Source organism: Crotalus tigris, unplaced genomic scaffold (assembly GCF_016545835.1).
Source record: "Crotalus tigris isolate CLP2741 ecotype Arizona unplaced genomic scaffold, ASM1654583v1 scf7180000023617.9722795, whole genome shotgun sequence".
NCBI classification, from domain to species: Eukaryota; Metazoa; Chordata; class Lepidosauria; order Squamata; family Viperidae; genus Crotalus; species Crotalus tigris.
In genome coordinates, this window is record NW_024100081.1 from 3,219,035 (window position 1) to 3,725,994 (window position 506,960).

A 506,960-nucleotide genomic window follows, 5' to 3' on the forward strand; every position below is an offset into this window, starting at 1 on the left:
TTTTTTTATACACCTAGAACTTTATTTCAGAAACCATCTCTGCAAGGCTTTGCTCCTGTTTTATGCTGTTGAATTTTTTTTATTACTAGGGTGGTGTTTTGTTTTTATTATGCACCATTGCGTACATGCACTTCAGAAGTGTTTGTTCTTTTTTTATGTCTCCCCGAGTCCTGCCAATTGCCTAGACAAGTTCCTGTAGTTTTCATAAGCAAGATTTCAGAAATGGTTTGTCCTTCTTCCTTTTAGGGCTGAGACAGACTGATTGGCCCAAGTCACCCTTCTGGGTAGAGCTAGAACTGCCATTCTTCCTTCTAACCAGGTGTTTTAACCACTACACTAGCCTGGCTGTCATTTTTCAGAGATAGAAATGGAATTATTTCAGCTTTGACTTGCTACTATTTCTTGCAATATCCAATGGTTCTCTGGACATGCAACTTGGTTTCTATAAAGCACCATATTCGGTATCTGCAAAATACAGCTCTGAGATCAGCCACATATATTGGTGGACTAGTTTTCTGTCTTCCTCTTTTCTCCAGATAAAAATCCTGAGGTTTTTGAAATTAGAGAACAAGAGACTTGAAATAACTCCCGAGATGTTTAGGGCATGGTTTGCAGTTTGTTATTTTCTTGGTTATGTGATCATGATTGTGTATATGCTGTATATTTAAAGTCTAGCTATGTGTCTTAAAAGATGGGCTTCCAGTTATCTGACAAAAACATTAGTGTGACAGTAGAACCAAATGACTCCCAATATTGGGTTCTCTTTCATTGCATGCATAAGATTGACAGCCATCTATGGCATACTTTAACTGGGATTCAAATGCTAAGCAGGGAATTGTTGGTATATGTGGCTCTTTCCAACTCTGATTTTATTTTCTCTTTTTTTAAGCAGAACTAACACAATACTTAATAGTACATGGTTGGAAAGCTAAGAAATGTTTGAATTTTTCTATTTTTATTCTGCACTAATTGACCTCCATGCAAATTTTCTTCTTTGCCAAGTCTGTTTGTTACGTTTAACTACAGTGTAATGTTTTGGGGTGATTTGCTTTGAAATGAAATTCTTTTTAGGCAGTGCAGTGGTTTGCTCAAGCATCTGGTCATCTAACGTAAGTAGCAATTAGCAGTGCAAGTGGAGGCTAAATGGAGTTGCAGATGTTTTCTCTGAAGCCCCAAGGTAGCTCTCAAATTCCTTTCTCCTAAATCATTTAATCTTGGCCCTCCCGTTTAAAAGATCTTAAGGAAGCCTGTGTTCTGCATCCTCTTTCTTTTTCACACTCCTCTTATGTATTCTAGCATGTAGAGTACAGCTCTTGGAATTTCCATGGTTAGCAAAATCTCTAATCTTGCTTCAGCTTTCTCCTACCTCTTTTTTTTTTCTTCCCCTAGCTCTCTTTCTTCTTCCTTGCCCAACTCAATGTAAAGCGCAACTCATTATGTCCTTGAAAAGATCTGGAAAGAATGTCCTGGAGCTCTCTGTTTTTCTTCCAGTTGAGTAATTTCAAGAGTTGTGGAAGGAGTTAGAATTGTTTGGCCAAAAAGATTGGATAGCCGGAAAAAAATAAGGTGAATTTACAATGAAAGTGAATATGGGATTCTATAATAATGGAAGTCTACAGTATAAAAATTGGGTTGTGCTTACCAGTTGTTCTACCTACAGCATGCTAAGGCATCAAGGAAGGTTGCTGTCTGCCATAATAATTGCAGCAAGTAATGCCACAGCCACATGAAGAGAACAGAAGAGATGGAGCAAGAAACTCTGGACACCTTGTACTTGAAAGCGGTTGCTGGAATTATCTTTTCACAGTTGGGGGGGGGGAAGAAAGGTATGGGACATATATTACATACCTTTCAGAGGTTTGTTGATTTTAATCTAATGTTAGTCCTAAAAACAAACACAGGCATAAGCCTGACTGAAGCATGTCATAGTGAAAAACCACTGCTCAAGTGCATGGATGTATGGAGTACTTAATTTTGCTGTTTTGCCAGTTTCAATACGTGCAACCGGACCGTAAGATAAGAGCCGTCGGCGGGTTCATGCAGCCTTCTGGTAGAGCTATTAGCGGAACCTGTAGTGTTTGATTTCATAGTAGCCTCACATTAAGGGCGCATGCTAAGGAACCATTCCCCCTTGAAAAGCCTACTGGTTTTGTGCCTCGTATTATCTGAGCCCATGCTTACCTGTTCAGACAGATCAATGAGCGGGAGCAGCTTCAAAAGCCATCACGAATCTTCTGGCAGGTCCGGGGGGGGGGGCAGCCTTATAGCATTGCCACAATACTCAAGAAACTGGAGGAAGAGAGACTATTTGTCAGCACTCATAATAGGGGGAAGCAAGAGGCTGGAAAGGCATGTTGAGAATACTGATGGTTTCCTGTTGCTTTTGTCAGTGCACTTTCTTTTTATATCCAGAAGAGACAAACAGCTCAGCCAGGTCTCCCTGTATAACAGCAAGGCTTATTTATTTGTTTGGTCTACTGGCTCCCTAACTGTGAGAGAACAGTTCGGTAAGTGCTATCATCATCTCCGCTTGCAATTACACAAATACTTCACTGGCCTGTCACAGCATATTTACATTTGTCAAAATTCAACCAGCTGTTCTGAGGTAATTTAAAGCATGGCAGTTTCAAAGGCCTGTGATGCCTATATTTGACTAGGGCCAGTTTCTAGCCAGTTTAAACCTCTCCCATATTGGAAACCACCTTTAGTAAGATGCTACCTAAATATGAGCCAAACGAAGGTAGATTCACCCCTCCCCATACCGTGCAATGAACTCTATAGTGTGAATGGACTTTTCTCCCCTGGTAAGCATAATTTATATAATTTAGCTGGAAACTCCTGACAATTCAGTGACCAGCTTTTCAGCAAATAACTGGTTTTGCCATTGTTTCGCCTTCCTCTTGTTTTATAACAAGAGGAGCCAACAAAACCCTGCAAAAGGCACATTAAAATATTTTTAAAAGATTCCAATCAAACTGCAGTGGTTATACATTGAATAAAAATAAAACATTTCAGAACTTGGAAGTGCAGGATTGCTCTAAAACACAAGTGTCAAACTCGCCGCATCACGTGACGTGTTGCGACATATCACAACTTTTTTCCCATTGCCGGAGCTGGAGTAGGTGTGGTTTCCATGTGGCGCATCCAGCCCATGGGCCGGCAGTTTGACACTCCTGCTCTAAAAGATGCAACACAATGACACAGCAATTGCCAGACATTTGATTTACTGCAATCAATCAAAGTTCATCTGATCCCCTCTTCCCATGTAATGACCAATCAGATGACAAGAAGGCAATACATCCCTGAATATTGCTTCTTAGCCACTGATTTGCAGAGACATCTAAATATGGTGTCAATATTGCAATAAAGACTGGCAGCAAGTTATTAATACAAGTGATTGAATTCTATTTTATAACATTTTTTGCATTATTCTTTGCATGAAATTTGACTGGCCTAATCTTTTCCTAATCAATAATCCCACTTCTAATATTTTCAAATTTTCTCCCCACCATATACATAACTTTATATTATCCCATTGCTTTTTTCTTCCTGGAGATGCTCCGACTTCTATGTAAGATCAGTACTTTTATGTAAGGTTCCTTCTCACTTTTTATTGCCCTTTTGCATTATTCCAGTTATACAACATCTTTCTAAGATGAGTATCATGGTATTCCAACCATTGGCAATACTATATATTTCAATAAACGTACACGCACATATAATAGTTTTTATGCTAGACCCATGTTCTGATCCAAAAACTGGGGAAGGGAAAGACTGAGTAGTTTGTCAGAAGCTGGAACACAGCAATCACATCTGAAAAGGATTTTGAATCCCTTTTTATATCTTGCATTGTTTTATATAAACCTAACCACATCAATATTCTTATAATTCTGCGTTACTCATGAAATTGCATCCAGTGAAAGATTTTTAGGAAATCCTCTCCATTGTGAGTTATTAATCTTTCCTATAATTTTAATTAATTGCTAATAAGTACCTGTCCTGTTAAGCTTAATAAGATGCTGCTGGAAAAGATTTCTTTGTAGCAGCTATGCTTAGTTTTTCAATAGAAGCTGTTCTTTATCCTTTATAATCTTATGCTGAATAATTCTACTAAGTTATCTAAGACAGAACATTATGCTCTGCAATAGCCAAAAATGCATCCTTTACACTTATACACACCCATTATAAAATAGTTAATATTCCATTTTAGGGAAGTTACACATTTGAGCTTGGGTGGAAAATACCTGTTGCAATTTACGTTTTGTCAGCTTTTAATAAGCCTAAACTCTCAATTAGGTAAGTATGAATCCCCCCCCCCCAAAAAAAATACAACCATTATAGGACTTCCCATTGCACAACAGAACCCCTCAAGAAAACTCTTTTTCCTTTAATGGCTCAAAGCAGAAGTGTTTTGTTTCAAATCCAGAACAATCATGTTCTGGATAACTTGCCAAACTGTTTTGGGCTGAACCTGGTTTGGCAGAAACAAAATTCAAAGAAACATGTTTCCCCTTATTTGGTTCAGGAAGGCAACTGTCTTGCCTTCCTGAACCAATTCACCATATAAATCTGCTTTAAATTAAAAAGTTTCCTAATTTGGCATACCTTCCAGTATATATATCCAATGTTGTGAATTAAAATATCCTTCAAAGTGGCTAAAAGTTATGACTTAGTTCTTCTCCCATAAGTATGGCCTTCTTGGAACATTGCATCAAATCTTACTCTAATTCTTCAAAGTATTAAGCTTTAACACGTGTATTTAAAAATATCTTTTATTACAAATAAACATATCCTTTTCAGTCTTGTGTTAACGGTACGTCTAGTGTAGTATTTCAGGAAGAACTAGAAGTTGAGCTCAGACTTCCTGGGATCTGTTCACACAACACCGTGCAAGTAGAGTGCCAGGAATTTTTTGAATGTGTCTGGGTTATAGCCATGTATTCCAGCAGGAATCTGTAGAGAAAAAAACACTGATATTTCAGTGTCTGGCACACAAATTAGGACAGCATCTAAACATTGCAATGTGCTACTGCAATTTCCCCTGCAAGAAAGTTCTCTTCTGTTCAATGAATCACAGACCAGCAATGTAAGTAATAGAAATTTTCTTCCCTTTTGGAAACTGTCAACGGTCAACCAGTTATAATTTACAGCATGAGTCATGAATTATATGGATTAATCTGTTTGAATCACCCTCTAATATCGGGGATGGTTTCTGTCAAAGGACTTCCAAGATATCCTCCTACTGCAGTCTGAGGAAGAGCTTTTTAATTTTTTTAAAAATAGAACCATATTTATACTCACTGTATATATTCCATAAGCACTTTAGAAATTCAATTAGATATATTTTTTTAAAAAATCGAGCATACATATGGCTGGGAAAGCTTGAACTAAATAGGATGGTTTGAAAATGATACTTGATGTGTAATAGGGAATGGTCACTTCACAGGATAAAGGCCACCAGAGAGAAGGCTGTCCTTCACTGATGTTAGCATATTATACAGCATTTCACAAGCCAAACACAGGGCTCTCCTGAAGAGCACAGATGACTGATGCAATTGGAGAGAACCTGATATAATTTAGGAGAATCTGGTCCTTAGCTTTGCATTCTAGTGTTGTCTAGTGGCTACATTTTGCATTAATTATGGTTTTCAGACCAGTACAGTATGTTGCAGTAATACAGCTTTGAAAACTTTTAAGTAGCTTTACCATTAACTGCACTGTAGATGCAGTGACTGAATTAGCCTTAAAAGCAGTTGTATGTGAGCCAGGGTGATGTAGATGTTGGATTAGGACTAAGGAATTTATTTTCTACTCCACACTCTGTGGAAAACGTAAGTGACTTTATATCAGTCACTTGGCTCCCTCTTAGCCACCCACCTCAAAGTGTGGTTCTGAAGATAAGGACTGTGGTCCTCTCACAAAGTCACTTTAACCTCCTGGAGAAAAGGCCAATAATAAATATTTTCTAACTAAGTTAAAAAGCTAGAAGTTCTTTTAGTGATAACTTGGTCAGCAAGTAATTACACTTTATCAACATACCAGAACTATTTTCTTCTTGATTTCTGGATGCTTCCTGGCATCCTCATACAAAAGCTGATCCGCATCCAGCCAGGCCAGGTTTTTAACACCATTGCTAGAGTCCAAATCTGTTGTGTTCAACTGAAACACTACAAAATGGAAAGCTTGGCCATTTGTACCAATACTCTGAACAACTACTGGCTTCTCCAAGACTTTGGGTTCATCCTGGGCAAGAGGGAAAAAAAAGGCTGTATTAGAAGCTTAAGAGGAGACAAACTGGGCTATCAAAGTTATTAGGAAGCTATGATCGGGCATTAATCAGATACATGGTTATCAAACCATATTCAATCACTGACATGCTCTCCTGACCTAAGTAACATGCAGGTTCAACAAACACAAATTCCTGATTGTATTTTAACTGATGACCTTATATGTAGCAGAAAATCCACAGGTGGCTTTGCCAAAGACCGACCAAATTTCCACAGTTTAACAAACAGAAAAATCAGTGCTGGCTTTTATCATCTCCAACACTAGGTGGTATACGCAAAGCCATTCCAATCTCATGAATTTCTCTTATAGTAGTCATGACTGTTCAGGAATTACAAATATATGGAAAATTATTTTACTCTAAGATAGGAAATTCAAAAGTGCATTCAGTTACCTCATGCATTCACAAAGTTTAAAACTCCATTTGCCTTGTTAACATCCAAAACTATGTACTATGTTCATAACATCCATATGATCAGCAATATGAATTTGCTACTTTTGATCATTTTATTCAGTACTGTCAGCTCGATCACTCTCACACTGTCTTCACATTATGTGCCTTTACACAGCCAACCAACAGAATGCAGATCCAACAGGGACTATGCAAGATACGTCCTAGATTTACAACCATTGCTTTTCCAGTCTTCTCTTTTCTAAGAAATCAAGACTTGCAGAAGCTGCACGTTTGTATGTATTTCATGTTAACAGTTAATGGAACAGTATTTATGAAGTGCAGTTAATGGAACTGTCAAGAGCAAAAGTGACCAGCATCTCCTGATCGGTTATAGCAAGCCATAGCTTTTCCATCTAAATTATAATACTTACTCCATAAAGTTTCTTAGCCTTGGCTAGAGCATTCCCAAAAGCAAACATCAAAACTCTGGCTTGTAAATGTTCCGATTTCTCCCTTTTCCCAGTTTCAATAGTGTATGCTGTGTGAGGATAAGGATATGGGTAACCTTTGTTGAAACCTAAATATAAATCAGGGAATTATTTAGTACAAGATCACAACTCACTGCAAAAGAAGTAAGACCATCTGCATATAATCTATATTTTTCAGACCATTACTTAGGACATTTGATGCTTCATTTACATTCACTCAACTCTTTGTATTTAGGCCAGTGGTTCTCAACCTGTGGGTCGGGACCCCATTTGGGGTCGAACGACCATTTCACGGGGGTCGCCAAACAACGCAGTCCGCCATTTTTTCCCCCTTTTCCTTAGTTGTGCTACTCCCTTTTAGTCTATTGGTATTAAAAAGGTTGAGAACCACTGATTTAGACCCTTTTACTCTCATAATTCATTTAGAAGATTCACACCTACAAATTAAGAAATTATAAAACAGATTATATTTAATCTTACCAGTTTCGTTTTTTATTTTGTATACATTCTTTTCCCTAAGATCAATTATGGGTGAAATAGGATAGAACGTTTCTAAATCATGATCTTCAGTGGCCAATATCTCATCACCGGATGCTATAGGTTGTAGGCAATTTTCTGCATTCAGAAGCTTTCCACAGGTAATATTAATCTGAATGAGAGAAGACTCTATAAAAGAAAATAACTTATGTTAGTTTGTTATAAGCCAGATATTGTAAAACCAGGGATAAAAAACTTTTCAAGAACATTTCCAAGTGGCTATTGTTCTTAATTCTGGAAATCATAGAAAACCTGAACAGCAGGACAACATTATCAACCGCCAATCTATTTTGCTCCTTTTCACTTCTAAAACCATAATTTTATTTTTGGTGACGAGGTTGTTAATATGTGTATATTGTCCAAAGTCCCTGAGAACAAGTATTACTGAGAAATATTAAATGTCTTGCAACAAGTTAATACCAGATATGCATATTTATTTTATGTAGTGGCAGTGCAATGGATTGGATAAAGTGTTGGGTTTGGACAAGGAAGACCCTGGCTTTTGTCTTTTCTTAGGCAGAGGAGCAGGCTTGATGACTTTAGGCCAGGCACAGTCTCTCACCCCAAAATTGAGAAATCAGAAAACTTCTACTGATCTACCAACCTATACTGGCTCAGCTACCATCAGAAAAACATTTGAATCTGAGTTTAAAGTTATTCTTTGAAATCAAAAGTACTTTATATTTGTTCTAACCATGCATTTATCTGTAAATTTCTATAACTTTTTGACAACTTGTAGAGAATTTAATCCAGCCCAGCAACTGGACTGTCTTCCCACCCCAAACACATATAAATAGATCAGTGAAGTTCTTCCTCTCTAGGAACTATTTTCTTCATATATGAAGAAGCAAATCCTTTTCTCTATTCAGGATAAACCTTTATACCACAGAAGATACCTTTATAACATCACTGGCTCTACTGCAGAATCTGGGACATTTGTCCTTAGTTTTCTGCAGTCTATTAAGTACATTATGCTTGCCCTGAAGAAAGTTTACAGTTTTAACTAACCTCGCTCCCATGTAGCTGTTGCTCTGTAGTCTTGGGACATCATTCTTTTATTCAGTGAGGGATATTCAACAGTCATTGACCTGCACAAATGGAGCAGGTCTTCCAGAAGCACAGGACTTCAGAACAAGAGGATAGTTAGATCCAAGCCAGTAGTTTCACTGTATCAGGAGTTTCTTAAATGATATTTATTGTAATATTTGCAAAATGGCAAACACAAAATAAGGTGATAGTTACAACTGTACATGAGATAACATACCAGGTATTTGTTATTAATCCAACTGGTTTTTAAGTTACTTCAATTGTTACAATATAATGAAGTTTATACAAATTAATCATTATTATAAGTACAAATTATACTTATTTCCCAAATTTAATCTACTTTTTCTAATTATAGACAGAGACAATGATTGGGAAAGTAGAAATAATTTTCATGACTTGTCTCAAAATAGAATATTGAATGATGAAATTAAATTTATTGCAAAATTCTTCCCATATATTCAAAACTATTTTTTCAGATTTACTTGCCCTTCAAACTTTCTGGAATCCATCTTATTTTAAAAAAAAAGATCATTGATATAAAGTAATGATCATATAACAAATAAAACACATTTTTTGCATTTGTTTATCTTTTTTAAGTGATAGATCGGGGGGGGGGGCAGTAAATTTAGACAAGGCAACCAAAAACTAAACCTGATTTTAAAAAATAGCCTAAATCTCACAAGATGACCAAATTGTATTAGATATGGCCATTATTTTGGCATTCTGTGAATTTTTCTCTCCCCAAAGGATGAACTACTACTTCTACAAGCAAAAACCAGTGATGGTATAATAAGCTGCATCTCAGATATTTCTTCCATACATTTTGGGATGTCAATTTTAAAACAATGACAACACCAACAACCCTGAAGCTACAAAGAAAACTTATGCTAAAAACATACCTGTATTTATCAAATGAAACATCATCTTCAGTGCCAGCCCAAAAACGAGCACGAGAAATTGCATTTAGAATTCTCTCATCCTGGTCCTCCAACTGGTGAGTTATGTCATTCATTATGTTAAGTATTGGGGAGGGTAAGCCTTTTATTAGCTTTGCCTTGGTTAGCCACAATGCTTGCTTCACACCTCAAAATAAATATGTACATATTAACTAACACAGAAACTAATATATGCTTTTCACCTTACACACAATACTCAATTCACTCCAGCAGTGACAACAATTATATTCTATTTCTACATCTGGAAGTGGAAAAAGAATAATTATAAAGGCAAAGAACTTCCTAAGAGCATGGAGATGGCATAAGTACAATAAGGAATTATAAATGGATACTGGCTTGAGTTGCTATGAAAATGACCTTGCACCTAATAAATTGGGCCAGTATGGCCAGTATTACATGGGACTAGTTTGGTTTTTTTTTACAATATTACATGCTACCTGTTTACAGGTATATGTAAATATAGAGAGCCAGCTTCATGTAGTAGTTGTTAAGGCATCAAGTTAAAAAGTGGGAGATCATGAGTTATTAGTCCCACTGGGTGACCTTAGGCCAGTCACTCTCAGCTTTAGCAAGGTGAAAATAGTAAGCCACTTCCCAAAAATCTTGCCAAGAAAAACCACCGGGACTTGTCCAGACAGTCAACGGGAGTCAATAACTGACTCAAAAACACAAAAAAATAACACTGAAATATACATACAACTAATGCAACTACTGAAACGTATTTTTTCCCTGAGCATTAGTCCCTGTCATACAAATTAAGATTAGTCCCGTTCCTTATTTGGATAACTTTAACTCAATTTACCTGAGAGCGCCCAGTTGCTGGCTCCATCAGGATAATCCATAAATTGGCCCTTTTATGACTGGTGGACTTCAACTCCCAGAATTCCTCAGCCAGCCAGGCAGAAAGTCTAGTGCAGGGGTCTTCAAACTTGGCCCTTTTATGACTTGTGGGCTTCAAGGAATTCTGGGAGTTGAAGTCCAAAAGTCATAAAAGGGCCAAGTTTGAAGACCGCTGGGATAATCGAATTGTCCTCCTCTTCCCCTCGCCCTCGTTCAAAAAGGTTTGGCAGAAGCCCACCAAAAGCGCGCGGGGGGGTTGTCCTTGACCAAGCCACGCCCCCACCGACTACTGTACCTTCCTGCAGGCGGCTTCGGCGGTGAAACTCGTAGCAAGGTCGCGTCTTGTAGTCCGGCAGCTCTTCTATTGGACGGCTCTGGCGGCGGTAAGGGTCGTCCCAGCCCCTCTCCCACTTCGGGAAAGTCGGCTTGGCCAGCCAAGGTACCGGATACAACTTCTCCGCGTACGTCACCGCGTCGAGCTCGGGCAGTTGCACCCGCACCGGCGGCGGCCTCCGTAAGTACCATGGCAGGGCTCCCCCGGGTGGCGGCCCCTTCAGAGTCCAGGGAGTGCGAGGCAAGGGACGCCTGAGGGTCTTCGGCCCGTACAGCCCTCTGTTGCGGCGCTGCCCCCAGGGCGCCCAGCACGCCTCTCGCTTAGCCAGCCGCCGTGCCGCCAGCATCTTCAGCCCCGATCGCCTCAGCGAAGAGAGTGAGCGGCAGCCATTTTTGATCCGGCTGCGAAGAGCATGCCGGGAGAGGAGGCGGGCACATTGGGTGATTGACCGCGGGCGGGGCAGCGCAGGCTCGAAATCTCTTTTTTCTGCTGGAGGCGTGAAAGAGAGCTTTGCAAGCGACGGCCTGGCGTTAAGGCTGTCCCCGGTTGTACCCAACCGGGACACCAAAGTAACCCTTGCAGGAATTGGGCATGGCCAGTCTAGAGAAAAGAAGGACTAGGGGTGACTGACAGCAGTGTTCCAGCATTTGAGGGGCTGCTACAAAGAAGGGGGGGGGGGGGTTGTCAAAGCTTGTTTTCCAAAGCACCAGAAGGCAAGACAAGAAACAGTGGATGGAAACTAATCAAGGAGAGAAGCAACCTGGAATTAAGGAGAGCCTTCCTAACCGTGAAGATAATTAACCAGTGGAACTGCTTGCCTTTAAGACGTTGTGGGTGCTTCATCAGTGGAGGTTTTTAAGAAGAGACTGGACAGCCACTTGTCTGGAATGCTATAGGGCAGGGGTAGGCGACCTTGGCTCTTTTATGCCTCATGGACTTCAACTCCCAGATGGCTCAGGAATTCTGGGAGTTGAAGTCCACGAGTCATAAAAGAGCCAAGGTTGCCTACCCCTGGTATAGGGTCTCCTGCTTGAGCAGGGGGTTGGACTAGAAGACCTCCAAGGTCCCTTCCAGCTCGATTCTGATTGCACATGCCTTTGCAGTATCTTTTTCAACTATTCCCCACCCCAATGAGTGGGGTAGCTTTCAATCGTTCTTAGCATTTCCCTTTATTCCAATACTCTCCGAGAGCCTCTCGAGTGTAAAACATGTGAGGTGTTGTCTCATATTCTTCTGGAGGAAGAGTGTGCAGCAGACAGGCTTGTTTGATCGTCCACTAATTCAGCTGAAACAAATCCCTGAATGTTTTAATTGCTTTGGCCAATATTGGGAAGGACGCTAGGGTGATTTGGGAGGGGAAATGGAGGAAGAAAAAGTGCCTTTAGAGACCTTTAGACCAGTGTTGCTCAACCTTGACCATTTTAAGGCATGTGGACTTCAACTCCCAGAATTCCACAGCCAGCTGGCTGTGGAATTCTGGGAGTTGAAGTCCACATGCCTTAAAATGGTCAAGGTTGAGAAACACTGCTTTAGACCTTCCAGCCTAAATCAGGGAATCTGCAGTAATAGTCCTAGCTTCAAAGTGGCAGGTGTGACTGGATAATTGACATTCACCCTTAGTTCATTTTTATTGGGTGCATAGCACAAGGAGCCGGGACTCAATCACCCAGTAATACCCATCATGTTGAAATAAGGTCGACCCCCTGCCTAGTGCAGGGATCTATACCTGACAGATGTGCATCCTGTTTTTGTTTAAACCCCCCCCCCCCAAGCAAAGCCAGTCTCTTCCATTGTGGCCATTAAGATGTTTTTCCTGACCTGTAATCTACTTCCTTGTAATTTTATTCCTTGCCTTTTTATCCTGTGTCCTGGAACAACTCTGAACAATTCTGCCCTGACCTCTACTGCCTTTCCCATATTTGAAGGCAATTATTGTGTCTCCCTGCTATCTTCTCATCAATAAATGTTCCCATCACTTTTCTACTGTTCCTCAGAATTTTTTCTTTCTGGTTGCTGATCACCTTGGTTACTCTCATCTGGTCACAGTTCAGTTTCTCAGTGTCCTTCCTAACATGCAGTGTCCAGGGTATTTTAGATGAATTTAACCAGTGAGGTATAGAGGAATGAGGCAGCTGATCTGCAAAATGATTAAGTCATCAGGATAGGGGGAATGCAGAGGATTTTGCATTTTTGACTAATCTGGTTTTCCGACAGATGTAGAGGTAGTTGACATCTGGACTATTTTCTCCCCCCACCCCACCACCAGTTTTCCCAATATCTTCCCCCTCTGCATCCCCCTTACTCAGTTTCTGCAGTTGATGTCCTTGGCATTTTATCATCCTTCTATGCCTTTAAACCACTTTGTTCCAAGGGCAATCATGTTTTGGTCCATATTCCAAACAAAGTAACTCTATTTCTCTCTGGGCATCACCAAAACAAAGAAATGTCTGAAACCAGCTCTGCTGCTCATGGAATACATTTGCAGATCAGTACTTTGGAGGAATATTTAATTATTGCAGTGACAACAGAGTCAATACAGGTTGAATAGGTATTGGCTATGGGAAAAGCAAATTTTTACAAGTGTAGTTTTCTGCCAACTTCAATTCAATAATGGGAAAATGTCCATTGTCCAATAACCATCTAATAGGTGGTACACTGGTACTGTCCAGCCTGTCATTTTAGCAACCCTGCCATAAATTGAAATGATGAATATATCCTCATATAGCAAAGAAGCCTGGGCAGTTGGATTCCTTTAATATGCAAGTCCTCTTATCAGACACAGTGTCACCTGTCCCAAGTCTGTCAGCAAAGAAAGACTTTGGAGGCCATGGCTACAAAGAATACACTTAAAGGCAAACTGGTAACAGCGTAGCGAAGCTGCTTCTAACATTTCCTGCTGGTCTGAATAGGATAGAACCTAAGATATCAAAGAATTTTATTTAAAATGTGACTTTTGAACCTGGCCTCTCCTCATTTAAATTCCAACGCTGCCTAACTGCATCACAGTACATCATATGCCATGCATGCTTCCTTGTCTGAGCAGAAGAGAGAGAGATCATCTCCATCCAGCAGTTTTAAATGGAATAATGTTGGATTGTGTTTTGTAGGTAATGGATCAGAGTGAAGAAGTCTGGCTGTCTCTGAAGCCCAGAGAGCCACTGTCATCTCAGTGCTGTGGCAGTGGCTGCAAACCCTGCATTTATGACATATATCAGGAAGACCTAAAGAAGTGGGAAGAGGCCAAGGCAAAAGAAGATATAAGCCTCCTCTCCAGAAAGAAGCAGCAAGTAGAGTATTATTAAAATTGCTAGGGCTGTGTAAAACATTTCAAAGAGATGCTTTGCAAATTTTATTAGTGTAAATGAAGGCTGCTGGCTGCTTCTGTGTTGAGCTTGCGTGCATAGTTTCATTTTTCTGTCATTCCCCCCAAAGCAGCAACATAGTTCTTCCAAAAGATGCAGCTGCTTTAATGCTTTGAAGAGGATGTCATATTCATGCTTTGCAAAGCACTTCTTTTGAATGCTTACATAGACCTAAAAAAATTTCATTTATTTACAGCAAAGATTACAGCAAACTGGAACTCTCCCTACAAGTCTTCCAGTAATTAAAGATGTAAAATCAGGGTGTCCGTTCTCTTTTATTTTGCTTGTAATTGTTGTGAAATTTTTGGTGGATAAGAGTCAAAAAGATAAAGAAATATTTGGGATCAAAATTCAGGGAGAGGAATACTAGACGCTAGGTAACATTCTGGGAAAACATTTAATTCAAGCGTTTTTCATATCGGCACCTATTTTTTTCCTAGATTAAGGTTATCTTGCTTTAGCTTTCTAAAATATAGTCAAGCTTCTCAAATTTCCCAGAACTGGAGAGAATGCACAGGTATTTGTTGTATAATTAGTATTATATTTAATCAATCAATATTTAATAAAGTACAAATTAAGCCATACCATATCTATAAAGATAAATATATTAGTATTAGTAATAAATATTGGAGGAATGCTAGAGAATATATTATTGCAAATGAGACTTCTATTTTGTAACTGTTTGCTGTAGCCTAGACTAATATCAATATCATTAAACCCTCAGTAGGCGGGTTTTTTTGGTTTTGTTTTTGTTTGCCAGAAATTCATTGTGGGATGTTGCAAACAACTCTAAATGTGGGCAGGTTGCTGAATGCCCAAAATGTAATCACATGACCTGAGGGAAGGGGGGAGACATCCATCAGAATGTCAAATCCAGGTTATATAAGTAGCCCTGAGGAGATCTGCTGTAACTTTGAATGGTTGCTAAGCAACTAGCCATAAATCGAGGACTACCTGTACAGCTACAGGCTTAAACAAATTTACTTGAAGTTCTTGGAACTTACTTGTGGGTAAACAGTGCACAGATGGTTTTATGAGTTTGTAAAACCAGAGGAAATGTATACAGATGGAGAAATCAGGAGAATGTGAGGGTCAACAAATAAAAATGTCAGGATTAGGGATTTTTCATTATTTGCAGTGAGACTGATTGAGATTCTAGCCTAGAAGCCATTTCTCTCGGCCCTCAGTGTAAAAACTTACAGATTTTCTTGTTCAAAATGTTTAATTGTAAGGCTAAAAAAAGGTTCAAAAAGAATACTTTCTTTTCTGGTTTTCACACTCAGAAAAAAATTAAAACCATGGTAAATAAAATCAAAAATGTGAAAAGGATGTGGGTTATTAAGGATGTGGGTAGGTAACATTTTTTTTAAGATTGCGGTCTAAAAAATAAGGTTTTTAACTAGATCTTTACAGAGAACTTTACCTGCTGTCATGGAACTGTTGAAAGCCCTCTTGGACTGCTGCCAAGAGAGAAATATGGCAGGCAGAAAGTCTAGTGTAGGGGTCTTCAAACTTGGCCCTTTTATGACTTGTGGACTTCAAGGAATTCTGGGAGTTGAAGTCCCCAAGTCATAAAAGGGCCAAGTTTGAGGACCCCGGGTCTAATGTAAAATAAGGAGTTACTTTTGAAAGAAATGGTGTAGGAAAAGCTAGACAGAAAAAAGTCTATGTTCTACCATACTTTCTATTGCTAGACATTGAGGTTTTTTGCTTTTACTAATCTCACGGTCTTTAGGTTTCTTTCCTCATTAGCAAGAAAGGCATCGCCAAACTCAGAATTATGTGAATAAACTTAGGTGTTGGAATTTAAATGGGATTTCAAAAAGGGGAACCTATTGAATTAGATAATGATTGCATTTGTATTTGGGGTTTTTTATTTGTAGTACCACCTTTGAATTGGCTCACAATTTGGAGGGTATTGTTTAAAACTGTAATCATTTATTGTTGCTCTTGCAGAGTAGCAATTCAGACCTAACTCCAGAAACATTTATGGCTTTCATCATAAGTTCTGTGACTCAATTGACTGAGGACACCTACCAGTACACTTTTAAATTGCCTGGAAACAGCAGCTTGGGGTTGAGTTTAGGACAACATATTGTTCTAAGGTACTGTATAAAATCTATAGCTAAACTGTGCATAGTGTGCAATTTGTTTTTCGATTTTACTCTTGATCTGTAAAGATTTCACACTGAGTACATCATAATTACCACACTCCTAAACTGATTCTTTTGAAAGAATGTGTGAATTCATTGAGTTTATTAATCTTGTTAATTGTATAGCATATGCTACCCTATAGTTGCATTTTTCTTCAATTGCATTATTACTGGAGGTAGAATTAAACGTGTGTAGGAAAACCACTTTATAGGAAAAAGAGAATATAGAATTATAGTGAATTAATTCACAAGGACAATGTGATCCTTTTGCTGTTAGGTGGGTAAATAAAATGTAGTATAAAACCCTTTGACAATTTATATATTTATTATAAGAGTATTTTGCCTTTTCTCCAAGAAATTCCAAAGCATTATAGGAACTTTTATCCTCCCAACAATTGTGAGAACTAATTATTAGTTAAAGTAAATAGCAGGACTTGCCCTATGGACATATGGTTAAATAATTGTGCATTCCTGCAGCTCATTGCCCATTATATTATACTGATTATCTGAATGATCTGCGAGCCATTAAAAATAGTCATATAAATAAACCTGCTGATAGCAAGCAGTTGCATTAATACTAAGATTATACAATTGTTTTGATAGCTGGATGTTTCACCTAACTTAATAATGAATAATAATATGGACTGTATTGAGCTTCACAGCTGTCCATTATTGATTTGCACTTGATAGATAATGGGAGTTGACAAGGAAAAATTCAAATCACTTTCTAGTTTTTAAAATGGCTGCACTTAGATCCATTTCTATAAATGAATATCGCCAACCTCAGGACAGAATCTTTGCCTTTCACGACTAAATCTCCATTTATATCACAGAAGTTATAGACTGCAAGATAAATTCTGCTATTCAGGGCTATTTCTAACACTATTATTCCATATTAACATTTTGGAAAAATTGTATAGTGATACAATCAGAAAATGAGAGCACATATATACATACATACATATCAGGCATAATAATGAAACCTGTATCTTGCAAAGATGTTAGACTCATCTTAACCATCTGCTTATTTTATGCTGCTGCATAGTCTACAGTTATCTGGTGTATGGGATTGAATTAATATTTCTATGCTATCAAGAAGCATAGGAAAATCCAAGGCTTTCTGTTTCCAAAATTCCTTAATTCTGGCATTTATTATATTAGCCCTTGGCAGTGGTGGGATTAAAATATATGAACAACCAGTTCTCTGTGTGGATGCCATTTCTGGAAGTCCATTCTGGGCCTGGGCAACAAAAAATTAGCTACCGGTTCTGCCAAAGTGGGGTGAACTGGCTGAATCCCACACTGGCTCTTGGGACTTTTAAAAATGTTCAAGAAGATTAATGAGAAAGGTTTGAACAAGAAGAACAAGAAAATGGCGGTGTCTTGCCTGGCTGCGGCTGCTTTAGCTCTCAAAGTGTTTGATTAAGGTATTTTGTCTGATTAGTCAAGGAATAGCCCTAGAAGGTGTCGGTATTGATGGAAAATGCTGAAGAGTTGCAGCAAGGGCCAGAATGAAGACTAACACAGAGAAACCTGCTATATAAAACCACCAGATGCCAGAACTGGTGGCTTCAACTGACTTGACAATGCCTTGTCAGTTTTGTTAATGGCCTGATTCTGACATATACAGCATGCATTTCTTAAGTCAGGTTCTACCTTACAAGGCTGACAGAGTGTGAGTGATGGTTGGATGGGTCCCTTAGCTGAGGGGAGGGAGAAATATCAGGGTCAGGCATGGACAGGGTAAGAAATAAAGGCATGAAATACCCCTTAGGTGGTGATGGGCAGAGAAAGACATGACAGGAATCCAAGGGTGGGCCACATACAGGAAAAATAATATCAGTGGTTGAGGTCAATCCCACCTTCTGGCCTTTAATACTCACTCTGGATGCTAAGCTACTAAATCCTTCCTGTCTCTGGTGTCTGATTGCTGCTCTTAAATTCTATATCAGCCTATATAAGGCCTCCTTATCCATGACATGACCATGGAAGAGGCAGCTGATTTGGCATGTTTTATTGAAACCGGGTGTTTTCAGAGGAGGAGTACCCCCCTCTTGGAGATACACCCTCTACATTTCATGTTTGGCATCAGGCAGGGTCTTTTGGCAGGGGGAGATATGGCAGTTGCCAACTGGTAGGCCTTGTAAGGTTTCACAGATCAGGAACCAAAGATCATAGCTGAAATTCAGTTCTAGAGAGGCTTTGCATTTGTTGCGGTTTGATCAGCCTGCCTGCTACACAGCAACATCCCTGCCTGAGCTTCTTGATTCTGTTGCCAGGTTTAGTGGTGGATTCACAAAGGCTGATGATAATCCTTGAGAACTTCAGTCTTCTTCCAGATGGCATAGAGTCTGGTACAGCTCAGGAATTCACGGCCTGGAATTATGAGAGATTTTCTCAAAACCTCTTTGAGATACAATTTTTGTTTGTTACATTCCCAGTTTCATTAATGCTGTTCTGAGAAAGAATGGTGCGTGAGTAGAAAGTAGAGCCCACATGCAATTTTTATGCTCTTTGTACCAACGCACAAACACTTAACTTGCAATCACATTCAAATCTAACAAGATACAGGAGTCTAAGCTTAAAAGTATGTTTAGAATACACAGTTTTAGGAGGAAAAATATTCCAAGAAAAATTCATAGTACCAATCACCTAGCTCCAAGTTGAAATGAGGGGGTCCTTGGTACTCTCTAAGCTTACTTGTTTTCTTGGAGATGTTTCATTACCCAAACTGGGTAACATCAGCAGTGCTAGTGAAGTAGGTTTCTTTTTCTTCTAGTATTTCTTTTGCTTTTTGTAGATATTGTGTTCTGTCCATAATAACTGTGGTTTGGTCTTTGCTTGTGGGTAGGATAATGATGGTCTGGTCCTTTTTTAGATTTCTGCTTTGCTGCATTGTTTTCTGTTGTAGTTGATTCTGTTCTTCTCTTCTGATCTGTGGAATGATGCTTTGTCTAATGTTTTCTTGGACCTCTGGGGAGTTTAGTATTTTTAAATGCCCTTTCTAGGACTGCAAAAAATTCTAGGTGGTTGGCATCACCTATATTATAGTTGAGGCCTTTTTGTAGAATCCTGTGTTCTGAACGGATAGTGAGCAGCTGGACATGTTAACTATACATTCAGACTCTGGTGTTTCTTTCGCTGGCACTGATGTTACCTAGTTTGGGTCATGAAACATCTGCAAGCAGGCTCAGAGAGGACCTGGAACCAATTGCTCCTATTCAAGGATTGTTCTAGCAAACATAATTTGGAGTAGATTTATCACTTCAACAGGAAAATATACCAGTGGTGCATAGAGATGGCATTAATTATGCTTACTAATGACCTTTGGAGACATAAGGGGAGGGTACACCAATGTCCTGATCCTCCTTGATCTCTTAGCACAGAGATCCCCAACCTTTTTGGTTTGGTGGCCCAGAAAAGGAGGCAAACACCGCTATGCATGTGTGCCCACACACAAATAGGCCACGTGCGAGTGCATGTGCACGTGCAAACGGGGCCATATGAGCGCAAGTGCCACAAATGGGACGCTTGTGGTGGCGCTAGCGCCAGCGGGACGCTTGAGGCAGCACTAGCAATGGTGGGACACTTGGGGCAGCGCTAGTGATGGCCGGACACTTGGGGTGGCGCTTACACCAGTGGGACACTCGGGGCGGGGCAGTGGGACACTTGGAGCAGTGCTAGTGTGAATATGGGGAGGTGAGTACACACACACACACACACACTTGTGCACTGGCCATCCCTTCATGCAGCCCGGTGGCTAAGAGGCTATGGCCCATTAGTGGGCCGTGGCCAACAGGTTGGGGACCCCTGTCTTAGCAGCTTTCAATACCATAAATCATTGTATCCTTCTGGTTCAATCTGTACAGGAAATGTGAGTATTTTGATGGACTTTCCTCCTTTCTTTGTGGCTGATTCCAGTCAGGGTTGATAGGAGAGATAAATCAAGTCTGAAGCCCTGGTTTGTGAGGTATCATAAAGCTCGGTGCTCTCTCTCCTTTTGCTTAATGCCTACAAGAATCTGATGCCTATGATCATCTGCCTGTTTGGGGGTAAATATTATTAGTAGGCAGACGCTGCTCAGTTCTATATCTCAAGTAATGCCCAGTGCCTGGAGGCTGTAGCAGTTTAATAGCTGTAGATGTTGGGGCTGTTTGGAGTTGGGAAATGCCATCCTTACTTCTGGATGGAATAGATGGAGTAGTATTCAGGACACACATGTGACTTAAATATTATCATTGACTCTCAGCTCTTACTTAACTAGTAGATGACAACATGGCCAAGAAGACCTTTCCATAGATCCATTTGGTGCACCAGTTATGCTTGTTTTTGAACCAGGAGGCCCTATTCATGGTCGCATGACTTGTTCACTTGTGTGTGGATTATAGCAATGCACTCTAGAGTGGATTGCCCCTGAAGATCACTCAACTGTCCAAATGTTGCAGTATAGGCATACCGTACTATGGTAGGTCCATGTAACACTTCTGCTTTGTGAGCTGCACTACAATACTTGCCAGCAATCTTCTGGATATAATTCAGGGTGCTGGCTATTACCTATGAAGCATTTCATGGCATAGGCCTCATGATTTGAGGGACTGCCTGTTTCCCATGGTTTCTGCCCATCCTGTCTTTTCAGACAGAGTTGTTATGCTCCATGTCCCATCTGCTGAGAATATGTCCTGATGTAATCCCAGAAGCATGTCTAACATCAGCCTTCCCGTTGATAAATGTAAATCAGTAAACTTTACTGATAATTCCACAAAGGTGCAGAAGTAGCAAAGCTAACGTTTCACCGAAAACCAGTATTGGTAAAATCTTCCTTTCCCCCTGGACCTCCCCACAGTTCATTGTCCAGCAGTCAATTGTATTCATTTTGTAATGGGAACATTCTGAGCAGCTCAGAGTTTTCCCAGCGTTTGACCTTGGGGTATTGGGACTGTCCCGGGCACTGCATCGGCTCACTTTAATTTCTCAATTCCCTCCCAAGTCTTCTTTGCATTCCAATACTTTCCCTCCCCCCTCCCTGTTTCCGTTGTCTGGTTGCCAGCAGGGGTGCGTGGTGAATCAGCCATGACACCTTCTCTGTAATAGCTCCTGCCCTCCGGAACAGCTTTTCTTCAAATGAGCCCTGAAGACCTAGCTGTATCCCAGGATTTGTGCCAAGAGACTGGAGAACAACTTTGCTGGGTGAGAAATTGTTTGTGGGTTGTTCCTTTTAGATTAGCCATTGTGTTTCTCCTGATCAACTGTTTTTATACTTGGTTTTTATAATTATTTTCTGCCCAAAGTTGTTCAAAATTGGCTGGCTATAAATACAATATATAAATAAATTTTGTTGAAAAAACACCAGGCTGTTAAGCATAGCAGGTATCATTTGTTAATTTTTATTTCTACACATTGGTTATTTATTCTTTCAACAATGATGTCAAGATGAAAACCCTTTTCCGCTACAAACTATTCATAATCCTCACCTTCCCCGGTGTCGTTCTTTTCTTACTCGGTAGCAGCAAAGCAGTACAACATAAAAACCCGTATCTGGCTTTAGGAAAGGAAAGAATTGTTGAGGAGGTAATATGGCTGTGTTGGAGAGAAAAACCTGAGGTTATTTCAATACTTGGATCTCTGTGATCTTACTGCAAAATGGGAGGGAATAATCTGTTGTTTGGCTGACAGAAGATAACCCATAGAGATGAGGAAGGATGCCTGCAGTGCTTTTCAGACAGCAGCCTTTGTTGTAAGAATCGTACAGGGCTTACAAGAATTGTTGGAGATTCAAATCAAGATTTCCTCCCTTGATCTTTGCTCCCTTCCCCCCCCCTTTTTTTTTTCCTCAGAGGAATAGTGAACGGTTTGGAGGTTCAGAGAGCTTATACTCCAATTACGCCTGTGAATGCCGAAGGGTTCTTTGAAGTTTTAATAAAGGTAAATAGGTTCCTTTGTTCTATAAATTAACAGCTTGACACAGCAACGTTCATCTTCTATGCCACAAGAATGCTCAGCTTTGGCTTTTTATATTGGGGAGGCTTGTAATTACAGTTTTGGTTCGTTGGTATTCTCTTTGCCCCATACCAAGCCCGACTCAGCCTAGGCAGCAGGACAAAGCAGTAAGATGGAATAACGGAGCTGATTTGTGTCAGGATGTTCTCTGTTATTGAAATGAAACATGTATTCCTGCAACTTAGAAAAATGATCAACATAGAAAGTTCAGACCATTTGAAAATCAACAATGGGCAATAAGGTTTCTGCATAGGAGAGCCCTTTAAAATGGGAGTCCCTTCCTTAAAATCAGAAACATAGAGGTCCTTTCTTCTGCTTTCATCTTCCTCTGTCCTGTTGGTCTCATTGGTTTTGTTCTCTATTTGTAATTTGAACTACAGGGAACAACTAAACTGCTTCAACATAAAATTAAGCCATTTCTATCCGTATGAATCACACTCCCACAAACTAGTGTGCTCCAGGTGGGTTAGGTTATATCTCCCATAATTCCCAAATGCTCAACCACAGAAATGAAGGTATGAAACGATTGTTAGAAACCAAGGTAAACATAATAACTTACCATACAGTATGTGACAGTTAAATGGACATATCACAGAGCAGGAAACCAGATATAATCAACAGCTATGTATAACTTCAGGATCCATGTAAAATCAGACATGTTTCCTTGGTGAACGTCATGGTTCATCCATAGGGTAGCAGTTGCTCTCCTTGTATGCTTAGAAGGAAAGTTGGCTAATCTTCAATTTAAGAATAAGCTTAATGTGTATGAACACCCTAGTGCAGGGGTAGGCAACCTTGGCTCTTTTATGACTCGTGGACTTCAACTCCCAGAATTCCTGAGCCAGCCATGCTGACTCAGGAATTCTGGGAGTTGAAGTCCACGAGTCATAAAAGAGCCAAGGTTGCCTACTCCTGCCCTAGTGGAAAACAGATTTTGTTGCAGCGGGTCCTTGAAGAAAATCATAATGAGCCACCAGGTTGCCCTCTGCTCATCACTAGGAATGTGAACTCTTCAAGATTTTACCATAGATTGTGTGCTATTTTTTTCTGGTATCATCATACTTCTTTTGAAATGTTACAGGCTGTGTAGATAAATCTTTCTGAACACTGGAGGGCCTAAAACATATGAAAAATGGTTGCAGGAATTGGGTATGTCTAGTTTAATGAAAAGAAGGACTAGTGGTGACATGACAGCAGTGGGCTGCCACAAACAAGAGTGGGTCAGCCATACTCCAAAGCACCTGAAGGCAGAACAAGAAGCAATGGATGGAAACTAATCAAGGAGAGAACCAGCCTAGAAATAAGGAGAAATTTCTTGACAGTTAGAACAGTTAATCAGGGGAACTTAAGAAGTTTTTGTTGCTCCATCATTGGAGTCTTTTATAGAGAGATTGGATAACCATTTGTCTGACATGGTTTAGCGGGGGGGGGGGTTTGATTAGAAGACCTCCAAGCTTCCTTCCAATTTTGTTATTCTGTTACTCTGAAATGTTTTACTATGCCTAATCTGCATTAATTCATTATCTTTACAGGTTGACTGTGCTCGCTCATTACACAGAATTTTTTTGTATTGCAATAATAGTAATAATGATAGTAATAATGCTTTCCTTTCCTATAGAATCTGTTCAACCCAAATGAAACCATAGTTAATCTCTAACAGTAACAAAAGAGATAAAAACACCCATCGTTTGTATAATATGGTATGGATTGTTGTCAATCCAGGATTGTTCTCAATCCAGACAATTTTGGGAAGTAGTGTATTATTAATAGTAGTATAACTATTCCTGCTTTTACGACTAGTGTACTATCCAAGGGCTATTCAAATGCCTCTGTGTTCCATGATTACAGCACTGCACTACAGTTAAGTGTGCATAAGTGGTGAATTTCTATGCTTATCCTTATTTTTGAATGATTCTTTAATAGTCTGATTTTTAGAGGGGGGGAGTTAGTAAAGCCTGGTATGGAGTTTTTTTTCTCTGCAGGAATTTTTCTTCCATTATTTAGAATAATTTATTATAAACCTGTCTAATTGTTTCTGCATTGGAACGAAGAAGAAATCTACTCTTAATACATTTTCTCCCCTGAAACCAATATTCCATTACATGAGATACATAACAGCTTAAGTCTTGATTCTCCACCCCTTTAATTTAATATCTCCATTTGCTTCACTGTAGCTAGACTTGCAAACATGTTTTAACATGACACATTAAAAGCAACCTAATACTGCATGTAAAATTTAACCGTAGAAATGGCCATAGATAAATGAGAAGAAAACATTTATCTTAATTGCTGGGTAAAAACAATGTAAATTTAAGTAAGATGTACAGTGAGTTACACTATAATAAATATTTTAATTTTCAAGGTGCTTCACAAAACTCTTCTTTTCTAGATTCCCATTGGAAGTTATTTGGCACAATAACAGTATATATTGGCAATTTTAGTTTTCATTATCCCACTTCTTTTGTTATGCATGAAAATGTTTCCTACCAGTGTTACTTATGAATATTTGAGGGTTTCAATTGTGAACAAATTTTTTTATGTCACAGTTCTATTTCTGTTCAAACTTCCTAACTGAAAGAAGACTCAAAGGAGGCAAAACAACACAACTGGAATTTTACTTCTCAGAATGTTCTCTTGCTTCTATAAATACACAGAGGATGAATGGTTACTTGCAGCTGCTGCTAATTAGTATATCTACTAAATAAAACTTGCTTGCAATTTGTTCGTAGTTCGAGCAAGTTTAAAATACTTACGTAGTTTTTCTGCTCTCAGTACAACTGGATTAAAAGCAAAAGACAATGTTTAATTTAAATTGAGTGTATTGAAGCACTGAACACAAATGCTAGATTTAAGTATCACTCTGATTTAATTTATTTCTCGTTTTCATGTGTACCCCAATGCTTTTTAAAAAAAGTTTTAATTGAGAAGATGTGAATAACTGGTTTGAAATTTGTATTCTCTCCATTTTAAAAAAATGCTTTCTTTGATTTCTTTTGCAAGTGCTATAAAACTGGACTAATGTCCCAATACATAAAATCATGGAAAATGGGAGATGCCATTTTTTGGAGAGGACCATTTGGAGGCTTTGCTTATACAGCCAATCGGGTAATTCCTATAAAAGATAGCAAACCACCACCGATATTGATTCATTTTGGTTTTTGAAAATGAAGGGGGGGGGGAAATCTATAAACTGATCTCCTTTTTCCTGGATTATTGCTGGGTTTGTTTGTTTGTTTACCATAAGGACTCAGAAAACACAGTAAACAATCAAGATTTGCAGTGTGTTAAAGTCAGTGTACTTTTCTTCTAGAAAAAGGTATCTCTAAAATAGTTATTCGTTTCTGAGTGCATACTGTAAGTTTGCACTAAAAGCATGTGAATCTGTCCTGATCATCTAGCCCTAACTCTAGAAATACCATCAGTTCTTGTGCAACTTTTGGATTGGGGGATTTAGTCTTTTTTTCTGTATTTTCATCTATGATTTGTCCTTTCAACTACTTATTACTAAATTCTTCTTAGCATTATTCCAGCGCTATGTCAGGCTGGAATCTAAAATTCACTTGCTAAGGAACATTCCATCAGTATACCTTTGTTCCTATATGTGGGTTTACACTGCAAATGTTCACCTGAAACAAAAAATATATTTATTTGTGGGTGACACATATATGTATCTTAGATGTAATCATCCAGCATGGGACTGATTTAAATCAAAGTGATGTAAATCCAACTTCTTTTTTTCAGTTTAAAGCTGGCCACCATTCTTTATGAATTTGTAAATTAAATGGAACAAATTCTAGTTTTACACTGTTGCAACTTTACAATAAGGCCGTGGAAAAGTTGCATCCAATCTGCACTGTTCTTTCTCTCCTTACGTATAGAGGAAGGTCTTTAAAACATTACAACATAGAATTGTTTGTGGGTTAAGTTGGTGATGGAGTTTTTCAATTAATCACTCTGGTGGAATTGGCAGCATTGTGCCATTAAGAAAACAAGACCCACCCCTTGCGAATGTACATCATGTGTTACACATGCAGGTGCCACAGGGACTGAGTTTACAGTACAAAGGGAAGGTACTTCTTTCATTAAATGGACAAAAAAAAGCAGAACTGTGGAAGCTTACACAACATAGACTCTTTCTTAGGAATGCAGGGAAAACACAGGTTCAGTCTAGGAATATGGAAACATTGAACATAATTGGCTTTTCAAGTCATTTGAATATCACTCCTTTCTACTCCGTCCGTTTCCCTAACAGAAAATGATGAGATGGTATCATAAAATCATCTTGCAAACCCCTTGCTTTCCATTTTTGATGATTTAAGACACATTTGCTATATTTTGTTTAATTTTTAGTATGGAGAACTCCTCATGCTCGCTTCTGGGACAGGCATTGCACCAATGCTTCCTATTATCCAGTACATAACTGAAAATGAAGATGATGAAACTTTTGTAACTCTGGTAGGCTGCTTCAGAACTTTTGAAAATATTTACATGAAAACTCTTCTTCAAGAACAGTCTCGATTCTGGAACATCAGGACATTTTATGTATTAAGCCAGGTAAATATTTGTTTGGAAAATGGTCCCTTTGTACTTCTGAGACAATCCCTTCATTTGATTATGGGCTTTGCAAGTGGTAGATGACGAATTCATGACAATCCTGCAATCTCAATGTAACTGGATTGTAGCTTAGCAGCAGAGTACGTGTTTTCCATGCAGAGGACCAGATTCAACCCCTGATGACAACAGGTAGGGTCAAGAAGGATTTCCCGGCTGAAGCTCTGTAAATCCAGCACCAATCTGTGAAGGTAAAGATTGATCAGACAGTTGAACATTTATTTTTTCATGCCTTCACTATGTGAGATCCCTTCACCAGGCACACCAGAGAGGTAAATCCTGTATTGCTTATAAACACTGGAATGCACTCTTGCAGGAGCCAGCTCAGGTCCCTTTCCACTTTTGAAAATAACTTTCTCTCCATTTGGTCCCTTTTTAAGCGTTTAAATAATTCCAGCACTTTAGTGATCTAGCTGCAACATCTCTAAGCATATCTATATCAATTCAAGGCCTAAAAGAAGTTTACTTCCTATATTGCAGATGTTAGGTTAGATTGGGCAACAAGAAAAACCTGCTCAATTCTGGAGTCAGTTTTTTTGTGCCCAATTCAGGCTTTTTCATGCTACTTTTGGAGAACACAAGGCAGTTTAAAATCTATAGAGGATGGCTACTCCAACAGTCCAGTGCCATTTTTCCCACTTCTCTTTATGATTCTTTTAATGATTTTTTTCGTTCTCTCTACATTTTGTATCCTCCTACAAATACTTAAATTCTGTGCATCTCTTATGACACAAATAGGGCTCCTGAGACAGTAAACTACTTACAGTATTCTGTATTGATAGCATTACAGGGCATATCTGAGTGACATTCTCGAGCAATTGTTTCAGAAGTCATCAAGATATTCAGGTTTCTGCTTTGATCAGCTAGTTTGAAGGAAGAGTATGCTTTTGGGGTTTAACCTGATAAAGGATCAATCTTGTATGAATGCATTTTCTTCACCTTCGACTCAAATTAACGAAGCACTACGTATTAGCCAAGAATGGCAACGATCCACTGACTAATTTTAGCTGGATTTGGACTATTACATAGGAGGTTTTGTGAAGCAGTTTAAAACAGAATAGTAGGACTTTGTTTTAAAATGAAGTATCTACAAATCCAATGACTGTGATAGGCAGTTATGACTGTTTCTATTAATGTGAGGTTCTGAAAATGCATTTGAAATCTTAATTCATTAGAATTCATGATATATTTTTGTGAATTTTGCAAATGTTGCACATGTTATCTGTTTTACCTTTTAGGAACAGTCACTTAAAAATCTGCCATGGAGCTTTCGAGAGACTACACAACTTGGTCGAATAGATGAAAGTTTGATTAAGAGTATGGTGAACACATGTAGAAGGCAACCATTTGTTTTAGTATGTGGCTCAGTGACATTTAATGAAGATATGGAGAAGCACTTGAAAGCAATTGGTTTTGAAAACGAGTCATATTTTATATTTTAAATCACTTCAAATAAAGTGGGCATCTCGGCTACAGATATTATTAATGGACAGGTCTGCTGAACTATTTTTAAACTTTATATGATGTATATAAAGAATTTTATGAATGGTTCCATAAATTAACATTTCAGAGCTAATTATATTACTTTTCAGTTTGTTGCAAATGTTTTGTACAATTCCTCTACCTTTTGTGGGAAAATTGAGATCTGGTATAGTGCAATATATATAGTACAGGAACAAGGATCAGAGTCATCATTCTGATCTTCCAGCTATTGATCTGAGTTGGCTGAAAATCTTTCTCCATGCCCAGCTAAATCACATGCAAGAATTACCCTATAGAAATATATCTCTTGCTATGTTGTATTGTGGATGATATCTGAGCAGAACATTCTGCTGTGTAGCTGTATATTATCAGAGTTTTGCCTTATTAGCATTCTCTGCAAAATGATTTTTAAAAAATTGAAGGAAACATTGTGAATTTCATCCTAGTACACCCTAAATCCACTGGATTGCCACTTCTTTAAGAATCACAATAATTGGAAACAGTGGATTCCAGTATTATTTTATTCCTATTAATTTAAATATACATTTGTGAAATATCCCAACAATTATTTTGCTAGCAAAGCAGTAATTGTTATAATAAATAACATAATAAATAAACAGAATTGCATTTTTTTTCACAGTAAGTCTCCAAATCATGCTGGTTATGATTTTTCTGTTTTTGTTTATAATGGAGCACTGAATCCAATAAAACGCTAACTGATAAGAATAACATTAAGCTTGGTTATATTTTAACTTTTACAGGTAGCAAAATCTACTATAATAAGAGACTGAAACAGTTTCATTTTATATCATAAGGACTACATCTGATCTGTTTTAGAGGGAACAAACATATTGATCTCTAAAACCAAGGAAACCTGACATTTTAGTCTAATGGAAAATTGCATTGTTTTGTTTCAGTCATGGAAACTGCTTTGCGAATAGAAAATGCCCCAACCTTAGTGAATATACTTTTCCCAGTAGCAATAGAATAATCTATAAAACTTTTCTTCTAAGTAGAGAAAGGTTATAGCTTGGTGCTAGAAAGTCTGCTTTTCTACATAATATGTTTCGAGCTTGAGTTTGTCATATCTTTATTTAGCCTAATCTTAACAGGAGCTCAGTGATATGACAAACATTTCTGTAGGGTTATACTGAATGTGGAATCATAGGAGACAGACTTGATCCAAATATAAAACACGTGTATCCCCATTACCTTCATCTTCAGATAGTAGTAAGGAAGATCTAGCTATCCAGCAATATAATATTTCAGCTTTCAATCTGAAGAACAATTGAGAAACAATGAACCAATGTTCTACAATGAGGATTTGAAATTTGCAGCTTGTTTTATCCCGTCGGCCAGATAATGTCGGCTGGCGGGCCCTCGGGGAAGGGCCTTTTCTGTGGTGGCTCCGACCTGGTGGAATCAACTTCCCCCCGAGGTTCGAACTACTCCCATCCTGCCGGCCTTTAAGAAAGCCATTAAAACTCTCCTGTTCCAGCAGGCCTGGGGCTGATGTCCCCGGGGGGGGCGGGATATGATCGGACACGCTGTATGAATGTATTTATTTTATTGTTTTATTGTCAGATTATTGTTTTAATTTTGTATGCCGCCCTGAGTCCCTTGGGATTGGGCGGCATATAAATTTTAGAAATAAATAAATAAATTTAGAAAGAAAGCATGAGCAGAACAGAAGGATCCTCGCCCTTGTCCAAATGATGTTAGTTTGGAGATGCATCCCAGTTGCATTTGCGATGAATGCTACATAGAGTCTAGTACCTGCTTAAAAATCTAACATATATGTTACATCATTACCTTTATTGATTAACTTTGGGATCTGTGAAATAGATGGGTGAGGAAGAAGAGACTGCAGATCTCATAGGATACCTTGTGAGGCTTGAACTGTTTGCTTCATGCTCCTCCCAGCTGTTTCTAAGCCCCTGCTTGAGCAAGGACGTGGACTACAAGACCTCCAAGGTCCCTTCCAACTCTTGTTATTCCATTAAGCCAAGCTTAGAAATTCTACTCTGGACTGCAATGAGCCTATTGAAGTTTGCCAAGGCTGCTATTGACTAACATTTAAAGAAGCAGCTGGTCCAGCCAAGATCTACTAGTTGCAGAAACTTGCACATTGCGTTCAAAAGAAGTACTAGAAATATAAAAGCTTTTTGGATTAAGATTTGGTGGAACATTCAGAAGATTTTTAATAGAAAGATAAAGTTTACACCACAATTATTTTTGTTAGGTATTATTGAAGATTGTGATGTTAAAGAAACTATTTTAATGTTGAATCTTATTACGGCGGCAAGGCTATTGGTTGGGCAATATTGGAGGAAAGATTCTTTGCCTACCACAGAGCCGAGGTGGCGCAGCAGTTAGAGTGCAGTACTGCAGGCCACTTTAGCTGACTGTGTTCAGCAGGTCAGCGGTTCAAATCTCACCGGCTCAAGGTTGACTCAGCCTTCCATCCTTCCGGGGTAGGTAAAATGAGGACCCAGATTGTTGGGGGCAATGTAAATATATATATACATTGCTTACTGGTGTACACCGCTTAGAGAGTGCTTGCACTTAAAGCGGTATATAAGTCTCATAAATAAATAAATAAATAAATAGAAGAATGGTCGTTTAAAGTTTCTAATTTAGCAGAAATGGCCAAAATTTCTGCCTATTTGAAGGATCATTCACAAGAAAAATACATCTCTGTGTGGAGAAGATGGATAAATTTTGTACAGAATAAACATGGAATTAGAAAGTATCATTTAGTTTTTGATTAACTTATAGTTTAAATTGGGAGCTGTTTGTATTTAAAGTATTTTAGGGATTTGGTTATTGGTATAGTTGGATAAGCTTAGTTAGAATTTGTTTGCTTATTTTTAACCCTGTAATCAACTCTGGGAAGCAAGGGGGGGAGGGTTGGGATAGGGGAGGAGGGAGGGTTATTGTATTGTAATAATAAATTTGTATAAAACTTTTCAATAAAAAAAAAGAAATACTACACAGTGAAGCATACAAGTTGAATGGATACAAATGTTTATTTCTTCAAGCAAACCGGGGATACTATCGAGCCAGCTCAGACCAGGTCATAAATATGGGTTGCTAAATACTTCTCCCCCCCCAAAAAAAAAATAAAACAAACAAGCTCAAGAGGTTCAGGTAGAGGAGATAACTCATGAAGTTTTTCAGCCATTTTCCTCTGAATTCTCTATGCTCCTTAAAGACTGCCTCCTAGCCACGGCTCTTATGAATGCCTGCACTGGTATGGCTCAGGAACTAGGATAGTTTAATTCCTCATTAGGCAAGATGTAGGATAAGAGTCCAGCAGCTGCTGAGGAGGAGAAGCAGGAGAGGTCAAGGTCAGCTGCCTGGAGAAATCAGGAGATGCAGAGGTAGGATGGTGACTGGCTAAGAAAGCAAGAATCAATCCTAAGCTATTGGGGTTTGTTTTGTGGGGAACACATGCAATTTTGGGTTCACACCAATGAGCTATGATGTCTATGTTATTAAGATATTGGAGTAGAAGAGGGAAGACCCAGTTTGTAATGTCTCTTAAGAACAAAAGCCAGCTGGATAACCTGAGGCCAATCACTCCCTCTCAGCTTGATCAGCATCAGGCTCTGTAAAAGTGCCTGAAAAATATAAAACTCCCCATGTTGTGTCATACAAAGGAAGAGAATTGGGGCACATGTTAAGAACGACAACAAATGGACAAACGCTTTATCAACAAAATGGAACAAAATAATGTGGTTTAATCAATAAGCCAATGGTGGTGATTGCTGGTATCAATGGAAGAAAGTTTGAGCAATTTTAAATTTGTTTCTCACACTCTCTTGTTTTGCTAGGTTGAGTTTTGCTAATGGCAGTTCTCTATCCATGTCCAGTCTCTCACTAGACTGTAAGAGTCTAGTGAGACCTACAGACCCTTTCTTGGAAAAAGGTATTTAAATGCATAAATATAGATTCCATTACAAATGAAATCAGAAATGTTCGAATATGGTTATCAAAATATTTAAAAAATAGGAAATACGTAACACAGTAATATATATGTGTGTGTATGTGTGTGTGTGTGTTTGTTATTAAATCAGGTTAGTTATTAAATTAATAACAAGGTGATACACTTTTTAAGGGTATAATCATTTTAGATAGGGAAGTTTAATGAAGTTAACAAACACTTTTGGAGTCTAGAGGCCATCAATTACTTTGTTGTCTACATACATTATTGAATTAAAAACTAAAATTCAATTGTTTTAGGGAAAATAAAATTGTAGCCACTTTAATTTCAGTCCCATGGCTCCTGGGAAAGACCAATTTTCCAGATCCTCATCCCATTTTTGGGTGTGTGCAAGATTTTGCTTGTGGCTGACATATATCAGTTCACGAGGCAGCTTTTTCAGATCAGAATAGTCTTGATTATTTTCAGGTTTTAGATGCTTTTCAGAAAATTGCAGCAATAAATTTGAAGGCTTATTTTGTTTAAATCCTGCTTCTTGGAAGGTTGGAGTAGATTTTGTTAAATTATCCAAGTATCTTAACCTCTTTGCCCCCATCATTTTCACTATTACTTTTTCCACGAAGAAGCAGATCCCAAAGTAGGCAGCTAACAAGAGGACCCTTGTTGGTTTTCCCTTCCCTTCCCCCTCTGTCTACTGACTGACAAATGGTAGTAGCCCCATTTAAGACATAGTTTGTGCAGCACAGGCACCAGGTCAGGAGAGGGTGAAACATGTCACGGAGGCTGAAATACGATGTCTCCTGGGATCAGGTCACAGCTGGTGTTTCTGTGCAGTCTGCATGCCCCCTCTCCTGGCTGATCAAACCCATTGTGTCTATTGTGTGCAGCAAACAGTAAAAGCTGGAGACACAAAGCAAAATGAGAGGAGTGAAGAAAAGCTAGACGAGCAGAAAGCATGCTGCTCCACAGGGGGATGTTGCAGGGCAGGAAGGAAGGAGAAAGCAGAACTCCTATCAAACCAAGCAGCTACTTGTTTATGATGGAGATGACCTGCAGCAATACATTGCAGAGTTTCCCTATTATTCAGATCTGCAAAATAAATGCAAGATGTGATATTGCCTAGAAAAAAAGTGAATCTAGAAAAGGCCAGCAGTCCTGGTCCTGACTGAGACCTCCTTAGGGTTGGTGGTGTAGATTAGAACACAGGTTATGGAAAGCTTCCCATCTGAAAAATCAGATTGAGCCTGGAGTTCTGGGTGCAAACCAGCCCCTCTCTCTTCAGTGTGGACCTCAGGCCCTGAAAGCACTTCACAAGAACAAATTGTTCCACTATGAGTACAATCAAGTGCAGCCTGGATTTAGGCGGAATTTACTGCATGGGCTTTACTGCTCTCGTGCAGAAGGCAAATAAATGCTTAAAACAATATTTGTGCCGTCCTCCTTTTGCTACAGTCTGAATCCTCCTTCAGCCGGTCCCTTGAATGGTGACCTGTCCCTTGACTATTCCTTGCACCTGGCACACTGGAATCTGGTATGGTCTCTGCTGTTTTTCACCCCGGGGTTATCTATTCAGCTTAGCTGTTTCTCTTCTCATGTAGATTTTGAATTGCTTCCCAGACAATGCAGTTTGCCTCCACTCCTTGGCCAAGATACAAGGACGCTCTTTCAGTACTGTAAGTACTGTGCCTTTTGGGTCAAAGGGACCAAAAGCAATACGGTAGACTTGGAACAGGCTGTCTATGCTGCACAAGTATAATGAAAAGAAAGTCACCTCATCTGTGTTCAGCATAAACGCTGAGACTCAGCTGACAGCACCCAGCTTGGGAATTGTTTGACTTTTGATACGCAAAAGGCGATTCAGTGTTTCTTTCTAAGCATGTATTATTAGAGTTTAAAGGCTAGTATTTCTGGAAATGTATTGAACAATGTGGTAAATGAAGATGGATTTCTGAGTTCAGTGCTAACTAAGTCAATTTTTTAAAATCTTTATTCTAATATCAGGTGTGCAGGACATCTAAATAATTAAAAAAAAATAGATAAAATTACAGGCATCCGTAAAAAAGCACCAAGCCTAATTGAAGAAAGCATTGTAAGAAGATCCTTCAAATTAAAACCATTTTGGCTTCAAGCAATCAAAGGACTTCTGAATGGCACTGTATTTATTTACTGGCAAATAATTTGAGAGTTTGAGCAAATATCTTGGACTTACTTAGTATCCACTGTGTGGACAGTTACGTGAAGTTATTACCAATCGTGGAAGCCCCGACGAAGAATTCTACACTCTTTGGAAAACCCAATGCTATGCAGACATGACAAAATTGAATTTAAAATTTTAAAAAGAGAGATGAGACCTTGCTTTGTTACTTGAAACCCCATATCTGCCCCCTTATGGGTTTTTTGGGTGGGAGCAGGCAAATTTGGCTAGCCAAATTTATTGTTTGTTCTAACAAAAAAAAAAAATCTCTAATCTTGGTAGCAAATACCCTGGAGCAAAATCTCCACATTCATTTACAGCAAGGTAAAGTTATTTTAAAATTCTAGCTCCAGATCAGCAGAGGGTAGCTTTTATGGAGCTAGGCAAGTACTTTTGGGAAGAAGGACGTTGCGGGCCATGGGGTAAAGCAAAATAAGTAGGACAGTATCACACTTGTAAAGCAGTGAAAGAGGAGCGTTCAATTTTTTTTTTAAAAAAAGCATATCCTATTTTAGAGTATGCATTATAGTTTTCACATATTTCCCATATCAAAACAGCAATAAATAGTGCAGCCAATTTTTACTCATTCAATTGGCAGCTACAAAAAAAAGACACATGGCATTCTCAAGAGCTCTAGATAATAAGAATAAAAGTTTGTGAACACTAAAAAAAAAAAAAGATTTAGTCCATTATGAAAGGATATAAATTACGGGTAGTTGACTTACAATCAAAAAATTAGGGTTGTTAAGTGAGACATTTATTAAGTGAGTTTTGCTCCTTTTTATGACATTTCTTGCCACAGTTAAGTGAATCATTTGCAGTTGTTAAATTACTAACATGGCTGTTAAGTGAATCTGGCTTCCCCATTGAGTTTGCTTATCAGAAGGTCACAAAAGGGGATCACATGACCCTGGGACACAGCAACGGTCATGAACCAGTCGCCAAGCGTCTGAATTTTGATCACATGATAAAGGGACTGCTACAAAGTCTAAGTGTGAAAAAATGGTTGTAAATCACTTTTCAGCGCCGTTGTAACTTTGAACGGTCAGTAAATGAACTGTTGTAAGTTGAGGACCACCCATACATGAAACCTTAGCTTAGGAGAAGTAATAGGAAAAGAAAAACACAGTTAAATAATTCATTCATGCCTTTGAATAAGTCTTGATTCCTGTTGATTGTTTGAACCAATCCCTGCAGTTTTCTTGGCAAGATTTAGAAGTACAACAATTTACCACTGCCTTCTTCCTAGGGTTGAGAGAGAGTGATTGGCCCAAGATCACCCAACTGGCTTCATGCCAAAGACCTCCTAGTTTCTTGTTTGGTGCCTTGACTGCTACAGTACACTAAGCTGATTTTTTCAAATCCTCTTTACAAAGTGGAAATATATAATGTGGAAATTACAGTGTAAAGGTAGCACTATGGAGACTTGTTCAGCTATGTATCTCACTGGTTGATCTACAACTCCAGTAACTACAATTGCTCCAGAGTTGGACGGGGCCATTGAGGCTCTTAAAAGCAACCTGCTGCCTGAATCCAAATTAACGCATCTTGGACAGATGGTTTATCACATCAAGTGAAGGAAAATCTAGTTTAATGAAAAGAAGGAATAGGGGTGATATGATAGCAGTGTTCCAATATCTCAGGGGCTGCCACAAAGAAAAGGGAGTCAAGCTATTCTCCAAAGCGCCTGAAGGCAGGACAAGAAGCAACGGATGGAAACTAAGCAAGGAGAGAACCAACCTAGAACTAAGGAGAAATGTCCTGACTGCTAGAACAATAAATCAATGGAAGTTGTGAATGCTCCAACACTGGATGTTTTTAAGAAAGAGATTGGACAATTATTTATCTGAAATGGTATAAGGTTTCCTGCCGGAGCAGGGGGTTGGACTAGAAGACCTCCAAAGTCCCTTCCAATTCTGTTATTCTATTCTGTTACGACTTAAAGCCCACCATCTCTCTGGCTAATTGTTTAGCTTTCAACTGATCTTATTGTTATGAGGTTTTTTTCTAATCCTACATCACAAAAAAGATGTTGAGAGTTTGGAAAAAATTCAGAGAAGAGCAACTAAGATGATCCAAGGCCTGGAGACTAAAACCTATGAAGAATGGCTGTGGGATTTGGGTTTGGCTAGTCTAAAGAAAAGAAGAAATAGGGGAGATATGATAGCAGTATTCCAGTATTTGAGGGGCTACCACAAAGAAGAGGGGGTCACATTATTCACCAAAGCAGGGCAGGACAAGAAATAATAGTTTCTGATCTAAGAGAGAAGCAACCTGGAATTAAGGAGAAGCTTCCTGACAGTGAGGACAATTAACCAGTGAAACAGCTTGCCCCCAGAAATTCTGGGTGCTCCATCACTGGAGATTTTTAAAAAGAGGCTGGACAGGCACTTGTCTGAGATGGTATAGGTTTACCTGCTTGAGCAGGGGGCTGGACTAGAAGGCCTCCAAGTTACCTTCCAGCTCTATTCTATTCTATCATTGGATTATTTAGGAAAAGAAAACTAACCCAGATGTAGCATTTTATGAACTACAGTGGAAGGCCAGGAGTAAATATGTAAAAACTACATTGCACACCACAATAATAGTTTTATAGAAATGTTGTTTAGATTAGCTATCTTTCAACAGCAATTGTGTTATACATAAATATCTTGCATTCCCAGATTGCAGTCATTTCTCAAAGGCACCTTCTTTGGGAGCACTTAATAGCAGTCCAAAGTACTCCGGGAAATTTTATACATTTATAAACGTGGGGAAGTTGTGTGAACAATTCAGCTCACAACATTTGATACTGGGAATTCCCCACTTAATTTATTTTGTAAGAACTGCCCCAGTAGAATATATGACTTGCCCAAGAAGCCTATCAATAAACTGGCCAAGCAAAACCTATATTTGTTTGCATGTGATTTAGGTTTCAATCCCAAACCAAATTTACTGAAAAAGGAGGAGGAGGAGGTGAAGAAGGAGAACAAAGGAGACTTAGATAGAATGTCATTATTGAGTTAGAATTTGTTCCCAGCACTGTGGTTAACACTTCATCAGTTGCTGGAGTAGTAGTGGTTTTTCTGCCTTAATAGTTCCTTGGGGCTTTGTAATAGTTTCCTATTTGCTTAACTAAATGAAGTAGTTTCTTCTGTAACACACTGTGGACAAGACAGGCAGTATTCCACATTAGTCTTCATTAGGCAAACACCTTTGGATAAGCAGCAACATAGGCTGGCTGTTCACCACAGCCCCCTGCACAAAGCCCCTTTTTACACCCTGTGAAGCTTTATGTATTTTACATGAGCAGTTAACATAGCATAACAACAACTGGATGTTGCTGAACCACAAATATTAATACCCCACTGCATCAGCCAACTGTTGGCTGAGTTGAGGAAGGGCTAGGGTTAAAGTTAACTTTATTGGTTCCTCCACTGAGTAATAGATTTAATTCTGGGGCTAATCAGGTTAGCAAAGGCAAATTCCAAAAGGCCAAATGAGTGGACAAAAGACTATCTTTCCTCTTGAAAAAAGGGGATACTTTCAGGCATGAATGAATAGATTCAGACATCTGAATTAGTGGCATTATTTGGGAAGAGCAGTTGTGAAGCCAGCTTTGGGCTCAGAATTATGAGCTTGCATTGGGACAGTTGCAGAAGATAAGCCAGTTTGTAGCATTTTCAGTCCGCAATACAAATGAATAGATATATTAAATATTGCCTATCTAATATGGGTTCCACCTCTAAGAAAGTAACTTTAATAGCATTATACTTTTCATCATTGTAACAAACGGTGAAAAAAGTGGGGCTGAAAAAAACTAAATGTTCAAATGACTCCCGATGAGTTTCACATCTCAGCAAGCAAAGATCAAATTTAAATGCTTTTTGTAAATGACCATTTCCTTATCAAGAATTGCCCAAAGCGCAGAATTTTGGTGAACCAGTTCTACTGGATACCTGGGAAACTATCTGGGTGAGAAATGTTAAATTTACACAAGCCCAGAATTTAAGGGAGAATTTTTATAAAATGTTTTATAGATGACACCTTGATCCACAAAAGATGTCTCTCATGTATCCTGACTTACAGCCTAAATGTTGGAGATGTGGCTGTTTGGATGCCACTTATTATCATATTTGGTGGTCGTGTAAAAATATAAAAGCTTTTTGGATTAAGATATGGTGGAATATTCAGAGAATTTTTAGAAAGAGGGTAAAATTTACTCCACAATTGTTTTTGCTTGGTATTGTTACTGATTGTGATGCTAAGGAGGTTATATTGATGTTGGATTTGATTACAGCCGCAAGGCTGCTAGTAGGTCAATATTGGAAGAAGGAATCTTTGCCTACTTTGCAAGAGTGGTTTTTTAAAGTATCTTATTTGGCGGAAATGGCAAAGATTTTGGCTTTCTTAAAAGAGCAAATGCAAGAGAAATTTTTTGTTGTATGGGAAAAATGGATAAATTTTATACAATTTAAATTGGATATGAAAAAATACCATTTAGCTTTTTTATAACTTGTATAAAAACTCTACTTTTTTTTCTTTTCTTTCCTTTTTTTAAAAAATATTTTTTCTTTTTAAGGTTTATAATTCTTTATTCATATATATTTTGTTCTTAATTATCTTATAATTTTGTTAATTTCTTTTAATTAAGCCTATATTCTGCTCTGGGAAGCTCGGGGGGGAGGGAGGGGTGATTTGGGAGGGGTTGGGGGAGGGTTGTTTTGTTTTGTTTTGTTTTGTTTTTGTCTTATTGTAGTTGTCATTGTTTTTCTGTCTTTGTAAAAGTTTTTTAAAAAATTTTCAATTAAAAAAAAAAAAGAATTGCCCAAAGCATTGATTTATTATTTGTCAACTGTATGTGTTCACGGCAGCATACATAGCAACTCCTCCTCTCATTTTAATTCACATCTGAGAGAAAATGACTGTCTCAGAGTCCTCTAGTCCAGTGTTTCTCAACCTTGACAATTTTAAGGCATGTGGACTTCAACTCCCAGAATTCCACAGCCAGCAATGCTGGCTGTGGAATTCTGGGAGTTGAAGTCCACATGCCTTAAAATTGTCAAGGTTGAGAAACACTGCTCTAGTCAATTTCGGTAATAGGAGAGACATGCATCTCTGTGACCCTAGTGTAACATAGGGGTGGGCAACTATGTCCTCTTTATGACCTGGCTAGCTCAGAAATTCTGGGAGTTGTTCCACAGGTCATAAAGGGGACATAACCATGGTGGCACAGTGGTTAGAACGCAGTATTGCTGGCGGTTCAATTCTGACTCAGTTCAAGGTTGACTCAGCCTTCCATTCTTCCAAGATCGGTAAAACGAGGACCCAGACTATTGGGGACAATATGCTGACTCTGTAAACCGCTTAGGGCTGTAAAGCATTGGGAAGCGGTGTATAAGTCTTAGTGCTATTGCTATAGTTGCCCACTCCTGGTCTAACACCTTAACCACTACACCACATTGGGTCTTCTAGTCTAATTATCCCAGCTATGTACGTGATCTCAGAAACGCAGTGCTGGAGAGAATTGAAGGATATAAGCTAGAGATACTTGCTTCTATCTTGGTTCTAATTAGCAACTGCAACATTCGTGCTTACCCTGAAAGTCATTGATTCCAAGAGCTTTCTTGCCATTTTTTTTGCAACTTTACCTTATTGATTTCACTGAGAACCAATTTCAGCTGAAGAAATTGAAGAGAAGGACAAGGGGGGGACATGATAACAGTGTTCCAATATCTCAGGGGCTGCTACAAAGAAGAGGGAGTCAAGCTATTTTCCAAGGCGCCTGAAGGCAGGACAAGAAGCAACAGATGGAAACTGATCAAGGAGAGAAGCAACCTAGAACTAAGGAGAAACTTCCTGACAGTTAGAACAATTAACCAGTGGAACAACCTGTCTCCAGAAGCAGTGAATGCGCCAACACTGGAAGTTTTTAAGAAGAGACTGGACAGCCATTTGTCTGAAATGGTATAGGGTTTCCTGCCTGAGCAGGGGGTTGGACTAGATGACCTCCAAGGTCCCTTCCAACTTTATCATTATTATTAGTAGTAGTAGTGCAGTGATTTACCTATTTTAATCAAGTCCTATTCGACTCAATGGGACTTGTTCTTCAAGAGACCCCTTGGCAGCAAAGGGTTGGGTTTTTCAATTCTTCTGCCTTTTTATGGTAGGGATTTTTGATCTCTGGATATGGTTGCTCTTCATTATGAATAAATGAACAAGACTGGGTAAGTCGGAGACAGAACTGGAATTGCTGACTTCTGCCCAAGCAGTATGCCTTTTGGAGTGTGTGTATACCTTTTCTTTTCACAAAAGGAAGTTCTAAAGTAATACTTGAGTTTTTAATACTTAATAATTCACTTTTGGTTGGAACTGGCAATACTCACAAGAAGCTAGAAGAACTGGGGGGGCTTGAAAATATCTTTACAATCACCCTATCAGGTGTTCCAATAGCACTTTAATGAAGCTACCATTTGAATTATCCATAGTACCCTAACATAAACTCACTACAGGACACTGTGGGAGGATAAAATGATTCTGTTCAGTGCAGCAGTAGAAAATATTTTTCATAAAGGGGGATTGAGAATATGCTTTCATGGTGATTGCACTATTCAGACCTCTCAGGCACCAAGAGCTGCCTAGATAATTGAATTTGCATAGACTTTCTGAAGCACAAGTAGAATTTAATATCCATGTGCCATTTCTGGATGCTTGAATACACTGGTACTGATTCTTCAGCAATTCATCCCTTAGAGACTTCAAGAGGGCAGTGGGATATAGGTAGAGAGTTAAGTATTTACTCTGTAGCCTATGTTGGTCTATTACTCTGCCTGCTTTTGCTCTAAGACAGTGTTTCTAAACTTTCAAAGCTTAAAAATGTATGGACTTCAACTCCAAAATTCTCAGCCAGCATTCTGAGGTCACATTTTTCTGCCTGGAGTAACTGCAGAAAAAACTGAATCTTCTCCAGATAGGTTGTCATTAACTAGGTCAGTGATGGCGAATCTTTTAGAGACCGAGTGCCCAAACTGCAACCCAAAACCCACTTATGTATCGTGGATGCCGGGTGGGCATGGCCCATTGGGTGGGTGTGGCCGCGGTGCTAATGGCAGACTGGGTGGGACTAAAAAGTTCAATCAATTCCAACTTTTTTTTTCCCTGCAAGAAGTTGAAATTGATTGATTGAACCTTTTTTTTTTTTTTTTTTTGCACACAGTGGCAGAGGCCTAAAGCAAAAAAGGTTTTATAAAACCCGGCTGAATGCTTAGGACTTGGACACAGAGAGGGCTCTGCGTGCCACCTGTGGCACGCGTGCTATAGGTTCGCCACCACGGAACTAGGTAGTAGGCTCTGGCTTATCCCATAATATATTTCTTCTAAATAAATCACCCTCCAGTCATTGCTCAGACCAGATTCCCTCTCTCAGGAACATCCACAGAGTGAATGCTTCAACTTCCAGCCATCCTTATCATGATAGGCTTTCATCCTGGACTAATTCTTCTCACTTCTAGGGTCTGTTAAACCAGAGATGCATAACTTTGCAGCCATGAAGACAAAAAGATCAGCCACTAAAGACAACTAGAGATAGAGTTGCAAATGCATTTCCTGCTGATAATCATTACTAAATACTCACAATTTATCATTGAATTTCAGTGGGACAAACTTAGAGATCTTGGGGATCACACAAAGAATTGGGGAGAAAGGCTGTCTGAGCCATGGTAAGTCAGCCTCTGGATAATCAGTCTTTGGATCAGCATATCTCAATCTTCCCAACTTTAAGATGACTCCTGTTGAGTCCTTGGCGCAAAGCAGACACGAGAAGTAGTTGGAGTTCTCAGTTTTCTTTATTCTGCGTTCAGCTTACAAGTAGATGGCTTCTTAGCTTCCCAAATGCTCGCAGCCTCTTATATAGGCAACTCCCAGGTAAATGTGTTACTTTTCCCGCGCCAGCACCCGCGCATGCGCACGGCGCTGGCGACAGCCTGTCTGGTCCCGGGCAGCCTTGCACCTGCCCGGGACTGCCTGCAAACGCCCGAGCCGTTTGCAAGGCTCGGGACATAACACCCCTTTCCCCCGGGCTGAAACTACTACCAACATATAATCATTTGTTCTATACAGCGTTCCGCTCCCCAGTGCTTCCACTGTTTGCTGGCTTTTGCCTTGCCAGCAATGTTATATAATCCTCTAGGTACTTAGGAGATTTCTTTGCTCTCTGTGACCTTCTCAGCTCTGGGTTACTAGTAGGAGTTCCCTGACTGGAGGGAGATGTGAGCCTGTTCTCCTTATTTTGTCTTGGTGCCTTCCAAGAGCTGTGCCCTGATGCCTGGCCTGCTTGCTCGCCCACCGGGCTCGTCAGGCCAGGGCTTCTGTCACTTTGTGACCTGGTTGACCTGCCTAGCTGTAGACCCTCGGGCCCCCTGAAGTGATAGCCACTGCTGGGCGTCTCTGTTGAACCTCCTAGGTCCGTCCAAGACCTGTCAGGAGGCTGTCCATTCCCTGAACCCCGTTCTGTGTCCGGGCTTGTGTGGGTTTCTGTACTTTCCCAAAACTCAGTTATTCCCTGATTTGGGCTAGAGGTGTTGTAGTCGGGACTTGGTTCCTCGACCACCTCCCTGTATGTTTGACCCCCTGTAGGATTTGGGGTAAGGTCAGGCCAACTTTGGGGATTGTGTGCCAGCTCTCTTGCGGGGAATGATTTGTTGGGATGCCCCCGGGTATCCTCCGTGACTGGAGTGCTGTGTGGAAAGTGAGTATGCCCCCGGGGTGACTCCCTGGCTGGAGTAGGCGTGGATGCCTGGTAGTTGGGTAGGCTCATAGAATTCTTGTTCGAAGCTCTCGCGGAACCCTGGAATGGGCCGTTTGTGGCTCCATCAGTGGAGATGGGCAGCAGCTCGTGCCCTTCCCTTTGCTCCAAAGGGTCCCCCTCCCCCCCTGGAAAAGACCCAGGAGTCTCAGCTGGAAGATGCCGCCTAGGGTGTAGTTGGTCGATGTGCCTGCGCAGGACACGACCGTTGTCCAGAGCTACCTCGTAGGATAGAGGACCCGTGACCCTGGAGACAGAAGCGGGGACCCATGTATGACCAGGCCCGTAATTGCGAGTCCAGACCGGGGCACCCTCAAGTAGTTGTCTAGGTGCCCTAGGATGTGAGGTAGATGAAGGCAATCTGTCCGGATGCAACCGGTCAAGTTTAGTAGTAAGTTGACGCCCCCAACGAAGTTCAGCTGGGCTTCTCCCTGTAGAAGTGGACGGTGTGGTGCGATAAGAAAGGAGAAAGTCAGCCAACCTGTGATGCCAGTCCCCGTAGGTGAGTCTTTTCAAGGCGTCCTTTGTGATGCGCACCATGCGTTCAGCCATACCGTTGGTGGACGGGTGGAAGGGTGCAGACGTGGCATGACGAATCATGTTTGCCTGTAAGAAAGCTTGGAATTTGGAGGAAGTGAATTGAGGGCCGTTGTCGGACACAATGACATCTGGCAGCCCGTGTGCAGCAAAAATCCCCCTCAGTACCTGAATAGTCTTTGCAGTGGTGGTGGATGAGACAGGTACAACCTCAAGCCATTTCGAGTGGCTGTCAACAAGGACCAAGAAGAACTGGCCCTGAAAGGGCCCAGCATAGTCAATGTGCACCCTAGACCATGGGGACTGTGTTTCCTCCCATCTGTGCACGGGAGCTTGGGGCATCTCTGGGCGAGATCGTTGGCACAGGTGGCATGCATGCACCTTAGCCTCAATATTTTTATCTAAACCAGGCCACCATAAGTGGCTGCGTGCAAGAGCCTTCATACGAACAATGCCAGGATGACCCTCGTGGAGGGATTCCAAGACCCTAGTCCTCATTGAGGTGGGAATGACAACTCTGTTTCCCCAAAGCAAACAACCCTGAGAAAGGGACAGCTCGTTCCTTTTGGACCAGAAACTCTGAAACTCAGGACTAGGGCAGTGCTCAGGCCAACCAGACAAAACCCAGGAACGGACACGTGAAAGTGTGTGATCTGTACCTGTTTCAGCGGCAACATCCCTGGCACTAAGAGGGAGCTCGGGCAAGGCTTGGATTGATAGAATGTTGACAGCTGGCGCAGGGTCAGCTTCTACTACTGGCAGAGGCAATCTACTGAGGCCATCAGCATGGCCCATTTCTTTCCCAGGCTTGTGGAGTAAAGAAAAATCATATGCAGACAAAAAAATAGACCACCTAAGCATTCTAGGGGAAATGATTTGGGGAGTCTGCTTACGTGTGGTAAACAGTCCCAGCAGAGGCTTATGGTCAGTGAAGACCGTGAAATGCCTGCCATATAGAAAATCATGGAATTTTTTAATTCCTGCAACAACAGCCAGAGCCTCCCTGTCTATCTGAGCGTAGTTGCGCTCGGCAGAAGACAATGTTCTTGAATAATATGCAACAGGAACCTGAGTTCCATCAGACCTGAGGTGGCTCAGGACAGCTCCAACCCCGTAAGGGGACGCATCACACGCGATGCACACAGGAAGAGACTCGTTGAAATGTGCAAGTACACTGTTAGAAGTGAGCAAGGCCTTGACTTCGTTAAAGCAGGCCTCATGCGTCTGTGACCACCGCCACACTGCTTGCTTGTCTAGTAGCCTGTGAAGAGACTCAGCTACACTAGCTTTATGTGGAAGAAAAGAATTGTAGAAATTCAGGAGACCCAGGAAGGCCTGAAGTTCGGCCTTGGACTTTGGCCTAGGTGCTTCTAAAATGGCAGTTAGTTTGGATTCAGCAGGGTGAATTCCAGCAGCATCAATTTTGAATCCCAGAAATTCAGTAGAAGGCACCCCAATTTTGCATTTGTCTTCTTTGAGCCTGAGGCCTGTTTTCCTGAACCTTAACAGAACAGCCCTTAGCCTTTCAGCTAGAATGTGTGTGGAGTCTCCTGCAATTAAGACATCATCAAAGTAGGGGCAACCCCCCGGTATGCCCCGCAGTGTGTTTTCCATTACGCTTTGGAAAATCCCAGGAGCGACATTCACTCCAAACTGCAGCCTTTTTACCTTAAAGGCTCCCCTGTGGGTCACAATAGTCTGAGCTATAGCAGCATCATCATCAACAGGCAGCTGTTGATACGCTTGAGCTAGGTCAAGCTTTGCAAAAACGCGCCCCCCCTTGAGGGAGGCCAGAATATGACTGACCACAGGAACAGGATAGGCATGTTGCTGCAATGCCTTATTCAGAGTGCATTTGTAGTCAGCACAAATGCGAATGTCCCCATTTGCCTTTAGAGGCGTGACAATGGGGGTCTCCCAAGGACTGGAATCAACAGGTTCTAGGATTCCCTGTTGAATCAGTTTGTCTAACTCAGTGTCAATTTTACTCTTTAAAGCAAAAGGGACCCTTCTTGCTTTAATTCTAATGGGAGTGACAGTGGGGTCTAGCTTTAAGGACACAGGGGGTCCTTTGAATGTGCCCAGCTGGGGGCTGAAAACATCTGCAAATTCTTTGCAGACTTCCTGTAGGTCGAGTGTTTGTAAACTGTTGAGTCCTGTGACGTGTATCCCCAGGGCCTCAAACCAATCGAGTCCTATGAGACTCGTTCGTTCACCCCCTACTACTAATACGTCTAGTGGACCTTCAAAACTCTTGTATTGCACGTTAAGGGTGGCCTCCCCCTTAACACACACTCTTGAATTTTGAAAATCTGTTAACACAATGTCAGAAGGCCTTAACTTGGCCTGAGTTCCACTACCGGAACAAATCTTCCTAAATGTATGCAAGGAGATGATTGAAAGGGCAGACCCTGTGTCTAGTTCCATAGATAATGGAACCCCTTGTAGCTTCACCTTGAGTGACAGCTTTTTCTTAATGGGCTTGTGTGTGCCTGTCCTAAGGATGCTTCTTCGCGAAGCGCAAAACCCTACCCTATTCTGGCTGGGGAATCTGGTACCTTTCAGGCGCAGTTCTTCCTGAGGTTGTACCTTTCGTCGGCCCAGACACACAGCTGCAATGTGTCCTTGTTTGCCGCATGCCCGGCAGGTAGCGGAGCGGAACTTGCAGTCGGTTCTCCTGTGGCGACCTCCATAGCCGATGCACTTGAGCGGAGCTGAAGAGCTTCCCTTCTGTTTTTCTTCCTTCGTGGGGTGGAGACGGTCGACTTCCTCGTCCAGATCCTCCTCGGAGTTTCTTTGGACGTCTTCCTGGTGCACGGATGCAACCTCTGGACTGTTTCTGATCGGCCGCATGTTCTTGACAGCGCCGCCTGCTGCTTCTTCTGCGGTGACTTCCCTTAAGGCATCTTGGTAGGACAATTCTTCTTTAGCGAAAAGTCTCTGTTGTAGATCTCGATGCCTTAACCCGCACACGAATCGGTCCCTCAGTCGTTCTTCGAGGTCTTTGAACTCGCAGTGCTTGGCGGCCTTCCGTAATGCGGCGATGTATTCTTTGGCCGACTCACCGGGCCGTTGATCCCTCTGCTCGAAGGTGTGGCGCCATGCGATGACGGACATCTTGGGGTGGAAGTGCTCCTTCAGTAGCTTCTTCAGATCTGCGTAGCTGACAGACTCTACTGGAACAGGTGCTGCAAGGTTTTCTGCGATGTCGAAGGCGTCTTGACCGCAAACACAAAGCAGGGTGGCAGCCTTCAAGCTCTCTTCCCTCACTTGGTTTGCCTTGAAGTAGTTCTCCACCCTGGCTACGTATGACTCCCACCGCTCTGGATGTGAGACGTCGAACTCCGAAAGCCTTCCGATTTTCGCCATCTTCAGGAGACGGGTCTATCAGCCAGCCTACCCCCGAATGCGCACTGGATTGGTGGGTAGCTGCCGAGTCGACGCCGTTCCGCCGCTCAGGACTCACTTGGGTAAGCTTACACTTCTTCCTTTCCAGGCGGTGTAAGGCATCCCATCCTCATCGCCAGTGTTGAGTCCTTGGCGCAAAGCATACACGAGAAGTAGTTGGAGTTCTCAGTTTTCTTTATTCTGCGTTCAGCTTACAAGTAGATGGCTTCTTAGCTTCCCAAACGCTCGCAGCCTCTTATATAGGCAACTCCCAGGTAAATGTGTTACTTTTCCCGCGCCAGCACCCGCGCATGCGCACGGCGCTGGCGACAGCCTGTCTGGTCCCGGGCAGCCTTGCACCTGCCCGGGACTGCCTGCAAACGCCCGAGCCGTTTGCAAGGCTCGGGACATAACAACTCCCATGCTAGCGGGGGGATTCTGAGAGCTAAAGCCCCCACATTATAGTTGCCAAGATTGGGACACTCTGTTTTGGATAGTGGGTAGTTTCTAACTAAAGAGTTACAAAAATCCCCTCCAAAAACTGATTGGTAATAATTGAGAGCCAGAATAGTGTACTGGACTGTGCTGGAGTAATACCAGGGAGACTTAGGTTCTCATCTATCCTCAGCCACAGAAGCTCAGGTTGGTGTCATGGTTAAGGTGCTGGCCTAGAAACCAGGAGATTGTGAGTTCTAGTCCTATATTAGGCATGAAAGCTGGCCAAGTGATTTTGGGTTATCGTCCTTTCTCAGTCCAGCCCACTTCACAGGATTATTGTGAGAAAAATAGGAGGAGGAAAGAGTATTAGATATATTCACCATCTTGAATATACTTATAAATTTATTTATAAAGTAATAAAAGCAGGATAAAAATCTAATAAATAAGAAAAAAAGGATACATGCCTGACCACACCGGTTATTTATGCTGTGCTCAGGAGGGAAAGAGTCACATAATTACTTTTGTAAATATGTTATTGTTGTAGCCCTTCTGCTTTTGCAAATGTACTTTCCCGAACAATTTCACTAATCTCATTCTGCTCTCATCCTGCTTTCTATTTCTAATCCTCCTTTTGTGATAATACACAATCCATTTCTATTAATCTTGTGCTTGTTATTTCCATATCGTATGTCAACTATGAACAATGCCACAGTTCCCTATGAAATGACTCCACCAGCATAAATTATTGAATTGATTCATGACTCCAAGTAATAACATTAAAACATACATGCACTCTCTCTCAAACACACATATATACACATAAAACACACAACACACCAAGTTTGAAGCAACCCTTCACTTTATTGTAATCCAAATATGTGCCCTGTGTGTGCTTATGTGTATGTGTGTGTGTATATGTATGTGTGTGGATAGTGTTCAGTTATGCTGGTCTCAGGAAACTGTGCAGACAATGGCATTCAGTCTGCTATACAAGTTTACATGCTGATCACCCAACCATATCTTAACTATTTATTTGCTGGTGTAGTGGGTCATAAAATTAGCTCTCAGAAAGCTGATCTGTCAGGTATGCCCTGAATAAATTAGCATGCCTGTGAAGTATTTTGCAAACTGGCAATTTTATATCACAATGGGGGTCTGCTTTTATTAACAATTTTTCATTTGAGGGGGAGGAGAGAGAGAAGAAAAGAAAACCTTTGCTTTCCACGGAATGCAAGAGAATATACATTTTAATTTCTTCGATTAAAAAAAAAACCTCTTTTCATTTCATCTAAATAAATTTTGATTTGGTCAACAGGGACATCTATGAATTTATTGTGCCACATAAAAATAAGAATCATTTGGTTTGGGAAGAAATGGGAGGAGACAACAAAATATTGCTATTGTTAATCACTGCTCATAAAATAAATCCTGTCACTTAGTGACCTTGGTGTAGGGCATTTCCTGGGAGTTGATGACTGATCGGTGTTAATGGCCCTCAGCTGCACCCTGAGTCCATCAGCTCCTCCAGGATGGTCATTAATCCATAGGAAACCTCTCAGGTATTGATCAATATAGCTTAATTAATAAATGTGGTGTGTCTTGTGATCTCAGATTTAGTGATGCACTTTCTTTTTTTTTTTTCCTGCTAGTTTTAAGGTTGAGATTTTAAAACCTCTCTCAAAAGCATTTTCAATGGAAGTATTGTGGTTGAGCTTTCTCTCGGGCTTCATTCATGGAGAATTTCAGCAACAGAGCCTCCTGTGGGAATGGAAGAAGGAAACGATGGTGATGGGCGAGGTTCATGTCCTTCAAGGAGGCATGGGAAATGGGCAAGAATATCTGCAGACCCCTCACATCCTGGACTTAAACTGTTTCAACTCCTTCCCTCAAGAGGGTTTTATAGCCACTGTATGCCAAAACAACTGGACCCTGGGACAATTTTTGTCCCTCCTGCCATTCAGTGCTGCCTAATGTCTATTAATCCATGTAGTGTGACTGTAGTATTATTATTTAGCCTTATTATTTTCTTTACTCATCCTTTTATTGGTATTATTATTATTATTCCTTGTGTATCTAATCACCCTTGCCCAAATAAAATGCTCAATTCAATTCAATATGGGCAAGAATTGCCGTTTGCCAGATAGAGCAGGGAAGGGCTGCATTTGTTGAAATTCTAGCTTCAACTCCAACTTTTACCAGCCTGGCATATAAAATGTGCTTCAGCTTCAATTTCGCAAATTTCCAGCAGGCACGGCAAAACGAAGTATTGTCTGCAAATTCTAGGAAGTGCCACAAGAATATAAATAGAGCGTGCAGCCACATGGTGCATTCAGCAAAGTACCTTACTCTTTTTTTTGCAATCATATGTCTCCCTGCCTATCCAAAAATCAGAATGTTGAATTATTCAGTCTGTGTGAGGGGGTGGAAAAAATGTACTATTCTCTGAGATTTGAATAGCCGAAACAATTTTCTATATATTTGTTAGATCACTGTCATAATTGCCCTCCAGGAAAACATATGAAAAATTGGCTAGTTGGGTAGCAACAGGCTTTAAGAAGCAGCTGTATCTACTTACTGTCTTTTATATCAAAAATGTAACTGATTCCATGGCTATGATGTAATACTTTTTTTTAAAAAAAAATCCTCTTCCGTCAAAGATTGCTCAAGTATAGAGTGTTGAATGAGGGGGTCAAACCATTGATATTCAACTAAAAATAGCTGGAAGATTAAATTTATTTTTTTAATTTAAGAAGGGAGAAATAAGAGAAATAGCAATGATTGGGAGTCAGATAGTATACACATTTATTACGATGATGATTCATCAGCCAGATGTTCAGATTGGATTTGGCATTTTTATCTATTATTACTATATAATCTAACATTTAATTTAACAGTTATTTTTTTCTTATTTTTAAATAGAGCCAAATAGCAGTTTTGGTCACAAATTTTCATTTTTGCTCCCTCATTCCAGGTTTCTCTTTCTGGTCATTCCTCACTCCAATTGTTATTTTAAAAGCAAAAAAAAAAAAAAAAACAAGAGAAACTCCAAGTCCACTTTAAAAGTATGGAAGTAGGTTTCTTTTAGCCTTCTCTGAAGAGGTACTTTATCAATGGCCTCATCCCACAGAAATAATAACTAGATGCAGCAGGGGACAAGGCTCTTTAACAGTAGAGTAGAAGTGATTTTCGTATGTGAAGCATTCATGTGTTGCAATTGTGAGAAAAGATGCATATTTCAAGATTTCTTCTTTTACACAAACATACAGAATGAATCACAAGTTGCTGAAAGAGTGGAAGTTTTGTAGATAATACACCAACATGACATACAAATCAGATCTGTAATTAAATTCATATTGTTACAGATGGTTAACTACAAAGGAATCTGATTGTATCCTTACTTAACCGCCGTACCTTTGGTTAACTTAAAAACAGTAAAACTTCTCATTCTCCAGACTTTTTTGCCCATCCTCTTCTTCTGCAGGATAAAATCAGAAATATTGGAGAAAACAATTATTGCTCATCTGAAAGCACAATCTTAGGACTATTTATTCCAAAATTCCATTGATCTTGTGTATGATTGTTTCTGCGTATGATTGAATTGCAGCATTTATTTTGTATTAATATAAATTACTATTTAAAAAATGACAAATGATGTGTTGCTTCTTGTCATACATTTTTGCAGTGTGTTACTCCATGGAATAACACTAATGACCAAGATTTATCTACAGCATTTTCTCAGGTTTGTACAATATATAGTAAAATGAAGATACATGTATATTGATCTTTGTAAACATCTTATTAACAAACTCATGAAAACTGGGCAATAGTGGGACAAGATCATATCATGTTTTTAAGTTTTCCTCAAAATAGACACACTGAGAGACAACCCTTTTAAAATATTCTATGGTGTTTCCAATAAACATGAAATAAAATAGTAAACTGATCATATTAAGATCACAAGGAATATACTTAATATTATTTAGGACCCTTAGCCATATTGATCCATTAATATGGAATATTTCAATTCTTTATTCTAGAGTTCATACAAATAACTAATATCCACCTTCAAGTCCCACGAACCCCCACTCAGCCTTGCATATCTTAAAGTTGTCAAGGCTGAAAAACACTGATTTAGTTTATCACATTTGTCATTTTCTCTTCAATCAACAGCAGTTCTGTGTTGAAGACAGTTCCTTATTTTCAGCCAACTAATTCTCCACATAGATTTACATGTAAAATCTGAAATCCCCATTTTTTTCCCCTTATCTGGTACGATTACTCTGTGAGTCCTTCAGGTCATGTAGTCAGTTTAAAAAAAATATTGGCATTTATGCAACATATCCCAACTAATAATACTGTTTCCAAATACAGATAAGATATTGACAAGATATCTCGGTCCACTGTAAATTCTAGAGATATTTGATCTCAGTTGTGAAAACCAAGTGTTGGAAGCAAAGTACAGTTCATGTTACTAATTCAAAGAAGCAATAAATTATTCATTACATTATTAATTCGACAGCCCTCCAGCTATTTTTCCTTTCCAGAGAGCCTGCAATGAGTATACTTTTGCTGTTTTCGCTTCTCTGAGGATGCCCCAGATGCTTCTCAAACACTTTTTCACCATAATTTTCTTGAGCACAGCAAATGGAATAAATGCCAAGACAGGTAAATTAAGGGGCTTCAGGGTGTGTGGAAGCAGCATTCTCAATTTTGTTTGCAAAGTCCTTAATTTTTAGATAGAACGTCTTTAAGTTTCTTTTCCATGCCCACCTGAGAGATTTCCTACGGAAAATTAGCTGCCGCTGAGGGAATTATTGTGCATACTAATGACACACTTTGGGCAATGTATTTCAGCAGTCTGTTTGGGATATATTTGTACTTTTTTTTAAAGCTTGAGATTACAAACGTGTATAACCCAGCCTAGAGACTTAAGTGTGATGAATTGTCCAATGGCAGCGGATCCAAATATTCACTCCCTATTGAAATGAATGGGAAACATGCATGCTACCTCATGGCTGTGACAGACTAAAAATTTCTTCCCCTATTCCTCCTGTGAAGACTAGGTAGGACAGGAGAGGAGAACATTTGTATAGGCGATCCTCGACACAACTGAGCCCAAAATTTCCATTGCTAAGCAAGACAGTTGTCAAGAGAGTTTTGCCCCATTTTATGAACTTTCTTGCCACTGTTGTTAAGTGAATCACTGAAGTTGTCATTAGGAACACGGTTGTTAAGTGAATCCGGCTTCCCTATTGACTTTGCTTGTAAGAAGGTTGCAAGTGGCGTCACCTGATTCCAAGACACTGCAGCTGTCATCAATACAGGCCAGCTGTCAAGCATCTGAATTTTGATCGTGTGACTGTGGAGAAAATGCGACAATGGGCATAAGTGTAAAAAATGGTCATAAGTCACTTTTTCAGTGCCATTGTAACTTTGAACAATCATTAAATGAATGGCGGTAGGTAGAAGACTACTTTATTATTTCATACTATTTCATTGATAGTTAATATACTTAGTATATTACTTGTGTTATTTGTGTTTACAATAGTCTAAACTTGTGGTTTCTGTTTTACTAATTTTCCATTGATTTCTTGGGATGTACTATCTGTAGGCAAGTCTATTGGAGTAAAATTAAGGACAATGGTTAAATATTTGCAATATGCAAAGAAATACCACGGGGAAAACCCCTATCTTGATTATGAACTCACACTGAAATTCTGTCCTAAATTCTGTTGAAGTACCGATCACTTCCTTTGATTAAAAAAAGATATTCATTTCTGAAGAAACAGATGTCTTTCTTACCTTGCCATCTTGCAGAATCTTTTACTGAGATTTTAACACAATGTTACTGACAATTAAATTGGCTTCCCAGATTAGACTTTGTTTGAAAGAGTCAGATTTGTAAAAAAATAACTGTCAAAACAGTTATCCTTTCATGACATAATCAGAGAAGAGAATTATACTTATGTTCAGTGCATAAATGGCAACCAGGAAGAAATAGCAATAACACTTAGACTTATATACTGCTTTACAGTGCTTTACAGCCCTCTCTAAGTGGTTTACAGAGTCACCATATTGCCCCCAACAATCTGGGTCCTCAGGAAGGAAGGAAAGAAGGAAGGAAGGAGCTAGAAAAATACAATTTTAAAAGTATGTTTTCATAGAGAATGAGTAATTCCATAAAGTCAGAAAACATGATCTCCGGGAGAAACACATCTATGAAGCTGAGATTTAAATAAGATTTTTTTCTAATGTGGAATCTTCCAATTTACATAGAAAGTAAAGGAATAATAAGGAAACCACTAAGATATTGAAAGTGTTATAATAATAGGTGAATTTAATTACTCTCATATAGACATGGTATAGGCATGTTCTGGTGAAGAAAAAGAAATAATGTCTGCTGGTTATGGACACAGTCATGGAGAAAGTAATTTTATTCATGTCAAAATAAATGCCCATATTGGCAAAACGAAATGCAAGTGGATCATAATGTAACCAAGGAAGAAGAATTCAAGATACAAGGATTAAAGATCAATCATATTACTCTGAAACAGAAAACTATCAGGCAGCTGGTCTACTGAATAATGCAAATTCTAAGGGAAGTAAATGATGCTTTTGAAAAGATTAAATATTTTTTTAATCTGTCCTTGTTGCACAATATATAGGATATATCCAAGGACCATAAACCCAATCTGATGAAGATGATATTATCCATTCAGTCGTATCTGACTCACGGTGAATCTTTGGACCAGCTGTCTCCACATCTTTCAATCTTCCACTACTACTTTGAGTTTTTCTATGCTATGGCTGGTGTCAGTTTTGATGGTGTCCAGCCACCGTGTTCTTTGGTGGCCTGACTTCCGTTTATTGAGTCTAAACTAATTGCTTTCTCTAGCCAAAGACTGTGTGGGGATTTGCATCTGAAATTCAATCTTTGTGCAGCTGACATTCATAGGGACAACTACATTGAGGAGAAACAAAACAAAGAGGGAATCTCTGAAATTACACAATCATAACAAACAGTCAGTGACAACCTTCGGAGTTAATGTGCCTGACACGATATTATCCATAAAGTAGAATATATGCTTTCTTCTAAAGTCTTACACACGCACCAAACTACTACCCCAACTTAGAGATAATAAAACCAAGTTGGTCTAACATGGATATAACCTACCATGTAGTTCTTGTTCTACAACTCCCTATATAGTACCCCATAGATTCCAATACTTTGGGAATTTACATGAATATATCAGGTCAGAGAGTTTTCTGCTGACATTAGATTCTCTGGATGTGACAGGATTGTGGATTTGTGTATAGCACTTGTTTGAATAAGATTAAAAGAACAGATGTCCCTTAGATATAATTAGACTTTTATAATTAAAAATATGATTTAGAATTAATATAGCATTTTTTCTTTTGATATGGGAAATATGAAGATAAGAGGAGGATTGATGTGAATAAAACTTTTAGCTATATAAATGTAATTAATATTGACAAAATCATAACTGATAAAGATATTTCAAATACTGATGGGAAATCAAACCTTAACAAGAGCACGAAAAACAGGATATTGATTAATGAATTGACATTATCAATTTATGAATTAATATTATTGTTATTTCTATGACATTAATAAAATATGATGAAGATGCTTATATTTAACTCTGTATTCATTAACAGTACCAAAAATGGTAACGGTGTAATGAGGGAAAAATGGAAAAAATATGGAGAAGAAAGGAGGATCGGGGAAAAAATACTGGGTTGTGTAGCATTGAACAGATTTATATTGAAGAAGATAATGTTAAATATTTGAACCCAGGCAACATGTTGTTTACTAAGCACTAAATGCTGTAATTCTTAAAAATTAATAAAACTTTTATAAAAAAGAAAGAATTTAGGCTGGTCCACGTTGATATGAAGATAGTCCACTGTGACAGATCCAGAGAGAGATTTGATAAACACAGCCCTCTTGTTCTACACTTTAGCATAACAACCCCCCCCCCCAAGTTCTATATTTGTTGAATAAAAATTTAATGGGAACTGAGCTATGCAGTTAAAAACTAAAACACCTAGAGTATATTGGAGTCTAATAGCTAATTTGGTTTTTAGATTTCATGTAACTGCTGCCAAAAGTTTAGAATCAAACAAGTTACAATTATTTAATGGCACTAGAAGGAAATACTTGACCTGCATTTGAGTATTTTTATGGCTGCAATCATAGCAAATCTTTCAGGGTGAATTCCTACTGAACTTGGTGAGAGTCATTTCTAATTAAATATGAATATGGCCCTTTTGTGCATGCTGCAAAACAAAACTTACAGTCCAATGAGTAATTTCAAGAAATGTTAGGGATGTAAACACATATTGAGGATATTGTCTATTATTGGACTAATGGTTAAGCCTGGAAATGCAATTATCATTTTGACTTCTATAACTAAATTATTTTGTAATGATACATTACTAACTAGGAGTTTTCTAAGTATGTCGACTAATCAAAGAAAGGTAACCCCTAATTGTTAATTCTGTTATATGTGCTCAGTAATTCAATTTTATATGCCACACGGTGGAACTTGGTTGCAATGTGTTTATGTGCATTGCTTTTTTTCCTTAAAAAAACCATTCTAAGGTATAAACAGAATAGAAATGATCTTTAATTAAAACAATTAAATGAAACAATCAAGAATAAACCTACCTACTTTAAAATAACTATCTATTTGCTGTACACGTTACCCAATTTTATTTAAATGTTCTTTTCAGTCAACCCAGTCTCCCAAATTCTTGAAGGATTGGCATAGAACATTACACTATGGCTTGTTTAGTATCTTTAGTCATTTATCTGGATATATATCAAAATTAGTCCCAAGACTGATTGGGAATTGACTTCAATGAGTAAAAATAACTTTGAGTCACTCTGTTTCAGCCCAACTCACCTCCAAGGGTAGTGATTGTGGGGAAAATTGGATGAGGAAGGAGTATTAGATATGTTTGCTGCTTTGAATTATTTATAAAAATAAAAAAGATGGCCTACAAAATCTTTTAAAAAATGGTCAAATGAGTTTTAGATAACCATTAAAAAGATATTTATAAGAAATATAATCTATTGTGCACAATCTGTATGTGGTCTTTAATCCTCCATTTTACAGCTCCAGATTCCTCCTCGTCAGGGCATGCAGAATATTCTTTTTTGTAAAAGTGAAATGACTAACTTGAGCCTTGCACACTCAAGGCTCATTGTGTGTGAGTCTGCACAGAATTGCTTTAAAAACATCAAAATTAGCCCATTTTAGCCTAATTTGGAGACATCATGCCTTTATTTTAAAAAGGCAAAAAAAAAAGTGTAGCCTCAGTCCTCAAAAATTTATCTATCCCTGGTCTGCACACTCTAAGGGAACTAAATAATTACAAATTTATCTACTCATGTTTTATCCTGAAGCTTAATATTGTAATCGGTCAGGCCTGGTTAGTTTGGGAGGGAAAAACTATTTGGGAATATCAGTTGGTGTAGGCCAGGGGTAGGCAACCTTGGCTCTTTTATGACTCGTGGACTTCAACTCCCAGAATTCCTGAGCCAGTCAAGCTGGCTCAGGGATTCTGGGAATTGAAGTCCACGAGTCATAAAAGAGCCAAGGTTGCCTACCCGTGGTGTAGGCATTTTAACAAGTTTTTAGAACAAGAGGGGACAACATCCAGAATGTGACCTTTTCTAGTTACTAATCTGTTCTTCTTTGAATGTTGATATTTTCTGTAGGCATTAAATGTGGTGGACTTCTGTCAGCATCATACGGCAATATTTCAAGCCCAAATTTCCCAGGACTTTATCCATATGATACAGATTGCACATGGCTCATAGTGGTAACAGAAGGATCCTCTGTTCTGCTCACTTTTCAACATTTTGACTTGGAATATCATGATAATTGTGAATTTGATTACATCAAGATCTTCAATGGGGTTTCTGAAGACCAAGGAAATTTGCTTGGTAAATTTTGTGGTTCAAGTTTTCCTCCACCATTTATATCATCCTGGAATATCTTGACTCTAATATTTCACTCAGATAACCATGTGGCCAGTCAAGGATTCTCAGCAGTTTACCAAAAAGGTCAGAATTGTTTTCACCTGGATTTCTCCTAAGAATTACTACATCATATAGTACTATTGTAGAACCAGTATCATTTTGCTGGTATAGGGTGCTTGAGAAGCAGTAAGTTTCTACAAAGGATGAGATGAAGTAATTTCTGGCAATATGTAAAAGCCCCACTATGGAATTTTTGTAACGATAAAGAAACATAGACAATGTAGAAGCAAACTGGTTTGCTAACTGTTCATGGATCTTAATAAGCCCAAATCCAATTAAACCACATTAATGCTTAGAAGGCTATATAAATCCAGCATTTGACACACACATCTCTAAAACACAATGTAGTTAGTTTGATTCTGACTTTATGTGATATGTGAACTTGGCCATCATGCTCTGCAAACTATAGGTTATACCTAAAGTATTGTCCAAACCTGATCATTAGATTCATTCAATGGTGGTTAAAGCAAGCTATGGCTTGATGTGTATAATTCTTTGGGTTGGCTGGCGTTTTCAGTTTCTCTTGTAGAATAGGTACAACTTCCCATGATTCCAGGTGCAATATGCTACTATTCTCTACTTCAAGAAAATCATTCCTTAATTAGTTTTAAATAGAGTTCATTTTCAGTTTAATAATGAATACAGTTTGTTCTTTTCCTTTGGACTTTGGGGAAATGCTTCAAAACTACCAAAAGCATCTAGACCAGGGCTTTTCAACCTTTTCACCCATTGTGATATGGGATATGGCAATATCTGAGCACCACCAGTCGCCTAGCAAGGTGTCAAAAACTTGATGACCCAAAAAAAAAAGGAAAAAAGTGATAAAGTACAGGTAGTCCTCGACTTACAACAGTTTGCTTAGTGACTGTTCAAAGTTACAATAGCACTGAAAAAAGTTCCCCCCCAAGCCACAGCCAAGAAGACACCTGCCAGCCCGCCCGGCAGTGCTCTTCCTCCTGTCTAAGGTTTTCATTGTTGTGAGCATTTCTGTTGAGGATTGGCAGCGGGGGTGGGGTGGGGGCTGTTTGGTTTTTATTTCCCCCCCGTCTGCTGGGTGGTTGCAGCAGGTTTGGGTCACTTCACATGACCTTGGGACACTGTGACCGTCATAAATATGAATCAGTTGCCAAGCATCTGAATGTAAATCACAAAACCCTGGAGATGCTGCAACATTCCAGCTGATTGGCTTCTGGGCTCAGCAGAAGTGCCAGGATCAGCGCTGAGCTCCAGCTGGAGCCTGGCTCTGGCGCTTCCACTGAGCCCTGACAGCCCTGCAATTCCAGCTATCTCTTGCTCAGGCTTGTGCAGTGCTGCCACCGGTTCAGCTCATTCCCCTCCCCCACTACCACTTTTCTAGGGTGCTCGCGTACCACCTGCCAGGTGCCAATGTACCACAGGTGGTACCCATACCACTGGTTGAAAAGCCCTGATCTAGAAAGCAACCTGGTATCTACAATATTTATATTTTTCTTGAAATCAACAACATGTAATTAAGTAGTTAGTTCCACTCATCTTTATGGAGCTTAGAAATAACTCAAGTAGTATAAATTATTCCAAGCCAGTTTATTTATTCTAGTAATTAAGGCATCAGGCTAGAAAGTGGGAGACGGTGAGTTCAAGTCCTGCCTTAGCCATGAAAGCCAGCTGGGCCAGTTACTCTATTCTAGCTCAACCCACCTCACAGGGTTGTTGTTGTTGTGGGGGAAATAAAGAGGAGAGAGGTGTGTTGGATATGTTCACCTCCTTGAGTTATTTGTAAAAATAATAAGGGTGGGATACAAATAAATAAATAAAAAGGTTTGTACTTGTCCTCTGAATTCTACAAACAACTCTCTTAAAGTGACTGTATGTAAGAATATTAAATAAATGCCACATATTTCCAAAATATCCATTTAAATATTGTTCATTCTCTGCCAGTGTAGAGCATAAGTTAAAATGTTGGGCTCCAGAGGACCAAGCCTCTATCAGCTCAACCTACTCCATGGAACGATTGAGGGATAAACAGAACGGTGAGCTTCTGAATAAAGGGCAGGATATAATTTAATAAATAAATGTAACATGACATTTCATTAAAATTTCATGATGTGTATTAGCTATTTTGAACTGCTCAGGCAGTAAGCCTGCTCTGAAATCCTCACCCTAGCATGAAACTGGCAAAACGGCAAAAATCACTTCATCGGTTTTATAGCTGAGCAGGAACTGTTTCTGGAACTTGCCAGTCATTTTTGGAGTCCAAAGTGCTTTGAAAACCTTACTCAAACCTCCCTCAAAAGCAGTTACCATTCTATATTAAAGCTGTAAAAATGGCATCGTGGGAACATCAGACATTATCATGCAAAATGCAAAGTCCTAATGATTTCTTTCAAAAGGAGTGCACTCAGAGTGTAAGCGCGTACATACACACACACACACACACAAACATATTCATTTGTTTATTTTTCTCAGAGGTATTTCATGAACACTGATCCAAAAGATCCAGAAACCACACTTTTTTCCACTCAGAGGTCAGCGGCAGCAGGAAAGAGTTTCAGGGTTTATCCTGCTCTCCCTCCCACTGTGGTTTTATTGCCTCATCCTTATTGTCTTGCTATAATTGAAAGCAGAAATGACCCAACCATTGAAACTCCAGGCTGTAATCTCCAAACCATTAATGACGCGGAAGGAAAGCTTATTGATTTCAATATGACTACTCTGGAGTAAACAATCTGAAGATAGGATTTTTTTATTTTTTTATTTTTAGCCAGGCTGCATTTGAGGTTAATAATAAGTATATTTTTATTTCAGTTGCACAAATGCCATGACAATTTTTTGGTTAATAAATTTTTGGTTTTTCATTGTGAAATTATGGTAACTGAGCACCTCATCGTCCAGTGCTTTTCAGATTTAGTGAACTAGCACATCCCTTCTTTTATATATTAAATCTTCCAATATCCATAATTACCATTGATGATGTTACCTAGTCAGGTAATAAAATGTTTGCAAGAAAGCAACAAAACCCAGAGAGCATCAAGGACTCCACTGTTCCATTCTGAGCTACATATATTCTCTTTTATTCAGCCATAATCTGGTTAATTCTCTGGCTTCTGATTCCTATCTCTCAGTAATTTTATTTATCATATATTTTTATGCATACAAACATATGCAAACCACTCCTGTTTATTACCTCCCATGCATAGCACTCCTTATTTCCTGTACTCCTCCAGTGTTTCCTTGCCTGGTTAGGATTCTTTTCTGTGATGTGGAGGAATGCATCTGGAATTCACGGAGGTACTTTTCTAATTTCTATCTCTGTTTTATTTTAATACATATTGTATTTTCTTGCTTCCAGATGTTTGTGGGGGTGTGCTCACAGGATTGTCTGGATCAATTACAAGTCCTGATTACCCAGAGAATTATCCCAACAATGCTGAGTGCCATTGGGTCATCCAAGGAACATCCAACTCCATTATCAAACTGATTTTTGTTGACTTCCAGATGGAACACAGCGAGCAGTGTAATTTTGACTATGTGGCCATCTTTGATGGGCCCACAATGGAAGATACGCTTCTCAGTTACTACTGTGGAAACACAAAACCTCCAGAGGTGGTATCTTCTGCACATGAACTGTTGGTTGTATTCAAATCAGACTTTAACATTGCTAACAAAGGCTTCAAGGCATATTTCTTTTCAGGTGTAGTATAAAGATCAATATTTATCACAAATCAGTATTATAATACCAAATGTATGAAGTGATTTTGGAACCTTCTCGGAAAATAAATCCAAATATTTTTTTTAGGCTTTTGGAGATACATAGATAATGATAGATAGATAGATAGATAGATAGATAGATAGATAGATAGATAGATAGATAGATAGATAGATAGAGACATGTTTTGAAATATTTTTAAAGGTTTATTTAACCCTGTGTAACTTTTTATTTTTAGTTTTTAGCTTTTTAAAATTATCCCAGTTTTCTTATGCTGCTCTATGCCCATAGTAAAGATTTGATCGGGTCAAATGATAGATATCCACTATTCTTTGCCCAAAATATAAGATTCTGCCTACATTGAAAGAAAGAGCCTCCTTCTTTTAAAATCAACAAATGAAATGAAACTCAATTATTCAAAGTTTTCCAGCCTTCTTAATGAATCTTAAGCAGTTTGTGTGTTCTTAATAGAAGGGCTCCCCCAATGCTAGCTAAGGCAACATGACATTAGCTCTGATAAAGTTATCATTTTTTTTTAGTATGCTGAATATTTTTTCTCTGAGTATACTGCAACTTTATTTACTATATTCTGGAGAACTTAAGCTTCAGATCAGCTTAGGATATGTGGCACATATTCAGAGGAGATCTTGACCACAAAAAAAAAAAAAAAAGTGAGTAAAAATCCCAGGAGCATAAACATTAAGAGACAGGCATCGAGGTGGTGAGGAAGCACGAAACTGAGGAACTCTCATCTCTGAAGAAGTGAAGAAGCTTCTTGGATGAGAAGCGAAACGTTTTCAAAGGAAAAAAAATCAAGAAAGTCCAGTTGCCTTTTAGAAAAGCACTTTTGGGAGACTCAGATGAAAGAAACCTGAGTCTGGGCCAAAAAACTGTAACTTGAATAACTTGTGTCAGACAAGACACTCCCTAGTTAACATGAAGATAAGAAGGAGGAAATGCACTCAGACTTGCAAGATTCTGTGACTGTGACCTTATAATAAAAGTAGCATTAGCATGAATGGATTTGGTTTCCTAATCTGGTCTGTCTTGAATGGCTGATAATGTTAGACTGAACTTCAGCATAAAATTCTCCTGACATTGGCTTCTGACAACGATACTATCAGCTACTCATAGTGGCCCACTTTTCCACTTTTAGCTATTTTTAGGTTAGGCTACCAACGTAATGGTGTATGATTGTATTCACTGTAATAGCTTCAAACCAAGTCTGAGTAGACTGAAAACTATTTTAAAAAATGCATTGAACTAAAGGAAGAAGTTTGAAGATGAAATTTCTAGGTGGTCCTGCGCAATACAATGAATGTTTTTGTTGCTTGCCGTTGCATTTCATTTGTTTTTCCTTTGCAACCAGGTGCATGTCAGGAGGTATATACCGCTGTCAAAGGAAATTTCTCCAGTCCTCAATATCCACACTCTTACCCCAATAATATCAAGTGTCGCTGGACCATCCAGTTGCCGCTAGGTTATCGAATCAAAGTTTTTTTCCTGGACCTGGATCTCGAGGGACGGAACAGCCTGACAGATGGTTGTGATTATGACCATTTGACTGTGTTTGATGGAAGTACTGAGAAGGCATCTCTGCTAGGAAAGTGGTGTGGGAGAGAAATGCTATCTCCAATTATATCCAGTAGAAACAACTTGCTGTTGGTTCTTCACACTGACAGGAATACAGCCAACCGAGGTTTCTCGGTAGCATATTTTGGAGGTAAACTTTATTATTGGATAAACTATGTGGAATAAAATAAATTAAAAATTTGAGGATCAAGAGAAAAGCAAAAAGGTTTGAAGATAATTAGCTCACAAAGGTTCTAGAATGCTTCTATATGGAAATTAGCTTTCATTGAATAATGGAAATCCACAATAACTAATTCCTACATTGTAGACTTATGTCAGCCAACTTTATTTTTTTTCCATTGTTCCATATAAACATCCTTTTAAATGTACCAGAAGGTTCCAGTTTGAATCAGAACCTGCTAAAGGTATTGTTTTGAATGTTCTAGATTTGAATTTTTTAATTGGAAATTTCTCCATCTTCACCGAAACTCTATGTGGCCATGAATAGGTCTCCTGTTGCCTCAACTCCTTCTTGACCATTCCAGGAACTGCATCTTTATGAGCATTTTTGATTTTGCTCATCATATACACTTTTATTTTCACTGTACCATTTTTATTGTATTTTATTGTTGTTATTATTGGATAGAATTTTTTTTTCACACCAGCAGAATGTCCAGCTTTATGGCCTGAGAGCAGTTCCAGAGATGTTCCGTGTAAATGCAGACAACTTCATTATTTGAGTTGCCTTATTTTTGTAGCCAATTTAGAATTGGGTTGTTCAAGATTATCTACTTTCTTTGCAGTTATTTTTCTGTCTTAATTTTACATCCACGCATATATCAGTCTTAATATTTTGAGGGTGTTAAAAAATATCCAGTATGTAATACAAGATTTGTACCTTATTTCTCTATAAGAATTAGGTTTGATCATTATTCTATAGACCTATCAGGGGTATCATCTCAAACTATAGATGCTGTTCAAAACATTTTTCTAAATATTTCTTCTAACTGAAGTATGAGGTCCTGGAATATGTACTAACTTCTTTTCTTTGTACTCATAAAGGGACCAGTTTGAGATCCATCTGTTATGTGTTTGCAGAAGGCATCAGCTCAGCTTTGTTCCTTTGCCCTGGCATTGTTTTTATGAAAACATTGTTTTTATCCCCCCAAACGAATAGGTTAAAAATGCACCTTTTTTTCCATACTGAGGAATTTAAACTGGTGCTAGGGATATGATCACAAACTGAAATTATTCCAAGATTTCTCACTATGTGGTGAAAAATGAACTCCAATCACAAAGGGAAATAAAATTTTCCAAGCACTGCTTTAATATAAATGGGGCTGCCCACTATGTATAATCTCTCTGGAAGTGCTGTTAATCTCTAGCAACATTGGTGAGCCAAAAATGTAGTTGTTTAGTTCTGATCGTTATGTCAAATTTAGCCAGGTTACTCCTCTGGGATTCTTCTTTGGCCTTCTTGTGGTTACCAGCTTTCAACACTGCAGCAAAAGCAGAGACCACAGCTGGAAAAACTTCTAACAAAATATATTTTAGACAAATTTTAGACCTATTTCTTTTTTGGTCTTGAAAATTTAGAGCTTTAAATGGATGATCTGCTTACATTATTGCTGCCAGTGATATAAAACTCCACCATACAACTGTTAATCTCTGTAGAAAATTATTCCCTTATCTCTGGTGTAGATAGCAGGAAGCCCTCTACCATTTCAGAGAGGTATTAGTACTTCACGTGATCTTGATTGAATCCCTCTGTTAGTGCAATTTAGGAGTGCATTGGCTTTTTTGGCTCCTGCTCTATGTTCTATGCTTCTATCTAAGTTCAGTATTCTGACTGAAAAGGCATATACAGAGGCATGTACACTTGGTCGTGTTTTCAAAAACAACAACAGCAATCTTTTGTTGCCCACCAATTCCTTGGGGAAACTAGAGATCATGAGAGCCCAGCCCTAACCCTAAACTGTTTCCTAATCAATTTCACAATCCTGTCACATCCAGAGAATCTAATGTCAGCAGAAAACTCTCGGACGTGATATATTCATGAGGATTTCCAAAGTATTGGAATCTAGGGGATACTATATGGGAACTTGTAGCACAAGAACTACATGGTAGGTTATATCCATGGTAGACCAACTTGGTTTTATTATCTCTAAGTTTGGATAGTAGTTTGGTGCGTGTATAAGATTTTAGAAGAAAGCATGTATTCTACTTTATGGATAGTATTGGGCCAGGCACATTAACTCTGGAGGTTACTGCTGTTTGTTATGATTCTATAATTTCACAGATTCCTTCTTTGTTTTGTTTCTCCTCGATGTAGTTGTCCCTATGAATGTCAGCTGCACAAGGACAGAATTTCAGATCCAAATCCTCACACAGTCTTTGGCTCAGCTGGAGCGAAATAAAATCTACTTAGGAGTCCCCTCCTGCCCTGCACAAGTGGTTGGCTTGACCTTTCGGATACATGCAAGATTTGAAACCTGTGGCACAGAACCGCAAGTACGTTATCTGTGTTGAAAGGGCAGAGTTTTAGCTACTAATGCTCAGCCAAGATGAAAGGAGCTGTCTACCCATGTCCCATATATAGTAGCAGTTGTGTTATTATGAAAACCACAGAAAGGTCCATTGCTCCTGTGACATCTTGATCGTGATAGCATCTGTTGCTGAATGTGTTTCAGGGTTTGGTGAGGAAAATCCTCTTCTCTGAAGTCCTCCTCACCAATCGACACTGCCATTGGCTTTGCTAGCTGAGCACAAATAATTAGAAACTGCAAGACTAACAAGTTCATGAGATTAACCATGATATACTCATATCATTGGACAATTAAGGCAGAAGTCGAAAATGATTATTACTGAAGAAAAGGTCATCTAGTATAGATGTTTATTTAATATATTGAATCATCTGTCACAGATATGTTGGTATATTGGCAATGAACTCACTCAAAGTAGCACACAAAAGATTCCTGATAGGTTTTATACCCATTCATGTATACATATACACATTAAAAAAATCTCTCTGATATTTTAGAAAGGAAGATAAAAGGAAATGCTAATTTGCCTTTTTATGCATTGGATATACCTATAAGATATGGTAATTTATGACATGAAAATATATGTGGTGTCGACCTATAAATCTCTAGTGACTCAGAACACATAGTTTTGCTCAATGCCCTATGGAAACATCCATTTGGTCAAATAGTCACTGGGATATTGGGTCTTCCTTTATATCTAATTTATTATTATTATTTTATTTATTGTGAGATTTGCAAATTGCTGCTTCTTCCTTCTTCTTTCTTTTCTTTCTTTCTTTCTTTCTTTCTTTCTTTCTTTCTTTCTTTCTTTCTTTCTTTCTTCTCTACCCTATATGGTATGTAAAACTATATAAGAAAGTTGATTGTAGCTTACTTTCTTTCAAGGACACAAGCCCATTCTCATTCTCTGGCTGATAGTTTGAGAAAATGATTTTTTAAAAAAAGAAATTGTGAAGAAAAGCATTAGTTTATATGGAAAACTATAGTCTGTTTACTAAACAAAATAATTCCAGATGTTCACTTTATATTTAAAACATACTCAGATAATATAATAAAAAACAGAGGACCAAACTAGATTTAGCATTCCATCTTTTGTATTTAACCTGTTTGGGAATTTTTATTTCTGGGATCACCACAGGCACGGAAATGAAACTTAACCCTTTCATTCCCTACTGATGTCCTAATGATCATTGTTGAGAGAATATCCTCCCTTGATAATGAACTGCTTCCAGAAAGAAAGTGTCCCGATAGGGTCACTAATCGCTACTCAGTCCAGTTAAGGCATCAACCTCCTGCTGCTATTTTTAAGTTTTTAAAAAAGTCATAATGGATGTTCCACTTCACGATAGTCAGTTTGGCCCCAGAATTTTAGTACAGTCTTTGTGGCATGAAAGACTGGGCATTTATCATCAGGGAAGGAAAGAGGGTAGTTTATGTTGTGAATTTCAGCTCATCTATGTTATTTTATTTATTTAAGAACTTTATAATGCCAGCAATCTTAAGCAAATAACTCTGGGTGGAACACAATACAAAACAATAAAAACATCATATGTACAAGTACAAGCAAACACAATAAATGCACGTACAAAAGCTGAAGCAGCTCATGCATTATCTTCAATCACAGACACTGTATTGGGTTCCCCTACCAATATGCCCTTAAAACCTAAGGAGAGAAAAAAAAAGCCAGATTTGTACAGCCTTCCCAAAGGCCCAAAAGGTCAAGGATTTCTGTCCCACAAGGTAGGTACCACAACCTTTAAACATATTCTTTTATAGTTCATTAGGGCAGCTACAGAAGATTTCCCAGCCGGTGGTGATCCCAGAAATAAAAATAAAAATATCCAAGCAGCTTAAATGATTTGCACGCCACGGCTCTATTTAAATCATTTTATAATATGTTCTAAGTGGATCCTTATCTCAGTATGTGCTCACAAAAATATTGGCATTGTTCTTTACTCAAAACTTCATCTGTATATCCACAAAGCTTAGTACCATTTCTAGCCAGCCTACCCATTTATCACACTGAGAAGTTGCCAAATTATTGCACAATTTTCCCTCAAAAAAACCTTACCTGTAAGTTTGTAAAGTCGTCTTGCCACCGGTCTCCTTTCAGGTTTGCACAATACAGTATCTGTTTCTTCAAGCCAAATGCAGCTGGGAAACTGTGCCAGGCAGCCCAGCAAGGGCCCGAAAAGCATCTAGTTCTGCTTCCCGCTTGGCACTACAGGACTGAATGCTGAAAGCCATAATTTGTCACTGGTTGCTGCCCATCTTCAGCTTGGTCTAATGGCCTTATTTATCTGTATTCAAGGCTTTATGTACCAGAAACAGTTTTATTTTTAAAAAACTGTTCTTTCCTTCCCTCTTTTAGAAAAGAAACAACACGTCTGTGATTGTCAGCATTCTGTACATTGACTTTTCCGATGGAAACCAAGAGGATATTCATCAATACGAAGTGCAATGTGAGCCTAAAAGGAAAGAGGCCCTTGTGAATCTGATCTCTGGCTCTAATTCCTATAGGCTGAATCAGTATGCTGAGAATCTGGTGGAGTCCCAGCCAAAGGATGTAGGCGTGGCACATGTCTATGAGAGCAAGGCTCAAGATAGCAGTGACTTTGTCTTCATCAGTATCTGCGTCCTTGCTGGGGTTCTGATGGTGATTGCTATTGTTGGGTTAGTCTTATTATAGGCATCTGCCTCTTTGCTTGTACTCCTGTACTGTTAGAGTGGGGTGGGGTTTTTTTTTGATTTATTGGGGTTACAGTGCTTTCAGAAAGTATTCTGAATGCACTGTGGACCCCTTTCACTTTTATCAATTTTGTTATGCTATGGTCTGATTCTACAGTTGTTGAAATTCATTTTTTTTTCTAATTACTCTACACTCAGTACCCCATAATGACCAAGTGAAAACAATATTTTAGAAATGTCTGTAAATGTAAGCACTGTATATAGCTGCCCCTCTTACAATTGCAATTCTAGGCAGTGCACAAAGGATTAAGATCAAATAGCAATAGCACTTAGACTTATATACCACTTCACAGTGCTTTACAGCAAAGGACCCCAACCTTTTGGGCACCAGGGACCGGTTACCTGGAGAGAGGTTTTTCCGCGGACCGGAGGGGGTGTGGTTTTGTGTGTTGCCTGCATCCTGTGAATGGGGCTTTCCTTGTTTGTGCAGACTGGTTGCTGGCATGCTGCGGACCAGTACTGATCTACAACTAGGGGTTGGGGATCCCTGCTTTACAGCACTCTCTGAGTAGTTTACACATCAGCATACAACCTCACTTTACCAACCTTAGAAGGATGGAAGGCTAAGTCAACTTTGTGAGCCATAGGGATCGAATTCCTGGCAGTGGGCAGAGTTAGTCTGCAATACTGCATTTTAACCACTGCGCCACCCTGGCTAAATAAAAACAAAAACATTACAAACCACAATGATTAATGAAATGATGGCAGGCAAACCAACTCCAACGATGGCAAGCAAATCAGCACAAAATAACACCTAACCTCCAGACTTTATGCTCAATGAACAACCAGATCTTCAAGGAGTTATGACATGCTAGCAGGGTCAGGGCCCCACAAATGTGCATGGTGTTCCAGGGAAGAGGCACAGCAATAGAGAAGGCAAACTCCCTGGGTTCCACCTGGTCGTAATGTTTAACAGGTGAGACCTGGAACCCTGCTAGATCCAATGGGACAGTTAGAAAGAACTGGAGAGAGATGATCCTACAAATAACCTGGTTCCATGCCACAAAAAGCTTTATAAGTCATAATCAGCACCTTGAATTGTGTTTGGAAGCCTACTGAGAATCAGAGCAGCTTGCAAGGAGTGGCGTAATGTGGGCAAACATGGGTGTTCCCATAACTGCCTGTGCAGTTTTGAATTATAAAAGGCCCAATGACAGCTCTGCTTCCATGGATCTTAACTCTGATTTTTTTTGTTGTTGTTCAAAATTATATTATTTATAAGTCTTCATATCAGTAATATGTTACAGAGGTAGTCCTTGAATTAACAATCATTTATTTAGAGACTGATCAAAGTTATGACTGTGCTGAAAAAAAGTGATTTATGACCTTTCATTACACTTATGATATTGCAGTATCCTCAAGGTCATGTGTTTGCAATTCAGGTGATGGGCAACTACCGTATTTCCCTGAAAATAAACCCCTCCCCTAAACTAAGACCTAACCTGATTTGGGGGGGCTAATATAAGCCCTACCCCCAAAATAAGCCCTAGTTAGGACCCTGGCCACTCCATCCCACCTCACTGCCGCAATGGGGCAGGAAGCCACAGCAGAAATGGATCAGCAACCACACAGGCTGCTGGATGGGGCTGTTGGTGTTGCCATCGTGAGGTGAGGCAGGTGTCACAAAAAATATAAGACACCCCCAAAATTAAGACCTAATGCCTCTTTTGGAGGCAAAAATAATATAAGACAGGGTCTTACTTTCGGGAAAACATGTATGAGAGTGTCTCCGGGACATATATGACTATTTGTGACCTTCCTCACCAACTTCCCACACTGAAAGTCAAGGGGCAAATCAGTTTCACTTAACAATCATGTGGTTTGCTTAATGACCATGGCAAAAAAGTTTTAAAATCCATCACAGTCACATGATGACTTATGTAAGACATGCATCACCTAGCAAATGGAGTTCTAGTCCCACTTGTGATTATAAGTCAAGGACTACCTGAATGTCATTATATTTCCAACATGTTTCCTTCGTAACTTGTTTTAATTAATATACAGTATTAATTATAATTTCATTTAGCTATCCATTTCTAATTCCTTGTACAAATAAACTTTCTTCCATCCTTTTTTAAATTTTAAATTGTCACTTTGTAGAGGATGAGACTGTGAGGTATAAAGAATGACCAAATTTCTGTTGATGTTCTACCTGTTGGTGTGAAGCCATATCAAGATCTTTTTCGGCCTTCTAAAGGCTTGCTTGCTTTCTGATACAACATGCCGGAAACATATCTGAAAATAAAACTTGTGTACAAAATAGAAGATAACTCTTTAGATAATAATCTTTTTTTTATATATATAAAAATCTTATTTGAATATTCAGAACAAGGATAAGAAACTTCAGTAAGTTTCATAAAACTGTCATGTTCAATGTTCTGATTTGGCTGTTATATTGTTAGACTTGGTTCAACCAAAAGGCCAAGAAGCACTGCAGCACTACTAGATTCTGAAAGTCTCTTTCTGCAGTTTTGTTCAAGAGCGCACATAGAAGTCATTTCCATAAAGAATATCAAAAGAATATGACTTATTCATATTCACATGACTCAGACTGACACATAATCCAAGCTTCTTTTAAGATTCTTGATGTAATTTTGACTCACGTATGTATATTACAGTTTTTAAAATGAAAGTGACTTCACAGTGTTTCCATGTATAAACCCAATAACAGTAAAAACTCACATTCACAAACAGGGCTGGCAACGGAGTTAGGGTAGGCATTAGCATTACAGCTACCACCTGTGTCCTTGTCTTTTTCAAATTATCTCCAGATCATTCCATATTTAATATTCCTAGTCATCTTCCTTTAATGTTGAAGATCTTGAGCATGTGCTTCATTTTTTAATCTTCCAGTTCACTTCTTATGTTTCTATTCTGGTCTCATACGGTATTCTATTTCAACTATTATTCCTCAAAGTTGCATGTGTTACAACTTAGCTTCAAAGGCTTGTATGTTTAACGGAACAGACCCCAGTCAACTTAGTAGTGTTAATTTATTGATGAACAGGATAAGGTTGCAAATTAAACTGAAAGACATCCAAGCAACATAAGTTTTAACTCTCTTAATTGAGTTATTTATTTATTTGTTTAATTATTTAATTCCATGTAGGTGCTGCCCAACTGCAAGGCAACTCTAGCTGATTCAGAATATAATAAATAATTAACAGAATAATAGAATAACAGAGTTGGAAGAGACCTTGGAGGTCTTCTAGTCCAACCCCCTGCTCAAGCAGAAAGCCCTATACCATTTCCGATAAATGACTATTCAATTTTAAACTAATTTAATAATGTAATTATTAATGTAATTAATTTCATAATTTAATTTAAAAATAAGATGCGATTCTATCACTCTATTGAAAATACAGACAAAAACACATCCAACAGGGAACTCAATCCATCTTAACTCAAGCTCTTGGAGAACAAGGTTCTCATGGTCTCATGGAACTCCAAGAGAGTGGAAACTACACGGATCTCGGGGGGCTCTGATTCCAGGAAAGGTGTCATGATACAGAAGGCATGTTTCTTGGGTCCTAATAGATTACACTGTTCAACTGAAAGAACCAAGAGCATGTCAAATCTATCAAGATGTAAACTCCCCTCCCCCCCAAAAAAAATGAGAAATATGCAGTCCTATAAATAACCAGGCCCTTTGTCACATAAAGATTTATATAACCATCACTTATATCACACCCAGAATCATACTGGTAAACAGTACAGATTGCAAATGGAGGTGTTATGTGGGCATACTCAGGCATGTTCATCATGGCCCAGGATGCTGCATTCTGGGCTGGTTGAAGTTTCCAAGTAATTTTCAAGAGCAGCACATTGCAATAATTGAGCTGTGAGCTGTTTAGAGCATGAACGATGTCTAAAGCAATGCCCCCCAACATTTTGGATGCCAGGGACCGGTTCTGTAGAGGGCAGTTTTTCTGCGGACCCGCGCGCGTGTGTGTGTGTGTGTGTGGTTTTGCACACTGCCTGGATCCTGTGCATGTAAGAATGGGGCTTTGCTTGCTTGTATGGCCCTGGGTTTGGGGGGAACCTCTGGTCTAAAGGTTCTCGCTTAGTTAACTGTTTCATAGTTGTAATAGTGGACAGTCAAATAGTCTCCAATTTTGTTATATCTTGGTTGGAGGCCTACCAGGAGTGTCTCAGTGACAAGATTACAGAACAGGCATTTGTTGCAATATATAGCCACAGGTGTATGATACTGTACAATGCACTTTAATGCTGACAGTGAAGCAATGAGACCACCGACCTTGATAAGTGAATTGATAACAACATGGAAGATGCCTTAGTATTTCCCCATGACTCACAGAGTTCTTCAGAAAACTCAGTGTGAAAAGTATGAACATCAAGTATGAAAAAGTAGAATACCAAACCACAACTTTATCATTAAGATACAGCATTGGATAGCTGGGTAATGTTTGCTTCTGTAAATTTGTAGGACAATGACTTAGGACATTGTAACATATAACAAATAACAGAGTTGGAAGGGATCTTCTAGTCCAGTGGTTCTCAACCTGTGGGTCGGGACCCCATTTGGGGTCGAACGACCATTTCACGGGGGTCACCAAACAACGCAGTCCGCCATTTTTTCCCCCTTTTCCTTAGCTGTGCTACTCCCTTTTATTCTATTGGTTTTTGAAAGCCAATAGAATAGATTCTCTTGAATAGAGTCTAATTCTATTGGCTTTCAAAAGCCAATAGGAATTCTACAGGCTGTCTCTGCCCTGCTAAGCCCGCCAAAAGTCCCATTCTGCAAACGGTGCTGCACCAGTTGAGTAGTCCTCGACTTACGACCGGTTGGGGGTCACGGCAGTAAAAAGGTTGAGAACCACTGAGTTAGAGAGATAGAAAAATATTAAAGCCGCTCACATCCATACATTATGTTTTTTCTCTAAATTCCAATGCATAATGTTTATGTTTCCCTTTCTTCCTCACTCCCCACCACCTAGGACCTTTTCCATTGCTTTTGCCAAAAATGTACAAAGAGACTCCTGGTGGTGGTCTCTTTTCCAATAATTCTAAATTTGTGTTATCTGCATCTGTTCCCATTTCCAGGATTTTGCCTATTAATGTTCTGGAGAATTGCTCCCATCTACCTATAGTACTTAATCATGAAATACTTTGGGTCCTATTAGAGGTAGTCCTCGACTTACCACCACAACTGAGCCCAAAATTTCTGTTGCTAAGTGAAACAATTCCCCTGTAAGTGAATTTTGCCCCATTTTACAACCTTTCTTGCCCCAGTTATTAAGTGAATCATTGCAGTTATTAAGTTAGTAACACGGTTGTTAAGTAAAACTGGCTTTCCCATTCCCCATTACAATAATAATTAAAATACATGACCTTAGGACTCTGCAACCATCATAAATAGGAACCTGTTGCCAAGTGTCCAAATTTTGATCACATTACCATGGGGATGCTGCAACAGTGATAAGCGTGAAATACAATCATAATTCACTTTTTTCAGTGCTGTTGTAACTTTGAACAGTCACTACATGAACTATTGTAAGTCGAGGACTACCTGTATTACTATTTAGACTGATAAATCTAATTCTCCAAAACTGCAAAAGAAAACATCTATGCCAGTGGTTCTCAACCTGTGGGTCGGGACCCCATTTGGGGTCGAATGACCATTTCACGGGGATCGCCAAACAACGCAGTCCACCATTTTTTCCCCCTTTTTCTCAGCTGTGCTACTCCCTTTTATTCTATTGGCTTTTGAAAGCCAATAAAATAGACTCTCTTGAGTAGAATCCAATTCTATTGGCTTTCAAAAGCCAATAGGAATTGTCCAGGCTGTCTCTGCCCTGCTGAGCCCGCCAAAAGTCCCATTCTGTAAACGGTGCTGCAAGTTGTCTGCAGCGAAGGCGAGCTGTCTGGAAGTTTCCACCCCTCCCTGCTGAGCAACTACTAAAAATGTAAGTAAAAGAGGGCCAGGGGTGGGAGTGGGAGGCCGGCGGGCGCAGGGAGGGTTGCTGGCACGCGTGGGGCCTGGCGGGTGCCTTACCTCCCTTGGGCTGGGCCAGCTGGTGGCCCAGCCGGTGGTCGGCCTGCGCCGTCTCTGCCGCTTGCCAGCTACGCCTCGGCCGGTGCAGGGGGCGGCACTATGCATGTGCGGCGCTCCCGGGCAGGGAAAGTCCTTGACTTATGACTGGTTGGGTAGTCCTCGACTTACGACCGGTTGGGGGTCGCAGCATTAAAAAGGTTGGGAACCACTGATCTATGCAGAAATATGCATGAGATAGGGTGATCAAAAGAGTTAAGATGATAGTCCTGATCCTGTGAATGGACCTCAAGCCCCTTTTTAAGTATATCATACGTGGGACATACATTAAAAGGAGCATAGACTATGTTACATAGTCAGAATTGCCATCTTGACTTTTTTAATGACTTCCCGTGAATATCCCTGCATCCACAGTAGCAAATAAATGCACGGATTGGATATTATTTTGCATATATCAAAATCAGTTCCATAGTCACAAAGAAATCTGTTTAAAAGAACCAGGGAAGCATACAGTATGGTATTATTCAGACTTTGTGCAAGTAGATTTATTGACACTTGCAATCATGTATGGTAGATAAAAGGAACAGATTAAAAAAAGACAATCTGTCCATTATTCCTCATGAAGAAAGCTTTCATTATCAGAGTTTTCACTGAGTTAATGTTTATTGGGTCAATTTGTTGGTAAATGACAGATTTATGTGAAATATTTGCCAACTGTGTTAAGCTTCATTAAGGAAACATTGGTGTGTATACATTCAGTCCTAAGAAAGAAGGCTAAACTAGCTTCAATAAATGCCCATCTTAAGGCTAGTCAATTACTATGAATATAACTATCACTTTGAGACTAGAAAGAAGGATTGACCATAGAGACCTCTTAAAAAATGTAATTCTCTTTCTCCCGCCAAATATGAATACCTACTAGTTGTGTAAATGCTGTTTTTTTGTGACTGAACAAAATTTATACTGGCCAATTGTGACATGTCAATGTAAGCAGTGGCAGTAAAATGAAAAGAAAATGTGAAAAATATTTTCTTAAGCACTGACACACCTGTTTGAATTACAAACCCATCGTTCTTGTTGCTCAGTTTCATCATGCTCTTCATTTTATTATTAATTGTTTCTTCTTAAAGAACTGAATTATGAGACACTGTAGGGAAAAGTTATGTGCAAGCCCAGGCTCATGGTTGGTAAACCATGATTTATAACATTATATAATGTGTGAAATCAGTTAATGGTTTATCCAATAAACCATAATTAAATAATAATTTGGCATGTTGTGCAAATCAGCCATTGCCTCTAAACCTAGCTTACCTTCAAGGATTGCAGAGAATCTTGCACTTGGTGTGAGAAGTACTACATAAATATAGTAAATAATAAAACCAAGGACTGATGAAAACCAATCATCCTTGCAGAACTCAAAGAAGAAGAAAAAGTTGTATTGATTATTTCATAGTAAGCGTGTCACAGCTAGCAAAGCTGAAACTAAGAGGTAAATTTTCATTCTGAAAGTCTCTTAAAGTTCCCTCCCATCCCAGGCTATTTCCTCATGGGTGCCTTAAGGCGCATTCCTTCAGGCCTTCAATCAGCAGAAAAACATAATAATATAAATTGTGGGGCCCCAACAGTTTTACCTTGTCTCAGCAATAAGACCAGTTAAGTGGCTCTGTTTTTTTCATTGGTTTTATTTTTTATTTTTTGCACTCAGGTCAGAAGTGCAGAGGCACTTCCGGGTTGAAAGGATTAGCTGGTGACTTCACCATTTGCCCTGAGGATGCCCAGTTGGGGGCTCTTTTCATGTCCCTGGCAGGAGCTGGAGTAAAGGACGAGAGCTCGACCCTGCCTCATGGCAGTTCTAGGGTCTCGAACACGGGCCTGCTAACCTCCTGCCCAGCATCCTAATCGCTTGAGCCACTATGCTCCTATTTTTCATGGATGAAGGCCAAGATAAGGAAAGCAATTGCTGATTTCATTTGCATCCTTTTCCCTCTACCAAGCCTCATCTGTGGATAGGAAAAAACACCATGAATCACTCTCTTTAATATTAATCTCACAAGCAGGGAATACAATCTCTCAAATTCCCCAGCTAATATGTTGCCAGCACAGAAGTGCTCTGCCCTAGTGGCCAATCAGTTGGGCTACTTTGAACACAGGTTTAGTTTTCTTATGGAAGATAGCTAAACCCAGGGGTCTTCAAACTTGTGGACTTCAACTCTTCAAGTTGTGGACTTCAACTCCCAGAATTCCTCAGCCAGCATGTCTGGCTGAGGAATTCTGGGAGTTGAAGTCCACAAGTCATAAAGGCCAAGTTTGAAGACCCCTGGCTAAACCCATGCCCACAAAAATAATCCAGCTGAAAAATTGATTGTGTGATGGAGCAGTGAGGGCTGGGGGTTGGGGGGGGACAATTCTCCTAGAGCCCTGGAAAAATATCCCTCCAGCTTCTGCCTCTCTGCAGCATGTCTGCTGTCAGCTGGATAACAGATGCAGCAATGAAACAGGGGTCGAGATGAAAGGGGGGGAAATCAATAAACGATGCAAAGGAATGGTTGCAATAAATATTGCTAAAGCAATACTGCAAAAGAAGGGAGGACTAGTTAACAACTTCAGTGCCTAGATGTTATTTTACTCTCCCTGAAAGTTGTCTTTGAAAGTTCTCACACTAAACAGTTTTTTTAAAAAAAATATTTTTGAATATGTTTCAAAAAACTACAGAACTATACTGTGAGAAATTGGTTTTTTTTTTAGTCTCTAGGCTTCTGACCTCTCACGACTTTATTATGTGAAAGGCACTTTAGAACTGGGCCCAGGTTCTGTTTTAAAACCAAATTCTTACATCCAGCACAAAAAATTGAGACAACCTGATTCTGAACTGGAGGTCTCTTTTTTTATTGCTGAATGCCTCTGGGCCTGCATAGAGTATTTCACCTGTGCAACTATCAAGATTAGAATGCTAGAGCTCAACCATCAGTTATCTAATTGCTCCATGCAGCTGGACTTTAAGTAAGGCTGCAAAATAGTGATTAGATGACAGCAAGGAGATACAGAAAGCTTTAAATCTGCAGCTTAAATCTGGTAGCCCCAGCTTAAAATGCAAATATTTTTTACGACATAGTCATTCTCAGTTTCCTCTCATTAAAGCACTTTTCAGCTTTACATGATTATGAACTTCTTGTCCATCATGTTGTAGCTCCTTCGATCTGCAGCCAGACACTTGAACTACAGGTGAGATTTATATCATTAAAAAAAAAAAAAAACATTTCAGGGCAGAAAAAAGCCACAGAATGTTGTGCTCTTTTTCCACCAAGGGTTTTCAACAGTGTCCCATTTCTGGAATATTTTAAACATATTATGTTATTTGAGGGAAATAGAGAGGAGACAGTGAATGTATTAAGTTGAGTTGTTTATTTATGTTTTTACTTCTGAATGTCTGATTACCCAAACACCACCGTGTATCCTGAGTACTTTTTCTTAAAAATTAAAAAACCAATAATTTTTTTTTAAAAAAAAAAACACAGTGTCCCATTTCTTTCTTGCTAGTACTTATCTGTTCATTCTTGCCTTTCTCTCAACTGCTTTTTTATTACTAGGAATTAGTGGTCCTTCCTGGTCATCCATTCAGGCCTCTTGTGTAAAGTCAAGTCTCTTTGCAATCTCCTTGAACTCAGTCATTTGCTGGCCTCAAATCCAAGTATTTGAGCTTCCCCTTTCAGTTAGTTATCTATTGTCTGCCTGCTTGTCTGTCTTTTATCTATCTGCCTATCTGCCTATCATCTATCATCTGTCTATCTGACTGTATTATCTCTCTATATCTATCATCTATTATCTCTCTCTCTCTCTCTTATTTTTCTATCATCTATCTATCATCTATATCATCTGTCTCTCTTATCTATCATCTATCATCTATTGTCTATCTCTCTAATCTGTTTTATCTATCTGTCTATATCGTCTATCATCTATCTATATCATCTATCTCTCATTTAGCATCTATCTATCATCATCTATCTCTATATATTTGATGTAGAGTATATGCATAGGGATGTGTGCATGTCTCTGTGTTTGTATACACATGCACACATACCCTACCTCTCTATTCACGGCTAACAATGAAACAATATTCAAATAAAAGTATAATATTTTAAAAAGCTAATACATTGATTCACTATTAAAAGCCTGGCCATAACAATAAGATGTGTTATGGCAATATTTTTCTTAAAATAAAATAAAAAGATTGCGGCCAAATGTAAATCACAAGGAAGTCCATTTTGCAGCCTGAAAGTGACACAGAAGAAAGTATAAATGAGGTTCTGATGGTGGGACATCTAGTTCAGAACACTTTCAAATACGTCTTAAGGTCTCTAGGGCTTGAAGTTTAATATCAACCTTTTAAGTTATGCCTGGTAAACAGCTGGCATCAAGTGCAAGTATTTTAATGCTGTCATCACATGTTCCTGCTACCTTGCCCTGGTTAGCAGCCTGCTACCCCAATCTGTATCAATTTTTCCACTTTCTTTCCACATTCTGCTTGTCTCCTCCTTCATGACCTGCTGTAAAGACCCCTTTCTTAGTTAATGAATGTAGGCTTCATATTTTTAACTCTAAAGGAACTTTATCAACTTCTTCTCCTTTTTCTGTTACTCTTAATACTCTCAGTGTAATCACAGTAATTCACCTCACCACCCTTACTTAGGAAGCTAATAGCCAAAATGCCATTCTGCATTTGTCAAAGATCCATCCAGAAAACCTTCACAGAGACTTGCAGCCACGAATACCATCAGTAGAAATGAATATAAAAGTGCGACTCATTACACTTGCAAGTATCTGTGCATTTTCTGAAACAACTGTTGGAACAGCACATCTAGTAGCCTTGTCAACCTTTTGACTAGTTAGCTCTGGGCAAGATTGCAACTGGAGTTAGTTCACTCCCATTGACATGAAGGGATGCCATTTTTGGTTCCAGAGTATAAAATTCACACAGATCACAAAACTGCCCCCGTTACCCAATTTTATAGCTGCATTTTTTTCTTTATTCATTATGGCTGGAAAACTAAGGGTCCTATGGTTTTTGCAGTGGTATAGAAAGTGAAATCCTACCGTAAGCAACTTTGCAAAGTTCTTATGGCGACACAATAGCACAGAGATATTGATTGAAATAGCCTCTTCAGTGTCATCTGGCTAAGCTAGATTTTCAGTCCAGTACAAGGTAGTGCTTGATATACAACCACAATTGAGCACAACATTTCTGTTGTGGAGTGAGACATTTGTTGAGTTTTGCCCCATTTTACGACCTTTCTTGCCACAGTTGCTAAGTGAGTCACTACAGTTGATACGTTAGTAACCCAGTTGTTAAGTGAATCTGGCCTCCCTTCATTGACTCGGCTTGTCAGAAGATCGCAAAAAATGATAACATGACCTTGGAACACAGAAAGGGTCATAAATCCGAAACAGTTGCCATGCATCTGAATTTTGATCACATGATCATGGGGATGCAGCAAAGGTTGTAACTGTGGAAAACGGTCATAAGTCACATTTTTCAGTGCTGTTGTAATTTTGAACAGTCACTAAGTGAATTGTTGCAAGTTGAGGATCACCCGCAATTAAAAGGAGGAAAAGGGCTATATTGCAGTAATATTTACATACATCCTTTAAATCTGCAGGTCACTTTCCTTCCTTTAGTTTCAAAGACTTCTTTTATACATTTTTTTTCTCTTTTTCACCCAAGTCCCACCATACCCGATCAACTCCCAGATTCCTTCCCACATTTCTTATCCCCAAACCCACTTTAGTATTAGCTTAATGAGAAGGACAAGAATACACCATAATGAACAGTCCAACGGCATGGAGAGGATCTGGTGATTATGAGAGTTGTCTTTTGTTTGACTGCTTTATAATAAAGTATATAATATTGTTAGATGGACATTGAGTTGCAATTCCACAAGCCATAAAATGTCACAACTGCAGCCATTGGCACCTGCTGCGATATTGCATTAGCCTTAGTTTTATTATGTTGATTTTATTCAATATGTTTCTATGATTTGCATCAGTGTAAACTGCCAGGAGCTGGCATAGGTGAAATTTTGTTGTTGTTGTTGTTGTTAATTGCGAAGTCGTGTCCGACTCATCGCGACCCCATGGACAACATTCCTGCAGGTCTTCCTGTCCTCTACCATCTTCTGGAGTCCATTTAAATTCACACCTACTGCTTCAGTGACTCCATCCAGCCATCTCATTCTCTGTCATCCCCTTCTTCTATTGCCCTCAATCTTTCCCAGCATTAGGCCCTTCTCCAGTGAGTCCTTCCTTCTCATTAGGTGGCCAAAGTATTTGAGTTTCAACTTCAGGATCTGGGCTTCTAAAGAGCAGTCGGGGTTGATCTCTTCTAGGACTGACCGGTTTGAACGTATACATACAGTACATTGGGAAGAAGTCACATAAGGTGAAGAAAAGCTCAAGACTAGGAGCTATAAAAGAAGAGAAGATACTCAGTTCTCAGCATATTCAAGCCACCCCTCAACATCTGCTGATTCTGATGGTTAAATATCAAAGATAGGAAACTCCCTGGAAGTGATGAAAGATGTTCTCCAAGGAAATTAGATTGGTCTTCACTGATTTAAGCAGACAATTTATTTTGCTTGCTTTCTGTTAAAAGGTTTTAGGTTCTTTGTTTCTTTGCTCTGTTGCATATTTCCCAACCTTGGCAGCTTCAAGATGTGTGAACTTCAACTCCCAGAAGTCCCCAGCCAGCACAGCACAGTTCAGAAACACTGCTCTATTATTTTAAAGTAGCACTTGAAAATGCAGGCCTGATTTTGACCTGCTGCAAAGAGCCTGTGTAGAAGCACCCATGACTTTTAATACTTTTATAGCAGGGGTCCCCAACCTGTGGGCCACAGCCCATTAGTGGGCTGTGAGGGGTTTACAACTAGGGCGTTGAAACAGCTGGCTAGCGCACACACATCCTCACTTGCGTGAGCAGCGGGCCAGGCTCCATTTGCATGAGCGGCAGGTGAATGTGTATGCCACTTGAGGAAATGGAGCTGCATGCATGTGTTTGCCAGCCACTTGCATGAACCATCCCCTCCCCCTGCCAGTCCACAAAACCAGAAACATTGGGGAATTCTGTTTTATTGTACCTGGAATAGTTGCCAATTATAGTTACCTGGTTTACTGCATACTAGAGACTTAGAATTGCTCTACTCCATCAACTTGCCCAGTGCAAGTAAGGCCACTGATTCCATCTCAAGGCCAGAAACGCCTGACATTGTCTTCAATCTACATGCAATGCAGTAGGAAGTCAATTTCTGCTTTTGTTTTTCTGCTATGCATCAAAAATAGCATTTTGTAATTTGTGCTGGTTCAAGCCAGGTTTACCTGTTGCTCTTTATTTCATTGTAGATGACCATTTGGTTCCTGTGACAGAATTAGGCATAATCTAAACAAGCTACAGTTTAGGGCATTACAATCCACAGGGTCCCACAAAAAATTTCAGGGATTTTTTTGTTTTTAGAATTTACATTTTAGCAAAGTTTCCAGGGTATACTATATTATAATCTATGAGAAAGATAAAGCCAGCCCAATAATAAATATGTAATCAGTAAATCATTTGTATTTTTCACTATAATAATTTTGCTATTAAATAATTAAAAGGCATATTTATGTTTTCAATTTTTTGGGAGGCGAGACCCAAGGTCTTATTTTGGTACACACCTTTGTGAGACATTCTGATGTAATTTTTAAATCAGCACCGCTCTGTATGGTGTCGTTGGTTCTGCTTTCCTCAATCCTTTTTTCTCCCCTCTGTTTTTTTAAATATAATGGACAGTGGAACAGTGACAAGCCTTTTTCACGAAGAGAAATTGAAAAGATGGGAGTATTTTATAATCAGGTGAAATTGACAAGACTCCTGTCACTTTCCTCCTCAAGGCCAAGCCACAGGAAACAGGTGTTACTCTCCTTCAGCTCTTAAAACAAAGGGAGCTTATGGCTCTCATGTCATGCCGAAACGCAGCCCCAATCTTCTCATACCATTAGCCTGTTTGCTATGTGGCTGCACTTTGAATTTTTAGAGGTGAGCAATCTGATGTCCCCCAAATAAATTGGGGCAACTACTCAGAATTTGGGGAATTGTATTCTGACCAAATCAGAAGGTATCAGGTTGAGAGAACATACACATTTTCCATATGTTGCATACATTTATAATAGCGCATATGGCAGGCTTGCCTTAAGGTTGTGGACCTTGAAACCATCACATAGCTATCGATCAAAACTCTTTTCTTTGAGATGGGACTTGCCTTTTCAGGCTTATCTGATAATGCCAAGAAGTGCTGCTTAGCTTCTCAACTCCTGGCCTTGCCAAGTCCATAAGGAAATCTACAAGGTAGAAGAAGATGGCTACGGAAAGGGCCAATGCTTAGATCTATATCATTGGCCATAAGCCCAAACTTGAGAAAACTCCAAGAACTAATTCTACAGAGGTCTCCTTAAATGTCTCAACATGTCATGTGCTGATGTCAGGCCTGCATCTCTATTTATTCTAAAGTACAAATAAGAACATTATTCTTTAACACTGTTATTAACATTAAGAATAATGTTATTCAATAACACCAGGAACCCTGGTGGCACAGGGATTAAAGTGCAGTATTGCAGGTCCAGAGTCTGGAATTCAATCGTGACAGGCCTCTAGGTTGACTCAGCTTTCCATCCTTCTGAGGCTGATAAAATGAAGACCCAGATTGTGGAGGGCAATATGCAAATAATGTAAACCACCCGGAGAGTGCTGTAAAGCACTATGGGGCTTTATATAAGCCTAAATGCTATTGCTATTATCAAACCTCTTAACTATTCTATCTTTTCAAAAGTATGGTAGAATAATTTGGTTTCACTATAGCTCATGAATCCCATGTGGCATTTGTGGAGGGAATGAAAATTCCTGGTTGCTCCCGGTTGCTATTTTTTTTTTTTTTTTAATCATTAGTCATCTCTAAGGGCAGCACCAAGATTAGGCCTTGTCCTTTTGCTATTTCTGTTTTGCAGCCTTTGAAGCTGGCAGGCCTCTTTTATTCACTGCAGCCTATGGAATAGCTCTGCAGAGTACAGACACAAATCAATAGACGTTCACCTAGCCTGTAATCCAGCTTTTGTCTTCTTTCCTTCATAGAAGAGGAGAGGCAGCAACAGCACAAACATCTTGTGAATGCAGCATACAGGGACCTCTAGCGGCTATCTAACATAATGTAAGGAGAACTAATTAAAAGAAACTGTGTGAGCTCATTTTCAAAGAAAACTAAACAAAACAAAGGAATCCCTAAATATTCATGATTCTTTAATCTAGATAGAATCTGAGCCAAAGTTGCCAATCTCATTTTGTCTAGCTGTGTTGGAGCAATTATCAAAGTTCCCAATTAATTGCTGTCACAAATAGTATTTATATTTGACTATATCTCATTCCATGCTTTTTGATATAACTCTCAATTTAAATACATCTCTGTGGTAGGAGGATAGGTTCATCATGATTTTGGAGCTGCTTTTTATAGTAACAAAGCTATTTTAGTGTAATTTGGGGTATTTTATTGCGTAATCATAGTAGCATCTTGGGCAAAGACATAACCATTTTATGCAGTAACTCTCCAACGCATTCAAGGCTACTATAGGTGCTAATACTGAGTTTTTAAAGTAACATCTCTTAAATCCACTGGAATGGATTTCTGGTAACTTCACGAAAATGTCTATGCAGTTTTCTTGGCAACAATATGGAAGCAGTTTGCCATTACAATAAAATCTCACGTGAATGGAATCTCATTCAACAGATGCAAAGAATCAAATACTTGCTGGACTAATGGACGAATCCAATGTATCCAAAATAATCTGGATAAGATACTTAAAATATCATTTAATTTAATTTAAATTTATCTCACTTGCAGCAATTTATGCCATTTGCATTATGGTGACATGATGCCAATGACATAATAATGCAGATATTGTAATGTGCATACATTGTATCACAGTTTGGCAGAAATTATTTAAATTGACGTAATAACATACTTTCCCACTTAATAGAACTTTGGGAAGTCCAGATGTTGTTAAATGGGACAACTGGTCTACTAAATCAGGGTAGTCAAACTTTTTCAAACTGCAGAATCAATTAGTTTAAGAAAAAGGATCCCAGTACCCTGATTGAAAAACAAAGCTTTAGTAGAACTCTGAGGTTCTATGGAATACACTTTGAAAGATTCTGAATTATATTAAGGCTTTACTCTTTTCCAAATTCCCGGATAACACAGCTAGAGTAGGGGTCCCCAACCTTGGCAACTTTAAGACCTGTGGATTTCAACTGAGCTAGAGTATCTGTGAAGTTGTCCCCCCCCAAATACTAATTCTGCTGATCTTCAAATCCCAAAGCCGGGTGAATATTGCTACCTGTTGGGACATTTTACTAACTCTTACTTAACGACTATGTGTAACCAATTTTCAAGAATGTGCATTGCCTTGAATTAATAACAGACTAGAAAGTTTGTTATTAACCTATGTTAACCAAATTAACTTACATCCTAACAATTCCTTGACCAGAGAAATTTTCCATATCTTGAATAGAATATAAATATGAATCAGACTGTTTACTATCGAGATTCTTATTACAACTGAACACCTCTGATTTTAAAACTTTATTAATTCTTCTTAAAACATCTTGAAAATATTATAGAATTTAAAACAGGAAATTATCAAGAACACCCTCTCTTCTCTTCTAAAAAATACTTCCTGGTACCCAAGTTCTTAACTTTCTGATTAAGATTTCTTAATGAGGGCTTGAGAGAACATGCCTGTGTTTTGTGGCTTTTTGTTCCAGTTTACGGTTTTGCCTAGGGCAAAATCTGCGCTGAAGCTCCTTTCATGTTTCAAGTGCCACAAGGGCACATTTTCCTTTCATATGTGAACATGCATGGTGCACCCCTCAGTATAGTCCTGGAATTGTTATTGTTTTTGTTGTTATTATTTAGATTGTACACTGCCTTACACTCAACAACCCGTAGCATTACAATTTTCCAATTGCCTGAATGATATTTTAAGTCTAACAGTTATCAGAAATTATGTGGATCGACACATAGCAAAATTGGGAAAATAAGCAATTTGCATTCAAAAGCATTCTAAGCTATGAGTATCCAGAGCTAGAATATACACTATAGTAGATGTATTTGACTGATCTGCTTATCTATGGTTAGTCTAACCATAGCTTACTCCATGGATGAATATTTAGGAAGAGGTAATATTCTGATCCATAAATTCAGCAAAAAGGTTGGGTTCACGTATTTTCTGAAAACATGAAAAGTGATTAAGAATACTCACCAGGACCATATTTTTGAGAAGACACAGATTGCCTTGCTCACCTAGAGAAGACTGTCCCAAATAGAAGCTCATTTGGGGTACACAGGTATTCCTTCACCACAACTGAGCCCAGAATTCCATTGCTAAGCAAGACAGTTGTTCAATGAATTTTGTCCCATCTTACAACATTTCTTGCCAAAGTTGTTAAATGAATCACTGTGCTTCCCCATTGACTTTGCTTGTCAGAAGGAATAGCCAAAATTTCAGAAGATAGGCTTAAGATACAGAAGGATCTTGACAGACTTGAACATTGAGTGCTATCTAACAAAATGAAATTCAATGGTGAAAAAAGTAAGATTCTACATTTAGGCAAGAAAAACCAAATGCACAGGTACAGTATAGGTGGCACCTTGCTCAATAATAGCAACAGTGAGAGGGATCTCGGAGTCCTAGTGGACGATCAGCCAGCAGTGTGCTGCAGCTGCCAAAAAAGCCAACACAATGGTAGGCTGCGTTAACATTAATTTTTGCAATGGCAAAAAAAGGTCACGATACGCTGCAACATGTCATGTGATGTTGCGAGTTTGACTCCCCTGTTCTAAAATGTCACAAACTATATATTCTGTGATGTCACATGCAGATGCTCACCCTGGCTGAATATTCTGTTATGTATACTAGGGAATAACACTTTTTGGTCCGGGGAGCACATGCAGTTTGAAAGAGCTACACTTGCAGAATGAAGTGGTATTAACAGTCTTGATTTAGACTCCTCATAAAGAATAATTGTGTTTGGCTTTGTGTGTTGTTTCAGCTCTTCCCACTACAACAAAGCATATTCACAGATATGACTTGGCAATGTGGTTGTTTACTGCTTCCTGATTATTTTAGTGCTTCCATCTAATCACAAAAAAGAGCAAATAGGTGATATTATCTTCCCATTGTTTCATTATTCTCTACAAAAGTAATTAAACAATAGGAACAGAAAAATCCCTGTTTTGGGGGCTGACTAGGGCAGAGATGATAAAGTTGCTCTGCAACTCTCTTCTAACTCAGACAAGGGAAATCATTTTGTTGCTATTTCTTTAATTGTCTTGTTTTGGATTTTTTTTTTATTGTTGTTGCCACCATGAAATATCTGTCAGAAAGCAGCTTGGGAATATTGGGAAACATGTTTGATAGCATTAAGCTTTGAGCAACAGGATATTTAGATACAATGTTGCTTAAAAACATCTGCCTGCCTTATGGCTTTTCCTCCTAGTGATCCCTTTCAAGCACATATTGAGCCAAGAAACTTTTTGGAATGAAATTTTACTTACTTGGATATTCTGCTAACTTTTCACTTTTGTTTGCCCTCTCACCTCCCAACCCTCAACCACTCAGCCAATATTTTTATTCACTTTTCCCTAATATTGGTTAAATTGCAGTGTTCCCAGTCGGATTATAGACCAAAATAGCCTCCTTCAATCCAGAACAGTAAAACCATTTATTTTTATTTATTTAGTAAATTTCTATAGCTGCCCATCTCCCACAAAGTGACTGTAGACAGCATACAGCCATTAAAATAAAACAATAAATGGATAAAAACAACTATTAAAAACAAATTATTATTAAAAATGAAACTATTCCAGTACAGGTGGGAATAAATTAAAACAATGCTAGAACCATTTAAAGGTATCTCCAGAACCCCAGAGCTCACAGACCTCAAGAAAAAGCCAGATCTTGAGGGACTTACAGAACATTATAAGGGATTCACCTAAAAGGGGGAAAGAATGTTCCATGAGGAAGGCACTACAGCAGAGAAGGCCCTGCCTCCTGGGACCCACCAGATGTAACTCTCTAGCACAGTGGTCTCCTAACATTAAGACTTTTAGATTTGTAGACTTCAACTCCCAGAATTCCTCAGCCAGCATGCTTGTTGAGGAATTCTGGGAGTTGAAGTCCACGAGTCTTAAAGTTGCCATGTTTGGTGACTCCTGCTCTAGCAGATGAGATTTAAAGGATGCCTTCTCTGCTAGAACTAATGAGATGGGCAGGTGTAATCAGAGAAGGCAGTCCCTCAGATAGCCTGGTCCTAAGCTATGAAAGGCTTTAAAGCAGTGTTTCTCAACCTTGACAATTTTAAGGCATGTGGACTTCAACTCCAAGAATTCCACAGCCAGCAATGCCTTGTTCTGGAAGCACACATAACTGTCCACACCACTACATTCTGCACCAGTAGAAGCTTCCAAATACTCAAGTTCAGATAAGTTGATTCAACAGCTCCTTCCAAGAATTGTACTCTCAGCATTTCTGGAGAGCTTAGGGAAGGCTGTCTGAGTCCTGTGTTCTGCAACAGAACGCAATCTAGTAAAAAGGTCAGCTGCCATTTTTGGCTTTAGTATCTTCTGGAGTTCTGCCTTGTTTCAATATTCAATATAGTGATTAAATGGGCTGATCAGAAGGACTAATATTAAATTTTACTGTCTGTAGATTGGGAACCTGGATCAATTCCAAATACTGAGTGGGACTAGCTTAGGGTATCTCAGGAATCATTGTTTCCTACTGAGCCTGCTTAAAAATTTCACCAGCTTCTAAGGCCCTTTGATTCTCCCATCTGATAGCTGTTCAGTTGTGCAGCGTGGAGGAAGAAGAAAAAACACTTTCCCCCCTCATGGCATGCAGATTATGTTATTTCCTTGTTCAACAAATTCTGCCTGCTGCAGATAAAGTGGTGTGTGTGTGTGTGTGTGTGTGTGTGTAAAATGAGAAAGTAGATTAATATATTTAATTAAAGCAACCAAATTATTTTTTTAGATTGGTGCAAGCCTCAAATAAGATGCCCCTGATTTTATGAGTCAACTCATGATAAGCAGGTTTTTTTTCCAGGCCTGCACAGAGGATGGATAAAAGAATGCCTGCTTTAATAAACATCAGAAGTTTGCTCACATTCAGAAGTTTGAAGCACTTAATTTTGAATCACTTTCAAAAGTATGCACAGCCATACCAGCTATACTACTAATTTAGTATTGGTAATTTAGTATTGATTTTCAGAAAAAAATTGTTAACTGCCTTGAATGTCCATCTGACCAGAAAAGTAGTTTTTTAATGGAAGGAAGGAAGGAAGGAAGGAAGGAAGGAAGGAAGGAAGGAAGGAAGGAAGGAAGGAAGGAAGGAAGGAAGGAAGGAAGGAAGGAATTTACATTGAACAATTTTGGTTAAAGTTTATGCTATTTGCCTAATGTCAGTTTACACTTGGTATTGTTTTGCTACATTTTTAATGCTGTTTTTCTAGGTGTTTAAATTAAGATTCTGCAAAATAGAATTTTGCCTGCAAACAGAAGATACAGATTTTAATATAAAATCAAAGAAAGCCAAATGCAAACATTTTTCTTACTGAGGAAATCATGCACACAGTCATTTTTGAAATGCATCTTTAATTTGCTTGAAGTGTACCGGTTAGGAAATTAATCTGTGGGTTTTTTTATGGCAAAATAAATACTTGAGCTGCACTTCACTTATACACATACAAGTACGTACTTATTAAAATCTCTGTTGAGAAAAGACATCTAATGTGAAGAAATCCCCCCCATGCAAGTGCTTTACACTTGATTAGTCACTAGAAACATGAGGAGAATGACTTGCTGGATTGGATCAGCTAGTCCAGGAATAGGCAACCTTGGCTCTTTTATGACTCGTGGACTTCAACTCCCAGAATTCTTGAGCCAGTCATGCTGGCTCAGGAATTCTGGGAGTTGAAGTCCACGAGTCATAAAAGAGCCAAGGTTGCCTATCCCTGAGCTAGTCCAACTTTCTGTGTCAAATGGCAACTGTCTCAATGCTTCCAAGAGGTCTACAAGCAGGATATAATGGACTTCTTCCTCTTTCATTGTTTCTCTAATGGCCTGCAGGAATGACTTTGGGAGACAGGAGGAATAGCTGCAATCAGGGCAACATTCAGACCACGAGACATGTCCCAGCCCACGAAAGGAATGGGCAGGGGAGAAAGCATCTCAAAAAAGATCCTCTCTAATATTTTTGGAAAGGAAAGAAAGAGAGCAATGCCTTTGGATTTGCAAAATTCTGTTACCTTACAATAAGGTAACAGAATAGTGTAAAGTACATTACTCGTTTTTTAATAAGTGAAACAGTTGAAAACACTACAGTTTTTACTCATAAGAGGTCTTACCCCTTGCCCCAGTATTTTGGTTGTCTGTTCTGCACTTTTGTGGGATCCCCCCCCCCATGCACTGCATTCTACAAAGTGATTTTTTTCTTAAATGTTTTAAATGATTCATCTGTTGCAAAAATTAAAGGAAGAGTATATCCAGCACTAAACTGAAAAAGTAAAAAAAAAAGTAAATTAGCAGGAAATAGCTTTGCTATTTGCTGAATGCATTTTCTGTGCAATTTTCTATAACGTGTAGAAAACCTTTTCAAAATTATTTCTCCTACTACAGGTAGTAACTTACAACAGTTCATTTAGTGACCGTTCAACGTTACAATGGTAATGAAAAGTGACTTACAACCTTACAATCATGTGATCAGAATTCAGATGCTTGGCAATCAGTTCATACTTATGACCGTTGCTGTGTCCCAAGGTCACACGATCACCTTCTGCAACCGTTTGACAAGCAAAATCAATGGGAAATCCAGATTCACTTAACAACCAGGTTACTAACTTATCAACTGCAGTGATTCACTTAACAACTGTGGCAAGAAAGGTCATAAAAATGGGGCAAATCTCACTTAACAAATGTCTCGCTTAACAACAGAAAATTTGGGTTCAATTGTGGTCGTAAGTCAAGGACTACCTGTATTGCTCTTTCCCAATATATGTGGCTTTACCCATTTATCGTGCCTGCCCAGGGTCTCCTTCGGTGAGATAGGCAGCTATATAAGTTTGATTAATAAATAAATGTGCATGTTGTGCTTAGTGCTTAATGTTCAAATTGCACCACACATTTGGAAGATACATTCCACTTCTCCTACAGTTCTAAGAAATGCAGGTTGGCTATGTTTGCAATTCCTAGATTTTTCCAAGAATGAATACACTTTTTTTCATTCTGTTTATGAGCCTGCTCGTTTTCTAGTATTCGTTTGATAGCTTGTCTGTTCAAATGTTTGCTGCGGTGGATAGCCTGAAAGTTAGATAACCATTTATTATTTGTTAGGATGTGCAATTCCCTCTCAGGAGATGCAGAAAGCTGCTGGACTCGGGACCACTGTAACTACGGTAGCTCAGCTCCCGGAGAAAGGCAGTCTGTACTTCTATCTCACTCTGGCTGTGGGAATGTAGCCTTCTCTCCTCTGATCTGGGGCCAACTGAAGGCAGTGACACCTCTGACCTCGGAAATGTCTGAGCCGCTTCCCTTTCTACTTGGGGGAAGGGTGGCATAGGATCACGTTGCTCTGGGCTGAGCAGCAACATCAGGACAGAGAGCCAGGCAGGGAGGTGGGATGCAAAAAAAAAAGGATAGGAAGGAAACCAGACACTGTGCCAAGACATTCCCACTGCCAGCCTTCAAAACAAAGCCATTACAGGGGGAGGGGGAGGGGCAGAGCTGCCAGCTATGGCCCCTTGGAAAGTATAGACTGAAAAGATTACACCGTAGGGAGAGGGAGATTCTTTTTTTTTTCCCCTGCCAAGTATTTTTATTAGTTTTTCAAAATATAAAATACAGAAATACAAAGCAAAATGAAAATAATGGGAGAATAGGGGGGGGGGAAAGGAAGAGGAAAAAATGTAGGGGAGAAGAAAAAGAAAAACATTGACTTCAGACTCCTTTTGGCTCAGTAGAATAAGGTAATAACATACAATCTTTTTTACCTTTACATGATAATATACAACATACTAGCCATGTAAAAAAGATGCTGAGACTCTAGAAAGAGTACAGAGAAGAGCAACAAAGATGATTAGGGGACTGGAGGATAAAACATATAAGGATCGGTTGCTGGAATTGGGTATGTCTAGTTTAATGAAGAGAAGGACGAGGAGGGACATGATAGCAGTGTTCCAATATCTCAGGGGCTGCCACAAAGAAGAGGGAGTCAAGCTATTCTCCAAGGCGCCTGAAGACAGGACAAGAAGCAATGGATGGAAACTAACCAAAGAGAGAAGCAACCTAGAGCTAAGGAGAAACTGCCTGACAGTTAGAACAATTAACAAGTGGAAAAACCTGCCTCCAGAAGTGGTGAATGCTCAAACACTGGAAGTTTTTAAGAAAAGACTGGACAGCCATTTTCCTGCCTGAGCAGGGGATGGACTAGATGACCTCCAAGGTCCCTTCCAACTTTATTATTATTATTATTATCGATCATCGCACAGTCAGCCAGATGTTCAGACTGGATTTGGCATTTTGTCTACCTATCGAGTCCTTACCCAGGACCTGGGATAGGCAGATGTGGATGTTTGATGGTATTACAGGTATCGTCGCAGGATGGAAGCAGTTCCTAATAAGGCCGCCTTTTGCAACTGACTAATAGCTAATTTGTCAATGCTAATGGTGTTCAAGTGGTGCTCCAGTTGTTTTGGGATTGCACCCAAGGAGCCTATTACTATTGGTACTACCCTTGCTTGTTTTTGCCACAGTCTTTCTATTTCTATTTGTAGGTCTTTGTATTTTGTTATCTTCTCCAGTTCCTTCTCGTCTATTCTGCTGTCTCCAGGCACTGCCACGTCCACTATCCAGACTTTTTTGTCTTTCTTATCGACAATTGTTAAGTCTGGGGTGTTGTGTTGCAGGTGCTTGTCTGTTTGAATTCTGAAGTCCCAGAGCAGTTTAATTTTATCATTTCTATGACTTTCTCTATTTTATGATCCCACCAGTTTTTGCTTACAGGCAAATGATATTTTTTGCAGATCTTCCAATGCACCATTGTTGCTACTTTGTCATGCCGCTGTTTGTAATCAGTTTGTGCAATCTTCTTGCAACAGCTTACCAAGTGGTCCACTGTTTCTTCAGCTTCTTTGCATAGGCGGCACTTACTGTCTGTTGCGGTCTTCTCAATTTTGACTTTATATGCATTTGTCCTTAAGGCTTGGTCTTGTGCAGCCAGAATTAGTCCCTCGGTCTCTTTCTTCAATTTTCCTGCTCTTAGCCATTGCCAGGTTTATTGTTATCTGCTTTCCCAGCTATTTTTTTCATGTATTGGCCATGTAGTGCTTTGTCTTCCCATGCCTCTATTCTGTTCTTCATTTGGTCTTTCTTGAAGGCCAGTTTGGTCTCTCCAGTAGTTAGTAAGCCTTCCTGATATACTAATTTCAGTGCATCTTCATCATTGTTCTTCAGATATTCTTCCAAAGCCATTTTTTCTTCTTCAACCATCTGATGTACTTGTAGCATTCACGCCCACCTATTTGCCTTGGTAGATAAAGTCTATCAATGTCACTGCGTGGATGAAGGGCATGATTCATTGTCATTATTTTTCTGGTCTGCCTATCCATTGCTTTTAGTTCTGCTTGAGTCCAGTCCACTATTCCAGCTGTGTACCTAATGACTGGGATTGCCCAGGTGTTGATTGCCTTTATGGTATTTCCTCCATTGAGTTTGGATTTTAAGATCTTCTTCACTCTCTTGATGTATTCACCTCTAATCTTTTTCTTGACTTCAGTGTGCTTGATGTTGTCAGCTTGAAGGATACCCAAGTATTTGTAGTACTCTTCCTCATCCAGACTCTTAATGTTATTTTCGTGGGGCATCTTGATTCCTTCAGTTTTCACTATTTTTCCTTGTTTGATAGTAAGTGTGGCACATTTGTCCAAGCCAAACTCCATTACAATATCTTGGCTATATATACGGACAGTGTTGAGCAGCGATTCTATTTCAGATGATGTTTTTCCATACAGCTTCAGATCATCCATATAAAGGAGGTGGGATAGTCTGGCAGATGTTTTTGATGTTTGATAGCCATGTCCTGAGTTATTCAGTATTGTTGACAGAGGAAACAGTGCAATAACAAATAGTAATGGTGATAATGAATCTCCTTGAAATATTCCTCTCTTGATATTAACCTCTCCCAGCTTCTCACCATTGATCTGCAACTGTGTCTTCCATTGTGCCATCGATCTTTGCACAAATTTTCTGATGTTTCTACTGACTCCTGTTATTTCTAGGCACTTTGATTATCCAATCATGTGGCAGAGAGTCAAATGCCTTTTTGTAGTCAATCCATGCCACATTCAGGTTGGTCTTCCTTCTCTTGCAGTTTTCCAAGATCATTTTGTCTATTAGGAGTTGATCTTTTGTTTCCTCTGCTATTGGGGCGGTTTCCTTTCTGCTCAGGTGGAAAGAGATTGTTTTCAACTAGATGCTGTTGTACTGCATCAGCTACTACACCAGTTAGTAATTTGAAAGTTGTTGGTAAGCAGGTAATTGGCCTGTAGTTACCTGGTGTTGCCCCTTTTGCTGGATTTTTCATTATTAGGTAGGTTTTCCCAGTTGTTAGCCACTTTTCAATTTCTCCTCCTTGTAGTATATTGTTGAACTGTTTGGCAATGAGTGGGTGTATAACAGTTAGATGTTTCAACCAAAACCCATGCAGTTCATCTTCACCTGGTGCTGACCAATTTTTGATTTTCTTGCTCTTTTTTCTACCATTTTTGTTGTTATTACTAGTTCTTTCATTTCAACTTCTGTTTTATTTGCATCCACCTCTTTTAACCAAGCCGCATCCTTGTTGTATTTCTTTGGTTTATCCCATATCTGCTTCCAGAACTGCACTGTTTCTTCCTTGTCAGGTACTGACTGATTCCTTGCAGTTTCTCCATTGATGGATTGGTAGAAACGTTTCTGATTGGATTGAAATTGGAGGTTCTGCCTATAGTTTGCAATTCGAGCTTCATATCTACTGATTTTCCTGGCTATAGCTGTTATTATTATTATTATTATTATTATTATTATTATTATTGTTATTATTATTATTATTATCATCATCATCATCATCATCATCATCATCCTCTTCCTCTGTCCCTCTCTCCCTCCCTTCCTCTTCCTCTTCCCCCTCCCCTCCCACTCCTCCTCCTCCTCCTTCTTTCTCCCCCCCCCTCTCTCTCTTTCTCTCAGAGATATAAACAGAGGGTGATACACAAATAGAGATGAGGAGCAGGACGCAAGAGAGGCCCCTCCCTGCATTAGTGCAAAAAAAAGTGGTGCAAAAGTGATGCCCAGTGCATTGGCATTGAGCAGTATTGCATGGAGGCAGAATAACAGAGTTGGAAGGCTTGGACGCCCTCTAGTCCAACTCAGACAGGAAACCCTGTATACCACTTCAGAGAAATCGTTGTCCAATGTCTTCATAAAAACCTCCAGTGTTGGAGCACCCACAACTTCTGGAGGCAAGTCCTTTCACTGATTAATTGTTCTCACTGTCAGGAAATTTCTCCTTGGTTCTAGGTGGATTCCATCCTTGATTAGTTTCCAGGCAGCTGGCAGCAAGGGATAGGTGGTCAGCCAAAAGGTGGATCGGAGATAGACAAGTGGGGGGAGATGAAGAGGAGGAAGAAGAGGCAGTTCCTTATCTTATCTAGGGTTGGGCTGGAAGAGGCCAAGCCGGGAATGATTTAGATCAGGTTGACTCCTTGCCTAATGCCCAGTGGGATTTGATTTGCAATTACCATCATTAACTGAGGACTACCTTCTAAGAAATGAAAGCAAAAAAGCAGCACTCTTGCCTTTCCTCTCTTTCCTTTTCCATGAAACACTCTAAACTACTTCATGAGCCACTTCACACACAAATAAATCCATTATGCATCAGCCCCTATCGTTGCATTGAGAATTTCATATCGGAATAGTTGGAGCAGCATCCTTTGCAAAATGAATGTTGTAGGCAGACTGCCCACCCACTCTGTGGAACGCTACAACAAGCAATGTACACTTAAGAATGTTGCAGCTGACTGGGGGAAGGGGGAGAACAGGCCTTCCCAAGATATGGAGAGTTTGCACTTTGATTCTGAGAAGGTGGGATGCTGTTATCCAAAACGGCAGGCTCAGCCACCTACCGGGTATAGTATAGAATTATCCCTGTAAGTGGTGTAAATAAAAAAGCAAAGTTCACAGGAGTATGATTCTACCCTTGAGTAAGGATTTTGCAAAAGCCTGACTCAGACATTTAGCCTCTGGCCCTGCTCTAGTTATCCTTATTTTCTGAAAGCTGGGCTCTCCTCTGATCCTGAACTCTGCCACTGGACTCTGACTTTGTTGGATGGTTCATCTCCTGCTTGTATGACCCTCAGCCTGGCTCCTGACCCTGCTCTGGGTTGCAATTTTTCCGTTTGATTGACTTGGATGTAGGAATGCTTGCTCGACAGTCTAGTCATGCTCTAGGCAGGACAAGTGCAGACCCCTTCTTCTGCAAACTTTACAGATGGTGTGAATTTCCCCAGCATAATACATTGTCCTTACTCTCAGCCTAGATACTATCATCTCACAAGCTCTTCTTGCTAGAAAATTGTTGCGTTTATGCTCTTAGAATACCTAACAGTTGCTGGGAAACAGATTTTTTTGTGTCAACCATTTTAACCATCATTTATGTTTACTCTGTGAATTTCTGTGATGAACTGACCATCCAGTTAGTGATCCTAACATCAAAACATGTACATTATAAGCCTTCTTCAGCTGATTTCTACCATGTGTACCACTTGGGGCACGTTACCTCTTAAAAGACATTCTATATTTATTCCATATTGTCTCCCCAAATGGATATCTCTGAAAGAAAATTCATGGAAGGAATACTGGGATGTGGGGGGGGGTAGAATGGGAGAATTATGCATCTCCTAGACTCCTGATCAAACTCTGTAAATTGTACCGTGATACCTAAAAACTGGAACCATCCTGGACAGTTTTGCAAGCATTATATAGAAATTATGCATCCCAGGGCTCAAGCAAATGATTTTTATTTTATTTTATTTTAAATAGCTTCTGCTAATTATACCAAACAAGGTAAATAGTTGGTTACTCTCATCTCCCTGCAGTTACAAGTGAACAGACGTATTACTTCTGGATAAACAACTGTTGAGATAATAAATTTGGTTTTCCTGAACAAAGGACTATATTAGTTACGAAATCTCCTATGTTATGATAGCAGGAAAGCAATGTAAAAAGGAAATAACAGATACTGCAGAATAAAGTAATATCATTCTACTTGGGTTTGTTCATGTGTGTGGGCCTATAACTCAGAGCTGAATCCTAGAGACTGCCTGTACAAATCCCTGCCATTCAATTGGCAAGATTTCAGAAGTGAGTTGCCATTGCCTGCTTCCTAGGAGTAAAAGAAAGCGGTTAGCCCAAGGTCAACCAGTTGGCTTCACGCCAAAGGCAGGTTTCTAGTCTGATGCTTAACCACTACACCAAACTGATTCTCTTCATTTGGAATTGTATAATGTGAATTTGTGCCTTGAGGTCTGCAGCCTAGAAAGTATAGAATATAAATTATTATTGTGATTAAAATAAAATGAAAAGGATGTTGAGAAACTGAAGGTGTGTCATTTTCTGGTCCAACACACCCTTAGTCCTGAGATAAGTAATAGCTTACCATTAATGCTTAGCTATTATACTTTTACCAGATTATCCCTCCTATAGTACCATTCAGAATAAGTTTATGTTGAGAGAGGTTTACTGATCCAAGATCTCTCAGTGAGATTCAAAACTGTACAAAGACTTAAGGGAGGTGCTATATTCCAGCCATTTTCCTGCTGAAAAAGATTTAAATGTCTTTCATCAACTAATACAGGGTTCTCCAAACTTGGCAATTTTAAGACTTGTGGACTTCAACTCCCAGAATTCCCAAGCCAGCTTGGCCCAAACCCCTGAACTAATGGGAAATTTGCATACAATATTTACCTGTAGTTAAGTAAACCATTGTTTATTCCATTAACCCTGTTTCCTGAGTTCTGAACAAGAAAATCTGAGTTTACACCTTTTAGACTAAATTATGCTAAGCAACTTCAATAGGTCATTCAAACACAGCTGTGGTGCCACAAAGCATCTCTAAGCATGCATAAATTGCATTTGTTTACTGTAGAATAACCAGCCATCTTTTTTTTTTTTTTTTTACAAATCAGGAATTACATATCAAGGCAAGTTTGCAATGTACATAAGGCAGTCTGGGCAACATTTTTTGGAAACCAAAACCCAGTCAAGTTTCCAGATGAAGTTTGGTCTTCAACCCCCTACTCTCCTTTTGAGAACATTCATCTGTTGTCTCACCAAACACATGCTTGAATTGTTGATGACTAGAACTACATGGAACACTTAAATCAGACTGGAACTTAGTAAAAAAACAAAAGCAAAACCCAACACTGTTCCCTCCCAAGACTGGGCCGTGAGCGGCACATTGTGTTAATGTTACCTGAAATAGAATTGACCTTTTGTGCTTCATTATTGCTTTGTTGACTCATACTCAGTTTATCATCCATGGAATGGTTCAAGTGGCTCTGCATGTAGTTTTGGAGTTTTGGTGGCTCTGCATGTAGTTTTTTCTCAAGACAGTAGATCATTTCTGAGAAATGATGAAAATATGTAAGCACTGTGTTCTAAGGTTCAGAGGCGAAGGAAAGGCTGGCTAAAGGGAAAGGAGGACGAGAAACGTTTGACTTTTCACTGGTCCCTGATTCTTTCTGGAGCCCAATCCTCATCTTCTATGCATCCAAATCATGTTGCTTTATTATAATATGTATATGAAGAGTCATCCAGGTCATGACTATCCTAATGGTGCTTTTTCAAAAGGCAGCCGGACTCTGAGTTCTGAGGAAGCTTCTTCGGCGAGAAATGAAATGTCTTCAAGGAAAAACAAAGTCCAGTTGCCTTTTGAAAAGATACATTAATTATAATATTTGTATCTTTCAGAAGCTATCAATTGCCACTTCAGATGTAATACTTAGCTGGTGTGAAGAATGATATGAGCTCATAGACAGTGTAAACAATGTTTATGAAGAGAATTGCACATTAAAAAAAACTACAAAAAGATTTAAAACGGCTTTGAGCTGGATCATATGCTTCAGATAATAATTATTTTCCATTGCCGTTGTCAGCTAGGAATGACATGAATATTAATTCATGCAGTATAGCTCTACAGGGCATCACATTGGAGAAAGCAGGGCCACAGACTGAAACTAAGCCTAAGATTCCTCCAGTATTCCATGCATGGCATATGAAAAGTCTTTGGGAAGCTCTGGATCTCTGAAACAAACAAAAAAAAATTAACCTTTCCCATACGTTCATTCTTAGAGTGAGTTCACACATCATACTAAATCATTATTTAAAAATGGTATCTGAATAAGCCACAAGAGTTGGGTTTATATTATTCACTAAGCCCTAAAAGCTATGGTTGTTAAACCACAATGATTAGATTTATACACCATGCTAATCAAAAACTAAACAAGCCACAGTATAACTCAGTACTCCAGGCGCGCAAAGCCTTAGGCCTTCCTATCAAAGCCATCACCCACATGAATGCGCCTGACTTTAAAAGAAACAGCACAAAGGCAAAAAGGGCCAACAATTTAAGCAAACAGAGTTCAGAAACAGGCAAAGAAAATATATTTATAAAAATTGAAATACATAATTCCCCAACCTTTCATTCTCCAGGTAAATTGGCTGGGAATTTTGGAACTTGGAAGGATCAAGTTGAGAAAGGTTAACTTAGCCAGATAGTGAAATTAAATTTAGCCCAAGAGCTTTTAGACTATTTTTTTAGGTCATTTGATTTATGGCTCAAAAGATTGCCCTCTGTGTTTTACAATAAGCCATTGTATTTCATTCTCAGAAGGGTCACATTTTTTAGCTCCACTAAAACTTTGTGTTCAGCCATCTTTGCTTCACTCTGTAGTGTAGCAGTAAAGGAAGGTTTTATTGTATACAGCACCATCTTGAGGCATCCATAGACATTGCACTCTGTTTTGCTTGAAACACCAGGCAGAAGAGATTCGGTATCCCAGTAGCAGAAACTGAACATTTAATGACAAATCTTGATCCAATGTTAGTCATTAACACATGTGAGTAGATACACTCGAACGGGGAAGAGGATGTCCATTTCAAAGGCAAACCACTCAAAAAAAAACCACCCTTTAATCTCTGAGGCATGCGTCTCTCTCTCTCTCTCCAAAGAATTTTTTTTTTGTTGTTGGACAGAATACAGTTAATCAAAGAAAAGGTTGGGCCTTGCCATCACTAGAGCTACTACCCCATTCTTTTTCATTAATCTATTACAGAAGGACAGGTTTTTTTAATGACATTTTTACTTTAGTTATAACCAAAATGGGCAATAATAATAATAAAGTTGGAAGGGACCTTAGAGGTCATCTTGTCCAACGCCCTGCACAGGCAGGAAACCCTATATCATTTCAGACAAATGGCTGTCCAGTCTCTTCTTAAAAACTTCCAGTGTAGGAGCATTCACCACTTCTGGAGGCAAGTTGTTCCACTGGTTAATTGTTCTAACTGACAGGAAGTTTCTCCTTTGTTCTAGGTTGCTTCTCTCTTTGATTAGTTTCTATCCGTTGCTTCTTGTCCTGCCTTCAGGCGCTTTGGAGAATAGCTTGACTCCCTCTTCTCTGTGGCAGCCCCTGAGATATGTCCCCCCTCATCCTTCTCTTCATTAAACTAGACATATCCAATTCCAGCAACCGTTCCTTATATGTTTTAGCCTCCAATCTCCTAACCATCTTTGTTGCTCTTCTCTGTACTCTTTCTAGAGTCTCAACATCTTTTTTTACATCATAGTGTCCAAAACTGGATGCAGTATTCCAAGTGTGGCCTTACCAAGGCATTATAAAGTGGTATTAATACTTCAGGTGATCTTGATTCTATCCCTCTGTTAATGCAGCCTGTTAATGAGAAGTGAAAGGCCGGAAAAATATTTACATAGATAAAATGAGGGATAAGGATAGAAAGAATCAGCCCTGAGAAAAGTACAAGATAGCCAAGATACCTCTACACACATACCCCCATGACCTGCTGTACTGTATATTTATTTGCAAAACTGCTGTATGGTCTCTAAAATAAATTCTGCCTCTTTTCCAATGGCTTCTCAACCTTATAAACCACAGAAAATGATCTCACTGAACAAAATGGGGGTTGAGTTTTGACTAAGTATGTGTAGGACCTAGTTCTAGGTTTCCAGGTATTTTATTCAAGTTAAAATTAAAATATAATTTCATATTTTTTGGCAAGCTGGCAGAGGCACAGGCATTCCGGAACCTGCACAAAAGTTATTTTTAATTTGAGAAAAAAGAGGCAAATATAATGACCATCCAATTCATTTGCATTCTTCGTGTTTTTGAAGAAGCAATTACCAGAAGAAAGATTGTCAATATTCTTCTCGGTTATATTGCCTATGAACAAAGCTTGATGATTAAAGGAGAAAAAACAGAGAGAGATGGGGAAAATATATTTACCTAGAAAGTAACTAGTCTAGCTCTATGATCTTAAGGAATCCTGCACCCAAAATCTTAGTAAACCTGAAAGAGGTAAGTGTGCAAATTAAGAATCTTCTACGACTATATCTCATTTGTTTAGTTGAATTGACAATCTTTTACAGCATTGATGTCTCCTTTAGCCCTATTGTTGAATAGCTAGGACAGTGATAGCGAACCTTTTAGAGACCAAGTGCCCAAAAATGGCCCCGGCCCCGCTCACCACCTTCACGGCCCCCCGCAGATCGCCCTGGCAGCCCAGCAGCACTATGGCGGCCACACCTTTTGCCTGCGCCCTGCAGCATCAACTGCATGATGGGGTGTGAGGGCAGAGTCTTGTCTACGCTGCCTGGCTGCCATGTCCTTGGCTGTGCTGCTCCGTGTGGGCCATGCTCGAGGGCCACTCTCCTTCAGGGGGGCTACTGGAGAGGAGGGGGTCACAGGGGGAGGCAAGGCTGGGGCAATGGCACATGTGCCCACAGAGAGGGCTCCGAGTGCCACCTCTGGCACCCATGCCATAGGTTCGCCATCACTGAGCTAGGACAAACAGTTCTAGTGACACTGTGTTTTAATTCTTGTTTTCCTGTTTGCTTTTATCCTAGCATTAAAAAAAAATAACCTTTGAACTTAAAAGCCATTAGTGAAAGTTACTTACTGTTTTATTGCTTACAGTTACATCATGTTCTTCTGCCAAATTACCTAAGCAAATGTGCACTGAAATCATAGGAAGGACGTCCTGTGCAAGCAGTTTGTGTATCTAAATAATAGGATTTTTTTTAAAAAAAATATAATTTTCAGTTTCGTCAAAAATACTAAAGCAATTTTGATAAAATTATACCCTTCCTTAAACCTATCTGTCAAGATGAGAATAAAATATAATTATTACAGAAAATCTTCATGCTACTCCTTTAAAAGCATAAAAGGGTCTTTTGAAATCAAATATACATGAAGTAGGAAAAACAATGTTTTTAATGGGAAAAAATGTCTTTAATCTGCAATGGAAGAACTACAGGTAATTGGAAAGACTGTTCAGATGTAGCTCTCATTTACATCAACTGAAACTTGTCTGGAAACATAGCAAAATGTATGATAAATACAGATTTGCAAGAGTTTCCCCTGCTAGCTAGAGCAAGTCAGTGCCATGACATGGATAAGTGAGGTGCTCCTACACCTGGGGTAGGCAACCTTGGCTCTTTTATGACTCGTAGACTTCAACTCCCAGAATTCCTAAGCCAGCCATGCTGAGGGGAAAGGGAGAGGTTTCCAAGCTGAGCCATGTTGGCTCAGGAATTCTGGGAGGAAGTCCACGAGTCATAAAAGAGCCAAGGTTGCCTATCCCTGTACACCAAACTAGCCATTTGGCTTTCCTGGTCACCCCATCCAAATGGGTGCTTTCTGCCCAGGCATATATATCTGCAGACCCAGCTGAGAGATATGCAGCCACACTTTAAAAGTCCTGTTTTGTAGAGCTGCCTCAGCCCTTCAAGGGAGCCTTGATTAAACTGAATCAACCCTTTAGGGCAGGCATCTCCAAACTTGTCAACTTTCAGACTTCTGGACTTCAACTCCCAGAATTCCTCAACCAGCCTGGCTGGCTGAGGAATTCTGGGAATTGAAGTCTACAAGTCTTAAGTTGACAAGTTTGGAGACCTGAACTTTAGGGCTTCACACAGGCCAGCCCAAGGAACCCACTAAGGTGCCAAATATCTGCTGGAATCTTAACGATGTCCACTTTGGGATTGGTGTACTTCTAACTTCTGTTTTCTGGGATGCTGGTCTTCTCACATTAAGAGAACTAACCATCTTATTAGTATTTGGAAAGTCTTAAAAACCCACCCCTTTTAAAAAACAAATTGATGCTTTTAGTTTAAAATGTTGTTTTAGTACTTTTCCCCTTATTTTATTTCCATTGCGAGCAGCTCATGGGATGTTGGTAGTTGATAATATCATAATAAAATTGTGATTTTAGATATATTCTAGGCTGGACAAATGCTGTAAATACTTTGATATTAATCGTACTGTTAATACAGTGAAAGCAAAAACAATTTCCAGTAACATGTTAGTTGAAATACTTGTTCTCCATTTAAGCTTGTAAGGGACAACTATGTGAGTGATCTTTTCTTTATTATTAATTTGTAGGCAAAAGGTGCAGCTTTTTAAAAGAATGTTGGGAAAATGTAGCTCCCTCATGCTGCTAATGTTTACTCAAGCCATTTTCTAGGCTTTATTGACATTGACTGAAAAAGCTACCTATAGGTTTTGTTACCTCTAGGAGCAAGAAATTAATGTAATTTTACAATAGGCTTTTAATACACCATTATTAAAAATATATACCCCGCTATTGCAATTGCACAAGCCCTGAACTGTACTCACAGAAGACCTAGTTTAATATCAATTTGTGAATGTAAGCATGAATTGACTAATATTTATGTTGGTTTACAAAGATTATAGAGAAGAAGTGCAGTTCTATACGTGCCAAATCAGAAGTAAATCTTCTTTCAGATAAGAGTGCCTAGCACTGTAGGATATCCCATTGATCTGAAGTGGATCAATTCAATTGAGCATGTGGTTAGACTGAAATAATATTTGTGTGTATAGATTGGTGTGCTGTCCATTTTTGGCTTCATGGTTGCTAACAGACAGCAATTCCTTTAGAGCAAATCCTGTTTCATCCAAGAAGCAGGGAGGGGATGTTGAGGCAGAAAAGAGGGCAGCAGCATGGAAAAAGCAGCCCTAAATAACACCACAGTCATTGTTAAGCTCGGTAACTTATCACCAAACGGCATATCATATCATCACAAGTAAAAAGGATACCTGCACTTCAATTATGTATCCTACATCAAAGATCGGAGCTTAAGAGAATCAATGATTTAATAACTTCTCAGACTTGAACTGAGACATTCCATAGCCAATTGGTGACAGGCTAGTTATCGAGGGACTTTCTTTTGACCTTATCATGTAGATTGGGGTGAAGTTGTTCCACAGGCTAATTTACTTAGCAAAGTTTTAAAAAAATCCTAAAGAAATGGATTATTTCCATTAGGCTACCAAGGGTGGAACTGTAAAAGAGAGCATGCAACGATGCAATCGCCCTTGTTAATGTATTGTCTGGAAGCTGGCCTTAAGCTGGCCGTATGAGACATGGTGGTGCAGTGGTTAGAATGCAGTTCTGCAGGCTGATTCTGCTCACATTGCCAAGAGTTCAGTTCCTTCGATTCTCATCCACTCAAGGTTGACTCAGCCTTCCATCCTTCCGAGGTGGGTAAAATGAGGACCAAATTGTTGGGGGCAACAGGCTGCCTCTGTAAACCACATATATTGCTATTAAGTGCAGAGGACAGAGAGGAAACAGGATCAACAGGGTGACACCTATATTGAGGTTGATGCACTGGTGGGCTTCTGGATCCAATTTGAGATGCTTGGAGCCCTACGTGACTTGGCATCTCTGTACTTGCAGGATTGTCTCTCCTGACCAGAATCTGCCAATCTCCTAAGAGGAGGTAATCAGGATTCTCATCCCTGACGAGATTAAACAAGAGCGAACACAGAGATATACAGTACGTACTTTCCTGGAGGTAGATCCCCACATATTGCAGTACCTTGCTGGGGACTGATGCAGTTTTGTGAAGGACAGCAGATATACTAGTTTTGGGTTATTAACTACCACAGTCACTTTTCATTTTGCACATTTTATTTCAGTTCTTATAAGTTTCTGGCATTCTACAAAAGTTGTAGACTCTACTGCCTAAAATAGATTTCTTTCTAGATTGTTATAAGATAGAAGAATGCCCTTACCCAATCTTGCACACCACCATTTGCTTCAAATGATGATTGGGCCAGCAACAAAGTTTCTTAAATATACATGTTTCCACATTATGATTGATCCAAAACATGCTTAGTCCACCAAAAAGAAATCCCATGTTTTGGAATACTTATGTCATTTTACAACCTCCATAATCTCCATATATATCACTTTTTGTAGCTTTGGACAAGCATCTTAACTGGCAAAACCCCATTTTGCACTTGTGCGCGAGTTTCAGGATTGTGCTTCAAAGAGAACACCAGTGCTCGCACGGTCCTGCGATAGGACATGTTAACAAGATGGGAAGAGAGATAAAAAGCTTCTTGCTCAATATTTTCTGCCAGCAGGTGACCAATCTGAAAACAGAAAGTAAGAAATGAGATCCTTATGTTTAATAAGGAGGCTCAGCATTTGCAACGGAGGTGGTTTCTTAATCAGCTCAAACAAGGAAATTCACATCATAATTTAAACAGGAAATTTCAATTTCAATTCATTTCAATTAAACAATAAGGGCTGTGTGGTCAGTTCCTTTTTTTTTTTTTAATCAACCCAACAGGACAGTAATCTGTAGTCAGCCTGGGACATCAGGCTCAAAAGCAATTATGAATTAAGGAGTACCATTTCTAATAACACTGATTTCTGCTGGGGTTTTAGACGACTCTAAAACTAAATCCTAGATATTTTAAATTCTTTACAAAACTGACTGGCAAGGCTGTAAAAGGAAATGGAGATTCTGTGCACAAGTGTCAGGTGTACTCAAGAAAACAGAAAAGGATTTGTTACAGCATTAATTTTGAAGTCCAGCCTCAGCATGTGCCAAGCTATATACAATGAGATATCTACGGAAGCAATATTGATATAAAATAAAAACAGCTACTGCCTAAAAAAAAATGAGGGTTATTTCGTTTTGATTATTGGTGACACAGAACTAAGGAGACACTTGTTTATCTTAACCTATTTTTCAGCCACTGTGGGAATAACCTCATTACACTCAACTGTATCTTATACTAGAACGATGTTGTTAGTTTTCATTTACATTGAATAACTTATTCCTACTGGAGAGAACTTATCACAGTGTCTTTGCAGAATTGTGAGTTTAAAATGCATATTCCCAAACTTACTTTTCCAATTATTTAGAATATCCTGTTGGTTTTAGAATCGCTGTCACTTATATTAGTGCTTTTTCTAACTGCTCTGCTGATTTACACGTCTCTGTCTTCTTAAGCAATGTCTCATATGAGAAAATTCAAATAATAAGGTGCATTTACTATCAACCTTCAAGTTCACTTTAGAAAGTAATGTGGACCAGAGTTAAACAGATATGATATGAATGAAAGAGATATGATACGACTTACTCTAACACTGTCAGGATCCAACCTAAGTAAACCTACACCTGTACTTTGAGCTCATAGCTCATTGTATTTTACTTTGTTTTACTTATGCAGATTTCAATGTTCCCATGCTTAACAGCAGCTTGCAGGGAGATACTGTAAAGACAAATGTAGCCTTTTCCAGTGTAACAATGCCAGGGTTAAATGTGTAGGAAATTATAGATAAATCTTCATTTCATTTATATGTAAAACTATAAAAATGGCTTGCAAAAAGTAAACTGAGTCATGTATTCCATCTATATCAGACATGTCAAACACAAGGCCCGGGGGCCAGATGCTGCCCGCGAAGTGGTTTCATGTGGCCTGCGAAGCCATCCTGGAAACAGTGAGGGAATGGCCCCCTCTGCCTTGGCCCAGGCCCAGGCCAGCCGGGAGCCAATGTACAATTTTGTGGTGGCCATCTATGCTGAAACGCATTCAGTCTTAGTTCCATAAGCCCTCCCCCCCCGCATGGCCTGAGAGGAACAGTGAGGCTCCTCCAGTGGACCATGCCTTGGCACTTGCCCTGGTCCCATCCCCTTCTGCCAGAGACCCTCAGATCTGTCCCACTCCTGCCCAGGCCCCCACAGGCACCCTTGATGTGAACGATGTAGAGCTGGCCACACCCACCCAGTAGGCCACACCCACTCCATCGACACCCACCCTGGCCACACCCACCCAGCCCCCTGAGGGCAACTGCAATGCTGATGTGGCCCTTAATGAAATTGAGTTTAACACCCCGATCTATATTATTACAAACATACAGAATATGCATCCATATTCAATTAAAATTGTATCTACTCTAATAAGCTTTTAACATTTCTTATGCTAGACATTTGAATACATTCCCCTTCCTGCTTAAATAGATGCGTATTCTTTAAATTATAGTTATCTTGTGCATATGCATTAAAAAAAATCAAGACACCAAAAACAGATGCGATGCCAGGGAAGACTGTTCTGATGTACTACAAATTATTTTACAAGGCTAGGGAGGTAGGTCAAGATGCTGACTATCCCTCTGAGAATAAATATTTCCAATTGCAGCTTGCAATAAAATTCTGGCTATATATTTACTTTAGTAGATTTCTTTCTGGCTCTTCAGTAAAAGTAACTGTTTTGTTTAAACAGAAACAATACTACAATCATAAAATCAAGTGAAAAGTGAAAAAAAAAATAACTGTGATCTGTTAGCATGTAACATTAAAAATGGAAACACTGTTTGATAGTTAGGCATATATAAACAGTTTACAAAAAATCAGAGGAGTCGGCTTCTTATGCTACATGGGGCTGCCACTGAAGACCATCAGGAAGCATCAGATGGGTCCAGGGTACAGTGGCACAGGTAGTTATGGACACATCTCACTATCCCCAGGTAACACTGCTTCTCATTGAGATGCACTGATTTCCAAAAGGCTTCCTGGTGCAATTCAAGATACTACCTTAAAAGGCCTACACGATACAGGATCAAATTACTTGAAAGACCATCTTCTCCCAAGAACATCTGCCTGCCCCACATACTCTCACAGGGAATCCAGATTTCTTCTTTTCCTTCTTATGGGTCTCTAGAATAGAGGTCCCCAACTTTTTGGGCACCAAGGACCAGTTCTGTGAAGAGAGGTTTTTCCATGGACCGGAGGGTGTGTGGTTTTGTGTGCTGCCTGCATCCCGCAGAGGGGTTTTGCTTGTTTGTGCGGACCGGTTGCTGGCATGCTGTGGCCCGGTACTGGTCCACAGACCGGGGGGGGTTGGGGACCCCTGCCCTAGAGCCATGCCTTTTCTATGGTTGCCATGTTCTTTGGAATGATCTCCAATCTCCACTCCAACATATGAGATGCCCCAACTGTGTTCACTTTTAGAAAAACTATCTGGCTCTTCTCCTCAGCATGAGGGGCCAGCTGAGTGAGAATCTCCTTTTGGTTATTCTGTTATTTTGCTTGATCACCATTTTATATTTATATATTATATATGTCAAAAATTATATGGTTTGGGGGGGATTTCTTGCTTGTTTTTAGGCTGTACACTGCCCAGAATCACACTGTTTTGAGTTGGTGGCCTTACAAATCTTGTTCATAAAATAATAAATAAATATTCTATAGTAAGTGATAACAATGAAGATATTTTTGACTTTGGTTTAGCATGGTGTAAATCATTGTGACTTTAAAAAAAATCAACCAGGATTTATAGCTTAGTAGGTTCTCCTCACAGATTGCTTAGTACCTGGACTGCTGGATTGCTGCTTTGGGGCTGCTCTGTGTATAACTGTATCTAGGGCTATTTTTTTTTTAAAAGTAGACCTTTGATATGCACCTTTTGACAAGTGACCATATTCAGTGAGAGAAAAGCAAGAAATAGTGATGTCTTTAAGGTGTAGTTGAAGCAAAAATTAAAAAAAAAAACTCAGGTTAAAGGTAAAATGTAGATACTTGTGTAATTACTGCCACTCTGCACTCACATTTTCATATATAAAATCTTTATAATATGAACAACACTGTTAAACTAGTTCCCCAGTTAAACCTGGTTTGAACCACTGCAATATTATGCATCTGTCTGAAAAAACTGTAGGCCACAACTGAGGATTCCAAATCCCAAATTGGTCTACTAACCATTTGACATTTTAGCTCTAGGACCTGCTGGAGCTATTAACAAAACAGGAGGGCATAATTTTCTGACCAGAGTTGATAAGGAATAAAAGCACTGCCTCTAAATTTTGTTTTCTACTCTTCGAGTACCTTGACATGCCATTTAAAGGATAATTAATGAATTCATTTGAAAGGATAATTATTATGGAGTTTAATAGAGCAAGCACGCTGGTCCTTAAGACTCAGGTAGAATTTTTTGTGTGTTCATTACGTAAGAGTACCACAGGGATCTGATATTTACCACCACTTTGTACACTATTGACCCTCTCTGTAGGGTCTCACAATAAACTTTGATTTACAAACATTTAATTACAGATATAAGGTTTGCCTGAAGTATAGACCATCTGGAGAGAATACCATTATTTATACCTTGTACACAAAATAATAAGTACATATTTACATATTTCTTTTCTCTCAGATGATTTCCTAGATGACTACATAATGCTGGGTAATAATTTGTTTAATTATATTTCACTGAACTGATCATAGTCAATTGAGATTATGTAACATGTTAAGCTCTAAACCATGATTTACAAAGTGAAATATATATTTGCACAACATGCAAATCCAAAGCAAATCGCATTATGGCTAAGCACGATTCATAAACGCAATCCCAAGCCAATACTTGCATTGCTTCTAGAAATAAGGCTACAGTAGTAAAATAAAGGATCTTTTCTGTTGTAAAGCTCTTCCTGTTGTAAATAAGAAGTTAATTCTGATATCACTTCAGCAGCAAACCCAAAATGATGTTTATTTCTTGAGGCCTTCCAGCACATAACTAAAGCAGGTTTTAAAATATTTTATTCCTTCTTCCAGTTTTTGGCTTCTGTCATGCTTTTGTTGTTTCAGCTGATTTTATATTTCAATTTATGGCAGCTGATATTGTTTTTATGATCGTTCTGGGCCACTCTGGGAATTGTGTGAAGCAAAAGTACAAAACATTTTAAATGAAATTATGATGGCAGCTACTCCAGAGGAATGTGTATGGATCCGCTTCACTAAAAACAAGTAATATAAATATTTGGCTAGATGTTATAGGTAGGTACACAAGAAGAAGGAAAAATGATAGAGAATGCATTTCCCTCAACATTTCCTCAACAGTATATTACAACTGGGCTTTTTATTCATTTATTTATTTATTAAAAACAGTTATATGGCCACCCAACTCATTTACAGTGACTGAGTAGCTCATAGAAGTAAAAGGTATAGGTGCAGTCTCCTCACTGATCCATATGGTTTCATCCTCCACTACCTGAAATTTATACATTTATCTTCTCTATTTTTTCTTGTTTTCTTAACCTCTGCTATCAAGACAAAATGCACCAGAGTGAGGCATATCATAGTAACAACCAGCAACCAATTTCAATAAATATAGTTTTTTTTATCACCACCAGAGCTAAAGTACCTTCTGGAGAGAAAAAAAAGGTCCTATTGGCAAATTACTTATCAATAAGTAACTTTGGATATCAACTTGTGATTTATTTATGTAAAATGTTTACTGCTACTTTCATTCCCTCCTTGTCTAAATGGATGAAGTCAGACTGAGCTTTTCAAGATTAGCTGAAACTATCTGAAAACTGATGTCACTTGCTTAAAGTGCAATTCAGGATAAGAGGAGGAATAAACACATTGACTGTGGGTTTTGGGTTTTGGGGGGGGGGTTTGAGATAGAGAATTTATTGAAATATAAGGAAGCCAAAACTAAGCCAGCATTGGATTTATTATCTGTTCCTTCAACTGCAAAGTAACTTGCCTTCCAGATCATTAATGTTTGCATCTGAATGCCTGCTATCTAACTTCAACTAGATTATTTCTTTAGAAAATTTACAGTGTATGGCTGTCGGTCTTATAGGATTGTAATTTTGCACGATGTACAGGAAAATAACCAAATAAAAAACTGTTAAAACCAACAATATCAACAAAACAAATCAGATATCAATAGCACATAACAGAACAAATGTAGCTCAGGGTTGAACTGTGGCGTTCTTAGTGCTCGCTCAGTTTGATTGTTTGCTGGCAGACGATTCATTACCTAATTATTTGGTTTTGGTATTATTATAAACTGCCCAGACTCATTTGCAGAGTGAAATGGGTCGTGGATATAAATTTGACAAATAAATAAACTAGCTACCATCATCAGTGCAAGAACTCCATAAGAACACATGGTCAGGGCCCATCAACATACCCTTCTCCTCTCAAAGATAGGTATATCTGTCACCCTGGCTCAACAAAGCTAATAGGGTCAGGGCTAACCAAAGTTTGCTGGGGGAGGGTGGAGATCATCCCAAGTGTAGATGCTACATAAGGGTCCTAGGTCCCATTAGAAGGCACTGGTTCAGGGAAGGGAATCGTGCCTATCCTATTAGAGCACAGGTTGGCAACCTGCGGCTCTGGAGCCGCATGCGGCTCTTTGAGCCTTCCTCTGTGGCTCCCAGCCTCCTCTGCCTCTCCTCTCCTTTTGCATATTACTATATTAGTAACAACAGTACAGGGAGGAGGAGGCTGGACAAGGATGACAGAGCAGAAAAATGCAAAATTGGAGTGCAATAAAGAGAGGGAGGGGCAACTAAGGCAGTTACAGGCAATCAGGAAGAGTGGCCCTGTCACGCGAGCAATGAGCAAGCAGTTAGATCGGCAAGGGGATAAAAAGAACTTCCCCACCCCCTGAGCCTCACTCTGAGGACGCTGGCAGAGGACCAGCGAAAGCTAAGTTGTTTTTAACTTTGTATATAACTGTTTTTATTGTTTTAAATATTGTTTTAACAATAAACAACTAGATTATACTCTTCCTGGAGATCGAAGATTGCATTATTGAACAAATATGCCTGGGATTCGCATTTTTACAACCATTAAGGGCACACACACACACACACACACATATATATATATATGTTGTCTGAGGTTTTCATGGGTGTTTGTATGTAGGTCTTTGGTTATTCGGGTTTTCTCACGCATAAAATTGGAAGTGTCTTGGCAACATTTTGACGAAGTCCCATTCGTCATCTTCAGGCTGGTGTTTTCGGCTTCATGCTTCTAGGAGCACGAAGCCGAAAACACCAGCCTGAAGATGACAAATGGGACTTCGTCGAAACGTCGCCAAGACACTTTCTACTTTACGCAGGAGAAAACCCAAATAACCAAAGACAGACAGACATACATACATACATACATACATACATACTATAAAGGTAAAAAAGGATATATGCAGTGTTATCTTCATTTTAGATATCAAAAGGTTTTGTGGCTCACAGTGTTTTGTTTTCGGTGGGAAACGGGTCCAAGTGGCTCTTTGGGTGTTTTGGGTTGCCTACCCCTGTATTAGAGTGTGTGAGTTGGGCAGAAATAATGTGAGAAAAGCAGTGCCACAAATAACACAATAGTAATATTATGCTAAGAAAAGTTATTTCCTAGAAATTTATCATGAAATATACATTACCTCAACTTCTAGAGCTTCTGCTAGTAGCTTCCGGGCATTCTGCCTCAGGCTCTCTGTTCTGGGATTACACCTGACTTCAATTAAAGGTCTATTTGACTGGTTTTTAATAAAGCTTCTCCACTCAGTGTAAACCTCTTTCGCAAGAGTGGCCACATCCTGGTCCGGGTGTTTCCGCATCTTATTCACTGTATGACCTAAGAGTAAATGAAAGATATAGAGTACATGGTAGCATTGAATAGGATGTTGGAAAGTGGGGCAAAGCTGAAAAACATCTTTTCTCTTGTTACAGCCGCCACTACAGTCTAGAAATCCTGCTCAATGAGGCACATTTGGTTGCTGTGACATCTATTCCCAAGCCAGAATTATTTCTTTTTGAGACCTATTATGACACGGAGATTTAGCAACAGAGAGGAATTGGGTGAAACCTAAACGAAAAGTCAACTCCATCATGTGGCTTTCCTAGAAATTGTCTACTTCGTGACACTTAAAATAAATTGAAAGCTATTTTGGGAATGTAACTCAGGAGGAGTAATTAAAATAAGCTCCATGAGCACAGAAGGAGAAAACGAAGAAGACATTGTTCTGAATGCTTGGTGAATTCTCTCTCTCTCTGTGTATGTGCAGCTTGATTGACAGAGGGCAATATTTATTATTTGAAGAAATCCTAGGGCAGCAATATAAACAAAAGGCAGAACCAGGACCAATACTAAACTTGATTGAACCCAGAATTCAAATAACTATTAATTAAATCAGTATGATTATTCCCCAGGTATTAAACTGTTCCCCTTTGAACATTACAAACTATAGCTTAAGTCAACTTCTCAAAGGACCCTGAGAGCTGCATCTTAGATTAGTGGCTCTAATATGTGTACAGATAGTCCTCAATTTACAACAGTTCAAAGTTACAACGGCACTGAAACAAGCGACTTATGACCGTTTTTCACACTTACAACCATTGCAGCATCCCCATGGTCACACTATCAAACTCCAGATGCTTGGCAAGTGACTCATATTTATGATGGTTACAGTATCCCAGGGTCATGCAATCACTTTTTGTGACTTTCTGGCAAAGAAAGTCAATGGGGAAACTTAATTCACTTCACTGTGCCATGAACTTAATAACTGCAATGATTCCCTTAACAACTGTGGCAAGAAAGGTCATAAAATGGGGCAAAATTCACTTAACAGATGTCTCACTTGGCAACATCAATTTTGGGCTCAGTTGACATCGTATGTCGAGGACTACCTCTGCTAAATGCTTAGCGTTTTATAACTGAACTATCCCAATTTATTCCCACAAGCCACGATGCCGGTCTTCCATGATAGAATATAAAAAGCAAATTGTTACCTATTTTCGTTGAAAGTAAAATTTCCTTGGAAGGTATTTTCTTCCTTAACTCCATCAAGGCCTCAATTAGGTTCTCCTTAGGTTGAATTGAAAGCTCTAGTACAGATTTCCATCTTTTTAGATCTTCTACAACTACAACTCTCTAGGAAAGAAAGCCATCATTAGGAGCTAGAATGAGACACACATATTTTGCTGCAAACTCATTTCCGATGCTTTGTGTCAGTGAACAGCGGCAGTTATTGCCCTATAAATTATTGATGATGATGGACAGTCAAATTCCGAAAATCGGATAATCCACACAGATGAGTACTTGTTTCACAGCAAGTCCCTGATGTAAAGTAAGTGAGTGAAATCTAGAAAGCAAAATCAACTCATTAGGCTGCCATCTTCAATTCACTTACTATTCTGAAGAGAGTGCGTAGGGCAGAGACTCCTCATAAAAATCTGAGAACACCTCATAATGTTGCCACGATTCTTCACTATTACCTAAACTAAACATGTACTTGCTTGCCTGTGATCTCTTGGCCCCAAACACATATTAACTGTCATCCCCCCCCCTTCACTGCTGTAACTGTTTTGCATCATTCATATTCTTCTGATTTATTCCACTACAAAATAAAGTTTTCCGCTTTCTTTCTTAGGAAATTATATCATATTTTTTCCTGACTTCCTAAGATTTTTCTTTTTTTTTGGCTAATTTTTAAACTCTTCCCTATTCCTATACTTCTATAAATTATTTTCAAACACAAAGGTCAATGTAATTATCATTTACACCTTTCTTCCTCTGTTTGGGTCTTTATGTCAATAGTCTCCAACTCTAAACATGCTTTCTGTCCATTTTAACTGACCTGCCTAGTCCAAATGTATCACAGGTACACTTTGACTTACAATCATTTGTTTAGTGACAGTTCGAAGTTACAGCTGCACTGAAAAAAGTGACTTATGACCATCTTTCATATTACAACTGTCACAGCATCCTCATGGTCACATGATCAAAATTTGGATGCTTAGCAACTGGCATGTATTTATGATGGTGGGAGAGTCCTGAGATCATGTGATCACCTTTTGTGATCTTCTGACAAGCAAAGTCAATGGGGAAGCCAGATTCACTTAACAACTGTACTACTAACTTAACAATTGTAGTGATTCACTTAACAACTGTGGCAAGAAAGGTTGTAACATGGGGCAAAACTCACTTAACAATTGTCTTACTTAGCAATGGAAATTTTGGCCTCAATTATGGTCGTAAGCCGAGGACCACCTGTATTAAAATTTTTTCACACTGATAGGTTATTTCCTCATTACAACAGAGATACTGTTTTCATTTATTATAATAACAGAACACAGCAAAGAGATACTTTGAAATTCCCACTTCATTTAACTACTGAAGAATAAAGAAATCACAAAAATAATTAAAAGGTTTCTCTTGAAATAGCCCTGGATGTGATATGCCGGGGAAAACTGACCAAAAAGGAAAACTGAGCTGAAAACAAAACCAACAGAATAAATTTGCTTAAAATTTGCTGTTTTTGGTAAGTGTTACTTTTAAAATAAAGGAGATACTTTAAAAGAACTATTTGTTCCACGTTATTGCTTTGCCTTTTGAGAGTAACGGCTAAAGGTGTTCATTGGAAATACTTTCTAAATACAGTATTTTATATAATTAAAAATGTTATCCCAGTAATGTGAAATTGCAACTTTTTCAAAATGCTCATTAATTTTTGAACTAGTTTGAATTAGTTTCAGTTTGATCTGATAGCTCAATTTTTCAAATGAATCATTTTACTTTACTAGGTATTGTTGGTTAGTAAGAGTTATTAAAAATAGTTTTATGGGAGGCAGCCAAACAATAAATGCATTGAGTTGCTACCCACAGTAGGGACTGTAAGAGAAGCTGTCTCATTGGATTTGCTTACTTCCATTCTAAAAGGTGCATGTTACATTTGACGTTATTACAGTTCTCAATACATTTTTGCAGCTTCACTGAACCACTATTTTGGTGAAACCTTTTCCAGAATGTTGTATAATCCATTTAAAGCATAAATGTTTCTTAAAACTTTAATAAAATTCATTTGTTATTCTTTCCAAAGGTTACTTGGGCTGATTAAAAACTTAAAATAGTTATTTTTTGAGAAGCTTCATATACTGAAATTACAGGGTACAAGAAAAGTTAACAGTCATTTTACTTAATGATATTCCCATACATGAAAAAATAGGCTTTTCCTATAATCCCCCCCAGCATTGGATTTTAAATACATATTAAATACATATTTTGGAAAATAGTTCTAGCTTTACAATTTATTCCCTCAGAAATACCATCATGTTGTTTGAAACTAAAGAAAGAAATCTAAATTATTACAATGCAGAAGTATTTGAAACATACCTTCAGAGATTCTATTGTAGCTTGTTTATAAATCTTTTTTCCAGGATTGCTCTTTGTTGGTTCTCCTTTAGTTCTGGGTGTTCTTACAACAAATTTATCCATCATCTAATCCATAAACAGGAAAAAATAACTATTTATAGCAAGAAGGTACTTCTATATGAAAGGAGGAAAAGAAGGATGATGTACTCTGTCTTTATAAATGGAGGTTAATAGTGATCTTGCAGTTTAAACTAAACCAGAAGGCCTGTAAATAATGTAAAAGTAGAAAAAGCGCCTGTATTCAAAAACAATATAAATATCAGGCTTAAAATGCGTTATTGTGAGCTTGAACTGGGTGCTATTAAAAGGTTTTCAAGCGAGATCGGGAACCAAGTTGAAGCTGTTGAATTTCTATCATTGTACTTGTTGAGAAGCAAAGTTTTTGCTACTCTTTCCTTGAGAGTTTTTTTTAAAGTAATAAATTAATTTGGTAAAAAGTAAAATAATAGAAGACGAGCTGCACCTCACCTGAGAAAAAACACTATTTGTCCAGGATGCCTGTTAATTGCCGGAATTGCATCTCCTTCCGCTTCTCGCCCTCCTGGAACTACATTTCCCAACAACGCTTCAACTTCAACCTACTTTCCTGCCCTCCCAGACTGATCGTAGAGATAAAAATTAGAGTAACCACACCCTTTACAGAGACATAGCTGCCTGATGTATTTTTGTTATTGTTATTGTTAACAGGAACAACCATTCGGTGAGGGGAGGGAAGTCTTAAGAATTTAACATAATTGTGATTGCACAGAGAATTAACCTTCAAATGATCGTCTTCACGCAGTTACATGAAGCTACCTGTAAACGTATCTATCTCTACCATCCAATTGGCAACTTTAAGATATGTGGACTTCGACTCCCAGAATCCCCTCCAGGGGTAGGCAATCTTGGCTCTTTTATGACTCGTGGACTTAAACTACCAGAATTCCTGAGCAAGTCCACGAGTCATAAAAGAGCCAAGATTGCCTACCCCTGGAGGGGATTCTGGGAGTCGAAGTCCACATATCTTAAAGTTGCCAAGATTAAGAAACTTTGCAGTAAGGGGAGATGCGCCTGACAATGCATATGGATTGCGAGGAACTTTTCTCTTTGTTTGTATGGATTTTTTTTCTTTATTACTGTTTAAACAGTAATAGGACTAGAATTAGTGTAGTAGACTATTCTTTTTGGAGTGCTACTTTTTTCTCGAGAGGAAAAAAAATCGTGGTAGAGAAACCCGGAAGCCAACCAAATAGTTCTAAATATTAGTAGCTCTTCTAATCGGAAACGAGAAGCTCATGGTGGGAGTAACAAAAACAAACCGTCGGGGGGGGGGGGCGGTAACAAGATGGCGATGGCGCGGTTGAGCCGTTTAGGGTCTCTCCTCCTGCTGGTCGTTCTCGGCTCTGAGGCGGCGTGGGCAGACCTGGAGCCCGCTCCGAATTCCCTTTCGGAGGCTTTTGAACCGGCGTTGGGAAATACACTGTCGTGTCAACGGACTTGCCAGAACACTTACCCGCTCCACACGTACCCCAAGGTAAGAAAGGGGAAAGCTGCGGTGGCGGCGACTTCGCCCCTAAATCACCCGCTAGGAAAATGGTTTGCGGGGTTTCCTCCTCCTCCTCCTCTCGGGGTCCTGGTTAATCGGGGGTTGCCGGAAGGAGGAATCGAGAGGCGTGGTGCCACTGTTTCCCCGTGTCTCTATGTGTTTGTATACGTGTGTGTATAAACGCGCGCACGGCAATAAAAATTAAGGGGGAGAGGCTTATAAACGGAAAAGGACGCCATGCAGACAATATGCTCCAATGTTAATTAAAGCAGGTTGGTTATACCATGGGAGCCTCCTCTGGCTCTTCCTCAGAGCAAGACGGACAGAAAGGCTCCTTCTGGCTCTTCCTGGCTGCTGCCTGGGAGGCACCTCTTTGATTGGCCATTAACAAATTTTCCAGCAAATATATGGGCTGCTTTTCTGAACGCTGCTTCTCCAGGGTCTCAGGTTCAGGTGCTGGTGCTTTCCAAATCAACGGTTGAATACCATTGTGGTCCTCGGCTTACCACCGCAATGGAGCCCCAAATATCTGTTGTTAAGTAAGAGATATGTTAAGTGAGTTTTGCCCCGTTTTACGACCTTTCTTGCCACAGTTGCTAAGTGAATCACTGCAGCTGTTCAGTTAGTAACATGGTTGTTAAGTGAATCTGGCTTCCCCAGTGATTTTGCTTGTCGAGGTTGCAAAAGGTGATCACATGACCTTGGGACACAACAATGGTCATAAGTATATATGCCTAACTATCATTTGATCATATGACCATGGGGATGCTACAAAGGTCGTAAGTGGGGAAAATGATCATCTATCACTTTTCAGTGCTGTTGTAACTTTGAATGGTCACTAAATGAAATGTTACAAATTGAGGACTATCTATAGAGCTTTCTCATCCCAGCTCAGGTAATTATCAGCTCAAGTCAGATGTAGGAATTGCTACAATTTGGAGTGTGCCATATTCTGAAAGATTGGGTTATACATGAAATCCACACACACATACACACACTTTTCTCCTTTGATTTGTTGGCATGGAACAGACAAACTTCTTTTTGTAAGGAAGGAAGGAGTACATTTCTTCCTCTGTATTGTCCCTTTCTTGGCCGATAGATGGGGCTTGACCTATCTGCCCAGAATGAACCTCCAGTTTCTACTTTATATTAATTTATTAAGCTACTAGCTGAACCCAGCCACACGTTGCTGTGGCTCAGTCTGGTTAAATGGAAAAGAAAGAAAAGAGAAAGCGCACGTTTGTAATACGTTTAATTTCACAATGCTTGTGGGTATATAATATTTTTTGTTGTTCCATTGTCTGTGCAGATATAGAGATTGTCTGAAATCGTAGCATGTGTTGCTTTTATGTCCAACAGATGGCGCTGTTTTTCACAAAAACCATGTTTTTATCTGTCACAGGTGTGACATCTATATAATATAGGTATATAAAAACGTGCGTATTCAAATGCAACGTTTTCGAAATTTCAAAAGCAATTGGTGAAGAACTTTCGGAGATTTAAGATTTTGAACAAACGAACATTTACATTTTTATTTATATATAATATAATATAATATAATATAATATAATATAATATAATATAATATAATATAATATAATATAATTATATATAGAAAGATAAATGAATAAGGTTCTCTGCTGCCTTTGGTGGTAAGGATCATATTGAATGGTATTTGTATATTCGTGGCATCTTATTTATTTTTCTAGCAGTTTTAAATGTATGTTAAATAGTGATGGGAATATGAAACTGGAACACAGAAGTTGTCATCTTTCTAATGATCTTAGTATTTACACAGTTTGTATGCAACTTTTTATTATAAATCAGTGTATTAAACCATGGCATTCATCAACTGTTATATCTAATTTCTTAAAAGCTGCCCTTTCAATTGAAAATGACATAGGGAAACAATAGATTGAAATATCATAGAAATAAATTGTCCAGGATATACTTTATATTTTGTTATATACCATACTGACAATTTTTATAATAACATTATCAAAATAATTATGGTGATTTTCTTGACATTTAATTATCAGGAAGAAGAGCTCTATGCATGTCAAAGAGGTTGCAGATTATTTTCAATTTGTCAGTTTGTGGATGATGGAATTGATTTGAATCGGACCAAGATGGAATGTGACTCTGGTAATATAAAGTAGTGACTTTTTCAAGTTATAATAAAAAAAATGTCCCAATGTTTAGAGGAGTTTAGAAACATTTTGGTAACCTGGTAAATTGCAAAGAGAATATCATAATGATTTAGGCAGTTACCTAATCACAAAGGACAGGTAAAGCCTTCATGCAAATGAAATATAAGACAGAATGTGAATTTGAGCCCCATGTGCCAGAGAAAAGATTAGACTCCAAATCACAGCAAAGTATTATTTCACAAAAGGAAAAGTGATTGGAATTAGAATATCCACCCAAGTTAACATACCGTACAAACATACCGTAGCTACCCCATTTTCAAACAAACTGATAACACATACTCTAGGCAAAGCAGCTCCTATAATAACTGATACAGATCCCTACCAAGCCCTTCCCAGCTTACCAATTAGTGGTTAGAGCCACTTACAGCCTTCTATTTTAGAAAGCCTTTTGGCTGGCTGCTAAAATTTCCTTTACCTCATTCTCCTTTCTGAAGAATTTTCAATATTTACACATACTCTAGAAAAAAGGGATATAATACTGAAGCCATTTATTTTTATTTAGTTAGTTCAGAGAGGTAAAAGTTCAAAGGCTACATATTGTTTATCGTTTTTTCATGAAGAAAAAAATTCTAATAGCTGATTTGGCTTACAACATAAACTGAATGATATTTTGCTCGCTTTCTATTTTGATAACATTATTCTTGAATCTTGTGCATTACAGTGTGGCACTTTATTCAACTGTAAATCCTACTGACTTGACTAGTATTCCCTCCAAGTCAATATGCATAGGAATAGACAGTTGATGTGTTTGATACACATTTATGGGAAGATTCTGTTTTTCCCTTATAATTTTTTTACATGATTATTCTGATTACATACTTGTCTGTTTCCTTCTATATTCATGATGTATAGTAAGTTACATTAAGAGATTTAAAAAATGAATGGATTTGTCATGTACAAACCAAGGACCTACAGAAAGCTATACCAAATTATTTTCCCTTGTCTCTTTTTAATAGTTCTGTCATTTAGTTTACTTATCTTGAATTTTAAAATTGCTTGATCTCAAATTTCTTTTCTTTTCTAAATACTGACATAGTCTATTAGTATGGGTATCAAAAAATAATAGTATTAAATAGTGGTTTTATGTTCATCTGTGCTTTATCACTGGTATGGAATGTGCAGTCCTTAAAAGTGAGAAAATGGATGTTATTTTGCAGCATGTACTGAGGCATATACCTCCCAGTCTGATGAACAATATGCTTGCCATCTTGGATGCCAGAATCAGTTACCATATGCTGAACTGAGACGTGAACAAGTAAGTAATCTCAATTGTAAAGCAGAAACAGTTGAAGTTCACTGCTTGTACTCCTATTCTGCAGCTGATTTATATGCATGTGTGAAGAACACTTTTTTAAAAAAATAATCAACTTTTTATTTGTAGCTCATGTCCTTAATGCCAAAAATTCATCGACTCTTCCCACTTACCCTTGTAAGATCCTTCTGGAGTGATATGATGGAAACTGCCCACAGCTTCATTACCTCTACCTGGACTTTCTATCTTCAAGCTGATGATGGCAAAATACTGATATTTCAGGTACTTGCTAACTTGTGTCACTAGAATGTAAATGGATTTATACAAAGATGCTTCTAATTCAATTGAAAATTCAACTCTTGCCTATTTTTTGTAATGGTCCAGACTTTAATTAATCAGGTTTGCACTTTAAAATGCTTACAAACTAATGTATCTTGAGGAAGATGGATAGCCCAGAAACACGAAAAATATTTGTTTATTTCTTTAAATAAATAAATACAGGTAGTCCTCAACTTAGGACTACAATTGGGCCCAAAATTTCTCTTGTTAAGTGAGACATTAAGTGAGATTTGTCCCATTTTACAACCTTTCTTGTCATGGCTGTTAAGCGAATCAGTGCAGTTGTTAAGTTAATTGCATGTTGTTACGCGAATCCGGCTTCCCCATTGACTTTGCTTGTCAGAAGGTCGCAAAAGGAGATCACACGACTCTGGGACACTGCACCTGTCATAAATAGAAGTCGGTTGCCAAGCATTTGAATTTTGATCACGTGGCCGGGGAGATGCCATAACACAGTCATACCTGTGAAAAAAAGTCACTTTTTTCGGTTCCATTGTAACTTCGAACAATCACTAAATGAACTGTTGTAAGTCAAAGACCGCCTGTAAATAAATAAAATAAAAATGTGATTGCTTAAACTAGTATTATTAACTCCTGAGTATGATGATTTCAGTTTTGTACACAGCTTTTACGCTAATTTGAAGGTTCTATTATAATTTCAGTCCAAACCAGATGTTCAGTTTGTACAAAGTCCTAATCAGGAAAACCAAGATTTGAAAGCATCATCACTAGCCAAGACATCTTGTAAGTTACCAGAAAAAATGTGGGGACTATAACAGAAGTAATTATGGATAGTAAAAATATATTTTCTATGCATTTATGAAAATGGTGTGTTTTTTAAATTAAAAATTAAGCTTTCTTATCACCTTTTAATTGGTTTTCTATACTGATGATTAGAAACTATAGAATTGAACATCAGATAAACTCAGTATAATGACTAGAAACTCCATTATTTACACAAAAGTGAAAACTCACTATATCTGTGACATCAATGAGTTCTACCCCTCCAGAGTTCTGCTGATAATTTACAAAGGCATTCATGCAAGGATGTCAGCACTTCCTCAAGAAGAATTCCTTAGTGTAGAAATACTGGTTAAACATGTAGATGCCTTCCTAAATGTCACTAGTAAGACTTCAGAACAACTTTTATATTATAGCAACTGAAGCATATTTTTAAATGAACAATAGTTGCCTTAGTGGCTGAACTCCAACAAGACATAGCATGCTTATAAAAATATAAACGTGCACATCTTTTTAGATGCTGTTTTCTTCCAGGATTTTCTTATAGAGAAAGACAAACCAACTTTTTAGTTTTATCTTATTAAAGAAACAGCTTATAATGTTTAGCACAAAGATTTTTCTGGAAGAAATAAATCTGGACAATTACTAACAGTAATATTTACAACTTGAAAAACATGCATAGGATCAAACATCTGAGTGTGCATATACACTTGTCATATTTTTCCTTCATTTTTAAAAAGCATAAAGATGCAAAATGTATGGGGGGAAAGTTATAGTTTTTAAAAAAACAAAAGCACAGTTTTATAATTTAGAGTAAACACGTGAGTGGATCATATTTTGAAATATGTCATTCCATTTTTTTCATGCAAAGTGAACCGAACTTGGTTGATTCCAACAAAATTATGTGAGATGCAGTGGTAATTCTCATATTTCCCTGTACTAATCCATTGATTTCAGTGCTTCTGCTTTCCAATATCGTACTATGTATGGGCGTGTCAGTGTGTAAGCCACTGACAATCTGGCTAATGTAATGTTCCACAATTAATTCGCTTATGTAGCCTGTAACTATTTTGCTGCATTCTTTTGAAAGTTAACAAGATCATATCTAAAACATCTACAATACATTATAAAAATTACCATCCGAATCACTGAGAATAAAAAGCAGTCATAGCAATAATACTTTTAACTAATTATATTGAGTCATGCCAACATATTGATGGATGTATTCAAATGCTCTATGAAAATATTTCATATAGGGTATAATAAAAGTTTTCCTTGGTATTTGATACCCTCTGTTTATTTAACTTTTTGTTAAACTTTGTTTAACTTATTATTCCAGAATAATTTAACACATAGACTGAAAGGTGCAAAGGTTTGCTTTATATACCTATGATTTCATGATTAAAAACTCAACAAAGTTTTACTATGATTTTTTTCAGTAGACTTACAGTTGGGAGGTCCACATGCACATAAAGGATCTTTTGATGAGGATGAAACTGAGAGTTTCTTCAAATGTATTTCACTGTATGTATTTTTAGTATATGGAGTAATAAGAGGAGCAGTGTCTTTAGTTACCTACATTTAATTAGTTGAAGTTGATTAACTAACACCATTGTGTTTTGTCTTCTATTGAATGATTCTCGACTAAACCTTTAGCAAATTAGCATGTGGTTATTTATGCTATATCCAGTTGTTCTGTAAAAGTAGAAAGCTGTACCATAAAACTTCACTTTTCCCTTCCCAACTGACATTCTTCATTTTTCACTGAATACTGCTTTCAAATCTAAGCTGTTCTGTACTATTCTCTTAAATGATATCAAATTGAAGTAAAGCTGCATATAATGTTGCTGGCTAAATGGAGTATGAGAGATGCTAACATGCCTATTATATTAATGAGAAATAATTTTGATGGTTTATTTTAGATAGTTATGGCTGTTAGCTATGGAGCAAAGCATGATTTGACATCCTAGCTTGTCTCAAGCATTCCTACTTGAATGAAATAGAAATTTATGATTAACTAAAGTTTTCTGAAATTGTTTCAGTCACTACATACAGGGACAAATTAGACTATTGATGGATAAGATCTGAGTGGACATTCAGTCACAAAAATGCTTTTTCTTTTTCAACAAGAAGTGAGGCATTACTAACTAGCCTTTGAATTTTTTCCTCCCCTACTTTTATTCCTCCAAAAGTTGTGGATGCTCCAACACTGGAGGTTTTTAAGAAGAAATTGGACAACAATTTGTCTGAAATGGTATAGAGTTTCCTGCTTGAGCAGGGTGTTGGTCTAGAAGACCTCCAAGGTCCCTTCCAATTCTGTTATTCTTTGGAGTTGGGTGGGTTAGAAAATAAGTGTAAAACCTCTTCTGCCTTTTTTCTAAATGAACAGTTATGCCAATTAGTGTCTGGGTTTATGTTGGCTGTCTGTAATCATTCCTTACTTAAAACAGAAGCTCTTTGAAAATCCTAAATTTTCAAATATAGTAATACTCTTCTGAAACTACATTAGAGTTGTTGGATTTAATCATGTAGGAGCAAATTAGTTTTCAGACAGGGAAATAATGTATGGAAAATATTTTCAATAAACCTCCAATTGTTTTAGGAATATTCTGTTTCCTTGCTTTCTAGAAATTCTGGTTGGATATTAACAACCACTCTTCTCCTGTCTATACTTGTGTTGCTGTGGATTTGTTGTGCAACTGTTACTACTGCTGTTGAACAGTATGTTCCATCTGAGGTAAATTATCACTTTATTTTTATGTTATGCTAAGGCTTTCATTCAGGTTCTTTCTGATGGAAATATGTGATCAAATAAACCGCCTCTTAGGGTTTATAAATAACCCAAAATTGTTCATAAATACAGTTATTCATTCCTGTCATAGAATAAGCATGCAATTTTAATATTTATTTAATCTGTAAAAATATTAGGAATGGGCTTCATCAAGTGCCCCTTGGAATCCACTGGTGAAAGCACAATGATCTCTCAGAGGCTTATGGCCATCTCAGGGTTCTCCATATATCCTGGCATACATGTATCCCCACAGATAATAGTTCTGCTATGAAAGCTGCAATTGAATGGCCCATTTTAAGCACATTTTGTTTTCTTTTTCTAGAAGCTGAGTATCTATGGCGACTTGGAGTATATAAATGAACAAAAATTGAACCAATATCCAACCTCTGCTCTCGTGATAGTAAAATGCAAAGCTGAGGAACAAGAAGCAGGACCTCTGCCTACAAAAGTTAACTTAACTCAGTCCGCAATATAAAATGGAAAAAACAGATTTATTAATCTAATTCTTAGACTTCTGTTAATTCTGGTAGCTTTTTAAAACTGAAGAGGCCTTGGGGTATAAGTTAGCTAGTATTTAGATTCAAACAAAATGGCAAAATCAAAGGAGAATGGAATTCAGCCTCTTTCAGCAGTCAAGCAAATCACATTGGGTACAAGGAGTTTGTAGTGCATTTACACTTGTCTGTTTTCTTGGAATACTAAAAGTCCTAAGTATTTGTCTATGCATTGACATTTGTATATTATGAACCTATGTCACAAAATATATTTGGAATCTGTTTTAAAAAGTGTAATAAGTTTTTGGTAGTCAAAAGCACTTTAAGTTCTCTTAGCTGTGGATAAATTAAATGACTGTAGTATAGCTTACAAACTCTATCATTTCAAACATCTCTTTTTCCACAATTAAAAATAAATTTTGTTTAACCTTATGCCTGTTTCCTCTGCTGAAATAATTGTGGGTCAGAAATAAACTTTAATAAAATCCCTCTACATATTAGAGTGTCACTTTTGCATTGCATTCCATAACAAGCCTTATGAAATTAGACAGCATTCTCTATATGAAAGTTCTCTTTCAGTTTGTCATCTTAGGTTGATGGTGCCACTCTTCAAAAACTTTACTAAAAAGAATATGACTAGAAATCTTGTACTATTTGGCTTCATCTATGCAATATTTATCATGAACTTAATGGACTCATAAGTAGACCATGATTTTCCTATAGCTCTCTCAAAAGTTCTTCCCTATCCATGTTCAATGTTCTAGAAAATGGAATTGAAAGCTATTGCTTTTAAAATTGAATTTGAAACATTAATGCATGTTACAGTGTAAATTTGTTTGCTGTTAAAAAGAAGGCTCTAGAATCTTTGTTCCACGTTAATAGAGTATTTTGGAAAAACACCCCTGAACATCTACAAAAGGCTGAATATTGTCTCTGGACTGTTTTTAAAAGACAAATATTACTCTTCTAAGCACTCTTGGGATACATAAGTTCTATATCAATTGTTTTGATTTTTACTGGCAGGCATTAATTAAATTGTATTAACTACTTCAACTAGAATAGCTTTACATTATTTTTGAATTCCAACTCTTTATGATGTTTCTGTCTCAAATTAAGCACAGATCTAAGGCTAAACCCAGGTTGCATTAAATAAATTGAAATATACCTTTGCAGGTTGAGAGAAAGTTGTGCATTCTCTGTTGGAGGCTCTTCAATACATTGCTATGGATTCTTTGTTCAGTATGAGAAACATGAACAAAACCATACTCATCATTCTATGATAAGCTCATTAAAAGAGCCAGTAATTCAGTTTTTATAATATTCAGCTTTTTCTTCAGTAGGCAAAGTCTACTTTAATATTATTATACAAAACTTAAGGTTCTGCTCTGAGAACAATTCTGACAACATAAATCAAAGGGGATTTTTTTTCCCCTTTATGCTTGCTTCCGTTTTCTTCAATAGGATGGAGATGAAGTCCTACGTAAAAGAAGAAAAGAGTCATTCTCTTCTTCTGTTTCTCTTAGTAACCAGGTAACCCAACCCCAGGTATGTAATCAACACACCACTTAATAAAAGCCAGCTCCTCTTTCTGTCTTGAGTAGCAACACCATTTTAATACTGATGATTGAATGACCAGAACAATTTTCTTGTCAGGATAATCCTGCTCGGCTTCAAGAAGGAAAATGAATAGAACTTACCCTCAGGTAATCAGCCATCCCTTTAGGATAATTATAATTTCCCTTATTGGATTAAAATAATTTTTGTTTTCTATAAACAAATTACAAATGCTTGAATATCGTGTACAGTTACTTTAGTAACAGGAAATTGAATTAAATATAATTGAATATTTTGATGTTTACATCATTCTCCAAATATGCATAATGATATATGATGTAGTATTTTTTAATTTATTTCAGTTATTTTTCTTGCATCCCTCAAGGTTACTTAGAGATTTTCTCCAATTTTATCCCAGCAACAATACCCTGTGTAATGATCCCAATGTGTTACAATGTGCTTCATGGTGGTGCATCTCCAGAGCTCCTGAACTTGGCCTCCTGGTCCAAATCTACTGCTTTAACTGATGTAGCTACTAAAGTAGTAAAGCTACTTTACTAAAGCTACTAAAGTTACTTGCTTTAAAGTTCTTGGCTCAATGTTTATTTTATTTTTATTAATTATAGAATGTTGATACGGATTCACTGGGTTCAGCCAAATCCCATCTCACTGATAAGACAGGTAAAAAGTTCTGAATACTTAGTGATAAAATACTAGATGCTTAATACATATGTTGAAATGGTTTTTCAGGAGAGAGTAGAAAATATAGTCATAGCACACCAATACACATATAGTTAATATTGCCATTAGAAAATTGTTAACAGTGTATAATTATGTTAGAAATAGAAAATGCTACCCATTCAAAAATGACTTTACATCGGTTACAAGTAGGAAATGTATATTATGAAACTTGGAACACAGAGAGATAGCATTACCTAAATCCATATTAAACATTAATTTAATAACATTTGTGTATTTTAACTATAACCATTACTATATTTTCCAATATATTAGAATAGTAGATGGATGGACGGAAAACAGGAAAATGGAAAACAGGATAGTATTTTTAAAATTATTATTATTCATCTACTTTTACTTCTTCCTGCGTGTACATTCCCAGTCCTACTAGCTGGGGATTCTGTGATTGATGGTCCAAAACAACTAGAAGACATGAAATTGTACAAGGATATACTAGCATTTTACAACTTTTGAGTAAAAGACTTTGTAAAATTTCAGAATAGATTCATAGCATCATAAAAGAATAACAGTTGTTATTTTACTTAGTTTTTCTAAAGCATTTATATGGACGCTCTGCTCACACAAGGCATACAAAAGGGAAAAAATCATAACCAACCAATACAAAAGGGGCAAATATAATTAAAGCTAATAAAAAAGAAAAAGAGGCGATTGGGGCAGATATACTATAATTCCTCAGCGTGGGTCTCTATACACTGATCCCTCAAACAGAGAAAGAAGCAGGTCTTCCCTATCTTTCTAAATGTCTATAGGATTGTACGTATTAGCATACAATTAGCGTCCATATCTACGCTAATTGAAAGAAATAGAAACATGCACTTGAGAAGGAAATGGGAAAAATAAATGACATGATTTTCCTCTGAAATAGCATCAATGGAAGGATCTGATATCACTCATCAGTACAGATTAACAATAGAAATATTGAGTTCTCTGTTAAGTTACTTAAAGATTGCAAAAGTAAAACCCAAATGTGATAAATATTCTTCTCTTGGGCTTGGAATTCGGTTTATTTCCTCAGTTTTCTTGTAGCGTTCACTGAACAAGAGGCATAGCTTGGAACACACACTTTACCTGCAGAAGATTCAAATTTAGTCTTCAGTCCGTCCATCTAGGAAAGAACATTACAAACGGGAGGTTTCAAAAAAATATCTTCCAAACGACTAAATAAGGACCCTAAATTTCTAAAATAAATGATGTAAAAGACAAATGTATTTGTTTATTAAATGTTACCATATAATTTGAAGACCAATTTGGAGTTCCTGCTGGACAAAATAGTCTTTGTGTTCCATGGCATTAGGGCAACAGGAAGTTCCATTAGATGAGTGTTTCAATTTCAGCAACTTTTAAGATGTGTGGACTTCAATTCCCACACATCTTAAAGTTCCTGAAAGTGAGAAGCATTGCATTAGATTTTGCTTTAAAGAGATTTGGAGAAATGAAAATATTACAAAATTCATGCAGCTATACAGGCTTTATTTTTAACGTGAATAGATCCTATGGTCCATGACAAGAGCAAAGACTTTTAAGCATATAAATATTTTATATTAAGGAAAAAGTAAAGTCTCCTGTATATCAGGATCAGATGATAGGTAACTTCTCTGTTGTTTTCCTGACAATGATGCAGAAGTGCTTTGACACTTCAGGAAGTTCTTTCTTTTACTTTTACATCAAGATACAGCCCTGGCATTCCTAGTAACCTCCCTTGTAGATTCCAGTCAGGTACAAGTTGCTTACATTTTTGTGATCTGCCACGGTCAGGCAAGCGCTGCTTACTAAATGGAGTAAAATGCAATGATGCTTAGAATCCATGTATTCTCCCCATGCCATCCAGATGGTCCTGTGTAGGTCTTTTAGAAAGAAATTAATTGATGGGAGCTGGCAGAAGCCAATATGCACATGAATTCTGCAATAGTTTTCTTTCAATAGCAGGTACCACTCATGACCAACCAGACTGTTGTAGAAAGTGTTTTTCTTGGACTCTTTGCACTCGACGATGCATCTGTGTATCTGCCATTAGTCTTATTATACTTGGTATAATCATTGCCATCATCACATTGGCTGTGACTGTCGGCATTCCTCCTCCTACCCCAGGTCAGTTATTTTCAGATTTCAGTTTTAGTCTGACATAGACATCAACATCACAGGAAGAATAGTCATGGCTCTTTCAGTATGTCGGATGGCGAGAGTGTTGTCTGAAGTATCAAGAGTTAGAAAAAAGGAGATCTTGCTTGTTTATCAATATAACCAGCAATGGACATTTTTAAAGCATAGGGTTTAAATATGTCGTTGATAATCACTTCAGAGGGACTCATATGCTTTCCCTGTTCTTTGTAAAGTTTCGCTGTGAGGAAAATATCTATTGCTTGGAACATTTACTTTGGGGTGGTTTTTTTTTTTAATTTACTATTATAAGTATCTTCCATAAACAGCTGTCTATGGATTGATTCAGATATTCTGATCTTGAAACCGCGTTGCCATGGTTGCAGCTAGGTGCTAGAAATGACTATTCTAGCCTTATGGCCTAGCATAAGGAAGTCTCTTTTGAATCACTGTTGATTTTTCAAACATAACCGTACAGTTTTCTTGGCAATAGGATGAACATGTTTTGTCACTGCCATCTTTTAGTGCTTCCTAGTCTGGCAAACCAGACCTGATCCTGTTTAGTTTCTGGGCAAAACTAGGTCAGCCAGCTACTACTATCTGTACTCAGGTAAATCAACATACAACCCATAAATGAATCACTTGATCAACTCTTTCTTTGTCCAACTGAGCATGGCAACATTCTTATGGTGGATTTAAACCAGGGGTCGGCAACCTAAAAAGGTGAAAGAGCCACTTGGACCCATTTCCCTCACACAAAAAAAATCCCGGGAGCCACAAAATGTGCACATGCGCACTCACGTACAACATTGTATAATTGATTTTTTAAAGCTAGTCCTCGACTAGCAACAGTAATGCAATTTGCCCATTACAGTCATAACGGTCTTAAAACAGGTCACTCATGTGACCAACCTGATTTGACAACTTTTGCAGCAGTCATTAAGCGAATAAGTCATTAAGCAAACCAATTGTTCACTATGGCAAGATTTCCTGAAAACCAGAAGTAAATGCTGGTTATTGGCAAAAACATCATGAAACCTGGTCACATGACCACAGGATGCTGCAAAAGACTGTAAATGTAAGCCTAACATGCAGTCATATGACTGCAAAGGGGGTCAGCCATTGAAACGTTGGAACTGGGTTATAAGAACTCCTGGGGAGGTCCATCATAAGTTTGAATGGTCCCTAAGCCACTGGTCATAAGTCAAAGAATACTTGCATACAATGCAGTTAATATTTGACACATAATATATGTGACATGACATATGTGACATGATAAAGACATAAATCTTTTGATATTTGATTTCCAAAGTTCACATAATTCCAATTATTGGCCAGAAGGGGTTGCAGAAGGGGCTAATCCATCTGATCTGGCGATTCAGTAATATGGATATGGAATCTTTAAGGTAATTATAGTGTTAGGGAAATTGACTATGCTCTCCTGCAAATTATGTTTTATGGTTTTTAAGGGTTTTACTGCTTTTAATTTTTGACTATTTGTTGTACAGTACTGTTCTTTCTGGTTTTAACTTTGTATACTTCCCACAGTCTTAGTGTCTACTTGTTCTGTGACAGTTTTGTAGAAATTATGTTGCATTCACCTTTAATAGAAAAGTAGAAGGAAGGAATTAGAGTATGTCTGAAGATTAACTGTATCTGCAGATCTAAAACCATAATCTGAATTGCATCAAATTTCATAGAGGCATATGCTATAGTACTGTTAGTTCTGATTATTGAGTGTCAGTATTTACAATTTTTACAATTTGCTTGCTCTTGATTTTATTTTTCAGTTAACCGTTTATGTATGACTACCAGTAAGCAGACAGGCTTTTTATGTGATAACAGAGAGACCTGTATTCCAGCCAGTGAAGTTTGTGACACAAGAAAAAACTGTGACAATGGGGAAGATGAGCAAGAAGCATTATGTAGTAAGAGACTTAAGTACTTCCTCTTGTCCTCTTCTTATCACAATGTTTCTCTCTAGGATATCTTAGGCTTCTTGTAAAGAATACGTGATTATATATTCTGCAGTTTTAATCTATCGTGTTATTATTTCTATTTAGAAGGGAACATTTGGTTATTTATGCTATATCTTAAATCAAACAGCTGGCTTACAATAGGGCTACAAGATCTCAAAGTCCAAAACTGCTGTACAAATGTTCTTAAAGCAATATAGAAATTAATAGGCAAATATGTTCGCTCACATGCATATTCATTTCTATAATGTTTTAAGGACACTTTCACAGCCTGCATATTAAGTTGCACAATATCTTGAGTAATTCCTCCCCAATAACATTTGAATTTGAATGTTTGTGGTTTTCAATTGAATCTAAAATTATTTTTCTAAACAAGATCCCTTTATTCCACTGCTCTAGCAAATAATATAAACATCTCCTAGGCTGAAGAGACAGCCCATAATATCAGAATAAGCACAGTGTTCCTGAAAAGCAGAACATGTATAGCACAGGTAATCCTCAATTTACAGATATTCATTGAATGACCATTCGAACTTATAACAGCACTGAACAAAATGTGACTGATGACCGCTTTTCATACTTACCACCATTGTAGCATCTCCAAGGTCACATGATCAAAATTTGGATGCTTGGCAACTGGCATGTATTTATGCCAGTTGCAGTGTCTCAGGATCATGTGATCACGTTTTGCGACCTGGGGAAGCTAGATTCACCTGAAAACCATGTTACTAACTTAACAACTGCAGTTATTCATTTAACTACTGTGGCAAAAAAATAGGACAAAACTCAACAACTCTCTTGCTTAACAACAAAATTTTTGGCCTCAGTTGTGGTTGTAAGTCAGCAACTATCAATACTAACAAGTTGCTGTAGTTCTTGAAAGAGAAACACTATCATAACCACCAGAAATGAACTAAGAGTAAAATGATCCCAGACCTCTTTGATTTCTTCTGATGTATCTGTGCATATCTTTCATTTCAGCAAATACTTTTCATACAGTTTCATTGTTCTGCTAACAAATATGGAAGTTTTTGCTTTGGTGTCAAATATTTTTTGCATTCATCCTCTGTTCCCATCTTATCCCCAATCCATATGGTCAACCAGGTTTTACTATGTAATTATTTGAAGATGAGCCCATTGGGATTTAAAAAAAAATCTGCAGCATAGCTCAGAAAAATACAGCAAAGAAGAGCAGAAAATGAGAAGCTGGAAGGAAATCTTCATTGACCTTGGACGGCTTACATCACATCTGAATTTCCTAGAACATTATGTTTTAAATTGGAATTAGGCTATGGTCAAAGACAAGATTCAAACATTCTGCATTTCTTTAGATCCACCACTGCAAAGCTCCAGTTGTCCCTTTTTGAAAAATTGATAAATTTTGTCTTAAGATTACAATTAACAGATTTGATTTGAGAAGTTGATTCTAACTGAAATGTAACAATAGATTTTGATCACTGTCCCATCTGACACTTTCTTTATTTCCACTTTTTTCAGAAGCTAGATTCATACATTGCACTAAGGCGTGGGTAGGCAACCTTGGCTCTTTTATGACTCGTGGACTTCAACTCCCAGAATTCCTGAGTCAACATAGCTCATGAAAGAGCCAAGGTTGCCTACCCCTGCATGAAGGCATACTGACTTGACATCTTAGGCTAGACTGAACTGGAATTAGTATTACCGTAGTAATTATCAGGGGGTTGTGGGAAGTCAACCTTTGTCTTAACATGTCTGAGCAATTACGATTTGTAATGTGGAAAGATTTTTTAATTCAAAATTAGATTTATTCCTATATGGTCTCTAACCCTCCTTTTGATCATTAACATGACCTGCAAGTAACTGAAACTGGAGTACTATGTTGCAAACAAAGTCAATACAATGTTGCAAAGATTGCTAATCCACTTCTTTCACTGATATGATTAATGCCCAGGCTAAACTAATTAACCTGGCAAATAATAGCAGACAAGGAAAACCTTTTCTCAATACAGAGTTTCCTTGGGTACACAGAAATGGCATCCAAAGTCAGCACGTTGACACACACCAAAGGAAAAGGATCTACACACACACTAAGCAAAGTAAGATAAGTTTTCCATCAGACCTGCACATCTACCAAATTAAACATTACAAGGGCACATTCACACATACCTCGCAAAGGGCCATTTCTCCTATAAATATTTCTGGCCTCTGTACCCCAAATTGTAGCTACCTCAAGTGCTGCTTCTATGTTCTCGAGTAAATTTCTTCCTCTTCAAGCAACTGAGCCCAGTGTCATTCTTTTGCAATCCCAGCTCAGATTTAGACTGGAATATTCTTCTGACAATAAGCTCTCTTTAGAGTTGACCATGCTATGGGTCAGTGGTGGCGAACCAATGGCACAGGTGCCAGAGGCAGCACTCAGAGCCCTCTCTGTGGGCACGCGCGCCATTGCCCCAGTCCTAGGCCTTCAGCTGGGTTTTATAAAACCTTTTTACTTTAGGCCTCCACCACCATGTGCCCAAAAAAAAAAAAGGGTTCAATCAGTCAATTTCAACTTCTCACGGGAAAAAAAAATATCTTGCAAAGTTGGAATTGATTGATTGAACTTTTGAGTCCCACCCAGTCTGCCGTTACCATCGCAGCCATGCCCACCCAATGGGCCACACCCACCGGGCACTTGACGATGCATAAGTGGGTTTTGGGTTGCAGTTTGGGTACTCGGTCTCTAAAAGGTTTGCCATCACTGCTATAGGTTCTTTTCTAGTGTGATTTGTTTTGTTTTGGCTTACTATATTGTATGGATTGAACAATTATGGATTGTTCAATAAACCATAGTTTAGCACAAACTGCAAGTTTGATCAATGCATCTTATTTTGGCCTGTAAATTCATTTTACCAGGAATCCCTGCTTTCGTACAGTACTCCCTAAAAGGCCATGGTGGGAAAAAAAAACCTAGTTAACAAACTTAGGTTGTGGCAAAAATACTTTTATTGGTATACAAATACAGGGCTTCTTGGTACTCAATATACACAATACAGAATAATGTAGTTGGAAAGGACCTTGGAAGTCTTCTTGACTCATCCTCTTCTCGAGCGGGAGACCTCCTATACCAGGGGTTCTCAACCTTGGCAACTTTAAGACTTGTGGACTTCAATTCTCAGAATTCCTCAGCCAGCAAAGCTGGCTGAGGAATTCTGGGAGTTGAAGTCCACAAGTCTTAAAAGTTGCCAAGGTTGAGAACCCCTGTCCGATACCATTCTGGACAAATGGCTCTCCAATCTCTTGTTAAAAACCTCCAGCTGATGGAGATCAACTCAACTCCTTTCAGTTTTTGTTCCAATTCAGGCTAACAGTTCAGAATTTCAGGGGTACAGTTTAACTAAGCAAAATTGGATTTTTTTCTAGATACACTTTAGAATTACAATCGGTATATACAAATATTTAAACTTTGGCATCCAAAAGGTTTAAACCAGTGGTTCTCAACCTGTGGGTCGGGATCCCATTTGGGGTCGAACGACCATTTCACAGGGGTCCCCAAACAAGGCTGTCCGCCATTTTTTCCCCCTTTTCTTTGGCCACGCCCCTGGCACCCGGTGATGTATAAGTGGTTGGGGGTCACCACAACATGGGGAACTGTATTATGGGGTCGTGGCATTAGAAAGGTTGAGAACCACTGGTTTAAACCAAAAACAGCAACTGAAATAATGTTTTTTTTTAAAAAAATCATCAAATTGATTCTGAAATAAATAGTTCAACACCCAACAGCTTGCATTTCTAAGCAAAATCAGTGTTCCATCGACATTGCCAGGATATACCTTATATTTCCTTCAGTACTCAAGTTTTTATACTTGACAGGTTGGGATTTATTTATTAGGATAATATTTTTTCTTGACAGGTCATATTTTAAGAAACTTTTTTTTTACACCATTGTAAGCTTACATTTATTTGTTTTGTTTTGGTAGGTGATTTGCCAAACAGTCTCCCTGGATACTTGATATTTTATTGCAAGAATCGCAGGCTTTGGATCTACGCAGACAAAAGGTGTAATGGATTTAATGATTGTGGAGATTGTTCCGATGAAATGGGATCACGTGAGTCCTTTTTAAACATAAATGCATATTTTAAGGCTTTTGTTGTCTTCCAAAGTGTTTTACGTTAGTTGACCTTGCCCTCAACACACACACACACACACACACACACACACATTAATACACACACATATACAACAGAGGGGAAAACAGAAGACTGGTAATTCAAGTCCGGAGCAAAGGAATTAAGTCTAATACAACACAGAACTATGCAATTCTGACTGGTTTGTTCCTGCTTTACTGATGTTCTTCCTTATGCAGATCCTTTGACCTTCTGGCCAATGGATGAAAAAAAAGGTTAGGTAGTTCCATAAGGAAAGAAAAGGAGTCCCTGTGAATTTCACTTGCTAGTCGTTGCCAACTCTAGGGGTGCAGCAGTTATCTCTGTTTCGAGACCATAAGCTAGAGTTTATGGATATAATTCTAAATTGATCAGCCCCCGCTAAGGGGGCTGATCAATTATGGTCTATGCCAGGGGTGTCAAACTCAATTTCACTGAGGGCTGCATCAGCATTGCAGTTGCTCGGCGGGGGGGCAGGTGAGTGTGGCCAGAGTGGGTGCAGCCTACTGGGTGGGCGTGGATGGAGTGGGTGTGGCCTACTGGGTGGGCATGGCCAGTTATACATAATTCGCGTCAAGGGTGCCTATGGGGGCCTGGGCAGGAGTGGGGCAGATCTGAGGGTCTCTGGCAGAAGGGGGTGGGACCGGGGCAAGTGCCAAGGCATGGTCCACCGGGGCAAGTGCCAAGATGGCCACCGCAAAATTGTACATTGGCTCCCAGGGCCAAGGCAGCAGGGGCTGTTCCCTCACTGTTTCCAGGATGGCTTCGGGGGCCACATGAAACCACTTCGCAGGCTGCATCTGGCCCCCGGGCCTTGTGTTTGACATGTCTGGTCTATGCCTTGCTATCTTTTCTGTACGTGCTCTGCCACACCATACAGGCCCAATATATTCAGGGAGTAATACAAAACTGGCAGATCATGTTTGACTAGGAAGCGCAATGGAGTGTAAAGTGCTGTGTTGCTATATTATTTACTGACCAGCAAGATTTTTCCTGACATAGCCTTGTAAATAAGATCAAGAGAATGAATTGGCATAAATATATTTAAAAGACTCAGAATCTTCTTTGGCATATGATTTCTCTAATCTTGAGCCTTTCAGATGAGTTAGGGCTAGAGTTCTCCTAAGTCTAAGTAAGCATTGCTCACAGCCAATGTTTCACAATTCTGGGTAGGGGACACTTAAGTAGGATTACCCATTAATCACCGTACGGTTTTCAGAAAGAAACATCTTATGAATGGTGTTCATGTGTGGTTTCTTTCTTATCTTGTAGAAGCCAACTGTCCTCCTTGTGGATCTCAGTTTTGGAGTTGTACCCTGGTGGTCTTCTATGAATATTGTACTTGCATTCCTAGAAGTTTGTGCCGAGATGGAATACAACATTGCTTCGACTGGTCTGATGAATACCTCTGCACAAGATAAGCAGATGATAAACACAACCTTGGAGAAAATAAAAAGCAATCCACTGAGAACCAGGCTGCGATGGAATTGCAGATAGTTTTAAAGGAACCTCACAAAGAATGTTTTATATAGTGTTGTTGCTCTTTACAGCACTTGCCTTGCTTGGCTGCAGGGGCCACTTGATTTGCACTGCAGTCACCTAGTTCTCACAGTGAAGCTATTCATCCATGACAGCCAAGAGGATTTTGGTTTTCATTCAGTTTGTCACAGAGCCTGACACTGCTGTTTCCAAATCAATGGCTTGTTTAAATTCAGTCTTTATAATCTTCCAATCTTGCACAGATGCTCATGTACCAATAAAGGACCTCCTTATTTGTAAATCAGAGGTTACGAACTTTCAGCTTTTATCAGCTTAAGCTGTTTATGAGAGGAGTGTTTAAATATATAGAAGAGCCACGGTCTGATATTTAGATGGCAGGCCAGGAGCCAACAGTGAGATCAAGACAAACTAAAATTGAATTTAATGAAATATATTTTGTACATTTTAATATTTATTTATTGTCCTTTTCTCTCGCATTGGAAATCACAACTTGGAACAAATGCCTGCAGGAAAGGTTTTTGAACATTGCACCGAACAGGATACATGCTTTCAGAATGCATCCCTTTAATAAAGAGGAGGCTCAAGCAATGTTATATTTGCAATAAAAATAGTACTTAGATTTACATACTGCTCCATAGTGCTTTACAGCCCTCTCTAAGAGATTTACATAATCAGCATATTGCCTCCAACAATCTGGGTCTTCCTTTTGCCGACCTTGGAAGGCTGAAAGGCTGAGACAACCTTGAGCCTGTCAGGATCGAACACTTGGCAGTGGACAGAGTTATTCTGCAATACTGTACTCTAACCACTGCGCCACCATGGCTTGGATTGTAATGGGTCCTTGGCTAACAAGCAGTAAAATCACCTTAACAACAACAATGGGGATTACTGGGATGGCTGTTGCTAAGTGATGCAATCATGATGTCTCACTTTATAATTGCATCAGTTAGTGACCAAAATCTCAGTCCTAATTGTGGTTGCAAATTGAGGACAACCTGTAGTTCCCTCTACTGTCTAGCCTGAAAAGCCCATCCTTTCATGTTTTTAAATAATTCAAAATAAAAATATTTTCCTATGGAAATTATAATTAATTCCAAAATCTTACTTCGTGTTTTTTCTGGACCCTGAGAAACTTTGTAACTTTCTAAAATCAAAATTTTAATCAACCCTTTTGCTGTTTATTCCAGAAAAAAAATCTTTGTATTTAAACTTCTTTTGCTAAGGATTGAAGGAGTCTCACCTAATGCTGTAAAACCTGTCAATTCAAAGTTTTCCAATTAAGAATTTCCAAGACTGGAAAAGTATGCAAACCCAGTGGTCCTTAAAGATGCCAATTGTGATTTGAACAAGATGGACATTCCGTTGTCTCCCAGCTCATTAGACCTAGCAGAGAGCACTGTCTTGTAGTCTCTTTATTAGGAGCAATTGTACGGACTACTTGCTGGCAATCTCAAATCTCCCACCTTCTCTGGAGAGGAATTATGAAGAGCCAATCTACTTGCCAGCTCTTAATTCTGCCAGTCATCAGCTTCACCATCTTTGCCATTTCTTCCCCCAAAGACACCTTTTTTTGTGTTTTGACATGGCAGAAAAGTGTGCTGATTTTTAGTGACCACGGTTAACTCAAGGATCTGGAAAAAATAGAGTTCATAGGCCATTTGCAATCTCAAGATTTATGTTCCTATCTGGGCAGTTACCAATACAGGCAAGAGTTCAACTGGAGCGGATGTTTGGGAAAAGTTAAAGGATGTAGGGAGAATCGGCAGGAATTACTAGGTGGGGAATGATGGCCCCTTTCTTCCAGAATTCCTGAACCAGCATGCGCTAGGCAAACTCTGGGAAAGAAATCACATAACTGTATATACAAAGAAAAGAAGCCAAGTTTATGAATGCCCCCTCTCACATCCCTAAATATTTGAGTCTATTAGTAAATTCATACTAATTGTTTTCCTGAGCAAGGAATTTCGAAGGAGAGTAAGCATAATTTTCTATGCATGGGGTGTATTACTGCTTAAACAAATTCCAACTAGCTACAGATTTATACTAGTAAATCCTCAGTTTGATTAGGCCACGATGGGCTCAGATTGGGAGTCAGAGGAAAAGAGTCAGAGGAAAAGACTGACAACAAGCAGCCAGCTCCAGCACCACCAGATGGGCTGCCAAAGCAAAACAGCAAACAGATACAATCTCTCTGAAGGGTGTGGAATTACCATCCCAACACAAGAGCGTGGAGGCATAGGAAAGGCACTCTGAGAAACTGCTTGCACTGAAGGAGTGAATGAGCTACATCAGGGCTGCTTCTATTAAAATGGAGCAGCAAGGATAAGCTCTCCATTGATGACAACCACCTGTTAACTCCCCCTCCATGTACCCTGATTTGTGAACCTTGGAAAAACTGACTTTGAAGCGGCTGACAAATCTGGTATAAGCTTTGACCCTCAAGACTTGACTCTAGCTGACTACTGTTCTGAGTGCTGCTTTTATTCATCCGTAAGCCAAACTTGCTAAAACTTTGGCAGGGAACTTATCTCTATACTGCAAGTGTGTGTGTGTTTGCAAGCCTCATTTAATGAAGAGAATAAAACCACCCTTTCCTGTATTATTTGGATACGACTGGCCTGGGACAGGGAGTTTATAATGTGGAAAGGTCAAATTTAATTGGCGAGCCCAAGTTTTGAAACCCAAAACTGCACAGGCAGTCTTGTATTACTACTTTTTTTTTTTTTAAAAAAAAAGTTCAAATATATATTTTTGAACATCACAATTTACATAAACAGTTCAACAATAACGCTCTTCAGCCTTTCAATTTACTGCATTATATTTAATTCCTTGTGGTCAAGTCTCACCCTGTTTCTTCAGATACAGCACACAAAGAGGCTACATCACACAAGAATGACTTGCATGAATTAAGATGCCCAACAAAAATCAACACCCAGGGCAAAAATGAATCATAGCTAGTTATCATTTCCAGCATTTTCTCAGTGAACCCACCTTAAAGTGCTCATTTATTGTATCTATAGAAGTACAAGAAAAGTTTATGGAGATTCTTAATCATCCAGGTCATAGTTATCCCAAAGATGCTTTTTCACGAGGCAACTGGACTTACTTGTTTTTCTTTGTAGACATTTCGCTTCTCATCCAAGAAGCTTCTTCAGCTCTGACTGGTTTGTGAGGAATGGGAACTTTCAACTGTTCCAAGAAGGCTCCACACCCATTTGCACTACTCAGGTGACCCTGGAGACACAGATAAGCCTCCAGGTAGCTTTAACTTTTGCTAAAACATTGCTAAAAGAATGCAAATGAACAGCTGTCTGCAGGAGTATAAATCTTTCCATTCCCCACCATCCAGTCAGCGCTGAAGAAGCTTCTTGGATGACAAGCAAAATGTCTTCAAAGAAAAACAAGAAAGTCCAGTTGCCTCGTGAAAAAGCATCTTTGGGATACAGCAAGCATTTCATATTCTTTATAATAGTTTGAAAATAATAATAGTAGTAGTAGTAATAGTAGTAGTAGTAATAATAATAATAATGACAAAAAAGACTGGATAGTGGACGTGGCAGTGCCTGGAGACAGCAGAATAGACGAGAAAGAACTGAAGATAACAAAATACAAAGACCTACAAATAGAAATAGAAAGACTGTGGCAAAGGCAAGCAAGGGTAGTACCAATAGTAATAGGCACCTTGGGTGCAATCCCAAAACTGGAGCATCATTTGAACACCATTGGCAATTGACAAATTGGTTGACTCAGCCTTCCATCCTTCCGGGGTAGGTAAAATGAGGACCCAGATTGTTGGGGGCAATGTAAATATATATATACATTGCTTACTGGTGTACACCGCTTAGAGAGTGCTTGCACTTAAAGCGGTATATAAGTCTCATAAATAAATAAATAAATTTGCAATTAGTCAATTGCAAAAGGCGGCCTTACTAGGAACTGCTTCCATCCTGCGATGATATCTGTAATACCATCAAACATCCACATCTGCCTATCACAGGTCCTTGGTAAGGACTCGATAGGTAGACAAAAATGCCAAATCCAGTCTGAACATCTGGCTGATTGTGCGATGATCAATAATAATAATAATAATAATGATAAATAATGTTGGAAGATTTCTTTCCAGCCCATTAACTGCAAAAATATAATGCATCATTTATTTTCCAAGTTTTTTTGTTCAAAGAAACAAAGCTGAACATCAGCCAATTAGTCAAAAATGTTTACTTTATTCAATAAGAGTTTAGCAGGTCCCATTCTGTCTGTGAAAAGCTAAAGAGTTCTGATTGAAGATGCTGTTTTTTCTGCTCAGTTGCAGTTCTCCTTCTCTTTGGTAATTCTCCCATCATTTCCATGTCTCTTTGTGGTAAAGGATTATCTGATATCTCTGTTCTTTCTCTGTAGAACTGCAAGTTCTCATAATTTTGTCTTTGCTTTTTTCCTAACAGTGATTCTGGAGATCCTTCTGCTCTGGGTCTTTTTCCATCTGCAAAAAACAACAAAAACCTTCTCATGAAGTGGCCACAACTACATTTTTATGTTGCTATGTTTTGGCCAGCAGCATCAAGAAAAGAACATTAACTTATATAGATAAAGCATTTTGAAGGCTTTCAAATGTTCAAAGGATTACTATTTTAATTCTTCCAGTCATTTTAAATGAAGCCTGAGGAAAGGAGGAATCTTATTCCATAAGGAGAAAGGAGAAGTTTAAAAAAAAATGCATTTCAAGTTAACTGTTACCATCTGTGTGTGTACAGCCTCTTTGGCTCACAGCTTCAGTGAGCAAAAATATACATCGATTTTTTAAAAGTAGTTTTAGCTGGGACACAATTGTCTTTGTTCAGTTACTTACAGAAATGTTGAGCTGCTAGTCTAGATTTTATACTTTCTTTTGGGTTAGCTATTTCTAGGACGGCATGTTTCCACTGCAAGATAACCTGAAAAAATTAATTTCCATAGTGAGTATGCTGATAAAGCTAAAAAGAAAAAAAAAGTTTTATTCCTCTGTATGCCAATCAACCTAAATGCAAAAGGTAGTATTAATTGTGCATAAATTATGATACTTAAGTTGAACAAGTGTCATTAATGTCAAAAACTGTGATACAGTTAACTGAATTGAAAGAATATACATTATAATTTAATAGCTATCCTTTTTACAAGCTTAAACCAAAAGTAATAATTCATTTAAAAAATACGTTTCTTGTTAAATAATCATTATTTATTTATTTATATTTCTAAACCTCCCTTCTTCCTCAAAAGGCTCTACAATATATTATATATTATATATCATAATACTTGTAATAATAATATACAAAGCTGAAATTAATATTTATAGAATATCCATTTATCTATATGTATTACTTTAATGCATCTAAATAACAGAATATTAAGCATCATATTATATAACTGTCATACTGAAATAATATATTGTATAAAAACTGAGAAGATGGAACAACATGATCTGCATGGTTAGATTTAATAACATGTCAAAGGACTGAGCTAGTTCTACATTAATATATTATGAATAGGCTATTTCAAATGTTACTCATTTAATTACTATTTTGTATATTCTTTTTTTATTATATAAGCAATGTTACATTTTGTTTGTACTTCATCATATCTTCTTGTAGTTATATTTTATGAATAAAATGTTTAAGCATTAAAAAAAAAGAAAATATTTGTTACTGATGCCTGACACTCAGACTCATTTTACTGTTTTATATTAAAAATGGATATTGATAATTTAGAAAGTACCTGCTCTGCCCATCCTTCTGTTTTGAAGCTGCTGTGATCAAATTCTTTTAAAGGGATCTTCGAACGGACTAGGTCTATTAGTGTCTGGATTTGATCAATGACTTCTTTTGTGTCCTAGCAATAAAAGAGAAACCAAAATAAATTGGCTATGTTCATGTCATACAGTGCTGTCTATGGTTTGGCTTAGCAAATTCAGCCTTTTTGTTTGTAAACAATGCTTTATAGTTTAGTACAATGAGGCAGCCACACACTGATTTTATTTATTTATTTATTTTTACTGATTGAAAGGACGCCTAGCTCCAGATGATTCTGGGTGCAAACAAATGATATGTATCTAGAGGAACTCAGTAAAACACAACACAATCACAGCAAACAAAATCTTATAAGGGCTCTCACGCTACTCTGTCCCAAGGCCTAGAATAAGGATTTCACCACCTCCTGGAGTATAACCACGGTGGGTGACACATGGATCTCCAGAGAATATCATTTCAGAGGGTGCGTGCCATGACTGAGGAGGCCCCAATAGATGACACTATTTTACACAAAGGACTCAAAGCACACTGACTCTGCCAGATCTTATCAGCATGTTTCCTTGCAATGTTTAAAACAAATCATGGCTTCAGATTAACATGTGAACCCCATCCATTCTATAAAACAACAAAGTCAATGACGAGACTTACGACAAGACAGAAATGTTAACCTTTTTATATGTGAGAGTATATGGGATGTGTACATATATGTGTGTGTGTGTGCGTGCGTGTAAAATATACATGTGCCTAAATCTAGGTGTTAAAGTAAATGCTTCTTTTTACCCTGAGGCCCGTCCCAGAGAGATCCAAATAGTTCAACTTCTTGAAAGGACACAGATACTGAACTCCTTTATTTGTGATTCTTGGATTACCTATATAAAGACAATATTGCATTAAAATGAAAGCTGTTTTACATACACTAAAGGCATACAACAGATAAAAATAAGCCATGTTTCTTAACTTGACCCTTGTTAGAAATGCTAAACAGTATACGAATTAAGCTATTATTGTTACCTAACTGAAAGGGGTTCGGAAAGCTTCATTTCTTTGCCAAAAAGGACTATATTTTAACAAGTATGATTACATTAAGCGGTGTCTTAGGAATTACAAGAAAATATAAAATAACTAACTATGGATTGTCACACAATTATGAGGAGCAATAAGACTGAGCACGGTAAGTGCCCTCTAGGCTCCTTCTTTCAGGCGCTGTCATGTCCAAAGTTTATGAAATGATACCTTCTTGACTGCAGCCTCTCTTGTTTGAAATATTACCTCTTCTTAGATTAGCCTTAATTTGTTATATTTCAGGAAAGCCATAAAACAAAACTTTTTTAGAAAGGCTTGGAAGAGGATCTGGAGGTTATTGTTCTGGATGGATTTAAGCTCTATGTAATATTGCTTTTGCTATTGAAATTATTATTTTGTTATACAGTCTCACTGTTTTAATATTCTTATTGTAAGAAAGAAACATAAACCACTCGGAGTCCTGTTGGATTAGAGCAGGGGTCTTCAAACATGGCCTTTTTATGACTTGTGGACTTCAACTCCCAGAATTCCTCAGCCAGCGTGCCTGGCTGAGGAATTCTGGGAGTTGAAGTCCACAAGTCATAAAAGGGCCAAGTGTGAAGACCCCTGGATTAGAGTGGCATATAAGCCTGATACAAAAAAAAGGAGAAATATCAAATTTCATGACAGACATTTGCACTTTTTCTTTCCCACTACAGATATTCCTTGACTTAAAACCACAATTGAGCCCAAAAGTTCTGACGCTGAGACCTTTGTTAAGTGAACTTTGCTCCATTTTATGACCTTTCTCATCACAGTTGCTAAGTGAATCACTGTAACTGTTAAGTTAGTAACATGGTTGTTAAGTGAATCTGGCTTCCCCATTGACTTTGCTTGTCAGTTTACAAACGTGATTATATGATCCTGCAACCGTTATAAATATGAGTCAGTTGTCAAGCATCTGAATTTTGATCACGTGACCCTGGGGACGCTACAGAAATCATTAGTGTGAAAAACGGTCCTAAGACTTTTTTCAGTGCCGTTGTAACTTTGAATGGTCACTAAACAAACGGTTGCAAGTCAAGGATTACCTGTATGTGAATAAAAATTAGATATTTGCCATCAGAAACTCCTGTTCCATTGAACTCCAGAAAACAAGGATATTGTACCATCTTGTTTACAGTACTATAGTCAAACTAGGAACCTCAATTCTGCTCAAGAGAGTTGGGGAACATGTAAGATTAATACATTAAATTGAATTAAGTTAAATAACAGGTCACGTATTTATTTAACCTGATCACTGAAGTCTTTCAGCAATTTACAACAGCACACAAAGCCAAAATTAAAATTAAAAATAGTAAAAATCCAGAATTCGAACTCTGTTTAAAATATGTCTTCATCATCTTAAAGCCAACATAAACAATATATTTACGGCGGTGAGTGCATTCTAAAGAAGCCGAACAGCTTCTGAGAAAGATCAATGGATCATTGCAAGGTAACTTTGAGAAACTGTAAAGCAAACCTCCTTCACTAAGAGGGTCAAAAAGAAAGAGATATACATTCATATAAGCTGGATATATTCCAATGAGACTACTATAAAGTTGAATTACTAGTCCAGGGTTAGGCAACCTTGGCTCTTTTATGACTCATGGACTTCAACTCCCAGAATTCCTGAGCCAGCCACGCTGAAGTAAAAGGGAGAGGTTTCCAAGCTGAGCCATGCTGGCTCAGGAATTCTGGGAGCTGAAGTCCACGAGTCATAAAAGAGCCAAGGTTGCCTACCCCTGGACTAATCCTTTGCCTGGAAACAAATTGGCAGCCAGTGTAATGATGTTATCATATGCATAATGGGATGTCTTTGATCAAGCCATAGGCTGCATTTAAAATTCTGACTTTGCTGGTTAGAAGATTGCAAAAAGTGATCACATGATCCTGGGACCCTGCAACCGTCATAAATGCTTGCCAGTTGCCAAGCATCTGAATTTTCCTCACGTGACCGTGGGGAGGTTACAATAGTCATAAGTGTAAAAAACGGTCATAAGTCACTTTTTTCAGTGCCCCTATAACTTCCAATGGTCACTGAATGAATGGCTGTAAGTTGAGGGTTACCTGTACCAGCTCTCTAATCTTAATTTATACTTACAGGACAAATCTAATACTGAGAGATTTTCAAGGCCTCTTTTCATCACTCGAACTCGTGCCGTCATTTTGCGAAGCCCAATATCTGATAAGCAGTTATGTTTCAGGAGAAGATGAGTTAAACTGAAGTAAAATGTAAAAATTGCAGTTTTTACAGAAATACCTGGGGTAATTGTTAAAGAGTATTTCCTGGAAAGCATCAATTATTATTTCAGGTTTCCTCTCTCAAATTGAGACCAGCGTGAACTCTTTATGTAATCACAAATATCATACATTAATAATGTTCAGAAAAAGAGCATTAAGATTCAGAAAACACATTTTAGTACCTTAAAGTTTATTTGTCTCAAAGGTCTATATAAATAATAAACCTAGTTAATGTACTAATCTAACCCAATTTGTTGTATATGTCTTGAATTGCAAATTTGAACAAACTTCAAAGAATCGTGAATTAAATAGTTATGATGACATTATTAATCTGGACTTATGATTTAATTATTTAAACAGGGCTTTTTGTATCACATGGATTATAATACAAGTATGGCATGTATTAGTATGAAAAAAATACCTTTCTTTGAAATATTTAAGCAGTCACTCTTTTAAGACTCTCTGCTTAAAAAGCTGTCCTCAGTCTGTGTGCTATACACATACATGTGCATGTCCAGAAAACACTTCTACATGGACTATTAATCAAGAAAAGCTGATGAATGTATCTACAGAAACAGCTGTTGTTTGAACTATAGACCAGATTTAGATACTGCACTAAATCATGTTTTGGTTAATCTGGTATGTGAAGTAACCTGTAATTGCTGGATTGATATAACATCCCAAATCATAAATCAAACAGGTTTCGTTACAGCTCAGCATGATATAGCATGTGAACCCACTATATATATATATTTCAACTCTACATGCACAAGAATGGATTAAGGAGAAAAAAACAGGAAAATTTAAGTACTTCCTTCTATGTGTCTATGGAAGTTCTCAATCATCCAGCTAGAACTAAGGAAGCTTCTTGGATGAGAAGCAAAACATTACCAAAGGAAAAAAAAACAAAACAAGAAAGTCCAGTTGCCTTTTGGAAAAAGCACCTTTGGTTCTTCCTTCTACATTTTTTCTGCCTTTGTGAAGTGCATCCTTGTGAAGGAAGAAAGCACTTATTTATAATTACCTGTACAGAGAGAGCCAAGGTAATATACTGTAGTCCTTGACTTACGACCACAAATGACCCTCAAATTTCAGTTGCTAGGAAGTTGTTAAGTGAGTTTTGCCCCATTTTATGATTTTTCTTGCCACACTTGCTAAGTGAATCACTGCAGTTGTTAAGCTAGTAACCCAATTGTTAAGTGAATCTGGTCTCCACACTGACTTTTGTTTTTCTAAAAGTTGCAAAAGGGGATCACCTAACTTTGAGACACTGCACCCATCATAAATATGCCAAGCATCCGAATTTTGATCATGTAACCATGCAGATACTGTTAAGTGTGAAAAACAGTCAGTGCCGTTGTAACTTTGAACGGTCATTAAACAAATGGTTGTAAGTCAACAACTACCTGTAATTGGTAAGATGTAGGACAGTGGTGGCGAACCTATGGCATGGGTGCCAGAGGGGGCACTTGGAGCCCTCTCTGTGGGCACACATGTCATTGCCCCCCCCCGCGACCCCCTCTCCAGCAGCCTCCCTGAAGGAGAGTCGCCCCCTAGCGCGGCCCACACGGAGCAGCGCAGCCAAGCGCATAGCAGCCAGGCAGCGTAGACAAGACTCTGCCCTCATACCCCATCATGCAGTTGATGCTGCAGGGCGCGGGCAGAGGGTGTGGCTGCCATAGCACTGCTGGGCTGCGTGGGTGATCTGCAGCGGGCCCTGCAGGCAGTGAGTGGTCCTGTGGGCAGGTGGGGCGGGGGATGGGGGGCAGACCAGGGGTGGGGCAGGGGGGTGGGGCAGGGGCGGGGCCAGTTTTTGGGCACTCGGTCTCTAAAAGGTTCACCATCACTGATGTAGGATGTCATTATAAAGGTCCAGAATAAAATCAAGCATGAGCCTCAGCAGCTCTTTGGGCCAGTGGCTCTCTCTCTCAGCCCTATCTACTTCACAGGGTTATTGCTTTGACAAAAAAAAAGAGGAGGAAGGACTGCTATGCATGCCACTAGAATGGAAATTGGGATATAAATCTAACAAATAAATAAATAGTGGCATATAGTGGCATATAGCATATACTTTCAGCTAGCACGTACAAAATCAACCATTAGAATACTAAATCTGTAATAATTTATTCAATATGTAACAGATAAATGTATTTCAGGCTTGCTATAATTAAAACTGGAACTGATTTCAGTTGCCATAGTTCTTTGAGCAATAAATAAACAAATGAGAATGCTAATTTCTCTCACAATTATTATTACTGTACCTGGACAGACTTTCATTGGTGACATGCTCTAGCAGCTCATGGTCATCACCAAGTTTACAACAGGACAAATCCAAATGTGTCAGACCTTGGAAAGATTTAATTTCTTCAAGTTTTTCAGAGATAATTAGAGAACTGTAAAGAATGAAAACAAAAATGTTAAGCTCCTACAACTTAGCATTGTCTTGGGCACTGTCTTCTATTGCTGAAAATTTAATACTACTACTCATCTTTACAAACAAACAAAATATTGTAAGAAAATAGTCTTGCTTTGGATGGGTCTCATATATTTTGGAAAAAGCAACCACAGATTTTGTTAATGCCCAGCTTAAGCCACTTCTAATTATGCTCAGTTCCATTTCAATATAGTATCAAAAAAACAAACAAACTCATGCAGTGATGTGCTAGTAAAATCATACAGTACAGTCAGGAAGGATCTCAGAGGTAATCTGGTCTAACTCCCTGCTTGTGCATGTTCTGCTAAAGCAAGGATTAGGCTTATTGTCTAAAGCACAACTACAACAAATTTTCTTTCATTTACAATTTACAAAGCATCTTAACAAAAGGCAAAACTGATGCAGGTAGAGCTGGGATCAAAATATAGTTAGGCGCAAAGTTGCAAGGAGTAAGCCTTAATTAATTTTCTTTAGATGTCAATACAGTTTATTTTCAGGTGACTCTGTTAAGAAGGTTGCAAGGAGTATTCCTGTACATTTAAAATCTAATACTATAGAAAATGCTTCCCCAATAGGGTATTTTATTTGCCGGGGGAGGAGTACTCCAACTTCTATAATTCTCAATGAGCATGAACTCTTAACACATTTCTGGGGTAAATTAAGTTGAAGAAGGCTATCCTGTATCGTTGTAGACTTATTTATATGTTTACAACATTTTCTCATACAAAATAGTCACAACAGCAGCACAAATTTAAAAACTTATGATAAACTAATAAGATTAGCGTGTAAATATCAAGATTAAACTTCAGATTTAAATATCTTTCAACTGCAAATGAAGCAATAATTCTTCAGTTTCCAGCTATGTTAACGATTAAAAAAATAGAGATAGGCGGCTGAACCTATCTTATTTACACTGACTTAATTTCACAGAGAATTCCAATTTTACATTTTCTTGAAAATCAGCATATATACTCCATTAGCATACAAACATATTACTATTAGCAAACAGTATGTGCTTACCCATTTCTCAAGCATAGTTTCTGAAGCACTAAACATCCATAAGCATTAGTGAACGTCTGCAAAGCATACAGCCCCGTTTTTGATTCCATGAATTTCTGCCTAGCATCTGCAGCATAGAAAAGCTTTTCTGCTATCTGTTCTGGAAAGTCATTCAGTGAATCAACATAATTAATATTGTCAGCAATATAGCTCAGAACTAGGCTGAAAAGAGACTTAGCAGAATAACGAAGACTTCCCTCCTTTGTGTAAGTAAAGATAAAGTGATCTGTCCTTCCATTGTCATTTTCCTTGTTGACACAAAGCTCAACAGAGAATTCTTTGGAGAACAATCTTGAAGGCCTTGAATTTGGAGTATAACTAATTCCTTTTTCTGAAGCTTGATTTATCATAAAGAGCTGACCTTTCTCTCGAACATATATACGTTCTCCTTCTGGAACATTTTCGGCACCAAGATAGTATGACATTTTGCTTTCAGATTTCTGGAAGGAAAAAGACAAAATGAACAAGGTAAAGTGTTAAAGAAGTGGAATAATTTTCCAAAATTTATTCCATTTTTGGCTTTTTTTATTCAGATATTTTAATATCTGTCTTTGTGTCCTTGCAGGAGAGAAAAAAAAATCCACAACAACTGTCCTTATTTTAAAATTGATAATCTAAAGCAATATTTCTCAACCCTGCAACTTTAAGATGTGTGGACTTCAATTCCCAGAATTCCACAGCCAACTTACTTGCTTGCTTGCTGTGGAATTCTGGGAGTTGAAGTCCACACATCTTAAAAGTTGCCAAGGTTGACAAACACTACTCTATAAGGCAAGTTTAATCCAATCCATGAAGCTAAATATACATACATACATACATATATACATACATCTGCTGTCCGGAGAAATTTTTGAAGATGCCTACAGCGTATTCGTATGACTGCAAAGGAGAAGTCAGCTTCGTTTACTCCCCGTATTGTAGTTAACTAGTAAATTCTTTCAACTTACATGCAATATAGTCAGGATTGTTTCGATTTCAGCAAGGGAACATTGAAAACAACCAGCAGCCTCCACAAACCCACTCTGAGGTATGCAACTGGGGAATCTACCCCCCCCCCTCCCAATCCGTCGCCTCCCAACGAGGGGGGTTTCGTGAAACCACCCCAGAAAATACAAAAATGTAAAGAAATAAACACCCGCCCCCACTTCAGACCGCGAGATTAGTGCCTGAAGAAGGCAATGCGCATGCGTGCCTGGGTGGAGACATTAGAGATAAAAATGTAGAGCGGTTTGCCGAGAGAAAGAGGGGGGGGGGGTTGTGTGTTTGTTTATGTGTATTTGAACTCCTGTAATTTTCCAACCCGCGCGGTTGAAGGCCTCTGAAAGTTCACGTCCAACGTATTGAAGAGCACCACATCGCCATACCCTTTCCTAATTAACCCAGCTTTTTGGGTTCATACACAATAATTGAAAGATCCACTGTTCGTGGATTTGGTTTCCTGCACGTTGCAGAGTTGGACTAGAACGGTGGTGTCCAAGCAATAGGACACTTTAAGACTTGTGGACTTCAACTCCCAGAACTCCCCAGCCATCATGGTTGGCGAGGGAATTCTGGGAGTTGAAGTCCACAAGTCCCTGGACTAGATGATCCCTGCCGTCCCTTCCACTCTATGTGACTCTCTTTCACTGTTGGATTTCATACAATGTCTTGAGCCACAAATTATCTAACAAGATTTTAGGAGGCCACTTCCGGGCTTTTCAGGCTAGGTGCTGCTAGGCAACTGAGCCGCTCGCCGGGTAGGAGGGAAAAGAAGGGACGCTTTGAGGCGGCAGTTTACGAGGCTTGAGCAGGGATGAAGTTTACGGACTACTGCCTCAGCTCTGAGGGAGCCGAAGTTATTTTAGCAACATCCAGCGATGAAATGTACCCGCCGGAAAACATCATTGACGGGTGAGTCTTGAGTCTTCGGGGTCGCGTGGAATATTGGAAAGGATTGACTGATTTCTTTTAAGATGAGTGGACTTCAGTTCCCACAATTGAGGAATTGAGTGGAAGCTGGAGAAACACTTTTTTTTTGAACATTATGAATGTTAAAATCATCTTAAAGTTGCCAAGGTGGAAAAACACTGCCTGTGGAAAAGTGGAAAATGGAGAAAATACTGCCTGTGGAAGAACAAAGTGGAAGGCACTGGTTTCAGAAAAGGCCAGGTCTCAAGAATGTGACAAGAATTCACGATTTAAAATAAACTGTGTTACATTATATGTTCAGTATTATTTATCTGTTTATTTATTTGTTAAATTTATTTGCCTTCTATTCCCCCTTGGGGCTAACCAAGGCAGCTTGCAATAATATAGCTTCCTTTTCCCCAGATAACGCAAAGGAAAGTATATTTTTCTGTTTCTCAGGTTATCCCCACAGCAACATTTTGAAGTAGGCTAGGCTAAGAAACATGGGTAGGTTCACCCATATGAGTGAGTATTGTGCTAAGCCATGGTTTGTTTAACTATGTTGAAACACAGTTTCATACATAGCCTATGATGTATAATTGCATTTTATACTCTCCTAATAGGCGACCTGAAACTTTTTGGACCACAACTGGGATGTTTCCTCAGGAATTTATTATTTCCTTTCATAAATGTGTGACCATTAGCAAACTGACAATTCAGTGTTACTTAGGTAAGTTATAATATGTTTGTGTTTTCAAATTATATGTCTTTTCTGCAATTTTATCTTCTTTTCATGTATTATGTTCCATAATATAGTTGTATACTTCATTTATACTTGGGAATACTCTATAGACATTTCCATTTTAGAAGAATTGGGCCGTGGCTTATAATATTTTTATATACTATGTTCATAAGAAAGTATTGGTTATTATTAATATGAGTTGCAGAGGCAATTCTCTTTATAATTATAATTCCTTGTGGGTATGTTTGTGTTTTTTTCCTAAGTAATTTATTTTTTGATACATCTATAACTAATTGCATCTTTGAATGTAAAATGAGATATTACAACTCTTCCATACTTGTGTGCTAGGATGGATACCTTTAATTTCTGATTAATATGAAGCTATCCTGTAATAGGGACTTTGCAACAAGAATAACCCATCATGTTTTTGTTGACAGTGACATGCTAATATCATTAAATCAGATTACATGTAGTCCTTGACTTATGATCACAATTGAGCCCCTCATTTCTGTTGCTAAATGAGAGATTTGTTAAGGGAGTTTTACTCCATTTTTTTTGCCACAGTTGTTAATCGGTGCAGTTGTTAATAACATGGTTGTTAAGTGAATGTGGCTTCCCCCTTGCCTTTGCTTATCAGAAGGTCACAAAAGTGATCATTTGACCTCAGGACCATGCAACCATAAATATGAGTCAGTTGGCAAGCATCTAAATTTTGAATACATGACCATGGGAATGCTGCAAAGGTCAGAAAGTGTGAGAAATGGTCACACTTTTTCCAGTGCCGCTGTAACCTTGAATGGCCACTAAACTATTGTAAGTCGAGGACTATCTTGTTCTCTTCTGTGAATTTAACAAGCTTCTTGGAAAGGGAGATGAAGAAATTATCTGGGTTTAAACTCTGGTATTTGGAAATGAGATCTACCCTGTGTACTTGTTGCTGCATTCAGACAACCTCTTTTACTCTATTCGACAAATTATGGGTTTTTTCAGCGCTTTTAATACCAATCAGTCATTTCGGAGGAAACTCTAGTTCAGGGGTTTTCAAACTTGACCCTTTTATGAGTTGTGGACTTCAACTCCCAGAATTCCTCAGCCAGAGGAATTCTGGGAGTTGAAGTCCACAAGTCATAAAAGAACCAAGTTTGAAGACCCCTGCTCTAGTTTTGGTGTGTATGGTTCTGTCAGTCTATACAGTCTATACAGCTATGTGGGAGATAGGAAATGTGTGTGATTTTCTTTTGTTTGGGTGATCCCTAGAGTCCATTTGATTGCATGTTTTTGAAAATTGTGGCCTAGTTTCCCAACGTTTTTTGGGGGAAATGCCCCAAACTGCTGTATGCCCTAAAATAGGATGAGCACAATTAAAGAAAGGAAAAGCCCTTTCCAAACCCAGATTATCATAATCCCAAATATTTTATAGCATTGTCCTCCTCTTTGTATATCTCAATCCTTCATGTGCAAAAGGTGTCCATAACAAATTATTTTTGCACATGGAGGGGAATATATTGATCACATATTTCACACGCTCCTCACATTTGACATAGCCTAGCTTTCTTTGTATTTCAATAGTTCTGTATCTGATAATTTTCTCTGGTGAATTGTAAAAATGAAATTAGTCTTACAAGTGCACTTGTGTTAAAGCTAAGAATTATTTTATTAACAATTTTGAAATATTAAGGTGGAACTAGTATTCTTACAATTAATATTTTTTAAAAATATTTTCTTTAGTGAAGAAGTTACGCATTGAAAAAAGTGTATCTAAAAATCCAGTTGATTTTGAAAAATGCATTGAAAAAGGTAATTATACTTAATATTGTTATGATTCAGTGAATGATCATAATCTACTACTGAATTCAATCAGGTCTGAGGACTGTGGTTATTGAAAAGAAATTCTGTTGATCTCAATTTTTGTATAACGTTAGACTAATAGTGTAGAATTAAAAGTTCAAAGGAGATATTGTAATCTGCAGAACCAAAGACTATTTCAATATTTTTTAGAAGTTAAGTTGTTGTACTTACCAAACAGCAATTGATTCTTTGTAATGCATTATCCAATTATCAATTTCAGGTATGCTCTGAATTGAAACTGACCTTTTCTTTGACAGGTGACCATAGGTAAAAGTCAGTGGCCCAAATTCTTCTCTACTTTTTTGGGGAAGAATGTCTGCAACAGCAGATGATATTTTAAATTCTATTTCTCTTTTTTATGATATATACCACTATGAAATATATATATTTCATAATAATAATAAAGTTGGAAAGGACCTTGGAGGTCATGTAGTCCAACCTCCTGCTCAGGCAGGAAGCCCTATACCATTTCGGACAAATGGCTGTCCAGTCTCTTCTTAAAAACTTCCAGTGTTGGAGCATTCACTGCTTCTGGAGGCAGGTTGTTCCACTGGTTAATTGTTCTAACTGTCAGGAAGTTTCTCCTTAGTTCTAGGTTGCTTCTCTTGATTAGTTTCCATCCATTGCTTCTTGCCCTGCCTTCAGGTGTATATGTTATATATGGATGGATAGACGGACAGACACATACTGTAATAGAATAATATATCAATAAGGGCTATCTCTACCTCTGAGGTTTTTAAGTGGAGGCTGTATAGCCTTCTCTCATGAATGATTTAATTGCTTTTCTTGCACATTGCGGAGAGTTGGACTAGATGATTCTTGTGGCCCCTTCCAACTCTACAACTATGTGACTATGATTCTGAGATACATACATACATCAAAATATGAATGCTGAACTTCACTGGCTGCCAGTTAATGTGCTTAGAAATTAAAGAGTGGGTAAACCAACTTAAACCAAGAAACCCACAAGGTAATAATTTTTTAATGGCAAAATGTATATGTAACATTTTAGAATGGTGAATCCCAGTTTTAGTCACCCCCTTCTTTTTCACTGATTGCTTTACAGTGATTTCTAAAGACAGAGGTACAAGAGTAAAAAAAAAAGAGGGAATGGGACTAGCTATCACCCTAATAGTCTACTAAGCATTATTAGCAATATTTATGCCAAATATTTAAATACAAAAAAAATGGATTGGCTGAAAGTAGAACAAGTCCAGAGAAATAGGCTGATGTTAGCCATAATCACTGTTCCTTTGATCTTGCCTTTATTTTACAATATCTGGCAGAAAGGTGTATGATTAAAGCAGGATTTGCCTATATACTGCTTCTGTTGATTTTAAGTTTGCCTTCTTCTCGATATCTGGGCCTAATAAATCAGATCAAGTCATCAATTGCACAAAGATAAATGTCTATTATTATTGCTGCTTGAGCTTCATGAAAAAGCTTATCTAAAAATCTAATTTACCTCACAAAGTTACACAACTAAAGCAATACCTTGGTATGGGAAGATAGATAGGATTGTATGTTGGCACCACTGTTATTTACTTTTTACATAAACTCTGACCATCTATCTGAATACCATAATCTTCCCCCCACAACAGTAGCTCATATGTTTCAATAAGTCAAATATGTAGTTTTATCTCAGACTTTCATTGGACTAGAACATGCCCTAAGATCGCTAACTATGCACTGTAGGGACTGGGCAAAGGCAAAATGTTGATATTGGCTAAACATACTAAGAATTCAAAAGTAGCAACTTAAATGGCCAACAAATCAAATAGATATCTTGTTAGAGGTACGATTAGTTGACTTGATTTTTTTAACTGGTTAAGTACTAGTTCCAGTAAAGATGTAAGATTTATATTTTACATTTATATTCATATTTCAATTATTTTCTACAGTTAAATTATACAATTTTTATTTTCAGAACTGCAGTGTAAAGATGGAGAACTACAAATAGAAGATTTTTCTGTAAGTATATTTCATTTAGTATTAACGCAATATAAAAGATTGCATTTTTTTCAAAAATAATAGAAGATTGAAAATATTAGATTAATCTGAAGAAGAGTTTTAGAAAAATCTGACAAATATTGTTATGTTTACACTATGATATAAGCCTCTTAACAATTGGCAGCACTTAAGCAATCCTGGCTAATCCTAAACATGATTAAAACTGGGTACTTCTTAGATGGGAGAACTCCAAGAACTACTAGGACCATACGCTGATTAGGTAACTTAAAAATGAACAAAGAGAATAGCAAACCACTTCCATATTGGTGGAAATAAAACTATGTGTTCCTATTGTTACCAGAAACTGAGCTCAGCTTGATGAATGATGATCACGATGATGATGATCATAATGATGATGATGATCATCATCATGGCATGATCTGAGTGAAAAACTAAAATATACAAATGGCAGCCAGTCCCATATATCTGAAATTACTGAATTAATGCTAGTGAATATTGAGACATGTTTTTAAAGCTTGCTCACATTAATTAGTTACTTATTTACATGATGCACATCTAAGTATATTTACTGAGAAGCAAGTTCCACTGTGCTAGTGGAACTGTTGGGTTACATGTTTTTTAAAATATTGTAGGCTCTGCACTGTATTATGTATAGGACTGTTAAGATGCATTCATGAATGTTGACATCTTAGCATTTTGGATGTTATTGTAATTTTAGATTTGCATGTAAATAGGGAACTGTAGTTGCAATTACATACAAATATTTAACTTCAAGATATGTAGTTATTCATTCTCTAAGGTTGAACATTTTCTATAGATAAACGTCAAGCAAAATAGTAATAATGTAGGGACATTCTGTTCCTAACAAGCTTTTAAAGTATCCAAAACATCTGCCAGCAAATCATGGCTGGGATATCAGAATATAATAATATTTTATAATGCCACAGTAATGTAGTACTTCATATATACCATTTTCAACACTTAACAGCAAATGTTTAAATGCACTGAATATGTTTATTCATGTACACTGAAACTTTCCTGTGGGAATTAATATTTTAAAATGCTGTTATTCATTACATCATACCTATAGTTTATGGTTGTTAATATTTTTTTTCTTTGATAGTTTCCTGAGATCCAAGCTACATATCTTCGAATCATCATTTTATCTGCTTCTGATGCTTTTGTGTCAGTTCATAGGATGATAGCGGAAGGACTATCACAAGAAAGTTAAATTCAATATTCAGATAATAACATATTAAACATTAAACCTTTTTAAAAATGTAGCTGGCATTAATGACTCTTAAGTACTTCAATCTTTTCAATGTAAATTTGTTAAAATTCAACAATGAACATTATTTAAATATTAAATATGATAATATTTATATGAAGATGTATACTGTAGATGAAATGGAGTAATAAACAAGAATCTTCTTTCATCAAACCTTCTGTTATGTTGCCCAATATCTTCTGTGCTTCTTAATTGATAAGAAATAGAGTTAATTTAGTCTGGGACAATCTTTCTTTTAGACCACCAGGTTCCACTCCATCATTTTATCTTATGCTATATCATAAAATGATACCATTTTATGGTATCATAAGTTCATAAAAAAACAAGTTCAAGCTGGACAAAGATTTTTGGACCAAGTTTAATACTGCATCTTGTTTCTATAAATATTTTTCCGTATCAGGTCATAATCTTCTATGTTTTAAATTATGACTATCATAAACAAATATTAATAGAAACAAAAATAAGAAAATTATTACAACTATTCCATTCAGAAAATTCTTCTCTGCAGACACCTTTAAAAGTCCTGTTCTTAAGTGGTTTGGTTTCAAAGGATCCAATGCATCAGCACATGCTAGGAGTTTCATGAGAACAATCATGCATGTTTGTCTGTTACAAATGTCAGCTGGTTCTGCAGCAATGTTCTCCAGAAATTTGATTCTATACATGTACAAAGACTGCTTCTGTTCAGATCCACAGACTAACCGTTGCAAATACAGCTTTTATAGAAGAAATATAATTGGGAAATGTACACTGTTGCATTCCTGTTACTAAAGAAGACATTGTTGCTCTATTTGACCATCTAGGGGCTGTTGTATATAAGCAATCCATCATATTATCTTGACAATGTCAGTTGAATGCTTTGCTTCATTAAAAAATTCACCACAAAGGTATTTTCAAATGTGTAAAGCGGTTTGTGCATCTACCGCTGGCCATTACAAGAATGGAGATAAGCATTGGCAGGTAATCCAGGGTAACTATATTAAATAGATCTTAAGTTATTGATTAATTGAGAGTTCATGACTGCTGAATATTAATGATATAAAATTTTCACTATTATGTTTCCAAATAAATACAGACTTTTACAAATAAAAATACTTTTAAAAATGCAATCAGGCAATGGAGTGTACGTGCTGCTCACAAATAGGTTGCGTTGAGGTGTTTTTTTACATGTAAAATTGTTCCAAAAATTCACGAACTTCTTGAGGGCAATACTTCCATGGTCCTGGTCTACCCTGTAAAAGGAAAAATAAATACCGTGACTAATTTCTAAGGACGGGAATATAAAGTATAGGCAAGGGATGTAAAATAATATAAAAAGAATAATTATAAAATAAATAGATTAAAAGATTAGGCTTTTCATGAAAGCATATGGCGTAAGAATATGAGCATGTGGCAGTGATAGGATACCAATTATTTCAGAATTGAATAGAAAAGATTATATTTTCCCATTGAATTAGATGCCACTATTTTTCTCAGTCATGGAAAATAAACAGCAAAACATAAGATGTTCTATGAAAATATGCATAATAATGCATATTTAAAACAATTTACCTGTTTTTTAAAAAAGCTCTAGATAGCAGTTTCCCCAAAACTAAACTTGTCTCTCCCACAGGGTCTCACGTACATGCTTAGCTTTGCAAACAACTAACCTTATTGTAATAGCTTTTCTTTTTTACCTTATACACAACTTTTCCCTTTTGAAGCACATACAGTCTCTCAGGCAGAGCAGCATATTTGTTACTGCTCAGGTTTTCCATTGTGTCTAGAACCACTGGACATAAAGGATGCTGTTTTAGGAGCATCTGTGCAGCCGCTATACGATCTTGGAGGGTTCGGTGACTTTTAATGACAATATTGTTCTTAAAGGCCCATCCATCTAAAATAAAGAATAATTCATCTAATCCATCCAAAATAAAGAATAATTCTAATAAGAATTAGACTATTGATTGGATATATTCATGCTTTTGGTACTGTCCATGGGGTTTTCATGGCAAAGAAAGAAGGGGACGACAGAGAATGAGGTGGCTGGATGGGGTCACTGAAGCAGTAGGCATGAGCTTAAATGGACTCCAGAAGATGGTAGAGGACAGGAAGGCCTGGAGGAACGTTGTCCATGGGGTCGTGATGGGTCAGACATGACTTCGCAACTAACAACAACAACATTCATGCTTACATTTAATAGTAGAAGTGGGATCTGTAAGAGCCCAGAACTTCTTGGTTTTTGTACTGTAACAACTCCACTTTTATTCCTATTTTCCTTTTTCTTCCAGAAGTACAAAACCATGAAACCTGTTCAGTCTTATGGGCTATTATCATGTCTATACCTAAGTTGACTCTACAATTGTCTTAGCATCTTCCAGAGTCTGCTGGCTGATAAATACACAGGGAAACCATGGCTTTGATATTATGAATTTTATTAATTGTTTGGTTCTATTCATGCAGATAAAATGTTATTAGGTGTCAGAGAAAGCAGTGAGGATGCTATCTCTTAGCTGTTGGATCTCAACAGCAATCTTTCTTAAATTACATTTGACCTAGAGTCTAGACAATCAAATATTATGTGGGGTGATGTTTTTGGAGATTATATATACAGCATTAGATGCACTATAATTGTTTTCCAAGTTAAATTAGCTTTCTGTGTCACATAATATTAAATCTGCTCCATTAAACTCTATGGTTTATATGTAAGAAGAAATGCATCCAGATTGGTAACTTGGAATACAATAATTTACAATCAAGTGAGTATAGATTTTTAGCACGCTTGCCTTACCTGAGGCATGAGCTTCTTCAATATAGATTACAAGAAAATCTGCTACAGATTTGAAATCTTCAACAAGTTTATTAAACTCGCCAAATTTGAATATGAATGAAGGTCAGGTACAACTTCCAAATGTTAGAACCAAAGGCCTGTTACCTGCAAGAAGCACAGATCAGTCTTGAAGGATAAAGATGAGAATAAGGATTGTTATAGTTCTCATATTTATTAAGGAGTTATTTGCAGTTAAAATGCTACATATACAGTAATTTTAAGAATTTGGTCACATTCTTGTCCATATGAGATACCTAATATTTAGGGGTTGATTAATATAACATTTGAGAGATTTAAAAGGGCCAAATACTTTAACAGTAGACTTCTATTTTTGTGCCATTTTGAACAAGTTCTCAGAACTAGCTGGGGAATTCTGGGAGTTAAAGTCCACACATCTTAAAGGCACTGAGGTTGAAAACCATTGGTCTAGAAGCCTCCATGTATTCATTCCAAAACACGAAACTTTTATTATTAAGACCCAGCTAATGTCACATGAATAATTTTGCCAGGATATTTTATGATGGTACAATTCTAATTCTCAATAAACATGGGATAAAGAACAACATATTTTGTTTTACATAATCAGCATCTGCATGTTGTATAATAATGTTGCGTGTATTCAGCAGCATGTATTTTGTTTTAAAATGTCCCCTTTCCATATTTTCTGAAGCTAACAATAATTGCAAGCAGAGCAAAGATTTAGAACCTTATTGGCATCACCAATAAAAAAATCCTCTAATTAAAATGATCTCTTCAATATTGCCTCTGTTTGAAGGAATTTTATGATATGGTTAGCTATTTTTGTCTTTTAACTTATGTTTGTATTTGCAGTAGAATTGTATACTATAATGTTTTGATTTTTATTTGAGTATCTATATAATCTCTCTTGATCTAAGTGATGACAACTATGAGTCTGTTCACAATAAAACTAAGCCAGGATTTATTGAAGAAACCATAGTAGTTTGATTCACATCACAGTGAAGCAAAAACATAAAATTATAAAATTATCTCTTGTTCTTCACATCACCCTTTATTGATTTCCTATCATATGTATTTTTGTTTCTCTAAAGTATTTTGATTCAATTACCTATGCCAAGTATTGGAATATGCAAAATAAGTGTACAATGCTGGTTGTATACAAGTTGGGTTTTATGTTAATTTCCAAAGCAGTGCAGTTAATTAGTTACTATGAAGTAGAAATCAATAACTTATGAATATTTTAAGAGAGAGGGCAAAGTGCAGTTGTGTTTGTGCTGATATGTATCTGATTAGTTCAAGCTTTATCATGCTCTATTTCTTTTCTGTGAAGGCATTTGTTACAGTTTTTAAGAAAAAAAATCTGAGGTATAGATTGAACACATTTATTTGAATGTGTGTATCCTTTGACCCAGTAATACATGCATATGCATAATCTTGTATATTTGTATGCAATATGTAATTTTATGTACAGTATGCAATAGCATAAGTTACTTATGAGAGTCATTTTGCCTGCATCAATCATAGATATATAAAGTTAAATTATTTCCTGTTAATATGTCAAAATTAAACTATTCAACAATTCTAGTGCCATCTTAACACTTTCCCCAATTATGTTGACATCTTTTATGTCAATTTCACCTGCAAGAAAAAAGAATGAAGTCTTTCTGTTTAGTCAGTAGAGCCCTGATTTTGAAATTCACTTATGTTATTAGCAAATGCCATATTTCTCAAAAACACCCTGGTGTTTACTTACCCTGCATGAAATCCAGAATGCGATGAATTTTCCCACTGAGATCTGCTACAGGGGTGTTAGGAGCAGGATAGCCCTGAAAGGCTTCATCTTCCAGTCTTTTCCATTTGACTTTCAAGACAAAGAGTAAGTATGGGAAGCTGAAGAAAGTTGGACCCCAATTTTCATACCTGAATTTTGGGTTGCTACTCTTTTCTCTCTGCTTCAGGAGATATCTCTTCACAGTACCTGGGAAGAAGAACATACAGATTTTACCAATAATAGTAGACAGGCACACATGCAGAAGAATCCAGGATCTCTGCATAAATCTCTTCATTCTGAACATCTTGGCAGAAGGAGAGACTGCTGTATTCTGCAAAGTAGAATTTAATGTGGAACAAAGTGAAAGGGGGGGGGGAAAGGAGAGCCTGAGCTAAAGTTAATAATTGCTAGGCTCGTTAGCTGCCTCAAATGACCAACATTGTAACAGTTATCAGTTCTTTACCTTGAAGAAAATCCAAAGCCTTTAACAGAATGTTGGTTAAAATAAATAATGTTGTAAGGTCCAACATGTTCAAAAACAAGGATTATATAATCTACTTAGGAGTTGAAATCCAGAGAAATCTTTCCAGGAAATAATTGTAATACTATAGATTTCTTCCTTGCAAAATTAATGACCCTACTCCTCTAGAACAGTGGTTCTCAACCTGTGGGTCGGGACCCCATTTGGGGTCAAATGACCATTTCACGGGGGTCGCCAAACCATGCTGTCCGCCATTTTTTCCCCTTTTCCCTAGCTGTCCTACTCCCTCTTATTGGTGGCCACACCCACTTGGGGGTCACCACAACATGGGGAACTGTATTATGGGGTCACGGCATTAGAAAGGTTGAGAATCACTGCTCTAGAGGGTTTAATCAAAATATAAAACCATCTAGGGCAGCAAGTCTCATTGATTTCAATAGATTTTGCCTTGCTATCAAGTATTCAGAAGTTTATTTTGTTTTTCTCTTGCTTAACCTTCAAGGAATACAAATGTGGGATATTTAGGACTTTCTATTTATCATTGTAAGACTCTTTTATAATAGATTAGGTTGGAAGAGACATCCAAGACCATGCCTGGAATACTTCATCCAACTTTGTTCACAGCAATATAAAAAAGATACGGAGACTCTAGAAAGAGTGCAGGGAAGAGCAACAAAGATGATTAGAAGGCCGGAGCTCAAAATATATGATGATGCTATTTCTGCTCTTACATTATCAGACTAGTATAAAACATTATTACAAAAATAATAACCAGGACAAGAGGATATTAGCTCACAACATAGTTCAGATTCTGCATCCTTTTCTTACTTCATTCTTTCACTAGAATTGTAAACCCAAACTTGCAGTTTTAGTCATTAGGAATGGCAGCAAACATGGTATCTATGTTGCACAGTTCTAGATAATATTGGAAGTGACTTCTTGCAGATACCACCTTCATAGCATATCTCATTCAGATACTTGAGTTCTGAAAGATCCAATCTGAGCAACAGCAGCAAAATAATTTTTAATTAGTTCTTTGACTATGTCCAGTTCTTAACAGTGTTCATTAATCACATCATGGAAATGTATTTGGAATGATCTTCGTAACGCTGAGTTAATTTTTTCCACTGAAAAATTGAGAAAATAATCAAGGTATTTTTCTGTTAGTTAACCCATTTGCACCAAAATTCAGACTTGTGAAGAAAAGCTGAAATCATATGCTTCATGTTAAAAATTGGGATGTTTAAGGCTATTCGTACAGCTGGGATAGCTAAGGTATAGTAGGCTATTTGAAATCACAAAATGTCTTTACCAGCCTTATCATTTTCATCAAGAAATATTTTGATCTCTCCCTATGCTCAAAAACTCTTGTGAGGACTTTTTCTCACAAGTAGCTCTCTACTTCCATATGAAAAAGCTGAATTTTGTATTCACTGCCCAGTTCCTTAAACAGCCTGCTGAAAAGACACATGCTCAAAGCCCCCTATTTTGATCATGTTCGCAATTCCCACAATTTGTTTTAGCAATGAACAGTCCACTATTTTTGTTTTTGAGCGTCAATTGCTTTTTGAAATATGCAGGGTGTTGCCTGCATGTTCAGGTCTGACTTTTTCACAAGTGTAGGAATGCCCTCCCTTATTTATAAATACCGGTACTGGGTGTTCCATCAGTGCTGTAAGTGTTTTTCAAACTGGACAACCTTAAGATGTGTGGACTTCAACTCCCAGAATTCCCCAGCTATGCAATTTTTTTTTTAAACCAGACAAGCTAGTAGTTACGCTGACTGGGGAATTCTGAAAATTGGATTCACATATCCTGAAGTTGTCAAGTTTGAAAAGCAGTGCTATAAGAGATTGTGCAAAAACTTGCGAATAACGGAAGGAATGCTGACAATAAACCACCAAGAGATAAGAGTTTGTTTCTGAACAAACCTATCAAATTTTCTAAGATTATTATTATATCTCTAAATTCGACAATAAAAAATTCTTAAATAAATCTGTATAGTTTGTATCTTGCTGGAAGTGCCTTGAAAAATGCTTATCCATACAGTGTATAGTTCTTCTAATCTACATCATATTTCACAAAATAGTAACCACACCAAATATTACTTCTGGGATACTTCCAGAGATAGGGATATCAGTTCCCCACTGTGGATTTTGTATGAGAAGAATGGGGGAATTTTCTCAATAGCTCATCCTGCCTGCTCTTCCTATATTTGTCAGATACTTGACAACTGGCTTTGTAAGCTTTTTAGCTATGGGTAATGGTATATTTACCCACTTTTGTGATGAGTAATGTAGCTCCATTCTTGGCAGCAAATAGTTTTGGTTTCCAATTGGCTTTTACTTTCCGATCTATTCCTTTATTTGAGAATGCTATTAGAGCACTGAAGGATTCCTGGTAGACACATCCATGTTATAGCCAGTGAAATCAATTGATATAAAGTAGAGGATGGTAATATTTTAAATTGTACTTTAACTGTTTCTGGCCGGTAAAAATTAGATCAGCAATCAGTGGGATGCAATCAGTGTGCTCTTGATTGATCATTGGCAATTCCCAGCAGAAAACAAGACAGTCCAGCAAAATTTCATGTTAAGATATGATATGATTTTTTTTAAAAAAAACCCCTCCAATTTGCACTTTTTATTTTTGAACTGAATGTATGAGATCACAGTTTCACTTGATAGTAAGATGGCGGCACCTGGATTGGCTGCGGCTGCATCGGCTCTCAAAGGTGAAAAGTTTTGGGAGGAATATTAAGGGATATGGGCCACACGATCAGGAAGGTTTTGATGTGTTTGAGCAAGGTGATGGAACTAAGGTAACATATGACCAACAATCTTTGATGGCATGGTGAGTTTCTAGCTGTTTCGGAACTGTTGGTGAGACCATTAAAAGTCGTTGGCGCTGTTTGAAATTGTTCTGCCAGCAGCAATATCTGACTGCTGGCCCAGCGACAGATTCTATTGCAAATCAGGGCTGTTTCCAAAAGAGGCAGAGGAAGTGAGGTCCCAGGGCTTACGAGGCGAAGGAACCTGGATGAGGCTGTCGGCAGGCCCAGAGGAAGAGAGAGAGGCTTTTGGAAGAGTTGGTGGCAGTGGCAGCGTGCTCCAGGGGCAAAAAGAAGCAAGGCCTCTTTAAGGAAAAGGTGGAACAGTCAGGATCAGAAAAAGGAAAGGAGGCAAGATGGTCCTGCAGGAATACAAGCTAATTTGAGGGCTAATCCACATAGAGCTCCATTTCCATCTGTCCTGTTTGCCATCGTTCGCTCCCTAGAGACTAAAATGGACGATCTGAAACTTGAGCTGGCCACAAACAAGGAGTGTATATCGGAGGTGGTGACCCTTTGAGAGCTGTATGCAACAAAATTTCATTTTGATGTATGCTGATTGGTGTACATTCAAAGTGACAATAAAGTTGTTATTATTATTATACAGTCATGTGGACTCACTGTAGTTAAACACGCTTGAACTCTTTTCATTATTGTTGTTTCTGAATGTTAGTTGCTACTTATATTATCTGTTATATTTTTCAATGAACCAGTTTTCAGCCAATGATTAATTTTTGTGGTGCAATAACAAAGACCCGTGATTCTGATTTGGCCAACTGACTGGCAATGTATCCAGAGATATGGTACCAAGATACTGAATAGTTTGGGTTTAGCCAGCTGCCTGACAGTGACAGGAGTTGAGGCAGCAAGAAAGATCTGGCAGAGGAATATGGGAGGCAAACCACCTGATGGATCTACTTCATTCATACCAGAATGATCTACAGAGTACAGTTTGAGATCCAGTATCCCCATTTCACAGAGTAGCAGGTTGTGGAATTGAGCTGCCAGATGCTGGGATAGACAGTTGTCTGGCAAAGATTCTATACCACCCTAAGTGCATGTCAGTTATTTTGGGGGCTAGTTTTAAAAAATGGGTTTAGTACTCTTCTGAAACAATAGTTCACAAATCTTCAGTAAAACTAATATATGTGTACGGTACACACATTTAAAGTCTGGCTAATCAATAACATACAGTAAACCTTAAGTAGAGGAGAGTTCTTCCAATTAAATCATTTCTTTTTACTTCAAAATACAGGTACAGAACAGCTGGGCTTTGGTTTAGTTGAATTCACATGAGGGTTTCTTGAATAGTATTGGAAACATGTGGATGCACTCTCTAAAAAATAATTTGCTGTTCAAATTTTTTTTTAAAAAAATCCCCTATTCCTGGAAATCAAAGAAAGGGGTGTCTAATGTTAACTTGTTGAGCCCTACTGTATTTCCACAAGTTTGGTGAATATTATATAACAATAGTACATCAGAGGTAAATCCATCGTTGATAGTTTGAATAATTTTCAAACAGTTTCATTTTGATTTTAATTCTCCAGAAGGAAGCAGTATTTGGTGGCACTGGGATTTAAGAAAATAAGTTTTTTTTTCTGAATTAGATCCCTAGTCCACATAATCCAGCAATCTGTTTTCATAATGACCAATCAACTGCACAAGGAACACCACTAGTTTCCCGCAGATGGCTTTAAAAAGTTGTCACACTGGCATGAAAGCTATCATACATTGACCCCCCCCCTGACTTTCATAAGTTAGGCCAACCTATTTTTGAAATCAGAAAAGCTAGGAAGGGAATTCCATAGTTGTATTTACAAAAAAACCTTTTATGTGTCCTGATTTTTCTAGGATTCATATTCAAAGATTGATTGTTGTGGTCTTATGCCTTAAAATGTCCTTGTCAACCATGGTTTTAAAGGGATGGCATTATCAGCTGTTATTTATTATTTCTCAAAGTAATCACTTTTGATAAAAAGGTATTTTGCTTCATGAGTTAGCCAAGTACTCTGACATGTACATTCGAAAAAAGGATCCTTTTTTAAATCCATCAGCACTTGGAAATATCAGAGTAGTAACTCTCTGCACATATATAGTACTCTTCAGATTTTGGCAGAAAGCTGAAATTACGCAAGATTTGTTATGAAGAATTTGGTCTTGCAGAATTAGGTTTGCTCCCATATTACTGGCTTTTGGACATACACGTAAAAACTATATTCTTCCACAGTGCTTTCAGTGATTAACAAAAACTGTTACAGAGTAAATTTAATAATATGGGTGTAATTATAATATTGGATTTAGACACTTTGCCTGAGGCAAGGAGCTAAATGACTTTCTTTCTTATTCCAACTTTCTTTTGTTCTATCTATCCATCTATCACCACTATTATTAGTTTTTTTGCTGCCCAGACCAATAGTGTAACAGTATAATTATACATATGTTTAAATTAATTTTTTTAAAATTTTGATGATGTTCAATGTTCAACACCTAAATTTTAAAACAAGTTTTACACCCAAAGTTCACAAAGCAGAGTCTTCTGAATTCTTACCTACGATGTAACCAATATTAAAAAAGTGGCTGAGACAGCTATAGTTCAAGGGCAGAAAAACTTTTTTTTAATTGCACTGATTTTATTACTGTAGTGCTTTAAACCCAGATAATGGTATTCAGATAAGGACTGGGAAGAAAGATAAGTCTTTGGTGAAAAGGTTAGGCAACAAACCAATGCACAAATCCATACAGGTAATGCCTCTAAATTCAACAAAGTTACTTCTGAGTAACGTGCTCCCTTGGCACATAGCCATGTTAGCCACATGACCATGGAAATTGTCTTCAGACAACGCTGGATCCCTCGGCCAGGAAATGAGCATTGTGCCCTTGAGTTGGACAGGGAGCCCTTTACCTTTTACCTTACTTTTGAGTAGGCATTAATTAATCTATTTGGCAGCGAATGAATCAGTTCCAGGCAAAAAAGACAATAATGCTGTATTATATACCTGTTTTAAACTGATGTTCTATAAGTATCTTTGAAGGTTATTAACTTGTACTCTTTGGTTTTACCAAATGTAAAATGCATTTCAGAAAGTCTAATGATCTTCCTTCTAGTTATTTATCCCTAGACAGCACGGTGAGATTGGAAAATGCTGCACATTACGGGACAGCAGAAAAGCCTAAACTTATAGAAGTGATTTCCAACATTTCAAGTATAGGATTGTCATCTAAAAGTTCTATATATTCTTACTATATCTATACATAGAAGTATACTTAATGGAAAGTGTCTGGAACTCTTGATCATATCAAATGATACCTACAAGCCAAGTTGCTCTCTTGAGAGGAAAAAAACCTGCCAAATTGTAGACCTTTAGTGGAAAAGACTATAGACGTATTTAAAAATGTATACAGAGCTTTCCATTTTATTAAAAACACATTAGATTTACAATAAAATAATGAAAAGAACAATAAAATACAGTGAAATAAGTTCATTCAAAAAAATGAAAGCCAAGGCAATTCAACTATTCTTGGTGTAACTAAGTTGAAGAAATAGCAGACGTGCCAGGATGAAAAGGTCTTTGTTGACGAAGTGAGAACCTGCCCAATTTCAATGAGAGATCATTTCACATATAGATAGTCCTTGACTTACAACAGTTGATTTAGTGACTGTTTGAAGTTACAATGGCATTGAAAAAAGTGACTTTAGACAGTTTTTAACACAATCATTGCAGCATCTCTGTAACCATGTGATCAATATTTAGAAGCTTGGCAACAGGCTCATACTTATGACGGTTGCAATCTCCTGGGGTCATGTGATCATCCTTTGTGACAAGCAAAGTCAAGCAGATTTACTTAACAATCAGGTTACTAACTTAACAACTGCAGTGATTCACTTAACAACTGTGGCAAGAAAAATTGTAAAATGGGGCAAAATTCACTTAACTGTCTCATTTAACAACATAGATTTTGGGCTCAATTGTGGTTGTAAGTCAAGGATTATCTGTAGTAACCCCCACACTGGAGAATCCTTCTGTCATGTCATTACTCAATGAGCATCAGCAGGTCATTATAGCACAGGAAGGAAGCCATCCCCCATAAAACTGTAAAGACTAAATACAGCTGATTTTATGTTGTTGTTTTTTTTTTAAAAAAAAACATGGTTCCTAAAGACAACAAATGTTCAACAGTAATTATTTTAATTTGAAAGTTTAAAAATCATTCTCCATGTCCTTCTGTGACATTTTACAGAAACGTAGATTATATGTTTTTAATAGATAGTGTGCCTGTATTCAAACAGTATCTAGAGACATCAGATATCACTCAAAATTTCCCCATGGTCCAGGTTTCATTTCGGGTTGCTTCCCTTTGTGCAGCAACAAAATCACTCTCAAGCAAACCAATTCAGCCGATTTAGAACTTCACAGAAATTTCCTATGTAATAACAGAAATTCTAAAGTTAGTTGTAATGAACAAACATAAAAAAGCCATAGAACCCACCCACATTGATTACACTATCTATTAGCCAATATCTTAGATCACTACCAAAACCTGGTGCCACACATATAGATTTGTAGGAAAGTAGTTCATAATCAGAGACCAGTCAATATTTCTCCCAACAGTGGAACAAAAGGGGATGTTTTCCCAATTCCTAAATCAAAAAAAAAAACCCTAAGAAGGCTAACACAGTACTTCAAATAAGCAACATCAAGCCACTAAGAGCCTTGAGATCAATCTTAATAGCATCATGAATTTGGCTCAGAATCAAGTTGGCAACCACTGTAGTTCTTTCAACTCTACTGCTGCTATTAGGTATAATATGTAACAAATGTATTTCTAGATTGTTATCCACTGCTTCCTCCATATAAAATGTGTTGCATTGATCCAAATAAAAGATTGCAAGTGGATCAATAAATAAGGATAGGCAGTATCAATCTAGGCTCAACCATAATCAGTGTATTTGGCCAATGCTGGGCAGACTTCATAGTGCCAGGCCTCCAGTGACAAAATTGAATCAAGCATGTACATCTCCTTCAAAATAAGCTTCCTATCCTCTTTCAGAGCATGAGAACCACCCACTCAGTAGGACCTCTTATCTTGTCAAATTTAAATTGCTTGTCATCATTCAATACATGATTGCTTACAGACTGATCTAGCACATACGCTCTTGTCTCAAAAGAAGAAAAATGTTGGATATTATCTGCATATTGGTAGAAACTTGTCCCTAAATACTTGATGATCAGTTCCAGCGCGGTCACACAGAGATTGAAACACATTGAAGACAGACTGGAATTTTATGACTAAACTTTTATTTACTGGGCCAGTTTTTAATTGAGTTGAAAGTTCAGGCCTTAAGCAGACATAGGGATATTCAGTATACTGCTGTACCTCCTTATTTCTCTACAACAAAGTATAGAATGGCTTGCTAGAGTAACAGTTAGAGCAGTGAAGGTGAACATTTTAGACACAGTATGTCAAAAATTTGGAAAGTGCCTAACATGACTCTGCTGGCATGTCACTATCTCCCCCAATCATTGCTTTGGGTAAAATGCTCCTGAGCTGTTGCGCAACAAACCCCTTCTGCAGCAGCCAGGAAAAATGTGCTTGAAATAACCAGCTAAAAACCAAAGCACATTTAACTGTATGTTCTCCTGCTTGAATTGATACCAGTTGCAGCAAGTCAAGTTACACTGAAACATTTTTCTAAGAAGGTATCATTTTACCTTGTTTACTGAGCCTTTGTTACTTCTGTTGTTCCATTAGGTGGAAGCGCTGTAGTCAATGAAAAGACTTCCAGTTCAGGGGCATCGAAAAAGTATGCCTACATTAATGGGGAGCAAGAGGGAGATATCAGAATATCATGAATATCACAATCCAATATATTTTTATAGCTAGTCCTCAATGTATGACCATTGCTTAGCAACCATTCAAAGTTATGACATTCCCCCCCCCCCCAAAAAAGATACTGGCAATCCAGATTTGAAGTTGTGATGGTTGGCCATCATCCCATGATCACATGATCACATTTTGGGCATTCGGCAACAGGCCCACCTTTATGGAAGCTCCCATAGACAAGTGATCACGATTTATGTATTTTCCATGGACTTCTGGTGCTTGGCCAAAATATCCATTGTGGACAATGGATTTGCTTAGCAACCACAGCATTCATTTAATGACTATCACAAAAAAAGGTTGTAAAATTGAGTATAGTTACGTAATGACCTGCTTCATGACTGGTGTAACTTACGAGTTTAATTCCATGCTCAATTACTTTTGTGAATCAAAGACTATTTGTAATATACATGGGCAGGGAACAGTCAACATAGAAATAACAAAAATATTCAAAGATGACCAAGACAGAAGATGCAGAGTGTCAGATATGGGAAAACACCACCAAAATACTATTTATAGTAGATCTAGCTGAAAAGTATAGTACTAAAGATGACAAAGGAAATAAGCTAAAAATTACTTTGTAATTGAAAAATCTATTAATTCTCTCTCCAATCGGCTTTCTGGGTTCCCTCCAACAAGTTTCTAGAGCTATTTAAGTAGTATGGTACACTTACCTGCATATGGATACACACGAATATACAATGTATACTGTAAGTAGCTTGCAAATATTCTGAATGGGTTAATTAGGCATGTCACTGTCTAATTCTACAACAGTTAATTAAATCTAAATAAAATCAATACTGAAAAATAAAAACCGAATAACTGAAAGGAATACTTGACAAATTGAGAGTTGTCATACCAAACAACCAACAGCCAGTAAGGCATGAAGAAGGACAACTGTCACAATTGTAGCCATTGCGATTCTCCGGTTGTCATCTCTAACGGCAGGCCAAAATGTCATGACTAGAACAGATCCTGAAAGACACAGAGCAAATGCCACCAAAACCCATCGGAGAACATTTTGCGGAATGATCCATAAAATCTGTAGAGGAAAAATAAAGAAATAAAAGTCCTGGCTTTACTGACTGCAAAATAAAACATTTTAATCTGCTATCCCTATCTAAAACCATCAAGGTACACCATCCCCATCACCTGATGGGAGAAACCTGCCATGCAGGAGTAGCACATTTGTCTCATCCTATCTGCACCTCATCACATGACAAGATACCCTGTGAAATCACATGGAGTGCTGTATCTTTGTGCAGTCAAACAATTGCAGCCTATCAACACACATTTGTGAGAAGAATGGCTATGGTCTCTGTCATCTTTCAGACATTTTGAAACTTTTTTCCAACTTGAGGCCCGCCCCAATAGGTAGGTAGGGACTACAATCCCTAGGGTTCCCAGTTGCCATTTAATCAAGAAATAATGGACCAAACAATTAAGTATGTCCCACATCACATAATACAGATCTCTCAGTTAAGCTTTGCATGTGGAATATCAAAAACTGATATTGGTCTATTTAGCTTGCCACATATTGTCACCTGTCCTTCCTAAAATATTTAATTGTACTATACTTACTGCTGTTGGTATATAAATGAAGAGTGAATAGCCATAAACACACACTATTTCAAGAAACGAGTAGGAGACAATGTTCACAACTTTATTGTTTCTCCACATAAGGAATCCCCAGAGAGCGAGAGGAACTAGCCAGGCATAAACATAGATGGCTGTCGCAGCTATGGAGACTATAAAGAGATGTATTTTAGGATTACAGTTCACTTCAAAATTAACAGGCATTTACATCATGAGCTGCAGAGTAAACTATGCAAGAACCAGAACTTATTAATCTAAATGAGGACCTTCATGCTATATGCCCAAACTTGGAAAGTGACAATTTCTCTGTCCCATCACTTGGGGATGGTGTTTCAAGTGTTGAAATCGGTGACTGAAATCATCCCTAAGCCTCTGGCTCATAAAATGTAATATTCACATATTTAGAACTTTGCTTTTCACCTATTCGCCGCCTTCACTACTCACCAGATTTGAAAGTAGGGCATGCGGTAAGTAATAAATAATATACTGATTTGCCAAGGAATGTGTGGATTCTGAGGCAGCCTCTTCGTATGCCCATTAGGAATAGGGAGCAGTTTTGGGGACCTCAAGATGTGCGCATCTTACTCATTTATCTTTCTCTCCTTGCATGTCAATGTGCCAAGCTACATTTTAAAATGGAAACCCCAGGACTAACGAGCAATTCAGAACAGAACTGCTTATTACAGAATTTAGCAAGACACAAAGTTAGACTCCATGGCAATATAATTCTGGGCTAAATATCCAACTTGATAAGTTATTTGCTTCTTAGTTTATGTGAGGAGTAACTTATCATCTTGCTGCTCTGCTCACAAGTACTGATCCCACCCATTCTGGTTACGGCTGTGTCTTATAAGGTGGACAAAGGCACAGCTGATCTTTTCTCCTCTGGGATGGATCCAGGAACCAGCTGCTCCAGGCTGATTGAGAATATGTCTTGGCACTGTTAGCAGAAGCAGCCAAGCAAGTGCATCCCTTTGACCAGGGATTATTCATGTTGGTGAGCTTGGCATCATGTTGTCTTCCTAGCTCTGAGAGGGCATTCCTTCCTCCTGCCTTCCCTGAGTATCAGGGAAGTTCCTTGCCTGCCTTGCAACATTCTGACTACAAAGAAATCTGCCACCTTCCTCAAACTGGTTCGCCGCCATCCCCGCACCGTAGTCCCCTCCACTGAATAAAAACTGAACAGATACGAAACTGTTTGAAATAATTTTACGAACCTTTGCGGAAATCTGGCACGTAATGAAAATCACGTTTACCCAGATGTATGAAGAATTTTGAAAGGTTGCCGCTAATTGCAACAGCAAAGACTAGCGTGGCACATATCCAAAATGGACCTTGATTGAGAGAAAAGCAAATTCCCATTTTAGTTTGATTGACGTATTTGTATTCAGCGCAAAAGCAGGAGAAGACCCCTTTATTCAAAATTATAATGTTTGCACATACCATAAAGATCAGGATTACTCCGAATGTACAGTCTCACAAAGTTTTTCCCTGGCACTGGAAATACAGAACCTTTGATTCTGTCCAAAACCTGATAATAATTAAAGCAATATAGATCATATGGCTGAAGATAAATAAACTGTTTAAATTAAAGAAATACTGAACACATTTTGGATTTAACAAAAGCATCTATACATCGCCCCATTGGAAATCAGGATCTTGGGCAAATTAAGTATGGTTTATTCAGTCAGAAACAAACAATATGCACCACACTGCTTGCATTCATACATCAAGAAACCAAAAGCAAACAAATTACATTATGATTTGGATAATTAAATCCAGCCATTTTCCTTTTAATTTTTTTTAAAAAGCCCCGTTAGTTCTCTTAATCATAGGCTTAGTTTGCAAATAAGCTGAATCATAAATTGATGTGTGCTTTCTTTGAGCATTTAATGAATCAGCCATTGTAGTTTAATGTTAGGTGTAAGCCTGGTCACTTTGAATTCTGAAAAAAACAACAACAACACTTTTTTAAAAAAATAGGACAGTGTGGTGATGACTGTAAGTGAGATAAAACAATAAAGGGCTTTTCTTCTGAGCAGCAAATAAGAGTTTGTTACATCAACACTATATGCATGCTAAGGCAGTGATGGCGAACTTTTTAAAGACCGAGTGCCCAAACTGCAACCCAAAACCCTCTTATGCATCGTCAGGTGCTGGGTGGGTATGGCCCATTGGGTGGGTGTGGCCAATTGGGTGGGTGTGGCCCATTGGGTGGGCATGGCTGCGATGGTAACGGCAGACTGGGTGGGACTAAAAAGTTCAATCAATCAATTCCAACTTTGCAAGATCTTTTTTTTCCTGAAAGAAATTGAAATTGACTGATTGATTGGACCTTTTTTTTTTTTGCACATGGCGGCAGAGGCCTAAAGCAAAAAGGTTTTATAAAACCCAGCTAAAGGCCTAGGACTGGGGCGACGGCGCGCGTGCCCACAGAGAGGGCTCTGAGTTCCGCCTCTGGCACCCGTGCCATAGGTTCGCCACCACTGTGCTAAGGTATACCAATGGACAACTAGTAACTGATTCAAAGATCAAACAAGATGGAAGGAGTATACTGAACTACTGTATAGTAGAAATATCAATATCCAAGATTCCTTAGGAAATATCTCCCTCTCGCAAGAACATCTAGTACTAGAAGAAGTTAAATCAGCACTCCAATCATTACCAAGTCAGAAAGCTACAGGAAGTCACAGAATAAACACAGAAATACGGCAACCAACAGGAGAAGAATCAGTCAAAGTTCTAACTGAGCAATGGCACCAAATCTGGAAAACCATGCTAAAGAACTACAATCTGTGAAGTGGCCAACAGATTGGAAGAGGTCAATCTACATTCCAATACTAAACTTAATAGAACTATTGCACAACATCCTTAATTTCACATGCTAGCAAAGTAATAGGATCATACAATGTGGACTGGAGCACTGCATTGAGAAAGAAATGCCAAGTGTTCAAGATGATTTTTAAAAAGGACAAAAAAAACCCATGAAACATTATATACCCACTGGATAAGAGAAAGCCAAAGAACACCAAAAAGAAATCAGTATGTCTTTCGTAGATTACAGAAATGTATATTCAGTTGCATCATTCACATGACAGTGTGGAACATGCTTAGAAAAATGGGAATCTCAGAACATTTCACTGTCCTCATGATAAACCTATATGCAGGTCGGGAAGCCACAGTAAGGACAGAACAAGGCAAAACATACTGGCAAAGGAATGCGGCAAAGACTGCATAATATTGCCTTATTTATTCAACCTATAAACTGTCCATAAAAGCTGGATTGAAAAAGGATGGGCATAATTTAAAACTGGTAGAAAAAACATCTTGAGCTGTTGAGGATAGTACCCAGAATTCAAAGGATCTGTAAGTTCTAGTAACAGAAGTCAAGGGTCATGGTGAAAAAGGGATGAAAATTCAATATATATTTGGAAAGTTTTCAAAAAGAATGGTCATGTATACCTTTTTGTTAGGACACATATGGACAAGGAAGTAGCAAAATAAATACAGAGCAGGATCTGCTATGCAGGATTGTCTCGCAGAAGCAAAAAAAAAAAGAAAACCATTTCATTAAAATAAACATATTATGCAAATGGTACACCATATGCATATGTGGCAATGACAAACCTGGTACGTGTCCACATCAAAAAATGTCTGATAATAGTCAAATGTCCAGAATGGAGCACTTTTCTTCTGCCCAGCAAGCAACTGGAATATAGGATTTTAAGAAGAAAGTACAGGTTTATTTCTTATTCAAATGTATTATTTGAACATACAAATAATTTCACTTATGTTAGAAACAGGAACCTCTCCGGGGAAAATTGGAAAGCAGAACTTTCAGGAAAATCTGCACCATATATTCTATGTTAGGCTTATTTACATTGTGTTAATTCTGCAACTCATCTCATTGAAAGCACATGAATTTATTTTTTGCCAAGTCTCTTGTCACAAAGAGAGACAAATATTGGTCAAATAATTCAGACCATACTCTGGTGAACTAAAATAATATATGTATGTATGTATGTATGTATGTATGTATGTATGTATGTATGTATGTGTTTGTGTGTCTGTATGTATGACTAGGAATGATGAAATGAGTGGAGATTAATATCCAGTCTGTATTGCTATTAGAATTGAAAACAGTCATGCAGAATATCCAAAAGTTAATCAATCATAATCTGTGTACGCACAGGTGAAATTCAAACCAAGATTGTAACAATGGCAACAGTACTTTTGTATATCAGCACTGTGCTAATGGATGATTTAAGGAAATACACTACATTAAGGGGAGAAATCCCTTATCGCATTAGATGGTTTCTAGATGTACAAGTGGGTGAGAAGCTATTCAACTCTCTAGCTGCAATCTAAATTTATAGTATATGAATCATCTCAAGGCTACTCCAGTGTGTCTCTTTCCTGCAAAGAGTTGTCCTTAATAATTTCTACTTTTTATACACAATATATACAGTGTTCATTAACAATAAGAGGAAAAACAGCAGTTTGTTGGATAGAATCAGTATGTTTTCATTAAAACCTCAGTTTTATCAGAATCATCTGTCCCCAGCAGTTCATCGTCTTCTTCTCTTCCAGATTCTTGGAGACGTCCATGTTTTTTCTTTGTTTTTTCAGTAGGTTCATCAATACTAATAGTGACGGCATCTGGACTGGCTGCCAACAAGTTGGCTGCGTCGTCAAATTCTGAAAAACAAACATTCCCTGCAAAGACTTTATTTTTCTTAGCATTTCCTCTCAAGGCATACAAGTTATATGGTATTAACTCTTGCATCATGTTCTAAAGTAAATATATTGTCAAATTACCAAGTCATTTGTTTACTCAGTTAACCAAAGCTTTGGATCCATGCCCTAGAACTGAGACCAGAATTGTTACTTATTAAAAATGCTGTTTTTCATTATACCATATTCTGAAATTGAATATAAAAAGAAACACCACAGAGCAGAAACCCAACAGGAAGATTTGTAACAAGTAGCAGTTCAACTAACAAACATTACTCACCTAACATCAGGAAGATTTCTGGCCTATTACAAACCTTTTCAGTTACTTGAGTTAATCTTATTATATAACTATAACAAATAAAACCAAAGGCATCTCCTGTTTTGGTCAAGGAACAATTAAATGCTGAAGGAGAAGCTGATATTAGGTTTAAGCAGAATATTTTGTGGAGAAGATAAAAAGAATGAAATAGGTATGTCATTTGAATTCCTTGGTGGATTAAAAACAATAACACTTTGAGATAATTCCCATTAGGAAAGTATAATTGTATTCAGTTCCACAATGATAACACTGCTTGTTAAAAAAAATAAGTGGCAGCATCATGCACTATAAATGAGACAGATTAAATTTGCAAAGCAATGACACAAAACAATCTAAGGGTTTTTGGTAGGCCCTTTTTGAAATGTACCTTGGAACTTGAAGTCATCCACAGCTGCCATTCATGCAGTGTATATTCTTAGTTTGTTAATAGGAATTGAGCAAAATCCTAAAAAATATCAAGAGAACAAATGCTGTCTTAGACTGAAAACCGTAATTCTATTCTTCATTGTTAAAACTGATTTCCAGAGCTCTTGCAGCTATTCAACATCATACAGCAGATTCTCCAGATCAGTTCATTTCATCCAGAATACAAATTTGCTCCTAATGAGAGGATACATTAAACTACTGGAAAGAAATGCCTGCATACAATAGGGAAAAAATGTAAATAATTCCAAACCAAGCAGGCCGTACTTTACGAAGGAAATTATCTCTTCCATGTCATCTTCTATTAATATCATTAATTCAGCCAATTTGATTTGAGAAAAATACATCTATATATCTCAATTTAGAAAAAAAGTCTGACTGTCAAATTGTACAGAGAAGTCATAATCCACTGTTTACATGAGATCCAATTATGAGTTGCCTCGGTAAGGAATATGTGTGTGAATGCAGTTTAACTTCCTACCACCAATACTGGAAACTCACTGAGTGACTTTGCACTAGCCCCTCTCTTGACTTGGGAGGAAAATAGGATGAAGGACTGCTATGTTTACTGCCTTAAGCTTCAGTGAAAGGGCGGATTAAAAATTGGTGAATTAAAAAAACCCAACTTTAATGCAAGGAAAAGAACACTCTGGCTGGCGCGAGTGAGAAATTGTGAGAAACTTGCTTTTTCCCTTCCTTCTCACAACAAACTCCTTATAATTGTATCCGGCTAATAAAAATCTATGCATTTAGCACAGATGCATCTAGCAGATGTTGGGAAAAATATCTCATATTAACTATATTTGAAGCTCAATAGATTTCTTTCGACTTTCACTTGTATATTCTGGTCATTCTATGAAAAATATGAAGCAAAAGCATTTACTTTTCCAAGTAAAAGAATTCAGTTTATAATTTCCATATACCACATTATACTAGAAAATGTAATAATAATGTCATAAGGGATTTTGCAACAGCACTGTGAAATGTAATAGTTTTTTCTGCAGGATGTATTTTTTTAAAACAAAATTACACAGAAATCTGTATCTGGGTTTCTTTTTTTTCAAGCACACCCAATACTGCTTTCCTCCAAAGAGTACAGTACCGTCAAAAGAAATTTATCATCTGGCCACGTTTAAGCACAGGTAACCTCCATCCTCCCTTTGCCCATGACTGCAAACTTACAATTAGGAAGAAATAAAGTTGCAGACCAACAGTTATGGAAATCTGCTACTAAATAGTTAAGATCGATTAAAGAAAAGCAGATAATAATAAATCACTCTGATGTCGGGAAAAGGGGTTTGATTCAACCACCCTCAGTTTCTTGAGCAGAGTTTACAAGGCTCATATGTTGACATTCACATTTGACATCTCGTGGGAGTTGGGGTGGGGGAGATGGGTTTTGCCAGCCAAACACGGATTTTATCCCTCTCCCTAAAGACAGGCCGCAACCAGAGTCCTACCCAACCACACCACCAGGCGGCGCCGTCGCTACCTCCTCGGGGCAATACAAACGATGGAAGGCGCCGAGAACCAACCTGTATTGCCGGAAACAGCAGGCACTAAGTAAACCCTTCCCCCTTTGCAGTCTCTCGCTCTTAAAGAGACAGACATCGCTTGTAGCATCTTGACCAATCGACGTTGCTCTTCTCCTCCTCCCCCTCCTCCCTTTAAAGAGACAGCAGCAATGAAATGCAAATGCATTTTTTTTCTTAGCTTGCTATTTTTAAGATGTGCTCAAGTGATGTTCTAGTCTACAGGAACAGTTGCTGTGCACGGAGAGCATCACGGAAAAGGCGAATTTAAATGATAAAGCTTTTCCGGAGCATAAAGCTTAAAGCCATGGCAGTTTAAGCTATAGTGGCTATGTTAACCTTTCAGATAGCAGAGTCACGGGGAAAAAACAAACAGAAAATCCATTTCCTGAATAGGCTATGACGGTGACAGCAGAGTTGGATTTGAGTAGAATTTGGATAGGAGACCACTCAGCAATCCCAGAGCCGTCAGTTAAGACCCGTGTTCCTCAACTACAAGAACTTTAAAGCTATTTGGACTTGCTGGCAGGAGAATTCTTAGAGCCGAAATCCAAATATCTTAAAAGTTGCTGAGATTGAGAAATACTGAGCTAAACTGGGAAGTCGAAAAGCATCTTGGAAAAAGGTGATAGCAAATAACTTGTCTAAACACTCTGCATGAATATAACTGAGAAGTGACCAAGAGAGAATCTTGGAGATTTCATTTCCTTTACTTATAAGCCTGTGAGCTCCGGCTAGGAAGCAAAACCCATTTAACTGTAGTGGCTCCTCTGTAGTAAACCTGAGCTGCAGCAATATTCAGATATTGCAACCTTTCTAAGATCTTCCAATAAACATTAATTAGTGAAAGATGCAAATATCTTCTGCATTCTCCCATAAGAGACAAAAGGTGTACAGTCAATGTTTTAAACGTCCGACTTCGAAAGTGAAAAAGTCAGGAATTCTATATAGAGATTATTGGTCCAATTTTTTAAAAATGTGCATTTCATTTTTTTTTCCACTCACTTTTTAGCTGCTTTGACCAGATTCCGGCTTAAAGACTTTTTTCCCCACTACTGTGATATGGTCTCGGCTTTGCTTTCTTTTCTCACTACTTCTCGTCCCGTTCTCCACTTTTGGAAATTTTCGGAAAGGGATTCGTAGATTAGACATTCGATCACGCCGAGCCAAAAAAACGAGTTTTACTAAAAAAAAGATAAAAGACCCCAAACTGAAGACGAAACGGGGCCCTTAACTGTCTGTTTTTGCTTTTGCTGATAGTTTTTTTTCCCCTACCTCGAACGGCGTTACGATGGGCGGGTTTAAAAAACGTCACTGAAGCTATTACCCTACGACTGGCAGGAGAGCAGAGGTTGCTGGGAGTACATCCGGTACCGTTCACTGCCCTTTTTTTGCACCATGGGAGATGTTTCAACGCGGGAACAACTGAGTGTATGTATAATTTCACTCTCGTATCAAACGCGCATAAAGACTAAGTGTGCCACCGGTTATCAACATATTCGTTACTGCGATGAATGATTGGTTGTACAAAAGTGTGTAAAGGACACTTGTTTTCTCGATTGAGAATCGGCAATTATTGTATGCATTTGGGGCACTCATGTCAACACGCGCCTGCAGTTACTCAACATAGATGGTGAAAATATAAAGATGCCACGCTTTTTTAATTTTAATTTTCCATTAAGCTGGATAGTCCCCCCCCCCAATGAAAAATCCTGAAATTGCCACTGGCAGATCCTTTGCTTTCAATGAGAGGGAGTTTCTTTGCACGTAAACATGTATAAATCCAGTGATTGTGATTTACAAAATATGGCTTTGGATTTTTCTGTGAAGCCAGCATTGTCTTTCATTCAACAATTAAAATCATAGCTTTATCACTAAGCTTATGTATAAAACCAGTCAGAATGTTAGGTACTGAAGCTTTTTTAAAAATTTTTTGCTGAACTGCTGGTGCAGGAAGATTTCTCCTTTGGGGGAATTGAGCATGGGAAATGGTGATTCTGCTCTTCATAACTTTAAAAGGAAAATAACTTGTAGCCTTTCCCAATCTGGTGCCATCCAGATGTTTTGGAATCACAACTTCCAGAAGTCCTAACCAATAGTTGGCCAAGTTGGTTGAGAATCATGGGAATACTAACACATCTGAAACACAGGAAGTTGGGAATCTGAAGGCTAAGGAATATGGCATATTTAATTATATTTTTATCCCATTAAACCTTAGTAAGGTCAATACCACGTTTGCATACTTTGTATCAGTATGCAATAATTATTCAATTAGCAACTGAAAAAGCTCCAGAGCATCTCTAATAAGATTATTAAAAATATCCTCCAAAATAATCCCTGCTTACACATTTATCTGTCCAAAATAAATGACACACATATGAAGGGCATTAATGATCAGGCTAGCAGGTCAGGAAGAGAAAGAGTTAAATATAACCAATCTCAATAAAAGTGATGGACTGAGCCCTGTTTTCCCATCTTTTTCATTACAGTAGATTGTGCTTTTAAACAAAATGCTGTCCATGTATGTAAACCTGTTTCAGATCTATTGGGCCTGTTTTTCCTGTGGTGGGCAAATACAGATCTTTTGTGGATTGACAACTGTACATGCCTTTGCAAACTACTTGGATACCAATCCCATGTGCTAGCAAGACTGGAAGCTTATTGGAACATGAAATGTAAATGTTCAGCTGTGTGAATGGAGCTTTAGAATCAGAGCCAGAATTTTTTCATAATTCTTTTCTCTGCATGCTTCAGTTCTGGCTAGACAGACTCTGAGATCACTGTCTTCCAAATTTCCCTCTTTCTCACAACCTCTGGGTGATTTTAGTGAATTTGCCACTTACGTTTTTTAGGGATGTGTTACTGCACCATACTGCATTTAGTTTGATATGACAGAAAGGTCTGAGAAGATGGAGTAAACTGAGGGTCGCCCTTGTTTGTTAGGGAGCAACCATCTTGGCCAATACCCAAGTCAACTTGCACTATTTGGCCAAATCATGCTTCTTCTTTTATTGCTATTGAAATACAAAAGATTAAAATAAAATCTGTGGAAGCCTGAAAGGGTCTAGGTCAGGGGTAGGCAACTTTGGCTCTTTTATGACTCGTGGACTTTAACTCTCAGGAGTTCTGGAAGTTGAAGTCCACGAGTCATAAAAGAGCCAAGGTTGCCTACCCCTGGTTTAGATCATCCAGCCCATGGCATGAGAAAGAATGGAAGTTTGTAGATGAGTTTTAAAAAAAAAAACTAAAGAAATGATGACGCTGAAATTGCCCTATTTTGTTCCCATTCCTGGATTCTAAAGGAATGGGATTGGGTTAATTCCAGATTAACTCCCCTTGTTCTGGTGACATGGGCACCCAGAGTTCAAGTGAGTTAACCTGTAACAACCTCAGGCTAAAAACTGTTTAAGTTATTCCATTGTTTTTTCAGTTTGACTCAAAGTTTGGATTTATGTGACATGTTTTATATAAAACTGAGTATGTGTGACCAAATGTGGCTGACATTTTTATTTTTAAAAGTCACGTTTATCTTTTCTCACCTGCCCCTTCAATCAGAATTGTAAATGTTTGATCTAAAGTTACTTAGTAATTTGTGTGTTGATTTATGGAAACAAAGTGCAATTTTTTCCCCCTAGATCTTAAGATGGAGAGCAACAGCAAGCATTGCTTGGTCTGTGCTGTTGCTTCCTTTGTGTGTGGCAGTGTTCATCATCATTAGCAGTATTGATCTCTTCCATCCTGTTCAGTGGATCACAAGTATGTACAAAATGTATTCAAGGTTGGATAACCATGCTATAGAATAATGCTGCTGCATAGTACTGTGTTGTATTTTAATTATGTTGCTTTGTACTTATTATGTTGATAACTCTTAGGCAGCGTTTCAGAGTGATTGTCATATCTCTGATCATGGTTTACGATAACCTCTGGTTAATAAAAAAAAAGAAAAAGCCATCTGACAAAATCTTGCCAACTTAGAAAAACTGCCAGAATAATTTAGTTGCCTTTTGTCAGCTCTTAGCTTTTACTAAAATTAGATAAAACTAAGATTCGGGGAAAGGCAGCTAAAATTTTCTCCTGCATGCATGCATTGTACATGCAGCCATGGACACTGAGATGAGAACTAGAGACCGTGGAGTCTCTTGTGCTCTCTGAGCTTGGTTGTTTTCTTATAGACATTTCATTATCCAACTAGGTCAGTGTTTCTCAACCTTGACAATTTTAAGGCATGTGGACCTCAACTCCCAGAATTCCACAGCCAGCAATGCTGGCTGTGGAATTCTGGGAGTTGAAGTCCACATGCCTTAAAATTGTCAAGGTTGAGAAACACTGAACTAGGTAATATCTTTAGGGCAGGGGTAGGCAACCTTGGCTCTTTTGTGACTCGTGGACTTCAACTCCCAGAATTCCTGAGCCATTCTAGGAGTTGAAGTCCACGAGTCATAAAAGAGCCAAAGTTGTCTACCCCTGCTTTAGGGCATTGTTCAGACTTATAGGCCCTAAACTGTTATTCCAGGTATAGCTTCTCTATAGTCCTTTCTCAAAAAGAATTTACTTTTTCTGTTCCAGATTCTTTCAATGATTTATATACGTCCTATGTGATCTTTTGCATACTACTGCTGTCTGTGGTGATACTGGTAATAAATGTCTTCAATGTTCAGTTTCACACAGGTGGGTACTGAAAGCCATATCGTATAAGAGGCGCAGCCTGACCCGATTAGCGTCTTAAACATCTCCTTACTTTTATGAGTCATTTTGCCATCTCTTTTATTCTGTAATCCAAAGAGAGATTGAGTTATTCTCCTAATTGTTCCTTGAGTCACCAGCATCTAAGAATTTATTTATTTATTTATTTATTTATGAGACTTATATACCGCTTTAAGTGCAAGCACTCTCTAAGCGGTGTACACCAGTAAGCAAAGTATATATATATATACATTGCCCCCAACAATCTGGGTCCTCATTTTACCTACCCCGGAAGGATGGAAGGCTGAGTCAACCTTGAGCCAGTGAGATTTGAACCGCTGACCTGCTGAACACAGTCAGCTAAAGTGGCCTGCAGTACTGCACTTTAACTGCTGCGCCACCTCGGCTCATGAAGTTGGCCCTTATTATTGAAAAACTTCTCTGAAGGTGCTTTGATGAGCAGGATGGCTCAAAGGTCTACCTTTCCTATTAAAAGCTATCTAATATTAAAATAAATGGTGGCGGCTGGAATGCCATACTTTGGAACATGGTGCCATATGAGGGAAACCTAAGGGAGTGGTTTAAGGAGGAGACAGTTAATGTTGTTTTCTTCACTTTTCAGTTGTGCCTTCTATTCACTGCTCCCGATTAGCCCTAATAAGCAAGATTATCCACCCGCAGCAAGTGATCCATTCAATTGCCCATGCTGTGATGGGGGTGCTGGTGGCTTGGTGTGCTGCTGTTATGACCAAGGGGAAATTCCTCTTTTTGTCCATGCCCTGCACAGCTACAACTACAGAAAGGTATAATCCTGAAGCTTTCCATCTATACATAACATGAATAAAAATAGCATTATTAAACATTTTATAATAGGTCTGTTTACACAATATGGCTTGTCCAGGGATTTTCTCTGGTCAGATCTTTGTGTGCAAGCAGCAGACAAGCCATAGTGGATGGCATAGTAGGCTGGTGGGTATGTTTATAATCTTTCCCCTCTGCAAAGAGGGGATTTTGGGTTTGCACTTCATGTTTTTTGCCTTAATGACTTAGTTATTTGTGTATTTTGTACAAACAAGGCCGACTGTTTTGCTCTGGCAAATCAAAGCTTTTTTTTGTTAGAAATAGGCATATTCTTATTGATCCAACTCTTTTCTCACCTTCTATTTATCACAAGTGTCTATAAGATGACGTTGGAAAAAAATAGTGCTTCCATTGCTCCAAGTATTAATTAGAAAGATTCCTAACCATGTTATTTTTAAGAGTGTTTCCCATTTTTTCAAAATCAGATGCTATATTTTTGAAGTGAAACAAACAAACAAAAAGAGTTCTGTGTGACTGCATGCACCAGTAAATTAAAAATGCTGTTTTGCTATAGTGCTGCTGATGCTACCCTTCGCACGTGCCTGAATGAATATCATCTCTTCATTTTGCTCCTTGGAGCTTTTATGGGTTATAGTTACAGTCTCCGATATCTTATCCACAATTTGAACTACCTCCCATTTCCTGCCATACAAGTAAGTGCATAAAATATAAGTGTATGAAGACCTTACATCTGATTTGCAGCGGTGGCTAGGATATGCCCAGGAAGGGAGCTTTCCTCCCTACAATATTCACACATTAAGCTAAGCCAATGCAGGCTTGGGTTTAGCATGACGGATAAACCCTTCCACTGAGGATTTAAGCACCTATAAAAAGTATATTGATGTGTAGTTGCAATGCATAAATTAGAGCAGGGGTGTCAAACTCAATTTCATTGAGGGCCATATCAGCATTGCAGTTGCCCTGGGGGGAGTGGGGGTGTGTGTGGCCAGGGTGGATGCGACCTACTGGGTGGGCATGGATGGAGTGGGTGTGGCCTACTGGGTGGGCATGGCCAGCTCTACATTGTTCGCATCAAGGGTGCCTGTGGGGGCCTGGGCAGGAGTGGGACAGATCTGAGGGTCTCTGGTAGAAGGGGGTGGAACTAGGCCAAGTGCCAAGACATGGTCCATTTCTTCATTCCTCACAAAGGGTGACACCTCCCCAGCATACACCCAGGGGGCAGGGCCGATGCGGCAGGTGCTAGTTCCTCGGTGTTTCTAGACAGCCCTGTGGAGCTAAGACTGAATGCGTTTCAGCATAGATGGCCACCACAAAATTGTACATTGGCTCCCGGCTGGCCTGGGCCAGGGCCAAGGCAGCGGGGGCCGTTCCCTCACTGTTTCCAGGATGGCTTCGTGGGCCACATGAAACCACTTTGCGGGCCGCATCCGGCCCCCAGGCCTTGTGTTTGACATGTCTGAATTAGAGTCTTACCCCTAGCTAATAAATACTTTACTGAATTAAAGCAGGAAAAAAAATAAAACTTTAACCTCAAAGTGTATCGAGCAAGCTCCTATAATGTGGCAGGATTGGAAGATTGTCCAATTGAAAGCATGAAAAAGTCTTCATGTTCAATATGATATTCCATTCAAAAATATGTGTATATAATTTTTTCAGCAGTACAAGTATCTGCGCTTCAGAAGATCTCTTCCACTACTGGCAAAACATAGTTGTGTGGAGTCATTTTATATGGTTAGGAACTTCTGTGCTGTTTATTACTTCTTTGGTAAGAGTTCCCTCTCTATCCCTTCCTTTCCTGTTCTGCAAAATGATAGAAAGAGGTGAGGCACTGAGGTTGGTTTTAAGGCACTTTGGATTATTTGGTCGTGGGATCAATGGTAGAGGAGTTATTGCAGCTATTCCTTTACTTTTTTTCTGCAGATCCATATGGGCAATATAAATGTGGGAGGAGCCTATTTATTGCATTTACTATATATGCTGCCCTCTTTCAGAAGCTCATAACACTCCCTCTAGTTGTTCCTCCACAGCAACCCTAGGAAATAAGATGGATGAGAGAGTGATTGATTCTACTAATGACTGAGAATGGACTTGAACCCAGTTCTCCCAAGTCTGTGTCTGAATATCTTGACTGTTATATCATTCTGGCTCCCTAGAAAAATTGGCCATTTGGAGAAATATAACAAGATTGTTCTCTGTGTTATTATTTATGCCAAGTATAGCAGCTAGTTTTCAGCAGAACTCAACCAGATGAGGTCCAGTACTTGATTTCAGAAGTCCAAGTTAGTAGAGCATAGAAAAACATGTTTTGCTACAAGATGCAAAAAACATTTTTAGTGTGTTGTGAGTAATATAAGAGCTTTGTATAAACTGGTCCGAAGAGACCAGGATTGCTCTACCCTCCCCTCCATAGTGGTACTTCTCTGTTTGTTTTGAAAGTATTGGTAGTTCCCTTAAGGTGTCACAGAAACAAGATACATCTTTTTCTATAGGGTTCAAATTCAGCTCTCTACACCTGGAGTAGTCTATACATATAAGAAGATAACTGGGTTGTGATCTTGATATAATCAGGCTTTGAAGTCAGGGGAACAAGTTTATCATAACCAGTCACGCCCTGTAGATAGTGCTCAGATTCTTCTAATTAAATTTGGATCCAAACCAGTATATTAAAAAAAAACCTGTATTGGCAATATAATTTTTGCTGAAAGTCCTGCATAATTTACCAAAGCAATATATGCCTGTGATGTTATACGTTGATTGTCCTATTTATGATTTCTCAGGTTACATTCCAAGGACATGGATAATGACCACAATGAACATTCAGCCTGATAGGTTAGTAACTATAACATAGTTCCTTATGTTGAATTGTATCTTGCCTTCTGTAAAGAATTAAAAAGTAAAATAAGTGATTAAGATCACAGGTTGTGGTGAAATGTAGGATAAGGTTTGCTTTTTAAGTATGTTTTATTGGTGAGGGTTTAGTGCTTTCAAGAAGGGATTATATTCTAAGAATGTATCTCTTAGCCAAAAAGATTCTGCACAATGGTTTCAAGGACCATACATTTGCATGTGACAGCATGACCCAGTAAAGCTATAAACTACTTTTGTGAAACATTTGTTTGATAACTTTAATAAGTAAATAGCTTAAAAGGTTTTCTTAAAAAACAGCATATACATATTCTAAAATATTGGGGATAATATCAACACAATAAAAATATCATCAGCAAAACTTACTCAAAACACATCTTTGAATATTCAATTTCCCCCCCACTTATCTAATATACATAACTTACATTAATTCTCAACAATGATTGCAATGAAGCTTGCTCACTATAGTCATAAGTCATGATAGTCGTAAAGCAGATCACTCATGTGACCAACCTGATTTTATAATGGCAGTCATTAAACAAACACCACAGTTCTTAAGTGAACCAATTGTTTGCTATTGGCTGGTTTTTCAGAAAATTGGAAGTAAATGCCAGTTTTTAGGTTAAAAAAATCATAAATTCATTCATTTGACTGTTAGAACTGCAAATGGTCGTATAGGTAGGCTGGTTGCCAAATGCCCAAAATTCAGTCATGTGACCACGGGGAGGATGGCCCTCAGAACTTTGGAACTGGATTATAAATTCCCTTGGAGAGGTCTAATTTCGAATGGTTGCTATGCAACCGGTTGTAAAACAAGGATTAGCTGTACTGTGTTTAGGGCTCAAAAAGTTGTGCTTTTGATAAATTGCTTGTGTGTTCATGTCACACAAATAAAATTGTAGGAAGGAAATATACTGTTTATTTGTCTTTCAGCAATCTTCCTCTTCTAGATACAGTGACTGGTCTCCTGGATTTGTCTCTTCTGTATCATAGCTGGTTATGTGGTCTGTTTCTACTCATGACTTGGTACATCGCATGGCTTCTCTTCAGAATTTTTTCAACCGAGGTGGGTGCTGCAGGCTCCAAAACACACTGTTCCTGCTGTCAAAGAAGCTTTCATTTAAAAAGCAAACAAACCATTGTTTAATGCAACTTTTGTTATAATAAAGTCAACATCATTGCATTATTGGACAACTAACGTTCCCATCAGCCTGTTCATTTTGCTACTTTGACGAGCTTGCAAATGATTATTACGCCTTAAATAATATCAATAAAAGATGGGTTCTGATTTTTGCTTCAGCCACAGCATATGTGTTCTGTTTTTAGGCACACCACTTTCCAGTCCAGCCAACCTTTGCAGAAGAAGCAGACCAGTGTTTACCTAAAATCTTAAACAGCAACCCTCCACCCCTTTTAAAGGTATGGCTCTTGTATGCAGAGGCTGTCAGTTGGTATGATTATGTGTGTGATTATAATAGAAATAATACAAGGAGAATTTGGCAACAAAACCTAGTTTTTATTATTGGTTGGCGTGCCAAAATCACAAGTTAGCTATAGTTACTTACAGAAACGAGATTGGCACTTTTTGTCAAAGCCAAGCAAGCTACACTATGTCTTAATTCAATTTGTGAATTGTGAATCCAGCCCAATTTTCTGATAGCTCTTTTTAAAGAAACTGTAGGATTATGGTTCAACTCTGGAAATTAGAAAGCAAATTAAGCCAGCTTAGTACTATTTCTAAAACAATTTTCTCTGTAGTTTTTAGCTTTACAGGACCTGATGTTTCTTTCTCAATATTCTTCTGTGCGTCGTCAAGCGGTCTTTAGCCTCAGCCAACCAGGTACTTGAAAAATTACTGATGTTTTATTAAATGAAAAGGGAAGTAATACAAAGTGAGAAATAAATTGATTTCATTTGAGGAGAGTTTTGTTTGTATTTGATATTTTGGATGTGAGCATGTCATGATTTCACTTTTTAATATAAATATTTATTTATAAAATTTACTTATACTTTACATGCACAGATTTTTATACAACCACATATTTCTGGGAATTCAAAGTGATTTACATCGGAAGAAAATGGGGCAAGAAAATATCTTAAGACTTAAAAAGAAAATTATTAGTCCTTTTTGCCCATAGGTGAATGTAAAGAGGTATAAAATAGAACATGGCAACTAGAATAATTACTCACCTTGCATATTTTTCCTAAATTATTGTTAGTCAATAAACTGATATGTAATATGTTGGGATATCACTTCTGACACTCCAGTATGTATAGCAGCGGTTCTCAACCTTTGTGTGACGGCAACCTCTGCCACACGGACGCGCCGCCCCCTGAGGGGGGGAAATGGCGGATCGCGTTGTTTGGCGACCCCCGTAAAATGGTCGTTCGACCCCAAATGGGGTCGCGACCCATAGGTTGAGAACCGCTGATGTATAGGCTTGGTTGTGATAACCTAACAGTTTAGCAAGAATAGAATCCTGATTAAAAGTTTATATTGTGTGGAGATGTAAATTGTGTATTTCACACATTACTCCATTAAACTTTCTTTGATTGTATACTGTTACGTTAGAAAACTGTGTCTCACATGATTGATGCTCTTGCAACAAATGATTATTTAGTATTACAAAAACATGTTTTTGTTACATAAGTGGTTTCCTTTCTGCTTTAAATCTGTTTCATAAAATTTCATAAAAGTTGAAAAGACTATTTAGGTTATTGCGATAGTCGCTCATTGGCATTCTGTGTATCTCTGACAGGTGGACATCCATACAACTGGACTTCAATTTGCGGGGAGTGTTTGAATCTTCTAAGTGAACTGACACAAAAGCTGATAATCCAGCAAGAGATTGCAGCTGCAAATGGAAGAATGAAACAGCCATCCCCAGGAGACTTGACACAGTCCTTCAGCTCTCCAGGTAATGGACAATGTTAATCCAAAGGCTACCAAATCTGAGTTGCCAAGATCTAGATGATTGCTAAGTGACAGCAAAGAGATAGAGAAAACTCTGCCTCTTTGCTATCATCTAGTGGTTATTTGGATTTGCACAATCAAAATGTGGTAGCCTTAGCCATGCATTTTTTGAGCCTTTAAGCACACCATTAGGAAAAGAGTAGGCTAGCATACTAAGGTAGCATGCTTAGCTGTGATGGCTCAGTGGTTAGAATGCAGTATTGCAAGCTAATGCTGCATTCCCATTGCCAGGAGTTCAATCCTGACTGGCTCAAGGTTGACTCAGCCTTCCATGAGGACCCAGATCGCTGGGGGCAATATGCTGACTCTGTAAACTGCTTAGAGAGGGTTGTAAAACACTGAAAACCGGTACATAAGTCTAAGTGTTTTTGCTCTGGCTATTGCAAGCATTCATGAAAGTGAGGAAAAGGCTAGGGTGTGTTTCTGTATCACTGGCATTCTAACTTTTTTTGTCTAATTACAAGCAACATGCTAATGAACTGCTTCAAATTTTATTTCTTGGCATAGTTTCATTGGCATTTTCCCACAATTAAATTAGGTCATGCTACCCCACCCCCACCCCTAGCAATCACCTGACAACTGGCTAACATGAATGACTGGTTGCACCCCATAGTCACATGACCACAATTTGTGAGTTTTTTGCCAGTTTTTGGCAAAACTACCCATTCGGGAGAATGGGTTTGTATCTACAACCACACAATATGTTTAACACCATAAAAACAGTTGTAAAATCAGGTCTGGTCATATGGTGCCTCAGCCTATGACCATCATGCCTTTCCAGTCCCAATTTTGGTTGTAAGTTGAGGACTCCCTGTACCCAAGTATATCATTGTGGCAATTTACATAATTTGCGTGGTGATTTTTTGAACAAATTATTCAAATTATGTCATTTGTATGGACTTATTTCAATTTATTTTTATCTCACTTGTGTAATGACATTACAAAATCGATGTACACTGCTGTGATGTACATTTGATTTATTCAGCCACTGTTATCAAGGATAACAATGACAAGTGTGATTAAAGGACCTCAGAAGAATGGATCTTTAATTTGATTCCCACATGCAGACAACCGGTAGCTAGCAGTCTAGATATGGCTCTTCAGCATCTGATTTGCAGTTCAGAGTTTGCATTGCTGACATTTACAAGCAAGTGGACCAATTTCAGTTATTCTATGTTTTAATTTTTATGGATTTTTTCCCCCCAAATTTGAAAATTCAATGCTCTTGAAGCTACTCCTGTTCTTCTTAAGTGCCCACAATAGTTCCAAATCAGCTCAAAAGAAATATTTGGGACTGCCTTTTTAGATTTGGGGGATTAGAATAGAAATGGGGGTAGTTTCACATTCTCATTTCTACTCTCAAAATGAAATAAATGTGCGTTGTCCTTCTAATAACATTATAAGATAATCTTCAGAGATCTCAAGAAGACTGAATGGCTCCTAGCTACTCTAATCTTTTGAATCCTGTTCTATAGAATTTCTACTCTGCACCCTCAATGTAATATCTATATTCCCAGCCATTATTCATGATCAAAACAAACAAAATACTCTCCAGGTGTAACTTGGAGATTCATTATTGGATTTACATCTTTCCATAAGTCTTGGCTTGTCCTAACCATGGCTTGTTGAAGAAGCCCAAATTAAGCTATAAATTATCATGATTTATAAACCACAGCGGCTATATTCAGACAACGTGCTAGCTAAGCCCACCACAACATATTTAGTCGCTCTCCCATTTTCTGTCTTTGTAAATGTCCTTACTGCAGTGCCATTTAATAATAATCACTTCAGCTACTATATAACATCATATGCATGTACATAGTCTATTTAAATTACTTCCACAATCTGTTTCAAGAGGTGAATCCAGAAATGCCAAGGATCTGATAGCAGTAAGATGCTTCTTAAAAAAATAATTTGTTTCATCAAGCCCATTCTGAGAAGAGTGATATTTTAATATCTATTTCAGTGGTGGCGAACCTCTGGCACGTGTGCCAGAGGTGGTACTCAGAGCCCTCTCTGTAGGCACTTCTCTGAAGTATGCCAGTTGAGGGGCTGGGAGGCTGTGGCTGCTGATGGACACTGTCGGCCCCCATGCGCTCGCTGGCCTCTGTGTGCGGGGGCCAATGGTGTCAGGCAGCAGCTGGCCTGGCCCTTGCCTTGCCTTGCCCTGAGATAATGGCACCCCTACCCTGCCTCGCCTCACCCCACATGATGAGCCTCCTACCCACCACCCCACCTGCCAGAGACTCCCTGGATCTCCCCCAACCCTGCCCAGCCCCCACAGGTGTCCCTCCCCACAAGTAGCATCGAGGTGACCACGTCCACCTTGGCCACACCCACCCAGTCTTCCATGACCACAGCCACGCCCACCCAGTGGGCCACGCCCACCTGGCACCCGACAATAAATAAGTGGGTTTTGGGTTGCAGTTTGGGCACTCGGTCTCTAAAAGGTTCACCATCACTGATCTATTTAGTACAGCCACTTCAGGGCTCAGCAGTGTTGCTTTTCTTAGTGGAAATTGTATTGGTAATTTTCTTTTGTGTTTCATACAAGTACAAAACGAATTGACTCGGTTTTTCGCTGCACCTGAGTTAGCAGCTGCCACTTACTTGTTGGTGCAAGGCATCCTGAATGTAGCTTTTTAAAATATGATTCCTTGCTTGGAGCAGCTCCTGAAGAAAGCTCATTTCAGACGCCAAGGACCGGCATATTTCCTCCAGCCCACATGCATTCCCTGGTTAAATCGTCTCTGTTGCCCTTAAAAACATCACCTGCATCTGACCTTGGAAGCAATTTAGGATCACCTTTTAATACTTCCCTTTTGGGTCATAAGCCTGGACTGTTGGAGTTAAACTCTCCTTGGCATGGATCTGTCCAAAGTCCCCATATTATGAGAAGAGGACCAAAACTATGGACATCAAGTTCAGGTAGGAAATATTATTCTGTCAATTTTGATCTTGGTAGACCAGTAAGATAATTATTAAGGAACTTTTTTTTTTTAAAGAAATAACTTAAAAAAAAATGGGATGGATTTTTCTTGCAGATCTGCAATTGACAGGCTATCCTGATGAACCTCGCCCAATGGTGGTGGTTGCAAAAGATGCTAAGGAAGCAGCACAGCCAGGTTCTTTCTATATATGGTTGCAGAACAAGAAAGAGCAGGTATTGCCATGCATTGCCATTTGTCTGCACGGTGTTTTTTCTTTACTGGTAGTCCTCGGTGACCTTCTGCTGGCTTCCCCCTTGACTTTGCTTGTCGAAAACCAGCAGTGAAGATCACAAATGTTGATAATGTGACCACTTATGCTGCAGTGTTGTATTTTAAAGCCAATCACTGAGTGCCCAGATTGTGATGATTGTGGAGATGCTGCTATAGCTGGAACTTCAAGGACTGATCATAAGTACCATTGTTCAGCATTGTTATAAATTCGAACAGTTGCTGAATGAGTGGTTGTAGACAGGTCCACCTATATAGTGCATTTCTTTCTTCTTTTTTTTAACGTAAGGGTTAATTCCAATAATTTTAAGAATGGGGTATATTTATAGCTCAGGATCAAGCAGACTGGTGCCTCCAGATACCCAGATGCCTCTCTTAGTGATCATAAAGCTCCTTGTTCTGACTGATAAGGATTTTAATTAAACGTGGCCATGTTACAGAACACAACTGATAGCATCATATTTATATGCAGGTCCAGCTAGGATGGTAGAGAGAGTCCCAGGGAGCTAGTTTATGTTTTGGTAAAAATATATTGTTTAATTGACAGTGTCCCTCAGGCCATCAATTTTGAGAATAGGCAATGATTTTATATACTAAGGGTGAAGGTTCATTCTCTGAACCTGTGGGTTGGTTTCTGAACATTTCATTACCAGGCTAGGTAACATCTTCAGTGGGGTTTAGGGCAGGGGTCCCTAACCTCGGTCCGTGGACTGGTACTGGTCCATGGCATGCCAGAAACCGGACCACACAAATAAGCGAAGCCCCAACTGCGGGATGCAGGCAGCACATGAAACCATGCTTCCCCCCCCCCCCCCCGGTCCGCAGAAAAACCACTCTCCAAAAACTGGTCCCTGGTGCCAAAAGGATGGGGGCACCATCCTTTTTGGTTTAAGGGATGTCAGTGTCAGTGTCCTTCTGTTTATAAGGCCTTTGTGTGATCAATAATTCTTGTGATGGGTCAGGTGTGGGTGTGTCAAGTGAGGGTCTTGTAATGGGTCTTGTGATGGGTCAAAGGTGTGAGTCACCAGTGTGAGTCTTGTGAGGGTCATTGGGAGGTGAAATACTGGTTTGGGGGAGCTTCCGTGGGTTGGTTGAGGGTCGGTGTTGTCTCTGGTTGGCTGTGTGGTTGATTTGGATTCTGAGGGATTCATAGGCTGGTTGATGGAATTGCTTGTGGAGTGCCAGGCTTTGATGAATTCACGAGATGGCAGGTGGCAGCGTGGCCAATGATTTTGGTATTGCTCCAATTGAACTGGTACTGTTTGGTGTAAGTGTGGGTAGAGATTAAGGATTTGGGATTGTGGTGTTTGTGGATCCTAGTTTTTAATTGACTTTTTAAATATAATTTTATATGCTCCTATAATTCCAGTTGTGCTTCCTGTTGTCCACTCCAGTACAGATAGTCCTTAACATATGACCACAATTGAGCCCAAAATTTCTGTTGCTATGTGAGACATTTGTTAAGTGGGTTTTGTTCTGTTTTATGACCTTTCTTGCTACAGCTGTTAAGTGAATAACTTCAGTTAAGTTAGTAACATGGTTTGCTTTTTCCATTGATTTTGCTTGTCAGAAGGTTATAAAAGGTGATTAGATGACCCTGGGACACTGCAAATGTCATAAATATGAACCAGTTGCCAGGCTGAATTTTGATCATGTGATCCTGGGGATGCTGCAATGCTCCAAAGTGTGAAAAAGGTCATAAGTCACTTTTTTCAGTGCCGTTGTAACTTTGAATGGTCACTAAATGAACTGTTGTAAATCAAGGATTACCTGCACAGCAGGAAAGCTTTGGTTAAATCTTACAACTGGAATTATATATTATTTTGAATTACTTCATCTATTCTTTAACGCTTCATAGATTTCTTTTTCTTCCAGATCAAAAATTTCCTGTCAAAACGAGTCCTGATAATGTATTTTTTCAACAAGGTAAGACTGCATGCGTAACTCAGTGATTGGCCTTGTTTGGATGGCAAGTATTCTTACTAATGCTTTTCTTTAATCCAAATGGTAGTTTGGAAATTCACATTTTAATTACCGATTTAAATTTTAACAGTTGATTTAACTTATCAGTACTTGGTTTGCAAAGAAATGAGAAATAATCAGTTGAACATTGACACTATTAATTAACACATTAAGTAGAACTCTTGATGATTAAATTTGAAATAATCAGTTGAACATTGAAATTATTAATTAACACATTAAGTAGAACTCTTGATGATTAAATTTGTGTTAGTATTAGTAATACGACTAATTTCATTGATTAATTTGCAAAACATTTTATTCTTCAGCACCCTGAAGCATCAATCCAAGCATTATTTTCAGATACCCAAATGCATATTTGGGCTTTGGAAGGTAAATAATCTCTTCATTTTTTTAAAAAAGCTTTTTTTCATTGTATTATATTTCAGAGGGAGATTTAAAAAAATAAACAATACAAAAAGGAAACAGTGAAACAAAATACTACACTAAAAGCTTAATGAACCAGCAAAACCCCCATACCCCTAAACAATATTAAAAAAAATAAATAAAAAAAAAATCAGAAAATGATAGAAACAATTTCTTTTTTTTTTTTTTTTTTTAATTGAAAGTTTTATAAATTTTACAAAAAAGGAAAAATAATACAAAACAAGAGGCAACATATACAGAAAAATAAAACTAAACAATACATATATTAAATAAAAAAAAAAAAACCCATCCCCCAGCCCTCCCAAAAAAAAAAAAAAAAACCCCTCCCTTCCCCCCCCCCTGAGCTTCCCAGAGCAGAATATAGGCTTAAAAAATAAAAATAAAAATTAAATTAAAAACTTTATATTTATATATATAAAAAAATTATCTATAATATATATGAAAATAAAACTTATGAAAAAACTATATAATATTTTTGTATACCCAATCTAAATTGTATAAATTTTATCCATTTATCCCAAACAGCAAAAAACTTCTCTTGCGTTTGTTGCTTTAAGAAAGCCGAAATCTTTGCCATTTCTGCCAGATAAGCTACTTTAAAAAACCATTCCTGCAATGTAGGCAAAGATTCCTTCTTCCAGTATTGTCCTACTAACAGCCTAGCGGCTGTGATCAAGTTTAACATCAATACAACCTCCTTTGTATCACAATCTGTAACAATACCTAACAAAAATAATTGCGGAGTAAATTTTACCCTCCTTCTAAAAATTCTCTGGATATTCCACCATATTTTAATCCAAAATGCTTTTATCTCTCTGCATGACCACCAAATATGATAATAAGAAGCCTCCTTATAACCACATCTCCAACATTTGGGTTGCACGTCAGGATACATATAAGACATTTTTTGTGGATCAAGGTGCCATCTATAAAACATTTTATAAAAATTCTCCCTTAAGTTCTGTGCTTGAGTAAATTTGACATTTCTCACCCAAATAGTTTCCCAGGTGTCCAATGAAACTGGCTCACCAAAATTCTGCGCCCATCTAATCATACAATCTTTAATTAGTTCCGTTTCTGAGTCCAATTCAACTAAAACCCCATAAATTCTCTTAATGTGGGTTTGTCTTTGATCCTTCAGTTGCTTAATAAGGTTTTCATCTTCTCTAAGAAAACCCACCTTACAATCCATCTTCCATCTATCTAATAATTGCCTATATTGGAACCAAGAATAAGTAAAATTTTCTTGTGCTAACTCTTCCCGTGATTTTAATTGCCAGTTTTGTCCATCCCATTTAAGTAACTGTCTATAAGACACCATATCCATTTTAACCCCTCTTTTTATTCCTTCTATCGCATGCCAAGGTATAGCCCATAATGGTACTTTAAAATCACTTTTATAATATTTTCTCCAAATCCTAAGTAAAGAAATTCTTAAAATATGAGATTTAAAAGCCCAATCTATTTTTTTATTAAATATTAAATAGGCATGCCACCCATAAAGTAAATCCCATCCCTCTAAGTAAAGTATCTCAGAATTTGTCAAATTTACCCAATCACTAATTAATGTTAAAACCACCGCATCATAATATAATTTCAAATTTGGTACCTTAAGTCCACCCCTCTCACGGAAGTCTTGCATAATTTTAAACTTAACCCTTGGTTTTTTCCCTGCCCAAATAAATTTGTTGAGACCCTTCTGCCACTCATTTAAATTAATCTCATTTTTCAAAATTGGTAACATTTGAAACAAAAAAAGAAACTTGGGTAGAATATTCATTTTTATCACTGCAATTCTTCCCATGAGGGATAATTGCAACTTTTCCCAATTCTTCAAGTCCTTCTGTACCCTGACCCACAACCTTTCATAATTATTTTTAAATAATTTTGCATTAGAAACAGACAGCATCACCCCCAAATATTTTACCTTATTAACAATCTCAAAACCCGTCAAGTTGACCAAAATCTGCTTCTCCTGACTCGACATATTTTTAGGTAAAATTTTAGTCTTATTTACGTTAATCTTAAAACCCGAGACCAAACCATAATGATGAATCAACTGTAATAAGTTTACTACAGAATAATCAGGTTGCGACAAAGTAACAACCAAGTCATCCGCAAAAGCTCTCAACTTATATTCTTTTTTATTAACATATATTCCTTTAATTTCCTGAGACTCTCGAATTTTGATCAATAATATTTCCAATGTTAAAACAAACAACAATGGCGATAAAGGACACCCCTGTCTAGTACCTTTCTCTATTGTAAAAACCTCCGACAAACCTCCATTAACAATAAGTTGTGCCGTTTGTTTTTGATATATTACCGTAAGGGCTTGTAATATCTTTTCACCAAAATTCATTTCTTCCATTACTCTTAACATAAAATGCCAATTCAATTGATCAAATGCTTTTTCAGCATCTAAAAATATGAGCCCTGCAGGAACTTGGTTGTTCTTGTCTAAATATTCTAGTAAATTAATAATTTGTCTGACATTATTTTTCATATACCTTCCTGTTATAAATCCTGATTGATCTTTATGCACAAGATGATGCACCACCCTCATAAGCCTATTTACCAAAATTTTTACAAATATCTTATAATCCACATTTAAAAGAGATATAGGCCTGTAATTTTTTGGTAGGGTAAGATCTTGATCCTCCTTTGGAATCAATGATATAAAAGCACTACGCCATGAAGGAGGAATCTCTAAACCCTGTAAAATACCATTAAAAAGATCATGTAATGGTTGGATCATCTCCTCTATTAGAACTTTGTAATAAACAGCTGTTAACCCATCCGTACCCGGTGCTTTCCCTAATTTCAATTGTTGAATTGCTGAGGTAATTTCCTCCTTAGTAATTAAACCATTAATTTCATATTTCTGATCCTCAGTCAGTTTAGGAAAACTTGCCTCAGCTAAATATTTATTTATATCTAGCATTTGTATATTAGTAGATTTATATAGGTTTTGATAATAATCCAAAAAAGATTTTTTAATCAATTCCTTCTGAGAAACTAATTTACCCTTATAGTTTATTTTCTCTATTATTCTTTGTCTCTGTTTCTTTCTTAATTGATAAGCCAACCATCTCCCAGGCTTATTGGCATTACAAAATGTATTTTGTTTCATAAATAATAAGTTGGTTGCAGCTTGATCTGCTATCAACATATTAAATTGTGACCTTAATAACTTTACAGATTCTTTAATACTCTCATCAGAAGGATTTAAAATCAAAGCCCTTTCTTTTAATTTAATTTCATCTTCAAGTTCTCTACGTTTCTGAATCTGATTTCGCTTATAAAAATTATTCATTTTTATCAAAACACCGCGCATAAATGCTTTACCTGCATCCCATACCATTGACATTGAAGTCCCCTTATACATATTCAAAGCAAAATAGTCCTTTAAACACTCCTTTAGTTTTTGAACATTCTTTTCTTGTCTAAACAAATTTTCATTAACTCTCCAAGATCTTCTTTCCTCTTTCTCTTGAATCAGCTCCATCCAAACTGGACTATGATCCGTCAGTGATCTAGGAAAAATCTTTACATTCTTTACTTTATTATACAAGTCCGTGGTAATCAAGAAAAAGTCAATTCTTGAAAAAGATTGGTGTCTATCAGAAAAAAAAGTAAAGTCTCTCTCCTCTTGATTACGTTCCCGCCAATAATCCCTTAATTCCCAGTCTTCTTTCATGTCAAAAAAGGCTTTAGGTAGCCTTGCTTGTTTAAGAAAAGGAGAGGAACCTTTCTTATCCCTTAGTGTATCTAAGACACCATTCCAATCACCCATTAATACCACTGATCTATAATCAAGCAAAGTTATTTTTTGATGTAACTGTTTATAAAATTGTTCCTGTTGTTGATTTGGAGCGTAAAGTCCAACTATAAGTACTTTCTTACCATATATACCAAGTTCAATCATCACATATCTCCCCTGGGGATCTGATTCTACCAGACAAGCTGGTAGGTTTTGTTTAACATATATAACAACTCCCCCTTTCTTCCCAGGAGCAGGAGATATAAAATGAGATCCCAAACGAGCATTAACTAAATATTTCTGGTCTTTAAGTAAAATATGAGTTTCCTGTAGACAAATAACATCATTGGTATGTTGCTTCAAATAATAAAAGATTTTTTTCCGTTTCTGAGGAGAATTCAATCCATTAACATTCCAGGTCAAAAACTTTGCCATCTCCCTTGGCACGCAGCCTGGAGAAGACACCATCAAAATCTGACAGAGCTGCATGTGTTGCATAACTCTTGGGTCTTGCTCCTCCCACCGGCGGTGAAGCACTTCCAGGAGAACTCTCTTTGGGCTCTTTTTTACGTTGTTCCTTCTCTTTACGCTTATAGGCTGCACGAGTCATCCTCTGCTCTTTAGCCTCCGTCTGGCGTTGCTTTGCCGCTTCTATCATCCCTGCGGAAACCAAATCTAATGCCTCAGATTGCTGCTCAGCTTCCTTACCACTCAAAGATTTCCGACCAGATGAAGTTGAGCCTGCACCCAGGACCGAAGTATAAAAATCTCTAGCTTTATCAACTGTGTTCAATCTGTAGCGTGTCCCAGCATGGCTCAAAACAATACCCATCGGAATTTCCCATCTAAATGGCATCGATCTAGCTTTAAGCTCATTGGTTAAAAAAGCAAAGTCTTTTCTACTTCTTAAAATTTTGGATGGGATTTCCTTTAGAATGATGACATCTTGGGCGGCAATCTGAAATCTTTTGTTGTAAAAGGCTTGTATAATCTCATTCCGCAGGGACTTCTTTGTAAAGTAAATCACCACATCTCTAGGCAAATTCTTCTGCTTAGCAATCCAGGAGTTGAGTCTATAAATTTTTTCCACTTCTCTCTGTAATTCTCCTTTATCCATATCCAAGGCCAGCGCCAGATCAGTAAGGACCACCTCCACCAAATCTTGATTGATATCTTCCTTGAGGCCTCTAATCCTCAGGGCATACTCCATCTGTCTATACTGAAACATCAAAATATCTTCTTGTGAGGAGTCCACCTTCCTTTCCACATCTTGAATTTTGTCATCCAAAGAGTCAACTTTGTCTTCCACTTCCTCAAGCCTTGCGTCGAGCTTAACCACCACAGTAGCCAAACCTGAAACAGCTGCCAATATATCTTGTCGTAGTTCATTATTATTTTCTTGCAATTTAGACTTTATCCCCGTTATCTCTTCTTTGAGATCAGATTTAATTTCTGATTTAATCTGTGAAACAAATTGATTCATTTCCTCTCTCATTTGAACTACAATCTCTCCCATTATGCCTCTAACCTCTTGTACTGAAAGTCCAGGTAGAGGAGGGGAAGGTGGTGGCTGAGCCGGTGATACATGTTTAGATTGTTGTTGTAGCTGTGCAGTGGAAGTTATAGGAGAAGAAATAACCTTAGGTGCTGAGGAAGGCTGCTGCCTCTTTGAAGCCATTTTAAAAAGCACAATTGTCACTTCCCTTTCCCCTCCAGCCAAAAAGGGAGGAGGAAAGAAAAAAAAAAAATTTTTAAAAAGAGACAAACTATAGTCATTAAAAGTCCAGAGTAAATCCAAAGAATAAGTAGTAAAAGAGCAAACAGTTCAAAAGAAAAAAATTCTAAACCAAAAGCAAAAGCAGAAGCAAAAAACAGTCCTTAGAAAGGGAAAGTAAAACAAAAGAGAAAGGAAAAAAAACTCCGACAGTTTCAAAACGCCATCTTAAATCCTTTCACTAGTATAACAAAAAAAGGAGGAAAAATAGTAAAAATCAAAAGATAAAAAAATAAACACCTAAAATATAACAAAAAATCCTTTAAACTGCTCCGTCCGTTTAAAAATTACTCACCAAAATGCTGTAAACACGGAGATAGAAGCGGCGGTTTCTTTTGCTTCCTAGGAAGCAAAAACAGCTGGGAGGCGGAGATCAGCAAGAGCTCCGAGGGAACACTCCTTTCACCCCCTCTAGAAATAAATCCAGAGGGGGTTCAGGGGTTCTACCTCTACTCTTGCGTTCTCTGTCCCTTCCCTTTGCCCGGGAAGGGATTTCCGAGCCGCGGGCCAGCTGATGCGCGCTGCGCTCCGCGGCTCTGACACTTCCCCAGCTGGACGGCTAAAAGCTAGCCGCCATCGCCGTCGCCTCCCACCGGAAGCTCCCAGAAACAATTTCTTTATATCTGAACTATCTCCCAAAAAAAGTAATACATTGCCATTTATCTGTTACTTGTTCTGTTTTTTAACGTAATTGAATATCACAGATTCATCATTGGGTGGCTTTTTAAGATATGTGTGTACATATCTTTCTGGGCTGGTGGCACGGAGCTGGGGAGGGTGGAGGGAAAGGGGATGATTTTGTGGGAGAGGCAGGTGCATTTGTGTGTGCGTGCGTGTGAGCGCATGCAATGTTTGCAGCGACATGCAAGTTGGGCTACAAGCACCCACAATGAGGCTTGCGCAAGTGGGACTGCAAGTGCCTGCAAAGAGGCTCCCATGAGTGGGGCCACAAACACCCACGACACTCACACGAGTGGGGCCACAAACACCCATAAGGCTCATGCAAGTGGGACCGCGACCACGCTCGACACTTGCGGGAGTGGGCCCACGACCACTCTTGATGCTCACACAAGTGGGGCTGCAAGCGCCCGCAATGAGACTGGGAACGCGAGCACCCACAATGATGCTTGTGACAGGAACAAATGCTCACAAGTAGGGCCACAAACACCTCTGATGAGTGTTCACTGGCCGGCCACTCACATGGCCCGTTGGCGATTAGGCTATGACCCAGTAGAGCCACGGCCCACAGGTTGGGGACCCCTGCCTTACAGGACTGAAAGGCCTAACCCTATCATTGGGATTTTTATTGAGAAGTTGCAATACTTCTTTCTGTTACCTGTTTCACAGGTCAGCTTTTGGTAGGCTAGGTTAGACCCTTATGGAGACAGGCAGTAGCACAGTCTACAGGGTTTTGTTTTTCTTCAGATCCTCCTCTATCTATCCTAGCCAATAGCTCATCTGCCTGGTCTTTGGGACTTTACTTATCCAGAGGTTTGTGAAAATTGTGTTTAGATTTTGGAGACATTACAATCTAACCAGGCAGAGAATCCTTCATTGTCAATGAAGAATGGCTGCCACAGTTTTCATAAAAGCCTTGAACAAGAGACCGAGGAAATCTCTCTGTTAGAAACCTTGATATAAATTGAATCCTGAAGGTTAAAGAGATTTTCGGTTGTTAAGATTTCTGTAACTTTATTTGGAACACATTCAGTAAATCTTAGTAAAGAAGCCCTGAAAAGCTTTCTTTGGAGGTGGAGTGGCCAAGAACTTGGAAATTCTTTCTGCTTTTTATGATCTGATACCTGCTGCTTGCTTGTCATAGGCTGCTATGTCTTCTTGATTTTGCTATGAGTACTGTAGCTGATTACATAGGTAGCTTCTGGCCTTTTCCACCTGTTAAGCTGCTCTTGCAGATCCCAAATATCTTTCTTCCTCACCACCTATCTTGGTTTCTGGCCAACTTTTATGGCTAGATGTGATCTGGGTCTTTTTTTTAAGGAGTATTAAGATGGAGCATTCAGCTGGAAGATTCTATGCTGATAGCCAAGTCAGACTATGCTTGATGGCAGTCCGAGTAATCTTAAGAAGGAAAGTAGCTCATAGCAGTGGTCTGTTCCTCTATGTATGAATCAGAAGAAGAATCTTTACTTATCAGTTTCAAGAATAGGGAGGAGGGTTGTTGTTGTTTTTTTCTAATTGGGGTTTGGCAGAGTTGGGCTTCAAATTCTTCCACAGGTTGAGGAGAATAGTTTTAGCTTTTGGGGAGTAGTAAAGGCCATTGAACTGCCTTATCTCTGTTCTTTGGAGTTTTGAGGAGAGGACTGATATTTTTTCCTTGTGGTACATAGGAGCGACAACATCAGTATTGTACTCTCCTGTGCATATTCTGAGCATTTTGATTTGTTACACTACTTGTTTATTCTTAGCATAGACTTCAACGCCCAGAATTCTCGCAATGATCACATTGATTGGGAAACTCAGAGAGTTGAGATTTATGAATCTGGAATCTTCAAGTTAAGAGGAGGCTGATTTTACATTGTTGTAAGGCAGAGGCCCCCAACCTTTAAGGCACCAGGGACCAGTTCTGTGGGGAGAGGTTTTTTCGCGGACTGGAGGGGGCATGGTTTTGTGTGCTGCCTGCATCCCATGGATGGGGCTTCACTTGTTTCTGGCATGCCACGGTCCGGTACCGGTCCACGGACCTGGGGTTGGGGACCTCTGTTGTAAGGGAAGAATGTTGAAAATGAAAAGCTTTTGTAAATTGAGAGTACCACGAGAAAACATTGTAATCTTAAATTTCATGACAATTAACAGGTTGAAATTAAAAATTACTCTTTTCTGAAGGTTTATCGCATCTTGTAGCAGCCTCATTTACTGAAGATAGATATGGTGTTGTTCAGACAACATTGCCAGCAATTCTGAATTCCTTGCTAACTCTTCAGGAGGTAAGGAGCTTTAATTTTTTTCACAAAAAAGAACTATGAAACCATAACATATTACTAGAAAAAATGATTTAATTTGCTGTTTCTTTAAAGTCTATCAAATGTTTTTTCTATAGTTAAAGAGAGTGTATTGATTAGGCTAAAATCCAAAAGGTGTTTTTAAGAGTAAGCTGGTCTATGACTATAGCATTACTTCTGCAGCACCTTAAACCAGCTATATCTTTTTGAGATCACATGGCTACAGCTATTGTATGTTTCCTGGAGGATTTGTATTTGATTTAAGGAGCTGCAGACAAGTGCTCTCTTCATATTTTCTGAAACAATTTGTTCGCCTTTGAATGCCAAGCATGTGTGATCCATTCTCCTGTTTAAGAATTTTATCCTCTTGAAGTCTTGAGTTAATTGTTTAAACAGTATTCTTCAGAACAGTATTTTGATTGATAAAATGTAATTTTATTGCTCATGGGGCTTAGCCTCCAAAGTTGATACTATATTTTCATCATTAGGGCTTACCATAGTCAGTTTGCATTGGAGAAGACATGGAAAAAACTTGGAAAGCCACAAAAAATATCTAAATTATTAAAGTTGTATTAGCTTAGTCATTTTTCCAGGCATGATTTTCCCCATGATTGCATGTTGCAATAAGGGATCATATGGTTCATTAAATTTTGGCTTAATACGGTAGATGTGTAGTCCTTGAAATTTATAAATCATGACTGATTGGTAATTATGGCTTAGCATGGACAGTGTGGTTGATTGACTGGCTTATTGAGTAAACTATAGTTAAAGCATGGCTTAACACATTTAAGAGTCATTTTCCCATAAGGGAAATATTATTTTTTAGAATTGAATTATATTGATTAGTTTTTAGAATCTTGATCTTTCTGATTTCTGAATCGTTTTAGTACTTTTGATGAGCATTTAGCATTTACCAAATGACCCTTGATGTGTTGGGTCATCCTTTCAGCGATATTTCTTTATCCAAACAGAGAAACAGAACGACTACCTGTGGGCAAAAAACATTGGGAGCGGGAGTGACTTCTAACTTCCTGCTGGCTTCTCCATTGACTTTGCTTGTGGAAAGCTGGCAGAGAGTATCACAAATAACAATTATGTGGCTGACTGTGGTGGCCCTGCAGTAGCCAAAAGTTTGCAAATACAACTGATCTGAAGATCTTTGAAATTCAGTTCCATAGAAATAATGACTCCTTGATTTTATATACATTCTTAGCGCATTTGAAGTAGATTGATTAAAAAATCATTGTCCTCTGATACACTAGTTTGGCTAATTGAAGTTTACAAACAGACAATAGCTTTAGTAGTATATAGATTTCTACATAAGGCTATAAATTTTGTTGTCAGCATGTTTCTTCATTGGGTTTTTTTTTTTTTTCATTCTAGGTTATAGACAAACACTTCAAACTTCCTCATGTGTCCAGCAAACCTCCAAAAACTTCAGGAAATCTTGCAGACACTTCCTACAAGACCCTTCGATTTGCTTTGAGATCATCATTAAAAACTGCAATCTATCGGATAACCACTACCTTTGGAGAACATTTAAAGTGAGTTTGAAGGATCTAAAACCGTATTAGTGTTCATTTCCTCATGTCCTAAAATATAGGTGAATGAAAACCACGATGGTTTGTTATGGGGAAAGATGGGAGGAAACAACACTATCTACACTACCTTGAGCTCCTGAAGAAAAGATAAGCTTTAATCATTACATTGAAATGTCTATGGAGATTTTCAATCATCCAGGTCACGGTTGTTCCAAAGAGCTTTTTCCAAAAGGCAACTGGCCTTTCTTGTTTTTTTTCTTTAAAAACATTTCACTTCTCATCCCAAAAGCTTCTTCAGTGGTGGGCAGTAGAAGGATTTATATTCTTCTGAATATAACCAGATGACTGCAAAGAATATAAAAAGAAAAAACCAAGGAAGGCCAGTTGCCTTTTGGAAAAAGCATCCTCAGAACATCACAATGAAATATAACACATTGTTGTATCTGTTACATAAGTATTAAGAGAACAGCAGCAACAACAAAGCCTATTTAAAAAAAAAAAGTAGGTAAAAACCAATCTATGCTTTCTTTGACCTTGTATTGAAAACAGTTTGGGATGAGCTTAAGTACATTCGGCTTAACATGCTTGAGTTCCTTATGTTCAATGTGGAAAGATTGGAGTAGAGACAGCAAGGCAGGTACTCTGGAGGCTGCCTTCTGAAGGCTGGTACTTTCAGACATGTGCCTTTACAAACGTCTGAATAGGGTTAAAGCCATGTCAGGATTGGAGGAAATAACACATATCTGAATTTGCTTTCTTAATTTTCTTACTTCAGATCCCTTCTCTTCAGCCAAAGTTATTTAGAAAAATGTTCCAGGAGGTCATCACAACTTTTTAGTGTGTATTTTAATGCATTTTGGAACGAGTTCTGCAAAATACGTTTTCTGATCTCTCTTTCTCTCTCTCTCTCTCTCTCTCTCTCTCTCTCTCTCTCTCTCTCTCTCTCTCTCTCTCTCTTTAGTGCAGTGCAAGTATCTTCAGAACATAAGAAAAGACTGCAGCAGTTCTTGGAGTTCAAAGAATAGAGAAGCCAAATTGCACACACTGTTGGAGATGGAATCAGATCTCAGATCTATCACACTGGCTTCTCAAATGTGTACTTTTGTTTTCTTTTTGACAACTCATAAGTTGATGTGTATGTATTTTGAAATACATACACATATATTTTTTAAAACTTTTGGATTGTTTTACTCTGATATTTTGTACAATAAAAAAGATATTTAAACTAAAAACACTTTGGACTAATATTTTTATTTATGTATGGCTGCTTTAATATACTTCTTGAAGCTCTTGGTCCTCTATGATTTATTTTGTATTGGTAACTGTTGAGAAAAGATAAATTCATACAGATCCGATTGTCACCCAGTTGCCATGTACATACAAGTAAAATATGCTTCCATAGTTTATACGGCATCGGCTAGAGACAGGTTACTGCAAAATTGGCCTCCAGATGAGGTTTTTACATACTCTTAAATCAAAGACCCTTCTGAGAAGAAAGGAATGCAACCCACAGTATTCCTCAGAACATGGACATTATTGACTCTGTTGATTGGGGACTCTAAAATTGTAAAGCTAATAAATTTTGTTTAGCAGGGGGAAAATCAGAATGGAGAAGACCTCTCTGTGAGTTACATTTCTGGACTTTATATACTGGCATAGTCTATCGTGTTCTTTTAAGTTTTTTTATGTTTCTATCAGAATCAACTGTCTAAAATATATTGTACCCAAAAGAACAATCTTGATGTCTAATTTCATTCTATACTTGTTATACTTTATTGAAATCTCAGGAACTTTTTTCAAGGGGTTGCTTAAATAACATCTCTGGGAATTTGGTCTTTTTTTTCCGTCCTCAACAATATGCATCCGTCTAGCACACCACCCTGAGGTGTACTGTTTCCATCGATTTCAGCAATGAGTGCCATATGGTTTTTGCTGTTCCCTTAATCTTTGCTTTAGCTTTATTCAAGAGGCAGGAAAATTTTCTAAAACAATGTAATCAAGTAGAGAGGAGCCTCTGCCCCATTATCCCTTTTACCTATCCTTTCTACGTTAAGTGGGATGATCTAGCCTGCCCATGCCAAGTCTTTCAGTGGTTCCAGGTAATGATTGAATGCAGGCAATCTGAAATGGGCCTTAAGAATTTTCTGAACATTTTGTTTTGTTAGATTTGCAAATATTTTGGCTGGAGATTTGGAGAAGCTTTCTAGTTAAGTGCTTATATTAAGTTCATAATTTTCTCAGGATATTTTTTCAACAGAATTACATATTTTTTTTACTTCAGTCAGAGCAGAATGTGAGCCTCTAAACTTGCTGAGATGTTTGCTTCTAAGTTGAAGTATTATATATCTGAAAAACTCTGGGTCTGGAAAGAATCATCATTATTAGAAGTGTTAATCGAGGTCAAGCAGGACAGCCTGGGTATCTATCTCCAAAATATGAAAAAGTTAAGATGTTCCTATTCAACAGTTCTCGTCATATGTTCATACTTAATTTTTTGGGTATAGATAAACTAGGAGAGCAAATTCTACAATCCCCCATTTACTTAGGTTGGGTGGGTTGGACAATAATAATTTTATCAAAAGTTTCAAATTCAATTGGAAAATGGCATTGGAACATGAAAAGTTTATTGGCTTCTAATTTCAAAAGTCAGTACCTAAAATTATGTTAAGTATGACATTTCTCTTAATTCCATATGGTAACTTTTCCACCAGTTTTATCTTTCAACTATTAATCACTTGCTTAGTTTGGAAAAAAAAAACACCTTTAACTTTTCCAGAACTTGGTTTGATCAAGGTTTGATAATCCATAGAAACCTGGGTCAGTTGATTTAGTTTTTCCACTTACCAGTCACTATATAATATAACACATATAGAGCATAAATACCGTTTTTGCATTATTTGCCGTTCTGATTTATAAAAGGCTAATCTGGAATTGTGCATTTTTGTGTTTGCTCATTCTAAAAACCTTTGACCTGTTGACAGCATTATATTTAGCATCTATTTATTATAGCAGAATGATGACTGGACAGGATCAGTAAGATCATACTATTGTCTCGGTACAGAAGTAATTTTTGAGGTTAAAATCTGAAATGGGCCTTAACAATTTCCTGAACCTTTTGTATTTCTTAAATTTGCAAATCTTTTGGCTGGAGATTTGAAGAACCTTATAAAAACCCAATGATCTAAGTAACTATTTCTTTAAAAACATTTTTTTTTCAACACAGACAAAAAGTTAAGACTTGTGAAAGTTTTATTAAAAGAATTTGTTCTAGGGTTATTGTGGAAAATATTTCAAGTAGTATTGTCTTCTTAAATTAGGAGTAATTCCTTTGCCATTGTTCTCTTTTGCCGATATAGAAATAATAAATACGGTTAAATATATTCCATTTAAAGGCAAGTCTTTTCTGAATAAATTAAAGTATTCTCCCATGTTACTTCTTCAACCTGTTGCTTTTGTGTATTGATTGGACTAAAAACTGGCTGTCCAAGAAAACAGAAAAAGCTGAGCACTGTAACAGTGTTGTAAACTCAGCAGTAAAAAGACCATCCAGAGTTAGATAACTCAGTGGCTATTGTTTTCCAAAATCACAGAATAGTATCAGTCCTCTTTATGACTGGCAGGAAGGAATTACATCCTAAAAGTAAATTAGCTACTGTATCAGATCTTTCACATTATTTCCACCGTTTCTTTGATATACATTCATTCATTATCCATCCCAAATATAAAAAGTTGGATGTCTCATTGGCAGAAACAGAGGAGGTAATTAGAGCAGCAAATTTAATGTGGATTGTCTTATATATGTACTTAAAAACATTTCTTAACTTTTTCTTCCTAAGTTTTCTTGCTTAATTTTTGAGTTTTCTGATATATGAAAGTTAAGCAGTCCCATCCATATAAAGGAATCCCAAACAACTAATCAATTTTCACAATGTCTGCTGATAAAAAACATAGTTTGAACTTTTGTTGTATTCATTTGCCAAAAATATTATTTAATAAAGAGGCATTTACCTACGAGGACAATTCCTCACATAATAACTTATGGTGTTTCTTAGATGTAATTGCTTAATGAAACTTGCTGCTTTATGAACAGATTTTTAATAGAAAACAGAAATGTTGCAAAGTTCCTGCATTAAATCTATACATAACAATAAACTTATTTTTATTCTTGTTAATAAATATTTTTGAAGACATTACCAAAAATGCTTTGCATCTGTGTTTTGCTTTTTAAATTGCAGACTATTCAGATATATCTTTTAAAAGTTGATCCAAGATTTTCTCTGTACCCTGGTATGAGCAATTCCACAATCAGATTGATTGATCAAAAACATTTCTAGACTACTTTTCATTAAACAAGATCCTGAGGCAGATGATTAAAAATTATTCACAAATGATCAGATTAACTTAAAATTCATGAAACTGTTGAGAGAATACAAATCTTAAATCACTGCAGAGGAATGATGTTGAGTCATTCTGTGTGAAATGTATTTGTCAGCAGTTTTCAGTTAAGTAAATTAAGAGATCAGATAAACATACTATTCATTTTGCTCTGGGGAGAGAAAAAAATACATACAGTAAAACGCTCACATTTCTTCTAAATACAACTTTATTTTACCAGAAGAGGTCACTGTTCTACATTTTGTGTAAATGTGCCAGCATATTCCTGCCCTCAATGACAGATATACTTTCTGCTGAACTAGGCAGTGCTTTTCTAATCTGGGGGAATCAAGATGTTTGGTTATAATTTTCATTATCCCATCCAGTCTAATCATAGTTCAACATAACTGGGGGGGCACAAAAATGAGGGAAGGCTAACCTAGGTCTTAGTTTCTGAGTTGAAAATCATGAAACTCCTTACAGAAAGGATCAGAAAACTTTCCTTTCTCCAACAACTTGTATAATTCTGTGAGTTAAGGGATGAAAAAAAATCAACCTTTTAAAAGTTGAATGTCAACCAATGTTAGATTTCTTGGAATTGCTGTATCTTTGTTTGCTTAGAAAGAGCTACTGTATAGATATAGCTACCATATCTGCTGCAAAAAGAGAGCTCATCCTTACATCTTTTAATTAGCCTAATTTTTACAACCCTGATATAGTAATTTCAGTCAGACAGAGAAAAAAATATCTTGCATGGGCTGAGAGAAAAATCAAAGATGGTGAGACATAAATTAGGGAAAAGTTAAAATTAGCTAGCATATGATGTAAAACCTAGATAAAACAGGCAGCGCACAACCACTAGCCCTGACAGAACCAGGCTGTGAAAATTAATTTTATCAGTTGACAAAAAAGTGTAAACCATTTCCTCCAACATTTGCCTTAAAAGTGAAGCAAGACTGAATCCTTCTTTGCCTGGGAGGATTGTTTTAAATGTTGAGAAGGAAGATTTGGTCACAGAGCTATTGTACCTTCAGGTATCACCACAAAGCCATGGAAGAAGGGTTTGTGACTTTCAATGTAGTTGTACGTATGTTAGCCACAGCCAATTTTAAAACATCAGTTCTATCATCTCAAAGGTATACTTCAGAGGATTATAAAAGGAAGTTGTGGCTGTGAGGTTATCCTGATTCTATCATACTTGCAATTCTTAAGCTTGATTTGAGTGAATACAGAGCTACCTTCATATAGCTTTCCCCCATCTCCTATGTATCACAGTTGTATTCCTTGCTAGGAATGGTGTTAGGAATTGAGGCCCATCACATCTGGAGGGCATAGGTAGAAAAATACCCTGTGTGTAATACAGGGAGCTCTTCATACCAATCTTTGACTATTCTTTGAGTAAACATATTTTTAATCAGAAATAGTTCTTTTTCTATGCATCGGATAGATTCCAAAAGAAGAAGTTTTGTGTGAATACTAAGAAATAAATAGGAAATCCGACAGCCAGGTTTGAGCAAATTCTGTACAAGTAGCTCTGATGATGATCTTTAGCATGAGTGAGGAGGTATTTTTTCATTTTAAAATCTGCATTTAACTGGTTGGACTGTGTTGCATTCTAGAAATGAACAGATATTGTATTTATCTGGGGATATCCATATATTTCTACATCTTTGTATATTCATACCCACACAGGGCTAAAATGAAATTTTTAGCCACAAAAAATAGGGGCTTGGCTCACACATCATGCTAGATAAAATGCAGAGCTTCAGATACTGCATTAAGTCAAAGCTAAATTACGTAATAATATAATTGTATGTGCCACAGTCCCTTATTATCTGCTCAACATTTTTTGGTTCTGATATTTCCTCAGTGAAACAGATACTGATAGAAAAGTAGGCAAATATCACATTTGGAACATGAAAATGAACTAGCAATTTTCCATAGACAACAATTCTATATATTATTGTCTTCCACTCATTCAGCAACTTTTCTTCAGATTAGAAAGTACAAAAAGAATCTGTATTCCGAACTTATAATAGTTGGGTAACCTTGTTGGGCCATAACTCATGGCAAAATTCTGGATAAGACCCCCCCCAAAGATAACATTTGCCCTGTGGTCCAAAAATTATCCATCCCTGGACTATTGATCTTAAATGATTGGTTCATTTTTTTAGACTCTGAGATTTATCCAAACCAGAGTTTGTTTTCAGATGGAACAATCACTTTTGCAGAGAATATAAACCATTCATCTGTATAGTGTGGTCTTTTAAAATGTATAATTTTAAAGAGGTTTAAGTCTGCAGCACAAGCATCTGCAGGGGAGGTTAAAGAAAAAGTCAAGATGGTGGCTGCACAATTCAACCACAACTAAACCTCCACCTTTTTTTTTTAGACGTAGATGTTTTCCTCCAGAATGATACAATACTGTAATGACACTCTCCATCTGATTTCTTGTATATGGCCTCCAAGTTAGTTCTACTTCCTTAGTAGCATTACTTGAGAATTATACTTCAGACTAAGATATTATTTGAGCAAAGTGTGCCTTCAAGTCAGGGTTGACTCCTGGCAACTGTCTAAACTAGGCCCTGCAGTTTTCTTGGCAAGATTTTGGAAGTGGCTTGCCATAGCTTGCTTCTCAGGGCTGAGCATGAGTGGCAGGCTGAAGGTCACCCCACTGGCCGTGTGCTAACGGTTGGACTGGAAATCAGAATCTCCCAGTATCTAATCTGGTGCCTTAATAAGGTGACCAACCGTCCTCCTTTAGGGAGGACAATCCTCCTTTTGTAAGTTCTGTCTTCTCTCGAAAAGTGTCCTCCTACATGTCCCCCTTTTTGATATTTGAAGACTAAAATCTGTAAATCTCCGTATTCGATCGATGCTGATCCAATCTGTTGCGTGTGATGTGACGTATTTGTATTTGACATGACAATTCGTAAGGGTTCGGTACAGTGCGGCGAGATGCCATTATGAGATGTATGCGCTCCGCAAAGGAGAATTGTTTTGAGAGAGTGCGCCGTGCACAAGAGTGTGCCGCACGCAAGTGGCTTTGTTTACTTCTTACCGAAACAATACACAGCACACACGCACGCATTAGACTCACTTTTTTTTCTTCAATTTATTTGTGTCCTCCTTCTCATTGTAAAAAAGTTGGTCACCTTAGCCTTAACCACTATACCAAAATAGCTCACTATACCAGACTGGCTCAGGATCAAACTACTATCAGAAAATAAACCTATCATGATTTGCAAAAATCCAAACTGTTGCCAAATGGCAGCAAAAGTACACTGAACACCCAGTGTTTGTGAATCATCTAACATGTCATCCAGAGTTTGTTTGGTGGTGTTTCTTTTTGGTTTTTTTTTTTTGCAAAATACTGTATATGGCAGGCCCATCAGAGGGAGATGGGGAGACTGGTATTTTAAGCTCTTGTATGCACATGTATGTCAGACTGGATTCATATTACTCTAAGATATAATATTGCTTGCTTGTTTGTGGCTCACTCTAGGTTATGTTAGTGGTTTCTTGATGGTTTAATTTGAAATAAAAGATAAAAACCTGGATTTTTGCGTAACACTTGGATGAATTTAATTTGAAATCATTTTTTCAATAATAGCCTCTTATTTGTAGCATCTTTTCAGTAAAATTGTTTAAATAGTCATAACTATTTAAAAGCAGAGTGATTTTAAAAACAATATCTATCTGAAATTTCTGTTGCATATTTAGTCAACTGGTTTATAGTACACAAACATCAACAGCTGAAAAAAACGTGTTCCTATCTTGCAGCTTATCTAAACACCCCAGAGATTCTTGTACAATTTGTCACCACATCAAAGCAATACACAGCCTAGCTCTTGTATTATTCTGTGTGAGGTGATTAACAATCCCTTATTTTTATAGTTGCAAATTGGTACTAAACTTTTAGTTCACCATTAATATTTGGAAAACTGCAATTGCAGGGCTGGGCAGATGGAAACAGAGCTTCGGTAAAGCTGTGTAGCAAGAAAAAAAGCAGCCAATTATTAATTATTTGATTTTCTATTATTGCATTTTTATTATAAGCAAAGGAGGCGGAGTTCCATGGGATTTTTAGCTAAAATAATTTGGCTGACATTTGGTACAATGTACTCTAGCTACAGAAGAGGGACAAGGCTTTCTGCCTTTTTCAAGCAGTGAAATAATTTGGTTGGGACTTGCCTGGACTTCGATAGTTGTTTAATATGGCTTTTTTGTATTTTCTCCTAGATAGTTGTGCCATTGCTCAGATACTTCAAGTTATAATGAGATAAGATGAGCAGCCTATACATTTTATAAATAAATAAATACTTCACAAATAATTACTAACACAGAAATAATGTTTCTGTTGAGAGAAAAATGTATATTTAATTTGAATGATGGAGAATGCGTCTCAAGTGTTGTCGCAACCTGGTCTTGGAAGATGTCATGTGTATTAACTTTTTAACATGCCTGGAAAGAAACCCACATGTTAAAATGTTTCTTTTAATTTATACTTATTTTAAACATGAGAAGTGAAATCTTAGTGTCCACAGGTAATACATGAAGTTGTTGTTGTTGACAAACTAAGAACAATTTTTTGCTTTTCCTGAATGTGTGTCAGTACATTACTACAGGCACCTCCAAATTGATAGGATGAAGGCAACAGTGTGCTGTCTTGTAAGGTAATCTCTAGACCAGAAATACTAAGGTTCATGGAGAATGTTTTGATAGAACTGGGCATGTCTGCCCTTCTACCATACTGGACAAGATGTACCAAAACCGATCAGTACTGATTTTAGAGATGGAATGCTGCATATAAATACCAGCACGACTTAAGTTGGGCGATACAGTTAACATCTTCTCCATACAGGTAATCCTCAACTTATGATCACAATTAAACCCAAAATTTCCATTGCTAAGCAAGGCAATGCTTTGTTAAATGAGTTTTGCCCCATTTTACTGCCTTTGTTTTTTTGCCACAGTTGTTAAATGAATGATTGATATTAAGTGATTCATGTGGTCATTAAGCAGGTCTGGCTCCCCCCATTGACTTTAGTTGTTGGAAACTTCCTGGGAAAGGCACAAATGGTGATCCTATGACTGCGAGACAGTGTAACTACAGGCAAGTTGCCAAGTGCCCAAATTTTGGTCATGTGAACTTGGGGATACTGCAATGGCTTTAAGTGTGAAAAACTGGTTGTAAGTCATTTTTTTCAGTGCTGTTGTAACTTTGAACAGTCACTAAATGAATGGTTGTAACTCACAGACTACCTGTATTTATTATAAAACACATTATGCAAAAGCCTTGACTACCTAATGTCATGAACTGGTCAGGGAAATCAGTATCTATCGGTCCTCTGGGGATGGCAGTGGCACCTGGAGGATTGCAACTCAGAATGTAAGAGGAGTAAATGGTAAAGAAAATGAAATAGTATTTTTTTAGAAAGCACATAAGAATAAGGAAGAGTATAATAAAAACGAACAAAGATGGTCTGATATTGCTGAATGGATGAATGTACACAGGAAAGTGGCGTAGATTTAATAATGAACGAAAGGGATAAAATGTTTGTCAGAAAATATGAACTGATATATGCAGAGTTAATGATTGCACATGGAAGTAGGAATCCTTAGATGAAGGACAGTTGCATGTTCTGTTTCACTGAAATGGTAGCAATGGAAATCCAAGAATGAGTTGGTGGCACCTGAAGGCAGGACAAGAAGCAACGGGTGGAAACTAATCAAGGAGAGAAGCAACCTAGAACTAAGGAGAAACTTCCTGACAGTGAGAACAATTAATCAGTGGAACAGCTTGCCTCCAGAAGCAGTAAATGCTCCAACACTGGAAGTTTTTAAGAAGAGACTGGACAGCCACTTGTCCGAAATGGTGTAGGGTTTCCTGCCCGAGCAGGGGGTTGGACTAGATGACCTCCAAGGTCCCTTCCAACTTTACTACTACTATTATTATTTTGAATGGTCGCAATCCAAATTACAAAATAATTCTTCTGGGTTATGTGAATGGGTGGGAATAAAGCAAACAATTATGGAAAAAGAGATTGACCCATTTGGAGATCCAAGAACAACTAAAATAGTAGTGTTGGATGATTATCTGCTTAGAAAAAAGATCTCTGTGTTTCAAAGTCATAGTTTAAGCATAAAAAGGCATATAACATGATGTGATTATTTTTGAAGGTTACAAGTGTGATGGAGGTTTGGAATGTGGAAAGTACAGGCTTTATCCTATGCAGTGGAGATGCAAACCAGATTTTCACTCTCCCAGTAGCAGACCAATTAAATCTCTGAAGGAAAACTAATGTAATTTTGCTGAATGAAAAAGAGCACAATAAAGTGGGTAGGCATGAATTACACTATATTTTGCATGAATATGAAGGTGGAAGTTGATTAATGCATGTGGTATAAGTGGTACTATGAAAAATAATGCTTGTTAAAGGACAAGTAGAACAGTTAGCAATGATTCAACATTGAAGAGGGGATGAGACAAGGTAGAGTGATATCCCCTTGATTACTTATTTGTAGAAAAATGTCTAAATAATGCTTGCAATGATTCATCTAATAAGAGCTGTCACTAAGAAGACTGTTTATGCACGGAATATTCATCTCTCCTGGGACTAATAATAAATTCATGTTGGTCAATATAATACATAGCTTCCCAGGAAAAGCTAATAACTTTATAAGTACCTAGTCCACAAGAAAACATAAAAGCAAAACATTTTGGCTGTAATTTGTTTTGTTTTATTAATTTTAATTATTAACTAATTAGTTTTAATTAATTATAAGGAAAGCTTGTGGTAAGCACCAGAGTGCAGAATACTTACTCTTTTTAAGCAAGAAGAGAATTAAATGCTTTTTGACTAATATGTTTGTGAAATATTGTAACATTTTTGGAAGTAGGTTTATTATTATTTTGTCTAAATTGCATATATTCCTCCTTCCAGGTTCATTATTATTAACTAAATTTATCACTTAGTCAATATGTTAAGAACAGGCAGAAGGACCTAGCTACTTTGGTTGATTTGAAAAAGCAGAAAAAAAAGCTACATAGGATGAGATATGGTGAATATTTCAATGTCTAATCTAATGAAAAAAAGACTAGGACTGATATGATAGCAGTGCTCCAATATTTGAGGGGCTGCCACAAAGAAGAGGAGGGGATCAACCTATTTTCCAAAGCACCAGAAGGCAAGACAAGAAACAATAAATGGAAATTAATCAAGGAGAGAAGCAACCTAGAACTAAGGAGAAATTTTCTAATAGTGAGAACAATTAACCAGTGGAACAGCTTGCCTTCAGAAGTTCTGGGTGCTTCATCACTGGAGACTTTTAATAAGAGAGCGGACAGCCACTTGTCTGGAATGGTATAGGGTCTCCTGTTTGTACAGGGAGTTGGACTAGAAGATCTCCAAGGTCCCTTCCAACTCTGTTATTTTGTTACTCTGATCACAATTTGTGACCTTCCACTCTGGCTTCCAACAAGCAAAGTCAGAGAGAAGCTAGATTCACTTAACAACTGTGGTGATTTGCTTAATGATCATGGCAAAAATGATCATAAAATTGGATCCAGGCGCAAGATGATTTGCTGAGTGTCCAAAATTCCAGTCCCAATTGTGTTTTTAAGTCAAGGACTATCGGTAATACATTGTTTGGTCTTATTATATGATGCATCTGAAGAACAGTGATACAATTGTAGTTTACTCGGTATATTATTTCTTTAGATAAAAAAAACCTAGTTTGTTTCATGTCTTCTGGGATTGTGCTATTATTTTTGCTTTCAAGAGAATACTAGGAATGATTTGGAAAATAACTGATTGTAATATTAGTTTCCAAAATTGGCATTGTTTTGTATGAAGTAATAAAACTGTCTTATTAAAATCTGCAAAATATTGATGTTGCAGCAGTTTGGTTGAGGGAAATACTGTCCAAACCCTTTTAACAATTTTGGATTTTTTTTGTTGATTAAACTATCACTATTCAATATTTTTAGAAGCAAAATATATTTGTGTGTGTGGGAAAGAGGAGAAATAAGAATTAATACTGTATGCTGGATTGATAAAGATTCCTATGTAAGCCATCTTCAATTATTTTTCATGCAATGAATTGTATCTGTGATAAGTTTTAAGCTTTAAAGTTTAAGCTTTTAAGTTTTAATGAATTTTCCCACTTTGAGTTTTGATACTGAGCAGATTCTCTTTTGCCTTGTGATACCTGCTTTTTGGAAGGGTAAGCTTATTAGCCTATTGGTTTCTTCATTATGTGCAATCCTACTTTGTGCAGGTGAACCAGTCCCCGTCCTGCAAAAACATGGCTATAAGTAGTATGTTATCTAATAAACAGTGAGGTCTTATTGAGAGGAATAGTCTATGCGCAAGTATGGAGGTTTGCTCAATTTAATGAGGAACTCGGAAAATGTAGTCCCGTTATTTCCCCTTATAGGACAAATTAGAAACCTGGCCTTTTGAACAGCATACTTATACCAATAGAAGAGAATATTTATAGCTCAGGGTTGAACTGTGAGGTCCTTGGTGCTCTCTGAACTCAGTGGTTTTCTTGCAGCCGTTTCATTACCGGACTAGGTAACATCACCAGTGCTATGTCTATGGAGATTTTCAGTCATGCCAAAAGTGCTTTTTCAAAAGGCAACTGAAATTTGTTTCTAACAGAACAGAATAACAGGCTTGGAATGGACCTCTAATCCAACCTCCTGCTCAAGTATTTCAGACAAATGGCTGTCCAATATTTTCTTAAAATATTCTTTCCAATATTCTTTCTTAAAAACCTCCAGAGTTGGAGCACCCACAGCTTCTGGAGGCAAGCTGTTCCAGTGGTCAATTGTTCTGTCAGGAAATTTCTTCTTAGTTCTAGGTTGCTTCTCTCCTTGATTAGTTTCCATTCACTGCTTCTCATCCTCCTTTCAGGTGCTTTGGAGAATAGATTGACACACACACCCCTTCCTTAAGGCAGCCCCTCAAATGTTAGAATACTGCTATCATGTAATCCCTAGTTCTTCTTTTCATCAGAGTGCCTTGATTACAGCTCTTCCTTATTTTCACAGCCCACTACACCAAGCAAAGAGGTTTTCTGAAAAGGGAGCGGGAGCAGCCGCGTTGGAGGTTCCCTCCTAACTCTAATACCGGTAGTCAAAATAGAGACCATTGCAAGGTTCAAGCCCACTTCTGTACTGCTGGTTGCAGAAAGAAGCACCGATGAGACCAGGTATCTCTCCGCAAAGGGAATCAACAGAGGCAAATGGTGGCTAGGACTGTATTTTCCTTGAAGACCTTTCGCTTCTCATCCAAGGAGCTTCTTCAGTTCTGAATGAGTTTCTACCAGCCAGCCAGCGCTAAAAGATTAAAAAAAAAAAAAAAGTTAAAACGCCAGTATTGTGCAGTGACGGGGTGCCACGGGTAGTCTTTATAGGAGAATTGGAGAGGCGGGTCAGCCAACCCGCCTGAAGAATACACGGGCAAACTCGCCCGGCCACGTGCCAACGAGGGCCACACTTTGCACACGTGCCTGCCCCTTGCACTCTTCGCTCTGCGGCTCTGCACTGAGGAGGCGGGTCCCTCGGCGGCTCCTCTCGCCGCCCAATCTGGCTCAGGGGCCGGGTTTGATCAGCCACCGGCTCGTCGAAGGGCAATGACCAGGTTGTTTTAATCCGGAGCCGGGCGGCGCGGGAGAAGCGCCGGCGACGGGCGAGTTGAGGTTAACCGAGGTGGGGGTGGTCGGCTCGCGCCACAGATTGAACTCGGAGCGCTCGCGCCAAGTGATACTATGTGCCAGCATCGTTGTCTTGGGTAATCTGTAGCGGGGCATGTGTGTGTTTGTGTGTGTCTGGAGGGGTGGACTGGGGGGAAAGACCCGGGCAAGAGCAATCCTGTAGTAGTTCTCTGAGAGAAGGGCGGACTCGGTTTCTCACCTGCAGGGCGTGGGCGTGTTTGGGTGGCTTTCCCAATTTTCTTGGGGTTGCAGTTGTTTTAGATGAGAGAAACCCCCGTCCGGTTATAACTTCTAAGGGGAAAGTATCCTACCGGTTGGAGTGGAGGCGCTGGGTTTTAAATATTGGCGGAGCATCTGCTTTGTGATACCCGGCTAGCTACTATGTTATTAGGCCGCCTGTTTTCTCAATGGTAAAAAAGCTTTCGTTTCTGCAGAAGGCTTCGTTTAATCGACTTAAGAGAGCGAAGCTAAAAAGATGACGAAGTAGGCAGTTCTGCTATTCGGGAAGAGTGAAACCTTCTTTCTCTTCGCTAATCGTGTTGCACCAACAGTGAGGATTATACATTGCTCGCATCTTTTTGTTGCAACTTAGCCTGGTTAGTGAAGGTTGAGGGAGGAACCGGCAGGAACGAAACATCCAAATCCTACACCCACTCTTTTTTTTCTGAAAGGGAAAAGTTAGATTGTTCTGTTTTTTTTTTTAAAATAAATAAAAAGAAAACCCACAGAACCTCTTTAAATTTCTGGCTCCAAACATCCAACAGCAATTATTTACTTTGGAAAATCCCAGGTTTTTGGTACCTTGGTAGTATTGTTCTCTATAAACAGACATTTAATTTATATTATATTGAGCAATTGTGGAATAGTTGTAGAAAGCTATAGCTAGTCAAGAGACTGACTGCTGAATCATTTGGATTTTAAATGCAGCAGCAGAAATTGTTTCTTTTTTGGTGCATCTAACTAGAATATTCTTGGGGTAAAACATCAGGAAATGAAAGGAAATGAAAGGTTGGTGAATTATGCTGAACAGTGGCATGAGGTCCTGCGACTTAATAATGCAGGTTATGTCTCGTACATGTTTAGCTACTTGGTCTTTAGAAATCATTCCTCTCCTAGTAATTGCAACTAGCTACTGAATCAACCAATCTCTTGCTAAGTTTGTACTTTACATCACAAATGCCACCTTACATTGAAAAAAATAAACAGAATATTTTTTTAATGCAACTCTTCTTTAGAGTTGTTTGGTTTATTACACCAGTTAATGAATAGAGTTAAATCCAGATCGCAAGTCAGACCCTCTGACTCTGTGCTTGACCAGAAAAGCTGATGCTACAATAAATTAATTTGACTTTAAAATTTTATAGGACATCTTGTTTGAATTGCAGTGGAACTCTAGTACAACTGCTCTGCTTGAAGTCTATAAGGGTTAGTGTGCTACAAAAATGTGTTACTTTCCTCATTCCTCTTATGTTAATAATTCTGCAGCAAGTGGTTTAAAATTAAAAGCAATTGACCAATCTATCTTCTAGCTTAGAAATCCATTTCTTTGTGGTCGCCTTTCTCTTGCAGCGGTGAGTAGCAAGTTTAAAAGTATGAGTTCATTCAGTAAAAGGCTGTTTCTAATGCATTTCCCATCTATTGACAGATTCCATTGCTCTACATTTTGGTGTTTTGTGCACCCCTCAGTATAAGAGATTTGGAAGAGTCCATCCCGAAGAGGCATGTCACTGTGCACTAGTAGAAGTCTAACAGCAGTGCAGCATTCTCTGAAGCCCTTGACAAATGTCACGTTATTCCTATGAAGAAGCTACCCCACGTCAACTGTTCCAGCAGTGGCACACTTTCTTGAATTCCCAAATGTCTTTTAAAATCACTGTCAGTAACGGCGGCGACAGTGCTGAAATCCAGCAGAGTCCACCTAAACTCCCAGATTTCTTTCCAAAAAGATCTAGCATCTTTGAGAGACTTCCTGTTCTCCAGAGAACACAGGAGACAAGATGTTCTAAAACTGTTAGAGAGGATTTCCAGCAGAAAGGTGAGTTTTTAAAAAAATGTTCATCAGAAAATATTTCCTGTAAGATAGATAGTTTTTTTCCTTGTTTGTCAGGATATTTCTTAACTGTATTCATGCGCTTAGGGGGTAATTTTGCAAATATCCTTCACCTTCTCACTAGAAGATCATTTAGAGCAGATTTTCTTTATAATTGACAAATTTATATGTAAATAATTGCAAGAGTAGGGTTTGCGAAATAACACTGAAGTGATATCGGATAAGGAAATCTCTTTCTCTTTCATTTAATAATAATCACTCCAATGGAGACTGTTGGTAGGTCTTTTAAATGTTTTTATGCAAATATTATGGCTAATATAACTAAATTTCCACTTGGAATATAGAAATTCTTTTACAATGCACCATCATTTTATACTGTTTTTATTGCAAAATGATAAATATCTTTATCATAAGTGCTCTTACTCAGAGTTTGTAATGGTATTTATGTTCTGTAGAAGAAGTTAGCCTGAATGATGGAGACAAAAAAAAATAAAACTTGAGTATAGATCGTTCAGAATGAGCATTAATAATATTTCTATCTAGTTAGCTGGATCAAGATTAACATGCTAATTCAGTAGTTCTTCTGGTTGTCGGAAATCATTCCTTCTCAGTTTCGTTATTTCTTCAGCTTTTAATCTCAGCTACCTCATTCTTTAACAATTCAGAAACATAAGTCAAGATTCTCTAGCTAGTTAAGAAGAACTGAGGTTTCCCACCAGCCATAATTCTAAACAAACCTAGGTTTGAGGTTACATGACTTTCCTAGCTGTTCCCTCTAGCAGAAAAAAGCGACAAAGCGACGATCATGCAACATATACAGTCTTTGAAAGCCAGAAATAACCTGCTAACACAAAAATAGTTCAGTAGAAGATAATATCTAGCAACTAAGAAATAAAAAATATTTTTGAAGGGATGCAGTAACACATAGTCTCAAAAATCTTCATCAGGCAACCCTGTTTTTTGGCAATATCCTTGGTGGTGAACTATTACTAGTCCAAAAGATGTGGCACATTTAAAGAATATTGTGTAGACAGTTTAGTTGGTTGCTAAAATGCATTTTGCTTCCTTTATACTACTTAGTGCTTTTGCATTGTGTTGAATGTGACTGTGGTGATATCTTTTAATGTCTTGGATGAAGAAACTTTTAGTTCTTTTTCTGGGTAGCAGATGATCATTTAATTTCTATTATGATTTCCCTTTTAATTTAAGATTGCATCTATTTCCTTTTTATTAAAAAGTAAATTCATCAGCTTCTTAGCTGCCAGTTTTCTCTCTGGCCTTTTTGCCTAAGGACAAAAGGAGGGAGTAAATTAGAGTCATTAATTGTTTGACATAATAAGAAGAAAAGGGTTATTTCTTTAAAATTGGGGTTAGGTGCCCTAGCAGCCCCCTTTTTTTGCTTTGTAAATGCTCATACTGAAGATGGCTTCAATTACATTTAGCTATCCCTACGTTAAAATATTTCTTTAAAAGATGTGTGCGGCCACCCATTTTAAAACACGACTTTGGACAGCTAAGCATGAAGTAGTGGCTTTTTTTTTTTTTTTGCTTATCCTACTATGGATTTGGTATGGGTACAGATTGATACAATTTGACGCCCCTCACCAACCATTCACAAACCAATTCCATCTCTCGGGGGTGGGATTAGGCCAGCAGGGATTGGCCAATTTAGGCTCATGCAAATACACGTCCTCTCTTTTAGTCTTAGGATATTTTTGTGGGCTTTTCTGCTTGGGGCAACAGGAAATACAAGTCATTTTAGACTGAATACTCTCTCAGTCCAGTCAAATCTCTGAGCTGATCCAAGGATTGATGACTTGGATCAGTCTGAAAAGCATCTGACTAACGCTAATGGTGGGGGAAGCAGTGGATGGGAGTGGTACAATGAAGAAGGAGAGAGAGAGAGAGAGAGAGAGAGCGCTGATATCAACGATTAGTTGGGTTGCATTTGGAATCAGGACCTCACCATCTTTTCTGGTAATGAGTTATTTAGCTTAATTATGCATTGTGTAAAGAAATATTTTCTTTTGCTTATTTAAATCTTTTCTAAATCAACTTCTTTGGCTAGCCATTGATTCTTGTGTTGGAGAATTATTGTCCCCTGTTTCTCCACACCGTGCACGATTGATAATAGTTTTTTTATGTCTTTGCATAATCTAAACATTCCCAGATATTTTAGCCTTCTCCTATAGGCAAGTGTTTGACTTGCCCCAATTCATTTTCACTGCCTTCTCTTACATTTTTTTTTCTAGATCTATTATAACCTTTTTCAAAACTATACAGTTTTTCAAAGTCTGACATAACTATAGATCTGCTTGAGGCCATTATAGAGTTGACAGCTTTATTTTTAGTTCCTTTCCTAAGGACCCATTCAGCTGAATTGGCTTTCTCAAAGCTGCTATATACTGATTCAGCAATTTCATTATTCATTATGACCCCAGATCTTTTTTCTAAATAGTTACAAGCACTCAGACTTCCATCAGTATATGTGTGAAGTTAGAAGGGTTTGCCTCACTATGCATCATTTTACACTTAACAAATGGTGCTGTTGATCTGCCACATTTTTGTGAGATTAGTAGTAATAATTGCTCTTATTTTTCAAAATTCTTCCTATAGCATATAAAAAAAATACAATTTCAGCTGGCCAAGTAAACCTTTTGCATTGTTGTTGGGGCCATATTTGTAAGAGTATCATCATTGTAGGCAATTCAGAGACTGCTTGAGGCAATTCAAGAAGCATAGGTGAATTGTGCACACAGTTAGAAGTAGATGTGGATAGGAGTTACATGCATTACTTAAATAAAGGATCACTTTGGTCTAGTGGTTAAGGCTAGAAAAGCATGAAACTGTGAGTTCAAATCCTACCTTAATCATGAAAGCCAGCTGGATGAGCTTGGACCAGTCACTCTCTCGCAGCCCAACTCACCAAAAAAGGAGAAGGAAAGTGTGTTGGATATGTTTGCCAACTTGAGTTATTTGTAAAAATAATAAAGGTGGGATATAAATAAATAAAAGATAGAGCTGCTTGATTTTTTTCAGTTGCATAAATTTAAGATTTGCTCTTGGTTATAATCTATTCCTGGTCTAAATTATTGTGTTATGCAGCAAATACCTGTACAATGGATTTATATTGATTTGATTAATTCTACACATTCCAGGTACTTTGTGTGTTCTGTCTTGGTCTTAAGAATACCCTGCAAAACAAAGTAGACCTATATAGTAACTATGAGAAGTGCGCCCAGGTGACCAGCTCCAACTCAGCACTTATTTATCCAACCTTTTCTTGATTAGCTTGCAATTTCATTTGAAATTGGGAATAATTTTAGTATTTTAACAATGTACTGAACTACGGTGGTTGTATTATCATTTTATTTCACATAGAGATAAACAGACAGATAGCTGTACGTGTGTATATATCTGGGTACAACTTAAACTAAATATTAAATAAATCACTGTATAGCATGTGATTTGACTTGATATGCAGATTTTTTAAAATCTAAATTGTGAAGGAATGGTCCACAGTAGGATTGGGGGAAATTTCTATCAAAATTGCTTCTCTCTTCCACTTTTCAGAGGAAGCAAGCGCTTTTGTTTTTTGAATCTGAATTTCAAATGTGGAAAATCTTAATTTTGATTGGGAGCTTATAGGTTAAACTGCCAAAGCCACCTTTCTTGTGCTTCTATTGTGGCTAAGGACCTCCCTGCATCAATTTAAATAAAAAAAATGCATAAGAGAGGATGGGTTGAGGTGAGGTTATGTTCAAAGATGAGGTCATGTTTAAATTGGACAAAACCCAAGTCTTGCACTTTCTGCCATTACATTCACTGTTGCTAGGATAGGAGAAGTTACATAGAGACCTTATTGCTTGCAAAGGGATTTTGAAATTACACTATGGATTACAAAACATTAAGACCAGGACTGCAAATATGTCTAAGACTACAGATTGCCTACCCTGACTTAAAAATGTTTTAAATATTTGGTTATTTAAAATCATATGATGATAACACTATTGTGGCAATACATGGACAATTCTTCACGGATTGTCCTTCGAAGCTTCTCCAGAAACATATGGTTTCTGAATGAATTATAGCTAAAGATGGATTTTAAAAATTCAGTTTGCCTTGAAAGATAGCATGACAGAAGACTGATTATAGCTTTTATTTTTTGCAAATTATCTTTCTACATGCATAGACCCTCTGGGGGACCATTTGGGCAAGTATCCCATGGTATGATAGTACATTGTGGTAGAATGCTGGAAGGAAGATGCTATATTTGAATACTTTCTTGGGAATCTGTTATTGCATTGGGAACACACTGACTTTGGGCTGTGAATAGCAGGGAGCTGTGGTGGCGCAGTGGTTAGCATGCAGTATTCCAAGTTCCAAGCTAATTCTGCCGACTGCCAGCAGTTCGATTCTCACTGGCTCAAGGTTGACTCAGCCTTCCATTCTAATGAGGTCGGTAAATTGAGGAACCAGATAGTTGGGGGCAATATACTGACTCTGTAAATCACTTGGAGAGAGATATAAAGCACTCTAAAGCGGCATATAAATCTATTATATGCTATTACTGCTATTACTATGTCCACTAAAGAGCAATCTAAAAAGACATTTGTCAGACGATATTTGCAGATATAATTCTGTTCAAATTCTACCTTTGTATTGGATTTGACAACTTTTGCAAAGTAGTTGCCAGGTTTTCTCAAACTCCTCTGTACTGTTAAGGCATACTTTGTCTGAATACTTTCTTATTTGCACAATATCCGCTTCACTGCTAACCTGGGAAAAGGCTTTCCCCCTTTTCTGTGGTTTAATTTTGTGTTTTATTAAATGATTATTCATCACTGATGATTACTGGGAAATATGCTGCTGTACGAAATACTATAATCCAATTTATGCCATCTCAGTTTTCATGTGGTTTTTTTAATTTATGAATTGCAAGAGCTTATTCAAACCATTGCAAAGTAATGAAGCAAAGTCTATCTGGCCAATCGGTACATTAACATAAATATTGCAAGGCTTGATGTTGCTGGCTGAATTTGATTGGTTTTCTGCTGTGCTTGAAGGCTTTGATGGGTTTATACAATTTCTTAACAAAAAAACCCAGTAAAATAAGTCTCAATTATTAATATACGTAAAGAGTTGAGCAAATGATTTTCAGATTCAAGGACATTCTTGATAGTGACTGACGTCAAGATAGCAGCAAGAATAGAATTGATTCAAAAAGCAAAATAATTTAATTGTGTTTTTGTATATTTACTTTGGGGGAAAATTGCCCTAAAAAAGACATCAGCAAATACTGTAAAACTAACTTTTTAATGCACATTTCAATTGCTGTTATTTTAAGCTCTTATGGGGTTGAATATTTAGTTTATTCTGGAACTTTGCTGCACTACATGAAATGTGACGCCTGGGACTTAGTATTTTAAAACTTAGAAGAAATATGTATAATATAGTAGATGATGTATTTTGCCTGCTTTCCAGATCTGAAGAGGTTAGACATTCTGACTAAGGTACTGGGTATCCAATGTGTAAACCAATGCTTAACTTTCCCCAAAAATAATAATCTTTCAGTAATCAAATAATTTTACAAGTGAGTGCATATGCAAGAATAATATATGCTACAAAACTGGAGCCAAGTACTTTCCCGGCAACTGGTGTAAGGCCTGAATTTCATTGCCAATATGTGTCAGTGATTCATTGCTATTCTATGAAGTATTCCACTGAAAAGGTTAAAAATTAAAGCCACCAATTTGTGGGTGATAAAATACTTCATAGAAGTGAAATTGAATAGTATCCATCTTCAAGCCATACTCTGTTTTAGATTTCTTTAAATAAAATGCCATCATAAATATCTTGCTTTTGTTTAAAAACATTTTTGTTTTTGGAGAGTATGACGAGGCTGCCAAATAAAAAAATGAAACTATTCTTTAGGTAGATGTGCTTTTAGTACTTAATGCCTAATATAGACCGAGTTTCTTTGTAATATATTTAAGTAATAATTCTTAGGAATGTGGGATGCCTAGAGCAAAGCACTTAAATAAAGTGTTGTTTCAGATATCTAGGAGCAGGTTTACGAAACCGGATAGTTGGCTGGGTAGGTGGAGCCTCACACTTCAGAGCTATGAGCCTAAAAACAGTACAGAAGGGCAGTACAGTATGTTAAAATGTTAAAAAACAAAGCATAGCACCCTGATATTTGACTAAAAGACCTTATGCTTTTGGAAATTAGTTTCATGCATGTAGAAGAGAAGCTGTGCACAATTTTTAAATTGTTTTCTTGAGTTTTACTCTCCTCCACTGTCCCTATTTATTGAGCAGCTGGGTTTAATTTATTCTGACTTGCACACCAAGGGTAGGCATATTTGTAAGACCCTGATAAAATTTGCTGTTTCCTGGAATTGTCTTATGTTGGTGAGTAAATCCAAAATAGTATTGGAGTAGTGCTTGAAGACTCCTGATGAACTAGACCACCCAACTACTTTTCCTATTTTTTTTTTTTAGTAAGTCTTGACTCATTCTGTCTAAGCAGTTGAGTCTGAGGCTAATGTGAATTGCAATGAAAAAAAAAGAATGGATTGTTTTATTGTTTCATGTTCAAGTTTTATCTACTCTAAGGCACCCTATCTCAATCTAATGGCCTGTGAATTATTGGGACTGCAACTCTCAGAATTCCTACCTTTCATGCTTTGGTCACACTGGCTGTGGATTCTGGGTGTTACAGTATCAACACATCTGGAAAGTGTCAAGTTAGCAGACTTTGCTGTAGGGGATATATCGTATACTAAAGTTTGCTAGAGCTGCTTCCATTTTAAATCAAAGGAGCGTATTTTTTCAAAGACGAGAACTGTGAAGTTTTTATGGAATACTCATCCCAGTTGGACTCGAGGAACAGAGGCAATAATCTTATTTTGTTCATCCCAAGTTAAAAATATGGTGATATTGAAGGCAGGGGGAATGATACAGTGGAGATTTGTGGTCACTTTCCCCCTCAGATGGCATCTTTAGGTTCTTTGTGCTATTTCAACAACAGTAGCAAAATGTTAGAAACACTGTTCTAATGAAATCTACAGTAGGACGGGGGTACATAAAAGCTTTTAAACCTTGACATATTATGATATGATATGGACGGTCATGGTCACTCAGTCAACCAGATGTTTAGACTGGATTTGGCATTTTTCTCCAACTATCAAGTCCTGCCCAAGGACCTCGGATAGGCAGATTTTGTTGTTTAATAATATTAACTATATCGTCGCAGAATATAAGCTGTTCCAAGTAAAGATGCCTTTTGTAATTGACTGATGTTGACTTTATCAATGCCAATGGTATTCAATTGGTGCTCTGGATGTTTTGAAATTACACCTTAGCCACCTATTACAATTGGTACTATCTTCGCTTTCTTTTGCCACAATTATTCTACTTCTATTTTCAGGTCTTTATATATTATGATTTTTCTCCAGTTCTTCTATTCTGCTGTCTCTAAGTATTTCATTGCTACTAAGCAGACTTTATTATTATGATTTTTCATACAGACAGCCGGAGGTTTAGACTAGATTTGGCATTTCTGTCTACCTATCGATTCCTTCCCAAGGACCTGGGATAGACAGAGGTTGTTGTTTAATATTAATATTATTTTATATATTAGGATATTGTATTATCACTGCTTTGCCTCTTGGTGTTTAAATTGAAAGCCAAAATGGAATTCTTTATTGGGCATCTTTTTCTCTCTGAACAACATTATAGTGTAAGTTCATCACTATAGTGTAGTTCATCACTTCTGTGTTACAAAGAAGGCAATGCAGCATGTTACAAAGACAACATAGTACCTTAGTTTATCATGTTTTTGAAGCTTCTGAATCAATTAGGTTGCATATTGTATGGGTTGATACTACTATAGTGAGCCTTCCCTTCTTAACAAGACAGTATCATATGACATTAATTCCCTTTTTGTTGTATAATAAATATTATATACGGATGATATATGACTTGAGGCCTTGATAGCAACTTTTTAATGTCTTATTGAAGATTTTTTTACTAAGTTAGAAAGATAAATACAAAGCAATATAATGAAAGAGTTAGAAAAGAGAAAAGTTAAGCAAAAAAGTTACAGCAATAAAGAGAGAAAAATAGAAAAAAAACAAGGAAGATTCTTAAGGAAGCAACTTCCAATCTTCATAGTCGTTATAAACTTATTTAAAACTGTTTCTCCCGTTCAAAATGAAAGAACATGGTTTCCTTCTCCCAATATTTTTTCCTTTATTAATCAGTAAATCCAGAAATCATTCAGTTCATTTTTATCTATTTTCAGCTTTACAAAAACATCTCTACTGGCTTAGAAATTTGGTAATTGTAGTTCAGTTTAGAGAGCACCAGATTGAGAAAACTGTGACAGGGCTTAGTATATGAACCAAATATTTTATAATATTTATGATAATAACAGTCTGGACATTTTTAAAAATACATTGCTATGCATGTGTAAATAATATACATACATACATACACGCATACATATATATAAACATATACATATAATGCCATACATAAATCTGTGTCTGCTTCTTATCCCTGATATGAAATCCTTTATTCCTTTTATTCTGACGTGCATACAGTTCCCGAAAACATTCAAGTGAAGAACATACCACACTATTTCAACAATCAGTGTAGCATGTTCATCAGATTTTTAGAAAATATTTTCAAGCATATTTTCATAGATTTTGTCCATTTTTCTTGGCATTATTTTGTGTTATGCAATATAGTAATATATTTCAGGTTTTTGGGTAGCGTGGGAACAATTAAACAGGATAAAAATAACTTTTTCTCGTGCTACTGATTATACTTTTTCCCTTCCTCAACTAATATGGTTTTTCCTCGCCAAAACTTGATTTCCCCCCACCTTCTCTAAATGGCAAAAATTCTGTTTCTGATTGCTCAGTGATTGCTACAATGACTTTTTTAGCATGCCACTAAGATCACAGCCTGCAATTTACTTCTATGTTTTCTTTCTGTGGGGAGACCAAAAAGCTAACTTGCAAATAGCCTCTTTAGAAGTTCAGTTAGTCACACATTTTTAGGACATTCCAAAAATCCTACTAAGCTCCTTCTGAACTCATTTGGTTGACTACTAATTGAATCAAACATTTAAAAGCTCTCCTTTCAGATTGGATTTCACATGTTGGGTTTTTTGTTTTATTTAAATAAAAATTTAGTTTACAAATTTGCAGCACTTTATGTAATTGATATCTGGCTTTCCTATTTCTTATTTAATAAAATAAGTTCAATTAGACACATAGAGAGTGTGTCCAAGACAGTTTTAATAAATATGTGCTGGACAATTTGGAAAAGACAACTTATTTTTAATAACCTTCCTGGTGAGGTTATCATGTATAGTTTGTTATAAATTTGTGAGAGGTTATGCATATGACTGTGTTTCTGGCTACTAAATGTATTAGAAATAAAGTTCATATAAAGAGAGATTAGAAATACAAATAAATATAAACAAACGAGCCTTAGGAGCTCTTTATAATTAAGACGTTATCTCCTAGGACAGAGGTCCCCAACCTTTTGGGCATCAGTGTGTGGTGTGTATATATGTGTGTGTATATGTATGTGTGAGAGAAACTAATTAAATGGTCAATACAGTAAACCAGTGGTTCTCAACCTTTTCTTCACCACTGACACCCTTTAAATAGCTTTTGTGGCCACAGACCCCCCCCCCAAGACTAACACAAAATTGAAATCATAACATTTGTTCAAGCCTTTGTGGACCCTCTGGAACAACATCGCTGCCCCCCAGAGGTCTGCAGAACACAAGGTTTAGAATCATTGCAGTAAACTATTAATAAAAATAATAATGCTGTCCAGACAAAAGTAAATCAACCAGTAAGCATTTTCATTATTAAATCCAGGTTTTCTTAACAATCACACAAAATGTATAGCTGTTTAAGTGTTTGTAAAGACTGACTTAGCAAGAAGAAAGAACTCATCTTTTTTCTATGATCTAAACTAGTTGGTGTATTGTTAATTCAGAAGGCCAGAAGAAGGCATCCTAATGTACACCTGAGACTATTTCATCACCTCTCATTATAGAAACATAGGCCATATTGCAATGGAATTTTATTCACCTTTCTGTCGAGAACATTAAGTCAAGAAGAAAGTTGCAGAATGAAAAGGAGTCTATTAAAGGGGGCAAGTACAGTCATGTAAGAAGATAATTTTACATTGATGAAGAATTTCCCCCCCTGCAAATCCAGTCAAGGATTTGTCGCTAAGATGCTGGTCTCAAAGCATCAAGAACTAGAATGAGGGACCATAGTAATTTAAGCCTACATTTATGGGTTTTTTTCCAAGAAGCAGTCATATCAAATAGGACTAACTGGACCAAAGATTTTTCTGTAAAGGTCCTTGGAAGATATGCAGCATAGCTCTTTAAAATATATATATTATATTTATATATTGTTTCAATCAGTATAGATTCTGGAAGGCATACAAGGAAATCTTCCCAAATCCTAGCTCACATAAAAGCAACAACTAGATCAGGGGTCTTCAACCTTGGCAACTTTAAGACTTGTGGACTTCAACTCCCAGAATTCCTCAGCTAGCAAAGCGGAATTCTGGGAGCTGAAGTCCACAAGTCTTAAAGTTGCCAAGATTGGAGACCCCTGAACTAGATGGTTATCAACAAAACTCAGTATGGGCAGAAAGGCTGTTAAAAAAAATAATCTTGAGCGCTTTTTGGAACACAAGATGAGCTGGAGCCAAGTATAGGGTATTCCATCATGGCAGCTATTACGGAGAAGCTGGCCTTTGGTCCTCACCCTTTTAACTTCTTGTGGTGGAAGATTCTCAAGGAACAGATGTTCAGACTGGACTAGCAGAATCATGCTTAGTAAAGTGGTCCACAGTATTCCTTGGGTTGGAAGAAGATGATGCACTCCTTGCCCTGAAGCAGCCTATATAATTGCCTCCTCCTTGTGCCTTCTTCTGCCCATCACAGTGTCTATATGAATTCTCGGAAGCTACCTTACAGTCACTCATGTCTTGGTCACTTCTTGAATTATTGTAATGTATTCTACATGGGGTTACCTTTGAAAATCATCCAGAAATTAAACTGGTCCAGAATGTGGTGATACATGCAATTTTGAGCTTCCCTTGGTTTGCCCATATTAGATCATTGCTGCTGGAGCCACACTGGCTTTCATGTTTTTTTTTCTGGGATGAATTCAAGGTACTGAATATCATCTTTAAAGTCCTGCATGGCAGGGGACCACCTTCTTCCTGAGCATATCTCTGCATTCCAGATCCTTTCCTTTAAATGTCCCCTGGCAGGATCTAGGAAGCACCTTTTCCATAGGGGTCCTTGCCCTGTGGAACACCCTCTTTCCATTTGGAAAACCTGAAAAAGCTAGTTCTTCCGTCAAGTGCTGGGATAAAATGAAGCTGGATCCCAGTGATTTGTGTTTCTAATTGTTAATGGGTTAGGAGCATTTATTAAAGCCCTCAGAATTATTTTTGGATGTCTTGGAATTTGATTTTATTGATTCTTTTGATTTTATTATGGCTTTATGAGCTGCCCAGAGTTGTGATACATAAGAAAGTCTTACAAATAAATAAATACAGCTGAGCAAGTACACCTGAAAAAAAAGTTAATTTGTCCCTCATTTAGCATATGTGGAGACCTTAGAGAAAAACTCCCATGAGATAGTACAGAACTAAAAGGGAGTATTTTGCAACAGATTCAAACCAGAGGTTCTAGTTACGTCAGGCAGAGAAATATACATCTGTTCAGTCCAGTTGGGAAAAATTACAGTTTACCAGTTTCAGAACAGACAGAAACCTTCAAAAACCAAATTGCATGAACTTTACAATTACAGGTATTGAATCAGCAGCTTGGTTGTTAAATAAAGCAGTCCCTAAGTAAAACTGCAGACTATGTTTATGATCTTCCTTCAGATTTCCTTTCCTACAAAGGTTATAAATACGAGGGTTGTAAAGTTATTTTTTTATCACCATCATAACTGCAAACGGTTGTTAAATAAATCAGTTGCTAAACAAGATCTACCTTTACATTTTTGTTATATGTTACTGGAGGATATGTTCACACATATGGGTTGTTTTCAGGCATGCCTGCTTGTCCCAGATGTTTCCTAACTCCAAGTGATGTGACTAGCACATAGATACCCTCTTTGAAACTTAAAGTAGCAGGATATTTGCGGGATATACCTGGGTATAACTAATTTACTGAGCAATCCCCATGATAAACCTATAAAATTTACATCAGATGAACTGTAAGCTTAAGTATCAACTGTGGGCAATTATTTTCTATGAAAAAATTCAGAAGGAATGTAAGGACAAATTCAATAAAAATTTCTTACAGCTTAGTTTATCTAAATGTTAACATATGATGTGGTCTATATTGGACAGACATGTGAATGCCTTAATAAATAAATTATGAATAACAATTAAATCCTAATTTAATTGGGATTTGAGACAAAAGTGTGTGGTTGTGCAACTGTTACATATTTTGTTCATGTTTTGGATTTTTAAGTTAACATACAATGCTTTGGACCAGCTCTCTAAGATACTGAATTTAAATAATTACTTGATTATGATAATTACCTGCAATTAAGTTGATATTAACTCTTAGTGACCACACAGATTTTCTCCAGGATGATCCATTCCTAATCTGTTTCTTCAGGTCTGGCAATGGTGCATGTTCACCCATCTTCATTGTAATTAAATCCATCCACTATGTTCCTTTTCTGTCTTGCCTTCCACCTTTCTCATATTATAGACTTCTCAAGAGACCTATACCTTCACATAATGTGTCCAAACTATGGTAATTTGAACTAATCATTTATGTTTCTAATAAGAACTCCGGATTGTATGTTCATTATTCATGTGTCTGCTTCCTTGTGTCTCTCTCTATGAAATTCTCAGGAGTCTTCTCCAACTTTAAAATTCAAGTGTCAATTTTCTTTATTTTGATTTTTCAAAATCCAACTTTCACTTTCTAGTGTCACAAAGAAAACTATGGCCTACAGGATTATGATCTTTGTACATACAACATAGCTGCTTATATCCCTTTATATATTTAGAGCAGCAAAAACCTCTATGTAGTTTTCAAGCCAATATTGCAGACTTACCCCATCTTCTGTTTATCATACATAATGAGTTCTCTGGATCAGGTGGTCCCCAATCCCCGGGCCATGGACCAGTATCGGGCCGCAGCATGCCAGCAATCAGTCCGCACAAACAAGCGAAGCCCCATCCGCGGGATGCAGACCATGCGGTCCACGGAAAAATCTCTCTCCACAGAACTGGTCCCTGGTGCCCAAAAGGTTGGGGACCTCTGCACTAGATCAGCAATTCTCAAATAGTTTGGTCTCAGGAACTTTTTACATTTTTTAAAATGTTTGAAGAGTCCAGAGAGCTCTAGTTTATGTGGGTCCTATCTATTGATATTTACTGCATTAGAAGTTAAAACTGAGAAAATTTTAAACATTTATTTATTTGACTTCACACTTAAAAGGGTCTCTGGTATCCCTAGTGGTCCTCAGATCACACTTTAAAAATCATTGGTCTAGATAAGATGATTTTATAGCATTGTTGCCAGCTTGAGAAATGGTTGTGCAGATCCTGTTATCAGAAGGATCTTCAAACTTGGCCCTTTTATGACTTGTGGACTTCAACTCCCAGAATTCCTCAGGCACATTTGCTGGCTGAGGAATTTTGGGAGTTGAAGTCTACAAGTCATAAAAGGGCCAAGTCTGAAGACCACTGTGCTATCATATCAAACTTAGAAGTAATGATGAAATTTAACAGGTGCCTCACAGGCATGGTTATTGTGTAATCATTATCAGGATTATGTAGATCAAAATTGCTTATGTACACAATTAATTGTGAACACTTAAAACATTTCCGAACACAAAACAATGCACTGAGTTCCATTTTAAGATGTCTCAGGTCAGAGGACACATATGTTTTTATTTTCTTATTTGTGGTATAATGTGTTCAAGGCAGATTTATGTCACAACCTTTGTTTATTGACTTGTCCTTTTTCAGCATGAAAATAATGGAACATGGCAGATGATAGTTATAAGGCATGTGTTTCTAATTAAATTACACTAGCATTAGATCCTGATAAAAGAGCATATTTTAAAAGATAGGTTGCTAGAAAGGTTAGGATAGTTGCTTGACTGAAAATTTTATAAAGAGTTATAAATTGTTGACTTTTGATTGACTATCATTAAAATTTAATGGTTACGACATTTGGATATTGTCTAAAAGAAGGTGGCTGAATTTGTGACAATAACTTGCTTACCTTTTTAATAATCATTTCTTAAGTAGATAGTATCAGATGATCCAATGTTCACTTATTTTTAAAAGAGTTTCTCACTTGTTAAGTTTGAGTTTGCAGCTTAAATTACAACTGTGCTCCATTGCCTTCAGAGGGGTTATTTGTTTTCAAATATGGTTTTAGTATTATAGCTTTATGGCGATAATCATTCAAGAGTATTGTGTTTCTAATTGATTTACTTTCAAACTAAAAATTTCCATCTGCCTCCCAGAATTTATTTAGATTCTTTTAATTCTACTTTGAATTTTAACCGTCATCTTTTTTTTTTTAAAAAAAAAACTTATTTCACTAATTTCAGTTGGTCTGAAAGATGTTTTACTTGGGTTTGCCACTGCATGAACCTTTGATAGAGACCACAATTACTCCTAGCTCCTTAATAAATTTACCTACATGATCCACTGTGTAGTTTCTTGTATAGTTTACATTGATTGGAAGATATCAAAAATATATAATGTGTGAAGTAAATTAATTTAATGTACTTACATTTAATGTAAATTAAGCCCTTAATTTAGGGCTTTTCCATGCAGTAACTTTTAGCTGCTTCTCTTCCGAATGTAATTGGCTGAAAACAAAGAAACCAACTTAAGAAAACCCTTTCTGAATTTCAGCCTGTTCCTGTGCTTTGGAAACAATTGTGGTGGCCAGTTGTTTCAACTTCGCTTCTCTTAATTTCTGTAGAAGCTTGTTATAATAGAAAACCAGTAGGGCACTCACATTCACTAATGCAAAATATTACCAATTTGAAACCAAACAGAAATAATACTATTATTGTTAATTATTATTATCTTGTTTGGGTTGGGCAGTTTTCTTGAAAAGGAATCTGGTAGCAGACTTTTGAAATGCTGTTCTTTTCTTCTTTGGTCTCCTCAAACTCAGTGAAAAGTCCCCTGCAGGAATTAACTTTTTGAGCTACATTTTTGGGAGCTGGAGTGAAATTGACAAAGTGTTGCTGGTTTTCCATGATACCTTAGGTAAGAGAAACAAAGATGAAACATCCACTATTGTTTTCTTTTTTCTTTTTTAACAGCATTCAAGTGGATAGCTTAGAGAAAGAAAAGTAATAGTAAAAAAATTGCTTTGATCTAGTTTTAATTGATGATGTGCAGCAAATGTACTACCCATAATGCCACTGAGTGCAGGAAAGATTATGGAGTCAAATCTGAAAAATGCTTTTTTTTTAAAGCTAGTTCTTATGCATGTGTGTCTAACTTTGATAGTCTAACTTTGTAACTCATTATAAGTCATAACCAAAACCAAAGGGTCAGTTGGATGGTATGTGCTGTAACCACCACATACAGACTGTAAAAGGCACTGTATTCATCCCAGGCATGTAGTCAGGACTGTTAAAGATCCAATGAGTTATTTGAACTCTTTCCCTTTGGAAAAATTAATATATTATTTCATTAAACCCTTCTGAAAAAGATCTTCAGTTTGGCAGCATAAGATTAAACGGCAGTGGAGGGCAACCATCAGGAATCTGAAGGGAGGAGGTGTTCCTGTCACACATGCACTAACCAATTGGAGTGGGGTACTTGCCACAATGCAGTGACCCATAGCAGTGACCCCTTTTGGAAAAAAGCACCTTTGGGACAACCATGACCTTGATAATTGAGAATCTCCATAAACAAGCAGATTAACTATTCATCATCAGTAATAGTAGACACTGGATTTCAGGAAAACACAGCCAGAAGTTGCATTCAGTGGTGGCCCAAGGATGGGTTTAAGATGCCATCTAATATTCTTGCCATCCAGATGGTTCATACTTGTTCTGGACCAAGCAGGAAGTATGGATCTATCTTAACCCCATCATAATAGCTTTTTGTTCGATAAGTTCAGTGCCACATTAATTGTTCTTTATCCAATTGTTCTTGGAATCAAATGTGCTGAAATCTGGATCTTTTAAATCTCAGTCTAAAAATGTTTGAAAAGTTGTTGGAATAAAAAGGCAACTTTGTATCCAGAGAATGCTTGTTTGTTTAATTCCTGTACAAGTTTTCTGTTTTATATTAGTTCTTTATTGTAAGCTTAAGATGTCAGATTTCCTATAATAAAATAAAGATGCATATGCATTTATAATACATTTGTTTAATCCAAACAAGAGAATTAGGATAGTATGTGCAGAATTACAGAACGTTCTCAAAATGTGCTGTAATTCCAGATATGGTGATTTTTATTAAATATCTTTCTAGTTTTGTTCACCAACTCAGTTAACATAGATAAGAATTCTTATTTAGCAAATCAACTTGGTCAGAAAGTTGAACTCAGATGACCTCTGAGAAGCGACCAGAGCAGAAAAAAGAATACTCTGTTATAACAGAATATAGGAAAAGGATCCCTTTCCCCAATGTGATAATGGCATTTTAGTGGCATATAATAAATAAATTTACTCAGATTTAATATATTAGATTGAAACATATTAAACTATTGTTTAATCATGATATGTTGAGTAAGCCACACTTCATTGGTAAAGTGGAGCTCATTGGTTCTTTAAATTTCTGATTGCTTTTAGGAAATCTTCCTAATGTTTAAACTGAAATCCACTCTCCAATAATTTAAACCCATTTTTCTGTGACTTTTCTCTGGAATGATATAGAATAGGCTCAATATTTAAGTACTTACAATACTTAAGGTCAAGTTTCACACTAGTGGCTGAAAAGATAAATAATAGCAAAACCCTGAAACAGCACAAGTGCCTTAATTCTGGAAATATGGTATAAAAATTACACTACATCACTTTTCTTAAAGGTTATCTCATTAAGTAAAAATGAATAGAGGAAAATCAAAACCAGATGCATTTTTATTTGATATGGCAAGTTTTATCTTGTACAGAGAGAAAAATTTAGGAAGGTTGTAATTTTTCTAATATCAAATTATGGAAAAATGGTCAGTTCCGTGTTTCCTATATATTAAATTTCCTTGCAAAGTATTTTAATGAACTGAAATGTGGAGTGTCAGTGTAGCAGTCATTTGCCAGTTCATTTTATATTCAGTGTAAAGACTGCCAATTGAAAATTAATGACAATTCAATTTTGTTATTAATGAAACAAAAATACATTTTTAACCAATACTTTATTAGAAAATTTCATTTTTCAAACTTGGGAAATTTAAATTATGTTGTATAGTTAAAAAAAACAAAAACAAAATTTGAGGCTTTACAAGGATGCATTTTGTTTTATGGATTTCATTAGTAATTGTTAGTATTAGATAGGAAGACTATGTTTAAAAATACTCCCCAAGAAAGAACATTGGTTTAGATGCAGCAGAAATTAGTGTATATACTATAATATAGAGAGTGTGTTGCATTGTGCTTGGAGATATTTGTAGTCAAAACTCGATGCAGCCACAAAACTAATTGGGTACTCTTGGCCAATCTACCTTGCAGCATTGTTGGGAATGCGGAGATGAATATATCCGTAGCTATGATATGAATGAAACGAACAATAACATTAAAATAAAGATTTTTTTTTGTGGGCTAAAGCAAGAAGAGTATAAATTGTGTACAAAATTTTGATATCTATGAAACATAAAAATATGGCCTTTTTTGATTTGAACTACTGTATTGTGTTCTCAAGTATTGGTACTGTAAATGTGATAGTCCATTCCCCAGAGGATAAATGAATGACATGTGTGAAACAGATCTGTTATGGAAATATCCATTGTGAAACACTTCTGAATAGTTATTTGAGATGAAAGTGAAACTAATGGCATGAAATAGGCCCAAGGGAGCAGATTCAGGAAACCAACAAAAAGTAGAGCAGAATTTTGCTACTAGCAATCCATGAGCAATGAGTGGGTTAGGAGTCTCAAATAATTTTTAATATCTCCTATAGGTACATTTTCTTCTGACTTTTTTGAAGCATGCCAAGTTAGTTAAGGTTAAGTTTCAAAATGTTTATTTTTGTATTCCCCAGAGCCTAAGAAATGCCATTAGTTCTAAAAAAGATATAACTTTAATTCTTCCTCCCCAATACGACCTATGGGGCTATCTACCAGTTTTGTTTGCAAAACGAGGTGTTTTGCAAATGTGTATTTTATTTTTTGATACTGCTGTTAGCTTGCATGAATGAATGATAAGCCATAAATGTGCTGTTGTTTTACCAAGGAAAAAAGATAGATGAGTCTTTAAGGTTATTCAGTTCTGCCAACTCTTGTTCTGTAAGCAGAGTACAAATTATTTTGGGGTATTGATAACTTTTATTTCTTCATTAGTTCCTACCATGCACTGGCAGTATATTTGCAGTATACTATGATTTTTTATGAATCCCAAAAGTTTGTAAATTTTTTTTTTAACCAGATTCAATGCTTGCAAGAATTGGCTACCAATGTCTTTCTGTAGCCTGCTATGAAAAAATAGGCAAGATATCTGTCTGTAATTTTAAACAATTGTCCTTCAATAAACTTGAGTTACTTTGATTAAACAACGACATCATGATTCAGAGTTTCATGCTGCATCTCATAGCTTTCATTCCATTTATTAAACTGATAATGATTCCAGTTACATTTGACAGAGGTTAGAGGAAAGCAGAAATATTGTTTTGGGGATGAAACTAGGACCAAACTCATAAAATAAAAATAGGAAAAACATTAATATAACAATAATAGAGTTAAAAGGGATCTTTGAGGTCTTCTAGTCCAGTCCCCTGCTCAGGCAGGAAATCCTATACCATTTCAGACAAATGGCTGTCCAGTCTCTTCTTAAAAACTTCCAGTGTTGGAGCATCCACAACTTTTGGAGGCAGGTTGTTCCACTGGTTAATTGTTCTAACTGTCAGGAAATTTCTTAGTTCTAGGTTGCTTCTCTCTTTGGTTAGTTTCCATCTGTTGCTTCTTGTCCTGCCTTCAGGTGCTTTGGAGAATAGCTTGACTCCTTCTTCTTTGTGGCAGCCCCTGAGATATTGGAACACTGCTGTCATGTCACTGCTCACCCTTCTCTTCATTAAACTAGACATACCCAATTCCAGCAGCTGTTCCTTATATGTTTTAGCCTCCAGTCCCCTAATAATTTTGTTGCTTTTCTCTGCACTCTTTCTAGAGTCTCAACGTGTTTTTTACATCATGCTGATCAAAACTGGATGCAGTATTCCAAGTGTGGCCTTAGCAAGGTATTATAAAGTCCTATTAACACTTCAGGTGATCTTGATTCTATCCCTCTGTTAATGCAGCCTAGCATTGGCCTTTTTGGCAGTTACAGCACACTGCTGGCTCATATTTAAGTGATTGTCCACTAGGACTCCGAGATCCCTCTCACAGTTACTACTATTGAGCAAGGTACCACTTATCATATATATTATACCTGTACACTTGGTTTTTCTTGCCTAAATGTAGAACCTACCTTTTTCCCCATTTAATTTCATTTTGTTAAATAGCGCCCAGTGTTCAAGTCTGTCAAGATCCTTCTGTATCTTAAGCCTGTCTTCTCGAGTGTTGGCTATAACATATTTTTTTCAAGGGATTCTCCAGCTGACAGATACTTCCTATGGGTCAATGTACTCCATGTGGTTGAGTTTTATGGACTAAAAATATACTTGTCATATATAGTGTAAAAAGTTGCTGTTTTTTTAAAAAAATATATTTTATTAGATTTTACATGGGTAGGGAAAAGGTGGGGTCGGGATGGGTACAGGGAAATCGGGATAAAGGGGACAGGGTGTGGATAACTACAGTAAATATGTAATTCAAAAGTTCCTGTTTTAACATGAAACAAAACAAGTCTTATAAGGACTGTTTCTTTTCTGAAAATAGTCTTATATACCATTCCTGATACAAGATACAGCCATTGATGTGAGTAGGAAAATAGGGTGAGTTGAGAAAGTGTGAAAGTGCAAATTTTATTACTAAAACAAATGTTGTACTTGTCAGAAAAATGGCATGTTTTTTTATTTTTCAATTAAATTGTCATGTTCTTAAAGTTTAAATTATAATTTCCTGCTCTGGAATTTTTCCTTGTCTGTAAAATTAAAAAACATGCAGTAGATTACTAAAGGCAGTGGATTACTAAAGGCAGTGCCAAATCTTCTCCAGAATATCCTCCAATTGCTTGGAGCAAATTTGGAAACTGTGGAGAGGGAAAGAAAATTGGATCCACTAGTGCTGGCAGTTCCACTGGAAGGGCACAATTGGCTATATTCAGTGTATTTAGATATTATTATGTGAGTAAAACATCCCTGCAAAATATCCATTGTGATTTTTTCATGTTGACTTCTGTTCTCCATATTTCTCATTACCCACCCAATGGAATTTGGAACGTTCCACAATTGCTCTCATATGTCCATGGCTGAGAAACAAATTAGACATTTCAATTCTGCATTTCATTCTTTTGATTAATTTCTTAGAGATCAAGATGGCGGCTCCATGGTCATATAGCCTCTGAATCACAGGAAAAAGGTGGAAAAGGTATTGATGACACCAAAATCAGTCATTATTAACTGTTTATTAACATCAGGGTACCAAACCATCAATTTTTTTACATGAAAATTACATACATGCCCCTTAGAAATATTTCTTGGAAACCTTCAGTATTCAGTGAGGAGAATTGATTTTCTTCACAGGATTGCTTTAGGTAAACTGATAAAAAATAATAAAGGAGAGGAGAAAAATCTAACTATTATACTTCCTTTTAACAAAATCCTGCAACCACCTCCTTTCACCTTTATTTTGAAATGCATATAATTTTAGTGTATTGTGTCTGTCATTTTGAATAACAAAGAACTTGTTAATCTTTCTGCCTGAAGACAAAGCCATTATTGGATTAGGAATGTATACATCCCAGTGCAAATTTAGTGGTGAATTTTAATCTGTTGTTATGGAACAAGTGTATGGACTTAAAAATACTTACAGAATTGTAACTGAAAAGAAGAACACAGAGATTGTGTGATATTGACATTTGCCTGTTTAAGGCCATTGAAGAAAAAAAAAAACTTCATCTACTGACTCTGAATATCAAAGAACATTTAAGTAGACAGCAAAATAAACACCAACCAGATGAGAAGAACTTGCTATCCATCCTTATTCATATTACTGAAATAATTATTTGCAGTCCCTCCAAAGACTGGAGCTTTATCTGTAATAATTCTCATATATAAGAAAGGGGATAAATTTGATCTGGCCAATAAATACCCAGGTAGGCTCTCAAATGTAATAAGTAAATTATAGTTGTGTTTTTTTTCCTGAAAATGTTTGAGCAAGAGAAAATTCTGCAGATGTTTAAGCATGATTTAGAGAAGAGAGATCAGCATTTGATCATTGTTAGTGTTGTTCATCTTAATAGAAAAACATCATAGATCCTGAATGGAATGCTGTATACTTGCCTTTACTGATTTAAAATCACAGTTTGATTCCATACTTAAGAATAGACTCGGCTGGAAAATATTTCATTTGAGACTTACTCTTAATTAAGAAATTGCATGAACATATTACCATTTTGTGCCAAAATCTCCATACAGAAAGGACTACATATTGGCTTTTCTTATTATAATCAGAACTCTATAACTAAAAGTGAATTTCATCTTCAACGATTGAATAAGGACGATGTGATTTGACAACAGAAGTTGAATTTAGAAGAAAGTTTTAGCCATAGCAACAAGTTTTTATGAGAAAAAAGCTAACCAATAGGTACCTCTAGAATCAAGATTGTGATCTTTTCAAAGGTGGTCTGGTGTCATAGACATTGCTGGCAAATACTGTAAATGGAAACTAAATAGAGCAAGTCAGGTGCTATGAATATCTTGGACTGACTTTCAATTGCTTTGGATCTTAGAGCAAACAAATTAGGTTAGCTGTGGAAAAGGCCGACAGGAGTGCAAGGGCTGTGTGGGGGTTTCTTCTATTCACGAGGAACATGTTCTATACTAATAGTTATTACGATCTTTAAAGAAAAAGCAATTTTTCAAAAACAGTATGGTTCTAGTGTGTACCTACAAATAGTTAATTCCAGTGGAAACCATCTAATTTAAAATGTCAAAAGCCTTATTTCTAATTGTTTGCTGTAAAATTTCTAACACATCTACATAACTTGAATCTAGTTGGCCTAGATTGTTTGACTTAGTTGTGGGCTTGAATGAAATGTTCTTCAGATTCATTAACTTTTTGATATTTTGATACACTTCAATCATTTAAATAAGTCAAGCCAATTTGTATCTGCCATACTTTGGATTGGGATAGAACTAGGAAGCTGCTTATTTCAACAACATATCTCTGCGACGTAGCATGCTTAAGTCACAATGGAACCATCAGTACTATCTAATAATAACCCTCTTTGGGAGCAAAAATGTCCATATGAGGTTCAAGAAACTAAATTTCTATCTGATATACTTCCATTTTCAGCAGGATCCCATACTCTAATGTTGCGTAATTCTCCTTGTACCTTAAACTTGGTGGAAAAGAGAATTATATCTACTTTTTTCTTGACTAGCATCCTGAGGTCACTAGAAAATTCCCATTGCCATTCTACTGCACTACATTAGTGGCCAAAATTGTGGAAACCTTTTGGGAAAGTATACAGTAGAAATGCCATCTTTGGCTAAGTTTCCACCAATTTTTCTTCTAATTTTTTTATAACTATAGCCTTGTTCACTTAATAATACTATTTTACATCACTTTCTCGGCAACCAGTCAACTCTTTGTACCATTACTTTAATTTTATTATGTTTTACAAGCTCACTAAAGAACACAAAAAACCCCAACCAACTTGATAGTGATCACATAACACACTGACAAATGTCCTCCTCTCAGCTTCAATACATGACATCAATAACTGAATCCTACTGTGATCTGATTGGCTCATTGCCAAAACAAGATGACACCTGATTGGCTCTCTAAATACTCATGCTCATTGGCTACAATCCGATGAAGGAAAGTTACCTGATATCAACCTAAGCAAGTTGTGCTTCCTTTTTCTGGTTATTTGGCTATAACTTTTCATAGAATACAGTACAGATAATTGAACAAACTTTGTTGCATTACATTCTTGATTAAATTGTCTTTCCATTGATATATAATTTTATGGTACTACTCCAAAAAAAGTGGTGTTTTTAGCCATCAAACCTCAAAAACACACTTTTCCCAAAAGGTTTCCACAATTTTCGCCACTACTGTAGAAGGTATTAGATAAGCCTAGTTTATGTGAATTGCTTATCCATCTGTGATATTCTTAGCTTTCCCTTTGACTGCTGTTTATTTTTTAAAAAATAATTTCTTTTTTACTTTGTTTTTTCTGTATACTGTAGTATTTGAAATAATACCTGAAATTATATTATGATACATGATATTTTTAAAGTCAAAATGATGTGAATGCAATACACACACGTCAAAATTCACGCATAGACATAAGATATTCAAGTACGCCCTCCCTTCATAAGACTCCTACTACGTGTATAAAATATATTTTTTTCATTAACTTGCTGCTTAAAGGGTCTATACAATAATGAGGCTTCCTTGAAGCAGGAAGCTAAAAGTAAAAATGTGACAAGACAAAATAAAACATCATTTATATATTTCACTTAGGCTGATAGGCCACTTCAATAGTAGATGAAACTAAGTGGAGTACACAACAATATAGTTTGACATAATCCAAAAAAGTAATACAGTATTAAGTCCTCATGTTAAAAACAATAATCTATTATAGAATGGGTATCTACATTCTAACAATCTTTGAAGGTTTCTAAAATAAGCTAAGTTTTGACAACTATTCTGATCTGATGCTAAGGGAGTCACACTAAAGGAATGTAGAGAGATTTAGTTAAGACTGCAATGCAAATTCTGCCCTTGTTTTGCAGACACATCACCTCAGCTACAACATACTAATAAATCTAGGAAAGCTTTTTTTATCATTTTGTTAATTTCTTTTTATAGTCAGATTGCTTTCTTAATCCTTATTTTATTCATTTTTGCAATGCTGGATAGATGATGATTTGCCCAAGGCTATCTATTCCTTGTGAGATCAAACCGGGATTTAAACATAATCCAGTAGCTTTCATGAACAGGATTTCTTGAATTTGATGTATTAATATAATTTCCATAGTGCTTCAGTTTATCTTATTAAATGTCTGAATATTTTTGACATTCGGTCATAACCATTATTTATAATGTGCTGGTCACTTTTATATGACACCATACATGCCATATAATGTATGTTTTATTTAAATTCATTTATGTAGACTTTTGCTGCTGTTACCAATTTGTGAAGGATTTATTAACCCTAATTTCTGTTTCCATTACTGTTTCCATTTAATTCATCTTTCTATTTATTTGTAAGAACTTTGTAGGGAAACTAACAGCTTTTAAGTAATCAACATGATTTCAAGTACTAAAACATAATATGGATGAAATAAAAAGTAAAAAAGGACAATAAAACCACCATAAAATATAAAGTAAAACCAAAACCCATTAGTGTTAACATACAGATATAATTCATGAGAACTCTGGTGAAATGAAAATGTACGTGTTGAAGAGGTGCTGTTGCCAAAAAAAGTGATCCAAATATCAAACTTAAGCTACTTAGTCTGAAAAAAGTTGCTAAAGGACACTTAGGTCTACATGCTCCTTTTTTCTCTTGTTGACTTGCAATTCTTTTACTTTTTTCTGTTTCTAGTTGTAGTAGACTACTATCTACCATTTTGTTTCACATTTTCTATTTTTATTTTTGTACAGTTGTTTTGGATTTGTTTTCAATCTAGGTACGTACTTATTGAAATTTGAAGCAAACTGTAATGAGCCAGGATCACAGGAAGAAATCATGGTACATGAATTTAGAAGTAAGAGGAAGCCTGTGAGTCTAAGAGTCTTTCAAATCTTAAGGTGTGCTAAATTTTTATATATGATACAGTCACCTCCTATGTACCTCCCTTACTTCCATTAAAAGTACCCAATAAATAGTTTATTACTTTTATATATTTCATCTTGTCCAAAAGATCTATGGCACTTTGAGTAGATTTCTCATTTTATCTTTGTAACATACTTTGATGGTTATTTAGCCTGATCTACAGTGGTTTTGTTCAAATATATCACCTGGCTGAGCAAAAAGACCACATTTCCTTTTTTGTGCCTCTTAGTTGAAATGGAGTCTAGAATGAAGAAATGATATATTAGACCACAAAGGTTCATTCATAGGTGCTCCTATACTGAATGCTGTTTTGTGGAAAGATTTATGAACTTGAAGGAAGACTCTATCCACAACTGAGCTCAGCTTCTTAAAACTTGGGGAGTAAAGCTCTGTTTCCTTCTGAGAATAGACCACACAGTAACAAGAAACTCATCATCTGCCTCCAAGCATTCCAGAAGAACATCTGTAAACTAGTAACAGTCACAGATTGTTGACAGAATTCAGTGTGTGTTAGTTAGTTAATATGCAGATATGTCTCCCAGCTTGCTATTATGGCTTTCCAGTCCTTTTCATCTTTATTCCTGAATCATTAAAACACTTGCTTTAGTCGCTTAGGGCAAGTACCAAGCTTCATGTGTAGGCAGAATATTACAGACAAATGCAGAGTGGAATGGTAGTGTGTTTAAGAAACCTTATATTACAAGAAACCAGAAAAATAAACAATAATAAATGCTTATTTAAAGAAAAGAAGCCATGTGTTTCAAGATGAAATTATGCTCTTGGTTAATGTTCCCTAAAGAGGATGATAATACAGTGTATCTAGATTATGTGACTAAAGTTTGGTTAATCTACATTTCAAGCTAAATAGACATGCTGAAATAACTTACCCTGATTTGTTCATCAAAAGGCAAGTCGGTAATTTTTCAAAAGATTTAATTTTAAATTTAAATATTTCTTACCTACTTTCTATAAAGTGCAATTTGGTGACCAAAACAGCTATATAAATCCCATTTATTTTTTTGCAAAATCCATATGATCCCAATTAAATGTAACAGGTGCAGGAAGAGAAATACAAAATTTAAAATAATAGTGATTCTGTATTTTAGACCTGGCTAGAAGATACTAGGATTGTATATGAGAATTAACAAAGACTGTACTAATTTAAATGGTAAAAGTGGATCCATCACCTTCTGAAGCGTGGTTTTTTTTTTTTAAAGGTATTCAACTCAGTTCAGTCACATTAGATTAATACAGTTGTCTTTTAATCCAAACTTAGCATATTCTACTCATATCAGCTTCAAGGCACTGACACTATTTAACATGATGACAAGTTGTTTCATCCAGATTTTCATTCTGTATTTTCAGTGGTGTCCCCAGTTTCTAACTCATTCCTATCACAATAACAGTGCTGGTTTTTCAAGTGTCTATCATTAAGAGTGGTATATAAACTTGGGGGTGATTGATGACTTGAGGGTGCATCCTCTGTTTTTTTAACTCTGCTTTTAGCTGGCTTTAACTCTGATTTTCAACTGTATCTTTTTATATGGCTTTACAGCTTTTACCTGTAAACTTCTCGGCATCACTCAGACATATGGATGGTGTATACATTTGATTGATAGACAACGAAATAAATAGTATTGCCTGACCTATGATTCATAAATATTTTATTTATGTAATTAAGCAAATGTAATAGCTGCCCATCTATTAAAAGGGACTCTGGTGTTGGTATTAATATATATAAACGGTTCTGTGTATTAAATGATTACAAATTCTACAACACCTTTGTTCTAAGTTAAATTTCAGTGAAATTAGCCAGTGCTGTTATTACCCATTCCCTCTATTTTTAAACCTGTTATGATTGTTTAAGAACTGTAGTATGTTTGAATATGTTCAATTAAAAGTATTAGACAGAACTTAGGAGTATGATAGTTGAGAACTACCTCCTCCAAAGTAAATACAACCTGGAATGAAGATCATTGGTAGAGATATTATGACTTTCAAACTGCATTTTATAGTTATGTATCAAGGTTCTTTGGCACTTAGCTTGCTAGATCACCTTACTGAACTGGGAAGTTGACAATGGCCGGCAAGACAAATTCTCAATTACTTGATTGAGGTTACTGTCCAGGTCTGTAAAACTGTAATACAAGCTATAGCAACTTTTAGTCTTTCGTGTTCATTTTTGCCTCTTTCTCTCTCTATTCTCTGTTTCTGTCAGGCTTTAGTTTCCTAGGTAGGAAATACAATATTTTCATAATTAAGTTGGGTTTTGGACATGACTTTTATAGGCTGAAATGTAATGTCCCAAGTCTGAATTGATCAATATTACATTGCATTATTAATTATTAGTGTATGTAGAAAGTATATAAATATATATGTTTGCATATTTATGTATATAAATTAACTGACCACCTGGCAGTTTGAAAGCATGCAAATACTGTGTTTCCCTGAAAATAAGACCCACCCTGAAAATAAGCCTAGTCTGATTTTTGGGAGTGGGCCTAATATAAGCCCTACCTAAAAATAAATCCAAGGGGATGGGCGTGGCCAGCACAAGAGATGGCGAGTGGCGGGTGCAGCCAGCTGGCCCCTTGGTGCAGCGGAGGTAAATCCAAGCATGGAGGCAGAGATGGGGAGAGTCAGGCAATCCAGATGTGCTGTGTGGTCACCTGGCTGGTGGGAGGTTCATGTGGTGGCACTGGCAGCCGGTGGAGGCAAAGGCATGGGGGGAGGCAGGCAATTCCGGCACAGCTGCGGGCAAGCTGGGAAAGAGTGGGCGGCACATCAGTATTGCCTGCCTCCCCACTGTGCCTCTGCCTCCCCCTGCTGCTGGTGCCACCGTGCAAGCCTCCCACAAGCCAGGTGGCTGTGCAGCACGTCCAGATCGCCTGCCCTCCCCTGTGCCTCTGCCTCCGCCTGATTTTGCCGTGCACTTTTCGCCCAGAGGGAGACTGGAAGCTTCATATGCTTGCAAATGGGGTGCTTCGAAATGGAGCAATTAGCAAGTAGATGAGGCTTCCAGTCTTCCTTTGGGCGAAAAGTGTTTGGGCGCCTATGGGGTGCTTGGGAACAGAGCAACTCGCTCCATTTCCAAGTGCCCCATAAGTACCCAAACACTTTTTGCCCAGACAGAGATATGACAGAGACTGGAAGCTTCGTCTGCTTACAAATGGGGCACTTTGAAATGGAGCTAATTCTTCCATTTCAAAGTGCCCCATTTGCAAGCAGACGAAGCTTCCAGTCTCCATCGTTTCTCCGTTCAGGTGAAAAGTGCATCTATCCTTGGAAGCCCTGTAACCATTGTAGCTGCGGGCGAGCAGATGTGGGGAGCGGCCGGCAGGCCGCAAAATAAGACATCCTCTGAAAATAAGACCTAATGGGCCTTTTGGCCCCCCCAAAATATAAGAACCGGTCTTATTTTCCAGGAAATATGGTATGGGCAGATTAATAAGTATCACTTTGATGTTCTATATGTCTCAGCATACAGTCATGCTGGCCACATGATCATGGAATTGTCTTCACACAATGCTGGCTCTCTTGGCCAAGAAACGGAGATGAACTATGCTCCCTAAAGTGAGACACAACTGGACAAGGAAACCTTAACCTTTTTTTTAATATACATATATCTGATGTTAATTTCTATATACTTCAGTTCTTTTTCACAAGAATTCCTTTCCAAAATGTTCAAAATTTGAGCAGTTTGAAGGTAAGAAATATAAAAACTTAGAAAGGAAGTGATTGTGTCCGATTGAATGAATTTAACAATGTGAAAGTAATCTACAGATTTGCAAATGTACATATCCTCATTGTGCCTGCAACTGGATAGTTTGGCTTCTTTTATGGTCTTTCAAATGAAGGTAAGAGTATTTTCTATGAATAAGGAGTATTTTAAACTTCATTGTTTGATTTTGTTCTGGAGCACTATATAAGCTTGCCATTGCTTCCATCCTTTGATGCTTTTGTTTGTGTCTTTACTTTCTTCCAATAGCTGCAGTGTCTTAAATGTGATTGCCTTTTTAGAAAATTAAATTTCCTTTCAAGTTTGTAATGTAACAATTTCCAAAACTTGTTTACTGTGCTCAATAAAAGGAAGATTATTTTGGTGTGTTTTCCAAAACCAAGCCCTTCTTGCTGCCAAAAGAGAGTGAAGCCATGATTTCTTGTGCATCAGTGAACATGGAATTTAGTCTACAGTATAGAATGGAACAGTTGTTGCGCTGTGTTTACACTGAGTGATATTTGGTTCTACAGAATTTCTGCTTCTTACCATTGTTTGGTATGCTTTCTGCCTAATCTGGGCAGGCAACTTATTTTGAAAGTGTTGCACTCTACTGACCTAAGAAGGAAAGGGTTGGTGATGTGCAGGAAAGTAGGCCCCAGTCGTACCTACTAGTCCTTACCAGTTCAGTTGTGTAAAACGGCATTCTTCTTTGTGAATAAGTGTTGCAATAGTGGAGAGGAGAAAGCCATTGCTAGGGACAGCACTTATATTTTCTGGGTTGTTTTTTTTTTGGCATTAGTATTAGTTCTTTTAACTGTATTTGTGAGAAACTGGAATTTTGATTATTATCTGAAGAGTTTTCTTGGCATTATGGGATGTCATTTTGTGATTGGGTATTGCACATTATTTGTAAACTGAATAATTGTTCTTCATAGAGCTTAGAGAAATCAGTGTTTCTCAGCCTTGGAAACTTTAAGATGTGTGGACTTCAATTCCCAGAATTCCTCAGCTAGCATGCTGAAGGTTGCAACTTTCAACAGGAAAGTAGTTTCTTATATCTGCTATAGATGATGATAGAAAAACATAGGCCTTTGGGACTCAGCAGAAAGCTTATCTTTTGCTCATGTTTTTTGTTTTTAATTTTTACATTGGTAATTGATAAAGGCAAGCAAAAAATGGATGTCTTATATGGTTTATTCATACTAATCCCCCATTCCATATTGTGCAATTCATTCGCATCACATTTAGGGGTATTCACTCAAGTTGTGACATTGTATGATTACTTTTCATGAGATATATGTTGGTATGGAAAGTAACCCTCTTATATATCATTGCTACGGTGTTGAATCCAAGAATGTGGTTGAACCATTAAGATGTAATGGTAGAAAACTAAACTAAAACGGCTACTCATTTGAAATGGTAATTCTCATTCTGCATTCAAAACATTTTTTTCTTCCAGATCATTTTCTGAATAATCTGTCAGTACTACCCACTTTGAATCATACTGTACAACTTGCCTAGAGAAAAGTTGCAGTGCCAAGAGATTTATACAATCTATAATGATAGTTGTTGTTATTTAGAGCATATCTGTCTTGTTAGAGGCTTAGTTGAATTATTTTGGAAAAATGAGAATATCCAGGAAAATAAGAGGATGGCTTAAATGACAAAATGTTGGATTTAAATTGCACAGAATTTTCTCCCCTACCCCCTCCTTTTCTATTTATCACTTTAATTGCTTGAAACATATTTCTTAGAAATAGTCAAAATACAGACCCAGACATACTTTATATTTAATGCATCCCTGCTGGTAGTTTTTTGGGATGCATGACGGTTCTGCCAAATCTGTGGAGATGTTTAGATAGAAAACATTGAGTAATGAAAGTCTTGCTGTGAATTCATTACGGATAGAGCTGCAGTAAGTCAGAATAGCGCTTTGCTATATCTTTTTCCCTGCCCAGCAGTTAGTCAAAGTGATTGAAGTATTGCTGATCAGCTCTTGGGACAAGTGGTAACCAGGGTTTGGGCTTCTCTGGAACGAGGTGTCTGTCTCTGCATCAGCAGAAAATAGCTTGGTGGATAGAACTGGAGGGTGTTTGAATTGCAGAATGGGACAACTCTCTGCAGCCAACTCATCATGGTCATCTCGCCATGGCTATCTTGCTGTGGCCAACTCACTGTAGGACAACTGCCATGGGACAACTCACCATGGGAAACTCCCATGTGGGATAACTCAACGTGATAAATGTTATCCACCACTGTTTTTGGACATTATTTTCATTTTTGTGTACATGGACAAAAATGAAAATAATGGCAAAGAAACAGTGACTGATAACATTTACCACGTTGAGTTATCCTGTGTGGAATTGTCCAGTGGTGAGTTATCCCATGGTGAGTTGGCCATGCCAATTTGTCTCATGGTGAGATGGCCACAGTGAGCTGGCCGCAGCGAGTTGTCCTAGACCCGTTGAATTGTATAAGTTTATATAGATAAAGCCATAACCATTAACCATAACCAGTGTAATGCATATCATTAAAAAAGCTAATTAAAGCATTGGATAAAAGGGACAAAAATACCAAACTGCTTCTATCTCTTGATCTGCCTTGCAGCATTAACTGGTCTGTATTGTATAAAATAAATTTATGCAATGCACATCCAAATCTGAGAGACCATTTGCTTAAAAAACATGGCTATTCAACCCTTTACAAGACAGGATAATATGGAGGAAGAAAGCTCAGATAAATTATTAACTGTGAGTGTGAATATTAATTGTAGCAGCCAATTCAAGTTCTGAATTGTACAGACAAGTATAAATAAATGGAAGATTACATTTAAAATAAATATATATAACTGGTCAGTGTAAAATTCAGTAGAAATTCCTGGTATTCCAGCCATAATTCTAAGCTGGTGATGCAGTATTTAAGAAATGATAATGGTATAACTGAGTTCTTTTGGTATGCAATTAATATAATAATTTATTTTGTGCCACTATCCTTTATAGCAGTGGTTTTCAACCTGTGGGTCGGGACCCCATTTGGGGTCGAACGACCATTTCACGGGGTCGCCAAACAACACAATCCACCATTTTTTCCCCTTTTCCTTAGCTGTGCTACTCCCTTTTATTCTATTGGCTTTTGAAAGCCAATAGAATAGACTCTCTTGAATAGAGTCTAATTCTATTGCTTTCAAAAGCCAGTAGGAATTTTCCAGGCTTTCTCTGCCCTGCTGAGCCTGCCAAAAGTCCCATTCTGCAAACGGTGCTGCACCAGTTGAGTAGTCCTCGACTTACGACCGGTTGAGTAGTCCTCGACTTACGACCGGTTGGAGGTCATGGCATTAAAAAGGTTGAGAACCACTGCTTTATAGTCAGTTTGTGCAGGTTTTGATATTCTTAGACTGTAGACTGAATAGCGGAATAAACATCATATTTGGCCAGACATGATAGAGAGATATTAAGAGTTCTTTGGCCTTTAATTTTTGATCTTTTTCATTGTAAATCTAAAGTTCAGAAGAAAGTTAGATTATTAGAAGTGTTAGATTATTTTGTGTCTTTTCAAAAGCCAATTGTAAGGTAAGCTTAGAGGTGGGGAATACACTTTGACTCAGACCATTAGCAAAACTGGCTGTAACCTATATAGTGAATTTGTTATCTTGAGGCATAATGCAAAGATGAATAGGTAACTATAAAATGTACAGTTCTTTAAGAAGAGTGAAGTGGAGGGAAAAAGAGAAAAAAAGCAGACATTATGTAATTTCAGTAGACACATAAGAAAAAAAAATTGTGCATCTGAACTTGAGTATACAGAAATTCATCAGGAGGCTCAACAAACAGGGAATTAATATGTGTTGCTACACGGACATTCCTAAAATAAAGCGTCAATGCCAATGAGATAATTACATGAATAGCAAAAGAAGATCATTTTACCTCGTGGTTTTTTTAAGCATATATATAAAATGTATTCAGACATCAAACTTTCATTTTTTGCTATTATGTTAGCATGAGTGCCTTCACCAGAGAATCTGGTCTGTTTGGTTCATTTATACACTATGGGACAAGTTAATTTGGCAGCATATTTCTTCATTCTAGAATATTGAACCAATGTTGGGTTTAATTTACATTGCATACATGTTTGATGAAAGTGCAGAAAATGAGTTGGATTTCACAGTACATTAATTTTTCTGCTTAAAATTTGTCTTATTTGAAATGAAGAACATTGTCTCCTTAAGGAGCTATTGCTATGCAAAATTGCGATTTGTTGACTCAGCATGTGGGAAGCATATAAGATTAATTGTATGTTGGCAGGAATGTGCATAATTCATTATCAATAAGTATTTTGGAGATGAATTTTATTGAAGTCATTAGGAAAGACATAATTCAAGTAGCAATTCATACGTTTTCAATTTCATGCATATTTTGTTTCATTTAATGCATGTAAATTTAGTATTATACTTTTTTGAATGATGAAAGACTTGAAAATGGCTTCTTTCAAATTAAATTATAAAACAGAGTGATGACAGAGTTTGTAAGTGTAAAATTAAACACTATTGCCATATTTTAGATTAAATAGACTTTCATTCAAAATTTAAGGAAAGGCATTTATTGATAAAGTTTTCCTCAAATCAAAGAAACCCTAGTTTATTCTGGTAAAGAAGTTACATCTGTCTTGCAATGTAGGAGAAGAGTACACTGAGTGGGAAGGCAGGGTTAAACTATCATTTTGGAGTCATTGCATTGCTGCAGGTCTAATCCACCACCACCCCTGCGAATTCCATTAACTCTAATTTAGCACCAATTTAGGTTTGACCATTAGTTGACTAGATGCTTGTATAGAGGTAGCAATAATACATTTTTCTGTGCTTTGAAATTAATAAATGCTCCTGGGTTTGTTTGTTTTTTGTTTTGCATCTGACAGCACTGAATGAGAAAGCCCTGCTCCTTCCTCTCTGTTTAACTCTACTCATACCATTCGAACTGGCAAAAGAAGTATTCTCCATTTCCCAGGAATTTAAGATTGTCATTTAGTAGGACCCAGCTGGTGTGCCTTTTCTCCCAACAGCATTTGTGCTCTTGGATACTATTTCCCCTGAAATCAGATCAACCCCAACTTTGCTGGCTTTTTATAAATCCCTTAACTGCCTTTTTTTTCCAGGTTGGGAAGTGGCTGAGTAGCTTACCATGCAATAAAAACACAAATATAAAAACATTAAAATTAACAGGAATTAAATAAAACCAGGAACCAAGGTATGGAGGTGGGCTCTCTTTTACTCCAGCAGCCATATCCAGCGTAAAGCACTTTCATTGAGTCCCTAAGCCAAATTGACAGAGCCAGGTTTTGAGGGCGTTCCAGAACATCAAGAGGGTGGGTGATCTCACCTCCAGCAGCAAGATGTTTCAAAGGGCAGGGGCCACAGTAGAAATGCTCTTCTCCTAAACCCTGCCAGACAAAATTCCTTGACCAGCTGTTAGCTACTTTATGTAAGATGAGCAGCCATATAAATCTAACGAACAAACAAAATAAATAAACAATTGCCTCCATTGTAGGAAATAATATTTACTGAAACCAAAATAATTTTCTAGCTACAGAGATAATGTCCAAAGCTAAACACCTAGGGAGTCAATCATAATATCAGTTCAGTTTGGAGTCCTAGTAGACAATCATTTAAACATGAGCCAGCAGTGTGTGGCAGCAGCCAAAAAAGCTAATACAATCCTTGGTTGTATAAACGGAGACATAGAATCAAAATCACATGAAGTATTATACCGCTTTATAAAGCCTTAGTAAGGCCACATCTGGAATACCACATCCAGTTTTGGTCACCACATTACAAAAAAAATGTTGAGACTTTGGAAAAAGTGCAAAGAAGAGCAATGAAGATGATTAAAGTCCTATTCCTTTCCTCCCTAAGGGGTGGTGGTTGCTGTTTTTGTTCCAAATTGCGGAGCTGAGCTCGCTCTCAGATATCCGCTGTGGCAAGGGGCAAAAAACTTTTTATCCCCAGATTCAGTAGAACCGTTTTTCCCCTTAGGAATTACTGTTTTTTCCCTGCAGATGCCATTTTGAGTCCACGTGGCCTCATAGTTAAGACCGGGCTCGGTCAGCATTCCCCAGCTCGTGGCTGCCATTTTGGGGCCTGTTCAGCCTTGATATTTTACAGGAAGATTTTGGATGGCTGATTGACGGAGCTGAGAGAATTGCTAGTGTTGCGGAAACTAGTAAAGCCACTTTTTTCTGCTTTTTGCCCAAGCTGCTTTTTGGAGCGAAGCAGGCCTTGCAGCGTGACTGCACCATCGAGCTCAATCAGCTGTTGGGCGCGAATCGCTAGTTCCCCTCCCCCCAATTCTTGAATCCAGGAGGATCGAAGGAGTTCTTCATCCAGATTGCCAAGCCTTGTTGGTCAGCCCCCCCCTTCCTTCCTGAGTTCAGGGCGCCCGCTATCTTGGGAAGCTGGGTAAGGAAGCTTCCAGCTGGTTCACCAGCCGCGGTCGCCATTTTGGGGGCTTACTTTATTTTACTTTCACTTCTACTTATATAGATTATAGAGAGCTAAATATACATTTATTCTAGGATTCCATTAGATAGGCATGTATATAATTGCTGTGGATTCACTCTAGTCTTAAGTTTAGGTTTTGCCTGGAGGTCTTATTCCAACTTCAGGAGACATCATAGTCACAACAAGTTTGGTGCTCCCACTGAAGTGCTGCTAGGCAAATTCAGGCCTTGCTCGTCTTACATCGCATTAGTATCTGCCTCTCTGCATCTAGTGGTTGCCCGCTGGACCTGACCATTGCCACTATTGTGAGATGTGTGTAATTCGTCACATTTAAGCCTCAGGGCTTGCATTCTGTTTTTCTATTGGCCTGGTGATGAGCACCTCACTGCGCCCAGCGTGAGACCGGTTTAGCCAGTGGGCCGGCTCATGTTGTTCCACGTGAAGTCAGTCCCTCCCCCGGGGCCTCCTGACATCTCTTGCAGAGCGAGTTAGTTCCAGACTCACATCTGGGGCACCTCTCGATCAACATGGCAGACAACACTGAGCCACAGCCTTTGGGTATGGATGCCCAACCCAAGCAAGCCGCCTCAGCTCCAGATGCGCCCAAGGGGAAGGCCAAAGCAAAATCAAAATACGGCAGGAAGGCTGATAAGAAGCAATAAGCAGGCTGAACACACACACAGAGCCCTGGAGAAGCAATTTTCCTGGGCACAACGTTTGTCAGCTGGCCAAGAATGCACATCTCCGCTCCCCCGCTCCCCGCACCAGCAGGCCCAGGGACAGGAACGCAACAGCTGTCTTCATTGGGAACCTGGTCACCGGAGTGAGGACAACAGCAGGTCTCACTTCAGACCTTTGGTCAGGGAGGACCACCCCTGTTTGGGGAGGACCTCGACGCTCCAGGCCCATCTACAGCACCACCAGCGTCATTCACACCGGTGGCTGTGGGGTTACGGCCTCCACTAGAGCCGTCCTTTACAGACCAGCTGCAACTGATGATCTCACAGGCGGTCCTTCAGGCCATGGCATCATCGGGCCACCATCAAACGTTGCCCATTCCAGGCCCCTCTTCAGCACCCACTACTTCAATTCGACCCATACTGGATCGTTCAAGCATCATCTTGGCTTCATACTTCCCTGAATCCGATTCCTCATATGAATCGGATTATGATGACGGTACAGACAGATGGTGAGAATGTGAGGAGCCCCCACTAGACTCACAACCCATGGCAGAGCTCTTCAACACATCTCTCTTTCCATCTTTGCTGTGCAGGGCCTGTGCAGCGGCTAAGCTCTCCTCCAATCCGGTCCCCACCTCACAGGGTCCCACAGCTCAGGACACAAACCCTCTGTTCGCTGAACCAGTAATCAAACACCTACAAATACCCTGCCCCCCTTATTCCTGAAGAACATTCAGGGACAATGGGAATTGCCAACATCTCAGCCCTCCCAGAGAGCGGCCGAGATATGGCCCAACATTTGACTGACATACTGGAGGTGCCCAAAGGTGATGAAACTCTAACCCCATTTTTTTCAACAGCCAGTCTCCCTGCAGATGTTTTGGATGCTCTTAAGGCAGAGGATAAGAAATCCGAACTGGTGTCACATGGCATCTGCATGGGCAGTGAAGGCGGCAACTGCCACATCATTCTTTGCCAGAATCTCACTTACCTGGCTTAGACAGTTGCAGGATAGAATTCCCCTGGAAGAGTTTAGGATCCACCAGGACCTCACCAAACTAATAGCTATATCTGAATATATGGCAGATGTATCTCTATACTCTGCCAAACACTCTGCCGGGGCTATGGCTTCCGGTGTAGTCGCTCGGAGGCTACTCTGGCTTAAGAATTGGAGGGCCGAAAGTAAACACAAGTGGCGAGCGGCCACCGCTCCCTTCAAGGGAAGCAGTCTGTTTGGGGAGGCATTGACTCCTTTCCTCATTGAGAACAAACAAAAGCAAAAGGTCATTTCCCATTTAATGAGGAGAGCCATCAGGCGCTATGTCCCCTATGGACGGCGTCAGCCCTTTCGGTCTGGAGCGGTGGCAGAGACGGGTCAATCCTGCAGGCCCGCAGAACCTAAACCAGAATGTTCCTTTGATAGACCAAACTACAGGGACCGGTCCCAGTTTCAGACCCAGAACAAGTCTTCCTTTCGTGGCAGGGGCAATCGTCCCTTCCGCCGCACCAAGTGACGCAGAAGGGGCTCCCCCCATTGGCAGAATCAGCCTCTTCATCCGCCAATGGGAAAGCACTACTTATGGGTTCTGTGTACCATAAGAGAAGGCCTGTCCCTGGAGTTCAAATCCATGCCAGTAGATCATTTCATGTCTTGCCCAGCCATGAGAAACTCAATAAAAGGAGGCCTCATGGAAGACGCCATTCAACACTTACTCAGCATCGAAGCCATAGAGGAGATCCCCCTGAATCAGGCGGGACTGGGATATTACTCCATTCTATTCGTAGTCCCCAAATCCTCAGGGGGATGGAAGGCAATCCTCGACCTCAAGGGTCTGAACCTCCACCTACAATACCGGAGGTTCAAGATGCAAACGTTACATTCCATTTTGAGCAGTATCAGGCAAGGGGATCTATTGACATCAATAGATCTAAAGGAGGCATACCTACACATTCCCATCCTCCCGGCACATCGCAGGTATCTGAGGTTTTGTTATCTCAACCGCCATTACCAGTACAGGGCTCTCCCTTTCGACCTCTCCTCCTCCCCCAGGGTCTTCACCAAGATCCTGGCAGTTCTGGCAGCCCATTTAAGACTGGTTCCAATGCGTGTCCAGTGTTACCTGGACGACATACTGATTCAATCACAATCCACCTCCACCGCCCAGTCGGATTTGGCCCTCACGATCAGGACTCTACAGAACCATGGGTTCTTGATAAATTTCAAAAAGAGCCAGACAACTCCCTCGACCCGTCTGCTACACTTAGGCATGGTTATAGACACGGATACCTGTCACGTGTACCTGTCGGAGGAGAGGCGCAAGAGTATAAGAGACCTGGTACTCAGGGTGAGCAGGAGCAGGGCTGCAATAGTGCCATGGGCCCATCTACATGCTCGGACCCTCCAGTGGTTTCTGCTCCCGTACTAGAGGCAACATACCAGTACTTCCAACCAGTTGGTGCGCGTCCCTTGTCAGGTGGGTCTCTGTCTCGGCTGGTGGGCAACCTCGGCCATTCTCAAGGGGACTCTTTTCAAAGAGCCCCATCGCAGCAGCGTGACCACGGACGCGAGTCTATTCGGCTGGGGAGTACACCTCCAAACCCAGATGGCTCAGGGTCAGTGGTCACGGACAGACCTGAGGCACAGCATAAATTGGTTGGAGCTCAGAGCAATCCACCTAGCTCTCAAACATTTCCAGGCCATACTCAAAGGGCAACATGTGCTGGTCCTAACAGACAGTGTGGATGCAAAAGCTCACGTGAATCGACAAGGGGGCACCTGGTCCAAGTCCCTTATGGCGGAGGCTCGAGCATTGGGCTCTTGGGCAGAAAGCAACCTGCTCTCCATCAGGGCCAAGCACATCTTGGGGGAGGCAAATTTGCAGGAAGACTTCCTCAGCAGGTCCAATTGTAGACCATTTGGAGTGGAGGCTGCACCCGGATGTCTTCAAGGAGATCACAGACAGATTTGGTCATCCGATAGTGGACCTGTTCGCCTTGCCGGAAAACACCCAGTTGGCCAGATTCTTTTCTCGGTTCCCCTCTTGGGGAGCGGAGGGGGTGGATGCCCTACGCAGCCACTGGCCGCAAGGCCTCTTGTAAGCCTTTCCCCCACTGCCTCTGCTCCTGGCAATTGTCAGGAAGATCCTGGAAGAACAAGCAGAGGTAATCTTCATTGCTCCTCACTGGCCCATGAGGCTGTGGTTCATAGATCTGGTGAGCCTCTCCGCATCCACCCTGTGGAGGATACCAGACAGTCGCATACAGTTGAAACGGGGCCCTTCAGCATCCAGACCCCCATGGCTCCAGTTGACCGCCTGGCATTTGAACGCCACACCCTCACTCGAGAGTCATATTCAGCAGGGTGATCGACATGATCCAGGCTGCCAGGAGACTGGTGACTAATCGTATCTACGACCATACGTGGAGGAATTTCTGTCGCTGGTGCGACAAAAATCAAGTGAGCCTGTCTCAGGTAACCATTTCAAAGCTTTTAGATTACTTGTTGGAGGGCTTCAACAAGGGGTTGTCACCCAATACTATCCGCAGGCAGCTAGCGGTCCTTTCCACGGTGTTTTCCTGGGACCCTTCAGGGTCTTTGTCCCAACACCCCAAGATCCGTGCCTTCCTTAAAGGTGTCACCAATACTAGGCCACCTGTAGTCCATAGGTACCCTTCTTGGGACCTACCCCGGGTGCTGAAGGCACAAACATCATCCCCCTTCAAACCAATTAAAACATGTTCCTTGCAGCACCTGTCTCTCAAGGTCTCCTTCCTAATAGCTGTTACCTCTGCCAGATGTATATCGGAACTGGCTGCTTTATCGATTAAGAAGGATCTGTGTACGTTTCATGAAGACAGGGTGGTTCTCAGGTTAGATCCCTTGTTTATCCCTAAAATAAAGACAGTGTTCCATAGATCACAAGAGGTCATTCTTCCGGACTTCTGTCCTCACCCGTCACATGATTTGGAACGGCAATGGCATTCACTGGACGTAAGGCGAGCCTTGCATTGTTATATCAAACGCACGGCAGCCTTCTGCAAATCTGAAGCCCTGTTTGTATCCTTTCAGCCTTCTTCTATGGGCCAAAAGGTGTCAGCCTCCACCATAGGTCGGTGGATCAGGGTTTGCATTGCAAATGCGTACGTTTCTCTTGCCCTGTCCGTTCCTAGTCATGTGACAGCTCACTCCACACGCAGCACTGCCACATCGGCAGCATGGGCAACTCAGGCGTCAATTGAGGACATCTGCAGGGCGGCGACATGGTCATCACCTTCCCTTTCATTAGACATTACCGTTTGGACAAATTTGCCTCGGCTGAGGCTGCCTTTGGCAGGCCTATCTTACAACAAGTAGTGACACCATCAGGAGCACAGGCCCCAACTGACTCCCACCCATAGGGACTACAGGAGCTTTGGTACGTCCCATTGGTGGATTCTTCAGTCATCATGCTGGAGAAGGAGTGTTGGCTTACCTGAACGCCTCTTCTCAGCATGATGATGAAGAATCCACACCCCCCGTTTCACAGGTCAGTTAGGTCTGGGTCAGGGACTTCTTGTTGTTTTCTTCCTGGTATCTGCTTTGAGAGTCATCATGTTGAACTGTTGTCATTGGCTACGCTGTTGATGAAACTGGGAGGTCCCAGGCAAAGAGGGGCGTGACAACTTGACAACTTAGTCTGATTGGGCAGGAGGACTGAAATAACCCATTGGTGGATTCTTCATCATCATGCTGAGAAGAGGCGTTCAGGTAAGCCAACGGTCCTTTTCCGAATCCTGCAATTCTGTTTTGTTCGTAGAAGTTTTCATAGAAGTTTTTTCCAGCCTTACTTTGTGATGGTTGAGAATGAACTTAATCCCCTTTTCATGCACAGCTCTTCTTAGTTATTGCTAGATATTTAGGAATATCCAAAGTGGGCTCTTCATGCTTCAACTTGGAATTCCAAATTCAATTAGAAAATGATGCTTTCACAGTGATCACTCTTTTCAAGTTTTCTGTAGAACATGAATTTGGGGGAAAACTTTTTTTTTTAAAGCAATTCACTCATTAAAATAATATAACTCAATTTGCATTAAAGAGTGTTATTTTGGGGCAAGATCTGAAGCCTGTCTTCCAAATAATTTTGGGAAATGTGGACAGCCTTAATAATCAATCTTATTAAAATCTATTGATGGAGAATTATCTTATCCTGGCTGTATCTTTTGTTGTCAGTCTTTAACACTGGTTGTTCCTTCCAGAATCAAACAAAGAAAGATAAAAAATTAAAAGGATCTGAAAAACTCTGTTCCTAAGATATTCAGTATATGCCATATTTTGTTTCAAAATATTGGGCTGAGTTTTTAGCTAAGTACTTCCTCTGATATAAGAAAATTCCAAAGTGAATGTTGCTGCAGGTTCTAGAGCAGTGGTACTCAATCTTTTTATACCGGCGACCCCGGTCATAAGGAGGCGGCGCGCATGCGCGGCGCTGCCCCCTGCGTGGCACGCATGTGCGGCACCGCCCCCTGTGCGGCACGTATGTGTGGCACCGCCCCCTGCACGGCACGCATGCGCGGCGCCACCCCCATGCGCCACCCCTGCACAGCACGCATGCACGGCGGCGCCCCATGCGCCGGCTGAGGAAAAAAATGGCGGATCGCGTTGTTTGGCGACCCCCGTGAAATGGTCGTTCGACCCCAAATGGGGTCGCGACCCACAGGTTGAGAACCACTGTTCTAGAGCTATTATCACACCTAAGCTTTGTCTTCTTGATTTCTTTTGAGCAAGTTAGTTAACAGTATGACTAGAAAATTTGTTGCATAAGATAGCATCATTAATTATCAACAGGAATTTTCAAGTGTTTCTTTGGGAATTCTTTTTTTTGTAGAAAAAGTTAATTTATTCAAAGAAGGTTGAAGTACAGAACACTAAAATATTTAAAAAAGAACAAAAGAAAAAAACAACAAAAAAGGCATTAACAAGAAAAATGTCTTTAAAAAAGAAAAAAAGACTAACAGATATACACATAACACCCTCCCTAGTTGAATGCTGATTAGTATCATATAGCAATGTTGGTTTCTTGCGAAACGTCAAAATAATTTTAAATTGTTAAATTACTAAATCTATTTACAAATTGTTAGTTGTCATCTATAAACTATATTGATAACAAAAAGGTTAACAGAAAAACAAAAATAATAAACATTATTATTATGTAAAAGTATGAATGTGATAAAAATTGTGAACAGTAATAAGAGAAAGATAAGGTTGAAATTACAAAACCTTTTATTAACAAACTGTTATTGTAATCAACTCGTAGAACATTTACCATACTTTCAATCCCCAATCACCCCAAATATTGGTCCTGGATAAAATATCCATGTTTGTTTCTTTATACTATCTCTTATCAATTGCTGATTGATTGTATACAATAAGCCTAGTTTCCAAAGCCAATCTATTTTACCCCCGAAAAATCATTCCTCAGTTAGATGTATTATGTCCATTTCCCACTTTCCTTCAAACCCATTAAAAAAAACATTTGCCACTTGTCCACCGCGAGAATTCTCTGCTATTATATAAAAACACAGTGTTAAGCTTCTGGAAGGTATATGGAGTCGGCTCTATAATTTCTGAGTCTATATTTCTTCCTGAGCAGTTTATAGCTGGAAAAATCATATTTCTTCTCAATGTTTTCTATCATTTGTGTTATTTCTGTGTCTATATTTCTTCACAATGAATCTGCTGCTTTTAAAAAAAGCTCTCCAGGTAGGTTTAAAGTATTTAATGTCCATTTAAAAAAAAATGTTTTGCAGTAGGACTAGAAGGTTTGTTGCACAAGATAGCCACATTGATTATCAATAGGAACTTCAAAGTGTTTCTTTGGAAATTCTATCTTTTAGAAGCAGAACCAAGACAAAGCTTCGTCGTTAAGATTTTAATGGTTAATTAATCTTCACCGGGTTACTTTATATCTTCAATTTTCTATTTTTGTGATACTCTGCATTTTATTAAATGTTAATCACTTTGGGTCCCCAGACTGAGTAGAAAGGGACAATATTTATTTATTTAATGTTAATTTGTATAGTTTACACACGCTATTAGGGACAATGAACAGAATGAAAAACAATCAATCAAATTAAAAAACATCCTGTTGGGAAGAAAAAAAGTCCACAATTATACAACAAACCATCTCAGTTTTGATAGTGATCCCACTCAGTATCTCACCCCCAGTGCCTGTGGAAAGAGCCACGTCTTAGATTAGCTCCATCTGGATCTCCTGGATAGATACAGCAAGAGACACGTCATACCTCCTGGGTCTTATAAATTGACATTGCATAGCTGGGATCCAAAGGATGGGACCTTTTAGATGTGTTGGACCCAGCAGATACAATTGTAGGGAGCCAAACAAGCCTTTTATGTATTGATTGTGTGAATGCATCTTGTCTTACCTTGTGTGTTTTCTGTTTGCAAATTGCTCTTGAAGGCCTTTGCCAGTTGGATTGGATAAAAATGTAATACATAGCTTGTGAAAGGCCGTTTTGTAAAGCTGCTTCTGTGATTAATGTAATTGCTCCATATGTAATGGAGGTGAGGTTTTTGAATTTTGGCAGAATTTTGTTCATGTCTGTTTCATGCTGTGACATATCAGGCAATCATGTTGCAGTATTGTGAGACTATTTGGCAGTGAAGGAAATAATTATGCTATATTAAAGAGGCATGGCATGTAAAGTGAATTGAAAACAAAATGGTTCCCACATTGCAATATTGGATTGCTTAGAAAATGTAACCTATTCTGACAATTCAGAACTTATTATTCATGATCTTTTCAATGCTTAAATCATACCAAAAATTGATGCGCTGTTCTTATACCAATTTTCAAATAGGCACATCTGTTCCTATCAAATTTTCTCATAGAGTGCTGTCACCCTTCATTCAGGTTTGCTGAGGAAGAGCAAATTCTTCATTGGTTTGGTAATGGTCTGAATTTCTCATGAGGAATTTTTAGTTTGGAGTTTTGGAAAGTGGAAGAATTGAGATTGTGGAGAAACTGATGAGCTTGCAATGGAAGGAAATCAAAAGCGCTATTTGGAAAAGCCTAGAAAGAGACAGCTGCAGCATGTGACACTGTAAACATTCATTCAACGGTTAGTGTGGAGACCTGAGCATGGTGGAGTATGATTTACACTATCCCTGAAGCCCAAATCTTTGTAAAAGCAGACACCCTTGTACTACATAACGGGAATTGTATTTTGTTTATAGGAGACTTTATATCTACCAAATCAAAATGGAACTAAAACCTCAATTTTTAGTCCTGTTATTCATAACGGAAATGTAGTAGGGATTCCAAATAATATAATGTATTTAGATCTTCCTGTTTTTATTCTAACTCAGTACATAGAAGTTTTCCCGATATTCCAATGTATGGTTTTCTGGTTGTGATTTTTGGTTGTTCTGGATAAAAATATGTTGCTGCTTTTATTCTTTTGTTTTGTTTTAGTAGTAAACATTAATGCCTGTTGCTAGTTTCAAAATGCATAGTATGCATCTTGAATGAAATCATGTTCACCATTAATTATTACAACATCCCTATCAGAAACCCTGTTTCAGGTTTTATTAAGGAAAAAGATGCAGTAGACAACATTGAAATTATTAAGGGTGTTTTTTTTCTTTTTCTTGCCAAAAATCATATTAAACTCTACATTCCAAACTGGAGTACGAAAAATACTATACTTTAGTATATAATTAAATGGAATTAAAATTCAAGTCATTATTTTATTTTATTTTACCAGCTTCTAGGCTTTCTGACTCATGGTGAAACTATAATTTATAAGTGGTACTGAGAACAGTATCGATAAAGAAAAAAAAGTAGTGGTGTGAAGACAGACTTTATAAATAAACAAAGCAATACCCCATTCAGCAGAGGATCTGCCCTTAACTGTTGAGGAGAATAGTCTGGTCTTCAACAGCTTCCTGAATATGAGGCGGGAGACATCTGTATCTTTTACATATAAATGATATGATAATTTCATATAAATTTTCCTTGCTGTCATATACTTTGGTGAAAATACTGCATTCAAGATTGTGGGACAAGGAATGGAAGGTAAAGATTTGTATTATGGGGTGACTTGATCCTGATGGGTCAGAGTATCTTTTTTAGGCAGGTGTTAGTCCAGTTGCATGTTAAACTAGTGTCAGATTTGATTGTTGTCTTTCTGGAATGATATCCACATTTCAGTTTTCTTTCAAGGAGAATGGTGTGGGCTAGGATAATACCTATATTGCACAATATTGAAAGAAATCCAAGTCTGTTTTTGGACTTGGATATACAGTGTTTAGCAAATGAAAACTGGCATCCATATTACAGGCTTCAGGAGAGAATGAGACAATTTTAAAAGGATTTGTTGTATCAGCTGGGAATACTTTGATATTACAGAAAATAAGAACAATGTGGGAAAGGTATAAGGGGAGAGTATTAAAAATATGAGCAACAATAGGCCATTTAAAAAAAATGCTGTATTTGCCTCACAGCTTTGTTCTAATCTCTGTCTTTTCTGTCACTTTCATTTCAAGTCTGTCAGACTTCCTTAGTAAACAAACATTAAGTTCAGCATAAATGTCATTCTTATAAACAACATCTTAAAAGTAATATGAGGATTTTGTTTTAATTCCATCTATAACCCAAGGCTGTCTGCTTTGGTTGTTAGAAATGATTTCTGTTATGAAAATAATTTTCATAACTTTAAAAATGTTAATCTTCCAATAGGGATCAATTAAATATATCTTGTTGGACTTTTGCCTCAGAATCTTTCAGCAGTAGATGCATCTTGATTCAATTTGTGCCAAATGGTGGGAAAGCATGATTTGAACATCTTGGTTTTTGAAAAAGTCTTATGTGAAGTCAATTTATAGCTGTACTGTCTTGGCTTTCAATACCTTGTCCTCTTTGAATAAGTGATACAGAAAATTACTGTTTTTTCCATTGTTCTAAAGAATATCCCATGTTTTGCCTAAGAATGGAGAATTTATGTTAAAAATGGGAATCAACTATTGTTTTTTTGTCCTAGTGATTCTACAGTCTAGATGCAGCCTATCATAAGACCTAATCTAAATGTTTGTTACATTATAGAATACTGTATATGAAGACCAAAAGTAGATACACTTCATAATTTGGACATTAATCAACCTTTTTTGTCCTCTGCCACTTGAATACCACTGCCTGTATCTCCATACTTCTTTCCTAATCATTTGGTATTGTCCTCCAGGCTGCCATTTATATTGGCTAGTTTTCCTGTTCACTTGCCTTGTAATCCTACACTTTCTTTGTGAACAGTCTTGTAACTCTTCCATTACTGTTTTTGTTTTGTTTTGTTTAAAAAAGTAGTCCTAGAAATGTAAATTGATCACATCATAAGAATGATAAGAAAGTAGCCTATTACTATTGAAGTGCAGTTCTGCTGGAATCTGCATTTATTTAATCTCTGGATAGTATAGTCCCCAAAGCAGTATATTCTATCCTACTTGCTCCATCCAGCAACATTGATGTTCTGAGGAGTTTGAAAGATCATACATTATTTGGATGCTTTGACAAAGCCAGTGTCCTAAAGTGGGCTTAGGATTTTTTTTTAAAGCTAGATGACTACCTTGACTTTTTATTGCCAATAGTAATCTTGGCAGGAATGTGTTTGTTGATTTTCTTTTCTGTTTAGGAATAAAAACTTGGTTTCCACAGAAACATTCTGTTTTGGTTTATTCCTTTTCCTTATTATTTTTTCTGAAGGCTGTAGTAGTTACTAACTCACAAAATTTAAGAAAGTAAGTTAAACTTCTGTTGAAAATTTTAATTATAAATTATAAATTTTGTCCCAATTGTAATTTTTGAAATTTTTTTTAAATTTTTTATTCATAATACAATTAAAACAAAAATGGACAAATGACATTCCAGAATGAATTTTCCTAACAGTTTGTTTCTCATGGTACAATAACTTAATACATCGTTCTTAACCTCTATATAAGCCTCATCCTTCTATACAATACAATTATATATACAATTATATGTACAGTTATATATATTTTTTAATTCTACCATTAACTTGAAGTCCGAGCAGTTCTCCTTAGTTCATACCAACAGTAAAATTTGTCCCAGATTTCGAAGTATTCGTGTTCTGTCTTATCTTTCATAATCATTGTAAGCCTGTCCATCTCAGCACATGATAAAATTTTATGCAGGATCTCTTCTTCCGTTGGAGTTCCCTTATTCCTCCAATTTTGAACAAAAACCAGTCTAGAAGCCATTAAAATGTATAACATTAAATAAAGTACGCCTTTGTCATGCTTTTGCGTAGTTAAACCTAATAGAAAGAGTTCTGGTTTTGGTTCTACCACTCACTCTAATATTTCTTCCCACCATACTTTAATCCTGTTCCAAAAATCACGAGCTCGCGTGCATTCCCACCACATATGATAGTATGTTCCACTTGTCAGATTACATTTCCAACATTTAGGGGAGACATTGGTACACATTTTAGCCAATCTTGTGGGTGGGAGATGCCATCTATAAAACATTTTGTAGAGGTTCTCTTTGTAAGAGGTGGTCAAAGTAAGCTTCTTGTTTCTTACCCATAGTTCTTGCCAGATGTGCAGATCAAAATTAAGACCAAAGTCCTTGCTCCAATTCAACATAGTCATTTTTACTTGTTCCTCGTACATTGCCTGATCTAACAAATAGTGGTATAATTTTTTAATCATTTTATCCTCTGACCCCAATATTATTTTATCCAATTCTATTGGTTCTAATTTAATGCCTAACTCTTTTTTATCTTTCCAATATCTCGTCTGCAGTTGCAGGTATGCCCACCATTTTAATTCTATCCCTTCATCCTGAAGGGTTTTCCTGGATTTCAATTCCCCTCTTTCATCTAAGTTATTTTTATATGTTATGATCTTGTCTAATTGGGTAAATTTTGGGTATTTCTAACAGTGAGATCCAACTAGGTACTTGGGTATAATTTAGTTGCCAAATTTTTGTCCATACATCAATAAGAGCTTGCCTAATATAGTGTCTTCGAAAATATTTATGTACTTTATATTTATGATCCCATAATATGGCATGCCATCCTATTTGTAGGTCATGGCCCTCGAGACATAATAGTCTCCTGTTCTTTAGTAATATCTAATCTCTTACCCATACTAATGCTGTAGCCTGGTAATATTTCTCCAAGTCTGGAAGACCAAATCCCCCCCTTTCCTTTGAGTCCTGCAATAATTTTAATTTAATTCTTGCTCTTTTTCTTTGCCAGATGAATTTACACATCATTTTATTCAAATTTTGAAAAAAATTCTTGTCTGATTTTATATGTATACGTTGGAACAAGAATAAAATTTTTGGCAACACATTCATTTTAATCACCGCAATTCTGCCCATAAGAGAGAGCTGTAGGTTAGTCCAAATATCAAAGTCTTTTTGAATCTGTTCTATTAACTTATCATAGTTATCCCTTTTAAATGTAGCGCATCTGGCAGTCAATTGTATCCCTAAATATCTAATTTTATTTGTGATTTGAACACCTATTCTGTCAACCAATTCATTTTTCTGTATTTTAGTCATATTTTTGATGAGCATTTTAGTTTTTTTAATTTATCTTTAAACCTGCTATTTCCCCGTATCTACTCAGTGTTTCCATCAGTCTTGTCCCTGATGGTAATGGTTCTTCAATTATAAAAACTAAATCATCTGCAAAGGCTTGTATTTTAAATGTCTCTTTCTTGATCTCTAAACCTGGGATCTGTTCATCTTGCCGGATTACTCTAGTTAATACCTCAAGACATAATATAAACAACAGTGGTGATAGTGGGCAAACTTGCCTTGTGCCTTTTTGAATTTGAAAACTCTCAGTCGGTTCTTCATTGATTATTACTTTGGCCACCTGCTTAGAATAAACTGATTTAAACATATTTAAGAATTTTTCCCCAAAGTCCATATACAATAATTGGTTGAACATAAAATCCCATTTTACATTGTCGAATGCTTTTTGTGCATCAAGAAAAATTAAACACATTTGCTTTTCATTGTGTACTTCATAATACTCCAATATGTCCAAAACAGTCCTAATATTGTTTCTTATATATCTTTTAGATAGAAAGCCGTTTTGATCAGTATGTATAAAATCCACTAAGAACCTTCAAGTCTTTGTGCCATTATTGCCATGAAAATCTTGTAATCTGAATTCAAAAGAGAAATGGGTCTATAGTTCTTAATTTGTGCCAGGTCTGTGTTTTCTTTAGGAATCAAAACACAACGCCAAAGACAATTAGAAGAAGAACTACTTAAAGTTGTGGAAAACCTGCAAAAGGAACCACAAAGATGTGATCTGAAACAACAGATAGATTTAATTAAACATAAGATGGATATTATTGTGAAGAAAGATCTAGGACAGCAGATAAAACGTACTAAACAAAATTTCTTCGAAAACTCCAATAAACCAGGGAAATGGTTGGCTTATAAAATCAAAAAACATAACAACAAGCAGAGGGTTACTAAACTTTATAACGCCAGAGGTGATATGGTATGCCAGAACGAAGGAAAGAAACTAGTGGCGTATGAGTTTTATAAGAATTTATACAAAGACGACGAAAAGAGAAATAACTGTGACATAGTACAGTATTTACAATTAGCCAATTTACCCAAGGTGTCAGAAGAATTTGAAACTCTGCTGAATAAAGAGATAACACATTTAGAGCTCTCAGTCGCAATTAAGAAACAGAAGAATAATAAAGCACCTGGGCCAGATGGCATACCTGTAGAAATGTATAAAATTGCATAAGAATCTTTAGGCCCAATGCTGTTGGATTTATTTAATGAGGTTTTAACCCAAGCTAAAATACCAGCTTCATGGGAAATATATTTCTGGTCATTAGAAACTGACATGAGTCTGGAATATTCTGCTTTTCAAGGTTGGATTACTGAAAGTTCCAATACTGCTGATGTCAAATAATGTTAAACCATGATACACTCTGTTACGATAAAATATGTGAATATGGTAGTTCCATTGCTATCTGATAATTTTCTAATTGTGAACCCAAAGAGACTTGATGTAGGTGAAGTGCTATCATGTGAAGTGCTACTACTGCTTTATACTCCCCACACTTGAAATACTGCATCCAATTCTGGTCACCACAATGCAAAAAAGATGTTGAGACTCTAGAAACAGTGCAAAGAAGAGCAACAAAGTTGATTAGAGGATTGGAGGCTAAAGCATACAATCAACGGGATGTCTAGTCTAGACATGTCAAACACAAGGCCCGGGGGCCGGATGCAGCCCGCAAAGTGGTTTCATGTGGCCCGTGAAGCCATCCTGGAAACAGTGAGGGAACGGCCCCCGTTGCCTTGGCCCTGGTCCAGGCCAGCCGGGAGCCAATGTACAATTTTGTGGTGGCCATCTATGCTGAAATGCATTTAGTCTTAGCTCCACAAGGCCATCTGGAAACAGCGAGGAACCAGCCCCTGCCGCGTTGGCCCCACCCCCTGGGTGCATACTGGGGAGGTGTCACTCTTTGTGAGGAATGAAGAAATGCACCATCGCCTGGAAGTGGCCAGCAAATGGCCCTCGCCTACTTCACATATCAGGCTCTGCCCTGGTCCCACCCCTTTCTGCCAGAGACCCTCAGATCTGTCCCATGCCCTCCCAGGCCCCCACAGGCACCCTTGACGCAAATGATGTAGAGCTGGCCACGCCCACCCAGTAGGCCACACCCATTCCATCCACGCCCACCCAATAGGCTGCACCCACCCTGGCCACCCCCTCCACCCCCCGAGGGCAACCGCAATGCTGATGTGGCCCTCAGTGAAATTGAGTTTGACACCCCTAGTCTAGTCTAACAAAGAGAAGGACTAGGGGTGACATGATAGCAGTCTTTCAATATTTGAGGAGCTGTCATAAAGAAGAGGGGGTTGACCTGTTTATCAAAGCACCTGAGGGCAGGACAAGAAGTTATGGATGGAAACTTATCAAAGAGAGATGCAGCCTAGAATTTAGAAGAAATTTCCTGACAATGAGAACAATTAATTAGTGGAATGGCTTGCCTCCAGAAATTGTGGGTGCTCCATCACTGGAGGTTTTCAATAAGAGATTGGACAGCCATTTTTCCAGAATGGCATAGGGTATCCTGCTTGAGCAGGGGTTGGACTAGAAGACCTCTAAGGTCCCTTGCAACTGTTATTTTGTATTTTGGATCTCTATTATTGAACCTGCTGTCTGCCTTCCTGCTTTAAAGCTGCAGTGGTGTGAGAGAGTGACTGAATGAATGTTAGATATAAACAACTAATAGATAGCTTATTTCAGAAACACCAGGAAAAAGAGCTTCAGAACCTTCAGAGGCTCTGCCTAAATCAGGGGTCTTCAAACTTGGCCCTTTTATGTCTTGTGGACTTCAACTCCCAGAATTCCTCAGCCAGGAGTTGAAGTCCACAAGTCATAAAAGGGCCAAGTTTGAAGACCCCTGGCCTAAATGAACACACTAATAAACCAGGGCGGAAAAGTTTGTTTCTGATATTCTCTATTCTACCCACAATCTTTGCATTGAAACATTTTAATATAGTCTGTAATTCTTGCTTCCTTCATCATGCTGTGAGTGGGGAGCTTGATTTTTAAATAAATTGAGAGGGTGGGCTAGTTATTTTATCTTCTTTTCTCATTCCCACAATCGTGGGTTTGCTAGTCATTTCAGGGGAAGTGGGAAGCCACGTAACAGGGAAATTGTCATGAAGTATAAAGTTATCAGTGGGGCAGGTTGTGATGGCTGTGTACTTCTTTCAGTACTGAAACTGTCTGAATATTGTTTGCTGGGAAACATAAGTAGAAACATATAGTAGCCTTCAAGCCCTGTGTATGGTTGTCACTTTAAAATCTGTTTGGTGATTCTAAGAAGGTATCTGGGCTAGACTAAACTACTCCTAGAATTGTTCAAATTAACTTCCAGGCTTGCTCCATATAGAAGTGATCCTTTAAACCAAGGATTTAACAACTTACGGTGTTTTGTTCTAGTGGTTTTCTGTTTTGGAATCCCTTTCAGCTGCTTCCATTCCTTTAAACAGATTAGGTTTCTTTCATGAGAACGTTTTTTTAGCTTGTAAGGGAGGAAGTCAGTTCCAGATTTGTTTGTTGATCACTTCCTTAGCTTTGGAATAATTCACACATCTTTATGAATAAGAAAATGTTCTATTTGAATGGATTATCCATACTGCTTGTAAATGATTCATGTGAATATCGCCCACCCCTTCATAGATTCTACTGCACTTCATTGGGGGTAAGAAGAGAACGAGCGTTGATACAGAAATGTTTCAGGAAACCTTTTCTCGCATACAGGTTGTCCTTGACTTACAGCAGTTCATTTAGTGACCGGTCAAAACTACAACGGCATTGAAAAAAGTTACTTATGCCCACTTTTCACACTTACGACCGTAGCAGCATTACTGTGATCAAAATTCAGATGCTTGGCAACTGATTCATATTTATGACGGTTGCAGTCTCTTGAATCACCTTTTATGACCTTCTGATAAGCAAAGTCAATAGAGAAGCCAGATTCACTTAAGAACTGTGTTACTAATTTAACAACTGCAGTGATTCACTTAATAACTGTGGCAAGAAAGGTCATAAAATGGGACAAATTCACTTAAATTAGCAACAGAAATTTGGGGCTCAATTGTGGTCGTAAATTGAGGACTAACTCTACCAAACTCTACCAAATGCTGATCCAGATTTGCTCTTTGCAGACTTAGCTTGCTAGAAATGTCAAAAGAATAATGTTGTTCTTACCCATTTTTTATTTTTGACGTAATGAGCAAAATTACTAGCCCAAGTAAAATAACATCACATAATGAAAAATGGAACTCTAACAGATAACATCGGGAAATATTTGTATGTAACAGAGTTCTGTTAATTTCAGAGAATGGAAGGACAATCTTAATTTTATTTTGCTATGTTACCATTCATAAATCTTTGCATGTTTCTAGATAATGGTTCTTTTTGGAAATTATGTGCCATGTTAATGAAAGGAGGAGAGGGGAGGAAAGGGATGTACAGGTGTTATTATTTTTATTTTTAAACCTCATGTTTTCCCACAGTTGTTTTCATCTTTTCTGAAAACTGAGATTTCATTAAGAAAAACTATGAAAAGATAGGTTCTTTGCACAATGTGTGTTATCAGAAAAATATCTAAGGATCAGTAATGAAATGTGAATTTATTTTTGGGACTATGTCCACTGCAAATGAGCATGAACAAATAGATATTCTATCAGGTGTGAAGAATCAGGACCAAATGTTAAGTTTCAGTTAAGATTTATTGCTGAATCCTATTCATAAGAATCTAATCAACTAACAGTCAGTGCTCAATTGGCGCTAACTGAGAGATAACAGAATTTAAGGGGAGATGGATTTGGATCGCATCTGGGGACGTAATGACTCCAGACTGATTCCTCTCTTGACTCCGGCTCCCTGTTCTGCTATTTCTTCTCCTACATATTCAGGATAAATTGGATGGTACTAAGGAGACAAATCCTGAGTGACAGCAATACAAATAATCTTAAGAAAAATGTCTCTGTGACTTGCATTCTTTGTTGTCCTACCAGACCCTGTTTAAGCCAAATTAGACTTAATTATTGTAGGTATGCCTGCCATTGTTATAGTTCTCCTGCCTTCTCATACCTTGCTGCAATCTGGCTATCTCTCTAATGCTGTAAAGCTATGTTTCTCAACCTTGTCAACTTTAAGAAGTGTGAACTTCAACTCTCAGTTGCTGGCTCAGAAATTTTGGAAATTTTGAAATGCACACACCTTAAAGTTGACAAGATTGAGAAACACTGCTGTAAGGTGAATTTGCATTTCCCCAGTGAAGAACAGTCCACCTGAAATACAGTAGGGCAGAGGGAAGCAGCATGAACATATGAATAATTTTGCTAGATCAGGGCAAGGTCTTTTTCCTAGAGTGATCAAGCAGGAAGCTGGGGCCATAATTTGCCCTCCGTGTAGATGTAACAACTGGAATTCAGAGCTGATGAATCCATGAAAACTGGAAAGGATTGATTGGAAGATGGCTCATAAAAGAGAATGAGTTGCTTAAACTCAAACCTGTATTACAAAATTTGTAATTGGACCAGGTGAATGCAAAGGGATGAGTAGATTTCTGCACTCTCTCACAAAGTTGTACTAATCAAAAGAGGGGAATTCGTGAGTTGGCTTGTAGATACTTTCCCACAAGGTTTGTATCAGTTAGGTAAGAATTGTAGTTATTGTATCAATCAGATAAGAATTGTAGCTATTAAATAAGGATACATCAAAATGAATAGGCCTTGAATATTGGAACAGTAGTGTATTCCATTTCTTCCTTCTCTTCTTGTCCCACTGAATGGGGAGAAAGGTGCATGATTGACATGGATAGGCAAGCATATACTGTTCCGAATCATCCTGTAGGGAAGAATGAGGACTTGAAGAGAACAGATGTGCGGTCTCAAGCAAAACACAATTCTGAGGTCAAAGAGCATCACTGTGGGATCCAAGCCCTGGGAGACCTGTCTAGTCAAAGGAGCAGAGCCTAAAATTAACTGCATTTTGTTTATTCCCATGTCATAATCTCTTTAGTCAGAAAAACAAATTCTGATTAGACTCTAAACAAACAATTCTCCTTGCTACAGAGCAGACTTATATCATTTGTACCAAAGAGAGAGTCTCAGGAATACTTGTAAATGAAGAAGTATGGTACTTCCTTTTTTTGTGTTCTGCAGAAATTATTTTAATTCATCTAATTTTATTTAATTTGGGAATAGGATGAGACATACGTACTACTCAAATGTTTCAATAGTTTCTCGTTCTCTGATAATGACCAACCTGTTTTTTGTATGTCTTGACTTTTTAACATCTTCATAGACTCAGTTCTATAAATTCTTGTTATATTATGTACTCTGCAGCTACTATTCTGCTATCTTGATTCATAGGAAGGAATATTTTCGAATATGAGAACTTGATATTTTCCAGGACTACCCTAGGAGACTTATGAATGTCAACAGAACCTATCTCTTAAAATTCTGCCCCTTAAGAGTTATTGATCCTAATGATGGATGAAATACCACTAAACGCTGTGCCATTTTGGAGAAAGCATGACTTTACTGTCAAGATTAACTCCTGTGAATCAGTTATGACAGTTGGCATGTATACAAAAATTCTTGATGATATTCTTGAGTATGTCACTGTGTATTGCGTTGCTAGTATAGAATGATGTAAATCCAGTGTTCAGTAGTTCACTGTCCTCTGTCAGAATGCTACTTGTATCCAGTATGAAGCTGTTCATGGCTTCATAGTGTAGAGAAGTATAATTCCAACAAGAGGAGATTGTTTCATAACAATAGAACCAACCTTGGTCAAAGTGTGCATTCCTTTTTATACAGATCAGCACTGCTACTGATGAATTTGTTGTGGTATAATTTCTTGTAGTGACACATAGTATGAGAATTACAAGGCTACAATCCTGCACTCTTTGTAATAGATCTACCTAAACTCTGGAAAAAAGGAAGGAAAAAAGGAAAGGAAAGGAAAGGAAAGGGAAGGAAGGAAGGAAGGAAGGAAGGAAGGAATTTGTGTAATGCATTATATTGGTTTCTACTAATTCATCACAGGCTGATATACTCAGTTATTTTCATTATGAATAAAGATGGTGAGAATTTGTTTTGTACATATCTGATAATAAACTGAACTACAATTATCTTTTGAATTCCCCAATCATCCAATTGTTTGGATGAAACTTTCAGAGTAAATCAATTCCATTCATGAGGAAAAAGAATAATACAGTATTTAAAAATGTGGTTATTTAGTAAAATGACTACTGAAATGCATATACAATACAAATAACCTTTGAGTGTTTTAGAATAATGGATACATTTCATTAACAAAATTATTTGAATTTTTTTTTTAAAAAAAGTCCTAGAATCAAACATTCTGTAGTTATCTGTTGGTTGTTTCATTTTTTCTGTGAATTTAGTGATTGGTTTACTCCTAGTATTTGGGGATTAATGTACTTTATTAGTCTCCTATCATGAAAGATAGCCCATTATATGGTTCAATTATTAGCATCTTTTTCCAGGTCAGTACAAAACATGGAATCCAATATGGCCTACTTAGTTAATTTGCTGAGGGCAAACGTTAAGTACAAGGTAGAATATTTTAATCCTAAATTGTAATTGTAGTGATTTATTATTAATGAAGGAAACTAAAGTATGTGGCTTACCACATTCAACCCTGAAACCCTCAGATGCCTGGAAAATGCACCATGGAAAAAATGAGATGGCTCTGGAACTCTGAAAGGCTGAGGAACAAGATGAGATAAATAGGAAGTTGATACTATGAGCCAAATTGCTCTACAAAGCAGAATGACATCCCAGAATGAGCGTAAATGCCTTATTTTCAAATGTTCTTTATTCCAAGATCTACAAAATACAATACTACTTTAAGATACGGTATATTTTATTAATTTCTGCTACACTTGGATAAGCACATCTAGCATACGTACACTTTTCTTTTGTTATTATGCTGCAGTCATTTGCCATTATTACATCCAGAATTTTCTTTGTGTAATTTTATTAGTGTTTTTTTATTACTCAGCTCAGTTCTCCTATATAGAAGGCTTTCTTTTCTTGGCTTTGTGCCTTGTTGCTTACAATTGTGTGTAAAAACAAAACAGATAATTATTTTAAGAAACAGGTGCTTACAACATTTTAAAAATATTTACAAGTATGCAGATGTTTGTTGCTTAGCTTTCTCTGTCCATAGCAGCAGTCCATGAGAAACAAACTGGATTTTTTTCCCCAAAAAGAAATTATACTGTACTGATTTCTCTTACTTAGTAGTTCAAGAGGCAGATACTGAGTCTGTGTGTTAATGTTGCATAGGAGCAGCATAATACAGTAGGATGAGCAGTAGAAGAACAATGGAGAAACAAATAAGATTTTCTTTTATGATAGGACCTTCCTCTAGTGTATTAAAGCATTTTTGGGAACATATTTTTATATTACTGTATAATATAACTATATTTCTTTTGGTGTAACACAGCACTTCACAAAGTTAAGAATCTCATGATTGAGTGGGTTTTGATTTAAGAGATTGTGGTTCTTTGCTCTCATCAAAATTACTGCATTAAGGAAAACTTTTTAATTTCCATTTTCATTTAAGTGCCACTAGGGGGAATTCAAATCACTGAACTCATTCAGCAGCTGCTTCTTTGTGATTCAGGCTGAAAATAAGTTTTGAAACTAATGGCTTTGGTAGCCAAAGCTTTCAGATGCTAGCTCCTATTTCATTAAGCACTATGATATGATTTCTTAATCTCCCAATTGTAGTTTTATGTCTTTAAAGCAGGCATGTCAAACTCGCGACATCATGTGATGTCACGCGATGTCTCGGAGCTTTTTCGCCATTGCTGGCAATGGGGTGGGCGTGGCTCTGGTATGATGAAACTGCCCCCTTGGGCCGGGAGTTTGACACCCCTGCTTTAAAGCATGTTGAGATGAAAAAGAGTTGATAACAATCAGGTTCTTTCCAGTGCCAAAGATTGGCCACAGTTCACACTGTTTCTGAAAAATCAGAAGTCTCGAAGTATGCATACGTATTCTTCCAATCACTATTGTGAATTTAACAGCTGCATTGCCTGCTTTAAGATGAAATTGGACAGGTTCATGGAAAATGAAAAGCCTAGCAGATACCAGATACTGTTCAGAAGCTTTATATCAGACTACCGTATATTTAGGATATGTAAATTCAACTTTGTTAGTAATGTGTAAGGATTTTTTTTGCTTAGTTCTCAACTTATGACCACAATTGAGCCCAACATCTGTTGCTAAGTGAGACAGTTGTTAAGTGAATTTTGCCCATTTTATGACCTTTCTTGCCACAATTGTTAAGTGATTCATTGCAGTCATTGAGTTAGTAACAGGGTTGTTAAGTAAATTTGGCTTTCCCATTGCCTTTGCTTATTGGAAGGTTGCAAAAGGTGATCACATGACTCCAGGATTCTGCAACCGTCATAAATATGAGTCAGTTGCCAATTTTGATCACATGACCCTGGGGATGCTGCAATGGTTTTAAGTGTGCAAAATGGTCATAAGTCACTTTTTTCAGTGCCATTGTAATTTTGAACAGTCACTAAATGAACTGTTGTAAGTTGAGGAATACCTATATTTAAGATCTGCCCTTCTGCTAAATGATAAGGAAGATTTGAAGACGGAGAGATGTAAAAGAGAAAAGGAGTCTCCTTTACAGAAGGAAGAGAGGTGCTGATTTTTTTATTTGTTTGTTTGTTTGCTAAACTATTGTTAGAACATATTCATCTCAACAGCAGATAGAGCAGTGCAAGCCCATGGACCGGTCCTTTTCTGAGCCAAGAAAACATAACTCAGATAATTTTGTTAAAATTGCATGCCTGCCAAATAGTGTATTAGCTTTCGTGCTATGCAGTACATGAGAAGATGTAAGAAAAACATGCCCAGCCTGTTTGCACTGTGGTGAATCTATCTGGGAGTGCATTCATACTGTCAGAATAACCCTCTTTACTCTTCCCATTAATTTCTCAGCCCTTTATGCTTTAATTGTGGCAAATGGAATAGTTGCTATACAGAAGTCCAATAAAACTACAGCCTGTCTTCCCAGTAATCAATCACAGATTATGAATTGCACAAAGAAAAAAAAATCTATATTCGATGTTCTCCATGTCTAGTATCTTGGGTTATTTTCATGTCTTGTGGTTTGCATTTGGCCACTGTCATTTTGAAGGAATTTCCTGCCATCTGCATTCAATTGAATTTTCTCACAGATTTGGACTTGCTTATAAATACTGAGATCTGGCGAAGGGAGAATCTTTTTTGTCAGGGGCATTTCTTAAAAACCATTACTATGGGATTGGCAGTCTGCCGGTTTAGAAAATACGCAGAAGGTAAAAAAAAAAAAAAAAGGTACATTCTATTTTCTGGATGTTTTGAATGGATGAAGCTACTTGCCCTGTTATCAGCTACTGTTGATGGTTCAGTGCAACTTTCTTCCTGCTTAGGTTCTTCTGTCCTTTTAGTTTTTTTCCCATTATTGGCAGAGTGCAAACCAGGATACAGCAGGAAACCAAGCAATCCTTAGAATTATATTTCCTGGAGTTTTTTTTTTTTCCTGCAATGCACTAATCACACCAAGACTTGATTTGCTAGTTTATCCAAAGAAAGGAGTTTGGCTGTTGGCTTTATTCTGTAGATTAATAATCTAACAGGAACCATCTATCACCCATGTTTTCTTTAATTCAGCTGTGTCTTTACTATAATGTCTGAATGCCTAGCCGAGCATTGCAAAGTGGTATATTTTTATTTATATTTTAGACAAAGGATCGTTTTTAACAAGCAAAAACAAATTTAAAATAATTATGCATAGTATTTTCAATGGCCTACCTGGGGGCTGGGTAGTTTAGATTTAGTTGAGATGCTTCCCGGCCAGCAAATGCTGGCAGAGATCACACTGGCATTAATCTTTGTGAATTAAAAAACAATGGGCCAGCAGTGTTTTTACCAGGGGTAAGAAGAATATTTGAATAGTGAAAAGAATGCTGCTTCTCTCATAGTCAGCTACATCGGTGAGATTTTCACTGAGGGACAGGAAATCTAGAAGTTAAAAATAATATGGAAATAATGTTCCCCCATTTTAATTTGTCTGGAGTTGGAGATACAGTCCAACTTCAGATTCCTGTAATATTCGGAATGCAGATAAAGCATAAATCAAAAGCTTGGATCAGGGAGTCTAACACAGATCTTGGATATACCAGTATATCTGCAGGCTTTGCATGGTTTTTTTTTTTTTTAAAAAAAAAATATCTGTTTGGAAATGGAAAGTTGGCGCGTAGCAGTAAAAGCATCAATCTGCATTATTAGCTTTATTTTCTAAGAATGTCTTTGGGTGCCAAATGAATTGCAAGCTAACTTTCAAAATGAAAACAATGAGAGTTTGCAGCCTGATGCTTTGTTTAGAGAGTAGTAGGACTATAAGAAAGGCTGAGCGCTGAAGAATTGAGGCCTTTGAACTATAGTGCAGGAGAAGACTCCTGCGAGTCTCTTGGACTGCAAGGCGTTCAAACCAGTCAGTCCTAGAAGAGATCAACCCTGACTGCTCTTTAGAAGGCCAGATCCTGAAGCTGAAACTCAAATACTTTGGCCACCTAATGAGAAGGAAGGACTCACTGGAGAAGGGTCTAATGCTGGGAAAGATTGAGGGCAATAGAAGAAGGGGATGACAGAGAATGAGGTGGCTGGATGGAGTCACTGAAGCAGTAGGCGTGAACTTAAATGGACTCCAGAAGATGGTAGAGGACAGGAAGACCTGGAGGAACGTTATCCATGGGGTCGCGATGGGTCAGACACGATTTCGCAATTAACAACAACAGGACTAGAAGGAACCATTGGGTGGAAAGTGGCGGGGCAGGAATTAAGATAATCACTCATAACATTTTACAAGAGGTCCTCATTTAGTGACCACAGAAGGGACTGGCAATCCAGTCATTAAATGAAGCAGCTGCTAAGCAAAACCATGATACAACTCTGCTTATAATCTAGTAGTAGATTTGGTGCAGTAATTTGGTACTGATTATGCTCCCCACATCTATCTTTCTATGAATGGCAAATCCTCTCCAGGAACCATTTTACAAGAGCTTCCACAGCATATTTTAAAAGTATGTTAATCATCTCTTGTAGGTTGGAAACTCCTACCTTCCTTTGTTCCGATTCAACAAAATGTTGGAAAGAAGTGATGTAATGGGGCTCAACTCTGTTGGCCCTTCAGCAAATAACTGAATCGAATGCGACCAAATACGGTGTGGCAAGGGAAGCCAGGAAAGGGAAGATTGAATTAGAAAATGGGCTTCATTTGGCAGAAAAAAAATAATGCCCATTGCATCCTTTTGTAAGAAATAAACAGGCAGCAGCTTGGAATGTTGCTCATTGTTACATTCTCAGTTTTCTCCTGCCACCTTTGCACTAGTAATGTGACCTACAACAGTGCTGGCTTTTGCTGCTATATTCACCATAATAGCCTTCCCTGTATTTCCCCCTACAAAGTGCATGGTTATATAATCTTTTTTCTTCCTGGAGACACTTGATCTCAGATATCTAGCATCTTCTCTATTGGATGAAGTCTTTTTCCCGGGTACTCTGAGAGGAGATCATGAATAATGGTAGCTCAAAACATATTTTAAATGATCTGAGCTGCACATTTAAGTCATATTTAGAGGCTGTGTGCAGATCCCTGCTCATCTGAAGAGGAGAATGCCCACGATCAGGTCAGTGACCCATGCCTAACTGTGGAATACTTTTCCCAGTGAGATGCATCTAACTATATTATTGTCTATTGTGTGCCCTTGGATAATGGTTATTATATCAGACCTTTATATGAATATTCTATTATTGTACATATATATGTTGTGGGAAAACATTAGAATGCTGGTATACTTTTTACATATTGTACATTAAATCATTACTTTGTTTAAGAAAATATATTGTGATTTTAAGGGTTGTAATCTGTTCTGAAAGAACTAGGTTTTGCAAGGATACACACACACATTAAAGAGAAAAACTTTCACAATTCTATTAGAATAATTCATTTCTCATTCTTAGTAATTTGGCTACTCCCTGATTTAACTTATTGAGATAATTAATTGCAAACAACACAGAGTAAACAGTATTTATTCAATTAGATTTCTATTAGACATCCTAATATGCTCTATAGAAGAGGGTAAATTAAACTGGAATATTTTTATGTGTCTCCCCACTCTACACAATGTACAGTGCAATTAATTTTTTGTAGTATGGAAAAAAGTAAATGTGCCTTTTTCTTATTTTATAAAAACCACAGATGATTGCAAAGGTGTGAGGATGAGTAGTTTTAAATAAATTGAGCAATTCTGCATTTATTTCCAATGGTCTTGATTTTTCTTTGTTTATTGACATGAAATATCTCTGGATTCACTAATACCTTTAAAAAATATTATGTTATTTATTTTTTTATTGGGTGAATGTGAATGATACAGGCTTTTTGGAGAGTTGAATAGTTGGATAAAAAAGTTTAAATGGGTAAATACTTGTTTACTATTCTTAGCTTCAAAGAAGTATAAACTTATCTCCAATGAATAGCTCCTTTTTAAATTTATACACAGACATACAGACACATTTGCACTTATACTTTTTTGAACAGGGAAAAACAGAAAAGGGAAAAATGCAAAGTTATAGAGAAAAAAGCAGTGACTTCTGACTTTTTTCTGGACAATAGAGTACAGTACAAAAAAGTTACAACCTGAACTTTTTGTTTTAAATTTCTAATACATACAAACCATTTATATAATCACAAAGCTTATCTAATTTTCAAAACCTAAAAAAATGTTGTTTTTTTCTACTTTAAAATAAAGTTCAGAAGTGAATTCCAAGTGGAAACAAAACTGGATAAGTTCTCTTTAATTAAAACACTCAGCTTTGCCATCTTCGTCAACTCCATCAGCTGTACCGTTCTTCCATTGTGTGCATTCACGTGTCTTTCATTTTTTATGCATATAGAATTCTTGTCACTGTAAACATATATAATAGCAAAATTCCAAAATTTTCTTTCAAGTTCTTTGTCCAACAGTCTTAAAAATTCCTTCTGGATTCAATTTTATATTAATTTTAAGAATATTCTGAATTAAGATAAAAATATGGCCCCAATATTTTTCTGCTTTATCACAAGTCTATCAGAGATGGTTAAAAAGCACCTTCTTTACAATTACATTTCTAATATACATTTGAGACACCATCTTTGACTATTTCTTGGGTATTGAATACCAACACCTTTAGATGAATCTGGAGCTGGCTGACACACCATACTCAGCAAGTAGTCCTCAATGGTACTACATCCACATGGAGAGAAGTAAGCAGTGGGGCACCACAAGCTTCTGTCTTAGGCCCAGCACTCTTCAATATCTTCATTAATGACTTAGATGATGGAATAGAAAGGGAGTTCATCAGATTTGCAGATGACACTAAACTGGCAGGAATAGCCAACACCCCAGAAGAAAAGCTCAAGATCCAAAAAGATCTTGGCAAACTTGAACAACGGGCCTTATCCAACAAAATGAGTGTTAATGTGGAGAAAAGCAAAGTTTTACATTTATGCAGGAAAAACCAAAGGTTTAAGTACAGATTAGGTGAGACCTGGCTTAAAAACAGCAACTGTGAGAGGGACCTTGGAGTCTTAGTGGATGATCACTTGACTATAAGCCAGCAGTGTGCAGCAGCAGCCAAAAAAGCTGGGTTGAATAAACAGAGGCATAGAATCAAGATCACATAAAGTATTTGTATTGCTTTATAAAACTCTAGTAAGACCACACCTGGAATATGCAACCAATTTTGGTCACCATGCTACAAAAAAGATGTTGAGACCTTGGAAAAAGTTCAGAAAAGGAGCGTTGGCTTACCTGAACTCCTCAGCATGATGATGAAGAATCCACCAATGGGTTATTTCAGTCCTCCTGCCCAATCAGACTAAGTTGTCATGCCCGTCCTGGCCTGATACCTCCCAGTTTCAATGATGGAGCCAATGACGATAGTCCGATGTGATGACTCCCAAGAGAAGGAAAAAGGAAGCAATCCCCAGACACGTGGCCTAACTGACCTCTAGAGGGGTGGGCATGGATTCTTCATCATCATGCTGAGAAGAGGCGTTCAGATAAGTCAACGCTCTTTCTCCAGCATGATGGATGAAGAATCCACCAATGGGATGTACCAAAGCCCCACTGTCCCTATGGGAGGGAGTCAGTTGGGACCTGTATCCCTGGTCCTGTCATTACCTGTTGTAGTATTCGTCGACCAAAGGAAGCCTCAGCAGATGCAAATTTGTCCAGTCGGTAATGCCTAATAAAAGGGGAAGGCGAAGACCATGTCGCCGCCCTACAAATATCCTCTATAGATACTTGTGTTGCCCACGCCGCAGATGTGGCATCACTGCGGTAGAATGTGCCATCACATGACTTGGAACCAGAAGGGAAAGCGACACATACGCCCCTGCTATGCATGCCCCGATCCACCTGCCTATGGTAGAGGCGGATACTTTCTGCCCCATGGAAGAAGGTTGAAATGAGACAAATAGGGCTTCAGATTTACGAAAAGCCGCCGTGCACCTGATGTAACAGCGCAAGGGCCTGCGTACGTCTAATGTGTGCCATTGCCGTTCCAGGTCATGTGACAGATGGGGACAAAAGTTTGGGAGAATAACCTCCTGTGCCCTATGAAACACCGTGTTTATCTTAGGGATAAAGGAAGGATCCAACCTGAGAACCACCCTGTCCTCATGAAACGTGCACAGATCTTTCCTGATAGATAAAGCGGCCAACTCCAAGATGCGTCTGGCGGAGTTAATGGCAATCAGGAAGGCAACCTTGAGTGACAAGGATCCCAAAGAACAGGTTTTAATGGGTTCAAAGGGTGAGGTAGTTAGGGCCTGCAGAACCGGGGTAGCTCCCAGGAGGGATACCTGTGGACTACGGGTAGTCTGCTATTTGTAACTCCTTTGAGAAAGGAGCAGACCATGGGATGCTGAGACAAGGATTCTGATCTGTCCCAGGAGAGCACCGTGGAGAGAGCCGCTACCTGCCTGCGAATGGTGTTGGGTGACAACCCCTTATTGATTCCCTCCAACAAGTAGTCAAAGACCTTTGGGATGGTCACTTTGGAGAGACTCAAGTGGTTCTTGTCACATCTGTGACAGAAATTCTGCCAAGTGTGATCGTAAATGTGATTAGTCACTGGTCTCCTGGCAGCCTGAATCATGTCAATCACTCCTGACGAGTATGACTCTTGAGTCAGGGTGCGGCGTTCAAGCGCCAGGCGGCCAATTGGAACCATTGGGGGTCTGGATGTTGTAGAGCCCCCTGTGCACCCCAGCCGAAGAGGCTTGCGTCCATGGTCAGAAGAATTTGGTGAGCCTCTTTGAAGAGAGTCCCCTTGCGCATGGCTGAGGATGTCCACCAGTCAAGAGAGCGGAGGATCTGAAAGGGAACCTTTACCAGTTGGTTGGAGGAACTGGTGCACAGCCTCTGGAACGGGAGCAGGAACCATTGGAGGGTCCAAAAATGTAATCTGGCCCAAGGCACTATCGCTATGCAAGATATTAATTTCCCCAGTAGCTGGGAAAGCAAAGCTAGTGTCACTACCCGCTCCCTGTGGACCAGGTCTCGGATGCTGTTTCGACGGTCTTCTGACAAGAACATGTGAGAAGAGTCTGTGTCTATTACCACACCCAGGTGTAAGAGGGGGGTTAAGGGGACCATCTGGCTGGAAATTTATTGAGAACCCGTGGTCCTGAAGAGTCCTGATCGTAAGGGCCACATCCGACTGGGCAGTCAGGATGGAGGTTGATTGGATCAGGATGTCGTCCAGGTAACACTGGACGCGTACCGGTGCCAATCTTAAGTGTGCTGCCAGGACCACCAGGATCTTGGTGAAGACCCTGGGGGCAGAGGAGAGACCGAATGGTAGGGCCCTGTATTGGAAGTGGTGGTTGAGATGACAAAACTGCAGAAATTGGTGATGATCTGGGAGGATGGGGATGTGTAAATATGCCTCTGTGAGATCGATTGAGGTCATGAAATCTCCTCGCCTGATGCTGCCCAAGATGGAATGGAGCGTCTGCATCTTGAACTTCCAATACTGGAGATGGTAGTTCAGGCCTTTGAGGTCGAGGATTGCCCTCCATCCCCCTTAGGATTTTGGGACCACAAAAAGGATGGAGTAAAATCCCTTTCCTACCTGGTCCACTGGGACCTCCTTTATGGCCTTGATGCTTAATAAATGCTGAATGGCATCTGTCATGAGACTCCTTTTTATTGGGTTTCTCAAGGTTGGACAAGAGACGAAATGATCTATGGGCTGGTTATGAACTCCAGGGACAGACCCTCCCTTATGGTCCGTAGTACCCAGGAGTCTGTGGTTGTGTTTTCCCATTGGCGGATGAAGAGAGCGAGTCTGCCCCCAATGGGAGGGGTCCCCCCTAAGTCACTTAGAGCAAGGAAGGGATGACCTCCTCTACCTTGAAAGGAAGACTTATTCTGGGTCTGGTGTCGGGGCCAGTACCTATAATTCGTCCTATCCAATGGACAGTCTGCCTTGGGAGTAGAGAAACGGTATGTTTGTCCAGCCTCTGCTGTTGCACCAGTCCGAAAGGGCTGAAGGCGGCCATAGGGAAAGAACCGCCTGTTTGCTCTCTTAGCCAAATAAGAGATCACCTTCTGTTTTTGTTTTTTTTCCACCAGGTAGGGTGTTAATGCCTCCCCCAAATAGCCGACCTCCTTTAAATGGAGCCGTGGCCATACACCATTTGTGTTTACTCTCGGTCCTCCAGTTCTTAAGCCAAAGCAGCCTCCGTGCGGCGACACTGGAAGCCATTGCTTGGGCCGAGTTCCTGGCGGTGTATAAGGATACATCTGCCATGTAGTCAGAGGTCGCTATCAGTTTGGTCAGGTCCTGGTGGACTCTCACCTCCTCTAGGGGGATCCTCTCCTGAAGCTGTCTAAGTCAAATGAGGGAGATTCTGGCGAAAAAGGAAGTGGAGGTTGCCGCCTTTGCTGCAAATCTGAGCTTTGTGAAATGCTAGCTCAGATTTCTTATCCTCCGCCCTAAGGGCATCAGAGACATCTGCTGGTAACCTGGTGGCTGAGAATAGTGGGGCTAGGGATTCATCCACTTTAGGCACTTCTAACAGATCTGTTAAATTTGGGGCCATACCTACTAGCTTGCATTCAGCTCCCCCCTGGGAAGGTTGTGCAGCCGGGGATTCCCATTGTCCCTGAATATTTTTAAGGAATTTATTTATTTATTTATTTATTTATTTATTTATTTATGAGACTTATATACCGCTTTAAGTGCAAGCACTCTCTAAGCGGTGTACACCAGTAAGCAATGTATATATATATTTACATTGCCCCCAACAATCTGGGTCCTCATTTTACCTACCCCGGAAGGATGGAAGGCTGAGTCAACCTTGAGCCGGTGAGATTTGAACCGCTGACCTGCTGAACACAGTCAGCTAAAGTGGCCTGCAGTACTGCACTCTAACTGCTGCGCCACCTCGGCTCATATAGGGGGGACAGGGGATTTGCTGACGTCAGACTACCAGTTCCAAGAATAGTGGATTCGTGTCCTGGGTAGTGGAAGTTTCCGGGGTGGGAATAGGGTCAGAAGTGATCTTACCCACTGCACATGCCCTATGGAGTAAAGATGAAAAAAGTGAAGCATTAAAGAGCTCTGCCATGGGATAGGGATCTTGCGGAAGCTCCTCACAATCCGACCACTGGTCTGCAGTGCAGTCATAATCAGAGGAGCTGGGAGAGTCGGATCCTGGTGAATGGGGGGGGACGAGATAGAAGTTGGGTGGTCGAGCAGTGGGGTCATGTAGAGATGGTAGGCACTGATGAATATCTCGGCAGGGATGAAGATTGTTGATGACTTGAGGAGGCCACTGCTTGAAGGACTGCCTGCAATATCATGGCCTGCAGCTGATCAGCAAAGGAAGGTTCCTTTGAAGAATGAAGCCCTGCTGCAGTCGGGGTAAATGTCACTGTAGGTTCCGTGGAGGGGCCTGGCGGCATGAGTTCCTCCCCAAAAAGGGGTGGGCCTCCCTGACCAAAGGTCTGTACTGAGACCTGCTGAAGCTCTCGCTCTGGGGACCACGCCCTTGTTGAAGTAAGCAATTGCGAGTCCATTGCAGGAGCTGTAAGCGGGGGAAGTGGTGATTTGCACCCTTCCCCAGCTGACAATCGTTGGGCCCGAGAGAATTGCTTCTCCAGGGCCTGGTGCAAGCAATCGGCTTGCTTGTCAGCTGACTTGCTTGACCTCTTGCCAGATTTAGACTTAGCTTTAGCCTTTACCTTAGCCGCGGCTTCTTGACAAGGAGGTTTGCGACTGGGTTGTCTGATAGCAGCAGAAGCCTGTGGCTCAGTGTTGTCTGCCATGATTAATCGAGAAGGGTTTCTGATCTCAATCTTCAAGAGACGTCAGTTACCCATTGAGATGGGACTGACTTGCACGTGGATCAGCGTGATCCAGCCCACTGGCCAAGCAGGACTCATGCTGGACACATCAAGGCGCTTATCACCAGGGGGAGAGGTAAAGTTAATGTGTCCGTAATGCACAATCCTGTGGCCCATGGGGTGACAAGATCTCACGTGTCTCACCTTAGTGGCGATGGTCAGGTCCTAGTGAGCAACCACTAGATGCAGAGTGGCAGATGGCTAATGTGAAGGAGTGCTAAGTGGCAAAGGCCTATGCAAAAATTGTGTGTGCAGTGGAGAATTGGTGCTGGAGAGAGCTGAAAGCAGAGATTAGATAAAGGTCTTCTGAATTTAGGTTGTGAAAATAAAATTCTGATTGAGATTGGAAGCTGTCAACTGTACGTTGATCTAATTTATAAGGGGCGAGGCACAGCTTCTGTGTGAGGTGATCAAAATGGCGGCCACAAGAGAAGCAATTGAGTGAGGGAATTCCAGTTAGTGCCCGCAGCTGCTAGGCAATGAAGCCGGCAGCTCTAAATATTCTTTCTAGTGGCTGTTTGCAGGGCCCTTTGTAAGACGGTCCTCCTCCAAGATCAAACCTTTAAAGGCTAGGATGAAATTCGGAAAAACTGTCGCCCTGTGGTGCGCCAAAATGGCGATCGCGCTGCTGAGGCAGAGAGAGGGCAAACCCTTGAAGCCTGAGGGCTAAGGAGCCGAAAATTGTCCCTATGAATTGGCCACTCGCTGCTTCAAAAACATTGGGAGATGCGCTAGAACAGTCTCCCTCACCTCTCAAGCTATCGCAAATGATGAGGGAGTTTTTGGTGATCCATGCCAATCAGCTGAGAGGCGCAGTAGCCGCAGCACCTTCCAGTAGCGGCGGAGAGTTAACGGCGCCAAAAAGCAGCTATCGTTGATGAATCAGCTGAACTTTGAATTTCTGATGAATGCTTAGGTAATAGGAGCGAGATTGAGCCCTCGCGCTGAGAAAATCCAACTAAATGCTGTAATGTCCTCTGAGGCCCCTGGTAGTTTAACGGCCTCCCAAAATGGCGGCCGCAGTTTGAAGCCTAGGGAGCTTCAACTGTCAGATTCCTGAAAGGCCCTAGAGGAGAGTGGGACAGAAGAAAATTAGCCTTTGGCTATCTGAGGCTGCTAAGATAGGCTTGCAGAAAAGGGTTTTCAAAAGTGGAATCTGCGGCTCCTGTAGGAGTTGACAGTTAAGGGAGGCTTCAGATGACAAGAAGCCTGAGATTTTAGGTTCAGATGACAGAAGCCTGGAATTTTAAGGGGGAGGTGGGACAGAAGCTGATCCCTTCTCCTCAAAGGAAGAATCCACTAATGGGTTAGAAGGAAAAATATTTCCCCTGAATCAAACCTGTCAGAAGTCAGAATTTGGGAGTCAAAATTGTCACATCCTCATAGGTGAACAGACTGAAACTGGGAGGTACCAGGCCAGGATGGGCGTGACAACTTCGACAACTTAGTCTGATTGGGCAGGAGGACTGAAATAACCCATTGGTGGATTCTTCATCCATCATGCTGGAGAAGAGCAACTAAAATGATCAAAGGCCAGGAGACTAAAATATAACAAAGAACGGCTGCAGGACTTGGGTTTGGCTAGTCTAAAAAAAACAAAAAACGGGTGACATGATAGCAGTATTCCAGTATTTGAGGGGCTGCCACAAAGAAGAGGGGGTCAAACTATTCTCCAAAGCAGCAGAGGGCAGGACAAGAAACAATGATTGGAAACTGACCAAAGAGAGAAGTAACCTGGAATTAAGGAGAAGCTTCTGAACAGTGAGGACAGTTAACCAGTGGAACAGCTTGCCTTCAGAAATCATGGGCACTCTATCACTGGAGATTTTTAAGAGGCTAGATAGTCACTTGTCTGAGATGGTATAGGTTCTCCTGCTCAAGGAGAGGGCTGACTAGAAGACCTCCAAGGTCCCTTCCAGCTTCTATTCTGTTCTATTTTCATTTTGTAAAAATTTTGTTTTTACAGATTATATTTCAATGTAAATTTCAGTCCATTTGTCCACATATTTCCCCACAAATTAAGCATTATATTATAACCAAAGATTTTTGCTCATTGACTCATACAATCTTTAACATATTTATTTTCCAAATCTCAATGACAGTTTATAATCTTGAGCTATTTGTCATACTTTTCTGGTTCATGTTTCTTTTGAGCTCAAAAGTGTGTATACCTGCTTTTCTCCATCTTTATTTTATTTTCCACAACAACTCTATGAGGGTTGTTAAGTTGATAATACTGATTGATCCAGTTTATTCTGGTCAAGTGGAAATTAAAAGTTTATCTTTTCCCAAGGTTCAGCTTCAATTGAATTTCTTCTTCTTCTGTTCATTCATGTCCAGTTCTCAGAGACTGGTCAGGTCCCTGCAGTTTTCTTGGCAAGATTTTTAGAAGTAGTTTGCCAATGCCCCCTTCCTAGGGCTGAGAGAAAATGACTGGCCCAAGGTCACCCAGCTGGTTTTGTGCCTAAGGTGAGCCTAGAACTCCAGATCTCCTGGTTTCTAGCCTGATGCCTTAAGCACTGTGCCAAACTTGCTCTCATTTGAATATATTATTTTTATTCTGGATCACTCATTTTATTTATTTTAAAAATGATTTTGTTACTACCATTTTTGTCACATTTATTCATGACATTCTTGATAGGATATAGAATTGCATTAAACAATTCAGTTAATAAACTACTTTCTTCTTTCTTTTTGGGAAGTCCTTCTTTCCCATTCCACTGTGTTCCTGATGGGCTGAATTACAACTGTCATCACCTCAGTCTTCTGCTGGTTATGGATGATGGGAGCTATAGTTCAAATGGATTTGGAAATGGTCAGGAGAACAATATGTGTTCTGCTTGACCACAGTATATTCATTAGGGAGCATCTGGAGAAATACTCTTTGAAACTCTTGAAAGGCTCCAGTCCTCAGAGAGAGACAGAGAGAGAGAGAGAGAGAGAGAGAGAGAGAGAGAGAGAGAGAGAGAGAGAGAGAGAGAGAGAGAGAGAGAGAGAGGCTTTTTGATTTCAGCAAAGTTTCCAAGATTCTTTGGGTCACTAGTTTATAGTTTATTTGTTTACTAAAGAAAACTGTACATTGCCCAAGCCAAATAAGGCTGGCACCACAAATAGAAAACAGATTCCACTTGTTACATTAGTCAGCTTTTCTTTGAAAACGTACAATTACGTACAAATAATACAATGATGTTCCCTAGTTTGCTGGCCTGTAGGTCTCTGAAAGGAAGGCTCTTAATTCTGTGCATAAAATGTTCGCTGTTGCCCTGCTTTGTATTTCCAAAGCAGCCTGGATGGCTTAGCTGATTCATAACTCTATTGTGGTCCTGTACTTTGTTTATTCTTTGCAAGACAGAAGTCTTCAAGTTGATTCATTGCTGTGTCATGACATAGTGATTAAACTAGTGGACCTCCTGTCCAAATCCTCAGAAAGCAGAAGATTGGTGAATGTGTGTGATCTTAGTTAATCTCTCAAGGTGGTGGTATGAGAATAAGTAGAGATGAGGGAGTGACATGTTGGCTAGCTTGAGTGCTTGGAAGAAAGTTGTAAGTCTCCAAAAATAGAATAATAAAACACACATACCCAGTATGGATGAATAAATAAATGGATAAATACCCTCTCCTTCCTAATTCTTTAAACCACGGGTGTCAAACTCGCCGCGTCATGTGACGTGTCACGATGTATCGTGACTTTTTTCACATTGCTGGAGCTGGGGTCAGAGCGGCCTCCGCATGATGCAAGCAGCCCACAGGCCGGCAATTTGACACCCCTGTTTTAAACAAAAGAAGTATTGGACGGAGACTCAAAATGTGAATTAGTATTTCATGCTCTTCAAAAATAATCTGTTGTTTGGCTAGCTGTACATATTTGATTTTTAAAGGCAGTCTTTAAAAAAGGCAGTGGATGGATGATAAAACTGACAATTTAAGTTGTGTATAAAATACAGGTAATCCACAACTTACAACAGTTTCATTTAGTGCAGCGGTTCTCAACCTATGGGTCGTGACCCCATTTGGGGTTGAACGACCATTTTACGGGGGTCGCCAAACAACGTGATCCGCCATTTTTCCCCTTCAGGGGGTGGTGCCGCGCATGGGGCGGCAACAGCATACACATAGCATTTCCTTATACTTACTTTTGTTTGCATCCATTTTTGAAGGCTGGGGAATATGGCTTCAAGTCAGTTATTGACTCCTGGTTACTGCATGGACAGGATTCTCCAGTTGTTTTGGCAAGGATTTTCTGAATGGCTTGCCATTGTCTCCTTCTTTGGGCTGAGAGAGAGTGACGTGCCTAGGTCACCCAGCTAGCTCTGTGCTCTGAGAACCCCTGGTCGCTGAGTTTCTAGCCTGGTGCTTTAACCATTGGACCAAACTGATCCTCCCATTATGTCTCAAAATTATCAAAAGCCCATCTTAAAGTCTCAGTTTTTATTGGTGGTAAATACTTTGCAAGACAGAAAGGCCTAAGAATTTCTGAAGATTTCCCCCTGCCTAACTTCACCCTGTGTCTTACAAGATCATATTTCATATTATCCTAAGAATTTATTGACATAGAAGGTTGGCTTTTTAAGACGAGACTAGAGACTATAGTGAGGGAAAAGTGATAGAAAGTCTCATTTTGAAAAAGAAAGATTGCCTGTGGTCCTCTTGGGCAGGCTAATGTTACAGTGCTATAAATCAAACTGAGACAATGTGATTTGACAATGGCATCATTTGATTACCTATAAAAAGTGGTAGCATGATGGATGGCAGTAGAAGAACTTGGGAGAAATATTGACTGCTATACAACTTGATACTTCAGTTTGTTAGTGAATGAGGTCAAACTGGTACGCAGACTTGCCCAAGCATTTCTGGCAACTGATTGGAAATTGTGCTTTCAATTAGAATAGTGCTAGAAGGGACCTTGGAGGTCTTCTAGTCCAACCCGTTGCTCAAGCAGGAAACCCGCCCTATACCATTTCAGACAAGTGACGGTCTAATCTCTTCTTAAAAACATCCAGGGATGAAGCATCTACAACCTCTGATGGCAAGCTGTTCCACTGGTAAATTGTCCTTACTGTTAAGAATTTTCTCCTTAATTCCAGGTTGCTTCTCTCCTTGATTAGTTTCCATCCATTGTTTCTTGTTCTGCCCTCTGGTGCTTTGGAAAATAAGTTGACCACCTCTTTGTAACAGCCTCTCAAATACTGGAATACTACTATGATGTCCCTCTTACTTCTTCTTTTCTCTAGACTAGCCAAACTCAAATCCTGCAGCTGTTCTTCATATGTTTTAATAATCTTAATTACTCTTCTTTGCATTTTTCCAAAGTATTAACATCTTTTTTCTAATGTGGTGACCAAGCATTCCAGGTGTGGTCTTATTAAGGCTTTATAAAGTGGCAATAATACTTCACATACTTTTGATTATATGCCTCTGTATATGCAACCAAGAAGTGTATTAGCTTTTTTGGTTCCTGCCAGACACTGTGGCTCATATTTAAATGATTGTCCGGACTCCAAGGTCCCTCCTACTGTTACTGTTTTGGAGCCCGGTTTTACCTAATCTGTACTTGTACCTATGGTTTTTTTCTGCCTAAGTAAAACCTTGCTTTTCTCCACATTAAATTTCATTTTATTGGATAGGGCCCATTGTTCAAGTCTGTCATGATCTTTTTGGATCATGAGCTTGTCTTCTGGGGTGTTGGCTATTCCTGCCAGCTTAGCGTCACCTGCAAATTTAATGAGTTCCCTTTCAATTCCCTCATCTAAGTCATTTATGAAAATATTGAAGAGTACTGAGCCTAAGACGGAACCTTGTACCCTTCTGCTTATTTCCCTCCATGTAGATATAGTGCCATTAAGGACCACTCATTGAGTACAGTTTGTCAGCCAGTTACAAATCCATCTGGTGGTGATGCTGTTTATCCCACATTTTTCTAGCTTACCAAGAAGTAGGTTGTGGTCTACTTTGTTGAATTCCTTGCTGAAGTCTAAGTATACCATGTTCGCTGATCTGCTAATTTAGACATTTTGTCAAAAAAACACCAACAAATAAGTTTGGTTTGACATGATCTGTTTTTAACAAACTCATGCTTGCTACTACTTATAACTTTGTTTGCGTCTAGTTGTTCACGGATCTGTTTTTTGATTATCTTTTCCAGTAATTCCCAAGTATTGATGTTAGACTGATTGGTCTGTAGTTTCCTGGGTCTGTTTTCCCCCCACTTTTTTTTTGAAGATGGGAACCACATCAGCTCTTTTTCAATCCTCAGGTAATTCCCTGGTGTTCCAGGATTTTTGAAAGATATGGTACAATGGTTCTGAGATAATATCTGCCAGCTCCTTCATAATTCTGGGATATAATCCATCAGGTTCCAATGATTTATATTCATCAAGATCAGATAGGTGTTCTCTAACCATTTTCTTGCTTATTTTAATTTTTTATTTCTAGTCTATCTTTTACAGTTAGGTTTTTAGTAGGTTGGGTTATAGTTTCTTTTTGTGAAGACTGATGCAAAGAATGAGTTAAACAGCTCTGCTTTTTCTCTACTGCCTGTTACTTCTTTGCCATCTTCTTGCTTAAGTGGACCTATTGTTTCTTTGACTTTTTCATGCTTTAACAGTGGGTGTACTTTAAAAACAAATGAAAAAAGCAGCCCCAATAGCATTAGTAGTGGTGGTGATGGTGGACAGGAGTATTGTGTACTTTACAAAATCCCAAAGCATTTTGTGGCCAGCAACTTAGTTTTTATTGTTTGATTTTTTTTAAAAAAAGAACTTTGGTTTCTTTTCTTTAATAAAACTAAATTCTTTCTATAATCTTTCACGTAACCAGCAAAAGTTATTTAAGAGTTAAAAAAGTGGGTCTTAAAAGTTTTTCTCATATACAGAATGAATTTATTATGTGCAGGTGTTTACTATGGTCAGTTCATGTCCTTCATTTTAGGTAAAAGTTTTTCTCATATACAGAATGAATTTATTATGTGCAGGTGTTTACTATGGCCAGTTCATGTCTTTCATTTTAGGTAACTAAAGTAGCTATGGATCCTGCATAAACTGTGAAAGAACTGAAAAAAGTTAAACGTAATAAGTCAATATACAGAGGTCTAAAACTAGAGTTCAGTGTTGCACATTGGCTTGTTACGTCATGCTTTCAAGACTTAAGTATTTTCAGAACAGAGTGAGAATTAAGTGATTATGAGGAGACGTGAATTAAAGAAACACTTATTATAGCCTTCCCAACTTATCTGTGCCTGGATTGATGCTGTCATATTCTTTGCAATGATTCAGTGGTTAGAATTATCTTAGGTTCATAAGAAAATATTTGAGACTCAGATCTTGAGAGGAAGCTGAATCATTGCAAATTTACCACTTGTTTAATGCATTTTGTCTTTCATTTTCTTGATTATTCATCATTGTGATCCGGTAGTGAAATAATAGCAGATGTCTGGTGTATTGCCTGGGTACTTATTTTTTCTGTCCTTCTGTTGACCACGCAACGTAAAAGAAATTCTGTAGTTTATGTATTTTTCATCTTTTACTGTTCTATTGAGAAAAATAGTAGAGGTAGAGTTTGATGGATCAGAAAGTGGCAGAGAAAAACGGGAATGTTTTCTAGAGTTTTTGCAATCTACATATCCTATTTTTCCGTTTGCAGAGAGTCTATAAATATCTTAGCATTTTGTGTGTGTGTGTGTGTGTGTGTGTGTGTGTGTGTGTCCTTAGCTTGTAGTGTGTGTTAGCCTCTTGCCCCACCCACTACAAGCTAAGGACAATGCTCTCTCTAAATCTAACTTTTCTCTAGGCAGTGACTCTGGGCCAAGTCTCCCAAGGTCATTCCCACATACCATTGGAGTATATCCTTGGGAGAAAGAAGGAAGAGTTGCAGCCTAAACAGCAATCTTGTAAATGAAATTTGAGTCCGAAGGAGGAGAGTGGTGAAAGCATCTCAAAGAGACCTCTCCCTAGTTTTCAGGAGAGTGAAAGTGAGGGATAGAAGAGATAAATTCTGCAAAATTATATTAATGTAATCTTATATCAGGAATAGAATTAGTACACCTGGATATGCTACTTGTCTGGGCTACCTTATAAGTCTGACAGTATGATACTGAGAAAACATTTCTGAGTTTAGAATTATATTTGTCTCTTTTACACCTGATCTTAATATTGTTCTTTAAAAAACCCAGCTAAAACTCTAATCATCAGGGAGCCATAAACATCTGGTTATCAACCCCTTGGAAAAGAGTGATGAAAAAGATTTTTGATCAGAATAATGAATGAAAAAAGAAGACAAACTTTAGCAAACCTTATCTTCTACCCCCACCACAAATTCATAATGTTTAGTTGCAAGAATGTTTAACTTTACTAAAAGATTTTGAGCAATAAAATTACACATCTGTTCTCATTATAACGTCTAGTTTGTTATCTGTCATTTTTTTGAACAAAGGTACTTATGGTTTATGATAACATGTTGATAGATGTAAAAGTTTTGCTCTGTGAACTAGTCATTTTCTATATAATACTTTGTGTAGAAAAGTAAAAACGTTGACTGGTGATTTTAGATTTATATTGAGTCTTACACCTGATCTAACTCCAGTTTTAAATGTATGAGTCATACATCAAGAAGAAATCTGAATATAAGGTTCATAGTCAATTTTATAATATTATGTCTGTTCCAGCAGTTTATTTCTTTAACCATTTGATTCTTTCCATATGAAAGGAGAAAATCATTGGGATTTCTGTTTCTTTCTTTAGAAGTTGAATAATTTTTACCATGGATATAGATTCTTTCAAATTTACATACATAAATCAAACTTGTTGCATGTTCTTCTGATTCGTAGTGTCCTTAATATTGTATGATTAAAGATATTGCAATTTACTACAAAAGATGCATTTTTGAAGAGTAAAGGTCAGAGCAATACTTGAAGATTTCCATTGCCTGAAATGCCAAAAGTAATTTTAATCAAGCAGTTTTCCTAGGCCATCATCAAAGTGCTTTTCCTTTCATGATTGAAAAAAGCTTTACTGCTGATGTTTATAATTATGGTGTACCACCATCAAAATCTTTGTTCATCAAACTTCATTACAATGATTTATTTGACATGCTGTAAGTCTGGTAATGCAGAACAGAAATGAAACTATAGATGTACTAGCAAATTCATTAAGATACTGTAAGCCTTAATGCCAATATGTAGAGCAAGAAAATAAATTATCTAGTTTTAACTATTAACTTTATAGTTTCTTTGCCATTGATCAATTCCATAAAAAAACAGATAGACAACATTTCTACACATGAGTGAGTAATTCTGTGACAGCTTTCTTATATTCAGCTGAATGGCTGAGCACTAATAATATAATGGAAAAATTCTACATACAAAGAAACAGTTTTTTTCCTATGCGGTCACAATGTAGTAAACATGATAATATATGTTTCTAATTTATGATGAAGAAACAAAAAATAAATCCTTGTCAATCCAACACAAAGTCTTCTGCAATTGATTTTTGCAGTGTTTGTGTTCATTAAATTCAAAGTAGTTATTTGGACAATTGGTGGTTATATTTGTTAAAATCTCGAGAAGGCATTTCCACCTGTTCTTGTGTTTTCTTATTATTGTTTACTAAGGTAACTTTGTCTTATTCTCTTCAGAGAACACACTCTTAATTGGAGAACATATTTCTGTTGATTCTGCTAGGTTACATTGACTTTTTATTGCACTGATGTATTTGGATACAGAATACATTTTAGCATGGTAACTGCTGTGATGTTTCTTATATTACAATGTGATATTTTTTATGCTTCCATTTGGAGGACTCAAATATATTAACACCCCATTGTACTGTCAAACAAATGACAATCCCTTACCTAAAGATTTGCATGAGACATGCCAATTCTCTAAATCAGTGTTTCCCAAATCTGGGAAATCACCCAGAATTGGGTTAAAGTGGTTTTTCTTTGAGTAATGTCAGTAAACATCAATAAACCCATTATTCAATCACTACTGGGACATTTAAATAGGCAGTTTTTAATAAGTGGTAAAAAGGACTTTCTGCTAGCCAGTTTTGGGTAATAAAGGAAAAACTTTGGGAACTACTGCTGTAAACTTTAACTTTTTAGTAACAAAACTGAGGCCAAATTCTTTTTTGTGGTTACTGGTAGAAGGCTGTCTGTCTTAGAAAGGAACGCATCTGGAGCTCTGAAATTAACCCCATTTCATTTGCTCCAAGGGACAGATGTGATATTGAATATTTGGAGAATTGCCTTTTTTTTAAACCCTGCTTTCCATTTTGTTCAGTTTATTTATTATTGTTTCTTGGGCAGTTGTGTGGCTTGCTTTTTGTGGTTTTGTCAGCTGCTGTATAGAACTCTCCCCAGGACTCGCTATTGAATTTATCTCCTGCAGTGGCATGAATTTTATATTAAAAGTGTTTTGTGCCATAGATTTAAATAATTAAGAGGATAGGGTTTTTCCCCCCCAAAATTGTTTTCTTCCATTTTAGAAAATACTTATCTGTCCATTCTACCATATAATATGGAGATTTCTGTCTGTACATATTTCTGACTGATTTGTAATGAATTGGAATAAAAAATGTTATACTAAAATTTAGTAGCCAGTTGAAAATGAATCTAGGTGAGTTCTGGTGTTCTGATGTTAAAGTTTGACTGCACAAATCGGCAAATTACAATCATTATTTTCCTCTATAAATTATTTTTGGATAATATTGTACCACTAATAAATCCAGTGTCTGATCTAATCTGGAAATTGTCTTATCCAAAGATCTTTCTATTATAGAACAGCTTACAGCAAAACTGTTACAGTGCTGAGATTTGGAATAGAAATTCTGGTTAACAATGAGAACAAAAACTTTCAAAGAATGCCAGTCTCAAATTTTATTGGAGCATTAGAAACCTTTATCTTCATCTGATCTTCAGTTGGATTTCATCAGAAAAATAAAATATTAAAGCCTGTTCAAACACATAAATAGTTGGCAAGGTGGCAGTTAAGGGGAACGTGTACACTGTTAAGAAAATTTGTTTTTATTCATCATTGTTTCCTTTTCTGAGAGCTTTGCATTAATTATTATATTTATTATGGGAAAAAATGTCCTCCTCCAGCCCAAGAGGAATTTGTTTCCCTTAAAGATAAAATTTAATGGACTCAAACCAAAAGTGTTTGAGTGCATTAGAGTGGGATTTGAGTAAGAGCTCCATTAATAAGATACTTAACTCAGGAGAGAAATAAAGTATGAACTGTTAAAATCTCTGATGCGGTGGAAAGATTTTCTTTGTCGCACCATTACTCTGAGATTCAGCAGAGAGAACCTGGACCCCATACAGTCTTCTTTCCACTATTTTTGTTGATTTGAAAAGGTGAAAAAAATATCCCGTTACCAGCAGCAATTTTAGGAAACACTATTTGTATGTCTTTACGATAGGTCCATTGCTCTAATGTATTCTAACATGCAGGAAACTGGTTTGTCAAATTTTGTAGGTACACTGCATGTGACTAAACATTCTGTAATGCTTGTAATCACATAGCTCTTATACAACATACATAGAATGCATGTGAGAGGCAGAAACAATAGGAACAATCCCATCCTTATTTACATACTTGTAATATTGTGACATAGTGAGAGGGGAAGAACAAGTAATGGATGAATGACTACGGCTCTGAGAACAGGACCAAAACAAAACAAAATAGCTCTTCTACATCATTTAATCACCTGAAGAATGTTTCAAATACTTATTAGATGGGATTATATTTTTATTAATTTACTATGGATTATTAGCCCCTTTATACTGAACTCAGGCAACCTGTTTTAAATGAGTTGAGCTACAGAAAGTTAATCTTTCCATTTTTAACTCTACCCAGATTGTCACTGGTTGTTATATTTTCAGACAGTTGATTTATTCCTTTATCAAACATAATGTTCTTTAGGGATATGATGTTTGAAAATAAATGATGACAGCTAGAAATGGCTATTTAGTTCAGAAGATGACTTGGAACTTTTTAATATAAATGTCCAGGGTGTATTTGTCAGTGTTGTATGGAGGTGTAAGACTTGTGTACTCCAACTCCCAGAATTCCCCAGCCAGCTATGCTGGCTAGGGAATTCTGGGAATTGAAAGCCACAAGCCTTGCAGTTGCCACGTTTGGAGACCCCTGGTCTAGACCATTATGGTGTCCGTTGGTTTATTGGTGTGGGGTGGGGTGATTATCCATTGAAATGTTTTTTTAGCATGGAAGCAGCCAACAACAGGGATTAATGGAAAGTGGCTTGCACAAAACTGCAATTCACTTCTATTCCTAATTCTAGAATCTAGGAGTTGAGAGGTATAATCAGAGGTCTGCTCTTCCTCCAAATATATGGCTAGAATATTGTTTCCAGTTGTTCAACTGACATTAAGGAACAGCCCCCTTTCCTGCCAGTGTACATATTCTATAGCAAGAGAACAATTGGATGTTGTTTTCTTTAGAAAGAACATACAGTGTTCTTACCATTATTTGGCAGTAATTTCAAAGTGAAACTGTTGTCGTCTTTTTTCTGCTCAGTGTCAGACTATGCTCAGAAACGTGTCCCAAAAGAGAAGTTCTGCTTCTTTCAACTTCTTTTTTTTCTACATTTTAAAGATATGGCCTGTATGCTTCCCATCCCAATTTCCTTCTGTGTCAGGGCTTGGGGTGGTTTCCCAACATCTGTAGTGGCTGATCTATCTGATTTTTCTGCTTGATAAATAATGTTCATAGAAACAATAATGTGATAGAAACAATTGTTTTTTGTTCTGTAAGACAGCAACCTCTGACTGGAAACAACATTTTAAAAAAAGATATAATTCTTAATTTAACAAACTAATGTCAGAATCATTTCAGATACATAAATTAGGGATAATTCATTCTTAAAAAATGGGATTTGGATCCAAGTAGCAATAATGGCATTTGGACCACATCTTAATGTTTACCAATGATACGGGTAGTTGGCTAAAGATATCGTATCAGTTACCTAGAGGTGACCTAGCCTGGTAGCGAAACATTTGGAAACCAACCCACAAGCTCGGAGAACGAACCTTCACCCTTATCCTACACCCGAGCTACAGATATTCGGCACTATTACATATTGTATCAGTTCTTGAAGCAGTTCTTGAAACTGCACTCTGCAATCTGATAGACATGCACACCCAATTTGGTGTTCATTGCATGCAATATTAGCCAAGTTATTCTGACAGCCAAGGATGGAATTATCTAGCCATACAGAAGTGCAATAAATTAAATAATGTACAACTAAATGATACACTCTTTCAGAAATCTGATGTTTAAGGAGACTGTCTCACTTTGTTCAATAAAATAAACTCTGGGTAACCAGATTATTCTCTATTGCTATACAGGTATACCCCATATAATTCCATCAATTGTTCCTTCTCTCTATAGCAGGGGTATCAAACTCAATTTCATTGAGGGCCGCATCAGCATTGCGGTTGCCCTCGGGGGGCTGGGTGGGTGTGGCCAGGGTGGGTGTGGCCTACTGGGTGGGCATGGATGGAGTGTGGCCAGCTCTACATCGTTCGCATCAAGGGTGTCTGTGGGAGCCTGGGCAGGAGTGGGACAGATCTGAGGGTCTCTGGCAGAAGGGGGTGGGACCAGGGCAAACGCCAAGGCATGGTGCATTTCTTCATTCCTCACAAAGGGTGACACCTCTCCAGCATGCACCCAGGAGGCGGGGCCAAAACAGCAGGGCTGGTTCCTTGCTGTTTCTGGACAGCCTTGTGGAGCTAAGACTGAATGTACATTGGCTCCCGGCCGGCCTGGGCCAGGGCCAAGGCAGCAGGGGCAGTTCCCTCACTGTTTCCAGGATGGCTTCACGGGCCACATGAAACTACTTCGTGGGCTACATCCGGCCCCCGGGCCTTATGTTTGACATCTCTGCTCTATAGCCACAGTAGCCGCTTTTCTGGAGCACTTGAAGCTTGTGAAAGTATTTATGGTACTCCAGATAGAGGGACTATATGTCCAGATGACCTCAGCCAGCATGATCAGTGATGATGTATACTGGGAGCTTAATGGGGGAGCCATACGTTTGCCATCTTGGTGTTCAAGAGAGAGGGAGGGAGGGAGGGAGGGGAGGGAAGAGAGAGAGAGAGAGAGAGGAGAGAGAGAGAGAGTTTAAGTGACTTTGGTACTATATGTTCAAGCTTAAAAGTTTGGAAGTGCTGAAGGTTATTAATTTCCTATTTTTTATTTTAAGGTTTATTGTTCATTTTTCTAGATAGATGTGCCAATTTAAGTTGAGGAAGGGGATGTTGCAGGGGGTAAAGGAACGTATTTTGAATATGTTGGGTGTTTTGTTGACTAAATGACATTGTAGTTACAGCATCATATATGCATATCCTAGTGCTTTGAAAAATTAACAAACTAATAAAACAAATTTTTGCAGGATTTTACAGACTGATACTGAACAACTTATTTAATTTTCTTCTGAATTATTAGATGGTAATCAGTGATGTTTAATTTAAAATCTTGAATAACAGAAAATTAACACACACATATAAATAGTAGTTTACTAAAACATTTTTAGTAAACATACTAAAAACTAATACAAACTAAACTAAAAAAAGTTTAGGCAGTGCAGAAAAAAGAAATAGAAATAAATAAGAATACAGTAAATAAAAAGAAAAATATACAAAGAAATGCTGCTCATCACAATAAGTATAAACAATTTTAGTAATTTATCACCTTCTCTCAAAATACAATAAATTATTCTGGGTAGATTTCATCCCAGTATTCATATTGCCACCCACCATATTCTTGATCTTACCACAATGCTGTTTCTTCTCCTTCAGAAATTCTTAGGTTGCCATGAATCCTTACTGAAAATCATTAATTAATGCACAGACACATGATTTCATTGACATATCATTAATGGCAAACAGAGATCACTGAACTACAGAGTAGTTGCATCTGTAAAAATGGTGTTTAATGTCCACGTTGAAAATATTATTTCATTTTGGAATTCCTTTCCCCTTCTTCCACCAAATTCTATACAAAGGCTCATTCTTCATCAAAATATTGCCATCTCATTTACTCCTTTTTATATCATAAACTCAAAAAATGGTTGTTATTCAAATCTGTATTTATCATCGCTGTTATTTAAATTTAGCATTTTATTCAGAAGGGTTGCCTCCCGTAAAAGAAATGTCTTATGCCATTTTACCAGTTTTTGTTTTGACATTATGTGGAAAGGCTGTGTGTGTATCCAGCTCTGTGGTGTATATAATTTATGACTTCACCCCAAAATAGCTATTCACCTATCCTAACTAGCCAGGAATGCACTATCTGCATGGTTTATAAACAGTCTTACTGCAAAGGAGTCTTTTTTAAGAAAGGAAAATTTCATTTCTCTTAGACTAATAAATAGGTACTTGTCTGTTGTGGAAAGACAAACTGGAAATGTAAGAGCAAGACAGGTGCTGATTGCTCTGATGGATGATTTAATTTATTTCAAATCAGACTCATGTAATGTTCTGAAAGGATGCCTCACTAGTAGCTGCCAGTTAAAAAGTAGTTATCTTTAGACATGTAGGTGCATTGTGTTACGATGTCTCAAAATAGCAAGAGTAAGCAAATGACTTACTTTGGCAGATGTCACAAAAGCCACAAAGCCTCTAGGGATAGTTCAGTGTGTTAGGCAACTATTTCAAACCCATCTTTGTTTGGAATGTGAGTCATTACTTTTAAGTGTCATTACCACTATTTGTTCATTGTTCCTAATTGGGTAAATTCCTGAAATACAAACTCTGTTTGAGTTGGTTACCCTTTCCATCCAGCCTTTGCAATTTCACTGTAAAGTTCCATTGGTGACTTTTTTTTGTACTTCGGCACATTTATTGGATAGCTGTTTTCATTTAATCTTGGCGAAATTGAGGGTCTTAAACCCAGGGTATAATCAATTTTGTAATATTGTTAAAATCATGCTAATTTACATGTTATATAATTAGGGAACTGGGTAGACTTTGAGCACATGTAATTGGTTTTAAATTTAATACAGTACAATGAATTTTGAGGTTTGAATATCTCTCTAGTATTACATTTATATGTACAACAAAGAAATTATTGTCTAAAAATAATAAAAAAACATTTCACTTAATATGCTACATATATTTAAAAAAAATATATAAATAGTCCTTGAATTACAGTTGCAACAGAACCTGCCCTTTCTAATCATATGTTGTGATGGTCATCAGTCGGGTCATCCATGTGACGACCTGATTTTACAAACTTTTTTTATGGTGCCTACTAAGCAAATACTGCGGCTGTTAAGTAAAGCTGTTTTCAGCAAAACTATAGAATAGAATACAGAATAAGAAAATTAGAAGGAATCTTGGAGGTTTTCTAGTCCAACCCCCTGCTTAGGCAGGAAATCCTATACCACAGGTCGGCAACCTGCGGCTCCGGAGCCGCATGCGGCTCTTTGAGCCTTCCCATGCGGCTCCCAGCCTCCTCTGCCTTTGCAGAGAGAGACAGAGACAGAGAGAGGAATTGCGCTTCTCTCTCTCTCTCTCTCTCTCTCTCTCTCTCTCTCTCTCTCTCTGTGTGTGTGTGTGTGTGTGTGTGTGTGTGTGTGTATAAAAAAAAGAGAGTGCACTCACAGTGTTCTCCGAGGAGCTGAAAAGCTTACTGGGCGGAGCTCTTCTCTTTGCTGCGTCTCTGCAGGAAGCAGGAAGGGCAGGAGAGAGCTAGCTAGCCCAGCTAGACTGGCTCAGGAATTCTGGGAGTTGAAGTCCATGAGTCATAAAAGAGACGAGGTTGCCTACCCCGGAGGTTGTTGGACAACAGCTTGAAGCTTGCCAGGTGAGCAGCAGACAGGAGGGGGGGGAGAAAGAGAGAGAGAGAAAGAGAGAGAGAGGGAGAGAGAGTGGGGGAAGAGGAGTGGCAGACCAAGGGCAGATAGAGAGGGAGGGAGAGAGAGACCCTTTTGACATCTAAAATGAAGATAACACTGCATATATCCTTTTTTACCTGTGTGTGTATGTGTGTGTGTGTGTGTGTGTGTGTGTGTGTGTGTATACACACATACATACATATATATACATATATACACACACATACACACACACACACACACACACACACACCTATAATAAAGGTAAAAAAGGATATATGCAGTGTTATCTTCATTTTAGATATCAAAATGGTTTTGCGGCTCCCAGTGTTTTGTTTTTGGTGGGAAACGGGTCCAAGTGGCTCTTTAAGTGTTTTGGGTTGCCTATCCCTGTCCTATACCATTTCAGACAAATAGTTGTCCAATCTCTTAAAAACATCCAGTGTTGGAGCATTCATAACTTCTGAAGGCAAGTTGTTCCACTGATTTAATTGTTCTCACTGTCTGGAAACTTCTTCTTAGCTTCTCAGTTGCTTCTCTCCTTTATTAGTTTCCATCCATTGCTTTTTGTCCTGCCTTCAGGAGAATAGCTTGACTCCCTCTTCTTTTTGACAGCCCCTGAGATATTGGAACACTGCTATTATGTCACCCCATGTCCTTCTTTTCATTAAGTATGTGGTCACATAACTGGGGGGCACTGCAAATGGTTGTAAATGCTTGTAGTTGCTGACTGCATTGAAATATGATCATCTGACCCTATGAACTTTGAATGTGGATCATAAGTATCCCCCAGGGTCCATCATAACTTTGACTGGTTGTTAAGTGACCAGTCATAAGTTGAAGACTATCTTGAAACACTACCATTAGCCATTTTAATTTGAAGACAGACCCAGGAATAGAAAGAACTGTTTCTACAAATAAGGAATCAGAAGGTAGTGTTGAAACAGAAAGGGAATGAAGTACAAAGTAATGGCTTCATCACAGCAGAGAGAGTAATAATTATAAGTGGAAGAATACCAGTCAGAGGGCAGATCTGATGACAGTAATCTGCATTGCAACACTGAGAACATTTTTTAGGAATCTGAAAGTCCCCTGCATTTATCCTGTTGTGAGTTGATTGGATTTATTTATCCAGACTCACATTTTTTTGCATGAGAGTACCTTTCCTTTAAATGTGAAAGCTGGCTAGTTGTAACTATTTATTCAATAACTTCATTATATTCTTAGTTACCAGTAGGGTCAACAGTGTTTTAATTTCTTGAGTTAAAATTACATGATGAAGCTAATGGTTGCAGTTATTGTGCAGCAGTCTTGCTCAGAGGAACAGGTGATATAAATTTGGTTCAAAATTGATTAGATTTAATCAAAAATTGGACACTACATCCCTAGGAAGCTATAGTACCGTATATTAGCAGTGATAAAATCAGATTTCAGAATCAATAATGGGACTGAAAATACAAAGTCACAGTAATCTTTCAGTACTATGTGAATATATGAAGGAGGTAATTTATTCACATGAAGTACATTTCTACATCTTAGACAACATGTATATTGGAAATGTGAACAACAAGATAGAACGTTATCATTCCTAATGGACAAATAGAACAGCTAAAATTTTGGATTCAAATATGTATATTAACTTAGAAGATCTTAAAGATTAATACAGCTTACAGTTGACACCAGAGATATTCCTTTTGGGACTGCTGGGCAAACAGTTGGAAAAATACTCACAGAACCTTGTTTTTGTATATAACAACAGGGGTGAGACTTTTGTATGCACATCGATGGAAAGATGTGACACTAATCCACAATGAAAGAGTGAATATTGAGTTAAAGGAGCTGACTGAGATAGCAATATTGACAATTTTGATTAGAGAAAAGACATTGGTTGATTTTAAGGTTCCTTGGAAACCCTTTTAGATTTTTTTGCATGAAACAGAAAAAAATAAAATTATGAGGTGGATTTGTTAATTATAACAAATGGTAGACAATAGCAAAATGAAAGTTATGGTAATGTCTACTGTAAAAGAAAATTAGAAGTCATTTCCTTGTATTTCTTTTTGTTTCTGCACTTTTGGCTTTACTTTTCATTCTTTATTCTTTCTTTTATTTTAATTATTAGTTTGTATTAGTTTTTATTTGAAAATCTAATAAAGTTATTTAAGCAAAAAAAGTAAATTACTCTAGTTACTCCAATAGAATAGAATTAGTCTAGAACAGTGGTTCTCAACCTTTCTAATGCTGCGACCCCATAATACAGTTCCCCATGTTGTGGTGACCCCCAATCACTTATACATCACCGGGTGCCAGGGGCGTGGCCAAAGAAAAGGAAAAAAATGGCGGACAGCCTTATTTGGCGACCCCCGTGAAATGGTCGTTCGACCCCAAATGGGATCCCGACCCACAGGTTGAGAACCACTGGTCTAGAATATACAAACATAAATTCTATATAGATGGATATTGAAAAGATCTATTTGATTTTGCTAATGTATAAAACCTAACATTAATATAAAATTAGAAATTACTATGATTTTCTTCAAATAGAATCAGATATTGGAATAGAATTCTTTTCTGTCTGTTATTGTGCTAGTCTATGCCTATAATAAATATTGATTTATGTGTTAGTGCACTTTAGTTAGTATATAATTTAAAAGCTGCTCTCTTGAAACTTTTAAAAAAAGAACTTAGCTCCAAAGCTGTACAATTCCCCATGTCATTTGTAGCTGTGATTAAGAAACTTATTATTATTAACCTGGAAACAAATAAAATTCTTGTTTAAGTCAAAAAGTATTTTAAGTTGACTTTCTTTTTTTCTTAATTAGTTTTCTTCTAATTAATATTGGTATAAAGTAAATATTTTGAAATACTTTTTAAAAATATGGTTTATCTTTTTGGTCAGTTTTTTTTTTCATTATTAGAGTCTAATAAACTAACATGTAGGTGAGAAGACAATATTTTGTTTTATTTTTATTTTCTATTATTTTACTTCTGTTGACATTGATTTCATTTTTTGTCCTTTTTATTATAGTAAGCCGACTAGAGTAGCCCCATGGTAAGATTGGTGGGAAGTAAATTTAACAAGCAAGCAAACAAACAAATATTAGCTACTAATAAAGAGGGATAGTTGTCAGATTCTAAAATCATCATAATTTTTAGATCCTGTGCAGAGTATATTGGGTAGCAAGTGAAATTCTAAAATACTTTTTCTGGATTTGAGCTTTCAACCCTCTTATCTTCTATGCAAGAATCACAGAGATAGCTTTCACTTTCTGAGGTTGGTTTGTTGGGCCCAAAGGACAGAGAATTTTAGACATAGGGAATTTCTTTCAATCTTTATTCCACTAATTTAGGGAAGGAATCAAGATTTTCTATTTCAGTAGGCTTTTTTATATTGCATTAATTGATACTTGATTTGGATTGTTTTCACAAGATGTCTGTGCTTTTAATTTTTACTGTTAGTTGTCTGGAAAAAAACAGTTCAAAATAAAAAAAAAGAAAACATTGATGCAGAGTAGTGTGCTCATTTCTTTTGAAAAGAATCCTATTAAAACTGTTAATACTATCTGGGGAAATCAATAATAATCAGTCAGGGTAGATCAATGATGGCGAATGTTTTAGAGACCAAGTGCCCAAAAACTGGCCCCGCCCCTATTCTACTCCTCTGCCCCGCCCCCACTCTGCCCCCCATCCACCACCCCGCCTGCCCACAGATCACTCACTGCCTCCACAGCCCGCTGCAGATTGCCCAGGCAGTGCTATGGCGGCCACACTCTCTGCCCGTGCCCTGCAGCATCAACTGCATGATGGGGTGTGAGGGCAGAGTCTTGTGTATGCTGCCTGGCTGCCATATCCTTGGCTGCGCTGCTCCATGTGGGCCACGCTCGAGGGCGACTCTCCTTTAGGGGGGCTGCTGAAGAGGAGGGGGGCGCAGGGGGAAGCAAGGCTGGAGCAATGGCATGTGTGCCCACAGAGAGGGCTCCTAGTGCCGCCTCTGGCACCCGTGCCATAGGTTCGCCACCACTGGGGTAGATCGTTCTTTTGGAACTGAATCATGATTAATCTGAATCTTTTGTTTTGTCTCCTGATTTCATGAAACCGGTTGTCAAAAGCAGGTGTAATATGGTCCAGGGGAAACAATGAGAGATACTTCAGCTCTTTTAGTGAAGAGTTCATACTTATTTTTCTCTTTCACTTCTTCTTCTTTTAACAGTGAATGGTGGTTACAGCCATTATAATTTGATCTCTGAGAATAACGTGATGGACATGGAGATGGCAAATAGTTTGGGGCCTGTGTGTAGACAGAACCTGCTTTCCCACTCAGGAAACTCATTTGCCCGAGAACATCTGTTGCCGTGTGAAAGACTCCTCCAAGTTAGTCAGCTGAACATGTCTTGCACAGATACCAGGTATTGTTTTCAGCTTTGTTTATCCTACACACACAAGCATTTGAAGTTGTATCCGTTCCCCACTGAATATGGTTCCATATTTGCATATCATCCCTTCACCAGCTTTTCAGTTTCTTACAGTGACACCTTATACCTCAAGTGTACCTCCTGTGTTATAATTTAACAGAAGAACATTGATGATTTAGCTACAGTCCAAAAAGAAAATATCTAAAGAGAACTGTTTAGTCCTCTAGCTATAGTCCAAAAGGAAAGTAGTCCTTGCTTAACTATGGGACCGGCAATTCTGTTGTTCAACAATGTGATTGTAATGCAGAACTTCCTGTGATTGTGCCGACATGATGGCAGCTGTGGCAATCTCACTTGTGGTGGTTATGTGAATTCCATGCAGTTGCAATATCCTGTGGTCACATGAGCACCATTTGCAACCTCCTGCTAGCTTCTCCATTGACATTGCTGGAAGCCAACAGTGAAGGTTGCAAATGATGACTGCAGGATGCTGCAACTGTCATAATTATGGGCCAGTTGTTGAGCACCCAATTGCGATCACATGACAGTCATAAGTTCCCCTTGTTCAGCACCCTTGTAACTTTGAACAGTTACTGAATGAGTAGTTATTCAAGATTGACCTCATGCACTTTGAAGAAAACAGATTTAGTCCTTTGTCAAATAAAAATTCCTGATGGAGCATCCCTTCTCATGGCACTTCTAATTCAAAATTCCTAATTAATGTAGTAACCCACCTACTTTAATTAGGAATTTTGAATTAGAGATGCCATGATAAGGGATGCTCCATCAGGAAATTTTATTTGGCAGAGGACTATATCTGTTCTCTTAGGACAATCTTCTCTATTAACATAGAACTATAGAATCATACAGCTTGAAGGGATCTTGGAGGTCTTTACAAGTCCAAACCTCTGCCCAGGGCAGATGGGTATCAGGTAGCAACTAAACCATATTTGGTTTTGGCTTATTGTGTTTTGTGAAGGCAGTCATTTTGACATATTCCATGAACCATGGTTAAATAAATTGTAGCACATTGCCATTTCTTTTGATTTATATAAACTAATTTAGGGCTTTAATTCTGGAAAACAGTTCTGCTGTGTTTTAGCAATGGTCCTTCCTGTATCTGAACAATGCCATGGTATCTCAAGTTAATTAATTTCCTCCATTGGTGTGGTTTCCTAAACCCAAATTAATATTGGCTAATCACTGTCTAAGATACTAATTTAAACAGAGATAAAAAAATCTGTCTCTTTCAATTTTGCCATCTTTATGTAGTATAATATATGTTGGGTCTCTTGAGCTTTATGAGGATATTATGAATATCTTTCACATTTTTCTCCAGAGTTGAGTACTGCTTTTACAGACCACGATTTCTGTGTATTCAAATTGATCTCTAACCTTTTCCATGCACTCTGGTGGATGAGGAGAAAGAAATTGTGTTTGTAATCCAGGTTAAAATAAATCATCTACTTGAGTTTAAAATGGATCAGAGGCTTGGTTTCAGGTACCAGAAAATAGATATTTCCAAGCTACAACATGAAAGGAAAGCGGGTAGAGCAGTATTTTCTGTAAGATGATACAATAATATAGAGTCTTGTTAATAGGATATTAGTGCTTTTAAAACAAGGAATAAAAGCCATCAAAGTGTTTAATTTCTATAAAAGTCTTCTAAATGTAGCTGGATAAAAAAATATCCTTCCTTGGGAAATAATGGCAGATGTACTTTTGGAAATCAGAATTGGCAAGGTTTGCTTACGTTGTTTGAGTATAACTATCTCTTTATAATTAATTACTCAGCAGAATAAGTGCACTTCAAATTACTGTACCATAAAATCCTATTTTTGTATAGTGATCCCCAATTATTTTGCATATTACTTGATTCTGTATATAAAGTAGTAATTGTGGAGCAGGTGGATTAAAATCTGCAAGATGGTCACACATATCTACAGAAGGAGCATTTCATTGATAAAAACAAAGATCTATAAACTTCAGTATTTTTGTGAATATTGACTAACTAATTTGATCATTTTCATCTGATTATATCAGTGACAGATTTATTTCCAGGCTTATTTTGTTTAAGAAATTAAAACATCCCTTTTAAATCTAGTGTTGTAAAATAACATTTTATCAAGTTTTCAGTTAAGTTGCTTCCTCAGTAGATAGTTAATTTCTACTGAAGAAGAAATTTGCTACAAATAAAAAATATACTTCCAGTATTTATCATGTTTATAAATCCCGTGTAAGATATGGCCTTCATATTCTATAGCTCGTGGTCTCCAAATCTAATTTGGAGGATTCCCTCCTCTCTTTAGACCAGTTTTTGTGGCCATGCTGAAGACTGTGAGGCAAATGGCCTTCTGTCTGTCCACTGACAGGTACCCTTCTTTTGCTGAGAGTGATTGATAAACACCAAGCCTTTTTTTTTTTCAAAACTAAATCTTGAAATATTTTGCTTCTTTGAAAATTTGAACAGTAGTGGACAAAAGCGCTTCAAAACTTCAGCTTTTATTTGGAATACTGTCTAATCCCAGTTTTTACAGTCCCAGCATGAGACAGCAAGGATTTCAATTCAGTCATGGAAGCTTTGCTGTTTTTAATTTTATTATATATGTTAACGCCATCTTGACCTTGTTAGGAATCCACATGGTGCTTACTATTAACAAGCTGGTTTTATTCTGTCATTGACGACAATTATAATGCAAAGATAATTGGAGTTGGAGCAAACAAAAGGAGGAAGAGAAGACCCGGCTTAGATCTTTTCAGGAGCTTTTTCAAAAATCCATAATGAGGAAATGACAGATGTCTGTATTCAGGAGATCATAGTATTCCCTTATGAAATATGAACTCCTTACAACTCCGTTTCAGAGAAGATTCCCAGAACAACACAGGATTATATGCCACAGAACATGAAAGAGATGCTATTGTGATATAAAGCAGCAGGTGACTGAAATAATTCCTTTTATTCCTGAAACCTGCCCTAGGTTCTGTAGTTTTGCCATTTTCTCAGTAACTGAATAGTGAACATATATCAGTTTGCTGATCTCGTCATTAGTTTGCCTGCTTTTGGCATCACAGGTTCCATATAAATTTATATCTCTATGTCTCCCTCTTCCTTCCTCCCTCCCTCCCTCCTTTCCTCCTCCCCTCTCTCTCTTGCTTCAGCAGTCGAAGTGATTATGCCTTATCTTTCATAGCACAAACAAGTTGTACACTTTGTAATAGTTTCCTTACTTATCACAGTATTCAAATCCTTCAAAGCAAGTGACTGTTTGATAAGGAAGCCCAAGTTATTATGGTAGGTTTCTCCAGGAATGCCCCCATTGCAAGCTGAAAGAGACTGCTTGGGTTTCTGCAAATTAATTTGGCTTCTGGTCAACAGAAATTCGTCATTATAGATCATAGTTATATTAAAAGAAAAGCATATCACTATTTCTTCCAAGTTTAATTCAGACTACAGGTTTACAGTAGTTACAACACAGTTGAGCCTGAAATTTATGTTGCTAAGAGAAACATTTGTTAAGTTAGTTTTGCCTCATTTTACGACCTTTCTTGCCATAGTTGTTAAGCGAATCATTGCAGTTGTTAAGTTAATAACATAGTTTTTAAGTGAATCTGGCTTCCCCGTTGACTTTGCTTGTCAAAAGGTCGTAAAAGGTGATCGTATGACCATGGGACACTGCGACCATCATAAATATGAATAAGTTACCAAGTTTCTGAATTTTGGTCAGGTGACCAAGGGGATCCTGCAGCAATCGTAATTGTGAAAAACGATCATAAGTCACTTTGTTCAGTGCTGTTGTAACTTCAAACAGTCACTAAATGAACTGTTGTAAGTTGAGGACTAGCTTTATAGTGTTCACAGTGTGATTAGTTGACAAACCAGACTTCAAAAAGTGAAATTCAAGAAGTAACTGATGGCTGGATGTAACTTGTGATCTATGCTTGTAATTGATAGTGTCAGCCTAATTTCATCAGTTGTGTTTAGAATTTTAGAAAGCTTCCGGAAACGTGACTGAACCCAGCATTGCTAGATAATGCTGGTAATATGGTTATGGCTTGGCAAAACTTTTAATAAACACTGTCTAGTGCTGAAACTACTACCTTTTTTTTGTAATATGGATCCATGGAACACACTAATATCCTTGTGTTTAATGCCTGTTTAATATAATTTGTTCTATTTAGACTTCCCATTGATTAATCAAAATCTTAAGTATTTAAAAATACTCTAGGTTATCTCCCTGCAGCAATATATTACTAGGATTATATAACACTGTCAATACTAGCAATGCTTTTCAATAATATTGTAAGCACAGTTTTTGTGTACTATTTCCCTACAATTCCTAGCAAATGGAGCATTCTCCCAATTATAAGAAATAAGACAAATGCATTCATCATTTTTACATTGTACTTGTTGCTTCCATCTGTCAGTTTGTCCCATTATTTCTTTCAGCCTGCTTGACACTTCCTACCCTAGGAAATCCAATATTGCATATGTGTTTGAAAATATTCTTATGCTGTATATGCTAAGATGAAACCAAATCTGTAACAAATTTAAGTCAGTCGAAGAAAAATGTTAAGTGGACCTCAATTGTGTAAAATATCTTGAAACCTCATATAATAATAGCTGATCCAGGGCTTTCAATTTGTTTTTGCCAAATGGCTCTTAAATAGTAAATTTTAGGGCTGCACAGTGCTTTGAATTCAAAGGCAAAAAGAGACCCAGAGGGCAACTGCATGATCCCGGAAAAAAATGTAGCTGCTTTAAGGAGCTGCAAACTGATGCCTCTGGGAGACTCTAAAGCATCTTTTTGCCTTGGAGTCATAAGCACTGCACAACCATAGTAAATTTTATCTAGAATAGAGGAAGGAGAGGAAGATGTTGACATTGTCCATCATTCTCCACATTGCTTTATGTTAAAAACAACCTTTAAGCTGTTTTCCTTAGCCTATATCCTAGGATTTGAAATCGATCTAAAACTGAGTGAGCTACAGCAGGGGTCCCCAACTGCTGGTCCGTGGACCAGCAGTGGTCCACAGCATCCCAACAAGCGGGCCGCACAAACAAGCAGAACTCCATCCTCAGGATGCAGGCAGTATTCAAAACCACACCTCTTATGGTCTGCGGAAAAACCTTTCTCCATGGCACTGGTCCCTGGTGCCCAAAAGGTTGGGAACCTCTGAGCTGCAGGGACCATATTTATAGTGATGCCATAAAGCAGCTTGTCTACTATCTCTGCTTTAAACATGCTTTTTTAGTATTTAGTAGGATAGAGTGCTCTATCTTAGCATTGTCTTTTTAGCTTGAATTTTCAGAGTGTAGAATTCACCAGTGCTTGTTAGTAAAGAGTGCTACCAGAATTTTTGGTTGGCAATTTTTAGCTTCGAGCCAAAAGCCATTACAAATGAAAAAATAATGAAGTTGTGTTAATGCTTGTTACCAGCTATTTTTTTTGGGGGGGGGAAAGGTGTATTCTTAAAAATTTAGTGTATAATTACTTTACAAATAAATTCAAGAAAATGTCCTGTCTGAGGTTAAAAACAAACATACATGGTTGTTGTTATTCTCAGTATCCCTTAAATCAATAAATAACTCATTTAGAATTTAAGATTGGCAATAGAGAAGAAAAAATGAAATAATTTGAATATATTATAAATATACTTTGCTGTGCTTGTTTGAACATTCCTAGAAATTTCTATTGACCATTCCAGGGAATTTCTACTATTTATCTCTGAACTCTAGAATAACAAAGCAAAACCTAAAAAAAAAATGGTGTGTATTGTAGCCAGCAAAACAGTTGGATGTTACCAACAAAATCATCTATTTTTCCTAATGTGCTCAAAACCTTTACCTTTTCTCATTCCTTCTGAATTTAAGAATAGTATTCCAGATATCACTGTTTATTTTCTTTTTCTACCCAAGTTCATCGAATAGATTTCAAAAGTGTGTTTCTGCTTCAGTACAGGTAGTCCTCAACTTACAAACATTTTTTTAGTGGCTGCTCAAAATTACAACAGCTTGGGGAAAAGTGACTTATGACTGTTTTTTCACACTTACGAACATTGCAACATCCCCATGGTCATGTGATCAAAATTCAGACACTCGGTAACTGACTCACATTTATTACAGTTGCAGTGTCCCTAGTCATGTGATCACTGTTTGCCACCTTCTGAGAAGCAAAGTCAATGTGGAAGTCAGGTTCAATTAACAACAGTTACTAAGTTAACAACTGCAACTTAACAGGTGGCAAGAAAGGTTGTAAAATTCATTTAATTATCCATTTGCTTAGAAATGGATATTTTGGACTCAATTGTGGTTGTAAATCAAGGATTACCGGCATGTTGCCAAATATGATGTTCAGAAGTTTTGATTAATCTAGAAAATTTACGTTCTTAAATCAAACAGTTTGAAGACATTTATTGTTTCTCTAGCTGGAATTATACGACTTCTAGGTAAGGTTCACTAGTACCAAAGCTAGGCAAGATCAAGGAAGCAAGAATGATACACATTTCAGTAAGGTATCTTTGATACTAGTCTGGAGAGGGGGGTAATTATACAGAATCTTGGAATTTTCCATCCTCATGCAATCATTTAGGTAGAGTCTCTTTGAATGACTTGAAAGGCTTCTTCCGAGGTTTTTGCCACCCTTACTGAGTTGCTGTTTATGAGATAAATCATCAGTAGGCTCACCTTTAGCACTTATTAGTTTATTTCTTTTCCCTGTCTCCCCATAACCTCTCACAAAAGGTGTCTGGGTTTGTATCATATAATCATAGGGTTAGAAGGGCTCTTAAGGAATTATCCAAACTAGTGTTTTTCAAACTTGGCAACTTAAAATGTGTGGACCTCAACTCCCATAATTCTCCAGTCAGCAGGAGTTGAGGTCTAAACATCTTAAATGTCATGGAGTTTGAAAAACTTCTAAATCTAAATCTATCTACATTTTACTTAATGTAGAATCCACTAGAGCAGAGGTGGGGAACCATGGCCCCATTATTACTTGCGTGCTTCAATTCCAAGAATTCCTGAGACAGCAAGGCTGGCTCAGGAATTCTGGGAGTTTAAATCCACAAGTCATAAAAGGGCCATTGTTCCTCTCCTCTACACTAGAGCATCTATAAGAGATGACTATGTAGGCCCCATTTGAGGACCCCGAACAAAGGAAAACTCACCATTTATTTAATAGCCTATTTCACCAAATGACATTTCCTCATAAGACATATTTCTTGATGTCTAGCATGAACCTGTTCTTTGCAGATTTGACATTGGTTCTGAATTTGGTATAAGGGCGATAGAAAGTCCACTTCTTCTGTTGGGACAGCTCTTAAGATGTTTGAAAGCCACTATCATATCTTCACTCTGTCTTCCATAAACTAAAGATATCCAGATATCCAGGACTAGATTTCCAGATAGTTGATTGTCTGGATTTGTTCCAATTTGTCTCTTGTTTTTCAGCTGTGATACCTAGGACTGGATACAGCATTCCAGATGGGATCTGACTAGGCAGAATAGATTCACAATGACATCTCATAACCTGGATTGTGTGCTTCTGCAGTAGCATTTGCTTTTCTAGCAGCTGCATTATACTGCTGGTTCATATTTAACTTGTGGTTGAAAAGGACACCCAGATCCTTTTCACATGTAATATTGCTGTGCCAGGGCCTATGATTATTCTGTACATATGCCTTTCATTTTTGTTACCCAGATGTAACGTTGCACAACTTGATGTTATTACAATTTTTTTTTCAAAGTCACCATGCTTTTTATACTATGATGTGGTAGCAAATCCCATGCCCCAAACAGTTGAAACCATTAATCTGTAAGAATGGAGAATTCATCTTCTTCCTGCTGGTGGAACCATGTCTTTTTGCAGAGGCTACCTCACAGTGGTAAATTAACAACTTTAGCCAGTTGCCTGTCAGTTAAAATTTAGGGCTGTCTAATGTGTTTTCATCTAAGACTTTGGCAGTTTCTTACTTGTTTGAGCAGTGTCTAGTACCAGAATGGGTAGATTTGTGAGTGAGTCTACCCAGTTTTGGCCTGTAACACAAGCACAAATTATATAAAACTGTATTATAAGGCAGTGCTCAGAAGAGAAAAAATGTAAGTGAGGGAATATTTATCTTTTTAAAGAAGCTACTTCAGAGTTATAAATGCAGAAACTACTTCCTTATCTTGGAATAAGCTACACTGAACTCATCTCTGAAGAGTTATTATGAAACTAGTAGCTTATCCTAATATTCTCCTGAAAAAAGTACTTTTATGGATGCTTTTTTATTGGCTGGAAAAAAAGAGGTTAAAAGGACCTATTTCTGTATTGTTTATTATGGCTATGTAAATCCTTTGAATGAGGTTTTCAGAACATTTTTTAAAATTTTAATTATTAATGCGGTATATCTGTTTTCCTTTTAAAAATGCTCCTAGCTATCTCCTGAAACATGCCATTTGCTCTGCTGTAGAAAATATATGCAAAGTACAGTAGATGTTTATCCGCACCCCAGGAGCAGCAGTCAAGCCTCAGAAAAGATGTAGATGTTTTAGCCATTTAGAAGAGGTGGCCTATTCACACTCCTGTGGATTCTAAAAATTTTCTTGAAGGTTTTGCATAGTCCTATTATTTGTGGGATGAGTTTCACAGAGTAAAACTGAGTATGGAATTTCACTAACCGGAAGTATGAAAAGGAGGCTTGGAAGAATAATGAAGTAAAAGAGACTGTGGATGAGAAAAAAATGCATATAAGAGAATAATTGCTGCATATTATTGTGTAAAAATAGCATAGAGAAAAAGAGATGCAGAGAATGTAGTCATGGAGATCAGGGGATGACTAAACTTTATTTAAAAATAGTTCAAATGCAGAACAATATCAATATATATATAAAATTGTTTTGGAAGTTGATAAATAAATTTAAAGAAAGAAATTCCACAGGATGTGGAATTAAAAGTAAAAGCAAGGACATGATTTGAGATAAATTTGAACCAAGGGAATTCTGAAATTAATATTTTAGAACTCTATATCAAGAATACATGGAACATCTATCCAGAGATTAGAGTGTTAAACTAAAAGGAGATGTTCATGTAAGTTATTGTAATAATAAAATATTAAGATATTTTCAAAAGAAACTAGTGAATTATAAATATTCTAAATCTTTTTAAGAGGATATTTTGAATTTGTGGGATTTATTAGAATGGTCAAGTTGGAAACTGTCTTAAACTGTTCTTTATATCTATTATATAACTTTACATATGAAATTATATGGTGTATGTTTGTGTATGATAGAGAGAGACAGAGGGGGGAGGGAGGGAGGGAGAATGAATTTATTCATCGATATATCTTCAAATAAAAACATGTAGTTAAGAATTCTGCCATCTACTTTAAAATGGTATTTGTACTGCAGGCAAGCTTATTAAATAAATTATCTTAATGCTAGTATTCCATAAAATTGGCTATAAGTCACTGAGTAGAGAAAATAAAGAAATGTTCTTTTATAATAGTAAATAGAGACAATTACAGAAGGTCTCAATAAGCACAATGGTTTTTAATATATTACAATTATTAATTGATAAGATTCTTTTAATCTGTTCCATATGCAACCTGCATCTGCATAACCTGTTTTGTCTTCTTTCCCCCATTTCACTTTGAATCTTATACCAGTTTAGCCACTGTATAATCTGATGATGTGAGCAGCAATAATTTTACAGCTTTATTAAATGGCTAATAAAATTGGTTAATCATATAAGGTGATACCAGACTCCTAAAATAAATGTAGCGTTATTGATATTTCTGCTTGAGCTGAACTAAATTGGAGAGATCTGGAAATAATTAATACTCTATATTTTGCCTAAATTATCTGTTGAATCCATAGATTGTGTTATATATATGCATTTTGCAAACTGTTGTAGTGGTACTTTATTAGTATGAGTGCAGTTTGCTCATACCTTCCAAGAGATAGCATTCTTTTTTTATTGCCAATGAGGAAGCATTCCAAAATGCTCAAATGCAGATATTGCAATAGAGAAATAGCATACAGAAGAATTCAGACCAGCCCTTTCTTAGAAGCTTAATTGATGTTGCACCTTGCATGAAAATGCTAAATTCTCAGCATCCTAGTGACAATCCATGAAACTGTGTTGCAGGCCTCTCCAATTTCAAGACTCGGCAGATGCTACCACTCCGTGCATGAATGGAAGTCACACTACTCAGCATATAAAACAGGAGTGCTTGGGTGATTATAAGGGCCTATCTGAGGTTTCTGCACACAGAGGGATTACTGACGGAATGGAACTGAAAGGCTCAGGCGGCCTTCATCTTGACCATAATAGCCTTACCAATTCACTTTCATCGCAATTGTTTAATAATGAACATAGTCCCTCCCTGGGCTCCTTGTCACTCAACACCCCTCACCATTCAAGTCGACCACAGGCAAGCAACCTGAAGAAGAGATGCATCTCTGTGCTGCCATCTTCTGCTGATGGGATTGATATTACAACTATCATCCGCACATCACAGACTTCGCTGGTTACCTGTGTGAATGGACTGTGGACTAATTCAGCGGGTGTTGCCTCTTCCCCTAGAGAGATCACTCTCCATAGTGCTCAGAAACCCTCTCGCCCCCAGTCCTGCTCGCAATCTGGGAACCACTGCCATATTCCTTCCCCTTCGGTATGCCTTGTCCCTGTTTCCTCTGAAACTATCCGGGGGGACTGTGACTATTCCCCAATGCAGCACACAGGAGAGAACGCAAGCTTCTGCCTTATAATGAATACGGCTTCTGCTCCTCAGCCAGATATTTTACACAGCAAACAGAAGTTGAATTTCTTAAAACAGGAACCACTTGATGAATACTCTTCTGCCTCCACTCTTTTTCAGCATCCCCAAGAGCTGCCACCACCTTATCATTTACATGAGCAGCAAAGCCACATTCAAGGGGCACTAAGACATTTACAGGCCTCTGTGTCTCCAAAGTCTCTTCAGATGAGCGAAGGTGATGAGCAGGAGGCCAGCGGCGGTAAGCAGATCTGTCGATGGATTGATTGTAGTGCTGTCTATGATCAGCAAGATGAATTGGTTCGGCACATAGAAAAGACTCATATTGATCAAAGGAAAGGAGAGGACTTCACTTGCTTCTGGGCAGGCTGTGTTCGCCGGTATAAACCTTTCAATGCTCGTTACAAGTTGCTAATCCATATGAGAGTTCATTCGGGAGAAAAACCAAACAAGTGTATGGTAAGTCTAGAATGTATTTATTTGACTGGAAATGCTCTGGGATGCCCCCTCCCCCCTTTTCTGTCTTCTAAAATATTCTTCCTATAGAATTACAGGGTTTTTATGTAACTTGTATAGTGATATTATGAAGCAGTATCTTACCTGTTTAAAAACAACTGCTCTTTTACTACACAATATTCTTTTCTCAGAATTATGCTATTACCCTATAGTTCAATTGTTAATGCTTCATTTTGGGTTCTTTTGAGAGGAAATAATATAAGTATTGTTTATAAATATTGGCATGTTGTATTTTGTTGCCCACTGCAACAAATTTAGCTTTTAAATACAAATGTTTTATATTTGAAAAGGCCACTGAAAAATTAACAGAATGTTCAAAGCAGTTTGGAACAGTTAAACATAGCGGAGAGTCAATGTGCCTTGGGTGATATTTTAAATCAAGAAACATGGAGCACATTTTAATGCTTTTTTTTTCCAGTTTGCTTTTGAACAGTATCCCAGCTGAGCAGAAGCTTTTGAAATGATAGATGGCAGAAAAGAAAGAGAATCCTAGTAATTATTATTAATGACTAAAATTGAGCATCTAATATAACTTTCAGGATGGCTTTCATTTAATATATATAAAAAACAGTTTTCAGAACAGAGCTATTATAGCTGTTCTTCTCTGATCAGGCAGATCTAAGCTACACCATAATGCCAACATGTTGAGAGAAGCATTGTCTCTGGTTGAATTATTAGTTATGTGGGAAATTAAAATAAAAACTAATGATTTGCAGTTCAGTGGCAATAATATAAAACTCTTAATAGAGTAGGTAACCACAAAGCAAGATTGGACCAGGCTTCCAAACTCAATTGTGAAATATAACCCAAACTGTATTGCTTACAAAGGAATAACTGCACCAAATGTCATCAAGAAGGATCACTTTGAAGAACTGGTGTTTATTCACAGGATTGTGGTTGAGTGTGTTTTGGAAAAACAACCCCCCCTAAGTACAATACTTGTCAGATTTTGGAGTGAGAGTTATTCTTTTCAAACTAAGATGTACTTTATATTGAAGGGGTACATGGCAGTGTTGTTGGACTTATTTTTCCCAAATGCTGTTCCTAAGAAGCAAAATCTTAGGGTTAGGAATAATGTCTTAATTGTGATGAGAAGACATTCCTGACAGTCTTATTTTTTCGTATTCCTGGTTTATTATGCAGATGATTGTATTAGAAAGTGAAATCAAATAATTAAAGTACTGTATGCGGTTTCTTCTACTCATGGAATAGTTCATAATTCTTCATTATGCTTGTACTTTGTATTTATACACAGTATGCTCTTTGTGTATTAGTATTTATCTCAATATTTTTCTACTCTAAATATCCCTATATAATTTATTACTAATATGATGTCTAATATACTAAACGCTATATTTTTGAAATATTTAAACAACAGGGATTTTGCTTGTTTCTTATCCATCCTATGTGTATAACATCCTTTAAATCTTTCCATTGACGTCATACTGGTAAATGATGTGGCTTATATACTCATGACAAGAATCCAAGCATAATAAAGTAGTACACATAACTTTCCACTGCAGTAGATGTTGTTATTGCATTTAGAAAAACATTAAGATTGCAAGAATTGTCTCTAACACTAAGCAGCACAGATAGCTTGTGTAGAGACAGGGGAGATATTAAAATCTCCAGTTTCATTGTGTCTTAATAAGATAATTGTGCTGTATTCCTAAATTAGAAATTTGAAACTATTGAAATACTTGGATTACTCAACAGTGTGTGTGTAGCCATATTGGAGGTTGCTTTTAAAAGATATATAAAAAGAGTCCTCTCTCTTTTAAAAGTATAATTTAAAAGCAAAGTTACAGGCTTTTACAGTGGTGAAAGGTGGAATAGAACTCTAGATTTACTCAATAACATAAAACATGCTGTAGATTTGTTCTTTCGAAGTATATGTTTGGCATCTATTATGTGGCAGTTTTTTAATGTTACCTTTCTAATCAATTATGTTATACAAATCTTTATGTCATTATGTTAACCTCACATAATAGGTAATACTGGAAGAATTTATAATTGTAAATTGGACTGTAGACGCTTATAAATAGTGCATTAGTCTATGGGTCTATATTTGGCTACTTCAAGTATACTCTTCAGTATAAACAAACAATTGTCAGTACTGTAGTCAGTTCAGTATATTTGAATGGATCTTTTGTCCAATCAGAATTGAGTTTTTATGTAATATTACAAAATAAACACTCAGTGTCATGTTTATTTTTATAACTGTAGAAGAATTATGGGGAAGACTATTAAAATATATTCTCCAGCATGATGAATGTAGCATCCACCGGTGGGTAATCTCAGCCTTCCTGCTCAGACAAGACTAAGCCAGAACTTTAGCCATGCCTCCCTTGGATGGTGTTTTCCCAGTTTTTGACTTAGTCTCGGCTCAGTAGGACGCAACTTTGTGTGGCTCCTCAGCTAGGCTAGTTAAAATAGGAGATTTGTTTGCTTTAGTAGTAGCATAGAATTAGATTAGATATTGGTTATTTCTTTATCGACAGTATTCCAGCTGAACTATTCAAAATCTTAAAAGACGATGCAGTAAAAGTGCTACACTCAATTTGCCAGCAAATTTGGAAAACTCAACAGTAGCCACAGGATTGGAAAAGGTCAGTTTACATTCTAATTCCAAAGAAAGGCAATGCCAAAGAATGTTCAAACTATCGCACCATTGCACTCATTTCACATGCTAGTAAAGGTATGCTTAAAATCCTACAAGCTAGACTCCAGCAGTATGTGGATCGAGAACTACCAGAAGTACAGGCAGGATTTCGAAGAGGCAGAGGAACTAGAGATCAAATTGCCAACATACGCTGGATCATGGAGAAAGCTAGGGAGTTCCAGAAAAACATCTACTTCTGCTTCATTGACTATGCAAAAGCCTTTGATTGTGTGGATCACAACAAATTGTGGCAAGTTCTTAAAGAGATGGGAGTACCAGACCATCTTATCTGTCTCTTGAGAAACCTATATGCGGGTCAAGAAGCAACAGTGAGAACTGGACATGGAACCACTGATTGGTTCAAAATTGGAAAAGGAGTCCGGCAAGGCTGTATACTGTCGCCCTGCCTATTTAACTTATATGCAGAGCACATCATGAGAAAGGCAGGGCTAGATGAATCAAAAGTTGGAATTAAGATTGCCGGGAGAAATATCAACAACCTAAGATATGCAGATGATACCACTCTAATGGCAGAAAGTGAAGAGGAACTAAAGAGCCTCTTGATGCGGGTGAAGAAGGAGAGTGCAAAAGTTGGCTTGAAACTCAACATTAAGAAAACCAAAATCATGGCATCCGGCCCTCTCAATTCCTGGCAAATAGATGGGGAAGAAATGGAGTAGTGACAGATTTTATTTTTCTGGGCTCCAAGATCACCTCAGATGGGGACTGCAGCCAAGAAATTAAAAGACGCTTGCTCCTGGGGAGGAAAGCTATGGCAAATCTAGACAGCATACTAAAAAGCAGAGACATCACCCTGCCAACAAAAGTGCGTATAGTCCAGGCCATGGTTTTCCCAGTTGCAAGGTATGGCTGTGAAAGTTGGACCATAAGAAAGGCTGAGCGCCAAAGAATTGAGGCCTTTGAACTATGGTGCTGGAGAAGACTCCTGCAAGTCCCTTGGACTGCAAGGTGTTCAAACCGGTCAGTCCTAGAAGAGATCAACCCCGACTGGTCTTTAGAAGGCCAGATCCTGAAGCTGAAACTCAAATACTTTGGCCACCTAATGAAAAGGAAGGACTCACTGGAGAAGGGCCTAATGCTGGGAAAGATTGAGAGCAATAGAAGAAGGGGACGATAGAGAATGAGATGGCTGGATGGAGTCACTGAAGCAGTAGGTGTGAACTTAAATGGACTCCAGAAGATGGTAGAGGACAGGAAGACCTGGAGGAACGTTGTTCATGGGGTCGCAATGGGTCGGACAAGACTTCGCAATTAACAACAACAATTTCTTTATCTCTTTTTATTTTCTATTTTTGGTTAGCAATTTCAGTTCAGGGAGCTCAAAGGCAGTTTAAGTTTCCTTTCGGTCCTAAAGGGGCCTTTCCGGCTCTCTCCGGACCGTTTCTCAGCAGTACCTGATCGTCGGGGGATTCAGGGATTCCCAGCTGTTCAGCGCTGAAATCGGCGCTTGCTTTTGGTGCTCGGGGCTTTCCGGGAGAGCGGTTCAGCTGGTAGGCTTCGTTGGTGGCGATCTCATGGCACGAGGTCCCTTCTGGTGCACGAGGCTCCGATTCGCAGCGGAGGCTGCACTACAAATCGCAAGTGTTGTTTTGCCTTATTCAAAGGGGAGATGTCCCTTCCATTTAAGCTCCCTCTGCTTCTTTCTTTCTTTGGGCTAAAAAAAGCCACAAGATCGCTGGGGCGTTAGTTAGGATGCCACCATTTTGAGTGACCACGAGGCTTCGGGCTGCCATTTTGAGTCTTAATACCAGGCGTGGTCACCATTTTGAAGGCCCTTATGTACCATAGCGGGGTGATTGGGCCTGATTTTACAAACTTTAGCCTGCCTTGCCAGGTTCTAAGGGGGATTATTCAAGCTCCCCGGGTATTATTTGGTTGATCACACACATTCTTCATTTCTCTGAGAGGGTTTTTATTAGAGTACCACCTGTTCTCATTAGTCCGCGGCACTGTGCACGCAGGGCCTTGACAGACAGTTCTAGAGAATTGTCTGGCTGTTTGCCTTCGCGGTTCATCAGAGTGCGGGAACCTCCCTCTCTGATAACAGACCTGCATGTTAATTTTCCCCCATTCATAGACATCTCCTACCTGGAATATCCAGTGTGCGATGGCAGACAGTGCAACTCCTCAGACATCGCAGGGTTCTGATGTTCCCCCCGCACAAAAAAAGCGCAGGTCTTCTGATTTGGAGGCGGGGGAAAGAAAAAGGCCAAGACAAAAAACATAGAACCCTCCAAAGCAGCTGAGCGAGAGGCCTCGAGGAGACATCTGGCGCTGGAGAAGGAGTTCTCCAATGCTCAAAGGCTCAGGTCCAGTGAGGCTGACGTGGTTTCCCCCGTTTCACTGGACCCATTGCCATTTGGGCCTCATTTTGCACCTTCTCATGATGCCCCTAGTTTCCTCAGGGGGAAACTGAGCAGGTTGGTCCCTCTCCTCCACCACCTCCTCCTCCTTCAGTCACACAACAGGTTCCTGAAGCAGCATATTCTTCCACTTCAGCTGGAATTTGTTATCCAGGCCAACAAGCATGGTCTGAACAGTTTCAAGCATTCATGCATCAGACCTTTGGTCAGTTCATGGCGTCATCCATGGGCCAAGGGTTCCCTCAGATGCCACAACCTCTGCCCATACCTTTAACTCAAACAGGGCGTGCCCTGTTAACTGGCACTCGGGAGTCTGAGACATCCTCTCAGTTAGGAGAAGGCGAATCAGTGGACCTTGAGACGGCTGACATCCCTATGTCAGAGGATGAGGAGGCTGCTCCGGATCCGACCCCAACATTGGGTCTTTTTGATCCTTCACTGTTCAGGTCATTACTTATGAAGGCTTGTACTATGGCCAAATTGGCCGCTGAACAGGAACCTAAGCCATCTACCTCATTGGCCACTCTGCCTTCTCCTAACAGTACGGAAAAGAAGTTGTTTAACGTTTCCTCTTCATTTGCTTCTCTTCTAGAGGTGCCTACTGTAGATACTCCTCTCACATCGCTGTTCTCCTCATCCACAATTCCGGGGGATATGGCTGAATCCCTAAAAGTGGAGGACAAAAGGTTTGAATTTTATCTCTGTAGAGCTCATCAGGCCTCAGCATGGGCGATCAAGGCGGCAATGTCTTCGTCCTTTTTTGCATGGGCGTCCATTATGTGGCTTCGCGAGATGCAAGCCTTGATTTCTCCTGACCAGGTGCGTGCACATCAGACGTTAGGAAAATTTCTCGCTGTTTCTGAATATATGGCTGATGCTTCCCTCCATTCTGCCAGGTTTGTAGCGGCCACTGCTTCATCCTGCAGGTTACTGCGGTTGAAGCAGTGGAAAGCTGATTTAAAATTTAAATGGCGCCTCTCAACCGATAAGTACAGCGGTACTGTTTGGTCTTATCCTAGAACCATACCTTATTGAGGGAAAGGATAAGCGCAAGATCCTCACGCACCCCTCTAAGAAACTGGATAAAAGGCCATAGCAGGAATTCCGCAGACAGTCCTTTCGTGCCGGAGGCTCTTGGGAGCAGAGGCAGTTCTTTCGGGCTGGGCAGTCCTAGCATTGGCCCAGAGGTTCCCGATCCTTCTCCCCCAGACAGGATTGACAACAGGACTGCCAATTCCAATCTAAGCATCCCTTTTGGGGGTCCGGGAGTCACCTCCAAGTGACGCCAAGGGGAATCCTCCCATAGGCGGTCACTTAGCATTGTTCAGCGATGCCTGGGAACTTACCACCAGCGACGCTTGGGTAAGGGAGACCATAAAATACGGTCTCACTCTAGAATTCATAACCACCCCTCCAGACCGCTTTATTCAGTGTCCCACTTCAAGAAACACAGTCAAGGCCGAGTTAGTTTCCACGGCCATATTCCATCTGTTAGAAATAGAAGCCATAGAACCGGTACCTCGGGAACAGAGGGGATGGGGATTTTACTCCATTCTGTTCGTGGTTCCCAAGGCCTTGGAGCGGTGGAGAGCCATTTTGAATTTAAAGGGGCTAAATTACTTCCTAACCTACAAGAGGTTCAAGATGCAGTCCCTCAAATCCATTCTGGCCAGTATCAGAAAAGGGGATTTCCTCTCTTCTATAGATCTCCACATCCCTATCCCACACCACCGCAGATTTCTCTGGTTCTGTTATGCGCACTGGCATTATCAGTACAGGGCCCTACCCTTCGGGCTTTCATCAGCTCCTCAGGTATTCACAAAGATATTGGCAGCCCATCTCAGATCAATCCCGGTGCGCGTACAATGTTACCTGGACGATATAATCATCCAATCCCGTTCTTTCCATTCCGCCCAATCAGACCTTCAAATAACAATCAATACTCTTCAGGAACACAGATTTTCCATGAATTTCAAGAAGAGTCACACAACACCTTCGACTCGATTACTCCACCTAGGAGCGATTATAGACTCCAACCTTTGCAGGGTTTACCTCTCACAGGAGCACAAGGACAGCATCAGGTCATTGGTCCACAAGATAAGGAGAGACAAGGTGGTTCCCCTGGTCCAGCTGTCCCAGTTGTTGGGCAAGATGGTTTCTTGTCTGGGGATCGTTCCATGGGCCAGACTACATTCCAGAGCCCTCCAGTGGTTCCTTCTTCCTTTCCAGAAGTGGAACATGAGCGCTTCAACAAGAAAGGTGAGAGTTCCACATCACACACTATTGTCTCTTCTGTGGTGGATGTTGTCGGCAATGAACAGGGGATCCCTATTCAAGGAGCTTCCCATGCTCACCTTGACTATGGACGCCAGCCTGTTCGGCTGGGGCGCTCACCTGCAGACTCACATGGCACAAGGTCAATGGTCCCAGTCGGATTTAGCACACAACATCAATTGGCTGGAACTCAGGGCAATCCACCTGGCTCTCTGTCGATTTTCCACCATCGTGGCGGGAAATCACGTTCTCATTCTGATGGACAACGTAGCAGCCAAGGCACATGTCAACAGACAAGGAGGGACTCGTTCGTGGGCTCTCATGTTGGAAGCCCTGGAACTGGAGTTGTGGGCAGAGTCCAATATGGAGTCTATCAGTGCGGAGCACATATCTGGGGAGGCGAATCGTCAAGCTGACTCACTGAGCAGGGTCACAGTCAACCATTCAGAATGGTACCTGGACCCAGCCCTGTTCAGAGAGACTCGGTCAGGTTCGGACGTCCACAAGTGGATCTGTTCGCCTCCCCGACAAATTCCCAATTCCCCAGGTACTTCACGAGGTTTCCCTCACCGGGGGTGGAGGGAGTGGATGCTCTCTGCAGCAATTGGCCCAAGGGGCTCCTTTACGCCTTTCCTTCTCTTCCCCTGATTCCAGTGACAATCAGCAAGCTTCTGCAGGAACAGGAGGAAGTTATCTTAGTTGTCCCACATTGGCCAAGGCGACTGTGGTTTGCCGACCTCATGGATTTGTCTCTTTCCCCACCATGGAAGTTTCCACCGGACCGCGTCTCTCTCAGTCAGGGGAGACTTCAACACCCAGACCCACAGTGACTTCAACTAGCCTCTTGGCACTTGAGCGGGAGAGTTTAGCCAGGCAATCCTATTCGTCTGGGGTGATTTCTATGATCCAAGCCACTAGACGGCCCTCGACCAATAGGATCTATGATGCCACATGGAAGATTTTTTGCTCGTGGTGTAGTACATGTAATCTTAGACCTTTGGAGGTCACTATTCCTGATATTCTGGATTACCTTTTGGAGGGCCTGAACAAGGGTCTCTCACATAGCACCATCCGCATACAGGTTGCAGCTTTGTCAACGGTTCTCACCTGTGACAATCTAGTTCCTTTATAACAGCACCTGGTGGTAGCTGCCTACCTCATGGGACTTACCTACAGTGTTACAGGCCCTTATGTCACCACCGTTCGAACCCATATGGTCTTGCTCACTTCATTTCCTTTCTGTGAAGGTTGTCTTTCTGGTGGCCATCACATCGGCTAGACGTATATCGGAACTGGACGCTCTCTCGGTCAGAAGCGACCTGTGTATTTTTCTGGATGATAGAGTGGTCCTTAGATTGGATCCCTCTTTCATCCCGAAGGTCAATAACTGGTTCCATAGGTCTCAGGATGTTATTCTTCCAAACTTTTGTCCCAATCCATCACATCGCTTGGAGAAGCTGTGGCACAAGCTAGACATACGCAGGGCTCTGCACCACTACGTTAAGCGTACCGCAGCTTTTTGCAAGTTGGAGGCCCTGTTTGTGTCTTTCCAACCCTCTTCCATGGGTATGAAGATATCGTCTTCTACCATTGGAAGATGGATCAGGGCTTGCATTGCTCACGCCTATAGATCCCAATCTCTTCCAGTACCTGCAAATGTCACAGCTCATTCTACGCGCAGTACGGCCACATCAGCGGTCTGGTCTACCCAGGCTTCTGTTGAGGAGATCTGCAGGGCAGCAACCTGGTCATCTCCCTCTTTGTTTATAAGGCATTACAAACTTGATCGGTTCGCTGCAGTAGAAGCCTCCTTTGGTAGAAGGGTATTGCAGCAGGTAGTTCCCTCACAGGGGACACATGCCTAGACTTCCCCCCCCCCCCGTAGGGACATGGGTGGCTTTGGTATGTCCCACCAGTGGATGCTACATTCATCATGCTGGAGAAGGGGCGTTGTCTTACCTGAACGCCTTTTCTCAGCATGATGATGTAGCATCCACACCCACCCTTAATAGGCAGTTTAGGCAGGTGTTTGTTACAGGAGGAGCCATTGCGTCAGACTTCGTCATGGGAGCTTCGCCTCGTCAAAACTGGGAAAGCACTGCCCAAGGGAGGCGTGGCTAAAGTTCTGACTTGTCTGAGCAGGAAGGCTGAGATTACCCACCGGTGGATGCTAAATCATCATGCTGAGAAAAGGCATTCAGGTAAGACAACGCCCCTTTAGTTTCAAAAAAGAAAAGATGAAATTAAATATTTAAAATAACTTAAAAAGGTTTTTTTTTTACAATTCACTCCAAAGAAAACCACAATTGTAGATGATCAAAATGGATTTTCTTTAAATATGGCTTAATTTTTTAAAAAATACTTTAAAAAGTCATTTTCTTAAGCTAAGAAAGAAGTGGGTAAACTGCTTCAAAAATTAGTGTTTGTAAGGAGTTTATTTGCAGACTGAAGTATTATTGTGGTTTATTCGTGTTTTTGTGCATCTGTTGGCTTCAGGATAAGTCTAGTACCTCAAATTTAAAGAAGAATCATTTTGAAAATGTTAATTTTCATTTAAAATAAGACTTTTTTGTTTATTAGAAAGCCTAAATTAAATAATCTCATGATTTTTCTTGGAAGATGCTCCCATTCCCGATTGCTTCCAGTGACAAAAAACAACATTATTGCTTTATTTGAAACTGGTTATTTTTCCAGTCTGATCAACATCATTTGTTGGTTAAATGTGTGTTGAACAGATTCAAGGGAGGCTGGCAACAAGTAGCTTGCTGTCTGCTTGCATAAAAGCTCCCTTCTATTTAAAATTATTAATTTCTTATGACAGTCTTTGCTACTATGTACTGTAATAGACAAAGGAATTTTGGAATTCAGGCTACTTGAGAACAGGAAATACATGAGACATTTTGATTGAAAAGTAAATGGTCCACTAAAATGGCACTTAATCCTTTTATTATCTTCCAACAGCAGTTTCCACAATGTATTTTCATGAGGTAAGCTTCCCCTTCAGTCCAATTGTAATACTCATCATTACAGCTGGTTTAAATTTAGCCAGTATGTTTCCTTCTCAGCAAAAGTGGGAAAAGTGGAACGCAAATTGTCATAAAGGCATTACTGATATTTTTGGGTTCCCTGAATTTGTTGCCAAAATTTATATTTTTTTAATTTTCAGTTGAAATGTATAATTAATGTATTCTTTTTTCAACATTGTGTCCTTTCATTTATGTGGGGTTATGTTATGTTATGCTTTGCTTTTGTTCATTCTGTCTTTATTCTTTGAGCTGTGTAAGTAGTCTGAAGGAAACTACCTAATCTCTTTGCAATATCCTGTTATGCTTCATATATAGCTTGTGTTATTTTAGTTTTATTAAATTTGGTGCTCATCTGCATTATAATCAAAAAGATAGCTAACAAAAATAATGACGCAATGTCTTTAAAACCTGAACTTTTGGAAGATTAATTTGATGCTTTTTTATATTTGATGTCCCAGACTATAGGAATTTTGATTGTCTGAGAACAAAAATTAGACCGCTTAAATGTTTTCAACTTAAAATAAAACCTTACATTTTGTCCTACCATTGTTTTGCATAATAATGATTAATCAACCTGATATTATACAAAAGTGGTTAAGTTCTTGTTTGTGAATGTAATTAAGGTATTTCACTTAAAAAGACTTATGTTTGTGTATGTGAGTGTGCTGGACTTTATTCTACATCCTTTAAGCCAAGAAATAAATTGTACTGAAATACTTAAACAGTTCATAATATTATTATTTAAGTAACAATTTATAATCACTAAATTCAATTTCAACATCAAATAGATGAATAATATGATACAAAAAGGAGATTTTTGGATAGCAAATAACATGTTTAGTTATTTCAGATATCCACATGAAAACATTTGCAGGAGTAGACAAGCACCCAATTTCTGATGCACAGATAACTCAGTTTCTCTCACCTATACAGGACGTTCTCTTTTATCGACTGCCCCATTTAGCAACCATTAGAAGTTACAACCATGAACTTTATGATCAATTCTTGCATTTATGACCTTTGCATATCTGTAAAGCAAAGGAAAGCTGAAGTAAGATCATAAACACAGTTGATGATCTCATTTAATGTCTGCTTTGCTTGTTGACCAAGTTGTCAGTCCCGTTTGTGTTCACTAAACGAGGACTACCTGTAAAGCTAAACTTCTGTAAAGTGACTTCATCAGAATTTTTCCAGTTATAATCAATCTTTTTTCCCCAGAGAGTGGGTTCACAAGTCCAGCAGAGCATTAAACGATCCAGTAATTGGATCCAGTGGAATTGATTGCTCTTTGCCAATTTCTGTTTTTTGAATTGGGACTTGTACAGGTGGTTATCAACTTACAACTGGTCACTTAGTAACCATTCAAATTTCCGACAGACTCCCCACAGCTACTTATGACTCAGTTCCAATAGCTGTGCATGCTCGCATACGGACACACGCACCATTTGGGGTGTTTGGCAACCATCACCTCTTATGACCAGTTGCAGAATTCTATTGTCAGATGACTGTGATTTATGGCTTGTTTCCAGCAAAATATAGCCCTATAGGAAGACATTGATTCGCCTTAATAACTGGCATTTGCTTAACGATCATTGCAAAAAAAAATATTATAAATCACATTAGTTATATGGGTGCCTTGGTTTACAACCATCAGGATTTACAATGGAAATTTGGGGGACTATTATGGTTGTAAGACTATCTGTGATTATCTATTAGTTAATGTAGGGAATGTTGAGATTATTCCATTTGTTTAACATGATGATCCCTAGACATATTTTCATAGATTTTGAGCCTGTTGAGTTGAGATTTTGAACCTGTTGAGGTAGATGATAAAAGAGTTTGGCACATAATGAGAATATAAGAGGATTGCCTTGATCCATTTCAGAATGACTTTGGATCCACATTTAATACTGACATGGTTTTGGTGATGAGTGATCTTTGCTAGAAGAAAAAGGAAACAAAGATATTGGATAAGTTGTTCTAATATACAGATAGTCAATGATTCATTTAGTGACTATTTCAAGCTACAACAATGCTGAAAAAGGTAACTTGCAACTGTTGTAGCATCCCACAGCCACATGATCAAAATTTGGGCCCTTCGCAATCAGCATGTGTTTACAAAGGCTGCAGAGTCTGGAGATCCTGTGTTCGAAACCTTCCCAGCCGCCTTCCAACAAGCAAAGAAATTCTGATCCCAATTATGGTCATAAGTTGAGGATTACCTGTAGCTTTGGACTGTCCCTTCATCTTTTCCTTCTAGTCAAAAAAGTATGTACAGAAGAACTGCGCTTAACCCTTACTGATTATACTCATTGAGGTGAGATTCTTAAAATCTTAAGAAATATTTAAGGGCATTACTGCAGTTCTCACTGCAATTTTTGGGCAGGCGTTAATGATCTGAAGTGTTGTTGTTTTTTGAAAACCAAAGACAACGTGCTGCTAATGACATGATGGGAAGAAGTACAAAAAGTAAACAAATGAAGGTATTTTTTGAGACAGCAGGACATAGAGCAAACTTTCTGGGACTAATTCCAAATGTGAGGAGAGCTCTTTTTTTGTCAGAACCATGGCAGGAAAGGAAAGTAGGACCTGGTTTTCCTGTGCACAGCGGTCCTGGCAACACTTCTTCTTCATACTGTGAATGGTTTTTTTTCCCCCTAGGGCCATAGTTGTTAACAATGTTTATCATCTTTGCCCTGTAGGACACAGACCACATTCAAGCAGCAAATGGTATCTTCCACCTACAGGAATTGGTTTGCTTAATAGTTGCTGCAGCTGCCAAAAAAGCCAACACAGTGCTAGGCTGCATTAACAGAGGGATAGAATCAAGATCACGTGAAGTGTTAATACCACTTTACAATGCCTTGGTAAGGCCACACTTGGAATACTGCATCCAGTTTTGGTCACCACGATGTAAAAAGATGTTGAGACTCTAGAAAGAGTACAGAGAAAAACAACAAAGATGATTAGGGGACTGGAGGCTAAAACATGTAAGGAACGGTTGCTAGAATTGGGTATGTCTAGTTTAACGAAGAGAAGGACGAGGGGGGACATGATAGCAGTGTTCCAATATCTCAGGGGCTGCCACAAAGAAGAGGGAGTCATGCTATTCTCCAAAGCGCCTGAAGGCAGGACAAGAAGCAACGGATGGAAACTAATCAAGGAGAGAAGTAACTTAGAACTAAGGAGAAACTTCCTAACAGTTAGAACAATTAACCAATGGAACAATCTGCCTCCAGAAGCGGTGAATGCTCCAACACTGGAAGTTTTTAAGAAGAGACTGGACAGTCATTTGTCCAAAATGGTGTAGGGTTTCCTGCCTGAGCAGGGGTTGGACTCGATGATCTCCAAGGTCCCTTCCAATCATCATCATCATCATCATCATCATCATCATCATCATCATCATCATTATTATTATTATTATTATTCATCGCATATTCAGCCAGATGTTCAGACTGGATTTGGCATTTTGTCTACCTATCGAGTCCTTACCCAGGACCTGGGATAGGCAGATGTGGATGTTTGATGGTATTACAGATATCGTCGCAGGATGGAAGCAGTTCCTAGTAAGGCCGCCTTTTGCAATTGACTAATAGCAAATTTGTCAGTGCCAATGGCGTTCAAGTGGTGCTCCAGTTGTTTCGGGATTGCACCCAAGGAGCCTATTACTATTGGTACTACCCTTGCTTGCTTTTGCCACAGTCTTTCTATTTCTATTTATAGGTCTTTGTATTTTGTTATCTTCTCCAGTTCTTTCTCGTCTATTCTGCTGTCTCCAGGCACAGCCTCGTCCACTATCCAGACTTTTTTGTCTTTCTTATCAACAATTGTTAAGTCTGGGGTGTTATGTTGCAGGTGCTTGTCTGTTTGAATTCTGAAGTCCCAGAGCAGTTTAATTTTATCATTTTCTATGACTTTCTCTATTTTATGATACCATCAGTTTTTGCTTACAGGCAAATGATATTTTTTGCAGATCTTCCAATGCACCATTGTTGCTACTTTGTCATGCCGCTGCTTGTAGTCAGTCTGTGCAATCTTCTTGCAATAGCTTACCAGGTGGTCCACTGTTTCTTCAGCTTCTTTACATAGGCGGCACTTACTGTCTGTTGCTGTCTTCTCAATTTTGACTTTATATGCATTTGTCCTTAAGGCTTGGTCTTGTGCAGCCAGAATTAGTCCCTCGGTCTCTTTCTTCAATTTTCCTGCTCTTAGCCATTGCCAGGTTATTATCTGCTTTCCCAGTTTTTTTTTTTAACGTATTGGCCATGTAGTGCTTTGTCTTCCCATGCCTCTATTCTGTTCTTCATTTGGTCTTTCTTGCAGGCCAGTTTGGTCATTATTATTATTATTACTATTATTTTGACATGTGTATGCAAAGTCTATCTGACAACAACCAAGCCTATATTATTTTAAATGTATTTCTCTCTCTTTAACAAGGGTGGAAATTGTGGGTCAAGCAACATATGCCTGAAAATGCCCACAATTTCTGAAGGCAAATTATTGGATTATTACTCCACGATTATTGGAGGAGTATGTACAGTATAATGGCCAGATTATTTGCATTCTCAAATAATCAATTAGTATCTGCTGCATATTGTTCAGGATTTCAGCCAAAATAGATCATTATCTGCTTGCAAAAGTATATGCACCTTCCAAATCTAATCAGGACATCTCTGATATTACCATATGCATTCCATATATGTTTATACATAAATACATTAAACAAAGAAGGAAATATTACATAATGTAGTCATCCTCTCTATTCAGGTTGAACCATTAACAAAGCAGTCTATTGTAATTCTCTGTAACAAATGTGGTAAATTTTCTTTCTTGCATCTATGCATTTTTCAACGAAATGTTGAAGAACAATCTGCTTTGCAGATCACATTTAAACCACACTGCAGTTGCCAGATGCGACACTCTCTTATTCAGAATTCTTCTCAACACCTTCCCCAGGCACACTCAATAAAATTTCCCTTACAGTTTTTGCATTTTTCTGTTTTTCTTCATATAAACCATAATATTGATATTCTTTTTGCCATCACACATAATGGATAGATTCAAAAAACTCTAATACCTCAAATTTTTGGCCTCTTGGCCCTAATAAATTGAAAATAACTCAATTTTATATCTCCAATATTAAGTTTAATATATCTAAGACAATGTAATGACATACCCAGGAAAGAAAGAAATGGCAAGAGAATATTTGTGTTTGGAATCAATAGAATTATGGCTTCGGGGTGGGGGGGAAAATGGCATACTGATGTGTCTCCGCAAACACTGGAAATTGGTGGCCAAGCATTAAATCCAGGTCATTGGTGTTCTCAAAATAAGGAGGGGTCTGGGGATTGCTCACTTGGGCTCTAAAAGGTTGCTCCTTGTGCGGAAACCCATAAAATAAAATAAGGTTATGTAAAGAAGATCAGAAGTCATTTCCTTAAATATATCTTTCTTTTCTATTTTCTGCACTTTCTATTTATTTTTTTATCCCTCTTAATCTTACATTTTACTATTGTTAAAATGTTTAATAAAATTACTGTTTTAAAAAAAGGAAATTTTATTATTATTATAATGCAGAATATATCTGAATAAAACAAATAAAATTTATTTCAATTTTGAAATTTCTTTTTAGCAAAGCTCCGTACAAAATAGTTTTCCAACGGTATATTACTTCTACAATGTGTATTATATTTTATGAAAGAAATAAAATGCTGCAGTGGATATTTTCCCCCTATATACAATAATTGACCAAATGTTTAATTGTTTTGGATTCTTACAGTAGAGATACTTCATGAAGTAACTGAGATTAAAATTTGAAGCAAATAGAATGGTTTGATAATAGTGGGATGAGAAATTAATAGCACTGCCGCTCTGTTAGGAATATGGATGGTTCAGAAATGTGATTTAGACAGACAACTACCTTGATCAGTGAATAATGATGAAAGAGTTTTGGAAATAGTAGAATGTTGAATTATAAATAGGCATATTTGTAAATAATTTGTTTTTGTGAAAAATTAATGTGAATGTGAATCCTTTATAAATCATGTTTTTGATGCTAGTTGCAGAAAAGAATTATGCTGCACATTTTGAGTTAGATTTATTTAGCAAACTGTGTGGATTCTCCATTTGTTGTGTTATTTTTGGTGGGTATAAGATAACTTGTATACAAAAACGCTCCTGTGCTCAGGTAACGTGCAACTTGTTTTGCTGAATAACTTGTCTTGGCCTTTATTTTGAAACTGCACCCAAAGCAGTTAAAAATGGGAAATGGAAAAGGCATGTTTTCATAATCCAGCTCAGTAAAGTTTGCACAACTTGCTCTTTGTTTCATCATCCCAACAATAAATCTTTCATTTATGTCAGCTAAGAGTGCCTACCAGGTCTGCAAATGATTACGTCTATGAATTGTGTTGGTGCTCTTTCACTGTATAGGTGAATGTTAAAATGGGGAGTTGAGCAAGGCTCTTTTATGATCTGGCAAGAAGTCTCTTAACCCCCCAAAAGTCTTGGTACTTCAAGCTCCATCAAGTGTTTCCAATTTCTTGTTCTCTTAACTACTATATGATATTATAGTAATTTACTCCCCTTGGTTATGAGAATCAAAGTTAGCTGATCATACATTGTTCATAAAAACAGACTTCCCCATTTGGTATTCTCTAGATGTGATATTTTAACGATGCAATTAATTCCCTTTTCACAGGTAAACCATATCTATGCTATCTTTGAATAGAATTGTTTTTAGTGATTTTAAAGGTAAATGTTCTCTCCAGCATGATCTTATGCATTGTTTACTGTGGCTCAGTGGTCGTTATTCCCAAGTAACCAGACATCAGATTGGGAAAATCTCTGATAATTAGTTTTTTTGCTCAAAACCAACCAAAACATTTTGCTGCTCATACAACGCCAACTGGACTAGCATTGACACTAGGAGAAGACCATTTAAAGAGGCTTAGGACAGGCAGTGGGACATACACAGTTCTAACCCACCAACTTCTGGAGTGGCCATTGCACATTGTAATATGTGTCTCAGTTACAGAATGACGCATCCTCATGTGTATTGTATGTTGAAGATAGTGGCTTTGAGTCTGCTTGCCTTTTGTTTATTAGGAGAGGGAATCAGGTCAGAAACTAGTAAGCACTGCTTCCAGAGTTTCAGTTTGGAGAATGAAAAGCTAGAAGACTTCGATAAAAGCAAGAAACACTGTCTAATCTACCCAGGATTCTACCTAACATTGTCACTTCCCTTTGTTTCAGAGAACAGATTTGTCTGTTTTAAAGACAGGAAATATTAGGTCTCCTAATTCAGCAGGAAAAAACATGGAACAATAAATATGGATATTTCTTACTCTGAATTTCTTTTTGTTTTCTGTTTATTTCTCCTTATCGTGGATATTTGGATAGTGCCGGAGAAATGCTTAGAATTGCTTGGCAAAATTGAAGTGTTTCTGTAATTCTTAAAGCAATCTTCTCTGCACTTGTTTTCCTCTTGAACGTCTGCCAATTTGCTGAAAATGAAATCCAGCCACTGGATTGTTGTGAATGTCTTCCCTCTAAAGGCTATGGTTTGCATTGCAGATAGACTATGTCCAAGTGTTGGATTAGACCAGCTCAAATTAGGTTAGCAGGTAGAAGAGGCAATGCCATTATACAATGGTGCTCAAAAGTTTGAGAACCCTTTTGAATTTTCAATATTTCTGTATAAATATGACCAAAACCAGGATCTTTTCTCCAAACCAGAAGAGTAAGAACTCAAACAAGTGAATCAAAAACATTATACCTGTTCTTTCATTTATTGAGGAAAATTATCCAACAGCTGTTGTGTCTCTGGTTAATTCTTACGATTGCATTTAAAATAGAACCATTTATCCTTTCCTAAAGTACAGTTTTTGTTTTACTTTCCTTACTCTTTGAACATATTAATTATTTTTCAGATTAGCTGCTTGATATCTATGTTTCTATGTTCGTAATTTAAAGTAAGTAGCTCATTATGTTTTGGGATAGTGCCACCAGCTAGCATTTGAACAATAAGCAAGAACAGTGTGTCTACTCACTATGTAGTTTTACATAAGATAAGCATCTCAGAGTAATATCCTAATTTTCTGATGCTCACATCAAGACTGGGTGAAAGGGTTTTGCACCATTCGCAGCTTCCTAAAAAAATCTTCCTGCAAGAACACAATGATTATCCTTTATTACTGCTAGGGAACAAATACTATGTCTTCTATCAGACCAGCTCAAAAAACAGGAACCCCAAGGATTCTGTGAATGATACTTTATTGTTATAGACTACAATAACAGAATATTTAAATCTTGTCATTCTTCTGGCCCTTTTATACCAGACAGAACCATAGTGGGTTTATTTTGACTTTCTTTCTCACACTTTCCACTTTCTTAAGACTATTCTTTAATATTATTATGTGGTTTGGATTCAGATAATATGTTAAAAAATTTGCAATACTTTTAATGTTGACTTTTTAATATGTTGGTTTCATTAAAATATACAGAGAAATTGAAAATGTAGAATGGAGTATTAGCTGGAAAATATAGAAAGAACTAAATTACAAATTACAATAATCTGAATTACTGCAATGCAATTTTTCTCTTGATTAAATAGTGTTTCTAATCTCAGTTTCTGTTATGGTGTTAATTTGTGGGGGGATTTTTTAAAGATTTTTTTTTTATCCTGTATTTTTTCTCAAGGTGGGGAACATATCTAATACTCCTTCCTTTTATTTTCCCCACAACAGCAATATATATTGGTTTCATTTGTGTTGTGTATCTGGTTCTGATAAGCATTTTGCACCTTGGAGAGCACTTAGCAATTTGGACTGTTGTTTTAAAATATTATGATGTGACTGGATAGTGTGATTATTTTCTCAACTTGGATGTGGTCTGTGACAGAATCTCGGCTTTTTCAAATGGGATCTTATGACAGAACAAGTGATTCTCCAGAGACGCAGTGGCAATATCATTAGACTATTGTGAAACTTCAAGGCATAATGAACTTTGATGAACTTTGATGAACACTTTATTGTAATAGCTAAAATTAAACTCTGAAGACTAAGATGAAAATCACATTTTCAATACAGTGGGCTCCCCCCCCCCTTGAGACATTACAGAATATTTACTCAATAGATTTCTATTTGCAGAAAATAATGTAAAAACTTTGTATATAAATATTGTGCGCATGGCTTTTAGTTGTCTGTGTAGGCATTAAATAATTTACAAATTTACATTAGAGTTTATTCATAGAGGAAAACTTATTTATGCAACAACTCTGTTTTCTATTCAAGGAGAGTAAAACATATTTTCCAGCTAAGTTCTTTGTATTCAGCTCATTGTCAGTGCTAGAATAAAATAAAAATAGTTTTTAGGGAATAATTTTAGCTAAAACCAGCTTGGACTGAATAACTGTGTATGCATGTATGCATGCATATATAAAAAATACTTAGTCTGAAGAATCAGAACCTTTTATATCAGGGGTCTTCAAACTTGGTCCTTTTATGACTTGTGGATTTCAACTCCCAGAATTCCTCAGCCAGGCTGAGGAATTCTGGGAGTTGAAGTCCACAAGTCATAAAAGGACCAAGTTTGAAGACCCCTGTTTTATATCATTGTTTAGCTACAACTATTGAATTTTAGAGTCACTGTTGATGTTCTATTAGTGAAAGAATTGGCTATTTTAAAAGATGCTACTACAGATGGTGGTACATCGACAATAGGTACACTTTGGTATCATTGGCAACATGTTGTACCTAATCTCAGCTCTTTATTTTGCCCTGACATTGAGAGGGACCTAACTTTCACAACCTGGCTAGACACATTTAGAATTGTGGAACAGGTTTACTAACTCATACAACAAATGTTTTGGCGAGAACTATAATGTAGCTTTTATAATGGGAGAAGTACAGAATAATAGTTTCCATATTTTCTCAAAAATAATGTATGTTTTGGTCAGTTAAATAGAATTAGTTCATGAATGTGGTCTCTGGGACAATGGTTTCAACCCATTTCTCAGTTAAAAAAAGAGGGTCTCTGGCTCAAAGGCATCCAGCTGGCTTCATACCTAAGGCAGGACTAGAACACATAGTCTCCCCTTTTTTAGCCTAGGAGCCACTACATCAAACTAGATCACTAATTAAAATGAAGAATGGCTATTCCCACAAATAGTGACAGGGCAAGCTATTAGAGTATAAAATGAGAGCAAAACTCTACTCCCTACTAGCACTGATGATGTTACCTGGTTTGGTAATGAAATGTCTGCAAGAAAACAAGACCAAAAGGAATAAGCCTGGCAAAAATGATGTTCATTTACCTCGTGAGAAGAATGAGATTTCCCTGAATTTTCTCTTGAAATTTTGTTGTTAAAGAGCAAAAGCAGCACAATCTCCAGAGAAGAAAGCATGAAAGCAGCAAATCAAGAGAGTATTATTTTATAATACGATAAACATTAGTTGTTGGGCTTCCACACTGCAAATTATTATTTCAGAGCTAACTTGCACAGCTGCTCTTACTGTGTCTTGCTGTCTTGAAACCAGGAAGGACTTACATCACCCTAAATTTTATCAGTGTTAAATTTGTTGCTCTCACAGCACACCTTTTTTATTCAAGCAGAACGTGATCATGCTACGCAGTTGTCTGTATAGTTGTACCATGAAACACTGAAAGACAGTGATTGGTGGCCCTTCCTGGCTGATATTTGACTGTCGCCATCAATCATTCTACTACCAGTAGAATGCACTGAAAGTGATTTGTTTCTGGCCAACGATAAAGCCAAAAAGATGGACTCAGAGTGAGTTTAAGGTTTGATCTGGACATAAAATAAATAAATAAAATCATCATCAATTGCCTTATGTATGCCAGGGGAGTGCTTACATGGTCCAGGTACTTCATCCAATCTTTTTTCTCTCTCTACAATTGTCAGTCTAATGAAATTACATAGTTCCTCTGTCTTTTGATCATTGTTTTGTGTTTCCCATTGCATAAGTGTTGTAAGAGTTTTGCTATATATACTGTAGAAGTTGTGTTAAATTGTGGGGTGCTCTTAAGAACATTAACATACTTTTTCTGAAATAATTATAAACTGTCAATGGATTAGCCACTAAATGGCACAGAAGAATTAGAATATTTATATTATTTGGCTGCCATCAAGAGGTTGCCCCAATTTGTGCAGCTGAGATGCAGTCTCTTGGTAAGTGTTGAAGAGCTAGAATTTGGAAAAAGAAAGAAAGTAAACCTCCCCTTCAAAATACAGTGAATAAAATAGATTTAGAATACAATAGAGCAGAGCTGGAAGGGACCTTGGAGGTCTTCTAGTCCAGTCCCCTACTCAAGCAGGAGAAGAAATAGTAACTACAGACAAAGGCTTCATGTCCATCCTTTACCCACTATCCATATAGAAAGGACCCCACAGCACCCACATAAGTAGAACCAGTATTCTGAAGCAGAAATAACATGTATGCAAGGTCCTGGATTGATGTGCTTTGGATTGCATGGTCTCTCAATTGAGACAGCAATTTTTAGATTTTTAGGTTGATTGGTTCACCTGTGTTTGAGATGAGGGGAAGAAAGCACAAAGAGAAGGTTCTGATCTCCAACAGAGCCAAAATATATGTTCAGCGTAACAATCAGATACAAGCGGATGATGTCACCTTAGCTGCATCCTCTTCTTATGTTGCCTCCTATATGTGGCCTAGATCAGGGGTCCCCAACCCCTGGGCTGTGGACGGCACCAGGCCGTGGCAGGCCAGAAACCGGGCTGCACAAACAAGTGAAACCCCATCTGCGGAATGCAAGCAGCACACAAAACCATGCCCCCTCTGGTCCATGGAAAAACCTCTCTCCACAGAACCGGTCCCTGGTGCCCAAAAGGTTGGGGGCCACTGCCCTAGATTGTCCAAATGGAATGACTTATTCTGCCTTCACTTGGAAAACACCACATCCACCTCTAAAGCTGTCTTCTAGTTGCTTTAGCAGTGGTTTAATGATGAGATAGAGGTAACATTGTGCATACCCAATCTACATAAAAGAAAATTTTGATGAAAAATGAGGCATCTTTGTAATGAAGCAAATCCTGAAGCAGATACGCTCATTGAGGAGCAAGGAAGCTTATTCTAAATTAAATGTGCCAAAATGGCAAAAGAATTGGTGTAGAATTAGTTTCAGAAGATACGGATGTACATAATTATGTGTTCCCAAATTGTATTCATTCAACTGTGTCTATGAAAACATCCTTGAAAAAAAAAGTCCTGTTAAATTGAATCATAATTGCTAATATCTGTTGCCATGGTACTGCTTTTTATCTAATTATTAAACCGTATGAAAAAATAATTCAAATTGTTCTTCCAAAAATGCTGTTCAATTTTTGTGTTATACTTTGCCTGGCTTTAATAATCCACTTCCAAATATATATTGGTTTCTGGAAAAGAGAACTTGTTAGGAGTGGTTTTTCTAAATTGGCCACAATGATCTATTGTGACTTACCAACTGAATCATTGCTATATTTGCAGCACTGCCAAGATTGCTGCTGGAAAGGGATTGAAATGTTCACAGTACATCAGTGATTCAAATATTTTCTTGTGTGTTATCCCAATAAATTGTATGTACAAAAGTTGCTTTCTTGCAATGTTCAATAAAGATATTGCTATGGTTGGACTGATAGAGTTGTGAGTGAAAGTGACAGAGCAGTAACTAAACAGTCTTGTTCACATATCTTATTGAAAAACCTTAGGCCAATTCTCAGGGTAACTTAATTTTCAGCATAATTGTGCTGTCAGATGTAAAATGCTTTCAAAATGGTTAAAAATGGAGACTTCAATGGGAACATGGCTCCAACTCATTTAAAAAGGTTTAGCTAATTATATACACATGAGACTACTTATAAAAAAGAGGGAAGCACTTCTTTCTTAAGCAAGCATCTATTCATGAATGTGCTGTTTGCCATTTCTAGATATTTGTGTCCATCATTCATGCGCACACACACACACACACACACACACACAATAGATTTTCTATATCTTCATAATTTCTAAAATTGTTGCATTGTTCAGTTTAAGGTACCTCAGCATCCAAACTTTTTTTTATAATAAAATCACCTTTAATCTTTATTCTTTGAAATTCCCCATGCTTGATCTGATATGGATCTTGGGCCGACCAGATACTTCTCTGAATTCTCCAAGAATTCTTCCCCTTAAAAATCAATTTAGTCATTAGATAAGAGCTATGGATCTTCGATGGATCTGCCGTAAATTACTGACTTTTTTTGAACTAATTAGATCTTCTTATTTAAAAAAATCAGGATAGTAGAGTTCTGGAGATTTCTGCCAGTTATTTTAACAACAATAACAACAATAGTTGGAAGGGACTTTGGAGGTCATCTAGTCCAGCCCCCTGCTCAGGCAGGAAACCCTATACCATTTCAGACAAATGGCTGTCCAGTCTCTTCTTAAAAACTTCCAGTGTCGGAGCATTCACTGCTTCTGGAGGCAGGTTGTTTCACTGGTTAATTGTTCTGACTGTCAGGAAGTTTCTCTTTAGTTTTAGGTTGCTTCTCTCCTTGACTAGTTTCCATCTGTTGCTTCTTGTCCTTTGGAGAATAGCTTGACTCTCTCTTCTTTGTGGCGGCCCCTGAGATATTGGAACACTGCTATCATGTCCCCCCTCGTCCTTCTCTTCATTAAACTAGACATACCCAATTCCAGCAACTGTTCCTTATATGCTTTAGCCTCCAGTCCCCTAGTCATCTTTGTTGCTCTTCTCTGTACTTTTTCTAGAATCTCAACATCTTTTTTTACATTGTGGTGACCAAAACTGAATGCAGTATTCCAAGTGTGGCCTTACCAAGGCATTGTAAAGTGGTATTAACACTTCATGTGATCTTGATTCTGTCCCTCTGTTAATGCAGCCTAGCACTGTGTTGGCTTTTTTGGGCAGCTGCAGCACACTGCTGGCTCATATTTAAATGATTGTCCACTAGGACTCCAAGATCCCTCTTACAGTTATTACTATTGAGCAAGGTACCACTATACGTGTACATTTGGTTTTTCTTGCCTAAATGTAGAACCTTACTTTTTTCACCACTGAATTTCATTTTGTTAAATACCGCTCAAGGTTCAAGTCTGTCAAGATCCTTCTGTATCTTAAGCCTATCTTCTGGAGTGTTGGCTATTCCTGCCACCTTGGTGTCATCTGAAAATTTGATGAGTTCCCCATCTATCTCCTCATCTAAATCATTGATGAAGATGTTGAAGAGCACTGGGCCCAGAACAGAGCCCTGGGCACCCCACTACACACTTTCCTCCATGTAGATGCAGTTCCATTGAGGATCATATGCTGAGTACAGCCGGTCAGCCAGTTACGAATCCATCTGGTGGTGATGCTGTCTAGCCCACATTTTTCTATCTTATCAAGTAGTAGGTTGTTGTCTACTTTATCAAATGCCTTACTGAAGTCCAGGTAAATTATATCCACAGCATTCCTCTGGTCCACTAATTTTGTCACTTGGTCAAAGAATGCAATAAGATTTCTCTGGTATGATCTGTTTTTGACAAACCCATGTTGGCTTTTAGTAATGACTTTATCTCTAGGTGTTTGCTAATTCATTGTTTGATTATCTTTTCCAGAATCTTCCCAGGTATTGAGGTCAGGCTGATAGGTCTGTAGTTCCCACATAAGTTTTCTTAGCTGGAGTGGAATGAGGGTAGATTGAGAACTAGAAATAGCATAGAAAGAAGAAAAAATAAACATATTTTCTGTATTTTCTGTAAATATATTTTTTTGAATCCAGTCAGAGGGGTCTACTAACTGGGGAGAAGTAGAAGAATTACAGAAGAACATGTTTATACATTTCCCATAACATCTCCAGGTTGACTTCTGGCAGATCCAGTTGTCCTCTTTCTTCAACCTTGACAATCAGTTGATAATGTCATGTAAAGTCTGCTTTTAACCTTTATGAGAAAACAGATATTTTAACAATTCCTAAAACAAGGTTATATCTTATGCCTGGATTTTTCCAATTAGTAATAGTAGCCTTCAGGTGCTTTGGAAAATAGCTTAATTCCCTCTTTCCCTTTCCCAAAAGGTTTCCACAATTTTGGCCACTAATGTAGTGCAGTAGAATGGCAATGGCAATGGGAATTTTCTAGTGACCTCAGGATGCTAGTCAAGAAAAAAGTAGATATAATTCTCTTTTCCACCAAGTTTAAGGTACAAGGAGAATTACGCAACATTAGAGTATGGGATCCTGCTGAAAATTGAAGTATATCAGATAGGAACCCTGGGAGGAAGTGATCATGCAATATTAGAATTCAACATTATAGAAGCACAACCAATAGAACACAGTCAAACTAGAGTCTTGGACTTCAAGAGAGCTAATTTCAATAAACTTAGAGAGGGCTTGGGAAGGATTCCATGGATGAGAATCCTCAAGGGGAAAACAACTCAAGAAGCTTGGGAAATTTTGAAAAATGAGATAATAAAAGCACAGTCTAGCACAATACCAACAAAGAGGAAAAATAACAGCTCTCAAAAGAAACCAGCATGGCTGCATAAAGAACTCTCTGACAAATTGAAAGATAAAAAGGACAAGTACAGAAAGTGGAAAGAGGGGAACATAACTAAGTCAGAATATCAGCAAATAGCCCGAGCCTGCAAAGATGAAGTGAAGAAAGCCAAGGCTCAAAATGAACTGAAGGCTTGCGACCAAAGTCAAAAATAACAAAAAAAGCTTCTTTCAACATGTAAAAAACAAGAAAAAAGTGAAGGAAATGATTGGTCCATTAGTGGGTGGAAGTGGCAAGAAGGTGACAAGCAACAGGGAGAAAGCAGAACTATTTAACTCATTTTTTGCATCTGTCTTTACACAAAGGGAAAAAACAGACCAACCTATCAAAAATAGTGCCATAAAAAACAAAACAGAAACACAAGTTAAGATAGGCAAGAAAATGGTTAGGGAGCACCTGTCCAGCCTAGATGAGTTCAAATCGCCAGGACCAGATGGATTACACCCCAGAGTTCTCAAGGAACTGGCAGATGTGATATCGGAGCCACTGAACTATATTTTTCAAAGATCCTGGAACACAGGGGAACTACCAGAGGACTGGAAAAGAGCTGATGTAGTTCCCATCCTCAAAAAAGGAAAAAAAATGGATCCAGGAAATTACAGACCTATCAGCCTGACCTCAATACCTGGGAAGATCCTGGAAAAGATAATCAAACAACGAATCAACGAACACCTAGAGGCAAACAAAGTCATTACTAAAAGCCAACATGGGTTTGTCAAAAATAGATCATGCCAGACAAATCTTATTGCATTCTTTGACCAAGTGACAAAATTAGTGGATCAGAGGAATGCTGTGGACATAATTTACTTGGACTTCAGTAAGGCATTTGATAAAGTAGATCACAACCTACTACTTGACAAGATAGAAAAATGTGGGGTAGACAGAACCACCACCAGATGGATCCGTAGCTGGCTGACCGGCCGTACTCAGCGAGTGGTCCTCAATGGAACTGCATCTATATGGAGGGAAGTGTGTAGTGGGGTGCCCCAGGGCTCTGTTCTGGGCCCAGTACTCTTCAACATCTTCATCAACGATTTGGATGAAGGGATAGATGGGGAACTCATCAAATTTGCAGATGACACCAAGCTGGCAGAAATAGCCAACACTCCAGAAGATAGGCTTCAGGTACAGAAGGATCTGGACAGACTTGAACACTGGGCACTAACTAACAAAATGAAATTCAATGGTGAAAAAAGCAAGGTTCTACATTTAGGCAAGAAAAACCAAATGCACAAGTACAGCATAGGTGGCACCATGCTCAATAGTAGTAACTGTGAGAGGGACCTCGGAGTCCTAGTAGACAATCACCTAAATATGAGCCAGCAGTGTGCTGCAGCTGCCAAAAAGGCCAACACAGTGCTAGGCTGCATTAACAGAGGTATAGAATCAAGATCACGTGAAGTATTAATACCACTCTTCAATGCCTTGGTAAGGCCACACTTGGAATACTGCATCCAGTTTTGGTCACCACGATGTAAAAAAGATGTTGAGACTCTAGAAAGAGTACAGAGAAGAGCAACAAAGATGATTAGGGGACTGAGGCTAAAACATATAAGGAACGGTTGCTAGAATTGGGTATGTCTAGTTTAACGAAGAGAAGGACAAGGGGGGACATGATAGCAGTATTCCAATATCTCAGGGGCTGCCATAAAGAAGAGGGAATAAGCTATTTTCCAAAGCACCTGAAGGCAGGACAAGAAGCAACGGGTGGAAACTAATCAAGGAGAGAAGCAACCTAGAACTAAGGAGAAACTTCCTGACAGTGAGAACAATTAATCAGTGGAACAGCCTGCCTCCAGAAGCAGTAAATGCTCCAACACTGGAAGTTTTAAGAAGAGACTGGACAGCCATTTGTCCGAAATGGTGTAGGGTTTCCTGCCCGAGCAGGGGGTTGGACTAGATGACCTCCAAGGTCCCTTCCAACTTTACTATTATTATTATTATTATTATTAACACTGTCTATCATTTCATCTCTGTTAGTGAGAATTAGATCCAAAATGGCTAATCCCCTACTACTCTGCACATTTACCAAGTGTTATTTTTATATCGACTCAACATTTTTGCTGTGTAAAATAGTCCTCCTATCTAGCTAGAAACATCTGATCAATTTCTGCTTCACTTACGTGTCTGTAACCTACTGTAACTTAATGGTTGTACAGGAAAACTGTATATTCACGGCGGTAAAATTGTAAGGCATTTCTTTCTGCACTAATTGAAACTGCAACTATGGTTTAAATGGGTTTGTTTATGCCATTCCATATAAATCTAATTTAGCTATTAGAGGAAACTTTGTGGCTTTGGTACTATGAATTATTGTTCTCTCCCTTTATTCTGCTCTAGACAGTATTCATTGAAATACAAATAAATCAGGAGAAGAGAGGAAGATTGATTTCTTTGCAAATGCATTTAGTGTTGCCTCCCAGTTTTCAAGTTAAAGTTTGCTTGATAGATGAACATTATAAAAGCCATAATGATGTACGAAAATTTGCAACAGGAAAGGATTTGCAGTAGATGCCACTAAGGACTGTGTTGGTGGTCCAATTCATCTTCAAAGAGCCATTTCTAGTTAAATGGTGCTAAGTTGTTTGCTGCAAACCCAGCTTATGGTCAGATTCTGATCAACACTTTGGGATAGCTCCTTCTAGTCTAGATGCATCCTTAGAATGGGTTCTGAGAGTTTACATGATAAAAACAATTGAAGACAGATTTTTAGATGCAGATTTCATGTGAGCATTTAGGTAACAAACACATTTTTTTTCAGAGGAACTCTGGTATTCAGCTCTAGATTCTTTAAAAGTTAATACAGACATTAATTTAGTTAAGAAACACATTCATTCTGTTGCTTTTTAATGTATGAATGCAGCTAAAATATTCATAAGCCCAAATGCATTAATATTTAGCAGAAAAATGTCAGATTTTTTCCAGACAAGACCATGATAACAGCTAAAGATCAGAAATTAAACCTGTTCAGAATAAATGATCAACACATGATAGTTTAATATGCATAATAATTTTCTTTTAATCATTTGTAATTACTCTAATTTTCTATCTTTTACATGGCAGTTACGTTGAAATCAGTTTTAGCAATTTACCTTCCATGTACATTTGTTTATAAGTATAGTTTAAATCTAATACAGATTTATCAGGGGGGAAGTAGGCATTTTACAGAGGAGGTCAGTAGTGTTAGGTCTAGTTGTAAAAAGCACAGTTGTGTACAAATTAAGTAAGCAAGATTAAATCCAAGGTGTCTCTTTTTTATAATTATTATTTTTCATTTTTCCAATTTCCAATTTACAAAATGATAAACATTTTCTTTTTTTCTTTTTTTAACAGTACTGTGTCATGTATCTCTTGCAGTTACTTACATTTATTGCTATACATTTTTATTTCTCTGTTCTAACCAATTATACCACTTATCCCATACCTCATAAAATTCTGTTTCTTCCTTGCCTTTCATTTCTAGCGTAAACTTATACATCTCGGCACATTTTAATATCTTACAGATAATCATATCATTAGCTGGTATATTTTCAAGTTTCCAGCATTGCGCATAGACAATACGTGCTGCTGTTACTAAGTGTACAATAATATATTGGAGTTGCTTCTTTATCTTTTGATTAATTATTCCTAATAAAAATAATTCGGCTTTAAATTCAATTTGTTCTCCTGTTAGCTCCTGTAGCCATCTCCTTATTTGTTCCCAGTATTTCCTTGCTTTAGGACATTGCCACCACATGTGATAAAATGTTCCATCCTTATATTTACACTTCCAACAGTCCGGTTTCATATTTGTATACATCTTAGCCAATCTCGCCGGTGTCAGATGCCACCTATAAAGCATTTTGTACTGATTTTCTTTATATGCCATTGATAATGTTAATTTGCAGTTTTTGTTCAATTCTTTTTCCCATTCTTCTAAATTTATATTTTGGCCTACATTCCGTGCCCATGCTATCATCGAATCTTTCACTATTTCTTCTTCCATTTCTCCCTTTAATAGATATTTATACGCTTTTGTTAAAAGAATTTCTTCCTTGCCTATCAATATTCTATCCAATTGTTGTGGTACCCCTTGAATTCCATATTCTTCCATATCTTTTCTATATCTCGACTGTGTGTGTAAATATGGCCACCAGTTTATAATTATTCAATGTTCTTTTAGTTCTTCCTTTGATTTAAGATTCCCTTGGTTATCTAATAATTCTTTGTATCTTATCATCTCTTTTTTATCCAATGTATTCGGGTAAATCGTTGCCTCCATTGGCGAGACCCAATTTGGTAATTTCATATAATGTTTCCTTTTGACCTTTTCCCATGTCCATATCAACACTTCTCTTATTTGATGTTGGTAAAAGTATGCATTTGTCTTGTTACATTTATCCCATAGGAAGGCAGGCCAACCGGCCTGTAGATCGTGTCCTTCAATCATTAACACCCTTTTGTTGTCTAAATTTATCCAGTCCCTAATCCATAATAGCCCTGCTGCTTGATAATAAATTTCCCATTTTGGAATTCCAAAGCCACCTCTTCTACTATCTTTTGGCGTTTTAATATTTATCCATGCTTTCTTACCCAGTCAGATAATTTTTTTAATTATTTTATGTAGTTCTTCAAAAAATCTCTTCTCTAATTTTATAGGACTGTCTAGAATAAATACAATAAGGTCTCTCAAATGTACTCTTTTTTGCAGGAGGTATATTCAACTCTCAATTGTGCATTTAAATATTAAAAATGCAATTTATGTACATTTTTGATAAGATGCCAGGTATATGCAGAAAAACATCTATACTTTTGGGGCAGATTCAGTACTGAATAGTTTGACTTCCTGTTTCCCCAATTAAATCTAGGTATAAGTATCCTATTGCATACTAATATATGTGCTAATCAGCCCATGAAAGAGATGCACCATCTCAATCTAATTTATCCTCTGATGCTATTTTGAAAGAGTCCTGTCCTATGATGTGTATGTTCCTCCTATATAGGAGCTTTTTCTTGCTGGTCATCAAGATTAGGTTTCTGATTGCTAATGTGAGTTAGTGATCATATTCGTTGAACTTTGTTGCAGAATTTAAATCCTGTTGCTGATTATCTGCATTGCAAATGCTACGTATATCAACTTAAGCTAGGGACTAATATTTGACAATTTAAAAGGAATTCCTTTTACTGCAGGTTTTATATAAAGCTGTTTACATTAAAGTAACATCCAATTAAAATGTATTATGTAAGCCACATCAGAGTTGAGTACAGATTTTCTGTTTTAACTGACATATGGCCTTATTTATGAAAATAAAAATCATCATGTTTTGATGGTATGTTCACATAATTTATGTGGAAAACCACGGGGGAATGCTTTTACTGAGCATGCTATTTTCTGGGATTCATTAAGTTCTTTTTAACCCATGTGCAAAGTGGCCCTCCCTCCCTCAATTCTTTAGCCTGGAACAAAGAGCCAATATAAAATACGAAACGAGAGTGGGTACAAGAAAGGACAAGATGTACTGTACCTTCCTGTGGCATCAGTAATCTTGTGTTTAGAACCATCTATTCATTTGACTCATTAAATAACAAAACCTTTTAAAAAAATCCAAGAACTGCTATTGCAGGCAGAAGTCCAGAAACTTTCATAGTCAAATGGAGTACATTTTTGTCTCTATTGAACTGAGATCTTTTACTTTGCATTTCTTGCATAGTAAGTCCTTTAAACAAGACATTCCTTTAAGGTAGGTGTTGAAAATCAATCTGGCTGGAAAGATAATGTCTTTATTGGGTGGCTATTGAATTCCCTGTAGAGTTTTTAAGGTCAATTAGAAGTATACTATTACCCTTGAGATCTACTATTGTGGAATTTCCAGTTAAACCACTTGGAGTGATATCTTTTCAGTTCATTGTATTGGTGGTCATCATTGTATACTTGCAGTCTATATAAGTGTGTTAATGACATTTTATCTTGTCTCTGAAGATAATACCAATCAAGTCAGTTGATCTGTTTACAAAATCTTGTATACAAGATTCTGTACAGAAAAAGTTTGGAAAGCAACTAAAACACTGTAATAAAGCAATCTACTTGACTGATTCCTACCAGGAGATATATACCAGTTCTAAATTTATATGCATTTGTCTGATGGCTGTAAGCTCTTTATTAAAATTCTAGTCCACATATTCACATTTAGTTTTATCTTAAGTGTAATATGCTCTAATATATTAATTATTGTGTGCCTTATGGCAGTGTGAAAATGTTTTATTCTTTCATTCATTTAAATCTGTTTGTACTTTATTATAGAAGTGGGAGTCAAATTAAAATAAACACCCAGTATTAACAATAAGGACAATCCCCTACATATTAAGCTCAATTTCTGATGTATCCATGAAATGTTCTTAAAAGCACTATGGAAGTCGATTGCCTCTGTCTTCTTACAATTTTTTTTTTACTTCATAGTTTAGGAAATGTTCTAAAATTCCTTGGTAGTTCACAATCAAATGTTGACTAGACTTAACCTTACTTTGCTTCTGATCTCCCCTCCCCCCCCCCAAAAAAATAGGCTAGATGTCAAGGCTGCTAACATTGGATGTTTTTGCTTTGACAACAGATGGAGATTTAGCCATTTTCTACTTTTTGCTTTTAGAGTTAGATGATGCTGGGGAGGGGTGGAATGTGCATGAGAAGTCAGCTAGTCATAATAATACTGAACTTAGCGTGAGAATCAAGGTTGTTGAAATAAGAGATGATAAGAATTGGTGGGCTGGAGAGCTGGAGGGAAAGCCCGTGCTTTAAACTAATTGGGGAATGTGATTTATGACTGTTAATTGGAGGAGGGAATTGTGCTTTGATACTATGTTCTCAAGGGGGGGGGGGATTCAGTTTTTGGCTTCGATTATGTTAGGGCCGATGTTATGCTTCTCAAATAAAGATTCTTTAAGGTAAACATTGCCTCGAAGATCTTTGAAAAGTTTCATCTGTCGGAACCATGACATTAGATGCTATTGAACAGCTGAGGGACAATTTCAACCTATATTTGTATTGTATCTCTTCCTCTCCCTTTTCCTCCTCTAGTGCTCAGACTCCTCCTGGGAGTCTATTATTATTCTTTTCCATTGATGTCTCTCCTCTTCCGAAGATATCATCATCAGATGCATGGTCTCTACTATCTCCTGCATGGTTTGCATCTGGTCCTCCATCTTCCCCTTTGAAACTGCCCTAGCAATTTTCCATGATCATGATGTTCTTCATATACAAAGCAGGGAATATCTGTATATTCAATATTTCTTTCATAGATGAGAAGGGGTACATGCAGATCTTGGATCTGTGGCTTGACTACAAAACTCTCATCAGCATGAATCTTACACTGTTATGTGTGTGTGTGTGTGTGTGTGTGTGTGTGTGTGTGTGTGTGGTAGGGGGGAATTGGATAATAAGAGTTTATGCCTAATACCTATATTTGTCCACTATGGAATTCTGCTTTGGCATTATCAATATCAAATAAAGTCATAAAGAAAACTAAAATGCTCTGGGCCTTGATTAAAGCCAAAGCATTATGGCAAGTTATATTCATTATACTGACCCTAGTGAATAGTAGTGAATTATGGGAAACATGTTGTTTCAGTTTATTCTTGGATGACTTATTGAGCCATTACTCCCAAAACATGTTAGGTAAAACAAATTCAAAACCAATTTTCTTGCCAGAATTTCTTTAACAGTTGTGAAAACTACTAAATGTTATTACCATTTCAAATCTACTGAGACCTAATCCACATGATGGTAGTATTCATTTCTGAGCATTGTAATATTTCCAATCAAGTGTGGCAGCTGCTGGCAGCACCTCCTATTCCTAATGTAATTTGCTATTTTATGTACCGTTGGAGAGCTAAATAGAGCTAGGTTAAGAATTGTGCATTCTGGTTTTGATTGTTTTTACTGGAACTACGTGGACTAAGTGCCAGGTATGTGGGGCAAAATAACCTAGGATGAAAACAAAAGGGATGATGAATGATTCCATTTTTTTTTAAAAAAATGGCTAAATAAGATTAACAAATCCTTTGATTCGACAGATGCCCTTTTTTGTATAAGCTGGATGAAATTAATAATGACATAATAAATAAATATTACGCATGAATTCACAATATAAATTTCTTCTCTCAAGCCTTCACAATGGACATTCCTTTTTAAGCCCTACTGTTCTGCTAGAAAAAGGTAGAGAGAACCTTAAAAATTTTCAGACAGTCATCTAAATTTATTTGAGGCGATTGTAGAAATAAGTTTGCTTTATGTGTTTCTATTGCATTTAAAATGTTTTCATTATAGATTGTAAAAGACTGTGTTGTGATCATTGTGAATGGATGCTGGGAATGTTACAGATATGAAGGTCTTTAGGAATACAAATTTTGACTGCTTTTTTCCCATGCCGCTGTCTTACTTGTCCCCGCTTCCCTTCCCTTCTTGTTTCAGATGTATCTGAATGGGTACCACATGTATCCTTTGCAAAGATAATAGTGGCATTGGGAGAGAGGAACCTGATCAGATAATTTTAGAATAAATGAACCTCTGCAGATTGCAGAAATATTAAATTTTCTCTTTTAGAAGGTTGTGGACTATAAATTATATTTTCTTTATTGTAATTTGCATAAAATAAGCAGTGTTTGTATGTTAAGGTCACAGGCTTAATGGAAACCAAAATTTGGGTAGCATCATGGTTACCAGTATTGTGTAGTTGACATTGTGCCACTACTTTTAGACTTTGAAAGAGCTGTGGAAAAGTGCTGAATCTTGACGGCAAAAATGTATGGATCCATAATAAATAAAATTAGTGTGTCCATGAGGTTGCTATTTCATGTCAACTGATTGTTTGCAGTAACCATCCAATAAAGTGTCCAAACACAAATGGAATTATTTTGATCAGCTTAGACTCTTTCCTATTCTGTTCTGTCCTTTCTTGATATGGCAGCTTCATCCTCTAGGTAGCAATCAAAACAGTAGGATCTGTGGCTTTAATTGCAAATTCAATTCTTAATCCGAAAGCAATTTGCATGGAAATTATTGAGGATTACTTCTAGGTGGGGTAGATTCAGTGTTATATATTGGTTATTTGTTCTGCTCTATATCTGTATGATTTATTTAAGTATATAGAAAACTGAGTGTTGTGTAATATTCAGCTATCATTGGATGTGGAAATCATTTATTTCAGTAATTAATTTACACATTGAATAGCCTAGAGAACAGGTGGTCAAACTTGCTGTGTCACGTGATGTGTTGCGATGTATTGCCGGAGCTGGGATGAGCGCGGCTTCTGCATGATGCAACTGGCCCATGGTTCAGCAGTTTGACACACCTGGCCTACAGTGTATCTATGGTAAATATACAGATTTATGCTATATCCAACTCATTGGAAGACTTCAGTCCAGGCATTCTCTCTCAGTCCAGTGTACCTCACAGGGTTGTTGCTGTTAAGGAGAAATAAGAGAAGAAAGTACTATGTACTCCACCTTAAGTTCCTATATGAAAAACAGGATATAAATCTAATAATTAAAAGTATATAAACCTTGATATATATATATATATATATTGTAAATAGAATTTCAGTCCTCTAAACCGCTAAGCAGATTATAAAAGTGATGATCTAAAGAAGAAAACTAAGCATTAATGTAGCATCTTAATTCCTTCATAAGTAGAGTATCTATGTAACTCTTTCTAGAAAACATCAAATCACTTGGCCTTAAAAGCAAATTCAAGGTGAATTCTTATGTTCAATGTGCTGATCATTTTTTCTTAATTTGGTTGATAAGAGTTCAAAATGCAGGCCAAACAATGAGCCAAATTTTTTAAAAACCTAAATATTTTTCTCCTAAAGACTAATTCTCTGCTTTTTAAAATTGCAAACTGTGCCTTCAGCATGATTGATATTAGCATATCAGCAAATTTCTACCATATTGTCCTGATACTCTGCCCAGATCAGATTGAGGATTTACTACACTATCATTCATATTGCCTATTACATTTATCAATCCATGAAAAATTCACTGAAGAAAAAAATAGGCTTAATCTGATTTTAAATATGGTGTGTCAGAGAGTGCAGCTGTATTTGCACTAGCAGCACAAAAATCCATATAAATCATGTAAAAGTTAAATGGGAGAAGATGTAGGACATCGCTGAAGCAAGTCTTGTATTAAATGTCTGTAACTCTAATGGATGTGATAGCTTATTTCATAATAAAACATGAAACATGAGCTAATTCCATACTCATTCATATATCACATACATGGCACTGCACTTTTGTGTTGCCAAAAGAGGCATGGGAAAAAAGTTTTAGATACAATCTATTCCATGCTAGTTGTAGATGGAATCTTTTCTGCTCACTTCTGTAGATCTTCAGGCTTTTAACATTTTGTGACTTGCAGCTTCTAGAGTCTTCTCAAAGGATTATTCCTCTAGGCATCTAATGGTTATATTTTGTTCATGCAAATACCTTTTTCATCTGACTTGTTCTCTCCTTTACTGATTGTACTATATTCTTGGGTCAACTTTTGTAGCTGGTTCTGGAAATCTATCTTGGTTGGTAAATTGACAGAGGTCAAGGAACCAAGTACGGTACTTGTTTCAGTAGGTTTTATGTTACTATTGTCATAGTTCTTATTTTTCAGTGTTCTGTTCCTACTTTCTGGCTCATCATCCATAGATTTGCCAAAATCTCTCCCCACGCACAATTGTTTTCAGAAAAGTGATTATAACATATTCCTTACCTCAGCACCATTAACTAAAATGTAAATGATTTGCTTCAGCTTTTATTGTAGCTAGAAATCAATGGAGTAGTGTAACACAAATGTTTAAAACTACATTAAATGCAGTTTGAACTGTTCTGTGCAATTTGCTGGTGTACACCATCTGCAGGAACATATAAAATTGGCTTCCTATTCTTTGCTTGTCCCCAGAATTGAAAGTAGCCTTCATATTTAGGAATGTTACAGTACCTTGAAGTACGCATGTACAGTATAGGTGTGATAGACAGACCAACAATCATTTAAGGATTGCAGTTTATTCCACATCAAGAATGAGGATTATAAAAGATAAAAGAGAGTGGCTCCAATTAGGTAGGAGTGTCTTTTCGCACTCTACACAGGATCAAGTGAGCATTCCCTTTCTCTGTTGCACACACAGAACATCATGTATGACGATATTTTTTTAAAAAATATTGCACATTCCCCAGGACACACTGTCCATTATTGTACAAAGGCTATTTAAATACAAATAAATTACAATTAATCAAAGGGTTGAACTCTTTATTTCCTGTGGTTTGAACAAAGCATACTTCATAAATTTTAATGCAACATGCCTATGTTGTATTCTAGCAACTGTTTTGTGAATGGCTATTGTTAATAAGGTAATTATTACTGTATGTTCTTACTGTTTTTAATTTTCCTCTGACCTCGTGATGACATGAGGATGCATAATGTATACTCAAGATTGCTCAATACATTTGCTCTTTTTCATCCCAAAAGCAGCTTCATTGTGGAAGTTTTATTTGTATACCAGACATGCCAAGCTATCCCTCTCCTGGACATTTACTCACAGTATAAAGATTCACAGCTAATCCTACTTACTTCACAGGTACACAATTCATTCATTTCTCAAGATTTTTTTCTGCACATGATGGTAAGTTAGGAATTTATTCATAGTAACCCCAGTTCCTACATCTGTGGGTTACTGCAGCATTTAATGTATTTATGAACTTGATCTAGATCAACTCTAGGAAGATTGCATAAATAAGCTCTTCTAAAATGTTAAAGAATATCTCTTTTCATTTGTTTATTTGCATCTATTCACAAGATTTGAAAGTGTGAGTGTAGAACATTGTGAAGCCTACATCTGATAATGGTATGATTTCAGCATCCATGCAAAAAAACCACTTTCTGTTAACTGAATTCTGTAACAAAGCTTTGACATGTCACGTGCATTGTTGTTGCTTAGTGAGCAACAGTGTAAATGTTCCTGAGTTCGTAATGAAATACATGCTGTACATGCAGAATGTTGCAAACCTTGTAGAAGTAGAATATTAGAAAGGTCATGTATGCATTAATGAGTCTGTTAATTGTATGTCCATCTCCACAACTGTATGGCAGTGCGATGGAAAATTGTCTCGGTAAACAAATGAAGCACATGTATTCCTCCCCATTTCTAGCAGCTAGATATTGAGAACTTTCCTTCCTAAGGGTGCTTCAGAAATAAGCTCTTTGTTGCATGGACCCAAATGAATAACAATAACTCTTAGCTTGTTCTTTTCTTCTGCTTCCTGAATTGTCCTGCTCTTTCAAGGAAATGTAATTACTGCAGACTCACTTTTAAATGGAGAGTAGCAGACAAGTTTTATATAATGGAAAGAACATGCACAGAAAGACTAAAGTTCTTTGACTAATTGACTTGTTTTTAAATGGAATTTGAATAATACAAGTCTTCTTTCCAAACTCTGTATCTGATTTTATATCTTGGAGGATATGGCTAGCATATGTTCACTTCTCATGCACAGAATGCTTTTTCAGGATTCGATATTACAAGAATGCCTTTGTCTAGAGCAGTGGTTCTCAACCTTTTTAATGCCGCGACCCCCAACCAGTCGTAAGTCGAGGACTACTCAATCGGTTGTAAGTCGAGGACTACTCAACTGGTGCAGCACCATTTGCAGAATGGGACTTTTGGTGGGCTCAGCAGGGCAGAGACAGCCTGGACAATTCCTATTGGCCTTTGAAAGCCAATAGAATTAGACTCTATTCAAGAGAGTCTATTCTATTGGCTTTCAAAAGCCAATAGAATAAAAGGGAGTAGCACAGCTAAGGAAAAGGGGGGAAAATGGCAGACTGCGTTGTTTGGTGACCCCCGTGAAATGGTTGTTCGACCCCAAATGGGGTCCCGACCCACAGGTTGAGAACCACTGGTCTAGAGTATCTCTAAATTGATCATGCTCAATAGTAGTAACTGTGAGAGGGACCTCGGAGTCCTAGTAGACAATCACTTAAATATGAGCCAGCAGTGTGCGGCAGCTGCCAAAAAGGCCAACACAGTGCTAGGCTGCATTAACAGAGGGATAGAATCAAGATCACGCGAAGTATTAATACCACTCTTCAATGCCTTGGTAAGGCCACACTTGGAATACTGCATCCAGTTTTGGTCACCACGATGTAAAAAAGATGTTGAGACTCTAGAAAGAGTACAGAGAAGAGCAACAAAGATGATTAGGGGACTGGAGGCTAAAACATATAAGGAACGGTTGCGAGAATTGGGTATGTCTAGTTTAACGAAGAGAAGGACAAGGGGGGACATGATAGCAGTATTCCAATATCTCAGGGGCTGCCATAAAGAAGAGGGAATTAAGCTATTTTCCAAAGCACCTGAAGGCAGGACAAGAAGCAACGGGTGGAAACTAATCAAGGAGAGAGCAACCTAGAACTAAGGAGAAACTTCCTGACAGTGAGAACAATTAATCAGTGGAACAGCTTGCCTCCAGAAGCAGTGAATGCTCCAACACTGGAAGTTTTTAAGAAGAGACTGGACAGCCATTTGTCCGAAATGGTGTAGGGTTTCCTGCCCGAGCAGGGGGTTGGACTAGATGACCTCCAAGGTCCCTTCCAACTTTACTATTATTATTATTATCTTCACACTTTGGATTTATCCTCTGGGATTTTTTTCCTGTTATTGCTGAAGTTCTTATTGCTTTGTCTTTAAAAAATAATGTGTAGTTTACAGAGTCTACTGTTACATCGAGATCTATTGTTGTTGCTTTTGTCATCAGTTAAGCTGTTCATGTGCTAGGTTTCATCATAAGATCAGAAGTTCATTTAATTCAAGGTATGGATTAATTGGACTGTATCTTAGGTATCAGTAAGTGCTGATCCCTAGTAATTGCCATAATTGTGCTTCTGGTAAGATGGCAGAGAGGGAACTGTGGGCTAGCTATCCTGGAAATTGTATCTTGCATTGTGCTGAGGACGTCTCTTAGTGACACTCAACAGGATGAAAGTGGACTTTTTGATTTTTTCAGGCTGGAGGGTTGGAGGTGCTGAACTGGAGTGGAATGGTGAGGGATGGCTGTGCTTGTCTTTGCGATACTGGTTGTACTTAATAAACCAACTGTATTTGTGGATTGTTGGGTGTTTTAGGATGTTTTGCAGTGTTTCCTGGAACAACACACTGAGGTGCAGGCCAGCAGGCTTTTAATGTTCAAAAAGTCTCTCAAAACTTGGCTATGACATCAGACCTGGGAATCCCAGTGGACTGTTGAAATTCTAAAATGGTTCCATGACTATGTTAATATTCACTCTTTCTTGTGCTTTATAAGTTTTATTTTAATATGACGGCTCTAGTTTTTAATAGTGATTGGTCTTATATATTTACTGTCTTAACTAGTTGTTATATACCACCCAGAATTGCTTATTGTGAGATGGACAGCCATATAAATTTGGTAAATAAGTCATAAAGTGGAATATTTACACTTTAGGTCTGTGAAGAAGCTCTCATTATTGTTGGAATGTCGTCAGAGTTATATATTGATTCTAAAGCTTTATGGACTCACCAGAATCCATTTTTTCAGCCCCTGTTCAAGCTTGATTGCTTAAAGTTGTTGGCTTAACTTCACAGTATTTTGTGGCAAGGAACAAGTTAAATTGTAGTGTGAGTCCTGAGGTAGACTTTGGAAATAATAATACCTGGAGACAGCAGAACAGAAGAGAAAGAACTGGAGAAAATCATAAAATACAAAGACCTGCAAATAGAAGTAGAACATCTGTGGGAAAATAAAGCATAGATAGTACGAATAGTAATAGGTGCCTTGAGTACAATTCCCAAAAATCTGGAGCATCACTTGAATACGATCAGCATTGAGTAAATCACCATCACTCAAAAGCAGTTTTATTTGGAACAGCTTATATCCTGTGACAATATCTTTAATGCCATCAAATAACAATATTTGCCCATTCCAGGACTTTGGGAAGGAATAGGGGGATAAAAATGCCAAATCCCATCTAAATATCTGGCTGACTATTGCAATGAACCATAATAATAATAATCACTGCATTTTCCCCATTCACACAAAGTCAGCCCCATTTCCACGGGAAATGTGGTTTCACAAAGGCTGAGTGCAACCACTGGCTAACCAAAACATTGCAGATTCCCATGGGGCAAGTTTCTCCAACCTAGTGGTCTCCAGATGTGTCCTAAGTGGTTGGGAATTCTTAAAGTTCCAATCTTACAGTTCTCAGGATACAAAAGGTTGGGACAAGCAATTGAAATAAGCCTCATTGATTTTAGTATATAATTAGGACAAGGTTATTGGTCATTCCCTTTGAATCTGCTGTTTTGAATTTGCATTATATTTCCAGCTATATATTTGAAGTATTTAAGTCACAGAAGTTCTCATTTCCTCTCTTTCCCTAAAAATGCAGGAAACATTTAGTATTTATAAAAAGAAAACATTTTAAACATATACATAATAGATAATACAAGGCCTTTCTTTAAAATGTCCTGAGCTGAATGCAGCCATCTCCATTCCTGTGCTGATTTCTGTATTTATGAAAAGCAAATGCAATTCTGTCCATTAGATCAACGCAGCAAGTTAAGGAATGGCACGAATGAATCACCCAAGAATGCCATGTGTTATTTCTCCTTGAAAATAGGAACAAGACATGTGGAATTTGCTAAATTTACTGTATAAAAATTATTCCAGGTCTAGCTTATTCGTATTTGTGTCAGTGATTGCTTCTACAAGTCTAACCTAGTAAATACTTTTGACATGAAAAGATGAAAAGGATAATGTATGTTTAGTTGTGTGTTAATTGTGTTGTTAATTGTTGTATTGATAGGAAAATGTGCATAGGGCTACAACTACAGTCACGGCCATAATTTATTTTAACATGTACTCCATGATTTCAATTGTTAAAAACGACTCCAAAGCAAACAAGAAGAAAAAACAACGTTTTAGATTTTTAAACCCCTGCCTGTGTTATTTTTATAAATAACTCAAGGCAAACATGCCTAACGCTCCTTACTCCTCCCATTTTCCCCACAACAATAGCCCTGAGAGGTGAGTTGGGTGGAGAGAGACGGGCTGGTCGGAGATCACCCAGCCAGCTTTCATGCTTACGGCGAGACTAGAGTACACAGTCTCCTGGCTTCTAGCCTTAACCACTAGACCAAAGTGGCTCTCTATATTTACCGTATTTTTTAAATTGGTTTAAAAAGGAATAAAAACTTACATATTTTAAGTCACAGAATGCAGACAGAGAACCAATTTACCCAAAGGCTTGGAGAAAGAGAAACAAGGCTTACAAGTTCTTGGACTAGCAAGACAAAAATCACCATCGGATTTCTTGAACTGTATTTAGCCCCCTGAGTATCTGTAATCTTGTCTGGACAAAGCATAAGGAGATGGCCTTTAGTTGGATGCTACTATGTCAGAGTTGCATTTTATTTTGTTTTGTCCATGTTAATTATTGTAATGGACTTAATATAGATTTTAGTAATTGTGATTCTCTAAATCAGCAAAATTAATTTTGAATTTTTTAAATAATTTCTACAAGTTCAGATATTTTAGGTTTTTTCCTCTCCTTTACTCTGGCGATTTGAAAACCCCCAGTTACACCACGTTTTCAGCAGACAATTCTTTGAGTAAATAGGAAAACTTACAGTGAGGAAAAAAACCTTAATTGTTGGAAACGGTGACATTTATTGCTACATGAATGTTTTAGAGACCTATTTGAAAAGGATAAATATGTTAATTGTTATTTTAATCATATGAATTCATTTTGACTTAATAAGGTGAAGTCTAAGCAGTATTGCAATTTATTTGAATTGGAAATAATCCATGAATATTTGGTAAAGTCAACTTTAATATTTCTTTTTGAAAAATGACTACAAAGTTTGATGAGAGTTGACTTACTGTACCTTGAGAAAACATACTGGATACATGAGATGAGAAGGGAGATTGCAATGGATAGTTTATTTTGTTTTGTGACATTAAGTAAGTACAAAAGAAAGAAAATAAACCCTGACAATAAATAACTGTTGGAGCAGGAAAGTAGAGTTTTTAAATTAGGAACACATGGTTTAGGCATTGACACTATCCAGGTTGACACTTACATGGCGACATCACTCCTTGGTGATTGTTGTTACTGTTTAGAAAACTCTAAATCATATTTTCTGGTAGAAAATACCAAGAGAACATCAAAAGGATTTTGAAAAGATTTGTAGTACAATGTCCTACCAACAAATTTTTCAAATCCACTGAATCTGGGACAGACAATTCAACCCAGATGATTGTGCTTGGCATGCTGATTTACCTGGACAGTATTCTGTAGTTGCACATATGGTCCTTCTCTTTCTTTGCCTTGACCACAAATCCACTTACTCCTGAGTCTGATTAGTGGTAAAACTTTAAGGTACTGAAAAATGAGTGTTAAAATGAAAGAATTAAGTCCAAAAACAGTAAAGTAATATCAGGAGGTAATGGTGTGATAATGGTCTCATATATGTACAGTATGTACATAATCATTGATTTATGACCATTTGTTCAGCAACCGTTCAAAATTACAGTGGCGCTGAAAAAAATGGACCTACAGCCTATGCCTGAAGTTATGGCTGTTGCTGCGGTTCTGCGGTCATGTGATCAAAATTCAGGTGCTGGATAGTTCACCCTCCATTCATGATCACAGGGCTTTTTCAGCTTCTCCCATCCGCTTATCTCCCCATCTCTGTCCTTTGGTCAGCCTGCAGCTGCCCCAACCTAGTCCCAACCACAGGTCACCCTCATCACCTTGGACTCTGAGATCCTTGCTGCCATGTGCTCCCCTGCACTAGTTCATCTTCACTGTCTTCTTGTTCCCACCGCTGAGGTGTGCCCAGTCTGGCTGCTGGTCTGGGCTGGGACTGGGCTTTGCTATGCATTGTATCTAGGGTTGCTACTTTTGCAACCCTAGAGCCACAGTATACCAAAACAATGGTTGCGTTGCATTACACGGTGACCAAAATAACCATTACCCCTTTGTGCCATGCTCCTGGGCTGTATGCTATAAAAGAAAATCAGAAGTCACTTCTTTACAAGCTTTCTGTTTTATTTTCTTTGATTTTTGGACATTTTTCTTTGCTCTTCTTTGTTTTCATTCTAAATATGAGTGATCATTAGTTTTATTGCTTTCAAAATTCTAATAAGTTTACTTAAAACAAAAAAAAAGTGAGGTACTGTCATACTACGGTTACAGTAACTCTGTTAATATCTTAAATCTTAAGATCATACACATTACATAACATCCCTGGAAGATAACAGTTGTGTATCTGTAAAAGATTAGTTAAAGTGTGGCTATTTTTTTATTAAAAAATCCAACTCTTTACCTGTTCAATTAGATACTGCTGCTATTTAGTGATATAACTTTTGATTCTGGTTTACTGGTGAAGATGAGACCACCAAAGTTCCCTTGAAACACAGTTTCTTACCCTTATAACATTTCATCAGGCAAAACTAAAAAACGCTTGGATTTTATGTCACTGATATAATTTCAGTTACTTGTTAGCCAAAAATAATGTAAAAGCATATTGGTTTTTTTTTAGATTGTAATTAGAAACTTTCCAGTTACTATACTCTGATAGATAGAGATATGTAAATAGCGCATCTTATAATGGCAACATACAGTATATCAAGATGATAACCAACCGTGTTTTCTACGTTCTTTTGGTCATATAGGTTAAAAAAATTATATAGAATGATTGAAAAGAATGCCAGATAACACTTATGTGTTTTACAAGCAAAAGAGTTATTTCTCTAAAGCAGGCTAATAGTTGTTACTCCTTTGGTTCTTGTAGTTGAACTGAATGTCCATTTCCTGAAATCTCTGTTTGGCAGCCCTGAAGGTCAAGCTGACATTCAGTAATTTGATATCCAAAGTTGTATTCTGTTGTCCTGAGCACATTGCTTTGTTTTCTTCTTTGGCCAGTGTTGACCTCACTGTGACAATAACATTGGTGGTCATGCATCTCTTCTGTTTTTACAAAACCTAGATTGGTCACTGAAATATTTGGGATTGCATTTGGTTGGGAATCAGATAGAAATGAGACTGCAAATATAGATCACTATGACCCTGCCTTGTTGCCAAATGTGCAAAAGCAGGCAAAATGATGCTCCATCCAAAACAAACCAGAGAGCTGAAAGAACAGAACATTCAAAATCAAGTAAAAGGAATGCTTCTATCTTATTGTTTTGAGAAAATATCTCTCTTGTCTAAGGATCCTTCCCCAATTTTGGATGGATGGAGAGAGATTTCTCCTATTTCGTTTGAGACAAATGCACTCTGTAGGCATTTGAGAGTACTTTTACTATCTTTCTTGCACAATATCTGAGGTATAAGCTTGGCATAAGTGAAATACTAAGTTTTAAGGATTCCAATATTTGAGAAATAAAACTAAGACTTTTTCCAAGATTGACCCTTGTATACAGGTCTACAGGTAGTCCATATGCTGCTCTATAGGTATTTCTTGATTTACAACTGTTTGCTTAATGTCTGTTTGAAATTATGAGACCCAGAATTGGTGCTTTACAGCCCATAAAACACTTCTGGCTGTCATAAAATGTCAGCCCAACCCCCACTGTGGATTTTGAGCACTTGGCAACCAACTTGCCTTTATAACAAATGGCAGTGTCCCAAAGTCACAAGACTGTGATATGCAACATTTTTTTCCTGTGCACCGCTCAAGAGTCACAACTGTGAGCTGGAATGCTTTATAAATTGATAAAACAAATATAAATGTAAGAGATAAATCATTGCAAGAGTGCATTCTCAATAGTGATGTAAATATTTTGGGAGGAGGAGAATGCTATCCTGTCTTTGTTTCTTTTAAAAAAGAAACAGTTAAAAGACAATCTGAGAACTGACTGGATATAATATAATGTTTATAAGAACATAATGAAAAGCAAGCCATGTTAATTAATACTTGCCAAGAAAACTTTTGACAATTTGAACTTGTCCTTTCAAAGTTCTGGAAGATAGGGAGTTTGGCGAGAATTTTCTTCATGGTATCATGTTAATATATACATCTCAGAAGGCTCAGATTTTAGTCAGTGGTAATTTGACGAAACCATGTGATAACCAGAAGGGGTAATCATATTGATTTGGGGATTTGATAATTAGCAATGTAAGGGACTATGGAAATAATCAGATGTATACTTTTATTTGGTTCCATATTGTTTATGTGTTAGGTGTATTTATTTATTTATTTATTTATTTATATACCACATTCATTATTTTTACAAATAACTCAAAGTGGCAAATTTATATCACATCTTTCAGGTAGGTTCAACCCAAAGAGCGACTGGTCCATATTCTTAAGAATTAGACTACCGCAGTGTTTCCCAAACTTGACAGTTTTAAGGCATGTGGACTTCAACTCCCAGAATTCCACAGCCAGCGTTGCTGGGAGTTGAAGTCCTCATGCCTTAAAATTGTCAAGTTTGGGAAACACTGGACTACCGTATTTATACCCAATGTCCTTAACTAGAAAAAAGAGTGGTTGGATTATGTCATTGGTCTCATCTTGGATTTTATATAAATGTCCTCCTATATTGGCAGAATGGCTTCTGTTTGTGGCTTGGAATCTACTAACTACAGGTATGTTTGATGTATAATTGCTAATGAAATGTTCCTAACTACAGTAGATGCTATTTGTGCCAACAGGCCAGGAATTCTATATCACAGTTTGTGGCTTAACCAAGTTGCATACTTATGTGGTATAGTAATTTTACCCCACACAGTAAACTTTATACTTGCTTCCATTAAACGTAGTTGTACAAAGAGGATGAACTTGACATTAAAACAAATATGATCTTTGATGAGATCACAATCCCCAGTTACTGCAAACGTCCTATAGTATAGGCCAAACAGTGTGTGTCTGTGTGTGTTGTATGTGTCTGCGCGTATATTTCTAATGAAGCCCAGTATAGCTTTTAAATCAGCGGTTCTCAACCTATGGGTTGTGACCCCATTTGGGGTCGATCGACCATTTTTCGGGGGTCGCCAAACAAGGCGATCTGCCATTTTCTCCCCCCAGGGGGCGCCGCCGTGCATGCACGCCACGCATGGGGGTGCTGCCACGCATGCACGCTGCGCATGGGGCGCTGCCGCGCATGGGGCGCCGCTGCACATGCGGCGCCATGCATGGGGCACCGCGCATGCGCGCCACACCGCACATGCGCAGAACGTTTGTGTGACGTGGGTCGCCGTCACACAAACGTTGAGAACCACTGTTTTAAACGAATATAAAGCTTTATATTTGTGCTGTTCTTAGTTTTTATGTACTTCTGATTTCTAAATATCCCATTATTTGTACCATATGGCCCATTGAAATACTGTAATTGTTTAACAATGCAGCAAAAGAAATACGTAAGTAATCTGGCAATTTAACGCAAGTCTGTGATTTTATTTCAGTCACTGTCAATCATCTGCCATTCATGTAATCTGAAATCAGTGTAGAGCCAAAGCATGTAATCGAATCAGGGAGGATGTCCTGGGATGAGGTGGGGAGAGAAGGAATATATGAATACAGAAAACTGTGGCGTGTGCAGCTGGTATTGTATATATTGGTAAAGTAATGTTTTAGCTGTTTTTTTTTTTTCCTGGAGTACTGCACAACCTACGTTTCTTCCTGGTCTCTTTTGTTTTGTTTTGCTTGGTTTATTTTTGTTTTTACATAGCTCTTCCTCCTGACGGACCCCAAAAGAAAGCACAAAAAGAATAAAAACAGTTTTCAGTAAAACAAACCAGCAGTGCAACTACCAGCCCTGAACAAAGCAATAAACATGCTATAAGGAAAACAAAATTCATTTTGAAAAAGTCGTTGCAGAAACAGCTGAGTCTTGAAGCATTTATTAGCCTCTGGTTCCTTGCTGAACTGGCTGTCTTCAGCTGTCACATGAAAAGTCACAGCATAATGGCCAGCACTCTTCCCCCGTAGTGAGAATTCCCTTCCCCCCCTTTTTTTAATTCCCTCAGTTAACCTGTTGCCTTTCACCTTTCAGTGGAGCAAATAATCCAGGGCAATCAGCACTAGATGTTCAAGAGCAGCAGAAATAGTAGTAGTACAACCAGGGGAATTCTCTGGAGTTGGGCCTTCTCTCTTTTACAAAACTGATTTTTTTAGTAGGAAGAGCAATTCAGGGTAGTCATAAAAGTAGGATGTTCAAATTCTTCAGTTCCTTTGTTTTGCAAAACTTTACTGTTATTCAGAAAAATCCTGCCTGTCTGTTCAAAAGGAAAAAAAAAGCAATAAATAAGGGACACACGCAAACATCCAGATTGTTTGCAGAGATACCAGTTGTTATTAAAATGTTACACAAATACAGCGTTTGCTTTCTAACAGCTACCAGTGGGTAAAGTTTTGTAGATCTAGATTTTTCCATTCCTAGATTACCTATGACTTCATTTGATAATTCGTAGACATTAGAAGTTAGACACAATTGGAACTTGTGAGTAACACTTTTCGCTTTAGGATCAGGACCAGAGAGGAATGAGTATGTGTATGTATTTATAACAAAGTGATGAGTTGTTGAAGGTGAACAGGTGGAGAGAGGATTTACACATGCCTAACCACCCCATCCATCCCCGAAATATTAATGTTTAGGTATGTTTGCCACCTTGAGTTATTTATAAACAATAATAAAGTTTGGATAAAAGTCAAACAACCGAACAAATAAATAAATGTTGAGCACTCACAGAAGAAACTTAAACGCAAGATCATCTAAGAGCTGCTTACTTTGCTTTCCGATTAGCTGCTGAGTCTAATAAAATTTGATTATTCAATAGCTGTATTAAGTTGCCATGACACGGTCATTAGTATAATTGTGCTTTATAGTTGTATTTGTTCATTCATTGGATCAGTTTATGCATTTGCCCATCTCACATGTGCAACTCTAGGTGCCACACATATGAGTGAACCCAAACAACATTAATGAATAATGAAATAACAATGATCAAAGACAAACCCAATTCAAATCATAAAAAGCACAATATCACATTGATGGGCTCCTCTAACCCCAGAACCCATCCCCAAGGGACAGTCCAAGTCTTTAAGAACTTAAGAACTGCTAACAGAGTTGAACCCCAACAAATCTTAGGAAATGTGGTCCTTCAGAGGGCAGGCATGCAACCGAGAAGGTATACTTCAGGAGTCCTGCTAGATGTTATTGTTTAATTGACAGGACTTGGACCATGCCTATTCTATCACCTCTGATGGGAGGGACAAAAATGATTGGAGAGAGGCAAACCTGCAAAATAGCCTGGTCATTGACAAAATGCACTCTTGCTGTGCTCTCCACCAATGATAGCAGGAATCTGTCCAAGGTGAGATTTAATTGAAGAGTGCTTCTAAGCTAAATACTTAACCTAAAATAGTTCCATCTTGGTCTCCCACTCTAATGCTTATCCTTGTAAAATCATTATCCTTCCATATTTTCCTCTTTTTGGAGGGGTGTGTGTCACTTTTTAAGATGGAAAAAATATAACTTTTTGTGACTGTCTCAACTTCTATCAGCACATGGAATCTTTATGTACCTTATAAAGAACCTCAGCAACTTTTAGTGTCAGAGATACTTTAGCAGGATTTTTCTCTTTATTTATTTTTTTTTAAATTACACTGTTATCTGTTCACTAACATTTATAAAAGAGTTTTAATTTTTTGGGAGAAATTTTGAAATTGATTTAAAATTGATTTTAAAAATGCTTCCTTGTTAATGCTGTTTTGTTTTAGTACAAAAACTGTTAAGCAGTTTTTGTAGTCTGTGAAAGTAATTGTGCAATAGTTCATAAATATTTTCTGGGGAAAATTATAGATTTGATTTAAAAAAAATAAATTAGAAAAAGATGATTTTTGTGTTGGAATGCTCAGATATTTTACATTCCTCCTTGTACAGATATGTCACATTTGTAAGGGTAGGATATGCAATACAAACAGACAAAACTGTTATTCTTTCTGAATGATGGGTACAATTCTACACCTAGATTAGATCTGATTATGTGCCATCCAGTTGCTGTCAACTAGTTGACACACAGATTTTATCCATGATGATCTGCCCTCAATTTAGTCCTTCAGATCTTCCACTTTATAACAAGGTTGATCCACCTTGCTCCTGGTCATCCTCTTGTCTTCCCTTCCACTTTTCCTAGCGTTAGAACCTTCTCTAGATGGCTAAATCTTTTCATAATGTGCCTAAAGTACTATAGACTAACTTGAGGCTGGTCATTTGTGCCTTGAGTGAGAACTCTGGATTGATTTGTTTCATAATCCATTGGTTTGTTTTCTTGGCTGCCCATGGTATTTGCAGGCGTCTTCTCCAACACCAAAGTTCAAGAACATCCATCTTGTTCTTACCCTGCTTCTTCAAAGTCCAATTTTCATAGAAGGGAAATATTGAATAGAGCTCTGCCCAAAGCATCAGGATAATTTGAATCCATGTTTTCTATTACTGTATTTTTGAAACGAGAATGTGCATATAATAATCAAGATATTGTTTTTGCTTTCAACTATATATGAAGCTTTCAATGCTTGTTTTGAAATCTTTTATTGAAAATAAATAAAGTGTCATCCATTTGAGTCAAGCAGATTAAATAAAAAGCTTCTATGAATTCCAGTACTATATGAAACAAGCACAATATTATTTATTATTAAAGGAACATTAAATGAAACATGTCAAACATTACCATTTAAACAATGACTACCGTGCTTATAAAGTATCATACCACATAGCATTTGCAGAAAATTTCCAGACTTGCCTTCCAGCTTTACATATGTGTCTATCTCCTTAATTTGAAACTGAAATGCGGCACTACTGGAGTTGAACAAAGTAGTCACTTAGTTTTATACATTGAGATTGAATGGGATTTTGCCCAGGAAATGGCTTTATCTTCACTAAAGTTAGTTAGAATAATATTTTTCATATTTTTCTATCTTATGTGGAAATAATTCACAGGTTTAAATAAGTCTGCTATATTTAATAACTTAAAAGTGAAATTCCATGGGATTGAAACAGCCCTGATAACTGTATGGACAAATGCCTATTATTTAAACCTCTCCTAAGTAATAATTCAGAGTACTTCCAAGTACATTGTAGTGATCTCCACCACTCTGTTTCTATCCTTTTCTTTTTGTAAGAATCGTGCTGCTATTCTTTAACAGTTATCAACCCAGATCCAATTTCAACTTTCGAAAACTGAGTATCGTTCATAACATGGAAAAAATTGAACTGCTATCTTCCGGTTTTAGATAAATAATGCTTCTATTTCTTAGATCATTACAGAACAAATACTCACCAATGCCCTTTTTTGAGTTAATTTCCGTGAATTTTCTAATTTGTTTCTGCTCCAATTTGTAACTGTAATTTGCTATTTGGAAGCATTATGTGGCTGCCTATATGCCTCAAAGGACTATTTGTGAGAACAAGAAAAATATGATAGGTGGAATGAGACAATAGGTTTATGAAATGGAAATCATCTAGTTATTTCCTTCTTTCTACTCCCTGACCAAAACTGAGTGACATATGACAACTACAAAATACATATTTTGATTGAAATCTTCTATTTGTACCAAATAAATATAGGTAGTCAACTTATGACGGTAATCAAGATTTTCATTGCTAAGATAGACAATTGTTAAGTGTGTTATTCCCCATTTTATGACCTTTCTTGCCCTAGCTACTAAGTAAATCACTGACGTTATAAAGTTAGTAACACGTTGTTAAGTGAATCTAGCTTCCCTATTGACTTTGCTTGTCAGAGGATCGCAAAAGGTGATCACATGACCCTGAGACACTGCAACTGTCATAAATATATGCCAGTTGCCAAGTGTCTGAATTTTGATCACGTGACCCTAGGGATACTACAATGGTTATAAATGTGAAAAATGGTCATAAGTCACTTTTTTCAGAGCTGTTGTAATTTTGAACAGTCACTAAAAGATTGGTTGTAAGTCAAGGACTCCCTATACAGCATGAGAAGCCAGGATCTTAAGGTATTGATGATGATGATCGGTACAATTATTGAGAAATCTGGTTACAATATTTGTAGTGCTTAATATATGAAAGTTTGAGTAAGTTGTATGTAAAAGAGAAAATAATACACCTTCATATCCTTTCTTATTAAAGTAATCTGAAAATTCAACTCTGTCTCATTATTCCAGCACAATGCTGGCTGTTCCTATCTATCTTGATTTCATTGAAACAACTAAGATGTTCCGTATTTAATTAAAAGCATAGATTTGAGGCAACTATAAGACAAGAATGCAGATCCTTAGGGATGGTGGCCAGACCCAAGCTTTTAACATACTAATTGAAAAATTGCCACAGCATCTGGGAACAGTCATTATGTTTCTTTATCACTTTAATTCCTTTTGTATGGAACGACACAATTTGGCAAAAGAAAAAAATGCCCTATATTGTATTAACCTAAAAGGAACTGTAATTGAAAATGTTTGCTTTACACTGGAACAGAACCATGTCCTCCGTACTTACCTTTGGCACATCAGCCTGCTGTTCATCTTTACACAAGTCTGACCTTCAAGAGCAGTAGAATTGGTCAGTGTTCAGGAGGACAACCTCATATTAATAATAGTTGTTATGATTCTTTTATCAATGTGGCAACATAAAAAATATATCTTTTTAACTTGTGGAAGGGCAATTTTGTCTGTCCTTATGCAGAAAAGTTTGATTTTGCAGGACCTGAGAAAGAGGCATAAGGGATCAATTTAAATGATTGAAAATTTAAAGACATCATTCATTCAATTTGTGTACTGCCAATTTTACATATGTGACTGGGTGAGTTGCGTAGTTTAAAAAAATGCACAAAACAATACAAAACAAAACAGATAGTCTTTGATTACAATTATAACTGAGACCAGAATTTCTGTTGCCCAATTTTACGATCCTTTTTTTGCCATAATCATTAAGCGAAGCACACGTTCATTAAGCAAATTCAGCTTCCCCCTTTGACTTTTACTTGTAGGAAAACAGCTGGAAAGATGACCACGAGATGCTGCAACCATCATAAATCCATGCTGTTTGCCAAGGGGTTGAATTTTGATCATGTGACCACAGGGAAGTGGCAATGGTCATAAGTGCAATGCCTGGTCATAAATAACTTTTTTAAGCACCACTGTAACTTTGGATGGTCACTAAGCAAATGATTGTAAAGTGAGGACTACCTGTAACATCAAAACCAATTAAGGTGTATTAAAATATTAGAATTCAACATTATAGAAGCACAACCAATAGAACACAGTCAAACTAGAGTCTTGGACTTCAAGAGAGCTAATTTCAATAAACTTAGAGAGGGCTTGGGAAGGATTCCATGGATGAGAATCCTCAAGGGGAAAACAACTCAAGAAGCTTGGGAAATTTTGAAAAATGAGATAATAAAAGCACAGTCTAGCACAATACCAACAAAGAGGAAAAATAACAGCTCTCAAAAGAAACCAGCATGGCTGCATAAAGAACTCTCTGACAAATTGAAAGATAAAAAGGACAAGTATAGAAAGTGGAAAGAGGGGAACATAACTAAGTCAGAATATCAGCAAATAGCCCGAGCCTGCAAAGATGAAGTGAAGAAAGCCAAGGCTCAAAATGAACTGAGGCTTGCGACCAAAGTCAAAAATAACAAAAAAAGCTTCTTTCAACATGTAAAAAACAAGAAAAAAGTGAAGGAAATGATTGGTCCATTAGTGGGTGGAAGTGGCAAGAAGGTGACAAGCAACAGGGAGAAAGCAGAACTATTTAACTCATTTTTTGCATCTGTCTTTACACAAAGGGAAAAAACAGACCAACCTATCAAAAATAGTGCCACAAAAAACAAAACAGAAACACAAGTTAAGATAGGCAAGAAAATCGTTAGTGAGCACCTGTCCAGCCTAGATGAGTTCAAATCGCCAGGACCAGACGGATTACACCCCAGAGTTCTCAAGGAACTGGCAGATGTGATATCGGAGCCACTGAACTATATTTTTCAAAGATCCTGGAACACAGGGGAACTACCAGAGGACTGGAAAAGAGCTGATGTAGTTCCCATCCTCAAAAAAGGAAAAAAAATGGATCCAGGAAATTACAGACCTATCAGCCTGACCTCAATACCTGGGAAGATCCTGGAAAAGATAATCAAACAACGAATCAACGAACACCTAGAGGCAAACAAAGTCATTACTAAAAGCCAACATGGGTTTGTCAAAAATAGATCATGCCAGACAAATCTTATTGCATTCTTTGACCAAGTGACAAAATTAGTGGATCAGAGGAATGCTGTGGACATAATTTACTTGGACTTCAGTAAGGCATTTGATAAAGTAGATCACAACCTACTACTTGACAAGATAGAAAAATGTGGGGTAGACAGAACCACCACCAGATGGATCCGTAGCTGGCTGACCGGCCGTACTCAGCGAGTGGTCCTCAATGGAACTGCATCTATATGGAGGGAAGTGTGTAGTGGGGTGCCCCAGGGCTCTGTTCTGGGCCCAGTACTCTTCAACATCTTCATCAACGATTTGGATGAAGGGATAGATGGGGAACTCATCAAATTTGCAGATGACACCAAGCTGGCAGGAATAGCCAACACTCCAGAAGACAGGCTTCAGATACAGAAGGATCTGGACAGACTTGAACACTGGGCACTAACTAACAAAATGAAATTCAATGGTGAAAAAAGCAAGGTTCTACATTTAGGCAAGAAAAACCAAATGCACAAGTACAGCATAGGTGGCACCATGCTCAATAGTAGTAACTGTGAGAGGGACCTCGGAGTCCTAGTAGACAATCACTTAAATATGAGCCAGCAGTGTGCTGCAGCTGCCAAAAAGGCCAACACAGTGCTAGGCTGCATTAACAGAGGGATAGAATCAAGATCACGTGAAGTATTAATACCACTTTACAATGCCTTGGTAAGGCCACACTTGGAATACTGCATCCAGTTTTGGTCACCACGATGTAAAAAAGATGTTGAGACTCTAGAAAGAGTACAGAGAAGAGCAACAAAGATGATTAGGGGACTGGAGGCTAAAACATATAAGGAACGGTTGCGAGAATTGGGTATGTCTAGTTTAACGAAGAGAAGGACAAGGGGGGACATGATAGCAGTATTCCAATATCTCAGGGGCTGCCATAAAGAAGAGGGAATTAAGCTATTTTCCAAAGCACCTGAAGGCAGGACAAGAAGCAACGGGTGGAAACTAATCAAGGAGAGAAGCAACCTAGAACTAAGGAGAAACTTCCTGACAGTGAGAACAATTAATCAGTGGAACAGCTTGCCTCCAGAAGCAGTAAATGCTCCAACACTGGAAGTTTTTAAGAAGAGACTGGACAGCCATTTGTCCGAAATGGTGTAGGGTTTCCTGCCCGAGCAGGGGGTTGGACTAGATGACCTCCAAGGTCCCTTCCAACTTTACTACTATTACTAAAACCATTAAAAACCATAAAAATGCAGCAGTTAGTAATCTAAATTAATCTAAGCAGGTTGTGGCTTGCTGGCAGTTAGAAAAAGCTTCTCCATCTGATGCTTATTACAGCTGTGCTACCCAGATGTGTTAAGAATCCAACTCCCTTCATCCTTGCCATTGTGCTTCCCATTTGCAAAGGAGGAAATGTAGAGAAAGTAGTAACAAAAATGGATAATATGACTAGGGCCTAAATAAAAGCTATTTCTGGAGAAGGAGCAATGCACATAAACCAAGGGTGATTTTAGTTTATAATTGGGTCTCAGGAATTGTCCTTAGTATATTGATGTCCTGTAGAATTTTAAACTGGAGAAAACATTTATATAAATTAACCAGTTTTACTTAATCCATTCAGTATACATGCCAAACTGTACATATTTTTAAAATCTGTTACTTGCCTTGTAACTAAGAAAATAGAACATTTTATATACAAAGCAGATCAAAGTCAGTCCTGTATTGTATGTCTTCGCTGGGAAATATTTTAGACACATTGCAGTATGCTCCTTCACAGCTAACTAGCCAACAGCAAAAATCAGGTCAAGGTGACATTTCTTTAATGTTCTAAATGAATGTTTCCCTGATATTAATTAGGGAGTTGTTATTACATAGCAGCACTGAAGGTTACTTCCCTGATTTTACAAGGGCACAGTGACTGTTGAGCGCTGCAGAATGAGGCTGAGTGTCATGAATTTCTGTACACAATTAATTTTGCTGTCATTTCTCTAGTTCCTGTTTCTTCATGCAAATATAAACAGGTTAGGTGTAATTGGTCAGAGAGGGATTGACTACATTCGTGATAGGCAAAATCCTTTTGGGCTGGAGACTGTAAGCAGGCAAAAAACAAACAAAACCTAATCCTTCATTGAACAGAGAAGTTAGATTTGATGACTAGTGGATTGTGTTGGTATACTTAGTAATGTTAAGTCAGTAGTCTAATGCTTATTACACAAGACAGTGATATTAATTACTGAGTTCTCCATGTATTTAGAAGATTTTAATAAGCGTGAATCCTTTCCCAATTATAATTGGAAATGGCTGATTAAAGTATTTTCTACAGAGCAATTAAAAATGCATATTTTTACTTAGTATTACCAGTAGTGAAGAGAAATCAAGATCAGTAGCTGCAAAAAAGCAGAATGATATAAAAACAGAGTTCTACATTTCAGAAGAGAGTTCAAATTTAAATGTTAGAAACATAAGAAATTCTGTTACCTAAAATAAGACTCCGAAATGTTGGACAGACTGTTCAACAGGTCTTTTATTGCCATACTTGGATACAGAGACTTGAATCTGAGATCTTCTAAATGAAAAGCATGTATTTATCCTGGGGCTGTAAGCCTTCCTGAATTCTACCTTAGGAAGAGGAACTCCATATATTGATTAAGATATTTCAGGGCTAATTAAATTTGAACAGAACTTGTCAGCTATCAAATTAACCATTTCACTTTGGAGAATGGCTTAGGAAATTTAAGATAGAATTGTGATTCCATTCACAATTCTAAATATTCTGAAAGGTTGATGATTTGTGAAAATCAGTAGCAGCCTCCCAAAAATTAATGTTCTCCATATATGTTAGGACTTTTCCAAAATTCACAGCTGGGAGAAGACTGGTTTTTCATGGAAACTTCAATCTCAGCAGAGTATTTATGACTATGAAATGTCATTTTATTTCCTAAAATTAAGAAGGTGTTGTTTCAAGTAGCTTCTACCTGAGTGTGCACAGATAATACATGCAAAAAGTAAAGTACTTTTTCCAATTGAAAAATGTTTCTTTACATCTGGGCAGCAGAGTTAAAGGAGATAAAGTGTTTGAGCACAATTGCAAGGGCCTTAAGTCAAGCTTTTTGCACAAAGTTTTGTGTAATCCTGCATGTTGCTGTGTGGATGAATCCACAAATTGGGCCAAAGAAACATTGAAAAACACTTTATCCAGGCCTTTTTGTTTGTTTGTTTGTTTCCTTTCTTCCTAAATTTTGCATTCTAGTGGTTCATGAGCTCTAGCTCTTTGTGGGATGGATAAAAAACAGAGAACATTTGTTTTCTGACAATGGCATTTAATGTTTACGTTGAATACCTAGATTCTGTGTTATATGATAAAAACATATTGATTTTAGGCCAACCAATACAGGAGTAGATCAATATTACATAGAATTCATTATGCAGGTGCTATTTTTTTTATTTATTAGTTGTTATGATATGTGTTAAATCATTAAATTAATTGCTTCCAGAACAATGAGATCAGAATCAAATATTTCTGTAACATAAATTATCTATTTATGCTTATTGATTATACACTTTTCCCACCCTGGGTTAATATATTTTGCTGCTTATTTATTTATACTCTTGCAAATGTTCAAAAATGTTGTTTCCATTGTAATTTAATTAAAGTTATTGCACTTCCACATAGAACACGATAGTTGTGGGCTGAGTACAAGCACTTTTTAAATGTGTGATAAATGGAAGAGAGAATAATAGCTCCCTTGAGCTTAGAGGCTGGAAGGAAGATTAGGCAAGACTCTGGTGCATGTGGCTTATATAATCGGGAAATCGTTAGCTGTTTTTCTTTCTTTATTTTTTTGGCAGCCAAATTTGTTTATATAAATAGGGCAAATCAACACTACCAATTTTTATGGAGACTGAAACTCTCCAGAAATTAAAAGTTATGCAACTTATAGTGGGAATGAGTTTGCTTGCTTCAATAATCTGGAAGGCATGTAAAAGCAAGAGCAAAACCAAAAGAAAGATTGCTCAGAAGCCTCAGCATTAAAAAATATTCAGCTTTGTTTTGATTTCAGATAAATTAGACTAGAATCAGGAAACTATTGATTTTAAAACACATTGATATTATAGGCCCAGGTAGGTTCAAATATGATCCAAAAGCAGCACCAAGGGTATTCTGAAGGCCCCAAATCAACACAGAAACTGTCAGAAAAATACAAATGGAGGATTCTTAAATCTTAACAATTCATAACCTTAGCTCCTCTGAGATGATAGTGATGCTAAGCAGAAATACAAATGTCCTTATCTTTTCCTGGAATCTTGGTGATGAGAAAGGGGAGATCTGCTTGAAGGTGTCTATTTTGTGATATACCTAAGAAGTCCCAACTGTCACCATACTTTTTAAACAATGTAGTAAACCACTGGCAGATATCATACATCAGCATTGGGTGTCATGAATATGCTTGTGATACCAAGCTATACTTTTCAACTTTGTATTGATGGGATAGAAATGTTGACCCAGTACTTGGAGACTGTCAGAGCCCGGATTAGGAGGTTTTGGTTTTATGGACCAATCTATTCCAGGGAAATACCCTATTAGATTCTGAATAAAGTTACATTCCTCTTTTAAGAAATGGTTTGCAATATGGAGGTCCTCCTGGACTCATAGTTCCTGCTCAATCAGCAGGTGAGAGGGAAACCACCATCATAACTTTGAACGGTTGTTAAGCAACTGGTCATAGGCCAAGGCCTATCTGTAGTTGGAAGGGACAGTTGAAGCACCACTATAGTTGTGAGTGCAGCCAGGCTACCAAGAGTCCAAATTTTCATCTTATGACTGTGGGGGCATTGCAACAACTATCATTTCAGGGATCGGGTGTAAGTATCATTTGTTTAGTACTGCCATAACTTTGAACAGTCACAGGATGAATGGATGTAACTCGAGGACTACCTGTTTAAGTAAAGCAGATAAATAAATAGAAATACACCCTTTCCATATATGATGATCTCTTTCATTTGAACCCTTTCATAACCTAGTTTGAAGCATGAGGGTTTGGGCAGTAAATGCCGAAGGAAGAACGCTGTAATCTGATCTCAGAATCCTTTCTGGTTGTATTTGTACTCTTAAGCAGTTGTTCTCCATGGCTTGCTTTAAGCCAAAGTGCCTGTGGGCTGCACTCTTACGTTTAAGGGCTGCAATTTTTTCATGGTACATTCTCAAGGAAAATCATAGATTAGTCATGGTATTTTAAACAAAAATCTACAAAGAGCTTAAGAAAAACATGAAAAGTCATTCTTTTTTTCCCTATGAGATTAGCATACACGGGCACATGGTTATTTTGTTTTATTTTGATTATTTATTAATCAAATTTATATAGCTACCCATGTCACAAGAAGTGACTCTGGACAGCATACAATGGCCAGTAAAAAACAATACTTATCAGACATTAAAAATAGAGAAATCAGAATTAAAAATGGAGATGATTAAAACTGAAAATATACACAAACGTAAGCAAAGAGAGTACATCCATCTCAATATTATGTAGTTTATTTATCAACTACTTTTAAAATGTTCTAATAATTTGTAATTTCATCTTATACTCTCCCTTAAATGTAATTTCTTCCCCAACCAGATCTTCCCCAGAATTTTTTAATAAATAACTTTCAATTTCCGTATATCCCTGCTTTCATGATAAAGGTAAAATCCAATATATCCCTCGTTGAGAGTAGGCTGTTTTGGAGCAACTATTTAAATCCTTACATTTTCTTTACTTTTTGAACTTTTCATTATCCTTCATATCTTTATTTGCTTTATAGTCCAAAACACCATTTCAGCTACATATGGTAAATCACTGGGCCCAATTCCTAACCATACCCGGATTTTAGGTGAGGAGAACTGCAATTCCAAATGACAAGCTAAAGGACAAGGTGACCTACAAACACACACACACACACACACACACAAACAAAATAAATAAATAAATACAGTAGTTGTTGCTGGAGAATATATACATTTAGTTACACTGGCTTACTTTGATGACACTGGCAAATTTGTAATCTATTGATAGTACTAGATGAGAATCTGCAGTTACCTGTTCAATTAAGTATCGTTGTGATCATGTAAATTAAACCAAATTAAACTCTCTTAGACCGCTATATTTTTAAAGCAGCCACCATAAAAACTACTATTGTTTCATTACTTGAATGCATCCCAGACAATACTGAAGACAATTAACACCAACCACAACAACAACAAATAGAGCACAGTTATGAAGATTTGCTGTGGTTTAGGTTGCACAATGAAGTTAAGTGATAATTTAGTAATGTACAGCAGGGCTTTTCCACCAGTGGTATGGGTACCACCTGTGGTACATTGGCAGCTGGCAGGTGGTACGCGACCATCCTAGAAAAGTGGTAGCGGGGGAGGGGAATGAGCTGAACCGGTGGCAGCACTGCACAAGCCTGAGCGAGAGATGGCTGGAGCTGCATGGTTGTCAGGGCTCAGTGGAAGTGCCAAGATCAGCACCAAGCTCCAGCTGGAGCTCAGCGCTGATCCTGGTGCTTCTGCTGAGCCCAGAAGAAGCGCCGATCAACTGGAATGTTGCAGCATTTCCAGGGTCTTGTGATTTACATTCAGATCTTGGCAACTGATTCATATTTATGATGGTCACAGTGTCCCAGGGTCATGTGAAGTGACCAAAACCTGCTGCAACCACCCAGCAGACGGGGGGAATAAAAACCAAACACCCCCACCCCACCCTCGCTGCCAATCATCAACAGAAATGCTCACAACAATGAATACCTCGGACAGGAGGAAGAGCACCACCAGGTGGGCAGGCAGGTGTCTTGCTCAGCTGTGGCTTGGGGGGCACTTTTTTCAGTGCCATTGTAACTTTGAACAGTCACTAAGTGAACTGTTGTAAGTCGAGGACTACCTGTACTATATCACTTTTTTCCTTTTTTGAGGGGGGTCATCAAGTTTTTGACACCTTGCTAGGCGACTGGTGGTACTCGGATATTGCCATATCCTAAAAGTGGTACAATGGGTGAAAAGGTTGAAAAGCCCTGATATACAGGATGTATTATGTTACAAAGCTTTATATAGGCAGGTCCTTAATTTAAGATATTTTTCAGTAGTTATTACATAATGTATATAGTGTAACTCTACAACTGAAAATTCCTTTGTTATTTGCTAAAGAAAGTTAAAAATAAGCATTACCACTCATCTATATATATATATGGCGAATTGCATCCAGACAATCCCTTCTGGGAATAACTGGGCCTCTTGCCATTCATAGCTGAACTCCAGCAGACTCTTCTGTTAGACAATTTGTGGACAGGTGATTTTTCTTGTTATTCAGCTTTGCCACCATACAATCTGCCTCCTATAGAGTTCTAAAAGATTTTCCAGTTTTTCAAAGTTCAGTAGGAAAAAAAATCAGAATAAAAATTGTTTCTCTTCCTCCACTGGGAACCCCTCCCTTAAGGGAATTTCACTCACTGAAATTTTGGGCCCAAATATGTACAATATAAACAGTTCTTTAAAAAGAATTATTTTTAAGGTCAAAAGCTGAGGGGTCCCAGAATATGAGCCAAGATCCTAGTATTATATCTCCCACTTCTAAGTTATATATTTAACATGAATGCTGTAGGCCAGGGGTGTCAAACTCAATTTCATTGAGAGCCGCATCATCATTGTGGTGCCCTCAGGAGGGGGGGCATGGCCCACTGGGTGGGTGTGGCTGCAGTGGTCATGGCTGACTGGATGGAAGTGGCTGGGGTGGGTGTGGCCACCTCGACGTTGCTCAGGGGAGATCCAGGGGGTCTCTGGCAGATGGGGTGGTGGACAGGATGCTCGTCCTGCAGGGTGAGGTGAGGCAAGGCAGGGGGCAGCACGGCTGTTGCCTGACACCATCGGCCTCTGTAAACAGAGGCCGGGGGGGGCAACGGTGTCGGTCAATAGCCACAGTCTGCTGGCCCCTTGACCAGCGCACTCTGGGGCTGCTCAGCCCGCTGCCAATACTAGGCCAGCTCTCCAGCAACAGGCAGAGTAGAGGGGAGGCACGTGATGCACACCGCCGGACGCACCTACTCCATCTCATCTGTTTTTGCTTGCGGTTGGAGATCAGGTTGCTGCTGGTCAACTCCTCGGTCCCCTTGCAGATCTTGCCCTTGGCCTGTGCATGGAGCCTGTTCCCCTTGTGCACCTGGCGCGCCTTGACCCCATCTTGGGCCGCCACTAGCCGCTCATGCAGGTCCATTAGGCTGCCTCCCAGAGCTGCAGGTCCACCCATGAGCTGCATGAGCAGCTGGCGGCCGCGGCTGTGATGGGAACCAAAGTGTGCGAGGAGAATGCACTCCACCCAGGGCAAGATCTGCGAGGGGGCTGAGGATATGACCAGTGGTGAACTGCTCTCCAACCAAAAAGAGATGGGATGGAGTAGGCATGTCTGGCGGTCTTCATCACCTGCCCCCCCCCGGACTCCACGTGTTGCCAGTGCTGCCGCAGGCTACACAGCAGGCTACGCATCCCCTGTTTCCAGATGCTGTCAGCCCCTGCACGCTCACCGCCTCCTATGCGTGCGCCTTGTGGGCTGACGGGCGGGGCCAGGGCAGCAGGGGTCAGTCTCTTGCCATTTCTGGAGCATTCCCGTGGACCAAATTTCGGCCAATTGCAGGTGGATCCGCCCTGTGGGCCTTGTGTTTGACATGTCTACTGTAGGCTATAATATGGAAAGTTTCTGGAACTGGAAAAAGGAGTGTTCAGTTAATCATATTCAACACTGTTAATAATAAAAAATGACCCATTGTTTTTAAGCCATAACTTTATAAAAATGAGATGACAAATATGGAAGACACCAAATTGATATTAGCTTTAAATTTTCATGAAAATAATTCCCTGTATATGATAAAAGTCTCCTAATATAGCACTATTACATTCTGGATGGATGGATGGATGGATGGATGGATGGATGGATAGATGGATAGATGGAGGATTTTCAGATTTAAGGAGGAGTAAACCAATTTGAAATTCTAATATACTAATGCAACTGAGATTAATATTTCAGAGTTTAGAAATTCATAACTAGTTCAAGTTGCTCCCAGCCATACTTCTACCAACAGCTCATCTCGTGATTCTTCAAATATTCTCTGATCTTATTCATCATCCTAAATCTTCAACAACCTGCCATGATAAATGCAAGGAAGGAAAAGAGTTGGCTTTCGCTTAATCTAATGTCTCTTCTTTTTGCTACTTGTAGAATGCTAACATGGTTCTTCAAGGGGAAAAAAGGCATAAATTATAGACTGAGTAGAAAAAAAAGAACACAAATGAGTTGTCTGGTAAAGAGAGGATTTGTGGCTGAAGGAACAGAGAAGTAGAATAAGCCAGAATTGATTGAAATGATGTATTCCGTGATTTGTATGGAAATAATGCAGCTGATTTGCATTGAAGAGAGGGATGCTTTCCCCCCTCCCACTCCTAGGTAATTTGATGGTTTGATTTATATTGGGAATGTGGCAACGATTGAAAAGAGTGGACATGCTTTTGTTACCAATCCTATTATCTCATGAATTTATACATATGCACATGTACAGTGGAGGGGAGAACAAGAAAACCTTCATGGAGGTATAATGATTTAATGTGCTGACAAGTGGAGAATGCTCTTAAGTTAACCATAATACAGTTGAGAGGGGTGGAGTTGTCAACATTTCAGGAATAGAGACTTGCTTAGTGATTGCTTGTCTACAAGAGTGTTTGGGCCTAACAGTTCTAGCAAAATTAATATTTTGTAAAATGTGGCCTAATCTGAGAGCTAGTTTTGTAAGGCAGTTAAACCCTTTCTCCTCAAATAAAGCCAGAAAATAGAAGCAAAAATCTAGCATTTTAATAAATAATTTAATCTTAATCTACGTCAGTTACCTTTATACTACAAGCCCCATTCATTTCTAGCTCTGTCACAAGTCATACATTATTACCTTTATCCAGAATACTGAACCAGCCTGGATTTTCACAGACCCAGTGCTATGCCCTTATTAAGCAATGCAGAAAATAACTAATATTGTAAATATGTCTAATATTATGATTGATCAGGATAAAAAGTCCACTTCTATTGAATAAGTAGGTTAAACCCATCAGCACTGTGTCAGTCCCTAACTTTTATATTTAATTTTAGAAGTCAAAAATAAATGTTTAATTTGACATTATTCTTAACATCATGCTAATTTCTTCCAGATGCCTCCATGGAGAGAAACACTGCAATTTTTGCACAGAAAGCATGTGTTTCACTGATTTATTCCAAAAGAACTTCTATTTACTGCATTACATTTTCTTCTCAATGAAGCACTTAACAACATGTTTCTCTTTAAGGATTTTACTTAATCATATGGATTTTTTTTTCAATTTACATTTTCAGTTCTTTAGTACTGTGGCCACAGGATGTTTCTTAAACTAAATTAAATGCACATGTTAAAAACAAGTTACAAGTCCAAAGCACTTTTTATTGTAAAAGCCTTCGTGGCAGGTAGAGAACTGATGGTACCGTATTTTCCGGCGTATAAGATGACTGGGCGTATAAGACGACCCCCAACTTTTGAGAAGATTTTCATGGTTTAGAAAGTCATCTTATACACCAGAAAATACGGTAGTAATGCTCCCTGGAGAAGCTTACTCTTCCTTGCTCAAAAATGTTGGGAGGGAGGGAAGGGGAAGGAAGATTGAAGAGGGAAGGAAGGAGATTGAAGGGGAAAGGAAGGAAGGAAGGAGAGAGAGATTGAAGGGGAAGGGATGGAAATGGAAGAAAGGAAGGAAGATTGGAGGGGAAGAAGAAGATTGAAGGGAAAAGGAAGGAAGGAAGATTGAAGGGGAAATGAAGGAGATGGAGAAGGAAGGAGATTGAAGGGGAAAGGAAGGAGATGGAGAAGGAAGGAGATTGAAGGAGGAAGGAAGGAAGGAAAAGAGGGGGGGAAGGGATGGAGATGGAAGGAAGGAAGGAAGGTTGAAGGGGAAAGGAAGGAGATGGAGAAGGAAGAAAATTGAAGGGGGAAGGAAGGAAGGAGAGAGACTGAAGGGGAGGGGATGGAGGTGGAAGGAAGGAAGATTGAAGGGGAAAGGAAGGAGATGGAGAAGGAAGGAGATTGAAGGGAGAAGGAAGGAAGGAGAGAGATTGAAGGGGGGAGGCGCTGCCAAGAACACACACAGGGAGGGGAGGGAGGCTCTGGTAGAGAGCTTGGTGGAGAGCCAAGCGGCGGCACATCCGGGGCCTCGGAAGCTGTGCGGATGATTAAAACTTTGAAGAGAACCAAGCTTTGAAACCTTTTCTTCTGCTTAGTGCAATAAACAAAACAAAAGGCCTTCCACTGTGTCTTGGCTGTGGTCAGGCGAGCTTGCCTCTGGTCACGACGGAAAGTAGCCAGGAGCACATAACAAAATCATGCAGCGTTAAGGATAAGAACATTTGGGGAGAGAAAGAATGAATATGCAGCAGCAGCCGACACGTTTCAGCCTCGTCCCTTCACTGCTTCCACACCACGGAGGAAAAGAAACAGCCCGACTTGCTCCCGGCTTCTCCTCTGACCTGTCCTCCACTCACCTCCCAGGAGCCAAGGGATGGAGATGGAGAAGGAAGGAGATTGAAGGAGAAAGGAAGGAAGGTAGGAAGGAGAGAGAGATTGAAGGGGAAGGGATGGAGATGGAAGGAAGGAAGGAAGGAAGATTGAAGGGAAAAGGAAGGAGATTGAAGGGGAAAGGAAGGAAGGAGAGAGAGATTGGAGGGGGGAGGCGCTGCCAAGGACGCACAAACAGTTCCGCACAATTGCCCGGGGAGGGGGGAGGCTGTCGCGGAGAGCCAAGTGGCGGCAAATCCAGGGCCTCGGAAGCTGCACGGAGGATCCGCGCACCTTGGAGCCACAGCTGCACTCACACCCACCAACCTGGAGCCCCCCATCCTCATCCCGGCACCTCTTGCCCTTTCCCAGCCGCCCCCCCCGGACCTGCCTGCCCCTCCAGCCTCCTGAGCGCCACCGCAGCAGTGGGGTCACAGGAGCCCCTTTCCACGTCGTGCAGCCCATAGCACGCAAGAGGGGCATGGCCGGAGCACCAATTCCCGCTCGGAAGGCGCAGCTTCTCCCCTCCCGGCCCAGCCGGCTGGCCTCCGACGCACATGCGGGTATTTTCCGGCATATAAGACGACTGGGCGTATAAGACGACCCCCAACTTTTGAGAAGATTTTCATGGATTAGAAAGTCGTCTTATACGCGAAAATACGGTACTTCTCTGCTAGTTTGTAGGATAGAATTAAAAGTACCATGAAAACTTAAGTTTTTCCTTCCAAAATATTGCATAATGATGTATTAGAATAATGTAGTTTACTTTTTTTGTACCCTAAATAGCTGAAGGCTGAATGCACTGTTGAAAATATGAGAGGGAATCAGAGAAAAACATATTTTTGGGATGAGGGGGGTGATTTCTGGGCTGATATTCAACATTTCAATTTAAAAACTCTGTTGGGTTTTATTTCCAGTTTTTTTAAAAATATATAATTAAAGAGAAATTTTTAGAGCTGAATGCAAAATCTTTCCATTTCAAACTTGCCACATTTGACATCTTATACAGTCATTGTTATACTTAGCAACCCCATTTCTGAAGCATTTCGAAAATCTAGTCTTGGTCTTTCAGACTGCGATATGTATACAGTACAGGCCATAATAAGACATCACCATTGATATGTCACTGTAAGAAGCTGAGGAATGGTGTCTAGAATATATGCTTTTCTGCTTTTCACTCTTTAATGACAGAATGATTTTGAAATTGAATTTTGTATTTTAATATATTATCTGTATATTTGCTTGGGGTTTCCCCTGAAACACTGATTGTCTTTTAGTAAATTACATGATTATTAATACACATATGGATTTGAGTGTTAAAAACAGAAGAGTTATTAGATATTTATGTGGTATTATCATTATGATATTTTGATAAGAATATTACAATGCAAGCAGACAATAATCCTTACATATTTCCATAGCTGTTCAAATAAAATATTTTCTTTCTGAGGACCTTGCTAAAAAAAAATAGACCTCTTGGAGTATGTAATCCTCATAATATATGCAAATTGTCATATAGGACAGACAGGTTTTCCCAACTTGCCCTATTTTTCTATGGGAAACTGAAATATAAAAAATTACTTGCATATATAAAGATCTCAGAGAAGCCAAGATGGCATATGTTTCCTCTTGAAGGGTAACAATTATACTTTGGAACAGACATTGACAAACTGACATATACTGTATGAGCATGTCCAAATACAGTGGTTTGGGAGGTACCATGAATAATTAGAAACTCTAATGTATACTTTGCCCCTCAGTTTCTCTTGCAGCATCTGTTCAGAATTGATTGGTACCCTGTTTGTGCTATGCATCTGAATATAGGAAATGTATTTGGACACATGCAGCACGCATGGTTTGTTTGTAAGAAGAGAGAATATAAAACTGAGTATCAGGGAAGAATTGGCAAACTGAAGATGGTCCGCTAAAAGCAGAGGAATGAAGGGCCAGCAAGTAGACTGGCTAATTGTAATTCCTCTCTGGTCAAGGAGAGGACATGAGATTGTCCACAAGTGATCCTTGCAGTTGATTTTGGGAAGTTACAAATGGGCTAAGGGTCCAGATAGATTTGAAATAAGATTTTAGAGTTATAAGAACCTTTCCTATGGGAAAACATTTTTGTTTTGAATTTTCTTTTTAAAAAGCGTGATAGAATGAATTGAAAAACAACTGGTTACAAGAATGATATAAAAAAGATGCTACATTGGACAAACAAAAGTAACCATCTCATATCTTAATAATTAAAAGGGATATACAAATAACAATAAAGAGAGAGATCTGGATATTTTTCCTGTGTTGGATGCACAAATGAGACGTTAAAATTATGATGAATTTTGTGAGAAGGGACAAAAGAAAAAATGAATAGAAATCAAGTTCTACAACCTTATTTGAAAGGACCAAAAATCAAGATTATTAAAACTGAAAAGTAGGACTATAAAATTGGTTAAGTGATCAAGGTTATCTCTAGTAACCTTAACAGACTTTTGCTGATCAGGACTGAATGACAAGGCTATAAAGAGTGGTTTATAGATAAGAGATGAGATGTAGGAAGAAGAGATCATTTGTTATGTTTTAAGAGAAGATGATAACTAAAATTATTGATAGTTGTTGTGATGCAGGGGGAAATCATTGCTTTATGTGTTTTCTTTTTCTTTACTACAGTCTTATTTTTTCTCTTTTTTTCTTTATTTTTTCACTTTCCATTTTTTTCTTTTTTAGTTTCATCTTTACATTTGTACATTTTAATAAAATTGCTATTAAAAAATGGAACTGCCTCAGTTAGTAGTAACTCATTTTTCCCATTAATATTCTAGCCCAGAATTTGATTATTTTAAATAAAATATGTTACTTAAGGGAAAAAGAGAGGGAATATTTGATGTATTGATTGAATTATGTATATATGTTTTGTTTGCGGATGTTTGACCACCCTAACACCATGCTGTGTCTTGAGTACTTTGTTTTAAAAATAATAAAACCAATAAAACTTGTCTTAAAAAATATATATATTCTAGCCCACATTAGGCTGTCAAAATGCAAAACATTCACCAAATAATGTTGGCTTTCTTATTGGCAGTAACACAACAGTCTTTAGAAAGAAGGCTTATGCATGTATAATTGTAGCCATATAGGTTCTGCCTGTTCAAAATAGCAATATTGTCAAGGAAATTAGCTCATGTGTAGAGTGGAGACACTGAATCGAGTGACTAAGACTACAGGGAATTAGGAATAAAAACCATAAGAGAGAACTCATTTTCTCTTACTGTTGTATTTCTAGCTTTCCAGTTAGTGAGCTAGCTATTCCATCCCATTTAAAATAATTATAATATGTAATAAAACAGATAAAAATCATATATATCCCAGTTATTTATGCAGCATACCGATATATTGTCATGTTTATTGATCTGAGATTATGTGAAGTATAAATCTTAACTAAACACAGGCCTTTGTTATCGGTACATTTTCATCATAAATTACTTAAATTTGGAATAGCCAGGATGGCTACCATAGAAAGAATACCTTAATAATACTTAGATTTATAATTCTAATTTGTATTATTAGCACAATTAATGTCAAATTGAGTTATCGCTGCTTAATACATTGCTATATGAACTAGGCTGCTGCTTTAATTTTATATAATTCTTAAATCAGAAAGCAAAAGACATTGAAATTGGCTTACAAATCTTTTACTTTGGGTTTATTTTGGTAAAATATGAATTGATATATATTTGATAACAGATGCCAGAAACTCCCATGATTTAAGCAAATGTGCTCTGACATCTGATGGAAGAAGTATCAACAGATACACAAATATGTACTCAAAATGCAAAATTAGAACAAGGTTACCATCATCTTGGAAAAATGCTTTCTTGGCCTCAAATAGAGGAAATCACCATATATAAATTCATTCACTTTCAGTGCACTTCACGTCAAACCCAAATACTGCTACTGCCACTTAGTTTCCCCACCTCACAGCTAGGAGAAATGAAATAAATACATAATGGGTGCTGGAATAAATGAATAATCTGGGTTGTTGATTTTTTTTTATTATGAAGGCTATTCATTTATTTCCATTTTTATATAGCACTCCATTCCCAAAGATTCTGAGCAGCTTACAGCAAACTAACAAAAAAATAAGGTTGGCAATTCAAAATACATAGTTGATTATAACCAACACAGTATACCACAGTTCAAGGATCATGTGAGCTTCACTCATCCCTAAATGTCCCCCTGTAGACCTACATTTTCATGGCTCTTTGGAAACATAATAAGGGACTAGTCCAATATCTTCAATAGACTATTCCAAAAGAATGGTAATGCAATTGATGAAAAAGATCATGAAATGTATAGAAACAAATTCACATTTTTTAAAATAAGATACGACTAATCAAGATTTCAATCTCAACCTCTTTACTGCTTTTCCAAATGGGAAATGCTGAAATGTACTTTTCATTAAAATATACTGTTATATTGTTTAATTGTAAGATTCATCTGATATCTTAAGTGGCTGACAACTCCCCTCCCCAAGTGATGCACTAAAATTAAAAAGCAAAATCTCTCCTCCTCTCCTCCCCCATTAAAGAATTATAAAATTAAGTAGACTATATAAATAGTTAATTTTATCTTTTGTGTATCAGTTCATGTCTGTTGAAAAACAGCTTTAAAAGGAATAAGTTTTGGGAAACTGAAATGGGTAGGAGAATGATCAAGCAGAATTGTTAAGGTATCAATTCAATATTTGACACAGATGATGTTTTCTCAGTAAGTTGGGATATTTCCTGACTTATAATAAACACAAGGAATAGGGCAATGATGACGAACTTTTTAGAGACTGAGTGCCAAACTGCAACCCAAAACCAACTTATGCATCATCGGGTGCCGGGTGGGTGTGGCCCACTGGCTGGGTGTGGCCAGTTGGGGAGTGTGGCACATTGGGTGGGTATGGCTGAGGTGGTAATGGCAGACTGGGTGGGACTAAAAAGTTAATTAATGAATTCCAACTTTTCAAGATCTTTTTTTTCCCGCGAGAAGTTGAAATTGACTGATTGAACCTTTTTTTTTTTTTTGCACATGGCAGCGGAGGTTTAAAGCGAAAAGATTTTATAAAACCCAGCTGAAAGCGTAGGACTGGGGCTACAGCGTGCGTGCCCACAGAGTGGGCTCTGAGTGCCACCTCTGGCACCCGTGCCATAGGTTCGCCACCACTGGAATAGGGCATATAAGTTCTTCAAGCCATATGTTGCTTTTATGCAGGCCAAGATTTATTAACTGAGAATACACTCTGGCTGAACAATCAGATTCATAAACAGTGATACTGTACAAAGCCAGGAGCTTGAATTCAGATATAACAGTAGGGTTTTCAGTTTGGGGTTACCGTCTATTTGTCTAGCAGGAAGAACCAAGTGGGAGCAAACATACTGTGTGTAAAAGGTAAGACAAAATTTATAAGAATTTATTTGGTGATTATATGGCTACACACTAAAAGTTCTCCAAAGAATATAAATGCATAAACTAAAGAACAAGAATCCTTGGATTATGATAGGAAAAGAAAGGGGAAAGGAGGAGATAGAAATATGAACCCAACTAACTGTAAACTGTTTTAAAGTGAACTAAATTTTTACTTTAACTCAAATAGTTTTATATGCATTCGTAGATAACTGTTAATATTGCTTCACTTTTAACATTACTGAACTTTTCAGGTGTTCTGATACAATTATGTAGAAATTGTAAAAAGCACTGTAGATGAACAAGCCACAAAATATGGGGTGATATTGATTTGATACTTTCTCTAATACACATTTGTATCTAGGTGAGCAGCTGTATATCCCAGCCATTTCACACACTAACTTGGGGATATTCTATATGTTGACCATTTGGGGTCCAAGCACCAGGCAACATAATAGATACCATTGTGGAAGACTATATGTCATCCACCTGATATAGCTAGTTCACTTGATCTTTGTGCACCTATATTATTTTCTATTATTAAACGGGACAAAGTTGTGGGAATCAACTGGATAATCCTTGAACAGGCAAATATTTTTAACTCTTTAAATGACCCCCCCCCCTTCTCTATATATCAGGGGCGTCAAACTGCCGGCCTGCGGGCTGGTTGCATCCTGCGGAGGCCAAGCCCAGCCCAGCAATGTGAAAAAAGTCACGATACGTCGCAACAGGTCATGTGATGTAGCGAGTTTGACACCTGTGCTCGCTCTCTATAGTTCCTTATTTGTCTTTTTCCTTGTTTGCCTTTCCTCCACAGATCTATCATTGTAATAATAATGCATTGCATTATACCTTTTTTTTCATAATGTTTTCCCCTTGTTACTTTAAAACTCCAGATGCTTTGGAATTCATGGTTCTTTTTTACTTTAACTTTCTTTTGTAACACACGACACATATGGTATTTTAGTTTTTAAAATGCTGTGCTATGCTAATCAGCCACTTCTTTTCATTCTCTTCCTTCTGCTTTTGCTTTTTTGTCTTTGATATATTGGTTCTAATATAAAGAGAACCTTTGTACCAAATTGAGTTGAAATTAACAGAGAAGAAACAGAGTGGATATAGAACTATAGTTATTTCTAAAAAGGATGTGCAGGAGATTTTTGTAAAACCTGTACTCTTTGTTATAATGAGAAGCCTTCTGAATGGGGGACAGATTAGAAAAAAACATCTGGTGTAAGAAAGGAAGAGAAAGGGCTAAAGTCACAAATCTACTGTAAATCATTGCTTAGTTTCCTATTTTATTTGCAGAAGTTGGAGCTGTAATGTTATAATGGATATGTTTTGTGTGGTACATCATACCCAGATTATCCAGAATCTAAAAAATAACAAAGACAGGGAAATAAATGACCTGTATTTTTGTTCTAGACCATAGACCAGTGATGGCAAACCTTTTAGAGACCGAGTGCCCAAACTGCAACCCAAAACCCACTTATGCATCATCAGGTGCCGGGTGGGTGTGGCCCTTTGGCTGAGGGTGGCCCATTGGGTGGGCGTGGCTGCAGTGGTAACGGCAGACTGGGTGAGACTAAAAAGTTCAATCAATCAATTCCAACTTTGCAAGATCTTTTTTTTTCCCACAAGAAGTTGAAATTGACTGATTGAACCTTTTTTTTTTTTTTTTTGCAAATGGCAGCAGAGGCCTAAAGCGAAAAGGTTTTATAAAATCCAGCTGAAGAGCTAGGACTGGGGCGACGGCGCCCATGTCCACAGAGAGGGCTTGAGTGCCGCCTCTGGCACCCGTGCCATAGGTTCGCCACCGCTGCCATAGACTAATAAACGTCTGTGCTACAGGATCAGCTTGTTGAGCTTTGTGAAATGTTTGATTTTCATGACAAAAATCATTATTCTCTATTTTGGTTGAAAATTAGAATGTATGTAAACATTAGCCAAATCATATGCAATGCATATTAAATGTAAATTTTATTAATTAAATACTTCAGAAGAAGAAGGAATATTTCGTAGAGCTCAGAAGAAGCTCAGCTCTTTTGAGAAAACAGAAGATTTCCTATTGATAGCCTTAAATGTTTTGGGAATGAAACATTTCAGGTTTTCCATCTGTAGGTTGTCTGAGATGTCAACAGCCAATATGACCTACTGTTTTCCTTGTAAGTCTATAAATAAAAGGTAGCTTGTTTAACTGATCTTGCTACTGAAAGCAGAAGTGTGTATTAATGAGCTTTCTCTAATGGCACACTAACTCTATTTACAGCAGTGCTCCTGTGAAACCTTCTCCTTTACAGTCATAATTCATTTCCAGTGAATATGTACTCCACCTTATGGCCCCAAATGATGTATTTTTATTGGTTTCCTCCCCTTCCTGACAACTGACAGTTGTTCTAGACACCATTGCAATTAAATATCCTTAGGAACACATTCAACATTTAATAATGTATTGATATTTGTGTTTATCCATGCCTTTATGAATTGCTGTGTTAATACATGGGCCGGATAAAAAGGCACAATTATTTTTGAAAAATTGAGAACAATGTAATTTGTCATTTTTGTTATGTTTTCAGCTCTTTATAGCAAGAAATTGCTTTGTTAAATATTTAATTCAAAAAGTCTCATGTGTTAAAATGTTCAGCTATAAGAACTTTGGCATGCAGGGATAACAGAAGCAGTATAGCAGCAGGTTAGGAAGTTTTCACAGGATGAAATTGACTTCTCAAGTCACAAAGCTTTGTATAGATGTCCCTGTTGTCACATTTGCCGACATATGACCATCACAGAATAATGATGTAAAATAGTCAAAAGAGTTTCTAAAAATAATTCTTAATCTGTAAATCAAATATTTATTATTCTTGCGTGTATATTAAATGCATTGGGTTAAATATGTTTGTGAAGTGTTGCAATTCCTAAATTTGCAATCTTATCTTAATTAGGTAAATGTGTGTTAAATAAATGTGCTTAATTCAGCTAACAAAAAGAAAATAATACATTTGCAGCCAAATTGTATATGTGCAAAAATTAATAACTGTATTGTTATCCCAATTATCAGACTTTAGCAAAACATGAGAGGTAGTCAGATGAAAGTGAGAGACTGACCTGGTGATAAAGCCAAAAGCTTTCTAAGATAATAGTATTCATATTATTCATAATAGTTCAGATTCCTACTTCTCTTTAGAAATGATTTAATAATTCATTCTAAGTGTTTTATATTCTATATAATACAACTAATAATTTTCAAAGAAAATAATTTTGAAGCTACTTTTTTAAAAAATCTAAGATTCAACCATAACATATTCTGTGCAGTTGGAGATGAAGGTTATTATTAGATCTGATCTGAAAATCAATTTGTCATTAAACTTTAAAAAAAAATTATTCTAAGTGACATGGGTTCATACCTTCAGACTGAAGACAGTGTGATGCTACGAACATTGCCCTCAAAGTGTTTATCCTCGGTGACATCATTGGTACAGCCACATTTTATTAGCCATATAGTCATCATGTAATTGTTGTGTTTAGAGTGTGATTAATGGTTTGCTCTGTAAGGCCGTATGATTCAGGAAGCCTTGCCCTAAATTTGAGCTGTCTTCAGCAGTGACTTTATAAGCCAATCTTATTTGACTATGTGATGACATCACCTCTTTTGAGAAGGAAAAAAGACCAAATTAATGACACCAGTCTAACAGGTGTTCAGACTTCACATACTGAGGTGAGGGCAAGATGTAAGATAAATAAAGAAAAAGATTGTGGAACATCATTTTAACTCCTGTTTTGAGTACACTGAAGATGTTTACAGGTAAACTGTTCTGCACAACTACAATTACTATTTTGTAATGCAACTATTTTCCCTATATTATACTTATAAGCAATCAGACTGGCTTTGGAAATCCCTATAACTAAAATTTAAAAATTGGAGGTTTTTTGTCCATAAATTCAAAGAACTGCAGTCTTTAAAAAAAGATATGCACTCCGGAGTTTGTTCATTTGGGAAATGTTATTTCTGTATGTGCTGGAAGTAGAAAATCCAGAACAAGTTGTACTGCTTTTTTTTTAATGAATTGGGATATCTACATCAGGAGAGTGATCCTGCTACATCTGTATTTTATAGGGTTTTTTCTGATCTTCTGGCATGTTGCTGCATTGTTTTCAGTGGAATTATGGCAGAATCAGCAACAAGTTCAGCAGCCAGGGAAAAGCATGCTTGCACACTTCAAAATTAGTTACTCTAAAGAAATGGCAGCAAAATGGTTGTCATCAGATCTAAGAGCTGGAAACAGTACAATGGATCATTTGGCTTAGAGATTGCCAATTGGCAGTCTGTGAATCAATTGTGGCTTGCAAATCACTTTTATCTTGCCACCTCACCAAATTTAAAATAAAGACTTGTAACTCTTTTTTTCTTCGAAAAACATACAATTGTTTTCAATGAGATATTTTATATGTGATTTTACATTGCTACAATCCCCAATTGTGTGTATCAATATATGAGTAGTATATTTTTGTTTTGAAGTGTACAAATTTCTGTATTTACAGGAAGATTGTTATGTCAGCCAGTTTGCTATAAAGACACCAAACTCTATTCATGTAAGTTTTTAGAATCAGATGAGTTAACCAGATGGAAGTTTGGATGTCATCTTGGAGTTTTTTTTCCTATGGTCTTTGAGAATTTATGAAGAATATAATGCCAAAGGGTTGAACAAAGACAAGTATTTTCCTTGTCTTCAAAAAAGATGATCCAATTAACTATAGATGAATCAGTGGCTTACTGGTGCAAATTGGGTTTATATGACTTTTGGTCCATAATCCTGTGTTTCAGTAGCAACTGTGGCTTGCATCTTCAGTGGAATTTTTTTTGTCTAAATCACGGTCACTAAATGTTGTTCAGTGCTTTCAACAAATATCAGCCATGAAAACCTACAGCAATTAATATCCAATTTTCCCAGATTTGGCCATCAGAGCAAGTTGAGCCTAAAGCAGAATGACACTGAAAAAAATCTCTAAGAGTTTCATCATGTGACCTACTCTAACCATTATTTATGTCAAAATGCACGAGTCTATTATCAGAAAGCAGCTGCTATTATCAGAAAGCAGCTGCACTAACTAGATTTGTATAGGAAACGTATTAGGAGGAAATCTTTGCTGTCCAAAAAGAACATCAGGGCAAATTTATTCATGAACACCTAGGCAAAGAACAGGAAGTCTGGAACAATGTGCTCTGAACCAGAAAACATGTTTGGTGAAAACCAAAGACAGCGTTTCACCAAAAGGACCAGATATCAACTATAAAGTCTGATAGTAAAAATGGTTCATCATCATCATTACGATTTAGGTCTGCTTTACTGCATCAGGGCCTGGACAGCTCATCATTGTAAAATCCATTATGAATTTTTCAATGTACTAGAGCAGTGGTTCTCAACCTTTCTAATTCCGCAACCCCATAATACAGTTCCCTGTGTTGTGGTGACCCCCAACCACTTATACATCACCGGGTGCCAGGGGCGTGGCCAAAGAAAAGGGGGAAAAATGGTAGATAGCCTTGTTTGGCGACGCCCGTGAAATGGTCGTTCGACCCCAAATGGGGTCCCGACCCACAGGTTGAGAACCACTGTACTAGAGGATGCCTAAGAATAATGCAAGACCATCTGTCATAAGATTGAAGCTCAACTGAAAATGGAAAATGACAATAATGACCCTATTCATTCAATCTCTCAGGCATTGGCTGACCAAAAAAAAGGAAATGAAGGATTCTGGGATAGCTAAATCAAATATCAAGATGTTGTGGATTGATTTGAAATGGGTTGGGCATGCAAGAAACCCCTTAAACATTGCATAGTTGAAAAGATTCTGGATGGAAGAATTGGAAAAAAAAATGCCTCCCGGTTGATGTCAGAGACTGTTAGAGTTATAAGAAATGCCTATTTGAGGTAGTTTCTGCCAAAGGGGGCAATACCAGGTATAGACTCAAGGGTAAATATCACTTTTTCTAGAGAAAAAAAATGGCAAATCTTAATTTTTTTATGAATAAATAATTGCAGAATCAGCTTTTTCATAATTTTTTGTTCAGTCACGTACCTTTTATCTTCATATACTTTTGAATGAAGATAAAATATTGATATGTCTACATCTGTTTAAAAAACTTCACATGGAGTGTACCTACTTTTTCATTTGATAATAAACTGCCTTGGGATTCTCCTTTCCTTTGGATGTTTAAATAGAGGCTAGATTAAATAGATAATTAATACTAATTATCCTATAGTTGTGGATTCCTGCACTGAACACAGTGAGGGAGTAGATAGAATAGAATAGAATCAAGCTGGAAGGGACCTTAGAGGTCTTCTAGTCCAGCCCCCTTCTCAAGCAGGAGAACCTATATCATCTCAGACAAGTGATCGTCTAGTCTCTTCTTAAAAACCTCCAGTGATGGACTGCTCACGATTTCTGGAGGCAAGCTGTTCCACTGGTTGATTGTCCTCACTGTCAGGAAGTTTCTCCTTAATTCCAGTTGCTTCTCTCTTTGATCAGTTTCCAGCCATTGTTTCTTGTCCTTCCTTCTGGTGCTCTGGTGAGCAACGTGGCAGCCCCTCAGATACTGGAAGACTGCTATCATGTCTCTCCTATTTCTTCTTTTCTTTAGACTAGCTAAGCCAAAGTCCCGCAGCCATTCGTCGTATGTTTTAGTCTCCAGGCCTTTGATCATCTTAGTTGTTCTTCTCTGAGTTTTTTCCACACTCTCAACATCATTTCTGTGATATGGTGACCAAAATTGGCTGCAGTATTCCAGGTGTGGTCTTACCAGGGTTTTATAAAGCAGTACTAATACTTCACATGATCTTGATTCTGTGCCTCTGTTTATACAACCCAGGATTGTATTAGCTTTTTTGGTTGCTGCTGCACACTGCTGGCTCATAGTCAAGTGATCGTCCACTAGAACTCCAAGGTCCCTCTCACAGTTACTGTTTTTAAGCCAGATCTTGCCCAATCTGTATTTGAAACCTTTGATTTTTCCTGCCTAAATGTAAGACTTTGCTTTTCTCCGCATTTAAACTCTTTTTATTGGATAGGACCCATTGTTCAAGTTTGTCTAGATCTTTTTGGATCCCGAGTTTGTCTTTTGGGGTGTTGGCTATTCCTGTCAGTTGGGTGTCATCTGCAAATTTAATGAGTTCCCTTTCAATTCCCTCATCTAAGTCATTTATGAAGATATTGAAGAGTACTGGGCCTAAGACGGAACCTCAATGCTTACTTCTCTCCATGTGGGTGTAGTGCCATTGAGGACTACGTTTAGTACAGCCAACTACAGATCCATCTGGTGGTGATGATTATTGTCTATTCCACCTTTTTGTAGCTTACCATGGAGTAGGTTGTGGTCTACCTTATCAAATGCCTTACTGAAGTCTAAGTATACTAGGTCTACTGTATTTCACTGGTCTACTAGTTTAGTCACTTTATCAAAGAATGAAATCTGTTTTTAACAAACCCATGCTGGCTACTAGTTATGATTTTGTTTGCTTCTAGTTGTTTGCAGATCTGATTTTTGATTGTCTTTTCTAGGATCTCCCCAGGTATTGATGTTAAATTGATTGGTCTGTAGTTTCTTGGGTCCATTTTTTTTTCCTTTTTTGAAGATGGGAATTTTATCAGCCTTTTCCAATCCTCAGGTACTTCCCCAGTCCTCCAGGATTTATGAAAGACGTGGTGCATTGGTTCTGAGATAAGATCTGCCAGCTCTTTCAGAATTCTGGGATGTAATCTGTCGGGTCCCAGTGATTTATATTCGTTAAGGTCAGATAGGTGCTCTCTTACCATTTTTTTTGCTTATTTTAATTTTTGTTTCTGGTATGTCTTTTGCAGTGGTTTTTGGGGTATATTGGGCTATAGTTTCTTTGATGTAAAGTACGAGTTAATCAGCTCTGCTTTCTCCCTGTTGCCTGTTATTTCCTTCCTTTAGTGGCTTACAGTTTCCTTGACTTTTTTCTTGTTGTTAATGTGTTGGAAGAAACTTTTTTTTTATTATCCTTGATTTCTGTTACAAGTCTTTGTTCGTTCTGAACTTTTGCTTTCTTGATTTCATCTTTGCATGTTCGGGCTGTCTGGTGATAATCGGCCTAAGTTATGTGCCCCTCTTTCCATTTTTTTGTATTTGTCCTTTTTGTCTTTCAGTTTGTCAGAGAGATCTTTGTTCCATCAGTTTGTTGTTTGAAAATCCCTCTTTTTGGTTGGTGGATGTGCTTTGCTGTTAGCCTTCTTTCTAGCGTCTCTGTTCTGGGTAATTATGCCTATTTTTTTATCCCTTTTTCTGCTTGTTTGTGCTATCTTGTTATTTATTTAACTTTCTTAGTATTGTGTTAGTTTTATTTATCCTTTTCTTCCCTCTATTTGTTTTTTAAAGTTTTTGAGCTCCAGTTCCTTTTTGTTCTTTACTGGGGATCTTTCCTCCCTTCCTATTGGGACCTCAAAATTAATTGTTGCCTTCACTTCTGTTGCTTGCTGCTCCGGCCTCTTGTTGTTTTCTCTGTTGGCTCCCTTCTGTCTTTGGTGCTCATCTCTGCTCTGGTCAGGCCTCTGTTCAGCTTTCTGGTCGGCTCAGCTGCTCTGTTTGGTCTGTTCCTCTCAGCCGGCCTCTGAGCTTCAGATATCGGAGAGCTCTCTGGCTCCTGCTGCTGCTGCTTCTTTTCTCTCTCCCCCCCCAGCTCAGGTTTTGCTGCTCCAATTCCTTGCTGTAGGCCTTTTGTCCTTTGCCAAGCCAGGCTAGCAGGAGGTGGGGGAGGGGACTGCTGGTCTTGCTGGGGAAGGAACGCTGATCCAGTCTCCAGCTGAGGCAAGTCTCCCCTGGGGAGGGCTGTGGGACTGGAAGGAGACAGGGAGAGGGCTGTGGGAGTCAGACTGTCTCTGCTTTGCTGGGCCCTGGGTCAGGCTGTCTGGCTGCCCCCTCGAGTTGGGCTGCCTTGGTTGGGATGTGGACCTAGGCAATTGCTGAATAAATGCTGTGACCCAGCGGTTCACTGCTTCCAACAGTCACCCTCGTCTGTTGTTCAGAAGTCAGTTCGTTGCTCTCAGTTGCCTTTTCCCTCCCCAGCGTTGGGCTGCTTAGCTGTGCTCCGGAGCTGTCTCCCTCATTCTCTGTTGCCTCCAACTCCACGTGCAGCCATTCATTTGCTGTGTTCCTGTTTGCTGGTATTTTCCTCCTTGCCCCAATTTCTTATTTTCCTTTATCCTTTCTGTCTTCCTTATCTAACTTTCTGCTTCTTTTTCCTCCCTCCCCCTCCCCTTAGTACCTTCCTACTTATTTTGGCTACTTTTCTCCCCATGATCTGATACTGCTTCCTACGCTGCCGCCATCTTGGATCTAATCTTTTAAGATCCATTCCAGCTCTTTAATTCAGTGATTCTTATGAATGTATGGATGACATGTGCATCAAGGCTGTTTGCATAGAATATTTAATAATTACCTTTAAATTGGGACTAGCATATCTCCAAATACTCAGAGACGGGAACAAAAGAAGAGTTTCTGTTTCCTATGTGTAATTGTACCAAAGCCTTCTGATTAGCCATTATAAGAATCAAAATACTGGAATAAGATGGGCCTTAACTGGCTTAGCGGGGCTTATTTTTTAATGCTCTTGTGTGTTATTTAAAGAGTAGTCTCTTTGTTTGGAGTCATTGTTGTTTGGTTCATTTAATAGCAGTAGTATTTAGCTTATGTATGGCCCCATAGTGCTTTACAACACTCTCTGGGTGACTTGCAATGTAGAAGCATTATTTGCACATTGCCACCAACAGTCTGGGTCCTCATTTTTACCAGAAGGATGGAAGAGTGAGTCAATCTTGAGCAAGTAGGGATCGAACGCCAGGCTGTGGGCAGTTTGTCTGCCATACTGCACTTTAATCATTGTGCCACCTTTTTGTAATGTTAAAGGGGACCCCCCCCTTTTCTTTCTCTGTCCAATTACCTCTGGTGAATGTAGTCTGGATTCCTGAGAGGGCGGAAGTGCATTCCAGAGGAGCAAAAGACAGCAAAGTTTAGATCAGTGGTTCTCAACCTGTGGGTCGGGACCCCATTTGGGGTCGAACGACCATTTCACGGGGGTCGCCAAACCACGCTGTCCGCCATTTTTTTCCCTTTTCCCTAGCTGTCCTACTCCCTCTTATTGGTAGCCACACCACTTGGCCACACCCCTGGGGGTCACCACAACACAGGGAACTGTATTATGGGGTCATGGCATTAGAAAGGTTGAGAACCACTGGTTTAGATAGTACAGAAGAAGGAGAGTTAAGACAGCCCTTTCTCAGTAATTCTCAGAGTGTACTATATGTTTAATGGTGTACGTTTTCTGCTTTAGTTTGGCAAGATTTCTGTCTACAGGTTAAGAACAATAAAGGAAACTGGTTAGAAGAACTTCAACATGTCTTTGTTGGTTACTGAAGCCCAGCACCTCTTTTTCATTTTTGTCGTGTCTGTGTCCAGTATTGTCCCCTACTATATCTCCCATATTTCTCTTCTGAGTGCAGCTGTCCTTCTGTTTTGTTCATTTTTATCCTGTTTTTCTTTCCCCTTCTCCTCGTCCTCTTACCCTTTTGCTAGAATCAAAGGAAACGGAATTAAAATGAAATCACAAGGAGAGTGAAAATGATAGGATTCCAGGCAGATGTTTTGCATTTTCAGATTAGTCATTACTAAATCAGCTTAGAAATGTTAACAAGCATATTTTTATTGTAAGATTGCAGTAAATTGCACAGTTTATTTTTTAGGCAGTATAATTAGGTTATTTCTAAAATTCCTCTCTAAAATATATTGAATATATCTGCTTTTATACAAAATGACATTAATCTTGCATATTGAATCTCAGCAAAGACATCATATTCCGAGTGGTAGTTTCCTGTTCTAATATATCTCTGAATTCTGGGTCAGTAATTTCCTCAGTTTTAATGCAATTTATCTCAGTGAAATATTAGTCCACTTTCATGGAGATAATTGTTGCCTTTTGTATTCTGGAGAGGGCCACACAGTAAATTCTTGTAAGAATAACCAGGCTTTTACAGCATAAACACGACACAAGCATTCATCTCATCTGTGTGCCACACTTTGCAAACAAGCCATCATAGTGACATATTCTTTTATAGCCCCTTTATCTTCCTGTTGTCTTTCAAAAATGCAGAGGGCCTTTCACATCATGTCTTAAATAGGTCTGAAATTCCTGTGTGGAGTCCCCAGGACTTTGCTTTGTTTTTACTAGCATCAGAAGAATCAGTAGAGTAAATCTGCCTTACCTAGTCCCAGTCAAAGCAAAAAAGAAGGAAAAAACAAATGTCGCCAATATTGGCATTTGTTTGGAATCTTTCAGAATAACAGAACAATGGAGTTGGAAGGGACCTGGGAGGTTTGCTAATCCAACCCCTTGCTTAAGCAGAAGACCCTATACCATTTCAGACAGGTGGCTGTCCAGTCTTAAAAATCTCCAGTCGTGAAGTACTTACAACTTCTGAAGGCAAGCTGTTCCACTGGTTAATTGTTCTTAATTTCTCCTTAATTCCAGATTACTTCTCTCCTTAGTTTCCATCTGTTGTTCCTTGTCTTGTCTTCTGGTGCTTTGGAAAAAAAGCTAACCCCTCTTCCCCTATATCATGTTTACCAAATGCCAGACAGAGGTCACTGATCTTTATCTGAGATGCTATCTATGTCCTTGTTGCTGGGTTCATCCATTTGGACCATCTTTTCTCTTTTGGATTAAATCTTAATTTTAGAATAAAAATGTGAATAAATCCCAGGTAGATCTTGTTCCCTGCACCATTCCTCTGCATTGATCAGACCCAGGACTTCCCATCTCCTTTATTTTGAATCAATTATATCTGTAACCACTTTCCCCATGATCATTCTGCCTTCAGGATCTTGGGCTCATATCATGTCCTCAACCATTGGTTGCTTCTAGGACTATCATCACCACTCTACAGTCTCTGGTCAATTCCTCTATGGAGGCCACAGTACTATGATGCTGATTACTACAAGGTTAGCTAAATATGTTTCTTATACTTGATTACCCATTTATTTATTTCATAAATCTATATAGCTGCACGTCTTGCTGTTCTGACTCTGGGAAGCTCATAAAATTAAAAAGCAAAAAGCAGTACAAAGACAACCACAAAAACCCTGCAAAAATCATTAAAAGCAATAAAAGGATTAAACTATTAAAAACAATTTGTGGAAGAACATTGTTCATGTTCCTAGAAATATAACTGTTTAATTGTCTCTTTACATCTCTAAATCCCCAGGCTAGATGACAGAGCCATGTCTTGCATTTCTAGAATGCCAATGATGTTCCTTTTTTTAAAAAAATAGTAATTATATTAAAAATCACAATTACAGTGATACAAAAGTAATGCAAACTAACAAATTTAAAAGATTAGGAAAGAAAAACAAAGTAGGAAAGAAGAAAAAATGAGAATCTAGTAAAGAAAAATATATAAAGAAATGACTTCCTCTTTATCTCAACAAGTATCAACAATTAAGTAACTTATCACCTTCTCTTAAAATACAACAAATGTTCTCTTCTGCTCATACCCCATCTCTTATTTATAAACAGATTCTTAAAAGCCTCACCAATCAATCAGAATAGAGCTGGAAGGGACCTTAGAGGTCTTCTAGTCCAATCCCCTGTTTAAGCAGGAGACCCTGTACAATTTCAGATAAGTGACTGTCCGGTCTTTTCTTATTAATTTTTCTTTGCCCCCTCTCATAAAATTCTTCAAAGCTTTAACAAGTCTCTTTTGTAAATCTGATATAGGAAAATTATCTAGGTCACTCTCATGGTTGTTATTTGTATAGTCCTTTTAATTATTAATACATTGGCTGATTTCTTTTGTATATCCAATGTATCATCTTTTTCTATATCATTCTTGTAACCAGTAATTTTTAGATCCACTTTCAGATCAGTCACAATCTTGTCAGGTTAAACTTGTTAGTCTTCCATAATGTCTTTGAAACACATTCTCTATTCACATAGTTTAATAGAGGCAGATATTCTTAAAAATAACTTCTGGTTCCATTGTCCAAAAACATCCTTCAATATGTTCAAGGGCTAAAATATTTTGCTCCCTTTATTAGTAAATCAAACTTAAATGTTCTTTTCCTTTAATTGTAATTTTTATTTCCTTCTAGTGTCCAACCTTCAAAGTCTCATCCTACCCTTTTTTTAAAGAATGCAAAACAAGATTAATTTCCCACTAATTAATATATAATTCAAAATGCTTTCAAATTCATCCGGACCCTTAGTTCATCCAAAATCAAAGTTTTAATCATCCCTTTGCTGTTTATTCCAGAAAAAAAAAATCAAGCCTTTAAACTTGTAGCTAAAACTTCTTTTGCTAAGGATAGAAGGAAACTCATCCACTGATGTAAAACGTGTATATCCAAAGGTTCCTAATAGTTGAATACCAGTTAACAAGCAGTTTCCAAAAGCAAAGTAAGACAAGGAAGTAAGCGAGCCCAATGTCTTTAAAGGCACAATATTGGATTGAATAAGTAACTAGTCCCTCATCTTTCAGAGCTCTGAATCTGCTGGTGACTACTGTCTTGCAGTCTCCTTGTAAGGATGGAGCATTTGTGGGCAACATAATTTCAAAGGGACAAGCGTCCTGACCTTTCAAGGCCCATCTAAGAGATTGCATATCAGAATAACAAAGTTGGAAGGGACTTTGAAAGCATTTTAGTCCAACTCCCACTCAAGCAGGAAACCCTACACCATTTCAGACAAATGGTTGTCCAATCTCTTCTTAAAAACCTCCAGTGTTGGAGCACCACAATCTCTGGAGGCAAGTCGTTCCACTGATTAATTGTTCTAACTGTCAGGAAGTGTCTTCTTAGTTCTAAGTTAGTTCTCTCCTTGATTAGTTTCCATCATTGCTTCTTATCCTACCTTCAGGAGAATATGTTGATCCCCTCTTCTTTGTGCCAACCTCTTCGATATTTGAATACTGCCATCATGTCATCCCTAGTTCTTCTTTTCATTAAACTAGACATAGTTTAATTTCTACAACTGTTCTTTGTATGTTTTAACCTCCAGTCCCCTAATCACCTTTGTTTCTCTTCTCTTCACTCTTTCTAGATTCCCAACATCTTTTTTTATATCATGGCAGCAAAAACTGGATGCAATTCCAAGTGTGGTCTTAACAAGGCATTATAAATACTTCACGTATCTTGATTCTAACCATCTCTAAATGCAGCCTAGGATTGTGTTGGCTTTTTTGGCAGCTGCATCACATTACTGGTTAATATTTAAGTGATTGTCCACTAAGACTTCAAGATGCCTCTTTTTGCTCATCATTTTTCCAAGTGGGTAATTGCAATTATCAAACTTTCTTACAAATTAGCAAAGGAACTGTTCCTCTCCTGTGACTAATTACATGCAATAGGCAAATACGCTGTACCCACCAAGAAATTCTGTACATATTAGAAGCTTCCAAATGTGCTCTGTGCAGGATATACCCCATGCAAGTGAAGACCACTCCAAGAACTTTAGTTATCAGTAAGTATCTAGTAGTTTTTTTCTTAATGCTCCTTTATTTAATGCCATGTTTTGGAGGCTTAACACTGTACATATGTGAAAATTGTATTATCAACCCATGTGCCATTCATAGTAAAATATTCAAACAGCAAAGCCAAATGTGTTTCATCCATAAATTTTAGCAGATGTTCTGAATTCTGGTTGATTTGTTGCATGCCCACTTTGGATGGTCTTTTAAATATTGTACTCATTATAAGACATTATGGTTTATTTAATAAAGGTTTACAGAGTTTTTTTATGGCTTTATTGCAGTTTGAAGGATGCAACAAAGCATTTTCTCGGCTTGAAAACCTTAAGATCCACCTACGAAGTCATACGGGTGAGAAGCCTTATCTTTGTCAGCATCCTGGCTGCCAGAAAGCTTTCAGCAACTCTAGCGACCGGGCTAAGCATCAGCGAACACACCTGGATACTGTAAGCATGATGTTATTTCATAAAATGCTCAGTGAAATACAGCTGTCATAGCAGCTCCTTCTCTGCAACCATCACAAGTTTCTTTTGATAAAATACAACAATTTAGTCATTGCCATGATGGAAGAATGATGAAAATAGGGCCCATGGTATTCCTGAATGACAGAAAATAGAAAAATAGAAAATAGAGCAAGTATTAGTAACAATCCAGAGATAGCAATAGCACTTAGACTTATATACCGCTTCGTAGTGCACTCTGTGAGCGGTTTACAGAATCAACATATTCCCCCAATAATCTGGGTCCTCATTTTACTGATCTCGGAAGGATGGAAGGCTGAGTCAACCTTCAGCCGGCAAACTCCTGGTTGTGACAAAGTTAGCCTGAAATGCTACACTCTAACCACTGTGCCACACGGCTCATGGTCTTACATATTATTGGGTTTATTTATGTATATTGTTCTTCATTAATATATGATTTTATGTGGTTTAACATAAAGTTAGATTTTTAAATTGTAGTCATCTCAAAATATAACATACTAAAACCATGACCATGCATCAGATAAAAGAGTCAGCCAAAATATATAAAATATTAGGGTGAAGAAATCTTACCTAATATTTTAGATAGTAGTGCTAGTACCTAACAAAGCATTAGAACCAGTAAATAGATATCTATAGTTGATTTCCTGTTCTTTCCACTACAAATTCCAGCATTATTGATAATAATGGTAAGGAATCCTGGAATTTTTACCCAAAACATCAGGAGAGCATTTGGTTAAGGAAGGTTATAATACCTCAACCACAGAGAATCATCAAGTTTGCTTTTCTACTATTTTGCCATACAATTAATTTGTCTTCATTTGAATTAATATTTTACATACCTTTGTAAATCTTTCTCTGTCGACTTAAAATCTTGGGTGTGTGATTTTTTTTTTAATTGAAATTCTTCCACAAATCATTTGAAATGTCAGGCCATGTTTCAAACTAAAATGCATTTTGTTGCCTAAGATTATAAATGAAAGCCTGCATGCGTGATCCCTCATCTGCTGCCTTTTATAGGTTTTGGATATCAGGTCAAAATTGGCAGCCAAACACATCTGTAGGCCATCATATGAAGAAAATTGGCCTGTAAATATATTTACTTCTTTTCTATGCTCCACTCCACCATTTGCTTATTTAACCTATATTTCTATAAAGGTGTCAGCTGAATGAATGAATGAGTGCAGTTTTCCTTATCTCTCCCTGGCTGGTGTGTAGAAATGATTTTGTATTTTTAGGATATTTCCCAGTTCATCTTCGAACACTTTTCAAAATTAAAATAGACATTCTCAACCAATAATCCCCCCCTTTTTTAGGTTCTTTTCATGTTTTACAGCATTACAACTCTCTCTCTCTCTCTCTCTCTCTCTCTCTCTCTCTCTCTCTCTCTCTCTCTCTCTCTCTCTCTCTCTCTCTCTCTCTCTCCCTCCTCCCTCTCTCCCTCTCCCCACCCCCACATTAGCACATGTATCTACTTTTTGGAATATTAGAATGCATTACTCTATCCTTTTTATTAAACTTCATTATAATGAAACTTTATTAATATAAATAATCCACAGCACTTGCAAGAAACAGAGATGAACAGGAGCTGTAAAGAGGTTGTATAAGGAGGCAATTACAACCGAATGTTCTATTAACTTTCTAAGAGACTTGGATAATGGCAATGTTACCGTATTGCCCAGGTCATGTTAGCCTCTACTATGGGCAGTCACCCATGAAAGCTAAGCATACTCTTTAGTCATCTTAGCTACTGCTCCACAGCTCATAAGTCCTCCCTTTGTCTTTTTGAAAGAGGTGAATATGTGGTTTAATGTTTGGCTGGGTGTTTATGTGGCAGAAACCTGGAGGTTAATTGATATTTACTTTTAAACTAGCTACACATTTCAGACAGTGCAGCATTAAGGAATGTGTAATGTACATTATGCCTTCCAAAAACAAACAAGCTACTCAGTCACATTTTCCAACCCAAGCACGCTTACAATAACAATGTTTTATTTATTTGAAAATCAGCTTTAGGGATTTGAATTTGTAATTACTTCTAAAATGTGGCTCTTTTGAAACTTAATATGTCATATAGGATGCATCTTTTTGAAGTTTAATGGCTTGACATTAATACAAGTGGAAGGGAGGGGGAGGGAAGGCAGATGTATCCCTCAAAGCAGTTTGTAGACTTTGTGATGTATGCAGAACCAAGTCTCTCTCTTTCCGTGTATCTTTTTGGATGGTCTTATTGCGAAGAGGCTCTTTAACTTTTCTACTCTGTTTTTCTCCCTTCTTCCTTTTTCTTCCTTTGTTTTTACCGCTTATTCCATAATCTTCCTTCCTATCTGAAATACTTCTAATCAGCAAAAAGGTACGGTAATAATTTTAACTAACCTTTTAATTAATAACTTACTTACTCTTGCTGAACCTATTCTTACATTTTTGCGGTATTTATATTCTGCACAAGATAACATTCATTTTTATCCTGTTAATCTTCCCAGGGATTTTAGCTTCGTATCACACTAGCAGTTTTTGTTTTTGATTACTGAATATATAGTAAATGACAATGCATCTTGCATGCTGATGTTAGTGCTTCAAATGCACGTAACACAAAACTGGCAGTTCATGAGAGTTTAAACTCCAGTCCCTTTTATAAGCCAGCTATGTAACCGAATACTGTGTGACAGTGAGACTGAAAAGGCTTGGACTAGTATGGATGGACATTTTCTGGTCTAGTTTTCCCATCCTTAATAATGTGTCGCCATTGCAGGGTAGAACTCTACCTAGTTAATTCCACTAAGGAATTATTTAATGGTTTCCATCATCCTTCCTCAAATTTCAGTTCTCTGTGTGTTCCAGGCACTTTCAGCAAATTGACTTTCATATACAAATTTTTGGGTACATATCAGGTTAGCCTTTGGAGTCTCGAGTTGGTGAATGATCTTATTATTCCTTTGGAAATTTCCTGCTAGCACAAGAAACAGGACTACTTACTCCTTTGGAGGTGTCTACAAAGAAAAGGGATTTATATGGACTGCCTATTTCTTATTGAATGCATGTGGAATTGATTTCAGATTCCAAAGGCAGGTCAATCTGTCATTTATCTTCTCTGAAAGGAGAATCTGTAAATAATTACGAAGACCTGCTAGAATGTACTGGTTTGATTGAATAGCAGATTATTAGGTTAGATTTAGGTCTCAGGCTATTCTGAAACTGGATTACATGTACAATTAAAAAAAAGTAGTAAGCTGACTGATTTTTGAATATTGGCAATGTTATTAACCTTGTAATCCAAAATCATTTAATTTTGTCAGAACTTTTCTGTGTGCCAGTGAAAAGATATTAAAAGATATTAAAATTATAGCAAAAATGCTTTGAGACTGTATAATCATCCCAAGATTGGATATGACAGCTCAGTCTTCCATACTGTGAGATAACAGACACTAGAGAGTAATAGTGGGGCCAGCATGTAAACAGAGTAAAGAATAAATACGGCAGATCAAGGCTGCCTCTAATTTGTTTTATAGTTCCTTGGCTCTGTTAAGTTCCTGACAACTGTAGAGCATCCTTGTAATTATCCTTGTAATAGATAATAAAAGATAAAATATTCATATAAGGTAGAAAGCAAGTTTCCTTTAACAGTCTGATTTGAGACATACATTTTAGATTGAATTTCTTAAATAATGATTATGCCAGTATGAATACCTTCAAGGCTGCCCAGGTGATTTTCACTAGGATTGAATGCATTGGCTGATGAGCTGTCTGTCATTTATCGTGTAGAAATGCTATTTGCATGAACTGGTGTTTCTATCTGTGGGTTTCCTATAGGAACTCAAGATGCATGACTGAAAACTTGATAAAATATCTGCAGAATTCTATGTACAGTTTCTGAGTATTGGAGACAGCAGAGGTACTTCTTAAAAGTGATTAATATAAATAATATATATAAAACATTATGAAGTCATTGTAAATAGTTCAAGTTCTGGTGCAGGTTTTTTGACTGCACTTTTATGCAGTTGACTTAATTAAAATTTTATTAAACTCCCAAAGGTATAAAGCATTTTGGCTAAACTGAGAATGAAAGCAATAAAAGAGAATAAAAAGTGACTACTATAGCAGGCCTGGATGTAAATTTGCCTTTTACATATATTCACCTATAATTTGTACTTTCAAGCTAAACACACAGTTAAATGCTTTACAGCATGTTTGAACATCACCAATGACTATTACTGTTTCAATTTGTTAACATAATAATTCATATCTTAAGGAAGATATTTTCAAAGCAGATGTAATTTCCATGTTACCTTTTCCCCCCTTTTTCCTTTCCATGCACTTACAGAAGCCGTATGCTTGCCAGATTTCTGGATGCTCTAAACGCTACACTGACCCAAGCTCCCTTAGAAAACATGTGAAGGCTCATTCTGCCAAAGAACAACAGGTGCGTAAGAAGGTAAGACCAACATTCCGTGGTGAGCCATGGTGGTGCAGTGGTTAGAATGCAGTATTGCAGGCTACTTCTGCTGACTGCCGGTTGCCTGCAGTTCGGCAGTTCGATTCTCACCAGCTCAAGATTGACTCAGCCTTCCATCCTTCCAAGGTTGGTAAAATGAGTACCCAGTTTGTTGGGGGAAATATGCTGACTCCGTAAACCACTTAGAGAGGGCCTTAAAGCACTGTGAAGCGGTACATAAGTCTAAGTGCTATTGCTATTCCAAAGACCAGGAGTTCCGAGAAATATATGTCTACATGTTTAACTGAGTGGATATTGTTTTTTTTTTTATTTCAGTGATTTCACTACAGGAATAGAATCTCAATTCATTTTCTTAAACCTATAGTGTTCATTTGTGTTAAGACAAGCGTCTCACTCTTTTGCTTGCAACTATTCGACCTGATGACACTGTTCTTCTAATTGTACTTAGATCAGCTGATGAATTGGTCTCTGATCAGATTCTGAATCCTATCTACAGATAGTCCTTGACTGATGATTGGTTGTTTAACAACTATTCAAAGTTATAATGAGCTCAGAAGGGATACTTTAGAGCAGAGGCTCCCCAACCATTTGGGCACCAGGGACCGGTTCTGTGGAAAAAGATTTTTCCACAGACCAGAGGGGGCATGGTTTTGTGTGCTGCCTGCCTCCAGCGAATGCGGCTTTATGTGTTTGTGCAGACCGGTTGCTGGCATGCCACAGCCTGGTACCAGTCCCCGCACTGGGGGTTGGGGGCACCTGCTTTAGAGGTTATAAAGCAGTTTCACGCCACACAATTTTATCTTGGGTGACAAGTTGCCAAGCATCCCCACATTCATGGAAATCTACTATGACAATTGTTAGTGGATAAGTACAGAAGTTAGTTTCTCTCTTTGGTGGGGGGGGGATGTCCTCATTTTTTTTATTGAATTTTGTATTTCTATCAGCCAGATGACTTTAAAACTGCTCTTCTATCAAATATGCACTTTTATCTGAACACAATAAGATAAAGCATAAAGCAGAAGTAACTGAACCAGTATCATAGCTGTCTGTTTTCAAAAATTCTTAAATAGTTTAATTTATTAAATTAGTAGTTCATTTAGTATGCTTAGCTTATAGTAGATCAACAAACAAATCTTAATTGGTTTATTTTTTACAATAGCTTTCTAACATTCTGTCTTTCTACATCATAAGCTGACTTGAAGTAATCAAACTCCAATCTGCTTAAGTTCCATTTATATGTAACAATGGATTCTGTTTATTTTGATGTTCAGCTGAGCAGGACTTTCCTGCCTATTCATCTTGGGCAATTAACAATTCTGGGTTATTTATAAAAAAACATAATACTGTGGTCTGGAAAATAAAAGCAATATTGAACATTGCAAAATAAAAATATGTTATAGAACAGTGGTTCTCAACCTGTGGGTCGCGACCCCTTTGGGGGTCGAATGATCCTTTCAAAGGGGTCACCTAAGACCATCGGAAAACACATATTTCCGATGGTCTTAGGAACCGAGACACCGCTCCTCTATCCGTCTCCGCACGGCTTTGAGCTGGGGGCCGTTGCAGTGCCAGGGAGGCTGCGCTGCTTCACGGCCCTTTCCATGGAGGAAGCTGAACTAAGCTCTGCCGGTGCTATCACCCTCTTGGCTCTCTCTCTCTCTCTTGCTCTTTCTCTCCCTCTCCCCGCCTGGGCGCTTCTCCAACCAGGCTGGGCAGAGCCAGCGGAGTGGCCTTCCTGCGCCCTCTCCCCGGCCAGCTGGAGCTAGGCAGGCCGGCAACCTTTGGAAGTGAGGCGAGGACAGGCAAAGCACGCTGAGCCCCAGGGGCGGCAGATGAGTGGGCAACGTCGGTGCGTGCTTGGAGAGCCCTTAGGGTTGGGGGTCACCACAACATGAGGAACTGTATTAAAGGGTCACGGCATTAGGAAGGTTGAGAACCACTGTTACAGAAAAACAGTCTCAATCAGAATAGAGCTGGAAGGGACCGTGGAGGTCTTCCAATCCAACCCCCTGCTCAAGCAGGAGACCCTATACCATTTCAGACAGATGGCTGTCCAGTCTTTTCTTAAAAGCCTCCAGTGATGAAGCACCCACAACTTCTGGAGACAAGCTGTTCCACTGGTTAATTGTCCTCACTATTAGGAAGTTTCTCCTTAATTCCAGGTTGCTTCTCTCTTTGGTTAGTTTCCATGCACTGTTTCTTGTCTTGCCTTCTGGTGCTTTGGAAAATAAGCTTTGATCTTCTTTGTGGCAGCCCCTCAAATACTGGAATACTACTATCATGTCACCCCTAGTCCTTCTTTTCTCTAGACTAGCCATGCCCAATTCCTGCAACCAATTTTGATGTTTTTGTCTCCAGGCCTTTAATCATCTTAGTTGCTCTTCTTTGCGCTTTTCCCCAAAATCTCAACATCTTTTTTTAATGTGATGACCAAAAACTGGATGCAGTATTCCAGGTGTGGTCTTACTAAGGATTTATAAAACGGTACTAATACTTCACGTGATTTTGATTCTATGCCTCTGTTTATACAACCAAGGATTGTATTAGCTTTTCTGGCTGTTGCTGCACACTGCTGGCTCATGTTTAAGTGACTGTCCACTAGGACTCCAAGGTCTCTTAGATAGACATTTCATTCCTTAGAAATGAAACCCTCATTTTTAATGTGTGCCAGTGTGCTCACAGTAAAAAAATGGCAATAAAAGTTATCTCTTAAATGATAATCAATAGTATATTTTTTAAAATAAAAGTGTGCGGGAAAGAAATAAACAACAACAAAAAGAAGTTAGTATTCAAATATTAAACATTTCATTTTCAAGAATCCAGCAGGAAGAGAAAATGGATGAATTTTCTGGGGGGGGAAAGCCACAAAAAGCCTGAGTTCTATGAGGTAAATGTACTATTCCTGAAAGAGGCTAATAAAGCATCCAGCATCTGGAGACATCCATGGCAGAGTGATGGGGTTGGGGGATATAAAAATAAAATCACATTGACAAATGCAACCATGTAGCTGAAGCCTTGCCACTTTGTACATGTGTGAGATGAGATACAAAAGAAATGAGGGTTTCATACTGCAGTTGTAATTCCTTTCTTGAATAGTTGTATCATGCAGATCTACAGATGCCTTGGTTAGTATCTATGTTGGCCAGAGCCAAGCTTTCTTAGAACCAAGGACATAGAAGTTGTGTAGGCTTCAGGTTTTGAGGCAAGCATCCCCTTTCCTGGAGTTTTCAACCTGAAATGTCTTGTGCATGTAGTACATCTGCTTCAACATTGAACCTTTACTTCCTAGTTTATTTAAGCAGCATTGCCCCAATGAAATTCTATTCTTAGATCAAAACTAAGCAGTTATGCAATACTTATAGCAGTAGTAGTAACAATGTAAACCTTGATTAGCTGGTTGTATTCTAGAATATTGATTGTTTATATAAACTGACTGTAAGAGTGAATGCTAAACTGCTTGACCTAGATCTTTTAATTTAGAATAACCAAGCCCAGAGAAGGGCAGAATTTAAATCTATAAACTTCAAAACAATAAGCATTTATTAGCAGCCATAACAGGGGATAGATATTTTGGGGTAATTTGAGCTTTGTGTTATGACAAAAACTTGGCAACATCAGTATGTTTGAAAAAGAATTAGAAATGCTTTTCTTTCTTAATTCTCCTCTCCTGCTGTTTCTAATACGATCGACATTGTGGCTTGCGAAGAGGGCATGCTTCAGACACTTTTGCCAGTGCATTAATTTACATGGAAAACAGCTGACAGATCAGCAATACCTTTGCACATGACCAACAGCCTACCTTTTTGCTCATTTTAATCTGATAAGTACCAAGGCAGTTAACTAATTGATACATTTCTTTGAGAAACAGAACTTAAGATATGAGAGTGAAATACTGTGCAGCTCAGTTACTCTATAGAATTATAAAATGAATAATAATTTTCTAAGAATAAACATGATTGTAGATTAGCATGATAAATTTGCCCAAATTAGAAGCACTAAATGTCTAATATATCTCCCCTTGCTGAACTAAGGGAAACAATGATGTTTTGTTTCTTGCATATATGTATAGACTAAGGGCAAAAAGCCATAGGTATTAAATTAGCATTTGAGTTCTACTCTTTGAAATGAAAATCTCTTTGTTTTATCCTCCTCTTCTAGCTACATTCATATTCTGATGCAGAACGAGAAATATTAAGTGAATGCTTAACTATGCAGCAGCTTCATCCTCCTTCACAGCACATTTTGGATGGGAAATGTGGGAGATCAATGAGCCACCACGATCTCATTACAGGTGGGAGTATTTCTTTTAAATACAAAAACAGAATTCACCATGGAGAACTCAGATACAAATTCCATCTAACTATAAAACTTGCTAGATGCCTTGAACAAACATCTCTGCATACCTTTCAGGATTTCTTTTAAGGATATAGTACTCCAAAGAACACATCAGAGGAAAAATGTAATAAAGCAAATACGTTCAGACCTGAAATTCAAAAATAAGATTAAAACAATTTGTTAATAATCGTGCTGTCACAAATAAATATGTAAATAATTGACTTATGTTTTGAAATATGCCCTTGATATAGCTGATGGCATTTTCTTGAGTTCTTTTTTTAGAGACTATAATTATATAATTTTTTTCCCAACAAGAAACAATTCCTGAATACTGTCAGGAAAATCCACAGAGGACCAATTACTGTGATAGGATTCTCCATTTATCTTCTACCATCTTGTTGTCCAAATAAAGGTTCTCTGGACCTATGAAAGCATTGAATATGAACTTAGGAAAATGACAGAATGCTATTCCATAATGACCTCTTTGAAACATGCCAAAAAGCCAAGTGGACATCTCTATTAACAGCTATAGTAGTTGAAGACAGAAGCAGTAATTATGGTCTTCAATTTTCCACAAGTTCCACTAAGAAACGTGTCCCTAACTTCATGCCCTTCATATGTATATATTCACACAGTCCAGAATTCCTAGTAGTTTGGGAGTTGCTGTCTGATCTCATCTGAAGGAAGTCTGTTTACCATATCATGTAAAATACTTTGTAGCCCAGTTTTCCATACTGATGATACTTTGAGTTCAGGTGATCAATTTTAGCTTTGTTTTTAATGTTAGAATGTGCACCAAAGAACTGCCATTCCTTTATTAATGAATGTGTTCTTGACCCTCCCATCTGTCATGAATGCATGAACAACTTTTTTGTTTTGTTAACACCATGTATTGCTTTCATAGCTTTTCTTAATGGCACATGTGTTGGAATGTTACTTGAAAGATGTCATGGGAATAAAGCTCACAACATTGGTTTCACTGCTTCTTAGCATTGACAGTTCAACTGATTGTATGTCTTTTGAAGTACATAAACCAACAGTATTATCTGCAATATTATTAAGTCAATCTGAAATGCATCTTTTTAGGGTCTGATTATATAGAACCTAGCGTCCTACATCATTCTATTTGAAATAGAAATACTTTGGTATTTTGTGGAATTATAAACAAAGAGAGAATCTGCTTGCCTTAATGAATTTATCATCTAAATTGTGATAGCAGGAGAAGAGGGAGTCTTGGAGAAGTAAGAAAGATAGATACAGGCATAATGGGATAGACAGGTGTTCATGGAATTGGGAGTGCTTAGGCTTCATTTTAGTACAGACTCAGTTAGCATCTTCCAACCTAGTAATTTATCTACATGTGCTAGAGACATCGGGAGAGCACCAAGTTGGAGAGGGACTGAAGTGATACTTGGCTAAATATAGCTATTAATTCAAGAATAATGGCTGAGAAGCTTATGGGTAGGATGTCAAACTGCCAATAGATATTTGAAAAACAGAGCATAGAGCAGCATACACATCCAGCCACCAGGTCCTACTTAGAATCAACAGGTGGGTTGCAAGCCGTGGTAGGATTCCATTTGAAAGGTTACTTCATTAGCATTAGTGAATCAAATTACTTTGTAGCAGACTATAGGCTTTTAAAAAATGTACCGTCAAATCTTCTATACTATGCCTCATTCTATTGTCTTTGAAAATATTTGTTTAAGCTAAATTTGCTTTCTCAAAGAAATAATAGCGTAAGGAATAAAGTGCTGCTTATTTAGATTTCCTAGAATCTTTCCCCTTCAACTAAGTCTGCCGCAGATTTTAAATAGGCCAAAGATAAAGTTAGCATCTGGAGATGTTTTCCGTCATTCTACTCCTGTTATGCTGAATTTCAAAGCAATGAGCCCATGTGCTTAGGCTAAAAGGGGAGAATGCTTTAAAAGTGCTCTTGTGGTTATTGGTTTTCCAGTGCTACATTTCCAAATCATTGAAGTGAATGTAGTACTGCTGCTTCATAGAAAATTCAGGCTGCAAATCTTTAGGTAAAGAACTCCAAAAGAACTTAGTTAAACCAGACAGAGGGGCCAGCTAGCCCAGCACTCTGTTGCCAACATGTTACTGTTCTAATAGAATTGTTTCACATAAATTACAGTCCACCTTACGTCCATGTATATGATAGTCCTCTATGTTAGAGCTATTGTTATCATACCAGTTTTACAAGAGAGACTATCTCACATCTTTCTAATTAATTTGCTATAAATCTAGTTTGAAATATCGATAGAAGAAAAGAATAAATTCAGATAACTTGGGACATAAATTTTCAAAATTTAAAGTGAAATCTTTTTAAAATCTAAAACTTAGCACAGGGTATTATTAACTTTCTGGAATATGAACCAACAGTTATAACGTTGTTGTTTTTTAAAAAAATTTTTTAACAGATATGGATAACATTTACGAACATGGTATGTTTTCTGAGTAAATGAAACTTGCCAGTTTTCAGACAAAAAAAAGCAGAATAGTTTTTATGACACATTATTAAAATAAAAGAATGCATACATTGTTGCTTGTGAATATAGTGGGCCATTAAATTGTAAAGGTCTTTTTTAGGAGAAACTTTTAAACTATTTTATTTCTTAGCAAATATGACTGAGTAATTGTTAGCCCTTCCTGAGAGAATAAAGTTTCCACAAATTTATCCAGAATTGGTGGAAGGGGAAGTATTGTTCCAAAGAACCTGGCAGAGAGTTAAAAGGGATTCTTCTTTTCCCATCACTTTAGGAGCAATTTATATGAATATGACATATATTGTAGAGATGGGCTTTAAAAAGTAATCTGCAAAATTTTGGAAGTGTAGGTGGAATCCAAGTGCTATTATTAATAAACAACAGTTTTAAGTAGTTCGTTATTTTGCCAGAAATGGGCAGTATTTTTTTTGCATATATTAGTTTAGAGTGGGTGTGAAACGCATTCTTCAGAGAATGTAGCAATAGCATTTGTACTCATTAAAATACCATACAAAGAAATCAAGGAGCCTTTTGCCAGTTCATAAGCACATAAAGAAGTACTTGATGCAAAACTCACTTTCTTAAAGTAATTGACACACAACCAAGATTCTACCACTCAAGGCACTTGTGCGTGGAATAATGGGTTGGAGGTTTCTCACTCTTTTGCTGCAGAGAGATGAAGACCAGAGCTGATCAATGTGGCCTTTGAGTTCAGCAGTCCATCTAACATCTCCCTGCTTGTAAACTCTTCCAGGTATTCCTTCCCCTTACCCGCTTTTAGGCAGAGAGGTGATTCTCTTTACTCACTTTGCTTCATGTGGAAAACCTAAGTTGATTCTTAGGTTTACTTTATGAGAAGGAGCACAGAAAACAGCACTGTTGGCATGCTAGTTCTGTTCCAGCTACTTGTAACTCAAAAATTCTCTTTTTAATTTGCAGACAGGCAGAATCTTCAGGAAAAGCAGTGGAAAAGCAGGTTTTTATTGCTGATAGTAAACCAGATTCTAAGCCACTGGTGGCGAACCTTTTAGAGACCGAGTGCCCAAAAACTGGCCCCGCCTCCACTCCACCCTCTGCCCTGCCCCGCACCCACTCCACCTGCCCGCAGGGCCACTCACCACTTCCAGGCCCCGCTGCAGATCACCCAGCAGTGCCATGGCAGCCACGCCCTCAGCCCACGCCCCGCAGCATCAACTTTGTGCAATGGGGCGTGAGGGCAGAGTCTTGTCTACGCTGTCTGGCTGCCATGTCCTTGACTGCACTGCTCCGCGTGGGCCACACTCGGAGGCAACCATTCTCCAGGAGGGCTGCTGGTGAGGAGGGTGTTACGGGTGGAGGCAAGGATGGGGCAACAGCACATGTGCCCACAGAGAGGACTCCGAGTGCCACCTCTGGCACCCATGCCATAGGTTTGCCACCACTGTTCTAAGCAGTCCTGCTTGCACCTTCAGCCAAATACAGATAGTCACAAAATGCAATGAAAGAGTATATAGTCACTCCTTGTGTAAAAGCAAACTTGTCAATCACAATCTACTTTTTACCTTTGTCATGTGTTTCTCTGTGCGTGCATGCATGCACGCACGCACGCGTGTGTGTGTGTGTGTGTAGTTGTGGGAGAGGGCATTTCCAGAAAGCAGAAAGACAGCAAAGGTGCTGCTTTAGTCTGGCAAGATTTATGTAAGGCACAAGGAACCAAAAATGACGTGCATAATTACTTTTGAGTAGTTACTTTATTGTGTTCACCTATTGACAGACATCTTGCCAAACTAAAGCAACAGTCTGCTAACTATTAGATATACTCTGTGTCTTTCTAGGGAGGGGTCTGCGTTCGCCCTTTTCCTGAATATCAAATATTCCAAGCTTCATGGTCTCTTTGCTCTCTGGGAAAGGGCCCCTCCCTCCTGCAATTCGGGACTGCATTCCACCACTGCTTGTGGTCATTTTTATCTGATTCTGGATTGCCTAAATCACTCTATTGTAGTTCTAATCATTTTGGAATAACTTGATTGGTTTTGGAGAAGACCCACATTACTTCAGAGGAAGTACAATCTTCTCTGAAGTAGCTCACTGTGATTTAGAATAGTTTTCAGCAGATCATATATCCTTAGAGTGTTAACCATCCACCATGTTGACCCCAGTTTTGAGATGTTTGTGGAACTTACAGGAAAATAATACATACAGTATTGAGGACTTTCGTTTTGTTTGCTTTTTCTGAACTTGCAATTTTATTTCTTTTATCTTTGCAGTTACTTGGCAGAATCCCTAAAAAGCCTTTAGCCCAGATGATTGTGATGCTAGTTTTCTAACATGTTAGTGCTAAAGGTTAAGCCATTTAGAGTTTGATGGATTACATGTATTTATAATCTGAAGTGGTTAATGTATTAGGAAACCACACACACACAAACACACACCAAGCTAAGGTATCTACCAGTAGTTTGCGCTTATGCAGCTTAAGTGCAGCACACTGTGAGTGACTATTCATATGAGCAAACACAGAGGAACTAAAATAACTAAATATTTTGGTCTTTAGGCTCTGTCCAGGAAAACGAAATGTTAGCCTATGTCACAGTGACCTCTGCTTTACCATAATTACATAGTTTTTGCAGAACAGACAAATAGTAATTTGCCCAGAATGCCAGTTAAAAATATTTCCTGCAAATTAGCAGCATTGGATGTTTCTTATTGATGATAATGGATAATATCCTAAAATTGCTATTTTATTTCATTTCATTTCATTGACATGTTATTTGTCAATGTGAGCAAATAAGCATAGTATAAACTGGAACGTGTACCATTTTAAAAACCTCACTCATCCTTTTCAGGGACACTTTGAGTCTTATGTATAGTCTTATCTTTAAATATAGCTCCCCTTAAATGCAAGTTTCCAGAACTAAATGAGTATGAAATGGTTGCTTTTTAGTACCCAACTTATGGAATGTTTATTAAAATACCCGCACAGGATTCCATGCAAATAGGGCTCTATCCACATAATGAGAGCCTGTTATAAATATTTGTTATTTACTTTCTATCCCACCTTTATTATTTTTGCAAACAACTAAGGCCAGTGAATGTATCAAACGCACTTTCCTCCTCCTGTTTTCTCCACAACAACACTGTGAGGTGGGCTGGAATGAGAGAGAGTGTAACTGGCCCAGGGTCACCCAGCTGGCTTTCCTGGCAAAAGTGGGACTAGAATTCATGGTCTCCTGCTTTCTAGCCTGGCACCTTAACCAAACTGGCTTTCTAATAATTAATTGGACACTGTGTTGTAAACATGAGATCTTTGCTGAGTTGTCACTTAAGCAATCGCTGGGAAGTTATCACAGTCTAGTCACATTCATTTCATCTCTGAAATAGCTCATGTGGCTTCCTTCTGTTCTTATCTGAGATTCATGCTAGCAAAAGAAATCCATCTCAAACTTGGCATGTGTTTAAATAGTTAAATCTAAATACATCAACTTTTCCCCCCCTTTATTTTACACAATACTTAAATTCAAATGTTTTGTATATGATACTTAATATCAAAGAAACTATACATGCTACTTTCTGGTATATGCTCCCAAATGTTGAGAAAAATTAAATAGTTGATATTTGTTTTCTTTTTTGAAAAAAAAATCCATTTACTGTATATGTTAGTAAGAATCCATACAGCTCAACAATCTGTAACTGCAATCTAGGTGTAGATTTTCCCTTCTGATGTTGTATAATAATGACATTATTATCACCATATTGTTGAAAAGGTCTGTTTTGAGATAGTCTAAATAACACATATTTCCTAGATAAGCATGGTAGTTCTAGAATTACTGTTCATTAAACCTTTGTTAAGCATTCTCTGAATTGTTCAATAAATTTGGAGTACTGTTGTATGAACCACATTTGAGATTAAAAGAAGCTTGTTTCATAATTTTTAAAATAAATTGCCATTGGGTTAAAAAGACATCTAATTTTTGAGTTTGCATACCTGTCAGCTTTTAGGGATTAAAAAGAAATGGGACCCCAGATGTATGTCTAGACATTGTAGATAGACTAATACGCTCAATCTTTGTTCTTACATAGAATTAGCCAAAATAATTTTCTGATATCTCATACCAGTCAAAATAATTTATCAGGCTAAAGATAGAAGTTAAAACTGCAAACCTTACTTGGAATTATTGGTTTAAGGTCTTTGATTTCAGTGAATGACACAATTTTGCACAGGATAATAGAAAAGAATATTTAGTGTGCAAATAGATGATAATTGTTAAAACAATCAACTTATTGTAGTGGTCTTCAATCAGGTTATGTGTAAAAAATATTAACAATATAGTGCAAATTCATTCCACAAGTAAAAAACTTCTCAAAAATAACTTAGAATATAGGTTTACCAAAAAGTGTAAAAAAAAATTAAAATTGTTCTTTTCAATTGTGAATACTAAGTAAAAAAATCTCTTTTTATGACCCTGTAATTCCTAGGAAGCAATTTAAGAAATCTGAATTTCTCACCCCTGTCATTCTAAGCAAAAGAGTTTATTGAGTGGAGTCTAATTTCTCATTTAGTTTTAAGTTATTAAAATTTGAGATGATTTTACTTGAAGGACAAAAGCTTTACTTAAGTTTGATTAAATTTAAAACCAAACCTGTTTATAATAGAATCATCCTGTTTTATAAAAGCAAAGGATATGGTTTTTCCCCCCTTAACATCCACATTGGTTTCTTAACTTATTTCTTTTTTAAGGTAGAATTAGCTCTGATCCTAGTTCCTTTGTATTATTCCGCTTTTTAAAATTTTCTTCTCTATATGACATTTATTGTACAGGTAGTCCTCAAGTTACAGCCATTTGTTTAGTGACTGTTTGAAGTGACTTACAACTTTTGCAGCATCCCCATGGTTCATATGATCAAAATTTAGCCGCTTGGCAACTGGCATGTTGCCATGGTTGCAGTGTCCCAGGGTCATGTGATCACCTTTTGCGACCTTCTAACAAGCAAAGTCAGTGGAGAGGACAGAGTCACTTAACAACCATGTTACTAACTGAACAACTAAAGAGATTCATTTAACAACTGTGGCAAGAAAGGTTGTAAAATGGGGAGTGATTCACTTAACAACAGTCTTGCTTAGCAACAGAAACTTTGGGCTCAATTGTGATCATAAGTCAAGGACTATCTGTAGTTTGATAACACTGACACAACAGCAGCTTTTATAATCCTACTTCTGCACACATGTTTCAGTTAAATAATAATATCATAATATAATGTAATCTACGTAATGTAATGTAATACAAGATAATATATTTTAAAATGCTGTATGAATGTTAGCATATGGATTAAACATCCCAAGCTGTTCTACAAAAAAAATTATAATGCCCTGAAATCACACAGGTGTCTGATATATAAATGAAAACAGACACAGAAGCCATTATACTGTCTGCAGAGAATAAAACAATAAAACAACGTTTTCTTTAACTACTTGTAATAACTTGTCATGTGTTCTCAAAAGGACTTTCCCTCGATATAAGAAAAAGCTTGTGGTTGGAGCACTTATAACAATATAAGAAAAAAATGGAAGTCAGCAAACCGGGAATAAAAAATGCAATTTTCAGGAAACCAGTTTGAGTTTTGAATGATGTTAGTTTATATCATTCAAATATATATAAGTCACTAGAGTTGTACAATTTCTTACTAATGTTCATATAATTTCTCGATTGGTTTTAGGAGGTTGGTGCTGGACTTGAATTTGTCTTTCCTGACAAGAATATGAACATTGATCAAAACTATTTGTGATCAGAAATAAAAACAGTGTCTATGTGTTAAAGTAATGTTACAGTGTTAGTTTGCTAAGGCGTTGTTTTAAATCTGGTATATACATTGGCAGAAAAACATAATTCAAAGCTGCCGAGTCATAAGAATAATTCTCCTTTACTCTTAAAAAAAAAAAAGAATTGTGTTTCTATTGTCTTTCTCCTCCTCCTTTTGACCTTCAGTTCAGGCAAGCATATTTCCCATGCAGCAGCTCCACCTCATAAGCAATACTAGGAAAATTCAGAGATCCAGAGCTTTCGTGCTTCTTCAATCATTTCACTTTAAATGGCTACTCCCTGTGGTGCATATGAAGATTTGGTTATTTCAAGGAACAGAATTCAACACGCTTTATCTCTGCATGATTCCTTTTCTTGCGAACATTTTTTTCAGAACAATCTGACTTCTCACTGGTTGAAGTCCAATCCTCCTGGTGGATCGTCCTCCTTAGTGCATAAGAGCTTGATTCAAACAATTACATTGCAACTAAAAACACTTTCTTGGTTCATGTTTTTTTATCTCCAAAATTGCTCTTCACTAAGGGGAAGAAGTGCTTTCTTGCATTTTGATTTCTACCCATAAATAAATTCATATCAGTACATTTCTGTCTGCTCTACATGCAAATCCCAAAGCTCCTGTATTATCCTAATTGCCCTTATTTCTTAGTTAGAAGAAAGAGATTAAGGTAGCCTATTTCCATCTTGGGATCATTAAGTTTATCTGGCTCCCTTTCAGTCAGAATTCAGACCTGGACATGGGGATGAAATGGCATCTCTTTCTCTCTGGTGTATGACTTAAGTGCAGGCTACAGGTACAGTCCTCCTGGCCCTCTTCTTTGCTATCCTCAACTATGGAATTCCTCATAGGTTTGCATATCATTCTTGGGAAGAGGGGGATATAGATTTAGAAAGCTTCTGCTCTTTGCTGAGAATTTGGTTCCAGTTGGTATTAGGGAAGAACAACCATCGCAGACAAATATCTCCCTATGCTTCTTGGCAGCAGTCATAGATAAATTTATATTTTAGCTTCATAAATCACACATTCATTTTTAATTTTTTTTTCAGCAAAAAGCCCATAAGAGGTTTCCATTTACTAATAAATGTAATTATTGATCTTGGCCTAACCCAGTGGTTCTCAACCTTTTTAATGCCGTGACCCCCCAACCGGTCGTAAGTCGAGGACTACTCAACCGGTTGTAAGCACCATTTGCAGAGTGGGACTTTTGGCGGGCTCAGCAGGGCAGAGACAGCCTGGACAATTCCTATTGGCTTTTGAAAGCCAATAGAATTAGACTCTATTCAAGAGAGTCTATTCTATTGGCTTTCAAAAGCCAATAGAATAAAAGGGAGTAGCACAGCTCAGGAAAAGGGGGAAAAAATGGTGGACTGCGTTGTTTGGCGACCCCCGTGAAATGGTCGTTTGACCCCAAATTGGGTCCTGACCCACTGGTCTAACCAAACAAGTTATCTTTGCTACTTCTGCCATCTTCACCAACTACTTCTCCAATGTGGATATTTTAGAGCCTTTCCATTTTTGCACATATAATAGTCTTACAGTAGTAATCATATATAAAAACAATCTTCCATGGCTCTTTCCAATTGACTTCCCATAAATCCCAGTAGGTCTGATGTCAGTTGAATATTATCTTTAAAATTATTTGTGTCATTATATGACTTGAACCCAAAAATCTCTAGCCTTTTTACAAGTCTGCTAGGCATGATAAAATGACTGTTCATATTGCCCACATTTCCAACATAAATTTGAAGTACTTTTATGCATTGTAGACAATTTTTCTGGAGTCACATACCAATGGTACATCATTTTATAAAAAGTCTCTCAAGTTACAACAAAATGTAAATATCAGTCCTTTTAATCACATATTTTCCCACTGTTCCATCAGTTTGTTATGTGCAAGCAAACATGTTATGTTAGCCCATTTTATAAGTCTTTCACTTATTTTTTTTCTGCTTCAAATTTCAATAAAAGTTTATACATTTTAGCAATTATATGCTCATCATTTATACATAGTTTAACCTCAAATTCTGTTTCTCTTGCTCAGTTCCAAATGTCCTGTTATCTACTTTTAATCTTTCTTTTAACTGTGACTATAAAAGCCATTGAAAACTGTTCTCTACAGCCGTTTGCTCTTGGATATGTCAATCTTAACTGAAGGATTGCTACCAGGTTAATGAGATTTAAAAGGAAATTAGATAATTCAGTGGCAAATTAATTGTTAATTGTGATGATTATATCTTATTTCTAATATTGGAGGCAGCATGTTGGTATAAGTTGCTGGAAACACACATTAAAGAGTTTTATTTACCACCTTTGTTTTTCCATGTATCGTAGAAGCAAACTATTGAATCTATTTCAGTTTGAGGAGTCTCAGCTTGCTTGTTTTCTTGCAAACGTTTCATTACCCTAACTAGATAACATCATCAATACACTGATGATATTACCTAGTTTGGGTAATGAAACATTTGCAAGAAAGCACCAAGGACCCCTCATTTCAATTCTGAAGCTACAAATATTGCTACTTCAGTTTTTCTTTATATTCTAAATATTTAAGATATGCATGATTTTATATTTGCAAAACCTGGAAGATGTCTTCAGTCCCAGAACATGTCAGTGTAAGACAACGTTGCTGTTCATTGATGATAAGTAGCTTAAGATGAATGATTATGAAAAGATATTACAATAGTGCTACTCTTTCTAACCAAATCCAGGAAGAAATTTTATAGCAGTGAACAACCTGGCCTATTACAACTTGTTTGAGACATCTGTGCTAAGAAGACACTTTTTAGAGAAAGTTTAAAGTATAACATTTTCTTTCCTTAGGGATGTATACTAGTTCCAGCACAAACCACAATGGACCATCACCTGGCCTTCTACCACCACATCAGGATGTTCTGTCTAGGCAACACATACTTGAGTCGGCTCTCACTAGTGCACATCATCATGTATCATCCATAGAAAGTGATGGAGAAGGGTATGTAATAAAATATTTTGCCATTTTTAATGTTCCAACTTTCTCTCTTTCATTTGGGGGGGGGGTGTCTCCTGAACCCAGGAACAGGAAAGATCTTTGCATGCAGTCATATGTGTTCAGCCTGCTATTACATGTGAAACTTCATTGACTGACAATTATTCTTCCATTAGGAAGAAGAATTAGCTTTCTCTAAACTCTTTCTTAAAGATACATATTGGAAAAGTGAAGGACAAAAGAGTGACTCTTTCTGAACTTCATTTGTAAATCATATTAGGGGGCTAAGAAACCAAAATAGATTCCTTAAGGGATGAAAAGTCACTTGCCTAAGACTTATTGATCCATGGAACTTGTAGGACAGTCCTGTTAGATTGTGGTAACAAAAATCTGAAAGCATCTTGTTCTACCCTTTCTGACTATCAAATTATTTTAAAAGGTATAAGATTTTGTGTAATTCATTTCATCAGATGCATAGAGCCACATCTGTGTGTTTTTCCCTGAAACTTGAGCTCTGTGCTCATACCTTCCCACGTCCTCTTCTCATGTGATTGAGTATATGCATTTGGGGAATTACATTTTCTTTTACATTAAATATGGGTAAGTGGGGATACACATATATACACTTTTAAAAGGTACTTTTGAAAACTACTGTTATGTGGTAAAATTGGATAAACTGAATTCCTCTGAGTTCAAAACAAATTATAGATGGCAGTGTTTTATTTCAAAAGTATACTTAGGAAAAAGGTTGAGATTGTAGCTTCTAATGATGACAGGCCTTCAGGGTGGAGAAAGAGAAAATTATATGTGACCCATAATAATGCCTATAACTGTATGGCTTACTAAACCAGCATCTATCAGCCCTATTTGGATAGTGGGAAAATTAAGTTTTCTGAGGTCCAGTGAATTTTTCAGACATTCAAAAACTTGGTGTATTTAAAGAAAATGGAGCCTCCATCCAATTTCTATTAGAAAGTTTTCCCATACTGCAATTATAAAGGCTTGCTCTTTTTGGCCACCCAGCTTTTGTTCTACTTTGACTTTGCTCCCATAAAAAACCTGAATCACACACTGCAAGAAGAGTGATCTTTAATTTTGAGAAGTAAATAAAAAATGGAAGAAACTGTTTCAAATGTGGAACTTGTAGATGTTCCCTAAACATTATTTAAAGGAAAAGATTTTGTTTCTGAGTCTGTTCTGATATTGCCTAATTATGCTTAGGTTCCAACTTGTTAAGCAACAGCATGTTAAATGTTATTAGTAAGTGTAAAAACCCAGTCTTTGCAGAATTGTAAATACAATTTTGGATTACACACACTTTTTAAAATAACTTCATCTGCTTACCATATCATGGAGTACTGGATTAAGTGATTAATTCACTCCTAGTCCAGAAGGAATTATAGTTTTTCAGATATAATCTTTATGACCTCATAAATTATTTTATGAAGTAGTATGTCAAGTTATTTTAAAAAGTGTGTGTATTCATGCAAACACCCATGTATGTTATGGTTTTCCTATAAATATAAATCAATTGATGTTCCTTCCTTGGAAAACAATCTGCACATGAAGTTGGGACTACAGCTCAGAGTTTGTGGCTTGCCAAAGATCAGTAAAGACTAGATTTTTTTCTGTTGTAACATTCCACTTGAGGGAGTAGGATATTGGGAATACAAATAGAGGGTGGGGATTTTTTTTTTTTGTTTCTGTTTTTTTTTCTTCTCCACTTGCTTCCTTAGGTCTTCATTGACTTCATTGTCTCCTCTGATTTTTCTCTTCCCGTTGTCATGATACTGATTTTGATCCTTCTTAAGGAAATCCATCCAGAACCTTTTTCCTAGTTATATATTACTGATTGATTTATTCCTTTCCATTTATGTAATCTCTATTGTGTCAAAGGCATATGAAACAAGCCAAGTGATTTCACTTTTTATTGGATGTTCCTCCTTAAGTTTCTGCCAGGAACAAAGTTAATATTTATTGGCTTTGACTGTAACTGGATTGAATTTGTAGAGAGAGATTGCTAAACATGCAATGGAAGAACATGCTAATCTAAGAAAGCAAACAATTTCATTTGGCTTTTTAACTATGCTTTTTTTTCAGAAGCAAGTCTAACATTTAATTGACTTTAATCCAGAATCTATTTGTCTAAGAACTAGTAATACCTGAAAACCCGCACTCTAACACATATTAATTTGAATACTTTTTAATGAGATTTTTTTAAAAAAATCTAGTAATCCTTTTGATGGTAGAGTGAATTATTCTAAATGCAAGATGAAATATATTTTTAAAATTATGCTACTGGTCTCTTGCTTAATTTTGGGGTTGCATGTAGAATAATACCTTTAACTTTAGAAGTTTATTAAATTGGAAAATATTTTATACCAGATTATAGTGTGTATATATAAATTATATGATAGCCATTATATGCCACTAGTTTATAATACTATTTATTCTAGTCATAGTGATCTCACTAACAGGATTTGTTTTAGCAACATAATTTGTGGCATGTTTCCATCATAATGGGTTTTGCAATAGATCCTGTTTACACAGGTCCATATTTCCCAACCACCAGTTGTTCTTAAGACAAGACATTCTCTATAGTCCCACAGTTTTATATTTGGGAATATCTTAAGTCAAGGAATTGCAGTATTGTGGAAGGGGGTTATAGTGAATGCTATATTAATTCTCTCATCATTGATACTTTGCTGTCATTTGCTTGAAGGAAAATGGTGTTCAGATAAATCTGAAACACACCATCTGAATAGTTTTTCATAGCAAATTAAGGAATTGAATCTTTTCTGAAAAGTTTATGATTCCCCTAAGCCTAAGATTAGGACTCTGGGACTCTTTTTGGATTCATCACTGCAAGGAGAAGCTCCAATGGATTATGTGGCATGGCTTTTTAATCAGTTGGTATCACATCCTAATTCTGTCTGCAAGTGGATAATCCACCATGATTCATGTTCCACATCTATTGATATAATGTACATGCATGTGCTTTTGAAGATAACCTATAATCTTTATCTAATGTGAAATATAATCTTGAGAAAATTCATTGGAATTTTGCAGCCATGTTTCCCACCTCTCACTTAAATCTTGGCTTCCATCTTTTTACTAGACTAATTCAAAATTGTGGTTTGAATTTGCAAAACAAAACCTACTTTGGAATCTCAAGACATTTACAAATATCTTTCCTGAAGTAATGCTGCACTATTGATGCTTCAGTATCAGGAATAAAGACTAGGCCAGTGATGGCGAACCTTTTAGAGACCGAGTGCCCAAACTGCAACCCAAAACCCACTTATGTATCGTCGGGTGCCGAGTGGGTGTGGCCCATTGGCTAGGTGTGACCAATTGGGTGGGCATGGCCTATTGGGTGGGCATGAGTGCAGTGGTAACAGCAGACTGGGTGGGACTAAAAAGTTTAATCAATCAAATCCAACTTTGCGAGATGTTTTTTTTTTCCCCACGAGAAGTTGAAATTGATTGAAAAAAGTTGAACCTTTTTTTTTTGCACGGCGGCAGAGGCCTAAAGTGAAAAGGTTTTATAAAACCCAGCTGAAGGCCTAGGACTGGGGCAACAGCACGCGTGGCCCAGAGAGGGCTCTGTGTGCCACCTATGGCACGCGTGCCATATGTTCGCCACCACAGGACTAGGCAAAAGGATTGAATATGAACTGTTCTTGCAAGTGACATTTGTTCCATGTGCTCTCATTACTATCTCTTTGACAGCATGAAAAGTTATTTTTCTATTTCCAGTATTTTAAAATAAGATAATATGTAGATATATTCTTTCTATGTTAAGATCACTTTTTAATATCTTCTTTTAGATCTTGTTGTTCTCTGATGATGGCTGCACTTTATATTTTTATAAATGAGCTAATTTTATCTTACAGATTGGTGTTCTTTTACTGCTTATTGCATTTTATTGCATACATTGTATAGAGGTTTGAAACACAATTTGATGCAGTGTTAAATACTATTATTAACAATAATAAACATGCCAAAATAAGTACTGTAACACCCAAATCTGCTTTGAGCTTTCTAAAATCATAGCAGAATATTTTGTAGCAGAAATAACCACACAGAAAGCTAGTATTATTATTTGCTATCACAAGGCTGATGTCCTTTTTCAGAGTTTTCTGCAATCTTACATTAATAATTAAATATATATTATATTTAATATATAAAATATATATTAATAATAAAATATAATTATACCTTTGTTAATACAGGGTATCCTCACTTATCAGCTATATTGGGCTTAGCAACTCTGTTGCTAAGTTAGTGCAATTGCTAAGAGAAACATCACATGATCGCACTGATGTATGGCTTCCATTCTGGATGTAGTTATTAACTGAATCACCATGGGTTGTTAAGCATGACATGCAACTTCCTGTTAGCTTCCCCCATTGTTGGAAGCTAGCTACAAATGGCCATCACGTGATTGTGTGATGCTGTGGCCATCATAAATGTTCATCAGTGGCCAAGGACATGAATTGTGATTGTGTGGCTGCATGACACAGCTTCGAGGATTGGTTGTAAATCTCCTTTATTTTGGTGCCATTGTTAACTTCGAATGGTTGCTGAATGAGTGGTCAGTAAGCGAGGACAATCTGCAGTAGATACAAGTTCCATCAGGATAAAAAATGTATACTGATTACTGCACAGATTTGATCTGTGGCCACTCATTTTCTACCTAAGCTGCTTTATACCCTTTTGGCAAACAGCGTTTTGCCTCATTTATGACCTATCTCAGACTTCTTGTTGAAGTATACTTAAATGTACAAAATTTCTGCACCATGAGCCAAGGTGATGACAGGGTTGGATTCCTGAGCTTAAGTTTTTGGGACAGAACAAAATGATTGCTATCACAAATTATAATGACTGAATCATCAACTATGAAAGAAGCCAAACACCACAAGATGCTGAACACAAGAAATCTAGTCATGTTTGACAGAAAGGCTAAGAATTTGATTTAAAGCCTTTTTAAAAATATAAAAATAAAAAAGCAGCAACAAAAAAGGCCCTTGTTATTTTGTTCTTTGCCAAAGTCAGTAACAAGGCAGCAGTCAGTTTTCCCAAATGATTTTAAAGACATTTACATAGTTTGACAAAAAATATATATTTAATTTACTTGAAAATGATCTAACAAAATCTGATTTCATTACCAAACATATTTACCCTGGCTACATATGAGCCCTCTTTATTTCCCTTTAACAAAGAAGCATGTGACGCATAGAGATCAAGTAACTTTATATCAATTAATATTAATATTAATTAAAGTGTGTTTTATTTAGAAATTGTTTGTCATGTAAAAAGTAGAGTTTGTCATGTTAGAGTTTCTTGTGACTGTTTTTAAAGTTTCAGGTGGCAATGTGCTATATTGACATCACATGCACTTGGCCAATTTGATTTGCAGAACCTGAAAATGTGTATTGGGGGGCAAACCTGTAGTCCTCAACTTACACCCTTTTGCTTAGTGACCATTTGAAGTTATGAGGCATTGAAAAGGTGACTTATAACCATTTTTCACACTTAGGCCCATTGCAGCATCCCCGTGGTCACACAATCAAAATTCAGACACTTGGCAACTGGCATGTATTTATGGCAGCTGCAGTGTCCCAGGGTGACCTGATCACCTTTTGTGACCTTCTGACAAAGCCAGATTAACTTAACAACCGTGGCAAGCAAGGTAGTAAACTGGGTGAAATTCACTTAATAGCTGTCTTGCTTGGCAACGGAAATTTTGGACTCAATTATGATTGTACATCAAGGATTACCTGCCTTTCAAAGGAAAATTGAAAATTGAAGCTACAGAGCTATTTGTGTGGTACTTAAGTATAGTGGCATTCAGCGAAGAAATATGTGCCCCAACGTGTGCACTAAAGCAATATTGCATATTTCTCAGCGTTTGCCTCATTGTGGTTCATTTAGATAAGCTAAATGGTTATTTGTAGCACTATTTCACTCTTCATAGAAGAATAGAGTTGCCATCTTTAGCAAGATGAAAACCTCCATCTGCAAAGTTATTCATAATCCTGGACAGCCTATGCTATTGCATGCCACCTCTGTAAAGAGAAATATTCCTCACAAATGTATTTGCAAAACCCAGTAATATTAACAGAACAACAAAGTTGAAAGGGACTTAGAGGTCTTCTAGTCCAACCCCCTGCTTAGGCAGGAAACCCTATACAATTTCAGACAAATGGTTTTCCAATCTCTTCTTAAAAACCTCCAGTGTTGGAGCATCCACTATTTCTGGAGGCAAGTAGTTCCGCTGTTAATTGTTCTCCCTGTCTGGAAATTTCTCCTTAATTCCAGGCTGCTTCTTTCCTTGATTAGTTTCCATCCATTGCTTCTTGTCCTGACTTCAATATTAAATGAGGTGGGTGACATATAAATTTTATTGAATATATGCCTCCCAATAGGCTTTCCTAGGAGACTCCAAATTTATGTTAAATATAATAATAATGATAAAGTTGGAAGGGATCTTGGAGGTCATCTAGTCCAACCCGCTGCTCAGGCAGGAAACCCTATACCATTTCAGACAAATGGCTGTCCAATTTCTTCTTAAAAACTTCCAGTGTTGGCACATTCACCGCTTCTGGAGGCAGGTTGTTCCACTGGTTAATTGTTCTAACTGTCAGGAAGTTTCTCCTTAGTTCTAGATTGCTTCTCTCTTTGGTTAGTTTCCATCCGTTGCTCCTTGTCCTGCCTTCAGGCGCTTTGGAAAATAGCTTGACTCCCTCTTCTTTGTGGCAGCCCCTGAGATATTAGAACACTGCTATCATGTCTCCCCTTGTCCTTCTCTTTGTTAAACTAGACATACCCAATTCCAGCAACTGTTCCTTATATGTTTTAGCCTCCAGTCCCCTAATCATCTTTGTTGCTCTTCTCTGTACTCTTTCTAGAGTCTCAACATCTTTTTTACATCTTGGTGACCAAAACTGGATGCAGTATTCCAAGTGTGGCCTTACCAAGGCATTGTAAAGTGGTATTAATACTTCACGTGATCTTGATTCTATCACTCTGTTAATGCAGCCTAGCACTGTGTTGGTTTTTTTGGCGCTGCAGCACACTGCTGGCTCATATTTAAATGATTGTCCACTAGGATTCCGAGGTCCCTCTCACAGTTACTACTATTGAGCAAGGTACCACCTATACTATACCTGTACATTTGGTTTTTCTTGCCTAAATATAGAACCTTACTTTTTTCACCATTGAATTTCATTTTGTTAGATAGCGCCCAGTGTTTAAGTCTGTCCAGATCCTCCTGTATCCTAAGTCTGTCTTCTGGAGTGTTGGCTATTCCTGCCACCTTGGTGTCATCTGAAAATTTGATGAGTTCCCAATCTATCTCCTCATCTAAATCATTGATGTTGAAGATAATGAAAAGATGTTGAAGAGCAATGGGCCTAGAACAGAGCCCTGGGCACCCCACTACACACTTTCCTCCATGTAGATGCAGTTCCATTGAGGACCACATGCTGAGTACGGTCGGTCAGCCAGCTACGGATCCATCTGGTGGTGATGCTGTCTAACCAGCATTTTTCTCAAGTAGTAGGTTGTGGTCTACTTTGTCAAATACCTTACTGAAGTCCACGTAAGTTATATCCACAGCATTCCTCTGGTCCACTAATTTTGTCAGTTGGTCAAAGAATGCAATAAGTTTTTTCTGGCATGATCTGTTTTTGACAAACCCGTGTTGGCTTTTAGTATTTAGTATCTATTTTATTTCAGTATTTTTCATATGATCATTCATATTTCGAATCTCGTTTGGAGGACAACATATTAAAATAAATCTTATGTTAGATTTTCATTTTTTTAAAAAAAGTAGATGTAAGCTGTAATACTATATATATTTCCCTGGAGCAAAGTCTCCTAAAATTAAATAGGACTTATTTCTGCATAGGAAAGAGAGAACTGGGTTTTTAAAAAGCCTGTTTGCTTTTGCGTCTAGCAGCCATATACAAATCTTATAGAGAAACATTGCCATACCAGTTCCAATTTTAGAATAATGTTAAATATTGATTATTCTTGATACATTTTAGCTGTAACGTACTTCAGATTTCTAGTTAACAAGCATTCAAGAGGGAAAAAAATTAAAAGATGATAATATTATCAAATAACAGGGACTCAAAAGAAAAGCATATTTCTGCCAAGTGTGATAGACGTGTGTGTGAAAGAACAAAACAACAACTGGTGCTTGTTAAAAGTTTCAACTGAATCAGCATTTAAATCCTTATGAATAGGCGAGAATCTTTACATGGATGGAGAAAATTGATGGATCCCATGTGTATAGTAGTTTTTTGTTATCCTAGTTTAGTGGCAAAGCTTTAAGGGATAGATTTAAAATAGAGAACATTTGGTAGGATTAGTGAGGTACCATAATTGGATGTGGAATCCAGCAGTTAGGCTTTTACTGTTTATGAGAGAATTGACTTCTCCAGAATGGACATGCCACTTGCGCAGAACATAAGAAACTGATACAATATGGGATCATCTTTGCTAAATGCAAAACACATGGGGATGCTATTTCATTTCTGTGAACACAGAGGAGCAGTTTTGCAATCAGTGAGGAAGAAGTGAATAACTAGAATAGAGTTATGTTAACATTTGAAAAATAGATAAAACTTTTATCTTTTGTCTAGCAGAGTGTAACCCATGCTTCACTAATAGGATTCTTGAATATAGCATTACATAATCCTATATGAGGGTGAGGGGCAGTTGCAAAGTTTGATATAAGAAGTTTGAAGTTTGATAAATAATCATTTCACTGGATAGAATGTTGCTTTTTTTCTAAGAGGCTCTCTTCTCAAAAACATTAAAAATAAGTTAAGATTTATGGAACTAAAATTGGCCCTTGTTAGTTGATAGACATACACATTTAACATACACACAGATAATATGCATGCACACACAAACTGCGTATTTAGTGTGTTGTACAAAATAATTTTTATTAATTATAGCACTTACTGGGAGAAAGCCGAATGATTTCTACAGTGAAAATATAGATTAATCTGTGTAGTGTGATCAGATGAGGAAGAGGCCTCAAAATATCTGACCTAGCTAGGCTTCCCAAATCTTATGTCTTTCACTGTCTTGACTATGTCTTTGATAATTTCCAACCAGCACAATTATTGTTCTGAGTTGTAGTCAAATAAGCAAAGCAAGAGAAGGATGATATAATCCAACCTCTCCTCAGAGCAGAATTTTTAAACTCAAAATACCCTAAGATCTTTTAAAGTTCCATCTGTCTGCATTGTTGAAAAGCTCTGAAATCTCTCTAAGATGGAGATGAAACCTGCTCTCCCCTAACCAAAAATATTAAATTGACATTGCTTATCTTAGTTCAGATGGTTCACAGTTGATTAGGCTTAACATTGGATATCCAATTTAGACGATATAATGTTTAACTAAAAAGAGTATTACATGACTGGCAGGTTTAGAAACTAAGTTTGGACCTGCTTTTAATACCATTGCAAAAAAACAAAAGAGAACAAAATAAAAATTCAGAAAAACAAATATCTCTGCAAAATGTGTATGTTTGTAGGTGTGCATAATTTCTGGAGCATTGAGCCATTTCTTCAAACTCATGAGGGAGAAACACTGGTTTTGGCTGGTTTATTTTTGCTTCCAACTGCTTGGGATGATGTCATGAAGGTAAGACAGTTCAGACATTGAGGAATAGTAAAGAATGAAACAGGATTCCTAAGCTGGTACCAATTTTAACTTCTACCTACCAAAATAGGAGGAAATCCAGTTTTTTAAAGGCCAATTTACAATTCCTGCAAGGGGGGGGGGGAGAAGAGAGAGAAAGAGAGAGAGAGAGAGAGAGAGAGATGACAGACAGACAGACAGACAGACAGATTTTGTTCCAACTAAATCTAGGACCATAAAAATTATATGGGGGAACTACCAGGGACACTGACTGCCCAGTGTTTGAATTCCAATAGAATGTATAATATAATATAACCCAATAGTATATTTGTTTCTTGCTTACAGTAATGTGATGTAAAATAAATAAATAAATAGAATATTTGGAAGAGAAAACGACAGAGACTGATTTAGTAACATGCTATTAAAGGAATGCTGCATATTCTGTGAAATAAGGCAAAGCCACCTGGGACTGATTAGTAGTAAAGTGCACCAAACTTCAGTTTTTTTTTAATTTTTCTCTAGAAAGTCTATGGTAAGAGTATTTCCTGAGTCTATGTTGACAGAAATTCCCCTAAGGCTAGACCTAGAAATGCATAGAAAGAAACGGAGCACTCTACAGAAATCTAATTAAGGAGAGCTTTGCACTTCGTTTTTAATATTATGGAAAGAGATGAAAATCAGTGTTAAGGTGTGAGATTTTTTTTCTTTCCTGGTCTTTTTTCTTACTCTCTTTCCAGTTAGCTTTGATATCTAGATACTAGATCTGCACTGAAATGTTTATAATTCACATGATTTACACTTCATCATTTACAAATTAGACTTTTAATTCTCTCTATACTACTTGTTTATAGAGCATTGTTTTACCAAAAAATTGGAGGGGTGGAGTAAAAGTTGATTGATTGATTGATTGATTGATTGATTGATTGATAATGTCTATACCATCCAGCTCAGTAAAACTCTTGGCAGTTTACAGAGAATAAAGATCTGGAAAAAAATGTTGAAAAATTAAATGAGATGGTTGATAAAACAATCAAAACGGACAATACTGAACTCCTGAATGCTCTTTCAAACATTGAAGTCTTGACCACTTTGCAGAAGTCTAATATTGGTGATTTCAGGTGCAATTCTGGGGAGAGGGGCAAAGCATTCCAAAGTGTGGTTTATATAACAGTGATGGTCTTGCTTTTGTGCCCAGGTCCTTTTCAGTTTCCTACAAGCATGAAAGCACTGAAATGCATTTGAACAAGATGGTCCATAAGGTATCTCGGAATCAACAATAGAGAGATTTACAAGTCAATCTATTGGCACCCAATGAATAGGTGTTTAATACAGGCAGAAATTTGGCTGCTGCATTTTGTACCAAATAATTTCCAAATCATTTCTTGGGCTGTAAAGTCAACAGGAAAGAAATTTACTTTCATATTGTTAATGTTAATGATTCTGTTAATGTAAGCTCACAGTAAAGTAAAATTAGTCCATCTGGTCATGCTTCCTGTTTGGACTACCTTACATGGCTGACATCAGTCTTGCAAGTCTGAAAATATATTTCACTCCTGTCCCTTTACAGTGCAAGATACTAGGGAGGGTCCCTTCAGAGACATTTGCCATGTCCCCTTCGCTAAACTACTTCGTCTAACCATCCCTCTGGCTGAGGCTTTTCCCCCTATCTCCTTATCTCCACATACCATTAGAGCAGCAGAATGGATAGCACTCCTAAAATGTTGGCCTCTGTTCAAATCTGAACAACATATATCTTAATGTAATCTTCCACAAGGCATCACAGTTATAAAACTGTCAAGAAATAATTATCTTGCAGGTGCTATCATACACCAATCCTGTAGAGTATAGAGACTTTTGTTCAGGATTAATAGATTGTAGTCATCTATCTTTCATCTAAGGAGCTCATGATAACATTAATATCCAATGCAATAAAAAATATTCTGTGAAAACATTCATTTGGTTTGTTAATTACAGAAGTCTGAAGTAAAAACAGATGCATCAAGGCATAATGTTACAAAAGATACATTAAACCTCTTGATAATTTTCATTTTTATACTGTAATGTTTATGTTTTCTGAATGATACTTTTCATATGACTAAGCAGACAACCCTAGGAACTGACTTAAGACAAAAAGGAAGGTTTGGTTACAATTACCAGGGAAGGATGATTTGACAATGTGTCTTTGTCATTCTGATTGGCAAACTAGCTGTGGGCTGGATGAATAGGTGGCTCCAAAATTGCTCATCAACTATTCCTTATCAATTCATTTCTTATAGAAAATCAGACAAATGCTAATATTAGATATAAACTAGCTTTCAAATAACCAGTGACTTTTGGTTATTTATCAGACAGTGGTCTTGAATTTGTGTGATAATTTCAGATCCTGTAATTTTCTTCTGGCATGTCTATGGAGATTTTCAATCATCCAGGGCATGATTGCCCCAAACGTGCTTTTCAAAAGGCCAACTGGACTTTCTTGGTTTTTCCCCTTGAAAACGTTTTGCTTCTCATCCAAGAATCTTCTTCAATTCTTCTAGCATCCTATGTTTTAAGAATTAATTTAATATAAGATTGGGTTGAATGTAAATGTTCACCTGTTTGCTTCCAAAGCATATACACAATAGGAATGTGTATCCTTCTATATTTTGGGTGTGCTTCTTATAAAACAGATTCTCCACCACAATTTCTGGGGCCATACTAATTAACTTAGATCAAGCCATATGTTAGAAACCATTGCTTTGTTGTTAATTTAGTGGTTTGTCTGTATGCTGATTGGGATACACAATAACATTGTTTGGGTTCTTTGAATAGTTGTAGTATGAGACACTGTATTGGGCATATTTCCTTCACCAAAATACATTTTTGCCACAATAGATTGTTCATGTTATATCAAACACATAGCAGTATGTGATGCACAATACATGAATTGGCCATTCTTCTCTGCTGTTTTATAGGACTATTGTTTTTCTTTGGTGTTAGCATTTAGTAAGTAACCACAGCACTTGATAAAGTGGTTTGAAGTTACAGGCAAGCACCACATCACAAACCATATAGGAATTTATTTGAGATAAAGTACAGATGGGCTGAACTCTGGATCTGATCTTCTTCCTGCTGGGATGGATAGAAGAAATATTGAGATCCATTGTCTAAGAGAAGAATTTCACTGTCAAAGCTTTTCTTCCCAAACAACAACAAAGTGAGACAGTGTTCATATTGGAAACATCCATGTCTCTGTTGTGGTTGTATTCTACCCCCAAGTGTAAGAAAAAGAGAAATAGATTTTAGTCATTTACTTTTATATCCGTTCAAAGTAGTTACCAATTACACAGGCTGTGTTGTATTTTCTGTTGTCAGGAACATATTAAAAGGGACCAACTTGGTAGCAAAGCGTGAAAATCAATACCTTAAAATGTATGTGTGTGCATGCACACATGTGTGAAGGCACATTTTAGGGCATGCATGCATATTTTTTATTTTATTATGACATTCACATACAGCAGATTCACCCAGACTGTTGGTGGTTTGCATTTTAAAACTCCAGCAATAAAAAATGATACAAAACATTAAAAAGTATAACTATAACAACATATGGAGATATGTATACAGGTAGTCCTTGACTTACAACAGTTTGTTTAGTGACTGTTCAAAGTTACGACCACATTGAAAAAAAGGGACTTATGATTGTTTCTCATACTTATGACCGTTGTAGCATCCCCAGAGTCACGTGATCCAAATTCAGACGCTTGACCATTGATTCTTATTTATGGGTGGGTGCAACATCCTGAGGTAATGCGACCTTCTTCTTTTGCGACCTTCTGACAAGCAAAATCAGTGGGGAAGCCAGATACATGTAACAACCCTGTTACTAGCTTAACAACTGCAGTGATTCACTTAACAACTGTGGCAAGAAAGGTGGTAAAATAGGACAAAAACTCACTTAACCTTTTTCACTTACCAACAGAAATTTTGGGCTCACTTGTGGTCGTAAGTCAAGGACTACATGTAAATGGGAAATGGTCCACTCGAACTAGGGTTTTTGCCATTTGCACTGCAGAGCCGGTCACTCAAAAGAAGTGTAGACCCTGTATAAGGAGGGAAGAGAGGGAATCTGGGGGCCCTTAATGAAATCAAGGATCATAGTGACAAGTTTAAATATTCCAATCCTCATAAACATCACCTCCACCTCCATATTTATCTTCCTCCTCTCTTTTACTGGAGGGGGAAACTAAACCTCTATTAAAAGATAAAATAATGATGGTTTATTTTATATTAATGTTCAAACTCTACAGCAATCTGGGATAGATTATCTATCAATCTGCATAGGATTTAGGTTGGCAGTGGCATCCTGCCTGACAACAAATTTACATACAGCCATTCAAATATGGAGACAGTAAAAATCCTAACCATGAAAAATAATATTAATTACATTATTTCCCTTGTTTCAGAGCATATTAAATATAGCAATAATTCTTGTGCATGTAGCAGTATGTGCAGCACTTTGAATTCAATCTCCAAAAAAATCTTTTGAAGCGTGTGGTTGCACAAACGTAGGACCTCATGATGTGCATGAAATGGGGAGTCTGTTTTGTTTCAAACCGGAACAAACTATTCCGTAAGTTCTGCTGAACCATTTCAAGTCAGACACAGGCAAGGATAAAATCCAGGATGTTTCAGTTTGTGTGGGCCAGTATAACTATTGCTAACTGCAGTGATCCCAGGAAATGAAATGTTTTACACTGATTTATAATCCATTTGAAAGAACCTTCACCTCATCCTACACTTGAGCTACAGGTAGTCGCCACTATTGAGCATTTGTGTTGTGGATCTCAGTAAGAACCACATTGTATTGTTTCAGTGGCTCCTAATGTGCTGTAACAAATGTGCTTACAATATGAGATTTTGTGGAGTCTCTCTTCCCAGAAACAGTTTTCAGGGCATTACAGTGTATGAACATCAGAACTCTTTGGAATTTGGTGATGATCAGATTAAGCTGTCTAGAACAGGGCTTTTCAACCTTTTCACGGATTATACCACTTTTAGGATATGGCAATATTCAAGTACTACCAGTCGCCTAGCAAGGTGTCAAAAACTTGATGACCAAAAAAGAAAAAAAAGAAAAAAAAGAAAGGAAAAAAGTGATAAAGTACAGGTAATCCTCAATTTACAACAGTTCGCTTAGTGACTGTTTGAAGTTACAACAGCACTGAAAAAAGTGACTTATGAGCATTTTTTTTCTTTTTTTATAAAAAGTTTTTTATTTATCATACAGTTAAAAACAAGGATGGACATAACGTGGCATTCCAAAATAAATATTCCTAACAGTTTGTTCCTCTTGATACATATAATTAATACATAATTCTTGATCTCTATGTAAACATATTCTTCTATACAGTTATATATAATTCTATCTTAACGATGATTTAAAACCCGAGCAGTTCTCCTTGATTCACACCAGTGATAAAATTTGTCCCAGATCTCTTCTGTCTTATCCTTCATTTCCATTGTGAGCCTATCCATTTCAGCACACGATAAAATTTTATATATAATCTCTTCTTCTGTTGGAATTCCTTTATTCCTCCAGTTTTGAGCATACACCAATCTAGCAGCCATGAGAATGTCTAATATCAAATAGAACACTCCTTTGTTGTATTTCTGCATGGTTATGCCTAGTAAAAAGAGTTCTGGTTTTAACTCTACCACTAACTTTAATATTTCTTCCAGCCATTTTTTAATCTTATTCCAAAAGAGACTTAGGAGCATTTTTCATACTTATGACCATTGCAGCATCCCCAGGGTCATGTGATTTATATTCGGATGCTTGGCATCTGATTCGTATTTATGATAGTCACAGTGTCCCAGGGTCATGTGATCTTTGTGACCTTTTGACAAGCAAAGTCAATGGTCCATCGGAGAAACCTCGCAGTCCCTCTTGGGCCACACGGGGTACTCCTGGACATTGGTGTGGGCGGCCCAGAGCCCTGGGGAGCAGAGGGCAAGCACCCAGCCCAGCCCTCAAGCTCCCTGGGCACAGGAATCCCTCAGCCCAACACAGTCCAGCCCCACTTCCCCGAGGAGTTGCCCAGCTGCGGTTACCTCCTCCTCCTCGAGGCTGCTGTGCTCACTCTCCTTGGCCAGGTTGCTCATGGTGGATGCAGGAGGGCAAAGTTTGTGGATCAGAGGGAGGCCCACTCCCTCTCCATGTGAGGAGAGCCGGCTTTGTAACCAAAGCATCCTTAGCAATAGAATGGGAGACCATCGGGATAGACCAAGAGGAGGGGGTAAGGGGATGGCAAAAGGACAGCAGGGCTGCTGGTGGCCAAGTACTAAGGCAGGACTTCCCTTAGACCCTCCCTCCCTCTCATTCCAATCTCCCTCCTTCCTTCCTTCCTTCCTTCCTTCCTTCCTTCCTTCCTTCCTTCCTTCCTTCCTTCCTTCCTTCCTTCCTTCCTTCCTTCCTTCCTTCCTTCCTTCCTTCCTGTTTCCCTCTCTCCCCTGCCTCCCTCTTTCTCATTCCCATCTCCTTTTTTCCTCCCTCCCTCCCTCTCTCCCTTCCTGCCCAGGAAGGGACAAGGGGAGGGGGAGAGGTTGCCAGCATGGCCGGTGGCATGGCTTAAAGGCCCACTGTAAATTCCTGAGCCACACAGCCTTAAGAGCAGGGTGGCAGGAAGATTTTTGCGATGAGGGAGGGAGAAGAACAGGCAAGAAACGCCTGTGAGGAATGAAGGCACCCTTCCTTGGGGCTGGGCAAACCGAAGCTGGCGAGAAGCCGAACCTGCCTGGGTGCACACCCAGGAGGCAGTGAGCCCATGGGGCCTGGTGTCCCAGGTGAAAGGGAAGCACTCAGAATGCAGTCAGCCTGCAGAGGCAGGACAGTCACCCGCGAAGCCAGGATGTCATTAAAAAGGTATTTATGTCTCTTCAGGAATACGTTCAAGTCAATGCTTTACGGAAGAATTTTTAGTTATCCTGTACTTTTCAATCCACTTATAATCAAAAAGTGATTTTTTTTAAAAAAAGTTGTCATTTATGGAGCACCAATGATGAGATGAAACCCAACTGATGATCTCTTTTTTCCTCTCTCTCTCTCTCTCTTTTCTGGTTCCAGGATTGTTCCAAATACTCTTGTTAGCCCACTGAAAGCTGTAGTTGCTCCTTCCCTCCTTCAGAAACACAGCTCATCACCATCTCAGAGCCAGTCTCCAAATGGGCATCATTTCTCAGCAAATAAATTATATCTGCCATTTCCAAGCCATTCTACGCAGCAGGGGCCACAAGGTAATGCTATACTGTATATTTATGGAAGGATGCACCATGCATAAAGAAATGTAAAACGCATACTCTCATCCACTCTCAGGGCCAAAGTAACCATAACAACCAAAGTATATTGAAAGTTATACTGTGCCTTGACATAATTATGTCAGGCAAGATCCATCTTTGCCATTTTATAATCTGGATAAAAGATGGGGGCAGGGGAAATGTAATGACTTTAGACTGTATAGCCTGTTGTATTATTCCTCATGAACAGGAAAGCAACATGAGCTTGCTGTTTTCCGCGGGTCCTCCGTGTTTCTCATAATGTTTAATTTGAAATGAAATTTGGCATTTGACAGCAGCTTGTACAATCCCAAATGCTAGGGGCTTTGAGTGATTATGGAGCTGTGCTTCCCTTATTGGAGATGTCACTCAAGCTGATCAGCGCCAGCTTAGAAGGAACCATTTGAATCATTTACATCAGGCTTTAGGAAATGGAAAATATTTTATATTTTCATATGAAGCAGAAATAGTATCGATAGGGTCATTGGCATAATAAAGGTAAAATTAAAGTCATGTCCAATCATGTCCGAGTCTAGGGGACGGTTTCATTTCCATTTCTTAGCTGAGGGAGCCAGCATTGTCTGAAGATGCTTCTGCAATCAGGTGGCCAGCATGACTATATGCCGAGGCTCATGGAACACTGTTACCTTCCCACCAAAGTGGTACCTGTTAATCTACTCTACCTGGAGCAGATCACGGGCTCACCCTGCCATGCAGCACTTAGGTCTCGAACCTGGGCCCAGCTTACAAGCCCAGCATCTTAATGGCTGAGCCATCTCACCCCTCTCATTGGCACAATTGACTATAGTAAATAGAAAATGTATTTTTGTTTTTGTAATAAAAATAGTAATCTATTTTTACTGGTAGAAGTAGCCATTCTTTGTGAGATAATGCAGTGCTAGTGAAGTACACAGTTTGACACATTCAAATGCAGTCGCCACATAAATGCTAATGAGGAAAAATAATGAAAGAGTAAGCAACCAGTGATGTCTTCAATTTTTCAAGGATGTTTTCTTGAATGCTACAGTTTACCACTGCTACCTATCTGTCTAGCATTTGAAAAGGAGTCTGCATTTCTAGATTTATCACAAATGACAAAAATTCTAGTTCGAGTATACCATTTCCCATTTATGTCTTTTTGTGAACCTGCTTTTTTAGCCTAGTTTTGGACAGGTTAAAGAGGTCTATACAAGGTGTTAGCTAACATAGGTTTCCAAAAAAGCTTCATCTCCCAGAAAAAAAATAAATAAAAAAGTTGAGTAGGTGCGTGATGTCCTAAACTATTAACCAGCCAAGAGTATTTTAATTCAGTATATAACAAATGTTCAGTGTGTCAGAAAATTTCATTGAGTATACTGTAAAGTTAACCTGGAATAAGTGTGCAATATGAGCACAACTACAGAAATCTAGTTGACCTCAAGCTAGGTTGACTAAGGAAATTTCCTAATTCAGGTGTTTGCAACTCAGGCAAACCATAGATGGACCATGGGTTTGTTCAGAACCTTCAGATTTTATCAGAAACATTAGTAATTTTCTGGGCTTTGCCAAAAATTTGTGAGAACAGACATTATATGTCTGGCTCATTAATAATACTTAATTACTGTTGGAGTAATTTTAGTATGGTTTTAATTATGTTTGTTGTCCTTCACTGGTTACATTAATAGATTTTGTACTCTACTTTTTCTGCATAGAGAACCAGTTTAGACAATTACTTCAGCATGTAAGAAATTACATTACTATATTGATTCAGTAGTTAAATTGTGGCTGGAAATACAGCTAGTTCTTAATCTTCCATTTATCTTTGTTCTTGTGGGGAAAACTTTACAGAATCAACAAGAAACTGTACTAGTAACCAGCTCAATTTCTTTTTGTATAAGAAATCTTTCAGCACCAGATTAAAGCTAAACTTGCAGAAAGCTAAGACATAGGAAGATTTCAAATCCAAGCAGACTAAATTTCCATATGTGCAGTTGTCTATGGAGATTCTCAGTCATCCAGGTCATAGTTATCCCAAAGAACTGAAGAAGCTTCTTGGATGAGAAACAAAACCTCTTCAAAGAAAAACAAGAAAGTCCAGTTGCCTTTGGGATATATATGTGCAATTGTTTAGAAGTGGCAGAAATTTGCTGAAATGCCAACTCCCCTCTCCCCTTGAAACAGCACTTGTGCCTTTGGCCTGGATAGCAGGAAAAACACAGTGGAACAGGAGGGAACAGGAGAGGAAAAGAGCTGATTCCTAGAAAGGAAGCAAGTCCATCAAATGGATTTTGAAAGAGGAAACAGATCCACCTCTCTAGGAGGATGGTTTTAACCCTCAGGAGGTCAAGCCAAATCCAATCTGTCTGGTGCTGTCTGTTACTCTAGGAATCTGTGCAGGAATGGGGAGAAGGAAATTGTGCATGTGTAAAAGAGAGAGAAGGGGTCAGTTTGAGAGTGAGTGAAAAGAGCAGAATAAAGGATGGAGGAAGAGGGGGGGGAGAACAGCCAGACGGCGAGGAGAAAACAAAAAGGGATGAAAAGAAAGAGGGAAGTGGAGAAAAGTTGGCACCACACAGTAGCAGTAGCTGGACTTTTGGAAAAAGCAGTTCTCCCAACTGTTTCTTTGCAAAGGCTCCTTTGCAAACTTATTTCAGTGAATTCCCATTGCTCCTAAGCAGTTGTGTGCTTGAATTTCAGCAGATGCCAGTGCAGAGAAGGAATAGTAATGTATGGAGTGCGGGGCTGCCTCAAGAAGGTGCAAGAGACCCTGGGAAATCCAGCGTAGGTCATGCATGAGTGTCTCTCTGGGTCTGGTGCTGAAAATCCTGCTTGCAAGGTTTTTTAGCACCAGAGTGGAGCCTTCTAGGATCTCCCCCACCTCCCTGACTCACCCCAACATTCCTTAACAAACCACATGTTTTCTAAACAACTACAACCAGGAGTGCTAAAAATATGGTTGTTGGGCAAAGTAGTCATGTGGTCTCTCACTTAACGGCTGCTTCTCTCAACAACACAGATTATGGTTTCGATTGTGATTGTAAGTTGAGGACTACGCTTAGTTGAGGACAGTGTTAAGGCTTCTTTTCCAACTACAATCTGCAGGACCTGTTTCTCTTCCCCATTGTGCATTGACAGAATGAAACTAAGTTTTGCCTTTGTTTCGTTAAGATAATTCAAGCTTTTGACATATCCAAATTAAAAAGCCTGAGGCTATAATATATTTTACATTAATAAACTACATTTTGTCAATGAAAAGATAACTAAGCTATCAAAAAGAGAAAATGGAGGTTGTTGCAACACATTATTTGTTGCTGTAATAAATGAAATCTAAAAAAATTAATAATAAACAAAACTCATTATCTCAATCTAGCAATTTAGAGATACGCAGGTTTACCAATCCAACAGATTGGTTGAGATAATGGAAATGATCTCCAACACATCTGACATGCATCACTAAAAGCTAGTAATATGGAACCTCAAGGATAAAATTTAGCTGCTTGTGAGTGCAACAGAAGAAAAAAAAATACCCTGAATTGAGGCTTTTGGAGAAGACTGCACTTCCCTACTTGTTCTGTGTCGTAGGGTTTTTTTAAAAGTAGTAATTGTCAACTCAGACAAACACCAACATGTCATTTGTGGTAATCTCACTTTGTTTCTGTTAATACTTTCAAATCTTAAGCTGAATACATTTTTAATCAATGTCTGCTAGCAGACATAAATACTCAGTTTAAGCCGAAAAATTATGAAGAACAGTCATCCAATTGCAAAATCAATTATAAATTCATTATAAAAGAAAAGAAAAATATAATATTTATATTTCTACTCTGTTTTTGGTACAATAACTCAAACAAACTATCTCTGGACGTGTTAGGGATAAGAATGCCTGGACAATGGCTGAGAACAAAATTCCAGTAGAATTTATGACTAACTAAAGTAAGATCCAGATGGAAATTATTATAAATTGAAAGAATTTGGTGATCAAATGAAATAGTACAACTATTTATATCTTACGTGATGTCTTTGCATAGAAACTTTATATAATTTGACGAGTTTGACTTATTTATATTCATACATTAGAAGGAATGACACAAATGAATTGGCATTTAGGAGGCATATTCCAATACTTTTACTCCTTCTATCACTCATTTGAAATTGCTTTAGATTTTTTGGCTGAAGCTTGAGGGAAATAGGAGCAACCAGCATACTTTATGATGTGGTTAACTACAGCTTCTTTTTTTATAGATCACATATAGCAAAATTATAGCTGAATGTTATGTTTGGAACATAGTTGATTCCTTTATTAACTGTTGTATTTCTATATTTTATTCCACATAAAATATTTAACAGTGATCATGTAAACCGACAGTATGCTCAGGAAATTCTTCTTTGGAAATTAGTTGCCACAGATTTGATTTAAATCTGAGAAACAGAAGGAATGCCTGCAATCCACGTGGCTAGACCTTGTGCTGGTGGCAGTGTGAATGACAAGCTTAGCTGCAGCTGCCAAAATGTGTTACAGTTCTTAATACAAATAGAAATGTTTTGTGAATTTTTTTACAAGGAAATGTGGCGGGGGATGATAGTCATTTTATTGTACACAGTTTAATGGAATGGTTCATATTTTAGCCCCTTAAGAGTTTAAATATGGATCTTTTAGAAATGTCTTCAGATTTCTGCACATGTGGTGGTTAATTGCACTATAGCTGTAGGATTTGAACGTCACTTTAACCTCCTACTGTTACCATCTATTACGTTTTAAAAGGTACATAGGTCAACAAATTGTGAGCAGTTAAAAACAAACGGAATAACAAAAACAAAAAGTTCATTGTTGATGATGGATATAACTAGGTTAAGTGCTGGCAAGGCTCATTTGAAACTTTCCTTCTGCACTGTGACATCACTCATCATTGGTATTAATTCTGAAGACAGGAATCTTGAAGAGTTAACCAAATTGAATCATTCTTACAGTATATTGGGAGCTGTGTTTTCTGGAAAAATGAGAACAGTCAAGTTGCTTGGATAGCCTGAAAACAAAAAGAAATTTTAAAAAATTTCCTTCTATGCAAAAGGAATATTCTTTTTAAGCGGGAAATACCTCTGTGCAAAAATCTCATTGTAGAGATGCTATCACGAAACAACTACTACAAAAAGGTTTCACTGGATTGTCTCTTCTCCATAGGGTAACTTGTAATCACTCTGAAACACTGTAATTGGCAAAGCCAATTTATAACCCAGCTATTGTAACTGCCAAACATCGTTCTTGAAAAAAAAGATCTCATCCAGCTGTTCAGTTTCTGTGTTGGACCTTTTAAAGAGTCCACTATGACTGCAAATGCTAACAATAGGTAAAGATTAAAAACATACAAGCAGAGAAAAGAGCAGATAATAGTTATGGTAAATGGGAAAGTCTGTGAGCCTTAACTTCAAATATTGGATGAAATGCAGCAATTTAGGGAAGAATTGTTAAAAAGAGAAATAATTTGAAACCAAAATTGCTGTTCCATTATAAAAAAAAAAATAGAGGGCCAACAGAGATGAAGCTGACCATATTAGTCAACTCTGGCCTGAAACATCATTGCACTGCAAAGGAGAAAAATATTTGGTATTAATGGAATGAAAGCATCCCTATTCATGTAGCTAAAAACTTTACTAGGCAACAGTGGCCCATTGGGGAATGCTGATCAAGGGCAATATGCTTCTTGATTCATTTGCTGTCCTGCTAAACTAAATCAGGCAATGGGTGTTTGTCAGATGCCAGACTTTGAATCTGGCTTTTGCTCACATAAAAGGTTGCATTCTTCTAAATGTCTGAACACTCTCTGTTTGCAGGTTACCAAGGTAGCTTTCACTCTATACAAAATTGCTTCCACTACGGAGATTGCTACAGAACAATGGACTCATCTTTCAGTAGTGATGTGCTATCAGGAGATTCTCATTGCTGTAACCCTCTGCGACAAAATGGATATCACATCCTCAGTGCACCTGTAACTTCAACGGGTAATTGATTTAGACTATATTCCTATCATTTTAGTTGGACATTCTTCCTTACAAAAACATTACAGATAGAGGATCTACATTTTTAGACACAAGATAAGTCACATTTTCCCCTGGATTCTGAACTGGGGTTCTTTAATTGTCTCCTTTTAAACCACAGGGGCTTTATCAAGGTTGAAACTAATAAATGTATTTTAGAGTTATGTGAGAGAAGGGTGACCTAGTTGAATCGGATAGATACTGTGATATAATTGCATTAGTATGGCACATTTGCTCCAGTCTAATATTACTGGAATATACTAGAAAGAATTGCAAATTGGCAATGATATATATTTATATAAAGATTTGCTTGGTTTTATAGCTTGACTACCTGACTTTAAGCTAAAAGCATTCATTTTACAGAAATAAACATGCAATTTTTAAAGGATATTTACAGTAACCTTCATAAAGGAAATGTTGATCTTTATAATATTAGTCAAATGTCACATTCATATAAGATCCTGGCAGTTTTTTTTAAAAGGATAGTTTGATTAAATACTTTAGTGTACAGGTTATAATGATTTTAAAATTGCATTGAACAAAACAGTTTTCCCGTTCTCAACTTCCTTCCAGCTTTCTCAGACTATCCCCAATATTCATGAATGATTCACTTGAGATTCTCTTTAGTAGAATGAAAACTTTAATGAAAAATTTTCACCAAACCAAATTTGTCCATCAGTCATATGTTAGTTGACCTCAATATAGTCTCACTACAGACAGAGAAAAAAAATCTGTGCCTATCAGGGTAGCTTTGAATATTAGCATTGCACTCTTCTTTCTCTGCTTATTGTTATTCCTTTTCCAAATATAAATTCTCATATTAATTTCCTTTGGTAATTTGTGAGGGATCATTGAAGAGAAATTTGTGTGGGTGTGCATGTATAAATTTTCAACAAAAAAAAACCACCTTAAAAGATAAACAGAAAAAAGATTTGGAGAAAGAAAAAGCTCAGGAATGAAAAAAGTGAAAGTGCAAGATCGAAATAGAAAAAAACAATATATTCAAAATCGTATTAATTACATTAAATCTTATTAAAATAATAAGAGTGATAAAAAGAAAAAATAGAAAAAGAATGACATGATTTTCTTTAGTACAGATGTAAGTAAAAATAAATCATTCTAAGATTAATATTTGTATACATTATTTCCACAATCCCATGTAATTCTAATAATCAAATCACCAAATAAACTTTTCATTTCCTTTAATTTGTTGCAAAGAGTCCAAAAATGATTTCCAGGTAGAAATTAAATTTGTTAAAGTCTTTTCAGTTGCTTGCTGTCACTTTCACTATTTCTACAGCTTCACCATCCATTCTTCCATTATAGATATTTGTACGTCCTTCTACCATTGACCATATAAAAGTATTGCTGCCGTTATCATAAATAAAAACAAAATTCTATACGATGGAGCCTTAAAAGCAACTTTTAGCATCCATATTTGATCATTGAGATACACTGAGACTTTATTTTATTCTGTCTTTTCCCCCGGATTCTTAATAGTACCAATGTTACATAAGAGCATATTTACTAGGAATGCTATGTACAACAACAGAGTACTGTTATAAATGGTCAGGAAGTAATACTTCCATTTTAGAGCTTTGGATAATTTATAGTTGTGTCTAGGGTATTTCTTTAACTAAATCCTTTTGACAATTTGAATGGTAAACGTTTCTAAAAAGAGAAGAGTGCTTGAATTTATTTTCAAATTTATTCATGTGGAGTTTTTAATGCTTTTCAGCACTGAGTGGCTCTCACTTCAGTAGCTATCTGCTTAGAATCTCCCCTGAACTTGAATCTCTCCAAAAAGATCTGAAATGAAAAAATGGTTTGGAAATTATAGGAAACAGGAAAAAGTCCCAGAACCATGTACTTTCCTTAACCCCATCTTCACCTTTTATCTTCAAAGGTGTGCTTTCCTCCCTTTGTCCTTCCCACATCTTTACATGATTGGCTTAGGCTGGAGCATCTGGCATCAACAATTTTTGGCTATAATTCTGTCATTTAATGTAAATTGTAGCCTAGGAATAAGATCTTACAATTAAAATGCTGATACTCTTAGCTCCTTTACAGCACATTCTTCAGTACACGAGAATAACAGAATAACAGAGTTGGAAGGGACCTTTGGGGTCTTCTAATCAACCCCCTGCTCAAACAGGAGACACTATATCATTCCAGACAAATGGTTGCCAGTCTCTTCTTAAAAACAGAAAAAAGCAGACTCATGTATACATATATGTATGTATGTATGTATGCACATACGTACTTGGTTTCTACAGGCATAAAAGAAGAGAAAACTTAACAGTTAGATCTTTCAAAAGAAGGAATTTAATGAGAAACAGATTGTTCTTCAGAAATGTTTGATTGTTACAAGTAAAGCTGCAGGGCTATGAAGTTGTGAAATGCAGAGGCAACAGTTCACTAATAAACAATCTAAACTGAAAAAGGACAGTCCTATAACAGCAGCGTTTTGCTGTTACTGATGCATATTTTTCAGAGACTTAAAGAACAACAACAACACCAAAATCAAAAGTCCAGTCACTAGGCTTCCGGTTCCGGATCGTGGCGCTCTCTCCACTGTCCAGTTTCCCTTCGTCAGAAGACCCTGGAAAGGGGCGAAAGTCACCCTGAAGGGGTGACCACTGCTGAGGAGGACCCTCGCTAGATTGTGGAAGAGCAGCAGCCCTTCCATTTGATCCAAGGCAGCTCCTTTGGACCGACAGAGAAAAGATCGGCTATTAACATGGCCGATCACTAAGCTGTACTAGCCAAAAGCACTACCAAGCACAACGAAAGCAACGTGGAGGAATTGGGTGAGACCTTACCTTTCTTGCACCCCAACTACCTTACTGTAAAAGCCTTTGGAAATTTTTCCCCCTTTCTAACTTGGCGGCTTCTGCCTACTCTGGGAACATAAAGCTATGGGGGAAAAAAGAACAACTAATCTAAATGCCTAAATAATTGGACTTGTAATTTTTGGATATTTGGGGCCCCAAAAGGTTCCTATTCTTACAAGGACTTATTACTTTATTTATCTGTTAAGCTGAAAAAAAAAAGGTTATTTTTTCAAACCTAACTTGAGTTTGAGAAAGACTTTACATGTCACTGGGGACATCTTCTGGTGAAATGTGGTACAGCAAGTGAATTTCTCTTTGACTGGGAAACTTGTGAGACTAAGATTTGGCCTTGGCACTATCAAAAAAGATAAGAAATTGAAACAGCTGGGTGGTGAAAACAACTCTCTCTAGTGGAGGTGAACACTATTGTCTTTTATCAAAAATAGCCTCCACTAAAAGACTATCTGTAAACATCATAGAAATGGAGGAATACTACCCACAACTTAATTATAAACTGATACTTGAAAAAATCCTTGAGGCTACTGAGCTAATGAATTCCAGACTGAAAAATAAAGGTGCCACTTCAAAGCTACAAAATGCAGCCCAGACTCCAACTGATGAACCTACAGTCCAAAAGGCAACAGAAGAGGAAGGAATTAATACATACCAGCTACAACCTACTGAGAACCCTGATACCCAAACCTTCATCTTAACCAAAAAAACCTGCAATTTTAACAGCATCAGAAACTGAAGAAAGCAACACTAAGACGGAAGGTGCTGAAGATTTACATGTACAGCACATTTAGAACCCAGATAAACCAGACAACCAAACAACAACTATAACATTGAACTTGACCTTCTATTTAAACCAGCTGAAACCAGAAGAAGAAGAGGACCAGACTGAACTGACGACAGATGTACTGAGCCAAATATGGAGACCGGAATTATTGAATTAACAATCTAATGACTAGGAAGAGGCCAGCTTTTTTGAAAAATTGTAATTGGATGGTCTCCCTTGACCCAAATGACGTGTAGGGATGAAGGGAGAATCACCTGAGGAGTTAGAGGCACTACTATGAAAGCCTGCTTGGCACAAAAAGAAAGCTAGAGTTAGATTTAATTTTTTTTTTATGTGACCTATAATGGAAGAGTTTAAAATTTCTTTAAAATCTCACTCAATGGCCTAAGGAGAACTTAAAAGATGCTAATTGATTTAATATTTAGGATCTAGATCTATAAGGGAAATAAAAAAATAGTTACTAGAATAATAATTTTGGATTATAATATAGAAGTTGGATTGAGATGATAAAGGTTATCTTGTTAGTAAGGGATGAGGTATTAGGATGAGAAATTGAATATGTTTGTGAAATAAAGTAAGAAGCTATCTGAGTAAATAATAAATGTATTTTAGATATGACAATTATTTTCTAATGAACTAAGGGAACTTTGGGCCACCTGAAATCTAAAGACTATGGATATTAAGTTAACTGGAATACTGTAACTAAATTAGGTAAAATTCAAAACAGGATATAAAGGCGTATAAGACAAAATATATTGATAAATGTCTTAACTGACGGAGTTATAACTAGCAATGTATTAATTTGAATGTGATACAATAACTAAGGGAAATGGAGAGGAAATTTTTGATGATGTAACCTGACATGTGCATGAAAGAGCGTGTTATTTGATTATGGACTATCCAATCACCATGTTGCTTCCTTAACACTTGCAGCTTTGTAAAATTGTAAAATTAATAAAACTTGTTTAAAAAAAAAAAGTCTAGTCCCTACAATCCATTTTAGAAAGCTTCTGTTTCCATGCCTTGATCCAGAACATAAGAAACTGTCACCACTTTCTAATAGTATGACATCTTATTTGATGTATGACCAACCCTTGGTAATTCAGAATAATTACCAAGGTCATGACATGTGTAGGCATTTAAGTTGAATGGTTACTGAACATGTTAACAGATTGAATGGCACTGTAGAAAGAAATAATAGCCATTCTTATCATCATTACACATTCCTGGAAGCTATAATATTGTTTTGTGTGTAGACTGAAACACCAATTAGTTTTAAAGTTCTAGGGCAGCATCCCCCATCTGATGTGCTTCAGATGTGTTGGGAATGCAGTATTCAAGTTCCCAACTGGCACAATTAGTTATGGCAGCTGGGAATTCTGGGAAACATAAAACAAGCATTTCAGCCCACCAAGCTGTTGGACACCTGTTTATTTACTTATTTGTTGTGCACGTCTTTCTTCCTGATAACCAGAGGGAAGAAGGGAGATTTGCAGTAGACAGATGGAAGGAAGCAGAAGAGTTAAGCAACTTCCATCCCTTTCTTGCTAAACAACTTAGGAGGTCTTTTTGTATTACTAAATATGATGTAGAGCATCGTATTTAGTCTGAGCCTGCAATTCAGATTGTTCTTGCTACCTCATAGTTACTCATATATCTCATATGCTTACCATATTTCCAGGCTATGAAGTCATCTCTGAGGCAGAGAGCGTATCAGAAGAAGTTATCAATGGAACTGAAGAGAATAATGGATTTTTCCAAAACGGCACTTTTGATCACTGTTTAAATCACATTCCTCCCATCTACACAGATACCTAAGTCTATCTTAAATTGTTACTTTGTCTACCATGCTTATAATGCCTTTTGTATTTACAGAATTGTTGTTGACCTACCTTGATTGTATTTAATCTGCAGCCTTTTATGTGTTCATTTAAATCAACTGCTCGCATTTACCCATCTATTTTATAAAGGAATATACTGTGTAATTTGTTGGTATCTATTCCTTTGTTGTGGCACTTTGAAACTGATTCTCTTAAGGGAGAAGGAGGACCATTTAAAACTGCTTGATGTGTAAGTCCTTTTGAGTAAAATATAAATTTAAATTATAAAATATGCTTGTAAAGATTTTTTTTTAAGAAGTATGTTTTCAATTTAAGACTGCTGGTCCCTTTAATCACAGTTAATTCATGGGATGTTTTCTTGACTATAAAAGGACTTCTTTAAAATTCACAGACCTCATGTACATAAACGTTTTCACTTTGCTGAGCAGGTTTTATATTTTCAATTTTACAAGAAAAAATTAAAAATTGGAAATTGGTGTGCTCTCTCTCTTTTTTTACTTCATTCTGTCAGTGAGAACTATCTTTTAACTTAGAACTCATACAGTTCTATACACAGTTTCACTGTCTTCTTCCCAAAATGCTGTAATTCAAACCATTTATCTTTTGACATTCCACTTTTCCAGTTTTTCTTCTGCATGAAGGTAATGTAATTGGCTTATTAGGGGAAACCTAAAAGAATAAAAACTAGTGTCCCAGAAGATATGTGCTATACTAAATCTATTGTTATTTTGGCTGCAAGAATTTAATACAACTACATTTCTCAAAATGAATAGCAGCTTTAATAGAAAACAGAATTAATAACAAATATCATTTTCTCTGCTTCATAAAGGAGGAGTCTTAGAAGTGGCAATAAGATAACGAGGAAGGGTGGGCTAATAGTGACCCATATGATGGGAAATGAAAATGGAGAAATGAGGACTATGATATTGGTGTGAACCAAACGAATGAGAAGAAAAAAACAATAACCAGTGATTGGAATGTACAGAATCATCTGTCAAGGATGAAGAACAAGGGAGAATTGAGAATGATGGCACGATAACCCATCAAGTGGTCAATATCAGCATGAGAAATACATTTGAAATGTATATCTGGAAAAAAGAATAAAATGTGTGGATCGTGATTGGAACAACAGCATAAAAACAAGACTTTGGAAGAATTTTTTTCCCAATAAAAGAGGATTAAAATCTGCTGTATACTGAGGGTCCTCAGATAAACAAACTTTCATTCAATGATGGTTTTCTGTATATGAGATAGATGTCTCTAGTGAGCACTATCAACTTGGCAGCTAGTTTGGATTTGGTATCTTTGGAGCAATTCCACCGTTATTATCTAAGGTTACCATATCTGGACTGCAAAATTCCAGATGCAGAGAAATTCGGCTCTTTGTTGCATTCCAATAGTTGTCTGGATTTTGCAGCCCAGATATGGAAATTCTAAAATTACCATTTTATTTGAAAAGAGATTATCAGTCTTGGGGTTGCACATGTAGCATAAGGTTTTTTCAATGACTTATTCCCCCCCCCCACACACACAAATCCTCATAAGATAGTATTTGCTGCTATTCTCACCATTAGCTTTTTAAAATCTATGTAGCAAAGGTGACACAGAGACAAAATTTACAATGATTAAACAAATAGTATTTATTCAGAAAACTAGACACACGAAAGAAGATAAGATGATTGTATAAGCTTATTACTCTTTCAAATATTTAATTCAATCTCTTCACACAAATAATACTACAAACAATTGTAATTGAGACCTTGGTAGGGTACAGACATGCTATTAAAACAAAGCATGAAGCATTTATAAAAAGAAATTAAAAGTTAAATATAAGAAAATCACAAAAGTAGACAAAGTAAAAACAATTGAAGGTGCCATTTAAGAAACAAAGACTGTATTAAACAATTTGACTTTAAGTCACTTTCTAAAAGCTAATAAGGGAAGAATCTTACTGTAGGGAGAGTGAAAGGAGACAACTGTAAACTCACCAGATGCAAATCTGTCAATTCCTGCTGAAAGCACAATTTTTAAAAAGATAATGGAGATTTCCATCTAAAGATACCCCACAAACCAAATTATTTTTGTTTACTGTAATTTCTCACAGTCAAAGGTAAGTAAAGATTGAATTCTTGCAGATTTTTGGTGGATCAAGTTTTTCTCTTGGTCTCTACCCTGTCCCACAGTATGCCTGTTCAGCCATCTAAGTCCTTGCAACAGTTGAAAACATCAGGTTTTTAATTTTCTGACTATAAACAGCCAGATTAAAGTGCATAACTTCGCTCATATGTTTGTCATTCAAATTAAATACTGTTTTATATTGGAGATGATATTCCCCACAAAGAGAAAAAAAGCCATTCTCCAATGCTGATTTCATAATTTCATAAAAAGCCATTTAAAATTGAAATTGCCATAGCATCCATGATATTTTCTTAAAAGTTCCAGGTGTGCTTACAAACCCCAAAAGATAGGGCGACTTCCCTCTTAGCATATGATTACCATTTTGAAAGGGCACTGAAACAGATTATATATGGTTCTATGATGGTACCAAAAATTATGCTCCAGTTGCCAGATGTTGAGGGCATACAATTACAAGGTAACTGTAATTGTATACTTTCACATTTGTTTTCAAATCTTCATACCTTATATCAAATTGACATGTTTGTATCATTGTTTTTAAGGTAAATATCTTTTTTAAATCTATCTCTGTGTAAGTAATGCATATTGAGAACAGAAGATGGAGGAAAACAATATTCATCAAATCATATTTTAAACTTGGAATTTACATTGGTTAAAAGGGTAGGCTTAAGCAATTTTAAATTCACTAAATCATACCAATATCACCCTCTGGTGGCCATTTCTTCCAAAATTAAGATAATCTTCATAGTTGTCTGTAAGAAAAAACGCAATTATATCCTCAGAAGTCCCAAACATCAAAGTACAGATAGTCCTTGACTTACCACAGTTTATTTAATGGCCATTCAAAGTTATAATGCACTGAAAAAGTGACTTATGACCATTTTTCACATTTATGACCACTGCACCATCCCTATGGTGACTTGACAACTGGCTCAAATTTACGATGGTTATTGTAGTGTCCCATGGTCATGTGATCACCTTTTGTAAGCTGATAAGCAAAGTCATTGGGGAAGCCAAATTCATTTAACAAACGTGTTGCTAACTTAGCAACTGCAGTGATTCTCTTAACAACAGTGGCAAGAAAGGTCGTAAATTGGGCAAAATTCACTTAACAAATTTCTCACTGAGCAGCAGAATTTTTTTTTCTGCCAATGCTCCTTTTCATAGCGCTGTCCTTCAGAGGCCCTCAGCTGATAAGTATTGGTAAAGTATGTTTAGCAAAAGTATGGTTCAGATCTGATTAGTTCAATGCCATTTAAAAAATGTGTAAATTTGAAAAGATTATAGTCTTTTCCAAAATAATTTGATCTACCTAAATAGATGTTAGTTTCAATCTAGGCTTATGTTATTTTGCGCATTTGAAATTTATTGTCCTGCCTCATTAAATATTACTGTTCAATAGCTTTGTTTCTGTTTAAAAAGAAATACAGATTATGCAAGAGCATTTAAACTGCATAATAGATCCAGCTGTTATTAATTAGGAGAATATCAGAGTCCTTATGTTACTCAGTTTGGTTGGATCTGTTCAACATCCTGATTCAATTATTTGCTTTGTGATACTTAATTTAATATATCATTTAAACCTGATTTTTTTTAATCCAGTATTACAGTAATAGACAGAAGGCCCCCCCCCGCCTTTTACTGAGATACAGGTAGTCCTTGACTTATGACCAGAATTGAGTCCCAAATTCCCATGGCTAAGCAAGACAGTTTTTAAGTGGGGTTTGCCCCATTTTACAACCTTTCTTGCCATAGTTAAGTGACTCACTGCAGTTCTTAAGTTAGTAATACAGTTGCTAAGTAAAAGGTCGCAAAAGGTGATCATATGACTCTGGGACACAACAACCATCTTATGTATAAGCCAGTTGCCATGCACCAAATTTTGATCCTGTGACCGGATGCTGCAACTTCGTAAGTGTGAAAAATAGTCCCAAGTCACTTTTTTTCAGTATGGTTGTTACTGAATGATCACTCAACAATGGTTGTAGTTCTGCAAAGCAGTGACTGAATTCTCCCTTTCTCCAAAATATATTCAGTGCAGCTCAGGAGTAAAAGAAATCTAACCTGGCTAAGTGCCATAATACTTTCTTTTCTATCTTTTTTTACCTTCCGAAATCTCTTTCAGTTTGGATTATACCTCCTCTCTTCTGGAAGAAACATCAGGTCAAAAGAAGTAGGGAGGGATTCATACTGAAAACAGAAAACAGAATGGCGACGGTGATTTAAAATTTTGTTCTGGCCCCATTTCCTTAAGATAACTCAGGCCTCTCTACTCACAACTCCCTTTGTTTGTAAACACTTGTATACACTGATGTGATGAGGCTCAGCTTGGGAACTGATCAAAATGAGCACCTGGGTAAGAGGAAAATGATGTCAAAGATGATTAAATAAATAAATATACTGAACAGAAGTGCATACAGACTAATAATAATAATAATAATAATAATAATAATAATAATAATGGATAGCGGACGTGGCAGTGCCTGGAGACAGCAGAATAGACGAGAAAGAACTGGAGAAGATAACAAAATACAAAGACCTACAAATAGAAATAGAAAGACTGTGGCAAAAGCAAGCAAGGTTAGTACCAATAGTAATAGGCTCCTTGGGTGCAATCCCAAAACAACTGGAGCACAACTTGAACACCATTGGCATTGACAAATTCGCTATTAGTCAATTGCAAAAGGCAGCCTTACTAGGAACTGCTTCCATCCTGCGACGATATCTGTAATACCATCAAACATCCACATCTGCCTATCCCAGGTCCTGGGTAAGGACTCGATAGTTAGACAAAATGCCAAATCCAATCTGAACATCTGGCTGACTCTGCGATGATCCATAATAATAATAAAGTTGGAAGGGACCTTGGAGGTCATCTAGTCCAACTCCCTGCTCAGGCAGGAAACCCTATACCATTTCGGACAAATGGCTGTCCAGTCTCTTCGTAAAAACTTCTAGTGTTGGAGCATTTACCGCTTCTGGAGGCAGGTTGTTCCACTGGTTAATTGTTCTATCAGGAAATTTCTCCTTAGTTCTAGGTTGCTTCTCTCCTTGATTAGTTTCCATCCGTTGCTTCTTGTCCTGCCTTCAGGCGCCTTGGAAAATAGATGTTACATTAAACACTAACCCTAACCCATTCATCCATTTTGAAAAGCAGCCCACTTTGGGTCTTGTGCCTATTTGACTGCAGTCCTCCAGCAGCACTGCACTTCTGCTCTATAGCTCTCTTGTCCCACGACCACACATATAACAACCTGCAAATACATGAGTCTGTTTATATCACAGGATCAAGAAAAAAAAAGTCTGATGCTAAGATACAGATTTGGTTTCTGGAACGCAAACATTATATGAGCATTAATGATCACAGTGAATAAATAAAGAAGTAAGTAAATATGTGCTAGCTATAAATGGCTTTCTGGTCAGCAGAGATTCGATAGTAACATTACATGTTTCCAATTTCAAAGCTGCTGCCGCTTGAAACCAGTTTTAATCATTAGTTTGCTATCATCAAAAATAAAGAGTAAGAAGCATATGATCCACCAGATATTACTGAATTATCTGGCATTCTTCACAAAGGACTAATGGCTGGGGCTAATGGGACCTGTAATTTAACAAGGACCCCATGCTTCCCAACTTTGCTTTCCAGAATTTGCGGGCATGAGAATTTCATTTTTTAATGTGTGCTAGGGTGTCCACCGGAAAAAGTGACAATAAAGGTTGTCTTGTCTTGTCTTTCCTCACCTTATCTTTCCTCACCTCACCTCGTCTTGCCTTGCCTTACTTTATCTTACCACACTTTATCTTACCACACTTTATCTTACCATACTTTATCTTACCTTACTTTATCTTACCTTACCTCATCTCATCTCACCTTATCTTACTTTACCTTTATCTTATCTTATCTTGTCATGGGTTATGTTACGTTTGCCAAATAAAAATATTTTAATGCAAGCCATAAAAATTAGATCATATTTGTCAAGCAAGCCAAATAGTCTGCAAAATTACATCCATTTGATTGTGTTGACTAAGTGTTTTGAAGTAATATTAGTAACATAATAAATAAATAAATAAATAAATAAATAAATAAATAAATAAATATGGGATGGGAATTCACTGGTATCCTAATACTTATGGCAACTATACAAGAAAAGAAGAACAATATTTTATGCAACAATTGCCATTATGGAAAAAAATTAAGAGTACCTTGGAAGATCATTTTTGTCTATAATCACAAAGGAAACAGTATAGAAGAACTATCATTCAATCAAATCCTTATGTTTTTGATGGAATTTTACAATGATAACACATTACATTAGATCATTAAAAGAGCTATAGAAGTACAAGGGCACCCAAAAAGTTAAAAACAAATTTCCATTCCAATTCAATGTTAAAGGAAGTTGTTCAGTGAACTGAACTAAGGTGCTAATTTCCCTCAATTGTTGAATTACAATAAGAGTGAATCTGGACAAACCAAACCATGAATACAAACATTAGCTTCTTCTTCTTCTTCCTTTTTCTCCTTCTCCTCCTCCTCCCTCCTCCTCCTTCTCTCCTCCTCCTCCTCTTCCTCCTCCTCCTCCCCTGCCCCTTCCCCTGCCCATTCCTCATCTTCTTCTTCCTTCTTTCTTCTTCCTTTCTTCCTTCTTCTTCTAAAAGATAAAGATTTTTTTTAAAAAGATATTTGGAATCGGCTAGTCTCTTGGGAAATGAAACTCTGTGGATTTCCAAAATTTGGAAATGGAATTTTTGTGTTTTGGCTATATACCCTGACTATCTGTGTAAAATCATAGCACCAGTCATGCTACAGAAGATGTTTTATAAATATGACAAAAGATCATGCAATCAGTTTTTCCGTTACAAAAAAAAATCCTCTAGTTTATTATTGATTGAGGGGACCAAGAATTTATGACAATATCTATTGACTCCGACTTAAATGAATAATACAATAGATGTTTTATGTTGTCATTTAAATTATGTTTGTCCAAATCACATTTCTCTTTCAAGGATTTTTTTTTTTTCAATCAAGAAAGAGTGGTCTGAAGAATCCAATAGAACAGATGGTGGATTCTCTGGCAATAATGCATAATCCTGGCTATTAATTCAATCCTGATTTTTTTGAGGCTTGTGGTAGATTCTTCATATTAAACAGATCCATATGAAAATCTCACTGTATGGGAGGAGGGACTGAAAAAAGTTACTTCTGTGATGGGAAAAATATGTCTCTGTCCATGCACCCACATTTGGTATTAATTTCATATTTCTTTGTGCTTGTTCTGCTTAGGGGAGCAATAATCTAAGCATGGAATGATATTAATTCTTTATATCAATTGAATGTACTTGCTGCACACCTTGGTTGGACAATTGTATTCTTACCTACTGAAACTCATTTCCTTTGCCCCATAGGAACTGAAGTCCAACATCTTTTGAGAACAGCTCTTCTTGGGGAGAGCTCCAAGAATACACTTCACCCATACAATTACTGGGATGCTTTAAAGGACAATCTAGATAAGATGTATGGAGATGCAGGATAAAACAGGATGCGGGATTTTACTTTTCATATTAAATAGATGCCAGATTGAGCGAAACAGAAGCAAAAGTTGATCTTTTTATTCTCCATGAATTTGCACTTAAAATTTCATTTCTTTAGCCTGATTCAATTTTAGGGGAGGGGGGGACATTTCAGACAGCTTCCTCACACTCAATCCTTTCTTTAGACAGTACAGGGGAGAAAGTATTTGTTGGTTCCATTTATTTCATTTTATTCAGATTAAGCTTTCTCCCATTACTCTATAGCCAAATGCATGTGTATCTACACCTTCAACATATGGATGCCACATCTCTGTAGATAAAAATGATATGGAGCCATTTATGCATTAATACTTCAAAAGAACTTGCTCTTAAATTGGGAACAAAACTGCAACATCTACACTCAGAAAGTCCCATAAATTCTCAAAAAGATATACAAATCTAAAAAATGGGTATGACTTAATTTTGTATTACACTGTTACGTTTCACCTCAAGCCTCAAACATCCGTAATAGAGCTTGATTTATCAAATAGGCAGTGATCATTTTCCATTTCTTCCAAGTCTGAATCTTGGGCAACAGAGATGGGGCAGGTAAAATAGGAATTGAGACTGTAGATGAAGAGAAAGAAAGTAGTGATGTTACAGCAGCCATTTTGAAGAAATGGAAATTCTGGAGGCAAAAAAGTTTGAGTATGACATTAAAAGATGGAACTCTAGAGAAGTAGGAAAGAGGAGTGGGAGAAAGGATCATCAGGGACAATATTGATCTGGAATGAAAAGAAGACACTGAAAAGCTTGATAAAAATTATTCTCTTGCTTTTTCCTTGGTTTTTCAGGTGTTTTTGCACGTCAGTTATAAATAATTGAACTGAGTGGCATAGTGGCTTAGGTGTGGAGCTCTCACCTCACAATCAGGAGGCTATGAGTTTGATCCTAGGTAGTGGCAGATATTTCTCTCTCTGGGCGCAATGAGTAATTGTCTGCTGTGAACTCCATGTAGGCATCAGGCTAGTAAACGTTCGAGCTCCATTCAGTCATCCTGACTTCCCCCCCAATGCAAGGGATTACAGGGTCATTAACAGAAAAACAAATAGAGAACTGAATTATTTTATTGTATAAAAAACATTTGAGTCTTTGACACAAGTACACTGATATTACTTTGCTTCAAAAGCCCATTATTTTGTTTTAAAGACTGTAACCATGTATAATAACAACAAAAGGAACATATTCCCTTCATATAATATTCATGATGAAATATGATTACTAGATTCATCCTAACAATTTGGGCTTATGTATTTGTATCTTTTCACACACCTACACATACAGACACATGTATGTATCAATATAATTACTGTTTACTAGTCACAGGATTAGATGTGTTTGTTATTTGATCCTACAAGCACTTCCATTTTATCTAAAGTTTTCTTCTTTTCATATGCAAGGAATTAAGGTTATAATAATTTCTTCAGTGCTTCTAAATAATTTCCATTTAATTTACTTCTAAGTACACACACATAGGACTTCACTATTATTGAAGAGGAACATCTATTCTCTGCTGTTTAAGAAGCCATGCCCCTTTTCAAGAGGGCCTCTATTTCCCTATTAATCCAAGATAATTTCACAAGAAAGTGGGTTCTAAACCAAGGCAGTTCATACATTCAGGTGCATTCTAATCGTGGAAAAATATTTTTTCAACAGTACGAAGATCCTTTTTTTTCTAAATTGTGGAGTATTGTAAGTCCATATTATTTTTAAACTAAAAAATAACAGAACAAAAATAAAGTTTATGCATATAACTGTGTTTTCTATTTACTGAGTGCCTATCACCATTGAATTCCAGTATAATACTTATTAAATTATCCTATGTGATTTATGCTCATTATAAAGTAGTATGCACCACATTGGAACTTCACCCAAACAAAATTCAGCGGTTGTTTCTGTAAAATACTACAAAAAATTAATGCTCAGAATTATGTTGTATAATTGCTCAAGGAACACAGCAGTTTCAAATTCTATAATTTATAATCTACAAAAATGTATTCAGAAAAATCACCCAGCCCAGGCAAATTACCAGCTGTGTGGTTGTCTTTACATAGCTGTGATCAGAAGTCCCACTGAAGTTAGTTCGGTTTATTTAGTTTGAATAGCCACCCAGCGTCACCTTGCAGGGAAGATGAGCGGCATACAAAATGAATAAATAAAAATTAATAAAATGAATCAGAGACCTGCTGACAATAGCATCTAAAACTAAACCGCTGATGGATTTTATATTAGAACTGCAATTCTGTCTTATCACAAGAGGGAGCTCTAGTTTTTAACTTTAATTTTAAAAGAAAGCTTAAGTCAATTTACCTCAGGACCCCAAAATAGTGTGCAAAGATGGCATGATGAAGAGTTTTGGAGAAACTGAAAGCTTAGCTTGTTCCCCTGAATTGAGCAAGTTCAGTAAAGTCACTCTTTTTTTTTGTAATTATATTCTTTATTTTCTGCATTCTCTCCATTGTTTCATTGGGGAGGCATATATGATATCCCAATTGTGAGCTTAGCATTGCTGTCACTTCCAGCCAGTATGTCTTTTGCCCATGATGACAGTATGTATAATCCAAACAGGAGGAGACCTGACTGTGGGAACACTACCTTTGAGAAGTGTGCAGTACAAGAGTTTCTGCAAATATTTTGTCTTCCTGCTTAAGAACTCTATACAGATTATGCATACAAATATTGTAACTAAGCTGTTTTCCACAGCTTGTTCAAAGAGTCATTTCCAGGTTTTGTATGTAGTGCAAACTCAGAATTTTCCTCTGTTCAGGGTGAGCAAAAAAACTAACATCAGAACACTCTGGGTCAATCCCTTACTAGACAGTGTTACATGACCCCAGGAATCTATTCTCTTCAGGACACTTCAAACTTTATTTCCAGAGATTTCCTCTAATTCCTGAGAATTTACTTCTAGAAACTGCCCCTGCTACCAGAATGAAGGTGATTCTGAATGGTTTGGAGGGAGAATAGATATTTCATACCTAAATTACTGCATTTTGCTCATCTCTAGTTCATTAAGTTGAACTGGAATTAGTGGATGAGGACTTAATTCCCCAGAATGGCAGTTAATTTGATCAGTGGAAATGTATCCTGACACAATAGTTAGGAGCAAAGGGCTGGCTGGTTTAAATGGTGGATGTATTTATACACTAGTTCTAGCAGAGCCTCAGTAGAGAAGAATACAAGAGTGACAGTCCAATAATAAATGGACTCTTATCTTGCCAGTATATTTGATACCATTCAACATTCCCAATCTGATTCAGGATTACATCCAAGGCCACAAAAGTCATGAATTATTTTGATAAAATTGCAAATACTGTGACAGATTTAAAATAAACACAAGGATCTATAATAATATCAGAATACTATTATAATGTGATAATATAACATTCTGATAGTCATAAAAAGCATACATTATTCCATAGATTTTCATATCTCAAACTTTGTAAATAAGAGGTTAGATTTTAAAAGCAATGATACAAAATATTATTAGTTTTTTTTTCTTCCAAGAGCATTTTTTTTCTTATTTAAACAAGTTTTACATTACCAGAATGAATGTTTAAAAACCTTGGGGTATTCCGAATGTCATATATTTTACTTTGCTATAATATCCTGGGCTTCTGATACCTGAGCAATTAGGATGATTAATTGCATGTTTGCAATAAAAACAAAAGAGTAGGAGTGTTCCCTTACAGATTAAATATCTAGAGAAAACTGTATTTGCGGCTAGACATAACAAATGCAGTCAACCCAGCATGCAGTTTAGACCTGCTTCAATGGATGCTTTAATTTGGTTTGGAATCCAAGCCTTCTTAAAAGAAGCCAACTTGTTTAAAAAAATAAACTTGGAAGGTTCATGGAGAGAAGTACTGATATGTGAAATCAATGTTATCGAAGAAAGGAAACAGTGTTTTCCTCCCTTCATCAGTTTATTCAATGTAAGAGCTACCTCAGAAGGCAGTACACTCATAATTTAGTTTCATAATACAGAACTAGGGATTTAAATGCAAGATCAATCCAGTAAATGGCAAAGCCACAGCAGTTTTTGCCAATTCAGAATCAGCTTTCTGAGAGTTAAAGATTATTTTGCCCTTATTCTGTACATGCATCTGCAAAGCTTGCTTTTTCCTTTGCTGTGCTACAATTGTGCAGAGCATCATTGTATGAATTGTGTGGCATTGAAATATTACACTATGGTTTAGTTGCTTTAGCTGTCATTTAGATGTTACGACTTACAAAGATCTCTCTCATGGAATAACTCAGTGGAAATCTAGGACAAGGAAAATCTTAGACAGAATTGATCTATCCTAACAAAAGTATGAACCATTTTCTTAAACGAATAATTACTTGCTAAAAAAAAAAAAAGCAATGCTTCATAAAGACCAATTACATCTTCATGGTTGAACAGTGAATAGAGGCTAAAATAAACAAAATGCCACTTTTAAACGAAAATATGTTACTCCATATTGTCAGTTGTTCTCCTAAACCTGAGTATTCAATTTTGCCTCTGAAACTAGAAATTCATGTAGAGTTAAAAAAAACTGAGTACAGGTAGTCTTTGTTTACCAACCACAATTGGGACCAGCAACTTTGTCATTAAATGAAGCCATTGCTAATGAAACATTCCAATTTTACCATTTTACTTCAGCTTTCCTCAGCTTTAGACTTATGAAAGTCATAAAGGCAAAGTTATTCTCTACTTAGAAATGTTAAGCTGGCTCTCCAGACTGGGCACATGAATAGTGATTAAAGTCAACCTGAGATTAATGCTCATTATTTTTGCTCTGCTGTAAAAAAAAAAAAAAATTGACTATAGATTCCAACAAAGTGGTATTTTCTATTTGGTAGCTTTGTTGAATGACAGTTTAGAAAACGAGACTTTTCCCACTTAGCATTTTACAGTACACTGTAGCTTTATTTATTTTTAGGATCATTCCTCACTGGTATTGATTTCTACCAGTACGCAGCTGAAACTCTTTATTAAGAGCCGAGGTGGCGCAGCAGTTAGAGTGCAGTACTGCAGGCCACTTTAGCTGACTGTGTTCAGCAGGTCAGCGGTCAAATCTCACCGGCTCAAGGTTGACTCAGCCTTCCATCCTTCCGGGGTAGGTAAAATGAGGACCCAGATTGTTGGGGGCAATGTAAAATATATATATGCATTGCTTACTGGTGTACACCGCTTAGAGAGTGCTTGCACTTAAAGCGGTATATAAGTTTCATAAATAAATAAATAATAAATAAATAAATAAATAAAATAATGGAAGAAATATCAATTACTCCTCAACTAAATGTCAGTTCCTGTGGACTGGGCTTCATGAAAACTATTGCTGATGTAACTCTCTAATATTGACTGTCCATTACACTTTCAATGATATAACAACCTTGCTCACATTTATTTGATTTTAATTAGAAACAGACAGTAGGATTTCACTACTGGGGTTGGGTGGGGACCCTATTCAAGTTTACTTGGAAGTATTCCTATTGAATTCAATCATCTTACTTCTCAGATCTGAAAAGTCTCAAGAAGTTGAAGGAAGTCTTGAAGATATACTGCTCATGCTATGCTCACTCATTTCACTGTCACTTCTGATAAATTTTGCAGGCATTTGAAACAATTAAAATATAATGGGAACTCTTTACAGTGACAATGTTATTACCTCATGCATTCATGTATTGCTGTCATGTCTTGCTTGAGGGTTTCCTACTGACTAGACTTTCAGTCTATTGGAACACATTTTTATGCTCTTTTTTATGTCTTTTTTAATTTAAGGTGTAACTTTAATGTGACATCAAGGTGAATGGCTGACTAAATTTCATTACCCAAACTAGGTAACATCATCAGTTCTATACATCAGCACTGATGATGTTACCTGGTTTGGTAATGAAACATCCAGTGGTGGGATTCAAATATGTGAACAACTGGTTCTCTATATGGATGCCGCTTCTGGAAGTCCATTCTGGGCCTGGGCAACAAAAAATTAGCTACCGGTTCTGCCGAACTGGTGCAAACTGGGTGAATCCCACCACTGGAAACATCTGCAAGAAAACAACCAAGCTCAGAGAGCATCAAGGACCCCTTGGTTATGCCTGGAGTTGTTCTTGCTTTCCAGTAAAAGGCGTTAGGCCAGAGTTTTTCAAATTTGGCGACTGTAAAATAAATGGACTTTAACTCCCAGAATTGCCAACTGGAATTCTAGAAGTCTAGAAATCCACACATCTTAAAGTTGTGAAATTTGAAAATCGCTGGTATAGACGCCAACTAGTCCAAGCTCGGAACCTTTAAAATCAGTTTTCGACCGTCTGTTTGCTTGGATGCTTCAACTGGACCCCTTGCACTTGATTAAGGCCCTTGAAAAGCATCCCGTTTTCATGTTGTAGCTAACCCTCTGCCCAACACTCTAAAGCTGAGCATTCTGATGAACATTCCTAAAAAAAAATGTTGAAAGGGTAACTTTTTGTTAATGCCTACTATAGCTCTCAAAAGGGAAGACAAGCAAGAGTCACTTTTCAAATTTCCACTAGCTAAACCAATTTGGAGGCAACGTGATATTACTTTGAATTTTTCATTTCTTCCTCAACTTGTAGCAATTATCTTCTAATAACAGTACATGCCTAACACGTTTCAAAATGTAATTTTGAATTTGTAGAGAATATATATATATATATAAGAATGTGCCACCACTTGAAAATGTTTTATTGTAACGTATACAAAGCTGGATAATATATTTTTACAACAAGTAATGGAACTAAAACTGGAAATACCATTAATACAAAGTTATTAGCTAAAAACAGATTTTTCGTATTGCTGTTTTTCTTCAAACTAGCATATAGAATCACTAACTAATCACTGCAATATTTTTTTGTTCTCCCTGTTTTTCTATTTGCAAATGTCAATTGTGGCTATTAAATATTTCCTAGCTGTGCTGTCCCAAATTAATGAGAACAGGTGAGCCATTAGACTTCAAATCCGTTAAGGCTTGTACCACTCTAACTAGTACAGAAATTTAGCAGACAGACTTCCCCATAATTATCAGTATTTGGAGTACATATTTTCCCAACTGATTTCTGAATATATGTAAATATATGTAATGTACCCAATTAGAATCCAGTTTTTTAAAAAGTTTCTAACCTCTGATTATATCAACTTGAAATACAGCACCTGAAAAAGAACTACATGTTCCTTTAATTTAACAGCAGTTTAGCATGGATGAATTGATAGATTAAACTTTTTATGAGTTTCCTTACTTGATACCCTCCAGTTGCACCATGCTTCCATAATTCCAACTTTTATATATAGCGATAGTACTAGGTTGAAAAAGGCTGCTATAGCAAACAACTACTAACACTGTAGGCTGGCATCAACTAATAAAAGCCGAAAATCTTAAAGCTAACTAGTGTGTTTCCTTCCAAAGCATAGCCTGGACAATATGTTAAATAGTGCTTGGATTCTATGGTAGAGTCATAGATATTTAGAGAGCACATCTGACTTCTCACAATATACATAACTTCTGAACTCTGCCAGCATTCATTATCTGACACACAATGAGGGGACTGCAGTTATGATTTTCAATACAGGGATATCTTTTTAAACCTGCTGTTTGGCACCAAGACACCAAATTCTAATGGGACAAATTAGATGAACATGAAATACCAATAATGCAACTAGAACTGAATAAGTGATATATTCTAACTTTATCTGACCGATAAATTAGGATTAGCAGCAACATAGATTAAAGTAAAACACAAAATAACATTTATAGCATCACTTGAAGGCAATATTTCAGCTTAGATGGTGAAGATTTACTGTTCAGAATATGTAGAACAATCTTCAGTGGCATCTTCTTGAGATGTTTGGCAGGGCTTACATATAATTGCAGAATCCTGGCTGTCTTCAGTGGAAACTAAAATACAGAAGCAGAACAGAAGTCTTCTGTTTCATTAAATGACTATTATTTAAATAACAAAAGCAAAACATATTCTTATTCACAACACAATTGTTATTTACAGAGTTTAGTTTGAAGAGCCATCTCTCCAATAAGCATTACAAAAATACTTATTACTTCACCTTGAACACATTTGTTTCCTATTTCTTTAATATATTAATAGGCTAGTAAACAAATATAAAGCGTGTATAGTGATATTGGCAATTACTGAGAACATTAGTTTGAAAATGATCATTTGAGCCATTTGACTATCTGCAGCTGTTCAAGGCAGAACTATTTTTCTAATACAGGTAGTTCTTAATACTAATACTAATACTAATAATAATAATAATAACAACAACAACAACTTTATTGTTGATTTCCGAGATCATAAAAGCATTTGTTACTGGAATTATGCAGACAGTTCAGGAATATACATAGAAAATAATTTACTAATTTATGCAATATAAACATTCTGAAACATTATGATCCTCTTGGTAATACCTAGCTGCGTTAGACTTATGTAAACACATGTATCTAGCAAATCACTGTGGTGGTTAAACGAATCCACAGTTGTTAAGCAATTGCTGCAATTATAAGTGTGAACCCATTTTCTGATTTTTTTTGTCATGTGATGATAGGACATCAGTCGTAAAGGTGAGACAGTCAACAAGCACCTGAAACAACCTAGAACTAAGGAGAAACTTCCTGACAGTTAGAACAATTAACCAGTGGAACAACCTGCCTCCAGAAGCGCTGAATGCTCCAACACTGGAAGTTTTTAAGAAGAATGGTATAGGGTTGGACTGTCTGAAATGGTATAGAGCAGCGGTTCTCAACCTATGGGTCACGACCCCATTTGGGGTCGATCGACCATTTCACAGGGGTCGCCAAGCAAGGCTGTCTGCCATTTTTTTCCCCTTTTCCGATGGGTGCCTTACCTCCCTTGGGCTGGGCCAGCTGGTGGCCTAGCCGGTGGTTGGCCTGCTCCGTCTCTGCCGCTTGCCAGCTATGCCTCGGCCGGTGCAGGGGGCGGCACCATGCATGTGCGGCGCTCCCGGGCAGGGAAAGTCCTCGACTTACGACTGGTTGGGTACTCCTCGACTTACGACCAGTTGGTTAGTCCTTGACATACGATCGGTTGGGGGTTGCGGCATTAAAAACGTTGAGAACCACTGGTATAGGGCAAGGCTTTTCAACCAGTGGTACGGGTACCACCTGTGGTACATTGGCACCTGGCAGGTGGTACGTGACCATCCTAGAAAAGTGGTAGTGGGGGAGGGGAATGAGCTGAACTGATGGCAGCACTGCACAAGCCTGAGCGAGAGATGGCTAGAGCTGCAAGGCTGTTAGGGCTCAGCGGAAGTGCCAATGCTTCTTTGGGACTGTCAGGATTCAGTGGAAGCACCAGGATCAGCGTCAGGCTTCAGCTGGAGCTCGGCGCTGATCCTGGCGCTTCTGCTGAGCCCAGAAGAAGCACTGATCAGCTGGAATGTTGCAGCATCTCCAGGGTCTTGTGATTTACATTCAGATGCTTGGCAACTGATTCATATTTATGACGGTCACAGTATTCCAGGGTCATGTGAAGTGACTAAAATCTGCTGCAACCACCCAGCAGATGGAGGGGAATAAAAACCAAACACCCCCCCCCCGACTGTCAATCCTTAACAGAAATGCTCACAACAATGAAAACCTTGGACAGGAGGAAGAACGCGGCCAGGTGGGCAGGCAGATGTCTTGCTCGACTGTGGCTTGGGAGGCACTTTTTTCAGTGCCATTGTAACTTCGAACAGTCACTAAGCAAACCCTTCTAAATCAAGGACTACCTGTACTTCATCACTTTTTTCCTTTTTTTTTGGTTATCAAGTTTTTGACACCTTGCTAGGCGACTGGTGGTACTCGGATATTGCCATATCCTAAAAGTGGTACTATGGGTGAAAAGGTTGAAAAGCCCTGGTATAGGGTTTCCTGCCTGAGCAGGGGGTTGGACTAGATGACCTCCAAGGTCCCTTCCAACTTTATTATTATTATTATTATTATTATTATTATTATTATTATTATAACATGGTCAAGTGACTGAGGAGCAGGGATGGCATGACATTTTACAAAGACCAGAAATGTTTTATGGGCTATAAAGCACCTGTTCTGGGACCGTTGTAATTTCGAATGGTTAAGTGACGGTTAACTGTAGGTGTATTGTAAATATCAGTGTAACAGTTGCACAACCAAATATTCTGATTACTCACTAGATGTTTCCTTCGTAGCTTCAGTCACGAGGTTGAGCTGGAGAGGTGGTGGAAGGTAGTGAATCCTTGGCAGAAAGCCTCGGGGTATAAAGGGTGAGAGTGGAGTATAGTATCCTGGCCGGAAATCCCCACCTGTGTCCTGTAGCTATATAAAAACAAAGGTCTATGAACAGGGGATGAACTGACCTATGCAGAAGGTGGCTATAAAGTCAGTGAAACTTAGGCCAAAACATATTTCATGATCCTATGAAATCTTTCTCTCTAATCTAGTGATGGCGAACTTTTTAGAGACCGAGTGCCCAAACTGCAACCCAAAACCCACTTATGCATCATCGGGTGCCGAGTGGGTGTGGTCTATTGGGTGGATGTGGCCCATTGGGTGGGCGTGGCTGCGATGGTAACAGCAGACTGGGTGGGACTAAAAAGTTCAATCAATCAATTCCAACTTTGCAAGATCTTTTTTTTCCTGCGAGAAGTTGAAATTGACTGATTGATTGAACCTTTTTTTTTTTTGTATATGGCAGCGGAGGCCTAAAGGGAAAAGGTTTTATAAAACCCAGTGACAGCGTGTGTACCCACAGAGAGGACTCTGAGTACTGCCTCTGGCACCCATGCCATAGGTTTGCCACCACTGCTCTAATCTATCTATCTATCTATCTATCTATCTATCTGTCTGTCTGTCTGTCTGTCTGTCTGTCTGTCTGTCTGTCTGTCTGTCTATCTGTCTGTCTATCTATCTATCTGTCTATCTATCTATCTATCTATTATCTAGATTTCTAGGAATTATAAACAAGGGGTTGTCTGGTCGGTTTCAAGAACAAAAGAGCCACAGGAAAATATGAAGTTTCTGGAAAGAGATTTTTGCAAGAATGAATCAAATAAATAAAAGAAAATATCCTAAGTGATTGTAATATTAGGGCAAATTCTCTTTCTCTCTCTCTCTCTCATCTATCTTCCTTATATCCTGATATGATCTCCCAAAGGAATCTTTCTGACAAACTACAAAATTACAATTAAAACAACCACAATAAGATTAAACATTGAAATATACTGCACACACCCATACACAAAACACACACACACATAAAACCGTCATGGTGGTATCACATGCCTTCAGAAGAGATTAGTTTTCAGCTGCTTCCAGAAAGCAATTAAAATAGAAGTCAGTGTGACAGAAACCTAACTTTATTTATCATACATAATTTTATTAGGCTTAATTTTATCATTGGAAAGGAAATCAAGAACATTTTCAAGTTTTACATTTACATCCTTCAACTCAGGTCTTGGATAGGCACAACTGGAAAAGACTGGAACCATTTAACAGAAATCCAAATCCCTGTACCAAATGGTAAATAAATGATATTAAGGTCCAACAGCAGCAGTTACATTAGCCGTGGCATTGGATAGTTAACAATCCATATTTAAGAGAACTAAATAACACTTCAACACTATGTTTTTCAAATAGATTTGGGAGAGAAGATTTAACATGTATTTTTGCCATTTTTTATTCACCTGTTGTTATTAACCCATTCCAAATGTTCAAAAAATATAGCTATTTTTTCAAAAATATTTTTTTCTGACACACATAGGGGAGACAAACTGGTTTTGCCTTCATAGTTTGGGCTAGTACTATTAGCTGCTATGCTCCTTGCTTACATTTCTGTAGTTAAGTACCAGGAAGGAACACAGGGGAAAAAATTCATCTTGTAGATATGTTGCGGATTCAGTATATGAGAAGCACTATTTCTGATTCAGACATTACAGAACCATCTATTTTCACATTCCTTCCTCATACTTTTATTAATTCCCCAGTCATAATTACCATTAGAGATATTAACAGTTGCATCAGCTAGGTGGGCCCTAAATGAGAGATTATAATGAAGTAAATCACCAAATGTGCATCCAAGTCAATGTTCTATTGAACCATGTGGATGATCCAATGTACAGCCAATTTAAATGGACAATTCTAAAAGTAGAACATCTGAGATTTTCTCAGAAATTCTGTTAACATTCATAACTAGACTAAAACTCAATAGAAGTAAAATTATTGTACAACCCTAGCAGCTATTCATAATTCATCAATTTTGTCTGCATAATATCCAAACTTAGTGGGTTCCCAGTATGGTAGCCTTGGGTGGCAATCTTTCTTCAGGCATCTTATATCATTCTTTAATTTAAAAAAAAAAAAAAAACAATGGAAAGTGTACGTGCTGAAAAGCATAGTGCCAGGCTCTATCATCCATTTTATTGCCAAAAATTGAGTTCAGGTGCAATTTTTGAAATACAAGCAGCCAGCAACGGATGGAAACTAATCAAGGAGAGAAGCAACCTAGAACTAAGGAGAAACTTCCTGACAGCTAGAACAATTAACCAGTGGAACAACCTGCTTCCAGAAGCGGTGAATGCGCCAACACTGGAAGTTTTTAAGAAGAATGGTATAGGGTTGGACTGTCTGAAATGGTATAGGGTTTCCTGCCTTAGCAGGGGGTTGGACTAGATGACCTCCAAGGTCCCTTCCAACTTTATTATTATTATCGATCATCGCACAGTCAGCCAGATGTTCAGACTGGATTTGGCATTTTGTCTACCTATCGAGTCCTTACCCAGGACCTGGAATAGGCAGATGTGGATGTTTGATGGTATTATTTATTATTATTATTATTATTATTAATAATAATAATTATAGGGGCTACTTTATGTGGATATGTGGCTATCTGATAAAAAAAATGTCATCATGGGAGAGTAGATAGAAAAGGGGTAGTAATCTTACTGGTTTGGTTTCCAGTGTTTTGTGAAAGATTATGCCCTTCACAGTACAATCAAGTTATTCAAAATTCAAAATATGCCACTGATTCAAAGTTATTACACCAATAGCAAGCTGTAAAAGACATCTTTAGGTGTTGTGCTTATGTGAGGGGTATTAAACCATATGGAGAAAACTATACTTACTGGTATAGTAGCAGGAACACTACCTGCTCCATGGTTGCCGGAAAAGTGTCTGAAACTTGTTTGCAGAGGCAAAACAGGTGCAGGAGATGGACCTCTGTAAGCTGGTTGATTGATAGCGAATCCCATTGAAAATGGATGATAAGGATACATCCCAGAGTATCCAGGATACATTTTGGGAGGGTCCCTCTCCCCAAATTCTGGACACACAGTAATACATTCTTGAGGCATATTTGGATGATCTATTAAAAAAAAAGTTAGATTAAATGGATGGTAGCTGGATTTAAATGGGTTACCAGTATTTATTTATTTTTTGTATTCTGCCTTTATCATTTTTACAAATATCTAAAGGAGGGGGACATATCCAACACACCTTTCTTCTCTTATTTTTCCCAGTGAGGTGAATTGGGAGTGAGTAAATGGCCTAAAGTCAACCAGCTGGCTTTCATGGCAAAGTTAGGACTTGAACTCATGGCCTCTTATTTTCTAGCTTGGTGTCTTAACAACTAGACCAAACTGGCTGGTATCAGCAACATATAAAGGTCTGAATGGTATTTTAACATCCTGAAAGTGTTGCATTTTGGCTAATTAAAACTTTCAAGAAGGTACACTTTAGGTGCCCTCCCAGGTAAATATCCATGAGAACACTGAAGAATGAATGAACAGCTTATATGCAAGAAGTGTTTTTTTAACATAATTGTTCCACTGAGAGGTGTAAAGGTCCTACAATCAAGATATCTTAAATGGTCAACATCTTACTAATGCAGAATTGTTGCTCATTGGATATGTATCAATTGGAAGAATGCATAGAGATCTTTGTTAGTCACAGAGAAGCAGAGGATAGAAACATATTACGCAATAAACAAACTATATCAAATATTATTTATTTATGAATAAGAGATATATTAACATAAAATGTGGTACTGTAATTTACTGTTTTATATAGTTTGGACAAATTTAATTCATGGTTTCTTCTTTTTAATCAAAACTTTATTAAATTTCATGAAAATGTAAAATACAAAAACAAAGAAAAGGAGTTAATAAAAGGGGAACAAAAAAAATCATAATTACGAAGTGCAAGCAACAATAACAGCAAAAAGCTGGTTTTTCTCAATACGAAAAAAAAATCTATAAATCAGTGACTCTTTGCATTAGAATGAACCACAATAAACAATTTTGTTTTTTCTCTTAAGTAGAAAACTTAATGTATCAAATCAAGCAACAAAAATAAATTGCAAGGTATCTTAATAGTATTTAATGTTATATCAAGCCAGTAGATGGCAACCCATATTCATAAATAGAGCACAACAGGGTCCCAATTAAGGGAGCAGAATGGAGGAGAAGATATTTTTTAATGTAATAAAAATTCTGAATAATTAGGGAATGTATAGCATCTTGCAATGTTTCAGGTTTACTTTTGATAAACAATTTTGAACCTATTGATTTAAGTCAATGTTTATTATCAACGTTTATTATCAGTTTATTATCATTATTATTTTAGAGGAGAATATCTGTAACTCGTGATTTAAATGAGGGATCTTTGGTGCTATCTGAGCCTGGTTGTTTTCTTGCAGATGTTTCATTACCAAAATAAACTACTATTATCAGTGCAAGAAAATTCTGCAAGAAAACAACCAAGCTCACAAAGCACCAAGGACCCCACAAATATATTTGCTAAACTTTTGCTGTATTTAAGATGATTAGCACCGCTTTATTTAAAAATAACTAACCACTGCAATTTGAATTTTGCAGAGAAATTCAAATTAGAGTACTTCATTTAAATATGCTGCATTTCTAAGCTGTCTTCAAAATACAACTTGCACAATATCAATTCAATGCAAAAATAAATTGTTACAAAAGATGGCAGCAGTCAAAGGTTTGTCTATTCTCTTTTGTTCTTAAAAAACCAATCCAGCAAATTATTTTCATTAACACTGAAATATTCCCTTTGCTGAAAGGAATATTGGTAAAATATAGTACAAATCATATTAATTCCAGACTCTTTGTTTTTCTATTTGCTTGATTGGCAGTTCAGTGTTTTGTTGGGCCTGCAGAACTCATTTCACTCATACAGTACAGATTCTGTCTGTGTAAATTTAGTTTTGCAACAATGAAGCATGGTGGAGCAGCTTTCAAGCAGGCTATGTAAGCTGCAATAAATAAATAAACAGCTAAGGAATAACAGCCTTTGATAGGGGAAAGAAAAATAATAATCCAAATCATCACCAGTAACAAATTGGCATAGCAAGATACATACATCGCTAAGGCCTAGCCCTAGGACAAGTAGAAAGTTAAGTTCCTAAACAGAAAAGACATAACTAATCATCAATATTTGAAAAATTATGGCTGGTACACATACCTAAATCTATGAAGGTCGGAGAGCTCGGTTTAGGTGGTGTTGGATTATTTGTTGTTCTGGTACTGGAGCTAACTGCTGAAGTCACTTTAATTCCTTCATGCACAACTGACCCAGGAATGGGAAACTCTGAAGAATTTATTTTTAGGCCCTTCTTACTGCTACCAAGGGCTGCCACTTCTTCATTGGGCCTACCCTGAGTGGGAGGCAAGGTCTCTCTAGGTGGTGAATCGGGTCCTTGTCTTTTTAAGGCCTTCTGTGCAGCCATGATCTTCTGGCGTTCAGTGATGAGAGAACATTTCTCACATGGGCACTGCTTCCACCTGCAGTGACCAGCATGACCCTTGACTGGTACCACAAAGCCATGATTCCGGCAACGTGAACATTTTGGAGCCCGAAGAGTCTGAGTCCCATCTTGGTTCTCCATGGCTGACAGCTCTCTCTAGATACACACCCTCTAAAATGGTATGCACTGAAATCTGCTCTCCTTGCCTGCAAAAAATGGCTACAATCTAGCAATTAAGCCTGGGCCCTAGCCTAAGAAAGAGAAGAATTCTGCTTCATGGAGAAGGGAGGAACGTTTAGTGCTGGGTCTCAGCTCAACAAAATGTAGTATTTTGTGATAAGTGACAAGGTACTCCAATTCCTTCTTTGTTTTTATTTCTGGAGACTCTGTTTTGAAACAGATCTTCTCTGGAAAACTTTATTTTAGTGGAAACTCAACATTTGGAAAAGAGCTTCCATCCCTGCAAAACCTACTGCTCTTGTCTCTTTGCCAAGAAGGCGGAGTTTTTGTTTTTAGGGCTACAGATAATTTTTGTGAGCAGATGGCAAGACATTGAGTTCTCTGGTGGCTCTGCAAGAAAGATTTAAGAGGCTGGATGCCAACTGTTCAGTTTTGTGCTTCAGTGGAGAATCTGTGGTGTGCAGTATTAATTGAGATGGAGCTGATGAAAAGAGGAGAACATTTTATACAAGATACAAGTCAAGTAATTGAATGTGATACCTGTGCTACCTTAGAATTATCCTGCTCCATTTGTTTCAATTCTAAACTTCAGACAGTAATTGGTTAAGATGTGCATGAGTTCATATCTTGTGACATGCAGGGAAAACAGCTTTCTCTTTCCTTTATTAAACAGTGATTGTATCATAAATTCCAAATCTCTTTCCTTTGGGATTTCTGATATCCAAATAAGTTCGGGGGACATTGTATGCATCTGTTTCTCAGTACAAATTAACTATTTATACATTTATTTTTCTGAACCTGAGAGGCAATCCATAAGAATAGAATAGAATAACAGAGTTTGAAGGGACCTTGGAGATCTTCTAGTCCAACCCCCTGCTTTGGCAGAAAACCTATATCATTTCAGACAAATGGTTGTCCAATCTTTTTTTTTTTAAAAAAAAAAAAATCCAGTGTTGGAGTATTCACAACTTCTGGAGCCAAATTGTTCCACTGATTAATTGTTCTGTCAGGAAATTTCTTCTTAGTTCTTTGTTGCTGCCTCCTTGATTAGTTTTCATAAGTTGGTTTCAAGATGCAATAAACTGGCCTATTGCCTAGAGGAGGGGTGTTAAAGTGCCGGTCCATGGGCCGGATGCATCATGCCGAAACTGCGCTCACCTCAGGTCCGGCAATGGGGAAAAAGTCGCGATACATCGCAACACGTCATGTGATATTGCGAGTTTGACACCCCTGGCTTAGAGGGTTGAGTGGTATCATTACTATGACATAATTTTTTATTTTTATCAATTTACAAAATGCAAAGTGTTCTATGGTTCCCAAATGATATCTTATTTCAATACAGTAAATAAAGAGCAAACTATAACTTATAAATAATTCTGTATGCTTAATTATGTCGCAGGAAAAGGAGATTATTGTTTCCTTGTACAGTGATTGTTTAATGTTGGATTTTTCTGACTGTGCCACTTACTTACAAATCTGTTTATGATATGAATAATGAATTCCAGGTACTCATATTTGATTTTTAAAAACTGTCCAAATAAAGAAGCAAGAATAAGTAAACAATATGCTTTATATTAATTATAAATCTGCATCTGTAGAATTTCATAAAGCTTAATTCTCATTGGAAATACTTTCCTGCTTTTTGATTAACTGGACTGGGGTCTATGGAAGTCCTAAGGCATTTCCATATTAACAACTTCCTGAAAGTTCTAAAGGGCCCATTTCCCCCCCTTTTTTTTCCAGAAGGCCTTGAGCATATTATTTGCTTTTCTGTATTTAAATCAATATTTACTTACTGGTTTCCAAATAATTTAAATATTTCCAGTTATCACTGAGAGTTGTGTATCTTCCTGCTTCTGTTTTGCATTTGAGAGTAATGTATTAAAGTGTAAATATTTAATGGCTACAGGCTGCTTACATGACAGATAAGGAAAATGCAATATTTTAAACAAGCAAAACTTCTTGTGCAAAAGAAAATGTTTTCTGAATTTGTACTTTAGTCTTTCTTAATATTTTCTCTTTAATTCAAACTTCACAAGGGTTTTTATCTAATAGTAATAATAGGTAGGAATTTTGGATATGGTTTTTGCTTCAATGTCAGCTATCGCCTGTAGTTTTTTCTTTCTGCTTTTAAAACATACTATATCCTACTCTATCCAGAATTCAAATGAAATATGTCTTTTTGAAGAACATAAGCAGTCATGTCTTCTGTGCACTCAAGCAGCCTTTCAAAAGCCATCCCTAGCTGTGTATCCACATGCATCCATATGTATGCCTTAGAAATTACTTTCTTCAAATGTTTTGCAGTCAACCCTGTAGTCTAATAACAGTGTTTTGATAATTAGGCATTGTTTTTATATCTGTTTTTATGTTTTGTGAACTGTTTTAAGTGACTCCTTTCTAAAAGGGATAAGAACAAGGGTATAGTATTTTTGTATATTTAAATAAATAATATGTCTTCCAGCCCATGGGCAAGCTCAGACCTACCCACATGCTAGAGAATTAAACCGCTCATAAAATGGAATTACCCAATTACTTTTAAATACATGGAATGGAATGGAATATTTATTATATACAAAAGACCCAAACACAGACATAATCAAAATATTCAGGATTGTTAAAAAAAGGGAGTTAAAATTTGGCTATTACCATTGTAATTCTAGGATTTTTATTGAAAATAAAATTTAAATGTCAGACTTTAACTTTACGAAGTACCTCATTCTCAGAGTTTAAATAGGCTATATTATATCCAGCTGAAAATTCTTATAATATTCACAATGGAGTAGAATGTGAGTCACAATTTCAAGATTACAGGGGAAACGTCTTTGAGAGATAGGAATCTTTTGAAATCTATCATATATTGATGGCAACAGATTTAATCTGACTTTAGAGAAACTATTCTATATTTTCTTACATATAAACTGCAACAGCATATAGAGAACTGAAGATGTAATTGTATTTATTTATACCGTATTGTATGTAATTATATGAGATTCTCTAAGTCCAGGAATTTCAAGTTTTGCCATTAATTTCTGTACTGAATTGTTTCATCCTCTATATTAAAACACTGGTGTCATGCCTAGAAAACAAAAAGACCAATCTTTCTTTTACATAGAGTATAATCTATGAACTCAAGTCCTGGTGATTTTTTAATGAATATCTTCATGCAGTTTTTGTAGAAAAAGTATAGTCATGTTTGCTACTGCTATCTTATATGATTGTTGCTATTGTTCTGTCTATCCTGTAACCCTGGACTTTCTAAATGCTCCCGTATCTAATTACTACTCAGCGCTGTCTTTCTTTAGTTTTCTAGAATTCAAATAAAGTTGGCAAGTTGATATGGAAAGCAGCTTGGTCCACTTCTAGACCGGCCAAGCATTCCAAAATGATTCATCTGTTTCCAGAATGGAATGATCTAAATCAGGAAGCATTTTGCAATATTCAATCAATTAAATATTTGCATATTTGCAATATGGACAATCAATTAAATATGAGCTAGCAGTGTACGGCGGCAGCCAAAAAAGCCAATGCAATCCTAATTTGCATTAATAGAGGGATTGAATCAAGATCACGTGAGGAGTACTGCCTTAGTAAGGTCACACCTGGAATACAGTATCCAGTTTTAGTCACCACACTATAAAAAGATGTTGAGATTCTAGAAAGAGTGCAGAGAAGAACAACAAAGATGATTAGGGGCCTGGAGGCTAAAACATATGAAGAACGGTTGCAAAAACTGGGCATGGCTAGTCTAGTGAAGAAAAGGACCAGGGGTTACAGGTTAGCAGTGTTCCAATATTTGAAAGGCTTTCACAGAGAGGAGAAGGACAACCTATTTTCCAAAGCATCTGAATGCCAGACAAGGAACAATGGATGGAAACTGATCAAGGAGAGATTCAGAAATAAGAATTTATTTTTTTTTGACAGTTGAGAACAGCTTGCCTTCAGAAGTTGTGGGTGCTTCAACACTGGAGACTTTCAAGAAGAGACTGGACAGTCACTTGTCAGAAATGGTATACGGTTTCCTCCTTGAGCAGGGGGTTGGACTAAATGACCTACAAGGTCCCTTCCAACTCTGTTATTCTATATTCTATTCTGTTTCAGGGCCAGACTTTGCCATTGACAACATTAAACCCAGTTCCATAAGCTTCCCATTTGAAATAGTTGAACCATCTTCCAAATGCTCAGATGATTTATTTCATTGGAAAAATGGAATGTTTCATACATCGTGTTCTGGGAAATGGCCGTGCAGTTTTGCACACAGCTATTTAAGAAAACAAAATGGTGACAGTATTCTAAGTCTTTCTTTCCACGTAGAACTATTTTGAACTTTACTTTCTCCCTATTTCTATTATATTCTCTACTTTGATGCTTTCCGTTCTTTTTCCAGCAGTTTTGTTTCTGTCACTATAAAAAGTTACAGTTATTTAGAGTGCTTTCAGATGACTTTTGATTAATCCTATCACATAAATTTGTTGAGGTTGCAATCATTCCTGTCATATATACTGTAGATAGAAAATCAGGTCCTCTGACAAAAAAGCAATACTAACTGCAAATATGTGCTGCTCCTAAAACTGAGATAGCAGGAATAAATAAACATCTGTCCCAGAAGTTCTGTCCAGACAGAACTGTCATGGGTGCCTCTGACACTCAAAAACTAGAAAAGGCTGTTAGCTCGAAGGGTGGGAGAAAAAGACTTGGGCTTTACACCCTGAGGCTGACATATATAAAAGATTTGATTCTTATGTTCTGCACCACTCGGATCTTTTGTACCTCTATTACTTTTTTCTTGGCTCCACCATCTAGCTCTGTTGGGTCTGCGAAGTATCTGCTGTTACCTAGTTACCATGCTCCCTGAAAGGGAGACTGAGTTCTTAGAGAACTGAGATTTATTGCTTGTGTCTCCTGTGAAGTCTGACAGGATGCGACTCTATTAGTTTTCTTAGTGTGTGATTAGCTTCATTAATCATTCTGCTTTACTGAGCAAATTATTATTATAAGACAGACTATATTGTTTTCTATTTTATAATCTCCTGTATTTTATCTTCATATTTCTATTTTTTTTTCTGACTAGAAAAAAAGTAAAAAGATTAAGCAGAAGTAGCTTTATTCATTTTGTTTGTATCCCTCCACCTACTTCTAAGGCTACCAGGATGGTGTTTATATAAACTGATTGACACATACTACTTGACACTGCATTGCTGTGTAATAATTAGCCCATCTGTGGCATATTAAGGTAATCAGATATTTAACATTGCATGAAATATTCCTTATAAATTGAGGAATATTGAGGAACATGGAAATTTATTTTTCATGTTCTACACTTGTGATGGTAATAACATATTATTGGTGATGATTTAAATATGGATCACAAATACACATGCCATCATAGTCAGGCTCCTTGACCAAAAAGCAAATGGCAAACATAGTATCTACAAATATGTGCTGCTCCTACAACTGAAAGTAATAGGAATAAATAACAACTGTCCCAAAGATTGTGTCCAGACAGAATTGTCATGTAAATATGAAACCATTTCCTCTGATATTCAAAACTAGAAGGCTTAGCTTAAAACTTGGGGGGGGGAGGCTAAAGATTTTGGATTCTCATTGAATCTCTACTGATTTAGAACTTGACACTTTTGAGTTTTATCTCTGAGGCCATGCAACTCCTGCCCATATATTTGTGCATTTAATACCCCCCCCCACACACACACTTTGAACCTTTTGTATTCTTTAATCTTTTGCTCACAGAGGCTCCTCCGTTTCCAGCCAACTAATCTAAACCACAGAGAGATTGACTAGAGTGTCCACTTACAGTCCTATTCCTTCCACCCCTTCTAGGCTACATCTCTATAGCCAGAAGAAGAACCCTGAACTCCCTGGCAGTTGGAAAGAGGCAACAGCTTCAGCCATTAGCAAGGCCTTTGCTTGCGAACGGAAGATGCCTGTCCCATCCACAGACCAGGGGAAGTACAAGTCTTGGAAGGAAGGAGCCAGAGATATCATGGTTCCCTTCTCTCAGCACATATCCTGGTTCTGGAGGGCAGAGGAGGCTTTTTCCAGGAGTCTTAAGAAAAGTGGCCCTGAGAGCAGATTCCTTAACAGTCAAGACAAAATGGAAGGGGAGGCCCTTAAGGGCAGCAGGCCCCCCTACCCCAAGCCCTGGTCTCAGCTGCTGACAGGGCTATGCCCCACAACCTGGATTCTAGAGGGAAGCAGCAGTGACTGGCCCTTCTTTCACTGTGGGCTGTCAAGTAGCTGCGGACACATGAAGCCAGAGCCTTCCAAAGATGGCAGCCCAGCTCTTCCACCCAGGAATCGGCTCAGTCTGTCAGCAGCTTCAGTAGCCAAAAAGGACAGTCCCCTGGGACAGGTGATGGTGGAGGAGGAGTACTCCTGTGAGTATGGCTCCTTTGCCTATCTGCTATTGTGCTCCTTAGGTGGGGTGGTGAGCTGCGGTGCAACACACACAGCGGTAGTGCCACTCGATGTGGTGAAGTGCCGCATGCAAGTGGAACCCAGGCGTTACCAAGGGCTGGTGCAAGGCCTTTCTCTTACAGTGCGAGAAGAGGGGATACCTGGCCTGGCTAAGGGATGGGCTCCAACAGCCATAGGCTATTCCATGCAGGGCTTTGGCAAGTTTGGTCTCTATGAGTACTTCAAGATTCTGTACTCTAACTTTTTGGGTCCAGAGCAAGCTTATCTGTGGCGGACTAGCCTCTACCTCGCTGCTTCAGCCAGTGCTGAGTTCTTTGCTGACATTGCTTTGGCCCCGATGGAAGCAGTCAAGGTACGGATTCAGACCCAGCGCGGGTATGCCAAGACGCTGCGAGAAGCAGCTCCCAAGATGTATATTGAAGAAGGACTCTGGGCTTTCTATAAGGGAGTGTATCCTCTCTGGCTGCGACAGATCCCTTATACCATGATGAAGTTTTCCTGCTTTGAACGAACTGTAGAAGCACTCTATAAATACGTCATTCCTAAGCCACGAGATCAGTGCAGCAAGACGGAACAACTTGGAGTCACATTTATTGGGGGATATATCGCTGGCATCTTCTGTGCTATAGTCTCACACCCAGCTGATTCTGTGGTATCAGTATTGAACCAAGAAAGGGGCACCACTGTTTTGGGTGTCCTCAAGAGGTTGGGCATGTATGGGATCTGGAAAGGCCTCTTCACTCGTATTCTGATGATTGGTACTCTTACTGGTCTGCAGTGGTTCATCTATGATTCAGTTAAAGTTTATCTCAAGTTGCCTCGTCCCCCACCACCTGAAATGCCCGAATCTTTGAAACAGAAACTCTCTCAAAATTAAATCCATACTAAGTGGCTGTGTTTCAAGGGTACTCCAATTCTATAAGAATGTTTAATTCACATGATTTGTGAATATCACTGACCCATGGAAAATTCGGTATAGTGTTACTCAATCCCAGAACTAAGCTTCAGAGAGTTTCAACAATCTATAAAAGAAGCTATTTAAAATAGCTTCTTAATGAAACTTTAATGCATGTCATTTAACAGAATAGCATTCTCTTGCAGTTTTATTTTGTTCTAAACTGCACTGAAAATACATAGCAGATAATGCAATTACTAGTTTTTATAGGCTGTTAAATATTTTAAGGTTAACCAGTTAATAGCAACTGCTAAACAAATTGGTTGTTGTAATACTGTTGTAATGATTTGATAATTATTGTCAACAGGACATGTTGTCAGGCAGCCTAGATGGTATGATTCTGAGATATTGAACAAAAATTTCTGTGTGCATTTGCTAAATCAGATTCTACGTTTGAAGCAAAATAAAAGTATAAACTCTGAAAAATGGCATTCTTAGCAGTATATTAGAAAGCTTATTTTACTTTTAAGTGTCACAGATCTATAATGATCCAAAATGCCTGTTTATACATAGAAAAATGTATAATTTTGTGGCAGGATGTTATTTTATAGGTTTCGGTATCTGACTACAAAAGTTTCTATTTGTAGCTTGAGTCTTTAAAAAAGCATTCTTCTCATCCATGTAGAATCTGCTGTGTTGGAAAAGGGGGAAAAAAAACCATAGTAATTTTGCATTGTGATTTATATATTTATTGGACAAGTCTTTCGGAACTTGCATGAATATTGTTCCTCTCTGTTCTTAAAGCAGTCCATCAGACTTAACTGGTACACTTCTTCCAAATTATTTTTGAAACATGTACGTACATGTTTCATGTGTATTGAACAATCCTTTCGCTGTATAAAAACTCTGAAGCTTCTTATTTTGAGGCAAATCTACTTTTTCTTGATTGAGCATTTTTCAATGGAATTATAGAAATAAAAATAATACACTATAGTATTCTTCGAAAGCTAAAATTCTGAATGTTGGTGATCCTTTACCATTATGTTAGTTTTTCTTTTGTTGTATAATCTAATTTGAACATTTATTGTTACTACAGCAAATAAAGTTATTGTGGTTATGGAATTATAAATTATGTATCAGGCAGTGCTTTTTAAAACATATTAGCAACTATATATTTTATACAAAAAAGCAGCCTTTTCCATTTCAAATGAATGGTCTTGCTATTTAGTATTATTGCAAAACCTGAGCAAGTGATATTCAGTTGTCTTTTATATCTTTAATAATGTAACCTAATTCTTAAAGTTATATTCCACTAGTTTATTATTTCCTGCTGTATCCACAAGATCTAAGTATTCTTTTTAGAGCAGTGGTTCTCAACCTGTGGGTCGGGACCCCATTTGGGGTCGAACGACCATTTCACGGGGGTCGCCAAACAAGGCTGTCTGCCATTTTCCCCCCCTTTTCTTTGGCCACGCCCCTGGCACCCGGTGATGTATAAGAGGTTGGGGGTTACCACAACATGGGGAACTGTATTATGGGGTCGCGGCATTAGAAAGGTTGAGAACCACTGTTTTAGAGCCTAGTATAAATGTTTACTAAAAGTTCAATGATCAGGAATAATTGCTATTGTAATCCAAACTTCTGGAAGGCAGCCCAACCACTGATCTACTCAACAAAGCAAATTGTGGTACATGCTGAAAATTTAAGAAAAGATTTTGAATCAACTGGTCAATGACAAATTCTGTTTCAACACTTTGCTTTTACTCATTATTTGGATCTATTTCCCAATTTTGGTTTCAAATAAGACTTCTTTAGAGCACCAATTCCCTTCAGAGCTAGTTAACTCTCATTATTGAATATGCTTTGATTTGATATTAGGGAAGATTGCTCCCACAGTGTCAAACATAACTTTAGACCTAGTTACTCATGTCTCATTTCTATCCCTTTATAGCTTGAGAGATAGAATGATATTGCAATAGGGTGGGGAGGAATTGTCCAAAGAGCTGTGAACTGCATAGTGCAATAAACATGCCCTTGTTGGTGATTGTGAAATGTTGGCAAGTATGGCAAGTTGTGATGATCAATAGTATAAAAGGTATATTATGTTTCAAGGGTGCTCCAGTTCTATAAAAAGTACTACAGTAGGCTATCTGATATGTAGGCAGTGAACCATAGCATTCAAAATATATGATATGTAGGTCTTTTTTTTAAATAAGCTTATTGTGTTAATAGTAATTGCTATATAAACTTGGTAATGTAATACTGTTGCAGTGATCAATTGCAATATTGCTTAATTTTGGTCAAGGATCAGATCAAATCCATATAAAATAACCTTAGTCCTCAATGGCACTACATCCACATGGAGAGAAGTAAGCAGTGGGCTACCACAAGGTTCCGGCTTAGACCCAGTATTCTTCAATATCTTCATCAATGACTTAGATGAGGGAATTGAAGGGGAACTCATCAAATTTGCAGATGACACTAAACTGGCAGGAGTAGCCAACACCCCAGAAGACTCAGGATCCAAAAAGATCTTGACAAACTTGAACAATGGGCCTTGCCCAACAAAATGGGTTTCAATGTGGAGAAAAGCAAAGTTTTACATTTAGGCAAGAAAAATCAAAGGTACAAGTACAGACTGGGTGAGACTTGGCTTAAAAACAGTAACTGAGAGGGACCTTGGAATTCTAGTGGACGATCACTTGACCATGAACCAGCAGTGTGCAGCAGCAGCCAAAAAAGCTAATACAATCCTGGGTTGTGTAAACAGAGACATAGAATCAAGATCATGCAAAGTACTAATACCGTTTTATAAAACCCTAGTAAGACCACACTTGGAATACTGCAGCCAATTTTGGTCACTATATCATGAAAAAGATGTTGAGAGTTTGGAAAAAATTCAGAGAAGAGCAATTAAGATGATCAAAGGCCTGAAGACTAAAACATTTGAAGAATGGCTGTAGGACTTGGGTCTGGCTAATCTAAAGAAAAGAAATAGGGGAGACATGATAGCAGTATTCCAGTACCTGAGGGATTGCCACAAAGAAGAGGGGGTCATGTTATTCACCAAAGCACCAGAGGGCAGGACAAGAAACAATGGTTGGAAACTGATCAAAGACAGAAGCAACCTGGAATTAAGGAGAAGTTCCTGACAGTGAGGACAATTAACCAGTGGAATAGCTTACTCCCAGAAATCGTGGGCGCTTCATCACTGAAGAATTTTAAAAAAAGACTAGACACGTCGCTTGTCTGAGATGGTATAGATTCTCCTGATTGAGCAGGGGGATGGACTAGAAGACCTCCAAGGTCTTTTCCAGCTGTATTCTATTCAGAATACTTTATATCAGCAGATGGAGCATTAATTGTATTGCACAATAACCAAGTAAATACACAAAATGGATCACTTGGTACCAGGTAGGGAAAAATAATTGATATTTTGAAGTAGATTTATAATCCAGTTATATATATGTATGTGATATTTGTATGTATACTTGGATAGCAGTCCCAACACACTCTTGGGAAATGTGTCATTTTATCTTAAAGGGTTTTTCATTAAGATGACACAGTGTCTTGGATTGAATCCAAACACTTCAGCTTAACAAGCTTGGAGATCATGCTTATCACATGTTTCTTAAACAGCATATGTATATTTGCGCATTCTATATTACATTCACTGGATGCATAATAAACACTTCAGAAATTCAAATTCTCAGTTGATCCAGGTTCATTTTTATAACATTTCAAAAGTATTTTTAAGAGGGAAAAATAAGACCCTACCAAAATTGTAACCAGAAGAATCCTGGCTAGTATCTCTAAAATAATTCTCATGATCACAACTGATTTTTTTTTCTTTTTCTCTTCTCTTTTTTTATTTTCCCATCTCTTATTTTGGATTCACCTAACCTTGATGAGTTCTGGAGAACTCAGGATGTTTCTGAGTTTGTATTATTAAAGTTTGGCCCATTTTGAATTATGAAATATTATGCTGCATAATTTTTCTAGTGTTCTGTTTTTTTCTTCCAGAAAAACAGACTGACATTTCTGCATCTCTTAAAGTTGTCAACAAAATCTCTGTGAAATACTATTATGATGAATACAGCTGCTATGAAATGGAGAGATGGTATGATCAAGCAGTTAAAAAAGTAAAACATTTGAATTAATTCAGTCCACCAAGCAACATTGTAAGAACTGATAGAGCTTAGGAACATCATTATGATCCCAAAACAAACAAAACCTCTAGGTTTTGGCAGGAAAATCTATGATTTGGGGAGGGGGAACACAGATTACCATATCCTGGGGGGGGGAACAGATTTACATGAATTTCCTTGAACCTAGCACCAACTGTGAAGCTTTTAAGTAGATTTAAAAGCACAAGAAGGAAATTTTGCTGCCACATGACAACCTACGCCTCACACCTCACTAGCCACCCAAAAAGGCAATTGCAAAGTTGAATCCCTCTATTTGACAAAAATTAAGAGATGGGAAAAATGCCAAGATTTGGTCAAAGAGACAAAATATGGAGTTGTTTCATGACAGTTTTAAAAAGCTTGTTTGTCATTGGCAGAAGTATATAGTGAATGGCAGTGATTATGTGGAAAAGTAAATACTGTTATTAAAAGAGCTTATTTCAAGGGTTATTTGTTTAAAGTTATGGAGGTGGAGGCATTGCTTTTTATTTAAGCCTTGTAGTTGCATGTGGGAAAGTTCTCTTCAGATGTCTCCCCACACATGTCTCCACAATAGGTATATTGTTTAGTGGAGATGAGTAATATCAGGATGGAATTTGAAATACTGATATTTCCTCTTTTTGAATATCTGAACAGGGAAATAAGGTCCATCTACTTTAAATACTTCAAAGTAATCAAAATATTTCCTCTTGACTGTCATCGATGAGATCAGTCAGAATCCTAAATTGGTACCCAAACATCATACTAAATAGAATAAAACAAAATATATAGGATTTCCCAAATAATAGGTTACAGGAACACGGTGGGCTTGATTTGATCTATAACGAGTTCTTTAAATTGCTCATCTGTTCTCTTTTAGCTTCATGCTAAAGAGAAAGCAATGGAGGGGAAAGGCATTGACAGAGATTATGAAATGATATAGTTAAACATGGCTTTTATGCATCAACAACCCTAGTCAGGAAACAACTCAGATTTGGTACATACAGTATATTTCTATATAGTTGTAACAATTTCTAAAATCACACGATTTTGCTTTGAACTCCATGTAATCTTTGCTTGGAGTCAAAGCACTGACATTCAAACCACAAGCAGGCTATTTTCCCCAAAGCACTTGAAGAAATGCTTCTGTCAGATAAGTGTCCAGCATCTATGAATCACATCAGAATTTCGCTAGGAAGACGACAGAAGTCTTATTAGAGCACATTAATCAACTAGAAAGCAGGCCATCCCCCTCCGAAGCAATTTTTCTCTCTTGTTTCTAGACTGAACGAAGCAGGATTTTCCACCCAGCTACCTTCATGAACTTTCATAACTTTGTTATGAAAAATATATATTCAATTAATCATCACTTGAGGAGTTCTTTTTAATTGCCTTCCAGACATTAGTGCATATGGCCTGAACAATGTCTTGTGACAGATATTCTGGTTATTCTACACAAACCTCTCTCCTTTGGGTTATTTTATGTTCTAGACCAGCGGTTCTCAACCTGTGGGTCGGGACCCCATTTGGGGTTGAACGACCATTTCACGGGGGTCGCCAAACAAAGCAGTCCGCCATTTCCCCCCCCCTTTTCCTTAGCTGTGCTACTCCCTTTTATTCTATTGGCTTTTGAAAGCCAAGAGAATAGACTCTCTTGAATAGAGTCTAATTCTATTGGCTTTCAAAAGCCAATAGGAATTGTCCAGGCTGTCTCTGCCCTGCTGAGCCCTCCAAAAGTCCCATTCTGCAAACGGTGCTGCAAGTTGTCTGCAGCGAAGGCGAGCTGTCTGGAAGTTTCCACCCCTCCCTGCTGAGCAACTACTAAAAATCTAAGTAAAAGAGGGCCAGGGGTGGGAGGCCGGCGGGTGCGGGGAGGGTTGCTGGCGTGTGTGGGGCCCGGCGGGTGCCTTACCTTCCTTGAGCTGGGCCAGCTGGTGGCCCAGCCGGTGGTCGGCCTGCGCCGTCTCTGCCGCTTGCCAGCTACGCCTCGGCCGGCGCAGGGGGGGGCACCATGCATGCGTGGCGCTCCCGGGCAGGGAAAGTCCTTGACTTATGACCAGTTGGGCAGTCCTCGACTTACGACCGGTTGGGGGTCGCGGCATTAAAAAGGTTGAGAACCACTGTTTTAGACAAAGCTAAAAGAGAGAAGTAGAAGCAAGCAACAATCATAATGATTACCTGTATTGTTTTTAACCATCAGCTTAATTTTTATTGATCTCTAATCTCTAGGGAGTATCACTGGAATGAGTAGTATTTTTGAATTATGAAGAATAATGTAAATTTGCTGGAGGGGGGTTTAATATTTTTAACAGCATGTGGCCTGTAAAATATACTTCAGGGCTGGTTGTGAAGAATATAAGTTGCTAGACAAATTGCACAAGAATGTTTTTGGGTTGTGCTTAATAGTTGTCAGCCAAAGTACTACAAAGTCCAGGAGAGATAGTCATTAGCAATATAAACAAAGATGCTGATGCCCAGCTTTCTTCTTGTATTCCGGCCAGCCTTGGAAATACTTGTACATCAATTTAACAATGTCTGTCTGTTCTTTTTAAATAATAGTTGTCAGACAAAGTTTGTTCCTGACGAGCCCCTGCTCTGAATCTGCAATTTGCCAGAGGAAAGAAGCTGTTACTGATGCTGCTATATTGGCACTACAAGAGGGAAATGAATCTTTTGGAGAGAAGTAAATTTTTTCATTAGGATTATGTCACTGAAAATAAAGCATTACGCTTCCCCTCTCTGAATGCCATTTCAACTCAGTGCCAATTCCAGTCCTATATACAGCAAAACAGACACATGAAATACAATCACACTTTTAAGAAGTTGTATCACTTATTATATGTGTCTGTGTCTATATATCAATTATATCTTTCCTTATGTCCTTTTTTGAGAGCCAGCAATAGGGCAAGATGCAACTCATCAAATGGATAAATCAATCAATTCTGCATGAAAGAAATCTGTGCGGACAATTAGTTAGACTTGTTGAATTTCTTCTTAGCTTTGGCCAACTTACAATAGCTATGCAAATGATTCTGCCTATACTTACCTTCTGTTATGGACCACCCATTGGAATGAAAAGGATGCAAACAAACGTTCTGTGTTTGTCCGCAAATAAATCTCCATTGTGATTTTGAGTAATAAAGATACAGCTGGTGTATTTTTATCTCACAAATTAGCAACAAGCCACTTCAATCTGCACCCTCATACAAGGGAAGCTCTTTCAATAGTCATCATCATTCAGAAGTTGGCTCTAAAACTGAAAGCTTGAACACGTAAAAGTAAAAAATGATCAGTTTTCTGATGAAAAAGTCTGGCTCTCTCAGATTTCTTTGCTTTTTACTTCTGGCCAAAACAACACAGCAGCAAGTCCTCATTATAGCCTGCATTTTTTTCCTTAAAAAGCTTTTCAATTTTTACTTTTGCTGCACTAGATTGTGCAAATTATCACTGTGACCCCAGTGACCAGTAAAACCTGCACTGAATTTTAAAGAAACCCCTATCAGAAAAGGCTTTAGTTATTACAGTTAGAATTAAAGGACTTAAAAGGACCATATGCTGATAGAGTCTGATTAAATGAGAGACTAATGAAAAGACAAGGAAGGAAAGGGCCAACAGAATCAAAGCTTTTATTTGTGATAAAACTGCTTTAGGCATCAGTTCTGCAGAAGTGGGTCAGTGAAGAGCTGCAGGAAGATAAATATAAGAAAGTTCAAAGGTTCACATTTGTTTTCCTGTAGTATTTATTAATAAAATAAACCAGACACTCTTAGAAGCATCAGAGTTTACTGCTTATCTTTCCCAATATTTCCTACACTGATTGGCTGTGATCATATAAGCTGTAGGTATCTAGTCTCTTTAACTGGAGTTGTCGAAGGTTTGAAATCTTGGGGGCTTAGGTTCTGTTTTTGTTTGTTCCTGTTTTTGAGTTTACACAATACTATCAGTGTATTCGGCATTGTTTACAGGCAGGGCTTTTTTTGTCATAGAATGCCCAGAACGGAGTTCTGGCACCTTTTTTGGATGGAACCTTGTAGGGTAGGCAAGACGGGTTGTATGACGTGTGTGAGTTCCGGCACCTTTTTTTTTTTTTTTTTTTACAAAAAAAGCACTGTTACAGGTAACACAGTTGCATGGGCCTTGTTCCCAAGAAGAATGTTATAACTTGGAATAGAGATGGAGGGATCAGGAAACAAAGGCAAAGAACAGAAGGAAAAATAGGCAAGTATTATTACAAATACTTAATGTTGATTGGGAATTAAGAAAACAATCCAAAGGTGAAGTGAAAAAAAAACGGATGTTAAGAATAGAAAAGAAGTAAAGCAAGTCTGTAAGAGAACTGATGAGGACCTATTTGGCCTACACAGGGGTAGGCAACCTTGGCTCTTTTATGACTCGTGGACTTCAACTCCCATGTTGGCTCAGGAATTCTGGGAGTTGAAGTCCACGAGTCATAAAAGAGCCAAGGTTGCCTACCCCTGGCCTAGCAGAATTCAGATCAATTGAAAGTGGTTTGCGTTTGGCTGCAATGAGATGAGTGTGCAGCTTTTGAAAGTTGTGTCTTTAGGCACTGGAATTACAAAGTTACACCAGCTAAGAAAATTACTTCATCAAAAAATGAAACTCCTCAGTATACCAAAAAGCTTTAGGGGATACTGATTTAAATGCATAATTTCTATGAACCAAGGCAATCAAACTTTGCTCTGAAGAACATAATTCCCTAAATCATCTACATAGATAGCTATTTCAGCACTCAAGATGCTCATGGTTTTAGTCTTATCACTCAGCCCACTTAAGGGTACAAGCAATTTGAGAAAAGCCATGGAAACAAACTGGAGTTCACTTTTCAGCTCATTTCTAATTTTCCTGGACTTCCTTGTCTTCTTGATTACTTTTGAGCTGCCAAAGAGAGAGGAATCAGAGTGTGAATTACAATAATGGGCCGGTGAGCAAAAACAAAATGCTTATTCAGATAGCAGACACTGTAGTTTGTAGATATTACTAGGAGACTGCATGATGTTTTTATATTCTCTAATGTCTAATTCTTGTATTTATATTATATTTTGGCAAATTATATCAGAATCACATCACTGCATTGGAATTAAAATATTGTACTAAACAGTGTCTTCCAGAATAGTTAAGCAAGTCAAATAAGAGGTTTTTTTTTCTGAGTTCACAAGACAAATATTTTCCTATAGTTAGCTTAACATAATCATTTGAACAATATACTTAGCTTAACATAATCATTTGAAAACCAAAACTACATTTAGAAGCAAAAGTTGAATTAAAATAGAAAGTACAGCCACAAATATTCAGTTTTAAATACCCAAACTCTTATTTTCTTGGAAATCAATTGTAAGGCACTTGTAAGGAGTCAAAAATTAATTTAGTGCAACTGTAAACTCAGAATCTTCTCAGTGAAATTCCCATTATCAGCAATACAATACAAAGGGATCCATTATTATTTCTTTGAAAGTTAATTTCTCCCATATCCTACCCCTTGACTAATGCTCAACACAGATAATAAGAACATAAATATAATAAAACAAGATAAGGAGGTTCCTTGTCCTATTGAAATAGACACTTACAGATGTCTTAGCCTTACTGTGCTTTTGTCAGTTCTCTTACATTCTGGAAATAATGAAATTATCAGAACAACAACTAGAAGCGAAATGGTAAAAAGGTCAGAATTAGAATTACCAAACCTGATGGACAACTATAATAATCTAACATGTTGTAAATGTGGTAAATAAATAGAATTCTTCTGTAATTAATTGCATTTACAAATATCCAGAAACCTTTTTTGGATAGTGATGGGTCTTCCACAAGCAGGCTTAAGTTGCTGAGTGATACTTTGGGTGAAAGATCTATTATGAGAAATTCCATTATGAATTTTTCAGAGGAAAACATTACTTACCTATCTGGATACTATAATTTTGGCAAAGTAGAAATTAAATAGAGGTGAGCCATTTCCTGGATGTACTGAATATTTTGAATTGTATACAGTGAGAGTGTGGATAACATCCCAGAAAGACAAAGATCTAGCATCTATCCTCTGGATTCCTACCTTTTTTGAACATCAGTATCTGACAAGATTGATCTATTATTATTTTTTCCAAAAGAAAAATAAAGGTTTTGCTGCCTTAAAAACATTAATTAGATCTTTTATCATTCTGGATAAGCATCATGCCCTAACTAATGTTCTTCTCAACACTAGAATTTTTTTATCATGCTTATTATTTAGATCCATTCTAATTTATATATATTTCAGTTACCTGGATCCATTCCAATTTAGAATGGAACAGAAACAGCTCTTAGTAATCCTGATAGATGACAAACAAGGGTAATACCATGGCGTAAAGGTACATTTTACCATTTGGTATGACCGCAGCAGCAATTTATCTAAAATCCAGTAGCTTGGATTCAGTGCTCAGGTAGGTTAGACAGACTTAAGTACCTTGGTTTTATGTCAGTTGCAGTTTGAAAGCCAGAAAAACCTACTTTTGGTTACTAAGGTCACTTAGGCAGAGAGACAAAGGAGGCACAGCACCTCTGTGAGAGGGATATTTGACTCCTTCCTTGTTTGCATTTAGGCAAATTTTAAGGACTTTTTTTTTAGTTTGGATTCAGTTTGCCAAACTGATTAAAGTTGTTTTTCTTATGAGGTTTGCTGTTTTTGCCATAAATGATGCTGAGCAGCTATTGAAGGAGAAAAAGCAACAGCATTATTCATTTTTCTTGAAAATATGGAGCGACAGGAACATCCCCCCTCCATTTTATGAAGTAACAACTGAATTAGTTTCCTGAGAGATTGTGAGTGCAGTCGGCAGAGTAGGGTTACTATTGATGTGACTGGTAATCCCCTGCAATCGACATTCTGAACTGAACTATAGATTGTGATCACATCCAGCCAAAGTGATTTCTCATCTCATTGTTTTCCTCATCAATGTGATGGGGCTCCTCTCCTCTTCTTCCTTTTTCCATCATCTTTTCTGAATTATTTGAAGAGGACCAGATGCCTCCATGTAAAGAAAGAGAATAAAAATCCACACTGTATTAAGAAAACAGTCCTTGCTCTGTGTCAGCTCCACTCTTCTATGACTTTGCAAGGTGATGTTGCCATGTAATTATGCTTTTACTACTCAGTCCTTTATACTCAGTCTTTTCTTCATCATCATCATCATCATCATCATCATCATCATCATCATCATCATTTTAGCCGTTGTCCACTGTAGGGTGAAGACCTCTTCCAACCTATATGGTCCTGAGCTTTCTTCTGCTAATTGAGTCCTCAATACTTGCTGATGTTGTTGATCCATCTTGTTTTAGGTCTCTTTAGTCTTTGAATACTCAGCTCAAATAAAAGTCTCAAAGTCTTTAAAGTAGAACACAACCTTTTCCAAAAGTTCATACAAAAAGAGGGGGAAGAATAGAATACAGTGCTGCTTCAGTATGGTTGTTCCTTTTTTCAATTGCTCCTAAAAACAACAAAGCTCCATGGTCCAAGCAGGACCCCCATCAGGATGTGTGCTCTCCATAGCTTGTAGTCCTGGCAGTTGTAATAGCTGCCAATTTCCAAACATGGCCTCCACTTCCTCATCTGTAGGCTTTCACCTTTCAGTTACACACAACCCTCTTCCCATTCTTTCTTAGCAGTTGATTTTGTAAGCTGAGAACCTGTCTGAGAGCTGAAGCTGTCTGTGGATGTCAGCACATCCTTGAAAATGCCAGTCTGTGGGTCAGTAATCACAGGCAGCTGCAAATATCGGCTTGGCTATTTGTAAGTAAAGTTGTGTGTGAATGTATGAAAGCAGGAGGGAAGTGGGGGTGGGAACTTTTTCTGCCTGGCTGCAGTTGCTTTTCTAAAGCACAGACAGCAAATTTCACTCCCTCACAAATTGAGTAAATAATGTCACAACATATCTGTTTTCCTGATTCTATTATTTCCAAACAAATCCTAAAAATTAAAACAATTCAGTGATAGCTAATTCTTCTTACTGAGATATTTTTGATCTTATTATAGACAGTTTTGAAATCTTTGATCATGTGAAAAGCAGCCTATGGGTTAAAGAGATAAATGGGCAGAGCTGAACTGCATAGCCATCGCATAACATGCATTCTCTAGAAACGTGGTTCCTGGGTGTAAGTGGCCAAGTGAGTTACATTTGTAATCAGAAAAATGTCATTCCCACTGCGTTCTGAATGACATTTCATTTCAACGGTTCCACAAGACCAATTAAACATTTTGCAAATTGTTAGGCTGGAGATAACAAACATTTAAAAAATGCTTTCTGGGGTTCTGGAATGCTCTCATTCTCACCTCAGGAAATGCTGATCAGAGCTAATCACATATATTGGTAATTACATAATTGCTACAATGCACAGGAATCCAGTTTGATACCCCAGGAGTAATCAGCAGGTAAACTAAGGATTGTTCCGCTCTATGTTTTATATGATCACATAAAAGGATGGCACGTGTCAAAAATGATAGGTAGAGCTGCTAGCCATATTCACATGTAACACACTTTGGCACTGCTCTGTGCCCCAAAGCATTCTGGGTTACTTCAGGCTGAACTAAACAAAGTGTTTCCTTTCACTGGATAAATGATAGAACTGCCTGACATCAGAACTGTGGATTTATTTTCTTCATTAGAAACAAGCGCCTGTTGTAAAAGGATTCATTTGGTTTTTTTCTCTCCAACACTTGCTACTGCCCCCCCTTTCCTCTCCTACTTTTGTTTTGTTTTTAATTTGGGCAAGAAAGGGCCCAAATGCAAAGCCATCATCTTAATTATTATTAATAATCTTAATTATTATTATTATTATTAATTATTATTAATAATCTTAATTATTAATTATAGTCAGTTGCCAAGTGTCCGAATTTTGATCATGTGACCATGGGGAGGCTGCAATAGTTGTAAGTGTAAAGTCACTTTTTTCAATGCTGTTGAAACTTTTAACAGTCATTAAATGAACAGTTTTAAGTCGAGGACTACCTGTATTTACACTAAAGGAAACAATAATCAATAAATGCAACTCAGGGTAGTAATGAAGGGAAAAGATATTCAGATGCTGTGATGCATCTATGTGAACAAAGACTAGTCTATAAAAACAAAGCAATGATTTCCTTTGTGATTCTGTGGAAGCAAAATTTAGACTTTGAAGAAGCAGGATAAGAAGAGTATGGATGCTTTTGAACTTTGGTATTGGAGAAGATTCTGAGAATGTCATAGATAACCAAGAAAATCAACACATGGCTCAATAAAACAACTCAATTCAGAGCCTCATCTGAGGCACAAACGACCAAGTTCAAATGATCATCTATTGAACATATTATGCGAGGACCTGGCTCCCTGGAGAAATCTATAATGCTGGGAAAGCTAGAAAAAGAAAAAGAAGTCAAGCAGCTGTCAGGTGGAGGGGCTCAGTTATAGAGGCTAAGGTTACATCATTGGAAGATCTGAAGGAGCAGGTTGAAAGAGATTGTCCTGGAGAAAATCCATGTGGTCACTAAGAATTAACACTGACTTGATTGCACATAACCAATCAATCTATACTGGGTCTTCTCCTCCTCCTCTTCCTTCAGTGTGTATTTGTGGAAACTGCCCAGACAAGCCTCTGTAATTTTCCTGGCAAAGGCCCAAAGTCACCCAACTGGCTTTGTGCCTAAGTTGGGACTAGAACTCACAGTCTCCTGGTTTCTATTCTGATACTTTAACCATTGCATCTCCGCTATTTGCCTATCTAATTCTTTTCTGTGGAAATGAAAGAAAAAGGATGCCTAGTCTCGGTCCCATAATTACAAAAAGGTGCAGAAGGCTTCGAGGCAATGAAATAGAACTAAAAATATGTTTGGGTGAGAGTTCTCATGGTCTTATCAATAAAAATTGCAATGCCATATTACACATTCATCAAGTATTTTAAATGGCAGCAGGAACCTGACTGATAACAACTATCAAACAGGCAGGCCGAGCTTTCTCACATAATGAAGATAATTCATAACTACAGTGGCTGGATTAAAACCTAAGTCAGAAGCTATTTTCAGGAAACGGTATGGAAGCATAAAGAGGAGGTGAAGACCTATGCTTCACCCTCTTCCATTCTCCTTCTCCATTACGGACAATCACCGTGTCCAGTCAATTGAGCAGTTGTACCTATTACAGCCTTTCTTCAGATTTCCCTGTCAACATGTTGACATTAATGGCAGAGGGGTCAGGAAACACCACATGCCTGAGGCTTACATAAAGAAATCTACAGCAGCAATAACTATGTTGGCTTGAAAGAATGAGAAATGCCAAACAATCAAAAAATGATCTTTTTTTGCTGTGCCCATGTATTGTACTTACACTGTAAAACTGCAAAGGTCTTCTTTTTTTTGTCTACCTTGGGTTTATTTGAAAGGAACTCTTTGGAAATGTTCCACTCCTGAGACCTGTTTACTTTTATCTGAATTCCGACTTTTCTCTTCTTCTATGTATGTGTGATGAGCACAGCAGTGTGTGTTGATTTTACTTTCATGAGATGTTCACAGATCTTTTCACCTGCTCACCTGATGTGAATGCCTCTTATCTTCTGAAGCAATTTGGTTACCAAACTCTGGGCCACAGATTCTCCCAACTAAACAATACAGAATACTCATTCTCCACAGGTCTGCCATGGTGGATGCCCGTGGAGAAGAGGGAGGATAGAAACCAAGATAGTATTGGAATCTTGTGCTTGAAATCTTGCCTTTTATTTTTTCACTGGGCAGTCTGGACTGCCTGGAAGAGACAGTGCTAGATTCTTCCTTCCTTCCTTCTTCCTTCCTTCCTTCCTTCCTTCCTTCCTTCCTTCCTTCCTCCCTCCCTCCCTCCCTCCCTCCCTCCCTCCCTCTCTCCCCCTTCCCTCCCTTCCTTCCTTCCTCCCTTCCTTCCTTCCGGCTATCACTTGTGTATCACCTGCCCTATGTTATCCAAACTGCCCCACCAGGAAAAAGAGTGTTGTAGACAAGTGGATAAACGTCTTCCAGGTTGTGAATGTGGATCTTGTCCTTAATATCCCATTGCTATTTACTTCTGAGCCCTAGCTACACCTTTGGGTAGTCCTACTGGGGAGAAAAACTATGTGAGCCCAAAGCAGCTCCTTCAAAAGTTAACGAATATCTAGTTGGTAAGGATTTGAAGTACAAATCCTCTGGAAACCCTGGACTTGTACAATGGTTTGTACTAGTTTTGGCTACCACTGTTTCTGCCTTGGTGTATTGGGCTGCTTTCCCAAGTTTAGAAGGCCACTTAAAGCCTGGGTTCGTATTATTTGCTTTACACATGGAAGAAAAGAATTTTATTTTGTGGGTTTTTAAAAAAGCATTACACACAAAGTAAGAAATAGTTATACATTTAGGTAAAATGTTTTTTTCACACACAGCAACTAGCTGGCTTTTTTTTCTCTACTCACAAAGAGTAGAATGTTTACCATGGCTAGATGGAGATCCCCTCTTTCCCTCTTTCCTTTTTATGCTCTGCCTAAGAAGCGCACAAGTGGAGGGAACATAGGAAAATAGGCCAGAATTGTAGGTAGGTAGCCCTCGGCTTACAACCATTCGTGATCCCTTTTGAGACCTTCCGACAAGCAAAGTCAATGGGGAGCCAGATTCACTTAACAACCGTGTTATTAACTTAACAGCTACAGTGACTCCCTTAATAACTGTGGCAAAACTCACTTAACAACTGCCTTGCTTAGCAATGGAAATTTTGGGCTCAATTATGATCATAGTTTGAGGACTATCTATCCAGAAGTGTAGTTCATGTCCAGGCTGAGCTTTGAAGATAGAATAGATATCATATATGCCGGCGTATTAGGCGATCCGGCATATAAGACGACCCCCGTCTTTATAGCCAGGCCGCATTCCTAGAACGTCGTCTTATACGCCGGAAACTACCAGTATTTCCGGTGTATAAGACGACTCGGTGTATAAGACGACCCCCGTCTTTGGCGCCGATTTCAGCGCTCGCGGAAGTCGTCTTATACGCCGGCATTTACGGTAATATCATGTGTCCAGAGGAGTTTGGTAGGAAATGTAACAGAAGCATAAATGGAGGTCAAGGAGAGGTCATGTAAAAAGGCAAGGTTTCAAGCACAAGATTCCAATACTATCCTGGTTTCTAGCAGAAGCTTTATACTAGAAATGGATGGACCCACCTGAGTGTAACTGATGCTCATTAGTCAACAAAGGAACTTATATCTCATGAAGTCAATAACTCTTGAATTAGTCTAAGTCCAGCAGGTTTTCGAATTTGGTTCTCTTTGAGGTTGCTTCAAGGTTAGTGTCTTGAATTATAGTTTCTGAAGAGCTGAAGGAGGAAGATGCAGTGTTTCAATTGAAATTATATCCACAGGGTACGCCCTCTTCCTCAGATGAAGCCATCTGGAAGAGTCCTGACAGTTTTGGATATGGTAGAATGATTTATCTTTATCAGTGATGGGTCATCTGTGAGCTTCCAGATACAACTGAATTACAATTCTGGTATTTCTCACCACTGACCATTCAGGCTGGATGGAATTGGAGTTGTAGCAAATAAAACAGTAGCTACAGCAGTCATATGCATGACCTTAATTTTGCAGAGAGCATGGTATTGATTGCTTATGACCAGAAAGCTTGACAGATGGAGTTATGCTTAGAATAAATCTATAGAGCTCTGTCACTGAGCCAAGGTGTACTTGAAATAGAGCTGTCTGTTAACTTGGAGGACCGGTGTAGTAATAGAAGTCAAAATATGTTGAGTTTTTCTGTACTTCTCTGTATTTTAAGCAGCTCTGACCAGAGCTGTATCAAAGGGTTCTTTCCCTCAGTCCTGAAAACAGAAGTTTTCATTGCCTCATTTGAAGGTAGAAAATAATCTGGAGAGAGTAAAGACCATAGTGGTTGTCTTGGGCACCTATCTTGACTGGCAGTTTTACAAATAAGCAAGTACTGGCTTACAGTATTTCTTTATTTACGTTGTTAGAAAACACCTTCTCTGTTTTTACAAGTACTTGTTATAAGGCAGGGGTGTCAAACTGTGGGTTGGATGCCTCATGCCAAAACCGCACCCACCCCAGCTGCAGCAATCGTGACACATCACATGACGTTGCAAGTTTGACAGCCCTGTTATAAGGTAAGAAGGAAGTTTGACTTCTGATGGGATAGCCCTGAGGACCACA

General features: G+C 37.8%; 14 protein-coding genes across 24 annotated transcripts; 8 read left to right on the top strand and 6 right to left on the bottom strand.

Annotated features, from left to right (window-relative positions):
- Positions 1-4,754: 4,754 nt before the first annotated feature.
- Positions 4,755-11,302, bottom strand: MRPL37 (mitochondrial ribosomal protein L37). The gene is made up of 7 exons (XM_039319844.1): positions 10,843-11,302; positions 9,651-9,834; positions 8,713-8,828; positions 7,648-7,833; positions 7,111-7,256; positions 6,040-6,243; positions 4,755-4,953 (listed from the first exon to the last, which is right to left on the bottom strand). Exons 1-7 carry the CDS (start codon positions 11,225-11,227, stop codon positions 4,876-4,878), a joined length of 1,299 nt encoding a protein of 432 aa, XP_039175778.1. The 5' UTR covers positions 11,228-11,302; the 3' UTR covers positions 4,755-4,875.
- LOC120297332 (NADH-cytochrome b5 reductase-like) lies at positions 10,932-29,971 on the top strand. Of its 2 annotated transcripts, XM_039319845.1 has the most exons (7): positions 10,932-11,061; positions 13,989-14,168; positions 16,200-16,348; positions 22,231-22,318; positions 25,394-25,498; positions 26,744-26,947; positions 28,243-29,971. In XM_039319845.1, exons 2-7 carry the CDS (start codon positions 13,992-13,994, stop codon positions 28,444-28,446), a joined length of 927 nt encoding a protein of 308 aa, XP_039175779.1. In that variant the 5' UTR covers positions 10,932-11,061; positions 13,989-13,991; the 3' UTR covers positions 28,447-29,971. The 2 variants fall into 2 exon arrangements, with proteins under 2 accessions (XP_039175779.1, XP_039175780.1); XM_039319846.1 differs by lacking the exon at positions 25,394-25,498.
- A 19,581-nt stretch (positions 29,972-49,552) lies between these two features.
- CDCP2 (CUB domain containing protein 2) lies at positions 49,553-68,722 on the top strand. The gene is made up of 8 exons (XM_039319746.1): positions 49,553-49,678; positions 51,453-51,509; positions 52,315-52,435; positions 57,519-57,866; positions 61,171-61,512; positions 62,897-63,250; positions 65,432-65,610; positions 68,014-68,722. Exons 1-8 carry the CDS (start codon positions 49,553-49,555, stop codon positions 68,329-68,331), a joined length of 1,845 nt encoding a protein of 614 aa, XP_039175680.1. The 3' UTR covers positions 68,332-68,722.
- A 36,058-nt stretch (positions 68,723-104,780) lies between these two features.
- Positions 104,781-116,730, bottom strand: TCEANC2 (transcription elongation factor A N-terminal and central domain containing 2). Its single transcript, XM_039319966.1, has 5 exons — positions 116,593-116,730; positions 116,086-116,190; positions 113,703-113,844; positions 112,355-112,548; positions 104,781-105,265 (listed from the first exon to the last, which is right to left on the bottom strand). The coding sequence occupies exons 2-5, from the start codon at positions 116,188-116,190 to the stop codon at positions 105,077-105,079; spliced, it is 630 nt and encodes a 209-aa protein (XP_039175900.1). The 5' UTR covers positions 116,593-116,730; the 3' UTR covers positions 104,781-105,076.
- A 679-nt stretch (positions 116,731-117,409) lies between these two features.
- On the top strand, positions 117,410-125,908 carry TMEM59 (transmembrane protein 59). Of its 2 annotated transcripts, none has more exons than XM_039319881.1 (8): positions 117,410-117,637; positions 119,689-119,794; positions 121,017-121,114; positions 121,241-121,393; positions 122,113-122,194; positions 123,631-123,715; positions 124,820-124,928; positions 125,305-125,908. In XM_039319881.1, exons 1-8 carry the CDS (start codon positions 117,449-117,451, stop codon positions 125,455-125,457), a joined length of 975 nt encoding a protein of 324 aa, XP_039175815.1. In that variant the 5' UTR covers positions 117,410-117,448; the 3' UTR covers positions 125,458-125,908. The 2 variants fall into 2 exon arrangements, with proteins under 2 accessions (XP_039175815.1, XP_039175816.1); XM_039319882.1 differs by having other exon boundaries at positions 123,634-123,715.
- A 206-nt stretch (positions 125,909-126,114) lies between these two features.
- Positions 126,115-137,767, top strand: LDLRAD1 (low density lipoprotein receptor class A domain containing 1). Of its 3 annotated transcripts, none has more exons than XM_039319883.1 (6): positions 126,115-127,179; positions 127,657-127,711; positions 129,713-129,877; positions 131,677-131,814; positions 135,801-135,929; positions 137,260-137,767. In XM_039319883.1, exons 1-6 carry the CDS (start codon positions 127,159-127,161, stop codon positions 137,406-137,408), a joined length of 657 nt encoding a protein of 218 aa, XP_039175817.1. In that variant the 5' UTR covers positions 126,115-127,158; the 3' UTR covers positions 137,409-137,767. The 3 variants fall into 3 exon arrangements, with proteins under 3 accessions (XP_039175817.1, XP_039175818.1, XP_039175819.1); XM_039319884.1 differs by having other exon boundaries at positions 129,716-129,877; XM_039319885.1 differs by lacking the exon at positions 129,713-129,877.
- Positions 137,768-141,689: 3,922 nt separating this feature from the next.
- LRRC42 (leucine rich repeat containing 42) lies at positions 141,690-151,216 on the bottom strand. Of its 2 annotated transcripts, none has more exons than XM_039319907.1 (8): positions 150,875-151,216; positions 150,007-150,485; positions 148,814-148,945; positions 146,413-146,531; positions 144,048-144,136; positions 143,236-143,349; positions 142,334-142,418; positions 141,690-141,967 (listed from the first exon to the last, which is right to left on the bottom strand). In XM_039319907.1, exons 2-8 carry the CDS (start codon positions 150,468-150,470, stop codon positions 141,714-141,716), a joined length of 1,257 nt encoding a protein of 418 aa, XP_039175841.1. In that variant the 5' UTR covers positions 150,471-150,485; positions 150,875-151,216; the 3' UTR covers positions 141,690-141,713. The 2 variants fall into 2 exon arrangements, with proteins under 2 accessions (XP_039175841.1, XP_039175840.1); XM_039319906.1 differs by having other exon boundaries at positions 150,993-151,215.
- Positions 151,217-151,602: 386 nt separating this feature from the next.
- Positions 151,603-157,781, top strand: HSPB11 (heat shock protein family B (small) member 11). Its single transcript, XM_039319910.1, has 5 exons — positions 151,603-151,935; positions 152,556-152,662; positions 154,403-154,471; positions 156,450-156,493; positions 157,617-157,781. Exons 1-5 carry the CDS (start codon positions 151,838-151,840, stop codon positions 157,722-157,724), a joined length of 426 nt encoding a protein of 141 aa, XP_039175844.1. The 5' UTR covers positions 151,603-151,837; the 3' UTR covers positions 157,725-157,781.
- DIO1 (iodothyronine deiodinase 1) lies at positions 157,617-162,684 on the bottom strand. The gene is made up of 4 exons (XM_039319908.1): positions 162,323-162,684; positions 160,552-160,695; positions 159,458-159,657; positions 157,617-159,013 (listed from the first exon to the last, which is right to left on the bottom strand). The coding sequence occupies exons 1-4, from the start codon at positions 162,642-162,644 to the stop codon at positions 158,945-158,947; spliced, it is 735 nt and encodes a 244-aa protein (XP_039175842.1). The 5' UTR covers positions 162,645-162,684; the 3' UTR covers positions 157,617-158,944.
- Positions 162,685-169,034: 6,350 nt separating this feature from the next.
- On the bottom strand, positions 169,035-181,441 carry YIPF1 (Yip1 domain family member 1). 4 transcript variants are annotated; one of them, XM_039319794.1, is made up of 10 exons: positions 181,141-181,441; positions 178,548-178,625; positions 177,662-177,843; positions 176,755-176,835; positions 174,571-174,658; positions 174,345-174,461; positions 173,113-173,279; positions 172,391-172,573; positions 171,363-171,460; positions 169,035-170,073 (listed from the first exon to the last, which is right to left on the bottom strand). In XM_039319794.1, exons 2-9 carry the CDS (start codon positions 178,576-178,578, stop codon positions 171,368-171,370), a joined length of 942 nt encoding a protein of 313 aa, XP_039175728.1. In that variant the 5' UTR covers positions 178,579-178,625; positions 181,141-181,441; the 3' UTR covers positions 169,035-170,073; positions 171,363-171,367. The 4 variants fall into 4 exon arrangements, with proteins under 4 accessions (XP_039175728.1, XP_039175730.1, XP_039175731.1 ...); XM_039319796.1 differs by having other exon boundaries at positions 177,662-177,825; positions 181,141-181,440; XM_039319797.1 differs by lacking the exon at positions 181,141-181,441 and adding an exon at positions 180,139-180,215 and having other exon boundaries at positions 177,662-177,825.
- A 56-nt stretch (positions 181,442-181,497) lies between these two features.
- Positions 181,498-208,373, top strand: NDC1 (NDC1 transmembrane nucleoporin). Of its 3 annotated transcripts, none has more exons than XM_039319791.1 (18): positions 181,498-181,566; positions 183,771-183,891; positions 184,702-184,803; positions 185,441-185,621; positions 186,194-186,332; positions 187,297-187,405; positions 188,418-188,469; positions 189,439-189,571; positions 189,832-189,924; positions 190,264-190,345; positions 191,265-191,423; positions 194,150-194,407; positions 194,524-194,642; positions 196,573-196,623; positions 196,986-197,049; positions 205,485-205,585; positions 206,984-207,144; positions 208,103-208,373. In XM_039319791.1, exons 1-18 carry the CDS (start codon positions 181,534-181,536, stop codon positions 208,164-208,166), a joined length of 2,022 nt encoding a protein of 673 aa, XP_039175725.1. In that variant the 5' UTR covers positions 181,498-181,533; the 3' UTR covers positions 208,167-208,373. The 3 variants fall into 3 exon arrangements, with proteins under 3 accessions (XP_039175725.1, XP_039175726.1, XP_039175727.1); XM_039319792.1 differs by having other exon boundaries at positions 187,300-187,405; XM_039319793.1 differs by lacking the exon at positions 194,150-194,407.
- A 14,796-nt stretch (positions 208,374-223,169) lies between these two features.
- Positions 223,170-459,073, top strand: GLIS1 (GLIS family zinc finger 1). Its single transcript, XM_039320006.1, has 10 exons — positions 223,170-223,276; positions 312,507-312,702; positions 322,839-323,928; positions 409,956-410,117; positions 414,472-414,582; positions 418,762-418,894; positions 430,044-430,194; positions 446,957-447,126; positions 452,974-453,141; positions 458,492-459,073. Exons 2-10 carry the CDS (start codon positions 312,554-312,556, stop codon positions 458,626-458,628), a joined length of 2,271 nt encoding a protein of 756 aa, XP_039175940.1. The 5' UTR covers positions 223,170-223,276; positions 312,507-312,553; the 3' UTR covers positions 458,629-459,073.
- A 13,961-nt stretch (positions 459,074-473,034) lies between these two features.
- On the bottom strand, positions 473,035-482,330 carry DMRTB1 (DMRT like family B with proline rich C-terminal 1). The gene is made up of 4 exons (XM_039319919.1): positions 481,826-482,330; positions 479,470-479,708; positions 476,521-476,665; positions 473,035-474,253 (listed from the first exon to the last, which is right to left on the bottom strand). Exons 1-4 carry the CDS (start codon positions 482,247-482,249, stop codon positions 474,153-474,155), a joined length of 909 nt encoding a protein of 302 aa, XP_039175853.1. The 5' UTR covers positions 482,250-482,330; the 3' UTR covers positions 473,035-474,152.
- A 5,824-nt stretch (positions 482,331-488,154) lies between these two features.
- On the top strand, positions 488,155-490,704 carry LOC120297358 (phosphate carrier protein, mitochondrial-like). Its single transcript, XM_039319911.1, has one exon. It carries the CDS (start codon positions 488,227-488,229, stop codon positions 489,598-489,600), a length of 1,374 nt encoding a protein of 457 aa, XP_039175845.1. The 5' UTR covers positions 488,155-488,226; the 3' UTR covers positions 489,601-490,704.
- The last annotated feature ends 16,256 nt before the right edge of the window (positions 490,705-506,960 follow it).

Excerpts from the sequence above, each read along its gene's own strand:
- MRPL37 (XM_039319844.1), bottom strand. The coding sequence starts at position 11,227 with ATGCTGGCGGCACGGCGGCTGGCTAAGCGAGAGGCGTGCTGGGCGCCC. Across the intron at positions 8,829-9,650 it reads GTTTCATTTGATAAATACAG|TCCTGTGCTTCTGGAAGACC; the intron begins GTATGTTTTTAG and ends CTTGTTCTGAAG. Across the intron at positions 7,257-7,647 it reads CAAAATAAAAAACGAAACTG|GTTTCAACAAAGGTTACCCA; the intron begins GTAAGATTAAAT and ends ATTTATATTTAG.
- LOC120297332 (XM_039319845.1), top strand. The coding sequence starts at position 13,992 with ATGGATCAGAGTGAAGAAGTCTGGCTGTCTCTGAAGCCCAGAGAGCCA. Across the intron at positions 14,169-16,199 it reads TCTCCAGAAAGAAGCAGCAA|AGTAGCAATTCAGACCTAAC; the intron begins GTAGAGTATTAT and ends TTGCTCTTGCAG. Across the intron at positions 22,319-25,393 it reads TCTTTGAAGTTTTAATAAAG|TGCTATAAAACTGGACTAAT; the intron begins GTAAATAGGTTC and ends TTCTTTTGCAAG.
- CDCP2 (XM_039319746.1), top strand. The coding sequence starts at position 49,553 with ATGGTGATGGGCGAGGTTCATGTCCTTCAAGGAGGCATGGGAAATGGG. Across the intron at positions 49,679-51,452 it reads AAGAGGGTTTTATAGCCACT|TGTGTTACTCCATGGAATAA; the intron begins GTATGCCAAAAC and ends ACATTTTTGCAG. Across the intron at positions 65,611-68,013 it reads CCTGTGGCACAGAACCGCAA|AAAAGAAACAACACGTCTGT; the intron begins GTACGTTATCTG and ends TCCCTCTTTTAG.
- TCEANC2 (XM_039319966.1), bottom strand. The coding sequence starts at position 116,190 with ATGATGGATAAATTTGTTGTAAGAACACCCAGAACTAAAGGAGAACCA. Across the intron at positions 112,549-113,702 it reads TTTACTTTCAACGAAAATAG|GTCATACAGTGAATAAGATG; the intron begins GTAACAATTTGC and ends ATTTACTCTTAG. Across the intron at positions 105,266-112,354 it reads CAGAAGCTCTAGAAGTTGAG|ATTGGTCACCTGCTGGCAGA; the intron begins GTAATGTATATT and ends TTCTGTTTTCAG.
- TMEM59 (XM_039319881.1), top strand. The coding sequence starts at position 117,449 with ATGGCGATGGCGCGGTTGAGCCGTTTAGGGTCTCTCCTCCTGCTGGTC. Across the intron at positions 117,638-119,688 it reads CGCTCCACACGTACCCCAAG|GAAGAAGAGCTCTATGCATG; the intron begins GTAAGAAAGGGG and ends TTTAATTATCAG. Across the intron at positions 122,195-123,630 it reads ATCACTAGCCAAGACATCTT|TAGACTTACAGTTGGGAGGT; the intron begins GTAAGTTACCAG and ends GATTTTTTTCAG.
- LDLRAD1 (XM_039319883.1), top strand. The coding sequence starts at position 127,159 with ATGAATAGAACTTACCCTCAG. Across the intron at positions 127,712-129,712 it reads CCATCTCACTGATAAGACAG|CAGGTACCACTCATGACCAA; the intron begins GTAAAAAGTTCT and ends TTCTTTCAATAG. Across the intron at positions 135,930-137,259 it reads TTCCGATGAAATGGGATCAC|AAGCCAACTGTCCTCCTTGT; the intron begins GTGAGTCCTTTT and ends CTTATCTTGTAG.
- LRRC42 (XM_039319907.1), bottom strand. The coding sequence starts at position 150,470 with ATGTCATACTATCTTGGTGCCGAAAATGTTCCAGAAGGAGAACGTATA. Across the intron at positions 143,350-144,047 it reads TCTCTGGGACGGGCCTCAGG|GACACAAAAGAAGTCATTGA; the intron begins GTAAAAAGAAGC and ends TTTTATTGCTAG. Across the intron at positions 142,419-143,235 it reads CAGAAGGATGGGCAGAGCAG|GTTATCTTGCAGTGGAAACA; the intron begins GTACTTTCTAAA and ends TAATTTTTTCAG.
- HSPB11 (XM_039319910.1), top strand. The coding sequence starts at position 151,838 with ATGAAGTTTACGGACTACTGCCTCAGCTCTGAGGGAGCCGAAGTTATT. Across the intron at positions 151,936-152,555 it reads CCGGAAAACATCATTGACGG|GCGACCTGAAACTTTTTGGA; the intron begins GTGAGTCTTGAG and ends CTCTCCTAATAG. Across the intron at positions 156,494-157,616 it reads TACAAATAGAAGATTTTTCT|TTTCCTGAGATCCAAGCTAC; the intron begins GTAAGTATATTT and ends TTTCTTTGATAG.
- YIPF1 (XM_039319794.1), bottom strand. The coding sequence starts at position 178,578 with ATGGCAGCTGTGGATGACTTCAAGTTCCAAG. Across the intron at positions 174,462-174,570 it reads GAGTAATCCTGATCTTTATG|GTCCATTTTGGATATGTGCC; the intron begins GTATGTGCAAAC and ends CTCTCAATCAAG. Across the intron at positions 171,461-172,390 it reads TACTGGCTGTTGGTTGTTTG|GCATACTTTTTCGATGCCCC; the intron begins GTATGACAACTC and ends CCATTAATGTAG.
- NDC1 (XM_039319791.1), top strand. The coding sequence starts at position 181,534 with ATGGGAGATGTTTCAACGCGGGAACAACTGAGT. Across the intron at positions 194,643-196,572 it reads TGCAGAACAAGAAAGAGCAG|ATCAAAAATTTCCTGTCAAA; the intron begins GTATTGCCATGC and ends TTTTTCTTCCAG. Across the intron at positions 197,050-205,484 it reads GCATATTTGGGCTTTGGAAG|GTTTATCGCATCTTGTAGCA; the intron begins GTAAATAATCTC and ends TCTTTTCTGAAG.
- GLIS1 (XM_039320006.1), top strand. The coding sequence starts at position 312,554 with ATGGACATGGAGATGGCAAATAGTTTGGGGCCTGTGTGTAGACAGAAC. Across the intron at positions 323,929-409,955 it reads AAAAACCAAACAAGTGTATG|TTTGAAGGATGCAACAAAGC; the intron begins GTAAGTCTAGAA and ends GCTTTATTGCAG. Across the intron at positions 447,127-452,973 it reads TACGCAGCAGGGGCCACAAG|GTTACCAAGGTAGCTTTCAC; the intron begins GTAATGCTATAC and ends CTCTGTTTGCAG.
- DMRTB1 (XM_039319919.1), bottom strand. The coding sequence starts at position 482,249 with ATGGAGAACCAAGATGGGACTCAGACTCTTCGGGCTCCAAAATGTTCA. Across the intron at positions 476,666-479,469 it reads GTGTTCCTGCTACTATACCA|CTACAGGACACAGGTGGGGA; the intron begins GTAAGTATAGTT and ends GTTTTTATATAG. Across the intron at positions 474,254-476,520 it reads AGCTACGAAGGAAACATCTA|TTTCCACTGAAGACAGCCAG; the intron begins GTGAGTAATCAG and ends TCTGTATTTTAG.
- LOC120297358 (XM_039319911.1), top strand. The coding sequence starts at position 488,227 with ATGCCTGTCCCATCCACAGACCAGGGGAAGTACAAGTCTTGGAAGGAA.